Source organism: Anas acuta, chromosome 18 (genome assembly GCF_963932015.1).
Source record: "Anas acuta chromosome 18, bAnaAcu1.1, whole genome shotgun sequence".
In the NCBI taxonomy this organism is placed as follows: Eukaryota; Metazoa; Chordata; class Aves; order Anseriformes; family Anatidae; genus Anas; species Anas acuta.
Genome location: NC_088996.1, coordinates 5,304,343 through 5,870,263, shown reverse-complemented (window position 1 = coordinate 5,870,263; position 565,921 = coordinate 5,304,343). Strand labels below are relative to the sequence as shown.

General features: G+C 50.4%; 4 protein-coding genes, 5 long non-coding RNA genes and 1 other non-coding gene across 34 annotated transcripts; 4 read left to right on the top strand and 6 right to left on the bottom strand.

Annotated features, from left to right (window-relative positions):
* Positions 1-21,798: 21,798 nt before the first annotated feature.
* SEPTIN9 (septin 9) lies at positions 21,799-140,646 on the top strand. 12 transcript variants are annotated; one of them, XM_068654973.1, is made up of 12 exons: positions 21,799-22,176; positions 46,524-46,580; positions 97,026-97,685; positions 125,925-126,116; positions 126,993-127,121; positions 127,508-127,589; positions 128,455-128,592; positions 133,695-133,812; positions 135,637-135,732; positions 136,429-136,525; positions 137,746-137,797; positions 138,299-140,646. In XM_068654973.1, the coding sequence occupies exons 1-12, from the start codon at positions 22,155-22,157 to the stop codon at positions 138,432-138,434; spliced, it is 1,779 nt and encodes a 592-aa protein (XP_068511074.1). In that variant the 5' UTR covers positions 21,799-22,154; the 3' UTR covers positions 138,435-140,646. The 12 variants fall into 12 exon arrangements, with proteins under 12 accessions (XP_068511074.1, XP_068511078.1, XP_068511077.1 ...); XM_068654977.1 differs by lacking the exon at positions 46,524-46,580 and having other exon boundaries at positions 21,802-22,176; XM_068654976.1 differs by lacking the exons at positions 21,799-22,176; positions 46,524-46,580 and adding an exon at positions 57,608-58,607.
* Positions 58,706-60,326, bottom strand: LOC137841731 (uncharacterized). Its single transcript, XR_011088713.1, has 2 exons — positions 59,822-60,326; positions 58,706-59,670 (listed from the first exon to the last, which is right to left on the bottom strand). It is a non-coding gene; the product is annotated as an uncharacterized lncRNA (long non-coding RNA).
* Positions 140,647-145,149: 4,503 nt separating the features above from the next.
* Positions 145,150-434,648, top strand: TNRC6C (trinucleotide repeat containing adaptor 6C). 12 transcript variants are annotated; one of them, XM_068654960.1, is made up of 27 exons: positions 145,150-145,246; positions 160,974-161,056; positions 182,926-182,988; positions 249,483-249,544; positions 351,405-351,504; positions 352,426-352,447; positions 378,753-379,079; positions 395,592-398,183; positions 405,381-405,431; positions 406,310-406,519; positions 407,401-407,567; positions 408,548-408,628; positions 409,255-409,312; positions 409,525-409,670; positions 416,403-416,576; positions 417,863-418,009; positions 418,490-418,609; positions 419,884-419,967; positions 420,294-420,525; positions 422,235-422,402; positions 423,476-423,667; positions 423,820-423,963; positions 426,898-427,014; positions 429,516-429,710; positions 431,060-431,130; positions 431,841-431,980; positions 433,179-434,648. In XM_068654960.1, the coding sequence occupies exons 3-27, from the start codon at positions 182,929-182,931 to the stop codon at positions 433,537-433,539; spliced, it is 6,021 nt and encodes a 2,006-aa protein (XP_068511061.1). In that variant the 5' UTR covers positions 145,150-145,246; positions 160,974-161,056; positions 182,926-182,928; the 3' UTR covers positions 433,540-434,648. The 12 variants fall into 12 exon arrangements, with proteins under 12 accessions (XP_068511061.1, XP_068511058.1, XP_068511057.1 ...); XM_068654957.1 differs by lacking the exons at positions 145,150-145,246; positions 160,974-161,056 and adding an exon at positions 180,692-180,783 and having other exon boundaries at positions 406,313-406,519; XM_068654956.1 differs by lacking the exons at positions 145,150-145,246; positions 160,974-161,056 and adding an exon at positions 180,692-180,783.
* Positions 324,232-328,953, top strand: LOC137841732 (uncharacterized). The gene is made up of 2 exons (XR_011088714.1): positions 324,232-324,418; positions 324,730-328,953. It is a non-coding gene; the product is annotated as an uncharacterized lncRNA (long non-coding RNA).
* An 11,010-nt stretch (positions 434,649-445,658) lies between the features above and the next one.
* LOC137841847 (GTP-binding protein Rhes-like) lies at positions 445,659-447,283 on the bottom strand. The gene has a single exon (XM_068655239.1). The coding sequence runs from the start codon at positions 446,968-446,970 to the stop codon at positions 446,344-446,346; it is 627 nt and encodes a 208-aa protein (XP_068511340.1). The 5' UTR covers positions 446,971-447,283; the 3' UTR covers positions 445,659-446,343.
* Positions 447,284-463,599: 16,316 nt separating this feature from the next.
* Positions 463,600-508,133, bottom strand: SEC14L1 (SEC14 like lipid binding 1). Its single transcript, XM_068654539.1, has 16 exons — positions 508,013-508,133; positions 506,331-506,421; positions 483,022-483,171; positions 482,800-482,931; positions 480,682-480,810; positions 480,193-480,427; positions 479,366-479,475; positions 478,393-478,582; positions 475,407-475,495; positions 474,255-474,325; positions 472,435-472,606; positions 471,968-472,102; positions 468,953-469,087; positions 468,222-468,473; positions 467,020-467,198; positions 463,600-466,446 (listed from the first exon to the last, which is right to left on the bottom strand). Exons 2-16 carry the CDS (start codon positions 506,391-506,393, stop codon positions 466,341-466,343), a joined length of 2,148 nt encoding a protein of 715 aa, XP_068510640.1. The 5' UTR covers positions 506,394-506,421; positions 508,013-508,133; the 3' UTR covers positions 463,600-466,340.
* Positions 508,134-508,182: 49 nt separating this feature from the next.
* On the top strand, positions 508,183-509,395 carry LOC137841553 (uncharacterized). Its single transcript, XR_011088664.1, has 2 exons — positions 508,183-508,779; positions 508,891-509,395. It is a non-coding gene; the product is annotated as an uncharacterized lncRNA (long non-coding RNA).
* A 748-nt stretch (positions 509,396-510,143) lies between these two features.
* On the bottom strand, positions 510,144-523,700 carry LOC137841552 (uncharacterized). Of its 3 annotated transcripts, XR_011088663.1 has the most exons (6): positions 523,433-523,700; positions 521,382-521,434; positions 520,589-520,681; positions 519,991-520,138; positions 519,535-519,902; positions 510,144-513,806 (listed from the first exon to the last, which is right to left on the bottom strand). It is a non-coding gene; the product is annotated as an uncharacterized lncRNA (long non-coding RNA). The 3 variants fall into 3 exon arrangements; XR_011088662.1 differs by lacking the exon at positions 519,535-519,902 and having other exon boundaries at positions 519,928-520,138; positions 523,433-523,690; XR_011088661.1 differs by lacking the exons at positions 510,144-513,806; positions 519,535-519,902; positions 519,991-520,138 and having other exon boundaries at positions 520,539-520,681; positions 523,433-523,663.
* LOC137841976 (small Cajal body-specific RNA 16) lies at positions 523,202-523,371 on the bottom strand. Its single transcript, XR_011088851.1, has one exon. It is a non-coding gene; the product is annotated as a small Cajal body-specific RNA 16 (non-coding RNA).
* Positions 523,701-535,100: 11,400 nt separating the features above from the next.
* On the bottom strand, positions 535,101-540,422 carry LOC137841852 (uncharacterized). The gene is made up of 3 exons (XR_011088794.1): positions 540,305-540,422; positions 537,739-538,043; positions 535,101-537,054 (listed from the first exon to the last, which is right to left on the bottom strand). It is a non-coding gene; the product is annotated as an uncharacterized lncRNA (long non-coding RNA).
* Between the last annotated feature and the right edge of the window lie 25,499 nt (positions 540,423-565,921).

Here is a 565,921-nt window from a genome sequence, read left to right as displayed (position 1 = left end):
TCACTGCCGATAAGATCTGAGGTTTTCTCTTTTGCTGTGGTTTTTTATCATGCATAGGACCTCTGACATTAGAGCGGAGATTTTGTATATATGTCTGACCACTTACTACATACCCTGTTTAGAGGAAAAGCCTTTTGGCTCACAGTCTGCAGCACTTTATTTGGGCATTTCTACATTACACTTGTACGACTTTGCCTCTGCATATGGCTGTATGGCTGCAGCAGCTCTTTCTGGGCTCACATGCTCTGCCCGCGGTCAGGCCACTTCTGATGCATCATTATGCTTGGGTTTCACCCACACACTGCAAGCAAGGTACTGCAGGGTATCTCAGCGTGGAGCTCATGTAAGCATGTGAACGAGCACCGCTCAAATACTGATGCAACAGTATTGCCTTTCACAAGGCTTGGTATCTGTGTAGGTCCTGAATAAACCCACCAGCATCTGTCAGGCGCTCAGCACCAAGCGTGCCCCAGCTATGTTGTTATCAGTGCTCAGGCTTGCTAGGTTGAAGCCACACATCTCACCTGCAGCCTAGATGCACCCCACATAACATAAAGTCCTGAGCTCGCAGTCTGACAGTGAATAAGTGAAGAGAAGGAACCACCGCGGCCTAGAGTATTTAAAGTGATGCTATTTAAGAGACAGAAACTAAACATGAAAGTTGCTTCTGTTTTGTTTTGTTCTAAGCAGAGCTATTTTAGTAATACAAAACCAGTGTCTGGGTGATAAAAATTGATTGCTGGATGGGAAAATCATGCTCCCACATGTGTTACTATGCCTGCTAGGTTCATAGTCAGTAATTTTATTTGAAATATTGTGCATGTATAGGAGTATAGGAAAAGGAGGGGTATTTGTGCAGGAGTGGGTACTTCCAGGTATGAGCCAATGGCTCAATAATCTGAAATGGAAAATATTATCAAATGCTCAGTTCCTTTAAAAGCTGTGCAATTACTTTTTTTTGATGCACTCTCATGCATTGGTGTGCCGTGCTTTCTGCCCAACAGTCCCAGCCTGCTCTTGATCAGAGAGGATACCTCTGGCCACCCTGAGCTGTGATGTGGTGGCCATGGGCTGCTGCTCTGAGGTGGCCCAGCTGGCTGATCGTCCCAAGGGCCATGCTAAAATGCATTAAATTCATATGAAAGAGGTTCTTAAAATGCTTTTTAGCCTGAATCATATATGGACCAACTTGCTGATTATGTGTATCTGCTTAGGCAATATATTCTCAGCTCTGACAGATCCTTTGTTGGCTGAACTCACTTTTTCAATATAAATTTTTAAGTGTGCTCAGCTGTTATCCTTTAAGATCCCTTTTTAACAGACTCAAATTTAGTTGCATTATACAGCTGGATATAGAGGCCATTCAGGCAGGAAACTAATTCCCCACTTCTGGTTCCTCGCAGCTTAAGTGGACAGGTAATGAAGCACAGCTGAGGCTTCTTAGGCACACAGGGATTCACAATACAAAAGAGAGGCACAGAAGGAGAGGGGGCTGCTTTGTTTGAACCAGAAGTCAGTATTTTCATTTATTTTTTAGGTAAGTATTTTTTGTTGTTGGTTTTAAAGCAGTATCAGAGAAGCTTTAGAAGCCTGTTCTCTGGTCCTGTCCTATGCTTCTTTCTTTCTCTTAGTGAGACTTTCCAGTAATCAAACACCCTGTAGCACCATGATAGAAGTACTGATAGAGAAAAGGTGGCTTCCTGCCTCCTTAGGGCTGGCTGTGGTGCTTAAGTGGCAGAATCTGATCAGATAGGTGTGTAAAGCTCCACTGCTGTATTTCAGCAGAGACTTGGCCTCAGGGAAACAACCCAGCTTTGTATGTCAACCTGCCATGCTGAATGATGTATAGAGCCTGAGCTCGTGTGGGCAGGTAGGCAATGGGTTTCTGAAGCTGAGTTAGTTATGAGTGATTAGACAAGAGGCCTTAAGTTGTGCCTGGAGAGGTTTAGGTTGGATATGAGAAAAAACTTCTTCACTGAAAGGGTTGTGAAATACTGGAACACGCTGCCTAGGGAAGTAGTTGAGTCCCCATCCCTGGAGGTCTTCAAAAAATACATATAACTGAGTGGCATGGCTTAATGGTAGACTTGGCAGTGCTAGGTTAAGGGCTGGGCTGTGTGATCTTAGACGTCTCTTCCAACCTGAATGATTCTATAATACTTTGTCAATGCAATGTGACTCTACGAAGAGAGGGAGAGCTAATAACTGCAGTCCCTGAGATGTTTGGGAAAGGCAGCAAGCACAGGTGCTTTTCTGCCCTGATGGAGGTTTATTGCAGTGGCACTGGGTGAAGGAAGGTGTTGCACTCTCTGCACATCTCTGGCAAATCCAGCAGCCAGAAGGGCTCTGAGCCTACATCGTGCTTATGCTGGGAGCAGCTTTAACCCACCTAGCAAGAGAAGGAAGAAGGTGACAGTATCTTCTGCAGCTCTGTTCTTTGTTTTTGCTAAAGCCAAGCACCCTGCATCTTGCATGGTGGTATGCATCTGCTTCCTGACAGAGCACTCTTCTGTTGTGGGTGTCTAAATTAGCCTGAGGTCATTTTACCATTTTCAACTATGCTGCAAGCCTGGGATCAAAAAAGCAGGTAAATGTAGTGCCAGTACAGCAAGACATTTTTGTTGTGAAGTTTTCCCTGAAGTTTATCTTGGAAATGTATTTCCTTGGCAGCAAGATCAGTTTGTAAGAGTCAGAAGATATAACTCTGTTCTTTGTTAGCTTTTCTCTCCCCGCTTTCTTGTTTCCTTTGCAGCAAAACAGGACATCTCATCAAGACCACAAGAGCAAGTGTTGTCTGTGAGGTGTTTTAGTTTTCTGCATCTAACCTCAGCCAAAGAGCTACCTTTAACACCATCAAAGAGCCTGGCCAGCTGGGTAGAAAGGAAAGGGGTGTGGGTGCTGTGAGGTTCTTCACAGCTGGGGAAAATGAAAATACCAGAAGCTATTAGAAGGAAATCTTAATACCCTGTGGGCTCAAGTGGTTTAACTTGCTTTTTTTATATCTGTGAAAATTTAAAAGACTTTTAAATGGTGGATTTCATAGTGGTTTGCATCAGTATTTAACAGGAAAACCCTTTTTTACATATTGATATTTGATTGTGTAACACTATAAATGTTTTTGTTAATATCTGTTCCCATTCTTGGCTTGAGACACCACTTTCCACCCCTCTTGGCTTATAAACTAATGAGAGAGGAAACCCTCTGGTGTGTTTAAAAAACAAGTGAAAACAAACAACCCTTCCATTAAGAGAATGGAGAAAGATCCTGGGACATTACCAAAGTGTGGGAAGAGGCATTTTTGAGGATGTTAAAGCAATAGTAATAGGCTAGGACCAGCAAAGAAGATCATAAAACTAATGTAGGGCATGTATGGCTAGAAAGGAATTGAAGAGGTGATTTGATCCATGTGTTTACTATGGAAAACAATCTGGTACACCTGAATCTAGACCATCCCAAGAGTTAAGAGCTTGTCTAACCTGTTCCTGAAGGCTCCAGCTGATGGCATAATCCATACAGTCTGTTCTAAAGCTGAACTTCCCTTGTAACTGGCCTCACCTGACACTATGCCAAAAATGCATTATGTGACTAGGTGTGACAGGCAAGGCAGCTTCTCTGGGGAATATCAGTGGTATGGTTTGGCCCAGAATGGGGAACGTTGAGGATGCTGCTGCCTGAGAGGAGGCAAACTCATAACAAACCCTTTGTAGAGTTGGTAGCAATGCAAGAGCTGTTATGAAAAGGAAAGTAATGATGTTCAATTTGCATTTAATCAGAAAATATAATTCCTAAAACTGTCTGGAATGGAGCAGATAAATGAGTCATGGAGGCACTTGATGTGATCAGAGTCAAAGGGACAGACTGATTCTATACTGGGCACCATAGTGAGAAAGAAGGTGTGCTCCCATGGCTGGACAGTGAAAACCAAACTGACAGCTGTGCTCTTACATCTCATTGGCAATGCTTGAATCTCTGGAGCTTTCTGTATGCATATATAGACACATGTGGGTGCAGATGCACACTCTACCTTCTACCCTGAGCCTATTCCTATCAAATATTCATCAGAGGAAGATTTTCATCTGCACATTTTACATTATTCAAGCTTAGGAGTATTTCATCTTGCCTACAGGATTTAGATACCAGGGATAAAACAGAAGCCTCTTTAATTTTCTACATTTAGGATTTCTGCTTCATTAAAAATTCTTTTGAAGATTAGTCTTAATGATAGATCTTTAACTTGCAGTCTTTCTCCCAGGAAAAATATGCTCACAGCAGAAAACAGATGAACCCACTCCAGAGAAATCTCTGCAGTTTGTCCATCAGCCATAGGTGGATAACATAGGTAGCTCTCTTTCTTTTCAATATTTGCCTTACTCCAAAGGGCCTGCATTTAACCCCAGTGTGTAATAGATTGCTGCTGCTTCTATGTGTTCCCCCAGGATTAAAATAGGAGCATTCTCCTTGGAGTAATTCCTTCTGATGCACTGAAACAGAACAGAGCCAATTTGAACTAAGTTTTAAACTGTTAATATTCAGTACTTGTTTTTACATGCCAAAACTTGATTTTTGTTATAGAGCCTGACTTTTCAGAGGCTGCGAAGCACCTAATGCTCTGCTTAGATGCTAAGGATGCTTCCCTTCCTCTGAAAGGCAGGTGTGCTATTCACTGCCATAAAACTTGAATTTAGATCTAGGGTCAGACAATAGATGGTCCCAAATTTATTGAGAAACATGATGCTACTTCTGGCCTTTTATAAAGGAGCATGCAAAGATTCTGGAGAGGTTGAACTCAGCTATCGTGTTTGATTACTTGTTAGCAAACAAACCAGGATGTTTGGCATAAGGGACAACAGTTACAGTTGCCATGTGCACAAAGGGCTCAGATTTTGTCACTTCTCATGCTCTTCTTTGCCGGAAGAGTATTATTAGGTAAGTGCTATATAACCTTGTGCACAGCTTCCTCCCTGCTGAAGTTGGTAGAGTAAGGCTGCATTATATTGGTTACTGGTACTTGTTACCAAAAATCCTAAATGAGACAGGCTTGGTTCTGAACACAGTTTGGGCTGTCTGATTGCCAAGGCTTTGGCTGGGACTGGGGATGGTGCTTGGATCTTCTTTTTCATTTGCTTTCTTTAAAAAAACAAACAAACAAAAAAAAACACTATTTCTGGCTTCTAGGGAAACAAATCTGAAGCACATCACTCTGATAGGAAACAGAAGAATAATTATATTGATGCTTTTTCAAAGATCACTTGCCATGAGGACCATCCCTCCCCCCCCACCCCCCCCAAAAAAAAAAAAAAAAGAAAAAAGCAGGCTTGCTTTACAGGCTGCTCTGAGGAGCTCTTGGGTTATTCTCTTAGTGCTTAGCAAAATTTCTTTATCTGCTTATGTTGGAGTCTGCTGTGACTATATCCTACTGGTTTTGCATTATCAAATCTTACTCCAGTTTAGCAGAAGCATTAGAAAGATATAAGCTAGTCAAGTGTTTTTAACATCCAGTGGTTAAAGCAGACTGTTTTTTTATCTAAAGAAAATGAAAGCTATTAGAGCAATGTTTATTTTAAGCTACAAGCAAAATGTGTGAGCTTAGATGCTCCTAAGTTATCTGTCTGCAAATCTTGTGGACAATCTCCAGGAAGTCAAAGAGCTCTGAGCCTCGGTGGCTGTCGTTACATCTCCCCTCGTAATGTGTCTACCCTACCTGTGTATTTGCCTGAGGTTTGGGAGCTGGTGTTATGAATATATGTGGATACGTAGTAAGAATTGTCCAGATTATTTTCTATTTTCTGTAAATATCTATGCAGTTGATTTCTTTTTTGGTATCAGGATCTTGGCACAAAAGAGTTAAAATTCTCATAGTGGCAGGAAAAAAAAACCTTGAGCACACAGCAGAGGTCCTCATTTGTGAGCAAAGTTCCAAGTTGTGCTGCTGGGAGCTGATGACAAGCTAGCCTTAAGACACCTGGTGTGGTAAAGCCCAAAGGCTGCCAAAGCTGCTTCACATAGGCAGGCTCCTCCATGGAAGAGCTCCAAAAGATCCTTGCCTTTGTCTCTCTTAATCACAGCTAACTGGAGGTGAACAACACCACACAGCTGCCTTGTATGCCATGGGCCAATTAGTGAATGGAGATAGCAAAACTCCCCAGGTGAAGCTAACCTTTCAATGAGGATGAAATCTAGAGTTAAATAGATTAAACAGGTGGTGTAAAAATAGTTTAGGCAGGACTCATCTTGTTGACCATCAGATGTCTGCAGTGGAGAATCAGAGGTACATCAGAGGTGGTCAGCCAGGCTGCTTTTGGAGTCTGCAGATTTGTAGGATGCTTGCAGTACAAGATCCCTAGGAGCTGGATGTCCCCTGTAGAAAAAAACAGCATCCCCTGCCCATGCAGCACAGGCTCTCTAAAGCCTGGGCAGTAGAGCTGGAAGCACCCCAGCACCACCGGGATGTGTGGGAGGGAGTGAAAACAATGAAGCAGCTTCTGATGGTTTAATTTCCATTATGTCTTTCATGAAAGGACTTCAGTATGCTTTACACTGAGATTGGAAGAAACTGTTGTTAATTAAATAATTAGCTGTTTAAAATGTATTTATTAAGGCTTAACAGCCAGGCCACAGATATGCATCAGTTACAGAGCCGCAATATCTGCAATAAATGTTTTTCACCCCATAATCAAATATGGTTTAATTAGGCAATGCTGGGAGAACAGTTGCAATAAATAGTGGGTAAGACTTGCCTTTATAATTGAGATTTAATCAGCCAACTCTCGTATGTTCATTGAATAATTGATTATTCTGCGCATTTATCAAGGATTAAAAACTCAGTGGTAGACATGCAAATCTGCTTGTATTAAATACATCTGAAATTCTCAAATACCATTTAATGCATATTAACGTTCTGATTCAATCTAAATGGCAGACACATTGGAGATCTCACATCTGACATAGGCTGCTTTATTGGCATTTATCATTTTTTTCTAAATTAAACTGTTTGCATTTGTTGCTTTGGAAGTAGTTGTAGGAGATGAACAGAAACATAGTAAGGGGAAGTGAAAGGGAGATAGCTTGCTCATTCCAGGAACGTGCAAGATGCCATCCTGGGTGGGACAGCAGGGAATATTTTTACATTGGCTGCCAGTGAGCAGACTAAACCAAGTGAAGTAGCCAAACAGATCGGAAGTGGGAACTCTTCCCACAATGTTTTAGTGTTTGTTTCATACAACAAGCATGTAAAAATGTCCATGGATAGTTTTTGTAGCTCCTAAAAAAAAAAAAAAAAAATTAAATAAAAAAATGCATGTGGGTGAACAGTGCTGGGGTTATCAAGAACCAGCACAAGGTGTGTCTCACTGGCTAGCTGCAGCTTTTGCTGCAAAGCCTGGGGGAAGCAAACAACCCTGGGGCTGCCAGGGTTGTTAGAAGACTTTTTTTTTTTTTTTTTGCTGAAGGTTAAGGATGGAGTAAGAACGAGAAGGAACATGACATTGTGGTTAATGGTGGTGGCTCATTTCTGAAGTGAGAGGAGTGCCAGATTAACATCCCAATTAAAAGTGAAAGCAAAACTTAAACCAAGAGTAGGGCACAAGCCTGCACCTTGGTGAATCCCTTTTTGCTTTTATATCCCATGAAGCTCATACAGTGTTGCAGTCAGTGCTGGAAGCACAGGAGGTGCTCAGCTTCTGGGAAGCAAACAGATTTGTCACAGGTGTGGGACACCTCAAGCTTATACATTCTTTAAAAGCTTAGCTGTTAGTGGCAGAGCACTGGTAACAACAGATTAGTATTTAATTTGTGTGGTCGAAGGCTCGGACATCAATGATACATGCTGGACAGTGAGGGCAGGAGCAAGTGTGTAGCCTGAAGATTTCAGGGCGAGGCCAGTATGCAAGGCTGATTTGTGTTACCGGTTGTTTGTGGCATCAGTGCTCTTTAGGGGGGAAAAAAAAAAAAAAAACAACTTGTAGATTTGAACATTTTCCAGTGGGGTGAGCCTCTTCATTAGTGAAGTGAAACTGATAAAGGTAGCGTATGTTCCTTCCATCTTCTGCAGTCATTCTGGAGAGCATGTCCTCTACATCTGCCCTCTGAGCCCCACGTCCACAACCTGATCACCACTTTTCCAAATCCAAGACTAATGAGCCAAATGGCTGCTGTGTGCAGACTGCTTGCTTGATTTTCCGCTTTGTGAACCATTCCTTGCTAGCTACAACTTGAACACAAGAGGGTGATGTTTCTTCAGGAATTTGCTGCAAGGACAACCAGTTTATAGAGAAATGTGCTCAAGGGGAGAAAATAACCATATCTTGTTTTCTTCCATATTGGTAGGGCCAGCCTTGCTCTTGTTTGGCACTTGTTACCCGCAGCAGGGCTGTGGTCCAGTGCTGGGTGGACAATGGGACATGCTGTCCTCCTACTGCTCATCCCTGAGCAAACCTGCTGCCTGGGATGCTGCAAAACCACTTAATCTGACCAGCAGCATTTTTTTTTCCAGGGTTTCCCTTCTGAGGACCCCTTCCCTTGTCTATTTCCAGAGGTGCAAGCTGTTGCTGAGTCTTTGGGGGCTGTGGCCATTCCTTCTGTGCATGCGTCTCGTTTGTATTGCACAAATACCTGGGTGCCCATTGCTGACTGCGCTGCCTTTAAGTGCTTGGGAAGTACAGAGGAGAAGCTGTTTCAGCCCCAGGCAGGGATTACAGTTCCTGATTGCATATGGAGCAGTGTTGAGAGAAGAGCTGTCTCCAGGATCAGCATATCCTGTTCCTGCAGATCAGCTCTCGCTTTCCCCAGGCCAGGCTCACTGCAGCGTGCTGGTTTGGGGATGTAGGTCTTGGGCTGGGGGCACTGGTGGCTCTGCTGAATTCTGACCAATTTCCCAAACTGGAGAGAGGATTTGGGCAAGTCCCCATGTCAGCAAGGATAATGTTAACTCTCTCCCTGCTCTGTACACCATCAGGCAGATGTGGATTTGGGATCGTCTCCCTGACTTGCCATTTGCATCCTCTGTCTCATAGCTGTGCCCTGGACCAGGCAATGTCTCGGCCTCTGGCAGCAGCATGGCGATGAGCTGAATCTCTGAAATGACAGGCCCTCAGTGAGGCTGCTGGATGCCTTGCTGGATATGTAATCCCTGCGCTTGGAACCCGCACGAGACAATGCAAAGCAAATTGCTGCAGACTAAATATATGGTCAGGATGTGTTGGGAGTTGGCAGTGCAGCTGGTTGGGGCAGCCAGGGAAGGAGGAGGGGAATGGTCAGCTTTCTCTTTCTATTGCTCTGTACGGTGCTCGGGGTCCTTTAAAAGACTTTAACATGGTTTTGGAAAGGAAGAGCTGGAGGAGACTCAGCCACAAAAAGCTGGATGGTGGCTGAAGGGCGCAGTGTGCCTGGGAACTGTGAGAAGGGATCAGCGGCCAGCTCTGATCAGAGGATGAATTTGGGAGCAGATTGTTTCACAGCAGCTCAGAACAGGGCTCTGGCACCTCCTATGAACTGGGGGGAGATGGAGTTCTGCTGTGACCACTCCATGATCACAGCTCACACGTGATCCTTTGTATGAGCTGTGCTGCACGCGGGCAGCTGGCTGAGGCAGGGAATGTCCTTCTGAGAAGAACACAACCAAAATAAAGATCAGTTGTCTTGCCTGGTTTACTGTAACTAATTGCTAATGTTGTCACAGTGGAACAGATACTTAAAAACTCAATCAGAGCTTTGTATTTTAAATTGACTTATTTTTATATTTCACCTGGCTCGCTCAGAAATTAGAATGGACTTTGCTTTTTTCTGTTCAGAATCATTTTCTGGCCCTTCGCCCAGACCAGAAGAGCCCTAAGCTCTCCCATACTGAATGCTGGCAGGAGTTGAACAGTACAGTTTGGCCTCAACTGTTTAAAGTGTTCTGCCTTGAATAAGGACACAGCTGTAATGATGACTGACCTCTTCTTTTACTGTTCCTCAAACTGGAAAATCCAACGTGATAGCACTCAAAAATCTTGGGTTTTGTCTTTGGGTAGCACTTCTTACGGTACATAATGATAAAAAGGGAAATTACAAATTTTTATCAGTACTTTGAAGGCAAATACCCACCTGAACATTCTAGTTTTGCAGCGTTTGAGAAGATGTGTGACACATTGGATGAGGTCTAAAGGTTGAAGTGGCTTTTTCAGCTGAGCATCCTGCCGGTGGGCAGCGGTAGCAGAGGAGATCTCCTATGAGTCGTGCTGGTTGTACTCATCCTTTCCTGTTAAGTGAAGAAAGTGCTTTGGCTCAGAGCTTATTCACAAAACAAACCTGTGTTTGATCACCTTTGTTCTCACCCTGCAGGTAGAGAGGGTATGTCAATAGATCATATTGTGGAGCTTCAGATGTAATGTGCAGCTTCTGGAGCACTGCTCAGCTGCCTAGTAAGTTCTCAGTAAAGATCACTTGCTTGCTAGGCATTTATCCATCCTGGAAAAAGGCTTGTGGGACACTCCCCATTCAAATCCCCACCATCTGTAGGCACAGCAACTCCACTGCTGAACCCTCTATAGAAGGAGAGAGCAGGCAGGTAAATTGTGCTCCACCTGGTGCAACAAGGGCATGGAAACAGCTGTATATGATCAGCAGGCAAACCTCAGTGACAGTCCTAAAACACCATGGGTCAGCTGAACTAAATCACCTCTTCTAATGTCCCTAGAGCTATGCAGGCTTCCATCACCTGAGACCTGAGTTCTGTGTTCATCTGAAACATTCCCAAGGTGGCCCTGCTCTGGCTCTGCTGCCTGCTGACCTGGACTTTTTTCAAAGCAGATCTCACTATCTCGAAATCAGTAGGCACTCCACGCCTCCTGCTGTTGAATTTGAGGGCACCACCTTCTATGCTGACAGCTCTTCCCTGCCCCTTTGCGGGGCTGCAGGCAGGACCTGGGGCACGAAAGACCTTGTGTGCTGGCTAGCTGCCCATGAGATGGGGTCTGTGCTGTGCTGGGAGCCGCGTGGCTCAGCAAACTGGTAATGTGTGCTGTAGGTGAGGTGGTAATAGCAGCGATTGCGATGTTCTTTATGTTACAGCTTTCATTAAGCTATCAGCCTGTTTATCTATAGCTCAATGTATTTGCCTGTTGGAGCATATTGAGTAACCAGTTATAAATGGTAGGCTTTGCTGATGTTGGCGTTTCTGGTGTTGAAATCTAATGCTAGTGCTATTCTGCTCGTGTTGATGCATGTTCACATGTGTGGTTTGGTTTCCCTCACACACACAAGTTTAACTTCTGAAGGAGGGACACCTCCTGTGTAAATATGCACTGTGCTTAAAATGAATGTGTTTTTACAGGGCTGTTTCCCTTTCATAAGTGAACAGGACCGTGCTTGCAGCCATAAAATAATTTTACACCTTTCTTTCTTGTTTGCAGTCTCCCTGTGTAGGATAGAAATAATAAACAGATAAGTTATCTCCCTAAATGGTTAAGGGACAATAAGAAGACTTCAAAACCATTAAAATATATATATATATAATGCCTAGATCCTATTTTTTAGCAAAGCTGCTAAATAATTAGCCCTCCTTGTTGTTCATGGTACAGTACCTAGACACACCATAAAGCAATTCCAGCTTCATCCAGTGGTTTGGGGTATAATAGTTTACTATTCTTTTGCTGTTTTATCTGACAGTGATGGATCAACCCAGGAAAATGAGGGAGCAGGGGGAAAGGGGATTAAGATCTTAGCCTCACCAGCTTCTCCCGTGTTTTGTCCCTATGGGCAAGTGCTGATGAGAGTTCCCCGTTTTGTTTCTTCCCTGATTAAACTAAGAAACCAAACCAAAGGATGCAGGAGAAAAGGGTTAAAGGATTAGGAGATGGTCTTTGAACTGCCATGTGGCAAGGTAATGAGGCATGAATTATTAAAATTATTTCAATTATAACTGGCAGCCACACGCACCGGTTTTGCATTGCCTTTCTTCCTTTCTGTAAGAAGACAGATTTGCTACTGCTCGTGGTTTCTTGGAAAAGAGACGCTTGTCCAGAAATGTTAGGTGTACACACAATGTAATTTGGGCTAAACTGCATTTGTGGTTAGATAAATTGAAGTGTCAATGAAATGGGCATGGTTCAGCAGCAAGACAATTACTGCTTGAAAACCTATGGGGATGGATTGCTGTCATGTTGATGGAAGGCCGTAGGTATTAGTGGCCTCCATTACCTGTATCAGAACAGTGAGCTGTGAGGCACTGGTCATACATCACTAATGATAATTAAACAGTTTTTGGCTTTGGGAAGCGATGGAAGAAGCAGTATTTTCATACTGTGTATTCTTCTGTGCATAGCGTGCTCAACAAATGAGCTTTGGGTGCATTGAATGTGGATTTGTAGACAGTGCTTGGACTACTGCTGGGAAGACAGGCATCACACTGCTAGCTGCCTTTTCTGTATTTCTTTGTGATGTGCCTGTAGAAATGTAAATATTACCAGGCACAGCTCCATCTAGTGACTGCTAAGAACTTTGCGCTAAAGCCTGTGTTTTGGGTCAATGGACAATGATCTGAGGTCTTGGCTCCTTTGGCCACAAAACCCAATCATCACGAGTAAGACTTGCCAGGTTTGCTACGGAATAAAAATGTAGAGATGATCTGGTGAAATCAGAACTTGATGAATGTTTCAGAATGATTTATTTAAAGGGATTTAATTTATTTTTGGTAATTGTGAATTGCGGGTGGGGTGAGTGGGCAGGGAAGAAGTAAATCTATCAGGGGCTCAGAGCACAGTGAAATCAGAGGTATTGTGAAGCTGTATCTCTAGCAGTTTAGCCAAACTGTTCCTTTCCACTCCTCTTCTCCATACCAAGGCCGTGCTTGTCCATACTCCATCCTGAAAGATAACAGTTAAAGGCTATTGCCATGTGAATGTATCTCTGCAGTTTTTACTTTCTCTACTTTTTAATCTTAATAGGGAGAGAAAGCAAAAAAGTAGCATTACTGGTTGACTTTGGCACACACAGATGAACTCATCAGGAAAGGAGCAGTGGGCAGCACTGGACGCAATTAATAGATTGAAGTTCTGAGCCCATGAACTTTGCGGGGGAGCATCTGATCTATGGGGCAGCTGAGAGTGGACAAGACAGTAACACAAAAACCTGAGTGAAAATTAATCCTTCGGGCAGGGAAACAATTGCATGAAGGCAGCCGCAGTGCCAGACTGCCAAGCCTGGAAGGGGAACGGGGCCGTGGGCCAGGCTGGGAGCTCACTGGGCGAGCAATGAATGGGAAACCTCTGCGGGGTCCGGCTGGGGCCATTGTTTGCAGTCACGGCAGGCAGCCTTCAGCCCTGCTCCTCTCGGAAATATGAGTTATTAAAATGTAACAACAGCAGGAAGGCGCTTGCACTAGAACTTACAAAATATCCCTCTTATAGTTCCTGGTTTCCCCCCCTCCTTGGAGCGGAGCCACTTTCCTTAGGCCACGGGTGAGAGGAGGGTTTGTTCGTGCCGTGACCCTGCCAGCAGGTGACCATTTCTGCAGCTACTCCACTGAGTTTCCTTCTGCAGCCTGGGTGGAAATGGAGGCCAGGCTCCCCCCGGGGTTTCTGGATGACAACTTTTCCCAATCTGTTCAGTGCAACCTCATCTCAGGAGCCGAGGAGAGGCGCGGGGGGATGAGGAAGGAGCAGGCATTCCTTGCTGCTACATTCACGTAGTTCCTGGCACCGGCCAGCTCAGCAAGCTCCTCCTGAAACCGCTCCAGACTCTGAAATCATTTCTATTAGGAAACCATTCATGCTCTAGCTAGAGCCCTAGGTGACTCTTTAAAGCCCCAAAATTGCTAAAATGCTGTCAGTGGTCAGGAGTCTGACGCTGCCTGGCTTACTTTGGCAGAGCTGTGGCTGGGCTGTAGTGAGACCCGAATCCTCTGCTCTTAGGCAGTGCTGTCCCTGCACAATTTTGTGCTTCCTGCTGGTTAGTGCAGAGCTGGAATCCAGCTCTGTTTCCTTAGTTACCCTTAATGCTATCCCTGTCCCCCTCTCTGTGACAAAGGCTGTTTTTTTTTTTTTTTTTGCAGCATGACCGTGCTTGCTCACTTCATTACCAGTGCTGCCATCACAGCTCTGGAGGACAGGGACTGTCTGCAGAGCACAAGTGTCAGTGCTGAAATAATAGAAATTGGCACTTTTTCAAGTCGAGGAAATCTTCAAGGTGAAAGTAGATATTTAGACTCCAAGGGACTGCCACTTGTGGGGACATGGAGGACCTGGTGCCTGACAAGCCTCCTGCTGCCTGCGGCTCTGGTACGTGCTACCTCCGCCCTCCCTTTCAGCTCTGTTTTCAAGTCCCCCATGAGACGGATGTGTTAGCCCAGTCATGCTGTTACCTGCTGAACTGCAGCGGGCTTGTTTCAGTGCGTAAATTACCTCTCTGCTTGTCTCGCTCAAGTGATGATTCATTTTGATTGATCAGCTCTGAGCTGGGTGTGAAGGCAGCTCGGGCTGCTTCACTGCTGGCACTGCCGTGCTCTGGGTGAAGCTGGGTTTTACGCTTTAAAGCCAGTGCGTGTTGCAGCTCCTCTGCCTGGTGGCTTCCTCCTGTTGCTGTAAATGGGGAAATTCCCCTGGAGCTTTCTGTCAGTATTTGTACCCAGCTAGTTTGGAAGTTTGGATGAAGTGTGAGCTTAGGGTTTGCTCATTGTATGAGGTGGCTGGAAATGAGCGCACTGGTTCTGAGAGGTTGGTTGGTCTGCTGCTGTTAGTCTTGTGTGGGAACTTTAGTCTGCTAGCAGATGGCAAAAAATCCTTTTAAATTCAGGAGTAAAAGGTGTAGGTGGAAGATAGAGACCAAAGGAAAGTAAAACTATGCAAGTGTAAGAACAGAATAACAAATAATCGTTAGCAAGCATGGAGGAGACAAGATGTAAGTGACGGATAATGCTGGGTGACAGTATATCACAGAGAAACCTACACCAGTTTCCAGAAACACTGAGTAATATGTGTAATAATGCTCCAGGACTACAATTCCAGCCCTAGGTTAAAAATGCTGCTTTCTGTAGCTCTTTTGTGTGTCCATTTCCCCACCTGTGAAGCTGTATAATAGTAATTTCCTCCCAGAAGAGCTGCAAACTCTGGCTAGAAGTTACAGTATGTTATAGCATTAAGGAAACGGTGGCTATTATTAATCATTCCTTATATTTTTTCAACATTCTGCATAAATAAATTTTGTTTGTTTTGGTTTTTAAAACTTGGAATCCATGGCTGGACCAAATTAGAGCTGGAAGCTGAGAGGTGCAAGGAAAGACATCCAAAATGCTGCTCAGTTTGCTCTGTATGGGACAGAACTGCTGAGGCTGCATCACTTGCAGCTCTCGAGCCTGGTGCCAGCATACAGAATTCCCTCCTTACAGCTTTTCCATTTTGCGTGCCAAGTATCCAGCTCCTCAGTCTGTTATAAATCTTCCCTAATTCTGTAATTGCTTTGGTAGTGATTATAGGCAGACTCTTGTTGATCCTTCTGTGGTTTTCCTTTATCCACATTTTCTGTGGGCTTTTTTTTATTGTTGTTGATTCTTTTTTCCAGTTCCTTTTCTCCTTTTTTCCAGTTCTAGCAGGCCCCATGGCTCCAGTCCAGTGTCTTCCCTCCAAGCAACAGGCAGAGCCCCTCTACATCTGGGTCTGCCTTTCCAGTACAAGCCTTCGGGGGAAGGGGCACCTTGTGCCTCTTCTGCACTCACAAATACGGGAAGCAAACATGTAAGTTCATGCTTTAAGAACATGCTCTGAATCAAACTGGGAGCCGCATGCAGCGATGGATTTAGAAGTTGTGGCAGGAAGACAATTAAGCATAGCTTTAAGCATGATTGTTCCATTCTCTAAATACCCGTGGATATCTCTAAACATAAGCAGTTACAACAACAGTGAAGTGGTTGGGCCTGGCTTAAGCTTGGCACACGCTTGGGTTGCACCAGGTTGGCTGCTGCTCCGAGAACAGGTTGGAGTAGGCAATGTGTGGTCTCTGCCCTGCAGCAGATTTGTCCCATGCTTACTTCTGCACAGCAGGCCCAGCAAACCTCACTATTCAAAACCCTATTACTCCTGTTCTCCCTCCCCAGGGATGTAGGCTCACTTGAGTAAAATGAACTTGTGAAAACATACCTGATAATCCACCCTGACCAAGTGCAGGCAGTGGGGTGAGCCCTGCCCTGGTTCATGTGTGATGCTTTGATAAAAATCAGTGATACTCTCACTTGGTGGCAAGATCCAGATCTCTCATGAACATGGCTGATGCAAAGCTATGGTTCCTGCTTTGTTCCTGTAGTTTCAGCGAGAACTCGGGCCATAAAAGCCATAAAACTGGGTTGTACATTTCTGGAAAATGGATTAAGCTTTGAGGGGTTTGAGAGTTTGACTTTGACCTGTTTTTGTTTTTCAAACTTGCAGCTTGTTTCAGAAGTGCTCAGCTGGCATTTCTGAAAGCAGCTGAGGGATTTCAGTGGTTATTAAGAGGGATATTCCTGTAGGTCAGCTCAGGAAGCACTTCCAGGAGTTTTATTTTCAGAGGTGGATGCTATTAAGGATGGGAAAACTCTTATGACCTCTCATTAGGCTACCAGTGGCTTTGTTCTACTATATAGGCATTGACTTCTGCCTTTTTTTGTCTGTTAATATATCCTTCAGCTTTCATTTCAGCCTGAAGTATCCCCTTCCCTATCCATGGGAGAGGCTGTTCTATGAAAATGTCCATCTGATGTACCTCGTGGTTGAGCAGATGTTATCTTACTTGGTAATGAAATTCTGCCTTGAGTAATTGGACATTCTTCCTGGTTCCTCATAATTAAGGCGGGAGAAAAGAACAAAACCTGCTGATATGATATGAGTAATTGCTTCATTAAGTTATTTGCTTCCTCACCATAACCATCAGCCCGAAGATGAGAACAGCGTGGCCATCAGACCATATATGCCTACACCGTAACGCTGCGGGTCTCGGTGCTGCCTTGTCAGATGGAATCACAGGCAGAGGAGTTGGGAAACACGCTGCTGAATTATTTACCTCTTAACCATATGCACTTAAAACCACAGAGAGTCTGGCTGTTGTTAGCTGTGCTGTGTCCCAACCAAGTGAATCAGCCCCTGGAAATAGCAGAGAGCTCATGTGTGAGGCTTTAGATCAACACAGCTGCCTTGCCTCCTGTATCTGAGCACTGTGAGATGATGTTTAGAGGCTGAACATCTGTGTCCTGCTGTGGAGCAGGCAAAAAGCTATGTGAGATCCTGGTTGGTGCTGAGAAGAAAGCGGCTCAGAACTGGAATGTGGCAGCATCTTAGCTCTGGCCCTTGGTGATGGCTTATGTTTATGGCACTGCTGTCATTTAGTTTTCTGGCTTGTATTTGTGTTTGGATGCACATGGAGCCACTGGTGATCACGCTGTACCAGGTGTCACTGGGGATGGGTAATTGTGCCTTGCTCATTTCTTCAGTTACATGGGCTTAGCTGAAACCTCAGCCATAACTTTAAGTAGGAAATTCTGGGTACTTGTGGACCTGAGCTCCTCTCAGACATGACTGCCCCCTCTCTGTGATGCTGTTGCTCCTGAATAGCAAGTCACCCCAAATGCACTTCATAAATCTCTTTATTTCCTTGTTGCAACCTTGAGAATTGGCTTCTGAATGGGGCAGGCACAGGATTTATGTGTGCCCTGCTTGGGGCTCAGAAGCTCCTTGGCTGGGAAGTCTCTGAGTTACCCCGGGTGTGGGACAAGCAGGTGAGGCAGTTCCAGGTCACTGCTAGTCAGTCCCTGAGACCTCTACATGCTGTGCCCTGCCAAGCCCGTATTTTCCAGGAATGCTATCAGAAACTGATTATGCAGCTGATTCCTATCTCCTTGAGGATCTGGGAAGGTATGTTTTTGTAAGAGACCAGCTCAGAGCTGACAGTCCCAATATTCCTACAGCTGCAAAGCTAGGTAGTAACAAGCTAGCCCAGAGCTGTAATTCCTGCTTTGACATTTTTATTTTTTTTTTCCCCAGAGCCATTAGAAATAAAAATCTGTGTTTTCAGTTTTTTTGAAGTAAATGAGGATAATGATGAACTTAAATAACCAGGGCATTGTAAGGATTAAGTAACTGCTGCACAACCAGCACTTTGTATGAGTGAATGCTCCTTTAGGGCTGCGGGGAAAAGGAAGAGCAATCAGAGATGCCACAATATTTCAATTTCCTCAAGGCAGTGGTGGAAAGAAGGGCAGATCCTGCCAGTGCTGCAAGTGACTGGCACTGGTTGCTTGGCTCTTGTCCCTTCTCACAAGCATCGTGCTGTCCTGGGCACCAACAGGGGAGGTTGCAGGTTGTGCAAAGCAGGGACTGTGCAAAGTCTCCAGCACAGCTCCAGTGGCCAGGCCCCTGGCACAGGGCTCTTCTGGCTGCCCAGAAGGGTAGCAGTCAGCTGCCTGGCCTTTTTTTTTTTTTTTTTTCCTGATTTGGTGCATCTGGGCTGCTGGACTTTGCAAAGTACATGGTGTGAGTCAGGCCCTGCTGCTCATGCAGCACCCAAAGCAGCCTCTCTTGCCTGCCTCTTTCTGCTGGAAGCTCCAAGGTCTCATCTGTGTGGTCTCCTTCCCCTCTTGTTTTCTTTCTCTCCACTCTGAAGGCTGTCTGAGCTGAGTTTCGTAGGGCTTTTAGGTGAGCAGCACCGACAAGGCTTGGTTTGGCAGCTGCCTGCCTGTGCTGGGGAGGCTGGGTTGTTGGCAGAGAGCAGGGCTGGAAAATTTTTGCATCCTCTCTTGCAGCCACGAAAGAGCAGTTGGTCAGGGGAATGTTGCTCTGAGGATCATATGTAAAACAAACAGAGCTGGAGAAGATGTGGGTGGCTTACAGCCCGGACACCTGAGTTTCCACTTCTAAATCACTCGGAGATACTGTTCCCCAAAGAGGAGGCTGAGGCCTGCCCTGTGCTCACCAGCGGGTCTTTGCAGCATAAATTCTGGCTTCTCCTCCTTGCTAGTCACCCAGGGAGCTCTGCTCCTTGCTGTAACAGTGACTTCTGCCTACCAGGCAATGCCTGCAAGCCGCAGGGCAGCACTGAGTAATGCTCAGCCTCCCCCTGCCCTGGGAAAACTCAACTTCCCTTTTGCAAGCTGAGAAACTTGGTCAGAGAGGTTGAATGAGTCAGTTGGAGAGATGCATTCATGCAGCTCAGCATACCAAACTGTCTAGCTTTATTCCAGTCCATGAGATTGTATTTTTCTTTCCCCAGATCCTCTCCCCTTCCTCCTTTCTGCTCTCCCCTCCTCACTGCTCCATGCATTACTTGGTGCTGTTGCCTCCCCCAGTTTCTCCCTCACCTTGACCCTTCCCTGAGCCTCTGGCTCCCTGCCCCAGCCCACCACACGTAGCAGGCAGTGCTTGTCTCTCGCTCCTCTGATTGCTGCACGATGTTTAGCTTGGGAGATTGCATATCTCAGTGCAGGACCCCCACGTGTTGGGGAACGTGCTTGCCTGGAGGATGCTACTGGGGGAGACAGCACATACTGCTCACAGAAAATGCCTCTCGTGCCTATCACAGAGCTACAGTGTGGGTGTTGCACACTAAGCCATGGGTTCGCAGCAGTGGAGGGCATCACAGCTGGGCTGAGCTCAGCAGCAGGAGGTGCAGGCAGTGCTCAGGTGAGCCCTCCCATGCTCATGGAAATCAATGCCGTGCGCACGGAGTTAGGCATGGCCAGGCAGGGATGAATGAGATTGGTGCAGCCTCCAGCAGCTGCTGCCAGCTGTGCACTTCCAGCAACGCCGTGCTGGAGCAGGATGGTTTCTGCAGGGGGGGTTCCTGCAGGAGCAGGGTCAGGGTTAGGTGCAGGGGGCTCGGTGGTGTCTGCCTCTGCTGCAGCTGGGCTGAGCCTGCAGCCTGAACCCCTTGCTTTCAGGAGCAATAAATTCCCTTGCTGATCTTACGAAACTGAAGGAAAAAAAAAAAGCTATAAATGACTTACCTATTCGAAGCCTGTGGGCTCTGTATTGTATTAAACATTAACCTGCCCTTCTGAGCCGAAGTGCTGACTCTCTTGGTAATTCCGAGGCCTGGGCAGCCAAATAAAAGGATCCTTTGTCAGCCGATATTTCAGAGAAATCCCTTCGGCCATTTTCTGTCTCATCGTGTTTGTTTGGCCCCGCGGTGGAAAGCCTGCTGCACAATTTGCTGTTTGTATTTGTGCAGCCAAGCCGATCGGACGGCTGTACCCCAGCCGTGGCTTGATGTGCTGGTCACCAGCAGCCCCGCAGAGGCACAGGCACACACTGCACAAAATCACACACACGTGTAACCGTATGCTTCAGTGCACCCCTGCACGTGCAATCACACTTAACCAGGCACATGTGCACATACACCCATGTGCAAGAAGAGCTGAAAATTCTTTTGACGTTCTGCAAAATGTATCCCCATGAGCACAGGGTATGAAAAGTTGCCGTGCCCATGGGAGAGATGCAGGCAGGAGCAGAGCTGTGCTCAGGAGTGGGTTCTGCCCCTGACTTTGCCCTTGCTTGGTGTGCAAGGTGGGGCAAGCCATTGTGCTATTGTTTCTCCTCCATGGATTGTGACTAATGGTTACAAAAGAACTTGTGGAAAGGGTAATATCTTGTTACTATGGGCTTAGAGATATGTTTACTTAAGTAACATGGGCTTTGGTGGTTCAAAAGTTTTTTTGTGATGACAGAGCTCTGTGAAAACCTCCCTGCTGGGACCGCAGTGTTGCGTTAATTCAACGTGGCCATGCAGCAGTGATAGTGTTGCTGCTGGCACCCCAGGAACAAGTTAGGGGCTCCCAAGTTGTTTCAGTGCAAAGCCTGAGTGCTCAGCACTGGCTGCCCCAGAAATTTCAGATGGTCTTCAAATTGTGTTTTAAATGACCAAGATAGGTTCAGACAGTTGTTTGTTTTTTTTTTTTTGTTTTGTTTTCATATCTATTATAGAGGTGATAATCTGCAGCTGAGAAATGGTATCAAATACAGATGGCACTGTAACCTTGCAAACCACCCGCTGTTTCTCTGTCCCTGGCAGATGCCAGCATTAGGGCTGGGGTGAAGAAGAGTTCTACTATGGAGAAGTCCAAAACTACAAAGAGAAAACAAGAGGGAGCAAACCAAAAACCCCTTCATAGCAACCCCTGCCTTTAAGCTGGTGGAAGTGTCTCATGGCTGGGACTCAGGCTCCGCACCTCTGTGGGTGACTCATCTCCTGATCTCCCAGGCAGGGGAAATCTCTGCCATGATCAGCTCCGTCCCTCTTCCTGCACCTCAGTGTGCCTTTAGTCATTGCTAGCCTTAATTTGCTGCTCCTTCCTGTCTGTGTTAATAAGGCCCCCAGCTTTACTGCGTTTGTGTCACTAATTGTCCAACAGGTGTTTCACCAGGGACTGATCCGGAGCACGCCTGCTCTCCCCACAGCCCCGTGTGCTGCGGCACAGGAGGAATTCTACCTGGAGCCTCCCTTCCCCAAATAAAAGCTGGGTAACAGGGAGGGGGCTGCCAGATCCCCGTGCATTTGGGAAGCCAGTTATTTGATCCGGGACTCGTGGGGAGCTCTCCCCATGGTGTGAGCCTGCAGGAGCGTCTCCCTCGACCTGCAGCCCTGAACGAGCCCTTTACGCCTGGGCTCGGCAAGGGGAGAGGTGTTGGTGCTGCTGGGCGCTGACGGCCGCTCGTGCACTTTGAGCTGGGAGCTGCCAGGCTCGAGAACAGCGCTGACCTGAGCTCTTTTGGCAGCCGGGGGCCGAGTCAAAGCTGTGGGGTGTGCCGGGCTGGAGGCACGAAATTCCCTTTCTTCTCCCCCTGCCGCGCTGACCGACCGCACCGCGTCTTCCAGGGCTGGCTGCCGGCAGCAGTAACCCACAGATCCCCTTTGTTCCCTAGGGCGATAACGTGCAGCCGCCGGGGAGGCTGAGCCCTGCTCTACCCCTGCCGGTGCCAGGAGAGTTGGAACAGCCCATAACCGAGTGCGTGATTAGGAAAGGTGTGCGCTAATTAATGGGAGCGCGGGGCTGCCCCTCGGCTGCAGCCGCGCGCGTGGATGCGGTGGCGGCGTGCGCGTCTCCTCCCCGGCCCTGCCTGCGCCAACAAAAGGACTGAGCCCGTGGCACAGCACCCCGGGGACAGCTGGCGGAGCCGTCCCGGCGCTGGCTGCCCTTCCTATGAGCAGCTCGAAGGAACAGCATGAGGAAATCAGCGTATTCAGGTGAGCAAGCGGCCGCCCCGTCTGTGCCTCTCTCCTCTCGGCTCTCTCCCTTTGGGTCTGTCCTGGGAAAAGAAGAAAGTTTAAAAACTCAAGTCTGGCTTGCACGAGCCCCTCTCCCTGCAAGCGGCTCTGTACTGGAGAAAGGGGCTGTTTTGCTCTGTGTAAACAAACCTTGTTGACAAGTAGAAAAGGCTTAAAAAGCAAAACAAATCAAGGGAAGTAGCTTTGAGAGCCAAAACTCAGCTGTTGTGGCACGGAGTTTGTTGTTCAGAAAGCACCTGGGCCATACGAGGCTGACTCCAGTGCCGAGTGGCAGCCTGAAATTAAAACAGGACAGTGCCATTGCTTGTGACAGCAGCCTCAGGGCTGGTGGGGCTCCCGGCTGCCCTGTGCAGAAGAGCTGGGACCCCCAGACACCACGGGATTCTTCCTCCCTCCTCCTCCTCCTCCCCCAGCTTTGTGGTCTTGCCCTGCCAGGTGAGGGCTCCATGCCCTTGGCTCCCTGGGGCTCCCTCGGGCTCCTTCCTCCCCAGCTGACCTGGGAGCAAGCAGCCACGGCTGCCAGCTTTTCTCGGAGCTTTCTCTGAAGTCTTGCCAGCAGCCCTGAGAGGTGGCTGGTGCATGACAGCACGGACGTGTGCCCTGTGACAGGTCCGTGGCTCGCCCCGTGCAGCTTGGTGCCCTCTGGCAGCTCTTCTTGGTGCAGACTTTGGCTCTGCAGCATATTTCTGTTTGGCTCCGGCTTCCAGCCCATGACTCTGCTCTGCAAGCCCCGTTCTGCCCTGGCTTCACCCTGCCTGCTTTGGGAACACGGTGTCATGGTGCTGGTCTCCGTCCTGAGTCACGCGTCTGGGCAGCCGCTGTGCGGCGGTCACCGGAGCCACGTAATGGCCCGCGGGACTCGGTGGAGCTGAGGGAGCTGGTGGTTGTGCTCAGCAGCCCCCGTGTGATGCTGCTGCCTGTTTGTTAGAGTCAGGAGCATTTCCCTGTAGTATATTTCTCTTACACAAGTGGCTGAATGGACTGCCAGGGAGTTTTTCTTAGGGGGTATGTGCCAGGAACCTGGGAAGGGCTAAGAATGGTTATTAACGTGTTGTAATAGATTAAAGTTGGTGTTAATGGTGACGAATTGCACCTAGGGAAAGCTGCTGTTTGTACAGGCCTCCTGAGGTGCTGCTCACAGTAGCTGAAGGGGCCCTGGAGCAGACAGGAACAGGTGTGGGGGTAGCTGGGGGGCTGAAGGAAAAGCTGTTAGTTTTGTGACCTGAAATTAAGGCTTCTCAGGGTTGAAGCTGTGTATTCCTTAATTGTTTTGTTTGCTTTGGGCTAATTGTGCTGGAGTGAAGCTGTGGCACCACAAAGCCCATGATGTGATTGTATCTCTGGTCAGTGTCTAAATTAGCCTTAGCCTGGTGTTGCAATGAAGATCAACTGACATCTGGCCAGTACCTTTAATTCAGAAAGGGACTGCAATCAGATTTTGGAAACAGTGTTTGCCCGGAGTTTTGATTTGGTACATGGCAGTTATTTACAGAAACAAACAAACAAAAAAAAAGGAGTTAAAGGAAGGGAAGAATTGCATTAGCCAGTTAAAACAACAGCACAATTGCACACTGACCACCACCAAAGCACAGACAGCTCTCGCAAGCAGCCCTGATGTATGTGTTGCAGAGGCTCTGCTTCTGGTCGTGAAAATCCCCATTCTGCTGAGCTGGAGCCTTACCTCCCCTGGCTCATGGGGAACAAAAAGCACTCGGTGAATCACCCACTGCGCCGTGGAGGCCTTTGGAGAGCTGCCACCTGCATGCCGGGCAGAGCCAGCCCTCCTTATCCTGTAAATCTGATGGCTTTACAAATCGGGGAGCAGCAGCGGTGACTTGCTTTGGGGAAATTCATTTGGAATCCAAGAGACAAGTAAGAGGTACAGAGCGCTGCAGAGCCTCCAGGCTTTCTACAGATAGAGAAAGCAGGGAGATGACAGATGAGCAAATTCTCAGTGCAAAGCCTCACTTCTCAAGCACCATGTTGGCAGCCTTGACAGCCTGGAAACTCATTGCTTTGCTGAGAAACTGCCCTAAAATTAGGACAAAAGAAACAGCTTCCTCAACCCCTCTTTAAGGTTAGGGAGCATCCCTTTCTTGCCTCTTCCATATATTCTGAATTTATATATTCCATATATTCTGAATTACCAGCTTCCAATGAACCTAACCAAAAGATTTCACAACTTCGTGGGGCTGAAGCTCCAGCCCTGTCCTCCTCTGTTAACACAGCAACGCTTTGTGGTGTGCTCTGTTAGCAGGCTGCTCCCCACCTCAGGCAAGGTTTACCTTTGCTGAAGACCTTCAGGGGAAATTATTACCCATCTGCTACAGCTCTTGAGCACATGCCATATAGGTGCAGTTGGGATAGCGCTCGCCTTCAGATGCTTTACCTCTTACTGATAACGAGAGGTTCAGACCTTTGTGCTGTAGCTGCAGGCGCTGGAGCTCAGCCCACAGCTCTCTTCTGGAACTTCCTGGCAAGAGGAGAGAAGAGGGCAAAAAAAGGGATTTTACACAGCAAGTTAAAAATGAGCAATAACCGCTGCTGAAGCCAACTCCTAAATGTTTGCTTTAGGGATGTCTATTATTTCAGATGCTTGAGGAAAGGAGAGTTTGTTCTGAGTTATTTTAGTTGTCCTGAAATATTATTTTTTAAAGAGTTTTTGGGTTCTCATTTTCCATTACTCAAGCACAGTTACATTGCCAAAGAAGCAACAGATGGGATTCATGACAAATGCCACAATATTTTATAGGCATTTTCAAGGATGATGCAAACTGTTTTAGCCAAAGACTGCTTACAGTTTCAGGTTTGTAAGTTGGCATATGCTGAAATAAGGGTTGCACTAATTGCAGTAGCTGCAGAACTGTCATATGTGACCCACCCTTACCTTAATTATCAAGTCCTAATTTATTGGTAAGGCACGTATTTAGAAATAACCGCTTGTATATGAGCTAAGGTTATAGGGAAAAATGCAGAAGTAACAGGGAACTGACCTGATGGTTGCATTAGGATTCAGGATTTTTTTCCCCCTCATCATGACTCACAAACAGATTCCCTATAAAACATGCACAATAGGATAGGGAAGGCAAGGGACTGAAGATGAGGCCCTGATAAATCTGCCGTATGGCTGAAGACAGCAAACAGCTGAGGTGCATTTCCAGGGACATGTGGGTGACCTTGAGCTCCAACTCGAAGTGCCCAATGCCAGCTGCTCGGTGCCTGCTGCCAGATCCGCGTCCCCAAAGCACCGGGCAGCTGCCTACAGGGAAGTGCTGCTCTTGGTGGTGACGGGAGCGCTGCAGAGCACGGCAGCTGGGCTAGCCCAGGGATGTGCAGTGCAGCAAGAGATCATCTGGCAGGAAATGCAGGAGCTTGCCGAAGCACAGTGAAGGGCAGTGGGCAGGCTTGGCCCCCCCCTAAAAGCAAGCATCAGGGGTTGTGGCTGGGCAGGCGCCTGCTGAGAGGGGCCTCGGTACAGCTGAGATGGGAAAATTCAAGAGGGAATCTTTTCCAGGCTGACACTGCACGTGAGACGCCCAGTGTAATTCCCCCCGTGGCTTTTAACCTCGCTCTGATAAAAGCTGCTAGGTGTGGCGGAGATGACACGGGGCTTGCAGAGCCCCATTGTTCTCTCCTGAGCCGGACCCGGTGTCCTCAGAGCCAAGTGGCATTTTGTTTGTCTAAGCCATGGAAAAATGAGCAAGGTTGTTCAGGCTGATTTTTTTTTTTATTATTATTTCGTAGTTCCTTGATCAAGCTGTAGTATCAAGGGAAAAAGAAAAATAGAGCTTGGATCCAACAAAAACATTGATTTAATTTAAATTGTCATTTTTTTAACAGAAACTTCCAATATTTTGTTTTGAAATATGTAGAAAGCCATTTCCTTGAGCTCAAACTCCCAGATAGCTCTTAGTCTCCCAACGCTGCGTTGCTGGGCCAACAAGCTCTCACAAATAAATGACTGCACTGGGGATTTGCGAGCAGCCAGAGGAAGCTGCATCCTCAGTCTGTGGCTGTTCAAATCTATTGCTCCAAACCTGAATTCGGTGCAAGCAACGCCTCTGCCAGGTCAGCTGAACGAACTGCCCCCTCGCACCATTTTCACTTGTTATCCCTGGATGAAACAAAGCTGCCTGATGCACTGAAGCATATTCCTGGTGCATCTGTTGCAAGGAAGTGGTCAGCCTCTGTGTATCGAGACCGAAGCACTTTGCAGTTATTCAGCAGGGAACTGGTGAAGGAGCAGGTACGGCTGTCACTGGCACAGCTGCGTAGTGCTTGTGCAAACAGCCTGCAGTGAGGGAAATGCATCAGCCTTTGGGAAGGCCTCTTCAGAACAGCAGGAACAACAAAAATCCCCTGCACCCAGAAAATGGGCAGAGCAGTGAAGCCCAAGCTGGCTTCTTGCCTTTTCCTCCAGCAGCAGAGCTGAAGCACTTGTCAAGTCAATGCAAATGCTGGAGACCTGAAGGGGCAGGAGGAAAGCGGGGAGAGGATGGGATGGCACTGGCAGTGCCACCGTGGGGTGAATTTCCCCAGGAGTGCCAGTCCTGACATCACGGTCAAAGCTTCAGGCTTTACAAGTTGTGCGTTGCTGGGTTTGGTGTGGGCATTGTGATACCTTGTGTTACTGACGTAACAGGAAGGAAAATAAGGACTGCAAAATGAACTTTATTGATAATCCAAGAATAGCAGGAGGCTGGTGCACAAAGGGCTTTGTATCTTGTTTTCAGGATGCTGAAAGGTCTACAGGTTGGCTTGGTCAGCTGCATGGACTTAAAAGAAGCCATAAGTCAGATCTGTGTGAAAGCTGGCTGATACCAAATGTCCACGGCCCCCTATTCTTGCTTTAAATCCCCAAACAAAAGAGAAAACAGGCACGATCCAGTTTCTGTATGGCAAACACTCACTTATTGTTTTAGGAACTGCATCTCTGATTAGTCCATGCCTCACTCACATTTTCCAACCAGTAAACAACGGCCTTGGTGCCTCGTCGTGTTTACACGTTCTGCCTGGTGGGCTTTCTTCCCCAGCCCCCTTCATTTATTTATTTTTTTACCACTTGATCCATCACAACAAGCCAGTTGCTGCTCCGTCCCTGCCTGAGCCACTTCCCTTTGCTGTGTGAGGGTTGGATGTGGCCTTCGACATCTTCGCTGGTTGCTGCCCCGGTGTTGTATGAGCTACAGCAGCATTCAGGGGCACCCGGAGAGAAGGGCTACCACCAGGCTGAGTGCTGCAGGGCTGTAGGGTGAAAATGCACATCTTTCCCTCCCCGTGCCTCCAGATTTCTCAATAGCAGGTTTGCACTATGAAGTTAACGTCCAAAAACCTTTGAGTACTTTGATTATTTCTAAAATGGAGCAGGTGTGCGTTACAGAACTAGATCTCTAATGTGCCTGTCCTCCTCTTTTGTTAGTAATTTTCCCAGAGTACTAAAAATTCTTGGTGTCTCCAAGGGGCAAAGCACCTTGGTGCTTGGACAGACTGTCAGCAGCCTTTGAGGCCTCACCGTGCCTTTCTGTGGCTCAGCAGATGTGAGAGCTGTTGATGGCACCTGGCGTCACTCCTGGAAAACTCACCTCTCTGCTTGTTGCAGAAATTGAAAGGCAAGCGCGGGAGGTTCAACACAAAGCACAGTTGTTATATTGTACCCACATGCTGACAGAATATATTGCTCTAGGTGTCAACACACCCTGTGTTGCAGTCATGTTTCTGATGGCTTGAGATGATTGATGCGATGTTAGCAGAACGGTTCTCCAACGGCAGTGTCACACGGAGCCGGGGTGGCAGGATCGGTGTGACGGGTTGGGCTGGGTGCTCTGCCACTGCCAGGTTTGGCTGCGTGTACGGGCAGTGCTGGAGCTTTGTTTGGGTAGGAAACATCCCAACGACTGCTAGGAAGGTTCAGAGAAGCAGAGGAATCCAGCCTGCTGAGAAAGCCACATAAGAAATTGTGATAAGTAGAAAGAAGAATGCTGTCCAGGGCCTGATGGGGTGAGAAGCTGTTCTCACAGAATACCGTCATCATCTTCAGTGCTGCTCAGGATGAGCAAGGACAAGAAGTGCCATGTGCAGTGAGGAAATGCTGCAGAGCAATTCCATGGCAAGCAGGTACACAAGTGACAAGGAAAGGGGAGCTAAGGACATTCCCTTCTTTCCTCCTGCACTTCCATCACTGTTGGCATGCTCCTGGGCTTGCCCTCGGCCTGTGTGCAGCTCCTGCTCCCTTCCCTGCTGCTGACCAGTGCAGAAGTTGTGCCTGGCCACAGCTCAGACTGGTGGAGGCTCAGCGTTGGCTCCCCTCTGCCCAGCCGCTGCTTGCTGTGAGGCAGGGAAAGCCCTTAGGGAGCGGCGCTGCTCGTACCAGATAGCGAGCAGAGCTTTCTGCATGACGTTAACGTGCCTCCTACATGCCTCCTTTTAGCACGTGCCAGAGTGGTAATGGCTTTTGCAGCTTAAGGCCAGAAACGCGTCCGGGGCAAAGTCTGTGGAATAGCACAGGACTTTGTATTGCTGTGGATGGAAGTGCAGCTTGTGAAGCTTTAACACATGTGCAGATCTCTAGAGCAGAGAACAGCATTGGTGTGTGATGGTAACAGGAGGAAGGGAAAGGTTTTTTTTTGCCCAGTGGTACAACATTTGGGAAAACAGCTGAGCAGAAGGGGCTCACTGACATTATCACTCTAGCATTAGCACTGCTCGTTGTGTTACTGCAGTCTGTGGCACAGTACACGTTACCTCTGACCTGAGTTTCCCATTCTGGGGAGGGCAGCTTCAGAGCTGCTGTCCAGAGCATGCGACTGTCCCTTCCTTCCCCTCCAACATGGCACTGCCTTCAAGGCTCCTAGATGGGAGCTGAACTGGAAAGGCTGTTGCAAGCTGCAACTAGCAGCAAAAGGATTTTGTTCCCCCCTCCTTGTCCATGCCAGATGAGTATTATTTACAGGAAACACTTTGTGCAGCTTGGAGGTTTGTTTAGAGAAGGAGTGTAGAGGGAGGAGTCAGTTAAAAGCATAATGGAAATAAAATAAAATAAAAAGGTCATGGTAATGCTCGAGAAGGTCCATAATTTCCTGGTGTGGGAGTTTTGCTATTCTGGGGACTGAGGGAACAGCAGAGCTTGGGCTCTGGTTCCCAGGGGGAGACAATGTTTGTTGGGGCTGGTGAGCAGAGGAACCAAACCAGCCTTCCCTGGGAAGAGATCAGACCCTGCTGTGGCCACAGGGCTGAACCCAAATCAGCTGCTGCAGACACAGTGAGCCCCTGGCACGGTGTTGTCCTCTTGCAGGGCCTGAAGCCACGTCCCTTACATCCCTTATGTCCCTTTGCAGGCTGCAGCAGCAGTGCTGGAGAAACCCCAAGCATGCCTGCCTGGGGAGCAAGCTGGAGTCCTAATCCTCAAGAGCAGCCCCTGGGTGCGAGTTTATTTTTGCCGTTATCAAGGGAAATGGGGATTGCCTATAGCCTTATATAATGCACAGAATAAACAAAGGAAATGAGTACAAGATGCCCTCGGCAATTACAGCCAAGAGTTGTCGTTGAGTGACTCAGCAGCCGAGTTAAAAGTGCCTGGACACGTACAGAGAAAAGTTGCTGAGAAGAATAACAGATCTCGGCGAGTTACAAGTCAGGACAAAGGAGCTGCACGTGATAGACCAGGGGAGGTTGCAGGGATTTAGTCAAGTGAGTTTAAGGCCGATGAAAAGCTGTGAGTTAACACGGCTGGAGGCTTTGGCTTGCCTGCAGGAAGGATACAGATGTGGGCATGAAGAGCATGCGCTCACGTGAGGAGCAAGTGTCCTGCACTGGCTCGGATGGGGGGCACACCCAGCTTCTCTGGGGCTGGCATGCTCCAGGGCTGTCCGAGGGCTTTGCTTCCTAATATCTGATTGCCCTTTTTCCCCTCCAAGAAGACTTTCAATCTTTAAAATCAAAAGCAACTGTTTTTTCAAATCAGTGAGACTGAAACTCTATTCATTAACTTGGAGTGTGGAAATCTGACGTTGCGGCTTTTCCTGAAACACTGTGGTTCTCCCAGTCCTCTGCTTTGCTTTGGGGAAGCTTTCTGACCTCCCTGATCTTTGGTGTCCTGACAATAAAGGGAGTCACGTGTGCTGTATTGCTTTTATCTGAGGTCAGTTGCTAGAAGCACCAGGAAATCCTTAAAATCAGACCTTTGCTATGTGCTCTCACAGCCCTGTTTGCCGCATGAAGGGTTTTTTCCCCTCTGGTGTCCTGCCTTCACGTGTTTAAGAACGTGTTTTTATCAAAGCAGGCATAACACAGAGATGTGAGTTTGAGTTGTGCCCAAGCTGTACCAAACCCACTGCATCCTACCCTTTGATTTCAAGTGCCTGTTTTTATGTTTTCAGTGGGTAGGTTACAGCTCTCGAAAGTGCTGAGTATTTACTGAATAGATCAGACTTGCGCAGCCCGAAGGGCTAACATTGCTGTAGCTAATTGTCCTTTGACATTAATTGTCATTCAGCTACATCTGCATCTGTAAACATTTTCTCAGATTGCTGTACTGACAAGTGAGATGCTTTAGTTGGCAAGTCCCACGTCTGAGCAGGGGAAGGTTGTTGGTGCTGCGCGGTTCTAAGGGGATGTCATGGCTTGGGTGGTCTCTCCCTTCCCCTTGGCAGCTGCAACACGAGGCTGGGATTTATCTCCTGGAGCGGATTTTTGTTGTCAGATAAACCTCTGAACAGTGATGTGAAATAATCCGACGGCTGATTTCTGCAGCTCAGGGTATGAAGGATGAGCTCAGCTGTCCTGCCTTCGATCTATCCACAAAGGCTTTGAGTGCTCCTGCATGGCAGAGCCGCTCTGCTGCCCGTGTCAGCCCCTGTCCTGGGAATCAGCATCACACAGCAAGGTTTTGTAATAAATGCCATGATTTGGCGGGCAATGGGGAAGGTGGGTGGCAGAGGGGAGGATAGCTGAATAATTTTTTTGTTGTTGTTGTTTTTTCTGACTTCTTTAAGATCATCATGGAATAACAAGAGCCCTGTGCTTAAGTCATGGTGGAGAAGGAATGGTTAAGAAGCTGTTTCATAATCTGTCAGGATTAATGTTCAGATTTTACTGAGCCTCTTATGCCCTTTGGGGCATGAATATAAGCACAGGAGCACCCAGGAATGGATATAGGCCAGAAAAACCTCTTGTGGTAACATGCTGGGTGCTTATTATGGGAGGCATCTGCATTAGATCCTTTCACAAACTGCTCCTGTTCACTTGCGGGATTTTTGTGGGATGCTGTCGGCAGGGTTTGTAGCACAGGAGGAGGGCTGACAGCTCTGTACATGGGAAGCAAAGAGCTGGAGGATTGGTGTGGGACACAGCCACAGCCTCTAGGAGGAAAACCCAACCTTAGTCCTGAGTAAAACCCAAGTGCCCTTATTCCCTGCCCCGGGGACACTTCTGTGTGTGAAGCCCCTCCGTGAGCAGCCCTCCTGCAGGGCAGGGATGGCAGAAGCATGTGTCAGGGAATGGAAAAGCAGAAGCAGAGCTGGCTGGCCCTGTGTACCACACAAATCTGGGAGAAAAGAGCCTCCAGGAGAAGGGCAGGAGAGAGGGCAGAGCAGGAGGGGAGGATGAGACCCTGGAGGATGCAGCTCTGGGATGAGGAGCAGCGAAGGAAGAAACAGAAACTTTCTGGACAAACCGAGCATGTTCGCTCCTCAGACACCCCGGGCATGTGGGTGAGATCTAGGACATGCTGTTCTTTGCTCTAAGCCTTGATTGTGGAGGGTTTACAGATATTTTTATCGTTTCTGCAGTGTGTTCTTAACTTGTCCTGAAGGCAGGGAACTTGAGGACAGGAAGCGAACCGGGTGCTGGGCCAAAGCTGCTCAGCTCCAGGGCGGGTAGAGGAGAGGTGTGAACTCTTGTAAAGATACAAGAGAAAACATCAAGACAAAGGCAAGCAAATTCTTTAGCGAGGTGTGCAAAAATGAATCAGAATACCCAGAAGTTTTACTGGGTCATACTGGGTGGGATGCAGGAATAGAGCTGTGATGCCCTCCGAGGAGGTAACAGCTCTACAAGTAGCACCTGGGTTATTTCAGTTGTATTTGTTACAAATTTGTTATAGGTAGCCTGATGAGGAGGTAGTTTGAGTTCTTGTGAGCAGAGAGAGAAGCTTTTATTGATGATTTCTGCTTTTCGAACACTTCACGGTGAGGTTAAACACCTGCATGGGAGTTCACCCTTGCCATCACTAACACAGGAGCCATAAACAGTTTGTAGGGTCATCTTCGGAGCTTCCCTTGTATAAGCACAGCACAGGTAGAGGATGCAGGGCTCTCTTTGTACTTGCCAGACAGAGCCCAGGCCCCTAAACACAGGAATTGTGCTGCTTTTGATATACCTTAGAACGTGTGGGGTTGGTTTTAATTCTCAGCTGGACAGCCAAAATGACAACTACAGGAAAAAAAAACAAACCCACAGGTTTCTTAGGTCAAGCCCTTCAGGACCAGGAGTTGGGTGGTGTTTGAACGTGCACGTTTTATGGCAAAAGGTACCACTGGATAGAGCACACTGGGTCAGGAGAGGGGGAGAGCTGGTGTTCAGACACCTTGAGCTCAGCGTGGCAATAAGCTCGTGGAGAGGAGGCTGCTGAGATGCGTGCCGGTGAGCTGTGCCTTTCCTCCTCCTGCTCGCCTCTGCCTCTGGGCTGCTGGCACCAGGGTGGCTGCTTTACCCCGGCTGTTCTGTGCCCTCCTGCCTGCCATCTGGAGATGACCTTGTTTGAATTTCTCGGAGGCGTGCAGGGGTGGGTTTGTTTGCGTTTCCCTCTAAGCTGATACCTGGCAGTCACGTGGAGCCGAGCAGGTGGCACACGGCGTGTTGTCCGATTCCAAGGAGCTTTCAGTTTTGTGGCAAAATCGGGGCTTATTAACACAGCCTGGAGGGCCTTCTGCTGGCCCTGTTCGATAGGGAATGTCTGGGTGTTTCCAGGAGGCTCTGTGCTCGTGGGGCTGCAGGGATGTGAGGGCTCTGGAGGTATCAGCTGTGTGGATCTGCTGGGAGTGGGCAGGCTGCTGCAAAGCATGCAGCACGGGGTCAGGCTTTCTGGCTCTTGTAGCTGCTCTGTCCTGGTTTCTTACACAGGAGGAAAGCCTGAGCATGTGGTAGGACCCTAGGCAAACTGTCTGATTAAGTGCAACAAGCTCTGGAAGCAGAGCTGCTCTGCCTGGTACCCGGTGGCTTTTCATGTTGAGGATCCAGCGCACGGTGTTAGAGGTTTGCAGAGGGAGCAGCTCTAATCTACAGCTTCTGCAAGGTGAATTTCTGCTCCTGGGGCAGGGGAAGCCAGCCTGGATGCTGGCAGCCCTCTCTCACAGGGCTCTGACAGCCTCCCACACCTCGATTCGCAGTCGGCTCCATCCCACCTCCCTGCGAGCACCTGCTTGGAGAACTTGTCACCCTCAGCTATTTCTGTAGCTGCTGATAAAATCTGGTGATTCAGCCCACACAAGATCTGAATCTTTCGTAGGAACCTCCTGCAGCCACTGGCTTGAGGGCATCTAGGATGTGGGTTAGACCTCTGTGCTGGTCCTTGCTGAATCGTACCGCATCCTGTTTGGCTGGTTTTTGTCCATTTCCACTGTATTGGGATTTATTTGAATTCTAGTATTTTCTAACATGCTACCATTTCATCCCAGTATGGGATCATTTTTGTCTTTTATAATACTGTATTTCACATTTCAGGTGGTTAATGAATGCTGTATCCTTAGGTCAAAGCACAGCTGAGAAATCAGGCCTTGGGTTAAAACCCCTCAGCAAAGTCCCTCAGAGCATCCTGGAGGCATCCAAGCCCTGCTGCCTGTAGATTGTGGGCAAAATAAGGCTGTGAACCAAGCCAAGATCTGTGTTTTGGGTACTCCACAGCCTCAGCTGCTTTTCAAATTGTGTCATAATCTTTGCGAGATTAAACACTGGTTCAGCTGGTTTTTGTTTCTAAATCCCTCACTTATGGAATAAGCTGGTGGTGGCAGATGCCCAGCACCTGGAGGTTACACACAGGGCACTTGGGGTGTGACAGGTCCCCCTGGGGAGGGACATGGCCATTCCTCATGGTCCCCTGGAGCATGAGGTTCCCCTGGTAGGGGCCGTGCTCCCTGCTTGTCCCCGGTGCGGAGCCCTGCAGAGGGGCTGGGGCACTGTGAATACACATCACTTTTCCCTGGTGCCTTCTCGAGTGTCTGGGGGAGGCACCTCACAGACTCTGTGTAGGAGATGTGATTACGGCCACCTTACTGCTGAGGAAAATGAGCTACGGAGAAAGAAGTTGTTTCATTCCGTTTGTGAGGCCAGATTATGCCCTAATCAGATATCCTGCCTCTGCTCCTTGTCTAATGACTGTCAGATAACCCAAGGGGTGATTATTACTGCAAATTTAAGTCCCGAGTCTTTCATACATTGCTCGTAAAGATCCAAAAGAGCCAATCTGCTGTATTACAGAGGACTGAGGCTGGGAAAAGTCCAAGGTTGAATTAAATTTTGCCATCTACGTTCATCCATCTAAAAGCAGCTCTGGATCAGAGCCGGTCCCTGCAGACTCTCCAGCCGGGGGCTGTGGGGCTGATCCCCCTATCTTCCATCTCCGTCTCAGGGTGGAGGTGAATCAGCAGCTGCGGTGCCTGTTTCTGCTCTGTGAAGGGTGTCTGGGGCTCTTGCTCAAATGTTGTGTCTATAAACGCTCAGGCAGGTGCCTGGGGCTCCAAGCATCTGCGGCAGAGAGAGGAGTCAAACCCAGGCCTGCTGAGATTCGGGTTGTCATCCTGCGGAGCAGGCATCCTTCCTTCACAGGGCTAAAGCGCGTGGCTACTGGTTGGCAGCCGTGCAGGAGGGGGCTGCTTTGTGTCACGCGTGGCAGCACCCCTTGGGGCTGGTCCCGTTCACCTGGCTGAGGCACAGCTGTGCCACATTAAGGAGAGGCACCGCTGCAGGTCCTGAGTCTCAGAACTGCTAAATCTGTTTAGTCTGTACCAACGAACAGCACTTTCTGGCTCCAGAAGTGTTCACAAAAAGGTGCTTTTGTGGAGAGGAAGAGAGATGCCAGCAGGAAGCTGGCTGAGACAACACAGAAACATTTTCTCCCCGTGAACTCAGCCCCTGGAGATAAGGCAGGAATTCCAGCCCCCCCAGAGCATCCTCCCCTGGTCGATCCTGCGGTTAGGGCTGCCTGGGGATGCTGCAGCCTGGGCGATGCTCCCCCAGGAGAAGCCAAGGGCTGGGGCAGGTTGAGCTGGAGGTCTTGGAGTCATCTCCAGAGGCATCAGAAGGTGTGGCTCGTGAGAAGCCAGCTTGTCTAATTAGCTCTGGCAGTGGTCAGTGGTGGTGACCTGAGCCTCCGGGCAGGGAAAACCCTTCCAGGTGTGGCCAGCAGCAGTTTGTGTGTGTGCCATGCCCATGGCACGAGGCAGTCGGGCATCGTGGTGTGCTCGAGACCTTGCTGCCACACCACATGGAGCCCAGGGAGCTCTGAATTATTAACCCCCTGCCTTTCAGTTCTTCTCACCCACTTCATCCCGCTGCTGATTAGGCAAAGGAAAGGAAAACAAAGTAAATCTTCCTATTCCTGGAGATGAAGAGGGTTCAGACTGGATTGCTATTCACTCCGCTCCCTTCAGACTGATAACCTGTACCTCCTCTCTGACCCAAAATGCCTGGAAATAGTTCAAACTGATCAGTAGCAGGTCACGCACAGCCTGTTTCACTGCATGTGCTGCAGGTCCACGCATTTTGCAGTGCTGGGGCCTCTGCATGTTGAGGGGGCTTGGCATACATCCATGCCACCTAAATAGCAGCAGCAGCATTTTTTTGCTGAGTATTTTCATAGTGGAGGCTGAAAATTTGTATCTTCGTGGTGAGTGACTCGTGGAAGGAATTTTGGATTCTGCCTCGACCTCTGCTGCCTGGCTCCGTTACACCGGGCAGGCTGTGTACAATGCTGCCTTTCAGGCATACAGAATAGGCTTTGTGTCTCTGTGCGAGCCCTCTTCTATCAGAGAAAAGCTTCCCCAAAGGTTGCAGGCAGTGCTCGGTGCTTTGAAATGGTTTCCACCTGTGCCAGGAGTGATTTCACCCTGCCTTTCGCCAGGGCTGAGCTGTGCCCAGGTGCCAGGTGCTTTACGCTGCCCTCCCAGAGCCCACTCCTTGCTGCCAGAAAAATGCCTTAGAGGAAGGGGCTGCACGGGGTCTGCTCGTGGCCCAGGAGGAGAGCATGCCATCAGGGTGATATTGTGGGGGGCTCCTAAAACTGGGTCATGTAGCTGAGCCCCTTTTTGTTTTTCCTTCGGCCTCTCTGCAGAGCTGACGGCTGGGAGAGCCTAGTTCTGTGTTGGGCTGAGACTTATTTGCTCCCTGACAAAGCTTTAACAGGATAAGCTAATAAGATATTAACACATAGGTTGTTTCCGTGTCTTGTTTTCGATCAATAAAGTCTGAAGTTAGTGCTCTCGTGCTGGGGGTGTGCTTTACTCAGCAGGACACGACAGATGTGGGGCTCGGTACAGGCCATGGGCGCTCCCCAGAAGCCAGCCCCTCTGTGAGCGCCTTTAAACGTGTTTTGTATGAGGGATGGGGGAGGTGGGAGCTCGCAGGAAATTCAATCTCACCGCTGAGGCCTCCCAGACACAGCCCCTAGTGCTCATATAGCTGCCCTGGGGGCTGCGGTCTGTCTTTCTGCGGGTCTGTCGGACTTGGAAGAGGGAACTGGAAATGCAGCATCGATGTTTTGGGGATGTTCGGGCCCTCTCAGGATAGAGATGGAGTCACACTACTGTTCATAAAGGCGCTTTTGCAAACTCTGGTGTAAGCTGATCTGCAGCATTAGGCACTCAAATACTTCCTAAGAATTGGCTGAAGTCCTCTTCTATTCCAGTTTCCCTGCTACAGCCACTATTAAATATAATTGTAAGATACAAGGGAAAACATTCAAAGAATGTTACTAGCTTATGAAATTGGATTGCCTTGGCTACTTCTGGGCAGATTTTATAGGGGGGAAAAAACTCAATTATATGAATCTAGGGCCTCATGGTAGTCTCAAATTGTAACTTCCCTTCTTCCCTGATATTTAAGGGCAGTGGACGTTGCTTCTGGAAGCTATAGATAGTGCCTGAGTCATCCCTTACAGTACAGCTGAAATGTAAAAATGTTAAATAATATAGGAGCAGGAAGGATATAAGCAGAGGAAAGTGTTTGACACCTCATTTTAAAAGCAGAGAAAAGGATACGTGGAGGAGGAGAGTTACGTGCGCCGAGCTGTGGCAGCAGCAGAGGGTTCCTGGCTCGTGGCCGTGCCGATGGCTTCTCCCTGCAGCTGAGCTCGTCCTCCCCAGCCATCCTCCGTGTCTTCTTCCTGGGGCAGCTGCTTTTCAAATGAGCAGAGCATCAAGATGCTGCTGGGGTTGTTGTTAAAGACAGATGAAAGAACGGGGGTGTTTGTCCCAAGGGGGTAGCTGCAATCTGAGCTTAAATTTCTTATGCGGGGCTACCAAGGGAGCTGGTTTCTGGGCTGCAGTTTGGGTGTAGGGTTTTCTGGCTTCCAGGCAGCTCTGTGTAATAGCAGCAGATCACAGGGCTCCCACTGAAGCGATCCAGATGGCCGAGTGTGTGTGCTCAGGCTGCTGTTAGGGATGCTTTGCTGAATCAGCTCCAGGTGGAACCCACGGCGCGTTGGTGTGGGTGTTTGATGCAGAGAGAAAAGTTTGCTCGTGCTTTTACAGCTTTTCCCACCTTACTTGTTGTTAAGCACGTGGCCAGACTGTTGAAAATTGTGACCCTGTGTATCTGTCAGAGACTCTGGCTAGGGAGGAGTAGGGTTTAGTGACTGCGGTCTCTTGGCTGCTCCTTTACCTGCCCCCAGTGCCTTTGTCTGGACGCTGCACAGTGGCAGCAGAGCAGCTCTTGGACCAGGTGGAGGAAAAGGACATTTGGACTTGAACTTGTGTGTTTGCATCTAAGCAAAATTCCTGGCTGAGTTTCTCCCTCAGCAGTGTCTCCAGAGACAGACTCTGGTCTGAAAACCTAATTGGTGAAGGCTGCCCCTTACCTCCTCCAGCTGTGAACAAGCAGTTGCTCATTTAGGCTGGGCAATCTTCAGGGCTGTTCCTGGAGTCCTGCTGGCCAAGCACACCGGCTGGTCACCCTGCCTGGTCACCCTGGCTCAGGAGAACTCCTCACCTCCGCCCTTTGTTGGCGGCAGCACTTTGGTCAGTGAGCCGCTGCCTCTTTGTTCTGCCTTTTCTCCCTTATGCACTCCCATTACTCTGGGAAAAATCAACATTTGCCTTTCAGAGCGTGGCAAACAGAAGGGGTCTGTATTACATCCCGATGGCAGCCTCAGGCTTGCAGGGCTCCGACGATAAATCCAGGGATGCTTGTTGCAGGGGGACCCTCTGGAGTAGTAGTCTGGGACCTGTGCTTGTCCAAAATAAGAGCAGGAAAGCAGTGTGTGCAGCTGGAAAATAAAATTTGCATTGGTGTTACATGAAGGTGGCAAGAAATGGATTTAAAATCTTAACTAAGGATGATTTCTTCCCTCCCCCCCAAAAAAAAATAACACACTGCTGCTTAGTGTGATAAAGCTGTGCAGCGTTGGAGCACAGCAGAGAGCCAGATGCAGGGGTGGGAAGCTTGCACCAGTTCTGCTGCGTGGCCAGAGCGGTGCGGGCCTGCGGGGAGAGGGGAGGAGAGCAGCGGGGTGCCTTGGTGGGAGTATTCGATCCATATGGAAATACCACACTGCAGTTTTAAAATTCCTTTCCCGTCTTTTAACTCTGACAGCGTTTTTCTCCAACTAATCGATGGCTATTGCCAGATGAACCTGGGAAAGTCCGGGGCACGCATGAGTCTGGCTGCTGTAAATGTTTGGGGGTTTTTGGAACTCGAGGGGAAAGGGGTGAGCAGCGATCATTTGTTTCATTCTCTGTTTGCTTAGTGCTTTGCTTGCTAAGCCCTCTCCCTCATCCATTCAGGCACTCGGGTACTCTCGTGCTATTAAAGGTAATCATTAACTAACACATTTTTAGCTTGCAGAAGCTCTTGTGGCAGCTGGTTAATGTAAGAGGTTGATTATTTCCTTCTTTGAGCAAGGCCACAGCGTGGGTGAGTTCGGTGCCTTCCCCCTCTCTGCTGGGAGGCTGCAGGTTCTGCAGAAATGCAGGGACCCAGCCCAAGCAGCTGTGTGGAGGCTGAGCCCTGCACATCCCACTCAGTTAGCAAAGAGGCCACGAGGACACTGTGGAACTTCACAGGTCCTGCTGCTTCCCTCTCTTGGGTTTCAGAAGGTGAAGGCTGCTTGCAGATGAGAGTGGTGAGGACAGGTTGGATTTAGAGGGACAACATCTCTTCAGAAATCTGGTTAACTTCAGCAGTGAACTGGAAATGATTTCAGACTTGACAGTACACACAAGTTCCTTTCCCAGTCAGCATGGCTTTGCAAGAAGTTTTCTGATCCTTTATAATCTTTTTCTCTTCCATCCTGCTGCTATAGAAAAGAATTGCGTAAATCAGCAAAACTGACAGCACATACGCAAGACCCACTTTTGGCAGTCCCTTCCAATCTGTGTGGATGCTTGCATTATAAACATGCATTTGTGCAAATCCTTGGATATGTCGGTGTGGTGACGTGGCACCCTTCCTGCTGCCCTGTCAGATTACTAAAATGCTCCAACCAGACGGATCACAGATGATGACTAACAGGCTTTTTCATAAGAAAAACCGCTTGTGCTAATTTTTTTGCGCTTTCATGGTTGGCCAGCATATCTCTCAATGGCTATCAGCTGTCTAGGGCTTTGTGGACAGTAGAGAGCAGACGGTGACATACAGTGGTGAAATGCTGTATTTCTGTCAACTCAGTACCTGAGGGTTGAGTTTGCTCACCCAAGAACAAATATGCAGGGAAGGGGATGGTCTCTGCACTGTTTGAAGGATGATTTAGGTATTGAGCAACCTACCAAAGCAGCTGGGGTTGTTGTGGTGTTTCAGTCTTGACACAGAGGTTGAATGTCTCTGACAAACCTTAGGTTTGAGCACGATCAGCCGGGCATGGCTCAGGATGTCTGGGCACAAACGCGTGGTGTGGGTTTGGGGGTCAGGCCGGGCAGCTTTAACTGATCTTCCCTGGCCTCAAGTTCTGTGGCTGTGTTAATTGATTTCCTGAGAGCTGCTGCAGTTGGGCTTAAAAGCTTGAATCAAAGCCCAAATGCGATGGGAGGTGGAATGCCAGGCCAAGCCCGTTCCCTGCTTAGCCCTTTGCTGTGTCCAGCAGCCCAGTTGTTGGCTGGGGGAAACCATTCAAACTTCAGGAAAAAAAAGAAAAAAGAAAAAAAAAGGCTTAACTCCTGCTGCCTCTTATCATTAGCATAAGCTTTTGGAGTGATATTTTTTTTTTAGTGTGAGCATGCACTTGGCACCTGCCAGAAGCATAACGTAGGAGGAATGTTTGCATTTTGCTCATGCCATTTTTCCTGAGGTTTCCTCGAGGGCTCTCTGATCCAGCTCTGGGCCCTTTTTTTCCTACATGTGAACTCATGGCTCTGGTTGTGTTAACGGTGCTGTGCTGCTGAGCAGGGCTGTCTGGTGCCTGTAAACATGAGCAAGCTGGTGATGGCACAGGGTTCACGGGATGAGGTGCGGAACTGCTTGTGGTGCCCGCAGGGCAGTAGCTGCATCGATCCCTCCCGAGTTGGTCACTTGTGCCCCTTGGGAACAGCCAAAGCATCCTCCATCCCTACGAAAAGCTCAGTTTGCTGCCAGAGACATTTGATCCAGAATGGAGCCGTGCACATGGGTTGAAGTTTCTGTCTAGCTGTGCTCAGCTTCTTTGGAAAGAGTCTCCATTACACAGAAACGAGAAAAGTGTCTTTATCCTTCAGCGCATGTTTCTGATTAGTGCTGGAAATAGGCATGATTTTTTTTCCCTTTTTTTTTTTTCTCTCATACATACTCCTTTTGAGGTTAATGTTGCAAGTGGATTTCAAGTTAATAAAAGTGAAGCTGTAATTGTGTGGTTCGCTGGAGCTGGGTTTGAAGCAATAGAGACTTATTTTCCTGCTCTGCAAGCAGGCGCCTTTCCCTCGCAGTCCCCAGCTGCCTCCAGTGACCCCATGGTTCTGCGAGCTCTGACTGCAGGGCTCTGCTTCTGAAGGTGAAGCCCAATGTTAGCATTACAAAATGTGCAGCTCAGTCTCCAGCACGTCCTCTGGTACGCTGGAGAAGCCACCGTTGGTTGTGCACTGCGGATCGAGCCCTGGGTGGGCTCTCCTCCCTCTGCTCACAGCTCTGTTACTGGTGAAGACCTCTCCAGTCATTTAGCTAAGGAGCTTTTGGAGCTTGTCCGTGTGGAGCAGGAAGGGATGCAGCTGCTGGTGATGACAGGTCTCTTGCTATCTGGGCAGTACCTGCGATGTAGATAAAACAAGGGAGAATTCATGCTGTAGGGTCCTGAACAGATGGTCCTGAGTAATGTGATGGATATGCAGATCCCAAAAGGGGATGGAAAACTGTCCCAGCAGTCCATCCGGACACCTGTGCCAGCTGTGCATTCCCTGCAGGGCAAGCGAGGTGACATCCTTGGTGCCGTGTCCTCCCCAGCAGGCAGCGTTGGTGACAATGGAGGGCAGGGTGGATTAGAGGAGATGGGGTTGGGGGCCACTACTGGAGAGAGCAGAGCCTAAAATGTCATCTTTTGCTCCAAAACTGCTTGTGATGTGGACGCCACTGAGGTGTTGTTGTGCTGGGGGTCTCCCAACCCCAGGTCCTCTGTTGGTGGGGCCTGGGGAGGGCTCTGTGGCCTGGCCCAGACCCACACACCCCAGGAGGGAGCTTGGGTGTCTGTGGGAGGGCGCTGGTCTTGGATGGAGACATCTCCAGTGCAGTCTGGACACCCTGCCGTGCTCATGCTGAAGAAGGAAGCTGAGTTCTCTGACCTCAGACCCACCAGAAACTACATTTAACGGAAGCAAAGGTCGTGCTGGCTGCTCGGGTGAGCTGGTGCCGCTTTGCTGACTCCAGCAGCATGGGACGACTCCTGCTGGTTTTGGCCCATCCTGTTCCACCGCGACCCTTGCTTGGTTTGGGTTCCTTTGTTTGTTTGTTTTTTGTTTTTACTGGAATGTGTAGAGAGAGAGTTCCTGGGCTACATCTTCTATTGTTTGTCCTCACCCCGTGGTTTCTCTTCATAATGGAAATTGCTCATTTGTTCTTTGATTTCTGCATGGTATGAGTGTAGTGGCATGAAGCACTCACTGCGAGGCGAAAATAGATTTCAAGTGGCCTTGTTACCAGTGCATGTAGAAAGTTTGGGATTTACCATGCAAAAACTCTGATTTGCTTTGGAGAATGTACATGCTGCCCGTATTGCAGTTGAACATCTCTGGCACGTCTAACATCTTGTTAGTGCTAGCCAAGCCAACTGGAAAGGACAGGCTGCAGTAGGGATAGCTTTCCCAGACACACCGAATTCAGTCTCCGTGCTGCCCTGCACCATGTCTGCACCCCCACATTGGGGCAAGTACCTATGAAATGCTCCCATCACGGTGCTGGAATGCTGTACGTGTGTTATGTTACGGAGTTGTAGGGGTTGGAAGGGACCTCAAGAGATCATTGGGTCCAACCCCTTGCCAAAGCAGGTTCCCTAGAGCCTTCAGTGCTGCTGCTCCTCTTGGGTGCCATGTGGGCCTAGCCTGAGGATCTGGAGGGAATTAGTCCTCGATTATGGAATGTGAGAAAGTATTGCCCAGCCAGCCAGCCAAGGTGAGGCGAAGCTCTGTGAAAGTTATAATTCTGTGCTGCTCTGACACATCCGCCGGGCTGAATGAGCTGTTCTTGGACCGACCTATTTTAGCTGCTGGACTCTTCCAGTTTGAAGTCATCCTGCTGGGGTGTGGGGAAGCATTCCAAATTTCAACCAAATAAAGCACATTTCATTATGTTTCTTAGGCCAGTGTGCTACAATAAATTTATAGGATGGCCCGAGGGCACTTGAACAGTGTGGAGAGGGAGGGCTCATAGACGCTATGTCTGGGGTGGAAACCTTTGATTTTTGGTTCACAGCCCCACAGCCGAAAACTGGGGCTCAGCCTGCTGTGTCCACACTATAAATAGAGGTAACCCCGGAATGCTGTCAGCACGCCACATTGCTGGCTTCCTGGCAGCGTGTTCAGAGCAGCATATTTTTAGCTATTGCTTTCTCATTTATTTATTTTTTGACAGATCTTCTCCTCTGTCTTGCCTGCCCGCCAGCTTTCCCTGCTGTTTATCTGCTTTCCAGGACGGAGTCAGGATCCTCGCTCAGTGGCGGGGCAGCGTGGCACCACGGGTAGCTTGCTGTGCTTGGACCCCAGGCCACTACCTCCCCTTTCCAGATTTGCTCTTAAGGTGTTGGCCAGCCTGGATGAATTGGTGTTTTGCTCCTTGTTTTCCTTTCTATTGAAAGGGGATTAACAGCATTATTGTGTGACCCAGGGGCTGGAGCAGCAGCCCTCAGGAAAACTTCCTTCTACTCCTGCCTCCAATACAAGTCTGTTTTTTGCCCACCTTTTCAGTTACCTGATTAAAAAGCTTGCAAATGGTATTTGCACATCCCCAGAGAAAACCTGCGAGACAGGGCAGATAAGCAAACCTCTCAGAAATGTTTGCATAAAAGTACACGCTCAGCCAGTCGTGCATGGATGCTCTGACGGCCGGGCTGCCTTGGACACTGCAAGTCGTATGTGTGTTTTTCCACTGGAGTTGTTGCTAAAGGGAATAAAGCCTATTTCCTATGTGCGATCCTGTCCAAGCTTGTAAGCTCCTCGCTCTGCTTCCATCCTGCTTTCCCGCAGACTGAATGAAGTCTTTGAACATGAAAGGATGTATTTAACTAGCTCAGCATGGCTGCATATCTGCGTTGTTCAGCATGCCACCCATAAGGGACCTTTTCCTCCTCTTTTTTTCAGCAATTATGAAAGCCAGGTTTCAATGCCTCACCTTGCCTGCACGCAGAGCAGAGGTGTTGGTTCCCTGCAGGGAGCTGAGCCAGGGCTTGAGCTCTCTTGCAGCTCATCTGAAGAAGTGGCATTTAAAACCCTGCTGGGCACAGGAAACGTGCCCTGTCATCCCTGCCAGAGCAACAGGCATTTAGGAGGAGGAAATAATTGAGAAAAAATGAGGCACTGTGTTTAAAAGAAACAAAAATATGATGCTGGTTAAAATGTTTAATGCTGATTATAGTGCACGAGCGCCTGGAAATTCCAGCCCTTCTCTCAGAGTAATGGAAGCTGCGGGCTGAGGGATGTGCGCAGCAGCAGAGCGCTCTGTGACAGTGCAGGTGAAGCTCTCGGGAGGATGACCTGGGTGCTTGCAGCATGGCTGGATGGTCCCAGATGGGTTTCTGGCTGGTGGGGGCCAGGACCTGCTGGCAGGGTGCAGAACTGGAGGGGGGAACGGCTCCGGGCGGTGCTGGCCGGGGCTCCCTGCGGCCAGGCAGCTCTGCCGCTCCCTGGGACCAGCCCTGCGGTTCAGCTGCCTGGCTTCGTAGGCACAGAGGCTTTTTATATTAAAAAAGGAAAGGGAGAGAGAAAATGCACACACGTATGCATATATACAAGCAGAGGCTTCTGAGCGTGAGGCATTTTTTCCATGTTGAGTTGCCAGGCAGCACTTTTCCCTTCCCTCCCTCCCTCCGTCGCGGGCTCACTGGTATGAAAGTTTTCCTGCCTTTTATATTTTTTTTCCTCTTTTGTGTATGATGCAAATTCCTACAGCTGACGAGGTTTGTAAGGTTGTGGCTGTGTCAGATATCACAGTTTCAGGATGTTTTGCAGCTTATAATGGTGCTGCTGCTTTATTCTTTTTGCATATTGTCCAACAGATCTGGTAGATGTTGAGAAGAGGGGATATTTGTTTAAAGTCTATCACTTGTAATTATATAACACTGCCTAACGAATCTGGAAGTCTCTTACCTGTTGGCAGAGTAGATATCCCAACTGACAGTCTTGGTGTGTGCTCTGGCAGGCTTTGTGCTGATTCTTTTCCTGTCCACTTCTATTGTGCTAAAAAATTAAAAAAAAAAAAACATAAAAGAAGGGAAGCTGAGGCACTGATCGGGTTACAGTTTCTGCAGATGGCTAAGCTATAATCAAAGGCTTGTTGCCATGAAATTTTGTTCTTGTTGATTTTTTTTTTTTTGGCCCACCAGGGGGCTGAGCATTGTGACCTTCACCAAAAAGCTGCTGGGAGTGCAGAGAAAGTGAGTGAGTTGCTGATGGATTAGAAATGATGCTGTAGCTGTGTGCCCTTCTGTCTTGTGTGAAGCGAGAAAGCAGTCACAGGTTGATCTGGGGAGGTTTAGATTGGGAGTTCGGAAGAATTTCTCCACGGAGAGGGTGGCCAAGTGTTGGAATGGGCTGCCCAGGGAGGTGGTGGAGTTCCCATCCCCGAAGGCATTTAAGAGATGTGCAGATGTGGCTCTGAGGGACATGATTTAGTGATGGGACTCAGTAGGTCCAGGTGATGGTTGGACTCAGTGATCCTGAAGATGATTTCCATCCTGAGTGATCCTGCTGTGATTCTGTGAGCCTGAGAGACCGGCAGGCATGCAGGCGTTACCTATTTCAGACAGCAATTGCTATGGGAATGAAGGAGACAGGTCTGTCTGCTTTTTGTCTTTCAAAATAATGTGTGATGAAGGGTGAGTTAAGCTTTCCGCACGATCTTTCTCCAGCACAATGCACGTGAATTAACCATCTGCTACCCCAGTGAACACAAAGGAAACATTTTAGTTGAAAAAAAGACTTAGCAAAATTAGCCCAACATCTGGATCGCTGTATTCTGGTTTAGCATCTGCCTGCAACAAGTGATGCATCAGGTGTTTTGGCCAGTCCTGTCCCACAGCAGGGTTCTCAGAGACAGTGCGTTCCCAGGATGCTACATCCAAAGGGACTGAAAAAGGGGCTTATAAAAAAGATGGAGAGCATCTTTTTGCTCAGGCAGATAATGATAGGACAAGGGGGAATGGTTTTAAACTAAAAGAGGGGAGTGTTAGATTAGATATAAGGAGGAAATTCTTCACTCATAGGGTGGCGAGGCACTGGAACAGGTTGCCCAGAGCAGCTGTGGATGCCCCATCCCCGAGGTGCTCATTTTTATTACATTTATTACATGCAACATTCCTTCCCTCGCAGATTGCACAGGAGATTCCCAACACAATACGTGCCTTACCAGCTGTAGTCGTAGCGTGGAGATTGCTCCACATATGCTCTCCACATGAACTCCCTTAGCCCATGCAAACCTTCTTCTTGCTTTAGGAATCACCCGGACTTCCAGTGGGAGACTGCGGAGGCTCAGTGACCAGACGAGTCCAAGTAAGTTACGTGAATCTTTCCTTGTGAATCTGCCTCATCCAATAAAAACAAACAACGATAACAAAACGCGCTGGGAGAATGCAAGAGGTGACTGCAGAAAGCACATCTCCTGCCTCCTGTGTGTTGAATACTGGCTGCCAATAAATGCAGAGCTCTCTGCTGCAGGGAGAGAGCAGCGTGTATGGAAAAGAGAGCAGTATATATAAAATAACTGAAAAGAGAGAGCAATATAAAATAAAAGATTAATTACTTACTGAATAATGATCCAGAGAGAATAATTAGAAAGCCATCTCAGCTCAAGGGGTCTGACACCAGGTAGCAGAAAGCAGGAATGGCCTGAGGTTGAAATATAGCTTTAGCAATTAGTGGCTCTCTCTTGCTCTCCTTAGCTATTATTTTTTATTGGATGTGGAGATTTATGGATTGTGTGTGCTTGTGACTAATTTACACTCCTAATTGCAGTTTAATGTTTCTGAGGCTGTTTCTGATTCAGAAGGAAATGAGTGGGAGGGTTCCTTTCTCAGAGAAGGTGTTTCCCAGCCTCTGGAAAGCAGTGGCAGCAGTCTCAGTGCCTGGGGTACCTGGGACGATTTGCTGAGTTGTTCGTGTGTGTGACACTGCTGGGAGCGCTCAGGCACACAGACAGGTCCCTGATGCTGGCAGAAAATTTCCCTTTTATCTAAAGCACACAACAGGAAGCTGGGACAGCTCCGTTCTAGGCTTTTCCTTTTTGCTGGCTCTGCTAGTCCCTCTGATGGACTTGTGCTGCTCCACATGGGGCAGCATCTGGCTCTGGAACCGCAGTCCCCTGTATACCACGGATTTTCACCTCTGTTTTGGTGCAGCTGATATCTTCCTTCACCTCTTCCTTCCTTTAGTCTGTTCAACCTCCCCTTTGGCATTGCCTCTTCACTTTCTCTGGGCAGACAGTCACCTCTGCTGCTTGCTGCGCCCCAAGAGCCCCGCTTAACTCCTCAGCACCCCGTGCTGGCCACATTTGGTTCAGGGCTTCCACCCGCTGCTGTTCCCTTGGTCTCTGTCACTCACAGTCACTCCCTCTGGGCTCTGTTTGCTATTTCAATTCATCTTCTCAGCCCTCATATCCTGTCTCAGCTCCCAGATGTACTTATCAAAACAGTCTTTGTCAGCTTTTCCCTCCGTGCTGGGGGAAAGCCACCCTCGGGAAGCCTTCCTGGAGCGGTGACTTCAGCATTTTGCTGTATCGAGGCTTGAGCACACGCGGCATGGGGATTAGTCACAGACATCTGGACAAGGGTGCACTTAGCCACTTGGGAAGCTGTGACACTGCCTGCCTGGCCTTCATCAAAAGCTAGAGATAAACACAGAGGCAGGTCTTCCAGATACAGCCCAGGCAAGGTGACAGGGGACATCGTGCGCCGTGACACGATCCTGCTGCTGGGGCACTCACTGCTCCGGATTGGGAGCCTCCTACAGACCTCAGAGGTCTCCGACGTGGGCGTTGTGATGTATTGGTGGGAGGATGTAAATATGGTCAGAGCAGGCCTTTGTGCCACAAGCTAATAGCAAATGGCTGGAGAAATGTGTTGCGTGGAGTCGCAGCGCTGGCCTGGGCCCGGGAGCAGGGAGCTGAGCTGTGCTTCAAAGCTGCCGCTCCAAAACTTGGCCACCGGTGCAGAAGCTGCTGGTTCTGAACTGAATCGCGTGTTTATCTCCTGCATGTGCGAAAACAAAGCTGCCGTCGCAGCCCTCGCATCATGTGTTTTCGTATACATATGTCCAAGGACAGAAAGGGGATTTGGTACAGCTCCAAAGGTAACTGGAGTGTGGAGAATCTAAATTGAAAGACACAGCACGTTTGTTCAAGCCTGTTTTCTTTAGGCTCTAATTATATACTTTTCCACTTTTCTGGTGAGAGACCTTTTAAATTTTAATGTATTTTTTTCAAGTTAAAATCAAATGAGCAACTCAGTGCTCCGGTTTACGCTGCAGTAAATATTTATGGCTCTGTATAACTGAAGCTCAATTTCCCCTTGTTTCAGATCCAAATGTTCTCCTCTGCACATCTGGCCCTGCACCCAGAAGTTTTTATTCTTGTGAAAGATAAATTGGGACTGGGATGACTGAGCAGTGGCTGTAAATGAAGCGTCACAGAAGGAGGGGGGGTTGTTTTGGGCTCCTTGCCACCCTAAACAAAGAAAGGGATGACATGCATTTCCACAGCCACTGACTCTCGGGCTCTAGATAGCTCCACAGTCATCCGCAGACCACGTTTAGCCCTGGGACATGCAGCGACATTAGGACACTGGATCTGGCCTTGACTTCTTCTGGGAATCCTATTATGCGACTCCTCTTGGTTTTTCCTGTCCCTTTGACAGCAGTCGTGTGGCAGTGGCATCCAGCGTAGCTCAGAGAGCTGCAATTCTGGGACTCGAGAGCTTCAGCTTTTGTTTGGTGTGGGTCTGCTGGGTAGTCCTGGGAAAGCCGCTGTGCTGGGACCCATCTGGGCTTCTTGTGGGGCCGTGGAGAGAGCTGGGGGCTGTCAGAAACTCAGAAAGCATCCAGAGCACCTATTGGAGGTTGGGAGGTGTAAGCTTCTTGGAGAAACCCATGTCCTCATAGGATTATAGGGGAGTGTAACTTCTTTAGGTAGTTATATTCAGGAGTATGGGAATCCTGTGCTTTGTCTCAATTTTTTTCTTTCACTGCAAAAGTGGAGTCAGCCTCCTGAGAGCTGTGCTGGGGAGGAGATGCCAGGATAAGGCAGTGTTCAAGTGCTTCAAGCTTGTAGAGGGGGCTTGGGCTGCTATGTGAAGAGATGCCGTGGTTGCTGGTCCTTCTGCCCTACAGATCTGCCGTGGGCTGGGGTGATGCTGGCCATGGGTTCCCGGCTCCCTCCAGCAGCAGTGGGGCTGGAGGGGCCTCAGCATGAGATCCTGGGCAGGGGAATTTGGGGTTTGGCACCGCCACCCCTCTGTTAAGGCGCACAAACCCTGCCCTTGGGAACATTTTGTGAGTGGTTTGGAGGCTCCGTTCAATGCACAACTGGAAACAGGCAGCGAGAGGAGTGGGAAGCCCTTCCTAAAAGGCTCTGCTGTGGTTTGGGATTTTGGCCCCTAAAATGCCACCGTCACCTGATTTTTGGTAGCTTAGGGTAATATTTTTGCAAGGTTAAGAGCGGTGTGTTAGGGAAGTTACTCCCACCTCATTTTCCTACAACCGTACCTGATGAATTTGAAGGAGAGAAATATTTGCTGACATTTGCCATCCGGAGCAGGGCTGCATTCCCGAGCAGGCCAGAAAACAGCCCCAGAGCAGTTGGAGTGGAAGAAATCGGCATCGTGTTCCTCGTGGGCAGCCAGCTGCGCTCTGGACTTTGATTTGCTTCCAGGCTTACAGGTTGGGCTTTGCGAAGAGGAAGGAACTCCTCTTGCAGGGGCAACGCAGGAGGGTTCAAAAAAAAAAAAAAAAAAAAAGCTAGAATTTACTGATTTAGCTAAAACAGCGTGTCTCTGCGAAGGTAAAGGCAGCTTGGGGTGGGAGGAGGATGCCTTCCCCTTGTGCTACGGCAGAGCTGCTGCCACACTGCTGCTGTGTTAGGGTCAGGTGCTTTGTTGGTGAGAAACCCCGCAGGGCCAGCAGGGGAACAGGTGCCTCTGCTTTTCCCTGCACCAGCTTTTCTCTCGCTGCTCGGCCGCCCGGAGCCGAGTGGGGCAGGGGCAGGCTGCCAGGGCCAGCTGCAGCGGGGCAGGCACAGCGCTCCCAGCCAGGGGCGCGGGGTGCGAGCGGCCCCACTTCTGCATCCTCAGCAGTTGGCCGGGGATCAACCACAGCTTGTCTCGGCGCTTTTTGGAAGCACAGGGCATAATTTTAGGGAGGCGTAAAGCTCCAGGCCAGCTATCTGGGTTGCATTATAAAGGGGCACTCGCTGATGTCATGAAAGCCTTCATCAGAGCGGTTTGTCTCGTGGTGTTTAAATATTTCTGCTGGGTATAAAGCCTGGAGGCAGTCCTGTGCCAGGCCGTGTGTTTTTTGGGTCAGTTCGGGCTCCTTGTCTATAGTTTAGGTTGTCAGTGGTAGACAGTAGCCCCAGTGGGTGGGCAAGCAGGGGCTGGGGCTGCGGGACACGAGAGAAAAGTTTCTGGTCATGGTGTGAGCCTGTGCCTTGTCCTGGGGGTGGTGGCACCGCGCTGCAGAGGGCCCCGGGATGTCCCTGCAGGGGCTGGTAGCTGCTGCTCGTGGCTGGTGGTGTGAAGCCCAATTACAGCTCTACATTCAGGGCTGTGGAATTAAAACAGGCTGAAGAACTCCCTTGCTAATGACACCAATCCTTGTGAAAAGGCTCTGGCAGTGCCAGAGGAAAGCAATGCTTCCTCAGTTGTCTGTCAGCCAGGGACAGTGTGTGTGAGTCCTTACCAAAGCTGTTGCTTTGCTGTTTACTGACAGCCCTAAGGCTTAATAGAAGTGGGGAGAACGTAGTTTTATAGGAAACAACATGCCCAGATGCTTCTTATTTTGCTTTTCCTGGGTTAAGCCTTGCTGTTTCCCTTTTAATAGTTATTGATGTTCCTATTTCACAGACAGAGCAGCAGAGAAGCTGTAAGCAGTGCTGTTTGCCCATAGATCCGGGGATCCTTCCCCATGGCACTGGAATGGGAAGCTGTGTGTCCTGGGGGTGGGTGCACAGCTGTGGGCACAGCTTAAATTGGAGCATCCCAAACTGGTGAACCCTGCTGAAGCCAGCTGTTGCAGTGATGTACCCAATCATGCAGTGAGTTGAAGGTAATCACGGCAATAGCTCTTGCTGTTTCCATCTCTCGGTTCAGTCCCTTGGCCTGAGGCTTTCTCCTCTCTTTATGCTTGGAGTCTGCAAGAGAGCAGCTTTAGAAGGGGGTTATGTTGGGCTGCAGGTGAAACAGAATAGTGGAAATAAAAGAAATCTCCAAAGCTAGGGGCTCAATAGACAAATGTATGTAGTTACATAAGCTAATTCAGAGTGCTATAAAAGCCATTAGGTCTTTTGATTTTTTTCCCCAGGGGAACACTGCCAGGACTGTCAGGTACCTCCTGGAGCTCACACGTGGGCACCCCAACTACACAGCGCAGCCGTCTGCGTATAATCGTGGCATCTGAGCGAGCTGAGTGTGGGAGCCCCTCCTGTAAACCTTTGTCCAGACCTTCAGACAGTCCTAACCTTTACTGAATCCCACTTTAGTTTCCCCTTGGCCCACCAGGGTCCAGGCTGGGAGCGCAGCACTGGTGCTGCAGCTGGAAGCTGTGGGCACGCACGGTGTCCTGGCGCAGCTGCCTTCTCCCAGCCTGCTCCTTTCTCCCTGGCAGAGCTGCAGAAGGGTTAACTCGAGGCTCGTGGTTGCGGCCTGGTTGCTTTGGATGTGTCCCTAGATGAGGTCATGCGGATTTCTTTGGGCAGTCTCTATTCCCCTTTGTTTCAAGCACCACACTGGTCACACCAGCTGCGCGGGTCTCCGTGCCAAAGAGCGTCCCCGTGCACATGCACCACTTGCTCTCCTCGGGCTCCCGAGTGACAAGCCCTCATTTGACACGTGTCCTCTCGGTCATCCTCATCCAGAGGCAAAGCAGCAAAAGGTGAAGCCTGGTCATTTTAGAGTCCCTTCTGCAGTAGGGCAGCTCCAGGAGCGTGGCTCTGCAGGAAAGCCAGAGCCCAGGCAGCAAGAAGTTAAAAAGAAAAGGCTGCTCCTGGTTCAGGTGCTGGGTTTCCTGCACGGACACAAGCACTGTGCTTGCATAACGCAGACACGTGGACTCAGAGCTGCTTGGGATGGTCCTGTGGGGATGCCACGTGCTTTGAGTGGAGATGTGCATTAGTTACAGTGAATGATGGACCAAGGCTTGTGTGCAAGCTAAGAAATTAAGGAGTAGTGATAGGTGCCCTGGGCCTATTTGCTGTAGAGGAGATGTGCTGAGCACTGGCTTGTCGTCCTGTTCCTTTACAATATCTGTGAATCATCTCCAGCCTTGTGTGCTGTGATGGGCTGAGTGAGTCCCAAAAGGCCGCTGGACAGGTGAGCAGGCAGATTGCTTGGCTTTCATCCTGCAGCACCTGGCACCGGGGCTCTGGTGGGAGGACAAGAGAGGTGGTAACGATATAAATCAGCAGGTGAGGAATGACTGCAGAGTTGTTGCTCTGTAGTGTTTGGGGGACAAAAAACAGCTTCAGCTGCTGGCTGTGTTTTAGGATATTTGTCTTCCTCACTGTAGCTGTTGCTGAGTGCTGACAAGCCCCATAGCGCTGCCCCGAGGACAGGAGAGGCAGAAGTGCAGCGAGCACCTGCTCCTAGGCTGGCCCTGGGGAGGTTTCTGATGGCCCCTGGACCTCCCTGGAGGGAGCTCCCAGGGCCCTTTCAGGAGATGCTCACATCAGCTGCGGCAGGGAGGAGCTGGGGGAGCAGAGAAACAACACAGAAATATGGTTTTATCTGATTCACTTCATTTGCCTCATCCTGTTGTGAAGGATGGAGGAATAACAGCCTCTAGAGCAGGACGCAGAGCACTAAGTTTGCTGTCACCTCTGCCAGCTCCAGCAGGGATCCTGCGAGGGGCACGGCTGCCCTGGGACGTTGCTGACCCGAGGTGCCACGCTGAGCCCGTGCGGGGAGCTGATGGAGGCAGCGAGGATCCTCCTGGGGGCTGGAGGGAGCCAAAGGTGCTGCTTGCAGCCCAGGGGTGGGGTGTGGAGCAGGGCACCCCTGCTCATAGGAGGAAGGAGCACCCTGGTGTGCCTGGACCTGGTTTGGGTGTGCTAACTCCCGTGGTGCTGTTACCTAAGCAGCTGCCTGCGGTCACATTTCTCTCCGTCGCTACGTGCGTCTCCCCATGGCGTTTGTTTTCCCCGTCCCTTTTGTTGCTGAAACGTCAGTTTGCAAATTGCTCTTGGGCACGTTGGCAGAGCTGCTCAGCTTTCCCTCCTCCCCTCAAAGCCTGGCGGCCTTTGGGCATGGCGGCGAGGTCCCGAGCCCCGGCTGCACACCACAGGCATGCTCTGAGCCGGCGCGTCCGGCGGTGTCTGGCCTTTACCAAAACCCCTAATTGCACCTTGGGCAGGGAGCACCGATTTACTCCCAGCTATATTTATCTTGTGCCCGGGACTGCAAAAAGGACGGGAGCGCAGCCTTTCCTGCCCGTCTCCGCAATGAGAGGGCTGTGTCTGCCGGGCAGCTCCGCAGCTGGGTGTTTGAGGCCAAGCTGCAAAGCGTGAGGTCTCCCTGCCAACATTTGGTAGACGTGAAAGCAACACATGAGGTCCATGGCTCTTTGGCTTCGGTTTTTTGTAACTGACTCTCTGATCCAAAGCAGGTTATGGTGTGCAAGTCCCTGGGCTGCTACAGGGGAGCTGGACGTGCCATAGCGGGCTACTTGGAGGATGCTGGAGGGGAGTGGGGTGCAGCACAGCCTGGGCACTGCCTGCTGAAGTAAGCCCAGAAAATAAGAAAGGCAGCTCCTGAAGGTGCGTGCAGCTCTTGGTGCAGTCTGTCTTAATTTATTTTACTCTGCCTGCTTCAGAGACCCTCTTACACTCTCTCAAAGGCTTCGTTCGCTCCTCAATGGGTCCTTTGCCAGGGGGAATCACCGCAGCCCTGCAGGAGCCCCCTGCTTTTGTGCGGTCCCTGAGCACTGAGCTGGGGCAGGGTGGCTGGGGAGAGGGCTCCAGGGCCAGGCTGGAGAGGGTCTGGGCTGGAGAGTGGCCGTGGAGGGCCCTGGAAGAGTTAAGGTTTATCTGGGAGGGTGCGAGCCCGGTTCCTCCTGCCTTGCCTTTCGTTCAGCGCTGCCAGCTGCTATTAATACTTCAGCACATGAGTGTTAAAGCGCGAGCAGAAAGCCCGGGGAGGATATGCTAGGGATTTCCGGCAGTTTGAGGCTTGCAGGCAGAGGAGAGAGGTTGGGAGCCAGCAGAGAGGAGAGCCCGAAGAGGGGCTCTTCTTAAAGACACACTGCTCCCGGCACGGATGGGATGGGATGGGATGGGGTGGGATGGGATGGGATCGGGGAGATGTGTGTGCAGGGGCTCGGGGCAGGAGGGGATGTGCTGTGCTGCTGCCACCACTTCAGCAATCCCCTGCTCTGACCATCAGGCACGCTTTGGATTGTGTCCTGGACATGCTCTTTGGCTTGGGAAAAGTAATAACCCGAGAGGCTCTGTGTTTCCCTGGGTTGAACAAATGTGATTTTTCATAAAAATAATCAGGGAGGGGCAGAACTGCGCTTGGCAGCAAATGTGGAGTGAGAGCCCCGCGCTCCGGGGCTGGGCAGCTCCGCGTCTGCCGGATGGGAGAGGGGGAAGGAGAGGGGAGGGAGAGGAAAAATCCCCGGCAAAGAGCAGGGCAGCAGCACCCGGAGGCTAAGTACCTCCCTTGGAAAGAGGGGCATCTCCTTGGTTCTCTCTCTTCAAATGAAGAAGAGAATTTTAGCCAGCGTTTCCTTTCTTCTCCATCCCTGGGGCTCATAACTGTAAATGAAAGGTTCCTGGAGCAAGCGGTGGAGGCTCAGCCACTGTCATCTTCTGGCGAGATTCAGCCTGCAGATAAATGGCATGGAGGGAGTGTAATGGAGCAACACTTGTTTGCACTGTTTGAGTTCGGCCCTGTGTTGTCTCCTGTGAAAATGCTTCGCCGAACATAATTTGATTTAGGTGTGCTCCACGCAGCCCCACTGTCCTCCCCCTCTGCTCTCCCTCCCATCTCAGTAGCCTTGCAGACAGCTGAGCTGGAGAAAGAACCCCTTGAATCCCCATTTTCCCCGGCCTCCCCAGGCCCTCCAGATCTTTGGCGGCTCTGGCTGCTTTCTGGCACCTGTGTCAGCGCACTCGGAGGCTGCGATCCCTGCGCTGACTTGCAGCGTGCGTCCTTTTCAGCTCCCCCAGCGCCAGGGCTGGGGTTACCGGGTGATGCCTGGCTGCATGAAGCTGCAGGCTGCAGCTCTGGGGCTGTGAGGGAGCCGGGTGGAAAAGAAAATAGCGCTTCTGCTTGGTGAAATGCTACGGGAATATAATCCTGGCATGAATCTGGGGAGGCAGGGGCACTGCACATAGCATCTGCTGGAGTATTTGCAGGGGTCTGCACCGCGGTAGCTGCTGCTGCAGTGCCGAGAGCCCCAACTTCCCTGCCAGCATCCCCAGATTTGGGCCTGGGACTCCATGGCTGTGCTCGGGGCTGAGCTTTTGCTTTGTCCCAGCAGCTTCTCTGCACGCTCAAACAGTTCACCACAAACAGTTCACTGCTTAGCAAAGGGCTGGGGCATTGCTGGGCCAGCATCGGAAAGGTGTGAGAGCGATAAAATGTGAGCTGATCTGCTATCAGGGTTTGCTTTACCTTCCTGCAGTTTCCTTCCTAGCTTTCTCTGCAAATGAAGTTGTGTTTTTTTTGTCTTTGCAGCAGACAGTGGTTTGTCTTAAAAGCTGTTCCTCTGCTGCTGGTTCTGCTTCTTCCCTGAGAAGCAGCCCCAGGCTGGGAAGAGCCTCCTCTGCCCCTTCCCAAACCTTGGATGTGTTCCTGGCTTCCCCCTGCCCTTCTAAAGGTGGTTCTAGGAAATGCAGTGTATTTTATTGTTCTCTATATAGGCTCATACAATGCAACAAAACCCATTCACTCCTCAACAGCCACGGGCACCTCGGTGCCACCTGCAGCGGTGGCAGGGCAGCCTGGTGGGCGCTGCTACAAGGGGAGACGCCTGGCTGTGCCTTTAAAGAGAATCCTTCAAAATTCACTCGAGGACTTGAGTCTGAATGAGAGCATCAACCTTGAGGTTTTGTGAAATTAAAGCTCGCTAGCATTAATCATCATTTGGATCCGCTTCACTGGGTGCCTCACGCTGATTTACCCTGCGAGAAATAATGCCTTTGCTTCGTCACGGCTAATCACCTGGGTCCCGACGGGTTAAAATCAGCAGGCTGAAACATGCGTGCTGCCCTGTCCCTCCTTCCTTTCCATTCACCTTCTTCCTTTCTTGATACTTCCCCTGAGTTTTTTCCCTTCCTCTCCGGCGCAGGCCTGCTCATGTTGTAAGGAGCCCCGTGATAAAGGCTGCTCGGTGGTGCCGTGGGCTGCGGCTTGTGCTCACGGGGCCGTGCGGCTCCCCTGGGTTCTCGCTTTGTGTTCAGCACCTTCGCGGTCTCGGGCAGGAAGCAGGGTTTGGGCTGTGCATGGGAAAGCATCGCTTATTGTCCCCTCTCTGCTGCCTTAGGCGCTGGCAGCAGGAGCATGCAAAGCTTTCACAGCAAATGGAGAACAAACAGGAATTTGGGCAGGAATCTGATGCTCCCTGTGCACAGAATGTGCCCAGCCCTGGGGATTAGGAACTTTGCTGGGGACTGGTGTGCTCGAGAGCTGCCTCCCCCTGTCTGTTGTGACCCCAACGTGTGTCTGCTCCCGTGTGGCATTTGCTTTGTTCCTCCCTCTGTTTGATGACAGCAATGCTCCATCAGCAGCTGTCTGGGGAAACACGCGAGTTTACTGGGATTTTTCGTGTTGCCCCTGAAAAGCAACGTGAGAGGGGTTCAGGCTGTGAAAGCCAAGGTCCCGGCAGCGCTGTGGGCTTTGGGCCCGCAGCTGGCTTGTTCTCCAGCCCGGGGACGGAGGCTGTGCCCTCGCAGCTGGCCGGGTGACTCAGGCTGCAGAGCATCAATAGGAATTGGCGGTGGGTGGCACAGGGGGTGGCCGCTGGCAGCCAGCATCGCTGCTCAGCCTTACCCATATCCTACAGCAGGTCTGTGCCAGGGGTTCCTGCAGTGTCCCTGCCCTCGAGCCAGCAGCTTTGGGGTCGCAGAGCCGTGGTGGTGACCCCCATGTTAATAGGGCAACATCCCCCCACTCTGTGCGTGACGGCAGTGCTCACAGGGGGACCGTGTGTGGGATCTGGGCAGAGGGCAGGCGCCGTGTCCTGGAGGTGTTACAGCCGCGTCCCCGCCGCCTGCCTGCCCTGCCCTGGCCTCCGGCCAAGTGGAAGTTTCCGTGAAGGCCAGCCCATCGCCGCGGCCGCGCATCCATCCCTCCAGCCTGCTGGGGAGGCGAGGAGCCGGCCGCTGCTCGCTGCGTGCCCCGTGCCCCTCGGGAAGGGACGGGCGCCTCCAGAGCCCCCCTGCGCTCCACCTTGGGAGCGAGGAGGAAGGCCAAGGGCTTTGGTTATCGCTCCGAGGCTGGCTGCAGGAATCCTCCCCTTATCGCAGCGTCGCCGAGGGGACTGCCAAGGCGGAGCGGGGACTCCTCGCCAGGACCAGGCGTTGAAGCTCTCCGGAGGGGCGCAGGGGGAGCGTGAACGTGCGCAGGGCTCGGGTCCTGCCCGGGAGCGGCAGCCCCGTGATGCTGCGCCGGGAGTGAAGTCAGCCTTCATCAGCCGAATAGTTTATGCATGAATCGAAACTTCAGACCTGGCAGGGTGGGGGAACGCGCAGGATCTTTGCTCTTTTCAAATGCTCTCGCCAAGGAAGGAGGAGGGGATAGAGGAAATAGCAGCAAAATAGGACTGGGGAAGCGGGGAGAGATTTGAGAAGCTGGATGAGTTGTTCGCTCTGTTCTTGCGAGGAGCCAAGTTCCTTAAGCATCTCCTGGTGGATGTTAACAGAGAGCTGTGGAGACCGGAGCATTCCCCTGGACTCTCGCAAGCTGTAGCTTTAAGACTGTTTTACAGAGGACTTGGGATTTCCAGTTTTCCTGCGCCTGCTGGAGTATTTCAGGGAGTTACAGGATTTTCGGGTCATGCACCCCCTTTTTCCTTTTTCTTCCTCCTTTCTCTTCCTCTCTTACTCTTTCTTTTCATTTCAAAGAGACAAAGCTACTTCAGTTTGGAGCACAAACATATGATCAGCACATGGAAATGTGGTAATTTGGATGCATTCATGATTGCAACAGATTGAAGAAATTAGACCAGACAAAGAGCTTTTTTTGGAGGAGGAGGAGGCAAGGCAAGGAGGGAGGGAGAGTGGGTGAAAGAAGGGGACGCCACCGAAAAAAGGGACGGCCGTGACACGCGGATGCTAAATATATCCCGTAGTAATGGAGAAGGACCGGATTTCAGGTAGGCTATCGATCTTTTAATATGTTCTGTTCTGCCTCTGCCTCCCTACCTTTCCAGTAGCTTCTGCACTTTAAGAAGAGAAACAGCCACGCTCCGGCTCGGTTTCAGCAGTTTCTTTAATTTATTTATTTTCTGCAACGTTTCCTTTTTGCATTTTTTTTTTCCATCCTCCTGAGCCCTCTAGACAGAAGGTGGTTCCAGCAGAAACCGGGGGGAGCGGGGGAAAAAAGAAACTGCTCTCTAGGTCTGGATTTCATTTGAGCCTCCCTCTCCCCCCCTCCGTTCCCATGTGCCGCCCGGCGCGGGGGGATGAATGCTGAGCCTGTTAGCTCGGGGCTGCGAGTCGGGAAGAGGGAGGAAAAGAGCCGAGCTCTTGGCATGGAGACGCATTTCTGCTCTGAAGGTTGGCTCCTGGCTTTGTGTGGCTGTGCGTCGGGGTTGAGCTTTCTCTGTCCGTCTCTTGCCCTCCGGTGCCCGCTGCCTAGCTGGGGGGGAGCTGCAGGATGGGGAGCTGCAGGATGCGGCCCCATGGGTGCCTGCGTGTCCTGCACCGCTGCTGCTCGCCCTGCAGCGCTGCCGGCTCGTGCTTCGCTTCCCTCGCTGGCCGAGCACGGGGTGCTTGGGGTGGCTGGGGGGCGGGCGGAGGGCGCTGCGAGGAGGAAGGAATAACTGTCTTGGTCCCCAGCTTCCCTGCAAATCCTGGCTAATGGTGCATGCCTGAGTGCTTCCAAAACCCGCTCCCAGGTGTGCTGAGCTGGCAGGGAGCGGTGTCTCTGCAAGCTGCTCCTGCAGCGGTTGCAGGGTGGCTACTCCTGGGACCCTTTATCCTGAGCAGCAGCGAGATGGGATGGGCAGCACGAGTGGCACTGTGAGGTTCTGGCTTGGTGGGTGCGAGCAGGACAGCCGGGATCAAAGAGGGACAGTGAGGGGCAGGGGCCAGCAGTAAAATCCCCGGTGTGCTGCAGCCGACGGGATGCCACTGTGGGTCTCCCTCCTCTGTGCTGAGCCGGCGCGGGCACGAGGCCTCTCCTGGGCGTTCCCAGGCGGCTGCTGGGCATCGGCGCTGGAAGGGAAACCACAGGGATGAGAGGAAACACTCAAGCCAGGGTGGAGCGAAACTGTGGCCGGAGAAAGCTGCTGCCACGGCTGGCCCCACACAAACCTGTGGGGCCCCATCTGGGCACATGCTGAGAGCCCCTGGGAAGGGAACTTACCTGCAGGAGCATCCTCCGCTCCTCACTGCCTTCGAAGAGTGCAGCTGATGCCTCCTCGTCCCTCTCTCCATCTCTCTTGCTTGTGCTTTCTGCTCTGGTTTGAGCCACTTCAAAGCATTCCTGAGAGCTGCTCCTAACGCAGCGGCTGGCGTGCGTTTTGGCAAGGCAGTGCCTTGGGCTGGGAAGCCCTCTGCCACTGCGTGCAGGCCTCTGCAAGGCAGGGTTTGGGGGAACCAGGAGGAGGTGGCAGGGTGGCTTTGTTCCCCTTGTGGTTTGGCCTTCCACAGCTCCTGTTGCACTCTCTGTGCACCCCTGGGTCCCTTCCTGCTGTGCAGAGGAGGGGGTTGCAAAAGGTTGCTGGTGTGAAAGGGAACTCTGATTTAGGGATGTGGTTTAGTGGATAGTAGGGAGAATGTTGGACTGGATGATCTTGGAGGTCTTGTCCAAACTTCTAAGATTTCTGGCTGTGGTGATGTGATCTGGGGCTCTTTGTTCCCGAAAAGCATCGCAGGTGGGTCTCTCCCAGCCCATAAGATGCTGCAAGGAGCACGAGCCCCCTGCCTGGGCTGGCTGTGCTTTTGGGGCTGCAGGCAGGAGGACTCTGAGGAGCACGGTTGTGCAGAGGTGCACGAACTCATGCTAAGGCATGAGCATGAGCAGTACCTGCGAATTACCAATGTCCAAGTGTGTGCGTGTTTCACTGGCCCTTGCTGGAATTGACTCAGCTGTGGGTGGTTCAGATGTGGTGGAGCTGGGGCTGCGTCATTTTGGGGTCAGAACGCACAAACCGGGCATGGGGAGCGCCCCCCATGCCTTACCCCAAGGAGCCGTGCCCGGGGGCTGGATGTGGGGCACGCGTGTGGCTGCTCCGCTCGGCTCAGGCAGGAGCAGGCTGTGCCTGGCAGGATGGGGAATGTAATGATGTAGGAAAATCATCCCTAATGGGGCTTCAGGCACAAAACTGGCAATATCACGGGGGAGAAGAGGAGCTCGGCTGGCTCTATGTCTTGTTCAGAAGGCGCTGCCCAGGACACGGGCAGCCGGGCTCTCCCCCCGTGGCCGGGCAGGCAGCGCTCCCAGCACAGGCAGGGAGAGCCAGAGCTCCGGCCTCGGTGACTAAACCGAAACATGACTCAGATGAAAGCAGATCTGTGCAGCGCTGGGGGCCACGTTCGTCACTGTTCTGGCCCTAAGCATGCTTTTAATTAATATTCTGCTGTGGGTGGGAAGAGCTGACTCCGGAGCTGACTGTGTCGCTGCTGGACGGGGTGAGGGCACCTCGGAGCGGGTGGGAATTGGGCCTCTCCTCCTCCTCGAGGGCTGTTTTCCCACAGCTGCTGGAGTTCAGCACGTCCCATGGGGTCTGCGCCGCCCAAGCAGAGCCCAAGCTTCCTCGCAGCGGAGCAGTGTCCCCAGTCTGAGATCCCGTGACGATGATGGGCGCTGCGGATGAAGGCCCCGAATGCACGGGGTGATGCTGGGGCTGTGCCTCGCTCCAAGCAGCGAGGTCTTCCTCGGGCTCTGTGAGGAGGCACCGGGCTCCGGTGGTGCCTTTGGGTGCAGGTATAAGAAATACCCTCTCATAGAACTTGCTGATTGCTTTTAATCCAGTTAAACCATCTCTCGCACGTTTCCACATGCCAATCCTGCATGAAAAGCCTAAATCAAATTGGTTTCCAGGCATCCTGCTCTGGTGGTTTGGGGCCGGGCAGCTGTGCCGGGGGCTGTGGCCCTGCTCACATCTGTGCCCCGCTCTGCCTTTCCGAGTGCTTTGGTGGCAGCAGGGGTGCTCCTCGGCTGGAGGTGGCTTTCCTCAGCAGATGGCTGGTTTGATTAGTCCAGATCTTTCTACAAAGCCCTGATTGTTAATGCCACGGGGCCCTTTACCTCTTCTTGAAAGGAAAGGGTCAGCAGCATGCCAGGCGGCCGGGGTCTGGTTACTGCGATGAGGGAGTGATGGGATCGGTGCAGCCACCGTGGGAAAGGAAGTCTGATCTCCCAGGTAAATGATTAATGCTGCCTTTAAAATTACACTTGGAGAACCCAGTGTAGAAGTTACTAAATGATTAGCAGGTAATTATAACACCTGGATGCAATGAGTGGCATGTATGAGGTGCAGGGCCCAGGAGCAGGCAGCTGGGAGTGCTGGAGGTGCTTGTGAGCAATGTGCTGGACTCCAGAACAAACGGGGAACTGTTTATTAACCCACTGGTGATCCTTTTGTAATCTTCCAGTTATACAAAGCACCACCTGTGAGTATATGCTTGTGTGTGCGCATGCATACAGAATTTAACATGTTTTATGTGTCATTTGTGCACCTCAATGATCAGAGCAGTGAGAAGACGGCCCCTGCTTGCAGCACGGGGCTTTTGGAGGCTGCCCAGGCAGCAGCTCTCACACTGAGTACATCACAACCGAGCATCTTCGGTGGTCCTCAGAGCCCTGTGGGAAGCACCACGTGCCTGCCCTGAGCACTAGGGAAGGGGAGAAGTGATGCTGTGTGTGAGTGTTGGAGGTGTGAAGGGTTGGTAGGAGGGAATGTGCCTTTTTGTCACTTTTTTTATCCAAGTTAATCTTTAAAAAGCATGCAGCAGGGTTGGGGTTGCTTCTTATCACTCTGTCTTTTCTGCTTCAAGATTTTTGGTGCCGCTGTTGTTCCTAGGAGATGGCAGTTAGGACAGTGACATATTGCTTTTTCATGGTCCTCACACAGCTGTAGGCTCTCCTTTACCAAACGTGTTTCTCTTTGCTCTGGCTTGTGGCATGGGACACCAGGTCAGGCATTTGCAGTGTGGGTGCTTCTACCTTCTGTTAGATCCCACCCCCTCCATCCAGCCCTGGCACACTGGATGCTTTTTCCTGCCTGTCCCACCTTTGCTGTCAGCCACTGGGCTGTCCTTAGTTCTCCCCTCACTGTCCCCTGCTCCTACCTGGTGCCCACAGCCGTGGTTTATTGCGGTGTGCAATGCCCTGTCCCCCGAGTGCCATGCACTGCAAAAAAGCCTGCATTTTTTTTTTTGCCAGTGTTCTTGTTCAAGCATCTGCCTTCACCCACTTCGGAGGTGCTGCACTGTGACCTGCGGTGACTGCGGGTTTTGGCTCAGTTAATAACCAGATAGGTCCCGTTGGGCCTCCTCTCGGGAAGGGTTTGGGTTTCTTGGGGCTGCAGAGCTGCCTCTGCAGACAGCTATGTTTGCAGCGTGCTCGGCTGCTCCCAGTCTGCTCTCGCCTGGCCGGTGGATGCGTTCCCGCAGTTGTCTGAGGCATGTCAAGGTATGAAGCATTATCCATTTCCTGATGTCTGCTTTTAAATCTGCTGGAATTTCTGCTCATCTCCATTAAATACGATCCCGCTGTGGCGCACAGCTCATCTCTGGCCTGACAGCGGAGGTAACACTTCTCAGCACCGCTCTGCTGAGCTTGGTGAAGCCCGGGACAGGAGCTCCCTTCCCGCCTGCCCTCCTGCTCCGTGCTTCGCTGGATGACTCGGAGCCTCCCAGCAGAGCGATTCCCATGCTGCTGGGGTGAGGGAGGACGTTTCTCATGCAAGTCAGGGCGCTTCCAAGGTCCAGCATACCATAATGCTGAGTAGGAGCAAGTACGTAGTTAGGGAAGTATGTCTGGGTCAACACATGTCTTCTGTTGCCTTAATGATCTCAGAATCACAATATCTTTGTCCTGTTGGCTTCTCCATGCTGTAGTGCAGCTGTAACTAATGGACAGAATAATTTGTTAGAGAGCAGCGATGCCTTGGGCTGCGAGCACTGCAGTGGGGCGCGGGGCCCCAGCATCGTATGCACAGCAGTGAAGGTTTAATGGGTAGCGAGTCCCGTTGCACGGTATGATGCCTGAGAAAATTCAGGCTAGATTTCTTGCTCTGCTTCAGATTTCCTGTAACTCCTTGGAAAATGGCATTTGTGGTCCTGTTACCTCTTGATTTTTGAGGCAGGATCTGGCTTTTGGGAGTCTGTGCTGAAGCTCTCTGCAGGCAAAGGAGCTTCCAGCCGTGCTGTTAGTGCTTGGTGGGTACCCCACCGAGAACCGCTGAGGGAGGTGGTACCCCGTCCTTTACTACGTGCTCAACCCACATCCCTCGAGACCATCCCCTTTGCACCGAGCTTCTTGGGAGCCAGGCTCTGCCCCTGCTTCTTACCAGAATGCATTAGTTTTACAAGCAATAATCACGCAATAAACCTGAAAGTGGATTAATTTTTTTTATTTTTTTTTGCTAGGCCTGGTCTGTATCCACGAGAAGTTGGTGCTACATAAACAGGCCTGTGTTGGTTTAGTGATCACATCCCTACCAGAGAGCGTCTAAACTAAAGCAGTAGTTCTGGGAGCAAGCTCCGGGTTCCAGAGAAGCTGATTTGGGGAGTGATAAGCGTGATTCCTCACATGGGATCTGTGGGCTCGGCTGCGTGTGACATGCTCTCCTTCGCTTTCGATGAGTGCAGTTCAGAGAGCGCAGGACATGCTTTTTTATCAGTTTCAGATGCTTTTTCTTTCCAGGTCTGCGTGTTTTGAGTTCTTAGCCCCGGTGCTGGCGCGGTGGCTTTGGTGACGTTGGGTGGTGTGGGGCAGGTGTTGGGGCTGGACTTTCTGAGCTCCTGAGCGAGCACAGGGCTGGGCCGGCAGATGTGGGATGGGGAGCTCGCAGCGGCTGGGCTGCTCGGGTGAATGTAGTGCCTTGGCTTGCAGGTGAAGTACGTTGGAGTCTGTCTGGGTCGTTTATAAAACAAAGGGAAAGAGTTAAAAAAGAGCTGTTCCTGATGTTACTGGGGCAGTAACTGGGACAGTAACATCAGGAACAGACAATTTGCACAGAACTGGTCAGCCTTTGGGTGCTGACTGCTGGGTGCCCCCCGAAACAAGGTCCTGACACCACGTACAGCGATGGGGCGAGCTGCCCCAAGTGTCTGCATCAGGCTCCCAGCCCAGAGACCCATGTCCTTGACTATGCTGCCTGTAAAGGAGAGGGGAGGCCATTTTAACAGCTTCAGCCGGTCTTTGCAAAGCTACGCTCCGTAAATAGTGCTCTCTGGGAACTCACTGCTGCTTTTTAGCATGCATGCAGGGGGGGTGCCCGCAGAAACGTCCCGGTGGGCTTCCTTGAACCACCTGAGGGGCTCAGGTGGCTGCCAACCCTGGGCTGACTGCGAGACCCCAGCATGGGTCATTCAGTGCTTCCAGCGAGCCCGTCAGCAGCTGCATCCCAGCAGCACCAGTCACTGCTTGCCAGCAGGCTAAGGGTGGGTGTCCCCCTCCCCAGACACTTGCACCTCGGATCTCCTCTGGCACAGCTCCTTTGTTCCCAGCGACCCATTCCCTGCTCGGAGGGTCCAGGAGAGCCGGGGTTGTGCAGCTTGGGTGGGTGACGATGGGTGCAAGGCAATGGTGGCCTGGGGCATGCAGCTGGGCCTGTGGCCACCCAGGCCGGGAGGGGGCGGCGTGAGCCTGCTGCTGCTGCTGCGCCTCTGCTGCTGCTGCGCCTGCTGCTGCAACGTCCCACACCGTCCGCGTTGGATTTTGCTTCCAGAAGTAGGCACGGGACTACATTCCGCCTCTGGAGAAAGATAAATGATTGTTGAGGATTGAAGCAGAGGGAAGTCCTTTGTGTGTGTATACGGAGGCACTTTGATAAAAATAGATGGGTGTTTTTTCACCGCGTTGCTAAAAGCATCTGGGTTCCCCTCTCCTAAGCTGATCAGATTTTGGCACAGCTTTTATTTAGCAGTGAGTCAGGATTTAAACTGTACCAGGAGGGAGTGATCGTGCGGCAATTAGAAGCAGGAATTTTGGAGTCCTTTTCCTGCTCCTCCACTAAATTACTCCGCATCCTTATGTAAATCATTTAACACATGTGCTCTAACTTCCTATATGGAAAATGAGGTAGATGCTTTCCGCTTTTCATAGACAGGCAATTCAGGATGCTCTGCCAGGCAGCTGGGAGGGATTTGTCGTGATAAAGCTGGGAATTTGACCCGTTTGAGATGCCGGCACCCCCATGCAGGGCAGGGCTGAGGCTCCCTATGGGGTAGAGGCAACTCCTGCTGCTGATCTGAGCTGTGGGGCTTGCGAGTAGCTGCACGTCAGGCTGGAGACGTGAATGGATCTCACCGGACCCATCTTTCATCTGTGCTGGGGAGCATGGGCCAAAGAGCAGGAGTATGGGATTTATTCCCGGGCTGTGATGTCCATCCGTCGGTCATCACAGGCAGGGGAGGTGCAGGCAGAGCTTCCTCCAGGGGGACTTTGGTGCTGAGTGGTACAAAATCACCGGCCAGTGCCTTGTTCCCAGCTGGAGCAGCACCAAACCCAGGATCATGGCTCTGCTCTGCTCATCAGCAAGAGCTGTGTGGATCTCCTGCCTTCACCAGGCAGACAGGAGGGGACATAAACCTGCTCAGCCTCCCCTGCTGCCTGCAGCTGGCCTGTCAGTGCTGCCCGCTCTCTGCTAGGGGAAGATGATGTTGTCCTGGTGCGACGTGCCATCGCCCCCCATTTGTCACCCTGAGTCCTCTTCCCCCGACCATAAAGGGTTTAGCGGTTTTGCTCTCTTGCTTTTGTTTTGCCTGTGGCTTCTCTCACCTTTGTGAGGTCTGTAGGACTTGGAGCAAGTGAGGCATGTAGAAATGCTCACAAGGAGGGCTTGTGTTTGAGTTTAGTGGCTTATTTCGGTAGAGACAAAGCAGAGAACTGCTAGGCTGGGAAGCAGGGGTTCTTCAGCACCTGAAATATTTACCATTTCATTCCCCTCTCACATTTGTAACACTTTGAGTGGAGAACTGGTCAGACCTGGCTCTGGCTACCTGAGAGGCGCTTGCTGACCCCCTGCTCTCTGGGGAAGAGGCCCTCCTGGAAAGTGCCGTGGTTGGTGAGCAGTTCCTTGTGTGTAGGGTAGGGTGTTGTGTTTTGTTTTTTTTTTCCAGAAAACTTTAAAAATTCCCAGTGGGTGGAGAGGGAAAGTGAGCTATGGAAATTAATTGTGTGTCTCGTGCTCTCAAATGAAACACACCCTGGGGAAGGCAATATCCTCCACCAGAGGAGCAGCAGTGTTGGCCACAGACCAGGAAACCCTTCCCTCTCCGCTCCCCTGCGCAGCAAGGGGTGAGTGCTGTAGGGAAAAGCAGCTCCTGGGGTCCTCTCTCCTGGCTCTTCGCCCCTCGGAACACCCCTGGAGTGCCCTGCTGAGTGCAGGTTGTGCTCTGCCATCGCTTTGCCCTTCACCCATCAGTTTTTTTCCATCGGACTGGTGTTACTGGTAGCACAGGGCTCTGTACTGGGGCTGCTCACTGGTTGTGCTCTGAGAGTGTAGGCGGTGTGGCTGGATCTCCAGCAATGCCCATGTTGGCTTGGATGTCTGCTCCCAGCCTTTCTCCAAAATGAGACAGCAAGAGGTAGGTCACAGCATCAGTGAGATACACCCATGCACCTGGGGCTGTCCTGAAGCTGGGTTGCCAAAACCGGCCTTTTATCTCCCAGTCTGCCCCAAAATGGGGTAAGATCCACCTCTGGTGTCTTGTGCTCATTTATATTGCTGCTCCCTTAGCTGGGAGCCACGTGCAGGTCCAGGGCAGCTGCTGAGGCTGTGCCAGTGCCGCACAAAGCGGGCCACGTCCCCACTGAGGGGCTGCGGCCGTGTTTTGGAGAAGGCGAAACTTCCCCGCTAGCCCCGACAGTGCTGGAGGCAGCTCTGAAACGGGGCCCTTCGCCTGCAGCTGGAGAGGAAACCTAATCTTGCTCTGTACAAAGGCAAGGAGCTGACAGCCAGATGTGCAGGGGACACGGGGGGGGCGGGGGAAGGGGATGCGCAAGAGTGGGCGGTGGGGAGTTTTTGGTGGTGGGGGCTGGAAGGGGGCGAGGGAACTGCACGGGTGGGAGCGCTGCAGCCCGCTCTGACCTGCAGGAAGAGAAGATGGAGCGTTTGGGAAAAAAAAAACATCTGTGAGAGGCAGAAAGAGGAGCACCAGGAGTGCTCTGCAGGAGCGGGGACTTTGAGCTCTCCCTGATTTTGGCTTGGTGCCTTCCTCCCCCTCCTCACTGCGTGCGGCGTTTCCTCCCTGGGGGCCAGCGCAGCCCCAGACCCTGCTCCATGGCTGGCAAAGCTCAGGCTGCACAGCTCCCTGAGCTCTGCCAGAAGCAGTGCTCCTGGCTCAGCGGGCAGGGCGAGGGTTTTGGGAGGTTTGTTCTGCTGCTGGTTACCAGCTTAGACTCCTCTGGGAGCCTGAGCAGCGCCCAGACAGCCTGGCCCTGCTTTTCTGCAGTGAGAGGGCTCCTTGTGCAGCACTGCTACATCCCAACCAAGCAAGTTATTTATTCCTTTTCCTCGTCAAACTCTTTTTGTGCAAGGCTGAGCCTTCCCTAGCTGGCTGCTGGTGCCCCGCTGCTGGCCCGAGCCCCTCTGTGCCCTGACAACAGCAAGCGGTGAACGTTGCACAACACAAATAATGGGAAATCCGGTCCTGTGTCAGAAGTCCCGTTCAAAGGCACCTTGGCTGTGCTCAGGACGTTCTGGCTGACAGATTTTCCCATGAAATAAAAAGCGCTAGCTGTTGACATACAAATGCAGCTGAAGTGTAAGCTTTTACTGTCACATTTTGCTGCTTCTGGCTTAAAATCCTTAGGGCACGGCAGTGTAAACGAAGGATAGCTTTAGGGGGCAGAATTTGCCTGAACTTGTGCAGGAGTTCACTTAGTTTCGAGTTGGAGTTCAGGTCGTTTCTCTGCCTCTGTCGCTTTGGGAGCCACGTGCAGGAGGAGCTGGGGGCTCAGCAGGACCAGCAGCAGGGCTGTGCCCTCGCTTGCCTCCAGCCACCTGGGAGAAGCTCTTGGAGTAATGGAACTCTCTCACGCTTCCTTCCCCGTTTGTAATAGCGTAATATTGTAATAATGTAAGAGTAATTACATTAAACTGTGCAAGTCAGCAGTGTCTGCAGGACACACAGAGTGCGGCAACACTTGTGAGAAGGGCGAGGATCACGCGAGAGGCTTGGAGGCACCACATCCCCCCGGAGCCCACAGTCCTCTGCTGCAGTTGGCAGTGGGGTGCTTTAATCAGTGGGACAGGAATTAATCCAAACCTGCCTCTGTGCAGAGCACGATCCAAAATTCCATCCCCCCACAGGAAGCCTCGCTGCACTGGTGAAGCTGTGTGTTCTCACAAATAAAGGTTTCGCATCTCTGTCTAGTTGGAAAAAAAAAAAAGAAAAAAAAGAGAGAGAGAGAAATGAGATGTTGCTACTGGAAAGATTTATTACTATATTTTCAGACTATAGGAATATCACAGGTAAAGCAGTACAGGCACTCGGTGTACTTGTGAGACCCTGTGCTCGTGCGGACATCCCCTGGGTCCTCAGCTCCCCGTGACCATCACACCTTTCCCTCTGGCTGCTTTGGGTCTTAGCTCACAGCTCCCTGACGTACTTCTTCACGTCCTCTTGGACGGGCAAGTATTTTTCTCATCTTTGGAAAAGCAAATTACTGTCTAGGATTGCCAATATTTGTTACATTGTTGTGAAGCTCATGTGTGGATAGAAGAGTTTTTGAGTTAGCATGTCTGGTCCATCACTTAACCCATCAAATATGTCCCCTTCATGACCCTCTCCGTTTGTACTGCATGGATTTAAACAATAAAGCCGGTCTGGTTTTCAATCATTTTCCTGGCTTGGAAAAGAAAGCATTGAAAAAAAAAAAAAAAAAAAGAAGAAAAAAAAAAAGACACAAAACAGAAGAGAAAGGCCCTCCTGTTTTCCACCAGAGACGCAGAATTTGTTCGGCGGGGAGCTGGTCTCTCAGGAAGCGCTGGAAGTGGCCCGCTGGATTTAACACCCTGCTCATCAGCTGCATCTGGTGTGAACAGGAGGATCTTGCGTTGCAAGGACTTTGCTTTTTTCTGCTGAATAGGAAGTTGTCCTTTTAATGTTAAGAGTTAAAGACAGGCTCTCGGCTGATGTGGGCTCACAGCTCTGCCGACTCCAGCAGCTGAAAGCGTCTTCCCTGGCAATTCTGCTGTGCTCGGCGTTTCCCTGGGGTTATGTAAACAGCCCTGCTTTATGGATGGGGCTGGGACGTGCGATCTGCAGCTTGCCAACTGTCCCGTGCAGGACGCGGAGCTGCTGGAGAGCCTTGGGCAGCGCCGAGGGAGGGAGGAGGTGGGTGCTCAGCTCCGGCGGTGGCTGCAGCTCGGCCCAGTGCCTGCTGCTGCTGGAGAAGTGCTGGGAGCTGAAAACGGAGCGTGTGTAGGCAGGGTGCCCAAAACGTGCTTTGGTGCTTGGCTGGAGGTGTCCCTCTGGAAACGTGGGCTCGTGATGCCAGAAGTCACCGAGTGTGTGACACGGAGGAGGTAGGAGGGGATTATCCCCTCTACTCAGCTCTCATGGGACCCCCCCCGGAGCCCTGAATGCAGCTCTGGGACACCCAGCACAAGGACAGGGACCTGTGGGAGTGGGGCTAGAGGAGGTTGCAAGGATGCACAGAGGGCTGGAGCATCTCTCCTACAAAGAAAGGCTGAGAAGGTTGATGTTGTTCAGCCTGGAGAAGGGAAGGCTCCAGGGAGACCTTAGAGTGGCCTTCCAGTGCCTAAATGGGGCTACAGGACATCTGGGAAGGGACTCTGTCAGGGAGTATGGTGACAGGACAAGGGGTAACAGCTTTAAACTAGGGGGTGTAGGAGCAGATTACACATTGGGAAGAAATTCTTTACTTGAGAGGGTGGTGAGGCACCAGGCTGCCCCAAGAAGCTGTGGGTGCCCCATCTGTGGTGGTGCCTGAGGGCAGGCTGGATGGGGCTGGGGGCAGCCTGGGCTGGTGGGAATTGCCCGTGCCCAAGGCAGGGGGGTTGTAACGAAGTGGTCTTTAAGGTCTCTTCCAACCCAAACCGTGCTATGGTTCTATGACAATTTGGACCTATAGAAATTCAGCAGGAAAGCTGCCAAGAAAGCCAGGCTGTGCAGCATCCGTGCTCCTCAGGAGTACCTGGGGATGCACAATTGTCTTGTAGGTTCAGGCACAGCAGGAGGATCAAGCCATCAGGCACAGGAAAGTTCATCCCCAGGAGTTTTGGCTTCCTTGTGTGGCTCCACCTGAAGTCCCATGCCTCTTACTTCTGTTGACAGCTCCCACGCCTCCCTAAACCCCTGTTGCAGATGCAACTTTCCACCGGTTCAGGATGCTGCAGGAGCTTGACCCGCACATCTGTGGCACCACAGGCACCACCATCAGGTTTTCCTCTCCCTGAAAGCGTAGGAGTCGTGTTTATCTCTGCGCTGGCAGGCCAGGGAGGATGCCACACCTCTGGGAGCTTCTGGGGGCTGGGTGGAGCGGGGCAGCGGAGGAGCAGCACGCGGGCTTGGAGCTGCTTTCGTGGCTCTGCCTTGGAGCCAGACGCTGGGATCTGGCACGTGTTTCCAGGGGCCCTGGGGAAGGAGGGTGACAATAAATCTGGGCCGTGAATAACAGCCCCTTGCCCTTCTAGCGATTTCTGACACGCTGCTTTTTGATGACAAATGGAGCCCCGGGGGGTGATCCATGGGGGCTCCTCTTGGCTCTCACGCTGAGAAAGCGCTCGCTGTGCGCAGGCTTGGCTGCGAGGAGCTCCCAGCTCTGGGTGTGAAGGTTGGAAGGGAAAGGAAGCAAAAGTACAGATAACGCATTGTGGGGCTTTCTCTTTGCCAGGCTTGGAGATTTTGTTGTCCTCAAAATGTGACTGCGGCCCTCTGCTCCGGGGTGACACTATGGCTGTTCCTAGGGGACCTGCCAGTGTGTGTGGTTCCCCCAGGAGAGGCCCCAAAGGGAAATGCCGACCAAGCACAGCCTGCGAATGCCTAACAGGTCTGACTGCTGGGGCAGGAAATTCATCCTGGGGTGACTGGTGTGCAATGGGGGAGCCCTTGTGACAGGAGAAAGACACCCAGTCCTCAGATGTGGCCAAAAGATAGAGTTACTGTCTTGTAAAAGATCAGGAGCGGTAACGAGGGAGCTGCAAAAAGGTCCCCATTTGGGGAGCAGAAGCTCTGCAGGAAGCCCCAGCTGGTGTGGGACACCTTTGACCATGGTTGGCTTGAGCCGTTTCCCCTAGAAGAAGCCCGATTCACCCCTGGCTAAACCATCCTGCTGCTTAACCACAGCGTGAGCGCCGTGCCCCTTCCACCTCCCCGGAGACCTTCCCAGCAACCCCCTGGCTGTGCCTCTGCGCAGGGCTTGTGCCTGCTCCCATTGCTGTCTCCTTACAAGACGGGGTTTTATTTCACTTCGTTCCTTGCCAGCCTTCCTTGAGTTTTGCCAGCTCTTTTCCCTGTGAGCCAGAAGACTGTTAGACATAGAAGGAAAGCGCTGCGTTCAATCTGCCTTTTAAATGCCTAATTCAGGAAAATTAAGTTTGTTAGCGCTGCCCTGCCTCTGAGCAGATGCACTGCGAGGGGTGTGCTGAAGGAGCTGTCTGGTTCTCAGGATGGGGATGGGTTGTCGTCGCATTCTTAAGACCATAGATACTCGGCATATCTGGCATGAGAGAGCTGGGCTGGACTATTTGCCTTCTTTAGCTACTGGAAGCAATCCAGCCTGCCAGTTCCTGCAAGCTCATCCTGTGGTTTAGTGGATAATACTGATCCTTGTTCAACTCCCACGCCTTTGTGCCTTCCAAGCGGATGGGGAAGACTTTGCAGGGCTTGAACTGCGCACAGATCCCGGCTCTTTGCTGTGGAAGGCACAAGTTTTCATTATGCTGTGGAGTGCTCGCTCCAGAGTTTTAATAAAACGTTAATTATTGCACGGGAATGACCATGAGAATCATGGCAGGTTGTAACCGGTCAGCGCGTCTGAGTGGTGTAGGGTGGTAGCAATAACCGAGGAGGGATGGCTGCTGCTTTGAACTTAATGAAATGTCTTCAGGTGCTTCAACAGGAGTTGGTCTCCTCTGCTAGGACGAGCCTTTGGTGTCTGTGGCAGCTTCTCGTGCGTTTGTGCAGCCGACTGCAGGCGGCACAGGGCTGCTCGGCGCAGGGCTGGCAGCTGATCAGCCGCTGGCTGCAGCGAGGAGGTGATCAAGCCCGAGTTTTCTCAAGCAGGCAGCAAGGCTGCTGAGTGCTGTGACTCAATGGGGTTGCTGTGCCAAGGTTGATCCGCCGGGGATGAGTGTGCAGGCTTTATTCTGTGACTGCACCCATGGGGCTCAAAGCCACATGTCCCAAACCATGCGTTGCTCCCAGCAGGTCGGGCTGGTGTGTTCGTATCTCAGCTCCTGAGCAGCACGGGGCTGTTGGTGAGGCCGTTCCTTGTCTGCAGGGCAGCTTCGGGCTGGCCTTTCCCCGCGAGGTGCCCAGCGTGCAGCAGGGCTTTGGCGAGCAGGAGGTGACATTGGCTTCAGGTGCTGCCACCCTGGCCTCTGTGCCCAGGGTGGCAGCAGGGTGCAGATGTGTCCCCTACAACGGCACCAAAAGCAGTGAGAAAACTGCAATTCTGCTCCCCCTTTACCTCAATCTGGGGATGTATAGAAGATATATGAGGTGAGCAGATTTTGGTATGAATGTGGCTGGCAGCAGACGCAGATCTTGGATTCAACATGTGCCTTGCAAGAAAGAGGCTTTCTTGAAGTGGACAGAGAGTTGCTGTTGCCGTGCAGCCGTGCTCATCACCAGCACTGATGCTAACATCATTATCAACATGTTTATGTGAAGCTTGGCTGCAAAATAGCTCATCATCCTCAAGATTTCTCAAGCGAGTTTGCTAAATACTTCTTTTACTGTGCTGCCAGGGGCTCTCCTGGCGGCCAGTGAAGGAGGAGGGGTTTGGCCAAAGCAGTGCCTGGCCCGGAGGTCCAATTCCCGTGTGCCTTAAATCCATCTGCAGGCTGGCAGGGGAACAACTGGGTGCTCTTTTCTCCCGGTAATTGTCTGCTTTATGTGCAGCCCAGCGGCGAGCTGCTTCCATGGCACCTGTTTTGCTGGAGTTGCATGTGAACGTGCCCCTGGCAGCACCTCTGCGTCCCTTGCCGAGCTGCCCCAGCCCCTGAGGGCTGGTGCAGGCATCGTGAAGATGGGCACAGCCTGGCCCTGCTCCTGCAGCGGGTCAGCACCCTTTGTCTGAGCTGCCCCGGGCTGCTCTGCGCCCTGAGCGCTGCTCTGTGCTGTGCGAGGGCCCTGTCAGCCCTCCAGCTGGCAGGCACCATGCTCCCGAGTTGTAAGCAGGCATTGTGGAGAAGTCTGGTTTGGAAACTGCTGGCAGCGGCGGGGCCGTAGCTGCAGACTTTGGACGCGAGGTGCCCCTGGCAGGAGATGTGCAGCTCTGAATGGAGAGCCGGCGGCAGCCGTGCCGAGCCCTGGGCGCAGCTGCGGGTGATGGAGGACCCGTGTGGGAGGTGTTGCTGATGCTTGGAGGCTCGTGTTCCTGCCGGGGAGGGCTCAGCGCTGACCCGGGCGCAGGATCCAGGCAGCAGGGCAGTTTTATTCGACTCCGAGGAATGTTGTCTGGTTGTTAAACCAGCCAAATTGGAGTACTGCGGGGTGCGGGGATTTTTCTGGAGGAGGGGGAGGAGGAAGGTATGTAAGAGACAGAGCTCAGGTCTGGCAGATTACTCCTGTGCGTTAACATAAATGCCGGCTGTATCGGTCGGCCCCGTGATTCCTCGTCTGGGAGGAACAGCACCCTTGAGCTGACAGACACTGACAGTCCCTGCCGAACGGGACGGGCTGATGCTTAATGCAGGCAGCTCCTTCCTCCCTTCCTTCCTTTGCACATAAAAACACTTCACGTTTGGTTTCTCCCTCGTCTGAACTTCTCCTGAAGAAGAGCACTTCGATTCTGCTGGTGGAACGTCTGGGGTGTGACAGGTGCCAGTGGTGCAAATTAAAACGAGCGAACAACAAATGAGCGCGGTGAGGCCGAGTTCGTGGGAGGCTGGAGCTTGTGGAAGCGATGCAGTGTGCAGGCACTGTGCGGACTTCGTGTTGTGGGCTGCTCTGATTCATTTTGGGTGTGATGGCAGTGGCCACAGCCCATCGGAGGTGGTGTTTGGCCTCTTCCCTGCTGGGCTTGGCTGCAGGGGTCATGGGTGTGAGCGGAGCGCGGGCTGTGTGCAGGTGGAGATAAAGCAGCCCTGGTTGTCACCGCAAGGGAGCGGGCCAAGCTCGGCTCGTTCAGGAAATTTTGAGGCTGTGATCTTCATTTACAAACAAAAGCAGCAGAGGTAGGCGTCCTGGGGCCTGCAGCACGATGCCTGAGCTTTTTGTACGCCTGCCCAGGGAGGGGTTTTGGCTCGCAGCTGATGGCCGGAGCCTTTTCCTCTGCGTGGGGGCAGAGATCAGCTTGTGACAGCGCCTCGTGGTGCCAAATGCAAGCTGAAAACCTGCGGCCAGCCCCACGCCAGGCTGGATCCTCCATCCTGCCCAGGTGTGTGTGTCCAGCTGGTGACACACTGCTCCAAACCTCTCCCAGCTCCAGGACCTCCCCAGATTTTTACTCTCCCTCTTTGCTGGCGAGCATTGCCCATGGGGATTTTCTCCACCCCCTCCATAGTGCTCTGGGCAGAGCTGGAGCCCCCTGCTCCTCTCCTGCTGCTCTGGGCTGGCTCGGTGCCGCCTCGCTCCAGAGCTGGTGCTCAGCCCCCAGCACGCTCCCGGGCCCCTTTCCATCTAGGGCAAACTCTGCAAGGCAAAACGCTGCTTTTGGCCTGCTTGCAGCAGATCTCTGAACTGATTTTGGATCCTCGTTTGTTTGTGGAGGCTGAAATCCCCAGCGTCTCCCACCCACGTGTGCCAGCTGCGGCTCCTGCCAAGGGGGGCTCGTGGAAAGGAGCACCAGGGGTGGGAGGAAGCCCGAGGTGCCCTGCCCTGCCTGAGCCTCGGTGCTGACCCCATCCCCTGGCAAAAGAGGCTGTGCCAACGTCATCGAGCCCATCATGTGATAATGGCTTAATCTTAGGAAAAAGAAAAAAAAAAAAAGTGCTCTGTGCCAGGGAGCCCGTGGGCACGGCTGTGGGCATGAGAGGTGGGGGCAAGCACAAGTGGCTGAACATGTGAGAGGGAGACAGGGCTAAAAGGAAATTCTCCTCAAACCTTGTATTTGGATCAATAATTTGCTTTTTATTTGACTGTGCAATTTCAGCACCTGGTGTCACAGAGGTCGGGGGGGCAGAAGCGGTGTGCTGGGGGCTGGGGGGAGCCTGGCGAGAGGGGCCCTTTGTGGTCCCCTTTGCCCTGCGCTGCTTTCCCAGCAGGAGAGTTGCTGCAGTCCAGCCCCGGCTGCTTCTGGGGGATTTCCCTCACACGTGCAGCCCGTGGCTCTGCTGGGGCCCTGGAGCCAGTGCAATTATCCCGGGGTCTGGCTGGGGGGGATTATCTTGGTAGGTCAAGCAGCGTTTGCAGTGAATTGAGTGAGGGAGCTGAAGGCAAAAGCCCTGCTGTGTGCGTGGGCTTGCTGCAGTGGGTTTGGGCAGTGCTGCCTGTGTCCTTGTGCCCCCTTCCCGTCCTTGTGTCCTTGTGCCTCTTCCCATCCCTTCCTGCTGGAGCCAGGGGGACAGAAGAGCCACTGGTGGTGCTCAGCGCTGCGTGGATCCGCACCTCAGCATCCTCACTGCGGGGTCTGACAGGGCCTCGTGCTCTCAGAGGGACCGGTGGCAGCTCCACCACTGTTTTCAAAGAAAAGGAAAAAAGAGGGAAAAGTTTTTTCCCTCGTTCCTCTCCTCCTGCCCTCGCTTCCTTCCCCATCTCAGCGCCGTGCGCCGAGCTCCCGGCGCTTTGTCCCTGCTGCGCGGAGGAAGCCGAGTGGGCGTGGGGCTGCGGCCGGTGTGGGAATTGTTCTTATCAAGCTGCTTTTCGTCAAGAAAGAATAATAATAATAATAAAATCTTTGATGGTACCAAGGGAACTCGGGAGGCGCAGCTGCCCCCGAGGCCTGATCCGCAGCTCACGGTGCTTCCTGAGCCTTGGCCGTGAGTTTTTAGGGTCTTTGTGCTGCGGCAGATTTTGCTGCGTGCCTGAAATATCTCGGAGGAGCCGGGAGAGCCGGCCGGGGGCTGGCACAGGGAGAGTGAGCTGCCGGACACGGCTCGCTGAGAAGCAGGGGAGAAGAATCAGAAAAGCAAGTTTCCTGCCACTCGCTGGGGTATTTATGACTGGAAAGTTTGGGGTCGGAAAGGTCGCGAGCAGGCAGCAGAAAGTGGCGGTGGCTACAAAAGCACGGGACATGGGTCTGCAGCCGAGTGCGTGCACGCGGCTCTGCCCGCTCACCCTTTCCTGCAAATTCTCCCGAATTAGGGACTGCCGGGAAGCTTTCAGAAATGGAGAAGCCTGTTTCTGAGGGGTTCAATATGAGGCTGATGCTCGCCTACCCCTTTTTACCTTGCACCCACCGTAGTGCACGCATGGTGGAAATGGCTGGGGGCGCATCTCTGCCTCTGGGAGCAGGAACCCTAATCCTTCTGGAGCCGGGGGCACCCCACAAACAAGCAGGAGGGTTTTGCAAAGGGGAACTCGCCATGCCATGCCGTGCGTGTGTTGAACTCGCCAGGGGGTGAGCAAGGTTTCTGAAGCCTCTCGTTTCCATGAAAACGTCTGTGCTGTCACGCAACCGGGCCTTCATGCCTCTTTGGTCTTAATATTAAAATGGAGTGGTTAATAATTAATACTTTATTTAATAATTGAAGTAATTAAGTAGGTTTGCTTCTTGGATCCTAAACCACTGTACCTCCCCTTTTCTTAAGAAAGACTAACCTGAAAATAAACGAGGAGAGCAAGGCCACGAGGCTGGGGTTGTTTTCCCCACGTGAGGCTCAGGCAGATGCGATTCCTGACCCTCTTCCCATTTCCTTCCCATGCAGGCGTCCCCCGCCGCTTAATCAACACCAGAGAACTGCGCTTCCCTTCCCTTCCCAGGCACTGCAGGCTCCCAGCCCTCTCCACCAGCGTGCTGGGGACCCTGTGCTCCAGCCGGTGGCAGGGGGACATCTCTGTCCCCATACGCCTGCTGCCGTGGGCACCGTGCCTCATTCCTTCCTAGGGCCGGCTGTGCCCCACCTCGAAAACTGTTTCACTTTTTGCCCCCTTGATTTTGTGCAAGTCCTGCTATTGCTCCCGTTACTGGCTGTTAAAAATCTTCCTCTAATTTCCAGCCTGCAGCTCTTACAGACCTGTTTATGCCCCGGCCCTGTTTGGGTTTGGATTGGGTTTTTATTTGTTCCCTTGGTGACGGTGATCTTTGCCCGCAACACCTCTTCCCTGCGGCGCATCCGCGTGCGATGTTTCCAGCGGTCACATCCCCTCCCCTCCCAGCCCTCCTTTCTGTCCGCTTTCACCGGTGCTGGGTGGGCAGGATGAGTCAGGACAGAGCATTAGTGATTTCCGCTTTGCTGCTGAAAGTACCTAATTTACTGCATTTTAGGAGCGCCCTCACTTTCTCTGCACCGCATCAGTGGCTCGTGGCCGTGCTGGGACCCCCAGTGCAGCGAGGTCCTTCCCACTGCTTCCCTCTGCTCGGGAAGCAAAGACTTTGCCAAAAGCCCTTTAGGTACTGACCTTCAGTCCCTCTTCCAGATTTCATCTGTTTCTGTTTTCCAGGCTCCAACGTCATCCAGATTTTTTTTATTATTTTTTTTATTTTTTCTGCAGCACCCAGGCTCTGTTTTTGCAGCCGTGGTTTCACAGCTTTGTGGCACTGGGGGATGCGATTTGGCTGCGTTTCCTTTATCTAGTAAACCAGTCAATTGTCCAGCAGTCTCAAATCAGCAAACTCGTTCTGCTTTTTTTTTTTTTTTAAGCTTTTCCCATGATCTTAGTTTCCTTCCAGAGGAAGGGAAGCGTGACTAGCACTGAAATATGGCTGTCCTCACTGCACTTCCCACTGCTTAGGAAGCAGGAAGGGTCTGAAGTCTTGTGAAGGACTATTTTTTTGTGACAATTCCTGTGTAATCAGCGGGGCTGGATTCGTGGCGTCATTGACATGAAAGCCTGGGCGGAGGCGATGGGAACCAGTGTTGGGGTTTCCTTCCAGTGTCCCCCACGTCCCCTGCCAGGCACGCTGCCCTTCCCAGCGAGCGCCCCAGCCAGGCCAGCTCCTTCTGTGAGTTTATAACTTGCCAGCTCCCCATTTCTCAGTGCTGGATGCTGTGTGCCTCAGTTTCCCCACCTGTAAAATGGTGATCATTGCACCTCAATCCCAGGGGACTGGCAACAAAAATGGTGTTGAGCAGAAGCACAGGAACTCAGAAGCTGCAGGGAGCACATGAGTGGAAGGGAAAGTAGTTGCAATAGCTTTTAAAAATTTATTTATTTGGTTAGAAAGGTGTGACTTGCCATTCCCTTTCCTCCAAAATTTGCCTTGTGTGGGTTGCCGTGCCTTTGTTTCTGCATGTTGTTCTGCATTGGTGCTGCCCGTCTGAGAGGAGCTGCTACCAGCGCTGTGTTGAGCTTAGGGACAAAATGATGCTGTGGGGATGTGGGTGGTGGGGGCTGGTGCCACGAGAGCCTCCACCTACACATCACACCAACCTGAAAAGGCTGGGAAGGGCATTTCATCCTCCATCAGCAGCAAGAAAAGATATTGGATTCTCAAAAGAAGCATTAGGTAGTTAATGACAGTATTTAGCTGCTCCTGCCTGGTACTTTTGGTCAGTAAGTCTCCAAGCATTTTATTAGAAGCAGCCACAGTTATAAAGAGCTCTGTTTTCTAATTAAAACAGGAGGAGGAAAAGGAAGATGCTGTGGATGAATTACTGGCTTTTGTGAACTAGGTAATTTGATTCATGCAGCCACAGTGACTCATGCCACCTCGTCTGACCAAGTCTGATGCTCATAACTGCAGCAGATTGTGAGAATGATAAGAGAGCTGCTCAGAAAAACCTCTGCTTGTGGGAGGAAGAAAATCTGCCCCAAAACCTGCAGCTTGCGAGCAGACGGTACAGTGCTGCTCAAAGCTTGTGCATGGATAGGAAAGTCCCCTTTCTGCCCTCACCTGTCCTGATGAGGGGTGTTGTAATGCTGGTGCCTTCCATCTCCAAAAAAAAAAGACATTTTTTTTCCTCCCATTTGGCACAGCCTTTACCAAAACCTGTGCTGGGAAGTGCAGCTGCCTTGCTGGGGTTTCACCAGCCTGGGAGAAAGAGGCTGTGGAAGAAAAGTTTGGAGAAAAACATTTAAAAAGTCAGGACAATACCCCTCCATCCACTAGTGGCAGCACAGGGATGGTGCCACGGGGACAAGGGTTGAGGTTTCTTGCCAGCTATCGCGGCATCGTGCCACTTTGAGCTGGGTGACTGATCAGCAGATTTCACAGGCTGTGTTTTCGGGACAGGAAATCACTTCTAGGCCAGCAAAACAGCTTTGCAGGAAGCTTGCTGCTCATCTGAAGAGCAGTGACGGTGGAAGAAGGAGGGCTGGGCAGTTGGTGGCCTGGGTGGGTTAGGAAATCAGGAGCTGTAACATGGTGAGCAGGGCCACTTCAAACCCTCCTGCAGCCGGTGGTTTTTAAACAGGAATCGTGTCTGGGGCAGCAGTTACTGTGTGAGATATTCTGGGGGTCCCAGCTAGCAGGGAACTCCAGGTGAGTCCCGTGGTTTATAAACCCGAGTGAGGCCCTTGGCAAGGGAGCAGCCAGGACGAGAGATTTGCACTGAGCACAGCGCAAGTATACGGTGTTTGCCCCCTGTTTTAAAAGCAAATCCAACAACAAACAGTTGTGGAAAGCTGGGACAAAGGAGCAGCAAAGCTGAATAAATGACTAAGAGGCCAAAGAAAACACCTGCCCCGGAGGACAGAAGGAACAGAACCCGATTCACTTACCAGGAGGAAGGTGGGTGACGTGCTCCGTGTGGGAGTGTCAGCAGCAGGCTCAGGGTCCTTAATCTCTGCCATCTGCCAGGAAAGGGCAAAGCAGGGCCTTGTCGAAGCTAAATTGGGATGAGCAGTACCACACGTGCTTCCGAGGGGCTGCTGGGGAGCCCCAGGAAGGAGCTGCAGGGAGGTGGATGCTCCGTCCCATTGGGACCGTGCTCTCTTGCCAGGGTTGCCTGCCTGCCCAGCACCTCAGCTCAGCACAAGCTTTGGGGTGCAGGAGGTGGCTAGCAAAGCAGATGATGTGCTATTTGGCTGCTACATGTGGGCTGGATGAGGAAGTGTTTTTTTTGATCTTGCAAAGCCTCTGGCAGTGGCTAAATCAGATAAAGGTGCATGAAAGTCTCCAGGAGAGAGAAGGACAGGCTTGTGTCCCCCAGAAAGCCCGCTCCTTCCCCACGTAGCAGGCGCTGGGGTTACGCTCTGTGGGGCGAGTTGGTTTCACACCTCTCTGCTTTAAATATTTACTGTGAGAACTCTGGACATCCCCGCGATTAGTCGTGCTGCTTTTCCATCTTCCACTCCCCAGCTCAGTGCCTTAGGTGCGCATGGGTGCAATATTTACCCTCCTGGCAGCCGGTTGTAATGAAAATGAACTCTAATAGTCGGGTTATTACTTGACACTTCTTGGGGCTCTTCTCCAGGCCTGTTGGCTTGCTAAAACCTTTATTAGCAGCAGATATTAGATCCAGGGTGATTGTGGAGTGGCACAGCAAGCAAACCAAACTGCCTGAACTCTTCTGCTGGAAAGCTTTGAGCTTCCTCACTGGTGTCCTGGGAATTTTACCTCTTATTGCCTCCAGTGGGCCTCAGAAACAGTCCCCATCACCGTGCCACACGTTCCCCATGGGATATGGTGCAGAGGGTGCCACCAAGCTCCGAGCAGCAGGCCTGATGCTGAATCTTGTGAGGGTTACAGGGGAGAGACTGAACATTAAAGTGTGCTCAGTCCTTCCTAACATTGGCCCTATCTTTTTTTTTTTTTTTTTTTTTTTTTTTTTTACAGTATTGCTTTTGAGTTTGTCTTGATGAGTTCATTTTTCCCTTTTAAACTCTTTCTGGAGCCTTGTGATGAGGGTGCAGCAGGGACTGATGATCCTTAACAGCCTCCACAACAGCCCAATGTCGGTAACAGCTCCGGCCAGGGAGTCATCGACAGCTCCTAACAAAGCAGCTTTTACTCCTCTGCTAGCTCCGGCTGAATATCGACAGCGATGTTTTACTCGCTTGGAATGGACTGCGGATGTGACCTGCATGCTAGCACTTGGCAAGAGAGAAACAAACCCATTTTCGTCTGAAATTCAGTGCTGGTGATGCAGGTCAGCCAGCACAGGATCGGGTGTAAGGGGGCAACAGGCACCATCCTACGAGTAGATGTGAGCCTGGCACAGACCTGGCACAGAGAGCTGCAGACCCTACTGTGAATCCAGGCTGGTTCTTTGTCTCCTCTAGGAAATCCGGAGCAGGTGAGGGGTCCAGGCAGTGGGACTGTCAGGGAGATTTGCACCGGTGTCTTTATGGACAGCGTATCGAGCAGGGCTGTGTTTACGTTTCCGTATCTGCAACTGCACGGAGGTGCAAAGTGTGCTCCTCGCTGCACTGTTGTGGTATGGTGGTTCCTGCCATCACCAAGTATGCAAGAAATGAAAGAGCTGAGCACTTTTCTTTGCGAAAGCAGAAGAAAACCACTGCCTCTGCCTTAGAATACCATACCTCTACTTTAAAGGTGCATTCTCAAGGCTGGTTGAAGAGTTCTCATGTTTTAAAATAATGCCTTTCCGTGTATTAAAACCTCAAGCTATTACCACTATGTAAAACCTGGCCTTCTATCCTCCTATTATTATTATTATTTTTGACATGGAATTTCTTGAGTCTGGGAAATTGGCACTGTTGGTTTCATTTTCTGGTTCACATACACTATTGGAGAGCCTGTGGTGTCTGCAGACTTCTTTGGAGGTGGGAGGGCTGTAAAATTAAGAGTATGACACATGTGATGAAGCAGGCACTTTCGGCAGTGGTGTACGGTAGCAGTACCACTGCTTTGCATAGCGTTTCTTTATGGTTTGCCCCAGGTGGAGTAAAATCCAAGCCCATTAATTGTGCTTTTCCTGTTGATGTGTCTGGACGCATTTTCAGGGGTATCATCGCTTTTAAATGAGGTTACAAAAGCGTGGGGTGGGGAGGATAAAAAGAGAGGGTCAAGAGGGCAAAATGTGAATCGACGTGGGAGGGGAGAAACATCCGATGAGGAGCAGAGATGCAGAAACCCAGAGAGGGTGAGACGTGGCAAGCGGGCTGATGTGCATGGAAGGGGCTCGTGTTGGTGCCTGGAACTGCGATGTGCCTTGGTGTTTTGGGGCAGAGGGAGACGCTTTTGGTGCTGTTGGGCTCGGGGCAGGCTCCCAGCCTCCACGGTTGTGTTGGTGGTGATTTTCCAGAGCTGCGGATGCAGCCTGGGGTCTGTAGTGCCGGGTACCTGCTTCGGGTTTGAGAACAAAGAGCAGGACTGGGGGAGCTGCAGGGCTGTGGGATTGAGAAGGACTTAGGGGGTGCTTGAGAGCGTCCCTGGTGTGACCCAGCAGCTGGCATCGCTTGTGGGGGTGGCTTGGTGAGGGTGACACCGCTGGTGGCAGCCACTGCGGGCTGGGAGGGACCGCGAGAGGAGCCCTGCTTAGGGTCAGAAAAGGGGCATCTGGAGTCCTGCTTAGGGCCAGTGAAGAGACCTCTGGACTCCCCTTTACGGCCAGTGAAGGGACCTCGGGAGGAGCCCTGTTTAGGGCCAGCAAAGGGGGGTATCTGGAGTCCTGTTTAGGGCCAGTGAAGGGATCCTGGGAGGAGCCCTGCTGAGGGCCAGTGAAGGGTCCTCTAGCAGTGTCCTGTTCAGGGCCAGCAAAGGGACCTCCAGAGGCCTGTTTAGGGCCAGCAAAGGGACCTCTGGACTCCTGTTTATGGCCAGTGAAAGGACCTCAGGAGGAGCCCTGCTTCGGGCCAGCAAAGGGACCTCTGAAGCCCAGTTTAGGGCCAGCAAAGGGCCCTCCAGAGCCCTTCTCAGGACCCCCGAAGTCACCTCCAGCAGCCAAACCCCCCCCTTCACCCACCCCACCAGCACCCCCACGCCCCCCTCCCCACGGGGGCTGCGTGCGTGTGGGGCAACCCCAAGACCCCCGCCCCACTTCCCCAGCCCCCTAAGCCCCCCAAACCCGTCTCCCCCAGCCCCATTCTCTATGGGACCCCCCCCTTCGTAGACCCCCCCCTGTTTTGGGGCGGGCCGTGCTGACGGGCTGTGCGAGCAGCCAGTGGGCGGTGTGGGGCGGGCCGGGCCGGGCCGGGCCGGGCCGTGGCAGCGGGCCCGGGGCTGGGGGTGGGCAGGGGGGGGTCGGGGAAGGGGGAGGCGGCGGCTGCCGCTCGGTCTCCGCCATTCATTCGGCCGCGGGAGGCAGCGGGCAGGGATGGGAGACCCGGCCGTCAACGCCCAGCTCGAGGGCATCATCTCCGACTTTGAAGGTAAAGGAATGGGGGGGGGGGGGGTTATAGGGGAAGAAGGGGGGTTAGAGGGGGTGGAACGGGGAAAAGTTGGGGGTCAGCGGGGTTTTTGTAGGGGTTTGGACTGGTCGTGGTCGGGGGGGGACCTCCGAGACTTGCCAGTTTTGGCCGGGACTCCGCAGCCCTACAGGGAGCCTTTAGTTTTTCCCCGGACCCCACAGCCCTCCCGGGGTTCCACAGCCCTTCTGGGACCCTGCAGTTCTATTGGGGTCTTACAGCCCTACCCGGGACCCCACAGCCCTACTGGAGCCCCACAGCTGTCCCCGGGATCCTACAGCCCTATGGGGGTCCCACAACCCTACCAGGATCCCACAGCCCTCCCCAGGACCCTACAGTCCTATTGGGGTCCCACAGCCCTACCCAGGGACCCCCCAGCCATCTCCGGGACCCTACAGCTCTATCGGGGTCCCACAGCTCTATCGGGGTCCCACAGCCCTATTGGGGTCCCACAGCCCTTCCTGTCCCCATCCCACCCCCTGCAGCCCCCCGGAGCTGCCAGCTGTATGATTCCAGCTGTGCATTTCCAGCTGTGCGTGTCCAGCTGTGTGGGTCCAGCCGTGGGGCTCGGCAGGGCAGGGAAGGGGGAACGGGGACGGGCTCGTGCTCGGCTCTGCCTCGGCTCCGTGGCTTTGTCTGGAGCAGCACTGCGCCCCGCTGCCGGCTGCTAACGCAGGTCCTGCGGGACACTTCGCTTTCCTGCCTTTCCCCCTTTGCTTTTGGTGGGTTTTCAGCCGAGGACGCGTGCGTGACGCAGTGAAAAGTTTGTGGATCCCCCGGCGCTGGCCCTTCTGTCGGTTCCCTGAATTTTGGATGCAAGCTGTGCTGTGGGTACCGAGTCTGAGCTACAACAACGGCCGTAGCGGGAGCTGCCTGCGGCAGAAAGCTTTGGGTTTGTCCTGTGGCACGGCTCCAGCTGCCTGCTAGCGCTGCACCGCTCCCCGCTGGGGTATCTCCTTGCAGTCCCCGGCGAGCTGCAGGGGATGATGCCGGCAACCCGGGCGGCTGCGGCTCTTGGCCTGGGTTTTCGGGGAAGGGACGAGAAAATGGGTTTGTGGAGAGGGTGCTGCTGCCAGCCGGGGAGAGGCAGGCGAGAGGAGAGAGGGGGATTTGCCTGGAGCAGGCATCGAGGGGGTGGTTTGGGGGGAGCTCATCTTCCAGAGCGGAGTTGTGGAAAAGCAGCAGCGTCCCTGCACGCATGCACTCCCGCGTCCTGGCAGCGACCCAAGGCGAGCTCCGTGCAGCGGCTTTTAGAAAAGAAAAAAAAAAACAAAAAAGAAGTCGTAGGGATCGGGGGGCCGCGATGAAAGCTTGTCCAGGGGCTGTGTGTGTTGCCATAGGCTGAGGCAGCTTCACCGCCTCCTGCCTCGCTCCTTCTTGCCTTCCGCGGAGGAGCGAAGTGTTGTTTTTCCTGCTGGGCAGACGAGGAAGCCGAAAACCCCGCGGTTCCTCTTCCAGGTTGGGCAGGAAATGGGTGGCAGGGCTGGGGTGTCAGCGGGCTGCTCCGGGGCTCTGGGGTGCCCTCGTCCTAAAACGCAGCCCCGTCTGCCACCCCTTTGTGCCGCCCCCGGCTCTGCTGCAGCGCCGGGGTGGGGGCGGAGGGTTAGCGGGAGGCCGAGGGAAGCCACATCCTGTAGGAAGGCCGGGGCCAAGGGGAACGGGGACAGGGAGCAGCCCAAATGTCCGTGGGGTTGTTGCCCCGGGGCTCATGGGGATGGTCGTGACCCCTCTTTGGGGGCTGAGGAGCGTCCCCACGCAGGGCTCCGTGCTGCTGATGTGGTTGTAGCTGTGGTTATAGCTGTGTATATCAGGTCTCCTGCCTGCCCCTGTTGTGTTTAAATCCCCGAGGAAGGAGTAATTCCCAGCTCGGGTACGGTAAAGGCTCTGCGGGGAGCCCTGGGGCTGCTTGCTCTGAGCCAGGCGTGTTCCTTGGTGAGGCTGAGCCGTGCGCGGTGCCACTCTGTGCTGCACGGTGCCTCGTGGCAGGGAGAGGCTGAGGAAAGCTCTGTGCAGCTGCAGCCAAAAAAAGGCCTGCCCTTGCCCTTGAGCAGGGATCCGGGGACTGATTCACAGTTCAGTTCGCTCTCTGGGCTGCTCAGCAGCATCCCAAGTACAGAGCAATTAATTTCTGGCCTGTAGGGCAGTAGGGGCAGCATCCATGACTGCCATCACCCCCAGCTCTGTGGGGGATGCAGGGGCCTTTTTGGAGAAGGAAAGAGTACCAAAAACTCATAGTTTAGCAGGCTTTGTGCCTGGCGCTGCGGTGGGGATGGCCACATCCAGGCACCAGCAGCGCGCCCACCTTGTGCCGAGCCAGCAGCACCTCAGGGGAGCCCTAACCCCGCTCATTCCTCTGGCAAGGGCTTCCCCCCTTCAGCTGGGGGAGAGCAGCGTCAGGTCTGCGGTTTGCCAAGCTTTGCAGGATGTGAGTTAGAGCTTTATAGATTCTGGCAGGTCTTCGGCAGCGCCGCTGGCTCAGCCGTGGTTGTGCCAGGACTTCCCAAGCTCGCCTCTGCTGGGGCTGCAGGAACCTGCCGCAGGGGGGTCAAGCTGGGTGGTGGGACGAGGGGCAGCGTGAGCATCGTGTGAAGCCCAAACCATCCTGATCCTGCTCAGGGTGAGCCCTGCTGCAGTGTCGGTGTCCTCGGCGTTCAGCTGCAGGCCCTCGGCGTGGGACTGGAGAGAGGAGGGTGCTCCCCTCGCGGCTGGTGGTTGCTGGTGGTGATGCAGGGAGATAACTCCATGGTGCAGGCCTCCTGCTCGCTGCCACCGAGTTAAAAGCAGCGCGTGGCCTGCTGAAAGGGGGAGCAGAGACGAGCTGCTCCCTTGGGAGCGCGGCTGCAGCCGAGGCTCTGGCGTGCTGGAAGGTGCTGGTGGCACTGGCAGCGGTGACGCCGAGCGCTCTGCCAGTGCTGTGGGTTAGCGCCAGGCCCCTCGCTGATGCTGAGGCACAAAGATCCCAGGAGATGTGAGCGGTGCCGAGCGGGGCTGTCACTGCAGAAATCACAGGGCATTGTGGCGGGGTCAGAAGCCAGAGCCTGGGCTTGCAGCTCTGCTCCGGCAGAAACCTCCAGCCAGCCTTCATCCACAGCGGCTGAGCCCCTGGGGAGCTTTCCCTGCCTTACTCATTCCCCTGGCCCAACTCTTGGGAAATCTGGGACAACGTTAAGAAGCCGAACCCCCGGCTGCCGGCAAGTGATGGGCTCGCTGGTGCCCAAACCTTGGCGCTGTGGGGCTGAGGGAACGGGGCTCCCAGCCCGCCAGCACCCCTCGGTGCTGCTGGAAGGGTTTCTCATCATCACTTCTGTTTTTCTTTCTCCCCTGTCGGCACCTTCCCCTCGGGTAGGTCCCTCTCGCGCTGCTCGGTGAGCGCTAGTTGTAGGATTTCAGCCACAGGCTCTGTCTCAATGAGTTGGGCTAAGTGATGTTGTGTTTTTTGGGGTCATTCAAGACGAAAAGAGGCGGCCAGGTGGCTTGCAGAAATCACCTTTTCTATGCCTGTGAATCTCACGGGCTCGTCCTCAGGACTGTCCTGAGCAGAGATGGGGGTGCCCGGGGCTACACGTGCTGGCTCGGGGCTGGTGTCCCTGCTGCGCCCAGCGGCAGCTGCTGCCCGTGGAGGGCTCAGCCCCGTGCTAATCTTAGCAGCAGCCCGCGGAGGGATGGTGGCGGTGTTATGTGGGTGGTGTGCCTCGAATTCAATACGGGGAAAGGCCCTGTATTGACAGCGGGGCTGTCTCGCCTTTCCCTAAGTGCCTCCCTAGATCCAGGCTCCTCTGTCCCTCCGGCAGGGGTTTTGTAGGCTCAGCTCAGGGGGCCGGGCTGCGTGACTCACGGCCCTGGGTGTGCGGAGGCTCAATGCCTGGAAAAGGAAATGCAAAAAGATCTTGGAGATTACATCGAGGATCATCGCAGCCCGGAGAGTGAGGCAAAGCTCCTGGACTCCAGTTGTTGGGTTTCCTGGGCCATCCCCCCCAAAAAATTCATCCTGCAGCCGGGGCATCCGATGTTCCTTCCCACCAGGATGGTGCGGGAAGGGCTGGCAGCGCTCTCCCAGCTGGCTGATCAGTTGTGTCCTGCTCCAAGACAGCCACCGCCTCCAGCAGGTCCAGAGATGAGCTTCACAGACACTTCTGAGCCCGAGACAAAAGGACGGGCTGGTGGGGAGCTTTCTGCCAAATCTGCCCTTGTGGGGAGAGGCAGGACCTGGGGAAGGTGCCGCTGGGAAGGCGGGAGCCACGTCTCCTCCGGAGGAACTGGCCTTTCACGTGCCAAGTGGAAAAACTGCATCTGCCTGGATACAGCAGCGGAGACCTGCAGTTGTGGCTTGTTTTCTTTTTTTTTTTTTTTCCCCGTGTATATTTGGTTTCTTGGGAATAGAGAGGCTGTGAGGGAGTGGGAACGGGAAGAACAGGACGTGGATCTCTCCATCCACGTGAGCGGGGCTCTGGGGATAGCCTCTGGCCCCGGCTAGGATGTAGGATCGGCCAGAGGTTGTTGTTTATGGCCATCTTATGCAACGAGGGCTGGGCCGCGTGCCCTCGGGGACGGGCAAAGCACCGCAGCGTGGAGCAGAGCGTCCTTGGCAGGAGCTGTGTCAGCGGGGAGGGCGAGCTCTGGTGCCCGTCTGAGATCCCTCTTGGGCCCAGCGAGCACGGTGCCGCAGTAATTAGAAAGGAACCTGGCAAAGGGGCTGCAGGGAAGGGACAGAGAGTGGACGGGTCTGTGCGCCAGGGCCAGGCTGAGTGCTTTGGCTGCACGGCACAGCTGGTGCCTGGAGGGAAGTCAAGCTTTGGAGCACGTCTGCTGAGTGCTCACCGCTCTCTGGGGTCTTGGTAGCATCTTTCCCTGAGCTATCACCCAAACTGTAGTCATGCCGCCCTGCTCCTTGGTGCCTCTTGTTTATGGCAGCAGTGAGGGGAAGCGCTCCTGGAGCTCTCAGGGTCGCGCCGTTGTGCCTGAGGGGACGTGCTAGCCAGTCTCTTGGCTAACAAATGCCAGCAAACCTGCTGCTGAGCAAGTGTCCTGACACCTCCGGGTGCCCTGCGGCCCCGCTGCCTGCAGCTGGTTCCATTTCTGCTTTGCAGCCCTTCCTCGCTCAGCCCCTTTTCCCAGGAGCCAGACCCCAGACAGCAGCCACGAGAGCCTGCGCTGGGACTTGTCAGAAATCCAAAGGCAATAATGGAGGCTTCAGAGCCCATAATCACCCCAGATATTCACGTTTCTAGCTCTGATATTTGATATTTAAGGCGCTGTCGTTCTGCAGTGCCATTACACAGGCTCTTCCCCTTCCCCTTCCTCCCTCCTTGTGCTGCAGCCCCTGCAGGGCACCTCCTGGCCATCAGAGCCGGGCCGGGGAGGCAGCAGTGATGCTGAGCCCTGGTTCAGCTCCTTTGAAGCCTGCAAAGGGAGCAGATGGGTCTTAGGTTGCTTGCTGATGGGGACGTGTCTTTTTGGTGGGGGCAGCATCCATCAGGGGCCCCTTTATGGGGCAAGGCCGGGTTGCATCATCATGCCCGTTGGCACGGGGCTGGGGTTGTGTCCTGGCCACCTCTTGTTCCACATTTATAGGGTGCCCTTTGGTAATGGCACCCCTATTTTTGCTCATGGGGGCACGGCACCCACCCGCTGTGCCGCTGAGCCCTCCCTGCCCCAAAGGGCAGCGGTGGGGAGCAGCCCTGGGGCGGTGGCGTTGTGCCGCCTTGTCCTTGGCTTGTCCCAAAAAGCTGCCCCCTGATGAAGGAGGGCTCTCAGCTCCCGACGCCGTGACTCAGGCTTTTACTGTGATTGCTTCTGCGAGGCTGCTGGACGGCGCTCAGCCCTCAGGGCTCCTGGGGACACTCGGCTGGTGGCAGGGCTGGTGGCAGTGCCGCCCGTCCCTTGCGTCCCCCAGCCCAGAGGCCCCAGCGTTGGCACCCGAGTTAAGGTCACGCTGGCCTGGGGACATCTCCACGAGGTGCTGCTGCTCCTCGGGTGGCCCTGCAGCTGACAGGCACCCAGGGGTGCTCTCGGTGTCAGCAGCACCAGCACCGGGGAGTTCTCAGCTCTCATTGGGGTGAAGCTCCCTCGGATCGGTATTTCGAGGGTACCTGCTCTTGGGGTTTGGTTCCTTGGGGTCAGCGGGCAGGGAGCTGTGTCTGGAGTTACTGCCGGTGGAAGTGCCCCCCTCCTATAACCCCTTGTGCTGATTTATCCATTTCTGTAGCATTTTAACCAGCTGTGTTGCAACTCCGCCCGCCGGAGCACATTATGGAGCTGAGATGTAATCACCCGAATGATTGAATCAGCTTAATCACCCTGCGCCCCGTCCCCGGGGCTCGTCGCCCACCCGAGTCACTCCTGATGTCCCCTCTGTGTGCCTGGGGATGTGACTCAGCCCCGGCCGCATCTGGCAGCGCCTCTGACGCCACTCAGTGCTTTGGGCTCTCTCAGGCCGGCTGTAACCCTTTGCAGCACCGGTGCCCTGCAAGCCAGCGCCGAAACTGGCGGTGGTGTGGGGCTGCAGGACCATCTGCATCACAGTTCAGCCCTCTGGGCAATAATTGCAAAGCATTTGAGAAACCCCGGTGGGTCAAACCAAAGCTGCAGTCCCCTGGGAGGCAGGGAGGATTTATTTCCCTCTTCCCTCTCCCCTCCTGAAAGTGGAGTGCAGAGCGGAGGCAAAAGCTGTGCGGAGAGCCAGTAACACGATCTGTGGGGCTGGGTGCCCTGCACGGCGCGGGGTTGTGTGTGCGAAGCCCAAATATTCGTTTCATAAGGGAAGTCAAATAGCTGCTGTGATCTGGAAGCGTTTTGCTGAGGGTTAGTGGTGATATGAAACAACGTGCAATGGAGAATCGCAGCTAAAACCTCTCTAGAGCTCCCTTATAGGGACTGGAAATCTGGGATTTTGACTTAATCTGAGTGTGGATTATTTTTTTTTTTTCTATTCTTAGTTCCAACTTTGCTCTTGCGTGCTGACAAATGGCTGGGTCTGCTGCACTGCTCCCAGAGGCTGTCTGTGTAATTTGCTGCGCCAGAGTGAAATGCTGCTCGGATGGCCTCGCTGAACGGCAGAGCTCCGAGCTTGCATTTATCCCCAGATTTCCACCGTAATTCAGTTCATGTTACACTTTGCACAGCTCACGAAGCGCTGCACGGTGACAGCGTGGCGCCACTGATGTCGCCCCGTGTCAGGCCACGAAACGTGTGGGAGCTTCTCGTTGACCCTGGTTTTGGAGTCCAAGGAAGGGTTTTTGTGTTTGCACAAACCATTCACAGCAGCAGCTCTCATACAGGTGGATTTGGGGGCTCTTGGGTCCTGGCACCGCCGGGACCCCCCTGCTGCGGGGATGGGTGGGCGCGTGCCCTGCTGCAGGAGCTTTAGAGCTGGAGCACAGCATACACGTGGCCTGCAGGTAGGTGAAGAGCATCGTGTTGTTCCCATAGCCAAGGCGTCTCGCTCCTAAAGGCGTCCTGGATGCTGTGGATGCTGGCAGCTATCCATCAGCAGCTCCCTGTCAGCACCCCGGGCAGTGATTTTGGGTAAGCACCGCTAAAAACCAAACCCGGGTGTCCCCACGGTGACACAGGGAGGGTGCCGGCGGGGCCAGTCGAGTCAGGGAGCTTCCTGCTGCCGGGGGACGGGGCTCCGGGCAGCTCGGATGGCCACAAACAGCCAGGAACAGTTACTGGCATGGGGTCCGGGGGGGGCTGCTGAAAGAGGACACCTGCGGCCGCTGCCTCCCCCTTTTTCCTCCCCGGGAACAGGAGGTCGCCATCTGGTAGCAGTTTAGAGAAAGTCAGCGCTCTGAAACGAGCCCATTGTATCGTGTGAAACACCGGGGCGACTGGCTGCCCCGTTCCCATAAGGCTCTTATGTGTCTGAAAGCGCAAGGAAAGCTTTCAGTGCTTAAGCAAGCAAGCAAACGTAACCCCTGGGTTACAGAAACCACGCGAGGGGCAGAGGATGTTTAATGGGAAGCAGCTCAGCACCGCGGCACAGCCCGGGGCTCGAGTTGCAAAGCAGCTAGCGCAGGTCCGGGAGGAGCCAGCGTCCCTCGCTGTTTATTTTGGTCTCCTCCGGAGCTCTGGGCATAGAGGTTTCCTTGTGTAAAGCATCCCCTCGGCTGTTACTTGGGGTGTTGTGTTGAAAAGGAAAAGGAAAGAAAGAAGGAGCAGATGTTGCTGCGCTGACAGCCCCTTCCCACGTGCTGCCCGGGGCAGGGCGAGCCGCGGCGCCCCCGGTTCCCAGCACCCACAGGGATGCTTGGGGCCTTGGGGCAGGAGCCTCCGAGCCCTCCGTGTCCCCAGGGTGCCTTTGCCTCCATCCCAGGGCTTGGGACGTGGTGGGGGACTGGACTGCAGGGAGGGGAGCAATGAGATGCGACCCCCAGTTCAGAGGGGAGCGACGAGATGCGACCCCCAGCCCCCAGCACTGCTTGGCTGTGGCTTCTCTGGAAACTTGGCTGTTGTCGTACGTGCTTCTGGGATCTGAACCAGACCTCTGCCCCCTCTTCCCAGTTTGCAGGATCCCCCAAAGAGCAGCTTTAACCACCACTAGGACCCACTGGGGCCTGACCTTTACACAACCATGAGGGCGCAGCAGCCGCACCGTGCGAGCATCCCCAGCACGCAGCAGCCGGGGGCACGAGCATTTTGCTGCTTCTCTGGCAGTGCTCGAGCCCGGGATGAAGGCGTGTGTGTCTTGTCCCCAGCACTCGGCTGGCGGGGAGCAGCCCACGGGCATTGCAGCCACTTGGCTCAAGCCCCCTGGGTGGCAGAAGCAGGGCGGAGGGGATGGAGGCACTGGGACGGGACGTGGCCGTGCCAGGAGGGGCGCAGGGGGGAAGCGGCGTTTCCAGACCGGGGCTTGAAGCAGGGGGGAAAGCGTCGGCAGCAGAAGGAAATCGTGAAACTTGAAGTGCAGATTTGCTTTCTTCCATGTGTCAAAACATTTTTGGAGGATAAAATTACTTCCCAGAGCAGCGACGGCCCCCGCGCGCGCTGGCATTTGCTCCAGCCGGGCTGCCAAGCCGGGGGGTCGAGGCCAGGGGCTGGCAGGAGCCGCAGTTGTGTGCAGGCAGCAGGCAGCAGGTGCTGCCACGCACAGCCCCACGTGCCAGGATTAATGCGGGGGCTGCCCGGCTGTCCCTGCCTGCAGGGCTTTGGGAAGGGGCCGAGCAAGAGATCCGCAGCACAGGCACGAGGGGCCAAGGGTGGTGCTGCCCGGGTTGGGTTGGCACCAAAAGGGAGCGCTTGGGAATCTGGCTTTAGGGGATTTCCAGCTTGTTGTGCTATGGGATGGGGGCCGCTGCCTTCCCGCAGCACGGATTGAGGCAGTGGCTGCCCAAATTGGGTCGGAATCGGTTAAAAGGAAAGGCGTGTAGATGACAACCCCGCTTGGCGCTCACGCCCCGCGGCACAGGCACCTCGAGAGGAAGAGGAGGAAGGGCAGAGGAGGAAGGGCGACGCTCCGCCACCACCCCCAGCGGGAGGGATGCTGCTGCCGGGGCAGGGAAGCCCTGCTAACACCAAACAGCCCCAGGAAAACGTCACAGCGGGGATATAACCCCGCAGTGGGGCCATCCCGCTCCCTGCTCGGCCTGGGCCATCAGGGAGGTGGCCCTGGAGCCTGCAGGGACCCCGGGCACTGCCCATGGCTGCCAGCAGGGCCTCGGGCTCCTGTTGTTTTAATTAATACGCCAGCTTCCCCGCAGGAAGCCGGGGGAGGGTCCTGCGGAGCAGAGGCTGTTTGCTTTCCTTTCTTGGCTCTGGACAGGACAGGCTATTTTTAAGCTTTTCTCCTTTTTTTTTTTTTTTTTTTAATTTTTTTGGCCGTTGTTTTGCTTCCCAAGCTCTTTCTCTTTTCTGCTCGAGGATCAGGAGTGCGGTGATGCTGTACAGGGCAGCTCCGGCCGTGCTGGGGACCAGTGTCACCGGAGGTGACATCCCTGAGGACCCCACTGGAGACCCCCTCGCTGCTGCTCGTGGGCGCAGCATGGGCATGGGCAGCGATCTTTGGCTGGGTCCAGTCCTTTGTGCCCCTAATCACGGCTTTGCAGCTCTTCCTCAGACTTTGGGAACCCCCTTTGTGTCTGGGCTTTGACCTTTTCCTCATTTATTTTGCCCAGAAAGACCTGGAGAAAAGCCATTTGTGGGTGTTGTACCCAGGCCAGCCCTGAGATAAGGACAGGGGGTGGCAGCGCTCCAGGGGCCGTGCTGCGGGTGCGGGTTTGCCCCGGGCTTAGGGCGCTTGGAGAGGCTTGGGGTCAGCAGGAAGGGCTGCAGGCAGTGGTCCCTGCAGTGCCACTGTGTTCCTCACCACCAGGTCGCTGCTGCCCTCGTTTCTTTCGGCGCTGGCAAATCCCACGGGGGCTGAAGGGAGCTGGGATGATGGGAGGCTCACACCACAAACCCCGGAGGTCAGCGGGGCTCTTCGTACCCAAAACTCGCTGCCAGCTCAGGAGGAAATCCCCGAGCCGCTGGGTGCAGAGACATTTCCAGAGGGACGTTCACAAAGGGGAGAAACTCGCCAGCATTTCCTTTGCTATCAGGTTCCTTGAGAGTATTTGCTTCAGGCGTCAGCTCCTCCAGACACGTCTGTCACCAGGCTGTCAGGATGCTTTGTTGAGGGGAATAAAACGTGACCGAGTTGGCTGGCAGGAGGAGTGGCGAGCAGGTTCCAAAAGCCTGATGTGGACAAAACCCTGATCCCATCCATCAGGGAGCTGGCAGCTCGTGGCCGTGTCCTCTGCCCGTGTCCCCTTCCCCGCGTGGCTCTGCCTGGGGACAGGAGGGGCTGCTCTCGGGACGTCCCCGCTGCTCCCTTGGCTCCATGCAAAGTGCAGCCTGGGCTTCTCTGCGGTGTTTGAAACCTGGGGTTTGGGGCAGGGGGCTGAAATGTGAGTAGGGGACGTGATGGGGAGTGGGAGTGGTGATGTGTGCACTCCCGCTCGGTTTTGGAGAGCTTTGGACCCATCAGAGCAGCTCCCAGGCTGGGGCTGCTGTGAATTGGTCGCTTGTTCTTGGGTGCTGGTAACAGGGTCAGATGCAGCTCTGCCGGGCCTGCCATGCAGCCTTTTCGGGGATTCAGGAAACAGAGCAGATAAAATGGAGGAAAATGCAAGTTTCCTTGCCAGCTTCCCCGTTTCCTCCCTGCAGGTGCGGTGGCTCCGCAGGTGGCAGCCCCCGCGTGGCTCTGGCTGTGCCGTGGGGAATGGCCCCTCTCCGTGGGGCAGGACAATTCCCCATCCTCTGCTTTGCCTCCTGCCCTCTGCCCCTGGATATTTTGAGGTGCAGGGTTTGTCACTGCTATTTCCCCCCCCCCCAGGGCCCCTCCTGTCATTACTGTTTATTACTGGGGGGCACAAACGAGCAGCTCGGATGCCGTACCCAAACGGCACCGCAGGGTTTCCAGGCTTGGGCAGCCTCTCTGCACGTGGGGCAGGAGCCCGTCCCATGCACGCTGTTGCTTTCCAGCATTTCCCATGTGGGATTTTGGGCTGCAGAGGGGGGACGGAGATGTTTGCCCATGTCCGTATGTCCCTTTGTGCTTGCTGCTGGGCATGGAGGGCTCCCAGGAGCCGCGTTTGCGGGGTCACTCACACCGAGCATCCCGAGCAGGCTCCTGCCCCCAGCCAGCATGGATTTTAAAGCCTGGCGTTCGTATTTCCCAGTTCTTTGGGTATTCCCCCTAAAAGGAGAACAGCCCAAAGCCGTGCGTGTCAGCAGCTGCGATTGCGATCTGCTGGCGGAGCGGAGCCGAGCGGCTGCCACGTGGACGCTTCCCTGCCCCTGCTCGCAGCCGGCAGCCGCCTCCCATGGCCCAGCCCGGGGCTGCTCCGCGGCGCACAGACACCTCCAGGGTGCTGCAGGACAAGGGGGGACCAGGGGTGGCCAGGTGGCAAGGGGTGAGGGAAAGCCACATGCGAGGCTCTCCCCCCATCCCTGGCATCCCGGGGGATCTCAGGGTGGATTTTAAAGGCGATTTCTTTTTCTTTTAACGGCGGGTGTCTGTGCCGCCTGCTGCCAACCTGGGCATCCACATCAGGGCAGCGCGTGGCTCGGGTGGTGGTGGGAGCGGTGTCAGAGCCTGCCTGGTACTGAAAGTGGGGCTGTGCTGCCTCTGGACGTGTGAGGTGGGAAATCGGCTCTTAAATCTCACCGCTCACTGGTGTTGCATCTCTGTCTCTCTCTCTCTCTCTCTCTCTGCCTCTTAATTTCCCCGTTGGTCAAAACAGGGGTGATGCTGTTTAGATTTTGGATGTCCCTCACACCTCCCGGTTTGCCCCTTCCTGCACTGGGGGTCTCGTGCTATTGTTTGTGAAGCACTGCAGCCTTTGGCTCCGACGGTCTCTGGGGTTGTTTTTAAGGATGTGTGCTCCTGGGGCTACCACCTTTGTTTTTGTAGCTGCGTTATTTGGGTTCAGGGCTCTTCGGAGATTGTTTGCACGTTCCGGACGAGGATTTTGCTGGCAGGGGTCACCGGGAAGCCGGTGTTTATCTGCGCATCCTCTGGGCGCAAGAGGCAAAGGAAAGGGCTCAGAGCGGGGCCGCTGGGCCCGGGGCTGTGCCGTGGTGGGGAGCGGGGCTGGGTGGGCTGGGGGGCGGTGTAGGGGAGGCTGGCACTCCGGGTTATGCTTCTGGGGTTGAATTTCCTGGTCCAAGTGCCAGCTTTGTCTCTGGGTCTGGAGCTTCTCTGAAGAGGCCAAGCCTGGCCCTCACTCCCTGGAGGCAGTCAGTGGGGCGGTGAATCCTCGCATGGCAGCAATAGGGCCACGACTCTCAGACAGTTCCTGTAAGTGTCCCTTGAGGTGCACTGATGGCTGGTAACTAAATTCTGCCTTCCCCTTAATGTCTTTCAGCTCTGAAAAGATCTTTTGAGGTCGAGGAGGTAGATCAGTCTTCAAATTCCTCCACCCCACAGAGACGGACCCCGAACCCCCTCCTCAGGTCCACGGTGTCCAGCTCCACGCAGAAGTTTCAGGAACTCGGTGCCAGGAACTCGGAGCCTCCTGCCCGGCATGCAGACCCCACGGGCCAGCGATCCCCCAAGTCCTCTCTGAGGAGAGTGGAGCTCTCCGGACCCAAACTGCCCGAGCCGGTGTCCAGAAGAACAGAAATCTCCATTGACATCTCGTCCAAGCAGGTGGAGAACTCCACCTCGGCCTTGTCGAGGTTCGGCCTCAAACGAGCAGATGTGCTGGGGCACAAACCCCCGGAGCCCACCCCGCGGAGGACTGAGATCACGCTCGGCAAGCCCCAGGAGCCCGGGCTCCGCAGGGCAGAGGCGCCGGCCTCAAAGATCCCCGAGATGCCCCAGCGCCGAGCCGAGCTGGCCAACACTGCCCTGCCCGACGTGGCCACCAAGCGAGTGGAAATCCAGGTAGCCAAGGCCACAGAGCTCCCGGCCCCGCCAGCGCGGCAGGTGGAGGGGTTGGAGCCGGCCCCAGCCCCGCAGCCGCCCCAGGCAGAGCCAAAACCGCAGCCGGTGCTGGTCGAGAGCCCACCAAAGAGAGAAGAGGGTGAGTACAGCTGCGGACGGGGGTGGGAGGCAGGTTCACAGCTGCCCTCGCTCCTCGCTGTGGGTTCAACGCCTGCACAGGGTGCTGAGCCCGGGGTGCTGCTCCTCCAGCCCAGGTGGCGATGGTTTTCGGGGCTGGGCTCGGCTCTGGGCTCACACGTGTCTGAATACATGGCTGTTAGCTTGGTTTTATTTGGGCTGAAAGAGCTGTCAGTTTGAATAAGAGATGCTATCGAGCCCCGGAGAAATAAAAGGAGAGAGTGCCAAAAGCGCGCTGCTCGCAGAAAAGGGTGCTCGGGCCAGCTCTGCCCACAGAGCCAGCACCTGCGCAGCGCCCAGAGCAGCTTACTTGTCCAGGAGGAGATCTCATTTGCTGTTCTTTGTGTCTTGCAAACTGGTGATGGTTGGGATGGGGACTGAGGTGTCCTTTCGGAGGTGGCTTTGGAGGTGTCTCTGGGATGGTTTTTGTTCATCTTGTTGCTCAGGGTTGCAGGCAGAAACCTGGCCGCCGGAGCCAAAGCCTGATAACGTCAGGGACCGGAGCACCCTCGGGCTCCAGCTGAGGTCTGAGCATGACTTCAGTGGTGGCTCAGCCTGGGCCACCCTGCCAGGCGCCCTGTCCCCAGCAGCAGTGTGGATGATGCCCAGGACCTGTTTTTTTTCCCTGTGCTTGGCCTCATCCTGCTGGGTTTGGGCTGCGGGGAGCTCCCCAGGCTCAGGGCTGCAGGCAGTTGGGCGCTTTAAGAGCAGGAAACCATCTCAGCTGCTGAATGCCCCAGCTGCCCAGGGGGGAAAGGGAGGGCTCTTTGCATCAAAAAGGACTCCAGAAACCCAGGGCAGCTGCTGGGGATGAGTTTAACCAAAGATCCCAGCTGTCTGGGGTCTGCCTTACAGAGCAGGACGGCCTGGCACTGCCACAAAAGGGGCTTTCAGTCTAAATCCAGCCAAGAAGAGCCAGAAGCCAAGCTGCAGGAGCAGGAAGGGCCCTGGCTGCTTCTCCCCCCCGGTCAGCACAGGAGCCCACCCGGGGGGTGATGCTGGGCAGGGGGTGGCATCTCTCCATCTCCCCCTGCTGCTGCCAGAGGCTCAATCAGAGCTGAGCCTCGTTAAGTGGGGGGCTGAGACCGCAGTGGTGGAGATGCTTTTGCTGTCTGGATGAAGCTCCCCTTCCACTGGTGCCTCCCGTCACCGAGCTGAGGATGTGAGAGCTCTAAAAATACCCTGTAACTCTGTGTCCGGGTACGTGTGCTCTGTCCAGCCTACCCAGGCGGGCACACAGAGCCGTGCCTGTGCTCGGGGTGGAGCTGCAGAGCTGTCCAGAGCCGTGTCCCTCCTTGGGGGGGGCACCAGGCGAGGGGCCCCCTGTTTGGCTGCCGCGTGCCCCAGCGGGGCGCTGAGTGGCACAGCCCGTCCCTCGGGAAGGGGGCCTGGAAATCCTGGCCAGGGTGCCAGAGGTTGGGTAAATGCCAGGCTTAGAAACGTGTTTTCAGAGGCATGTTGGAAGATTCGCAAGTTTGGGGTTGTTACTCGAGGGCTTGTGAAGCATCGCTTCGGTGGTTTACTCGTCCAGGAGATCTCGTTTGCTGTTCTTTGTGTCTTACAAACTGGTGGTGGTTGGGAGGGGAAGGCATCGCTGGGCCCAGCAAGGTTCGTGTTTTTCATGTCAGCTTTATCCTCTATCTGTGCTGCCTGCAGATCTGCACCTGTTTGTAGTTGGGGTTGAGGCTGGTGACAGATGAGAAGTGAGCCCAGATGAGAAATGGAAGCTGCTTTGACCTGATTTGATGTGATCCTTTTTGTCCCTGCCTGTGGCTTTGCTGCCAGAGCCTCCCCTTGCCCCTCTCCCTGCTCCTGCACGCCAGGAAGGCCGAGGTGGTTCCCCCTGGGATCCTTCCTCACAGGCAGGCTCTGCAGCTTGGGTTGGTGAATCGAGGTAAATGCGGTAACGGGAACCTTCACCCAAAACAGGAGCCTGGCCGTCCTCTGCAGTGAGTTTGTCCAGCCATCAATCTGAACAAAGCACAGCTCTGCTGATCCGTGGTGGTCCGTGGGTAAAACTGGCTGCAAAGAGCCCGAGGTTCCAGCTTTTTGGAGCCTTGTCCCACCACTTCCCCCCGGTCCCTTTGGGACAGCCACGTGTGTGCCAGGGTCCCTGAAATAGCAGTGAGGTCCCCGCGCCTCTTCTTCAGCAGAGAGAGCGTGACAACTTCAGAAGAACGAAGCAGCTCAACTTTTCCACTCTTTTTTCCAGCCCTGGACCCCTACGGCGAGCCTTGTCTTCAGAACTTGCTGTTTTTCACTTGGAGGCTCCGTGAGAGTGAGCAGAGAGGGAGAGGACTTAGCTATGCGCAGCTCTCCTTGGGAAGGACGTAGCCAAAAACTGGGGACCCTGCAGCGAGCCTCGAGCCCCCAGCTCGTAGCAGGGCCTTGGGCATCTTTCCTTTGGTGCCCTTCTGTAGGGATGAGAGCAGGGCTGGAGCAAGGGGTTTGGAGAGATCCAGAGACGACGAGCACGGCTCTGCCCACAATAAAGAGGCCAGGCCTGTGTGCATAAACAGTGAGTAATCATTTCCAGCTCCCTGAGCTGCACAGCAATTCAACTGTACGGAGAGATTAAAGCTGTAGGGAAACGTTTCCTTAAAACCAGCTGACACATTTGGGCTACGTTACGGGTAGCCTTTTTTTTTTTTTTTTTCTTTCTGTTGTTATTATTTTTAACAGGAAAGTGCCTCCAGCCCAAGATCCCAAATGGGGAGGCTCTGAATGAGAAATGCAGAGAGTCCCAAATCCGCGTGCTCGGGGCAGGCGCCAGAAATGAGATAATCTGGAAAAACGGAGCCCTGCCGCGCCAGCCACTTGGAAGGAGGGCGTGCGAGGAGCCCGATGCGTGGGAGATGCTCGTGTCCCCTCGCAGGGACGCCGGCAGCCACGCGAGGCCACGTGCACGGCCGTGTGCCTGTGCGGGGAGGGCAGCGGGGGGCTGGCAGCTTTCTGGTTGCTCCTTCCCACCCTGCTCTCTTGCCCTTGGCTGTGCAGGGAACAGCTCAGCTTGTTTTGGGGTGTATTTGGGGCAGGAAAGAGGCCAGGGGATGTGGATTTGCTGGCACTCTGCTGCGCGTCCTTACCCACCGTGAGCACTGCTCCCAAACTAACAATGCGTGAGCTGCCGTCGTGTCCAGCTGTGGTCATCGGGGTGAGTGTGAGCATTTGTGTGCCCATCCCTGTGTTTCCTCTGGACGCCTTCAGGGTGACCTAGGGGGGAGCCAGGGCAGTCTCCGAGCTGCTGTTGCTGCCTCCTGCACCGTGCAAGACCTGCAGGAGATGCGGGCTGTGCCTCGGAGACAAATACAAGCAGGGAGTTCATCTGCCCCCCTGCAGGTCCCCGAGGGCCTGTAGTCAAAGCAGCGATCTCAGCAGCCGGATTCATTATGGGAAGCAGGAGGTTCCCATCGGAGATGTGACAGCTCCCCCTGCCCTGCCCTGCCCTGCCTGAGAGGGGAACGGGACGAAGCCCTGGGTGCTGAGCCGCGGGGTGCTCGTGGCCCCATGCAGTGACCTGGCAGGGCTCCTCCAAGTCTGGTTTGGGCCTGGGGATGGGATTGTGCATCGAGGACGAGGTTGTGCACTGACATCACTGCTCCCAGAAACCTGCATGGAGCGTGTAAGGCTGAGCGTGTTCATGCAGAGGTCAAAACCTCCCGGTGCAGGCAGAAGGTGACCGGCGGTACCCCAGGGGCACCAGGCCGGAGCGTTGGCCCTGCAGGCCCATGGGGTCCCGTGGGGCTCCTCACGGTGGCCTTGGAGCCTCGTGGGGCTGCAGGGCCCTTCCTGAGCTGCACCCAAGCCTGTGGGTGAGCACCACGGCCTGTGGCCACAGGGCCCGCAGCCATGGCCGGGCGTCGCGTGCAGGCCGGGGCGAGGGCCTGCTCTGTGCCTCGTCTGAAGCCTGCAGCAGTTGTGCTCCGGGACATGCTCCCCACCCTTGAGCTCCTCTGGCATCTTGAAGCTTTCTCACATTTAGGTTAATCATCCTGCAGGCTGATAAGGCAAATAAAACCCGTTATCTTGACCGAGATAAAAACAAAGGGTTTGCTTTGATCTCTTGCAGTAAGGCCCGGCCGCTCGTTTTGTGTCTTGGCCGGGGGAGGGAAGTGATGGCAATGGTGATGAACCTTCTGCCGCGAAGAAATAGTTTTCTTCTGAACTATTTCTAGAGCTCTGTCCCTGCCTGAGATGTTTCTGTTGGCCAGCAGCTGGGAGGACACCACAGGCTGGGTACGGTGCCAGCACCGTAAACCGTGACGGAGGAACCGCGTGGAGATGGGTCGGAGATAAACTTGTTTGGGGAAGATCAAACATTGTTGTGACCAAAGCAGATAACTTGACAGCTGGCCAGTCATGTTCCTTGCTCCCCCAGCAAACAAACAGCCTCACAGACGCTCTTGTCTTGTCCAAGACGTCGCGGTGGAGGCGAGGGGAGCGTGGCTATAAATGGAAGCAGCGGCTCCGCGCGGGTGGCTGCCTCTGCTCGCCTCCCAGCTGCTCGTGCAGGGGGCTTGGGCAGAGGGCTGCTGTCCTCCGGCTTAGTTCATTTTGGGGCTTTTGTTTTGTCCGTCTTCTGGACGGGTCTCAGAGCAGAAACAACCTGGATTGCTGTAGGATCACACAAACGTTCCCATCCTTGATTGTTTCTTCTTGTCTTGGCATGAAGGCAGCAGAGGACATTCGGAGAGACAAAGCCCGACGGAAGGGACTGCTCCAAAGTGTTCTACAAACAGCAGAAGTTGGCGTGTTTATGAATTTATGAAAAGCACATAATTTTAACAAACTGTGCAAGGTTGCTGTGCCAGCTCAGCTGTGCTGCCATGGGGTTCTCACTCGCTTGGCTCCTCCTTGGTTTTATTGCCTGCAGTTTGTTCGGTAGAAGCAGCAGGTCGGTCCTTGCATAGCACAGGCAATTTGTTTAATGGGGATTATAAATGGCTAAAAGCATCTTTCAACATCTTGAGCTCCAAAGATTGTTGATGCTTTAGCAAAAATGAGCATAACCTTGGATTTATGTTCTAGCTTGTCAGCCCCTGAGAGCGCATCCAGGCTGTGTGCGAGCTGTGGGGTCCTGGCAGCCCTGGCCCTTGTGAGGTCTGGAGCTGCAGGGGCTCCGTGGGGCACCTCCAGCACGGCCTCTGGCTGGTGTTCACAGGGGGCACGGAAATATTTAGTGGGAGCCGAGCACCTGCCTCCTTTTGCCTCTTTGTGAGCGAGAGAGACCTGTGCAGGAAAGGCTCCCAGTGGCTCCGTGTGTGTGTGCTGTGTGGCGTTCTCCCCATCTCAGCGGAGAGGTCTGTGCTTGAGCTGACCGCCTGTGTGTCCACCTGGGTCTCCAAAAGGCTTTTTCTCTGCTGAGTGTAAAGAGAGAGACCCCGGGCACTCAGTTCAGCTGGAGACGCATCCATTTCGGCGAGGCACATTTTCCCCTTGGCCGCTATTCCCAGAGACAGAGGTGGGTGAGGATGCTGCAGCAGGACAGACCCGTGCGAGCTGCTGGTCCTGGTTATCCGCAGTGCTTCACAGCCCCCCTGCAAAGCTGCTGCCCTTGGATCGGGTTGGTCTGCCAGCGGGTTGCTGTGGGCTGTCATTCACTTAGGTTCGGGGATCAGACTGGCTTTGATGCTTATCGACGGTACTTTAAGGTTTTATGGTGGCTCTGCCTTCTGCCCTTCCCTCCTCCCTTGCTGTGCGTGGAGCAGGACGCACGTTCCTCCCCTCCCACGTTAAAGCTCCCTTTGGGGAGCTCTCAGCCAACGGAGGTTAGATGGGAATCCCAAATGGTGCCTAGCAGAGGGCAGTGATAAAAGTTAACGATACGTAAGGTCTTTAAGGAGCTTTCTCAGTTATTAGCTCACTTCTCTTAAATTGTGGGGCTTTTTTTACTCCTTTTAACTCCAGCACGAGTGCAGCTGGGTGTATTTCATGTGTGACGGGGAGCTCTGGAGGGGCCTGCGGGTACTGCCCACCCAGCTTGGGCTGGGACCCTGCCTGCTCGCTTCCCTTGCACGTTTTGGCTCTGGATGGAGTTTGTGTTTACCCTGTGTGCCGTTCTCTCTCCAGGAGGCCGTGCTGCTTTTAACCAATGCACCAAGGTGCTGGTGTCCTCTGCAGCCTTCTGCTGGTACGTGGGAGTGCAGGATGAGTCCCCAGTTACAGCCTGCTGTGCAGCTCCTGCCGCTACGGCACGGAGGGTGCTGTGCTCCATCACACACACAACGTGTTTTGGAGGTTCACGGCCATCTGTAGCGGAAATAAATTCAGGGACTGGGAGCCTGGAAAACACTGAGAAGATGACTGAAGGTTGGGAGGCAGGAGAGCCTGGCCAGGAGCTGCTCTTGGTGTTCAGTTGCTCATCACCTCGGGTGAATCCCTCTGCCCTTCACCCCTTCCAGTTTCTGTCCTGATAATGAGCTGGTGGATGTGGCAAGAGGTCTGGGGTTTGGTCCTTGCATGGACTGCTTGCTCCATCCAGGAGGGGTCCTGCAGCTGGCCTGGGGGAGAGGGAGGATGTCCGCCTGTTTCTGCATCAAGCTCTCTCCAGGCTGCTCCGCCCTTCTGTCTGCTTTTTCCTAAATTTGAAAATCAGCGGATGGTCTCCAGAAACCCATGTGTTTAGTGATCTGTTTGCCTTTCTCTCTTGGATTTTCTTGGGCGGTTAGATGACAAGGGGCAGTTCGGGGCTGCAGTGAAGTCATTTACGGGTCGTGCAGCCCAGCCATGGTGGCCGGCCACACACAAAGGGAGGAGGGCGGTGGGTGCGATGTGTGGTGCTGGGGGGCGAGGGCACCCTGCATGTCCCCAGAGCCCCTGGCTGGTGTCCTCCTGTGCTCTGGAGGCCCGTGGTTCACTGGGGATAGCAGCAGAGGGATGGAGAGCATGGTGAGCTCTCAAACTTGCAGCGAGAAGCTTGGAAAGGGAACCCGAGGGCACCCAAAAGGCTGCAAACCCAGAGCAGGAGAAGGACGTAGGTTGGAGAGGAAAAAGGGATTGGGAAGGTAACCTCTGGATGCGTGTGAATGGGAGGGAGCAAGGGATGGATGGATGGATGCATGGATGGACGGATGGATGGATGGATGCTGCCTCCTGGTTTATGGGCGATGGAGGCTGCTGACGCTGGGAGGGGTGGAGCAGGCACGGGCGGGGAGTTTGGGATGCTCTCTGCCTCGTGTCCTCCCTGTTTCCATCTTGTGCAGATAGGAAGGAGAATGGAGATTACCTTGGAGTTGTCCAGATTTGTCCTGGGAAAAGAAGGAGTAGATGTGAGCAGCGTTTCTGATAAAACTGAATTGTTTAGACAAACTCTGGCTGAACTCACTTCCTCCTGCAGCCCAACGCGCTGATAAATGGGGGGGGGGGAAGCGGGAGGCTGAGTTCACTGGCTGCTGAGCCCTTCCCTGGGGTCGTGCCACCCCTGAGCTCCCCCATCTGCCCCTTGTTGTGGCCTCGGAGGAGATGAGAGGACGCCCATGATGGGCTGGGGGCACCTGGCTGGGATGAGGCCGTGGTGGTGCCAGTGCCCTGCCTGGCCCCTGCTGTCTCCAGGGATTGTTTTATGGGGGAGCGGGGACGAAATCTGAGTTCCTGCCGTCCCTCGGGGACACCGTCCTCCCTGCCCTACTTCGAGTAGCACACAGAAGTTTCCTTACAGCTCGGGAGCGCGCGCCCCGAGGTTGGGAGGTGAAGGGTTCCTGCCCGGCCCCGAAGGAGCTCTGGGATTTCCTCTCTGCTCCCTGGCTTCGTTTCCTGGGCAGAAAAAGCCTCACAAAGGATGAGCTCGGTGAATCAGATGCCTCTCTGTGGACCCTGGGAGCCTTTGTCCCCCGGCAGCAAGGTGGTGCCCCTGTGTGTCACCCGGGGAAGGAGCACGGGGAGGTGATGGGAGCAGTGCAGGCGTCCGCCTGTGCCCCAAAACTGCTCTGCAGAGCCCTGGGGGAGCAGGAATCATTGCTCTGGCCTCATCTCAGCCTCTTGAGTGGTTTGTGGGGTGGTCGCTAGAACAGGGAGCAAGCTGAGGCCGTCTCATTTTTAGACACGCAAAGTTGGGTTTTTCTCTCTTATTGCCTGCTCTGGGGAAGCAGGGACTGGACGGGTTGCACGGATTTTCCCTAGGAGAGCCCCTCCTCTGCTCTCACAGCCCCAGCTGCCAGGCTTGCTTCCCCAAACGATTTGCAGAGGCGCAAATATTGGAAGGGCAAAGCGGTGCCTGCAGGAAATGGCTGAAGCTTCCTGCTGCCGTGGTGTCAGCGCGGCTCCGGAGCGATCCTGGGCGTCCCGCACCCGGCAAGGAGCTTGGGGTGAGCCAGGGCAGCCTGAAAAATGGGCAAACGGTCCCCTGCTGCTCTGGGCTCGGGGTTTGGGCTTTGTGGGGAGATGGGGGCAGCGTGGCAGCGGGAGGGCTTTTTGCATCCGGAAAATGAGGGAGGTTGGGTCAGGGTGGAGGCGGTGCATGGAGAGGCGCTGAGTTTTGGTGCGGCGTTCGCTGCGGTTTTATCTGCCACCGAGAGGGCCCCTGCCATCCCCAAGTGACGGGGGAAAGTCTGGAAGAGAGGAATGACGAGGATCTGAGTCAGCCTCGCGCGGTTGGGGCCAGGAGCGGGACCTCCTGCATCTGTCAGCAGGAACAATGCTGAATGACGGCCTGAGGCAGGGCCAGAAAACTGTCTCCCAAAGCAGTTTTGCACTTCGTGCTGGCTGAGCACCATCTACCTGGCCAGGCAGGGAATAGCAGCTCCCTGCCTGTCCGTGCCGGACGGGGATGCACAGAAATGGAAGAGAAACGGGAGGTTTGGGGAGCTTTGGGGAAGGTTGTGTGCCTCCAGATATGACTCAGCTCACAGGGGATTGCCGCACCGCTAAGGAAGGCTGCTCCAAACCCCAGCTTGTTGGTTGGAGCATGGAAATGTAGGTAATTTTAATCAAATTTAATCAAATTGCAATTGGGAGGCTGAAAAGGACCTAAGTAATGTGGGTGGGAACCCACAGTTAAAGAAGAGCACTGAGATGGGAGCTGGAACCCCAACGCCTCTGAGGCTGTGCCCTACAGCAACTCTGATCTCACTCGTGCTGCCTTTCCCCTGGTACTCACTGATAATCCCCAAAATTGCCCATAATGGAAGACAAACGAAAGCTGTTGTGTCTGCGCTGGGACGTCTCGTTCCGGTGGCAGGAGCCGAAGCAGCGCCTGCGGTGCCCTGCTGGGTGGGTGCACGGAGCCATGCACAGAGCGGCCTCCTTTGGGGGTTTTGTCCTCAGTCCCTTCTTTCCCCGTGCGGGATGGTTTCAGGGGGTGTGGGGGAAGAGCTGTCCCCGTTCCCTGTACGTGGTGCAAGGAGCAGGAGGGCAGCCACATGCCAGGGGCTGGGAGGGCTTTGCTGTCCCCGGGTGGAAGGCAGCAGCTGCCCTGCTCGCCCGTCTCAGAGCAAAACCTCGAGGAAGAAGTCGGTGAAGCAATTCCCCACGTGGGTTCCTGGGGCCGTGGGCATCCTCAGGGAATTCAGCAAGAGAGGAAATGTCCTTCTTGGGGCCGCTGAGGCATTTCGAGCCTTGCTGCTTTCTGCTGAGCAGCTGTGGCGAAGCCGTGGCTCTGCGGGAAGGGGGAATTTTGTGCGAATCGCCGGGCGGCTGATTTATTTCTCTTCTTTCTGGCTGACCTCCGGGGTCCCCTCCGAGCCCTTCCGCGGGCCAATTCGACCTGGTGTGGGACGTACCCCCCTTCCCACGGCTCTGCGGGGACGGGAGAGCCGGGCTGTGGTGCTGGGGGAACCAGCTGGGAAGGGTTTGGGAAGGGCTCGGCCAAACGCTGCACAGAGGTCTGCGCATCGCGCCCAGCTGCAGCTATCGGGGAGCCAAAGCTGCTCCCTACGGGGGCCTTGATCCAAAATGGGGGGGAACTCAGGGTGCAGGGGGTGAGTTTCAGCAGGTTTTCATGCAGCCCTGAGATCCTGCTTTGTTCAGAGTTTGCTTAAAAAAATACCCTAAATGATAGGTTTGCACCTCAGCCTGTGCTTGGATGTCCCCAAGCTCCGGATCCGGGGTCTGTTCTTGGATGCCTCTGCGATGCTTTGCCTTCAGCACCAAAATGGTCCAATTCTGCCTTGTGTCTGAGCAGGGGCTGGTGCCTCGAGTCTTATCGGTGCTGCGGGGACATGGAGCACAGCGGGGTTTGGGGCCCAGGAAGCGCTGAAGTCAGCAGCACTGGGGCAAGAAGCGAGCACGGCGCCCTGCAGAGCCACAGAGCAAGGCGCTGCTCTTATCTGCCTTCATCTGCAGCTTGCGGCGCCGCTTCCTGGGGACAGAGGCAGCTCTGAGAGGGTTTGGGGCTGTCATGGGGCCCGTCTGGTTGTGCTGGCTGGGGGGGCAATGGGGCTCGCTGCAGCTTGGGGCTGGGTTTGTGGGATGGGGCTGTGCGAGCTGGTGGGGAGCACGGTGCCGAGCCTCTGGGGACTGCTGCGTGGAGCATCCCCAGCCCCGGTCCTGCAGCCTGCTGCAAGCTCTGGTCCTTGTAGGAAAGGGGGAGGAGGCCAGGGAGGGACCCTTGGTGTCTGAGAGGTTTGTGTCCAGGAGAGCTGCTCCGAATTTATCCTGTGGGAGGGCTTCTTCAGCGGCAGCTGCTCACTGGGGTGCCTCAGCTTGCCCAGAGACAGCATCCTCAGGCTTTTCTGCCTTCTGCCACGTGTGTGTGGTGCTGTGCTCCTGGTGCTGAGCACTGCTCCTGTCCTGTGTGTGCGTAGTGCCGGCGTGATGGTGAGCCCCAGGCACTCAGTTCCCACTTGGCTCTGAGATGGCTTGGGGGCTGTTAGAGCCAGCAAAATTGGGATTAGGTGACCAAGCACCTCTTTGGCTGTCAGTCCTAACCCCTCCGCATCCCCCAGCACAGCCCTGCCCCAGCTGGAGGAACAAATGCCCCAAACCCCACGGCGTGCTCCATGGTGGGGAGCTGGGTGAAGGGCGAGGAGGGGGCTGGATGCCACGCTGGGGGGGCTGTGAGCCCCACAGGGGTTAAACACCACCATCAGCCCTTCCCTCGGGGCTGGTCGTGGTGGTGGGGTGCCTGATGTGAAGGATGGAGCCCCCGTGGCAGGCAGCCCTCCCGGTAGGGCTCAGCACCGCCGCCGTGGCAGCTCCCGCAGGCAGCAGGAGAGGGGCAGGGCAGGGCTCGGCTCCATCCTGAACCTCTTCCAAACTCCTTCTCGGGTGCGGGACGTCCCGTGGGATTTACGGGGCCCGTGAATGGGGGGCTTTCTTAGAAGAGGCTGAGCAGCCCCCAGAGGGCTCGCACGCAGAAGGAAGAGCACGTTGCCAAATCGTAGGAGGAATTCCCACGTTCCCGTTCCTTCCCCTGGCTGCCAAGCCCTCCTCCTTTCCTCCAGAGCTGATGTATTTAGCTGGATTTAACCTTTGCTCAAAGAAGTGAATAACGGGGGTCTTTTACTTTTGGTTTCTGGGTGTAAATTTACGATTCAGAGACGGTTTTGTACGCACGGCACGATTCTGTTGGCAGAAAAGCCGGGGGAGAGCCCAGCCGGGAGCGAGCGCATCACTCGGGGCTCCTTTGTAACCGGGACTTTCCGGGGGCCTGCCGAGAGCTTTCTCTTCCTTCCTGCTCAAACAAACTCCGCCAGGGCAGGCTTTAGGTGTCAGGCAGACCTCGCCGTTTCAGCAGGGACGGAAGGGCAGCGCCGTGGGACTTGGACTCCTCGTGCCTGCGGTCAGCGCGGCGCTGCCCGGCCCTGCTGCAGCTCGCCCGACTCGGCACGGCGGCGGTGAGTGACGGTGCTTCGGGGAGGAGGAATTGTTTCCTTGCTGTTTTTTGCAGCTGAGTGCTACAAAGCCGGGTACGGGCTGCTCGGGGTGCCCAGGTTTGAGGTTTCCAGGAGGGGGAGAAGCAGGCGGGGCTGCTGTGTGTCAGGGAGGCACGGCTCCTGCTGGTGCCGTCTGCCCTGGGTGCTGTTTGTTTGTCTCCTGTGGTCCTATCCCTGGTGGCAAGTGTCACCAGTCGTATAATCAGTAGTGCCCAGCTCTGCCGATGTGTGGGCCAGGGCCTGGGTACCTCTGTGGGTTTGGTGTGATGTATGGGGAGCCCTAAAGGTGGAAGTGGCACTGTCCTCTGCTCCGGTGCGTGGGCAGATGCCCCATCTCTCCGGCCAGGAGAAGCCCTGACAGAGCTCAGCTCTATCCCAGGACACTGTGTGACCTGTAAAGAGCTGCGATGGCCATTTCCAACGCAGCAGGATTTGGCTCCTGCTTTTTTCCAAAGACCAGCCCCTCTGGAACTCATTAGCAGGACGCCCACGTCGGTGACCCCGAGGTGCTCCTGGCAGCAGCCAGCCGTGGGGGAGCTGCCGCTGGAGCGGGGTGCTTCGGGGGGCTGTGGGGGTGCCGTACACTCGCTGCAGGATCCCTGAGGCAGCACAGGGTGTTTGGGGTCCCCCGTACCCCTTCCCAGTGCCCCTTAGGTGCTGGGAGCAGGCTGGCCCCAGGCAAGTGATGCCCTCCTCCAGCCAGACCTCTGGGGAGCTGCTGGATGCCTCCGAGCTGTGGAGCTCACATGTGGTCACAGCCCAAGCTGTGGGATTTGGGAACTTCAGAGTGGGATTTGGAGTAATTGCCAACAAAATACCAACTCATTGATGATAAAAAAGCACAGCCAGTGGCATCACAGCCAGCCTGGGATGCTGACCCGGGCAGTGACCCCACAGGGTCTTTTTCTCAGAGCCCTGTGCGCATCTGTGCAAATCTCTGCTCTCCCTTTAGCTCCTGCCCGCAGCACTCCCTGCAAGTTGCCCAAAAATTCCACCCTGGTGTAATTTAGGATACGCTCCAGCCTGCCCCGAGAACATCTGGTATCTGTGCGCTGGATGATATTAATCATAGCACAAACACAGCCAAGTGTTAAATGGCACAGCCCTCCCACCTCCCCCTTTAAGCGAAGGCTCTTTCAGTGCTCCAGCCATAAAATTAACCTAGCAGCCCGGGCGAGCGGCGATCTGGCAGGAACAACTGCTGTGTGGGATGGAGGGATGAGCAGCGCTCCGACGTGGGCCAAGAAACCATGTGCTGCTCCGGCTCTTGTAAATCCCTGCGGAGCTGGAAGCTATTTCCTGGTGTTCCGCACCTCCCGAAGCCACGAAGGTTGGTGCTGAGTGGAAGCTGCGTGCACGGCTTCGCTCCCAGAGCATCGCCTGGGGAGCTGGATCCTGCTGCCCGTTTGCAGGAGGGCAGACAGCCCCCTCCTCGCCCTGCCCCGCTGCACTTGGTCAAATTGCTGCGCAAAGGGGTGAGACGCGGCTGGCTGTGCTCTGCAGATGGAGGCGCAGAGCTGCAGAGCCTCTTTCTGGGCAGGGTCACACAGCCAAAATGTGTTGACTCGCTCCTGGGTGCTTGAGTTTCTGCTCCCTGGACTCCAGGTTTCCCATAAAGTCAGGGCAGTGAGCACCCAGGACCGACCCAGGAGGTTTTTTTAATCCCGTTTTCCTCGGTAGCAGCCACTGCCCGGGTGGCAGACAGCGGGTAGACCCACAGCAGCCACTCCCCGGCTGCCGTGGGGCTCTGATTTGCTGTGGGGCTCTGATTTGCCCCAAGTTACCCAGGAAATGTGTGGCTGAGTTTAAAACAGAGACAGAAAAAAAAAAATCACAGCCACGTCTCGAGTGCTGGTGCAGCCGGCACCTTAACCACGGAGCCGTGCCTGGCGAGGAGGCAGCCCCGGCCTCGCTGCACGGGGGGGGGAGAGCTCCTCTGTGCTGCCTTTGATGTTGGCAGGATTTACCCGCGCTGCCCTGGGAGAAACCCGAGTGCTTTTCATGTCTGGCTGCGAGGCAGGCAGCGAGCCAGGAGGGATTTGGTTCGCCAGCCCCGTGTGAGGGGAACTGGGCGCAAACTCCTCCGAAGTTTGGGAGACGCGGGGCGGGGAGCCGGGACGCAGCGGGCCCACGTGCTTGGTAGGCGGGGGGCAGCAGGGACGGGCGCTGCAGCATCCTCAGCTCCAGCAAGCGTTGGCCTTCCCCTGCTCCCCGGCTGCGTAAGTCTCTGCCCGAGCAATCCCCGAACCCTGGGGAGCAAATCCCCGTGGCGAGAGCCGGGCTGGGGTCTCCGCGGCTCAGTGCAGGCGAGTTGGAGCCCGAGGGGCGCACGCAGGAAGGGAAAGGGCAGGAGGGGGGAGCAGAGCGGTGGCTGAGCACGGGGGAGGAAACGAGGGAGAAATACCAGGGGCATGATGCAGGCGTCGGCACAGGGAAACGCTTTGTCAGGGCCTGCGGGACGGGGAGGATTTTCTGAGCACGTGGCTCTGCGCACCGGGGTGGGCACCGGGCTTGTGCCCATGGCTCAGGGGGAGGCAGCACCGGCCTCCTGAGGGGCTAGAGCACCCGGGGAGCAGGAAGACGGGGTTGCAGAGGCTGGTTCTGAGCAATGGGGGCTCCTTTCCCAGCCTCGCCTGCCTGGCACGTGCATGCCCGTGTCGGCCCCGCCGTCTGCGTTGGCGCGGCTCCTGCGCTGCCGCTGCTGGAAAACCCGGCCCTGCAGCACCCTGGGGAGCCTGCACGGCTGCGTAAGGGGGGCTGGCGGCCTCTGCGCTGGAGGTTGGTGGTGGAGAGGGGGTGATAGGGCTTGGGTGATAGGGAAGGGGGGTTAAAGGAAGCTGGAGGGGCCATGGGACCCCGATTCGCTGCCTGTGGAGGGGACGCAGTCGCTGACGGGACAGATTTCCCCATAGCAGAACTGCCGGTCCTCGGGCTGTGCCCAGGGCTGTGCTCTGGTTGGGCAGGCTGCAGGCACCTCAGAGCCCCTCTGAGCCTGGGGAAACCCCCCAAAAATAAAATAAAAAATAAAGAAAAGGCAGGGGGAGGGGCAGGGCTAATTCCTTCCAGCTGGGGAAATGCTTGGGCTCTTGCCCCAGGGCGCCGGCCCCACAGGGGGGCCCTTCCTGTGTCGCCCTCCCCATCCCCCTTTGCTTTTCTCTGGAACTGGCTCTTTTGGAACGGCCCCATCCAGCCTCTCCTGGGCTGTTTTTGGGGCTGGGGTGGGCAGCACAGGCCCTGATCCTGCTGCCAGCTCCCAGCGCCGTGCCGCAGGCCGGTGAGCGCTGCCTGCTCCACGGGGCGCGCGGCCGCCTTGCTTGTGCATCAGGAGCATGCATCAGTGGGAACTGTCACAGCTGGGGAGGGGAGGGGGTGCTTTTCTTCCTTCTTTTTTTTAGGATAATATTTTAACAACAGCTCCTTATTCTTCTCCTGCCACTCGGGACGGCTGCTTGCACAACGATCGTGGGAGAGCGGGAACTCGTGTGTTTAAGCAGCACGACGGGAACCCTCGGGATGTGCTGAGCGCGGTTTGTCCTGGGTTTGCTTGCGGGCAGCTCGGGGTGCAGGCAGCTCGGGGTGCAGGCAGAGCGGGGTGCCAGCCCAGCCAGCCGTGCAGCTGAAGCTTCATGGCCCGTGCCTGCAGGCAATGTTCTTTCTTTCCCTGCTGTCCCCAGGGCGCGTGTCCTCACCCGGCACCTTTACGCGCAGCGGGGGGCTCCTGCCTGGGAAGGGCTTGTTCTGGACAGCTTCAGTCCTCGCTGGCTAAATCCGCCCCTTGTGCAACCAGACCAGAAGCATTCGGGGTGGGTCTGGCTGGACACGCTCAGGGCCGAGAGCTCTCCGGCTCCGTGAAGGCGCTGCCTGCCCCGCTCGGGGCCGGGGAGCAGCTGGGCACCAACGGGGCCATTGTTGGTGCCGTGCTGCGGCACACTGAGCTGTCTGTCTGTGGCTTTCAGCGTTTAGGGCCAGGGGGCACTGACGGAGCGTCGTGGTGGCTGCCCTCGTGCACATCCCAGGTCCCTGCTCCTCTTTGGAGCCTGCTCTGTGCCGTGCACCGGGAGCTGGGCTCACGCTCGCCGCTTTTGGGGGTGGACTTGTGTGACCGCACGGATCAGAGGAGCTCAGGAGCATCTCACTGCAGCACCAGGTGCCTTTGGGGGCCACTATCCCGTGTGGTAAGCGAGCTGCTTTATTTTCTGGCGTTCCCACTGCTGGGCTGTGCAGATGCTGCGTGGGGCGGAGAGCGAGCGGCGCTGCAGCCCCAGCTCGTGTGCCGCTGCCAGAGGGTCCGTGCTCCCCGGCACTAGGGCCGGGCATTTGTTTGCCTGAATTCCCCCGCAGGGTGCGTGGGCCTGGCTGGGGCGATGAGAGATTTGCATGCGCAGGCAACGCTTGATGGAGTTTGTGGTTTTGAGCCCAGCGATGACTTGGGCACCGCCTTGTGAAAGCACGAGCTGCCTCCGCTGCGGGTACGTGTGAACCCCTGCGGACTGCTTCCCTGTGCAGACGTGGCTGCAGGTGGTAGGGAACAGCACCATCACGCACCCAGGATGTGTGCCCCGCTCACAGCCCCATTTCAGGGCCCTTCAGGACGTCAGGGACAAAAAAAAAGAAACAAAACAAACGTGTGGAGCACGTGGAAGGCTGCGTAGCCAAGAGCTCGGGGAGCTGGGGCCCCTGTGCTGCTTTTGTGGTTACGCTGTATGACTTTCTGTGCTGAGAGCAGAATACCTGTGGGGTCACGGGGCTCGTGGGCAGCTCCAGGGGGGATGTACCCAGCCTCAGAGCCGTTAGAAGAGAGGTTCTGCTGGGGGAGCAGACACATCCTGCTGGGAGCAGACATACGGCAGGCGGTGTCTCGGGGTAACAGAAGCACGAGGGGCACAAATCCCGTGTGTCCCGTGGGTGTGGGGATGCTCCAGCTGCCCCCGTAGCACGTGTGGGTGCTGTGGGTGCTGTCCCTGGCTCACAGGCCGGGTGGTGGCCCCAGGGTCGCAGCCTCTCTCCCCAAATCTGCTGAAAACCCCCCTGTGGAGGAGCTGCTGTGGCTGGGGGGGGCTCTGGGCTGGCAGGGGGCTCTGTGTGCGCGGGGCACCCAGGTGGAGTTTGGGGGCAGCTCTGCCTTCAGCCTGGGGGAAATGGCAGAAAAATGATGCTGGGGTCTGGGGACATGTCCCCCTTGTCCCCTAGCACTGCTCGGGGGCTGTCGCCTTCATCCAGCTCTCCCTCCTGGTGCAGAATGATTTACGTTCAGCTTTCTGGCCTCCCCCCCGGCGGGTTCCACTGGCCGTGGGTTCCCAGCCCGCTGCGCGGGGCTGTAAAAGCCACATTTTCTTTGGGAATCGGATTAGGGCCCCTTCGTCTGCGCTGGCGGATGGCAGGACATGAAGCCTCCCTTTGTCCTGCAGCATTGCTGGCCCAGCTGCAGCGCGTTAACCCCTTGTGACCGGGGGGGACACAGAGCTGCTGGTAAACGGCCCTGTGCTGGGCGCCGGGACCTTCCCCGAGCAGTGCTGCAGGAGGTGAGCAGGGGGCAGGGTGGGCTCGGGGTCCTTTCCCAGCACCAGAAATCCTAAAACAGCCCTTATAGGGCCGGCAGCAGGAGTGAGGTGGGGCTGGTGCCCAGCCAGGCGCTGGCACAGGCTGGGGCAGAGGCATCCTTGGGGCAGGGGAGCTGAGGGCTCGATCACCGCCTGTAGCAGGGCTGTTAAAAACCCAAAGAGCCTGTATGGCTCCCGGGAAGCTCCCAGCTCCCCTGCCCAGGGTGCCAGGAGGTGGTTTGGTTTGGTTGGGTTTTTTGTTTGGGTTTGGTGCCCGCTGCTTGGCTCTGACCTGCCGTGGCCGAGCACGAGTGAAGGTGGCCGTGCCCGATGCTGGTTATCGGGGCAGCTCCCGGTAAGGGCAGAGAAGGGATTTCCCTGCTGGGATCCCAGATGAGTCAAACCGACACCAGGAGCAGTTGGTAGGGCCCCCGACAGCCGCCCTTTAGGACTTTGAGGGATGCCCACTGCATTCTCCTGCACCCCTCAGCTCCTTACACACAGAGACATGATCGCCCCGAGGCAAACGGCCGCGGCCGTGCTCTGCAGCACCCCGCAGCTGCACCCAATTATCCCGCTGACCCCGGCCCCACGCAGGGCTTGGGAGAGGCCTCGGGGCCAGCACAACCCCAAGGGCCACTGGCCCCGGCACAGCTGGGACCGAGCGGGGCTGGCTGACATCCCCGGGGGCTGCAGGCAGGGAGCAGCGCGCCTCTCACACTCCTGTCTCCATCCCACCCGTCGCTCCGGCCACAAGAGCGAGGTGCCTTTCCTTCCCTCTGGGCTGTGCCATCTGTCCCAGGTCCCTCTCAGACACAGCCATCAGTGCACAAAGTCAGATCAGCCCCCAACGAGCACAATCTGTGCCCAAATCTGCGACATTGGGGGAGCAGATCCCAGGTGCCCTCTGCCTCTGTCCGAACTGTCACACCGGTGGCAACGTTACCCCTGCAAGCGGGAGGATGTTGAGATGAACTTTTTTTTCCCTGCCTTTTTTTTTTTTTCCAAACATGTGTGACCCTGGAGCAGCTTCCAGCAGAGTCCCTTCCCTGCTGGAAAACGCTGGGTTGCTCGAGCACGGCGAGGAGCTGTGGGAGGGCAGGGTGCTGAGGTGCGGCCTCCCCGCGCGGCGCTGACTCGTGCCAAGGACACGGTGCCAGCTGCACGCGTGCGAAATAATTCCTGCCTGCCTCCCTCCTGCCTTCCTGGGGCCAGAGGAGCCGCTTGCTCCCGGTGTCCCTAGGGGGGGGGGGGACATGGAAGGACGAGGGGGTGTTGGTGGGAGGGAGGAGACGCTGGGGCCGTGCTGGGCTCTGCACCACGGGGCCCTCGGGACGTGCAGAGGGCACCGAGGGCTTATCAGCCCCAGCGCTTCCTGCCTGGGGGCTGGGGCAGGCCTGCAGCAGGGCTGCTGGGGAGAGCTGCTGTGCTTGAGGTGCTGCTGGCAGTGAGGAATGCTCTGCTCTTGCTGGCAGGGACGATTTCTTTTGGTGTTCAATTTTGGGATCTCTGATCCACGAGGCCGTGTCCTTTTCCACGGTCACGCTGCTTCGACAGCATCTGCTGGTGCTCCCCCCGGGTCTCTGGCTGTGCTTTTCCTTCTGCTATCGATTCGGGGTTATGATAAATACAGCTGGGAAGGTAAATGCATCAATACACTGCTAGGGTGGCTGAGCGCCTGGCACATCCACCGGAGTCAGCGGGGCCGTGCGGGTGGTCAGCAGGGCTGCACCATTAGGAAATACAAAATGTTTGCGAAGCCCAAACGCTGCACTTCGTGGCGGGGCTCGGCGGAGCGCAGCGTGGTGAATATCGCCAATATTGCATCGTGCACCCAGGAAAAGCCGTCCCTGCTCCCTGTGCTGCAGGGATTTGGTGCAGGTCCCCCTCGCAGGCCGGTGAGTCCTGGTAAAGCTGCCTTCGCCTGCAGGTTTGGGGTCTTCCCCAGCGCTAGGCAGCGGTGGAGCCGGGCGGCTGTGCCCAGGGCTGGCCCCGCTGCCGGGCAGTTCTCTGGTGCAAGATAAAGGACAATGGCTGGGATCTCCCCCAGAACTCGTTGCAGCCAGTTCAAATCCCCTGGTGCTTACAACACCAGCAGGGCCTCGCCAGAATTGCTCCTAACCCTGTGCTTCTATTTGATTTTATTTCAGAGGAGAACAATGACTTTGTGGTTAGGAGCTCTGAGCCGGGGGTTTGGATGCGGCTGTAAGTTGTGTGTGACCTTGGGCAAGTCGCTTAATGCTTCTCCTCCTCGTTTTAAGGCAGGGATGAGGCTGCCTCCCTCCCCCCTGCTCGCTCCCAGCTCAGAGCCAGGAATGGGCACAGGCAGAAGCAGTGCAGCAGGGCTCCTGCTTTGGGAACAGAGAGGTGCCCCGGGGAAAACAAATCCCGGAGGCTGCTGCTGTCCCTGCGTGGGTGCCTCCCCCATGCCGACAGCCCCCAAACCGCCAGGAGGAAAGGCAGGCTTACGAAAGCCCCGTGGTTTTATTTCTCTGAGCCCAAGGATGCCGCAGCGCTGACCTTCGCTGCTGCTCGCTCCCCCCCACCTTTGGCGCTCCTTGGGAGGAGGAGGAGGCGCGCGGAGGCAAAGCGCTGAGTCGAAACAAAACATTTTGCACGAGTTGACTTGGAGAGCAGCCTGTGCGCCACGGCAGCTCGCCTCCTGCCCCAAATGTCTTTGCAGAGCTGCGGCGACCGCGGGGAGGACCCTGGCGGTAGGTTGGGGCTGGGTGCTTCCACCTGCGTGGAGCTGCAGACGTGCCGCTGCGTGGGCAGGAGCAGAGGGGCCCGGCTGCAAAGCGGGGTGCAGCCGGGCTCTCGCTCCCCTGCTTCCCCTGGGAAGCTCCCGATGGAGCCGGGCAGCGCCGCTCCCCAGCTCCATGTCCCGCTCCTGCCTCGTGCTGAGCTCTCGCAAGGCTGGAGCGTCCCGCAAGCAGCCCCCGCTGCTGCTTGGGCAAGCCCGCTCTGGCATCGAGCGCTGGATTTTCCTGGAGATTAGGGAGATTAAAGCACTAATGCCCATTGATAGGGGTTAAGGCTTTTTTTTTTTTTAAGTCATAAAACGCGGCGTAATCTAGCAGAAAGCTGCGCACAGCTGCAGCGTAAGCAGACCAAGGCTGGATTTCCTGCCTCGGCGCTGGGGTGGAGGTTTCTCAGAAACTGCAATTTGTGGCACTTGCTGAAGTGGGGGAGCGCCAGGCTCGCCCACGGGCTGCAGCCAGTGTTTTCGGGGCAGGCTTGGCCGCGGCGGCGGCTGGAAGTGGTCGGGAAGGGGAGACGGGGGGTGGCACAGCTGCTGGCGGCGGGGTGCTCACCGTGGGGACCCTGCTCCACCGGCTGCTGAGCGTGGGGAGCTCCTGGGTGCCCTGCTCCTGGGTGCCCTGCTCCTGGGTGCCCTGCTCCTGGTTGTGCTGCTCCTGCTTCTCCTGATCCTGCTTCTTCTCCTGCTCCTGGTCCCGTGCAGTTTTGCAGGGAGCAGCAGGGCCAAGGACGTGCCCGGTGCCTGCAGGCAGTACATGTCCCCCAGAGGCTGTGCCCTTTGGGGTCTGGAGGGCCACAGATGTGATCCTTCTTCACCCTTCCATCATCCTCAGGCCCTCTGAGAATGGGACCTCCGAGAACTGTAGGGTCTGGGGTAGGGGATTAGGGAAGGGGTCCGGCTCCGTACACCTTGCAGCCTCCCCCCTCCAGCCGCCCCCTTCCCTCTCCCCACCAGGAGAGGAGGAGGAGAAGCCCCAGTGGTGCGGGTGTAGGGCAGGGGGGGTTTGTAGGGCCCCATAACGTCTGTATTCAGCTCCAGGGGCTGGATTTTAGGAAGCAGCCAGCTTGTGGGGTGGGCAGTGCCCAGGGCAGGGCGCCTCGCGTCCTTGTCCCCGCAGTGTCCCTGCATCGTCCCCTTTGTCCCGGGCTGCAGCGGCCGGGATGGAGGGGGGGGAATTGGGGAGGGAGGGGGGGGAAGGGAGCGGAACAGAGCTGGGGGAGGGGAAGGGGGGTGGGGGAGGGAGGGGGATGGAGGGAGAGGAAGGGTGATGGGGGAGGAAGGGTGATGGGGAAGGGGGAGGAAGGGTGGTGGGGGAAGAGGAGGGTGGTGGGGTGAGAGGAGGGGGAGGAGGAAGGGTGATGGAGGGGGAGGAGGAGGAGGAGGAGGGGTGATGGGGGAGGAGGAGGCAGCAGGAGGGCAGGGGGAGGAGGAGGAGGAGGAGGAGGAGGAGGAGGAGGCAGGGCAGCAGCAGGAGGCGGGGAGCTGCCGGAGCCGCCGCCGCCGCGGGTGAGTCGCCGGTGCCCGGGGCAGGAGGAGCGGGAGGGGGGGGGGGAGAATTTTTTTTGGGGGGGGCGCATTTGGGGTGCCGTGCTCTGGGGCACCCCAAAGGGGCTCGCTGCTGCCGGCGGGGGTGCAAACTCCCCGAGTTCGCCTGGAAGGAAAGGGGGGCACCCCGGCTTGGGCTGGGTGCTCTCCGCCCCTACCCCCCCTGCTGACCCCCCCCCCGGACCTTCCTTGCGGGCTGTGGGACCCCCAAGGGGGGGCTGCTGTTCCCCCGGCCCCCCGTGGCGATGCTGGGACTGTTTGGGGCTGGGGGGGCGGGGATGGGGGCTTGGAGCAGGGGGTGAGATGCTGGGGAGCCTGCATCTGGGGAGCCCCCCCCGGCCTGAGCCTGGCCCTGCAGCGTGGTGTTCCGGGGCACCCGGACACAATTGGCCTTTGTGAACAGGAGAAGGAAAAGGCAAGGAAAAAAAAAAAAAAAAAAGCAGCCCTGGGCATAAATTGCTCCTGCACAACTCGGTCCCGGGGTGCCCCCTCCTCGCCTGGGGCTGCAGCTGGGGGGGGGGGGGCGCAGGCAGGGAGCCCCAGCCCTGGGTACGTGCAGTGGGAGCATCCCGCAGCGCCTCAGCAGCTTTGTGTTCCCCTTGCACAACAGCACAAAGCTCTGCAGATGAGCAGCAGCGGGGTCAGAGGTGCTTTCTGCCCCCTCCCCCGGGGCCTCGCTGTCCCTCCCATGCTGAGCATCCTCACCCAGTGGGGGGCTGGCACCACGTCCCCTCCTGCAGCGGGGCAGAAAGCGGGGCAGAAATTATACCGGGCTTCATGGGCCCCGGTGTTTCACTGCATGGGGTTGCACGGTGTGGGTACAGGAGTACAGGAGAGCCCCCAGCAAGAGGGGGGGGCTCTCTGATGAAGCAGGGCATTTGTTCAGGCTGGGTGCCCAGAGACCCCCGAGTGCCCGGAGACCCCCACGTGCGTGCCCAGCGCTCGGTGCTCAGCCGACGAGGCGAGCCTGGCGTTCGGCTCTGACCTCCTCTTCTCTTTCAAGTTTCTCCCGGCGAACGGAAAAGGCCGACAGCAACAACAACTCCTCCTTGCAGGTCTCGGTGAGCGGTTTCCTGTCTGTCAGCCCAGCGTTGGCCTCACGTGGTCGCAGAAACGAGGCCGTGCGGCCGCTGTCTGCGGCGGGAGGGAGGGCGAGCACGTGGCTGGCGCTGGCACCGCGCGGTGGGTCCCGGCACCAGCGCTCTGCTTCCCAGCCCTGCAGCCCCTGCAGCAGCCGGAGGGTTAATCCTGGAAGGGAAGCGGCGCTGCGGGGTCCCAGTCTGGTGTAAAATGGGGAAAAAGTGGGGCTGGGCTGTGGGGGGCTGCTTTCGGAGCCCAAAAGGGGGAAGCACAGCGGTGGGGACGGCTGCGCCTCTGCGCACGCACATGGCGCGTGCCCAGGGCTCGGCACCACGTCCCCCTGGGGGTGCTTGTCCCAGAGCAGGAACCACTGCTTGCTTTGCTTTGTTTTGCTTTGTTTTGCTTTTTTTTTTTTTTCCCCAGAGTTCGCTATGAAAATGTATTTCCCCCTCACGTGAGTCAGAAGGCTTTGCACCCAGAGCTGCTCAGGAGCATCCCGTGCACCCGTGTTTTGTAGGGCAGTGTTAGTGCTGCGGGGGGGGCTCTGCCTCCTGAATTCGTCTGCTTCAGATGAATTCACGCTGCAGGCTGACCGCCCCCCCTGCCCCAACGGGGAGAGCAGGACCTGGCTGTGCCTCTGTTTCCACCCAGGCTGCCCCACGAGGGTGCAAAGGGAAGGGGTTTGCTCTTATCTTGTAGGCCACCTGGCCGCCGCTCCGCCGGCTCTTGGGAGGATTTGGTCTGGTGAGGTGTAGCTGAGCGTCCCCTGCTATTTCTGGGTCACGGCTGTTGTCAGCCCGGTGGAAGTGCAAGCCGAGGAGGAAGCGTAACCAGCGGGTAGATGGCCCCGGGCTGGCGGCCAGCCCAAAACCGTAGCCTGGTGCCCAGGGACAGGAGCAGACGGCTCCAGCTCGGGGCCTGGCTGTGCCAGCTGGGCTCGGCTGCACGCACACAACAGCAACGTCCCTTAGGTACCCTTGGCTGCTGCTGCCTGGCTTCGGGACACCAGGCTGGGCCCTCTGCCAGGACACTGACATTTTGGGGGGCTGCCTCGTGCTCCTGCACCCCCGTGTCGGGGCCAGCACGGGTGGACTGCAGTCGGGGCTGGGGGACCCCGTGCTGGCTCCAAGGGTGAGCTGTGGGCGGCTCCTGGGCCACGCAGGGTTTGCATCCAGCCCTGGCTCTGCTGCCTGCCTCCTGCCCTCCCCTCGGAGGGGAAAGCTGTGGCTTTGCAACCTGCTGCGTGGGCTGGATCCGTTTCTGCAGCTCGTTTCGGGAAGCAGAGGGGGGACCCGCAGAGGGGCTGCCCACAAGGGCTCAGCCTTCCCCTCCATCCTCATCATCATCACTGGGGGCACGGCCGAGCAGCTGTGCTCAGCTCCAGAGAGCTTGGTGCTGATTCGGAAGATCAGGGGAAAGTTGTGCCCTTCTCCGGGGCTCCTGGAGAACAGCCCTTCTCCGATGCTCAAACGGTGCCAAAGTCTCTTCAGAGCCGACAGCTTGCGAGTTTGGCGTGCAAGGTAGAAAAGCCCTGGAAGCGGCGTGCTCTGCAGCCCTGCCAGTCTGCTCTGAGCTAGCTGGGAGCTATAAATTCACTCTTTGCTTCTAAAAATGTCTCTGTTACACCCAACAGTCATAATTTTGGAGGGTTGTTTCTCCCAATCACTGGAAGGTTAGTTGGTCTGTGCTGCTCTCTTGAAAACATCTGTGGATGCTCAGCTGCCTGGGAAGCTGTTATGTTTTCCTGCCCTCAGCTGACTGATACTCGCTGTTGTTCCCTGCTAGGAATCTGCTCTCCGTGATAGCACAAACCCGTCCAGCAGACCTGGAAGCCTGATGTGTTCCCAGTCTAGCACAGAGTCGAGTTATCCCCACCCCAGAAAGCTCTGTGCAGCATCCTCGTCTTCTGCGGGCTGGTCGTGGGGCTGCCCGAGACGTTCCTGCTTCAGCCTCTGCGAAGCTTGTCCAGCTTTGTGCGCCCGCAGTGCAAGTTCTGGTCTCCCACTGGCCCCTCTCCCAAATTTTCCGTGAGGATTCCACGAGGTGGGCTGTTTTGGGGGAACAGGGAGCCCACCCTGGTGTTTGCAACCCTGCCTGCAGCCTGTTGTCGGTGCAGCAGTTCCCAAAAATCTTTTTACGAAACTCACCCCACGGGGACCCTCTTGCTGTGTCCCCTTGGTGCTCCCCGCTCTGGGGGTGCCTTTTGGCGGCCGTTGGCCTTGGTTCCCATCTCACGTGCATTAATTACAGTGCAACAGCCCCGAGCCTTTGGCAAAACAAATTGGGGAGCAGCTGGCCGAAGTCACCCCGCAGCCCATGCTGCAGCCACGCGTTCCCTTGTGCTCGGCGCTGCCCTGCGGTCTCCAGTGCCTGCGTGCAGGGCTTTCCCTGGCCGAGGACACCTGGGAACGGCTGTGCACAACTTGCTGCACAGCTCGTGTTGGTCCAGGGACACGTGCAGGGGAGCTGGAGGGAGCGCAGGGCTCCCAGTCCCATGGACGACCCAAGCAGCCCCCGCGCTTCCCGGCTGCCCCCACGGGGGAGGCCCGGAGCAGCTGGGTGGCACAGAAAGGCAGCGCTGTTTGAGGCCTGATCCTGCTGCTGCCAGGGCTCAGCACCAACCCGGCCGTTTCTCACAGCTCTGTGTGTGTTAATCCATCCCTTCCCACCGCGCTGTGGCCAGGCGGGCGGTGCTGGCACACCGAGTGCCGCCGTTTTGGCGCCGTCCCCGTGGAGAACACGAGGGTTGGATCCAGCTCTCTGGGGCAGCCACTGCTCCTGTTCCAACTTCATTCCGGGGTCTTTCTACTTCAGACGAGTGGGCAGCCACCGCTTCTGCTCCAATTTCATTCCGGGATCTTCCTACTTCAGACAAACGCCTTCCGAGAGCGCTCCCTGGCACCCATCAGCGCAGCCCCCTGTGCCTGCGCCGTGTGCCGCAGAGGTCCCATGGCTCGGCCGCATCCTGCCTCTAAAGCTGGCACAAATTTCTTGCAGCTGAGCGGGATGCTCGGGTCCGTGCTTGCTGGCAGAGGCTCGGCTCCTCCCCGGCTGCTGCCTCGATGGGAAGCTCAAAGGGAAGAGCGAATGTGTGGGTTGCAACATTTCCTTGGGGAGCCTGCTGGGCAGTTGGTGTCTGTGCATCCCTGTTGGCCCGCAGATCCCTCCTCGTTGCGACATATTTATTTATTATTTCCCCAAGCCGCGGCCAGATGCTGGGACGCTTTGTCCTTTAACTCCCTTCTTCCTGCGGGCCAGCTGCAGCAGCGGGGGCCGTGCCGCTGGCCGTGCCGCACGGGTGCACCTTGGGGGCCGCGCGCCTGCGCGCTCCGCGGCCACAAACCGTGGTGCGTGGGAACCCCTCGCCTCCCGTGGCTTTTGGCCCCACCACCAGAAGCTGATTTCCCACTCCGTTTGTTTAATTTTCCTCACCTGTAGCAGTTTCCCTGTCCTACAGGGCCAGCGTGCTTCGGGCTCTCACACGTGGGTGCCCTACCTGCAGCCCTCCCGCTGCTGGCAGCAGCTGAAGCGTTTCATAACCTCGTGCTTCTGGTGGCAGCACACTTCCCACCTGATTTATCATTTTTCTAGCAGTATGTTGTGTTTTTTTTTTTTCCCACTTCTGGCCTTGCCACTTTGAAGCAGCGCTAACCCAGGGCCCGTGCAAGGGCCTCTGACGTGCCAGACCTGTGATCTGTTCAGGGAGCAGCCGGCAGCGTGCTGCCAGCTGTGCTACAGCCCGAATCTGTGTGTGTGCGCCTGGTGCAGAGCCGGGAGGAGCAGATTGCTGCTGCGTGGGCCAGACCTGTGTGTTTGCTCCCCAGCGGCCCCGTGAGTAACGCTGCTCTGCACAGCCCGGGGCTGGGGGGTGGAAAAAAGCGCTCAGAGCCACCCGTATCGGTCTGGGTGATCAGTTCTGGTTTGGTTTGTTTTTTTCCTGCTTGACTCAAAGCGCGCTGTGCTCGCAGGATGTGAGGGCTTCTGCCTCGCAGCTGGCTCTGGGTTGGTGCTGGGCCCTGGGCTGTGCCGGTCACTGGGGGGGGGAAGGGACGGGGGGAGTTGTGCCAGGAGGGAGCCCCTCGGCACCGCCTGCACCCTGCGCTCAGATCCCTTGGGAGGCAGGGAGAGGAGGGCACGCAGCGCCTCATCGGAGGCCAACAAGCTGGGAGAAGAGCTGAAGTCCATAGTGGTGCTTTAGGATACAAGAACAGAGAGCTTGGCAAAAAGCTACAAGGAAATGAAACGCTTTGGCTGGCCATGCAGGGAGCTGGGCATCGAGCAGCAGCAGCCCGGGCTAGGGGAGGCTCTTGCTGTGTCTCCTGACCCCTCGGCTGCTTCCCTCTCCACGCCTGCGTTCCAGGAGCATCCTCACCGTGGCTCACGGCTCCTCCAGGAGCCTGCAAAGAGCCGGGGCCGAGCTCGTGCACGCTCCATGCTTGGGCTGCGAGCAGAGTGCATCGCCCCGTGACCCCCACGGCTGCCTGCTTGCCTGTCAGTGGTGGTCCTGCCCAGTGGGAGAGGACGGTGCCACCACCTTTTCTGGTGGGGAGATTAAAGAAGGCAGCAGATCGGTGCACGTTTTTCTCTCTCATCCTCCAGAGACCTCTGCCTCCTTTATAGCTGGAGCCCCAAAGCACGTTGGTGAGCTGCACGCCCCGTAGCCCCCCTGCGGGTGGGACAAGCGCCCCATTTCTCCAGGAAGCTGAAGGCTTTTTGCTTTCCCTCTGATGGGTGGCGGCAGAACTGGGGCAGCATCGTGACAGCTCCGTTACTGCGTGGGCGCTTTCTGCTGCGGCCCATTTTGGGGCAGATGTGTTGGTTTTTGGTTCTCGGCAGTGCGCGCTGGGGTAGGGCGGTGAGGGGTGAGCTGGGGCCTGCGGGCACCGTGTCAGAGGCAGCTCGGAGTGGGCATGGGACTTGGAGATCTTCGTTGTGTGACAGGGAGCCATCCAGCTCCCCAAAACGTGGCTGTGAGGCATTTACGCCGGCAGCCAGTGTACCGCTGTAATTACAGCTGTAGGATGATGTAGGAATGCGAGTTTTTAGTGGCAGTGTCCTGGCACAGGGCTGTTCTGCTGAAAGCCCTCAGCACCCTCGTGGCAGGAACTCCAGGCTCGTGCTGAGGGCTTCCCTGGTGCCGGGAGCGGGGCACCTCAGGGTGCTCCCCCTGCACAGCCGGCTGCAGGGCCGCGTCCTTTTGCTGTGCTCCAGTAGTCTCGGTAATGGGGGCAGGGATCAAGGTGCACGTGTTAAGAAGTGAAATCCCAAATTCGAGGTAATTACAGGCGAAGGACGATGCTGGGTGCCTGCTCCCAGCCTCCAGATGCCCCAAATCCCCACTTGGTGCAGAGATGCTGTGTGCGCCTCGTTCCTTCTTGGCACAGGGCAGGCAGCTCCTCCCGGAGGAGCACCACGATGTGCTCGGCCCTTTTCCACCCCTGACCATTCTCTCTCTGCCTCCCCAGGTCCCGAGGCCGTTCCCAGCCACGCACCCGGCATGACGGACGCCCCGCGGGATGCCGGCCCCAAGCAGGCGGCGCCGGCGCGGCCGGAGAAGCCGGCGGCAGACTTCGGCTACGTGGGGATAGACGCCATCCTGGAGCAGATGAGACGGAAAGCCATGAAGCAGGGCTTCGAGTTCAACATCATGGTCGTGGGTGAGCGCTCCCCCCAGGCCAGCTTCCGGCCGCGTGCTCGGCGAGCTGTTTGTTTGCTGCTGGGACAGGGTTTGTCCTCTCCATGCCCTCCCCGGGCGCAGCAGTTCAGCTCCGTGGCGGTGGCTCTGCTGCAGGAGCCAGCAAATCCTGCTTCCAGGAGGTCTGGGACGCAGCCTGGAGCTGGCTGTGGTCCCGTGCACCTTCCTGCAGTGCAGCCCCTGTAGGCACAACCCCAAGGAGAGAGGGCTGGGGGGGCAGCAGGGCAGGGGAAGGACGGGCTCGGTAAGCCAGGGAGGAAACGCTGCGGGTGTTTGGCGGTGCAGATCCAGAAGAGGTTTGGGTGGCTGGGCTTGTTCGGCTCACAGCTGGGTGCTGGTGGCTCTTCTGGGGGTGTGAAACTTGATAAAAGAGTTTGGGGGTTCCCGGGAGAGGGGGAAGGCTGTGGCCGTGGTGTGGTGGGGGCCTTCCCATCATTTCGTCCTGCGAGGAGCTGTGTGGGGCTGCAGCCTCGGGTAGGGATGTGCTGGGAAACTCCTCCAGGAGCCCTGGGGAGCATCCTGGGGATGCAGGAGGGCCTGACCCGAGGAGTTTATTAATTCCGTGAAGCACAGGAGTGCCGTGGTGGTGCTGGAAGCTGCCGGGGTGCTGGTGCTGGCTGCTGGTAACGCCGTCGTGGCCCCAGAGCGGTGCCTGGCCCTGCTCACCCCTTTCTGACATCTTTTAACAAGCCTCGGGGTGCAGCTTGGCACCTCTTGGCTCCCTCCTGCAGCTCTGCTGCGGGCTGGGTCTCGTCAGCCTCTCCATCTGCCATCCCCTTAAAAAAACCTGACCCGGAAAGGGCCGGTGCTGACTGTGCCTTGTCCTGCTGCTTTCCAGGTCAGAGCGGCCTGGGGAAATCCACGTTAATCAACACCCTCTTCAAGTCCAAAATCAGCCGGAAATCTGTGCAGCCAACTGCTGAGGAGCGGATCCCCAAGACCATTGAAATCAAATCCATCACTCACGGTGAGACCCCGCAGAGCCCGGCTGGCACTTTGGCTTTCGGTCCTGCTCTGCCTCGTGGCCCAGCAGGCCTGGGGGGGCTGGGGGCCCCCCAAACCTCCGCTCCCATCTGCACGAGGGGGCTTTGGCCATCCAGAGGTGCTCACGGGGCTGGGAAGACGCCTCTCTTCTTTTTACCCTCCAGCACTGACCTAATGATGATGGGGAACAAGGGGGGTTGGTGGTGGGGGGCTGAGTTTCAGGGCAGAGGTGGTGCTGAGCTCCTTGGAGGGCTGATTTGTGCCTGGGAAAAGCTGTAAAGGCGCTTTTCTTACCTGGGGGAGGGGCCAGTCCGGACCTCCAGGTGTTTTCAGGAGCTGCCTCACACAGCTGCTTCCTTCTCATTGCAGAGATCGAAGAGAAGGGGGTTCGCATGAAGCTGACCGTCATCGACACCCCGGGCTTTGGGGACCACATCAACAACGAGAACTGGTGAGCTGCCTGGGCAGCCATGCTTGTAGGGGGGGGGGAAAGCATCTGATCCCTGGGACACCCTGCCCCAGAGCTGGTCCTGGGGGCCGAGCTGTGCTCCTGTGCTGTCCCTGTGCTGTCCCTGTGCTGTCCCTGCAGAGCAGCAGGGCTGGTGCGGGTGGCAGCGCGGTGCCACGTTCCCTGGCCCTGCTGCTGGACCCACAAACACCGTGCTGTCCGTGCCGTGAGATGCCCTTTGTTTGGGGCCGGGAGCAGCTGTGTGCCAGCAGGGCTCGTCCCTGGGCCTCGCTCATGTGGCCCCGAGGCTGGGCCCTGCCACATGGCCCCGGGACAGTGGCTCTCTGTGCTGGGCAGGGCTGTGCCGGGTGGCTGCAGGATGTGCCGAACGCGAGCCCTCGTGTGTGTGCACACATCTCCGGGGCAGGGAGGAACAGGGGGTTTTTGGATCCCGGCTGCATTCAGCTCCCCTCTCCTGTCCCATATTCGCTCCCCATGTAGCTGGCATTTCCAGGACGCCCTGGAAGCCGCCTTGTCCTGCTCTGGGCACTGGGGGCTGTCCAAAAACGCCCCCAAGGACCTGCTGTGCTGTGGCACTGCCCCAGAGCACAAACCAGGAGGCACTGCAGTGGGGTGCAGGGATGGGATTGGGAGGACAGGGACATGGCCATGCCTGGTAGGGCTTCCTGGGCCCTTTTGGTGTTGGAAAGGACCGGACAACTTCAGGAGCTCCTACCCATACTCAGCTGGGGTGGATGCTCCTGCTCCCGGGCTACGAGGCATCCCCTGCTCAGAGACCAGGGGTTGAGGCTGAGGGTGGTCCCGGTCCCTCCCCCGAACCCAACCTCGTGTCTGTGGCTCTCTGCAGCTGGCAGCCCATCATGAAGTTCATCAACGACCAGTACGAGAAGTACCTGCAGGAGGAGATCAACATCAACCGCAAGAAGCGGATCCCCGACACGCGGGTGCACTGCTGTATATACTTCATCCCCGCCACCGGCCACTCGTACGTACCCACTGCCCGCCCTCAGCCCCTCGGCCTTCCCCTTTCTGCCTCCAGTCTCGCAGTTCAGCTGCTCGGGGACGTCCTTTGGGTCCCTCGGGATCTCTGAGGGGACTCGGAGGAGCTCGGGGGCCCTTCAGGAGCGTCTGGCTGCAGGCAGTCAGGGCAGGTCAGGTAGGGCTCCTGTGCGAGGCTGCTGCAGCCCCTCGGGCAGCCACATGAAGCTGTTTTTCCTAAGGCTGTAGCATCTGCACTCCTTACGACCCCACAGAGCTGCTTTAGCCAAGAAAAATGTGGTGTTTCCTCTTCTCCCCAAGGGCCCTTACTGCCTCTCAGGGCTTCGGTTGATCGCTTTGCCCTGGCCACCTTGCCCAGCCGATGGGCATCAGTCAGCGAGCTCTCAGGTTTGTTGGGGCTGCCCCTGCAAACAGGAGAATTTTATTTATTTTTTTTTCCACAGCTCCCCTGCCTGTGTAAGGGGCGAAGTGCTGCCGCACGGAGGGAGCAAACACCCTAACCCTTTTAGGGCATTTTGTAGGTTGTTTGATTAGTCTGCGAGTGGGATGCCGTTTATTCTGCACAGCGCCTTCCTGGCTCTGGCATTTCTCAAGTGACAGCATCAAAGGGCTGAACCTGGTGCTTTTCGTTACCCCACCCCCTCTTTTTTTTTTTTTTTAAAGACACAGCCTCTAGTGGAAATCTTGGGAACTTTAGTGTTTTGAAAGCTGCAACGTAAAGCACCACGACACGAACTGAGACTGAAGTTTCCTTTTGATTTGTGTCAATTCCTTCCACTTCTGGCTTTGTCTGCCCGGGGATTTTTTTTTTGTGTCTGTTTTCAAAGGTTAGATTCGGACTGCCAGAGCTGTATTAATGCCAGCCCTTTCCTCTTCCCCATGTAGAGATTTATTCCAATAGAAAAGATTTTGTTTTGCTTCTGTCAGTGGGTAGACCAAAAATGCATTCTTCGCTGGAATAGAATGACTGCATGGGCCAGTTATGTTCTGCTTGTGTAACAGGCACGGCTCGCGTGTGCGGATGAGGCTGGAAAGCCTCCGAGGAGGGAGCAGGAGCCTCACCACCGGGCCGGTCGGGACTTTTCCTTTACGCCCCCCTCTGCTTGGGGCAGCTGAGCAGGAGCGGGGGCCGTGCCGACACGTGAGAGAACCCGGTAAAGCAAAAACCCTTTAAGAGGGGCCGATGTTTTGGGCCAGTCTGGCTCGCCGGTCCTGCTCATCTCGGACCGATCTGCAAACCATCTGCACACCAGTCCCTGCAGGTTGGGGTGTTGCAGCAGGAGCCACGCTCTGGCTTTTTCTCCTGGCTTCAGGCGTTTAACCCTTGGCAGCGCGTGCGCTGCGGGCACGGAGCGCTGAGAGGTGGCAGATTTGGGTGTGCTGCGCTGGAGGAGCACAGGCACTGCTTCCCTCAGCTCCCCCGGGATGTGCAGCCCCCCAGGGGCGCAGTTTTCGGGTCGGGGAGCAGTGGTGCAGAGCCCGTCCCCTGCCGGAGCCTCTCCAGCGGCGCGTTCTGGTTTCTCTCACCCGCCGGCTAGCAGTAATTGCGGGGAAGTTCAGCTGCTTTTTTTCTTTCTCTGCACTCAACATGTGTTTCCAATATCCGAGCTAGCCTGGCGGTTGGAGGACGTTGTTGCTGAGCCATGCACAGACCCTGCTCCCCCTGCTGCAGCCTCGGCCGGGCGGGTCCTGGTGGCCCGCCTGGGGCCAGCGCTCGCTGTGGCCACTGCTCGGGGACCTTCCCTGCCCAGGGGTCCCCACCCGCAGCTGGCTCACACATCCCCTCCTGGAAGGGGATGGGAATAGATTGAGAGCGAAGCTGCTGGTTGCAGAAAGGGGGGCAAACCCCACAGGGTGCAAGAAATCCATGGGAAGTGGTGCTGCTCTGAAAGCTCGAGGCAGTGGCTCCCCTTCTGCCCCTTGTGAACCCCCCTTACAGTGCTCATCGCCCCGACGGGCTCCCCCCACACTGGCCATGAGCCGTGGGTCCCGTCCTGCAGCAGGGACAGGGCTCTGAGCTCGTTTTGGAGCACAGGGGCTCGGGACGCTGCTCCACACGGGTGCTGCAGCGTTCAGTGCAGGCTGGTGCCTCCCCGCCGTGCTGCTCAAGGGTTAATCCAGGGAGAGATTTCCTCTCTGCTGCCGCTGTCTCTCCCCTCGCAGGGAGGTCAGGGTAGGATTTGCAACCCATCTAGCTTGCACACACCCTGTCCTTCTTGTAACACTCCCGTAAAACCATGTTTGCAAAGGCTAAGTAACCTGCTGGCAGGGGCTTTTGGCTGTAGCTGCGCAAGCTGAGCTCTTTGCCACCCAATAAATTTCTCAGCTCTGACCCCTGTGAAGCACCGCCAGGCTGCGAAACGTGACTCTGAAATACTGCCCTGGGCTCAGCAGCCCCCTTTGCTGCGTGTGCCGGAGGTGCTGGCTGACGTATGGACACCTCACGGCTGCTTTCCACCTCTCGCAGCCTCGGTTGGGTCCCCCGAGGGTGCTGGCGGGGCTGGGTGGCCGCTGGGTGCTCGCTGGTGTGGGCTGGAAGCACGGCTCAGCTTCTTGCTGAGCTCCTTGGCACAACCCGAAGGAAATACCTGCAGTTTGTGGGGAATTTGTATTCCTCTAATGGCAGTTCAAGGGGACCTGTGCTGTGCACGTGGCTGCGGGCTGTGCAGGCACGGTGTGTGCCCAGCCACCGGGACGCGTGCCTGGGTGCGCTGCCCTCCCCAGCCCCATAGCGAGGGGGGACCCGGGAGCACCCAGCACCCGCTGGGGTGGGCTGGAGCCCCTCCTGCAGCCCCTGCTCCAGCTCGCTCGCTCCCTTTTTGTTCCTCCAGCCCCTCCCAGCGCAGTCCAAAGCGTGCGTGTGTCTAGTTGCAAGCTTGCACAGTTAAGGAGCACCTGGAGAAGGGGAAGAAAACACGTGCTGCTTCTTCCTGAGCATCTGTTTCGTGATGTGCTTGTTGAAAGAGCAGATCTCACGGACCTGGAAAGAAATAACTCACTTTCTCTTGCTGTTTTGCTCGTTGGTATATTTAGTGGTTTCATTGCTGATGCTCTTTGAGCTCTGGTGTCGATGCTTTGAACCTGGTTTGGACTCCCAGGGGATGACGGCGGTGCTGGGGGCATCCTGGTGGCAGGACGGTGGTGGCGGAGCACCAGAGCTGTCCCTGCTCTCCCGGGTGGTGCCGAGCAGCAGGAATTTCAGAGGAATTACATGTAGGGAGCTGCCCCCTGGTGCTGCTGGCTCACGGGGCTCCTGTGCTCATCCCCTCCTGTCCCACCCCGTCCTCGTGTGTCCTGGGAGCAGCTTTGTGGTGCTGCTTCGCCACCCTCACGTCCTCAGCAGGTGTCGGGGGGCTTGGTTGCCGGGCGGGTGGGCTCGGTGCCCCCCGGCCTGAAACTCAGCTACGTGGGCATCCCGAAAGGAGAGCTGCTGGAGGAGGCAGCAGCACGGTCTCAGTGGGGAAGAGGCTTTTAAAGGGGAAAAAACTGTTTGAAAAATGGTAAAGAGAAAGGAGGGGAAAGAAATCTGCTGGGAAAGGAACATGAGTGCAGGGCTTCCTTGGAGGTCTGGGAAATACATTCTGCAGAGCTCCAAACAATGCTTGCCAGCAGCACTCTGCTTGGATGTGTCCGTGGGGGTTTCCTTGTGCTTTTTTTCATTCTTTTTTATTTTTTAATTTTTTTAAATAGCCAAACTCCTTTTCTTTCCCGGGGCCCAGGGTGAGCTGTGGCTCCTGAGCTCGTGGTAGGAACTTGGTTGTCCTCACGCTGCCTGCCCAGCACCCGGGGCCGTGCATGTAAACAGCACGGGGGGCTCGGGGCAGGTCCTGGGGGGCTTGGGGCAGGTCCTCGTGGTGCGGGGTGTGCCCAGCCCCAAGGAGGAGATGGGGTTTGGCTGGGGACGGGCTCTGATGTCTGCACTGGAATAGCCTTGAGCTGTGGTTTTAGGATCAGCAGGAGCGCCGTGCCGGGTCTCTCTGGGCCGGGTGTCCCTGCGGGGCCAGGCAGGGGTGGCCTTGTGGGGTGGAGATGCCACCTGGGGACTGCCAAGGAGCAGCATCAGCCCCTTCCCTTTGGGCTCACAAGGCTCTCACTGGGTTCGTGGGAGCTGTGTGGGGTCTGTGGGAGCCTCTGAGCCCTTTGTAGGGCCTGAGGGGACCACCCCGGTGGGGTTTGGCTTGAGCGTGCTGGCAGCAGGTGCTCTCTTGGCCCTCTCCTCCCTGCTTTTAAGCACGTTTTTGGCTTCCCTGGGCACTGGGCTCTGCTCTGTGCTCCCCCACACCGGGAGCACCTGAGCACCCTAAGTCACAGCCCCGTTTATTTGGGTTTCTCCCCAGGTGCTGAGCAGCATTTGCTCAGCTCTCACGTGGGCACCATGTCCCCGTCACCTCCAGAGCCACTGATGGGGACCCGCAGCAGGCAGAGGCATCCCCAGGCAGGCTTTTATCTGGCCAGCTTGGGATCCCCCGGCGATAAAAATACCTCCAGGGAGCAGAGAGGACAGAGGGACAGAGGGAAGGGTCGGGGCCAGGCGCTGCATGGCACCGGGGGTCGCGGCCGCGCTGTCAGCAGAAGCCCAGAGCAGCGAGGGATTTCCCCAGGGGCTGACGGCTCGGCTGTGCAATCGCTGCAGCTTTGCTCTGCCGAGACTTTGGTTGTAGAAGTTTCCCAACGTTTTTGGCCTCTGGAACAAGCAGCATCTCTTCTGTGCCGCGTGAGAATGGGCAGAGCCTTTTTTTCGTCCGAGCCAGTGGGTGAGGGATGAAATCTTGGCTCGCGTGTGACAGAGCAAGAGTGAATCAGAGCAGGGACCCGTGGCCACGTCCCCATCGTGCTGGCCTGGCCCTGGCCCTTGCCAGCGTGTCCTCGTGGGCACAGCTGGAGGTTTTGCACCGTGGTCTCTCCCCAGCTTGATGTGTGCCACGGGCAGGCTGCGGCGCCGTGCTCGCATCCCAGCTTTGCCGAGGACACACTTGGCTTTGGGCACCTTGCTGCCACATGCTGCCGAGCTTCTGAGAAAATGCCTCTCCTTTTCCTCTCGGAAAGCAAAGAGGCTGAGCCCTTTTTTTCTCCTGCCGTGTTTTGCAGCCTCCGACCGCTGGACATCGAGTTCATGAAGCGCCTGAGCAAGGTGGTCAACATCGTCCCGGTGATCGCCAAAGCCGACACGTTAACGCTGGAGGAGAGGGATTACTTCAAGCAGAGGGTAAGGAAGGGGCCGGGGGTGCTTGTGGGGGCTCCGCAGCTCCCCCTGCCCCTCTCCCCAGGCAGCTTTGGGAAGCCGAGCGCCTGGCTGGGAGCCCGGCGCATTCCTCGGGCTGCAGCCCTGAGCGATCCCATGTGGCAGGAGGGAAGGCCCTCGCTCCAAACGCTTCCTTGTGTTTCTCTTGGATCGCTGTCAGCGCGGAGTACGTTTGGAGCTCGTGGTCTCGGGGCCTGTTCCTCCTGCCTCCTTTGTTGTTGTTGTTGTTGTTTTGGGGCTGGGTTGGGTTATTTCGGGAGGCGGACGGCGCTGCACGCACAGCCTGGAGAACCCTCCCTGTGCCACACGGCAACCAGGCAAAAACTGGGGGGGTTGCTGAGCTCAGCCGGGCAAGATTTATGGGGAAGCGAGCCACGAAATTCCCTTGATCGCGTTGGTGGGGAGCCGAGGAGCGGCGGCTGAGCCCACCGAAGGTGTGTGCTTGGTGTGTGCTCGCTTCCCTCCCTGCGGGCCCCGTGCTGCTGGGAGCTGGGGGCTGCTCACACAGTGCTGAAAGCCGCGGCGTGGCTGCGGCCGTGCCGGCCCCGGCACTGCACAAAGCAGCGAGCCCCCAGCCACCGCGTGGCTCGTTGCTCTGAGCCAGAATCGCATTTTTGAGCAGGAACCGGCCAGGTTTTGCCAAAACTGGTCATTCAGCCAGCATTCCCCAAACTGCAATGCAGATGGTTCAGGCACTGGGTGCTGCAGGGCAGGGAGGAGATGGGCAGGAATTCGGTCCTGCAGCCCCAGAACGGGACAGGGTCAGCCTGAGCAGCCTCCGCTTCTCAGTGCTTGCCGGGGTGCAGCACATCTCCCCTCCGGGCACGGAGTGGAGCGAAGGGAAAGGGGCAGCGTGGCCTTGCCAAAAGGACAGCTTTAGGGATGGAGATTTAGGATGGGGAGTGCAGGAGGTGAGGAGCTGCCTGGGGCTGTGGGCACTGCATCAGGTTGGTGCCTGCACGGCACTGAGTTGGTCAAACGGGGTCCAACGCCCCATGGAGCTGGCTTTGCTGGGTTGTTCCCATAAAACAGGGGGTCATCCCCAGCAGGTATGTGTGTGGGGACTGGTTTGGGGTTTTTCTGGCCTCATTTCTTTGCCAGCCTGCAGTGCAGGCTGATGTGGGGGAGTAGGTGGCCATAGCAAGCAACAGGAGCAGGCGCACGGGTGTGGGTTTGGGTTTGCAGCTTTGCTCAAGGCTGAACCTCTGTGCTCCTGGTGCTGACCTGAGCTAAGCCTCACCCTAACCCTAACCCCAACCCTAACCCTAACCCTAACCTCCCAGGACTCGGATTTTGGCACCCCTTTGCCCTGCACAGAGGCAGTGTCCTGGAGACCGCTCCAGGCAGTTGTGTCCCTGGCTGCTCAGAGCAGGCAGTGCTGTGAAACCTTTCCAGGCAGGGCAGCAAGTGCCAAAAAACAACGTGAGGGCCAGCACCGTGTGCCTGGCAGCTGTGTTCCCATCGCTGGGTGCACCCTGTGTCTTTGTACTCTTAAATGCCAACACAAAGCCCAGCTCATCCAACTGCAGCTCCCTCTCAGCCTGGCTTGGCACCACATTCCTGAACACCTTACAGGGCAGGCTCTTGGAGGTGTGTGGCACTTCAACGTGGGTCCCTGTCCCCCAGGTGGGCAATATTTGGGGGAGAGAGGGAAGATGACGGTGCCTGGGCACTGCTGTGCCCTGCGGGCTTGCTCCTGAATCCTCCTGCAGGGGCTGGGGCAGTGCCATGGTGGGAGCGAGCTCCTCTGCCCGAATCTTCACGTGTCCCCTGCTCCTCCCCTCCCAGATCACGGCCGATCTTCTCGCCAATGGGATCGACGTGTACCCGCAGAAGGAGTTTGATGAAGACTCTGAAGATCGGCTAGTGAACGAGAAATTCAGGGTTAGTGCCTGGCGTCGCCGTTAAATGTGCTCGGCTGGGGGATCTGCGGCTCCGAGCACCTGGGGTGCCGCGGGGTCCTCTTCCCGGGGTCTGTGGTTTCTTTCTGAAGGTGCTGAGCCCCGCAGCAGCCTTCCTGGGGTCATGGCAGAACTCAGAGCAGGGACAGAAAGAGTACAAAAAAGGCAGCCGGGGAAGGCTGCCTCTCTGTTGCTGCTCCTTCCCCCAGCTCTGTATCTTAACATGCCCTCAGGAAGCAGCAGGCAGGGAGGTCTGGGGTCTTTGTGCCCCCCCCCAGGTGCAGGGGATGCCCCCTGCAGCACGGGGAGCCCCCTTCCTGGCGGCTGGAGGGGATCTGCCCGCAGCCTGCTCTGCTTCTGTGGAGGCGAATTCCCTGCTGCAGGAAATAGCGAACGAGTTTCTAATTGGAAAATTGGATCGGGCAAAATCAAGGAAGAAAAACAAGAATTAGGGACTCCAAAGTACCAAGACAGCACCTGGGGTCAGGGGGTGAGCGAGCCCCAGGTTGCTGCCTTCCTCTGGCTGGGTGCTGCCCAGGTCCCCGGCATCAGGGGCAGGCTGGCCCGTCCTGTGAAGGTCTCTTCTGAAAACAGCCTGGCCCAGGGCTTTGCTCACCAGCTCAGTTTCCTGACTCGTTTCTCGGGAGGAAAACGTGACCTTGTTTTTGTCTGTCCTCAGGAAATGATCCCGTTTGCAGTGGTGGGCAGCGACCAGGAGTACCAGGTTAATGGAAGAAGAATCCTTGGAAGGAAGACCAAGTGGGGCACCATTGAAGGTAGCTTGCCCTTGTTTCCCCACCTCCCGAGCCCGACTCCCTGCCCTGGCAGAAGGTGATGAGCTCCAAAAGCAGCAGTGGAAATCGAGGTGGACCCAGAGCTTCCCTGCTCCTCCGGGAGAGCCACCTCCCCCGTCTCTGGGACTGGAAATAACTCGGCCACTTCTGTGCTGAGGTCCTTCAGCGCAGGGGGCAGCTGAGGGTGTGAGGGGACACTTCTCGGTGTCTTGTCTCCCCCTCTGGCCAGGCTCCTGCTTCTCACACTGGGTTTGAGGGCAGACAAGCTCAGTGCTGAGGTCTCTTTCTCGAGCCCAGCTTGGAGCCTTCCCCACCATCCAAAGGTCTCCATGCATTTAGTGGTGCCCTGGTGGGATCTCGTCCTCTTGTCTTCATCCCATCAATATCTTCCTTCTTTTTTAATATTTTTTTCTCCTCCTTCCACCATTTTAAGTCAGAGTTTAAAGGTTAGGCAAAGGCTTATGGCTGCAGCCCATCAGCACGTTACCTGGTCCCTGGCTGTGGGCAGCCGGCTGACTGGTGCCACCCCCCCGCCTTCCTCTCCTTCATTTGACAGCTTTCTCTCATTTATGATTCTCTTTTATAGGAATCCCGCGTTGAAGGATTGCTTAACAAAGCTGCCAGGAAAATCAGTGTATTTTAAATCTCTGCTGCCCTCTTGTGCTGTGTCCTTGGAAGCTCTGAGTTTGTGGGGCTCAGGGAGGGCTAAGGGACACGAATTGCCTTCCGCGTCAGTCTCCCCGTGCCAAAGGCAGATGCCACACAAGGAGCCAGCGTGCCCGTGGGCAGCCTTTGCAGAACAATGTTACTTATTCTCTTATGAACAGAATGCAGAAATCATTTTGGGTGGAAAAAAATCAAAAAGAGGAGTTGAGATTCTAAATTGAAACGCCTGGCAAAGCGCCAGCTGTCATTGCGGCAGAGCAGCGCCCCTTGCTTTCCCCGCAGCCTCTTGCTCCTTGCTCTAAGCCCCGTTAGCACGGGGTCGTGCTGAGCTGGGCGGGCGGGTGGGGAAATTTCTGGCCTCACGGCAGCAAGGAGGACTCCTCAGCATCCTGTGTGGGTGGCCCTGGGGCTGGGTCCCTCTCTCAGCTCCCTGCGCCCCAGTGAAGCCCGGTCGCGCTCTCCCTCCCTGGCTGGTTGCCGTGTGTGCCCTGGCTGCTTGCTGATGGGTTTTTCTCTCTCTTTTGTCCCCCTCGCAGTGGAGAACACGACACACTGTGAGTTCGCCTACCTGCGGGACCTCCTCATCAGGTCAGTAGGGCCGTGCTGCTCCCCGGAGCCTGCGCTCAGCGGGTGGCATCCAGGGAAAGGGGAGAGCCCCCCCCAGGGACACAGCCGCTGCTTCGCTTCCCTCCATCCCACCTGCCTGGAGCACCCGAGGGGTATTTCTGCCCTGCTGACCCCTCACCAGCCCCAGGTCCTCCCCGGTGCACTGTTCCCAGTCCCAAAGCGTCACCCTCTTGCATCGTGCTGTTGTGAGGTCTGGGTGTCCCTGCTGGGGGAGCGGGGCGCTGAGCCCCTTGGCTGGCTGGAGGGGACGTTGGTCTCAATTTGGCTGCCCTGCACGTGGAGCTGCTGCTGGCAGAGCTGTGCAGGGCTTCAAAGCCTCACCCCAGGGATTTGTAGGACCGGGGTCTTCCCAGGAGGAGGGGGGCTGGAAAGCAGAGGGTGAGGGGTGCGAGGTGGCAGCTGGGGCTGGTGCTGGGTGAGCCCCCGGCCCCCTGCAACCACCCCCTGTCTGTGTTGGTGCAGGACACACATGCAGAACATAAAGGACATCACCAGCAACATCCACTTCGAAGCCTACAGGGTGAAGAGGCTGAACGAGGGCCAGAGCTCGCTCTCCAACGGCGTGACCGACAAGGAGCTGGTGGCTAACGAAATGTAACCGTCTCGCTCTGTAGCCAGGACCTCGCTCGCTCACGCTCGCTATTTCTCCCCTCTCCCCCCCCTTTATTTTTATATAAATCCTCTGCCACTGTCCCTCCTTGCCCCCAGCCCCCCGCCCATGTTAACTGACCAAATAACCAGCTGTCGTGCAGTGGGGTGACCGCTCGTACCCCCGCCTCGTGGCATGGCTTTCCGTCTCAGCCCCGTTCAGGCAGGAGGGGGTGGCCAGGCTGGGGACCGTCCCCCCGTTGGGGTCAGGCTCTCGCCGTCCTCCAGCCTAATGGGGCAGCCTCCTCCCGCTGCCCCAGAGCCGCGGGGTTTAGGGGTAGGGCAGCGGGCAGGGGTCTCCTGCCCCCTCCGTGGCTGTCCCCAGGGGGCATTTGCCAAAGGCTGAGGACCTCTGCCCCGTGGCTTTGCCGTTTTTTCTTCTCCGTCCATTGAAGGCAAGGATTTCTCCGTGTGAATGTAGCCTCCAGAAGCAAGGTACGGTGGTATGAAGAGAGCAAGACAGTGACATCCTTGTCTCCTGCCTCCTCCTCCTCCTCCTCCTCCTCCTCCTCCTCCTCCTCCTCACGAGCCCTCTGCGGTCCTCCAGGAGTAGCCAGCCCCGACCCCGACCCCCCCCTGCCTACACGCAATAACCTGGGAGCCTTTAGGGGTTTCCCGCAGCCCAGCAGAGCTGCCCGCTCTGGGAGAAGTGCCTTTTGGGACTGGTACCTTGCAACGGTGGAACCGGGGGGCGGGGGGCTCGCGCTGGCCGTCTTCGCAGCCTGGAAAATGCTTCCCCAAGCTGCGGCGCTTTGCAGAGACTCCTTTTCCCCTCTTGCTTGGACCACAGGTGTGGCTGAGCTCCTGGGAAGCCTTGTATATTTATTTGTAATTCGGTGGGGTGCTGTATGCCATCGAAGGCTCCAAGTTTCTTTGTCCGAAGGGGGCTGAGAGCGGAACGTCTCTGCAAAGCGGCGGTGGGGAGTTTGTCCTGTCTGACCCTTGTCATTATCAGGCTTTTCCATAAGACAGAGGAGGCCGGTATTTTTTTATTTTTTATTTTTTTGCATCCCCTGTGTGATGTGTATGTGCGTAACACGTTCCTCCATCTGCCTAGCCCTCGTGCAAGGAGACCATGCCCGTATCAGACTGAGCCCTGCATGCCCGCGTGCACGGCCCTGGCCCTGGGGAGGGCTCCTGGGACCCCCCAGCCCTGGGGCACTCTCCCTTCAGCTGTGCCCCCCCCGTGTGCCTCGTGTTTCCGTGGGTCTGCAGTAAAAAAGATCCTGCAAGGGTGTTCAACAACACCGCGTGGCATGCGAGTGGGTGCTCTTGGCACAGAGCTCTGCAGCCCTTCTGCCCCGCCTGCTGCTCTGCTGTCAGCCCCATCAGTCTCCGCTCCCCTCTCCAAGGGACGAAACTTTACCCAAATCACCCTTTTTTTGGCATGTACTAAGAGGGCAGCGTGTCCCCAGCACCGGGGGACAGCCGCGGAGCCCACCCAGCGGCTTCATCGCAGGTGGCCAGAAGGAGAGGAGAGGAGAGGAGAGGAGAGGGGCTGCGCTCGCCCTGCTGAGGCTGCCCAAACCTTGTGCTGGGGGGGCGATTTGCAGATTTTCCCCACACCTCACCCCCGTAGGCAGCCAGAGGGGTGCTCGGGGCCGTCCCCGAGCTGTGCCCAGCCCCGTGCTGCCCTGGGGAAGCTGTGGCGGTGGCACAGGGTGCGCATGGCACGGAGGCTGCGCTCTCCCCCTCCTCGTGTTTTCCCCTCCGCAGCAGCACTGGGAGGGCTGCTGGGCTGCTGGGGAGGAGCAGTTATGTACTTGCTGACTTGCTATATTTTAGCAAAAACAAAACAAAATGTATTAACTGAAAAAAAAAAAGTATATATATTTCAAGTGTTAAAAAGACTTTTAAGGGGGAGAAAAATCTCTTGTGTGAGGCACTTCTGCAAATGTCATCTTCAACTTTTTTTTTTCCTCTAGTCGATATCTCAAGCTGGGCCAAGCAAGACACGCCGCTTTCTCCTTTGTAACCTGATTTTTTTTTTTTTTTTGAAGAAAAAAAAAGAAAATAATACAATAAAAAAAAAAACTTCATCCAGATCTATTAAAATGGCCTTTTGGGGGTTATAAGCATTATGACAAATTTAGTCCATTTTTGTATAAATAATAGTGTTTAATATGTATTTCCCAAAATAAATGTTTCGAATGCAAATAGAAGGAGGCTTGTTTGGAAATGTCTGGTTTTTGGGGAAGTCCCCAGATGGCATGGGGTCGCTCCTGCATGGATCCTGCGGGGCTGGGGGTGAGGGCAGAGGCCGAAAGGGATGTGCCCAATCTGGGGGGAAGGTTTCATTTATTGCTCATCTCCGTCAGCTTTGGGCTGGGTTGGGCTCCCTGGGGGGCTGTAGGGTGCAGGACGGGCTTTATGGACCTGTTCTTTCTGCTGGCAGCTGGGATTCAGAGCAGAGGAGATCGGACCAGGATGGGCACTTTTGGGGACCAAGAAATGGTTTCTCACCATGGCGAGGGGCGGGCGGGCAAAGGTCCCTGCTCAGCACTAGGGGCAGCTTTGTGTAGCCCAAGGGAAGAGCTCTTGGGGTCGGAGGTGGGTTTGTGGGGGTGGCTCCCAGGTGCTCGGAGGCTCTGGAGCAGGGGAGAGCCAGGACGCCCCGATGGGCTGCAGGAGCAGGGGGCTGTAGGGTGCCACAGCAAAACCCCAGCTTGGGGAAGGGTTTGCTGCTGTGAAATCGCCCCCTCTCCCCCAGGGCGTCCCAGGAGGGGTGGCTGGGGAGGTTTGGGGCCGAGCCGTCAGTCAGGGGCTGCGTGCACGGCCTCGGCTGTCCCGGGGGGACGTTCGCCTGACGATGCCATGGCTGGCAGAGGGCCTTGCACTAATGCCTCGTGGAGTGGCCTCACTTCAGCAAACGAGGGAAGTGAAGATGAGTGAGGCTTTAATTACTGACAGAGCAGGGCTTTCCACAGCGATGGGCGCTTGCTCCCATTTGCTTTGCAGAGCTGGGGGAACCTGAGCATGGCCGGGTGGCACCGGGGGGACAGGGACATGGCCAGGGGGCTCCTGGTCCAGCCGACCCCATGAGCATCTCGTGCAGAGGCTGCCTGCAGATCGTAAGAGTGAAAGGGAGCATAAATAATTAAAGCAGCTCATAGCCAGTACTCCCTAAAACGCTTGCCTGATTTAAAAACTAATTACTCAGAGGGTAATCACCTCCAGAAGCACATGGATTTACCCACAGTGCTGCCCTGCCTCTCTCTCACCTGCTCCTGACTGATTCCAGGCATCGGCACCCAGATTTATCGCCCCCCCGCAGCACTCAATACCCAGCGTTGTACTCACCCATCTCCCTCGTTAGTAACCTCATTGGAGACCTGCCCAGGGATGGACAAACCCTCTCTGGGAAGGAGTCCAGCAGTGCTCAAGGTCCTTTCGGATGAGCCTTTGGTACCCGAGAGGCCGGGCACCTTTGCCCACGGCTGCACATCGCCCGCACAGCCTGAGCTGCTGCCAAGGGGCTCTCCTGGCCGGTAACTTCCACGCTGATCGTGGTGCTCATCAAAACCCCACCGCAGCGACGTGGGACCTGTCCTCATGGGAAGCTCTGCTGTTTGATGTGCAAGCCGGCCTGCAGCAGGCACAGGCAGAGCTGCCTCGCTCCAGCTTTAATTACCGTGAGGCTGCTGCACTGCAGTTGGGAGCAGTTTTTGATCATCTCTGCTCTGGCTGCAGTGGGAAGGATTTGTCTGTCCGTCCATCCCCGCTGCCCCCTCGCACCACCCCACCACTGCTGCTGCTCCTTCTCAAAGCCAGAGCAGAAGGGTTTCCTCCTTGCAGCCAGCAAATCCCAGTCTGTAGCTCTTTGCTCTGTGTTTACCTGGCCGAGCTCTGGCTGGTCCTGCACAAATTGCTAATTCTCACCAGCAGCCCGGTGGAGGAGCAGCGCTGCGCTGCTTCATTTAGGAAAACAGAATACTTTATTTCTAACTTATGGGATTCGGGAGACTTCCACCTGCAGCCTGCAGTATTTTCTCATTAACACTCCCCGGCTAAGCTAAAAACTGCGATTTCAGAAGTGGTGCTTCCATCAGAGGCACACTACGAGCTTCCCAGGGACACCAAAAGTTTACTGAAGCTTAAAGCCATACCCCACAGCACATGGTAATGTACCGAATTCCCCCTTCGGATAACCACTGGAGCCATTTTTTTCCTGTGGGTTTTTCTCCCCTACACTGCCCCCATAGCCCCCAGCAGCTCCCCCCTGCACAGGAGCAGGTACGTGCCTGCAGCACCGACAGCAAGCAGGAATCTTGTGGCTTCATTTTGTCCACCACAGCTGGAAACCCTCACTAACAAAGTTGGCGGACCTTACTTTAGATGTAAAACCTGTAGCCTGGGTGAACTACATCCTGAAATAGCCTTGCTGAGGGCAAGGATGGAGGGGCTCAAGGAGCCTTCATCCCCTCGTGCTCTGGCCCCGCCAGGCACCAGCTCAGCCCTTGGCCCCTCCCTGCCCTTCTCTCCGCTGCAGCAGAAAGCCCAGATTAAAACCATGTTCCTAAAGCCAAATTACACACCGGAGGCTCCACGGCCCTCTTGGGAGGATCAGGGCACTCCTCTATAAATAACTGTCTCAATATGTTTAATTTGCAGATGAAATTAAGGCTGGGAAGAAAGGGAAGCCTGCCTTTTCATGTGTGGGCTGCCCGGCTTCGCCTTGAATATCAAAGTGAGAGGAGTTACAAAGCACCGGCTCTCCGGGATTATCCGAGGAACCTTGTAGGTCCCAAGTGGCAGCGGTTACAGGATCAAAAGGTGTGGGACTTATGCGGGAAGCCAGACAAAGCCCAGGTGGCTCCCAGGTCAGCCCCGGAGAGCCCAACCTCAGGGCAGCTCGCAGCGCTGAGAGCTCCAGCGAGATGAGGAGCTAGATGAGGAGCCAGGTTGGGGTTTCACATGGGCTTTGGATTAAATATTAGCTCACTACGGCAGGTCACAGGGATAAACATTTTCATTAATCATGTATGTGCTCATAATGATGCCGAGAACAGGCTGCAAGTGCCCCGGCTGCGCACCCACCTCCCCGTCTCTGTGCAGCGCTCTCCGAAGTCACCAGCCTTCAGGCTGCCTTCAGCTGGAACATTTTTCCCACAAGCAATTTGCCAAGATTTTACAGGTTACATTTGGAAAACAGCAGCAGAAAAGCTTTCGGATAAGGCTGAAGGGACAGGCGATGTCCCCCTGAGAAGCCCCACTGCAGGGGCTTTACGTGCGCCGTGCTCAGCGGTGCCAATGTGTCTGCACAGAGCAGAAACCGAGTGGGGCACTGCACCGGGCCTGCACTGCAGTTACAGTCCGGTGACATTTTTCACGGTAAAAATAGCTGAAAAAAGGCCCTTTTCATCATCCATTTTGTTAGAAAACAGGATTTTTCCGTCTTTCCTCTGATTTTATTGAACCTTTCAATCACGTTAACTTTCTTCGGCTTCCCTGCCCTTCTGTTTTTAGCTGCTCCTTTCAATTATTTTGTGCTTTTCTTTTTATTCCAGTAATTTATTTTTTTTAAAGACTCGAACAGAAGGAAGAGGGAAGATTGATGAAAATTTACACTAGAACAGAAAGTGGATGTACGGCAGAGAGTCTAAAAACCTTCCATTAGCAATATTTAATAAGGAAAAGAATCACTGAGAAAGCTGAGATGTCTGCAAATGACTCCTGAAGCTCCCCAAAAGGGAAGGGAGCTCAGCTAGCAGAGGAGAAAGCCATCTGATGGATGAAGGTGCGGAGCACTGGGAAGGAGGTGGAACTGGCATCGCTGGTGGTGTTCCTCCCTGCTCTGACGCCTTAAGGACGCTGAGCAGGGCTGCCCAGGGGCACCCACCCATGGGTGAGGGGTGCTGGGGAGCATTCCCAGCAAGGGGGCTGCAGTTGGAGAGCAGGAGGAGCTGCATGAGCATTTTATTTAAGCACATCTCCTCTGCTCCTTTCCCCATCACATGTGGGACGGGTGATGGATGCTCTGTGCAGTTTCTGAGCACTTCTGCAGCGCAGGAGCAGAGGGCAGGTGCTGCCCCACGTCCCACTGCTCTGGGGGCTCTAGTCCTGCCACCAACCTGCCCCAGTGCAGCTTCTCTTCTATTTTTAGCAGGGTGCAGCACACGCTTTGTGCTCCTCGCTGCAGGAGAGAGCTGATTAAAACAGTTTGTTAGTTTGTTTTTCCCTATCATCAGCTAAGCTAGGGTGCCAGAGCACGAATGTCAGCTGTGGAGTATCTGCGCCGTGACCTTTGGTGGGATGAGCGCCGCTGAGATGTCATAAAGTGCTTTGGGTCATGCAAGCGTTGCTGGAGAGACAGCACACAGACAAGGTTTGTGCAACAGTGAGGGGTGTGGGGACAAATCCTCTGAGCCTCCTGCACCTGCAGGGCCACCACGATGCTCTCCTGCTCCTGCTGCTTGCTGGGCACTGAGGTGCTGGGTGCTGCAGCGAGTGTCACCTGCCCATGTCCTGCTGTCACCATGCAAGACCAGGGGAGCTGGAGGTGCCCCGGTGAGTGGCTGCACAGTTGTGCCCCCTCCTGCTGCAAAATGAGCTTCAGTGAGGAGCAGTAAGTGCTATCAGCTGCTGGTGCAGGTGCTCCACTCCTAAACTCCCCAGAGGGCTTAAAAGCAGCAGCTGTTTGCTCTTAGAAGTGCTGGGTGGGAGGTGAAGCAGAGTGGTGCTGAGCCAGGCTGCACGTCTGGGTCCTGCTGGCAACACCTGAGGGATCCGGAGCTGTGTTTAGGAACTGCTGTACGTGGTGAGGTGAGCTCAGTCTGTTTGGTTTAAATGCAAGGGTAACTTTCCCCCTCGTGGGCCAGCTTTGTGCCAAGGCTGGGGCTGTGCTGGCGTCTTGCAGCATGTGCTTTACCCTGAGGAGGAGTTAAATGATCTGGGGTGTTTGCTACCAGCTATGAGGAAGAAAATTAACTCTGCCCTAACTGAAACCAGGACAGTTCTGATCATATAAAGTGGGATATTTGGGGAGAAGAAGAAATAAGTGTTTAAACTAAGCCTGCTGAGCAGATCCAAGCTGGGCCAGGTGAGCAGTAGGGCTGGTGGAGGGGAGCAGCACCGCATCCTCTGCAGGAACGTGGCTGTCTCCACCAGCTGGTGGCACCGAGCGCCCCTGTGCCTCCACAATGTGCTTTGGGTGGGATGGAGAGGGCAGGGAGCTGTCATCAAACATGTGCCTGTCTCCTGTGATCCTGTGCTTGTGATGAGTGATCAAACTGCAGACACTCAGCTTCATAACCTCAGCAAGCACTCAAAGAAGCATTGCTCCCTAAATGTCGTAGGAAAGGTGTTCTGAGCCTTGGCTGCTTTGCCTGGGAAACGGTCTCTTCTGATTCAGCGTGTTCAAATCATCTTAACAGTTCTTAGTGAGAAAAACCCGCTGTATCCTCAAGGCAAGTATATTTGGGCAAAGCAATAAGACTTTAAGAGGTTTGGAGGTTACAGTGGGAAATAGCAGTTATTCCCAATAAGCAGTGTTAAATGAAGTGCTGCTGACAGTAGCCTGAGGCAGGTTCAAGAGTTTCAAGATTTGCAACTAAGAGATTAACCAAAATAGATGTCTTATTACAGGCAAGTTTGTATCTAAATCATTTAAAGTGCCTTTAGATGCTGTAATGTTTTTCCTCCTAAGTGCTCACAGTATATCTACGGCTTCCTCCTGGCTCTTGTGAGCAAGTCAGGAAAGGGACCTTGATGTTGGTGAGTTCAAGTCCCTCTGATGAGGGGGCAAGGAGCGTCGTGTTGGCAGATCCCGGTTTGATGGGAGGCTGTGTTAGTGGTGCTTGGATGCACAGAGAGCCTGGCTGTGTTCTCCTTCCCATTCCCTGCTGGATGCTTGGCTGTGTGGCTGGATAAGGGGTACAGCCAGGGAAGATGCACTGAGCAGGGGAGTTTGCCAAAAGTCAGTAGTAAAATGCCTGTGGAAGATTAGCAGCCATGTGCTGTGAGTTTTCTGTGCTGAGCTGGCACTGGAAGGAAGTTTGGTGTAGGGCTGGTGTTACAGGGTTACTTAGCACAAATGATCTGCTGTCGATACAGGCAGTCACTGGCATTTAGTCATGGCTCCAACTACCACCAGCAGTTTTCCCTTTCAGTAACATGGACCAACATCGGATGTTGTGTTTGTTTCTGGGCTCTTCCATGCTACATGAATGACAGCTGCCTCCCTACTTCTTTAAATGTAAAAGGCTGTAATATATAATATTATATAATATATAATAAGTACTGCCTACATGCTTGCCTTACTGTGGGAGCTGGGGTTCAGGCACACCAATAGCTGAAATATTCCTGCCCTGGGGCCTTTGAGGAGAGTCAGGGAGGCCACCTCCCTCCTTGGGAGGGTGGAGCCTAGGCCCCCCAAAGCTATTTGTTTCTGCAAGTAACCAGTATCCCAAGCTTATAATAGCAAAATACCATCAAATTAGCTGTAAAATGAAGTATTTGGAAACACTATTTGTTTTCAGAGTGCTTGGAGCAGCAAGGCAGAGCCTGGCACTGCCCCGCTGGGCCCCTCAGGGCTGCTGGCAGTGCCTCAGGCCTGTGTGCAGGGGAAATACCAGAGCTGTGGCCTGGGGGCAGGCAGGACATGAGAGCTCAGCCTTGGTGAGTCCATCACCACCCCTGAGGTGTTGGGGTGGTTGGGAGGGTGGGCCCTGAGGTGTCAGGGTGCAGTGCGAGCAGAACTGGGTTTTGGGGACCACCAGAGACTGTCCTTGGCTTTCTCCCAAGGGAGCCTCAGGCATTTGGGTCATGATCCCCCTGAGAGAGATCTAGGGAGAGGCAGCTCTTGTCTCAGAAATGTTTCACAAAGTCTGTCTCTTGCTGGATTTCTGGCAAGAGAGACCCTGATTTAGCATGAGGTTTTAAAACTGGGGAATGTGAAACAGCTGCTCTGGTTGTAAGCCAGCCAGGAGCTGAGAGGAGGGCAAGGCCTGCGGGTGTTTCACTTGCAGATGTTGGCTAACAGGAGGCTTTTTTTAATTGGCATCAGGAAGATCTCTGGGGCCTTGGGATCCCAAATGCCAGCCCGGAGGGCTGGGTGGGTCTGAAGGGTGCTTGCATTCTGAGGCCTTGAGGGTGGTGTTAAAGGAAGGGGCTTAGGAAGCTGCAGGGGTTTGGGAGGTGTGTAAGAGCAGATGAGACTTCTGTGCATCTTTACATGGACTTGTGAAGGCTTTAAAATACCCCAAACTCTACAGCCCATTGATTTCATTGAGCTGTGTGGCTCTGTGTCCCAGCCTGGAGTACCCTGAGGTGTGTCCCATCCATGCATGCCACCAGGAGCAGTTTGTGGGGTCAGTACACACTGGGACTGGCACCTTACAAGGACAATTCACCTGGGGTGAGATGAATTGTTGCCTGGAAGGGCTGGTCCTCAGCTCATAACAAAGGCAGTGAGGATGATTAGTCTCCCACTTCATGCCCTTGCTGAAGCAGTAAAGTTACTCCTATAGGCTCTACTAGAGATCTGACCTGGACAGAGTCTTAGAGAGGGGCTCATCCAGCCCATGTTCTCCTTTCTGACCATCAGATGCTGTGGTGGAAGATGTAAGAAGTCTATAATCCTCCTGGAGAGGAGCCTTGTCCTGGTTAGGATGCAGCAGGTTTTATCCTTTTCATTAGATGAATATTCAAATAATTTAACAGTGGATGTTCTCATTCTTCATATAACTATGGAGTTGTTTTTGTGGCTCTAATGCTCTCATGACCTCAATAATATCTTCTGTGAGTGTGTGTGTCAGGTTAATTATGCATTAAGTTTGCATAAGGCTTTTCCTTTTTTAATCAGTTTTAAACCTACTGCCTTCAGATGTGCTGGTGCTGTCAGGACTGCTCCCACCTTCGTATCCTGCTGTTTCTTTTGAGCACCCTTAGTCCCCTTTGTGACCTTGCTAAATAAGCAGTCCTGGGACTTCTGGCTGTTTCTCTTTCTTCTGGAGATCTGTCTTTCTCTTTGCTTTCCTCCTCGTTTTATCTTTCATTTGCTAACAATCTCCTTTTGAGGAGGACAAGCTGTAGCTTTCCTTCTCTGCAGACTAAGACACCTTGCAAGTAAGGGTTATTTTAAGGTCACAGAAGCGAGTTGAGTAATGCTGGGTTCTTTCTTCAAGGCAAGCATTTGTTTGCAAAGTAACTTGGCAGTCTTGTGTATTTTGGAATTAGGCATCCTGGTGTATAAGCCAAAGCTAACAGGCATTAATTAGCTGGAGGACTGGAACTGTAATGAGGGCAGTCACTCATAAGTTGGCATTTTTACTTTAAATGCAAGTGGTTAAAGAAAAAGTGTGCTGAAAATGTCAGTGTTAAAAGATGTTACATAAATAACATGCTCTGGGTGAGAGTCAGGAGGAGGAGTAGCAACCAGGTTGCTGGTGCAGCAGTGCCCTGGTGGGGTTATTTCTATAACAGGAAAAAGTGGCTTTAAAACCATGGCATAGGGAAGGATGGTGGGAGTTGGAAGGTTTTCGCTGGCATATTAGGAAATGCACAGGGAAGTTATGTCTCTGGAGAATCCCAAAAAGCTGGCCTGTGAAAGTGATGTAGGACTGGATTCTGCAATGTAGACTCTGGGTTGGAGAAACAGCTTGAGGTCCTGTGTGTGCAGCCCAGTATTTAATGGGGGTCCTATAAACCCATAAGTCACCCCTGAGACCCTGCTGGGCTCAGGACTAAGCTCCCTCAGGTGGAGTCTGTATGGAGGAGAAGCTCTGAGCAAAGCCCAGTGGGAGGTGAAGCTGAACACCAGCATGGCATAGCTGGGGCCAGGGACACTTGGAGGCCGTGTGCCAAAACCAGTGATGAATCCATGGAGTGGCTTTAGGCACGGCCATACCTTTAGGTCACAGCCCCAGGTGTGTAAAATGGGAGGAGGAAGAAAGCAGTCAGCTCCCAGATACCTGGCGGGGTGCCCTGGTGATGCCTGGAGCATCTCTGGCGCAGGGGATTTGGGACTGGCCTGCAGTGGGGACAGCCGTGGCACTGAGTGCTCCCCATCACACGTGGGCTCTGCTGCGACCCGAGCAAGGCCTGGCAAATCGGGATCCTCACCAAGATCGTGTCCCAGGTCAGGGTCTGGCCAACTGGGACTGCTGAGCATGGACCCAGAGCTCATCTCTGAGCTGTGTCGGGGTGCTGTAGCCTGTGTGTGATCTGATAGCCTCGTGTGGAGGCTGCGTGTGACAAATAGCACTGACCACCACTGTCATTTGTGGGTTTTAACCATTTTTTCCCCTTTTCCAAGACCCAGCTGTCTGTAACAATGACCAGGTCCTTTTCCTCCGGGTGCTGTGTAGTGAACGGGGATGCAGAATGCAAACCAAACCTCAGCAGTGCCCTTTGCTGCCTTTCCTTCAGAAGCTTCACATTTTTAACTAATTATCTGCCAACAACCTCCACACACAAAGCAGAATGTTCCGGTCCCCTGGCATCACCCACTCCGAGCTCCACCACTAACCCCTCCCGAGCGGCCATTTTGGGCTGTGCAGAGTCCATGTGGTGTTCGGCCTGTGTGGCGAGAGAAGATGGCGGCGTGGAGCCGCGGGCGCTGCTCCCGCTCCCTGCGTCCCGGCGGACGGCTGGGCGCCGCGGTGCCTTCTGGCGAGGAACAAACGTGTGGCGGCCCCTCCTCGGGTGACGCCTGCGGCACCAGGACCCCCGCCTCCTGCCCCCCCCTTCGTGCGTGTCTTCTCTTAATTAATTAACGCCGCATTCATCACCGCTTAATTCCTGTTTCCGTAGCACCCGGGGAGGGGGGCTGTTGTTGCAGGCGGGCGCTGAGGTGGTCCAGAGCTGCTGGCCTCGTCAAGGAGCTTAATTAGCCTCTGGGATGGTGTGGGGTTGTTTTCTACAGCCCCGTAATACCCAGTTTCAAACTGGTTTCGTGCACACGGGTGGAGAGCTTGTGCTGAGATGTGCCCCTGTCCCTGTGGGGCTGGTCTGTGAGTGTTTGGGGAAAGGTGATCTCTGGCTGCCCAAGATAAAAACATCCCAAATTGGTCATTTTTGTGTGGTGATGGAAGGGAAGCAGAGCACAAGGTGCTGCCACTGTGGGGTTGCCCTTGGGGTGTTGGTGCAGGGGATGGGCAGGCTGCGTGCCGGGGTGTGAAGGATCCAGTCCAACCTTCTCTGCTCATAGCTGCCGCTGCCGAGCTGCCCTTCCCTTTATTTCTTTCCCTTAACCATGAGCTGTAGGCACTCCTGGTGCCTCTTTCCGACCTTGCCCCATGGCCTTGATGGCCGCAAAGCCATTGGGGGCAGCTGCACAGCACGGCTGGGGCGAACCAGGCAGCAATCCGGCAATATGAGCTGCTGTGGTGCTTTCAGGAGGCACACACGGGGCTGAGTGCGCTCTGTGGAGCACAGAACAAATACCACTTCTGGAGCAGTCTGGAACGGCAGCCGACATGCTTGTCAGCATCGCTTTGTAGTGTTAGATGTTAGAGGGACACCTTATTTTTCAGTGCTTCCACCATCTTTGAACAGATACCCGTACAAATCCCATCCACCGGGCACCATAAGCCCGAACTCCCCAACCCGTGCCCAGGGAGTGAAGGCGGAGGGGGAACAAAAGCTGCAAACCCACCGCGACGCCGGGCCGGGCTCGGTGCCAGAGCTTTGGGGTGCCGTGTGTCCCCCTCCCCGGGGGCACAGGGTGCCGGGTGTCCCCCCCCGAGGGCGCACACTGCCGCGGGGTGCCACGGCGCCCTGCCCACCGCCAGACGGGACCGCGGCATCGCCGCTCCGGCAGCCCAACGCGCGCCCGTGCCGCGTGACTCGCATACGCAATGCAGCCATGCTTAACGAGCGTGAGTAATTATGCCAGGCGGAGGGTTGGGGCGTGGGGGGGTGGTCAGGGTTGGGTGTGTTGTTTTGTTATTTTGCGTTTTCTCATTTTTTTTTCTCCCCCTTCCCGTTCCTCTTCTCTCCCCCCTCCACCCTTTTTTCCCACCCCCAGCCCGCGGCGTTGAACCTTGGCCACCTCCTTGGCGGTGGCTTCGGGCGGGCCGGGGCCGCGGGGGTCAGTTGGCACAGCAACTGCTGCTCGGGGACAAAAGGAGGCTTTTTTGCAGCGACAGTAGCAGCTGCCAGCCAGAATAGCAAATCCGCGCGACTTGGCACCACTCCAGCTTCCTTGAGGGTTGCAGAGGGATGGTATGTTGGAGGGTAAGACTAGCTAATTAATCTTCCGGCAGGGAACAATGTAATATCAGACAATTACAAAGACAGAATGAAATTACTATAGTGGGAAGGCTGGCATACGAATTTCTCAAAGGGTCCATCCCTCACCCGCTGCTGTGGTACTTTATATGCGGGAAAGGCGCCGACTGTACATGCGCTTTTCTGTGGTGTGGGGTTTTTTTGTGTATGGATTGAATTAGATGCTTGAGGAGGGGCAAGGGGATCCGGGCTCGATTGCCGGAGCTTTTGAGGAGCAAAAGGCAGAAAGAGTCATTCCAAGCAGAAAGGTTCCCCGTCAACCTGTCGGTGCGTCACTGGTGCTGGGGGCTTACGGGGTTGGTTTTTTTTTCCTGTTCTTTTTTTAATGATCGCGCCGTGATGCCTGATGATGAGAGGCTTTGGGAGGGGGGTCTGGCTGCCAAGCAGAGGGGAGAGCAGTTTCCTTCCTCCTTCCAGCATGGAGAAGCCCTCAAAGAGGTTTGGGAACTGCTGAAAGTTATTGGGGAAACACACCTACCAGCTCAGCGGTGGTAATTGCCAATAATTAGCTGTAATCACCACTACCTACAGTCGGGATGCTGTGATGAATAGGGCAGTACAAGCCGCATGGTGCAGGCTCCCCGTCTGTTTATTTGCAGTGGGGAAAGAATTAGGAAAGTCTCATTTATTCTGGAGCACAGGAAAGCATCGGTGGGAGCTCAGCCTGTGCAGCATTAGCATAGGAAACCCCTCCTCCTCCTCCTCCTCTTCCTTGCAGGGCGTCAGGGATAAGCTAATGACTCTCCTCCCTCCGCATCCCTCTCCCAGGATGAGGCTTAATGCGGCGGGATCTGTGACTGTCATTAAAACCCAACGTGAGAACAGGCTTGTTCCAATCCTCTGCAACGCTGGGGCCAGGAGGGGGCCGGGCTGGGACATGGGGCCGTGGCCGGGAGCCTCTCCGAGCCAGGAGAGGGCTTGGAGCAGCTCCAGCTCGGTCGCTCTGCCTCCGAAGGAATCTGAGTGGGTTTTTGTTTGGTGCCTCCACCGATCAGACAGTGCAGAGCTGATGCTTAAACCCTGCTGCAAGCCCCCTCCTGTCCTTCTTGGCGGCTGCGCTGTTGCAGGAGCTCATGCAAAGCTTAGGCTGAATGGGATTTTCTATTTCAGGCACTGCCAAGTGCTGGGCTGGCGGGCTGGGACCTCTTTCCCGAGTTATAAACTAGTGGGAGCTGGGTGCTGCCCAGGTCTGCACCCTGACCGGCATCCTGGTGGGTGCCCGTCGTGGGGGTGTGAAGATAATACACAAACAATTCAGCTGGGTTTAGGGTTGGGTTCTGGCACTACTGGAAGCAGTGATGCTTTGTCCCCATTGGGATGGCACTAGGAGCCCTGGGCAGGCTGGGCTTGCCTTGTTCAGGCCCAGCTCTGTGCCTGGAGCTCTGTGCACATCCGTCCTACTCCAGCAGCACTCTCCCAAGCAGAAGACGTCCTGAACCACTTCCTCATCACCACCTGACACCAGAGATGCTTCTGCAAATTAATGACTGCATCTTCTTGGCTATGCTTCAAAGTTTTCACTTTATGAATTTTTTATGGAGCTCTCCTTACGCAGGAAGCCTGTAGTGCTGCAATTTTACCTTTTAAAGCCCTACAACAGTAAGAACCAGGCTTTCACCTTCAGTTGCCTGGAGAAAGGCCACCCAGTGTGGTCCTGCTCGTGTTGGTGCTGTGGGGCCAGGTTGGACAGCACAGATGGGCACATGGAAACATTTGTGATAAGGGGCACTGAGACCTGGAGCTGCTGAGGCTCCCCCTGACATCAGGGTGTCTCACCTCGAGTCCTGCTGAGCCTCTCCAAGTCAACCTCTGGAGTTGGGAAATTTAATTTGTAATAAATCTGCATTACAGTACGAGTAAATCCGCTCCAGTGGCTATAAAAATTAATTCCTGATCCTAAACATTATTATATAGCTTTCAAAATGAATTGGCTGTGGTCGGTACCATGGTATGTGCCATTATTGGTAATTAGTGCAACAAAACATTGCTGTAATATTTCCTGCCTGCCCCTCCCCCAGTTGGGAGCCATTTCCTATTAGAGGCTCCGAATTGCAAATGCAAGGCTTGTATGCAAACCGCTGGCTTTGATTTCCTTCCGTGTGTGCTGGGAGGCGATCTGCTCCTCTCTGCGACTTTGCCTGGTTTTCCTGGGAGCTTTTTCAGAAGAAAAAGCTGTGGGTTGGGGCAGGGCAGTGCTGAAATGTGGAGCTGGAGGGTGCTGCTCCCTGCCCTGCTGCCTCTGGGGCTCCTCAGGGCTTCAGCTTGTGCTCAGCTGGTTCTGAGGCTGCTCGCTGCCTCCCAGGGTCTGGCCTTCGTGTTGGCTTGCTGACGATGTGGATCCTGATGCTGTGCATGGAGATCCACCATGCCCCTGTTGGCCTCATCTCAAAGCTCAGCTTGTCCTAGGAGATCAGTTGGGTTGGGCTGTGGAGGCACTGGAGCAGCTCCATGCCCGCTGGGAGATGGGATCTTGGCGATTTGGGTCCCTCAGCCTGGACAGAGACCTCACCCCGCAGTCTTCAGAGCTGCCATTGTCCCCCTCAGACACGGGGACGGAGCAGGGGCAGCACCACCAAGTTTCAGGTCGCTGTTCAGGCCCCGGTCCCACTTGGGCTCCTGGTTGTGCGTGTGGTATCCTGGCCTTTTGGGGACACCTGCGCTGAGCAGGGGGTGCTGACCAAAACCACTGCAGGTGTTGTATTTGTTCCCGATGGATCTTTTTTGACCATCCTACATTTTTCCTCCTGAATTTGAAGCTTCCAGTGTTACCTCTCTCTGTAGCCTTGAAGGTCAGGAGCTCGATTCTTAGTGGGTGTAAGCTGAGATTCTCCTGTGGTCTTCTGAGTCTGGATCTAGGACTTTCATGTGAAATCTTCGATTTAGACATTACCATCTCTGCAGTAAAAGCCCAGGAGCAGAGAAATGGGAAGGCCTGGTTTTCATGCTATCCCCAGCATGTGTGTGGTGTTATTTCTGGAGTTTTGATGACATGACAGCTTCAGAAATCTGGTTATATGCCCTAGGCTCCGTCACCCCATCTATTAGAGCTGAAAAATGCAGAAACTAAGCAGTAAAACTGAGTGGTGGATAGCTTTGCCAGCCTGGAAAACATTCAAGGCTTAGCTACAGTAATAATAATAATATCAGTACTGTTCTTGGCCCAGATGAGGGTGGTAAATCATAACTCCAAGTTCCAGTGAGTCACAAAGGGAACAGGCTGTGCCAGCTGAAACCTTTGATTTGGTCCAGGCTGGGTTTGGTAGCTGAGCCTGGGGTTTTGTGTTTCGGTTGGTGTTGTACAATTGCAGTTCGCTGGGGCCTGGGGATACAAATTCCCTCCAAGCTGGGGGGGATTGTGTGTCAGAAGATGATATCCTGATGACTTCAGAGCTTTCTCCGGCAGTTTTTTTCCTTCTGTCAAAAGATACCAAACTGATTCAAAACAGGATTTTGCTAGGGACGAGTGGCTGTGTGCTTTTTTATGTAGCAACCCCAGGGCAGTGTCAGGTAGGGCCACTGCAGTGCTTTGAAGCCTCGGTCCCCATCGCTCCTGCAGGACCAGAGCAGCGCTTTGTAGCTTCCCTGTGGCTTCCCAGTGACGGCTGCTGGGCAGGGAGCAGCCTGTCAGTACTGGCCAGGAAAAACAGGATATTTTCCTCTCTTTAGCTTCCTTATTGAAGGGTCTGTATCTCAAGCGTTTGTCTGGAATGAAGCATTTTGAAGCACGTTGACCAGTTTTTCCCATCCTCTTGCTTTTGAGAAAAATGTGACTTTCCTGTGATGCCAAATGTCTTTCTGGCTGGAAGTTTATTTTTCCTTTGCTGCCCCTTCTCATGTCACTGTCGCGTTAAAGGGGTGTAGCTGATTAACCGTTACGGGCCCGGTTGGATTCAGAGTACTGAACCAGTCGGACATTCACCAAAACTGGGGGTCCGTTCGGACATTCACCAAAAACGTAATAACCACCTGGGGGTCCGCTCAGACATTCACCAAAAACGTATTAACCACCTGGGGGTCCGTTCAGACATTCACCAACAATGCATTAACCGTCTGGGGGTCTGGTTAGATTCAGAACACTGAACTATCACGGATAACCACCCTCACCCTAGTTGCATTAATGAGAGCTATCACAATGCAATCAAGTATGGTTTATTACAGCAACAGATAATCAGGTTCTTTTGGATTGCCGGTGATAGTGACTATCTGCAAAAGCAAGTTAGTATGCATGAAATACACAGGTGTTACAGGTGTTCTAGGTGTGGGTTCTAGGTGTGGGTTCTAGGTGTGGGTTCTAGGTGTGGGTTCTAGGTGTGGGTTCTAGGTGTGGGTTCTAGGTGTGGGTTCTAGGTGTGGGTTCTAGGTGTGGGTTCTAGGTGTGGGTTCTAGGTGTGGGTTCTAGGTGTGGGTTCTAGGTGTGGGTTCTAGGTGTGGGTTCTAGGTGTGGGTTCTAGGTGTGGGTTCTAGGTGTGGGTTCTAGGTGTGGGTTCTAGGTGTGGGTTCTAGGTGTGGGTTCTAGGTGTGGGTTCTAGGTGTGGGTTCTAGGTGTGGGTTCTAGGTGTGGGTTCTAGGTGTGGGTTCTAGGTGTGGGTTCTAGGTGTGGGTTCTAGGTGTGGGTTCTAGGTGTGGGTTCTAGGTGTGGGTTCTAGGTGTGGGTTCTAGGTGTGGGTTCTAGGTGTGGGTTCTAGGTGTGGGTTCTAGGTGTGGGTTCTAGGTGTGGGTTCTAGGTGTGGGTTCTAGGTGTGGGTTCTAGGTGTGGGTTCTAGGTGTGGGTTCTAGGTGTGGGTTCTAGGTGTGGGTTCTAGGTGTGGGTTCTAGGTGTGGGTTCTAGGTGTGGGTTCTAGGTGTGGGTTCTAGGTGTGGGTTCTAGGTGTTACAGGTGCGCAGCCTAGAAATAAACGCGTTAAAAGGATCAAAGACTCTATAGAGATTTATAAGCAAATATTCAGATCTCACCCAAAGGCGTCCCAATGGGGGGGGAAGAGAGGCTCAGCCCGTCGACTGATCCCAGGAGTCAGGAGGTCCTAAGGATGTTGTATGTCCTTGGGATGGTATCTCCCCTGACGATGGTATCTTCCCTAACATCCCCTCTCTCTTGGGCCAATTTATATTATTTTCTATCTTTTAGGTGGAGCTTGAGTGGCTCTAGTCAAGCATATCTTAGTTATGATTGGTGTAAAGTTTTCCCGTCTCCGTTTAAAGTAATAGGCTCCGAGAAATTCAGGGCGCATGCTCAGTGAAGGGTGGTCGCACCTTGGAGGCGGGTAGCTTTTGGGATGGAGGTGTGTTTTGGTATTATAATGATATTATAATGAGCAAAAAGTACACTAGGGTACAGCATTTGTCAAAACATGACAGGTCTTTGGCTTAGGGTGGCAAAAAGTGCAGCTTTGTGCACAAGAACAATCGAGACCCCACCTGATTACAGAGCCTAGCCGTGGTGTCTCCACTCCACTCCGCGCTCCGTGGTGTTCCTTAGAGCTAGCACACCAAGTTTCCCCAGCGTGATAGCATCTAAGGTTGGGAGCCTAGGGAATGCTCAGATAATGCAGTTATGCCCTACCCTGAAAGCCTCTTCAATGCTGTACCTTTTCCTTAAAAGTGTGAATGTTAGTTTTATTTTCCTAGTTACTTCAGGCATTTACACCACAGTCACTGGCAGCGCATTTTGCTGAAGTCTTTGTGCATAGACTTCAGAATGCTCAGATTTTTCATCAAAGTGGGAAGCCTGTTTTTCTTCCTATGCATATTTCTGTGTTTTTTCTCAGTGCTTTTCCTCCAAAACCTCTGCCTTGCCACTGCTGTGCTGATTGCTCAGCTGTTTCAAAGGACCGATCAAAGTTATTCCAGCTTCCTTCTTGGTGTGAGCCTGATTCTTCTGTGGCCTTTAATGACTGGTATAACTTTGCAGGAGAAAATTTAAGAAAACAAAAGCAGTAGTAAGGCAGTACAGCGAATGCATCCTTGCTAATGCTGGGAAGAAATCAGATCTGTTTGCCTGGAGAACTCTGCAATCTTTGATTTCTCAAATGAATCTAGTCTCAAAGATCAAAAAAAAAATCTGAAAGTGTTTTGGGTCAAATTAAATATTTTATTTCAATAAAATCAAAGTATTTCCAAGACATTTCTTTGTTCATTTAATATTTTATGAGATAAGCCTAAAATTATCCACAAAGTTGTTTCTCAGTGGGGAAAAAGAGGTTGTGTTGTGTTTTTAATATAATCTGAAAGTACTTTTTTCTTTTTCCATTTAAAAAAAATACAGGATTTCTGTGTGAAGCTGTGTCACAGCAGCCTTTTCAAAAAGGTGGTGCCTCTCTGGGTGTCGGTCCCCTGGTGCTCCAGGGTCAAGGATGAGCTCTTGCTGCTGCAGCATGGTCTAGAGAACTAGGTCGTCTGTGTTTTTCTTTTAACTCTGCTCCTGCTGCAGTAGAGCTGCAGAAATAGGTAAGGCCAAGGCACAAGAAGTCACTGGAGCATCTCCTGGCACTGTGTGCAGGCCCAGCAGTTGCCCTTGACTCTGAGACTTTTACTTCTCGGGACTTGGCTGCAATTTGCTTAAGGAACGTTGGCACGTGTGGTAAGGAGCCTACAAATTGGTCTCGTCTTCAGTTGTGTAAATGTGGTTTTTATTCTTTGTGTGTACATGAAAAGGCGTCTTATGAAATCCAGAAGGCGGCGAGGCTTAGGGATAATGTGAGAACTTGTGGATGCTTCCAAGGGAAAAACCTCTAATCTTGGCCTGGCTTTATGTATGGGAAGATTTGTTTGCTTGAGTTTTTAAAATGAGGAGATGGCACTTGGTTAGTATTGTTATTATGCAGAGTGCTTCCTAAAACCATGCTTGTTTGAGGCCCAGTTCCTGAGCTCTTGTCCAGGCTTTTGATGTGGTAGCTGAAAGGCTTGGCTTCGTACAGCAGTACCGGCAAGGCAGCGCAGGACAAATACAGCGCAGATCCCTTCTCTTTAATGTGGGTCCCTTATGCATGTGCCGATCTGGTTGTATTTCTCCCCTGATGTTTGGCAAACATGCTATTTATCTGTTTTCTCTGACTCTAAATCACTCTTTCTCTGCACTTGTCATGCACTTCTGCTGGCAGGTTTGCGGAGGGAAGCCAGCTTGCTTAACGTCTTCTCCACATCACGTTTCTGACAATGCAGATAGATTGTTGCACTGGCAAAAATCATTCTGATTATATTGATCATGTGCCCTCAAGCTTTTCTTTTTTTTTGCTCGTTTTGCCCTCTGTTGATAGCTGCTAAAACAGATGCAGACCTCCCAGGGAGCCAGCCAGAGTCCATGCAATGGCACCCACTGCAAATCCGAGCCTGATTGCCATGGGCACACGTGACAGAGCAGGAATATAACGGGACTGCAGACCCCTGCCCCCCGGCACTCCAGCTGCTGCAGTTCTGCTGGTGCCAGCAGCCCTCGAAATCTTAGGGGGAAGAAGTTGTCAGGTTGAGCTTCTGTCCCCATTCAAGCCAAGAGGTGACTTTGGCCCGGGGGCTTTGTGGGAGGCTGCCCGTGCTCTCAAGGCATGGCTGTGCTCAGCTTGCTGCTCGTGTGCTGTTCCTGGGGCACGAGCTGGCAGCTCAGCCTCACCTCTGCAGTGGAAAGGCAAAGCTACCAGAGGGAAGCGATTTCCCCGTGCTGCAGCTGATGCAGAGCGAGGTGCTGTCTGCAGGAGGGCAGGAGCAATGCAAACAATTTACTCTCCTGCTGCAAGGATGCTACAAGGAGGCCGGTAAATGGCCACATAAAGGGAATCCGGGTGGGAGCTGGGAATACACTGACAAACACAATTCTCCCTTAATTTAATAGAACGGCCCATTCAGCAGAGAATATATTGTAAAGCGCTCTCAGGTTGGATGGCCTCCTATTGTGTCTGGCCTTTGAAGTGCTGATTAGCCGGGCTGGGAACACGCTGATAAAAAGTTAATTTCTATTTGCTGTTGCTTTGTAATTGGATGAACACGAAAGCAATTAAATATTAAAACATACAAACAAATAACGAAGTCACTGTAATTAGCCAAAGTTTGATCACTGTCATATTTATTTAGAAGGAGATGATACGTCTCAGCAGGTGACATTTTAAATACCCTTGGCTGCTTTGGTGTTGTCTTCAGAGAATACTGAATAATGTACGGAGGATTTAATTAAACCCCATTGTAAATCAGCTGTGATGACAGGGAAGTGACAGCCACATGTTGAAAAGAGAATTAGGCCGCAGCACGAGAGATTAATTAACTATTTTCTGTAGAGTTCAACCTAGGTGGCGTGCCCCAAGCTTGTCCGAGGAAGGGAACTTCATTTTTGAGTCGCCGCACTCGAGGCTGGAGCCGGTGTCGCACCTGAGATGCCTCAGCCCCTCGGAGAGGTGGCTGCAGCTCCTTCTGTGTATTGAGAGGGAAACTGAGGCACGCAGTGCTGCTGGCTGGGTCCCAGCACCTTTACATCCCCTCGGCAGGACGAGGCCAGCAGCACCGAGCCAAAACCAGCTGGGGACCTGTGGAATCCAGTTTGGCAGAGGTTTGTGGGACTGGTTTTTGATGGGCTGTGCTGGTTCAGCAGCTGCTCCCAGTGCTGCTGCTGCTGCTCTTGCAGGCTGTGTGGTGCTGAAGGCTTCTTGGGGCTGAGGGGATGTGAGAAAAAGGGGCCATGAGCACCTGAGCCTTGTATCCTCTGCATGTAGGGTGGCACGGAGCTTGTGGTGGCAGCAGCCTGCTTCAGGGCAGGGCCTGGGGAAACCCTTAGTAAAAATCACCCTGAGGGGCCTGCTAGGGGAGCACCAGCTCTGGTGCCACCTCCAGGAAAGTTCTGGAGCATGCCAGGCTCTTCCTGCTCTCCTCTCGGGCAGTATTTCGATAGCATGTGAGAAAGAAAATGCGTTCCCGGCTGTGCCTCTGTGTGTTTGGTAAATGAAAGCACTTCCACGCAGGTAGCTGCTGGGGGACGGGGTTTGTCCGGCACCGAGCAGCCAAAGCAGATTAAACAGACTGAAATGTTGTAGCAACGCAGGAGGAAGTTGGGCTGAGGAACCTCAGGTCAGCAAAATGTGCTCTGTAGGCCTGGCAGCAGCCCTGCGCTGGGTTTTACCCCACTGTGCTCTGTGCTGGGGTTGTGGTTAAGCTCTGCAGGCTCCAGCTCTGAGCTGGAAGTTTAAAAACTAGAAATGGGGAGGGCAGCGGGGCTGCCGTGAGGGGGTGTTGCAGAGGGTGATTCAATCTTTAACTGAGCCATCCCTACCCCTCCTGGCAGGGCCATCGCTGACTGCCGGGGACCTGGTGCGAGGATGAGCCGGGCGGGTTGCTGCAGAAGAGGCCGAGGCCCATCCTGCCCAGGTAAGACGCTGCCCGCCTGTGTTAGCAGCACGCGGGCAGAGCTTTCGCTGCTGGAGATGATGATTTGCACATATGACTTTGCATTTCAAAGCCCCTCTCTCCTCCTCTCTTACCAATGAAAACTGGGAATAATTGTACACATCGCAGGAAAAAATTCGTTGTATTCCCAGAGGTGTGAATTAATTGATTCAGCCCAGGAAAAAGACCTGGGCACTGTTACAGCCAGCTCCCTGAAGGCATCTCCTCAGCGTATGGGTCTGATCAAAAATGCAAATAAGATCTTAAGAGGAGTGAGGGATGGGAAAGGATGGAAAGTAATGAGGAAATGTAATATTGTCACGATGCAAACGAGCGGTGCTGCCTTCTCTGAATACAACAAAAAATGAGTTCTGTACCCTGAAAGGGTCTTGCAATTCTGCTGGGTGTGAAGAGCAGAATGAGAACAGTGACTGGGGGATGGAAAATTCCCCTGTCAGGGCAGAATGAATGTCTGATTTGGCAGAGCCCTGGGCTGGCGTGATGCACTAGCCTGGGAGAGGGATTAAAGTGCTACCCCTACCAAAAAGGCTGTGGTGATGTGAGGCGGCTGCTGGCTGTAAGCCTCTCCTGGGTGGATGCCAGGACTACAGCCCGGCATCAGGACTGTGTGGGCAGCAGTAGGTGTCAAGAAAGGATTTATCCTTTCCCTGTCCTTGTCCCTGACTTGCCGGCTGTGCTCTGGCTTGCTTTACCTTCTTCTGAAGCTTCAGAGAGTTGCTGGGCTCCTTTGAATCAGCAGGGACTATTTATTATTTAGCAATGGCCAGACCTGTACATTCTTGTGATGCTCTTGGTCTCTCTGCCTTTGGCACGCTTCTACCACAGCTTCTGGTCGTCTGCTGCCAGCCTGCAGCCTGCCAGAGGTGTGCTCAGAAGTGTTTTGTGGCAGGTTGTTGTGACAAAGATGTTCCATAGGAAGTATGTAACTAACTGCCCTGGTTTGTCCCATGGAGGCAATTATTTCAGCTGTCTGTGCAGTCTGTGGGGAGAGAAAACCATCCCAGAAGGAGGCATCGCTCCTGGGGGCTGTCTCTGCAGGCATTAGGGCAGCCTGGATGCTTGCAGCAGACTTGCTAGATGTGATCTCAGATGCAGAGAAGCTTCTTTTCAGATGAACCCCAGCACTGCTGTGTTCCCAGCCACTGTGGGAGGTGGCACTGGGCACAAGTGGGGAAGCTGCAGGCTTGTAGCTGGCTGTGGAGGCTGTCAGAACAGTGCTCTGAATGCGCTGAAAGCTTTGGTTCCCAAAGCTCTGAGAAATGAGTCCTTCCCGCATCCCAAACGCAGCACCCCAGCACGCTGTGCCCGTCTGATTTTATTGTGGCCGTGCCCAAGTCCCCCATCTGTACGGGGATAATTCCACCATTCCTCGCAGGGCTGTTGTAAGGCAAATTAATGTTTGCAAAGCACTCAGATACTATGATAATAAATGCTGTGAAAGCCCAGGAGAAAATTAATAGCTCATTATTTAGAGCAGGACTTCAATAGCATGCCATACACAGGACATGGAGCTACATATTGAATGATGAGGATAAAGAAAAATATTGAATAGCTGCTCATTAAGAGAGCACGATCCATCTGGTGTATGAAAGGGGGCTTTTTCGTGCAGAAAGTGCTCCCTGACCACGTCATTACAGAGCGTGTTCTGATGCATTTATGCAAGGGGACCGGGCTTGTGCTGTGTGTGCAGTCCGGGCTCTGGCATTTTTCTGCTTCCAAGTGCTTGACTGCAACCTGACTGCTCTTTTAACACTGGGGTTGGGTTTAATATATAGCAGAGATAAAAATGCCAGTAGATGGCACTCAAGAATATGGAGCATCATTCTCGGGTGTGCGAGACCAATAAAAACGATGTGCCACAAATGGCTTCCTCTGCACAGCTCTCTATATCAGCTCCTCTTTACTCTTTCAGGTCTGTAAGTTTGATGATGCCCAGAGCAGAGGAAGAACATGAATGTGAAGCAGGAGTGGTTAGGTGGTCCGTGCTCTTCCCTGATCTCAATTTTCTTTTTCCCCTTTGGTTTTAAATTACTTAACAGTCGAGGAATCCTGGGCCGCGCTCTCCTCAGCTGACCCTTTTTCTGCTTTGCTTACAGCTTGTCTGTAAAACGAGATGAGAACTTAATTTGAAAGCCGAAGTTAATTGACCTAAATAAACTAAGAGCCTTCTGTTGGCTTTATGGGGGGGAAATGCATAACCCTCACTCTCCTCAAACAGCAGAGAGGCTTTCATGGTGCAGCCTCAAGCTGCTGCTGTTACTGACAGCTACTTGGGGTGTAGTTCTGAGAGCCCTGAGCTGAGGAAGGTGTGCTCAGCGAGGAGGCAGCACCAACCTGGAGCAGTGGGGTTTCAGTAGGGAAGATGGGTTGGGGTAGTGAATTAAAATGAAAGGCTCTGGCTGCAGACCCCTGTGGCTACACAAAGTGAGCCCTGCAGCTGCAGGGAGGTCTCCCCACGTCTGCTCTGATGCTTGAGCATCTCATCTGGTGCCCCGTCTGGAGCAGACCCACAGCTGGGGCAGGTGTTGGGAAAGCAGCTGGTCCTGCTCCTGCTGCCTGAGCCTGACCTCGGAGATCTGGGCTGACTGTTCTGTGCCTGCACCCTGCTCTGGGAGAGCAGCCTCAGGCCAGGAGTGCTGCCCAGCTCTCGCCCGTGTGCTGAGCTGTGCTGTGAGAAGCTCAGTTCTGTTCTGCTGGCATAACGCTGATTGCCCTGGGCAAGCCAAAGAGCAGGTGCTCTCGTACCAGTGCTAGCGAAAAGCAGGGTGAGTAGGGCTGTGTCCATATCTATGTCAGCACAGTGATTTAAGATGCTTTTTGGCTGCACTCATGATATTGTCTAATCTAGACAAGTCCTGTGTCTAGGCTGGGGGATGCTCTTCTGAGTGCAGAGGAGAGGATGAGCAGCAGGGCACAGCCATCCTGCGGCTCCTGGGAGAGGCTGCAGGGCTGGGCAGGAGCAGCAGAACTTCTTGGTGTTACCTCGAGCCTGCTGGTAACCTGTCATGGGAGCTTGGTTGGCCAGGGGTTAGCCACTTCCCTCCTCTGCTGCAGGAGCTGTGGCAGCCTGCTCCTTCGTGCAAGCCCTGGGGGCTCTGCGTGTGATTTCCCCGCTTTACACCTTGTGAGATGACTCGTTCTCAGCAGGTAAAAACTCAGAACAGAAGAATAACGAGCTCACAGATCTAGATCCAGGACAGCTGTTTGGGTATGGCACTTCACAAACACTTCGGGTTTCCGCCAAACCTCTCCTCTTGGCAACTCGCAGGAGCCGGCTGGGAGGCGGCAGCAGCAGGAGCCCTCTTGCGGCAAGTGCTGAGCGTGCCCGAGGTCGCGTACCGGTGGCTTGGGTGTGTGGGTAGAGAAGGGAGATTGAGTTAAATACATGCCCGTGCGTCCAGGAATCACCAAGATCTTCTGTTTCTAAAGCCCCGCTGCTCTAGAGTAGCACAGTAGCAGCAAACAAGCTTTGCTTGTGGAAAAGCAAACGCTGCTGAGGAATTGGCAGTGCGCCTCAGGACTAGCTGGGAGAGGAGGTTTGAGGTGACCTTGCACAAGCAGAGTGGGCAGGGAGCAGCTAGGCTGCAGGATGCTTACCCAGGGCCCTGCGGATGGCTTTCTTAGCATAGTCAGTGCTGGTCTGGTTGTACTAATCAAAGATGCTGGGAAAGAGGGTGGTGAGAGCAGAGCTGCCCTGGGATGTGCAGGTTGACTCGTGACTTTGCCCATATAGAGAGCTCTGGGTTGTTTTTCAGGTGTGGTCTGGTGACAGGAGCTTGGTTCGAGCTAGAATTTGCTTAATAACCTGTCAGCTGAGCACAGGGGGGAGTGCTCAGGGCTAAGGCAAATGCCCTGCAGGGCTTCAGAGAAGATCAGTTGTGCAGCGTGACCCTGAGGCCTCATGGCAGCCTCCCCCCTTCAGGTGTAAGTACTTGGAAGTCCCTTGGCTGGGGGACACGAGCTCCCAGAAGGAAATGCTGGCCAAGCAGCGTGGTTTGCTGTGCATCACCTGAGCCGTAACAAAGGCAGCCAGCCACAATCCCAGGCTGATTTGGGGGTCAGCAGCCTGATCCGTGCACAGGTATCACCCCGTGCCTGGGGCAGGGAGCTGCCTGTGGGTCTGGAGACCTCAGGGCTGCTGCCTTTTCACAGGGAGCCCTCATTTCTCCCTTTCCATCATCTGCTGGGACAAGTTCTTGCTCATGGCCCCTTTTCCCCAGCTGGATTTCCTCTCCTGCTGGCTGATGACGGCTTCTTCACAAAATGGAGGCAACATCTGCATCCAGACTGGCATCTCTCCCCTCTGTTAGAAGAGTGGAATGAAAAGGACTGGTGTTAGGTAATGTCTGCTTGAAAAGCTGGGCCAGGACTTGTACCTGTTGCTGCGGGGACCTCTCCCTCTGATGGCAATTGGAACAATTAAAGCCCACCGTAATGAGGGCGAAATCGCTGGCCGGGGAATGTCGCATCAGGCAGCAGCAGCAAACAGATGTTCCCCACTACATTTACTCTCTAAGTGGAAGTACAGCAGATGCAAACCAGCATTAAAATGGTATCATGGCTGTAAATACCGCTTCTAATTACTGCAGCAGGTAATGGCGATCACAGCCATGCAGATTCCTCCCAAGGATGCTCTGCAGACAGGCAGGATGTACGGAGTCTTTTTAAAAAATGGACTTGTTTTTTCTTCCCCTGGAATGCAGCATATGTGGGCTTGCTCGCTTAGGGCAGCAGAGGAGAGTGTCACAGCCCTTCTGCCTGGCGTGTCTTCGGCACATGGTGCTGAGAATAAACAAGGAGACGGGAACGGAGCATTAAATGCGGAGATCTGGGGATGGGGAGAGGTGGGTGGAGGAGGAATGAGAGTAATGTGAGCAGGGAGGGAAAGAGGGGAGCAGAAGTGAGGAGATTACAAGAGACAGCACGAGTGATGGGGAGAGAAAATAGCACTGCAGTATCCTCAGCTGGCCCCGTAGCTGTGGGGCTCGTGTTGTCAGTGGTGGGATTTCGTAGCGTTGGGTTTGATTTCCCTGAGGCTGGGCATTGGCTGTTGGGTGCTCACTGTTGGTGTCATCCTGCTGGGACTGGGGCCGTGGAGCTGAGCTAAGGCCCAGCTTGGTCTGGGGTAAGGGGAAGGAGACGATGAGCCCTGGAGAGGAGACGGCAGCACAGACACAGCGAGGTCTGCACCAGCAGCCTGCCAGGTCTGAGCGATTGCTTACCTACCAGGGCACTGGTTGGAGGCTCCTGTGTCCCTCTGGCAGGCTGGGCATGTTTTGTGGGGAAAATGCAGCTTATAAAGAGCTATTTGGAGCCTGAGTATACTGTGCAAGAGAAATTGTTTCCTTTTCCCTCACCCCACAAGTGCTTCTCTGACTTCCTTGCTCTGTGTGTCAATGGCTGCTGGCACTAACACGTAGGTGCTGAATGGAGGACTTTCAGGACAGCCAAACATTCCACGAGGTGTGAAGGTTAGTGGAGGGTTTTACCTGTCCAGGGTTTGGTTTTTGGATGATGTTACAGATAATTTTGGAGGTGGTCAGCTCCTGGTCATGCTCTGGAGCCTGCAGCCCTACACGCAAAGCTGAAGCAGCAGAAGGTGCTGTTGACCCCTAGGGGTGTGTGGGGAAGGGGGTGGCCTTTTGGCTGGTGGGGACAGCAGGAGATAGGAGCCTGGGCTTGGCTGGGGCACACAACGGGGTGTGCAATGCTGCTGCAGCCTGGTGGGGCCACCTGCAGGTACTGGGAGAGCTGCTACACAGACAAAAACCCTCCTCTCCCCTCCCCTCCTGATCAAATTAGGAGGAGAGACCAACAGAAAGTGCATTAACTAATCAAACCCTGATTTCAAATTGATTATTGCAAATTGCTAACCATTATTCCACTAATGGCACTCATTTAAAAATAAAATAATAGGGGAAAAAGAAAAACAAAACAGAGCCTCCTTCAGGCAGCGTGCCACCCTGTCCTTGCTGAGAGCTCTCTGAACCTCGTGGCCTTGGTTCAGGAGCCTCAGCTCCTGACCCGGGTGCTGCAGGAGCAGCTCCGTGGCTTGGTGCTGCCACCAGGGCACGGGGCTGGTGGCCCAGGGGGGCAGTGGCAGCGGGCAGCCTTGCTGCGGGCACTGCTCCCTGCTGCCAGCAGGCGTTTCCCCGCCTGGCTGCGGGCAGCAGCCCCGTGCACCTTCACAGCAGTTTCCCTGGCAACCGAGTCCTCCTGCCAGCAGGCTGCGATGGCAAAAAATAAAACAAGATGACACCGGAGCCTCAAAAAAAAAAAAAAAGGGAACCCAACAACCTGCCTCCCTCCACCCCAAGGGGTTGGTTCCCTTTTTCCCCGCTCCTGTGGTGTTTTTGCAGGGTGTCTGGGCGTGCTCTTGTGCAAGGAGGAGTGGGAAGTGATGTGCTTTGAAGGCTGCTGCCACAGACTGCTTGGCTGGGAGCTGGGGAATGGCTCCTGTGCCAGCTGGGAGCGTGGCACTGCCTGGGTGTTTGGACCTACGGCCATCTGATTGGGGCAGAGCAGCGTTCCCCTGCTGTCACAAACATGTGTCCATCACTTCTTGGGCTTCCCACGCTCCTGTTGTCGCTGCCATCCCCGTGGGGCTTCTGTGCTGCCTGCGGCAGGGTCCTTGGACCTGAGCCCTTCTCACCAAAGGCTTCAGATGAGGTCTGGTCCTCTGACAGAGCGTGGTAGCAGTGTGTTTCATGGAGTTGGATGCTCTTACTTTGCAGGGGTGTTATTAGGAGCACTTCCAGGTGTATAATCTGCGTACTTGCGGGTTTTAGTGTGAAATTAACCCTACTACTGCCCATAACAGTAGGTCTCTAGGCCTCTTTTTTTGGAGGCCAACAGTTGGTCTCGTTGGCTGGATCACACACTCATCGTCCTCCTTTGTCTCTCTGCTGCTGCCTTGGTGCAGTGTTTTCCTCCGAGCGTTCTGGTACAAAATCCAGAGCAGGCATTTCCCACCATGTATTTTTCTCCTGCTTTCTGACAGTTCTCCCAAGGACACGAGCTCCTGTAGGTTGTGGAAAGTAACTCTGGAAGTAGCTGATAGCAACGAACTAAATCAGTTAAAGGCTCCCCTTCTGAACAACGTGCAGCTGCTTTCTTTGACTGATGCTCAGAGCCTTCCTACTTCAAGCAATTGCAGAGACAAAGCAGAGGCATTTTTTGGATTCATTTCATGGGTGATTAGTACTTCTCATTGACTTTTTTATTTAAAAAAAAAAATAACAAACACACAGGGACTAGAAAGCTTAGGTAGCACAGTAAAAAGCTCTGAAGTGAAATCTGTTGCTCTTTCAGAGCTGGACTCGTGGACATGTGCAGTGATGCTTTTTAGAGGTCAATCCAAATAGTGTTGGGCAGTCTCGTGTTTCTCAGGCCATGATACCTTTTTTTAAGTGTATTAAGTATATTGATATGAAGGTCTGTCTCTTAGTCTGATGACATGGACCAGCTCTAACTCCTTATCTTGAACTGCTTTGGGCAATTCCTGCAGATTTTACAAGGTATCTTGCTAATGTACCTTGTTCCCTAGTGAAGCAAGCCCAGACTGCCCATGTGTTATGAATCTAACTACACCTTCACTGTGTGCAAAACCTCATTGCTCACTGCTGGGAGGGCTTCCTCGGAAACAGTTGGCCTCCCACACTGAGCATTGCACTGGCAAGAGTAAAAGCCGTGGCTCTCCCTTCTCCATGCCTGGGGTGAAAGTCGAGACCTTCAGCTGCACGTGTGGAGTAAGCCTTGTGTCTGTCAGCTGTTTGCCAAGCATGTTTCTCTGTTTAAAGTAGTGCTGCTAGATGTTGAAACCCACTTCTTCCAGCTTTTAGATGAAATTCACTCAACTGGTAGAGTTGTTTGGGAACAGAGCTCCTGGTTTCACTTGCCACTGATGCCTCTGTTTATATCTGATCTGTTTCATTAAGCCAGGAGCTCATAACCACGAGTACTTGTGCCCATGTTGCTTGATATTCATGCTAACCCATTGGGGTTGACTGTAATCACCTGCTCTTGATTACCATAAACATTTGATAACCTGGCTGTTTCCGGCTGCTGGAGAGGTCTTATCGCTGCTCTTGGGGGAATTTGTTCCTCTGGCTCAGGAATACCTGCCTCCCGGGGAGGAGATAATTTCTATGGAGAGGCTTATCCTGTTTGTACAGGACAAGTCTTGGGACTATAGAGTTACCAGGTAGGTACTGTTTGTCTCTGTGCAAGCAAAGTATTTCTTAAACAGCAAATCCGCTGCTGCTGCCTTCAGCTGCGTATTTGGAGGCTCTGCCCCCTCCTCGCTTGGGGCCTGTTAGCGCTCACAGAGGCTTGAAGACCCCTCTCTCATTGCCCTCCTCAGGCAGGAAAGGAAAAAAGCATCCCTCCAGGGAAGATGAACGAGCTGGGTTGCTGATCCACCTCTAGTTAGACACATCCAGAGTCTAATCCTCGCTTTGCAAAGACCAGGCCCTTCTTCCAGTCGTGTCCCCTCAGTGCTGTCACCGCGTGTCGCACGGCTCGTGAGCCCTGTCCTGCTCGGGTGTGCTGCCTGCTCAAGATCGTTGGCCTTGTCAGAGAAAGAGCAAGAGGGCAGACTTGTGGCAAGCAGCCTCTCCTGGGGGAACGGCTAACGGGGTCATTGTCACTTGGTTTTCCTTTCTAGTATTTTTTTTCCTTTTCCTTTCTTATGGCTGTAGACAGAAAGGGAAAAAAGGAAAAGAGAAAAGATGTGGGTAGGCAATCTGAACTTACAAACTTCTCTGAGTGAGAGGGGAAGCATAAATAATAGAGGAAACATTCAAAGTCGTGGTTTATTCTGCACACAGAAAACCAAACCCAGCTTCTCCCTGTTATGCGTTACTTTTTCTGTTTTCCCTACCAGCTCCATTAGAGCCTCAATAATATACAGGAGTCTATTAAAGGTTTTCAAGATGAAGCCAAGTTTGGTCATTATCACTAAACGGCTCTTTGGTGGGCTGTATAAAAAGAGGGAATGGTCTCACAGTGGTTCTTAGTGGAAACATGCCCAAATCGCAAACCTGAGATTTCTGCTGGTCTCACATCAGGACTAGCAGATGCTGCTCGGGGTGGGGTTTTGACTCCATTGCTCTAACACCCCATTTCCAGGACTAGCTGTGCCCCAGGCACTGAGGAGGCAGCAGCTCTGGCTCCAGAACCCTTTCTAGAGGCAACTCTTCCAGTTTGAGCTCTGCAGCCCCTTGGGGAGCTGGCGCTGTGGCTGCACTTGCTGCTCCTGTGGGGCTTTCCTGGGAGCCGGAGCCCAAAGCTTTCATCTGCACTGAAGTCAGTCTCTTACTTTTTTTTTTTAAACCTGCACATCTCCCATGAACGCAGCATTTCTGGCAGTCTTTTGTCTCTAATGCCTTTCTTAGGACTCTGTGAAATACCTGAAGTGCCAAACCTTCCTTCACGCTGGGTGCTGCCAGCAGGACTCCTGGGTGGTGAGGGGGGGGGCTTACAGCAAAACCCCACTGATCCTTGGCTGCGTTCACATCCACAGCAGCATGACGCAGAGCCCATTTGTTTTCCTACTGCTAGAGGAGACCCCAAAGGAATGTAGGGGGCTGACTGACTCTCACAGGTTTTATAGAGTTGTACGAGTCCAACTGCTGTATCACTCTGCTCTTTGAGAAGACAAGGGAGGCAGATTTGGAGCTGAGAACGAGGTTTGTCCTGTGGGACAGCAGCAAAGCCAGCTCTGTCTCTTGGCAATGAACAGCAGAGGCAGTCAAGGAAGAGATTTGCTGGGATCTGGCAGTTTATACTGTCATTTTCCTTGGTCTATTGCCAAACAGATACAGTCTGTGCTTGGGGAAAACAAGGCGATGAGTCAGTCTTCTCTGCTCAGGTTGTTACAGGCACCTCTTGCAGGCTCTCATTTGGGCTCTGCTTAGTGAATTCGAGCTCTCGGTTCCCAGCTGTCCTGCTGCTCTGGGTACGACAGGTTGTTAGCCTTAGGGTCTGGCCATCTTTATGCAGCCAAAGCAAGTCCAGTCCATTAGAGGTTTAGTGGAAGTGAGAAATTAAAATGTCCCTCAGCCAGCCTCTGGGACAGCTGCCCAGCTTTGAGGCCAAGGCAGACAAATTCCTCGCGGTGGAGGCTTTTGGTCTCAAAATGGATTTGACATTGGATCAGTGGCAGAGGAACATCGTGCCTGCAAGGCTCGTGCCATGCTCAGCTCCTTGTACAAGGAGCATGGGGGCTGAGCTGGGCAGGATCTCCACTGCAGGGCTGTTTGCAGGCCCAGCTGCAGCACCACGGCTCAGCCACCCAACACGCAGACGGCTTTGGCCTCTTGAGCAGCTGGGGTCTCTGCAGAGCACTGAGCTGCAATCAGGTAATGTGGCAGCTGGCCCTGCTCGGGGCCTCCCTACATTGTTGTGGCACATTTTCCCTTTTTCAGGAAAAAGGCTGAGAGGGGTAAAATCCAGGAGGGATTTCCTTAGAATTTTTGTGTGAGGTTATCCACATCCGAAGCTGCCCAAGACCCAGCATCCCAGCAGAGGCACCTCACCATGCTCAGCCCATGCTGGATGCAGACGTTGCTCTTTGGATCATCACCGTGATGGGCTCTAAGGGGCCAGGCTCATGTTGTGGAAGGGGACGATGCCCTGGCATGCACCAAAAGCTGCCACGGTGTCTTTGATACAGCTAAGAAGGAAGTGCAGTATTTTTTTTAATGCTGTGTTATATTTTAATGGCAAGCAGCTGGTCGGATGTATAACCTGGACCTGCAAGGACACTGCCTGCCTGCACAACCTGAACCTGTCTGCCCGTCCTTACGAGAAGCTCACTGAGTAAATACCCAAATATCCTGTAAAGGTGAGGAGCGGGTAGGTCTGTGCTTGCTGCCCATGGGCTGCTGCAGCAGCGTGTGCCTGCACCGCTTGGCTTCGTGTCTGCAGAAGTGCTGCTCCATCATAAACAAGGGAGGCAAACGCGAGGCTTGGTCTGTGTGGAAATTTCCCTGTCTTTTTAATCTATCATTCATCAAGTTTTGATGAATGCCTTGTGAGCCAGAGAATTGCTCTTCTCTATCACAGCTCTGAGTTGCCGGCCTGCCGAAAAAAATGTACCCGTGTCTTTTCAGAGGGTAGCATGCTTTCTTTGAGACTTCTTGTATATACTGTTGTGGTTGCTTGTGGATGGAGATGGGAAATTATCTCATAGTGAATAATTAATAATAAAAAACTGCATTTCTCTGTTCCCAGCAGAGAACTGGAAAGTTTGTCTTGCATATTGAGTTGCAAATAGCAAATCCAGTGGAGTTAAAAAATTATTCCGAGCTTAGTTTCTCCTAAAATGCAGGTCTGAATGCAAATTGTTCTAATTACCTAGGTGGCTTGTAATCAGTTCTGCCCTGGCAGGGCTGAAAGTGGCTAGCTCAATGTCATACTCATGAAAATACTGCCTTGAACGTGGCTTTATAACCAGACAAAAGAATTCTCCTCAAATGCGTGCTCATTTCCAAAGCTAATTTCAATGCTAAACCTGCAAGATATTAAGATATTTTTAGGTGTTTTGCTCCTGTTTGGAAGCTAGTGCTGTTTAACTCTGTAACTACCTGTTTATTTGGCTGAATTAAACACTGCTGCATTCGTTAGCATTTACAAGAGCTTAGTAATACAATCAGGCACTAATGCATTCATTTTCTACTTGACTGCTCATTCATTGAGATGTTAGTACATAGGAAGAATATGATCAGGGTGACTGTGGGATGAACTAATCAATTCATAATGAATAATCTGAAAATACAGATGTCGGAGGGAGACGTCTTCAGCACGCAGCGAGCCCGGCAGGCCTGGAGGAGGCCCCAGCAAGGTGGGGTGCTGAGCTCGGTGCTGAGATGCCTCCACCTCCCTTCCACTTGGGCAGAGCTTACCAGGAGCTGGTTCAAAAGCTGTGAATTGAGTACCTCTGGAGCTGTCTTCGCCCACATACAAGCCCTGGTGACCTTTGCTAAAGCTGTGGAGATCTTTATCTGTAAGAGGTGGTGGGAGGAGAGCTGCTGGGGGTTCCTCGTGACAGTCCCTCCTTGCTGCTTGCCTTTCCTCATCCCAGCCTCTGCCAGGGTTTTGTGGTCGTCTTTTCTGGTTCTCAGCAGCCTCTCAGTGGTTTTATTTTAACTTCTCTCGTGGGAGTTAATTGTTGCAGATGGTCCTGCATAATCCTTCTGATGGCAAATAGGAAAGCTGAGCCGAGGTGCGGACCGAGGGCTGGAATCCCTTTTAGGTCAGAGCAGGCTTCAGAGGTGCATAAGACACTGGTACAGTGACCCGAGCAGGTGTGCCACGGCTGTCTCAAATGAGAGCAGTGATTTTGGAAACTACTTTGTTTACTGCAGGCACAGCTCCAGCTATCTGATAGGGCTGTGGCAACGGGGGCAATGCTCGGTTCCTTCATTGCCGTGTTTCAGTAGAAAGTGTGCCACCCCATCAGGGCTGGGCTGTTTTCTGAGGGTTGTTGCATGTGTGCTATGTCTGGCAAAGCAGTCCCTGCTGCTGTTCCCCGTGTACAGTAGCACAAACTATATCCATGTAGACCGGCAAAGCTCAGACATCCCCTCTCACCCAGCCTTGCTGATACTGCTGGGGTGTGCTTGCTTACACTTGGGCAAGGAAATGCTTTTTCTCTTTTTCCTTTTGGCACCTCTTTGGTTCCTACAGATGAGAATGTCATCTTGATTGCTTTGATTAGCAGGTGTGAGTGGAACCATTTCATTTCTCGAGCCCTGGCACATCCTGAATTTCTTGGGTAAAAGTGAGATCAGGGCTGCTGCCCGACACCTCCTGTTCCCTGAACCCAGGAGCAGTGCACCCCAATCTGTTGGCCCGGTCCCAGAGAAGGGATGTGGCAGTGTGACACCTTCTGCCTTTGTTTCAAAACAAAACAAGATTGTCTGGGAAGGGTTCTTATGGTGTCCAGGAGCACTTCAGTGATCCCATCGTGTGCAATGATTCCTGCTGGTGCAGATTGCTGTGAGTGATAGGGTGATGAATGTCATTGAGATTAACCTCAAAGCAGTGTGTGTGTGTACACATAACCATCTGAGACCTACCCTGCCCCTCTCTGTGTTGTGCACACAGTGTGTGTACGTTTCAACCCCTTCAGCCCCACTTTGCTTTTCCAGAGGGCTGTGGCAGGGACTGCGAGGAAAAAGGGGCTGTGCCTGCCTGCCCATCTCGTGCTTCCTTCTTGTAAAAACTAAAGTCTTGCAAATAAATTCCTAGCGGTCTTCAGTCAGAGCGGGTGACTGGCAGGAGGGCACCCGTCCTGCAGAGGACACTTGTCCTGCCCAAGGGGGAGACTTCAGAGAGATTTAGGAGGACACGGGAGGCTCAGCCTGAGCAGCGCGTGCCTGCACACCTCTCCCTGTGGGGGATTTTTTTCTTCCCCCTTCTTTCACCGCCCGGCGTTCTTTATTGTCTCTCGCAGGTAGATCACTCATTGCTATAAATTTTCTTATCTCCAGTGCTTTTCCAATTACGGATAACAACAGGAAAGCAGTCATTGGTTTCTAAAAGGTCATCAAGATATAGGGCCCGGTTGGGAAGGGGATGACTTATGGAGTTAGCTTGTGTAAATCTGGGGAAGTTTTATGCACAAGTCAGGCACGAAATGTAAGTGAGATTCATAGAAGACAAATTTACACTGGCTTCAGTTAGTAGAAATCAAAATGGTTATGAAAATTTCCCCTTCTCTCTACGCCTGTGTGTGCAAAGAAAAAGACTGAACTGTGTTCTCCACGTGCCTGTGGGGCTGGGGAAAGGCTGCCCGGGGCTGTGGGCTGCCCTCTTGGTCCAGAGGACATTTAGGGGGTGAGGCAGGGATGAACACAAGCTGCTCCCACCTCCTGCTTTGCTGGGCCTCCAGAGGTGACCTCCTCCATGAGGGCAGCTCGGTCTCGGCTGCGTGCTGTTTGTCACCACGTTTCTGTGCCCCCATCACTGAAGTGATGTTTGTCATCAGGTCAGCAACAGGAGTGTCAGAGGGGAGAGAGGAAGAGGAATATCTGCCCCAAAATGAGCTGCTCCACCTGGAGACCTGGAGGTGCTCTTACTGTCAGCCAGGGAGGGGGACCTGGGTGGCTGCTGTCCCACCAGTGCCAAGCCACAGGGGGGAATTTGGGCAGCAGGGATGAGGTGGCAGGACACAGGCCTTGGCCTTGCTGAGCACCAGCAGCTGGAGGGAAGCCCTGGGAGCCAAGCCCTGGCTCTGTGGAGCAGGGCACAGCCCCACACAGCACCCCCCATGGCTGAGAGCTGCAGGCCGGGTGGCATCCAGCCACGGCAGCTGGGATGGAGACAGGGCAGAAGCTTTGGCTCGCAAGGCAGGGCTGTTCTCCAGATGGTCTGTTGTCCTCTTTTGGAAAAAAGGAATAACAATAATGCTGTGTAGAGCCACTTTCCAGTATCCTTGACATGGCAAATGGCTGGGAGCACACCAAGTAGCCAGGGACGTGGGCGTTTCTGACCAAGCTGCCTCTCTGCACCCAAACACAATGTACGGCACGGGGCATCGCCCCCCCTGACCCTGCTCCAAAGCCCGATTCAGTTGGTACAGAGGCGCCTGGCAGCAGGAAGTGTTGGGAGCTGCCATGAGCTACTTAACCTTCGGACTAATGCACGAAGTCACTTCTGTCACAGCTGCCTGAACAATACATTTGCCAATTAAGTTAATTCGATCAAATCCCTTGTATCCAGCAGAAAGGGCAGAGCAAATCCAGGTGAGGGAGAGAGAGCAGAGCCAAACTTCTCCTCTATGTCACATGCAGGCAGAACAAAGGGCGTGCGTGTGTGTATAAATATTTATGGATAATTGCACTGCGCAGCCACAGCATAATTGACGAGTTGAAGTCCAGTTCCTGGGACGTGCCCTCCCTACCTGCAGCACGACAGGGCGAGTTGGGGAGCCTGCAGCTTCTGCACTCAGGGCTTCAGTGTTTTCACTGAGGACTAGTTAAAATACTTAATTTCTCATCTTGGTAAACTGATTTTCTTTCTCTGCCCTTCTGTGCACAGTGCTGGGTTTGTTCAAGCCCTGCAGAAAGCGTGCCTTGGTGTGGAGATACTGTTGGGTTTCTTGACATAAATGCAGCTCCAGGCTTTCCCCACTTACCTAAAGCGGTTGTGAGAGCAGGTTGCTGCCACAAAAGCGTCTGGTGTAATGAAATGACACACGTAACTTTCCTGATGAATGCCAGGATCTCCTCCAACCTCACCTAGGAAGCCACGTGCTTTGGACACAGCCTGTGACACTGCATTATCACCCAGATAACTGCAGCACACCCCAAATCCTGGAAAATGGCCAAGTTTAGCAGTTCTTGGTTGAAATGCAGAATGCAATGAACCAGGCTCCTCTCCCTTGACCGGTTCTGCCCCACAGATGAGGGCATGATCCAGCCTGACAGCAGGAAGGGTCACTCAGGGGCTGCCCAGTGGCTGACGCAGCAGTGATGAAGTTGTGCTTTGCTAGGTTTTGTTGCGTTGTGTTGCAATTTGGCTTGCTGCCCATCTGTCTTGCCATTTTAAATACACCCGTAGTCTTGTGGAGGTCATGGTCAAATCCAAGAGAACCCAGATCATGTAAATTATCCTCCTCACCCCCCAGTCTCTCAAGAGATTGTAAGAGTGCTTGTAGCTGGAGCATCCCCTCCCTGACATGGGCGGTTATATAGAGTCTGGACCTGGTAATAGCTTTCCCATCTGGGAAGGAGGTAAGAGAAAAATTCCCTTTGTCAGTTCTTTTTTTTTTCCTTAAGCTTTTTTTTCCTCCCTCCTTAATTCGCCCTGTTGGCAGGACAAAGAATGGCAACGGCGTCGCCGTGCTGCTTTCCAGATTGACACCGAGTGAATGCGGCCGCTCGTAATCACTGCCTGCAAGCATTTATCACTTCCCCAGATTACAACGTGGGGAGCAGGTGTCTGACCTGCGATGACAAAAACATGGAGTGGTGCTAGGGAGGAAGGAAATAGATAAGATGTCATTTTTCAGCACAATTTTTCTCTCTTTAATGTTCCCCTAGATTATGGGAAACAATCATGGGATGTGGAGCACTGATGCTTTATGGTGTCAGTAGGGTTTAAGGTTTTAGGTGCAAAAAAAAAAGTGATGTTGGATCTTGTATATTATGGAGTATTTATAGGACACACTAACTTTTTAAAATTTATTTACTTGAGGCAAGGAAGATAAATGGGATTCTGTATCCAAGTACTTGTATCCAGAGGAAATTAAAAGGAGCGCCTCTTGAACTTGGCCTCCACTTAGGACAGAAAAATGACACAGAAATGACCCTTTGTAGATTAAAGAGCTGCTCACGCCTCAAAGGAGGTAGTAGAAATCAGTTGTAAAAAAAATAAAAATCTTCCTTTCGCATATTACACGTTTTCTGCTTCTCTTCAACTCTACGTTTTTCCTACTAAAAGTACCACAAAAAAAAAAAATCCCCCAACTTTTCTGTGTTACCTTCTGCCCTACCCTTAAACACTCCTCTGTGACCTGTGACTGCTGCTTCAAAGCTGACTTCAGTTTTTGATCACTGAACGTATCTCAAGACGGATGCTGAAAGTGGTTTTGACTTTCCTGAGCTGCAGCTTGGGGTTTAAAACCTCATCTCTCATCTTAATAATAGTAATTTTGCCCTGAGCTGCTTTCATGCTTTCCATCTGAGCAGCTGGCAAACGTCCTGCACATTTAAGCATCACAATGTCCTAGGATCAGAGTGCGAACCCCCAAAACTCAGCTCCAGTTCTTAAACATTGCCCAAATCAGAGCTACTTGTGTCTGAAAGCTCCTTGGAGATCTGTTGTTGCTGTGTACAGGTGGGGAAGGAGGAGCTGAGGGGTCAGGGCATCTTCCTGAGGATCCCACGCTGGATATGACCAGGCACTATGAGAGCAACTCAACCCTACACCTCTGGGTTCTCTGCTCTGCCCTCCAGTCAGTGCTTCACTGGTTAAAGCAGCAGCCAACCACCTCGATTCCTATCTTAAATGTTTTGAGTGATGAAAAAACATGATAGCAGCTGGGAAGGGTTCTCTCCACAGCCTAGCACCTGCGCAGGTCATTGCTGTGAAAGCTTTAAGAGCTGGCAGCATCTCCTGCACTGAGAGGCACGAAACGTGTGGGCATCGCAGGCTCCTGGGCAGGAGGAGCTGGTTCTCGAGCAGCCTGGCTGTTGTGGGCTGCTGGAGATGCTGAGAAGAAGGCAGTCCTTGTGGTGTGTCCAGATGCACGAGAGTTGGTTCCAGACTCCTTGGGAGAGTTGTGGGTTTGGTGCTGCTTTTGAGTTAATGCCCAAAAGGCTTCTGCGAGGAGTGATTTCCTCCCGCTGGGTGCTTTGGTTGGTGGGTGCTCACTAATGCCAGGCAAGATTTGGAACCGGAGGCTACACGCTGATCCCTCTCTTTTTGTGAAATGGAAACAAACTGGATTTTCCTTCCCTTCCTTCCCTGCAAGTTTCCAAGCAGTGCACCCGTTGCACGTCCTGACCCTTGCTCTGACAGCTGCAGGGTGCTAGGCCAGTGCCAGGATCCCTGGTGCAGAACGAGCCCTGTCCTTGCCAGCCCTGCTCCAGGCATCCCTTCTGTGCCAGGGAATAACCCACAGGGAAGGCAGCTTGTAACTAGGGGATGGAGGAGCAGCGTCTCAGAGATGCCAGCGCTGTGAGCTTTCCCTGAGCAGCGTGCAAGGGTGCAGAGGAGAATCCAGTGCACCTCTGTGAGCAAGGAGAGGACGGGGACAGAAACCCTGCTGTGCAGGGGCTGTCTCTGCACGCACCCAGAGACTTTCTGACGAGCAGAAGCACGGTGAGAGCATCAGCACAGCTGCTCCTCGCTGTGCTGTGTTGCACTTTGGTGCCACAAGGTGATCTCTGCATGTTCCGAGCAGCCTCCAGAGCAGATCTCCGTGTCCTTGAAGGTCAGCCCATCAGAAGTGACAAGGGGAAAAGAAGAATTTCAAAGCACGCCTCCTTTCGTCCTTGTCGGGGTGTTCTCTGATGCTAGGGGAGGCTTTTCATGTTGTTCTACCAAAACTAAATAAAAACAAAGATAAAATTTTGGGGATGGCGGTAATGACGTTGAGGACTTTGCTTGTCTCTGTCTATAACAGCCTTCTGGCTAGTAATCTGAACAGAAATAATAATTTGAAAGGGAAGATAATTAAATTAAACAGGCAACCAAACTGGAGGAATGAGACTTCTGATGAAGGAGGGTGGCTGGGGAAAAAGTAGAGGAGGTGGCGGAGGAAAGCAGCACATCTCTTTAAATTGTCAATCTCTCAGGGCAAGGTTGCTGCAGACATAATGAGTGTCCTGGTGAATTATCTCCCACTTTTATTGTCTGTTGCTACCACGGAAAGATGGGGAGGTGGGGAAACTAACTTTTTTTTTTTTTTTGAATTTGGACAGACTTAAAGAAGTGGCATCAAATTTGAAGGGCACCCAATCAATCTGTTGTCCTAGCTGCATGAAATTGTATTTCCCTGCCACTTCATATCTTATTTGCAGCAGCTGGGCTGTAAGTCATTGGTGATAACATTCTTTATTATGCAGCCGTGTTTATGAACTGTGCCTGGAAAGAGATGATAGAAATATGCAGCAATATGCAAAGGGGGGGATGCTGGGGGGAGGGGGAATAAATGCTAGTTGCTAGGGCAACCGTGGGGCTATTTTGGGCATCAAATTTTACAGATGATGAAAAGCATTTTCATGTGATGGTTGGTCTCTCCGGGAAGAGAAGGGGAGAGAGGGCACACAATAAACCAAGAAGATAATATTCAAGAAGGCAGGCATTTAATTTTTTGTATCTGAATACGTGTATAGTTTTAGCTGTATGGAAAAGGAGAGGTGTTTAACTAAATGGGAAATGGCCCGGTAGTAATTTGGGGGCCTTTCCTACACCACTTGGCACAGTCTAAATCTGACCGGTGCTCTCCAGAAGCGTTGCGTGAGCCGTGCTGGTGTCTGCAGCTACCCCTGCTTGCCCACGGGCTGTCTCACCACAGGCATCTGACTGCTTTTTCCCCAAAAGGCTTCTCCACTCACATCGCAGCAGCAACTGAGCCGATTAACTCACAGCCCCTTCTGCCACAGGTTAAAAAACCAACAAATTATTGAAGACCGCTCTTGACTCCTTCAAGAATCAGGTGATACCCATACTTGACACCCATTAAAATACTAAGATTGATTTAAAAAAAAAAAAAGGGAATTGGTCTCAGGTCACTGCCCTCAGGCAGAGATCACCAGCATGGAGCATTTGGGGTGCTCCTGCCGTGCCACCACGCAGAGACGGAGGGGCTGGGATCCCCATGTGAGCAGGAGCTCCTGGTGAGGAAGATGATGATGGGGAGCCTGGACCTCGCTGCCTGGGGCTTTGCAATGCTTTGAGCTGAAGGGAGTAGCAAAGAGTCATCAGGGCTGAGGGTGCTTGTACAAACGGAGCACAGGTTTCCCCTTTTTTGGCCTGGAGGAGTGGGTCAGGAGGTGCAATCACCTCGATTAGCACAAGCTGGGACCTGGTATATCTGCCCCTGCTGATAGGTCCTTGGTGGAAATGCAGAGGGCAGCCCCAGTTTGGGTGCCCACCTGCACCTGTGGGCATTTGGCACCAGCAGAAGGGGCAGGAGCTGGGGGATGCTCCAGCGCCTGGGGAGCACCAGCAGGGTAAGAGCTTGTCCAGGCCTCTCAGCGTCTGACTTCCCCGGGGGTAAAGCTTGCTTATTTTCTGGACTAGTTCTGTTGTGGTGATGCTTTTCTTAATTTGATTTTGCTGGAGCTGCCTAGGCTCTGAAGGAGAACAAGCTTATGGGCATCGTTTGCAGCCCCTGGACGATGGCTGCTGCTCCAGCCATTCTTAAAATCCTCAGGACTCTGAATATATCGGCACATTAAGCTGGTTAAAGTAAACAGCGCCTGGTTTTGGCATGAAATCTATTTCAAATACAATATAATGTGACTCCCTTATTGCTCTAAAGTTGTGTTTTTAATTAAGTAGTTAGCGGTGGCGGTGAGATTCTTCTCGAATAATTAAATCAAGGTAGTTTAGTGAGTAATTGTAAAGCGAATTGCAAAGACCATAAGGCTGCTGTTGAGACAGCCTGTTTTCTCTCCGAAAATTAATCTAAGTGCTGTGCGTTGCTAAGAAAGTAGTAGCACACTTTGCTGGATAATGGCCATTTGTCTTGGTGCGCTTTGATTTTCCAGCTGCGTCTTCCCACCTCCACCTTCCCGTCCTTCAGTTGTCTTTCCCAGACACGAGCCCTTCTGCTCAGCACGTTCTCCAGCCCTTACCCTCTTGTCCTTGGTAGCTCAGCATGGAAGGCTGAGAAGGGAGCCTGCAGGAGTTTAGTTAGTTAATAATAATAACTAGGGGCCGATGTGATGGGTTCCTGTTTGTGTGGGGCTGGGATTTTGAGTCTGGATTTCCCAGCTTCTGGCCAAGCCGGGGCTGAGCCAGCCCTGCCTGTGTCTTACACCCCAGCATCTAATCCAGGGTTGCTGTTTGTGTGCCAAGCTGCTATTTAAGTAGCTCAATTGGCACGTAGTAATTCTCTCGCTGCTGCGGATTCCAAATAAAGGCAGGCAGCAGATTATCTGCTGTCCTGTTACTTTTCCTTTGCCAGGAGAGCAAAGGGAAATCCTCCCCACAGCCCCTGCATGCGCGTGGGTGCCTCCCCCTGTGGTTTGTGCAGCCTGTCTGCAGCGTCCTGGCCGTCCACGTGCACGATAAAAGGAAACAGCAGATTTCTGTGTCGTTAGTGCCAGGCTTGTTATTTTTGAGAGCCTGAATCGTGTTCTCTTAGGAGCTCTCCTTGCTGTGCCTGAGGAATGCATCCAACAAACACGACAAGTTTTAGGGAAGTTAGGCTGGCTCCAGACCACGCCTGGGGATATTTTCAAAGGCAAAATGAAAAATTAAGTGAGGAAAGCCTGACCACCCTCCTGGAAACATCCTCAGCAGCCACGCGATAGCTCACAGCTGATGTTTTGTTGGGGTGTTTGTTTCCTAACCGCAAAGTCCACCAGGGCTGATGGGGACGCTGATACCTTGTGGATTTACTTCAATGAAGTGGGATTTTTCTAAAGTGCCTCAATAATTTAGGAGTGCAGCCTTAGTGAAACACGTTTGGGTACTTTTGGAAATCCCGTTCATGACTCTCCATTATGCTTTATGAGCCTGCAGCCCTCAGTGGGGACATTATTTCATGCTCTAGGTAACAGTGGAAAACTCCGTGGTTTTTAGCACCGGCCTGGCTCTCTACCAGGAGAACAATTGACAGGGATGATGTTGTTAGGGCGGCCTCAATTCCCTACACCTTCCCTTTTCTGAAGGAGTTGAGGCTGCAGAACTGCGGAGTGTTCTCAGCCATCATCAGCCAGCCAAGTTTGGATGAAATGTTAGAACTTGAGAGTTTTTCTTTTACTTTAAAAAAAAAAAAAAAAAAAAAGTCCCCATTTCCCTCTTCTTACCACAGAAGGTAGCAGATATCTCAGTGTTTTCAGATGTTTGTTTTTTTTTTTTTTAAAGGCAATATTTTTTTCACATATTAGGCTTTATGTTTGGGTTTCCAATAGCTTTGTCCACGAAGAGTTTGTCTCTCATCACTGATTCAGGTGTTGTACAATGAGAAACTGGAGATTTTCATTTCATTTCTGGTCCCTCCTGCACTTGAACCAGCAGAAACACCCAGCACAAAGCTGAAGCCATCTTTCTGTGTGCTGTGCGGTGCAGCCCCTGTTGGTACAAACATGGGTGTAAAACATGAGAATAACACCAATTCAGTTTTATTATTTTTTATTTTTCAGGACATGGAAGCTTCTGGCGGTGAATTTAAATCCAAAGACGGTCGAGATCTCAGTGACAGACAGGTCAGTGCCTCTGTATTTTTTTTTCTTAATCAAAAAGTTTGTTGTGATTCTTCATACTGACTGCGTCGATGTCTTGAGAGTTGCGGAAGAAAGAGAAGTGCTCTGCTTTGCAAAAATTGGTCTTCTCCATTGCTGGATGGGGGTGATGTTGCTGACAGCAGTCCTAAACACAGAACCCAGGCTCAGATTTACTTGGAGCTCGGGTTCAGGATTGCCACAAGCTCTCTGTGTACCTGTTTGGTGAGAGATACAAAGACAGATACATGCTCGTTGGTTTGTGTGCGGCTCAGGGTGTGAATCTTGCCTATGGACCTGAAGATCTGTGCTCATCCAGATCTTGCCCGGTCGCGTAGATGTCCCTGTTCCCTTTTTATAAGGGAACAAAGAAGAGGTGTTTCATGAAACTCTGTGTGGTCTGTGGATTCCTTCTGGAGGAGGCCAAGTATTTAAAAACAAACAAAACCCTCTTGCAAATATTTGTTTAAATGTTCCGCTTTTACTGTTTATATTCCATTTGCATGTGGGATGTGGAAAGATGCATTTTAATCCAAACAGTGTAAATGAGAATAGGAAAGAAATTGCATTTTCACGTGCCGGTTTCTATCAGACCACTTCCACGTTGGGTTCAGTTTACATACGTGTGTATTGTTGATAAATTTATATATGTGTGTGTATGTATATACAAAATCTATGCATGTGCCATTTAGAAATGTGTTTTGCAGTAACCTAAATGGTGGTCCCAAATCTGCCAGCTCTCCAGCCTGGCTCTCGGTTCCTGCCCTTGGCAGGAGCTGTGTGCTTACCCCTTAGCAGATGCTCTTAGTGGTTGGTGCCAGAACCTTCAGGAGTCCCTTGAAGTTTAGGAATACTTCACAGACTTGATGTTAGATGAAGTAGAAAAATCAAACAAAGCTTCTAAAGGCCATCCCTAAGCAATTGTAACATAGCCAGAGCAGCTGGTATTCCCTACAGCAATAAGGTGATTAAAAAGAAAAGGCAGCAAACACCAGAAATCATTACTGGAATAAGGACTGCCCCAGAGGTGGCTTTTTTAATTTTTTTATTTTTTTGAAGTGCTCAGATAATGTTCACTGCACTCTGGTTATCTGACCCCTATAGCTGGTGGCTCAAGCCAGGTATAGAATTGTAGAATTGTGAAAGCTGGGAAAGCCCTCCGGGATCACCTGGTCCAACCATCACCCTATCACCCACTGAACCACGTCCCCAAGTACCATGTCCAGCCTTTCCTTGAACACCCCCAGGGATGGTGACTCCACCACCTCCCTGGGCAACCTGTCCCAACGCCTGACTGCTCTTTCTGAGCAGAAATGGCTCCTTATTTCCAATCTGAACCTCCCCTGGCACAACTTGAGGCCATTCCCTCTTGTCCTACAAGGGTAGGTGACCCCTCCACCATTCCTTGCTCTTCCTATCTGGGATCAAGTCAAAACCTATTGACCATGAGCTGAAGACTGCTGGTGTAGCTCTTGTCTATGGGAAGAGTTGAGGTGTGTTGGTGCTGCTAAAGAACTGTTTTATTACTGGGCTTGGACAGAGAAATGGTTCGGCTGCGTCCTGTGCTGATAAGGTCATATAGGAAATGCTGGGATTTGATGGAAAAGCACCACAATCCTACCATTTGCAGCGTGACCCACATCTGCAGCTTTCTGGGGGGGATGTGACCCTCTGCTGTCTGTGAATCCCAGTTCCCTGGAGCTGCAGCCCCCCAGTGACCCCAGGAGATGGGAGGGATGCCACGATGCTCCCAGCGCAGCCTCGCTCCCTGCCTGAGCAGCCTTTCCCCTCCAGGCAATTCAGAATTCCCTCTCCGAGGCTGACTCCCCTCTTCAGATGTGCTTTACAATGTCTCTCCACTGGATACCCACTGAATGCCTAATTTTTAACCACTCTGTCTGTCAGATCCACAAAAGCTGTTACTGGAGGTGTTTGCATAAAAGAGCTCCACTATAGGTATCTGAGAGCAGCTGGCGATGCTCTAGACAGTATCCAGCAGCGCTGATCCAGGCAGGATGCTTTAGTCTCCCTGGCTTAATGGTTATGTGCATTTTCTTAATGTACCCTCCCCCTCAATTGCCTCCTAAATTAGCATTCAGGATGTGTCCAGCCCTGGAAAGAAAAGAAGTTTGGAGCCTCTTCCTTTCAGATGAGGGAGGTTCGGTGTTACTGGAAATAAAGCAGGGATCTGAGATGGGTTGGGGCAGAGGGTGCTGGGCTGGGCTCGGCACCACGGGGCCAGCCTGGGCTCAGCCTCGCCTCTGGGCAGAAGTGATGCCATGGTGGGTTTTTTTCTTCTGGTCTGAGCCCCTGATGGGGGTCCCCAGGGTGGTGTAAGCAGCCGGGTGCTGCTTACGAGGCAGCAAGGGGCCTGGGTACAAAGCCCCGAGTAACCCACGTCCCTCTGCGAGGGGCAGGGTGCTTGCTGCTCGGGCTCTCCTGGGCATCTCTGGCAGTTTCCTGGCTGTGTGAGTGTTTAAAATGCTGAATGATTTCTTCATCAAGCCTCTCTGCATAATTAATGACTGTGCTATGAAAGTGCAGCACTTGTAGGATTTGATTGGTTTTGTAGTTGTGTTTTTTTTTTTTTTTTTCTTAATGTCCTTTTTCTTCCTTTTGTCCTCCACCTCTCCTGCCCTTTGTCAATGCTACGCTTTTAAATATGAAATTGGTTTGGGTTTAGGTTAAGGAAAACGCGTAACAACCGAGTAAAAGTCACTTAGGAGACGGTCACTGGGCAGTGGAGCCCTGATGTGCAGCTGAGATCTTTGGCTCCCCTCACCCCGTGCTCTGCTCTGCTTCCTTGGGCTGCTGGCCAGGAGCACTTGTGGCTCGTGTTAAACACAGAAGTGGTCCTGAAGGACTCGTGCTTGAAGTCTCAGGTATTTAGGGCTGTTCGTGCCCTCAGGAGCAGCGTTTCCCTGGGAATGGGAGCGCGTGCTCGGTGCCCCACGTTGCCTTGCTGCGGTGGCAACCTCTGGGGTAACCGGAGGATTCAAGACAAGACGTGGTAATGGAGGTGGTGAAAAATGCTGAAGGGTGATGTGCCTTAACGAGGACAGATGCACGAGGAGGCAGGTGCTGTTCTGCTGCTGCGGCTCACAGGAAACCAACCACAGAAGTAGATTTAGTGCGTGCAGGGCTCGTGGTGCGCTCGGAGGTGCAAATATCTGATTCCAAAGTTGATATAATCAAAGAGTGAGAGGAGATTGGATGTGAGAGGTTACGTTGCTGTAAATTAAAGCAGCTCTGCTGAACTCATTGCAGTTGTCCAGGGTGTTTGCAAATGTGACTGAGAGGACTTGGCTCTGTCTCTCCAGCTGATGGTTGGCTGGAAAATGTCTTTTTTCCAGTAAGTAAAAGTGAGCGGGGCAACTTTGTCTTTGAATCACAGGATACTTCGTGCTCAAGTCTTTCTGCGTGTACTGTGAGCCAGACAGACCTGTTGTCCTCTTACAAGCTGCAAATTACGCAGGCAAATGTAATTACCCATTCCCTTTGTTATTAGTGTGCAGCGAGGAAGCTTCAAGCTATCGGCCCTTTCTTGGTATTTCAAAGCTTCCTTGCAAGATGCATCCTTGATATTGAACACAATGAGATGTCCTTTTTTTTTAAAATTCAATTAAACATTTGCCTACTGTGACTCTTTATTCACTGCAAATTGTCTCTGTAAATAATCTTCATCAAAAGTCAGAACCAATCCCCATTAGTTGTTTAGATTAATTAATGAGTCCCCCTGGAGCCACCCAAATGAATTCAATTTAAACGTCAACAACTTGGCTATGGAGTTTCCCAGGTTGGCATTAAGACAATATTAAACCTGCAATAAGTCACATTTAAAATGTTAATTCAAAGAAGCTCTCCATTTAGAGCATTTAATTAAATCCTTAAATAAACTGCATGGGCTCAATACCAGATGGTTCTGCATTTTCATTGCAGCAGAGAGCCTTGAAGTCATTGAGGGAAGTAATATTGGAGGCATGGTGAAGATAACCAGGATATATAGTGTAATAAAATCTAATCTTGTTTCCAGCAGGGAGATTCAGTGTATGTACACAACCTAGGCTAAAATTGTAAGTTAATTACATTAACCCCAGTGTACTCTGGTATCTGAGCAGCCAGAGATGAAATTAGTCTTTTTCCTATCATAAGATTCTTTTCAACTTCACTATATTAATTTTTAGCCAAATACTTACTCATAAGGAAAATTGAAGTTAATGTAACCAAAGACAAAGTAATGCAGTCTTAATATTCTGAAGGGATTACGGAGGGCCGTGAAAATACACTTTGCAAATGTCACTCACTTTGAATGGATTTGTGGTGGGAAGGTGGGGGAAAAGAATTACGGCTGTGAGCCACGCCGTGCTGGGGCTTAATGAAAGTCGTGATTTAAGAAACTGGGGCCTGAGGAAAATAAGTAAATAAAAGATCCAGACCTCTGTCTGGGGCCCCGGGGCCTGGAGGAGGCTTGGTGGGTTGCCTGCTCTATCAGGTGGCAGAGGTGTAGGAGCTGTGAAATGGGGCTGTGCTGGAGGGAAGGGTCCGAACCTTGGTGTTGTTGCAGGAAATGTCCCTTTGGCATCAAGAGCTTCACGCTGCCTGCTGACAGTTCCTGCAGTAAGCTGAGGCTACGATCCTTCACCTCTCTAGCTAAAAACTTGAAATGCCGTTGGGAAGACGGGGCTTTTTCCCTCAGTTGTGTTTGTTTAAAAGTTAAAATTGTGCTCAGAGTCCTTGGGTACAAGATGCTGGTGGTTCAGAAGATGTTTGTCAGTTCCTGTCCTGCCTCTGTCTGTCCCCTAAATGCTGCTTTCCACGTGCCGTGGGTGCCTCCTCCCTGGTGCTTGCTGTAAGCTCCTCCAGCAGCCTCCCACCGTGAGACCAACACCTTGAGTCTTAACTGAAAATCACAAGAAAATACAGGTCGTGTTTTACAGCTCGTGGGGAGGGAGCAGACATTATTCATGTGGCTCAGTGAGAGGAACAACTTTTATATCTTAATATTCCAGAAAGCGTAATTCAGTTTCCAAAAAAAATATGTGTTTCTTTCTGTTGGGTGATGAAGTGCAGCAGGGATGGGAGGCACAGGTGGAGGTGCAGGTTTGCTCTGCTCGGATTTTGCCTGCAGGAGGACTTGAGCCCTATCCGTGGGCGCAAACTTTGCACGTCCGATTGCACGAGAGCATCAAGCTGGTGACGGCTGCTCCGCGTCTGCTCGGGCTGCTTGCCCAGTGCTGGGGTCAAAAGGACCCCAAAGGGCTGTGTTTCCTCAGAGGGGCTTCGGGATTCTTCTTGTGGCTGCCCTTGTTCTCCTCACCCCATCCCACAGTGTTTGGGGGGGGACTTTCCCTGTGCCCCCAGTCCCTTCCTGTTGTTGCAGCACAGCCAGGATGCGGTCGCTTCTGCACGGTGGCTGCTTCCCAGGGGCCTCGTGCTGAGCGATTTGTGGTGTGCTGGGGGAGGGAAGACCCAAGTCTTGTCACTTCGGTAACTGCAAGCTCCTGAGCTGCCCCGAAACTGGAGGAGAGGCTGAAATAACCCTTCTGGTGTGGATCCTGCTTGCCGCCTGCAGAGCACCGCTGTGCACGCGGTGTGCCTCTGGGAGGGACGGGAGGAGCTTGCACAGCTTCCCCTCTCCTGCTTAGAGAAGCCCCAGTTGAAACACTCTGGAAATCCCCTGAATCTGGACCCATGAGAAAACTAACTCTGGTTTAAACAGCCTGGTGAATTCACAGTCATCAAAACTGAGAGATTCTCCACCAAGGGAGGCATCAGAATGTGTCGGTGAATTTTACTTGTTCTTTTGCCTTCTCAGGTGGCTTTTGTCTCAGGGTCACCTGCATGCCCGAGAAGGCTGGAAGCACTCAGGGTTTGGCTGCTTTCTGTCCTCAGGGTATCTTGGTGGTCAGCACTGAGCATCCGTGAGGAGCTCCGTACAGCCTGCTGGCTGGGGAGCTGTACAGGGATCAGGCTGGGAGGTGGAGGAGAAATGCAGAAGTCCTATTTCAGCAGGCACTGCCAGCAGAGTCGGCCACGGCCCCGCTTGCTGAGCTGCAGATGTTGCTCACCTTCCGTGCTCGTGCAGCACTGCAGTTCCCAGCACAGGTAACTCCCTGCCCATGGAGGACTCGCACTGGGTTGTCCCCCAAGGCTTAGGTGTTGTGCCATCTGCCATGAACTGAAAATACCCGCTGTGAGTTTCTCTCCTACATCGCCCCAGGGTGCACCCACAGGAGCTCCCGCTGCATCGCTGAGGTGTGAGCAGGTTGAGGGGTGAGCAGGCTCCTCTCTGTGCTGCACCCCAGGCATCTGATTAAGTCCCATTGGAGACGGAGGGTGCCAGGCTCACCCTGCTGCTTCTGCTCCCGCTTCTGATGTGGTCCTTGTGCCTCTAACAGCTCGTAGCATCGTGATTAAACATGAGGAGGGCGTTCAGAGCAGTGTGAACGTGCTGGTGCCTTGTTAGCATGGGGATGGGGAGGTGCTGGGAAGGCTCCTGGAGCCCTCTCCCTTCCTTCAGGGGTGATGGACTGGCAGGAGGACAGGGCATGGGGTGTGCCTGGTCGCAGGGAGCTGGTGATTTGGTCACTGGGCTGACTGCCTGGTTTCATCTTATTGATTAATGAGGATTCATTTGATAATGTTAGGCAGCTCTCCAGGTATTAGAGATGACAGCTTGGTGTCTCTGGGTGCCTCTAGCACCGGTGTGCACCCTGCCCTTCTCGCTCGCCGTGCTGCGTGTTGCCGTGTATCCTGTGGCTGCTGCTCTGCTGTCTGCGGCTTGATTGAGTTAGCTGGTGCTGTGGGGATGCAAAACCAATGAGGAGAAAAACAACAACCCCAGAATGATGCTTCCAGTACCGAGTGAGCTGTTTCCCTGGCAACACCAAGTTCTCGTGATGTGACTGCTCTGGCACTGCCCTTCTCACCCCAAGGTACCCGCTCCGAGCTGCAGGGACACCTCGTGCTGCCTGGGGGCGATGGGGGCACCAGCACAGCCCTGGGCTGGGAAGCAAAAGGACGAGGAACACCGGTGTAGCTGTTCATGGCTTCTTATTTTATCTCCTTCTTCTGAGTCCATCTCTGCCCAGTTTCCTCTTTCCTCCTCACCAGATCTGGCATTTTGAGCCTCCTCTCCTCCACGTTTCTGCCTCTTCATCTCTGCCACAGGATGACTGCGTGAACGCGTGGCAAAATGTTGTGCCAGCATGCTGGCAGAGGCGCTGCAAATGCCACTCTGTGCTGGCTTAGGTCCTAAAGAGCTGGCAAGCTCTTCATTTCCTAACACCATTTTAAAGTGTCAAAGCTGTGTAGAAGCTCATCCAGCCATGGAGTCTCTATGGCAGGGCTCCGACTAACAAGTTGCTGTGCCTTTTACAGCTCTGCGTGACCTCTGCATCGGCAGCCCCTTCCCTTGGTGCCTGCATGGCCGCAGCCAGCGCGGGCATGCGGGGAGGTTTCTGGAGCTGCCCCTAGCTGGTATTTACCTGCAGTTTTCTCTGTTTGACTCCAGCAATTATGTTTGTCCTTTCCTCTGCCTGTCTCCTCTCAGTTCTGCTGCTCCCCTCTCTTTATGAAGAGGTAGGGCAGCTTATATTTAAAGCCTCTTTTATTTCTCTAGGGCTTGCTGGGCAGGGATTTACGAGTGTCTTAATTCCGCAGAGCGTGGGGCCGGGGCGAGCTCGCTCACCTCTTGGTGGTCAAAATAGCTCCCATTATTTGGATGTGTTCTTAAAATCTTCCCAGCTATTGGTATTTAGGACGTTGTCTGTAGGTTTTAAGCTTTAACCGTGCGATAGGAACAATGGCTTGCCTGCAGCGTGGTACCCGAGCTCCCAAGTACGGAGGGCTCAGATAAACGAATGCCTAAATCTGTGGATTTGCTCTGTCCCACTCCCTGACCTGCAAACAGTCTTAGTATGAAAATATGCTTTTAAATGTTTTAAATGATAAAAGCTGTTTCAAATGCTTTAAAATATATAGCAGGTCTTGCCTGCTAGAACCTCCTTTGCCCCCTGGTGTCTGCACTGTAGCAGAAGGGGTGGCTCCTGCAAGGGCTGCCTCAGCTCTTCTCTTGGTGAAGTCAACGACAGTCCTCTGCTTGCCTTCGAGGGTGCCGATGAGCTGCTGCTGTGTCCAGCCAACAATCCCACCCGCTGTGGGGAAAGTTGGGAGGTCTCACTGCTGTGCTGTGAGACCCCTAAACAAAGCCCATCCTGAGCTATTGGTGGGAAATGAATATTTTAGTGCAGAACGAGTACTTTAGCAACTTTTGGTGGCTTTGCTTTTTTTTTTTGCCCAGCTGCATTGTGCAGTGCTGTAGCAGTGAGGTGGTGGAGCTCCGTGTTCCTCTCACTCCTCCTGAGCATCCCGGGGTCCCCTCAAGCTGCTGCTCAGCAAACCCGACAAGGGGTCCTGCAACAAGTGGGGGGAGCACCGCTGGGCAGTCCAAAGCCTTGCAGGAACGTGGAAAGAATAATAAGAATGCCTTGGGGAGGCTGATTTTTTTTCTTTGCTTGCTTTCTATTCTGCATGCCTACCTTCAGATGGGAAGTAAAAACAAGATTTTCCTCACCTGTGGTCATTACACGTCTTGCGGCATTTTTTGTAAGACACGGGGATCTTGGTGAAATCCCCCCCTGGTTAATTGTGTGCTGCCTCCCCACAGAAGTTCCCGCAGTTGTGAGTAGCTGCTGCCTTCCCCCTCCTCTCCCTGCCATCAATTAGTGCGCTGCCTCGTTAGCTCTTTTATTGCGTTTCCCTTTAAAGAGGCTCAGAGGTGGTTCTGTCAGGGCTGAAGGAAACACGCGGTAAATAGTTTGTGTACTGCAATATTGGGCTTAAGGAAGCTTTTAGGAGATCTGGGGGTGAAGATTTGAGTGCTTCCCCCCCCCTTAATGAGGGCGAGCATAGCAAACGTCTCAAAGGTATCAACCGCCAAGCACCTGAGTCCACCTGTGGCTGGAAAAGCAGCCGGGGAGCTCATCTGCGAGCCGTGTCGGGCTGGGGAACCTCTCCGCTTGCTTTTTGTCCTCCGGTGCTTGCATCTTCCTTATCTGCGCGTGGCAACAGGCAGCCCCTGGCACCAAATCCCAAAGGGGCTGAGTGGGGCGGCGATGGCAGGGACTCTGCTGGAGCCTAAAGCTTCCCATACGGCTTCTGGGGCTCTCCAAAAAGTTGAGTGAGTAGGTCCATTAAAAAGTGAATACTTTTTTTTTTTTTTTTTTCATTCTTGAATGTGAAGATTAAAACTTGCGTTTTACTGCTGTGGTGGTCGGGAGGGGGATGTGGACCAACCCTGGCCGAGGCACTGCACAAATAGGGCTCTGGAAGCTCCGAGCCCTTCATCCTGGGGTCAGGATCATAAAACGGAGTCAGGGCCACCTGTGGGGTCTGGCTGATAAAAATGCTCCTGGCCGCAGCTAACAGCAAGCACAGTGCAGCAAATACCCCATGCAGTGGCTGTCCCTCCAAACCACCACTTAAATGTAAGTTCCTGAAACACCACAGGTCTGTGACTTTCTCCTGTTCCCCTCAGATGCTCGTGGTTGCCTGGAAAAGGCGGTTTGGGGAGAGGGGGGAGCTTTCTGCTGCATCTGTCAGCACCTCTCCGATGCTGGGCTCGCTGCTCCTGCAGTAAACGTGGGGCTGTTGGCTTCTGGAGAGGGAGAAAACATCTCGGAGGGCTTTGTTCTGTGAACAATCAGTGCTCCTGCCCACAGGCATTAGTGCAAGTGGTGAACAAGCCGGTTAATTACACTGAAATCAATGCTATTTGCCTGGATTTAAAGCATTCTTCTCGTATCGACTCTGTCCTTCCCGGTTCAGCTGCCGGGCAGGAGGCAGGCGCTGCTGGGCTGCCCGCGCTCCTGCACAGCCACAATGCCACGGTGATGGGCACGTGGACCTCTTCCGAGCCCTGGCAGCCAGGGAAGGGGCTCAGCTCCAGACACACAGCCTAAATTTGAGCCTTTAGCCTTCCTCCCGATGGCTGGGGTGCGGGGATGCGGGGCAAGCCCTGCTCCCTGCGGGTGGGTGCTGGCAGCGCTGCTCCGTGCCCGAGGGGCTCCTGGCCCCGACCTGCTCAGCCCAGGGACAACGGGCAGGGGAGGCTCCTTGACACGGTTGTGGCATGTCAAGCACGGCTCCGTTCTGGTAGCTTCTCCCACCTTTGACTAATTGCTGACCTGACATCTTTCTGATAGTGACCTTGTTTCAGCTAGTAATTCAAATATCTTTCAGTGTCAGAAATAATAAGTGCCACAGTGAGATGAACAAGCAGAGCTTAAGTTGAGCACAGATTAATGGGGTTTTAATATTCCTAATTTAATCACTCCTTTCTGTCTGAATGTGTGCAACATGATGTAGCAGCTAATTATTTTTTTAACCATGATGAGGATCTTTCCTAATCATTTTTATATTTAACATGAATGAAGGGAGGGCAGTGATTAATGAGGGAATAAATCTTATGAAACAGAAGCAAGCACATGATCAGTTAAAAATACAGCTGTCTGATTTTTTTTTTTTCCCCCCTGCTTTCCCTGTACTGCAAAAATACTTCAGCAGCTGCACCTTTTCAGCTCAGTAACGAGCTGTCCTCAGCCCTAAGAAAGACCTGAAACTTTGCTTATCCCTCTGGTGGTTCTGCTGGCATTTCTGTGCAAGAACATCTCTGTGATGAATGCAGCATTTATTTTTCTTCTTCTTTTTTTTAAAAAAAAAAAAAAGCCCCACTAGATACATTAATGGTTGGATAGATGTCTTTTCAAATATTTGTTCCTGACAGGGTGTTTGGAATTGCAGATGAGAAGCAAACCAGCTCTCAGCATCTGTCTGTTGCTACTGTACGTTTCCATTGTGTGAGGCAGAGACAAAGCCAGGCAATTCAAAGCTTAAGTGGATACTCTTGAGAGGTTTTTATTTTCCCCTCTCCCTCCGTTTTCTCACATTCGGCTGCTTCCCTTCTCTCTCTAACCTCCAGCTTTTCCCCCCCAGCCCTCAGGCTTTGGTTCTGGGAGCCTGTCTTCTGCCTGCGATGCCCTGCTCCCTCCAGGGTCCCTTTGTGCATCCCAATGGGTGATTGGATTTTTTTAGGGTTTCTTCCATGCTCTCAGGCTGTAGGGCAACACAGGCATGATCAGAGGTGTGGTACTGAGCTCTTTTCCCACTGTTTAAGTGCAGTGGTTTGTCAGTAGCATCGGCCAACAATTTACTTTGTTTTTTTTTTTTATTATTTATTTTTTTGGTGGGGAGATTCTGTGCAGAAGCTCCTTTCCATCACGGAGACCATTCCGTGGGTTCTCAGCAGCGTGAGGTTGTTTTGGACGTGTCTCTTCTCACCAGCTAACGAGGAGAGTTTTAATAGCTGATCGGGATGAGCGGGGCCCCAGCAGCGCTGGCAGCTCCCCTCTAACCTCGGTGTCTCCCGCAGGTTGCCAAATGGATCTAATTGGCTAAAAAAGAAAGATGGGCTTAAACACAGCTCCTGTTGCTGAACGCCTTGTCACTCCTCGCTCCTTGAGCAAAGAGCACCAAGCTCAGGGATCCGCACCTCGGGTGCCGGTGACACACGACCGTGGCTTGATAGACATAACAGAGCGCACTGGACCAGTTCCTAAAATTAGGGCTCCTCTTCTGTGAGGCACTGAACTAAAGTTTTGCTCAGATCTGGGTTCTGCAGCAGAAGCATTGTGCAATCAAAAGCGATCCCAGGGACGCTGGGTGCTTGCTGATCCGTGATCGGCAACGTGTGCTGGGAGCAGGTGGAGGACACAAGATCCTGTTCACGTGAGCCCATAACTGGCAGCAAAGATCCCTTGCGAGGGGAAGGGAGAGACTCAAAGCAGGAGCATGAGAGCTTCCAAATAGTTTTTTCTGTTTGTTGTTGTTTTTTTTTTTTTGTTGTTGTTGTTTGTTTGTTTTTTGTTTTAACATGAAGTTTCCTCATCCACTTTCTGCATTGCAAATAAGTGGTAAATTGCATTTGTCTTCCAAACTGCCTTTCCTTGAGGACAAGCTCCACTTTGGCCTTGAGTCGGTTGTGAGCTTTTAAAATTATTGTATTTTGTATTTTAAAATTGTATTTTATATGGTCAGCGCCTCCTGTTACCATTACAGGTTCCAGCCGACTGTTGTCTTTCTTCTCTAATTCCGGTTTTCTTGCAGCACAAGTCTTGAGTCTTATGCTCCTGAAGCTTTTCCACATTCGTGTAATAAATAAATAATCGCACTTATTCTGCTGCCAAAGCCGAAAGCATGCACAGCTGTTTGCCACAAGGTACACTGGGACCGCAAGGTACAACGTTTCTTAATTAGACTGACCTGAGGTTGTAGGAGGCTTTTTCTTTTTTCTTTTTCTTGCAGCTTCATTAGCACAGGAACTTAATTGCAAATGACTAGACAAGCTCTGCTCTTGGTTACTGGCAGAGGTTAGAGCGTTTCTCACTGGGGTTTTGGTCCGGGGAGACGTTTTGCAGCTTGATTTTTGTGACGAAGGCTCTGGGTGTGCTCAGAGCTTCTGAGTGCCGGGCTCAGAATTAACAGAGTAATTAGAGGCTCAAAGCAGAGGTAGGGGCTGAGCACAGCCAACTTTTTGTATCTTAGAAGCCGCATTGCAGAATCTACATGATGTTGGGAGGGCCGGGACGTGGACGGGGAGCTCTGGAAGCAGCTCAGGGGATGTGACAGCTTTCTGTGCTGCCGTGGGGCAGGGCGGGCTGAGCTGCCTGCTGGCCAGAAGTCACGGTGGCCTTCTGCATCCTGGTCTGTGCCACGGAACTGCTCCGTGAGCAATGCCCCAGCAGGGTGGCACTGTTATTAGCAGCATTAATAACATCGGTAACGCTTCCAGCAGGCACCGAGCTTTCCTGACCTGAGTCAGAAAGACTGAGCCAGCGTGGCTGGCTGTTCTGCCGTTAGTTTCTGAGTCATAAAATCCTCGTGTGCCTGTCGCTTGCAGTTCTGAAGATGCCTGCAGGGGTTGTGAGCCTGCTCGGGATGGGCAGTGGCTGCCCCCAGGGGTCCTGCTTTGCCCAGAGGTGGGGATGGGACTTCTCTGTCCCTGCTGCGACCCTCCCCAGGCACCTCGGGAAGGTGTGATCCTGAAACGGGGCTGTCTGTGGAGCTCTGTGCAGTTGGTGTGGCCGGAGACTTTGGAGCTCGTCACTTGGAGAAGCGCACAGCCAGCCTGCCCTGGGGCCTCCTGTGGCACAGGCAGTGCCGGGGCTGTTCCTGCTGCTCCCTGCCCCTTGTAGGAGCTGCCAGCGAGGTGCCCGCTGAGGAGCAGGGTGTGGGGGCTGCGTGCAGGGGGTTGCAGTGCAACCCGGCCCTTCCTTGCCCAGCACAAAGCTGTGAGCGAGCTCTAACCTCAACTGGTGAGGTATCCGCCTGATTTGCCTAGAGGAGAGAGAACCTGTGACCCTGTTCCTCAAGTCCCTCAGTCTTTCAGCCCTGTGGACTGCCAGAAGCCCGAGTAATTCCCGTCCCTGATTAGTCTGCCTCAAGGAATGGGGTTTGAGATGCCTGGGTGCCACCCGGCTTCTGCTGCACGGCAAACACACTCGAAAGCCTTTGTCGTATATAACCCACTCGAAGCGAGAGCATTCAGGTAAGGAAATGAAGGGCTGCAGGGCTCAGCTGTGCAAGATGAAAATAATTAGGGCATGTTTATCTCCTGCTCAGACCTACAGAAGTGAAAAGCAAGGGATGGGGAGGCTGGTTCAGAGGGAGCAGGGGGCGGGGAGGGAAGGACCTGACACGGGAGTGAATTAAACCTCTCCAAAAGGTTCTGAGACTTGGATGAATCCCCCTCCCTGCCTGGTCCTGCTCTAATGGAGGATGATCTGTGCCTCGCCGCCTTTCCCTTTCAAGGTCTCAGGACCTGTTGTTTTCAAAGGTTAAAGCCCAGGAGCTATGAGGGATGGGGACACTGTTTAAAAGGTACAGGGTGAGGAACACTTTCAGATTTTGATGGGGTTCAGGTGTGCTAACATAAAGGAGAAGGGGGAAAAAAATCTTCAAAAAGTGAAATAAGCCTCTGCTCCCGTAGTTCTTTCAGCACAGCCGAGCCCTGGCTCAGAGGCTCCTGTTTCTCCTCGGGTTTGATGTTTTTCACAGGCCTTCCCTGCACACCACAGAGCTCAGGGCACAGCCGTAGCCAGGGCAAAGCCACTCTGCGGAGCTGTGGCTGCTTCTGCCTCTGTCCTGCCCTGGGCTAGGTGATGCAGCGCCATGGGGCACAGCTGTGCCAGCTCTCCCTTCCCTTCTCCCAGAAGAGGGCTGTGGAGCCCACAGCAGTTTTTGCAGATCTTCTCGGATCAAAGTGCTTGGCTCATCCTCTGCTTGCTCTGTGCTCTTTGTTCTCGAGCCTCCTGTTCTTCCTGGCTCTCAGACCTGGCTTTCGTGGTGTGCACAGGCACGGTCAGAGCAGATGCAGCCCTTGGGGTCTGCAGGTCTGGCCCAGTGGCAGAACCCCAAGGAGAAGCCTTTTATCCCGGGCTTAGCTGCAAATCTCCCGAAGCCCCGAGGAGTTTGTGGTTTCTTTTTCTCAAAGGACTGCACATTCTCCCGCTGTCCCAACGTGCGTTGGTGCAGCCTGTTCCTCTGGCACCTCTCCGTGCTCCTCCTCTGGTCCCCAGAAAGGCTTTTTGTAGGCTCACAGGAGGGGCAGGGAGGGAGCTGCTTGCCCAGGCAGGTGCTGGGTGGCGTGGTGCTGTGCAGGGGCAGCCCGGGCAAAAAGCCCGACACCGTGCTGTGAGTCTGGAAGCGTGGTTCCTGCTGTCCCTGGGTAACAGTGATGAGGTGAAGGGGAAGACGGGAAGGGATTTTCATTTAGGAAGGCTGTGCCCTGGCCCCAGGGACTTCTCCTTTATCTCCTCGCAGCGAGGTGCGGATTGCCGTGCGCATCTCTGCGGCTCTGCCGCCTCCCCTGCAATAAAAACAAAACTGGGCGCCTCTTCGTTTGCACAGCTCACCTTTATTTTGGGCCAAAAAGATAATCTGCTTAATCCTACCGCATCCTCCATGAGACGCTGCTTCCTACATCAGTTCTGTGCCCCTGAGGGTAAAGAATTATTCAAGGCATCGAGCCTGACCTGGATTTTGTGTGATGTGATCGCATCCAGAGCATGGAAATCCGTGCGATCAAATGGCAAATCTCTGAGCCTTGGCAGATATGCCTCCTGCTCTGCAGCAGCACGTTGCCATGGCTACGTCTCGGTGCGAGCATCTCTCTCCTTATCCCAGCCATTTCTCCTGCCAGGGTCGCTGCCTGCACTCGCAGCGCTCTGGCACAGGGCAGCCTCGGGCTGCAGCTCCGCACGGGCAGCGAGAGAGCCCCTGGTTTGAAACGGGGGGGAGCTGCTGCCAGAGATGCCTCACGTAGAAAAATAGAAGGGGAAAAAAATAAAGAAAACCCAGCAGGAGCTTGAAATACCTGTCAAAAATGCTGCCCCTGTTCATGGCCTGGGAATGGCGAGCGGAGCGCCTTGTGCTGCGAGCTGAGCTCTGTCCCGGCCCTTCCCGACGGTGACAGCAACCTGCCTCCTGGGGACAGATCGTGATTTGTGGATGGAAGTCCCTGAAACTGCACTTCAGGCTGAGCTGTGCTTGTTCTGAGAGCAGGTCTTGTGCCACACAGCGATAGCTGTGGGTTTGTGCCCCCAAAAACGCCTGTTTATGGGATACGATCGAGGATGGGTCTACTGGGAGCAGAGCTCCCAAAGCACTGGGCTGTGTTTGGGAGGACGATGCTAACAGGGTGCCTGGGCTCTCTGTCAGCCCTGCACAGGAATCCTGTACAAGGCCCTGAGACCCATAGGGTGGTGTGAAAAGTCCAGGGTGGTTCCAGCTGGGAATGGCAAATGTCCCAGCTCAGGGCTGGGAGGAGGGAACGGGGCAGCCACTGCTCTGCTGGAAGCAAAACTCAGCTCTGAGACATCCTCGTGGGATGTTCATAGCGTTGGACTGCTGCTTAGTTAGCTGCAGGGCTGGGGCTTTTCACAGCCACCTCCACTGAACGTGGGTTACTCTGCCTGGGGACGCTGACTGGGAAGGAGCTGCCGGGTTTGTTGGCTGAGGGAGCTGTGCAGAGAGGGAAAACCAGGTTGTTCCTGGCTGCATGTCGGGCTGTCTCCTGGATATAAGGCATGTGCCATCACCTGTGTGTGTCCAAATCAACACCGAGAGCCCCTAGGGCTGGGGATCAAAGCTTCCAGACAGCAAGGGTATGGGAAACAGGGGAGAACTTCAGGTGGTCGGGAGGAATCTGCTTCATTTCCCCCCAGGTTTCTGGAGTTTCTTCTCAAGGGAGATTGAGAGCATGTATTTTTTTTTTCTCTTTGCTTTTAATTGTGTATTCTAATGTGAAACTGCACTATAGGTGCTTATTAAAGTGGCCTTCTGCTGCCAGAGTCGCTGTGTTTGATAGAAACCCCAGAAAATCCCCTGAGCCACAACGTGGGAATCCAATTCTTTTCAGTTGATGAGACTGTAAACACATTTCCTTGGATTTGCAAGAACCATAGCAAGACTTTCAATCATTTGAATAAAGCAAAAGAATATCTGATGGGGGAATATTCCTGCTTTGCATATTCAAAACTTGCAGCCTTATTCTTAGGCAGCATCTATTCAGAGGAACGGGCCGTAAAGAGGCAAAGAAATATTGCCCTGGGGATTTAGGGGAAGATCCTCCAAAATCAGCGCCGTGGGGGGGTTTGAAATCAGTTAGGTTTGATGCCAAAATTTGGAGCGCAGATGCCTGCTGTGTGCCTCTACAGACAACTTGTGCTCTCTGCTCATTGCTCAGTGGCGCTGGAAAACTTTATTTTAAAATAAAATGGCCCAAAGGAGCTGAGAGGTAGGGTGAGCATCCTGCCGTGGGGCTGAACCCGTGTCCTGGTGCTCCCCGTTCCCCTGGGGCTGGCCGTGCCTGTGCCACTGCTGTGGTTCCTCAGCAGGGAGAGGGACCTATAAATGCCTGACCCATGGTGTTTGCTCTACTGGAGAAGTCCCAAAACACCAGATACCTGCCACTTTTTTTTTTTTCCTTTTTGTACCTTAAAAACAAATAGCAGCAGTTGGTTCTAAAAATGAATCCCAATTTGGTGAAAAGCTCTCACTTTTCCAATCTAATTTTCCAGTCTTTTGTGTGTAAGTTTCTTTACTGCTGGTCTACAAATTCTCTGTGAGTCTGGCTAAAAAATGATTGTAATACTTCTCCGTGACAGTTAGGGATGCCTTTAAAACAGAAAAATCCAAATTTTTAATGAATTCTTTGCTTAAAAGCGAAGCATCTCCCAGTTCATGTTTCAATTTTTTGAACTCTTACGGAGGAAAAAAAAAAAATCAGGTTTTAATTTCTCTGCATATTGAAATCCCCGTTTGCTGACGAGGCAGGGTGTTTCCCTGCTCAGGGCTGTGCTTGGTTTGGATGAGGGCTGCTTGGCTGTGAAGGCAACGTGCTGGAGGAGCACAGCAGCTTGGGGAAGCCTTGCTGTGGCTGTGATAACTCCCCGCCAGCTGCAGCCCGGCTTGTAGCTTGGTCTGGCACTGAAACGATGACTTCAAGGGCTGTTGGTGTCTCGTCCCCCATCCTTTGGTGTCCAAACTCGGTGATGTGCAGGAAATTGCCCAAATGCAAGCAGGGGGCGATAAGCGGCCGGGCCGGCCCCGCGTTGGTCCCCTGGCATTTTGGCTGCTTCCCGCTTCCACCAGCTCTGCCCGGCCACTTTTCTGGAATCCGCTTGATCAGAGCATCTTACAAAGCCTTAAATGGAAGATAGTAGCATTTCTGATCTCATTTTCCAGTATTTCAGCTGTGCCATAATCTATTTACCACACAATTTGTGTCACTTTGATAAGCGGCTGCTTCAAGACTGCATTTATTAAAATCAAGAGCAGGGAGAGCTTTCAAGTCTCTCAAGTGTTGTAATAAATGTTTGAAATTAGTCATTACAGTGTTTGCCATGGTTCATATCATGGAGTCTATCTAAATGACAGATGATCACAGCCTGGACATGCACTTTTTTTTCTTTTAGTGGTGCGTTCGCAGCGGGGTGGAGGTGGCATCGCTCTGGCCCGTGGCGGGGCAGGGGTGGGAAGGGAGGAGTGGGGAAAAGAGGGAAAGCTTCGGTGGGAACCCTTGTCGGAGTCTCAGGGCGACGGCTCTGAGCAGAGAAATGCTGGCTCAGCTCTTATGTCGCTGGTGAAAAGTGAAATAAATCTAGAAAGCAGCCCAAAGCTGCGGCCGCGTGCGGCTTGTGATGGGGAGCAGGGGGTGCTGAGCACCTCTGGGCTCTGCAGGGTTTGGCTCTCCCGCATCGAAAGCTCCAGTTTGGGAAATTCACCTCGTTGCTGTGTTGCAGGTGGCTTCTCAGTGCCTGGCCACAAGTTCATGCTGATGTGGTCATTTGAGAAGGGAAGGAAAAAACCTCTCTTTGCTAAATGTAGGCATGTGTACGTCTGTGTATTCACACGTATAGGCACGGAGATGTATTAAACACATACAGCATAGAGAAGAGACAATTATTAAGACAAATATTCTGTCTCGATTCATTTTGTTCTTCGTTTTCCCATCAGGAAAGTAATAGCTAAATTTATAGTGTTGAGTCTGGGCTATAAATTCCATTATTTTCAGTGACTGTATCAATTACATCCCTTGAAAGGGACCCCAAGGCAAGGGGAGAAAATTGGAGACAAAATCTTCGGAAGGGAGGATGCGGGAGGTGGAGGAGCAGAGCATTGCCGCCTCGATTTTTCCTTCCTCGTTACCACGAAGCAGCACTTCATCCCTACGTAGGGCTCGGGGGGGCTTCCTGGTGATGCAGCCGGCGCGGCACCCACACGTGGTGCATGGAAGATCCCGCGGAAATAATCACGGTGCTGACAGCAAAGGGGAGCAGGGAAAGGGCTCGTCTGAATGTGAATTCCATGTATATCTGTGCTTTGCTTTAAATTGAATCGTTGGGGAGGAAAAGAGTGAATCTGTTTGAAAAGAAAGCGGAATGAGTGAAGTACTCGTCTCTTGGCCTTGAGCTGAGAATGATTTTTGGTTTTTGCATTTGAAGGCCTTTAGCACTGGGACAAGCTTGAGAAGGGAAGCACGAGAACCAAGAGCAGTGAGCTGACGTGAGAAGTTTCTCTGGCAAACCCCGTGATGTTTTATGGGGATTTGCTATTTCTCCTCTCAGTGCAAGTGCCTGAATAGCTCTGAGCACTCGGTACGGACGTGGCTGTTGAGGACACGCTGTTTGCTCCAGGGCTGGGTTTCTTCCCCACTTCTCTCTCCGTGTTGCAGAGCTGGGCTGTGAAAGGCAGGTCGGAGAGCGAAAGCTGTTTTAATCTCCCCTTGTAACACGGCCTTTTTGCTCCCTTCGTCGCCTTGAAGGTTGCTGTGACTTGCTTGGATGCGGGCGGGGAGACTCGCTGGGATATTCCCCACGTGCAGTGGTGGCACAACCGATGCCTCCAGGCATCGCAGTGGTCTTCTGCGTCTTCTCTGTCGCTTCCACGTGATTAAATTAGCAGCAGAAATTGTTGTTGATTGTCCAGGGCATCATACCCGTGTCTGGCCTCAGCCCTGGGACAGGGGAGAAGGGCAGCAGAGCTCCAACCTTGGTGCTGAGCTCTCCCGCTTTGCTCTCTGCCATTCCCAGCTCTCTGCTGCCCTGGCGAGCCCTCTGGTTTTCTTAGCTGTGGTCAGTTCCCCAGGACATCAGATCAGATGAATTCTTGGGGATCTCAATCAAACGTTTCCTTCTTCCCAGTGCTGTGCCCTTCAAGCACCTCTTGAGCCTTTCACCTGTGTCACAGCTTCCTAAATCCTGGCTTCTCGAGCTGAGCTAATGACAAACGCTCTGTGGAAATCTGGCCGAAACCTGCTGCATCTCATTTGCTTAGAAAATCTCTCCCGGAAAGCCAGCAGCTTGTGCTGCTTAGAAAGAGATGGGGCGTGGATGGGGAGGTTGTCCTTGTGATAAAGATTAAACTTAATGAAGAGTGCTGGTGGGCACCGCTGTGTCCTGGAGTCCTTTGTTTCCCGGTGTCGGGTGCGTGGTGGTTTCCAGGACCTCCTCCAGGCTCCACGAGCCTCCTGCTGGATCATCTGCCCTGACACCCAGTCCTGCAGAAGCTGCCAATTTGTGCCAATCGCCGCTTTATCCCTCCCCTGTTCCTACTTGGAGTGACCTGGTCTTGTAATTTTTTTTTTCTTTTAATGTATTAGCTTATAATTAAAGGATTTTGTATCGAGAGCGTTAAGGTATGACCTGCCTTACCTCCATAAATACTTTTTTTTTTTCCTTACTTGCTGGGAAGGCTTTAAAAACATCCTCTTGGAAATTCATGCAGATGATATTTAGACATGCAGATATGCACTCCTGTTTTGCATGAATGTTTGACCTTGGGCAGAGCCGTTCAATGCAGGATGGATGTGTTGTGGCTGCATTTAATCATCTGAAGCAGAGATGAAGCCTTGAAAAACCACATAGACCCAATTCCCAATTCCCAGCCTCTGGATGGTAATGAACTTCTGAGAAATAGCTAATCAATAAATTGAACAAAAGACTCAGGCAGCTAAACCACTTTGTCAGGGCCTTAATTACAATTGCAGAAATAAATCGGGCAGGGGGGGTGGTTGGGAGCCTTTGCCAGACAGAGCTAACCCTTTGTAAACTGAGCACAGCGCGGCTGCGGGAGCACCGGGGCTTCGTGTGTGCCCTCGGGGTGCTCTGTGCGGGCAAATGGCCCAAGCCAGGTGGCTACCACGTGCCCAGCAAGCCCTCATGGGGTGGCATCAGGGCTGGCCCTGAGCTCTGCGGCCGATAAAGGAGCTGGAGCGAGGGCGTATTTAATACATTGGGGTCTTCCCTTGGGATAGGTGGGAGGATGATCCCAAACAGCAGGCCACGCCAGGGTGAGGTGGGCTGTTTAGGACCAGATGCAGCCAGCAGGATGAGGAAGGACATCTGGGGACAAGCCCATAGCTGGTCTTCCCCTCGCATCCCTCGGCAAGTTTCCCAGTCGTCCCAGTAGCAGGGGTGGTGGAGCTGGGGAAGCTGCAGAGGCTGCCGGCTAAACCCTCGGAGGCTTGTTCTCGGTGCAGTGACAGCAGCAGGCATTTCACGGGCACGTCTCCTGGCAGCGCGTGCTGGAAAACAAAGGGATTTTTCCTCGGGGATTGTCTGGGAGCCGGGTTTTTGCCTTCAGGAGTGTTACAGAACAGCAGCGCGGCCGGGCTGATGCAAGCGTGCGGAGTCGAGATTGTGGGCAGGAGGGCGAGAGGGGGCACCAGGGGCTGGGAGGGCACACGGGGGCTGGGAAAAACCATGGTGCTGAGGGGTTTGGGGCTGTCCCAGGTGTCCCTGTGGCCTGGGCACTGCACTGCCCAAGCACTTGCCCTTCGGTGGCGCAGAGAGGTGGTGATGCCTTGCAGGAGCATGTCCCTGAGTGCATAAAGTATTTAAAATCGGACAGGACAGCGCCACTTGCCAGCCCCATCCACCTGGCCTGGAGACCCAGAGCCCAAGGGACGTGGCATGGGGACGCTGGCTGTGCTGCATGGTGGCTCCGTGAGCCCATCAGCAGCTGATTTGGGGGAAAAATTGCCCCAGGGATGGGTGCAGAGGTTGCGCGTGCAGGGTATGGTTAGCCCCTAAAGCAGGGCGTGGGGTCAGGCTGGTGGCGTTGGGTCGGCTTCTGCTCATCTGCAGAAATGGGAATTAGCCATCACCTCACAGCCCTCAAAACCCGAGCATTAGGGTCTTCAAAAAAATAAAATAAAACTCCCGGTGCCATAAAGCAGCCGGGGGCCACCTGGTGCCACCACACCCTGGCTGTTTCAGTGCCGTGCTGGGTCAGGAGCAGTGAGCAGCAGCCTGGCTCCGTGCTCCCACAGATCCGGGGACGGGCTGCGTGAGGAGCTGGGGGCACGAAGCTGCTGGCCACGAGCTCTTGTGAGCCGCTCTGCCTCGGTGGCCAGGTCCCTGCCGAAGCAGCAGGTAAATAAATCTCCAGCCCAGCCCAGTGGCCGTGCTGGCGGAGCAGTCCCCGGGCCGTGAGTGAGTTGCTGCTGTCGGCGCCGTGTTTACTGCACAGATAAAATATTTACAGCTCCAGCTTTGGTGGGAGCTGCGACTCTTCCCAGCCTCGTGAAGGTCACGGGAAAGTCAGTAAAATTTATGGATGGTTTATAGCACTTCTGTGCCGGGAGGCAAGGTTACGGGGCTGTACGGGGCTGTACGCCGACACGTGGAGGCACGGAGGGAGAGAGGGAAGGAGAGGCTCAGTCGCACCCTCGGCTTATCAGTTGCTCCATGCCTGCCTCTCAGTTGTTATCAGTTGTGGTTCCTGTTGGTGGATTGGTGTTAAGGTTGTGTTGTACCAGGCGTGGTGGGATACTCAGCACAAAGGTGGCTCCTGCCTGGGAGAAGCAGGAGCCCTCTGGACTCAGCGGACCTTTACCAGCAGGGCTGAGAGGAGCTGGAAGCATCCACAGGTGCCTGGGGTCCGCACCCAGCTGCGGGCAGGGTGTGCTGTGCTCAGCCCCCTCCGACATGCCCTCTCTTCGGGCACCAGCCTTCCCTCCAGGTGCTCCGGCACCACCAGATGGGTGCAGTGCGTTTCCACTTGGTGTCTTGTCTGCCCACGGCTGGGCAGGGTGCGATGCTCCACGTGCTTTCCTTCCCAAAAATACGGCGACGCTCGCGGTTGCCAAAGGCTGCCTGTGGCAGAGGGCAGGTAGTGCCACAGCTCTCCCCAACAGGAACCGTTCCCTGCTTTGCTTGCTGCGAAACCATTTGCATTTCAATGAGCCCCGGTAAAAACTCGATCAGTGGGGCTCTCTTCTCATCAGATTGTTGGGGATGTCAGCAGCGAGCAGAGAATTCCTTCAGCTGCGGGAGCAAACTCACGGGCTGCTCTGAATAACCGAGCAGGCGCTGGCCGGGCAAGCTCATGGGTCAGGGAGAGCTGCGGCAACTTGCCTCTTCCTGAGCCAAATGCACGGTGCTCTCATGCAAAGCCCTCAAGTGCCCGAGTAATTCAGTTGCACGGTGGTGGCTCCAGCCCGTGCCACCGTCCTTCTCCTCTGAGGGCTACGAAGTGTTTATTTCTGAAGCGGGGTGTTTCATTTAACGAGGCAGGCTGGAAGTCGGATAAATGAGAAATACAGGAAGGAGCTGGGAATTAAGTGCTGCCTGTTTCTATCAGCTCCTGGTCCCGTTTAAAGCCTGATAATCGAAAGGCTTCTCTGTGATCTTACTGCTAAGAAGGTTGGAGTCTGAGCATGTCACAAAACCAAGCCCTGCCGGCGGTTCCTAACACCCATCTGTGCCCTAACGCGCTGCAGGGAAGTTGAGGCTGGCCCCGAGTTCCCACTGGGACGCCAGCGTCGTGATGCAAATTCCCTCCGCCTCGTTCTGACCTCACCCTAAAAAATGATCTGCTGGAAGCTGAAGGCGTCTGTCTGATCTGCTACCGGGGAAAGGAAATCTTAAGAACATTTGACAAAGAACGCTGAGTTGAAATTAAATATCGTAATGATATAAAACAGTAAGCAGATCTGCTTGACAGCCTTGACAGCTATTTGTTATAGAAAACAGCGTTTATGATGTCAGTCCTATAAGGGAATGTGTTTGAATTAAAATAATTACAGCAGATAGTACAACAAAGACTCCCTGTAGTCAATCATCCTGCACAAATACACGCCACAAAATCTTCCCAAGGAGCGAGGGAAGCGCCGGGGCTGGAGCCTGGCAAATAAACACGGAGAGGAAGCTCCATGGCAAAGGCAGGGGGCTGCTGTCAGAGTCACGAGATTTCCTACTTTTTTCAAATTTTAGGTGATGCAAATGGGGATTTTTTATCTATTTTTCATATTTCCCCTTTCAAATTTCCAGACAAGGAATGGAGAACCCATCTGGAAAGGGTGCCAAGGGACAGGTCCGGGTTTTGTTTCTTGTGTTGCGCCTTTCCTCATGTCCATTGCCTCCTTCTGTATTCCCAAAGAGATGACATGGGTTAACTTCCTGCTAAAACTCAGCTGCGAAATACCTTGTCCTTGGTGTCCGTGCCCTGCAGGCACCGGTGTGTGCAGGGGGCAGATGTGGTAAGAAGTGTCCCTAAGGGTGCCCAGCGGCTCCGTGTCACGTAAACCTCGGGCTGCAGGCTCTGCTTGGCCTCTTCTCCGAGGGATGGGTTTGCTTTAGTCATGGGAAAACGGCTCAGCTACCTCTTGGGAGACTTGGGGGGAAAATGTATATGGGGTAAAACAAACAACCCCACCCCAAATATTGCAGTGACCGATTCCTGTGCAGGAGCCCCGTCCGCACGGCGCCTTGCCAAGGGGGGGGACGCTCTGCTGGGATGTGCCCCGGCCGCCCCTCAGGAGCCCGCTGCTGATTGCCACTGAGAGCCTGCAGCCAGCAAACCCAGTGAGAGGTGCCGGCACCGACCTGCTGCAAGCGGGGCAGATTTGGCCCCTGCCAAGCACACTTATGCTGCGTGTCGCATTTTAGCGTTGTGTTGGTGTGCGCTGAGTGCTCGCGAGGATGTGCCCGCTCCTGAGAGCGGTGCGTTGGTGGCTCTTCTGCTAAGTCGAGTCTAGCTTTATTTGAAAGACAATACTTCCACCCTTCCAGCTTCAGATTGCATGTAAATTGCTTAGCGAGTTGTATAAAAAAAGGCAGGAGAGGATTTTTTTTTTTTTCCAGGGAATTTCAAACGTTTTACAGGTTTGCAAGGCTGGAACGTTTGTCAGCACTTCAGAGCTCTTGCATAAAAGCAATTACCAGCGTTTCTCTCTCTCCTCCTTTCTTTTGTTCGCTCCTGGTCAGCCCTTTCCAGCAGCATATTCATTGCCGAGACGTGCTCTTGGCTGCCCAGCTGGTGTTTTCACAGGTGTGTGATGCGGGAGCGCAGAGCCGCAGACAAAAAAAAAACCAAGAGAGCCCAAATGAAAGGAGCAGAGAGAACATTTCATTGTTTGCCTTCTGCTTCCCGTGCCCTTCCTGCTCTCCCCAAGAAATGCTGCCCCTGTCTTTTGCCAAAGACTGCCTTTATAGCTTAATCCTGGTACCGAGCTTTGACAAATGGAGACCCCCCAAAAAAAAATATATATATATGTATACATCTCCTTGTTTTTTCTGATAGCTTTAAAGTGAAAGTGGTTCAAGCAGTGGCCTGCTGATCCTCTGTGGCTCCTAAATCCCATCAGAGGCCTGGTGATAACGTTCCCTGCCCTGCGTTTTGCACCCCAGCAGCACTATCAGGACCAGAAGCACCCCGGTACTGGTGACCTAACGCTGTCCCCCTGCCAGCAAAACCTCCTTGCAGGGGCTCGCTGTCCCCTCGTGTCCCCAGCCCATCGTGCCGGAGCCTTACTGGGGGCTCTTTGCTTTGCTGAGAGGTGAGTGAGCCCCGGGAGTATCCCGGGCTCCTGCAGCTTGGCATCGCTGTGTCTTGGTGTTGCCCTGTGCTGCGAGGTGAAGTCCTTCTGTGCGTTGTGTTGGCAGCTGGGGGAAGGTCTGTCTGTGCCTGCCGCCGGGGTGCCCCGGTGTTAGAGTGGGTTGAGATCCTGAGCTAAGCGCCTCTGGAGGGAGGCACTGGGGGTTGTTCTTGGCCTCGGCTCCGTGAAAGCTTGGAGAAGTGATTCTGGAGGTCACCGCCTGTGCCTGGAGGTGCTGCTCCCAGCAGGGCGGTGCCCTCCCTGTGCCCCAACAGCAGGGCTTGGGTCAGCATCTCCAAAGCCACCAACAAATTCCTGCAAAATGAGTGCCCGCTCCTGTACTCCTGCTGGCCTCTGTGGCCTCTGGTGGCAGCACTGCCCAGAAATGATGTGAAAAGGGCAAAAGTGATCCTGTAACCAAAACGAGGGAGCCTGTCCCTCTTCCAGCCTAAGTTTGCATGTGTGACACCTGCAGGGAGTGAGTTTTATTTAATGCCCTGGAAGCTGTGAAAATAGGGAATCTGCAGAGCATCTCGGCTCCGCACCACCCAGCTCCATAACAGGGGAAGCTGTTCTGCTGCCGTTCCTTTTCTTGGCTCCAAATAGTTGCAGTGAAACCCTTGATGCTATTTGAGCACTGGGTGGGTTGAGATTTTTTTTTTCTTGGTGTGTAGTTTAATTACAGTGAGGCTGTGCGCTGACTCTCCATTAATAATACAGTGAATTTCAGCAGCAGATTAAATTTCTCTAAAGTAGTAAATTGCAGGGGAAAGTGGAGGAAAGTCATGGTCGAGGAAAATAAGTACATTATAGGTCCTTTATTAGATAGAAGCCCATGGCATCAGGCAGACGGGTTCTTACAAACACACACATATGAGAAAAACAGGGAGTGCATCAATCAGCTTATCAAAATCACTTAAAAGAAATGGGCTTCTGCTGAATGTGTGCAGTGCAATAAAACATCGGTGTAACGCCGGGCGTATATTAACTGGCACAGAAAGATTATGGCACGTCCATTACTGAGCTTCCTCTTCCTGCTGGCTGCAGAGAGGTCCGGGTTCCTGCATAATGTGGTCCTCACCCCCAAACTTTATTTTATTACCCTTGTTATAAGCAGGCACGCCATAAAATGACATTAGAGGCAGAACAGCCACATGAGAGCTGCTGAGTCTGCCCTGAACATCAAATGCACTTCGTAAGGGGTATGTAAATAGTCTGCTAATCCGGGGCACCCTGAGAATGCAAAAGAAATGAGAAGTGGGTGAAAGCCCCGCGCACGCGCTTCTGGTTGTGGTCCCGCAGCGCTGCCCCCTCCGGCGTCACCATGCCACCAAGCGCCCGTCCTGCTGGGCCTGGGAGGGGATTACCTTGCTTTGGCCGACAGTCAGTGCCCAAGCAAGTGTTAGAGGCTGTGATGGGCGGGGGAAGGCTTTCCTTGGAAGCCGGGGGCTCTCAGTACATCCGCAGTGGAGCTGAGACCACAGCTCGGCGCGACGAGGGCGCACAGAGCCTGGAGGCAATGGAGGCGCTGGGGTGCCCGAGGGGCTGGAGAGCAGCTCGGGCTTTCAGCCCTGTCCCTGCACCCGGGTCTTGCCGAGAGGTGCCAGTGCTTCGGGTATGAATTATGCAGGCTTTAAAGAGTCACCCAGCAGCTGTAGGCACTCGGGACGGTACAGAAATGGGGAGCTGCCCTACTGAATGGGCCATGCAGGGAGACGGGTGCGAGCAGCTGCAGCAGGGCTTTGGGCAGGCCCCACGTGAACACACACACACGTGAGGACACACGAGGTACCGGGGGTGCACACAGGACGTACCAGAAGCCCATTTTTACAGCCACTTTTTGGCCTTAGCAAGTGTGCATAAAATCAAATGAGATGAAGGAATTTTTCAACCCAAACCGTAAGAGACCCCGGGGGGGACAGGGGGGACACACAGGATTATGGACACTTATAACTAATGCAAAATAAACAAGGCAAAATTATATGTAATTACTCCTAAAGTCATTTGCTTGTTTCAGTAATTGACCTGTGCATTCTTTAATCTTTAATGCTCCTTTAAAATTCAGCCTCAGGGACTCATAACATTTATTGACGTTTGTCATGGTTAAGGCTCTAGAGGAACTGGGCTTTATTAGAAGTCTTCAAAGAAATATCAATTTCAGGATAAGCGGCATTAATATTTTGTACACAACATCATCTGCTTAGAAAGCTTTACTAGACTTTTTTTTTTATGTCTTACAAAAAGCAAGTGAAAGTAAAAAAAAGAGGCAGTTCTGGGAGTGGCTATGCATGAACTGCCGCTGCTTGGGGGAAATTTATTAATCAAAATGTGAGGCTGTGGTGAAAAGGAGAAAAAAAAAAGCTGATGGAGGAGACTTGCTGTGTGTGTTTGGGGCAGGCTGGGGGGTGGAGAGGGCACTGGGGGTGCACCTGCAGGAGCTGATCTCTGCACGCCCTTGCTGCTCGTGCTCCTCGTGCTCTCCCCCCTGCAGCAACGCCGCCCTCTGCTCCTGAACCGGGGCCATGAAGCTCACAGCCCAGCCCCGAGCGTTTGGGATCCTGCAGGCCAGAGGCACTGCACGTGTCCGAGCACCAAGCAGAATTAACGGGAATTTTTCAGTGCTTCCATTGCTTTGTCATTGGGGAACTTTGTGAAAACGAGCAAAGGAGCCAAATGCAGCCACCAGGGAGCACAGGCTACGTGCAACGTGGCAGTTCGGAGGGCTGCTGCCCTCTGAACCTGTTTCTTACCTGCACAGTAAGAAACCTGCCTGCTTTGCCCTCTGTAAAATAACAGCGAGGTGTGTATGGCAGGAGGCTGCGGTTCTGTGGCTGTGGGAGGCTGAGAGGATGTTGCAAATGAAGCTCTGAAACCCTGTGCCACTGCTCCTCGGCACAGCTGCTGCCTCCCCTGGGCATCAGGGACCTGCAGGACGGGGGGTCCCTGCCTGTGTCCCAGTGGCACTGCCTCTGCTGGGAGAGGGATTGGCACCGCTCGGCTTCTGGCAGCTTTTCTTCCTTTCTTTTCCTGCAGCACACGGGGTGTAGTTTGGAGGAGCCAAAGACCTCCTGATTACACCACGAACTCTTACACCGAAAACTGGGCGCGACAAAGGGCGTTTCTGAGGGATTGGTCCAGCTTTTCCTCCAACGTAACAGAAACCAGGGGTTTTTGTTAAAGAAATGACGGATTTGAGTTCGTGATGACTGGCATATCCCTGGAGCTGCTAGAGTAATGGACTTGTGTTCAAACACTAGGGCCAGGCTGCAAACCCTCGTGGCTGTGCAGTCATCACCAGAAACATTTGGGGAGCTGCCAGCGATGCTCCTGGTGGATGCCAGGTTTGGAGATGTGAGCAGCCTTCTTAGGGAGCTTCCGTGTGCTCTGGCTATTGCTGTCCCTGCCTCTCCACCTGAGGTGACAGCAGATAAGCTGCTAACACGGATTATTTTGAACGGAGGTGTCCTTTTTGTCCGTGATGGCTTTCCCTGCCTGCGCCTCCGCCGTGCCATGGCTGTGCCCGAGCAGGGCTTCCAGCAGAGTGGCGGAGTGGAGCTGCCTCTCGTATTAAGCACCAGAGATTTCATTAAATGGCAGAGGAGGGAGCTTGTGTGGAGGGGAGGTTCACCCCAGAGACATTACAGATTGTCTCATGCTATTTAAGTGGGCTAAAATTAGAGGGAAAGAATCTGCAGCTAATTGGACTCGTGCATTAATCATAGTCTGCTGCTGGAGTACTTCACCCATTAGAATGTGTTAATTTGGTAATTACAAGGTGGGGGGGAGGTCTCTCTTTGTAATCCAGAGCCCTTCTTCATGCTTCCTGCACATATCAGAAGCAGGTACAGCGAGGGGTTGGAGGCAGGACTGGAGGGGGAGCGAGCTGCCTGAACCACCTCCTGCCGCACACGTGAGCGCGCAGCCTCCCCGGCTGCAGACACCTATAATTAAACTGGGTTAGATATTGGGAGCAGAAGGTCCTTGGTTTTCAGTTAACAGGTAATTAATTGCATCTCCGTCTCCGTTGTAACCTTCCCCCCCCTCTCTCGTTAGGAGAAATAATGCAAATGTTTGGTGGCCTCCTGCGCTGGGGAGAGGAGGAATTTCTCCTTGTTCCTTTTTTTCTAAGGCACCTCCGAAGCTCGTGGCAGATCTGCTCCTGCTGCTCGCCCAGGGCTGATGTGCTCAGCCTGCTGGCAGCGACCTTTTGGCTGGGGTGCGGTGCTCCAGCTCCTCCCTGTGCCATGCCCTGGGCTGCAGCTGTGCTGGCTGCGGTCGTGCTCCTGCCAGCCCTGCTCCTGGTGGGGTTTGCTGCCTTCGGGGGTGCTTCCGAAAACCAGGGCAGGTGGAAAAATAGGGAAGAGAGTTAACAAGATAGGCAACAGGCAGAAAGCTCAGCCTGGAAAATGTAAGAGACAAAACACTGAGCCAGCCAGCACAAAATATGGGTTTTCAGAGGGGTGTGAAACACTAATGAGTAAAAACACTGTGAAGGATGTGCTCTAATGAGAAGCAGAGCGGAGCTTGCGAGGCAGCACAGCCCCCGGTGCCTGTGTTGTAGCAGGCGGCTCCGTTCCCAGCTCTCCCCTTGGAGGCAGTCATTGAGAAGGGGCCTTTCATGTGAAATCTTTTTTTTTTTTTTTTTTTCCTCTCCCCATGCATTTGCTGGTTCACCCACGGGGTGGTAGCTGCTTGGGGTGGGTGATGTGTGCTGCACCACGCATCTGGGCAGGTTGATGCTTGCTGGCCCGATTCCAGCACCCCCCCAGAGCACTGTGCAACCCTCGCCGCCACTCCCCAGCAGATTTCCTTGCACTCCCAGCTGCTCTGCGATCTCTGCCAAGGTCGCAGCCCCGTGCGAGGAGGTGATGGATCTGCGGGAAGTCTGGACCGTCGCAGGCAGTGCTCAGGAACCGCCCTGAAGTGCTGACCTCCACAAACCACATCATTTTCCACTTGGGCACCTCCAGATTGGCTCTCCGGATCTGCAGAACCAGGAGGCTAGTTTTGACTCGATTGCAATCATTTGCTGGCTCATTAGCACTAACTCTTTAAAGGGGCACCTTTAATGTTAGTAAGCCTAAAATGCGGCTGCTATTGCCCCCCTCTGTCACATCTCCTGGCAAATTCCAGGTTGTCAGCCTGGGCGTGCTCTCATCCCATCCACAGCCACTGAAGATCAGCAGTTGCGTGAGCAAAATAAGGAAGGTGCCCTGAAAGGGGCCCAAAGCTGCATTGCAGCCAAAGAAAAACCTTGCCGAAAGCTTGATTTACTGATGATGGAAGTGGTGCTAGAGGAAGGTGAAGGTGAGCTCAGCCTTCGTCTCAGGTCTGCCTGCTCTGTAGTGCTGTGGTTTGGGGCTGTTGAAGGGCCTCTTCGTCTTGTGAAGTGACAATAAATGGACAGCGGGTACAAGGGGAAGTGTGTTTGTACAGCAGAGATTTGTTTTAAATTTGAACAGGATTGCAATGTGCAGTAAGAAAACAAAGGTGGTTAAAACAGCCCGGTCTTTCTAAAAAGTTATTTGCTGCTCCTGGAGCTCGTTAAACTGAACTGGAATTCAGAGCTGAGCTTCTTGTGAGAACGATCCTTGTAGTGCCATAAGTGTGTCCGTGGGCTGCACCCGTCGGGGTAACGCGATTACCGCCCCGTTAAGGACAAAGACCATCCCCTGACTTCTGTTGTGGGGATGGCTGATGTGAAGCCTCGCTCAGCAAAACGGACGATTAAGGGATAATTTGGCTGGAACAAATTCACCATGAGCAGTGACCGGGTGTGACGGGCCCGGGCTGGGCTTCTGGGCCTCGCCAGCAAACCCGCGCTGATAGGAGCCGCTCCTCAACGGGCTTCCCAGTCGCTTGCTGGCAGGTGATAACCAAGCGCTTTGAACGATACAACCAACCTTGGTCTTTGCCAGGAGCAGCGACAGTCGGCTGTTTCCAAACAGCTGTGAAAAAAGTTCCTCTTCCATGGTGGCAAAGCAATAAAACCCTTAGGTAAGCTCCAAGCCTTGGCGCTGCTCCTGCTGAGGGTGCGGCTTTCCGTTGTGCTGGAGTTGGAGCTGTTCCCAAACGTGCCCCCGTTTGTGCATTTATTTACCTGCTCACTGAAAAGATATTTTTCCCAGGAAAACTCAGCTCTGAGAGATTTCTGGTTTAAACTTGAAAATGAAATTTTGGCATCGTGACTGTTCGCTTGGAGACGTGCGTAGTGCATCACCCGTCACGCTCCTCTCCTCCGCCGTGTCAGCCTGGCAGGTGCCTGTTACCGGAGGCACCGCGCTTCCCCGCAGATACCATGTTTTGATCAGTGTTCAGTGGATTCCATTACTTTAAAAAAAGAAGGGAAAAAAAAAGGCAAATAAAAGGTAACATTTCACCTCCTATTTCTGTAGGTTACCGCTAGTCACAATAGGCAAAGTAATGCACAATTATCATAAATATGAGAACGCGATGCGTGTTGCACTGACATTTCAGGCTGTTCTTAAACAGAAGGCTTTACAAAATGCCATCATTTCGTGGGAAATTTGTCGGGAACACTTTTCAGTGACTGTTTTCCTTACGAAAAGTCCCAGGTCTCGCTTCTCCTGGAGGCAGCATGTGATGCAAGTGCGTTTGTGGGGCAGTGCAGAGCTGTCACCCCCGTGTCCCAGGGGCTGTTTGTCAGCCTTGGGTTCTGCCCTGCTGTCAGTGCCCGGTTCTTGTTAGCAGCAGGGATGCTGAAGGCGCAGGCGAGGTTATGAGCTGGGTCACCCCAGCGTGTCACAAACCCGGCTGGAGTCTGTGACCAGCCAGCAGGGCGTGAGCCACAGGTTAGGGAACTCTTCTGTAACCTCTTGTGCTCGGGTGCGTTGTAGCAGCTCTGTGTGGAAGGTTTTGTCCTCGGAACAAACGGGGAGCTCCTTTGGGAGGGTGGCTTTCAGATGCTCTGCGGCCCAGGATTTGAACAACTGCAAACAAAATTCCTTTTTCCAAGTTGGCATCAACAAGTTCTCAACGTGGAGGCTGAGTGCAAGTGTCTTGGGATAACCTTATGGCAACACCAAGACTTTGGTTGCATTAAAAAAAAAAAAAAGGCAGCCTTACACTAGGAAATAAGAGCCGCCAGATCAATGTTGTTGGTTTTTTTAATTTATTTATTTTTTATTTATTTAACTACTTAACTTTGTTTAAACTCTGTATTAAAAAAAATGCATTTCAGTGCATTTTTGAAATACAGACAGAGCTAATGCCAGCATGCATTGCATGTGTGCGTTCAGGTTTGTGTGTGTGTGCTTTGCAGTGAGCTAGCGCTGCTTTTAGAGCAGTGGCCCTGGGAACCTGTTGTGTTTTCAGCATTTTATGCAAACGCATCGTGTCGCGCTGCGTAGCACGTCACGTAGCATAAATCTGCAGGAAGCCAGCGTTTGTGTGGCTCCTCGCTTCTAATGCATCCTGATGCCAGGCAATTAGTCTGCGCTGCTTGCAGCTCTTAAAGCCTTCCCGGGCCGATTGTGGTGTTGGGGCGGTGCAGTCCTCGTCCTGTGCTTCTCGGCCCTGGCAAATTTGCCCCGAGAGCCAGGAGCTGTGAAATTGGGCTGTGTGTGAAGGCGGTGGTGGAGGCTGAGGTCTCTGCACTTGCATGGCAATTCTCCTGGGGGCAGACCGGGTGACAGCAGGGGCCGTGGGAGGCAGGTGGATGCTGCAGCACCCAGGAGGAGCACCTGGAAGGAGCACAGCTCCGGGCCAGTTCATCCCTCTTGGTCTGTTTGGTCTGTTACCTTTTTATTTTTTTAAATAAATAAATAAAACGAAATGAGGCAGAAAAGTTATCTGCTGTGAGTGTCGCAGAGGGGAGTGCTGGTGCTGGAAGCGCGCCGCCGAGCCCTGGTGCCTCCTTCCCTTTAATTGTGGCCGTCGAAAGCGGAGTCCTCGAGCGCTAAAGGAAGATGATGGCAAACTGCCTTGTTAACCTATTTTAAGTAAATCTGTATTGAGTTTCCTGCTGTGCCTAAGAGCTGGAAGTCCCAGTAGAGTTTTATATTTTATCCCTGCGCCAGCTTGCTCTGGACTTTAATTCCCCGCTTCCTTTCTCTCCTACCCCAAAAGAAATGCAAATTTAATTTCACAGGAAATAAGAATATACTTGAATAAGACTTTTTTTTTTTTTTTTTTGCCAATATCTCAGTGTCTCCCACTGGTTAGTAACTAATTTTGAGGGATCTAACATCTTGCCTTTCTTAAAACAAATTCTTTGCATAAAGCAGCCTCCCACAGGCTCCGTTAGCACAGAAAGGCAAAATATTTTAGCAGGGAAAAGAATTTTGCATAGAAGAAAAGACGGCAGCGCAGGCCACCTGGAAGACACCGGTAGGCAATGAGGGAAGAGAGATTGCGGATTTTTATTAATAAATTTAATTTAATCTTCTGTAGCCTTCTTGTAAAAGTCCCTCACCAAATTGGCAGAGGGTGTGATATATGCGCTGGCTACGCTGAATTGTCGCCGTTCCTGGAGTACTTCATCTGTTCCACTGGAGACCTGGTGATGGTGTTTAATAGTTGAGGTCAGTAAGTCATTATGAAAGCCTCCGCTGAAATAACACTCTTGAAATAATAGTATCGCTGTGGACTATATTTTAAAAAATTCGGCTTTTCTTCCCCTCTTTGTTAGGATTTTTTTTTTTTTCTGTTGTGATGTGCCACAAAGGTTGTAGCGAGAGCCATCGCAGCTCCAGGGAAGGGCTGAACGCATGGGCAGCCTGCTCGGGGGGGAAATTAGCCTGAGAAGATGAAGAATGAGGTGGAGCTTTGGTCTGCCACGAAGCGTCCAGGTTGTGTCCTTACCAAATAAAACACCCAGAGACACCCCTGGGGGGATCTCAGTTCCTCCTCGCAGAATTTGGCGCCGAGGTGTGGGCACTGGCTGCGTTCTCCAAACAGCCGTGGGGCGAGTTGTGATTTATGGCCCTGGATCGTGCGCTTGCTCTGAAATAAAGCTGCTGCTGGGGGTGCTGCTGCTGGGCTTGGAAGGCGGGTGTCAGCCCTCGGCTGTGGAGCTGGGGCGAGTCCAGCCCCGCTCGGCCAACCCCATCCTCACCTTGTGCCGAATCGCTCTGCCAGCTCCGGGCTTGTTTTACCCCCGCAGCTCCCCGGTTATTTTGCTGAGCCTTTTCTCCCCGGACCTCCAAAACAGCTCCTCCCCGGGCATCGGGCGATGCTCTCCAGCCGTGCTGGGGCTGGCAGCGGAGCCCCAGGCGCGGGGTGCCGGCAGCGTGGCTAGGCAACGGCGCGGGGAGCGCAGGAATGATCTCTCTTTGTCAGGCAGCCGAGCTGTTAGAGGTTATGAGATTCTTTTATTGCACTAATTTGCAGCGCGATGTGCTGACATTCTCTCCCTGTTGCACAGAGAATATATAAATTATGCCTGCAGGACGATTAACTGTTTGTCCAGGCTAATTGTCAGTATTAAATCTTGCTCAGTCACAGTTTTAAAGCTTAATTTAAACTCTCTATCTTTAAGGAATCTGCACTCCCACTCCCCCTCCCACCACAGGGAAAAAAAAAAATAATAAAGATTTAATGGTTTAAGTCAGTTCCCTTTGTAAGAGCTAAAGTTATAATTGGGCGTGTGGATAGTGGAAGCATCTGCACATGATGAGCCTGTGGAGCTCTCCTTTTGCTTTGGCCGATAATGTTCATTTCAAATCCCATTGTCTTTGCTACCCTGTATTAATTTCTGAATTATGTATTATTGTTCTGAGCCCCTGGAGCCACAGCTATTCCCCACATCTATTACCGCATAAATCTTTGCTGTGTGCTTAAAACAGCGATGATTCATCCTGAAAGATGGAGAGGAACACAAGCGCTAATGAAACATCCCAGCCCCCCGAAAACGGGCAAAAAAAAAGCAAAAAAGCTCCGCAGAGCTCCTGGTGCTGCTGGGGAGCTGGGGCAGGAGGGGGCCGGCTGGGGATGGGCCTGGCTGGGAGCCCCCGGCTGAGCCCCTGCCGCGGGACACCCCTCGGAGCAGGGACTGTGAGGGCACAGGAGGATCTCTGGCCGTGCTGGCACAGATTTTCTGCTTCTGATCGCTTGTGTTTAATTCTTCCTCTGGCTGTAGTTGATTTATCCCACCGTGAGGAGAGACGGATGCGTGCGGGTGGCCGTATCCTGAATCAGGGAGGAGCGGTGCTGTGAGGTGGCTGTTTCCCAGCCCTGCTTGTCCCCAGGTTTGGTTTCCTGAAGCTCTCCTGCAGGGCTCAGCTCTCCACCGCCTCGTCCTTGCTGGGACAGTCAGAGGCCACGCTGGCTGTCGGTACGCTGCCCTCGGCACCCTAATTAGCTAATTGGGGAACCAAAGCGTGGCGTCACACCTGGGCTTTAAAACTTACTGCATTTCTCCTTGCCTGGCTCGGCTGGCAGTGACTGCCATCTGTTGGGACCCCCGGCTTTGGGGACACCGTGTCCCCCCCAGGGACAGGTGGGGGTGGCTCAGGGGGACTGCTGAGGACACAGCACCTTGGGGTACTCCTGGCTTGCTGGGCAGAAAATACTTGGGAGAAAATACTTGTAAACCCTACTCCTTCTGACACCTCGTGGAGAAACAGAAGGGCTCGCAGCGTGCCCTCGCGTCGTTCGAGTCCCTTGGAGGAGCTTCCCTCGCTTCTGTCCTGAGGTCCCCAAAATTAGGGTGAGCGAAAGGTGGGGGGAGGAGGAGGGAGCAAGTGAGGCTCAGAGAGAAATGCCCGAGAAGCACAGATACCTGAAGGTAGGGGAGGAAAAAGAGCAGATGAGAAGGTACCAGGGTGGTAATTAGCAGCCTGGCTGCGTGGTGGCAAAGCACTGACAAAGTGACAAGAACCGGAGACCTCGGCCCAGCTGGCAGAGGAACAAGGAGGCCAAGGAAAGGAGGCTCTGCAGGGGCCGGGTGCGATGCAGCCGCTCGCTCCTTGCTGCTGTGCCGCGGCCCAGAGCTGTGGGACTGCGGGTGTCCCCTGAGGGGTTTTATTTCTTGCTTTTATCCCCCCGGCTCCCAGAGCAAATGTTTCCCGCTCACCATCAGAAATCTCCTTCCCTTTCCTGTGGCTCAGACCTTGCTCTGACTGCTCGGCTGCAAACAGCAGAGCTGGGGCAGCAGCTGAGACTGGCTTTCTGCTCCCCTGCTGCCACCTCGATGCCTCCCCAGGAGGCTGAGCACGGGGAAGCCGCCGCTGCTGGCCCAGCATTTTGGGTGCCTCCCCGCAGCCGCCCTCCTTTCCCTCCCCTCTGATGGGGCCGAGCAGTCAGGGGAAGCCCCAGCCACCACCGGTGGGTGTAAGGTCAAGCCCTTCGAAGCACAAAAGTGGCTTGGGAGGAGGGAACCATCAGATACCTTTCCCTGGAGAAGAACAAAGGCCAGGGGCTGAGCTACCTGGGGTGGGCAGCCCGAGAGCGTGCAGGGGGAGGGCTGCTCGGGAAGAGCTTTCCTTAGCATATGCTCTGCATATTTTACTGCCAGCGAAGATGTGGCGATGATTTAATATGCAAAGGTAGATATGGCATTGATATGCATCCACACTGCATAACATGTGCATACATATTTCAGAGGAGGTACGAGGCAGCACCGAGCTGAAGGCGAGCATTTATCAGGCTCGCGGTCAGACGTGCGAGACCTTCACAGCCGGAGGAGATCCTGCGAAGGAGAAACAACGGCGCCTTGGTTCTTATTAGTTGCATTTTTAAATAGAAAATTGTCAAGGTGCTGGGGAGCCAGGGGAGCGGAGGGGGCTGGAGAAATGCTGGGATGTGGCAGAGGAGCCCGGCGCGGGTAAACGAGCCTTGGTGGCACAGGGAGATGGAGCGAGGCGAATCCTTCACCTGCTGCCTGTGCCCTCCTCCCCGTAGCGAGCCTGTGCTCAAGCCACAGCAAATGAGACGAGCGCGTCTGAGAGCTCTGCTGCCGGGGCTGGCTTGCGTTGTTGTGGTTTTCTTGTTTGTTTTGTTTTCTGTGGGTTTCGTCGTGTTTTATTCCGGGAGCCCAGCTCAGCTGCACAGGAAGAGGCAGGTTGGGCACGTGGCTGCGCGGGGCGAGCCCACACACCTCACAGGGCTGCCCGCCTGTACCACGTCCCTGCTTGGATCCTCTCTCTTCTTGTAGAAAAGCCAGCAAAAGCTTCTGACACCTCCGTATGGGCCTGCAGAAGGCTGCAGCAAGCTAAAAACCGGGCTGTCCCTTTAGACAGCCCTGAGGAGCACCTGGATGCTCGGTGGCCCCCAGGGGAGTGCAGTGTGGTGTGGGGTGCTGCGGGGTGGGAGTGCTGACAGCCTGTGCTTGCTGTGCTCCGTGACAGCTCTGGAGCTCAGTGGTTGCTCACAGCAGGGACTTGGAGTCCTGCAGGGACTCCAAGCAATGCTCCGTGCCCGCACATCGAGGCACAGTTTGCTTATGCTGAGCGGATGCCTCTCACCTCCCTCGCTGGGAAAAAAAAAAAAAAAATGGTTTTGGCTAATGCAAACATGGTTTGGTGCAAGCGTGAGATCCTCACTGCTGCTGCTGGGAATCTGCCAGGTTCTGCGGTGTCTCTGTGCAGCAGGGCTCCCTGCAGGCTGCCCAAGCACTGCACCACGGTCCTGCCCTGCCCCTGGCCCCTCTGGGGGACCTCGCATCCCTCTTTGGCACAGTCCTGGTTCCTCCTGTCCTGCCAACGTGCTGTGGGCAGCTCGGGGTTGCGCTCCTGGTTCCCGATGCTCCAAGGTCCTCCTGGAGCAGCAGAGGTTTGAGAGGAGGCCGTGGAGCTGGGTGCTGGGCACAGCTGAGGTTTGTGGTGGCCGAGATGGGTACATGCAGTAGCTCGCACCATCACCCAAAAAGCGCTGCATTTTGGTACCACAGCTGGGTGCTGGGTGGTGTCTGGGGAGCTGGGAGGATGGAGAGGGCTCCTCCAGCGCCTCTGACAGCACAGGGGAAGCTCCCGTAACTCGATGGCTCTTTAATTATCTGGAATTATAGCGCTGCTCTCACCCTTTTTATGTTACGATGGAAGAAATCAGGACATACATTAATTATCTAATCCGTATGTAAAGTGTCACATATAATTTTCCCAGAGCAAAAGGTTCTAGCTTTTAAGACCCGCATCATCTCTTAATAACCATCTGTGAAGGAAGGAAATAATACCCAGACATGGGATTATTACCATGGCCAGTGCCCACGGTTGCTCCTTTTCCCACTTTTTGGGTGTCTCTGTTGCGTGGGGCCGTTTGCAGGGTGACCTTTGAATATCCCCAGAGCACAGCCTGCAGCCTGCCGGGTCCCTTCAGAGAGCCAAGCCCAAACTTCTTGTTGTTGTGCAGGAGGTGAACCAGGAGCACCTCTGAGGCTCTTCAGTGATGTATTTTTATTTTATTTTATTTTATTTTGTTTTGTTTTGTTTTGTTTTATTTTATTTTATTTTATTTTTTATTTTAATTTTCCTCGGTGAGTACAGCAAAGAGGGGAAGACCCCACAGCTTCCCTTTGACTAAGACGCATGGCAGCTGAAGAAGCCGATTAAGAAAATCAGCATTGCGTTTATTAGCCTCCATCCATGATGCATGGTGTTATGCTAATACGCATGAATTAATTACTGTTATTAATTCAATTGAATTAATTTGATAGCGCTGATGTGCGCGGTGGAGGTTTGTTGGGAGGGAGCGGGAGCTGCTTCTAAGAGGTGGCGCAAAGAAGGGGCGGTGGGGAGGGGGCACAGCCCCAGCACATCTGCTGGCACCACCTGATGCAGCGGGAGCCCAGCCGTGCCTCGCTCCCAGCTCCTTCCCTGCCCTCCGTGCTCCAACCACGGCTTCGTCATCTTCTGCACATAGCGGCTGAGAACAGGGAACGATTCCCTTCTTCTGTGCCCCCTCCAGCAGCTCTGCGTGGGGAGGTGCCCAAAACTTCCCCACTGCTCCAAGAGGTCTGCGGGGAGCGAGGGAGGGAGCCCGACCCTCGTCCCAGGCACACGGAGACAATCTTGGTGCTCGGAGAAGCACGGGGCATGGATAGAGGACCGGTGCCAGGCTGTGCAGTGTTTGCGTTAGGGGGAAATCTGGCCGAGCCTGAGCAAGCTGCAGCGTGCGGGCTGCTCGGCAGCAGAGGTGAAACTCATTGAGTGAATGTTGCTAGAGGTTTGCGCTCAGATCGTGGCACGGGAGCTGTGTTGTTAAACAGAAGGGCCCCCGACGCGTGCCATAAAACAACCCCGGTCGCTATTCCCATCATAAAACCTGGTGGTGCCAGCAGCACTGAGAAGCGCTGGGGAGCGTCCCCATAAATTGGGGCCCGAGGGGCTGGGGCAGGGCTGTGCAAACCCTCCCGCAGTGCCTGCACCCCCAGGGGATGCTGGAAGCCCCGAGGCTTAGGGAAGGAAGGTGCTTGGAGCTGCCTTGCGCCAGTCCTGCAGGCGCTGCTTGTGTTGCTGTGTTGTTTTTTTTTTCTCTTATTATTATTATTTTAAAAATCTGAAATAAATAAGAGGCAGCAGCAGGCCGGGATTATCCATCCCCATTTGCAGCCCAAACCCCGACTCGTTACCCACCTTTCCTTGCAGGTGGTTGTGCCTCTGCCGCAACAAACCTCTCGCCTGTTCGTGCTGCTCTTCCCTTCCCAGCCTGCTCTTCCTGCAGTTTGTGCCCAGGCAGAGTGTGCCAGGGCTCCTGGAGCTGTGGGGTGGTGGAAAGGTTGGAAAAGCTGAAAAAATAAATAATAATAATAATAATAACAATAATAATAAACCCTAGCATCCTATTCTGAGCACCCTGATGTAGAGAAGGGGATGTCCCCTGCCCGAGCCCTCCCTGCACGCTTTTTTTATCTATTTTTATTTGAAGGATGCTCGGTGTCAGGCGGTGAGGGAGCACTTGTGGCTAACACCTCAACCCCAGAATAGCCTGTACCAGAGGCAGGGTGCAGAAGAAGAACAAACATGTGTATTTTTAGAGTAACTGACATAGCTGGAAGAAGCAAGTGAGAGTTGAGGCATGCAAACTGCTTTCCCAGTCTGAAATATTTCACTCGAGGGGGCCAGTTTTGCCCAAATTACTCCTTTTTTTGGGGGTTCTGGAGCAGGCTTTGGCCCCGAAGGTCAAACAGCTCCGTATTCACAGCCCTTCAGCTTGAGAGCTACAACCGTGCCCTGTCCCAAATGCTCACATCAGCCCCCACAACCGGGCCATCGCGTGCCCCATCCTGGCCGTGCTCCTGCTGCCGCCCTCCTGGCAGAGCTGCAGAGCCAGGCAGGAGCCCCCTGATCCCCGGCAGTAATTAGCACTGGATCTCGCTGCTTTTCTCTCTATTTTTTTTTCCTTTCCTTTGTTCTTCTGCTGTATGACACACAGAAAACTTGTAAGACTCCGCTCCCTTTCACCTGGATTTGCTCTGCCCTTTCTGGGAGATGTGAGGGATTTGACTGTATTAACTTAATTGGCAAATGCATTGCTCAGACAGCTGTGACAGAGCTGACGGCGTGTGTTAGGCGTCAGGTTAAGTAGCTCCTGGAAGCTTTCGACACCTCTTGCGATGGCTATGAGCCTCCCCACCGGCTCGGGATCATCCAGCTTTGAAGTGGGCTTGAGAAAATGTGGCTGCTTTGGGCAAGGGTGGGAATAAACAGCAAAAGGAGGAGGCAAAGGAGCCTCCGAGAGCGTGTGAGATGCATTGGTAATGTGGTGTGCAGCATGGGCAATGGGGATGGAGCCCGCCACCAGGTTCCTGATTGTGCTAATGAGTATCAGCCACCAAATCCGATAAATAGATTCTTAAATCTCAGCTAATTGCCATTTTGTCCTTAGAAAAACGGACCTGGAGTGACCTTTGATAGCCCAGGTCCCCTCAGTTCACTGGGTGCTCTGTGCACGCTGTGCAGAGCTCTCATTTGGGGGCTGGTTGGTCTCAACGATGGCAACAGAGATGATGGATCCAGCTTTTGGGCATGGACCTGGCATCTCAGAACGCTTCCCTCCCTCTCCTGCCAGCTTGGTTTCCGCAGGTGATGGTCCTGGTGCAGCCAGCCAAGTGCTGGGCTGCTCCGCCGCAAGCTGCTGCACCCCGGGGCCGCTGCAGAAGCAGAGGTCGATGCGAATTTCACAGCTGGGAAGGAGGCAGAAGTGCCTCCTTTCTGATCCCTTGGCGATGCGGGAGGCTGCAGCACGTGCAGAGGCTTTGGCGTTTGCTCAGGAGGAGGCAGCTCCCCAGCAGACAGCGAGCTGTGACAAGAAAAATAGCGACACCTCTCCGGCTGTATTGATGGCCTCGCGGAGAAGCGCTGTCAATCCAAAAAGGAACCGTCCCCTTCAGTCAGACGTGTCGCTAATGAAAAATATATACCCCCAGACTTCCTTTCAGCCTCTATTATTAATGTGACCTTTACTCAACTGCTTCCCTCTCCTTTTGATTTCTGTGAATAAACGTAATGAGGAAGGTGTGCGCTTCACACGCTGCCGCCGCCATCCAGCAAGGGGCTCCGCTGGCGGGGCGGCAGAGGAGACGGATCCCAATTAGCGCCGGCGGTAATGAGGGGGCAGTGGCAAGCAGGGGCGTTGCCTGTGCTTTAAAAGGCCCTCGAGGAGGTGGAGAGGGTCTCGAGGTGGGGTGTGAGGAGGCAGCCCCTGGTGGAGCACGTAGCGCCAACGCCGGGCTCCTTCGGGGCGGAGGAAAGCACGGCTGAAGCTTTTGGCCAGAAGTAGTTTGGTTGTGGGGCTGCGAGGAGAAGGGAGCAGGATCCTGTGGGGGAGAGGGATGGGATTTTGTGTTAGAAACGTGCGCTTCTGGGGAGTCGCTCTGTTCAGGTGCTCTCAGACAAACTCGCTGCTTGAAACTAAACTGTGTTGTCTGAAAAGCTTCGGCAGCCTGAAGATGAGTGACCCAAAATCAGGATGGATGGAGAGCTTAAAATAGCCTGAGTCCTACTAGTGGTGAGTCTGGCTGACAACAAAAACAGTATTAAAAGGGGAAGGAAAAAAACAAAACATCAGCTTTGCCCTGTTTTACTCAACAGCCCATCGGGGTGTGCGGGCAGCCAGGGCAGAGCTCTCCCTCGAATGCACTGAGAGGTGCCAGGACCACAGCCAGCGGGGTGCAGCGGCTGCTGAGCCTCCAGCTAGGGCCTCATTTGTCCTTAATCCTTCCCTGGCCTTTGCACCATTTTCTTCCAGAAAAAAATCTTTCAGCCAAGTGGGAGAAATCGGCTTGGGCACCTCCAGCAGCCTCCGGGGTCCTTGTGCGTACTCGTAGCCAAAACATTTTGGAAAAGGCTCCTGGAATCTGGCAGGAGCTGGCTTTTGGAGAACAACATTGGCTTTTGCTGGGCTGTTTGAAACCTTTTAAAAAATCACAATTCCAGTGATTTGCTTGAAGTCCCTTGGACAAACCTTTCCCTGACAGTGCCCCCCGCGTGCTGCCCTTTCCAGAGCTGGGCTTTGGTCAGTGGGTGAGGTGGGCAGGAGATGGCCCCGCAGCGTGTTCGCTGGTGTCCAGAGCTAATTCATGCCTGGAAAAAGAAGCCCTAGGCATCCCAACCCCATAATGCTCTTCCCTCCTAAGTCTTTGGTTCCTTCCAAAAGGCAATACATTTATTAATATTGTCTATTGTGGCGTATAATAAATCCATTCATGTTTCGGAGGCACTGGATGCTGCGGTTGCAGCGCTGTGGGCAGGCCGGTGAAAAATGAGTAATTCTGGCTTCCAGGCAGGGCTGGTGCGTCTGAAGGCCCGAGAGCGCCCGACAGCAGTGAGGGGAAAGCAAACCACGGGTAGCTCCTCGCCCCACGAGCATCCCCTGCATGCAGCAGCGAGGCCGGGATCCTGCGTGCTCCTCGGTGCCGCCTTACCCATAGCGCAGGGCTGCCAGCCCTCAGCACCCTGAAACCTCATTCCCAGGTGCTTGCTTTGCAACCCCGTGTTCATTTTACTGCTAGCAACGAGGGGACAAGTCACAAATAAGCGGCAGCAGCAGCAGTGGCCGCCCGGTGCTGGCCTTGCCATTGCCGCCTGCGTCACCGCTCCCCGGGGAGGCGAAAGGGGACGGCAGAGTTGGGAAGAGGCGGTTCCAGCACCGCCTGCTAGCACCGGGAGCCTGCTGGCTGTTTGCAGACGTTCTCCAAAAAGGGAAAAAAAAAAAAAATCTCTATAGATACGGGGGTGGAGGGAATTGTTGCATAAATTATTCACTCTAAATTCTTTGCTGGGCTTTAGGAGGTGCGTGTCCGTGGGCATGTGTGTGCGTGGGGGGGTTGTGCCGGAACCACCCTGCGGGCCACAACTGAGCTGTGTTTTCGAGTCCTTTACCCCTGCTTGGTGTAATCCATTAGGGTATTTTTCTTGCCTTCCAGATCTAATCACAGCCAGCAATGCAGGTTGAAGCATTTCAAGTGTTTTTCCTCGTCTTATCTGGCTGCCCTTTTAACGTTGTTATTGAACGCCGGGGCTTGTGTTGATTTGCATGCCATTTTGCTTTTGATCTCCATGGCAACCGCTACCAAATGGCCTGAGAATAATAGAGGTGCTTTTTGGAGCTGTAAGCAGGCTCTGTGCAGAGCGCTGACGCCGGAGGTTTTCACAAAAATAAATAAATAAAGCGGAGATGAAGACAGCTATTGTGGCAAGCAGCCTCGCGAGCTGGGCAGCCCCGTTCCCTCTCCCCATCCCCGCGCCCCGGCTGGTTGTTACACATGACAGATGTTTTTGACAGCCACTTAAAAGAAATAAATACGCGGGGAGAGGGATGCAGGGAGGGCCGGGCTGGCCTGGCAGCAGCTCCCGGCAGCGGGCAGATGAGGCTGTGCTGGTTGGTGCTTGCTGCACGGCGCGGGATGCTCGCCCCGCTGCCCCAGCACAAAGTTTGGGGTCACTTCGGTGCTGTCCTGCCCTCGGGTGCCTTTTCCCTTCTCTAGCTCACCTCAGCGAGCTGCGGTTTGGCAGAGTGCCCTCTTTAGGGCTCGTCTTGCAGGTGGGACACGTGGGGCTGGCACGTGGGACGGAGCAGCCTCGTGTGCCCGTGCTGAGGTGCCCCAGCCCACGCCGTTCGCAACCCCAAACACCAGCACCACTGCTGAGGCCGTTTGTCCTCCCTGGGCTGGAGCTGGCACGGGGCAGCGGGCCCAGCAGCTGGGTTTTGGGGTGCGATTCCCCTTCCTGCTCAAGGTTTCCCCCACGTTTTAAGGATGCTCATCACAGCCCTCCCCTGTCGCGCCTCCTTCCCAGCCCCGTTAGAGGTCCCCGCGCGGTGGCACGGGGGCTTTGCTCCGCTCCTTCCCCTGCCTGGCCGCCAGCCAGGACAAACAAACCTCAGGGCAGCAGCTCCGCGGAGCAGGAAACCAGGGAGCAGTCTGGCTTGGTGGCTACTTCAGATCTCTCCGGAGCACGGCTGCAGTTCAGGTTTGCCATTTCCCCTTCCCACCTCCGCCGCTGGCCGTGGCCGGCTGCCCGCAGCCATGGGCACGGGGAGCAAGCGTGGATGGCTGCAGGAATCGACGTGGCAAAAGTTGGAGATTTTTGCTCAAAACCTGCTCCTGCTCCTTCCCTCGCTGCTTTCAGAGAGCTCAAAGAGCAGAATGCTGCATGCAGGCGGCGGGGAAGCTGCTCTTTGAGGGCAGGGGCTGCAGGAGGTGCCGGAGGCCCCTTCCCGTGCCAGCCGAGGTGCCCAGCGTCCCCGTGGCAGGGTGGCCGTGCCAGCAGAGCGGCACAAAAAGCCCCCCCTGTGCCCTCCCTCCTCAATTAACACTGCAACCACAACTTTGTTAGGACAGGCGTGGAATAAGGGTAATGAATCACGTCACTCAGGGAAGCCAGGCCGGACCTGGACCCGCCACGAGCTGGTACATGGATGTCACTCCGCCCCCTCGTTTTTTTCCTCCTTGTCGCCCCCTCGGCTCCCCCCAAGCCGAGGCAGGCCGTCGCACTGTTTACCTGTCAGTCAGCGGAGGAATTTGCATGTTAGTTAAGCTGTTAGCATGAGTAATTACCGAGGGGGTCAGCGACTCCTCCCTGCAAGCCAGCCTGAAACGCTTCAGACCCGGCGCGCAACGTCTCTATCGCTGGAGGCCTGGCAGCTTGCAGCCGGGGAAATGAATGCAAACGATGACTCAGGGCTAATTGCACGCTTTCACTATCGCTGGGGTGTACCCTGCGGGCTTAATTAGGAGACAGATTGGTCCCTCAAAGCGTGGATGAGAAGCGGCACGGTCGGGATGGTCAGGACAGGGTGGGCGAGGGCCAAGGGGAGCCGTCCCGTGGCGCTGGGGCCGGGGAGCCGCTGGGCTGCCCCTGGGCTGGGGTTTCCAGCAGGGAGCAGGAGCAGTGTGACAGCTCCTTGCCTCCTTCCCAGGTAGGAAGCACCGTCCCTCCTGTTCCAGCTAACCCCAGTAGGTTTCAGGGTGTCTGTGCGGGGCTTTGGTCTTGTCTGCAATGGCGTAGTTCCCAAATTCCATCAGTCTAACGTAGGATTTACTCATCTCACGGCCTTTGGTGCTTTTCCTCTCCTCTGCGAGGAAGGGAGATGCGTGGCAGTGGCTCCCAGCACCCCGGGAGGTGTTCAGGAGCCACCCTTCCAGCCGCGGGGAGATGTTCTCCCTCGCTCAGCCCCAGCCACGAGCTGTCACCGCGCGGGTGGATCTCCGACCTGCGTGGGAGCCTCCCTGACCTGCACTCGCGCCTCTCAGCCTGTGTCACGGTGCAGCTGCCTGCCAGCTGCTTGAAATTGCAGATTTGCCAGGACCTCTCCCGGAGATCAGCAGCCCCCATCTCCCCAGAGTTCATATTAGCGGAGCAGGCAGGGAAACTTCGGTTCCCGACAGTCTCCGACCGCGAGCCTGCGCGGGAGGCATCGCAGCCGCTGAATAAATTCTCGGGTCATCCCGGGATCAAAAGGAATGATCAAAACTAATTGGGAAGGAAGCCGCCCCGGGGACTGGTGGTGCAGGAACGGCAGGCAGGACTCCAGAAGGGGAAATGTTGTGGGGACGTGTCCTGTTGGGGGGGATTTTCCATAAGGTCACGCTGTGGGGCTGGGGCAAAAGAGGCTGCGGTGGGGGCTCCAGGTGAGGGCTCGGCTCCCCTTGTCCTGGGGGTGTCACCAACAGAGCCCAGCACCAGGGCTGGGGGGATCCACGCCGTGTCCTGGGGCTGCGTGTGCACAGCCCCAGCAGCCTGGAGGGGCTTTGCACAAGGAGACACCATGGGGACATTTTTGTCTCCTTTGCTCACAAGTTTGCTCTCGTTTGGCCTGCTCAGAAACTGGAGTTGAAACGTTTTTTGTTAGGAAAGGGAGCTTGCAGCTTTTGGTAAACTTAAGGTGCAAAAATAGTACAAAACAAAACGTTACTTTAGGAAACTGTGATGTTTTGGGATTGTTACCTTCAAACGGAGCTGTTGAATTTATACATAGATTTCTATTTATACATATGAATTTTTTATATTTGTATCATAACAGCGCGCTGAACAGCCTCGGAGTTATCAAGGTGCGGCACTGAGCTGGGTGTTTTATTAATGTCATTGCTCAGTCGTTTATGGGATGCGGGTATTTAGCACTGCTTGGAGGAACTGCTTCGCCAGATGAGTTTGTCAGCTGTGAGCGTGGTGCCTCCTTTCCTTCTCCTGAATTTTCCTCTCTCACTCACAAGTTTCCATTGCACTATAAATGGGAATCCCTGTGAAGTAGGTATTTTTTTCAATGAGGGCTGGGTTGATCTGACTGACTGAGCAATAAAAATACCCCGGAGTTTCAAGTCCTACGTCAGAAGACGTCACTAGAACATGCTGCTCGCTGCTCCTACTGCTACCCAGTAATGTAAAATTATAACGAAGAGAAAAATAAACCTTAGGTAACATCACCTCAAAGTTTAAATGTCTTGAAACTTGCGTTAGACTAAGGGTTTTTCAAGGGGATGTTTTGTAGGGATTTCTCAAACACTGGGAACGTGTCGCCAGCCCCCAGTTCTGATTCCAGGGTTTTTTAAACATCCGCACCTGGTGTCGATCAGCAGCCCGGTGTTTTGGCTGCCTTTGCTCCTTGACCGCGCTTACCAGCAGCCCGTGCAGCACAGCCCGCGCCTTTTACAATTCACGGAGGCTCCAGAATCAATCTCTTTAAGGTGGTGTTTGTTCTGAGAATAAATCACGGTTGTTTGGAATGCTTAAACTTTCAAAAGGACCTGCTCTAAAAGCCCAATTTTTAAACAATTGGATCGTGAGTGTAATATGAATGCAGTTAAGATGATAAATGCGGCTAATTTTCTCCCTCTATTAGCCCCTTTCACATGCTACTTACAAATGCCAGTCAAACTCGGCAATCCTTTCATTTTATTATGCGGTGACGAGGCAGTCGGATTAAAAATACATGATGGCATTTTCTAACTTGGATTTATACATCCCGCTACCGTAGCTAATTTGGGGCTGACATTTGCCGCTTGTTGGGGACAGCGGGGCAGCGCTGCCTTCCCTGCCGCGGCCTCTCCCAGCCCTTGGCCCCTCCGATCGCAGCCCACGGAGCACCAAAAGCCTCTTCTGTGTGCTGTGCTGGGCAGCGTTGGCCTCAGCTGGTGGGAGCGCTGCTCAGAAGCTCGGGTATCACCCTAAGCAAGCAAGAAGCTGCGTTTCTTGGGCTCCTTCTCAGTAATTATTTGCGTCCTTAGGACGGTAGCTTCCATCCACTGCTGTAACCTCCATCTCTTTTGGCCAGTCCTGGTGCTTTTTCCTTTTTGTTCTGAAGCCGGTGGTCCTGGCAGCTCCTGCCCTACCCCAAACACCAGCCGTATCCCAGCCCGGCTGTAGCCCATCCCGACTCCTCCACCCTGAAGCTGTGCCTTTCCACCCCTGTCTCGGTGCAGCGTCGTTGCACGAGTGCTACCACAGATCCCAAAAGGAGGATCTCCGGTGCATTGGTCTGCTTTTGCTTGTTATTATTATTATTATTTCCACACGAGTGAGGCACTTGCTATTCCGGGTTCATCCAATTATAGTCAGGTCTGTGACTGGGGTCCCAGAGGTGAAAAGCCCGGTGTCCAGGCGATCAGCTCTCCAGATCAGCTATTGTTTCTTTAAATGAAAGGGACACTAAAGTCCAATTATTGCAATAGAATGGGCTGCTTCTTTAAACTGAAGAATTTGACTCAGCTCAAGGGATATTTGTGATTGCCTCTGGCTTCCCTGAAGCTAAAAAATTATATGCTTTCCCTCTTCACTAAATTAAAACATAGTTGGATTGGTAGTGGGACTGAAGGAAGTCCCTGCCTGAAACCCCAAGTGTCAGCCTGCTTTGCAAACTGTAAGCTAGTAATTGGTTTGGAAATAGAGTGAGTAGGTAAAAGGGCTTCCGAGCGGTCTGTGCTGGGTAACACAGCCTGCCTGCAACGGCGGGTTTGGCTCTCTTTTTTTAGGGTTTTATAGCATGAGTTGTTAATGTTGGGTTCTGATATGTAAACACAATTAAGGTTTGTGCTCTGTAAGCACCAGATATGACTCTGTTTCAACTACACCGCATCCTCGTTTAAGTTCTCATGAAGCAATCCCTTTGTTTCCCAAATACCAGCCCCGTGCTGCTGTTCTCCCAGCTCCCTGCCGCCAGCTGGGCTGGAACGGGGCAATTCCTGGAGAGAGGGAATCGCCAGCAGGAGCAGAAAGGCCCTCAGATCACCAATCCCTGCCCGCCACCAGGACACCAAGCTGTGCCCAAGGAGCCCAGCCTGTCCCCACAGTCAGCCTGCAGCGGGGGGTCCCTGCTGGGATGGACTGGAGTTGGGGGGGCTGTTTTGGGAATAGGGGAGGGACTGAAGGCAGTGCCTTATCGGAAATGATGCTAAGCCAAGAGTCACTTTTGGGAACGATGGAGCTGCTCCTGGTGATTTAGCGAGCTTGTGAAAGCATCTGTCACTCCCGAAGCACCAGTACATGCACGCAGGAATTCATGAGATGGGCTGAGAGACCTGCCCTGGGTGCACTTGCTGGTTTGTGTCTGTCTGGGGGGGAACCCTCTGCTGAATTTTTGGAAGAGCATTGCCCATAGGCACAGGCGGGTGGATGCAGTTGGGCTGGGGGTGGCCGGGAGGTGGCCGAGCCATCACAGTGGATCTGAGCAAAAACCTCCCCGTCCTCCAGACAGCTCCGCGTGCCTTTCCTCTGCTCGGGTCAAGCTCTGGCCAAACCCACAGGTACACCTGGCCTGTGTCAGACCAAGGATCAGGGTTGGCTCCCAGAGCCGTGTGCTGATGTTAACATCTCAGCAGCAGTTTCAGATGCCTTCAGAAACACGAAGGGAAGCTTGGAGGCCTGCTCTGACAGGACCCAGCACACGAATGTTTCCCCACATCCACACAGAGTCTGAAACTTAGAATCAGAGACCTGAACTGCAGCAGTCAGCTGAAAAAGCTGCTTTTCTGGGGAGCTCCTTCCCTGCTTCTGCCCGGCTTTGCCCACCAGGCAGGGCCAGCTCCTAGCAGGCTGCTCAGCGAACCTGGCTGCGGGGCCGTGTCCTGCGCCCAGCCCATCCACGGGGTGCTGACATAACGGCTATGCAAAGCAGTGTCTCTTTGCCTTTTTTTTTTCCTTTTTTTTCCCTCTAGTAAGTGAAAGTAAGTCTTCTAAGCCAAGGTTAACAATATATATTTATGAGTTGTAGCCAGCTGCTTCTGTGTTTGCACATGTGTTTGTTAATGAAGAGTAACCTAAGGGTCAGGTTATTATGTAAATAACCATTGTCAAGGGTAAAGGTGAAGAACCCAGTAATGAGTTGTGTGTCTCTGTCTCTCTCACAAGCCACTAATGAATATTGGATATTGCCATTTGCAGGGCTTTTTACCCTCATTTTATCAGGGGGTGAGGGGCAGGGGTGGAAAGACAGGAAAGAGAAAGAAGTAAATTTGTAATTAAGTCGAGGTCTCTTTTCGCCTCTCTCCAAACCAGCTAACGCAAGTTATTTCCTCTGTAGGAATCATATATGTGTGCGTATGTGTATATATACACACATATGTATGTGAGGTTGTTATATTTTTATATTTGATATAAAATAAAAACTGTCATGAGCTGCGCCTGGGCAAAAGCTGCCTCCCATCACTGGCTCCAGGCTGCATCGAGCCGTTTCTTTTGAGCCTCTGCAGCTCTCACTTTAGAGGATGCCCACAAATCAACAGTCTGCATCTTTGCAGATAATACTTAACTGAGGCAAAGCCAGCAAGCCATCGAACAGACTTTCCATTAGGAAGGTTAACAGCAAACCTGCCTGCGCGGGATTACTGACAGAGTGCGAACAGAAGGTGCAGTCTCATTGCATATGCTTTTAATATCGTGGCGCAGACAGGGAAGCCTTTAGCTCGCAGACACCTGACACCCCGCGCTGTTGTTAGGGTAATAGTGCAAATAGGAGCCGGGAGTCGTTCTCGCTGCTGTGTGAAAGCACAGATGCCAAGGTAGCACAGCGCTGATTTTATTATCTCCCGCGCAGGATACGGCCAGACAGGCTTGTGCCGGGAAGGGAAGAGCAGCCTTGCCCCAAAGCAACGTATCTCTGCAAGCCTCCGTGTCATTTTCTTCCTTTTTTTAAATTATAGATGTTCACTGCTTGCCTGTAACACGTGGAGGATTTGCCCCACGTAGTTTGGGGGCAGGGACCAGCGTTGCTCTGCACGTGGGGCACCCAAAGCCAGAATCTCCCAGCGGTTGTGCACGTTGGGTGCCCAGCTCCCCTGCCTGCCTTGGGATGTGGGAACCAGAGCGCTTTGCTGGCAAATCCTGGTGGCTTCCTCCCTCTCCTCCGTGCTCCCTTAGACTCCTGCCTCCCTGTGTAAGCCTGGCCCTTGGGACCCCCTGGGCACGGGGAGGACGAGTGGCGTGTCTGCGATTCAGTGCGGGCGCATCCCGCTGTGCCTTGGGGTGCTGCTGGCCACGAACCTCAGCAAGGCGGGACCCGGGGGGGCATCTGTCAGAAAATAAACAGTAAAAATAGTAAGAAGAAAATGCAACAGTCAATAATTACCCGCCAGACGATGACAGCATTGCTGTTTAAACGGGGTTTTGTTCACCTTCCCTGAATGTCAAAGCCGGGGGCTGGCGGTGGTGGGGGGCACGGTGGGACCCGTAACGCCGTGCTGCCTGCGTGAGCCTGGCTGGGTGCTTTGAGTAATGTCGTGTTGCCACTAGGGTGTCTCTGCAAACAAGATATTGCGTCTCCGAAGAGTTCCTAGCACACATAAAAAGCTAAAGAGAAATGATGGGCTGACTGGCTGAGCCTGGGCTTTTTGCTTTAATGATTGAGAAATAGTTGTTGAAATTGTCAATAAAAATAAATAAAATTAAGTTTCTCTAGTTAGGTGAGGAAAGGCGAGCCTACCTTTCTTTGCTGACAGGCCTTTTTGTTCTGTGTTGGCTTTTATATACGTGAAAAAAACACCATTGAGAGCTTCCAGGGAGCTGCACTGGGGCGGTTATAGCCATTTTTACATCCTTTATATGGGCTTAAATCCATTTACAGATGTGCTGGAGACAGAGAGACATTTTTTACAAGTAATTGTCATGTATACAAGGGTCCTTATGTGTCACAAAAAGATCTCACTTAAGAGAAATAAATGTGCTTTTCATCTTTTGTTGGCAGGAGCCTGGTGGTTGGGAAGAGGGTAATTGGTGATCTTTTCCAGGCCGATAACCAGGACAAACAGGGGGGAGCTCGGGGCTGTGGTGTCAGGATGCCGAGCTCTGCCTCCGTGGTGCCTGTACCTGGAGGTCAGAATTTCCCTGTTGTAATAAGTCCCGAATGGGCACTTTTGACAACCATGGCTCTTCTCAGGGGCTGAGATTTCGAAGACTCCCCGGAGGCAGGGGAAGCTTTGCATCGCCTGGCCCCAGCGTCCTGCATGGCCTGGGGGGCTGCAGATGCCGATGGGAGCACTCGCGTGGTGAGGGTGCTGGTCCCCCAGAGCAGCGGTGGGATGATCCCTGGCTTTGCACGAGGTGTTCCACAGTATCTGGGTGGTTTTCCCTGGAGCTCTGTGCTGTGATGGGGTTCTGGAGGACTGTGGTCGATAACGCAATCGAGCTGTGTGCAGGAAGCCCTGGTGAGCACCCAGAAACCGGTTAGGCTAAGGGAATAGCAGATGCAGGCTGCCTTTGCTGATGGAGGGTGAAAGCAGGCCCCCATTGAGGCCAAACAGCAAAATGCAGAGCCTTCATTTCATAGAGTTACGTATAAATAGCTGCTCGATCAATAGAAGGCAAAGCAGGAGCGGGACCGGGGGGCTGGTGTTGAGAAATGCAGGACGGTTCAAATGCTACGAAATCTCCACGTGTAGCACAGCAAGTTTCATGTTTCCAATCCATAATTCCTGTTTAATGAACGCCTTATGCAGAAGGTGCTTCACACCGTGAGGTGGGCTTGGAGCAGGAGGGAGCACGGCCTTGAAATCAGGGACAGGTGAGCACTGAGCCCGCCCTGATAAATAATGGATGCGTTGCGCTTGGTTTTGCTGATGATGGAGTGACCTTTTGGGAGGCAAGAAACAAAGAAACAGCAAATGACCAGCAATACTGATGAACAGGCTAAGTGAACCGGACACATCATTAACACCGGCATACCAAAATAATTACATGCAACGGGGAGTCACGCGGTCAGCAAAAACAGGGAAGAGGAAAAGAGTTGAGCGTGGGTTTGTGCTTTCCATCGTGCAGTGGCAAAGAGGTTTGGGGGATACGGTTTTGTGGTGGCTGGGGAGGTCAGACCTTGGCGTTTGCCCCAGAGCAGAAATGGGCAGGGCACAGGGGGTTGCAGAAGTCCCAAAAGCAATCCACCGGGATGAGAGAAGCACCCACGAGAGCAGGAGTGAGCCTGTACTGCAGGGAGGGATTGTCAATGCCCAGGAGAGACCAAAAAAACCCAAAGCAATATGTGGCCGGTCAGCGTGTATTGTAGAAAACAAGGGTGTTCATTTTATTTTATTTATTTTCTTATTGTCTCATCTTTGTAAAGACAACAGCTCGGCCCCAAAGTGGCCAGCTCCGTATTTCAGGCAGGCTCGTTGGTGGTTTTGGTAAGGCAGCAAAACTGGAGCTGGTGAACGGGCAGAGGTTTGGCTGGATCGGGCATCTGCTTGCATTTTCCTGTTGGAGAACATGACTGTGAAAGGGGATCTGCTGGCAAGAAAGTGGAGAGAGCTGCTGCTTTTCACATGCTCATCTGTTTTCACACAAAAACAAGAGTATTCATTATTGGTTATTCATTATTCTCCCATCTAATAAACTTGCTGCCAGGCAGGCAGTGAGCGGGAGCTGCAGCATGCTGCCTGGTGCAGCCCGGCCCACATCCGGAGTAACAGATAATGAATGGGCAAATCAAACGTCTTTCCCAAAAACGCCATCTGAAAATTATTCAGCCCAGCAAATATTCTCGAATAGCAGAAATATCTGCAGAAATTCGGCTTGGTTACGGTGGGCTTACAAACAGAAGACCCGAATTTGCAGTGACTGCTTGAGGTAGCTTTGCTTGGCGGTTTCACTTATGGAAAGTAATGATAATTTTCCCTTTGTTTAGCACCTTCCATCCGAAGGTCTCCTCATATGGACTCAGTTGGTTGTGGTAAGACCCCTCCCCTGCTAATTTTGACAGTACGTGCACCCGTTTAATGCTGAAATGTAGAGTCGTTTCTTATGCTTGCATACAGCAAAGCAGTGGCAGAGCCGCGGGCACAGCCCAGCTCTCCTCCTAGACCCTATTTCTTCTTTTATTGTTTGAACTGATCTGAAACTTCCCGGGAAGGTCAGCGTGACAGCAAACGTGCACCTGCTAGCGCCACATGAAATCTACCAAAAAAGCATGCAAAATGATCTTCGTTATTTGTGCTAACTGGGCAAAACCAGAGGGGGAGATGTAACAACTTTAAAAAAGCAATCTCCTTTGCGTCAAGGCAGCAACAATTTCAGTTTTTTTTTTTCTCTTTGAGGTTTCCGAATTAAAAAGCAGTCAAGCAATTTCTACTGTCGGTTGAAAAAGAGCAGCAATATTTTGTGGAAAACCCACTTTGTTCTGGGTTTTCTGCTTATTTAACAGCTGTGTTGAAAACAAAACGCCAGAATTAGCACGTATTGCTCAGCTCTGCTCTCCGGCCGGAACCAAATCTCTGGGTTTGCCGGGGCTGCGTTGAGGCTGTGCCTGTTCTGGAGCCGGGATGAGAGCAGTTGAGCAACCAGCACTGGCTGCATTGCAAGAAGAGTTAATCCACTGCCATCTGTCTTTATTACGCTGCCTTTGTTGGACACCACAGCCTGGAAATCCAGCAATGAAACCCAGTTGTTCATTGCCATTCATCATAGTTATTGCTGGAGTTGTGTAATGAAGAGGGGAAGTGCTGTTTATTGCTCTCCCCTCTTTAGAAACTATCCTTGGGGGTAGTTATGGATGGTTATTGAATTCAAGCGCGGGGCTCTGGGAGGGCCTCCCTTCGTTCTGTTTATGCGTTGAACCACGAGGTCTAATGTGGTTTTATGTCTCCTTTTGCTTTGAGGCTGCTCTGCTGCCTGCTTTTGTTCTCAGCGGTGTGGAGTTTGGCTACCTGGCTCCTGGCATGAAGGGAAAACGGAGCTGGTCGGAGCTTTTAATGTGGCAAAAAGGCAGGAGGTGCGTGGCCACCGTTCTGCCCTGCAGAAAGGCACCGAGCAGACGGCAGTCAGAGTTTAAGGCATCGGCATGGTCAGGAGTGGAGCTTACCCCTGATGGGTTGGGAGCAGGACATCAACATCTCGGGCCAGGCACTGGCTGTGTGGGAGGGATGGAGGAGGGAGGTGGAAGACCCAAACGTAGCTCTTCAGGGAGAATTGCAGCGTGTCCCACTGGGGCTGTACGGATAAAACTTTGGAGTCATTGGAAAATAACTGTAATGAAGTCGTTCAATAAGTTGGTTGCACATCATGCTTGCTACGTAGCAGAATGAGATTTCGGAGGATTTGGGGTGAAATACGCTCCCTCTAGGCTTTGTGTCCTCACAGAAGCTGATTCCCCAAAGCAGCAGACTTCAGGGGAGTTTCCAGAGCCTCAAAGCTGTCGGGCTAAAAGTGAATGAAAACGGGATTCTGTGCAACAAGAAAGACATTTGGGATATGTCTGCTGAGCAGATAGGCACTGTGACTGAATTACCAACAGCGTGTTTGTGCAAACAAGAAGGGAAGGGAGGAGGGCTCGTGGATGCTGAGTTGTGGAGGGAAGGAGCTGCCTGTGAGTGTCTGAGCCCATATTCCAGCAGTGGTTCTAAGGATGGTGTGTAATGGGTATGAGGCCAGCTTCAAGGAAGGGTCTGAAGGCGTGGAAATAGTCTCAGTTGTGCTCCCAGATAGCAGATAGCCGGCGCCTGCCAAAGTTGCTGCTGATAAGGGGATTCTGCAGCAAGTAATTAAAACTCAACCCCCTGGTACTTACCGAAAGGGGAAACTGCTGGGACTTGATAGGATTTTGTTGAAAATGACCAGGAAGCTGATTCTTAACGTGCTATGGGAAAGCTCAGAGAATTCAATCTAAGAGAGAGGCCAGGCAGGTTTCAGACTGCCTTGGCACAGCAGCAGCGCTGCAGGAGCCGTTGGGGTCTGCCAAAAAGCCAGGGTAAGGCCAGCAAACAAAACAAAAGTGCTGGTGACACAGGAAGAATTCCTTCCCGGAGAAAAGTGTACGTTGACTTGGAAAGAAACCTGTGCAGTGATTCTGGACTACAGTTAGTTCTCTTTTCCCTGAGGTAGCTTTACTGGAAGACAGATAGATCTAAACAGACAGCTTTGCATATTAAGTACATTTTTGCTAGACACCGGTTGTCTGAGAAACTAATTTGTGACAATAGAGTATAGTTTAGTAGACATTATCTTAAACAGTTTGCAGTGAAGTGTGGGTTCAGCAATATAACCCTGCTGCCTGCAAAGTCTCATCTGAGGGGTGGTGGAAAATTATGCCCCAGTAATAGAGTACTTATTGATGGGGTTTGCAGACTCCAAGCCTGATATATTGCTGGCTCTTTCAATTATGGAACGGCACCAATGAAGCATGGATTGTTATCTGCTGACATCTTGTACAGCAGAAAAATGAAAAGCAGGAATTCCTATGTCAGAGCCACTTGGGACACAGAGAAGTATAAAGAAACAGATGAGGCAAAACAAAAAACTCAGCGTGGCTCGAGTCCCAGGAGCTGCCATCACTTGATCGTTTTCCAGAAAGTGGAGGCTCAGCACTGGGGAATGGCAGGGGTAAGGAGGAGGGGTGTCACGAGAAGTTTCCCACAGCTGTGTGGTCCTGTCCCCTCCGGCAGGCTTAGCAAAGAGCACGAGGTGCTGCTGCTGCCCGGAGCATCAGGGTGGGAAGAGGGAAGGCGATGGCACGAGCAGCCAGGACAGGCGGCTCCCTGGCAGTCGTAACGCTCGTGTCAGGAGGCAGAGCCCAGAGCCCAGCAGCCCTGCACACACCGAAGGCTCATCGACAGGCGTTACGGGAGTGACTTCTCCTCAAGTGCCTCTGCTGTTGAGTTTTGGGACAGATGTTGGATCCTGAGCCTCCAAGGGCTGAGCTTCCTTAGTAATGGGTGGCCGCGATGCTGTGGATATCGCAGCGTAATCTCATCTTGGTACAGGCACTAAAGGAAGGAGCCCTTGGCCAAGAGCTCTTTAAGCACCAAGAAGCTGCTTGGAAAGGCTCCTTTGAAGGAGAGTGCCTGTGTGAAGGTGAGGCATTACAGATCCAGCTCAACTCCAAGCCAGGGAATTTTCCATTTTGTTCCTGTTTCACCCTAATAGTTATGATTTCATTATAAATATTGGTTTCCAGAAAAACATCCCAAGTGAACAGTCTTCCTAATGGAATGCTTTAGGTGCACATTCATCTTCAAGTCCATGATAATCCTTTTAAGTTCTAAGACAAGTCATGCTTCAGGTCTTAGCAAGGCTCAGCCCCTGGACTGCTTTTCCTCTGAATCATTCTTCCACTTTACGTCGGAATTAAAAAATCCCATGAGAGATGCTTGTTTTTAGGAAATACCCGGACAATCTGAGAACAATTAGACTATATGCAGTCACTGGAATTTCAGAAAGTTTATTTGAAAGAAGCCCCTGGACTGCAGCTTCCCCTCACCGTAGTTAATGGTCGAGCAGATCGCTGCACGTACCTGCACAGCTGATCCCAGTACTTACAAGAAACGCCTGGGTGGCACTGCTGGAGATGGCAGCCCGACGCCTTGACGTCTGCTTGCCAAAAGAAGTTGTTTTCTGGTTAGGATGAGGATCCAAATCAGCCTTTGCAGAAGAAAGTCAGGTGTAGTAAACTATGAGGAGTGGGGGAAAGGCAGGGGCTTTGTAACACGGCAGAGATGGGGGCTCTGGGCACCGCGACCTCCTGTGCCGCTGGTTAGCTTTGTCTCCATCATCCTGCTGTTTGATCTCACCTCTCCTCCGCTTATTCATCTGGAAGATTCGCTTAATTATATTAGTCAACTTCACGGAGGTGTCGTGAAGCTTAATTAAGGCCTGGCAAGCCTGTCAAGAGCCGCTGGCAGAAGGCTGCGAAGCGCCTTTCAGACACGGACACGGGGAAGGGGAAGGCGTCGCGGTGGGGTTGGCCATATGGAGCTGTCGATCCCCTGCCACTGCGCTGGACCACGGATTCAGGGAAATACCGAGTGTGCTGAGGAGTTACCCGTGTAAAGACTGATCTTCTTGTTCTGTGGTAGGTGAGCCTGTGTTACCCTTGTGTCTCCATGCAGCTGATTTGGAGAGGGGAGCGCGTGCATCAGCGCTGCACATGGAAACGCAGCAAACACAGCTCCGCTCCTCCTGACTCCTTGTGAAAGCGGCCGGAGCTTGAAAGTTCAGCCGGGCACCTGTGGCTGGCTGCTGTCAGCTCTCGTTTCACCCTCGGGAGGGTTTTCGCATGACGCACCCCAAGGGGTGAATTGACATTCATCGCTCCTCCAGGGGAAGAAGCATATGGAGGCTCCGCCGGGACGGGCTCCATGATCTGCATTGCCAATCAGCGCCTGTCTGAGCCTCAGCTGGGAGCACCGTGCCGCTAACGAGCCTCCCTGCTCCCCCGCTTCCCGCTGCAATCTGTCAGCTGCTAAATACGGCTTCGGCAGCGCTCGAGCCGATGAGCAACCTCCAGCAGCAGCTTATTACGGAGAGGTGGTAGCCTCTGCGTATTTGAGGTGCAGCCGGTTTCTATTATACAAACCTGCTCAGTCTTCTCCGTAACTTGGTAAAACTGGATCAGCCTTAAAAATGAATATTTAGTCGGAAAGTAAAAGAGAATGGTTCTGCTTAGCTTGAGGAATATTTCTCAGAGTGGTTGTATTTAGGGCATTTAAAAATACCACTCCCTTAGAAGCTCAGAGTTTGTCTACTTGTTTATGTTTCTTTCACTCCGGATGCTATTGTTTCCTTACAGTTTCCACTGAGCTTGAAATTGCTGGCTATGCAGGAGGAAATTAGTTTGTAATTAAAGCCAAGTTAATAACGATTCCCGCAGAGTCTGCTGGTCCTATTGCTCGGAGCGAGGCGCTGTGCCTTTGTCCTGCCTGCGAGCGCGGTCAGGCCCCGCTGCCCAGCTCCAGGCGCGGGCAGGGATCGCTTCCACGCGGCGCTAACTGCACCAGCACACACACGGGCAGGACTTGAGGTCTTTCAAGTCCTTGCACCCCACAACTTAGAGCTGATGGCGTTACATCAAAACGAGATGAGGAGAAATAGCGCAGTTTTTGACCCTGCAGCCAGAGGATTGTTTATGGAAGGTTCAGGACTGGAATCTTTGGGCTCAGCCTTGCCATGTGTGAGTCTGTGCCTCCACCGGGGATCTTTTATTTTTAAGGGGATGTAAAAACTGAAAGCTGCTTGGATACTCGCTCATTGCAATGTGCTGCCCTGTTGGTGTGGACAGAGGTGGCAAGCTGCTGATGTGCCACTGTGCGAGGACCGAGGGGCTGCGCTCGCCTGCCGTGGGTGTCCCTCACCCCTATACATGCCCAGTGCGTTGCCTCTCCCATTGCTCCACCCTCACGTGCCATACGTCCATGAGCACGGTGGTGCCACAGCACCTCTGGCACCTCGAGGAGCCCGTACGCGGGGCACACCATGCCCCCATCCCTGCAGCAGCTCCATCACCAGTCCCAGCAGCTCAGAAAGATCTGTGTAGTTGGAGGTTTCCTGTAGCTGGACACCCCCTGAGCACTTGCTTAATGGAATCCCTTGAATTCCCAGTGTGACTTGATTGCATTTTTAGGCTGATTTTGATTCCCCCTTTCCAGTTAAAGATTTTCCTGCTTTCAGATGTTGTGGATGAAGTCCTGAGGGCGGCTGGAAAATGTTCTGACTTGTTTTGATGTTGAGGTTCACCATGTTTGCAGGGAAACGAGCCTTATCCCGGCATGTCTCACGAGCGTGCCTGCCTGCTTCTCTTACTTCCAAATTGGCTGGCTTTTTTCTAGACAATTTGGTAATGAGGTGGTGGACATCAGCTAAATGATTTCCTTGTGTAAAGATGACCAGCAAACTGTCTTCCCAGTGCGCAGGTAACACAGACGCGGTTTTGGTACCTGAGTTTAGCAGAAGGAGGGAAGGGGTGCGTGTGTCTGTGTTCTGGACTGCAAGGAAAAAGTAAAAAATCTCAGCAGAAATCCTTAGTTTCTGAGTGACCGCAGCACTTGGCCAGGATCACGTGGGGCTTGGTTCCAGGTCTGATGCAAGCGCTTAATCTGGTCCTGGAACTGGGGACTATTGGGCACATGGAGTAACAAAACGTACTCATGTACTTGTGCGTAGCTGCACCCGAGAGCCTGTGTCTGAGCCGTGTTTGGGTTCTTGAGCATCGAGGTCAGGCTCTGAGGATGGGATGTAGGCTGGATTCAAGTGGGCTGAGAAATCCGAATGCAAATGATTAAACTGAAGGCTTACTCCCAGCTCCTGTCATACCCTACAAGCACCCAGAATTGTCACTCTTGACATTTTTCCTTTTCCACAGAGTCACAGGCTGGGTGAGGCTGGAAGGGACCCCTGGAGGTCACCTCGTTGTTTCTGGAGGTTGTCTGATCTTGTCCTTTTGACCTGCCGTATCTCGTGATCTTTATTTGGGGGAAAGGAGCATTTGAATACCCCTAAGATGAATTTGCAGCCGGCCTATGGGGATGGGTTTGACCCTCCCTTGAGCTGGATCTCTGCCTGGATGAGCCTTTGGAGCATCAGCAGAGGCTCTGGGCTGGGCTGCAAGAGAAAACCACGAGCCCTGCTGGGAAAGATTGTCTGCCAAAATGGGGAGAGAGACCAAAAGATACTGGACAGAAATGAAAACTTAGGAATTTCCCCAGGGGGTTAAAATAAACTCCACGGCCCAATTAAAAGAAAAAAAAAAAAGTGACTCCTCTTGAAAGGTTGCAATTAGGTGGATAGGATCTGTCCCACCTGACCCGAGAGACAGCCCGCAGGTCTCAGCATCCGCACTGATCACTCAGACCTCATTTACTGTCGATGGAGAGAAATGGGCACCTCCAGCAGGCAATTGCACTCGTCTGGCAGCGGCTGCCTAAAATAGGTCAGACAAATCACTCCTATTTCTCTCCACTTAGGCACTTAAGAGACTAACTCAAGTACAGCCACTTGCCTTGGGGACCTCTGGCAGCGGGGGAGTCCTCCTGAAGTGCCAGCAGCAGAACGCCCCCTCCCAGCCCCTCCGAAACCCCCAAAGCAAGGAGGGGACGAGTGGGGACTTCCCAAACCCCATGCTAATTGCATACCGGGTCAGTCCATACAGAGCAGTGAATATTTCCCCAGAACAGCCCAGCCTGAGCTCTGGCTGCTTGGAGGATCTGGGAACTTTGGAAAGGGCGATCGGGATCGATCCATTTCCCTGGGTAAATCACTTGGAGAGCCTTAGATGTGAAACCACGTTGGTTATCAGCGTCCTCATGCAGTGATATGGGGTTTGGTGAGTTCTGGAAAGATTTTCCTGTGAAACAGCCTTTTTACACTTTCCCTGAGTGAAGTATTTTGCTACTCAGATTTGTGATTTAATAATCATAAATAATGGAGCCCTTAGTGCTATATTTTTAAATGACTGAATGGTGAGAATCTACTTTAAGAAATTGTATGAATGCCTATCACTTGTGTGCATATAAATGTATTCAATTAGCACTCAAATCTTGAGTTATCTCCTGATGGAAGGCAAAACCTTTTGAATTCAGTCCCATGCAAGAAATACTGTGTCATTTAACTCACAAAAGGATGCCATGCACTTAACAGATAATGACTGAAGAGGATTTTGCTGTATTGCCTGCTCAGCTGCTTGTGAGGACAAAGAAATAATTCCCCTTTTAGGATCCGATGGGGTAATGAGGAAGCCCTCTCTGCACTGATCTCACCTAACACCAAGAAGGGAAAGGCAATAGCCCAAACGGCTGTGATTTCATTGTCGGGCCCTTCCACGTACTTTCCGTGTTCTGTCTGTGGTGCTCAGCCCGTGGCTAACCTGCCTCTGAACCTGCCACCAGCACACGGAGATTACTCACCCTGGATACTGCACTTCAGCAAACGCAGAATTAGCCCTGGCTAAGTAATCTTGTTAGCGTGATTCAGTGTTAAATGGATCTCGATTAAATGGGCCTTTATATTGTCCCAGCTGGAGATGATAAGCCTCCACAAGGAAATGGCAGGAGACCGAAGGAAATTGCTTTACTCCAGGCTGGGACGTTTAACCCCATAAAATGCTTCCTGCTCCCCTCTGCCTCTGCTGCTGCTCCCTTGCCCGGGACCGTTTGCTTTAGTCCTTGGTGGCCGTGGGGGACAGCGGGGACACAGGACGAGAGCTGAGGGATCTCCTCCTGCCACCTTTTTGTTGGGACAAGAGTAGCGTGGCCCTGAGGGACTAGGTAGAGATGATCTCCTCGGTGCTTATTTTATGATCCTAATAACTCCTTCATCAGCACAGGTGGGTTTTTTTCCCAAGCTCTCGCTCCAGATGCTGGTGCCGGGGTGCCCAAGCATCCCGCAGGCAGTGCAACTGGTGCCACCCATAGTTTGATCAGCACCAAACTCCAGGAGAGGGGAATCTTGAGTCTCATCTGAAGAGAAATAGATTGCTTAAATGTGCCGCTGGGACTTCTTGGGAATGGCTTGGGGTTTATCTGTGTGAGATAGAAATCAGCACGGTGCGTTGTGCATCAGAACCTGACACCTCATTTCTCCTCGCTATTAGATTTGGCAGCACGTGCGTGGTCTGGGTAAGAGGGAAATGGCATTGAAATCCCCAAAGGGATTCAAACGTGGGGGAGAATTGTGGGGCACTGCTGTGACAGGGACAGGAGAGCTGGGATGGCAGTACCGGGGTTCGTTCCTCCTGGTGGGAAGGGGCTTTGCCTTCCGAGGAGCCCTGGTTGTCTGAAACAAGGGTGGGCGAGATGCTGTGTTGCAGGTGGAAGCAGGCAAGATTAGGGAGGAAAAAAATCAAATAAAGAGCCTCATCTATGGCCCGTGCTAGTGGGCATTGTTAGTAAAGGTTTCCTGGGCCAGATGACAAGGTAGTCACCGAACTGCCCTGCATCTCTGCTCTCAGCCTGCCCGGCGTTACCGACGGGTGCTCTCAGTCCCTGCCTGCTGTGACTCCACAAGGCAGATTCCCTGTGGGGGGAGGCACATGGGAAGTCTCTGCTCTGTTGCAAGTCAGATGGTCTGACATCTTTTTTTCCAGACCTTTGACAAAAATACGGTAAACATTCAATTATTTGAATTTTTCCATAAACTTTGCATTTGAGGTGGCTCTGCATGCCTGTGATATTTTCCAGACGTGGATCCCAGCACTGCGAAGGCAGCCGCTTGGAGAGTGGCTGCAGAAGGGCAAGAAATTACATAATCTATTAAAGATTTCCTTCATTATCCCTCTAATCAAGGCTTCTATCAGTCTCCTTTGATGCGCTGCTGGAAAAAAAAGAAAAAAAAAGGATCTTCAAGTAAACTGATGCTGGAGATAATTAATTAACTTGCCATCCTCCTGCCTTACAGACAGAGACAGTGAAGGAAAGAAGAAGTGTCCTTTGCAATTACTGAGCTGCGCTTTTCCATCCTAGTGCTGACAGCTCGTAGGACATGGAGTGGAAAAGCATTTTACCAAACTTTCAGGCTTTGACCATCAATTCCGGCACTTGAGAATATTTTCTCCTGCTTGTATTTCTCACGCTGTTAGATAACGCTCCTGATGGTGAAAAATGGGTTTAATACTCGGACAGTTAAAGTTGCGCGTGGTCTCGCCTGGTAATGTTATTTTCCTTATGCTTTCCTTACAGCAAATACCCTCACCTCTGCTATCTCCTGATTATTGTACATGAAGTCCCTCTTTAGTAGGATAGAATAGAAAATCAAGAATGAGAATTGGGTCAGTGACACCGATGCTGCACACGGCTGTCGGCATTCGCCAAAATTCTTCGTGGGGTTTGGCAGGAGGTAGGGGGGTGGCTTCCATCCCTCCCATCCTGGGAACCCAGCTTTTTCATGCAAACAGGCAGATGGCTTTCCAGACGTCTTTGCTGGACTTGAGATCGCACAGTTATGGTTTCTCTCTGCAATGATGTGCAAGCAGGGTTTAAACTTGGCTGTCACCTCGGACCAAGGCTGGGACAGCAGGAGGAGCTTTGCTGGCCACTTTACCCAGCTGAGACTTCTCCTTTTACAAAGGATGTCCTTTTTGCTTAGGATCTCCTGTGTTTCCAGCTCTGTGAGCCCTTGAAATAACATTTTGAATTCTAAACTAGCCTGTCTGTCTTTAAACTTCCCATTTTTGGTACTGCTTGAGCAGCTAGAGCCGAGCACGGACGGCTGGGCAGGCTGTCAGGGCTTGGCACATGGTGCTGCTCAACCCCACAGCACCCTCAGCAAAACCCCTCGGTGGTAAACCAAGGAAAAAGCACTTAATATAGGCAGTGCTTTTAGGAAGTTATCTGGGAAAATGAGAGGTTTCACTTGTTGGTAGCCAGCAGCATGTAAATGCGGGGTGGATTTATGGCAAAGGAAAACTTCATTCATTTGGTTCGGATCTAGCAATTTGTATGTAAATCAGTTGGTGCTTGTATGTAAATCAGTATGGAGTTGTATGTAAATCAGACGGTTCTCGCAGGACGTATTAAAGACCAAGGAAGCCAGGGATGGGATTGCTGCAGCAGCAGAAACTTTTACACTTCTCTTTCTGGAGGAAGCGCCGCTATTGCTGCCATCAGGCAGCCCGGCAGCTCTCGCCTCCCCATGCACACCCAGTCAGAAAAGGGGGGTCAGGAGGCACCGACACACACCACACATTTGCTCATTTGTCTTTTTCTCTTCCACGTGCTGGTGCCTGTCCTCTCCTTGTGTGCTGCTGGGGTCGTGCCAACATTGGCGTGCTCTGCAAACAGCCCTGCAAGGTCATGAAATGAATCAGTGTGGGAGCAGAGCCTTGAAGAAGATTTTTGAGTTGTTTGCTTAGCTGGACGGATGCCTTGCCTTCTAGTCATGTTTTTGGAGCAGCCGTGGTGGGTGCTGGTGCAGAAGGAGCTTGTTGGTTGTGGCCAGCACCCAGCTCTCAGCAGCTGAAGGCTGCGGTGGCTGCTCGCGGGGACGTCCTCGTCACCTCCCGCTGCTGCTGGGCTGCGGCTCTCTGGAAACGGAGACCCAAAGGGACAGAGGCTTTCTGGTAGAAGTGGTCACTTTTAGGAAACTGGGGACCTGTCCCTTCTTCCTGGCTTGCTGGGAATGGTCTCAGCTTTGAAGCATCTGCTGGCAACCTCTCACAGTTTCAGCTGGCCCCTTCTAACAGCAGCTCTCTCACAAACCCTAATTCCTTGCCCGGCCTGTAAGTACCGAAAAGCTCCTAATGCACGTCCTTTCTCACACGCTCCTTGTACACAGACCTCTCAAGAATAAATAAATAAATAAATCTGCTAATTAATTTTAAGCCTCTTTGTGGCAAAGCCTAAGAACCGGATTTACCAAGATACCAGGGGGTCCATCTGGTGCAGAAAGCTCGCCCTCTTGCCAAGGTATTTGTTTTACTGAGGCCTTTGGGCCCAGAAATTTCCCGCTGGCAGCAGCAGTGCCAGCTGTACTGACCTGGGAAGTTGCTTAATGTGCTAATGGATGGTGACAAGTGGCTTCTTGACCAGAAGCCAGAGTGGTTTCTCTTGGGCTGCTCCCACACGTGAAACCTGTGCACGATGGCTCCATGGCACCCATCGCATCGCGCCAAGTGATGGGATCAAACCTGGTGGCAGTGCTGGGTTTTAGAAGCGGGGGATGAGAAGCAGAGTGGGAGCCTAATGAGGCTTTGGGAGTTTTATTGTCCAGACTCCTTAGGATATTCTTCAAAAAAAAAAAAAAAACAGCTGCATAAAGGCAGGCTCCTGATGACTTTGCCCTTCCCTTGCCAAAGCGGGTTTGGCCGGGAAATGCAGAGGCTTGGTAACGAAACTCACGGTCTTACACTGCAGCAGGTTCAGACAGAGACCTGCGTGGTGGCAGAGGGCACGAGTGCCGGTCACTCTGCTCCTGCAGCAAGGGCACTTTTCAAACTGAGACCGATTCTGCCAGGCAGAACAGCGCCTACAGCACAGGGCTTCTGTGGCGGAGCAGTGGCACACGTGTGCCCCTTGCAGCTCCCCTGTGCTGTTCTGTGCCTTTCATCGTCCTGGCCGCCCTTCCTTGCCATTTCTAATCCTGACACATCTTTTTCAAGGAGCATATTACAGCTTCGTTAGTGCTAACTTGGTTCGGTTCCCCAAAAGATTTGGGTTGACTCTGGGATTGGAGAGAGAGAGGGAGCAACAGCTCCAATGAGGAGAGTTATTTATTTTGACTTAATCTATCCTTCTGTGCTAATTAGCAGGACATTTGCTCATGGTGAGAGAAGAGTTTGCCAAATAGAAAAATAAAATAAGCTGGGCAGGGAACGTTGTGCCAGTTTTGAAGTGTTGAATGCAACAGAGAGTAACAAAAGTAAACACAAAATGCATCTTTCCTCCCCATGTAGGAACACCCCATCCTTCCCAAGTGAGCTGCTGCCTGACAGTCCTTTTCTTGTCTTTTTTTTTTTTGTCTTTCAGCAAAGAATAAACCAGCAGACAGGCCCTTACCAGAAAACAGCTTTTGAAGGAGTCAAGAGCAGGTAGGGATTCTGCTTCGGACGATATCCATGAGAAATGTTTGCTTGTAAATTTGGTGCTGTGCAACCGTGTGGGACCTGATGGGAGGAGCGGGGCTGGGCTGGAGCCAGTCCCAAGCTGTTGGCAGACCCCAGCCCACCCCACTGCTGGCAGGAGGGCTCGTGCTGCAGGCACGTGTCTGTGGGGTCGTGCGAGGAGCCTGGTGGGTCGTGCCCAGCCCCGCACCGTGCTGCCCTCCTGGCCCAGCAGGGGATGGTGAGGGGCTGTGCGTGGCCTCAGGTGCTGCTCACAGCACCACTGGAGATATATGGAGATACCCATCGGCTTGTTCAGCTGCTGGTTTTGTCTTCTCTTCCCCCTTTTCTATGCTTGTAATGAAAATCTGGGGCAGGGTTATATATTCTATCCCACATCTGTGTGCGTAGAAAACACTGCTGCTGTGAGCAATGTAGGAATGTCTCTTTCTGTAGAGTAACCTTGAAGGGTTAAGCTCAAGCACCTGGATTAGGAGGACTCGGATGTTGTGCCATGTGTCGTGCAAATGGTTACTCCAAATGTTTGCAATCTTGGCAAGGCTTTCTTGCAGACAAGCTGAAGTAATTTTCCTTACATGCACAAAACAGTCTGCAGAAGCACTGAAATTGTTAAAAAAGACCTGAGCACGCTGCTAAAATTCAAGTGATTGTGCTGTATTTTGTTTGAATTTTTAATTCATCTCCTGCTAGCTTCCCTTGGTTAGTGGTCAAGTCTGACTTCACCTCCAAGTTGAGTCTTGCGAGACACAGCTTGTGGCTGATTGCGTCTGTCGGGGGGGAAAGGGACTTGCTCTGGAATCTTGCTTTAATCTTCAGGGATAATTTAGGATAAATTAGGGCTGTGTGGGCCAGGCAGCTGGTGATGGCTTGCCCACAATGTGATCCCCACGCCAGATAGTGCTGAGAGGGGGGAAAGGGCCCGATGGCTCTGCTGGCAAACCCCAGCTGGGTGAGAGCAGCTCACGGGAGAAGGCAGGGCATGGGTATGGGCATGGAAATGGGCTCAAAAGACCGAAGCCATCGGTGAACTGGATTTCAGAGCTGGCTCAATGTTCCCTGTCTGAGCTTTTTTTTCTTAGATACAGCTCTGAGAACTAAAATCAGTCAGATACTGGGCTTGCTTTAGGCTGATGCTAACTTGCTCTTCTATCCTCCAAGTCATCCAGAGGTGATGCAAACGTGCTTCGGGCGATGCTGAGCTCATCAGCCAGCATTTCAGCTTCAGCTTGGTGCCAGGCGATAGCGTCCTGGCTGACATGGGGACAGCAGGCGTGTGTCTGCCCGTGATGCTCAGTGCAGGCAGCACCAGACACAGGGTCGGGGGCTTCATGGAGCAAACAGGGGCTGCGGATCCCCCGCGGGGAGCACGGCGCAGAGCAGCAGCGTGCCCCTGTGCCCCAGCATCACGTGCCGGGCTCCTCGGGGGCTTGAGTCAGGAATCTTCCTGGCCTGAGTTTTCCCATCCGCATGTCACCAAGGGCACATTCGAGTATTTAGCTCGCTGGAGCTTTCAGCACGGGCTGAAGTCTTGCTGCTGTCAGCGAGATGTGCATAAGGGTCTTCTCCCCGGAGAGCAGTTCCCGATGTGGTTGCGTTTGCGCTCACGTCACAGCCGTGCAGGTGTAGCAGTGGGAGCAGTGCTCATTGTAACCGAAAGGCAACGCGGGTTCCTTCTCCTTATTTTAACTCTGTGGGCTCTGCCCTCCTGCTGCCCGCTGGGTTACAGGGGCTGGCACCAGCACTGCCAAAAACGGGCCAGAGCTGACACTCGGCAGAGCCGTGCAGAGATTTCCTAGGGGCTGGTGGCACAGGGGCAACCTGGAGCAAGTTTCAGAGCATGCAGCAAGGGGTTGTTACCGGGGCAGACCTGGCACCGGGTCACCTGAGGGCAGCCAGATTGCCTCGGCTGCCTTTAAAGGGTTTATCCCAGGAGGCAGCTGTCCTGCTCTTGAAATCCAGCCGGCAGCGGGTGGGATCCATCCCTCCCCTGCTGCACCCCGGTGCTCCCAGCCCTGCAGCCTGCTGCAATGTTTGCACCGGCTCTTTGGGATGTGGCTGGGATGGGATGGGCCCCGCACGGTGCCCGTGGCTGGGATTCTCCAGCTGTACCCCCAAAGGGCAGCGCTGAGCTCTCGAGAGCTCTCCTGCAAAGGATTAGAATATGCTGAACTATGAAGACTTGTCTTAATTAATGCTTTAAATAAGGTTACAGCTAGAGCTGGGGAAATAATCAATAGTGAATCATCTAGTCGGCAAATTCAGCTCTTTTCGGTCGGTGAGTTATCTGTAAGCAGCCTGCAGTTTTCTGCGTTCATCCATTATTTAGAATTATTTCCCGAATAATTCCCTCGAATCGCTTTTGGCTTGCAAGCAGCCAGCTGGGGGTGGCTGATGCTCGCTGCTCAGGCTCTGTTTGTCACTTGGGAGGGATGAGCAGGTCCCGTGGCCTCACGCCGAGTCCCCGAGAGGAGCAGCCTGGCTCTTGCTGCCCTCCTTAATGAAAGCAAACAGCTTTGGCAAACGCTCCCTGCTCCCTGCCAGCAGCCTCGTTAGCCGGGTCCTTCACTCGGAGACTCATCAGGACAGCAGCTGCAGCGAGGTTTTGCTGCCTGGCTCTTCTGGGGGGGTTCCCGACCCGCTCCCCTCGTGCTCTCTTGGTGGCAGCAACACGAGCCCCAAAGCAAGCGCATTGCAGTGGCCATCTGGTGCCCCTTTTTCCCCTGCTTGGCTCTCGCAGCCCCAGACAAAGCTTGCCAGGGCTCTGTGGCCAAATGCCACCCGTCCGGAGCGGCTGTGACCCTGGAAGGGAGCCACCAGCAACCCCAGGGCTCGCGCCGTGTCCCAGGCTTGCAGCGCGCCTCTCCCCGTTCCCATCCCCGCACCGTCGCAGCTCCAAGGAGGTGCTGGCAGTCGGGCTGATTAAAAGGATTTCTGCCTGCTAAGAACTGGAGCGAAACTCATTTCAGGTGGCGGCCCAGCAGCTGCCGGATGGTACACAGTTTCATTTACTGCTGACACGAACGGGATTGTTTTAAGCAGAGGACATAAATAGGCTGTGACATAAATCAAAGAGAACACCAGCTGCAGGTCAGCCGCGCTCCGGGGACGGGCTGCTAAGGACAAGGCTGCTGCTGCTCCGGGCTGGGCACGTCGGCAGCACCAAGGGCTGTAAGGGCCCGGGCATCGCCCCTGCTGCAGGTGGCGATGTGGGGAGTGTGGGGAGGTAACGGGGTTTGGTGCCTGTGGTGGTGTAGTCTGGAGGCAGGCGGGGATTGCTCCGACTGTCTGTTTTTTGGAAGAAAGGCGGAGGATGGAGGAAAGGAACGCTGCCCCAAAATGAGCAAGTCCTGCCCTTGGTGGCGGGATGAGCCCAGCACAAAAAGCCGCCGGGCACCAAGCGGTGCTGTCTGCTCTCCAGCAGAGCACCCCTGCAGCCCGCAGTGGGGTCCCAGGGCTGCAAACCCACCCTGCTGGGGGCAGCGAGCACTCCTGGCACGCTGCTTGCATCCCTCCCAGCCCAGGCACAATCAAAGCCTTCCCAGTGGCCTGCGCCTCCCTGCCCAACGTGCCCTTGGCAGCTGAGCCTCCCTGCCCAGCGCTGCACGAGCAGGGAGAGAGGGCTCTCAGAGGGCTCTCTCAGAGGGCTCTCTCTGTCTCTTTTTTTTTTTTTCCTTAAGTCAAAATCAATGATGATGACAGAGTTATAAGGTGAGCGATGGGAAAGGAGAAGAAAGCACCCGGTGTCAAATTTGATGCAGGAGGCAGTTAGAGGAACCTATTACTAGTTCTGTTGCCTTAGGGTATGTTGGTGGGTACATAGGAGAGTGTAATGTCAGCGAAACGGGAGAGCAGCCTCTTTCCCCTTGAACCCTTATCATTAATGTGGAAGGCATACATTGTCAGCTATTAGTCTGGAGGGGAGGGAGAAGCTGTCCTGGTTTCAGTTAGCACAGAATTAATTTTCTTCCTAGTAGCTGGCGGAATGCTGTGTTTTGGCTTAGGATGAGAAGAGTGCTGATAACACCCCGATGCTTTAATTGTTGCAGAGCAGTGCTTATACTAAGCCAAGGACATCTCAGCCTTTTGCTCTGTCCTGCCAACGGGCAGGCTGGGGGTGCAGTAAGAGCTGGGAGGGGACAGACCCAGGACAGGTGACCCAAACTAGCCAAAGGGGTATTCCATACCATCTGACGTCATGCTAAACAATATATAGGGGTGGCTAGCTGGGGGGAAGGGGCCGGACTGCTCGGGGTTAGGCTGGGCATCGGTCAGCGAGTGGTGAGCAATTGCATTGTGCATCACTTGTTTGTACATACTATTATTACTTTCCTATTATCACCATTGTATTATTATTGTTATTATTTTTATTATTATTTTGTTATTATTATTTTCCTGTCTTATTAAACTGTCTTTATCTCAACTCACGGGCTTCACTTTCCATTTCTCTCCCCCGTCCCAGAGAGGGAGGGGGGAGGGTGAGCAAACGGCTGCGTGGTGTTTAGCTGCCAGCCGGGTTAAACCACGACAGCCTTTTTGGCGCCCAACGTGGGGCTCGAAAGGTTGAGATAACGGCAGATCTGACCAGAGTGTGTTAAACTAAAATTGGTGTAAGGATTAGACCTGCTTAATAGTCACTTGTCATGATGCTGATTGCTTTAATCTCAACTCTGCTGCGCCTGTTTTCCAAATTGAGTATTATAGTACATTATTTTCCGTATTTGCTCTCTGTCGTGTTGTTTATCCTCTCCGGGCCCTGGTTTCAGATCATTATGGTGCTGTGTGTTGTAGCAATGGCTTATGAGACGATAAGATACCTGGTCATGACTCTAACTTGTTATTTGTATTCAGTAACATCGTCGACTCTGTACTTTGGAAACAGTATCTTGGAAACTGTTAGCAATTATACCTATTGTTTTTTTCCATTAGGGAGTCAATCTGTGGAGGGGAAAGGGGAGGATATTTTTCCTTACTTGCTTACTCTCCCTTTCTCCTTCACCACCCCTGTATCCTCCTGGGTCACTCTGCCTTCCTCCTTCACCACCCTCTTATCCCCTGAGCTTGTCACAATAGCTCTCCAAGATATTGAATATTTCTGGAATACTCAGAGTACCATAGTCTTGTTGTTCTGCCTCATGAATGCACTTCAGATTCTGCTTATGGTTAAACAACTACTTATGAAGCTCATCCGGATATCTGCCCGGAGGCAGGATAGTTGTGGGTGGCAGGGAGTATGGGCGGATATGGGCAGGCATCTAGAGCAGTTGGCACCCCCAGTGTGTTGGAAATTCACCCCTGAACAATGGCAAAATCCTCAAAAACTGGCAGAATGCTTGAAAAAAAGGTGTCATGATTCTGGCAGTTCTAAAGTAACACAAATCATTGTAACGTGCTGGGGCCTGGCTCATGCCTATCGAGCTGCCATTGATACTGCTATCAACTTAGTGACAGACCCTGCGGCCACTCCAAGCCCTGTGACAGATCCAACGGCCACTGTGACCCCTACGGTGGACTCGGCAGCCGCTCCAGCTCCGGTTCCTGCAGCCGCTCCAGCTCCGGTTCCTGCAGCCGCTCCAGCTCCGGTTCCTGCAGCCGCTCCAGTCCCAGCTCCTGCAGCCGCTCCAGTCCCAGCTCCTGCAGCCGCTCCAGTCCCAGCTCCTGCAGCCGCTCCAGTCCCAGCTCCTGCAGCCGCTCCAGTTCCAGCTCCTGCAGCCGCTCCAGTTCCAGCTCCCGCAGCCGCCCCAGCTCCAGCTCCTGCAGCCGCCCCAGTTCCAGCTCCTGCAGCCGCCCCAGCTCCAGCTCCTGCAGCCGCTCCAGTCCCAGTTCCTGCAACTTCTCCAGTCCCAGCTCCTGAAGCTGCTCCAGTCCCAGCTCCTGCAGCCACTCCAGCTCCAGCTCCTGCAGCCGCTCCAGCTCCAGCTCCTGCAGCCGCTCCAGCTCCAGCTCCTACTGCTGCTCCAGTCCCAGCTCCTGCAACTGCTCCAGCTCCGGCAGCCGCTCCAGCTCCTGTGGCCGTGTCAGAGAAACGAGCTGTAGCAGTGCAAGTTGACCCTGCAGAGGGTATTCCAATCCCTGTAACGGGGTCAGAGAAACGAGCTGTAGCAGTGCAAGCTGCCCCTGCAGAGGGCATTCCAATCCCTGTGGCAGACCCTGTAACAAAGTCAGAGAAACGAGCAGTAGCAGTGCAAGCTGCCCCTGTAGAGAAGGTGAAAATATGGTACAGAAATTCAAGTCGTTTAGAACGCAGAGAGTCTTCTGCCAATCCAGGTAAGGCTTCTGCCAAAACTAAGTATAGAGATGACGAAGATGATGACGACGCTGGGCCATCAAGGATTCAGGAGGAGGAAGATGAGGATGCCGAAAGAGCAACAGTAACTACCCGAAGCCTAAACGAGCGCGAGCTACGAGATGTGCGAAAAGATTTTGGTCGCTGTATAGGTGAGCAGCTTGTCACCTGGCTGCTCCGGTGCTGGGACTCTGGAGCCAATTGTGTGGAATTAGACGGCAGGGAAGCCAGACGGTTGGGATCCCTTGCTCGAGACGCCGGCATTGACAAAGCAATTGCAGATGGAGCACGACCCACCAGCCTCTGGAGGCGTCTCCTCTCAGCTGTGAGGGAAAGGTATCCCTTCAAGGAAGATATTTTATGTGTACCAGGCAAGTGGACCACTATGGAGAAGGGAATCCAGTACCTGAGGGAATTAGCCGTACGGGAAGTGATTTATGAGGATCCAGACCAAACACAAACATCCAAAGATCCAGATGCAGTCAAGTGTACACGACCCATGTGGCGGAAGTTTGTACGGAGTGCACCATCATCATATGCCAGCTCATTGGCAGTAATGGCCTGGAAAGAGGATGAGGAACCCACAGTGGATGAAGCGGCTAAACAACTCCGGCAGTACGAAGAAAGTCTCTCCTCTTCCTTACAGGCCTGCGTCTCAGCTGTGGAGAAACTGTCTGAAGAGGTCCACCAACTTAAAGAGAATCTATCTTCCCCCCAACCTGAACCAACCAGTGTCCAACGACCGAAAGAGAACACCTGGGAGAAACTTTCTGAAAAGTTTCACCAACTTGAAGAGAGATTATTCTCCTCCGCACCTGTACAAAGCAGTGTCTCAGCTATCAGGGGTAGGCGTTCACCCACACAAGGAAGACGATATAGTGGGTACTCACCCCGTGCCACCCTGTGGTTTTACTTACGAGACCATGGAGAGGACATGAGGAAATGGGATGGAAAATCTACCGCGACCCTAGAGGCACGGGTACGTGAGTTGCAAAAGAAAACAATCAGGAAAAAAGGATTCTCCGAAAAGTTTGCTGCTCCAACTTCCAGCAGACAATCCTTCAAACACAGAAACGAAGAAGATTCTGACCAGGATTAGGGGGGCCCTGCCTCCAGCCAGGGGGAGGAAAGGGACAATCGAGTTTATTGGACTGTGTGGATTCGATGGCCTGGCACATCACGCGCACAGAAGTATAAGGCTTTAGTAGACACCGGTGCACAATGTACTATAATGCCATCGAGCTATAAAGGACCAGAGCCCATCTATATTTGTGGAGTGACAGGAGGATCTCAGCAGTTGACTGTATTGGAGGCTGAAGTAAGTCTGACTGGGAATGAGTGGGAAAAGCACCGCATTGTGACTGGCCCGGATGCTCCATGTATCCTTGGCATAGACTATCTTAGAAGAGGATATTGCAAGGACCCAAAAGGGTTCCGGTGGGCTTTTGGTATAGCTGCCTTAGAGACAGAGGGCATTAAACAATTATCTACCTTGCCTGGTCTCTCAGAGGACCCCTCTGTTGTGGGGTTGCTGAGGGTCGAAGAACAGCAAGTGCCAATTGCTACCACAACTGTGCACCGGCGGCAATATCGCACTAACCGAGACTCCCTGATTCCCATCCATAAGCTAATTCGTCAATTGGAGAGCCAAGGAGTGATCAGCAAGACCCATTCACCTTTCAATAGCCCCATATGGCCAGTGCGAAAGTCTAATGGCGAGTGGAGACTAACAGTGGACTATCGTGGCCTGAACGAAGTCACGCCACCACTGAGTGCTGCAGTGCCGGACATGCTGGAACTTCAGTATGAACTTGAATCGAGGGCAGCCAAGTGGTACGCCACAATTGATATCGCTAATGCATTTTTCTCCATCCCTCTAGCAGCAGAGTGCAGGCCACAATTTGCCTTCACTTGGAGGGGAGTCCAATATACTTGGAATAGGCTGCCCCAGGGGTGGAAACACAGCCCTACCATTTGCCATGGGCTGATCCAGTCTGCGCTAGAGCAGGGGGAAGCTCCTGAACACCTGCAGTACATCGATGACATTATTGTGTGGGGTGACACAGCAGAGGAAGTTTTCGAGAAAGGGAAGAAAATAGTCCAAATCCTTCTGAAAGCCGGTTTTGCCATAAAACAAAATAAAGTCAAAGGACCTGCACGAGAGATCCAGTTTTTAGGAATAAAATGGCAAGATGGACGTCGTCAAATCCCAATGGATGTGATCAACAAAATAACAGCTATGTCTCCACCAACTAACAAAAAAGAAACACAGACTTTCCTAGGTGTTGTGGGGTTTTGGAGAATGCACATCCCAAATTACAGTCTGATTGTAAACCCGCTCTACCAAGTAACCCGTAAGAAGAATGAGTTTGAATGGGGCCCTGAACAACGACAAGCCTTTGAACAAATCAAGCAGGAAATAGTCCATGCAGTAGCCCTTGGGCCAGTTCGAACAGGACCAGATGTAAAGAATGTGCTCTACACTGCAGCCGGGGAGAACGGCCCCACCTGGAGCCTCTGGCAGAAAGAACCTGGGGAAACTCGAGGTCGGCCCCTGGGGTTTTGGAGTCGGGGATACAGAGGATCTGAGGCCCGCTATACTCCAACTGAAAAGGAGATATTGGCAGCATATGAAGGAGTTCGATCTGCTTCGGAGGTGGTCGGTACTGAAGCGCAGCTCCTCCTAGCACCCCGATTGCCGGTACTAGGCTGGATGTTCAAGGGAAGGGTCCCCTCTACGCATCATGCAACTGATGCTACATGGAGCAAGTGGGTTGCACTGATTACTCAGCGGGCTCGAATAGGAAACCCCAGTCGCCCAGGAATATTGGAAGTGATCATGGACTGGCCAGAAGGCAAATACTTTGGGATATCATCAGAGGAGGAGGTGGGTCGTGCTGAAGAAGCCCCACTGTACAACCAGTTGCCAGAGAATGAAAAGAAATATGCCCTGTTCACTGATGGGTCCTGTCGTATTGTGGGGAAGCATCGGAGATGGAAGGCTGCTGTATGGAGTCCTACGCGACGAGTTGCAGAAGCTGCTGAGGGAGAAGGTGAATCGAGTCAGTTTGCAGAAGTGAAAGCCATTCAGCTGGCTTTAGACATTGCTGAACGAGAAAAATGGCCAGTTCTCTATCTCTACACCGATTCATGGATGGTAGCAAATGCCCTGTGGGGATGGTTACAGCAATGGAAGCAAAACAACTGGCAGCGTAGGGGCAAACCCATCTGGGCTGCTGCATTGTGGCAAGATATTGCTGCTCGGGTAGAGAACCTGGCTGTGAAAGTACGCCACGTAGATGCTCATGTGCCCAAGAATCGGGCTACTGAAGAACATCAAAACAACCAGCAGGTGGATCAGGCTGCTAAGATTGAAGTAGCTCAGGTGGACTTGGATTGGCAGCATAAAGGTGAATTATTTATAGCCCGATGGGCCCATGACACCTCAGGCCATCAAGGTAGAGACGCAACATACAGATGGGCTCGTGATCGAGGGGTGGACTTGACCATGGACGCTATAGCACAGGTTATTCATGACTGTGAAACATGTGCTGCAATCAAGCAAGCCAAACGGTCAAAGCCTCTTTGGTATGGAGGACGATGGCTGAAATATAAATATGGAGAGGCCTGGCAGATTGATTACATCACACTCCCTCAAACTCGCAATGGCAAGCGCCACGTACTTACAATGGTGGAAGCAACCACCGGATGGCTGGAAACATATCCTGTGCCTCATGCCACCGCCCGGAACACCATCCTGGGCCTTGAAAAGCAAGTCCTATGGCGACATGGCACCCCAGAAAGAATAGAATCAGACAATGGGACTCACTTCCGAAACAACCTTATAGACACTTGGGCCAAAGAACATGGTATTGAATGGGTGTATCACATCCCCTATCATGCACCAGCCTCCGGGAAAGTTGAACGATACAATGGCCTGTTAAAGACTACCTTGAAAGCAATGGGCGCTGGGACGTTCAAAAACTGGGATACGCATTTAGCAAAGGCCACCTGGTTAGTCAATACTAGGGGATCTACCAACCGAGCTGGACCTGCCCAATCAAACCTGTTACGTACTGTAGATGGGGATAAAGTTCCTGTAGTGCATGTAAAAAATATGCTGGGTAAAACAGTCTGGGCTACTCCTGCCTCAGGAAAAGGCAAACCTATTCGTGGAATTGTTTTCGCTCAGGGACCTGGATACACTTGGTGGGTGATGCAAAAGAACGGAGAGGTCCGGTGTGTACCTCAAGGAGATTTAATACTGGGTGAGAATAGCCCATGAACTGAATTGTACCATGTTAAATAGTATATTATACTGTATGTTATCACTACCATGATTACTATAGGTGACTAATTAGAATGTATGGAAAAGAGTGTAACCTGAGCATGACATAAATGGTATGGAATAAGGGGTGGATAGATGTCCTGGTTTCAGTTAGCACAGAATTAATTTTCTTCCTAGTAGCTGGCGGAATGCTGTGTTTTGGCTTAGGATGAGAAGAGTGCTGATAACACCCCGATGCTTTAATTGTTGCAGAGCAGTGCTTATACTAAGCCAAGGACATCTCAGCCTTTTGCTCTGTCCTGCCAACGGGCAGGCTGGGGGTGCAGTAAGAGCTGGGAGGGGACAGACCCAGGACAGGTGACCCAAACTAGCCAAAGGGGTATTCCATACCATCTGACGTCATGCTAAACAATATATAGGGGTGGCTAGCTGGGGGGAAGGGGCCGGACTGCTCGGGGTTAGGCTGGGCATCGGTCAGCGAGTGGTGAGCAATTGCATTGTGCATCACTTGTTTGTACATACTATTATTACTTTCCTATTATCACCATTGTATTATTATTGTTATTATTTTTATTATTATTTTGTTATTATTATTTTCCTGTCTTATTAAACTGTCTTTATCTCAACTCACGGGCTTCACTTTCCATTTCTCTCCCCCGTCCCAGAGAGGGAGGGGGGAGGGTGAGCAAACGGCTGCGTGGTGTTTAGCTGCCAGCCGGGTTAAACCACGACAGAAGCGCACGCGAGATGTCTTAGTTTGGAAATGGAGCCTGACTCGCCGCCGTCTGGTGCCTGAAAAATTAGGGTGGCTGTAACGGGTGGTGGCGGCGTGGGGAGGGGAGTGCAGCCTCTGGGGGGGACGGGGCAGCGAGGGTCCTGCTGCCAGCCCCACACAGCTCCTGGTGGGTGAAGGCTGCGGAGAGCAGGGTGGCTGTGGTCCTGGTCCTTGCCTTGATCCTGCCACCGCTGCACCCCTGCCCTGCGGGGGAAGGCACCTTGGGGAGCTCCATGGGGTCGGCCAGGGGGGTCCCCTGATCCTGAGGCACTGCCTCATGGTGTAGAGTTTGGCAGCAAGCCCCAGTCCATCCACGCTGCACCTCAGCAGCAGTTTGTGTCCGAAGGCACCAAACACCTCGTGCAACCTCAAACCAAAAACCTCAAACGAGCGCTTTTCGAGGGAAATCGCGGCGGCTCCTGACGATGCCGGCAGCGCATTGCCCTCCCGCACCTCGGCTGCCTGTCTCTGACTTACCCGCTTGATACAGTTTCCCTCATTTAGGAAATGTAAATAATTCCTCGGGCTCTGCTAATCCCCAGATTACACGAGTAATTCCTGTTTGCAGTAATGGGAGGATCTCTCAAATTCTCTGCATGTGAATGAGCAGCACTTGAGCACCGAGCCCGAGCGAGCCCCCTCCTCCAGCAGCGATGGTGCTCGGATGACCTGAAATAAACACAAAATTAGCTTTTTTTGCCTTAGGACTTCCTTTTTTTTTTTTTTTTTTGGAGTCCCATGGGTCCTGCTCCTTGAGACAGAGAAAACTGGGGGCTGTGCAAGTGAGGTGAAGCCATCCCTGTTGGCACATGCGTGCTCACCAAAATCCCACATTTTGGGTTCTTGTGGTGCCCGTTTTGGGGTACTGCATTACCCCAGGTCTCACTGCCAGCCTGTTTGGATGGGATAAGCCAGGTGTAAGGGTGGCTGGGGCTCCCCTGAACCCATCTGCAGCTCTCCTGGTGCTCAGACCCCAAAAGCAGAGGAACCCCTCACTGCCACGGCACCGGGGTCTTGCAGCAGCCTCAGCTCGCTGCCTCGCGCCTCCTCGCTGCTGCTCTTGACCACAGCTCCCGCCGCTGTTCACAGGGGGAAATAACGCATTAATCCAATTAATGAAGATAAATTGGAGCAGCGGCTCTGGAAAAATACCATCAGTCAACAGCGAGCTGCTCCCTGGGGCCAGGGGACAGCGCTGTCCTCCCGTGCTACTCCCCCGTCCTCGCTGCGGCCCCGCAGGGATGCTGGCAGGGGAAAGTCACCCAGAGATCGGCACTGACCCATCCCACGGCTGGGATGCTGGCGTGCTGGGAGGTGTGCGTGCTTAAGATTAAAAAAAAATAAGGAAAAATCCCCAAATATCCCCCCAGATTGCCACGCATCAGTCAGTACTCCTCCCTGGTCCCTTCAGCTCAGCGCCGAGGCAGGTCGGTACAAATGTGTTGAGGATGCTGCCAGCCCTCCAGCCTCGGGGGCTGTCACTCAGCTCCTTCATTAGGAGGAAAAAAGAGCTCGGGAGCCGCCGCTTCCCACAGTGATTTCATTTCAAAGCGCTCGCAAATCAGGGTGGAGAGGGGACGAGGTTCGCCTTTGCGTTGGGGCTGCCAAATGGAAATGTTCCTCATTCTGGGAATGATTTGGTAGTTTCACGGAGTGGAAACCCAGGTGGGCCTGCGGAGATCTAGGGATGGTTTGGGAGAGAGTGAGATGGAAAAGCCAGAAAACCCAGTGTGCTGCAACGCTGTGAAATCTGCGTGCCACCGTCATCCACTGCAAAGGAAAAAAGGGAAAAAAAGAAAAAAAGAAAAAAAACAGGCTGTTAGCTGGGCAGCAAGAAAGATTGGTTTTCTTGTCTTATTCCAAAAACACTGGGCTGATATTTATTTCATTAGCGTAGAGCTTTCTGTAGCTGGTAAATGAATTCCGAGAAGTGAGAGGAACCCCGGGATCAGGGAATTTGCTTCATTTGGGTTTGTGTGCAGCTAATATTCTGGTTAAATAAATACATTTTACTAATTGGATTACTCAGACAGAGCAATATACCGCTGGATTTCCAACATGATGCTAATAAATTGTGTGAAGAACTTAATCATGTTAGCTTCCAAAAAGCTTGTAAGAGATGAAATTAAAAAATAAGTAGAAGTTGACATCTATTGCATTTCACAGTGTCTCCATTCCCCTCATCCTTCTTAGGGTTCTCCTTGCCGTAGCGTGGCTGATGTGGATTTCTGGTAATCTGCTGGTGATTAGGGAGGACACGGCGGCAGAGCAGCCCCGTGGGGCGGCGGCACCCAGCTCCTCTTCACCTCCTCTGACGCTGATTTGTATCGGGGCAGAGGGCAGAGACCTTGACTTGGTTTTTCAGAGGCAAAGATGCTCCCGAAATTGAGGAAGGGGGACGCTGGGGCTGCGCATCCATGGCCCCGGGCTGGGTGCTCCATGCAGGGCACGGTGCGGGTGGCCCCGCTCGGCACCGGGGTGTCCCAGGGCAGCACGGGGCAGGGCAGGTACCCAAACGCTGGAGCAGGAGGCGCTGCCACCAGCACTCAGCGTCACCCAACCACCACTGCCACTAAATCCACCCGTGTGTCTCCACCAGGAAGAGGGAACGGAACAAATCCTTCTCTTCCCCTTTTTTTTCTTCTTTATTCTTTGATAGAAATAGGCAGTGAGAGAGGGAACGGCTCTCCCTCTCCAGGAATCGGTGACAAATGGCCTGTTAAAAACAGATAAGTTGGAGCCCCATCAATAGAGCAGCACCACGGGTTATAGAGAGAGCTGGAGATGTATTATTTAAGCCCCAGCCAGCTGTCAATAGGGTCTGCTCTTTAGTGAGAAATAAATGCCAGGCAAAGCGAGTTTTGTGGCTCGAGCCAAGCAGCCGGGGAAGCTGCTGATGGATGAAGTGTGGTGAGGGCGGCACCCCCAGGGCAGCACCCACCGCGTTCCCCCGGGGGCAGGGATGCTTGGTGCCAGCTCCAGTCATTCCCCAGCACTCCCCAAAGTGTTTCCTCTGTTGCGCTCAGGCCTGGCACCGTGCTGGGAGGTGTGCGCTGCCCCCTCCGTGCGTTTCCAACCCCTCCATACGATGGGAATAGTTTTCTGTGCGCCTGCCTTCCCAAAGACCCAATTGGTTCTGCGGCACTGGGAGCTAAGGGGTTAAAGTGCCCTTCCCTTGCTGCCAGTTTGGGCCCCCCTAAATTTCGTGGCTGTATTTGCTGCATCAAACGGTGATAATTGGTGTATCAAAGGGGCGCGGGGGGGATTAATTTGCCTCTCTGAAGTGCTGTGAGATCTTCAGATGAAACGTTTGGCTGCCGTGATTGGTGCTGAAGAGAAGGGATTGATTGCCACTGCTGGAATTGGGGTGGTTCCCCAATATAGGGCCGAGACGTGTCCTGGTGGGCACATCGTCCCCACAGGTCCTGCCCCGTGCGAGCACAGGCAGCCTGAGCACAGCTCCTGAGGCTCAGAGCACAGCAGCACCTCCTGCTCCTGCCTGTGTCTGGGCGCTCCAACCCCAAACCCCCCGAGCATACGACGTGCCTGGGAGCCCCTTGGAAATCCTAAAAGCAGCGTCCAGCACCCGCAGCGGGTCTGCAGAGCAGCGCCGAGCCCGCAGCACCTCTGCGCTGCTGCGCTCCCCCTTCCTCTCGCCGTTAGATCTGTTCCTGATCAAAGTTCCCCTCGGTTTTTCATTCCCCCTTTAAAAGGAGCATTGTCTGCGTGAGGCCTCGCCCTGCATTTATTTATATTTTCGCTCACAGCAGGACTTAAAAACAACAAACCAGCCCCTGAAATGGCAGCAGCTTCCCCATAACCCGAGCCTCATTGAAATACTAATAACTAGGTTTTGATGCAGCTTTGTGGGTATTAATGCAAATGTTTTTCTGACTCTCCAGGTTTAATAGCAACAGCTTATACAACTCTAATTAGCATAACAAAATTCAGTGATGAGGAGTAAAACGCTTGTCTTGTTTGATGTTTCCTGGTAATTAGCAAGAATAATGATGTGTGCAGCGCTCCCGGGTCCCGGCTCAGAGGAGATGGCAGAGAGCAGCCTCAGCAGCCAGCCCGGGGCCTGGGGGCCGTGGCTGGTGGGAACACGCGTGTCCCCGTGCCCCCACACCCAGGTGAGCTCACGGGGTCGTGTGTGTGAGCAGACACCCACACGGGGCTGCAGCCCAACATCTCCAGGAGGCTCCCGTGTTGGTCGGTGTGGCTGGGTGTGCGCACGGCGCGTGGGAGCTCTCTGCGAGCCCTAAATGCCTGTGCTGCCCTTTGGGGACGGCTGGGCAGCGGGTGTGCAGAGCCAGGGCAGGGCTCCGGGTGTGGAGATGGGATCCGTGGGGCTGAGTTGTCCTTTGTGCGTGCAGCCAGGGAGGTTTCCTTCTCCCACAGCAAATCCTGGAGGCGTGGAGCAGGGGAGGGGGTTCCTGCCCCATGGCACCCGTCTGTGCCAGCGCTCGCACGGCGAGGAGGCGAAGCTGCTGCTGCCCGGCAGCAGCATGTGGCACGCAGCCCAAAATAAACCTTTTCTCTCTGCATTTGGGGAGAAGTTTGACCCCAGGCTTTGTAAAACACAGCAACGTGACCTGTGTGCTCGGCTTGCGGTCAGAAGTAAAAGGTCAGGAGAGAAGAGGCTGTGGCAGTGCCGCCTCCCAGGCTGCACAGCCCTGCCTGCTCACCCCCAGTTGGAGGCACGAGGCTTTGTATTGCCTTCAAGGCTTCTTCGTGGCTACAAACCCTTTTTCTGGGGTCCGTGGGGAGCAGCAGCTTTGCCCCGCCAAGTCTTCGTCCCCCGTCTCAATTTGCACAAGAGGGGCAGGGTTGCAAGGCTCCGAGGTGCAGCCCCTGCAGGACCCACAGTGCTCCAACACCCACCACGGGGCGCTGGAGGTGCCGGCCGTGCCGTGCTCCTCTCCGGGGGATGCTGTGGTGCTCCTGCTGCTCACCCCTGCCATGAAACGTGTCCTGAGTTACGGCCTTCCCGTCAGCCCCACATCACAGCCCGGGATCTTTGTCTCCTGCCGGCTCCTGCGCTGCCGATCCCCCAGCGCCATCCTCGCCTTACAAAAGCTGCATTGTGTCAGCGGCCACACAGCAAAGCGTGCGGGGCAGTAAATCCCGAGCTGGTAAATAGAAACCCTCCTTTCATGTGGCGGGCAGCCGGCGTCACGAAGGGCAGCGCTGAAGGCGCTTATTGAGATAAATGCTCCGGCTGAGTTTTTAAAAGGACTGAATAACGCTGGCCGTTTGTGGGTACGTAAGGTGACAGAATTAGGAGAGAAGTTAAACTACCTGCTGCTGAGCAGCAGATGAATTTCTGGGGCAATCTGGAAGCAATCTCGGGCCGTGCACGCGGCTTCCCAGGCAGGGACTTGGCCGGCACAGCGGAGGAGAGCCGCGGGTGTCTGAAGGGCTGGAGCTTGGCTGCAGCAGCAGACATGTCGGTAGCCGGATCCAATCCAGCAAATCCTTTGTTTCCTTGCTAAGAAAGCTAATTTTGCAAAGCAAAAGACTGAATGATGTATAATCTGTGTGAGCGTCTCTAGTCTGTGGCACTCCTGGGAGAGAGAAATTGTCATCTGCGGAACAGGACAGATGCAGCCAGGGCTGCTCAGCTGCGCTGCCTCCTTCCCTCCGCCCTCGCAGCACTGCTGAAATGGCTCCTGCCACGAGACACCCCGAGACAAGATGCATTCATTCATATTAATAGCAGTGGAGTATTTGCATGGGTAAGGTGGCTCAGAGAGAGGCGGCCACGATGAGGAGAATGATTTGGCCCAGCCAGGCTTTGCAAACGGCCATGGGGAGAGGCTTTGCGCCCTGCCTGCAGTGGGCAGCTCCCATCGGAGAGCACGAGCCGACCTGACAAGCTGCGAGTGCCAGCCTGCACATCTCCCCTCCGCAGCCCTGTGGCTTCCCGGGGCTCTTCACACCAAAAGCACCAAAAGCTGGGCCAGGTGGGGGCTGGCGGGGAGACCTGAGGTCACAGTGCTTTCTCCAGTGTAACTGAATTGTTGCTGGGCCTTAACCCAGAGAGCTGAGCACCGACAGGAGGAGGACCCGAGAGGCGGGTGGGCAGAACACGGCCTGGCCGAGCACTGGATGTTTGTGCAAACACGGATAGGTGGGGGACTGCATTTTAAACAATTGCCCTTGTCACTGTGTGTCAGCCAGCTTACTGAGTGCCACTTTCTTTGGGCTTTCCAGGGGGCTTTGTAACCCGCTGAGAAATGTAGTGTGGAGCTTGGTGCTCCTCCGGATTTCAGCCAAGCTGTGAGCAGGGCTGCAGTCTGGCTCCCAGTGTCAGTGGTGATGGGTTTCAGCAAGCCTGGAGGATCCTTGCGGGTCCCTTCCAGCTCAGCACGTTCTGTGATTCTGTGACCGTGCAAGCTGTGGGTGGGTTTTTACCTGAACCGACTCACTTGGTCCCCACAGCATCCTTTTCCATGGCCAGGGCAGGCCCTTTGGAAGGGATTTGTGTGTTTTAAATTCAGCCGTCAGAAAAGCAAATGTCTTAGAGGCTCATCCAAGCTTTTCTCTGCAGACCATCTCCAAGATGGTCATCCTGGACCTGGGTGGTGCCTGCAGCTCAGCCAGCTGCCGGCTTCCCACCGCTAAGGACCAGGTAGCAGAGACGAGCCCCTCGTGTGTCCGACCCCACTGCTGGGACCTACCCGTGGCCGGGTGGGGGCAAAATGAGCCTTTAGGGGATTTGCAGGGACCTGGGTGTGCAGCAAGGAGCTGGCCGTGAGGTGCCAGCCCGTGACGAGGCGGAGGGAGGAGAGCTGCTGGGGGACGTTTGCTCTCTGGTCGGGAAGGTTTTGGGGTCCCCCAGAGCTGGTGTGTGCGGGGACGTGAGCGATATAAATGTCAAACCGGCCTTCGCGCCTCCCGAGGAGCGCCGCTTGCAGCTGGAGATGGATCACCAATCTTCCAGGGAATGGTGCTCTACAAGGTTAAGCATGTTTGCAGAAGAAATATGGATAATGCTCTTATCATGTATGACCTTTACTATGCGTGTAACATTGTCAGTGACAAAAATGCCGTTTTTTAAATGGTTTTCACACCATGGTATCCAGCCATTAATCATGATGTATGTGAGTGACTCTGTATTGTTTCTCTGAAATTGCAGCATTAGATTACTTTCCATCCCGGCTGCTCACATGAATTGTACCCCGTGTTACCACGAGCAAGGCTCCTATTTTCCATGCCTAATGTGGTCCTGGCCCCACGTTTACCCAGAGGACGGGAGGGAAACTTCCACGGCGCGGGGACTGCCGCTCTCCTCTCCTTCCCCAGCAGACAATTTGTGCGTACGTGCGTGTAAATGGTGCACTTACTTTGAGATGTCTCTCTAATCCAGGGGTTGATAAATGACTCTTTCAGACGCCTCTGCTGATGTTGCATTTTTAATGTAGACAAACTGTAGCTCTGGCTCCAGTCCCCGCAGCCCCACTCCTGCCATCCCCACTCCTCGTGGCTTCATTTCATCTCGCCTGCTGTAACTTGGGAGGTTTTACCTCCAAAGTGTATTTTGATTTACAAAACCTACAAAGCTCTTGGCAGGGGGCTGTTTTTTTTTCTTTCAGCACAAGGCGCTTTCAGGTGTGAGCGCCGTCTCCCACTGTACTTTACTTCTCTTTATCCTCCGTGCCCGAGTGAAGATGCCACCAAGGGGACACCAGGCAGACGCCTCTCGTCCTGCCTGCGCCATGGCTGTGCCCCAGCAGCGGGTCAGAGCCCAGACCTGCTGCCAGCATGGGGCTGGGGCAGAGACCAAAGAGAAAACCAAGCTTTTAAGTGGCATCTAAGCATGTCGTCATGATTTGTAGCCCTACAAGCCAGCGGTGTGGTGCGCTGGGAGGTGCTGTGCACATTGTGCATGCCCTGCGTGCCCACAGCGAGCTGCACGGTGCCAGCAGTGACAGCACGAGGGCAGTGCTCCTGCTGGCAGCTGGAAGATGGCACCGCGGGCCACATAAACCTTGCTTTGGAGGGGTCTGTTGGGAAGGACACAACGCCCACGGTGTCACTGTGGGCTCCCTGGGAGCTGAGTGCCCTTTGCTGCTGGAGCAGGAGTGGATGCAGTGAGTCGAAGGGAAGAGAAGGCTTCCTGATGGGAGTAACGTGGACGTGCTCCGTCCATGTGGAGCCGTGGGTATCCATGGGGGAAGAGTTCTCAGCATTTCCCATCCAGATGTTGAACTCGTTAAGGTCGGATCTTGCTCATTCTGTCAAACAGGAGTGAGGCCAGCGACATCACTGGGCTTCTCCGTGTGGGTCGAGAATTTGGTTGTCGGGATGAAAACGGTTTTCTGGTACCCAAAAAGGTCTGTGGTGTCGTACCCCACTGATTTGTAAGAAGACCTTGTTAAGCCTTTGGCTTCCTGCATGACCTCGGGTGAACCAGGAGCACCTGTCTCAGGGGTGGCACAGGAGGGGCTGATTTCCCTACTGATTTTTTATTTTTCACCTTCCACAAGGCTCAGTAATGTCTTTATGTTGGTTTGTACGCAACCCTTTGGTTCTGTGGGACAATATAAGCCCAAGAATCAGGTCCCCTGGTGCAGGGTGCTGGCCCTTCCCCTTCCCCTGCGGGCAGCCTGTCCCCACCAGGCAGATCAGATCCCCTCCCGGCCTCCCCAGGGGAATCTGGGCAAGGTGACCCCAGGATTTGGTTGGCAGTGCCCTGGGATCGCTGCCGCAGCCCCGCAGCGCTGCGCTCCCCAGCCTGAGCCTTCCCCAGCCGGCTCCCCTGCGACGGCACCACGGGAGCATCTTGAGATGAATAAATTATGTGTGTGTGGGAGCAAATGCAAAACAAATTGCAGATGCACACGAGATCAGGCGTGTCTCTTGTCTCTTTGTCTCCGTATCGCCGTGTGCTTTTGTTTCAAACTCTTGCTTTTCTAATGAGCTTCTGCAGGCCACGTGCGCTGAACTTTTAGGCTGGTGGCGCTGCGGGAGCTCCCCGCGGTGCCACCTAAAGACAAAACGCGCCTCTCTGCCTGCCTCAAACACGTCTCAGGCCCATCCCAAACCTTATTTCCTTGACTTGCCGGTTCTCTTCCCTCGTTGCTTTACCTGAACACCGAGCCCTGGAGGAAGGTTTGGGAGCTTGACCGAGGATGGGTGCAAAGGGCGTCTGGGGGCACGGAGCTCCTCCCTGCCTCCCCTCGGCAGGCTTGGCGTTGGAGGCGTTCCTGTGGCTTGTTCCACGCCACGCCGCAAGTCAAACTCTGCTAAGTAACTAAATAAAGATGTAATTTTAATGATGATTAAATTGAAGCACCTCATTAATTTCATGTGAGAGGTGGGGAAGTACACGGCGGCGCTTTCCCTAAATTCATTGTTTGTCTGGCCGCGAGACGTCCCCTCTCAACGTCTGGTTGAGTCTAATTTAAGTATGTAAATTTAATGGTTCAGTAAGTAAAATTGCCTTTATTGTTTGGAATGGTTTGCACAGTAATTTACGAGCTAGCAAGGCTCATTTGATAGGAGTGTATGATGGAGTAGGTGACTACAGTGAAGGACGTGTTTATCTTAAGGAGACGGGGGGACAGCGCGGACACGGAGCGTCCCTCGCCGGGGACCTGGGGTCACAGCACCAACGGGAGCCTCGGGCGTGCGCCAGCTCCCAGGGATGCAGGAGCCCTGAGATGAGGCTGCCGAGGCAGGGCACGGTGGCATCCCTCTCCCTGGTGCGGCTGCACCAGCAGCAGGAGGTCCCAGCACCCCTAGGGCAGCCCCTCTGCAGGGGAATGTCACCCCGGTGCCCTGCGGACAGATTTTTGCTGTCAAAGCAAGGAAGAGGAGGAGGAGGCTTTGCGGGCTGCAGGAGGGGCGCAGAGATGTTTACAGCTGCATTCAAGTCTTTTTTCCCCCCACCGTGTTGCTTCTTGCTGGGATGCGCGGTGGCCTCAGGCGGTCTGTGTGAGGAATGGAAGCTTGCTCCGAGTTTGGGGCCGGATTGCCCTGGAAGCACCAGGGGCTCAGCCCTCACCCGAGGGCAATCCTTGTGCCTTCTCTTTGCCACCCCGCCGCTCCTCGCTGTGCATCACTCGCTCTTCAAGGCTCCTCCGTGGTGCAGCCAGCTTGTTATTACAGCAGGTCTTATTTAAAACAGCTTGTGCTGAGGAGCTGCGGGTGCTTTTCCACTTGAATTTAGCCTCGTTGCGCGCTCGTGTTCGGGGAAGCTGTGATCCCCCTCACCCTGTGGGCTGCCCCGGGAGGTGCCATGGCAGGGCTGGGCAGAGCCCCAGGGCAAGGGGCTGCCCCCCAGCCCCCCGGCAGCATCCTTGCCACTGAGAGCTGCTTCCTGAAGCTGTCATTCAGACAAACGAAGGCAGCAGACGCTGGCTTGCCTGGCTGCAGTCTGACTTGCAGAAGATCTATGTAGGGCACGCTGCAGTCACGGGGAAATAAAGAGAGGAGGAAGGGTTGCCGCCAGCAGCTGCTCGTTGTAAGGAGCTGCGGTGACATGGGGTGGGCAGGAAAGCCTCATCCTGGGGAAGGACTCAGTGTCTGGTGGAGGAGGAGGCTGTGAGACCCCTTCTCGTTACAGTCAAACCCCAGAAAAGCTCGGATCTGGAGAGCTGTGTGCGCACCGGGCTCTGCTGGGGGCTTCCCCCTCCTGCCAGCGGGGTGGGAGGGGGCACTCGGAGCAGAGCTTGCCCAGCACCAAATCTCTCAGGTGGGGGGCTCTGCTCTGCACCCCCTCGTGCACCACCGTGCCCCCTGACAGCGCTGCATTTGGAGGAACACTCTGCCTTTTTCTCTGGCTTTTTGCAAACTTTTATTGAACTGGGTGATGGCAGCATCATCTCCCCGTCGTGGGTGGCTGGGGAGATGCAGCCCAAGGGCAGCGTTTGCTGCAGCTGGTGGGAGCAGGGCCGGGCTCCCCGTGGCTGTTCGGCTCAGCGTTTGGATCAATGGTGAAAAAATTCAGGCTGTGTAAGGAATAATTCGGGTCCTGCTTTCACTCCAAGGGTGAGAAGCAAGAGGGCAAACACCTCGCCACGCGTTTGCCCTTTGAGTGCCCTGTGGATGGGCTCAGGGTGGAAGCAGATCGCTGCCCCCAAAGCTGTCCGGGTTGCAGACATCCCTGCTGTGCTGCCGTGCCCCGGGCACAGCCCTGCAGCCCTGGGATGTGTTTAACCCCCTGCTTAACCCCCGGGCTGCTGCCGTGCGGCGGGGAGCATTAGCCAGCCCCAGGCATTAACGTCCCCCTGTGCTGGGAGCGCAGCCATTTATTTTGCTAAGTAGACAGTGTGTAGTGGAGAGTGTGATGAGAAAGGAGGGAGGGCTGGGCGCCGGGGAGAAAGGGATAATTAAAGGAATGAAAGGGAAATCTACCTAATTGCATGGGCTGTTTGAAGGGGGTTGTGTTCCTGGGCTAGGCAGGAGATCTCAGGGTCCTCCCTGTGTTATGTCCTGCTGCTGGGTGGGACAGGGAGGGATGGGGCAGCTTCAGCCCAAGAAGTGGTGGCCAGGGAAGGTGGGGAGCTCCTGTCCTCCCCTGCTCTTTTCCAGTGAGCAGGACCCGCTAACCATGGTGGTGGTGGGAAAGGAAACAATCGTGCTGTCCCCGTGGTCTTCCATTGAAACCAGCCGATGCTTTGCTCTCAGGGGCTTTAAAACCTGAGTTTGGGATTTGGTGCTTCCCTGCCTCCCTCACCTGCTGACCACGCACCCAAAAAGCTGTGGAAGGGCAGGTCAGGCTCAGCTCTAGTGCTTGTTTGTCGTGGTTTCCCCTCGTCTCGTCTGCTTCTGAGGTCCTCGTAGGAAGAGCACACCCCGGGCTGCTGAATGGATCTTCTTTCTGTGCAGTTATTGACTGCGCTGCTTTTTCAGGCCTCGCAGACTCTGACCCTTACCCAGTCTGGGAAAGGTTACTCAGATGAGGATGGCAACCCAAAAGGAAAAAAAAGAAGGAAAAGGAAAAAGGGGAACAGGAAACTGTGGCATGCAAATTGGTTCTTGTGTCTGTGAAATGTGTTGCTCTACCTGGGCTTATAGGACTTATCGATTTTGGGATCTGTAAAAGTTGTACCGGCAGCGAGGAGAGGCTGTGGGTGCTCCACAAAGCTTTCCCTGAGACCTGTCCTGGCCGTGGTGTGGCAGGGGATGAGCTGCCAGCCCTGCACAAAGCTCGGTGCTGGAAATGGCAACGGCAATTTTGGCTTCGCCTCAATTTGTATTTTGCACAGTGAAAGGAGGGAGATTTCTGCCCAAGTTTTGAGACAGTGGCAAATATTTTCAGGTTCTTTGTTTTAAATTTGTGGAAAGGGGAGTTGTGGATGTGGGGGGAGTAGATTTTTTGTGGGGGGAGGCTGCTATTTATGTTCTGGTAATCGGGTGCGGAGCAGAGGCTGGTAGTTTGGTTCGTTTTGTATGGAGAGGATATAAAAGTTTAATGATGGGAAACAGATATGGAAAACAACAAATTATCTGCTGGAGTTGTGCTGCTTTTCCCAAGCAAAGCATGAATAAAGAAGAACATAAATGATAATGAACTACAATGTCAATAATTGAAGGTCTGCATCACGTGGGTAGGGAAATTTTGCATTATCCAGGCCTCAGTCTTGCAGCGTCTCCCCCCAGACAGGGAGGATTTTGCTCATCCCTTGGTCATGCAAACGCCCATTGAAAGAAATTCATTTTTCTCCCGTGCTTTCCAGCTCTTTTCCATAGCCCTGGGATGTGGCTGTCTTTATATTAATAGGAGCTGCTGCCTGACAACCATTAAATGTGCATTTAAGCCTTTTGCATACCCTGAACATGCTATAGCTGCTCCATGTCATGCCTGCTGACGAGCGGGGTCAGGCCCTTTCCTCGGTAGCTATCGCGGAGCCTATTAGGCTCTAACGGGGTTAGAACAATTGATATTTACAGCCCTGCTGCTGCAGGGACGGGGCTCGGCTCCGGTCCCCCCCGGCGGTGGCACAGGTAGCGTGCGCGGGGTGACACGGACAGGGCGATGCGTGGCGGTGATCACCACGTGCCGAAACATCCCCGTGCTGCCTGCTCCGAGGTTTTGGTGCTGGCGCGGTCACAACGCAAGCGGTGAGCTGTGGTCCATGGATATTTTTGGGTAAGGGACAGACAAAACAGCAGCTCCTCAGTGTGTGCAGGGTGAGTGCTCCCCCGGCCCTTTAGGCGGTGGGCTGGGAGGTGGCCAGAGGAGCACAGAGGCCGTGCTGGCTGCTGGTGCCCGCGGTGCTCGCACCGTGTGGGTGTCCCCAGCCGTGCCAGCGGCTGGAGATTTGCGCGTCCCGGTGCCACGGGGACAGGCAGGGGGGCAGCTCGCTGGCAGGTTGTTACTTGAATTCATGGCGGGTTTTGTTTCTTCACATCCAGGCAGAAGTGGAAAGCAGGGCACAGCCTGACCTGGTTATGTAAGAGAAGGCATAAAAATAACCCGGGAGTGGGAGCAGGGGGAGCGCAGAGAAGTGGGCTCCTGTGACTGCTCCAGCTCCAGCGGGGACCCCAGGCGCGTCCCCAGCCTCTGCTGGAGCACTCACAGAGGATGAATATTGCAGCCTGTGGAAGTTTGTTGTTGCAATTAAATACAAGGAGTGAAAACCAGAAGGGAATAGAGCAAATAGAGCAGTTAGAGCCTCGCTGTGCTGAGCGGTGGGTAAGAAATACTCTGCTGCGAAATGCTTTGGGCCCAGAAGAGGAGGCACAGGAGGGAGGCGATGGGCTCAGCCAGGAGCTGGGGCTTGGGGGGACACAAAGAGCCCTGCAAAGTGGAGCCCAGGCAGGATTTTGGGGTTGGGATGAGGCCCACGGCAGCAGTAGGCGCTCAGGTCTGTCACTGCTCCCATTCACAGAGGTGACTTAGGGGACGGGATGGGGCAGGTGAAACGTTCCTGTCTGGTAAAGGGAGAGCAGAGCTCAGGGGTGGAGTGAGCTGGGCCACCAGCGAGGCAGGTGAGCCTTGGCAAACAGCAATCAGAGCTCCAGAGCCTCGTGCTTCCCATTCGTGCAGCTAAACCACACAAAATATAGAAGAAACCTGAGTAAAACCCGTTCTGCCAGCTAAGGGCACACGACCACTTTCCCAAGGCGTTTATTCCCCTTTTTCCCCTCACTTTCACGTTCTCGGTGCTCAAGCCATGGGCTTGCTTCCTCTCAGGATGCCCGTGGCTTCCAGGACAACGAAAATCTGAATCCCTTGGGTCCCAGCACAACAGGGTGGCCTGGGCAGCATTCACGGAGAGAGGGCAAAGGCTCCTTTTTCCCTTCTATTTTTAAAACCATATTTTGGCAGAGCTGCGGGCAAGGTGGAGATGCGAAGTTGCGTTACAAAAAAGCACCCGGCCTGCACAGGCAGGTCCCTGAGGCTAGGGACACGTGCCATGCCTGGTGGCCCGGCCACCACTGGCGATGCCACGGGGCTGGGGCTCCCTGGCAGAGGGGGGCTCCCGGCTCAGCCCCCCGTTTCCAGCCCGGCCACCCCTCTCTGCCCACCCCAGCCTCCGGCGCCGCCTGCTTTTGTCTCTGTGCGGCGCGGGCGAGGCGCTTTGCTGAATATTAACGCTGCAGCTCCTGCCCCACCGCTCTGCCCACGGCTCCTCCAGCACCGATCCACCCCGCGTCCACCACGGGGGCGCAGATCAGCGGGCAAAACACGGGCACGGCTCACCCACCGCCCGTCATTTACCCCTCCCCTTGATTTATTCCTTTTATTTCTGGTTGTCCTGCTGCTTCCATCCACCCTGGGGCAGCCTGCTCTGACTGGGGGGGTGTTGGTCAGCCGCTTGGCCACGAGGACGGGCTCATTTTGGCCAAATATCCCACAAAACGGTGCAGTCCCCGGCCTGGCAATCCGTGTCCGCTGCCAACGTTGTCACCGCGCTGCTGGGTGCCCCCCACCGCCACGCTCCCCCCGCCACCCGTGCCTCCTCTGCTGGCAGCATCGCTCCCTCCGCATCCGCCGTAATTGACATTTTCCATCTGACAGCTTCTGCTTTCCCTTCCCGCAGTTGCTAAGGAAACGGGAGAGAGGGCCCGGGAGCCATTAGCTGCCGTCATCGCCTGCCCGTCCGCAGAAATGTCACTTCTGCTAACGAACGCCAGGGAGAGAAGAGAAAAAAAGGAAAAAAAAAAAAAAAAAAAAGTTAAAACCTGAACAAAACGCAGCGCCCAGCCACTGTCGTGGTAAAGGGGAAGGGTGCGATGGGAGCCGCGTCCCGGACACCGTGTGCCCAAGCACCGCGCTGGCAGGGCTCAGCATCCTTCGCCTGCACGGTGCCGGGGGCTGCTCCCTCTTACAGAGTCTCTGGAAGCGATTTGTTTGTTGAAAAAGTCAGTGGGTGCCCTTCGTCATGGGGGGGGACAGGCTGTGACAGCCCTCCCAGCTCCCGCTCGGATACGGTTTGCAAAAAGCAAACATCCTTCGCCCGAACCGCCGCGGTTCCGCACCGTGCTGTGCAGGTTTGTGCCTCGTGTGGCCTTGCTGCCCTCCTCGTGGTGCTCCCTCCCCTTCCTTCTGGAAAGTTTTATTCCCTGCGATCGTTTCTTGATCTGCTTCCCCTCTTATTTAGCGAAATGCCAATATTCTAGTAATTAGAAAACCAGATGCAGCGGGATCGAGCGGCTCGTTGGGCAGCACGTGGGCAGCCTACGCTGGAGCTGGGGAGAAAGCTCAAATTTCCTGCAGCCCGTAGGAGCATTTCCCACAGCCCCCTCCTTCTTTGTCCCTCACCCAAACACCGAGCCGAAGCAGAGCCGGGCTCCTCGGGGTCTGCAGCTCCACCACAGCCCGGGTTGTCCTCCCCAGCCCCGCTCCAAATGAAGACAGAAATCCCTCTCTTGTATCAGGTCTGCGTGACCAATGCGATTACTGCAGATTCAATGAAAATTTATTTCTTTTGCTCCTGGAAGTGCTCACATGCACCAAAACCTTCAGGGACGTTGGCTTTATTGGCTGACATAACTCAGTGCACGTTTGCAGAATACATTTCCAAGCGTTTGTCCCACCTCTGGTGTTGGTGAGGCCGTGCTACGCGACGTGCGAGACCAAGATCTGTGTCTTTGCCAAATCTCGAGTTTTGAGAAAAAATTGAGCTTCCTGGAGGCTCCATTGACCTCTGAGAAGTTTGGGTTCCAGGAGCCGGGTGAGGAGTAGTGGCCAGGATGCAATTTCTTGTCTCATTTTCCTCAGCTGGGCTTCAGCTCCCTTGGGCGTTTGGGTGCTGCTGGTTGCAGAAGAACGAGGAGCGAAAGCATCGCGCAGCTCCCCGGGATGGGCACGGGGGAAACTCCTTCGGGATGGGCGCAGGAGGCCAGAGAAGCCACGTGGTGTTGGAGGGGACAGGAAGGTGCATCGGGGGATTTCTCCCCAATTTGGCACCAGGAGCCTGCTCCTTCCCAAGCCCCAGCCGTGTCAGCAGGGACTCAGCCCCATGCTGCTGCCTCCAGCACCGTGGGGCCATCGCCTCCTGCACGGTGCCACCAGGGTCACCCCCGTGCTGCATTTCCCTGCCTTTGGGGCCAGAAATGGCCCTGGGAGGTAAACCAAAACTCCATGCTGAGGAGGTGAGGCTGGTGCCATCCGGCTGCGGGGCGAGGAGCAGGAGGAAGAGGAGGAAGAGGAGGGACGAGCCTGGGCTGCCTGCCCCCGGGGGCTCGTTGGCCACGGTTTGGGTGCTCGGTTTCTGATTTTATTTGTTTTGCTTTGCGGAGAGCGAGCGAGCCCCAAGGAGACACCTGATGTGTAGAGCTTTATTTCCATCCCCTGCCTGCGTTATGGTGTTCTTCCTTACCTCTGTGGGTAAATGTTGGCTCTTTAGTGGCAATGACTGCATCCATTATGCAAGGCTGAGGAAGTGGTGAAATAACAGCATGAGAAATGTGCTCGAATGAGTATTCAAATGCGCACATAACGAGTGCAGTCAGTGTAGCGTGGAGTCCTGGGGGACGTGGGAGCTTTGGTTCGACTTTTATTTCTTTAAAAAGAAAGCCTTAACCCTCCCACCCCCTGGGTATTATTTTCAAATTAATTACTCTCATTACATTAATTGTGTGAGTGCCTGTTCCATTTTCCCCCCTTTCAGTGGGTTTGAGTAGAACAGGGCTGCTAAAAATATAAAACCTAGGAATCGCACGGCAACAATTAATCCAGAAAAAGGAATGCTATTGCTGCACACGCTGTCCTTGTTTAACAGATAATAAATAACAATTAATAAATGATCCCGTGTTGGAGCGCTCCCTCCCCCCAGATGTAATGCTGATAAATTTCTCCCTCGCTTGGGGGTTAGGGAGCTCTGGCTGTTTAAAGGCAAACTACAAATCTAAAATGAAAATTGAGTTCTGCCTTGTCATATGGCTCAACTGCCCTCCCGTCTAGGCTGGGGTGGGCATTCATCGCAGCCGTGATGTATGTTTTAATTTACCTAGTATATGTTATTAGATTATAAGCCCCTTAGGGCAGGGATCTCATGTTTTATACCTCTAAAGCACTGCACACACCTATTGAACTATATAAATACCTTTTACAGAATGAATTTGTCCTCCTGCTGTGAAATCCTGCCATGCCTCCTGGTTTGCATAAATATCCGAGGTCCTATCAGTCTGCAGCTGCTTTGACACGGGGGCTCGCACGGAAATTGTGGCGGTGCCGACGTCCCAAATGCCGTGACAAATCTGTGCCAGAGAGAGGAGAAGGGCCCGGCTGATTATTTTATTTTATTTTACTTCTCCAAAAGCTGAAGGCTTTGCTAGTGAATTTAATGGGGACGGTCCTGGAAGCCTGGTGAATTGGGGTGTTGAGGGAGCGTCTCGTGTCTCGGCTTGGTGCTGTTTCTCAGGGCTGCCCGGTTCCCCCCATAGGTGATTCCTCCCCACTTTGCCCAGTGATGGACAAATTTCACTTCTGCATTTTATTTATTTATTTATTTTCATCTTATCCCACTTCTTCCATTTTCTGCTCTGGTCCTGAAGCATCCCTCTCCCCCCGGGGTGCTGTAGGGCAGCAGATCCTTGGTGCGGGTTCCCAGGGCACCTGGAGGGGCAATGTGCCCGGGCTCAGCAGCTCATGCTGGGAGAGGAGCTCAGCCCCCGGTATTTCTGTCCAAACCCCAGCATCGGTCTCTGAGCTGCTGCCCAGCCACAATCCCAGCAGCCTGGCCCGATCCTGAACCCGAGCACTCCGTCACCGATCTCCTGCTGCAGTTACAAAACATCTGAATGGCAAACGCGCAGGCTGCAAACGCTTCAGAAGCTGCTGTGTCTTGTAAGTCGATTTTAATTAAGCTTTTGGTTTTTCACGTTGGTATGCATCACTCTTCTGGTCTAAGCAATTGGGCCGTCTTTTTTTTCTTCTTTTATTTATATTGAATTATTCAGAGGAGCAGGCAGATTCCCTTCTCCAGACTTTCTTCTCTGGCCATTGCCATATGCAGGCTTTCTGTCCTTGATGTGGAAATGCCAGCTCAGAGAAGATCATTAGTTTGTTCTCACCAAGACAAAATATTTATTTTGAGAGCAGAGAAAACCGGAGTTAATGCCTGACTTGAGTGGAGGTGCTTGCTCTTTACACCATTTTAAATGTCATAATCCTTACCAAGTGCTCACGTCCCCATGCTCCCAGCACAGCAGCGCTGTGAGCAATGACCGATCCCCCGAGCTGGTCAAAGCAGAATTCCTTCCTGTGTGAGGAAGCCAGAACAAAAGTTGAGCCAACAGTCAAGTGGGATTAGATGCTAAAATATTTTTTGCTTGCCCTGCTTCTGCAAATGTAGCTCACGTGGCGGCCGGGTTCTGGGGGGGCTGAGCCGCTCAGTGCAAAATCCGAGCCTGATTTCAGCAGGTGGATCTCCGAGGAGATGATTCATGGTTCCAGGTGACTCTACTCTGGGTTGAGCACAGCCCTGCTCGTCCCCAGCGGTCAGCAGGACGCCTCCCTGCTGCTCCAGGTGCATCCTCAAATCTCGGGGAGCCGCCGCGTGAGAACCTCCGGTCAGCAAGCTCCCGCCGTGCAATTGCATAATTAAATAATCCTTGGGATATTTTAAGAGGATTTTCGCAGTAGCATTTAGTACCTAAGCTCTAGGTTTCTCTTAATGGCTGCTGTCTGAAGGGAGCAAGGGGAAGCAAGATCTTTGAATCAGCCCAGACTTTAATTTTCGATGAGTTGTTGGGGGCTTGCAACGGAGCGGGGAGATGAAAATCAGGCAGGGGACACTGCTGTCCTGCAGGAAGGTGGTCACAGGGCTCAATCTCTTCTTCCCTACCACCTCTGCACATGGAGGGCACGGGCTGTGTGAGGCCAGGGTGCATGGCACGGGGCTGAACCATGACCCTTCCTTCCCATTCCCTCCCTCCCAAAATCCCAGCGTCGCGTTAGGAGCCAGAGGAGAGCTCAAGGCGCGGGGCAGCTGTGCCAAACGCTGCGCCCTCAGCTGCCCCAAATCTCTGCCCTAGCTGCCTGCGATGGCAGGAGAGCCATCGGGAGAGCTGAGGAGGAGGCTGAGTTCATTCCCTGAGGTGCACCGGCAGCACAGGCGTGCGGGTTTGCCTGTGAGCAAGCAGGGTGAGGTCGGCTGCGCTCCTCCGCGGGACAGGCAGCTTGTCCAGCACGCTGCTTCGCCCAGCACCTCTGCGGACCCTTCCTCTTCCCCAGGAACATAACTGGGAGGTGAGCTTTGGCCAGAATTAATCAGTAGGTTTTAATTTGGCAGCCTCGTACGCACTGCTAAGGGTGGCTGAGTTGCAGGTCGCTTGCAGTAGCATCGGGCAGAAGCTTCTTCCAACAGGAGTGGACCCAGGGCTCTGCCTGGTGCTGTGTCTTTTCCACGAACCCTGTGGAAGGGAAATCAGCCCCCAGGAGCCCCAGGAGCCCCAGGCTAATGCAGCTGCTCTGCACAGGGTCCCAGCTCCATGAAGGTGCCCAGGAAAGGATTTTTCCACGGGCAAGAGACTCCTGGTTTTCTGTTCCAGGTGTTTCTAAGCCTTAAATCTCTGCTAAGATTTTGTGGTCTCAGCAGAGGAGGATGAGCTGGGGGCTCTGCAGCTTTTGGCAATGTCAGAGCAAGAACCAGGGAAGGACTGGGGAGAGGAGAGCAGTAGGTGCTTAAAAAATCACCATTTCTTTTGTATTGCCTGCAGACTTGGGGTGACTCTCACCCTTTTATAATTACCGAGTTTCTTATCGGGCAATTCCCATTCCCCAACAACAGAGGCTGCAAGTTGTGTCTGCGGCAGGGACGCTGGTAGAGCCGTGTGGCACCAACGGGCTGGTTTGGTTGTTTCTTAAAGGGAGGATGTTTTCTATTAATTATCTTTTATATACTCAACCACTGTCTCCCATTACTCTTCCAAGTCAGGGACAGTGAGAGATGTGTCAGGGCTGGGGAACAACACGCAAGCAGTAAGATTAATTGACACTTAGAAATCAGATGGTGATGAATAGATCCCGGCCTCCCGAGGAGATCCATCTTCTTTAGGGTGCATTTAGGGCTCAGGCTGCCTTTAATATATGCAATGAAGCATCTTTACCTTGCATATGACACTGCTGCTAACCCCGTGGCATGACATCCCCGCCGCGTACGGCTGGCTGCTGATGGGATATTTTACAGCCCGCCGGGTAGCGGTTTCTTGCTTTTTTAGGCAATTCCATCTGAAAGGGATAAAGCACGGTGTACACCAACCCAGTGGCCAACAGCCTAAGGGCTAGAGAACCTCTGGAGGGGCCAAAGTTGTTTTTTTTTTTTTCTCTTTCCCTTCCTGCTCTTCAAGGCAGCCACATTTCATTTCGAGTGTTAGAGACGTTGTCGCCCTCGGGCGAGCTGCCCCCTCCTCAAACTGTTTTAATCAGGCTGCTTTCTGATGGGCTCCTCTCAGCTCCCTGCTCCGAGCACCGCAGATGCTCCGGTGGCAGCGATTACGATTTCATTAGCTGCATGAGCCAGGCAGGAGGAGGAGAGCTGCAGGAGGGCCTGATCCAGCCCCAGGAGGAGGACACAGCACAGAGCTATCGGGGGAAGGCAGAAAAATCTTGCCTTGAGTGTGCAAAGCCATGGCTAGAAGATGCCGGTGCCAATAGGCGGCCCTGGGGGAATAAATCCCCCGTGGGAGCCAGCAGCCGGCACACAGCCGAGGGATGCGCTGCTGGCAGGGGCTGTGGGTTTGTCTTTGGGGCTGTCCCTTCCTGAAGGTAAAGCTGGGGAGCAGGGGGCCACGTCTTGCTGGTGGCACCTGCACAAGGCCCCCGCAGCCGCACGCCTTCGCCCACCCTCTGCCTGCCTTGTGCTGCGCTCCTCGCCCTGCGCTGCTTGTTCAGCTGCGCGTCCTGCAGATCCCCCTCGGAAAAACAAATAAGGGGTTGAAAACAAACACGCTTAGCTAGCCATTTACACGGCACTTGACAAACAGATTACAGCCTCTTCCTGCCCCCAAAGGCTTTTCTGTCCAGGGCTGTGCTCCGCAGGCAGCGCTCGCTGCAGGACGGGGCTGCGCTGTCCCCGCGTGCGCTTCCCTTTTCATATCGCCGCGCTTTAAAACCCAGCGGCGACAAGAAGGGAGGAGAAGAGGATAGAGCATTTGGGCATTAACGCTGCTCTCCCGTTGGTAATAACACGCTGGTACTTTTAGGAGTATCTTGGAGCTTAAGGGGTGAGAGGTGAAGTTATCTTCCAAGAGCAGCGCTAACACCACAGAGCTACTTAATGCGAGCCGGGAATAATGCAGGGCTGCCGGCTGAACCCGGCAACGTCCTCCTGGGTTGGTTTCATCCCTTCTGCGATGGTTTCCCATTGAGCCGGGGGTTTAGTCCTTTCCCCCCTCCCTCCCCTCAGTCGTGCAGCAGACCCGGTTGGAGCATCGCTTGCAGTACGGCCGCGGGTCCTGCTGCTGCTCCTGCAGCCGTGGCTCGGCTCGCCCTGCCCTGCTGCCAGCCCCGCAGTGCCAGCGGGAGCTCCCCGAGCACAGGGTGTGATTTGTGTGTGTGTGTGTGCACCAAATGGCTTCTGCTCCCAGCAAGGTGTGTTGGGGACAGGAACGCAGAGGCCATGGCACCTGCAGGGGACTCTGCACAAGAAGGAAACTCTGCAAATCCTCTGCACTTAGCGATTTTCCCTCATTTAATACGGCAGGGTGCAAATGCTGCTGTTACCCCTCGTGCTGTGCAGGTCTCCTCGAGGCTGGGGGCTGCGAGCAGGCTGAGCCCAAGGGGCCCTGGAGTGCTGCGCTGGGCAAGGAGCTGGGGCCTTGCTCCTTTCCCTTGCTCTGGAGAATTCACCTGCATCATCCAGTGCTGCCCAGCAGGCTGAGCAGATGCTTGTGGACCCAGGCTGACATTTCTGAGGGCTGGGGTTAGCCAAAACCTTGGGAATGTTTCCGTCTGCCTGCCTAGGATGTGGGCACAAGCGAAGGAGCCCGGTGATGCTGCCTCCCTCCTGTAATTCTCCTTAGTTCAGCTCTGGGCTGGGCGAGTAGGGAGCGGATGTTTCTGTAGCTGATTTTGTTTGTTTTTAATCTGGCTCCTAAAAATTGTGGCTTAAGAGATTGCTCTCCCGGCCCTCAGCAGCCCGGCCTGCTGACTGCTCAGCGCTTGGCTGCGGTGCCGTGAGGTCGGAGGAGTGAAATCGCAGAGCTGTTAACGACGTGCTTCATGGAAGTCGGTGGGCAGGCAGGGGGAAGAGACTTGAAGTAAAAGACCCCACCGAGAAGGGCTGCAGCCTGGGTTCTGGCTGCGAGACATCAGAGCCTGCCTGGGAAAAGAGAACTTAAAGGCAGACTCAAAATCCCATTACTTGGTGGGGTATCGGAGTATCAGGCACCAGAGAATCTGTTCCAGAGCAGGGTTTCTCTAAGTGCAGTGCCTGATATCTGTATCAGGACGGTCTCTGGAGCCCTTCCTGTGCTCAGGACATTCGTGTTGTCTGCCTTCTGCGTCTATGAAGGGCTTGAACCCACAATCTCACTTGGTTTAAATCAGATAAAATGTCATAGGAGTCATGAACTAGGAAATGCATAGGAATAACGCACTTGAAATGGGGCATTTTTAGTCCTGTTCAGAGCTACTTTCCTGTGCCAGTGGGATCAGACACGTTCAGTAAGTGCCCATCTCCCTGGTCCCCAGCACAACAAATGTTCTTCAAGCCCCCGGCCCTGCAACCCAAAACTCCCCACACATCAGGAGGAATCAGCCTGCAGCACCTCCAGAGCAACTGGGCAGCGTCGGAGGGTTGAGTTTTACTGCAAAGTCGGCTTTTTTTACTTCTTTAAACTTTCTTTTACTTCTTCAAACTCTTTGTGCTAGAAGCAGGCTGGCCAGACAGGTATTTGCTCACTGACTCCCTCCCTGCTGTGACTCCCTCCCATCCTGTTGCTTGCGGCCTGGGTCCAGTCCTGGGGCAGGGGCTTTGTAGGGTGGCTGCTGTAACCCTGCTCACACAGAGGCGTGCCGTGGGGCTGCTCGTCCTCATCATCTTCTCTTGCCCAGGTTATACGTGTTCTCTTTTTGCCCTGTGCCAGGAGCCACTTTTTGCTGTGATGGATCAGGAATTGAGCGCGTGGCGTTTGCTGGGATGAGGGTGCCCTGAAGGGAGCACAAAACCCACCTGGCATTGACACCCCCTGGGCAGGGAGGCACAGCCTGGCCCCCTGCAAGGCCTCCTTGTGCCCTGGGGCCAGCAGGGAAGCAGTAGTACCCATTCCTCACCAAAATCATCTTGGCCAGCATCAGGATGCTCAGCCAGAGGCTTTTGCTCAAACTGCTCCATGGTGAGAGGCAGAGAAGTCCGGGAGAAGGGGAATTTCGGATTCTCCAGGGCTAAACCTTTCTTTGGACTATGGGGTCTCGTTGGGGCAGTGCCATCCAAAGGGCGGAGAGGTGTGCCTGGCAGGAGGCTGTGGCTGCTCTGGGGGCGATGCTGCAGGCACAGCGGGCTGCTCGTCCTCACGGCGCTGTGCAGGACGGGCGGCTTTCGCGACGAGGAGGAAGAGAGCTCGGCTCTGCTGCCTGATGGTGCTGCGAGATAGCAGCTCTGCGCACAGCTGCGGTTTGTATAATCCCTCTGATGCTTCCTCCTACCTGCAGCTTCTTCCCACTGGCTTTTAATGAGTGGAGGAGACGGCGAAGTTACGTAACGAAGGGCAAAGTCTAATTGCAGCTTGATCTTTCCTTTGCAAGGCACTTTTGTGGCTCTGCACCCCATGCCAGCGACGCCTCGCGCTGCCTCAGCTGCTTGTCCCTGCCGATGAGATGCTGCCTCAGGAGGGCCCAGCCCGGCACTTAGCAGCTTAAGGCAGATTAAGATCTTAATTCTTCAGAGAACGATCTTCTGATCTCCTTCCCTCCCTGCCAGTCAGCAGCGGCTTTGCAGCCCCGCATCTCGGCTTTCTGAGAGGTGATGACAGCAGAAGCGCTGGCAGGGGAGCCGGGGTATCCACGGTGTGAGATGTACGTGAGGAGAAAAAGGTCATCCTCCCCAAATCTGGAGGTCCCCCAGTGCTACAAGGTGCCGGTGACCCAGAGCCAGGAGTTGGAGGTGGAGGACGGGGCGACCTCACCACCCTGCAGGATGCCAGCCTGGCCGAGTTACTTGCAGTAACCACACACCCGATTAATGGGGCCTTTTCCTGGAGGTGCCCTGCGCCTTAAGGACAAGCCGAAGGACGAGGCCATCGGTCAGCAAGTGAGGGGCTGGGAGGGGGCCCCCTCCTGCCTGCTCCTGTTGCCCGGTGGCGTCTGAACCCGCAGAGCTCCACGGGGTGAAACTGCTGCGGGTGGAACGGGAAAAGCCCTGGCATTAGGGAGACAGGAATGACACAGGGACGGATGGAAAAAGGTATCACAATGAGCAAATGCAGCACGAAATGCTGTGCAGGGAGACTGTCATGGGTGGCCGGGGCACTGCCCCGCTCCTTTCCCTGGCAGCGCGAGGCTGCGTTTGGGCAGTGCCTCTCCTGGGCCTTTCCAGCTCCTGTTTTGCTGTGAGGTGCTGGCTGCAAAGGGCCTCACTGCAGCAATGAGGAGAAGCAATGCAGGCAGTCACACTAAGCAGGTAACACATCTCAAACGGTGCTTTCATGTGGAATTCATCACAAGAGCAGGTGAAGCTCGCATGCAGCCCCTGCTCTCCCTGTCCCCCAAGCAGCGATTTGGGTATGGAGAGCAGGAGCTTGTCCCCGGGCGGTTTTTCCCTCTTGTTGCTGAGCTGCAGCCGGGCAGCCCACTGTGTGCACAACCCCGCTGTGGGCTTCGGGGGCTTTGGGGTGAGGGGGCAGAGGGCTGCGGTGCCATTTCGAGGTGTCCCCAGCTGCTCGGAGGGCTCGGCCATCATTCTCCTGTCCTGGCAGCTTGCGCGGTCCTCGCCGTGAACCCAAAGCGGAATAAATAGGCTGCTCACCCCATCCTTTTCCTCCTTGGATCACAACTTTTGATTTTGTCATAAAGCTGCTTGACTTGATTGAGAGTGCCATAATAATGATACTTACCGAGGGGTTTCATCCAGCCGGCTGAAATTGAGGTCCAACGATCCCCCGTAATGAGCCTTTTATTGCAGCCACCCAGCCCCCTGCTCTGCCCGTCTGCAGCCCCATGGACATTCAGGGGGTTTTGGCAGGGTTTCTTCTGTGTTTGAAGGCACCGGGCTTGTTGTGCCTCCCTTTGCAGAGCTCCCTGCAGGAGGCAGAGTCACCAGGTGGAAATTAGTCCCAGGAGTCACCAGCAAGGACGCTGTGGGTGTTGCCGTGTTTGCACTCGCTGGATCCGTAAGTGCATTTGGAAAAGAAAAGGGGGAAAAAATGTCTGGTGGCTCCCGGCAGCTTGCAGAAGTCCTTGATACGAGCTGGCAGAGCCTTCGGCAGCAGCAGCAAGGTTTAATTTGGCTGCTGCTTCGCTGGATTTGGAGCCCCTTAAATCTCCTGCTCTGTAAACCATCCAGGGCTGCCGTGTCTTCCTGCTGCTACTCCCCCGAGCTCCCCAAGGACTGTGCACAAGGAAAGGACGTCCCGGACAGCAAACGTGTTTATTCCTTTAACCCTCCCCTGCTGCAGGGGTTTGGCATCGCCCTGTGTGCCACCTCGATGGGGACAGGGGTGCCCTGGTGGCCGTGCACCCACCTGGGGCCTCGCAGAGGCAGGGACTGAACACAGGTGCGGGACACAAGTGCTGGGAGGGCTGCTGAGCTAAAAGGGTCTGCAAAGAAAGGGGGAAAAGCAAAGGGAGGCAGGAATTGCTTTGCTCAGCTGGCCACAGGGTTTGGCTGCAGGCTGAGTAGGTCGTGGTGCTGGCTTGTGCTCCCCGGGAGCAGCAGGATGGGGCCGTGCAGTTCTCTGTTGGGCCACAGCAAATCTGGCAAGTGCTGGGCTGAATTTTGTGCTCCCCCAGCAGCTTCTGGCCCCAGCTGAGGTCTGTCTGTGCCATGTTCAGGGGTCATCCTCCGTCTTCTGTGGGGGAAAGTTCTCATGGTGTCTGGGCAAGAGAACAGCTTTAACACTTCCACTATTTTGGGGATTTTGTTGGTTATAAGTCATTTGGGGGGAAAAAAAAGGCACAAAGAGAAACCAAACCGTGCTTGTGCTCTGAGGGGTTTGCTGAGAGCTGCCGGGCACTGCTGCTGCTGCCCTCCCAGCTCCCTCCCCTGCTTCTCCTGCAGCCGCTGTGCCCAAACCAAAGCTCAGTGAGGTGCCTGTGGGGGCTCCTTGCCGCTGGGCTTCCATCAGCCCCATTGCAAAGGAGGCTCGGGGCCATACCGGGGTGTCACGGTGCGTCCCCAAGGGCAGCTGCTGGTTTCTTGCACAGGATCAGCCATTCACAGCAAGCGCCCTGACAAATCCCTGTTTTCTCTCATCTGCTCGTGTCCACGTTCCTTCCCCTGGCCTTTCCTTGGGGGTTTTGCAGGGCAAACCCAGGCTCCCACCCCCAGGAGCGGGGAGGATGCCCCGAGCAGAGGCTCGGTGCCTCGGGGCTGGGACACGCAGCACCCCTCTGCTCACCGTGCTCCTGGCTGGCAGCTCTGCTCAACGTGCAGCGTACCTGCCGCCACGACAGCCTGACGGCCATGTGGCATTGTAATAGGATTTGCTCCGTGTCTATAAACTGTTATCCTAAATATCATCCCAAATCCTTTGATGCCCAGTGACAACCTGTCTCTTTAAATCTTTTCCCCCACCCTGAGCAGGGTGGCGTGCTCTCAAATCATCGGGAATTCCACGTATCCGGCATATAATTGGATTATATTTTAGATGTCTCCTAAAATAATGATATACTTACATCTTATTCTAACAATGAAGCGACTCGGAGCAGAGCCGAGGCTCCCCGTGCCTGTATTATAAATAATGCTGCCAAGCTGGTCGGGATTATCAGCAAAAGAACTTGTTAGCCTCTTGGAGAGCAGATGCTTAATTAGAGCTGGGTGACACAGATGGGTGCCTAATAAGGGGAAAACACCTGTTTGGGTCTTCGGAAAGAGCTGGGCCCACTTGGGGAGGCTTTTCCCACCTCATAGCTGCCTGTTTGCCAAACGGCTTCTCCCCTACCCTCCAGGTGGGAGCCCCAAGTCCAATACCATCGTTGGCTCTGGTGGCAGAAATCACGAGCAGGTAGATGTTGTTGGAGATACAGAGCCTCCAAGTGGGTAATAAGGCAGGTACAGGGACTCCAGGTGGGTAATAAGGCAGGTGCAATTAAGGACAGGTTGGACGAGAGCTTTATTAGCTACGAGCACAGCGAGAGAACCTCTGGCAGCATCTCCCTCTGCTCCCCTCGCTTCTACTGCTTTGGAGGACAAAGAGGTGAGAAAATAAAAACAATTCTGCTGTTAACAGGGCCAGGTACCATCCCTGGGAGGGATGGACGCCAGGCAGTCATTTATATGTTAACAAGGCCGAAAACCCATCCCTGGAGGGGATGGAGGCCTTAAGGGTTGTTGTCTTATCTGGGAGAGGGGGCTTGGAAACGTCACAGGTTGGCAGCTTTTAGGTGAAAAAAACATAAATGTTAATCATTGTACCGCTATGATTTCAGGGGAGATGGATGTCAAGCTGGGGCCAGGTTCAGGTGCTGATTTTGGGTTTCCAGGGGCCCAGCGATGTTTCAGGAGCCCCAGTGGCCAGGCTGGAAGCTCGGGGGTTTGGTGTGGCTGCAGCAGGCAGGGGGGCACTGGAGGAGGGTCCTGGTCCAGCTGCTGTGGGACCAGGTCTGGATTCAGAGGAGCCACCCTGGGACCCCTTTACACTGCCCTGCTCTGCCTGGAGGCAGAGTAAAGCTGGCTGCTCTCGGCCTCTGCAGGTGCACGGTAGATAACAAAATTGCTGCCAGCAGTGAGGGGAGGAAAGGTTCAGAAGTGCTGAAATCTCCCAAAAAGGTCGGTGTGAGCTGGAGCTTACAGAGTCGGCATTTGGGGGAATTTTTGCCAAGGTCTTGCCTCCTGTGCCATAACTCGCCAGGGCTGCTTACCCATGCAGGTGTCCGACTTGTCTGCTGGCTCTCTGGTGAGCAATCTGGAAACGAAAACTAAAATCGTCCAGGCCCTGTTATCTGCGTCTGCTTCAGAACCAGGGCTTCAGGAACCACACACACACACACAAATCAAAACATGTTTTCAGGAGTTTGTAGTACAAATTACCCCATTAAAAAGTACCCTGCTTATAAAAGGGAAAAAAAAATGGTTTTCTGAGGGAGGAAGTGTGGAAAGTATTCAGCGGTGAGTGATCTTCACAGAATACATTTTCTCTGGGCCATTGTAACTGCTGGAACTTATCAAAAGAGAGGGTTATTTTGATCATGAATGCAGTGGGTGGTATGATTTCCTTGGCATTTATTTGGCTTTAAGTTGAACAAATCTTTCCTGTAAGGAGAAAAAGAAAAAACAAGAATCAGAAAGGTAGGTAATTAGCGTGCAGTAGTTAATGGGTAATTTCAAAGTAAATGAGCAGAGCCTGTAACTGCGTTCTGGATGGTGTTTGTGCTCTCGGGATATGCTTCGTGCTTTGCAGATGAGTTTCCCTGCCTTCCCGTGGCGATGCAGTGCTCCCAAAGGATCCCTGGGGACACCTTGCAGGTCCCTGGGGCTTTGTGGGGCTGTGTTGGGTCGCTGTGTAGGGCGAATCCTGTAACGAGGGGCAGGCTGAGGTGGGAGCTCGCTTTCCTCCATGCTGATTCTGACCTACTGAATAAGGCGCTTTTCCTTACCGAAATGCTAATACAATTTGTTGCTCAGTAAGGCAGGGGCATTTTGCAAAGCTGTGTGTGCAGGTGAGTTGTGCTCTGTGGCTGAGGCACGGTAACGAGCAGTTCCAGATCTTATCTCCCTGACGAGCCCCATCACCTTATCAGCTGCAGGCCTGGCAAGACTGAGGTTTCTTTGATGGCCTTGGGATGAGGCTTGCCTCACCTCTGTGTTCAGCCCCTGTTTCTCTTTCTTTGGCAAGCCCCCGAGGATGGGTGCTTGATACTCACCCCAAGGCCTGTGCTCTGGGGCTCCTCTCGGTTTCACCCCCAGAGGCCTGGCTCCAGGCTTTGTCAGGGCCCCGCCTGCCATTGGAAACACAAAGGCCAAAACGTGCCCCTGAGCTGCTGCCTGTGCTTTGGAAAAGCCTTTTCCCCTTCCAAAGGCCTCATTTCCGACCCCATCCCCGCTCCCCCTCAGCATCCCTGAGGCCCAGCAGGCGGAAAATGGGGCCGGGAGCCGGGCAGGGCCCGAGGGCTGGCAGCCCGCCTGCTCTTGGCTTTCCAGGGTATAAATAGCTGAACAATCGAGCCCCAGCTATTTGTAGCTATCGCCCTTAACATCACCAGGGAGTCCCTGAGAACAATAGGGCTTGGCTCCCGGGAGGAGTGGGGGATTTGGGGATTCCAGCAGCTCGCCCTGGCTGTGCTCCGCGGCTCCTGGTGTCTTGGGGGGGACTTGGGGATGTCTGGACCAGGGGGTGCTGCAGGATGAAAGCCGTGCTTGGCACTGAAATGTCTCCTGAGGTGGCACTGCTGGGCACTAAGGAGAACAATGTCTTCTGAATGGGGATGATTAAATCTTTGCTATTTATGTTCCCCTTCCTGTGTACCTTGCGTGGAGGAAGAGAGGAATCTGTGCAGGCAACGCTGAATGCGCTGCCAAGTAAGACCTCCCTGGCAGTCACGAGTGCTTAAAATGATATATTTTCTTATTGTGTAAAACAAAATCCTGCAAATATTATCACCAAGATGCAGGAGACCGACCTGAGCCGTGTGCACCAGAACCGAATCTGGGCTGCCTGGGCTGCTCGTGCAGCAGGACCCCTGGGTGGGGAAATTTTGGGTTTCTGAGTCACCCAAGTGACTCTGCCGCAGGACAACGCCTGCACCGGCCCCAGACCCTCCAGCCAAAACCCTCTCCTGGGAAGGAGCCCAGATAAACCGCCTCCAAAAGGAGGCAGCCGGGGCCATCCTCCCTCTGTAATCGTTCTGTGGGCAGCTTCCTTGCTTGGGATGAGAGCCTGAGGTTTGGCTTCCACCCTGCTGGAGAGGCTGACGCCCACCTCGTGGCAGTGCCCTACAATTCGGTGAGTGGCCGTCCTGGTGGGGAGCACATGGACCAGCCTGGGGACAGAGAGCAGCGACCCAGGGTTGTGGCTCCTCGAGTGTGCCTGGCAGCTCTGTGGGTGCCGTCCTCTCCTCCATCCATCAGCTCGGTGAGGCTATGTGGGATGGACACACAGGCTGCAGGAGGGGGTTTGTACCTCACCTGTAGGGTGAGGAGGGAATGAAACCTCAGTCTGTGCTTTGGGGCTGGATGTTCTCTGTTAGATGCTCCCCGGGCACCGCTGGGTTGCTCTGCCCGCGATGCGGCCAGGAGGTCGCTCAGTGCCTTTGGAGGAGGGCGGTGAGGAAGCGAGATCCTGGACAGGAAAGTTATGCTGGAGGGCAGGAAGCCAAGAAAACAAACCAAAATAAAAACCAAGGAAAAAGGTTTCTGCAGCCCTAGCAGGGCTGTGCCAGCAGACGTGCCATCGGTCTGTGCCATGTGCCCCGAGCAGGGCGGCTCCCGTCCCGCTCTGGGCAGGCTCCAAAGCCAGGGCTCCGTGGGGAGCTGAGCAGGGAGCAGCTTCCAGCAGGAAAGGGCTTCAGTTCGCCTAAAATTTATGTAGAATTGCACTGAGTTCAGAGAAATCTCCTCTAAAAACTGTCGGCAAAGCTTTTCTCTGCGAGGAGGAGGAGCACCCCTTCTGGCATCCTTCGCCTACTCCAAGTTTGTTGTTGTTTAAAATTTAAACTTTACATATATTAAGTCTTATTTTAAAAGCTGACAACTAAAAAGGCTTTCATTGGGCATGTGAATTGTTCTTTGCTCTTAGTTTTAAATTCTGTTTTGCACAAAGAACTGTAATGTTGGCTTTGTATCCATGTGAGCCTGTTGGGTGGCAAGGAAAAGCAGTTCCCTGAGTGACTCCGGGTCTGTTTGGGCTGACAGCAGCCGAGCCTCCTCTCTTGCACGCAGCAGCCCTCGGGGCATTCAGTCAGCACTGCTGGGTTACCCGGGCTTTGCTCGGAATAAAATCTGTGCCAGCCAGATTTCCGCGTATGCTTCCAAGGGCATTTTAATTTTTTATCCATCCCTGAGATCCACCGGCGGACCTGCTGCTGATGTTCTGGATTGCCAGATGCGCATCACCCTGTGCTTTCATTGCTCCCCAAGAATAACTCCCCAAACCACACCGTGCTGAAGCTGCTCTTCCTCGGCTCCCCGCATGCCACCGAGCCGGTCTTGTCTGAAGCCACTCAGTGCTGACGTGCAGCCTGGGCGCCGTCGTGCCCACGGGGCCGTCCTGCCGGGCTGGGTCCCAGCTGCTGACGGGGCTGAGATCTGCCCCGATAGAGGAATCCTCCTGACGAAGCATTTGGCCCCACGGGGTGCTCGGTTCCCTAACTCCAGGGCAAGAGGCTTGGGTGTAGGCAGCGTCCTGCCAGACCCTGTACCCAACGTGTGGCCACGGGTGGTGTCCTGCAGGTTGAACTTGGCTCTTGGTGTTCCCCAAGTTGTCATTCTTACCCGGCTGCTGGTTTCAGACATCCCAAATGGAGAGACTGAGGGGATATGGCTTCCCATGCTGACGTTATCGGGTCAGGTTTTGCAGCCACGATGGCTGAGTGCCCACGGACCCGAGGAGATGCTGGGGGGGGCTGGTGCGGGCAGGGTGCTCAGAGAGGGTCCCGGGTGCTGCAGTCAGCAGCTTCCCTTCCGACAGGCTCCCTCATGCAGAAATGCGATGACATGATTGCAAGTGTCTGCCTGGTCCTTAGGTTAAGTCACGAGGAGTGTCCTGGCAGGGCAGAGGTCTGCAGAGATGCAAATTTAACGTGTAATCAACCCGACGAGATCAAGCGAGCGGCGGACGCTTCCCCTTGCATCCTTCTGTGCAGTGGTTCTGAGATTTAATTACTGGCTCGAAAGCACTTCAGGACTTTCAGGTGGAAACTACTACATAGAGGAAGGGGAGAGTACAAAAGCAGCCCACGTAATTAAGTGCTGCTTGTTTAATTTAATTTTCTCCTTCATTTGATCCTCTCCTAGAATCTCGAAAGTCACAGTCTCTAACGCCAGCTGGGTCCTTCGGCACGCGTGGCACCTCCACACGCTGAGGGGAGCACCAGCAGAAAAAGGGTGGTTTGTTAGGGAGAGCTGCCCCATGTGCCCTTGGGAGGCTGGGTCTGCAACGTGCCATGACCGTGCTGTGGAGGAGATGCCCCCTCTGGTCGTGCAGGGACACCCACCTCTCAAATTGAGGCTTGCGAGGGGTGCAGCTTTTTGGTTCCAAACCGGGTTTGGGGAAGGTGTGGGGAGCTTGGCTTTCACGTAGCAGTGCGCTAGAAGGGCTCGCCGATAGCACCCGATAAATAATTTGCATTTGGTAATCCTGATGAGAGCTGTAAAGGGAAAAAAACAAATGGGTTAAGCTGTAAATTACTGCTGTTCCTCGCTTCCCCTTCTCCTCGCTCCCTTGGAAATTAGCCAGGCACTCTCTGGAATTACTAATTCCTGCAAGCTGCCGGTGCCAGCCTAGCACCAGAAAAACAAGGAGGAGGTTTATTTGATATTTGTTTCTTTGCTTAACACTCCCTTCTTTCCAAACATTTTAAAATGAAAGACGCTTACAAAAATTTTAAGAGACCTGGGTGTATTGCAACCTCTGCAACACCCCCGAGCCCACCGGTACGGGAAAACAGGAGCGGCACAGCCCCGGCTGTCTCACTGCGGGGCAGCAGCCGTCACGGTGCGAGAGGAGGGCACCGGGGCGAGGTGCAGGTCCTCGCACACCGCCTCCGAGCAGGGCTCCCGTGGCCATGTGTTAGGGCACCGGGTAACGGGCCTGGGAGCCCTCCTTGGGCACGGAGCGCTCTGGCAGCGCAGGGGGTGCCGTGCTGGTTTGGGTTGGGGGTTGCATGAATTGGGTTTTGCATTTTTTTAAAAATTGTATTCAGCTTTGAAATAAGTGTGTGCTGCATTGAGGCGTGGCTGACAGCTGGGCTTGGCAATACCGCCTTGAGTCTGTGGGATGGCCAGGTGCCTGAGAAACACCAGGAGCTCCGAAATGTCCCAAATACATCGTTAGAGTCCCGTTTTTGCACCTCTCTAGGCATGGTGGGGTCTGATGGCAAAGGAACCAAGCAGAACCAGGTGCTGGGAGCTCATCCCTTCTCTCCCTGCTGGAAGGAAAGAGATCAGGAGGCAGAGCAGGGAGGCGGATCCAGGGGGATCTCCCTGGGCGCGAATCCTTTGGGGCTTCCTATCTCATCCCTCTGAGGGGTGGAGAGATTTGAATACATTAAAGCTATCAGGCGCTGCTGCTCAGGGGCATGAGACCCTTGAAGCTGAATGCAGAGAATGAGTATTAATTAAGAGTAAAAAGAGAGAAGAATGGGGCTGAAGGAAGGCAGGGAATGGCCTGGCCTTTGTGCCACCCCAATGTAACTCCCCAATTTCCGTGGTGTCCCCTCAGCACCACGGCTCCCCCTCGCCAGGCCTCTGTAGGAGCGGTTGTGTCTGTGTTCAGTAAGGTAACGCAAGGTTTTCTTCCACACACCGTGGTTATTTCAGGCCTTGAAGTGGGTGCAGACTCGAGGACGTTGGAAGCCACTGGGACGCTTTGGGTTCGGGTTTTGGGTGCCCAGAGAGAAGCCCATGCACAAGGATGGGCCTCAAAACACCCTTCATCCCCTCCCAGCCCCTTCCAACCTGCCCCAAAAGGGGGGTTTGGGGCTGGGGCTCCCCACCTGAGGGCTGTAGGTGGGGGAGATGGGCTCAGGGCTTCCCCGAAATGGCTCTTTGGTGGCCACCAGCCTTTTCTTTGGGCCCTCCACCCGAGGTGTAACACCACAGCCCCCCTCCCTCCTCCATGGGCATTCCCCCTCGGGTGGCTCTGTGACCTGCGGGGCCAACCTCAGTGCAGCGTGTCGTGTCCCCGTGGTGGCTGCAGGGACATGAAGTGGTTCGGAGGGAGCCACCTTCCTCCTTTCTCCTCTCTTCCCTCTCTTTCCCCCCACCCCAGCCCCTTTTGCAGCGATGCCGCATGGGGCTGCCCTGCTGGCCCCGCACCGATTTCCCCTCGCCGTCCCCTCCCGTTCCCTTCTATTTCCTCGTGCTCTCTGCAAGCCAAGCCCCAGGGCTGAGCCAAGGGCTCTGCTCTCCCCTTTCCCCGTGTTGAGCCCTGTGTGGCAGTGCCAGGCCGGGAGCTGCCTTGTGATCCGCGCGTCAAGGTGAACCCGCGGCAGGATAATCACGGCGCTATCCCCAGAAGGCAGGCGGTAAAAGATACTAATTGCATTTCACTGAAGGCTTCAGAAACACTCAGCAGCTGGGAAGCTGAGGAGAATTTTGATGCTATTCTTATAAGGGAAGATTTTTTTTATTTTTTTCCCCTTGCACTGTTTGTAAATCTATTACAGAACATGGGGAGTGGGAGCGGGGGAAGGGAAGGGATAAAACCAGTTAAAGGCTTAATGTTTCCCATTATATTTTGCGAGCTGTAGGTGGTCTGGAGCTTATAAAAATGTAGCGCATTCCCTTGTAATCAACCATAATAATTTATTATTATTATTTATTATGATTTGCTGTTATTTTGCACATAGAAAGGCCCCTGCCAAGGCACTGAGAGCCTGCACAAATAGTTAACATTTATTATGGTGGTAGTAATGTTTAAAAATATTAACTAAATAAAATAAAAATACCAGCTCTAAAGAGCCGGGGACAGCTTTGTTATGGGAAAATGTATGCAGGAAGGCAAATATCTCGCAGAATGGCTGATAGTGATTTGAATAGAAACGTGCCCGGCGAGGGGGGGACGCGGCTTCTGTTGTTTGAGAAATGCCGAGGGTTTGGCTCTGAGACGTCTCTGTGTCTGCACCCATGGCTTCACCCAGCAGAATTGGGGACCCCCTTGCTGGCCAGAAGAGCAGCCAGCTGTGAGGGGAGAGTGCTGTGGCCAAAAGGAGGGCTCTCCTTGAACACAGCGGGTTCATTTGGCCCCAGATGGCTGCAATCCTATTTCCCATCCATTTGCACCATTGTGCCTTTCTGCTGTGCTCTTTGCATCCAGGGAAACCGAAGCTCCAGCGTGGGGTCCCTGCTTGGTGGTTCCCAACATCTTCGCCATCCCCTGCATTTGTTTCGGCTCAAATCCTTTGTCCCAGGGCGGGTGGGAAAGGCTTCAGCCTCCGCTCCATGGGTTGTGCGTTGGGTGGTCGGCACTGGGGAAATGTTCCTTCCCTTTGTGCAGCCTGGGCTGAGGGGAGGACGCTGCCATGGGCGAGGAACCATCCGAGAGGCCACAGGAGGAAAGATTTTGCTGGAGATTTGCCAGCAGGATGCTACAGGGACGTGTATGGGACCTGGTTCCATGCGCTGTGTTTGTTAGTGATTTGGGTAAAAACAGGGTGAATGGATGAATAGCCAAACTTGTAAGTGCAGGAGATTTCTTTGGTTTGGACAAGAAAAGAGATGGAAAGCCTTGCCAGGGCCAGAGGAAGCTGGAGGCTGGGCAGGGGGTGGGAGGGCAGAGAGGTAAAAGCAGTGTGCTGGGAGGAGCACCAGGCGCCTGCTGTCGAGGTCTGAATGAGCCGCAACCACCTGGGAAGGGACGAGCAGCATCGACAGAGACGTCTGAGTGTGAATCTCTCCTCTCCATGTACAGCTGCTGCCAGATAGGCAAAGAAGATTTGGGGAAGAATGGGATTAAAAATATTGCTGAGAGTATTATAATGCCAGCACATAAATCAGGGCTGCAGTCCTGCCTGGAACAGTCTGTTCGCTCCTAGTCGATCCGTCTGAAAAAGATATAGCAGGGATAGAGGGGTCAAGAGATAGGCAACAAAAATTATCGGAGACACAGAGAGACTTCCATGTGAGGAGAGGCTGAAGGATGAGGGGGAACATTTATTTTAAAGATGAGATAAATGTGAAGGGATATGATCCATGCACATAAAAAGCCGGCAGTAAATGGCACAGGGGAGGTAAATCAGGCTCTGGCGGTCGCCCGCCCCGTGAGACAGGAACCAGGGAGCACCCGATGGGACCCAACGTTGAATATTGACCAAAGGGCTGATTTGTCCAAGGTATTTGCTGCCGGGACTGGCCCTGGTGCTGGGGCTAATGGGATTCAGAGAGGCCTGAAAGGCGACAAGAGGGTATCCAGAGGGTACCCAGAGCATCCCAGTGAGGACAGCGTGGGGGTACCACCGCCTCCGCCCTGGGGCTGCTCCTGCTGCCTGCAAGAAGAGGAGGAGGAGGGATGCAGGGCTGCACCCGGTGATGGGTGGGAAGCAGGAGGCAGGTTGCAGGGTGCAGCACCTTGCTGCAGCTCTATCTGATCTCCCTGGCTCTCTGATCTCCGTGTCACCGTGCAGCCCTGGCCCTGGGTCGCTCGCGGGGTGCCCCGGGGCCGTGCCGGTGACGCAGCCGCACGCCCACGCTCCCCACCCCGCCTGCTGCTCCCAAGCTTCAAAGGCCGGGCGTAAACTGGCGTGAATCAAACTGCTCGGCTGTGCCCTTCTTTCTGTGTTTAGGATTACGGCGTTCGGCCCAATTCTGCACTGTCAGGCAAGGGTCGGCTCCTGCCCAGGCGTGCAGGCGGAGCCCCGGCCCATCGGCAGGGTGCTGAGCGAGCATCGTGCTCCCAGCGCCCTGAACCTCCAGCCCGTGGAGCTGGAGCAACTGGTCTGTGATAACGTGATGGGCTGAGAACAGGCTGTGCTATGGCAGTGCACGTGTGTGTGTGTGTGTGTGTGTGTGTGTGCACACGTACGTACACACACGTCCCCAAATCCCACTGCGCCCACCCAGTGTGCGAGCATCCAAGCCCTGCCTGCACCGCTCTGAGCACCGGGGCTCGCAGCTCCCACTCTGGGTTTCCTCCTCTCCCCAGGGGCAGAAGCATGTGCAGTGAAGCATCTTGTTTTGGTAGGGGTAAGGTTTGTTTTGTTTTGTTTTTGGAAAAAAAAAAATGTTTTAAATACACCGGTTGCTCCGTGTGTGTGTCGGAGCGAGCCGTCTCAGGGGTGCCGAGCGCTTGAAGCAGAAGTGGTGGGTTTTGCAGGCACTCTCGGTTTCTGGTTTGCTCTAGGTTTGGCCTCCCCCAGGTTGTTTCTCACGCAGATGAGCTCTATTTTAAAGGTAAAGGGGAAAAAAAAAAAAAGAGCCAAACCCTGGGGAGTCACTGTCAGTAAGGGCTCACCCCATAGCTGTGCCTGGTGGCAGTGTGGGAAGAGGAGGCACAGGGAGGGCAGGGACTTCATCCCCACATACTTCTGTACTTCGTGATTACGCTGGAGGAATCCTTGCAGTCTAAACTCTAAAAGGAGCCTTTCAAATCTGGGTTGAAATTAAGCGCTGGACTTTTGAAGCTGATGAGATGAAGCTCACCCCACAGATAACACCTTACCTGCCCAGCATGCAGATCCCTGCAAAGCCCCTACAGGAACAAACTCGCTAGAGAACCAGGCACTGCGTTCATTTCAGTAGGGTGAAATTAAGTCTGTGAGCTTCCAGCAAGGCTGCAAAGCTTGTTTCTTGCTGAAATGCCCGGGGGCTCCTTGGCCTTCTCTCATCTGACCAAGAGTGGCCGGGGAGCTGGTGCTCTGCACCCATGCGCCCTCGAGTGAGCGGCCCCAGGCCAGGCTGTGTGTCCCACCAGTGTCTGGCCCCAAAATGTGCCCAGGAAAAGCCCTTCCTTGGGGTTCTGTTCCTATGCCATGTGTAGGCAGGTTGTCAAAGGTGTTTCTTTGCCTAAAGTTGCAAAAAGGCATTTATTGAATAAGCCTTGGTGGGATTTACTGAAGTTCCCCACCTGCCTGGTTTTGGAGGTGCTGTAATCTTGTGCAGGAACCCACTCACAGCTTCAGGTTCCTTTGGGAATTCTCTCCTGAGCATCGAGTTGTTGTCCTAGTGAGAGCGTTAAACTTTGGTTTAACAGTGGCTGGCCCTGTGTGGTTTGAGCTACAGCAAATTTACTGACAGGCTTCGTTCCTGGGAAGTTCAGGAGAAGGCATTATCCCACCAGGGAGTGCTGTTTAATTTCTGAGGAACCATTTCCTCGTTCTGATATAAATTTGATTGTAATGACAGGTGATTGTGGCAGTGGTTCAACAGGGATAAACCATTGTGCCAATAGCAGTATTTGCAGTGCAACTTTGTGAAAATCCTTCGTAATGTCAGGTAAATGAAACACGGACCCAGCACACGGGGACTCAGTGTTTTATGCCGTGTTCGGTTCACTTTTCTCTTATTAAAGAGGCACGGATCCCGGATGGGGGCTGATCTCAGTATTTGGCCTCATCCTTCTGTTTCACCGAGGTCGTTATAATTCATGTTGAGGTTGCGTTGAGATCTAAAAGCGTCAGCAATTTCCACTTCCCACGCACAGGAGTCCTGGAATAGGGCAGGAGAAGGTCGGTGAGGGCTGGGTGCAGCGAGGCTTGGTTAGTGTGAGCCGTGCCCGTACCTCTGCAGAAGTGCCAGTATTGCCCCGACAGACCCCAGAAACACAGGAGTATTGAAATCTGTAGGGCAGAGGCTCGGACCTAGCGTGCAGAATTGCGCAGGTACTCGTGGTTTAGAGCAGACAGCTCCCTCCTTCTCCAGGGAGATGTTGCGGAGCTGCTCAGCACAGCTCCACCGGGACCTCTGCAGCACGCCTGGCTGTGGTTGTGCCGCCTGCCCGTCCTGTCCCATCCTGTCCTGTCCCATCCCGTCCCCGTTGCTGGGTTTGCTGCAGGTGGGAAAATGTGGTGCTTGCAAAACGCATTGCACAGCGCAGCCGCTGTCCCCAGCAAGCCTCCTCCCGTGCTGATGCAGGCACGCACAACGCCCAGCGGCTGCCTGGCTGCCCGGGCAGGGATTTCCCCCAGCACTGCTTACCGTGCCTTTTTGGGGTGGCAGCTCGCCAAGCAGGGAGAGCAGCTCAGCAGAAGCGGGCAGATCAACGGCACGGACGTTGTCAGCCTGTGCAAGCCCTTGGCCAAGCCCCTGCTGCACACTCCGGGCTGCGTCACGGCAGCATCAGCGCTCCTTGGTTCAGCCTCGGCCTCCCCAGTGTGCCCGGTCCCCTACTGCACGTCCTGTGCCAGCCCCGTGAAACGAGAGGGGCAGGAGGGGAAATGCAGGGCACACGAGTGGGAATTGTCAGCTTTGGGCTTAGAAAGGGAAGCTGGGAACATGTGCGTGCCGGGAGAAGGAACAGGGTAGCCAAGGCGGGAGAAATTGGTAGGGAATTATCCGATGAACCCACTTGACGGGATTAAATAAAAAAGTGAAATATAAATGCTTTTTTTCCATGTTTCTTTGTCACTATTGCTAAAATATTGAAGTTTAAACAAGAAGGCTTTTAATGGAGGGTTGTCTCACAGGGTGTATTGTATTCACTGGAGTTTGCTCTCTCCTTGGCTAATTATATATATTTATCCATCTTATTGAAAGCTTCTCCAGGGCAAAGAGATGCCGGTTTATTTCTTTATTTAATAAAGAGAAAGAATAGCGGGGAGAGATCTGTTAAACACGAAGGCAGCTCAGTTGCTGACACTCCAGCTCTGGGGGGGCTGCGGGAGCAGAGGCTGGGACCTTCCCGAGGAGGTGGAAGCCCCCCAGCGAGGTCTGTCCTGCAGGCTCCTTGGCCTCCTGGACCAGTTTTTGTCCAGCAGGGACTGGAAAGTGGGTCCCTGGCAGCTCCCATCGCCCCGCAAACATCCGTACCTGGCAGTAGGATCCTGCCACATTCCTGGAAATGGCACAAACGTGGGGGCTTATTTCCTTTATTTATTTATTTATTTTTTTTTTGAGCTTGGGGAAAAATCTGTGCTCTTCACTCGAAGGTGCTGCTAGACAGCTATGTGCTGGCTCCTTCGACTTATTTATATCCTAATGGTGCTGCTTTATTTATTTCTTTTTTTGCTTAGCTACCCGTTCGAGCACCGTATGTTTTCTTCTGCAGGAAGATGAGCTCTCAGGAGTATCCTCTGCTTTACGGCTTTGTGCCGGTTCTGCAGCTTGGCTTTGTCACTGACTGTCACTTACTCATTTGCTTTTTGATTCAAAGCGGAGCGAGTCTTTGTACCTGGAGCATGTGTGGGGACAGCAGAAGGGTTGTGTTGCTCTTTGGGTTGCTCTTTGGATGCGCCAGACCGTCTGATGTCACAGCTGGCATTGGGGCACATAGGGATGGTATCAAGATTGCCATCATTTGTTACCCATCCGGGCTCTCCACCTTTTCCTTTTGGCCAGCCACCCTTAAGGCTAAAGCCTTTCAGCTTTACTTTCCTCAAGCAAGGTGTTAAAGGGTGGGTGTGTGGGCGAGAGAATGGGATTTTAGTGGATGGGCATGCGGGAAGGATGTCAAACTCTGGTTGTTGCTTCTGTGCAGAAGCAGATGCCGGCTCCAGGGCTGGCGGGCAGTGCCGGCACAGCACCCGTCCCGTCCCGAGGTGCGTGTCAGAAAATGGGCCAGCGGCGCCGTGCTGCTCTGCATGCTGGGTGGAGAAAATCAGCAGCAGGGCATGGTCAGCATGCTGAGCTGGTGGTGTTTAGTACCAGCCACGATAACCTGTGGCCCCAGCACTCCTCGATGGCAAACTGTAGTTCAGAGAGCTGCTCAGGGCTGGATCCCAGGCCAGGGAGGGGAGCAGGGGAACAGCCCAGTTGTGGTGCCCCAGCACCGAGCCTCAGCCCAGGTTATGGCTCCTGCTGCCCCTCCTGTCCCCCTCTAGCCTGGGCAAGCGAATTATTGTCTCAGTGTCTTTCAGAGTAACATACCATGGAGCTGGGAACCTCTCCCTGCGCCCTGCTCTTCCCCTTATGAAACTCTCGCTTCTGGCAGCAGCAGGGTTGCCTTCTGCAAGGGCAGGAGGAGGCAGCGCAGCCCCCAGCCCCCTGCCTCCCCTCCCTGGGCTGTGCCATGCAGGCAAGTCAAGGAGAAGGGCCGAGGGGCATCGAGCATTAAAATGCAGCCGGGCTCGGTCCTGGTCCATCTGCCAGATATGAGCTGGAAGGGGAGCGTGGGCAGTGCACGGGGATTGACGTGGTTTTGGGGATATTTAGAGAAGGGACTGCCGTTGCGTTAGGGCAGGACCTGGCCCTGTGGGGCAGCAGTTATTCCATCCCAGTGAGTGATGCTGGGAGGGGATGGTGATGCTGGGCACGGGGTGCAGGACGTACCGGGGGGTACCCAGGAGTCCAGGGGCAGCGTGCTGGCGGTGCCTGCACACACAGGTGGACACCCAGCAGCTGCTGCCACAGCCCCGAGCTGCCAGTGCTCTGCAAGGTGAGTTCATGGGGGAACAGTAAAAAGGTACCAATAATAATTTCCCTCTCTGCTGTCCAAGGAGCCGTGCGCTTTTGAGCCGATGCTGAGGGATGTATGCGTGGTGACGCCGCCCCTAACACACACCGCTCACAACCAGAGCGTTGGATTTGGGGCAAGGGGTGCGAGGGGCTGGGGAGGTGGGAATGGGGGAGGAAGGAGGAGCAGGAGGGCACCGCAGCCACGTGGGGACCTGGCAGAGCCCTGACCCTGGCACCGTGGCCTGGCCGCTCCGGCCGGTGCCCTTCGGGGACGGGCAGCGCGAGCAGAGCGATGCTCCCAGCAGTGCCGGGTTACGCACGGGGCAGGCAGCTGGAGACGACAGGCTATTGTCTGCGAGAGGAAATTTATTACAGGGCACTGTGCAAAGCCCAAATTAGGCTATCCAGGAGAAGGGAAAAAACCTCGGTGTGCGTTATATGTATGCAGAGCTTGTCATGCCGAGTAATGCAGGGCAATAAGGCTGAACCGGGCGGTAATGGGGTGCGTGGCTGCCTTTCTCTGCTTCTCTCCCTCTTGTTTTGTTGTGGTGGTGGTGGGACCTTAATGAGCTTCCTTAAACAGATGCTCGAAGAGTCGCACTCCAGTGCCCAGCGATTAAAAAAAAAATAAAGAAAGAAAAAGAGAGAGGAGGAAAAAAAAAATGAGAGAGAGAGGAGAAAAAATGTTAAAAGCACAAGATTGGCAGAAATCATTTTTCAAAAGAAAAGAGCTTGGGGGTGGGGACGAGCTGGGAGAAGACTGTCAGGCTGTGGAAAAGTTTAATAAATTCCATGTCACTCTAAAGACCGTCGTGTGCAGAGTTGCCCAAGGCCAATAAAAGCCGATAAACCTCTGATAGGCTGGCTCCGCTGCACTGGCACACGTTATTGCTTTGATACTTTACACAAAAATAGGGTGCTTTTTTTTTGTTGTTTTTGATATGGTAAGAGGCCTTGCAGTGCGCTGTTCTTTATAATATATATATATAAAATCCGTGATAAAAACACCAAAGGATTTAAGCGTGTAGCTGTCATCAGTTACTATTTAACTGAGCGAAACATGTTAAAAGCAGCAACAATACAATCTAGCAGGGAACGCATGAGAGCTCAGGCAATCTTCCTCCCACATTTAAGCGAGAGTGCTTTTTAAAACCGTAATCGTGGTGGGATCTGCGGGGAGGGGAGCGGGAAGCTGGGGCTGCTCTGCAAAGCAGGGAGAAGCAGCTCGGAGTTGTGTTGAACTTGAGCCACGTTTGGCTGCTGTGGCACCCCCGGGGGTGTTTGCTGGGTTTCTCTCCCAGGAGCCGCCCGGCTCTGCTGGTGGGAGACCGCAGCCGCCACCTGCCCGGCTCACGCTGCACAATTTGGGGCTCAGTTTGTAAAAAATATTCATTTTCTGTGCACGTGGTGGCTTTGGGAGCATGAGCAGGCTCCTGTGCTCGTACTCTCGGCATTTCAGTGGGGCTCCCCAAGCTGTTAGGTCCCTCCATCCTCCTGTTCAAGGCGCTGGGTCTGGGGGCATCTTGCACAATGCACGCTTCCCAGCGCAAGCATTTCAGAGGGTTTGCGTTGTTGCAGTGGTGGCAAATCTGTTGGTTCCTCCTTGCTAGGGCTCCTGGCGGGCTTTCCTCCAGCTTTGGCGTGGGTTTAGGTCCCTGCCCGTGAGCCCTGAGCTTGAAGTGAGCAGGGAATTGCTGCTAAAACCTGATGCAGAGCTGCTGCTTCTGGTGCAGGAACGCAGCCCGTGGGGTCAGGATGGATGCTGCCCCCGGATGGCTCAGAGCAGAGCTGTGAGGATGGCCCAGGAGGGCAGCTGAGAGCTCCGTGCCCGTGCCGGGCTGTTGGAAGGCAGCAGCTGGCCGAGGTCTGGGTCTCCGTACGGCACCGAGTGGTTGGAGCATTTGGGTGAGATCACAGTCTGGCCTTACTGGAGGCAGGAAAATATGTCTTGTATTTATTTATTCATTCATTAATTTATTATTGCACAGGAATTATTTGCAATGTTACTTTCAAAAGAAATTTGGCCTGGGAAGAGCCCTCATTGAGAAGCGCTTCTCAGTGCTCTGAAAGAAATTGGTTCGGATTTGGCTGAGTTTGCTAACGACGTGCTCAGTGTGCCCAGGACATTTCTTCACCTGAACTGCCAGCTGCTTCCTTCCCCTCTCCTCACCCAGACACCCGCTTCACAGGGGAAGGGAGAACTCCAGGAAAATCCTCCTCTTCCACCTCCGAAAAATATTGATTTGCTTTGATTTGGAGCAAAAGCTGCACAGTGTAAAATGTAATTCCAGCAAGCTGGGAGATGCAGGTTGAATTCCCTTTTATCTGGCTAAGCGTACAAGTCACCCCACCCCTTGGTTTCTCCCCAAGGCTTTTTTCCCAGCCCTCGGTGCTTTTCCTTATTAAACCCCAAACCCCATGGGCCTGGAGGTCGCAGACCTGGCCGCTTCCTCTCTCTTAGGTGTGTTTGCAGCTCCTGTCTCGAGGCAAGCCATGAGCATCCCAGCAGCATTTCACAGAGGGGAAAAAAAAACGTGGCTTTATCCAACGTGTTGCTCCTGCTCAGATAAATAGCGATTTCCTGGCAAAATTCCCATTTTTGTGCAGTGCCAAAACACTTTGCATCACCTCCCCTCTGCCTCCCTTCTGGCTGCAGCTCAGCGGGCTGGGTGCGGGGAGGAGGCAGTGGGGTGGTACGGGTACCTGGGGAAGGGAAAGGTAAAGAAAAGAGGCTGCGAATGTTTAATGCTGTCCACATATCAGCAGCGCTCGCTCTGTTCATCATAATCCCATTTTCTGCCTCAGACGTGTCATTACTGCCCACCGGATTTGGGGAGATAGCAGCAGGAAATGAGCTGGAAAAACATCAGACAGTTTGGGTCTTTTTTAAAAAGTCATTAGCACCTTTAAGATACTTAATGAACTGCGGGCAGCTCTCGGAGAGAAGGATAAATTTGCTGCGGGTATGGCCGTGACGCCAGCCTCTGCAGCGAGGCAAGAGGAAAGGTGCCGGAGGGCAAGGCGAGCCGAGGGCAAACCCTGTCCAAATGCCACACAGGAGGGGAATTAAAAGGGGGAAACCTGGGGGGGCCTCTCCCTAGGACCCCCGTGGGTGAGTGGAGATGTGCGGGGGTGCCCGTATGTGTTCTCCCAACCCTCAGCAGCTCTTGCAGAGCTGTAGGTCAGTGGAGGTGCTGGGCAGAGCCCTCCTCTGAGCAGCCTGGAACGAGGAGGTGAAGCCAGGCTGCGATCCCAGGGGACACCGAGCCAAATTCCTGGCTGCCTGCACCGCTCCACAGCGACATCCATAAAACCTGACGTGCCTTAAGCAGCGAGAGGCAGGGGCAGCAAACCCCTGGAGCTGCACGGGGGCTTCTGCCATCACTGCCCCCTCCCCTGCTGGCTGCAGCCGGATCTGATTTTGACAAAGCGTTGGGGCTGTTGTTCTGCCGCTGCTGTGCACTTGCCGTGCCGCCCGCACACCTACGAGAGTGTCTCATTTGCAGCCGGGGTGGGAAGAGGCATTTATCCTCCTGACAGGCGCAGAGGGGCCGAGCCACTTGTCCAAAGCAGCGCAGCTCTGCCGATTAGCAGGGGCCTGAACCCGGAGCTGAGCTGGTGCCCAGGGTGCTGGCGCACGCATCCTGCCTGCTGGGGGCACGAGGTGGGGAGCAGGCGATTTGTTTGGCAGGTTGCTGTGATGTATAAGGAAAGGCGCTCTTTTTTTGGCAATGCTTTTATGATTTACAGTTGCCAGGGATATCGTGGCTCTGTGTGAAAAGCAGGGAGGAACCCAGGGGGTGCACAAGATGCTGAGGGCTTTGGTGGGGCAGGACAGAGCCACGCGCTCACCACCAAAACTTCCAATCCCGATTAAATCCCCAAAGGAATTTCCCAAAGCGCCTAAGCAGGTTACGTGCCCAGTTCTCAGAGCCTGCTGGGACTCGGCCATCTAATCTGCTTAGCTGCTTTTGCAGATCTTGCTAGGCGCCTGCTCGAAAACTTCTCCAAGTCCGGGCTGTGACGGGTGGCCGGTTTGGGTCGGGGCAGGGCTGCAGCACATCCCCTTTGGGGGCGGTTGTGGGCTTCAGGCAGAGCTGTGGAGGCAGCGCTTCCACCCAGCCCTGCCACGGGACACCCTGCGCTGCCCAGCCCTAGATCATCTCACGTTATTTGGCTTTGTGCAGAATTACCGTGGGGAGGCAGGAGGGCAGCGTGTTCCCGTCGTCTCCCTGCCTCAAGAGCAGTGCTTCTGCAGTGGTTGGACTTTGAGAAGCGCCCCTTGTGCCGTGGTTTTTTGGAAATCTGGCCCGTCATGACCATCGCGGTGTGGGACCAGAGCTCCACGTCAGAAAGGGCAAAGGAAAAACCTCTCAGCAAAGCTCGGCGTTGCTGAAACATGACAAGAGCAGCTCTCCTCCAGGAGCAGTGCTTCTGTCCTCGCAGTGGTGTTCGAAATCAGAAAGCTCCTTTGTAGCTGTGCAAAGCGCTGAGCACCTGGCCAGAGCTGCTGATGGAGCGAGCAGGAACCTTCTGCTGCTTTGGGCAATCAGGCCACGGGGTTGGATTGTGAGAGCTGTGTGAAAGCCCTGGCTGCAGGACACCAAGCACTGCCCCAGGCAGATGCAGCCCTCACCAGCCCCGAGGGCATCCCCCGCTGGATCCCAGGGCCTCTGCTTGTCCAAACCTGCCCCCAGAAGCTGACCCCATTTTCCGAGACCTTATTACCAGCACGGTAATTGCGGGCTGGAAATGAGACCCCAGCCTTCAAAGCGCGGCTCAGCGCCGGCAGGATGAGCTGCCCGGCCAGCCCTGCTCAGCTCCTGCCTGAAATGATGTTTGACTACAGGCCATGAAATGTTATTCATCCTTCCCCATCTCCCTCCCATCTGCTTCTATTCAGATTCAGCTCCGAGCAGCAGCAGCAGCAGGTATATGAAACGGATTTTCAGGTGTTCGTGTGCCTTTCTCTTCTCTTTCTTTTCCCCCCAGCTCCCCTTTTATCCGGCAGGAAGCAGCATGAAAGGCAACGCAAACGAGAATCGGAGAGAAAGTGCTGGATTTCAGGCAATCTGTTCACACAGCGGTGTGTGAGCCGCTAACACGGGGCCGTGGGGTCCCAAAATCTGCCTCTGCCAGGGGGTGACGGCCACGGGCGGCGTGGGAAGGGTGCGTGGAGGCAGCCGCTGGGCACCGGCTCCCCTCTCCCCCCGCTCCCTGGCAGGAGCAATTTCACGGCTCCCGTCATCTGTGGACAGTCAGAGAAAGGGGAGATCAGAAATGACAAATATCTGCATTACCTTCGGAGATTAAAATGCCACCAAATGTTCTTTTAATAGGAAACCCCCAGTGGTTCTGTGTAAGAGACAGCTTCCTTTTTTATTTATTTGAAAGGACAAAATGTGCAGGAAAAAAAAAAAAAAACAGGCAAAAATGTGGAGGGAGGGGGAACAGGGAGGCTACCGTGAAAAGCAGGCTGGATATCGGAGCCGGACATCTCCCATTTGCATGGATAATTGATAATCATCTATTTTCCCCCACCAGTCAAAAAACAGAGCGCATTTTAAATAGACAGCACCAGCTCTTGCCATTTCCTCGTCAGCGTTATCTCATTAGGATCAATACTTCTCTTTGCCTTTCTCTAAGCCTGGGAAAATCAGGGGGATGGATTTCCTCTAACAGGATAAAACCCTCGCAGAGTACTTTGGAGAGGTGAGATAAGAAATTAACATTAGGAAACGCGATGGCTATCTCGAGCAGAGGGTTTGCATCTGAATGGTGTCGGAAGCTGCTCCCAGCACATCTACATCCTCAACCAGCAGCCGCCCGCCCCCATCTGCAGCCCCAGGGTGCAGAAGCTCACCGGGGCATTGCTTTGCCCAGATGTGCCCCCCAGAGTGAGCACCCTGCTCCAAAATCCGCTGTCTGCAGGGTTTGCAGGGCAAATGTGGGCAGGGGAAAAGGGACGGGGCGGTGCAGAGGGCGTGCAGCTGGGGGGGCTTGAGCTGAGCCTGGGGTACGACCACAGGAGAGGGCGAGGGGAGTGCCCGTGGAGCTGCCCTGGCTGGGGGAATTTTAAAGTGTTGAAGGAGGAGAGGAGGAGAGGGGATCGCTCCCCAGAGCGTGCGGGAGCCCTGCTCCTGGGCCTGCTTTGGCTGTGGATGGCGAACGGAGCAGGAGGATGCTGGAGCCGGCTGAGGAGGGGTGGGAGCTGACAGCTCGGGAGCAAATGAGACATGACAGAAAGGGGGGAGATAATTTAACAGGCTTGGCCTGATGTTGTCCTTCAAAGCCGTGTCTTGATTTTCTCTTGCTTTAGATTTGTCAGATCTGATTTTCCCCAGAAGGCGGAGGGGGAGCGCTCTGCTCTGCGCACTGCACGGAGGTGCCCGCGCAGCCTCCTCTTGCTCTGCCAAGCCATGAGCGCTCACGAGGGTTTGATTTTAAAGGACTGGACGCACTTCAGTGTTGTTCTAATGACTCCTCCCTCATCAATTGCCTCCTCGAGAGCCGCTGTGCTATTTTTGCTCAGAGTTTCAAAACAATTCCCCCTGCCCAAAGCAGAAACCGAGTGCAGGAAATGTCAGGAGCTGCCAGCTTCACCACAGGCACCAAAAAACGAGATTTGGAGCAAAAGCATTTGGCAACCTTGGCTTTCTGGGACACCAAAGGCTGGCTGGGGACAGAGTTCCTCTTCCCCTGGGATCACACAGTCTCTTTTGTGACTGGATTCCCCCATGGCAGGATTGCTGTGTGCAGGCAGTGGGAAACCTGGCAGCGTTTGGGGATGGGCTGTGCCCCCTGCTCCGAGGGGCTGAACCCCTCGAGGGCTTTTGCCGTTCACCCCAAAGGCGAGGTTTGTATCTGCAGGTTTGTGGGTGCCCGTATCTCCATGCCGTGCCCCACACGGTGTGCTCGTGGCAGGGGGTTGAGGTCGATGTGTAAAACCGAGCCCTGCTGGGCATGGGTTCATGCCATCCTGGTGCTACCCTGCCCTTATTTTGTACCTGAAGTGCTGGTATTGAAGCATTTCTTAAACTTGCCTGTGGCAAATGGCTTGGGAAGACATAAAAAACTCTCATAAAAAGCTTTTTTGTGTGGCTGGTCCTGGCGGAGCTCCTGTGCCACGGGGTCCTACGGAGCTGAGGCTGCAGCCTGCCCCGTGGGAGGGCAGAGGCTGCGTGCAGCTTCCCCAAACCCAAACCTGCCCACGGCCAGGAGCTCTGTGGTGCAGGGGGAGGCGAGGTTCGCGTTGCCGTTTCCCTGTGGGTGTCTGTTTTGTCTCTTCGGGCCGGGCTGTCCGGAGCCCCAGGTGAGAAATGCGGCCGGTGCCCAGGGCACCGCGCGGGCGCTGAGGCACAGCCCCACGGGAGCTCTGATGTGGGGCTCGTGTGTCTGCGCGGTGGTTTAAGTTCCTTCCCCACATCCCAACCTCCTGGCCAGAGCCAGGCAGGGATTAGAAGAGGTTTGCCACAAAAAGCAAACCGAATGAATGAAAGCAACCAAAGCACGTCCTGGTGGTGAACTCAGCGAGGGCAGAAGCTGCTGCTTGTGGGAGGTGGTGGCGCCCGGCCCTCGCTGCTGCCCTGGGGACACCCGCGTGTTCTGCGGGGGCTGCCCCGTCCCAAATCCGTCGCTTTGGGGGCAGACGATGCAGCAGGAAGGCTGGGGAGCCCAGCCTGCAGAGCACCAGCTCCTGGGTGGTGCAAACACGGCTTTACTCGCTCGGTTGCAAAGTGCAGGACCACTGAGCTGACCGAGAGCCACATCCACGGCATCGTCTGATGCCCTCCTCAGTAGGTGAGGGAGGCTGCCCCAGGACCTGGCACACGAGGGAGGTGAGGCCTTTGCTTGCCAGGACGCTGCGTGGTGATTTTTCACACCCCTTTGAGCCATTTTGCTGATTCTTTTATTTTTAATTGGCTCCCCTTGGAAAACCCGTGCTGCAGCCTGTGTCCTCGCAGCATTTTGTGCCAATGCTGCTGGCAGCAGTGAGCTGGGCGCTGCACAGGGTGTGTGAGGGGCTGGGGTCACCTCACACAGCCCGTCCCTAACCTCGGAAGGCATTTTGCACAGAGATTTTAGCCTGCGGTGGGTCTGGTGCTAGCAGGGATGCCCACATGTTGCATGCTGCTGTAGGGGCGGTGACGAGCAGGTTTGCTTTGTCCCCTGGAAGAGCAGGGGAAGCCTCTCCTCAGCCTTGCACTGGAGCAGCACGGTGCTGCAATGCAAAGGAAGGCGAGTGGTGGGACGCTCTTCAGAAATTGGGTGGAAATTGGGGTACTGGGAGGAAATCAGGGTCTGCTGCCTGTCCCTCGCCATGCAGAAGGGACACATGTGATAGCAGTGGGGTTCATTTTAGGAAGGACGCTGTGCACAACGCCCTGTTTGTTTCACTTGGCTGAGGTTTGGCTATGTGCAGCGTGGCTCTGTGGGGATCAGCCGTGATTTCTCCGCTGTGTGTGTAGGTGCAGCGAGGCAGCACCCACCCGCCCTCACTGCCACCATCGTCCTTCTACAAAACACCCCCTGGGAGCCGTGGCTCCCATCTCAGCATTGCCCCCGGGTGCTGCATCCCCCTCGCGAGCAGCCCCTTGCAGTGGGGTTTGCAGCAGGGCTCAGCCCGCGGCTGCCAGGAGCCGGCACAAAGAGCAGCCGAGCAAAGGCAGCAAACAAAAAGAAATCCTTTGCACGCTTCGCTGCCTCCCCTTCCTCCCTCGCTCTCCTCATCTCTCCCCAGCCCCCATTTCAGTTCAATGCTGCTGGGACCTGTTGCTGCTGCGGCTGGCTCAGGACAGAGCCCGCAGCCACAAATGTCTCCGTCCCCTCCGTCCCCCAGGCAGGCTGCCTGCCTGCTGCTGTAGACGTGCTTTTAACCAGCCTTTAAAGATAATAAAAGGACCTACAAAGCCTAATGTGAGTCAAAGTGTTTTCAAGAAATGTCAGCTGCCACACGTCTCTATTTAAATAGGATTTTTTTTCTTCTTTTTTTCTCCAGCCTGCGTTTGTAAAGCAAAAAGAAAAAAAAAAAAGGACAAAACTACCACACTGCTGTGCTAATTCATGAAAATGCCATGGAAAGTGGTGGTGAGAAGTAAAAAGGGAAAAGGAGAAATGACCAGGTCAGCTGCACTGCCAAGGATGAGTGAGGCGCTGAGAGGCTGAACAGAAAACGTGGTGTTTGAAGGGATTTGGGGCCTGATGGAACGCCTTGCTTTGCTCTGTGCTTCCCCTGCTATTGTATTGCGCACGATGCACATGTGAGCAGACATGGCCCCTGCCTCTGTGCTCCAGCAGTGCACTTTTGTACCTTGCAAGGAAAAAGATAGATGCAAAAAAAAATGTGGGTTTTATATTTTTGTAAGTGACATCTTGCTTTCAAAGCCTTTGTCTCCTGTCCCGGTCCAAGGCCTGGGCTGTAATCTGGGTTTGATCTAGTTCCTGGGCAACAAATCTCCTCGTGGCCTGCTCTGCCCTATTCTCACTCAGCGTGCTTCCTGCTGGAGACCTCCCTCCAGTATGAGCCCTGGGTTGAGATTTCCGTTTGCAGGTTAAAAAAAATAATAATACTACTACTAAAAATGTCCTTGCCTTGGCCAGAGCTCTGCTCCGCGCTTCCTTTCGCTGGCTGGGTGTAACCGCTGGGGTGAGCATCCTGGGGAGGAGGAGAGCCAGCACTTGGTGCAGTGCATGCAGGCGTTGCACCCAGCTGGCAGGGAGGTGGGCTTGGGCTGGGCAATCCCTTGTGGCCGTAGGCACAGAGCAGAATTGTCCCCAGGGGGATGTCCCCAGGGAGCTGTCACCCCAGGGGATGTCCCCCCAGGGGCTGGCTGCGGCATCCCTGCTTAGGAGGGATTTTCATCCCCAGGGCAGCAGGGGATGTCCCAGCTCTGCATGGTGTCCCCTTTCCCTCTGATCCCGGAGCTCGGATGCTCCTCGGAGTAACAAAACCTCATGTCCGTGTGGGGAAGGACCCGTGGTCCCAACCGGCCGAGCGCTCCTGCGTGACCGCGCGCCAGCAGCCCTGGCGGCTGTCGGCATGGAGCGAGCCCATTAGCTGAGTTACCGCCGTCATTTCATAATGGGATGGGGAGCGCTCGGGAGATGATAGAAGTGTGTAATTAAACCAAGTCTATCTGAGGATCTTCCATTACGGCATGGTAATTTCTGGATCTCGACATCCTTCTTTCCTTTTTTTAGAAGTCGGAGAAAAGGGAGATGTGAGCACGGTTGCGCTTGAAGCCTTAGGTAGTGCACCTTCATGGTCATAAATCCCTGCATATTTATCATCCAGGGCAGTTAACCTTGCAAATCAGATTACACAGATGATGATATGCCTCGCCTCTACCTGGCTGGCAGGAAGGAGAGCTGCCGGGGAGGAGAGGCGCGCGTTGCAGCGGCGGAATGTGTCGTGTATAGGAATTTAGCAGCATCCTTCTGAATAAATGGAGAGCTCTCCTCTGGGACTCACTGTTTTTTATTGCAGAAGCTATTAAAACTCCATCAGAGCAGTAGGGTTCAGGGCAGCAGGTTTTGTGTGTTTGCAGATGGTAGTTAACCTGGTTATTTAGAGTCCAGCTGTAGATGTTTCTCCGTATCCATGAGCTGCAAAGAGTCAAGGCACAGCAGTTTGCAAATTCCCCTTCCATGCTCCACTTCCAAAATTTGCTGTTTTTTGGCCGTTGCTCGGGGATCTTTTTGTGATTCTTGCTGCAGATTTGTGAATACCCGGTGTGACAAAATGCTGCAGGAATCAGCAAAACCTAGGAGCAGATCTGCAACATTCCCCCTGTCTGCCTTAAGCGGGCAGGAGCCAGCGGTTTAAAGACAAAGCCAAAAGCCCGGGTTTTTCCCGAGAAAAGGCTGTGCTGGAAGATGCTAGGAGGCTGATGACAGCTGACCTGCACAAAACAGGGATGCCTGGCCCATGGCAGTGCTGGCTGAAATGCAGCATTTGGCTCTGTGCCTGCACTGCCAGTGGCTGTCCATGCAGCTCCGCGTACAGCAGCGGTCACGAAGCGCATCTGCACCCACAACAGCGAGCGCCTGGCGTGTGGAGCTCCAAACTCCCTCGTGCAATCCCAGCCCTGTACTCGCAGGGAATGGCAGCGCCTGCTTGGCCCCGTTCTGACCCACGCTGTTGTTGTTGGGAGGAGATAAGCCTTACTTCATGCAGACGGGTGTGTTGGGGCAGGGAGGGATCTGAGCTTGCAAAGTTTGGATTCTCATGAAAGAATGTCTCCGGGCTTGCACTGAGTTTGGCTCACGGCTCTCAGGATTACAGGGAGACAAGAAGAATGGTAGATTTGCATGACCCTTCTTTTCTTTCAGCTGAAGCTCTCGGCATTTTGATGCAAACAAGTGACCCGTGAGGCTGCGGCCGCTGGAGTGCCACTTGCTGAGATGTGTGCGAGCGCTCGGCACGTCCTGCTCTCTGCCGCCAGGGCCTTTTGTTATCCCATAACTCTTCCACCAACTTCCCAGGTCCTTTTCTTCTGTTGCTTTGAAAACTTCAGCTCCCCTTGCTAATTAAATATCCCTTTTCCAGCACCACCATCGCCTGCTGCTCCCAGGCTCGCAGCGTGAGCAGGACAGCGGCAGTACCCGGGTAGCGGAGGGGTGGGCGCCAGGGGGGCGGTCAGACAGCACGGGGTGATGAGAACTGGGCAGTGAGGGACTGCAGCAAGAGAAAGGCAGCACAAAAGGCCAAGTCTGGTGAAAAAAATCGAGTCTGGTGTCAGAAAGCATGACTCTGGCTTGTTAAGCAATCCATACAGGGTTTCCTTTTCTTCTCCTGTGGCTTTTCAGGTTTTTTATAGCGATGCCTGGGTCATATTTCCCCCCTTGTTGTGGCAGCAAAGACAGGGCTGTGCCCCTCCTTCCTGCCTGCTTTTATGAAGCTTTCCTTACCCGGTGACCACAACCCCTCCGGCAGGGCTGTGTCGCTGCAGGAATTGGGGCTTTTTGAGCAGATCTTGGGCACGCTGGCAATTTGGGGTGAATTTCCCCTCGCTGCCCTGCGTTAAGACAAAGGCGGAGCAGGCTGAAGCACGGTGGAGATGCAGCAGCTGTGAGACAGAGCACAACCTCCCAGGTTTAACGGTGGGAGTCCGACCCCCAGGAGTTGGTTTTCAATGTCCAATGAGTTCCTATTGCGACTGGCAAGCCGCTGGGACGTGGATCTGAGTAAAATCCTCTCCTCCCCATATATCTTACAATTTTGCTAATGGGAAAGGAGTAATGAGTGCAATCATCGCTGCAGCCTGCCCTCTCCATCAGGAGTATCTATTGCGTGGACTTTATTACACTGCCCCACAGAAACGAGGTTAGGGAGAGTGGTCAAGAGGTGATGCGATCCTTTATTTCTAAATGCCCGTAGAAGTGCGTCCTGGGAAGTGGGGATCTGATTTGCAATTGCTCAAAGGACGCAGGAGAGAGAGAAATGAACAAATCAGCTATGGAAATTATACCCTTGCCTTCCCACTTAGGAAAACATTATCTGTTCACCCTGGTAGAGGTCTGGATAATGATAAATGGGTACTAATGGAAAAGAGTAAGTAGACCTGCCACTCATCGTTACGTACTTCCCATTCCTTAACCCAGCCCGTGTCAGGAGCATTGGGCTGGGGGCTGAACCTTTGTGCTCTTGCTCACTTGTGGAAAGAATTAGAGGGGCTGCTTAGAGTTGCCTTCGTTTTGCAGCAGCCCCTTGTTTTGAGTTTTGCTTCCTTTCCTTAGCATGGCTACAGCGATTAGATTTGCCCCAGTGTGACAATGAGAAGACCTTTTTTTTTTTTTTTTTAAAAATCATTTTTGCAAATGATTCTACTTTAATACTTTATATACTTCACTGAAGAGTGAATTCTCTCAGTGCTGATCGTCACTGCGAGCAGAAGTAGGGCTGGGGCTGAGAGTTTCTGAATTTGGGTATGTTTGAACCAAACCCGAGCCTCACGATGGATGGGATCAGCCGAACCCATCCCTCAAACCTTCAGGGCAGGTTGTAACTCATTGAAAATCCAGAGCAGTTTCCTTTCTCCTTGCTCCTTTCTCCTTCACTAAACATGCAAACCCCATTCTTTTGACAATTAGTCTCAAACATGTTCGCGCTCTTCCTATCTATTATTGCTTACCTTAGTAATCTCCTTCCATTGTATGGCACTTCTTCTATCAGGCATTAATATATTTCTCTAAGGTAATCTTTAAATATCCAGGCTGGTTTTGGAAAGGGGAAGATATTGTTGGTCTTTTCTAATTCATTTGTTTTAAGGGAGTCTTAGAGAAAGGGTTACATGTATTTATTATGAAAACGCAGCAGCATTTTAATAAGAAAATGCTGCGTTAAATATATATCTCATGTATTTATTTCTGCGAAAATTCATATTGTTCAATCTCTGGGTGAAAGCCAAGCACTTGTAATAGTTACCTGACATGATGTGGCCCTGTGACAGAAAGTCTAATGAAGACTTTCTTGATAGGAATGTAATTGTAAAGAAAAAAAATGATTAAAAAATTGGTTCCAGTGCTCTGCGATCCAAGAGTTCATTTGTTTCCTCATTCATGCACTAAACAAGTCCCTAATTAATCTTGAACCTTGGAGAAAGGAGACTAGATTGGCATCTTCTGAATATGAACGCACTTCTCATTTTGGAAAGTTTGAAGAGGCTCTTAAGCATTCTCTTTTAATGGTATTTTTGCAAGGGTTTAAAGTGGCTTCATTAGCCTGCCAAAGCCGCTAATTGCATTACCATATTTTTAAACTTCGGAGGTTCGTTTTTTTTCCAAAAAGAAAAAAAAAAAAAAAAAGGAAAGAAAGAAAAAAAAAAAAAAAAGCTTAATCTGCTGGCTTCAAGGACCCGAAGCACTTGGTGAATTGCGCAGTCCCCAGGCGGTGGCGGTGCCTGGTCCGTGCGGTGCCGGCTGTGCCCAGGGCACGGCCACGGTGACCTGAGGGTGCCTGGAGCTCACCCCCGAAGGCCTCAGCTTGAGACCACGCTGCTTTGGCTTTACGTTAGGCACCGAGGCACTGATCGTGTGTCATCGATGCCCTTCGGCATCCAGGGGAGCTTGCACGGGGCCAGAGCCCGCAGGAGCATGCCGTGAGGGTCTGCGGGCAGCAGCCCTCTGAAGCGTCGGGCTGTAAGGAGGACAAGTGGCGGTGCTGTTGACTCGGGTCCCTCTGTGCTTTGAGGTGGGAAGGATCAGGTAAAAGCCTCAGCCGGAAAGTGGCGGCCAAGTTCAGAGTACGGTGGCGTTGGCCCAGCTGCTCTCGCTGCAGCAAATTGCCATCTGAACTCCAGCGGGGTCACTTCCCCCAGCCGTGCTTGTGTGCGGCCCCGGGGCGGCTTATCTAAGGTAATATGAAGAATACGAACAAGATAAGATAAGGTTGTTAGCCCCAAACAATGCTATCAGCCTGTGATTTTAGCTGCCAACCCACGCCATACTGACAGCGAGGGATAAAAGAAAAACTAAAACTCCAGCCTTGGAGACTTCTAACAGCCGTGCTAAAACCCGCACGAGAGCTGCGAGAAGAAATATTATCCTGGCGGGGGGAAGGGGGTGGAGGAGAACCAAGGGCACCAAGAAGAAAATACAGCTCACGGTTGAGGGAGTCTTTTTTTTTTTTTTTTTTTTTTTTTCCTTTGCAAATGTGTTCTTGCTCATTTCATTGTGAGCACCGCGATATATTATCAGCTCTCACGGAAGGGAAGAGTCGTCGGGGTTTCATTAGTTATGTTTATGCCAATAGAAATAAATCTTGGCCGTCATCGGAACAGGTTTGTTCGCACTCCCAGCCCCGTCTGGGGAATTTGCCTGGCCACGTCCCTGTTGTGCTGGTGGAGCAGATACAGTTTGAGATATACTTTGGCCTTATTGATTTGAAGGCTTCTTCATTACTTCTACAGCGCTGCAGATCAATAGCTGAGCCTAGAGCAGCATAATAGATTTTTTTAGAAAATCAATTAAACAGAATATTTTTAACAGAGCCGAGTGCGGAATGGTGTTGCATTTTGATATGTGTGCCTTCAGCTCTGCTGCAGTCACCTGCCAGCCCCAACGCCACGCTAAGGGACGGCAGCCTTTGTTCGGTGTCCGCGTGCTGTGGTATTCGTGCCTAACCTCCACAGGAGGAGGAAAGATTGGAGATTAGAAACGAGAACCACCCAGCTTTTCTCCTGCAAAACCCATATTCATCACCGCAGCCTTGCTGGAAAGTGAAATAATGTTTGTGGTCTTAGCTCAGTCCCTGGTGGACAATAACTCAGTAAAAATATACCCAAATCTGTCATGCTTTTTCCTTGCTCCGTGTCTCTGAACACAAGAGACACGAGCTCCTTTTAAATTAGCTTTCATGCTTGAAGGGTTTCCTGGGGCGTGCAGAGCCCCATCGTGTCCCCCTGGGGATGAGGACAAATTCCCCACTGATTTTGCTGGGGACTGGGGGCAGGCAGCAACGTGGTCAGACTATAAAAGCCACCCGGGAGGTGGGATGGGGTCACTGCAGGCGTGCTGGCCTGCAGGGTGAGGAAGTGCTTGCCCAGCTGCTGGCTGCCCTTAGCTTTTGTGAGAAAATGAGCAGTGTTTGAAGGAAATGAGGTCCTTGGCCCAGAGGATGGGTCCTGAGCACCGTGTCGGTGGTGGCCCTGACCCAGGGGAGGTGGCTCTGGTGGCTGCGAGGCTCCCATGTCCCTGCCACGAGGCACGTGGTGACAGCCCTGGGGACTTTCACAGCAGCACAAGGGGTTAACGTGCTGTAGCAGAGGAAGGTAAATCCTCAAGGCAAGGAAATCACCTGTTTTCCAAAAGCTTTTCCCCAGTGGAAGGACAGACCGAAGGATCGTGGTGATCTTCTGAATGGTGACAGTGAGACCTTTCTTCAGTCACCAGGGCCCCCAGACGGGGCCGCTCGGGATCATCTTACAGGAAGCTAAACCCAACCTTTCCCTCCCTTATTCTTCTTTCTCCCTCCTTCCAACCTTCTCCGGCTCGACGCCAGCTGCTCTGGGCTGCCTCCCAGCCACTCTCCCACCATTTCGTCACGAGAGAGAGGTTGATTTATTTCTCTGACATATTTGCATGCCAAATGGCACAGGTGGGTATTTCCAGCACCTGCACCTTGAGGTCCCAGCACAGCAGCTGTAGCCGCATCGGGTTTGTTTGGTCGAGGCTTTCTTTGCTTTGCAAAGCGCAAATATTTGTAGACGCAATTACAAACGTACTTAGACCTGCTGCTGGAGGCTGCCGGGCTGCGAGGATTCCTCATCGATCTGAGCCAGCATCGATCCACACGCTGGGTAGGTGCTGAGGGGCTCCGGCTGCGGCACTGCTCCCGCTGTCCCACAGGCAGCAGCAGGAGAGCCCAGCCGTGGCCTTCATGAGCTGCAGGGAGGGAAGGAAACAGTCCAGGGACCGGGGATGAGGCTTACAGATTGGTGTGGTGGCCCCACTGAAGCTGTGGGTCACACCGGCTCACAGTGGAATCACGCAGGGTCACAGTGGGTTGGCCCCCCGGTAGTCAGCCCCATGGCCTTTGTGCCATGTGTTTGCGATGGCTCAGGGCTTGGTGGGTTCAGCCTTTTTGTGGTGTAGGGCTGAGGTGAGTCTCTGGCCTTTCCAAGGGCCATCACACACCATGATCCCACAGCAACCTTCCCCGCTGTGTACCCCAAAGGTGCAAACGCTCATTGCCAGAAGGTCCCATCCAGAGCACCCCAAATCACCTTCAAGCAAGGAGCCAAGGGGTTGTTTCCTGTCCAAGCCCCCATCTAGCCCAGAGAAGGGTGATGAGAGGTGGCCGATCCCATTCCCAGGAATAGCTTTGCCTCCAGCACAGGTCCTGGTGCTGGTCCTGCCCCACACATCTTCACCCAGGCAGCGCCGAGCTCCCAAGGGTGCCAGCACCATGGGTGATCCACCAGCCCACTGAGAAGAAGCTTCATCATTAGGAAGCCTTTTTTTTTTCCCCCAGTTATTTTTCAGCTCTTTATTTTCTTCCTGTTCTTAATTTGAGCTGTGTTCCTCAGAGCAGCTTCAGATCTGTCAGCCGCGCTGGAGGAACGCTTGTTTGTGTTTGAGTAACACGTGCTGGGGGAGGCGGCCGCGCCGTGCCTTGGAAGAGCGGGTCTGTTTGCTTTGGTGATAGCAGTGATATTTGGGAGAGACAGATGGAAGGCACTTTTTATTTTCTGCAGACACTTCATGATCCAAGCTGCTCATATTGTATAAGAGAGGCCAGATGCCTTGTTAATTCATAGACATGTTTACAGCATGGAGCTTCTAATAGGTGAATATGAATACTAAATAGTGATTAGTGCTTGTCTGACAGACGTCTCCCTCCTGACTGAAATTGGATCTAAATTTGACCTTTGGTGAGGGAGGAAGGTATTCCGGTATATAACAAGCTTTTTATTTATTTATTTATTATCTTCTCTGCATGTAGAAAGCCAAATCCTTCTCCCTTCAGCTGAAGGATAGATCTGCCCTTCAGACGTGCGTTCCTGTCCCCGTGCCACCACGGCTGCCTTGGGGTCCTGAAACCAAACCAGGATTAAAGGATTAGGGATGGGAGAGGCCACAGGCAGGGAAAAAAAAACTTAGCAGAGAGACTTAATTTAAGTGTAATCTGCAGTGCTGCTGGTGGAAGGGGCAGCATCCCTAAGGGCGTGGGCCACAGAGCAGCACGGAGATGCTGAGGGCCATTTGTCCCATCCATGAGGCTCTGCATCTCCTCCCTGCAGGACCCCAGCCATCCTTGCAGGAAAAAGTCATCGAGGGGAAGCATCCAGGGGATCATTAGCTGTCCTCGATGTGATATAGGCCCTGAAAACAAGAAGTGACCCAGGACCCCAGGAGGAGAGCACTGTTCAAAGCAGGGGCAGCAGGGTGGTTTGTGGAAAAGAAAGTGAGGAAAGCAGAAACAAGTCTCAAAAGTATTTTTGGGGGGGTAAACTGCTCTTTGGAGATAAGCAAGCACACACCTCTCATCATTTCTGAAGGAGGCCCTCGCACTTAGGGAATTGCAGCTTGCCTTTGGGAGGCTTGGGGGGTTCCGGGTGAGCTGCAAAGCGAGGGCTGGCCCATGTAAGGACCTCCCTGGGGAACATGACAGGTACTCTGCCCCCCTCAGTGCCAAGGGGACAGCCAAGGATGTTCATTGTGTTTGATGAGCATCGGAGCTCATCGCGGAGCTTTCCCCACGGCGGCAGGCACCCAGGACCCAGCAGCTGCATGTGAAGTGGCCGGATCCTGCCTCCTCCATGCTGGCTTTGAGCCTGCAAACCAGCACTGCCGGCTCCTCAGGAGACACAGACACAGCCCCTGCTCGTGATCACAGCAGGGTACAGCGCTTGGCTTGACTTGCTTTTATCCTTTCCTTTGCACTTTGTCCTGAAAGTGAGTTAAGCTTATTCCCCAATTAAGCCAGGACAGGATAAAATGTTTGCTCGGGGGAGGACTCTGTTTTGCTTTGTTTTTAAAAGGCTTGCTCTTGCTGTGAATGTGTTGGGTACAGCTGTCTGCAGAGGAAATCGTGTGGTTTTCTTCCCCTGTTTGTTGTTCAGATGTGAAGGTGCCGGGGATGTCTGCGCCCGGGGCAAGCCCAGCTCGGCTGTGAGGCAGCCACGGCCCCTGGCCTGCTCCCAGCCTCCCCCCACAGGGACACGGCTTTGGCAAACACACTCAAGGAGTAAACCTCTTGCTCCACGGACCAAAAGCCACATTTGCCCTCACACTGTGGCCTCTCGGCATGGAAAAAGGCCGATGAGTGAACAAGAAGGGAGGTCCTGGGCTAGGCCGCAGCGGGGCCACGCTCCCTCAGGTGGGAGCTGGCGGGGCAGGGACCTGGCCTTGGCCCTGGGGAGGAGGAGGAGGAGGAAGAGGAATTGCTGCATGAAACACCACAAAGCCTTGCTGGGAGCAGTGCTTTGGCAGCCAGAATCAGAACGATGTGCATCTATTGTCCACGTGTATAAATTACAGAAGCCTGTTGCAGGTTCTTCAGGGGTGCCAAAATGGCTCCTCGGTTCTGCGTCCCTAATGTTTGCACAGAGGCCCCGGCTCGGCTCCGGCTCTGAAGTTTGCCAAAGAAAATGACGGTGTTTGGAGCGGGGACCTTGGCTCAGACCTATCCTGAGTAATATTGTTTCTCTTGCTGCTGAAACCATCATGTGGTGCACTTGGTGGTGATGTCAGGTACTTGGGGACTGTAATTACTGTGTAACCCAGCAGCCTGCAGAGAGATGTCTCAGGAGGGGCAGCCATAGGGGAAAGAAAGAAAGAAAGAAAGAAAGTTCTTTATGAAATGCAGATGTTTTTAAATAGCTGTAATTAACTGAAAGGGATGCAGAGCGTTGCAGATATAAAAGCTAAATAGGCTTTTGTTTTTAGCCTTTTGCTGTGTGCTTTGAGGGGTCACTCAGTTGTGGTGCACAATTCCAGTCCTGTTTCATTGCCCCCTGCATCACCCTCGTGGTTTGGGTTCGGATTTTGTCAGGTTGCTTTTCCTTCCCCATCTGAAAGCTGAAAACCACCCAAATGTTGTGTGCAGGGCTCCATCCCCCCGCGGCGCTGCCTGGACAGTGGGTTCGGGGGAAGTGGGGAACGAGGCAGGACGGAGACCGTGGAAAAGAAAAACAAAACCCCCAGCGCCCGTAGCTGAATAGGAGCGGGCTCTCCAACCCCAAGTTATGAATTTTGTCAATGAAATTAGCCAACAATGTTTGGGAAAGAATAAAAATAAAGCAGCATGGGCTCAAAGGAAAGCCAGCAGAGCCGGGCAGTGAATGGGGGCTTTGTTCGGCCCCGACCCCTTCAATAGGCAGCCGGGAGCCCTGTGAGTCACTGCGAGGCGCTGGGGCTCCGCTAATGGGCCAGCGGAAAAATCCGCCTTGCTCTCGTTTGTCAGGCTGGCCAGCAAAAGGATAAAGTTAATTTACTGGTAAAGTCAGTTTGTTGGGTACGAAGAGGAAACCAGAGGCATGCTACTATAAATGTGTGGGCAGGAGGGGCTGTGCAAGGCAGGGGCTGTTCCTCTCCCCTCTTGGAGCTCGGTGTCCCCACTACCACCCGCAGCAGTGGATGCGGGCGTGGGGATGTGTGGCACCCCAGGCACTGCCTGTGTGTTGGGGTGCCACCGGCATGAGGGGCTACAGCTTTGTGCAAAACCACCTTTGTGTGTAACGTGAGTTTTTGCACGAGCAAACAGCACCGGCATGTTTTTGTGGGAGTACCTGCTGTTCCCAAACAAAGGACTCCTTTCTCCCAAGCAAGCAGGGGCTGGTGTGTGCTGAATGCAACCTTCAGCCTTTGTTCTGCAATACCTCAAGTGCCCCGGCTCCTTGGTGCTGGCATCCTGCAGATATAGGATGGGAGGAGACGGTGCATTCCCGGGGGCTTGGCTTGCTCTGGTCAGCATCCACCCACCACGCGTGAACCTGCGCTAGGTCCGGCTTTGCTGCTGCCCAGCAGACGTTTGGTCCCATCACCACCACAAGCCTTGTCCCATAACCAGGTCTCAGATAAATCAGAGAGGCTTCAGAACAGTTTGGGGATCACAAGTCATTCAGGAGGAAATTTTAATACTTTGTTACAGTAGTTTAAAATCTGGGTTAAGCCCAGAAACAACAGCACAGAGGAAGCCACGGAGGGTATGGAACAAAACTGTGACATCTCCCCTCTCTCACGTTGAGAGGCCATGTTGTGACCGAAGTAATCCTCCTTTCTGCTCACATCACCTTTCTGGATTTATCATTTTAATGTTCTCTGGGCCACCAAGCCCCACAGCTGTAAATTAATTTTTAAAGTAATACAGGTTTTAAAACTTCCATCTGCTTTAATGAGCTTGGGGGAATCCTGTTGTATTAAAAAACATGCATGCAATTATTTTTCCATCTTGGGCTTCACCAGTTCCCAGTACCACTCTGCGATGACATCTTCTTCCCCTCTCCAAAGTGTTTTCTTGTGATAATGTGGCATTGTATCCTGATGGTGTGTGTTTTGCCGCACATGGGCAAGGCTAGAGAGGACTCCTCTAAGGACGAGGCAGGATCATTAGCAGGTACCTCGGTGGCTTCCCCGTCACCTTTCCATTAATCCAGTTCTGCATCACAGAATTACGAAGCGGCTAATGAACAGCTCCAGCGCCAGGAGCCTGGAGGTACCGTATTAACCGGACGTCTCTTTGAACTGCATGATTTCTGGTGGGAAAACCTCATGGAAAAACGAGGCGGTGTTTGTTTTCACAGCCTTCTGTGTCTGTTTTTAAATATTTTCTCACAGTAGTTCTGTTTCCTTTTTTTTTTTTTTATTAGCAATTAGCCTAATAAGCCACCTTTTCATTGCTCCGCATGTAGATTAACCACTTCAGAGAGTACAAAATAAACATTTTGCAATGCATGTATGTATCTTCTGGAAAAGATGAGTAACCTGCTTCCACAGAGACTACATCCTCCTAGCATCAGGGTTTTGCTCTAATCATTAGTGCCCGGGTTGATTTTTTTTTCTTTCATTTCCCCTAAGACGGCTTCTTACAGCATTCGTTAACCTGAATTTTGAAAACAATTAGTTCTTATTTAGCCAGTGCATTCAAATTGACTTTCTTCATAAGTAACAAATAAATAGCCTGGGAATGTGCAACCGCCTCGCGGTACATCAACATTTAGAAGATTCGTCTCTGCTGAAATCAGCCAGCGCTGAGCAACCCGAGCAGATTCCAGCAGCTGCATTAAAGGTGAGCCCTCAGCAGGCAGCGCTTCCATTGGACCTGGATGGGCATTTGGGAGGAGGGGGAGATCCCAAAAGAGCACATGTGCGAGGAATCAGTATGCTGATGGAAATCAAGCCCCGTTTAACAGCTAAGTGACAGCGGCTGAAACACCGAAGGGCATCCCCGATGGGTGACAATGGCTTGTTAAAAGAACAATGTGGCTTGTTTTTTTTGAACTTTCAGGTAGTTTCAGAGTAAATTGTTCCGTAACCAGTAGGGTAAATTAAGTCTTTTCTCTAAATCTGAGATAAGCCCCTATCTCTTTCCTACTCCAGCACCCACAGCTCCTCTGCCATCCCCTGGGGAAATGCCAGTGGTGACAAGGACAGGGCCAGCAGGATGCAGAGCAGCCTGGTGCTGCCTGTCAGTCAAACAAGAAGTGGGGACATTCATCTGGTCTTTTTTCATCCTACATGCAACGTCTGTAGGAACTTTGCATTTTCTGCAAAGTGTTGTACATGCAGTTTTCCAAAATGAGTGGGGATCAGCAGGAAGAACCGGGCAGTATGACCGCATGAGCCTGACTTCTTTGGCACATCAGGTTAAAAGCAAGCAGGTTGGTTTTGCTGCTTCCGTGCCACCACAGCACTGCCACTCCTGTAGTAAAGCTGAGGTCCTGGCTGCAGCAGTCCAGATTTTTCAGGTCGATTTTTGCTGAGCAGCCTGAGCTACCTGGCAGTCACTCGAGATGTCCCGAGCACCAGCGATGCGCTGAGGCTGCAGGGGAGCTGTGCTTCTGCAAAGCAGACCCTGGGCAGCTGATGGTGAGCATCCCAAATGCCTGGAGCGGTGAGAAGTGCCCTGCACCGAGCCCCTGGGGATGCACACAGCAGCCCCCCCGCTGCCCGGGCATGGCCTGAGCTCTAATAAGATCAGTCCTGCAGTGTTGTTTCCTGAGCAGCCCGAACAATGGACCTCTGTCCTATGGCTGCCACAGGGAGAACAAGGACCAGACTGAAAGAAAAAGGGAAAAAAAAAAAGGAATAAAGGGGAAAGGAGAACGAACTTCATCTTGCAGCAGTGTTGCGCTCACCTTCACCTCTTGCAACGCTCGGTGCAGATGGGCAGCGAGTTATCGGTGCTGCTGAGGGACGAGGGTTTTCTCCAGCACCAGCCCCGACAGCCCTCGGGAGCCATGGCTCTGGTGCCCACGCAGCCATTCCCCGAGCTGGTGACAAAACCACGTCACCATGGAGGAATTTCCCTTCACCAGGACGAGGAGGGAGGGCACAGGCATCGCTCCCCTCCCTGCGGGGTGGCACAAAGCCCCGCTGCCACCGCGGTCATCCCGTGCCCACCGCCCAGCACTGCCTCCCCTGCTCAGCAAGGGGGGCCCAGCGGGCCAAATTTGGCAGATAGCAGATCAGAGAAACAGAGATCAGGGCTTGGCTGGACACCAGACTGCCTCAAACCCCCGATCCGCTGCCGTGTAAGCCCCTGAATGCCAGCTGCAGATTCCTGGGGAATTTGAGCTCCATTTTCTTTGGAGAGGTTTTCAGGAGAGAAGCGCTCGGAGGAAAGTCCTCAAAGCGTGGCACAAGTCCTGCCTTCCTCTGCGGCTTTTTTTTTGCCCAAAGCTTCCCCGTGGGCCACGTTACCGGGCGGTGTGGCTCAGGAGCTTTGGTGGAACGGCACGGATTTACACCCGGTGATGAGCCGCTCTGATTTCCTCACAGAAAATCACCGCCAGGCTGTTACACTTAACCTGCACTAAACTGCGCATGAATGATTTATTGTGTACTTCTCATGCAAATGACATTAATAGACTGTCATACATAGGAAAAGATGCTAGAAGATTACTAAAAGCTGCTGCACTTAGGCTGTTTCAGAAGAAAATAGCGTCTTATCTGGTATTATCTGAGGACTGTGTCTGCCTCTCTCCTTGAAGGCAGGTACATGAAAGAACAGTGTGAAGGTTGCGTTGCGTCGCATTGTGCGCGGAGCTCCTCGAGGCTCTAACAGAAAGCTACAAGAAATGTTTAAAAGGAATACGTGTGGATAACCAGGGCTGCATTACAGGGAGGGAGAGAGCTGCACCCTCGCCGCTCTCCGGCAGCGCACACCGCCACCCGGCAGCGCTCCGCGTCGGGATCAGGCTGCAGAGAAGAATCAGACCCAAACTCGCCCCGTCTAATTACCCGAACGTATTTACATGTGTAAAACTCTCCTGTAGTCCTTGTAATGACAAATGCATAATTATGCGCAGACAAATCCCCACAGTAAACACAAATATTTTGGTTGGTGATTGTTTATCTGGGGAGAGCTCAGCAATTTGTCAGGGCTGCGCCGAGCTCCCCAGCTGCGCCGAGCGAGGTGGCCTCGTGGTGCCGGAGGAGGGCAGCCCCCGGGGTTTTGCACTGAGAAATGTGCATTTGGGTCAAAACAAAGGATTTTGGAAGTTTGTTCCGATTTCACAGAAATATTGTGGCTTCCCTCAAGTTTGAAAAACATTCCCAACCTTGGGAGTATTACTGCCCTCTTTTGTATGCGCTGCCTCCCGCGAGCTGCTGGGATGGGGCCGGGCTCCCATCGTCTCTGGGTGCCCTGAACTACCAGGGGACCTTTCTCCACCAAGAAAAGCCATTTTCCAGGGGTTCCTTCCTCCTGCCTGCCCTCACTTTGTTTCTGTGGCGCAAGGAGCCTTCCCAAACCCACCGGGAGCCACCCAGCGCCTGGGCTGCTCTCTGAGCCCTCCCTGTCATCTTAGTCCGTGGAGCCACGCCACCCCGGTGATAAATTCATCGCTTAGTCGATGGCTTTCCTCCTAAAATCCTCTTCAGGGAACAATTCTCCGATGTCGGATGCAGTGACTAATTGATAACTTTCTTTAAGGGGACTGCACGATAACTTTCCTTAAAGCAGTATATTATCATCAGTGGGTTTTCAAAGGAGCGTGCTGCTCTCTTAATTCTCACCTTCATTATTTTAATACCTCTGTAAAATGGATTTCTAATGGATCTATATTGCCATAAAACTTTAGGGATGGCGGGTGGGTGTCAATAAATTCTTTGCGATCCGAATGACTCGGGTAAGGAGCGGTGACAGGCTCCGAGGAGCTGACTTGGGGCTGCACCTTCCAGCACCGCGACCTTCCCAGGTTTGACCCCATCCCGCTGCCTAAGAACACCCTGCGGAGCTTCACTGAACAGCACGACTTGTGTCTGTCCCAAGCAATTCTTCCTCTCCCAGGTTCTCAGCTCAGGGATAAATCATGTCAGCTCTGTCAGGAAGGCAGCAGCTGCCCCGGGTACAGTCCTACCCAAAACCCTGGTGTCTGTGCAGTGCAGTCATCAAAACAGAGCATTTTCACCCAAAGATCCCCAGGTGTGCAGTAAATGTCTATTGCGTTGCTATCACTGCCTTCAGAAGATCTCTGCCACCAGCAGGACGGAGCACAGCAAATGCTGTCCCCGGATTAATGAAAGAAAGGCAGAAGCGGGTGTTAAGGTCTGCTGAAAACGCTGGGGGTTTTTGGAGAAGTCGGATTAGGACGATGAGCCAGAACACGGGGATGAACACTTACCATCGGATCCATCACCTGGACTCATAAAAACCACCCAGGGATCTTGGTTTGGTTCACCCGGGATCTCAGGCTAGAACAACTCGGTTTTGCTCTGGACATTGATGTGGGGGGGGCAGCAATTGCTGAGAAATGAGCTAGAGGAGGAAGCGTTTGCCATTTTGCAATGCATTGAGAGCTGCCGGGGTGCTGGGAGATATTCCCTTCCCCACCGCTCGTTTCAGGAGTATTTTTGTCCTTTGGGTTCTTTGTGCTGGTGCAGCTGTTGGAGCTATCCGTGTCAGAAAAGGTCAGGCTGCTCTGCGCAGCGACTTAACCTCGTCGTGGGCTGCCTCCAGCCCCGCTCCGCTTCGCTCAGGCTGAGACTCGCAGCGCCGAAGCCAGCTGGGTACCGAGCACATCGTGAAAATAGCTCCAGTGCTTCCCGTGCCTGCTTGGGGCTCCCTGTGGGGTGAAGACAAAACCTGGCAGCCTTCAGGAGGCTCTGGGAAACCTTCTGGGCTTCTAGGAAAAAGTACCGCATTCCTCTGGCTTATTTTTTTCATCCCTTTGCCTACAAACGATGGCCACGAATGCAGAAACCAGAGCGAGAGAATCGCATTCTTGGAAACACTCCTACCATCGGGAGCAGGATGGGAAACACACATCCCTGCACGGTTTTCGAGCCTACAGACCCAACACAGGGAGCTGTGTTCACGTGTTACAACCACTAAAATGTTGTTTCCTCTCCTCCGGAGCGAGCTATAGGGTCAAGTCCTGGGCTCTGCCTCCTCTGGTTGGGGCACATTATGTATTTAATGTTAAACAGCTATTGATAATAAGCAGAACGTGTTATCACAGCTGCTGTGTGCCGTGGCAAGAAGGGTAGAGAGTCATGCGCTTCTTGTTTGCTTTTTGGCCTCGGGACATTCGTGTTCTTGTTTATACAATAGCTCTGCTTGGAAAGCAAGAATAAAAAATACCTTGTTTTTCCCCCTTACCAGACTGCTGTTTAGCATCGTGCTACATCTCTCCCACGGGAAATACAGGTTGGAGCCTCGCAGGTTGGGGAGGGAATTGAATCCAGATGTGCCATTTGCTGCTTGTTGTGCGGGAAGGGGGAAGCAGCGCAGCCGGCCCCGGGGCGAGAGGTGGGCTTCCAGCTCCTGCCCCACTGCTTGCTGCGCTCGTGCTGAGTGCCTGGGCCAGACATGGGGCACGGGGCTTTTTTTGTGGGGTGCAGAGCTTTTTATGGGGTGCAGAGCTTTCCGAGCCCCCTTGGCAGAGCCCCACAGGCACCGTGCCACGGAGAGGACCCTTCCAGCTGGGCCCAGCTGCCCCGGGGCTGGTTGTCTGACACCAGGGCATGGTCCCACCATGGTCTCACTATTCTTCCTGGGTAAAAATGAGGGGAGAGAAGTCTAAGTTATTACAATCAGTGTTTCCGTAAGCAGAAGGATCTATAAGCTCATTTAATCGCTCACCCTCACGATGCAGTGTGCTAGGAGGGCGGCCAGGAGGGATGTGCTGCATCCTTCAGGGGAAATGGACTCACCGTGCCTTGCACATCCCAAACTCCCTTGGAAACCTGTGACAAACCTGCTTAGTTCCTTGCCCTCACGTCCATCGGCTCAACGTGCCCAGCGCCCTACGAGCATTTTAATCCCAGCCCTTTTCCCCAAGACCCAAGGAAATCAGAGGTCTGCAAGCGGCAGGAATTCCTCCTCCCCTAGCAGCAAGCCACGTGCATCACACGTCGCCTTGCTTCCCTTCACACCACACCACATCTGTTCCCACTCACGCGTGCCAGCAGCAGGTTACCTGCGGGGCGGGGGAAGGCGGCAGCGGGCGCCCGGAGCACTGGGTCTGCAACGGGCACCACAGCCCCGGGGCTGCAGGCGCGCCTGGAGGGCAAAAACTGGGGCAAAACGCTGCAGGGAGAGCAAAGCAGGAAAGGAATTGAGGGTTTATAGCACGGAGCCCTGTATTTAGTGGTAAAGAGCTCAGGTAGAAAGAAATGGTTGCTTTACTAGAGGGAATTTTTACCCGTTGCAGATCGCGTTGTAGAACCCGGTGTATCAGGAACAATGGGCGCTCTGTGTCTGCGGCTCAGGTTACGTCATGCTCTTATGGTAATTTTGCCAGAGCCAAGAACACATATTAGTACACAAATCACTTTCAGGTTTATTCTGTTTTGACATTTCAGGGTCTCCAGCAACTTGGCATCACCCCGCGGAGCTGGCCATTCTTGGAAATCACTGCGCGTTGGAAGGGTGTTTCGAATTAGAAATATTTTCACATTCACAATTTCGGGCCAAATTTGACCAGGAACGTTCCCTTGGGCAATAACCATCGGGGTTTTGGGGTCGGGGCAGCCTCCTTGGGGCACGCTGTGACCGTGGCCAGGCGCTTCCACCGCGCTTGGCGTGCGCGCAGGAGGGAGGGCGCGGGGCTTGGCGTGCTCGGGGCCTCTGCCTCTCGGCGAGCAGCAGCGCTGTCGAAAGCAGCGGTGTGGCAACCTCCGTGCTGCCCGGGGTGGCCGCTGCGGGAAGGAGCCCGCGGGTGCCGAGCTGCATTGCACAACGCCCGGGAGCTGCGCCGAGCCCTCCTGCTGCCGGGGCTGCGCGAGCCAAGGGGCACGAGGGCGCCCGTGCCTCACTGCGGGCTGCCACCAGCGCTCCTGTGAATGGTGCTGGATTCAAAACAGGGAAAAAAATCTCAGTTCTTCCTTGTTTTTCCCCTTCCTTTGCACTGATGAAGCAGAATGGGGTTTTAGGTCTGATTCCTACAAAGCCGTGCGTGGCAGCAGGTCGCGGCGCGGCCTCCCCCAGACGTTTTATTGCGATGCCAAGGCCGCGTCACGGGCTGTGGGTTTTGTGCTCCAGGTTGCATTGGGGTGGCGCTGGCACAAGATGGGCTCCCTCCAGTGGTCAAGGGACAGCTGCGAGGGGGCTGCGGTGCCCGGCGTGGGCGCGAGCCGAGATGCCCCGGGCTGCGCTGCTCCCCTCGGCCCCGTCCTGCTGCAGCGAGCGCCCTGCCCTCACCCCCAGCCTGCTCATAGCGCCATGAACGGGCTGCACAAATTAAGGGTCAGGCTCTAGATTGCTTTGCGCTTCCCAAAATCATTCCCTGCAGAACGGGGAAAAGGAAGCAGCAGAGGAGAGGGAACCAGGGAGGACCTGGTGCCGGACCCAGACACAACAACTCGCAGCGAAAATGACTCATTTTCACATTCCTTTCCTCCCCGCGGCACTTTGGCAATAGACCCTGACTCTCTCCTCGATCCCGTGGGGAAAAACAATCCCTGGGAAAGGCCCCGCGCCCTTCCCCAGGCACAACGCCCCGGCTGATGCATGGGGCCGGGCTGACCGGGGCAGCCCTGTGCACCCGGGGAGCGCTGTAGGGTGTCCGGGCCCTATAGACCCGTGCATAGGGACTGAGCCAGCGCTGCACACGCGTCGGGGCACACATGGCACGGATGCATGGGTGCATTTGGCTGCTGCACGCCTCTACCCATCTGCACAGGTGCAGCTGCTCAGAGCCTGCCGTGGGGGGGTGCATGCGTCGGGGCTGCCCCTGTTGGCACAGCGAGGGCACCCACAGCACCCCGGGGTGCAGCAGGGCCGTGCTTCGCCCCCTCCGTTGGCCTCCCCTGGCTGCTCTGTGCCCCCCCCCCAGCAAGGAGCTGTTCCAGCTGATGCTTTTTTGCAGCATTAGCTTGCAAGGGGGGTGTGTGGGGAAATGCATTGGTGCCTGCTTGCATGGCTGGTGTGCGCGAGTGCACCAACGCCTGTTTGCAAGGGGGGGGGGGTTAGGAATGCATCGATGCCGTTTGCACAGCGGGGGTGGGGGGTGCATGCACGGGTGCCAGTTTGCACGGGGAGGAGGGGGGTGCATAAACAAACGCGCCTTTGCACGGGGAGGGGGTGCATGCACGGACACCCCTTTGCACGGGGGGGGGTGCTAGGAGCGTAGGAATGCCTTTAGCACGGGGGGGGGGTGATGGTGTAAATGCACAGAGCGCGTTTGCGCGGGGGTGCGTGCACGAACACCGCTTTGCACGGGGGGGGGGGGAGGTGCACAGTGCATACACAGAGTGCTGTTTACACGGGGGGGGGGCAGGGATTACGAATGCACGGCCACCCTTTGCACGGGGGGGGTGGAATTAAGAATGCACGGGCACCATTTGCACGGGGGGGGGGGGGGTGTGCACAGACCCCTTTGCACAGGGGGTGCCCGTGCACAGCCCCCCCCCCCCGCGCAGTTCCCGCCCCGCCGCCCTTTTCCCGCGGGGGGGGGGTTGGCGCGCGCCCCATTGTGGGCGTGTCCAGGCGCGCGCCCTGCGCTCCGATTGGCTGCGGCCGCCGCGCTCATTTGCATGTGGCGGGGGCTCCCCGGTCACGTGGGCGTGGGGGGGGGGCAGGATAAGGAGGAGGAGGGGGGAGGGGGCGGGGCCTGGGGGCGGGGCGGTGCCGGGGCCTCCCCTGGCTGTGGCGCTGCCTGGCGGGGCTCGGGGCAGTGCGCGACAAAATGGCCGCGGCGGCAGCACCGGCGGCTGCGCTGCGCCCGGGGGCGGTGGTGGTGGCGGCGGTGGCCGCCGTGTCCGTGTCGCTGTCGCTGTCCCTGGCTCTGTCCCTGCCCGTGGTGTCCCTGGAGGCGGCTGCGGAGGCATCAGCGCGGAGGAGCGGGGCAGCGGCGGCCCGGAGGCGCTGAGCGCGGCCCCCTCCTGCCTGCGGAGAGACAGAGCGAGAGAGGGGAAGGACGCGCGGACACCGCCGGACCCCAGCCGGACCCCGCCGGGCACACAGAGCCCCCCCGCTGCCGCCCCGGCCTCCCCCTGCAGCCGAGGCTCTGCTGGAGGAGGCAGCGTTGAGGCTTCGCCCCGCGGCCCCCCCCCCCCTCCTCCTCCTCCTCCTCCTCCTCCTCCCTTCGTTGCTCCCCCTGCCGGGCCCTTCCTCCTCCTCCTCCTCCTCCTCCTCCTCCGCCTCCTGCTGCTGCTGCCGGGGCTCCTCTGGATCCTCCTCCCCCGGAGCCCCCTCCCCGCGCCCGCTGCTTCCTGCGGGATCGGCTGCGGGATCCTCCCTCCTCCTGCGAGACACAGACGGACACCCGGACAGACGGACAGAGCGCTGCCGCCGGGCTCGGTGGGACCCCGCAGCCCCATGTGAGGCTCCCGGCCTCCCTCTGCCTCTTTTCTTTTATTTTTTTTTAATTTTTTTAATATTTTTTTCCGGAGCGGGGATCCATTTTTTATTTTTTTTTTATCCTCTCTCCCCCAAAACACAACGAAACTGTTTCCCCGAATTCTCCTCATTTTTATTTTTTTTTTAATTTTATTATTATTTTTTTTTTAATTTGCACTTTCTGCCCGTGCCCCCCCCATGCGGACTGAGCCCCCCCCTCGGCTGCCGCCCCGCTCCGCAGCCCGGAGCCCCGGGGCCGAGCCGGGCGCGACCCCGAGGCGCGCTCCCGCGGCCGCTTAGCCGGGGGCTCCGGGTCTCGGTTTCTCCGTCTCGAGGTTTATTTTTTGTATTTTTTTGGGCTCCACTGGAAATCAAAAGCTCCTTCTGGGATTGGACCTGCCTTGGCTGCGCTCCTCCGGGCTGGATACCACCGAGGCTCCTGGCGACTCCGCGTGGACAGCGTGTTCCTGTTGAGCTCTTGGGTTTTCTTCTGTGTGGCAGACTTCTGGTTTTTATTTTTATTATTTTTTTTTTTTGGAGGGGGAGGGTGTATAAACGAACGAACGACAACAACAAAAAAAACTTAATTTTTTGGCCGTGTGAGATTTTTTTCGTATTCAGATTCGTGAAATTACGGGTACACTTACGAAAACAAAAATAAGAGAAAGCATTAAAATAAGAGAGGAACACGTCAGAAAGACCCCTACACGGTAGACAAAATACTCACTCGTTTCCTTACAGCAAGACTGAACCGAAAGCTGCCAAAGAGCCCCATAAAGAAAAGACTAAAAGGTAAGCAGGGGTAGCAGGAGCAGCCTGCTAAGTTGGAGGTGGAAGGGGGCTGCCTCCCTTTCACCCCCCCAAGTCAGCGAAGCAGCCACACCACAAAACGTTTCACCCCCTCCTTTATCTCACCCCCTTTTTTTTTTTTTTTTCCCTCGAAACTTCTGAAAATACTTCCAGGCGTGCCAGAATGCATTCACTGTTTTTCCATCTGCCATTTTTCCGTGCACAACCCCCCCCCCGGGGGCATGCTGCATCCCTTCGAGGCGAGCCCCAAAACTCCTGGGGCTGTGCTCCCCAGCTTTGTCCCCGGTGGTGGCTCACCCTTGTGAGTCCCCAGCTCCAGATCCGCTTCTTTTTATTTTTTCCCTCCTTTCCCCCCGCCTCCTGGCACGGTGGGAGCTGCTGTCATTTCTCCTCCAGGCGTGCTGGCGTGTGCCACCCTGAGCCAAGGGGCTGGAGGGGAGGAAGAGGAGGGAGGGGAGGAAAGGGGGGGGGGGGGATGGTGTTTGGTTTCCTGGGGTCCCCTTTGTGCAAAGGTGGTGGTCCTGCTGGGGGTTACTGGGCTGTACTGGACGTGCACGTTTGTTTTTGTTTTTTTTTTTACCCCGCTTTCCATCAGCCGTAGGCGCCGCGGCCACCTCCTGTGCTGCTAACACCGGAGCGAGGAGGTCGCCCCTGTTCACAGCGGAGCCACCTGGAAGCGAGAAATAACCGTTATTACGTCAGCCCGCTTCTGGGGCACTTTCCCCCATTTTGGGGCCAGGGCTTGGTGTTTCCCCAGAGGCTCCTTGGGGCTCCCCGGAGCCCCTCCACTTCCCCAGGTGCACCCCGAGGATGCAGCGGGCGCAGCCCCAAACAGCTGCAGGTCCCTGTGCTCAGGGGGTGCTGGTGCTGCACCCCAACTTATGGCACCATTTCTGCTCTTGTTTTGGCCAGAATTACTTGCAAAATGGTAAAATGGGCATGCCAGGCTTGCACCCACCAGCTGGCAGAGCTGCTGTAGACTCTTGGGGTCTCTGCTGATGGACCACTGGTGTTTTGGGGGATGAGCCCTGTGCCTGTCTGGGATAACCTGGGTTCTTCTGCCCCTCACCCCGAGCCCACGAAGGCAGCCGCAGTGAATGAGGTCGATGGGAGCTTGCCCAGCAGAGCTGAACCATGCAGGGACCAGCAGGGACCCCGCAGCACTGCGGCACGTCCCCTGTCCCCTCGTCCCCAAGCGGTCCCCATGGCGGTGCCCAGCTGCACGGTGCTGGGGGTCGTGGGGGCGAGGTGGTCCCTGGAGCCAGCCCCTCTTCTGACCCCACATTTTGTTCCTAGCAATGAGAAGATGCGGGCAGGCCAGCTTCGTAGAGCCCTCCCAGATGGCAGGACCAAATAATGAGGCTTTATTGATGTTTCTGTCCTCTGTACACGCGGATTCGTGCATTGACAGCCATGAGGGTGCATCTGGGACTAGAAGCTGGTCTAAGCAGGCAGTGTCCTACAGGGCTGGTTTGCGGGTGCTGGTGGGGCTGTTGCAGCCTGGGGGTGATTTGGAGGCTGCTGGGTGTGATGCTGAGCGTTGGTTCCCCAGCCCTGTGGGGGAAGCCCTGGTCTGTGCCACTTCTGTGCTGGCACAGGGCTGTGGGATTTTCTTTGGGATGCTGCCCTCGAGCCTTGTTGCAGTGGTCAGAAGCATTGGGTGACTTTGGGGTTTGCCTTCGCGGCTGAGCCGGGATGTGTTTGCAGAGATGGATGTCTTTGGGTCTTTCACAACCTGCCTCTGATCCCATGTGAGTGGGATGAGGTTTTTACCCTGTCTGCTGCTTCAGAGCCTGCTGGAGCTTGCTGGGATGAATGCAAAATCCACCTGTCTTTTTTTTTTTTTTTTCCCTAATAGTTTTTCCTGTTTAAGTAACAAGCTATGCATTTGATGATTTTCATGATCTTTTGCTTATGTCTAAAGGAAGAAAGGTAATTCCATCCTTTTTTTTTACTTGAAGGTGCATTTTAAGACAGTGAAAAACAATAGGGTGAAATTTCCTTAAGATGAGGAATGGAATAACTGGGCAAGAGAGTACTTTCAGCCTGAAACTCCTTTGTTGAAGTTCTCAAAGCTTTCAAGTTCAGTACCGTAGCAAACTGGAGTAGCAATGGCACAGGGTAAGGCTAAAGGTTTTGTCAAGCAGAGGCCGTCATCTTTTTGTATCGTAAAAAACTGTTGCTGAATGTTAACCGTATGGAAAGTACGCCTGTGACTTAGCCTGGAAGTAAAACCTCCTATTGCTGTTTTTTACTCGCTTCATTCAGAAAGGCCGGGAAATTATATGCATCATGGCAGGGATTTACTGCCTGCTGTTAACTCAGAATGACCTCAATTCTGCAATCAATTCAGATGCAACGCAGAGACCTTTTTTCGTTAGTGGCAAGCTCGTTATTAAAAGCCCAACAGAGGAGTTTACTTTCAGTTTTAGCTGCTACGACTTAACCAAGAGCGGTGTATGTGGGACCGGATAATATGTTAACTTACATTTATTTCCTCTCAGCAGCTGGCCTTGCCGAGATAAACATGCGCTTTTCCAAATGCTGTCATCTGGCCCCTTTCCAAAACAAGCCGAAGGAGGAGGTCAGGGGTGGAGCCATCCTTTGCTTTAGTAAAAAGAGGCTTTCATTTGGAAAGAATTGCTAGATAGTGCTGGCTACGAGAGCTGCGGGTTTAAAAATAAAATGGCCAATCCTTCCCGAAGTAAACAAAATGCGCCGTGCCTATTGCTCGGGTCTTTGCTGTGCTGCTTCTGAAGGTGTAACAACTGAAATGCAGGATGCACATTGCTTATGTAAAAAAAAATAAAATAAATCAGTGCTTTATGTAAGACTTCGAACACGAGAAGCGATTAAAAATTTATCATCTTTGGTTACAGAGGAGATGTGCAGCACAAAAGTGCTATTGTTTTAATTGTTTAAAATTCAGATGACAAGATAACGGCAATGCCATTAGAAGGGTTCCCTTTGGCCTGGAAGCTGCAGGTAGGAGCCTGTCGATCCCTTACTATTAAAGATGAATGATAAGGAAACCTCTTAAATGCCTGTGACGCTGCAGTCTAGCCAATTTAGGATCAGCTGATGCCTTCTAGTGATAATGGCTTGAGGTTTTCAGCTGTATTATGAAGATATCAGCCAGGGCAAATAGTATTTAGAGGAGAAGTATACTTTATTGAATGGGGAGATGATCCAGAAGTGACAGTAAATTGCATTACTTAATGATCTATGTGCTTTGCACAGTCTCTTCGCTGGTAAATGCTGGTGGTGGAATGAAAGATGGTTCTTCTGAACGTGTGAAAGCAGGGGAATCAAAGTACTATTTGATCTTGCCTTAGCAATCTGAGCTGTTTATGAAAATTGTCTACCGAAGGCATAGCTTAGTTTTACATCTTAATTACCGGATGCAGATCTGCTCATTTTATTGCTGCTTAATGACGGCCAGCTTGCTTGGATCCCAGCACCCAGTGCTAACTGCATCTTCTGAAACTTCCCTCGTGCAGTTTCCTGCTCTGGCACTAATGTATTTTAAAATCTGCACAAGGTGAAAGTGTCTAAATTTGATCATAATAACAAACTGCCAGCTCTTGCCCAGAATGGTGGCAGAGCTTTTTAAGATGATAGCAAAGAGCACACTGTTTGTGGAAAATGCAGCAGCAGCGCTTTAAAGTGCGCTGCTGATTCTTTTGTCTTTTTCTGCAGCGTGACATCCCTCCATCCAAATCCCAGCCGCCTCTCAGAGGGGCGCTGGGTCTCCCCGAAGCTCTGCAATAACTCGCAGCTCTGAGCTCTCAGCGCACCGAGCATCACCGCCGGAGTCAGTGCTGGATATGAGTCCGCGCTGTAATTTTTCAGCCGAGCCCTGACTGGAGCTGCAGTTGGAGCTCATAAAACACGAGAAGCCTTGGCGGCGGTGAGGTCTGCGCTCTGGAGCTCTTCCCTGTGGGTTTGCAGCCAAGGATGGCTCGAGAGCGAGAGCAGTTATCTGTGCTGCGGCAGGGATGTTTTATGGCTGGCTGCCCAGATTGCCGAGCTCTGCGCACAGCTTTATAGTTTGCCTTTGAGGGCTATGGAGGTGGAAGTCATTTGTAATAAACAGCGATCTGCAGCTTGCTTTCCTGTGCTCTGAAATATACATCCACTTGAAAAAACGAAAATTAGATTCGCATTTACTTAGATTTCAATCAGGAAATCTTACGTTTCGGAAACTAGAGTATGAGATATGTTAACAATTGCTTATTGCTTTGTCTTCAGAATAGCTGATATTTATCCCGTGGCTGTTTGTGTGATTCTGTTTCCCATTTAGCAATAAGCACTGAATTGCTAGAGAACATCTTTTTTTTTTTTTTTTTTTTTTTCCATTTGGGAGAAAAATTGACTTGTCAAGTCGATTGGCATCCCTTTGTGGTAATTAAGCCCCAGAGAAAAATATGTTTATAGATCTCAAAGTAGTTATCGTGCAGCTACCAGCCATAGGCTCGTTTAAGGAAGGAGAGCCCCCACCCCCAGGAAAAAACCACCCTGGGCTGTGAAGTGCTCAGTGCCTGCCGTGGGCATCTTCCTGCTGGGCAGATCCATACTTCTTTTTCCCTAGCTTCTTGTTAGTGGGGTCTGTGTGTGCCTTGCCATAATGGCTTTCTGGGGGCATGGCAGCAGTGCCTTTTGTTGTGCTCTTGGTCCAGAAAACTCCCCTGGCATGGCACGTCTGCTCCCAGCCACTGCGCTCCCTGCGATGCCTTCCCCCTCCTGCGTGCTGCTGCTGGACCTCACTTGCTGCTTTCTGTTTGTGCAAGAGGGAAGGCAAAGCAGGAGAGCTTTTTGTTTTGTCTGGGGGCTATATATAGTGCTCGAAGAGGCCTGGATGCTGTTCTGGGTGGTCAGCGTGTGCGCCCATCAGTAATGAGTTGAGACTGGCTGCTGCCTGCTCTATTTCAGGCTCAGCCTGGCAGCGCCGTGCCCCATCCCAGGTCTCTTCCTTCTTCGGCGTTCCCAAACGTTCCCGTTGGTGGCTGGTGCTAATTCCAGGGCCACTGACAACAGGGATGTTTTTAAACAGGAGCTGGCTATTGGGAAACAAAGGAGTAGGGTGGTGGGGTGCAGTGCCAGCCACAGGAAGCACTTCAGCGTTCAAGAAAGTGAGGTGCGGGAGGTGCTGTGCTGCCTGCCATTTTGCTGCCATTCCTTCCCTGCTGTTAGCAGAAAACCCAAGGAGGTCTCGGGCATTGCTTGCAGTGGTTTTGGTTGAGCTCAGCGTGCTCAGAAGGGGAGCCCTGTAGGTTGTGCTTGTGTGAAAGGTGAAGTTGGTTTCCTAACGCTGCAAGCATAGCCTGCAGGAGTGCATGTAAGTTAGGGAGGACTTTTCAGGTAGCTTGCTACCAAAACCAGTCTCTGCTTGCAGGTCTCAATTTCCCTCTTAATATTTTGCTCAGTTGCACAAGCATACTTAATCTAGGAGAATTGCTTCCAACACATGTAGTCTGAATTTTGCCCCATGTTCAGCTTTGAGATGGATGGGTCACTTGACAGCTGCTCTGGCTGCAAATGAAAGCCCTTACCTCGCTGCAAAAAGGCATTACCCCGCTGCAAAAAAAGCCCTTACCTCGCTGCAAAAAAGCCCTTACCTTGCTGCAAAAAGCCACTACCTCGCTGCAGGTCTGCTTCTGCCTCGTCTCTGATGTCATGCAGACGGTGTTGTACCTCCTCCTGGTTTTGTGACACTGCAAAAACTCGCTGGCAGCTGAAAATAACCTGTTGGCATCAGAGTGCTGATCACATCTCTTTTTAATGTCCCTCTGCGTTTTCCTGCTTGTGGAAGTGTTTGGTTTCTCTTTGTCATATTAGCTGATAATGCACTATAAAGAGGTTTATCTTTTAAAGTCGTTTAAAAATGAATGAATGTGGAAAATAACGCATGTTCTTCTGGTACAATAGCCTAGTAGTGGCAACCTAAATGGTATTTGAGATTTTCTAATATGATCCTAAAATGTGGGTGTCTGGTGCAGGTGTGGAACTAAATTTGGGCTGTCACAGTAGCAGGATTGCTGCACTCGAGGAGACTGCATAAATAGCACTGTTGTGAAAGATGGTCTGCGGGGCTCACTAGAGCTTTATGAACGTGTGATATTTGTTGCTTCTGTGATAGTTCTGCTGCTAATCAAGGTTTTGAAACTGTCACTTTTAGAACAATCCAATTAAATCTCATTGGGTACCAAGAACTCATTAGTCTTGATGCTGTGCTACTACACTTAAGCATAATAACTGAATAAAGCAGTGGCTGTATTATTGAGTGGATGCTTACGTAACTATTTGCTTAAAAAAAAAAAGGACCCTCGGTTGTTTTTATTGCATTGGTGAAGATGAAATGTTCTTCCCAATCTTGTAGATGAAATAGAGTGGCAGAAAACCCTGTCCTTTTGCAGAAAATAGAATAGATGGTGTCTGCCAGCCCGGGCTGGCTGGGCGGTGCTGCGATGCTCTGAGAGTCCAACTGCATCGCAGCTGTGATGCCCCGGCCCCTCTGTCAGCATCCAGGCGAGCAAGAACTGATTTTTCTGGAATTCTGTCAGCTTCTGCTGATCAGATAACACGCGTAGAGACATTTTGACTATCTTTCTGAGGATATTTGCTCCCCTGGGCATTTCGGGGACTAACTGAAGACATGAAATAGTCATTACTGGGATTGTGATTCACTCTAAATTGATTTCCAAAGTGGTGTTTACTGCAGCTGGTTTTCTTGTCCTGGAAGATCGTTTATGGTTGTTTCCATTCCCCAACTCTCTCATCACCCCCTTTCGCCTTCCCTCATGGGGAGAGGCTGTTTGCTTGCTAAGCTGAAAGATGGGATCCCACAGGCTGTTCTGATCATGGGTCTGATAGTTAAATATAAAATGAAAATGCTCTGTTTGGCTGTCACTTGCTAGATTTATTATCAGCAGGAATTGCTGCCCAGACACTTTAATTTTGGAAAGCAAGGTGGAGAAACAGAACTTTCAAACTCTATGAATGTAATGGAAATAAGGGTTACCTTTTCAGCAACACAGAATTAATCTTTTAAATTCTTTGGTAGAACTGTGGAGGAGGTGCTAGCCTAGACCTTTCTGCCTCCTCAATTTTTGGCCAATAGAGCAAGCCTTGTTCTGAAATCTGTGGGTTCAGCTTCCAGCCTAAGGCTAGCTAGACAGTAATGCAAGGTATTTGTTTTTTTTTTTGTCTAACTTGTGTTGTATTGCTGTAGTAGTTTTGAAAACAGCATTGCAGCTGAAGATGCACTGGAACAAAAACTAAACAGATGCAAAACGTATTATCCTTAAGTTGAAAGAAATGTTCATGGAGGGCAATGTTTTGATTTTTGCAGTTAAACAGGAGGGATGTATTAAAAAGAGCACAAACCCAGTATTTTTTTCATTTGTTTAAACTTCCGTATATTTGCAGTGCACAATTTTTGAGTACAGTTTATTAGTCTGTAGTATGTTTTGTCTTCCTTTACTCACATCACATTTGGTGTTAACCTCCTGTGGAGAATTCCAGGACCCCTGACATTTTATTGTGACTCTTGATTAGCTCACCAGGGTTCCTGCTAAGAATTCTTCTTTCATTCATTTGATAAATTGAATTCCCTATTCACAGTGCCTTTAAATAGAATGGTATTTGGAAAACTCGAAGACAACAACTTGAATGTTCAATGAGCTCACCCAACATATTTAAAAATGCAGAAGGAGGATGTTGAGGGTTTGTGTATTCTGAAATCTTTTAAAGGAATAAACTTTAACAACAGCTTGCAGCTCTGTCTCCGCGTTCCCATTAAACTTACTGTCCTCCTGGCTCCGGCAAGGAATCTGCTTTCCCTTTTCCATCCTACCTCCTGCTGGTGCTGCTTGCACCGTGGAGAACCATTCGGAGCTCTTACATCGCGAGGGATAGCGTTGTTATTTATTTTTTCCCAATTCTAGACCAGGAGGCACATCCTGCCTCTTGGGCTGTGGCCGTGCCCATGGTCTCCCTGGTGCTTTTGTGCTCAGAGGTACTTGGGGGTGGTGGAGCAGGATGCCACCTGCCTACAGACCCTTCCACGGGCTCCCACCGCTTGGCTCTGGAACAGTTCTGGCACCATAGCACAATGTGGACTGGAGGAGTCCTGCAGAGGTCACAGATAGGTCTGTGCTGAAGTCGGGCACGTGCACGGCTGGTAAATAGCTGCGTGCTGGCACACGACTGATGCAAAGGGGGAAATAAGGACTGGGGCACTGGAAGCCCTACAGGCAAAACTGTACATCATTCTAGCAATGTAAACGTGCCTTTCCTGTCTGGTAAGAGAGAAACACAAACACTCAGCTGTGTTGCTTGAAGGAATCCTCCACAGAAGCTGTTCTGTGCCTGGCCGTGTCCCTCCGACCCCGTCTCTGGGAGCAGTCAGCTCACGCGGAGAGCCTGGGGGCAAAACATCCTGCGGAGCTGCTGCTCCTGTTCCTATTTCCTGGCCTCCTCCTCTGCAGCCTCCCCGCAGGAAGCAGCGCTGCCCTGCGTGTTCTGCAGGTCCAGGCAAAGAGCTCGAGCCCGGAGCCTTGTCCACAGGCTGTGTCTGCGCCGGGGTCAGGCGATGGGTGGTAGTTAGCTGAGCACTTGGCCGGCGTGGGGGCTTTGCCTCGCTTGGCACAGAGCTCTCATCTCCTCGTGTAGTGATAGAAGCCAAAATAGCAAACCTAGTGTTTGGGAAAGACGCATAGGCTGTGCTCTTGCTGAGCTGCTGGATTGCAAAGCTGCTTCCCTTTGGGTATTATGTCCCAGGAAGGCTGGGGAAGAGCTCCGCACCACATGCTCCATCAGCTGCTGGTAAATACGGGCCGGCCTGGGAGGGAGGCAGCACTGAAGCTGAGTCTCGTTGTGCTCACTGTTCATAGTCTGGAGCTTAATTTTCCAAGAGAGGAGTCGGTTCTGTTTGCTGGGGGAGGGAAATGTTGCTCGTAGCATGTTTCTAGCTGTTCACAGCCTGTGTTGGGTGGTGAATGTAATGGAAACCCTTCTGGTTTTTGGTTGGTTGGGTGTTTGTTTGTTTGTTTTTATTTCTTTGCTCGATCCTTGCATAGGCTGAGCAGTGCACAGGGTGGGGTGCTTGAGGTCTGGTCTGCTGGGGTGTTCTCAGTGGGCTGGAGGGGTGAGTTCTGGTATGGCTCGTGCCTGAACGGTGCGTAAGGGAGAGGCTCAGCGTGCCCTGCTCCAGCCTGCGCCTGCGTTTCCCTACCAGGGACTTGGCTGCCCCGGAGCACAGCTTGTAGGTGCATTGAGGGGATGGATGCCCTGTGGAGAGCAACACCTCCACAGAAGGGGCAGCATGTCTGTGTGACAGCAGCATTGGGCCCCATAGGATCATCTGTGCTGGAGTGTTAATTTGGATCAGTGTCATGTTTAAGCAAACTTTGTGATTGCCCTCAGTTATACTGTGCTTCAGTTCACATTACAGAGCATTTCTGAGCATGACAATTGCTCTTAAATAAAAGCAGATTTCTTTAAATGGAACTGAGCTGGATGACGAGCTCCAAGCGTGCATTTAGTGCTTTCCTGCCACAAGTGAGCTTTTGGTACCTGGGGGCAGACTGGCTGTAATTTCAAGTGATCAACTCACCAGGAGTGGGGCACGGTGGCTGTCAAGGCCTCTGCACCCAGTTTTGGTGTACAAATCCACTTGGTATCAGTCTGCACTCACTACTTAATAATAAAGGCGTAGCACAGCTATTGAAGCATTCTCATTAGTACTCTCATTAGTACTCTATCTGGTAACAATCCAGGAGAGCGAACAAAAGGAAGTCTGTAGCTGAAAAACAAAACCCCTAAACCCCACAAACATGCTCTGGGACTGGGGCAGTGCTCGAACAGGGAGCCTCGGACATCTGACCTACCCGTCACAGTTAACCTGCGTTCCCTGTTTGCAAAGGGTTTTTCTTTGAGATTTTCTTCTCTGCCTCTGGTAACTGGTAGGCAGCTAGCAGAGGCTAGAACAAGGCCAGGCGGCTGTGTGGGTTTCTTTGGTTGTTTTGTTTTTAATCTCCAATTGAATGATAGTCGCTATTGAGCCTGCTTTATTTTTATTCTAATCTAATTTGCTTCAGTGGTTGCTTATCTTATGTGTGTATGGAGGAGGGTCACACGTTAACGCTGGGTGAACTGGAAGCCTCCAGCGAGAGCCTTGGTCCTGCAGGGAGCAGCAGTCGGTGCTCTCCTCACCGTGCTGTCAGGCTGTAATTGCTCTTCAACCAGGAGTCCAAAATGGCCCAGTTTAGGACACTGGTGCTGCTGGAGATGCAGCCTTTGGCCGAGGCGTGTAAGGCAAGCACTCTTTTTCTCTCCTGATCATGGAATTTCTATTTTACAGGTTGTAAGAGCAAGATTATTAACTCAGTCTCTTGGGCAACCTATAATCTCCCCATAGTTTCAGTATGATATTTTAATTGAATATGGCGCTTTTCACATCCTGTTCTCAACTAAAGCTGTAATGTTTCTGGTGTGTCTCTAAATGGCAGCTTCGTTGTGCTCCTGCACAGGTTTCAGCAGTGAGTTAAGTTGTCTGTGCATGTCTTGCACCTTAGGAAAAGGGGCTGAGATTTCAAAAGAGCCTGGAAGGGGGTTTGTGGGGATCATGTCTGAGCCCTCACAGTTATAGGTGGCTGCGGACAAGGGTCTAGAGAGTGTCATAGGCCTGAAGGTACCTACAGGAATCTGTAAACAAATCAAATGAAAACAAATAAAAATGCACACAAAGAGGACTTGGAGCCAAAACGGCATTGTAGAGTAAAAGGAAAGATCGAGGACAGTCTTACAGAGGTCAGCTTCTGTGCAGGAATTTTGGTGGAATTTCTGGGTGGCCTCAGAAGTCAGACAATCGACTGCTCCTGCTAGGCGAGCAGCTTTGCCTTCCACGCTTCGAGAGAGGTTGACCAGATACTGGAAAAATAAGGTACCAGACCCACAGTTAGCCGTGGATGATAATTTGATGTTTCAGATGAAGGGAGAAATCCCATCAAGTCAAATTATGTATTAAGGAGTGACAAGTGCAGGACAGGAATGTAATTTGGCAGCTGGAAACCCCAGAGCCTGGGATTAATAAGTCATAAATTGAGGTCAAACAGAAATGCTCCTCAAGCTTCACTTATGACTCTTCACAGGCACAAGTTTTTTCCACCCAGACTTTCAAGTTACAGGGTTTAGTTTCAAGCTGCATGATCCCACCTACACATGTAACACATCCACAGTGCTGTAGCTGAGGGCTTTTCCCCTATTAATTTCTGTGAAAGGATATTGTAGGATTTTACTTCACAAATGGGTAGAGGCCTCTTATTTCCAGACTAGTTGTCTTTGTGTCACTTTGGCCTTGTATTGGTGTTATTTTTTAAAATAAAAATGTATTCCTTTATTCAGATACTCTCTTTACTCTCCACAAATGTGTTTAGAAAGATTTCATATGTCTCCTAATGTTTGTTTTGTTTGTTTGTTTGTTTGTTTTTATAATGCTACAGTGTGGAAAGTTCCATGCAGTTTAAATTGTTGAAGCACATTGTTCAAAATTGGACTTATTACACCAGCAGTGGCTTCCTGACTGCTTCTGTCATTGTTGCCTTGCCTTTGTTTTAAGATCTGGTGTAAAAACTTTTTTTTTTTCTCTCCCCAAAGCTGGTGTTCAGGCAGTTGTTCCCCCTGCTGTACTGAGGCACATGATTATCCCTACTGAACCTGGTGCCCTGCATCTCCTACTGCATCACACTTCGCTTTTTTTCACACTACACCTCAAGTTTATCCAGTTCTGGATTCTGCCCTTAAATGTTTTGCAGCCCCATGCCTTAACATCTTCTGGAAATTTAACACACACGTTATTCCAGCAGCAAAGTGATTAATAAAACTACTGAAAGCTGCTGGACACGTGTACTGCAACAAAACCCAGTGGCGCTCTGCCTTGTTGGAGGGGGAAGTGCTGAGTCTGCTTGCTTACAGGCATCTTACTGGATTTTCTTTTAGCTTACGGTCCCTACCTTGTTCTTTGAAAATGAATAAAGCATCTGTGTTTTTATTAACAAAGCTTTACATTTTGCTTGAACAGTCAATAAATTACCTGTGTTGCATCCCCTTTCTTCCTTGTTAAAAATGCCTGTAGCTATGCCATAGGGGGGAAAGAAATCAGGCTGATTTGATGTAGCTTTTCTTCACAAATCCTTGTTAGCTGGTACTGATGTTTTTACGCCTTCCCTTTTTACGTTATAGGCACAATCTTTGCCATTTGTTAGTCTTGTAGGGTGCCATCCATCTTCTGCAGATTCTTTAAGGTAATTGGTGAGGACTTAGACACAGTTGTTCTTACAGTAAATTGCATCAGGCCCAGCCAGTGGAAAAACATCCAATTTCTCTGAGGACTTTTTAAGCTGTTCTTATATTGCTGGCCCGATCTCCTATTTGGAGTGGTAGTAAAGTGTTTAGTTCCATTTTCTGTTTTGTTTGTTCTTCTTCTGCCAGTCCCCACGTGGAGCTGTCGCCCCTTGCACGCACAGCACCACTTCGGGGGGGGTGGCAGCCTTCAGTGGAGACTGAGGCAGGAAGAGCAAGGCCATCACTGCGGCCTTCAATTAGCATCTGTCACTAGAGGCCCCTTTTTCCACAAAGTATCACAAATTGTTGCCCTGCTTATTCCAGAAGCACTTAGAGATTGCTTTACTATTACTTTTTACATGCGCAACGCCAGCTGATTGTTGACCTTCCTCATTTTTGTACCCATGTTTGTACAGTTTGTTTTATATTCATTCTTATTTATTTGACCTAGTTTTGCGTGTCACTTTCTGGTTCTGAGGTGATTGGAGAGCTCGTAGTTAGGGACTGGTTTGACTCTTCTTGATTAACAAAAGCCCAGACTCCAAGGGGGAAAGCCTGGCACTTTCTGAAGCCATGCCAGCTCTTTGCCTTGCCCCGGCGTGTCCTCTAGCAGGGTCATGGAGGGCTGGGTGGAATTAGGACACCAGAGGAAACCCAAGGAGCAGCAGGCGGACATGGAGCCTTGCTTCAGCCCCTCTGGTAGCCCTGGTGGTGCGGTGATCCCCACAGGGTAGGGTGTCCACGTTCGCCTTTGGATTCGTGTGATTTCCAAGACTTATCACCTCTTTTCCTGTGTGACAGTGCTCTTCAGTTGTCCTGAAGCAATCAAAACCTGCCTGTCCAGTGTTCACTGCTCTTTATTTTGTGTGTTTTTTCCCTTTTCTGTTTCTACTCTTTAAGCCGTGTTCTGCCTTCACGATCTCAGCCACTTCTTTCTGACCTTTTGGAGTCAGATCTTAAAGAACCTTTTGAACAGTAATTTTCTTTGTTTTTAATTGAAACCGTACCATGCTAGGTGGCTGTTTTGTGTTTCATGTCTGTGCTGTCCAGACCCCCCCGTTACCAGCACGTGCTCCTGTAGAGGCCTCCAGAAGGCGTTTGGGCCGCGATTGCCTCTCGCATCCATGCAAGTTTAGCTTAAAGACCCCCCCCATCGCTGTGAGGACAAATGCTCGTGTATAGAAGCACCTGGTGCCCTGTTGTGAGGTGGGGGAAGTCAAAACCACAGTAATACTTAAGGAAGTGTAGGTAATGTGTAGGATTTCTGTCAGTAACAGCAACTTTTGTTGCTGACACGGGAAGCAGAAGAGCTGTGCTGGAATTTCAGGTACTAGAGCAATTCCCTCATTGGGCTGAACCAGGCAAAGGCACCATGATCACAGATGCTGTGCTGGAGCAGTATTCCAGACAGTTTTTGTGTGTAGAGAAACCCTCAGCAGCTTAAATACATGCCAAAAAAAATCCCTCAGGCCGCTGGGTTTGGAGCTGTGGGGCGCGGAGGGGCAGGCGAGGGCCTTGCCTCTGCCTGGTCCTCGGCTGTTGCCAAATGTCTGAAGTAAGGCACTGGATGGGCAATAACCTGCCTGTAGCAACGTGGATAGGCTCTGCTTTAAGTTTGTGGAAGAACACGATATCCCCAAAAGGCTTGTTGCAGAATCCTGTTGGAGTGTCACTGCGGTGCTGGCACAAAATGCCAGCTGCACTTGCAGATGTGAAAGCGATCCCATGCCTGATGCAAGTAGAAAACTCGAGTTTTCATTTAGCTTAAAAAATAAAATCCACCTAGATTTGTTACTTATTTTAGTGGAAAAAAAATAAGCCCTTGTATAATAGACACTGACTCAAAGCAACCGTAGTTCTCTCGCGTTGTACTGTGACCTCTCATCTTGCTTTACTATTCTGAGCAAGCTTCCTAAGCTTGAGTACTTTAAAGATAGCCTTGGTTTTAGGTTCAGATTTAGTAAGCTAATTTCAATTTTTAAACCAACACTTGACGTTAAAGTAAAGCCGATTTGTGCTTATAAAAATCCCCCATGATTTTGATACTTCAGATCTATATATATGAAAAAGGCAAACTCATACAAATATATGACACTTCTAGTTTAAATCACGAGCTTTGTATTCATTTTTTTAGCATGTTTCCTGTAATAAAGATTAAATTGTCACTCAGGAAGTACAACTACAACACATGCCTTTGACAATGTAATCAAACTTTATATAGCAATGTTTTTATTGTTTTCCTTTTGTTTTGCTCTTAGATGACTAATTTCTGCCTAGAAGTGACAGCAAGAGTTGCCATCTGAGAGGCCACTTGGAGCTTTATTTCTATTTTAAGCATATTTAAAGCATATGTATTCAGAAGTGTCATTATGTAAATCAGTTTTGAAAATTGAACTCCATTAAAAATTATAGTATCATTTTCTGAGTTAATTTGAGGCTATTTTAAACTCAGAAATGAAATAAAAAACAGGTTTCCACTAGGAGTGGCACTTCTACCTCTTATGTTGTAATTGATATGATAATATGGTAATAAAATACATTGTATTTTTAATGGAGCAAAATGTTTGCTGTTCTTTCATTTAGAAAATGCTCTGATACAGTGTATTACCTGCAGAAGGGAGGGAATGACACCTAGCAGTGCTTGGGAAATGTCAAAACAGAACCAGCTTTAGAGGACAGAAAGGCAGATTTTGACAGACAGGACAAATAGAGATGTGTGCACTGGAGTCCGACTTAAGCAACGAGACTTTGGCAGTGATTAAGGGAAGTTGGTATAAAAAAAAAAAGGCCTAACAAGAAAGTTGGGAAGTACGTACTTCATAGTTTAAAGAAAACTGCAAATTAAGCAGTTGTGGTTTCTAGATATTTTGTTTCTATGTTTTAGTTTTTTATTTTGTTTTGTTTTTAATACCCCACTGATTATTAAAAGGGATCTGAATGTAATTGTGGTGTTCTGGAATTGCTATAACATCATCGGTTTACTTAAGTCATAGCAAGAGGAAACCAAAAAGTTTCCTACTTTGCGCTGACTTGCTTCAGTCACCTGCTGTTTTAATAAAACAAAAAAAGGCTAGAACTTCCCTTGGTAGTAGTCTGGCAGCTTGGGACAGATCGCTTGAAGACACGGGCTTTGTAGAGTCTGGTAGGACTTAGGCAGGGGGCACTGAAAACGTAGGGAGTGGATGTTGTTCTTTGTAGTTACTGAAATCCAGGGGACTTCTGTTCTACTGAGCTAACGGGAAAAAAGTCAAATTATTACGGTTTCAACTCGGTTCCTTTTGGCAGTGTAAGTCATTGCTTTCTGCAAAGCCCTAGAACAATCCATTTAAAGCTGCAGTTTTAAACCCATCCCAAATTCAGTGTTTGTGCGGTCTCGATACCTGTCTGCAGCTCTCCAAAGCAAGTGCTCCTCGAGCACAGATTTACAGCGCTGTGTCTGCAACGTGGCCCTTGGAAACTGGCGTGTGTTTGGGCAGTCGTGCAGGTGATGAATTTTGGGTTGTGACGGGAAGGGATTGAGGTATTTAAACTACAGCTGCCTGATGCCACCTCAGGTGTCCTGAGCTGCAGTGGTGCAGCAGGCACCCCAGCTGTGCCTGGCCTCCAGCTGCTCTGCCAGCCTGGGTCTCCTGCGGGTCTCACCATAGCTGTCATTTCTGTAAATACTTTGGATACCCTAATGTGTCTGAAAAGGGCACCAACACCTGTCTTTAGACCTCTGAATTGCTTACTGTAATGTTTACTGTTTGGGAAACACAGGGAAAGGGAAGCTGCTTCTGGTTTAGTCTGGAGCCCTGTGCAGGATCTCTGTAAGCATTAAAGTGTCTACAGTGGCCAAAATCCCTATTTGCAGGCAACTGAAAAAGCCAAAAACCGGATCACCCCTCAACAGCTGCAGCCCTAAACCACACAATATTCCTTGTTTAAAAAGCTGTGTAAGAATGCTCAAACTCAAAAATGAGCAAAAGGAAAATAAAAGAAACAACTAAAAGGTAAAAATGGGCACTGCTTGAAAACACCACATGCAGAATCTGTAGAGAATCTGTTTCTATACCTAAAGTGCTGGCCTTCCAAATAGATCTTTTGTGGCAAAAGCAAGCAAGCAAAAGGTATGATAAGTAAAGAAAAAAAGAAAGAAAGAAAAAAAAAAAGCCAATCTAAACAATAATGAAGGATGTAAGCTTTGGCAAGTTCAACGCAAAGCAATAATAAGTTAGGCTAAGAGCTAAGAGTAATCTTGATGAATAATTTGAAGGCATCTAATCCAATAATAATAGTAATGGTTTCAGCCCCTCAGAAACAGAGTATTCTCAGAAGATCTGTAAGGCTGATAAATGATCGGGCCCTAAAGAGCTGTCAAAGAAGATAAAATAGTTATTGAAAAGTAAATGAATTATTTGCATTGGTATTTGCTTGGAAGGATGCTGGGGGAGGTTTGGTGTTACAACCGCTTACTGCAGTGAGGGACAACAAAGCACAAGTGGGGAGGTTTCAAATACAGTTTTGTCTTGATCTGGGACAACTTCCTAGTTATAAGTTTTAACCATGATGACACTGGAACAGTCTTTTTATAGTCATGCAAATTCTTCAGCTAGAGTTTATAACAGAAAATAAACAAAATACGGTAATTTGAATTCATCTGGGCCTTGTTTTGCAGTTGTTTTTTCCCTTGAGAGCAAAATTGATGTGTATGAGAAATGAAGTATTTAATGAAAAAAGAAAAATAATTCAAAAATAATGTACTCATGCATAATCTTTAAGGTACGTTGTGAATCATAGCTACAGAAAGCCAACATTAGCTATTTTTGTTCCTTTTTTTCAAGTTTTCTTTCCATAGATTATACTAATATTAAGTAGTACTTTGGAGTGTTTGAGGAAAGGAGTTTCAAATAAGACCTATTATTTTTGAATTTGCATTCCCTACTGTTTTGTTCATTATGCATTTCAGTTTCGGAACAGCTTTTTCATAATGGTTTTATTACAGCATTAAAAGCAGCCCATTGTAGACATGAGAGTTCGGAAACTAGCAACATTAGTATGGTTAGTAGGTTGTTTAGCTTCCTAGATAAACTTGATCTTACTGAAAAGCTCTTCCCAACCTTTATTCCATCAGGGAGAAAGAACAAGAAACACAAGAAGAGGAACATTTGATGGAAGAAAAGAAAAAGAAAAAGCAGGAAGAAAAGAAAAAGAAGGAAGGTGCTCAGAAAAAGGTTTGTTTATATTACTGCTTTTAATTATATATACACACTTCTTGTAACTTACATATACTGACTTTGCAACCTTTATTTCTGTGAATAATTCTGACACAATTCAGCAGTCCCATGGAGTTTGAGTGAGGTTGTGGTCAAAAGATCTCAGCAGAAGTACTTGTGACGGTTCATTAGCAAGCCCCAAGCTGCTTACCATCCACTGATGGTAGATTACTGCTTCCACAGCTGTATCATGTGAGCACTCCCTGGCAACCTCAATGCAAAGTTAACTGGATTAGGCTAAACTGATACTGAAGTGGCTGGGGATTCCAAGGCCATTGCACATTTTCTGTGGTTTGCGTTCTCTTGCCTTTTTTTTTTTTTTTCAAGTATATGAAGTTAGTTTTCATCCTATGTGGCCTTTGGGATGTGGATGGAAATTGCTCTCTTTTTCAGTATAAAAATTCCACATCGAGTAAAAAGAAAAGCAGGTAGATTTAAAAAGATGGGTTGTCACAAAATGTGTAGTTATTCTTTGTAAGCTAGTAATATATATGGATTCAAAGGGATATTGGACAAATTCATTGAACTGAATTCTCTTGAGTTCTAGAAGGGTCACAGACATTCTGTTTACTTCAGGACAACTCAGAATCTCTAGTGATGGAAGGCTGGGTGGGTATGTGGGGGTCCCATCATTCTGCTTGCCGTGTTTTTTACTGTCTTGTAGGCATGTACTTTTGGCTCTTGTCAGACAGTGATAGCCATTCTGACCTTCCTGGTTTACAGAGTTAAATTAACGTTCTCTGATCGTTAATTAGAACTAATACCTGATTTATATAAGCATTTTCTGCAAAAAAGTCAGGAGTACAGCCATGCAATTACTAGGTATCCCTTTGAATATTGACAAGCAGTTGATTTTTTTTTTTTCTTTTCTTCTTTCAGGCTGCTGAACAAAAAACCAAAGGTAAATTAATTTTTGTTCTTTTGTGAACCATCTGATATTGTTAAGGCATGCTTAAAAATGTGCTTGTACTTTTAATTACGTTCTCTTTTAAAAAGGAGAGAATATCTTGTTAGGATAGTTCTATTCCTAAAGCTTGGTTGGAGGAACTGACTTTTCACGTTGGGATTCCCAGTGTAAGCTTTCACTTTGCTGATCTTGCTGGATAACATACTTTTTGACAGGAATATATGGATTAAATATCTCTGCAACTTAGCACAATGTATATTATATTTTTCCTCTAATGTTCAGGACAGATGTAGTTTTTCATTTAGATATTTCAAATACAGCTAATTGCCACCAAGGGTAAACCTCTCCCTCTCTTTGCATGATTCAACTCAATTCAGTGAGTAAATTCAATACATTGAACTCATGAGAAAGCTATTACCCCATAGCCACCACCACCACCTTTTTTTTTTTTTTTTCTCTGTGTTGTTTTTCTTTTCGTTCTGGATAAGTGAATTGAATTGGTTTGCAGAATGGTCCAGGAAGCAGCAGAAATAAGCAAAACACTCTCCTCTTTGGGGCAGTGAGCTACTAGAGCTGTGCCCTAGGAGAAAGGTTGGTGAAGCTACAGCCTTAAAAAAAAGGTGAGGAAGAAAGCCGAGGTAATGCCTCTCTTCTGCAGCTGTTGGCTTCTTTTGTTTTTTTTTTTTCCTCCTAGCCTGTCCTTTGCCACCCAAAGAACTCAGGGTTGTAGAACAGTTCTGGACTTGTTAATATACACTCCTATTTATTGCTACATAATTAGGTGACAGACAAGGAAGTACAGCTTCCCAGATTCCCGAGACTGGGAATTAGAGAAGAGCCAAGCCTAACATATGGGATTGGCAAAACAACTTATGTTTCAAAAGCTTTTTATGTATTTATGTAGCAGAAATTAATTTTCACTCCAGTGATACTGAATTCAGAAAAATAGTCTTTGAACTACCCGATGAAGAAACTGACAAGCAATTTATTGAAACTCCATCTTTTTCTTTTCAAACTTTTTGTCATGAAGAAAGCGTGTGAAATCAGAAAATTTGAATCTGAATTCTGTAGCATCTGCCTTGTAAGATGTTTTGTAGTTTGTAACAGTAGATTTTGCTTTCAGTAGAGAAGATGGCAGAAGTAGTTAAGCCTCTTGAAATCTTAAGCACGTGAAAAATTTGAAATTCAGATATATGATGGGTTTCTATCTAAATGGAGTATTTCTGTTTCCGAGTAATACATATTTTGTTCTATGAATCAACTCATTTCTGTGCAAAGATGTTTCAGTTTTATAATGTATTGTAATGACTTTTGATATCATAATTCTATGGCAGATGTTTTTGTTGTCAAAGTAACTAATTAAGCTCATTTTCACATGATAATACAATGGGTCTTGATTTCTGTTATACTGAAACACAGTGCCATCTCCTTTCCTGGGTGAGATACTATTTCTGTCTTTGTTGTGATAGCTTTGCTTTTAATTGTTTGAAAATATAAAGTTTAATGTAAGTTTTTAAAAATAGCATGATAGGAATTCAGTTTTTTTCAGGTACAGCTGTGAGTTCATTTGTTTTAAATTGAGGGACTGCATTTCTCCGTGAGACCTTTGTCTGTTATCTTTAAGTGTCTTATGCTACTGCTATAAATGCAGTAGTGCACTGGGTATTTTGTTTTGTATTCATGGCTGAATGACAAATGCTGCTAGAACTAAAGGCAACACAGGGATTATCACTGAATTTAGTTAATTTATTATATGAAGGACAAAGCAATTAAATGCATTGTAAAGATGAGATGACACTGGAAAACTGGGTGAAGTGACTGCAGCAGCTACTGCATATACATGGTGTTTGAAACAAGGATTTAAACCAAGCTGGGACTGAGCATTTTGCAAAACATCACCATATGCAGAGTTTGGTAGGTAAGATGTAACTTCATGCAGTTGCTTACAGTATGGATGTGACTTTTTTACTCTGACCTTTCCAATAACTGAGACCAGCCTGGATGTGCAGGGGAAGCTGTATCCTGCCTCAAAATGTGGTAACTTAGGGTTTAAAAAAAAAAAAAAAAAGTTTCATTTTATCATTCAGTTCTGCAGCTGGGTAGTTGTGACAATGAGAGGCACTCGCACCATTTGGGTCTGTTGGAGAAGAATTAAGAAAATTGTACAACCAGAGGTGAGATGGGGGAACAATTTTTCAGTTCCTGTTTTTTCAGCTGATTAGGACAACGTGCTTATGCTGTTTCTTACTTGCTCTCAGCTGCATTTTTGAAGAAGGCACTTTTTTTTGAGGTAACTAGAAGGAGGGAAGCTGCAGGACTTGCCAAGAAGGAGAAAAGATTGTTAGCCTTTTTGGTTGGCTTACGGTGTGCTAGAAAGCTATGGTGTGATCGAGGTGCTTTTAAAATCTTGTATTACATTTTCTTTTTTTTTTTTTTCCTTGTACAACAGAAAATATAAAGTTCCTGCCCCATCTCGTGTGCTTTGTGTGTGTGGTTACGTTTTGTTGTAAACCGATGCTAGCTGTTGCATGTTCAGTCTCTGGGGAGGCCTCAGGAAAGAGAAACTGGTGAGGAGGAAGGAGGTTTCCTGTGGGTGTGTGTACGTGGTGTGTTGTCAGTTAACTATTGCTCTGAGGCCTCAAACCCAGCCGAATGTTTTCATTTGTGATGCAGAGCACAAAACCCTTCCAAAATAAACACGGGTTTCCACCAACAGAGGGAAGGTATGTGGCTGCTTCTGAAGGTGCAGGGATAGGAAGCGCTCCCTTACATTGCTCTCGTGTCTATTTAAACAACTTAAATTATTTTTTCTGGTTAAACAAAGAACCATCTCTTTAAGTCTTCTCCACATAACAGCTTAAGTTTCCATTTATTTTTTCCTGCAGCTTCGTTTGCTGGAGTATTTTATTTTTTTTTTTAGTCTGAATCTTTTATGGATATACTGTTGGCAACAATTGTAGGCAATGTGTGAAAGGAAAAAAGATTAGAAGAACTGATAAGGAGCTGAGATGTTTCTCAATTACTTGAAAACAAATTAAAGTCGTCTTCCTGTTCAGCTGCCGAATTAGATGAGGTGGGAAATGAGCGTGTTTGTATTGCACGCTGTGCACTGTACTTCCACGTTACTGTTCTTTTATGGTGAATTTTTCTTTTTTTTTTTTGAGAACGGGACCATTGAACAAAGCCTATTAGTGTTTATTTTGAATGCATAAACTCTTGGCATTTTATATGCACTTGATGAAGAAACTTTGTACATAAAGGCTTCTGTAATGGAAACATTCAGCTCTAACTACCAGTAAGAGTTCTGCACAGTGCACTAAGCAATCCCCGGTATGGTAAATGGCTGTTACTTAATAACTACAGGAGACTTTTTATAGAGAGCTATTGTGATAAATACTGGGAGGTCAAGGCATTCTGCTGCCTGCTTTTCTTCCAGCCAGCTGCTGCAGATTTAGCCAGCATACAGGTGACCACGTCCCTGACTGCTTTGCCCCATCCCAACTGAATTCTGTGCTCTTAATCTAAATTGAAGCTGAAGTGCTGGTATAGGATAGCTTAAGTGGCAATAAAACTCTGTTACCCAAACATCTACTGTGGTTAGTGACAGGCAAAGTGTCTACCCAATTCTCTAGCATTACCTACATTGAAGGTACGTGTAAAATCTACACATGTAGAAGGAAAAAGAGTTAACTATTTACCATTTTCAGCTGAATCTGGAAAATATTTTGGTAAATCTTTGGTTAGGAATGAATGTTAGTCTGGAAAATATTTTTCCTGCAGTCTAAAGGATCTTTATGATGCCTGTAGGTCTGTCTTTAGTGCGTTCATGGCATCTGACCAGGGAGAAGGGTGTGGGCTTTCCAAGCAGAAAATGGGAAAGCAGGGAAGACTTGAAAGAAGAGAAAGCAGTTAACAGTATGTGTTCGCTTGATTAAAAAAAGACTTGTGGTGTTGCAAATATTGACATAACTTCTTCAGATACTTCTTAAAATTTGCATAACATTTTCTATACTACAAGCAATCCAGTGTATTTTAACTGGAGGGACATGATCTGCTGTATTATAAATGGAAGTTAAAAGGGAAAAAGAGTAGGTGGAAAGATATAAGAATCTGTCCCCTACTCTGGCATTTCTATTTTGATGGCAGAAGGAGTGGCATACCTTTTTTCAAAGCCTGGTATTTTCATTTGAAAATCGGACATGTAGATTGTTGCATTGTTTAGAATTGATTCTTCACTTCCCTGCCCAAAGGTGCAGTTTTAATGTTCTCTGCTCGCATTGGTTTGGATGTGAATTACCTTCCTTCAACCTACACTCAGACCTGTTTCTGCAGAAATGCAGTTTTATGTATGTTAACAGCCGCTTTCTGGCTGTTATCCACATTTAAGGGTAGTTCCATAGGAAATAAGAAAGTGTAGGCTTTTTGGAGAACCTCACCAGTACTTTTAAGTAGAATTATGACTATGTAACACAATTAGTCTTTTGTTTTTAAGGTTTGAACTTTTCTAGTTTGTGCCCTATTATTATAGGGGCCAACAGAAGTTTTTAGACAAGATTAGGAAATGTGTTTCAACCTACAAATCAGGTATGATTTACAACAGACTGAAAACCTCTGATTCATTTGAGTATTTATAGCTTATACTTGAATATCTGCCTCTGCCATCTTGTTAGTTAAGTGCTGTGTTTGTACTGAACGCTTTAACATTGTAGTGACAAAACGTGCCATAAATCATCATTGCAGAAGGAAGGGGGGCACTGTAATAAGTTCTTCAATTAGATCGTAATACGCAGTCATTTGATAACCTAATGATAACCCGGTGCCGCATGCTAAGGCTTTATAACATAAATATGTTTTCTTTTTGATAAATGTTATCATTGTGTTGTTTTGCTATTATAAGAATCTTTAAACAAACATGAATTTGTTCTCACAGCTGACTGAGATAGCAGTTCTCTGATAGAGAAGTAATTACAATTTTACAATCTACAAAGAGCAGAATGTGAAGATAATTTGTAGAGTCCCTGCCGTAACACTGGTTCAGAAGAGTAGAAAATGCTATAAAGGTGGGAGTGCATTAGGAGGAGAAATTTGCATACAGAAGAAGACAAAGCATGCAGAATGACTATGGAGGCTTGAAGTTAACTCGTAGAGAAAAAAACAACAACACTTGGTTTCTTGCTTTTTGTTTCATGTGGGATTGCTGTAATGAGCCATCTTGAGTTTCTGGAGATGATAGTTCAGTGAGGCAATGTCACAAGTATCTCAGTTCAACCCCTGCTATTATGAAGTGAAGGAGAAAAATTTAGGGTAGCAAGTAAGTGTATGGATAATCCTTATTACAAGCTCTGTTTTGCTTTGTGAGCATTATTTGTATTGGTCTGTGTTGATTTCGTAGTCTAGAGACTAATTGTGGCATGAGCATCGGTGTCTTTTTGCAGGAGAGTATGTCAAGGCTTGATACCCTGAACCCTGCAGCCAAGGACAGTTGTGAAGCTTTAGGTCTTCTATAGCTTTTGTGAAGTTTTAGACTCTTCAGCATTTAAATAAACACCATTTTCAGACAATGAGGCACTGAAACTAGTGGTACAGGATTTTGGCAAAAAGTAATTCTCTTTTTAAAGAAAACAAACACAAAACTTGAGGGTTATTTGAAAATAAAGCGCAAACAATATTCTTCCTGATGTGCTCCTGTCCTGAGCAGGATTTACAGGACAGCTGACCTCTGAAGAAGCGAAGTGCTTCAGCTTCTTTGCGGAGTTTCTTTTCCTTATAGCTCAAGTAAGCATCTCCAGTCTCATTTGGTGGTTGCCTTGGAAGGCTTCTCAGGTTCCTCAGCTGGGCATAGGAAAGTGGGTAAGAGCTCAAATCAGAGGTCCCTGATAGTGTTGGTACTCCTCAGAGACAGTGCTTAGGCCTCCTGCTTTATACAGTCTGTTGTAGTTTCCTATCATGAAAATTTAGGCATGTGCTTGTCTTATAAATACAGGCAGAGTATTTATCTGCTTTTCTATGTGGTTTCCCTTTTCTCAGTTTCCTCAATTAGAAAATGACGTGGGCTTATCAGATTTGAGATGGTAACAGCCCTACCTGTGCATATTTATTTTTAAAACAGGGTGAAAATGGGAGCTTTCAGACCCTAGGCACAAATGAAAGTATTTTTCAAATGCTGTAACCGTTGTACTGTTTAAAGGCAGTAGGACTACATGCTTTCTTCAGATTTGTCTTTACGATGTCCATTGCCTGATAAATTTCAAGTCTGGACATTATAAGAGTACCCTGTGAAGAGACTAAGAACAAATGAGGTAACACCAGTTTGGCTTTTCGCATCTGGAGCAAATTCTCTTGGTGCCCCTTGGTGCTAATGCCTCTCAGATAAATCCCTGACTTGCTTTCTGAAAGGCACAACAACTGCCAATACAGTTGTTGATAACTGTACATTCTAGAATATCAATTTTAGCACAGCTACACAATGATAATAGTGGCTGTTATGATCAAACTGCATGCTGTTTTATGATTATTTATCTGCCCACAGTGTGTACTTCCATACTCAGCAATAGACCTCTCTTTCTGTAATGGGCATTGCCTAATGTAGTACATTTAAACACGTAGACTGTGAGACAGTCAAACTGTTGCACTTTCTGGCGTCACAACAGTTGAGACAATAGCATGCATTCTGTTCTTTATCAGCCTGCTTATTTAAAATTGGTAAATACGTATTCGATAGGCAGTTGTCTGAGATTTCTTGTCCACCAGAGCATATATGCCCTAGTTCTAGAGAGCAGATGCATTTTTCATTTTTGACATGCCATCACTCTGTGCTGTATTTGCTGAGAAGCATGGACCAGGAGCATCTCTTAGTTTTCTTACCCACCCAGCAGCCCGAGATGTGTTTTCTTGCAAGTGATGTTATGGCTCTGCTTACTTATTGGTTCGGTTCTTTTACCTTCTGAACTAAAGTCTGTCATTAGCTTTTAGCCTTATTTAAAGATGTGTGTATATAAAGGCAGTTTCTTGTCTGCCTCGAGGACTATCTCATTTAGGTCACTCATGGGAAACACTCAGCTGCTGTGATGTTTTCTCCATGAAAACCTATCAGTTTTCCTTCAACTGCAATGTGATGGCTACTTTCTATTGATAGATTATCACACCACTGCCTGGAGGAGGCATGTATCCCATATAATATCTGTGGGATCTGCAAGTTCCAAGCTTGAAGAGAGGTTCATCAGGCGAGAGCAAATGTCTTGGCTCAGTTTGGTACACGGGATGCCGGACTGTTTTGAGGCATATGCCAGCTTTTAAAGGTTTCTTGGTCCACTCCTTGGGAAGGATGAAACCAGCTTTATGCTGTGACACCGGTGCACATTCTCATGGTAGTTACTGTGCAGATGCTGGAGAGGGTTATTTTGGGAAAACGAAGGAAATGAAGAAGTGTTTTGATTCTTTTGCAAAGCGTGGAGCCTCTGGCTGGAGGGACCTTGTGTTCTCCTGCTGGCTATCTGGTGTTGACATTCCTCTGCTCTGAGAATCCGGTCTGCCTCCTGACTTCCTTGTGTTTTGCTAGATTATTTTAATGCTTTTCCTGAGCTGTTAGAGATGGTAGCCCATACTTTACGAATTCTGCACGACTACTTAAAGTGTCTGTTTAACCAGCTCACGCTTCGGTAAGTGCTGTGAAGCATTCTGGCTGTTTGTGCCGTGCATCCCATCATTCCGGTTCTTCCTGAACAGGTTTAGGCAGCGCAGTGCGCATTACCTTCCTGGAGGTGCTTACTCACACGGCTGATTGCAGGTCCGACATCACCAGGAGAGGAGGTAATGTCCTTGCTAAGCATCCTGCCCTTGCTTTTGAAGCACGGCAGCAGGGGCTGACACTCAGCACTTGTGGGACCTGTGTTTAACAGCAACACCAAATGCTTTTGGCACTCCTCAGCTGCCCCGAGCATGTCGGCAACTATTGCTGCTCGCCCAAGGGGCCCGGCTGAACCTGAGGAATGGTTCCAGCTCTTGATGGCCTCTTCCTTGTTGGCAGTAGTAATTCTCCTGTCACATCACAGAGCTTCCTGAAGATCCATCCTCCCGTTTTCAGGATGCCCTTAACACTTCTGACATAGCAAAAGCAGCCAAATCCAAAGTGTTATTTTTTTTTTTCTTTCCAGTAGTTTTTACGGAGCCAGACCTTTGTCCTCTCCAAGGCCGTGCAGGCTCTCCCAGGACAGTTTTGAAGCATAGAGGTTACAAAGCTCCAGAATCGACAAGCCCTCAACTCCGTTAAAAACTCCAAATTTCACACTGAAGCCTTAGGCTAGCAGGACTGGCTACAGCCCTTCAGACAAACAAGAAGGGATTGTCTTACCCGTGTCCGCACTGTCAGACAGGCCCGACAGATGTTCTTGAAAGACATTTTGTTTATTGTTGGAAAGTAGTCTCGGGCTCAGCCTGAACAGTCTTTCCTGTAATTTAAGCCCATTCTTGTCTGATTTGCCGGTAAGTGCAGAGCAGAGCAGGCCTTCCCCTCCCCGCAGCAGCCTTTTGTGTGTCCTCTTTTTGACTCAAGCCTTCGTGCAGCCTTTCTTCGTGCTGGTGTTTTCAAGCCATTTTTCAAACCATAGTCATTTGTGTTTCTTTCCTCTAGAAATCCTTCCACTTGGTCTAGAATTATTTTTAAACGCAATATCTGTAATTGGAGGATTATTAAATAATGTCTGAGTTAAGCTATGTAACAGTAATTTTACTACTGCTGTTTACAAGGAAAATCCGAGTCCTTTTTATGCCTTTCAAGCTGAGTCCGGCGTTCAGCTCTGTAATCTGACCTGCCTCATAGCAGTGCTGCTGCTGGTTCTTGTAGCTCAGTTATTTCTCTCTGAACTCAGCTTGCATTAAGGAGCTCCTAAATTTCAGGTGGCCTCTTCTCTAATTCCGTAAGCATCTTGAATTGATAACGCGGAGTTTCTTCTTCCAACTCTCCTTTCCCCCTCTTTCCTCTTTGTTCTCTAACCGTTTGCTCTCTGCAGGTAGACCTCTGAAGTAGACATTCAGATCTATCACTTGCTGTAATTCCCAGCAGCTCACACTGCAGTTGTTTAGGCCCAGTTGGCAGAAGATGAGAAGGCTTCCTGAGGGTGCTGCAGGTGCTGGGCCCACCCAGCCCTCCTTCAGCTCTTCTCAAGCACGTCTGAGGGAGGCTGTTCTCTTCCCCTCTGTCCGTCTGGCATCTCTCCTCAACAAGAGAAAGTCTTCTGAACAAAACAGAAAGAAAATAATATATCCAATGCTATGTTTCTGACATGGGCTCCATCTTAATTCATACTTTAATATCTGCCATCTTCCAAGAGTCATGATTTTTTTTGTTTGTTTGTTCTATAGTTACTTCTAATTTGTGCAATAGTCACTGTGGGAAATCAAATCTTGGAGATCATCTTCAGTTACCTCAGTTGTTCAGTTCTGATGTTCTTTTTTCCTTCCCAGAGAAGGTGAACCAGACGAGGGTGCCCATTCTTCACCTTTTTTCTCCTTTGCCAAACAGCAAGCCCCGTGTCTCTGTCTCACCTTTCTTTCAGTATACATTTCAGAAATGTGTTGCCTTGGCAGTAACATTTTTGTACAGAGAACGTCCTTAGTTACTTTCTTAGACGTAAGATAAAGCATTTTATTTCCCTCCGGAGGGTACTAATGAAAAGCCATTTACATCAGGAAAAATGCTTAAACACTTGATCCGTAGTGTTCTGTCCATTCACATTATTTTATGAAGGGTTAGGATAACTGAGTTGATGCCACGAGTGTGTATAGTATTTCTCCAGTTTGGACCTTGAATGGTAAAATACATTTTGAATGGGAAGACCTTGTGATGTGGTGCCTTATTATGGCTACAAAGAGTTTAAAAAGTCTAATTCTAACTTAAAGTTTCTGGACAATAAATCAGACACATAATAACAGTGGAAACTTAAATCCATAATCTCATTTTACTGATACTTGGGATCTAGGCAGTATTTTATTCCAGGTTACAACTTTCCAATCCATTAAATGGTCACTGCATTACTGCACCCGTGCTTTGCACATTTGTTTTTATGGCTGTTTTTTAATTGCAATCCAGAACATGCTTTAAAACACTTGCCATATTTTACACAGTGTTCTTTTTATGGCAGCGCTGACTTCCCTCGGGGTGCTGAGCAGAACCTGAACCGAGCCTGCTCTGGGGGCCACGTCATTGTCCCCCGTCATTGTCCCCTGGGGGTGGCAGATCTGGAGCCGTGTGCTCCCCCTGCTGTCGCAGCTGCCTGCTCACACAGCGGAGGAGGAATGCTTAAATGGCACTGGGTAATTCTGACCTGGAGTGTTTGGGTGAGTCTTTAATAACGTCAGGGTCAGGCAGCATGAACACCATCAGCTGGCACTTACAGCCTGCCCTCACCGACACGGGGCGATGGAGGCATCGTGGATTTGTCTCCCTGCTGACTGCCCTACGCTAACGTGCAGGAAGCAGCATATTAAAAAACAAAGTTAATACAATAATAGGTAGCTCTGTAAAGCCATTAAAGACCTGTTGTTTTTGTGGCCTGCCTAGACAGCTTTGGTATTTTCCTCTTTTTCTGCACTTGGACTTGGTGCAAAATGTTTTCAGCAGAAATAAAACTTTATAGAAACTGGATACAATCCTTGAAGGCTTGGAAGATTTATCAGCAGTTATCAACAGTGATCAAGATGCGTGTGTGGGGAAAGAAAAGCTTAGGACTTCACATGTTAAACCAAGCAGTATTTCGCAGGTGAACAATCCTTACAATGCTGATCTGATTTCCTTTGGATAAGTCTAAGTATGTGTATACAAAATAAATATGTGCATATAATATAAATTAAATCTGTGCATATATGCACGTAAATGCATGTGCTATAATTAGGTATTCCTTCCTAGTAAGGGGAAGACATGTGTCTAAAATAAACTCAGCAGAATTTTTGAATTAAAATGAAGTAATAATATTAAGTTATTATTAGTAATCTTTATTAAAACATCTTTAATTTCTTTTAACATTCATGTAATAGAATCTGATTTACTGGGAGTGGCATTTAATTAATTTAATTCAATTTAGAGAGTTAACTCCATTACATATTAGTACAGAAAATTACCTCTGAACAGTCATTTCTCACTGGTGACATGCAATAAGTTAATTTAGCTCGGAGTTCGTTTGGGTGCATTGTGAGTTCTTACCGAAAGTTGCTATGGTGACAGGCTGCTGCAGCAGGAGCTGTCATCCCAAACAACAAACACAGCAGCCCTGCTTTGCAGAGCGGCACCGCTGCTGCCGCCCTACGAGCGCTGGCAGATGGATCGGCGCCGCTCGGCGCTTTTTTTTCCCCCTTCCCCGTCTTTTTAGTGAACTTGGTTGCTTCGATCTTTTAGAGATGCCAAAGTCGCATCTCAAGGAGCAGGGAAAAGCTTCCCCGGGAATGCCCGGCCATTAATGGACCTGCTGGGGCTGCAGCCCTCTCACAAAAGAGGTTTTCTGCCAGGCTGTGTTCAACAAATTGAGCTGAGCATTTTTTTTTTTTTTTTGCTTCATCTTAGCTGCTGCAAAGTGATTGCAGAAATGCACTCAGAATTTAGTTTGCTTTTATTTAAGGCATTTTCTTGAAGATTTGCAGCCTGAAGAAGGCAGCCTGAAAACTGCTGGAACTACTTTCTTTGTGTTTCTGAATAATTTAAATCTTTTTTTTCATATATGGCATTAATGCACGATGGCCTTGGAGACATAAAAAATCCGTTCAGTTTAAGCTGCGTTAATGAAGAGTTTGCTTCAGGTTCTGTGTCAGCCTGGGCTTCGCTATCAGGTAGACGAACTCTTTGTTCTAAACAAAAAACTTCCAGTCTTTGGGAAACTCGCTCGGAAAAACCTGGCTGCATATTTGAAATCTTATTTAGATTTAAAAGGGAGGTATCAAAAGAACTGAAATACACGCTTTATGTTTGGTGTATTTTTCGTCTAGGTCAGTATGGCTGCAAGTTAAGACTTACTTTTTTTTTTTCCTCTTTAGAGCATGACTTTAATTGGGTTTACTTGAGCAATAAAACATTTTGGGGGTCCAGATTTTACTCATCTGATCATTTTAAAGCCACAGGAATGACACACACACAGCTTGTGTTTCCAGTAGTAGGAACTGCATCCAGAACAAGATGTGGAACCTCAAACCTTTTTCTAGGAACAAAAATCTGTGAAATTTTGTGAAGCACAGTTCTCTAAAGTGGTGTCCATATTCCCATCTTTGTTTTTAAAAACTTGGTTGCTCAAAGCACTCATTCCTGAAATAATTGTGCACATGACAAGCGAACACTTTTTCATCTCACCCTTGCAGTTAGCTCCATGAGGATTCATTCAGACCGGGAAATCTAAGGCCAAAATACTTCAGTTTGAGCTTTCCTTAAGTTGCAATGCCCAGTTCCCCTGGGTTGAGGGACCTGAGGCTCGCAGTAGAGCCTCCTGCTGAGGAGGGGAGGCTGGTCCCTGCAAAGCCGTGTGCTGACTGATGCAGGCGATAGCTCAGCCATCCCTCTGCTATCTGCAGGGCTGCACTATAAACATACTCTTAAGCCTTGTCTTGCAGTAGAATGTGAACTTGAAGGCTTGTGCCAAACTTGCAGGGTCTTTTTACTGCTTTATTTAAAACATTGCTCTTGCCCACAAAATTGTTACTATTTTAGTATTGCACTTAAAATATTTATTTGGTACCATAAATGTACATGACAGTGGAGCCAAGGCTTTGTGTTTATACAGGGCTCTAGTTGATTTGACATGTATGCGTAGTGCCGTGATTTCAGCAACACAGCCAATGTCAATAAAAATTAAACTTCATCTCATGATCATGTCGAGCACGTTACCTTCACCAGCAGGCCTGCAATCAGCAAGCAGTCGATCTCCGTGCTTACACGGGAACGTCTGGAGGGAGCTAAATGCCAGTGCAATTGTTCCTCCTGCCTCCGCCCCCTGAAACATGAAGCCATTTGAGTTGCTATATTTGTATTTTCCAGAACAAAAATGTGTGCACGTGTAGTGAATCTGACGGGTCTAGGTTATGTTAGACCCAGAATGGATTTGCTACAAATTTTTGCGTGTGCATGCATTATAGGCCTAGGGCCTCTCTCATGTATTGATCTGCAGCTTGCATGCACACTCTCTTTGTAGCCAGTAGGTCTGATGTGTCCTGGTGCACGAGTTAAGGAATTGACCCATAAATACATGCCGGCAATTTCCAGACACTCAGAAAATTAGCCAGAGTCCTTACCTGCTTTCCAGCTCAGATTTCAAATTGGAAAAGCAGGTCGACATAGCATGAATATTTAGTGTTTCCAGTTCTCCTGCAGCCTGGCTGGGATACTAGCACTGACTGTGCCCTGGGACACCCTAAAATTCGTACACCAGGTACATGCCTTGCATGCACAGACGTTGCTGCAGCGTGTTCCAGGTGTGATGTGGTCTCTGGACATCCCTACAGCATTTATGCCAGATACTGACACTGAGTGTGTTTCTGTAGAGGCACTCCAAGATGGAAATGGTGGGTATGTGAGGTATCTCTCTGCAGTATACAACCACTTACTGGTTTGGAACTGGCAGAATTTGTGCTCTGATTCACTGCCTTCCCTTCAACCCCAACGTGAAGAGCTGCCTCCAGCATCTTTGCAGAACACAGCAGCCATTCAGGGTGAGCTCTGACCTCCAGACCTTGAATGTATTCTGCAACAAAAGGGCTGGTGCTAACAGTCTTTTTAATATAACACAGGCATTAACCACATCCAAAGACATGGATCTGTTTGTAAGATTTTTGCTTCTGTTATAAAAACTCCATGTTAATGTGTAATCTGGTGATCCACCAGCTTGCCCAGCTTACTGTGTGGTTTTAAACTAGTCTCAAGACTTGTTTGTGTGAGCTGTAACCTGGAGATGTGTCACTGTTCAAGGTGCAAATGAAGTGGTAGGCTTTTGCTGTATACAGTAAACTGGTCAATACTGTGATAATTCTAGTTGTTAATTATGTATGAAGTGAGTTACTGTGGGTTTTCATATTCATCTGCTCGTACAAGTGATTTAACAATGAGCAGATCTCTGCTGTACAGAATACTTGCTATTCAGTCTGGAGATGGCTTTTATTGAATGAAGGAAAAATACTGTTGCCAGTTTGCCTTAGCACCACTTGTAAATTTGCTTTTAAAAAATCCTTTAAATATGAAAACTGTGTGTAAAATGTTGTCTAATAAGATTAAATGCACACAGTCAGCTTAAATTAAAGGATTCAGTTGCTGGTTCTGCCCAGAATTCTTATGTGGCTCTGTATGAAGTTATTTAATCTGTTATTATTGTGCCTGGATTTTCCCACCAGCACTTGCAGTGATGATAGTGTTAGCATTGTATAATTTAGCTGTAAGCTGTTTCCTGTCTCTAACTCTCATTGTGCGGTTACTGACGGGTTGCATTGCCTGGAGCAACGCTTGGGAAGGGTTTGGAGGGCAAGAGCAGAGGAGAGAGGGGCCCTGTAACAAGTTGTCCTGTTGGTGAACTACAACTTCACATGTGTGTCCCTGGTGGGTCTTTGTGAACTCAGCGGATGGGATTTAGATGTTTTAAAATAATTTGAGGAAGTATCCAAGACGTGACTTCTCTAGCTGTTAGGGGCTGAACTTGTTTTATATGAAAACCTCCTTCAGAAACCTGAGAAAACTCTGCAAATGCTGCCGAGCTCTAGCAGAGCAATCCTCCTCACTGAGAGCTGCCCTCTCACTTGGTTGTTGAGTACCTTGTTGTACCTTGCACAAGCGAATTCATCTCAGCAATCTCTTATCTCTTCTCCATCCTTTTCAGACAATTCTTAATGCTAATGTTTCTTATTGTTATTAACACGAGTGATTAAAAACTTTCAATAGCTTTATTATTTTCCTTTTTTTAATAGTTAAGTTGGCTTTCTAATGTCGGTGTACTGTTTAGAGGGACGAGTCTGCCTGATAGTGTCCTGCTTTGGAGGTGGGAATTGAGTTCAGACAAGAGTCTGAATTCAAAGTTAATGTACAATGACATGTTGGACGAAATATGTCTGTGCTGAAATGTCTGAGGCTTACTCTTAAGGACAAATGGTAGCCTGGGGACCAGCTTCTAGCAAGATGTATTTATTTATTTATTTGTCTTTTGCTTTACAGTGGGTGCATATTTGAACAAATCTGCGAGTAGAGAGATGTATATGATTAACACTGGGGCCGGTCCTCTTTAACATCTTCATCAATGATCTGGATGACGGCATTGAGTGCACCCTCAGTAAGTTTGCAGATGACACCAAGCTAGGTGCGTGTGTCGATCTGCTCGAGGGTAGAAAGGCTCTGCAGGAGGATCTGGATAGGCTGCACCGATGGGCTGAGGTCAACTGTATGAAGTTCAACAAGGCCAAGTGTCACGTCCTGCACCTGGGGCGCAATAACCCCAAGCAGAACTACAAGCTGGGAGAGGAATGGTTGGAGAGCTGCCAGGCAGAGAAGGACCTGGGAGTGATGGTGGACAGTCGGCTGAATATGAGCCAGCAGTGTGCTCTGGTGGCCAAGAAGGCCAACGGCATCCTGGCTTGTATCAGAAACACTGTGACCAGCAGGGCTAGGGAGGTGATCGTCCCCCTGTACTCGGCTCTGGTGAGGCCGCACCTCGAGTACTGTGTTCAGTTTTGGGCCCCTCGCTACAAGAAGGACATCGAGGTGCTTGAGCGGGTCCAAAGAAGGGCGACGAAGCTGGTGAGGGGCCTGGAGAGCAAGTCCTACGAGGAGCGGCTGAAGGAGCTGGGCTTGTTCAGCCTAGAGAAGAGGAGGCTCAGGGGTGACCTTATTGCTCTGTATAAGTACATTAAAGGAGGCTGTAGCGAGGTGGGGGTTGGCCTGTTCTCCCATGTGCCTGGTGACAGGACGAGGGGGAATGGGCTAAAGTTACGCCAGGGGAGTTTTAGGTTAGATGTTAGGAAGAATTTCTTTACTGAAAGGGTTGTGAGGCATTGGAACGGGCTGCCCAGGGAGGTGGTGGAGTCACCATCCCTGGAAGTCTTCAAAAGACGTTTAGATGTAGAGCTTAGGGATATGGTTTAGTGGGGACTGTTAGTTTTAGGTCAGAGGTTGGACTCGATGATCTTGAGGTCTCTTCCAACCTAGAAAATTCTGTGAAATTCTGTGAATTTGAGTTACATGAATTCATAAATACTGCTTAACATCATCTGTAAATTGAAGAACTATCGCTTGAAAGAAACCAGACGAATTGTTAAGCCTTGAAAGTTACCATCTGTTATCAGTTCACATCCTGAAGGAACGTAGCTGTGATAATTTAACTGTTCCATTACCCAGAATTTTGATTCATGACCTGGACTTCTAAATTCGAGGTCTGATGTATGCAATCCAATTTCCATTCATCAACCAGGCCATGGTAAACCATGTGTGTGCACTCACAACCTACAATAAACATTACAGGGTGAAAGAATACAATGCTAAACAACATCGTATTTGCTTTGAATTATCCATCTATTGTTGATGACAACCTATCAACCTAATTAGCTGTACCATTTTTAATGGCACAGCTAATTAATTGTGAATTTAAAATTAAAATTATAATCAGTGCTAACATGGAAGAAAGCAGCGAGGAAATTGTTGGAAGCTGTTTAAAGTATAAGTATTCTTCAGGAGCCTGCTGCGTGTGAAACCAAACCAGAATAACAGCACGGGGTTGAAGAAAACTTTTAAAAATGCAGATTGCATCACAAAGTAAACAGGTTTTGTATCTTTCTGTCAAGAGAAGTATTTGGCACTTTCTCTGCTGAGTGATAAGAAAGAAAAATGTGTAGAAGTTGTTTAAGGAAGTGAAACAGAATCTAGTATCTGAGCGCAGAAGTATGCAAGGATGTATGGTTTTTATTAGGAGCTTCTCCAGCTCATACGAGAAGTTAAATCTGTGAATATAGGGTCATATATGGCCGGGTTAGGACTCGTTGTTGCTGGGTGGTTCTGTGGCTGGGTGGGCTGCGAAGGGCTTACAAAGAGAAGGCAAACTTAATTGCATTGGAGTGGAGGGATAAAAGGTAGTGTGGGAACGAGACAGTTTGAAGTTAATCAAGGGCAAAGCAGGTTGGGTTTGGACGAGTGGTGCTGAAGAATAAGGAGCACATCTTCAACTGGAAAACCAGCAGGTGAGGACAATATTGTGATTACCAACCTGAGAGAAAATGATTTCTTTGTCATGACCGAGGAAAGTGGGAGGACTGGATTTGGAGCTCCGTGTTACGGTGGGATTGTAGGAGATCTGGCTAGGGAGGTTCTGGAGAGGTCGCCTGTCCCAGCCTCTTGCCCTGAGGTAATATCACCGGACCTGTAGCATGTCTTCAGATACACCTTCATCATCGTTACTGTTAGAAACGTAAATCTTAATATTTGCAGCTGCTGTTTAAACCCAGCATGTCTTCTCCTATTCACCCTGGGATGGAACAATTATTTCTTCCTCTTTGTATTTTATTCTCTGCTGTGTGTACCGAGGTTCTTCTAGACTGAGCTCCCACCTTGCCTTCTGCGTGCTGCGGTCCCTCATGGTTCCACATCCCTCTTCGCTTTGTATTCCTCCCAGCTGGTCAGGCTCTTTCTCGAAGAGAGATGCCCAACTATGGGTACTGGCAGTGCTTTAGTGAAGGTTTTAAGGTGCCATATGGATGTAGGAGGGTTACTTTAAGCCTCATAGCTAGTTGTTCCATCACAATGCTTGTTTCCTTACAAGCCTGACCTTTTCACGCTGGTTTGGTTTGCGATGTGCTAAAACACGGCACCTTTTTCTGCAAAACTGCTGTGGGATCAGGTGTTGGATGTTCTGCATTTAATTCTTCCTGCCTAATAAGGTGGCTTTCCTTACTGAATTGCAGCCAACTTTCTTTCACAGCACTTCATTGTTAGTTTCCCATCGGTTTATCAGAATTTGGATCCTGTGCCGCGGCAGTCTCATCACCCCGATATTGTTTCTTTCTAGCCTGGGGGTAGTTGGGGGATTTAATAAGGATATTATCTAGTCCATCGTGCAGTTGTTAATGAAAATATTGAACAGCATAGGTGTAGATCAAGTCCCTGTGGAATATATTCTGAAATACGCTTTTGTTATGACAACAAACCATTGATTCTCCCAGAGAATATTTCAACCGATTTTACATTCAGCTTGCGTTCCCCAGTTTGCTTATGACAATGTCATGTAAAAATTCCATGTCAGAAACCATCATTGGTACAAAATTAGCAGTATTAACTTCTACAAGAACAGTGCAGACTCATAGTTTTAGAGGCATTTTATGTAGGACTCTGGGAAAATGCCCTAATATACCGATTGCTATGGGTATATTTTTGGTTTCCTCTGGAAGTGAGGCTTATGAGACTGGGTTGTGAGAGAGATTCCTGTCTGTCTCCCCCCTCAGCTTTAGACATTTCTGGTGAATTTTGACCAAATTTTGTAGGATGTCCACAGAGGCCCCTAGGTACAAAGTCACTGGGATGTGCAGCTGGGTGCAGGGCAGAGGCTTAATAAGTGCTGTTATTTCCCTTTCCTACCTATCTGCTGAGGTCTGGAGGAATGTCCTTAATGTGAATATACTGGCTGTGTCTGCTGGTGAGTCTGCCAGCTGGCCAGCCAGCCAGCAGGGAGCTTTTGAACAAGCCACAGTGCTGTTAATACCAATGTATGTTTAAGAAAAGAATGTTTAGTTCTTCAAAAATTGTGAAATACAACCAAACGGAATACGCTTTCCAGCTTTCTTTAATATTTATATGGCTCTAGCAGATCCAGCTATGAAGATTAAAATAAAACCTTTAATTTATAAGAAGTAATGTGGAAGTCTTACTCCTGGGAAGATGATTTGCGACTGACTTGTCACTGTGGGCCCTATAAGTTATTATGATTTCCTCATAAAATATTGATTTCCCACAGATGGTTGTAAAATCTTTCTGGATGACATATTTTCAAAGGAGGTTTTCCAGCATCAAAATTAGGAATTAATTTTTGACCGAATTGAAACCCAGTGAATAGATAACAAATACATTTCAACATTTAATATATATCAATTTATGGTGGGTAGTTATCTGCTAACTTCACGCAATGATCATATGTCTGAATATAGTCTTAGAATAAATTATGCCCATATCTTGATGAAGCCTGTGAAATGTCTTCAGATGAATGGATCAGACTGCAAAAAATAGGAGCTGCAGAGTGGCTTTTGGATTGATCCTAGCATAGATCCTTCTCAGGGAAAACCCAGGAGCATTTATTTAAGGTTGGAGAGCTCCATCAGCCAACAAACATAACGGTTGGTAAGCGTGATGTAAAAACTGCTCCAGAACAAGCAAGAAAGCACTCACCTGTAGCTGCTGCCTGCATAAAATATCAGTCTTTTGTAGAATCAATTAACAAAACTGTCATTTCTCCTGTTATTGCAAAAATACTTATCCAAAGTGATTTGGGGGTGGATGGATGGATGTGTATTCAGAGGCTGATTCCTTTCTCTATTGTAGAATTCTAAACTCTGGCTGTTCAAATAGTGTGCAGTGTGCAACAATCAGTAACTTCACAGTATTTTTATTCAGTTGCATTTAGCTAATAGACGAATCCTGGCAGACATCACCGAACTAAAGCTGCTTTCTAAAGGCGCAAGGCTAAGATGGGCTGAATGACCACATCGTACACAGCCCTCTTCCTAAAGCAGGAAGATGATCCGGGATGAGGGATTAGATGGTACTTCTCTCCATGGAGCCTCCTTGGCTTTAGCCCACTGCTAAATTACAAATGTTAGTGGGACGACAGAGAAATCCTAACAGTTAATGCAGAGGTTTTCTATGAATGCTGCAACTTCCTGTTCAATCCCATTCTGACTCCAAATTTCCTGGCAAAAAAAGTGGAATTCTGCAGAGTAGGTCTGCCCAAGAAGTTGGTAGACATGAGAAAAGGCTGTAGAGCTTTTTAGGAAAAATAGGTTGTGGTGAGAGGCTTTAGCAGTGGGATGTTGAAAGGGTAAGAAAGGAGGCAGGAATCATTGCAAAACTCAAGAGAAGGAAGGGGAGAGGAAAGCAAAAGGCGGGGGGGGGGGGGGGGGGGGAGCGGATAAAAAATAAATGAGGAAAGACTTTATTTGTTCTTGCTGTTTCTTAAATGATACGTGCAGGAATTAATACAAAATTGAAGTGTTTCTTTAAATAATGGTAAAGTTGTAAGGCTTTATTTTTAATAAGGCCTTACTTTTACCCTGGTTGTAGGCTTTGTTGTCAAATAGCAGCTTCTGGTTACAGTTTTAAAGTTGTTTTCATGAATTTTGCGATTTCTGTTCGCATTAGACTGTAACATTTCTGCAGTTTTTTTTCCCAATATTTGCTGGGAAAAGAAAAGAGCAAGACAAAACTGCCCGCTTTTGTATAGAAACATTGAGAAGTATTAGGTTTTTACGCAATAGTTTTCTGAAATACCTTTGCTTTTGCCAGTAGATGTCACTGTGGATAAAAAATACCAGTGCTTAGTAGACAAAGGAGGTAATTTGCTAAATGAAAATTCATCCTTTGAAAGTAGATTGGGGGGCAACATTTTTTTCTTTAAAAAAATAAAACATTTTTCAGCATACAAAAAGGGATTTCTCAGCAATCAGGCGTCAGCTTTTTGCCCTCCACAACCCTGCATTTTCTCTTTGCCTTCACCCGAGTTGGGTAAGTTCGTGCCTTTCTGTCTGACTCGGGGGGGTGCCGGTGGTCACCTTTATGTCACAGCAGCTCCGGGTCCGAGGTTGCCTCGCTAAGCACTGGCTCTCGGTGCGGTGTATGTGTGCGGGGAATCGGACATGGAGGAAGTGGCTTCATTAAGGTTGATTTGGAGGGGGGAGCGAGATGAGGGAAAAAAAAAAAAATTGCCCATATGATTGGCTGGGAGAATAGCTCTGAATTATGGGATCCATCTGTTTCCTGTAATGAATTCATAAACCCATCAAACAATGACCTGAACGAATTGCTGAAGGAAAAAAATAATACACTGGCATGATATGTTTAACGCAGTGAGGCATTGGCATTGTATAATCAAAAATTCTTCTCACATACAGCACTTTGTAATGGAGCTGCTGTGTTTAATAGAAGCTGTAAATAAATCCTGTCACAGTAGCAGCCAAGAATGCGTTTCTGGCTTTAACTGTTTCTCTTCTGGAATGTCTGCTCCTTAAAGGCTTTAGAAATGCAAGTTTTACAGAGCCGGAGTGTGGGATTCTGAAATACAGAGAAATGTTAATGAGGTGAATGAAAGGAAAAAGCTGCCATAAATCAGTATTATGTGGCTTAACCAGTTTCTTTCATTTATGCATGTTCTTCCCTTATGTCATAGAAATGTACTTAAAAGCTATTGTTGTAATTGAAATCTGTTAGACTGATCCTATTCATTATATTAATAAAATCCACCTACAATTGCACATAACACTTTTTTATGCAGTTGGGATTCCCGAGATTGTAATCATCAAAAAGCATATGGAGTAATTATTGGATTTGTTTGGGTGAAATTGGATTACGAAGTTTAGATACCATTAAGTACTGATAATTATTACAAGCAAGCTCATTGTTTCGCATGTGCACAGCTCTCAGAACGCAGAAGCAGCAGATACCCATCACAAACATCGTAAGAGCAAGCAATATCAAGGCTCTTATTTGATGCCTTTAATTGTATTTTTGCAAGATTCTCTCCACTTAAATGTCTTTGCTTTAGCTCTTTAATCATGTGTTTCTAATGGCGATGGAAACCACTTTGTATTAAATTATCTTCCCCATATATTTTAAACCTTATTTTTAGCCTTCAAACAAATTTAGCCGTAAAGGCAGCCTTTTAATCCCCGGGTTTCCAGCAGCTGCCCACATAACATTAGCCGTGACAGCGTATTACTTTCAGGTGAAAGGGTAGACAGGCTGCTCCTTCGGGGACCGGCGAGGTCTCTCCCTAGATTGGCAGCCCGGCCCCTGGGGCTGATTACAGACGTACAACGCACAGAGCATCGCACAGAGCATCGCACAGAGCATCGCTGTTCTCGGCAGCCCCTGCTGACCACCGGCACTGCTCCGAGCCTGCAGCGTGCTCCGTGTTACGGCTCCGCACCTCCTGTGCTCTGCAAAGGGGAGCCATCAGCTCAAAATGCACCCGGTGGAGGAGGGAGGGGGTCTGGCTGGCATAGAAGGGAGCCCTTCGAGCGAGCGCCATATGACAATTAATAATTAGTGAATCCGATGGAGACGCTTTGAACAGGAGGTGCTTCTTGGTGCACATCAAACGAAAATTGCTGCTTAAACATTGCTGGGGATGGCCTTAATAAATTGTTGTTTTTTCAGAACACAACCATATTGTATTGTCTTTGTACTGTATATTCTCCAAACATTATTGCTGTATTTGAAGGCTGAATTCCAGCCTGATACGAAGCCAGGTTTTAGGAACCAAGCCTGTCCTAGGTTGTTGACACTTCCTGCTTTATTTCCTGCCAATGGTGTAATGAAATGGTTATTTTCCAGCTACCGTGCCTGTATACACGGTGCTCTACCAAGAGCTTACTATTCGTTGCTAGTCTTGAAGAGCTTTTGGTGTGCAAAATAAAAAACACTTCGGCATGCTGATTAGAGAAAAATCAGTATTATTAATATGCAGGAATATTTTTTAAATTACAGTGTGTTTGATATTTTGATTTTCTTTGTTCTTTTCTCTCATCTATGATTCAGATATTTAGAGGGAAACGTTCCTGATGCTGAAACTGGCTCTCTGGCCACACCTCCATGATGAAACTGCTTTGTTAATTGGCATTAAAGCAAAATCTTGCATCCGCTCTGACTGAGATGAGCAGTGTATTTCATCTGCATGCCTACTTGGAGGTATCTGATGTGATTTCTATGCATCGCAGAGAGAAAGTGATGCTTGATAAAAAGCAGCCTGCCTTGCTCTTTCAAATATGTTTCCAATTAATTAATATTCCTTAAGAAAATCTTAGGGCCAGACAAATACTGCCTCTGTTGACATTGTGCCAGTTAATGGTTTTTAATTCTCCTGCAATTTTTCTTTTATTCCATTGAAGAAATGTTGTTAAATTCCATTGAAGAGTTGTCGTAGGTTCTTTTTTGGCCTTGAAAGGGCAAATCAGGGCAGGCACCAGGGCATGGGTCTCTCACCCGCCTTGCCATGGGGTTGTCCCTTCCAGCCTCGTCTCCGGACCTGCAGCATCCCCAGCCCTGCAGCACGATGAGGGGCCGGGTGCGAGGCGCGGTGGCACTGGATGGGGCCGTGGCTCCTGTCCCTCCCCTTCCCGCTGGGCCCTCGGTGGCGCTGGCACAGGTGCTCGTGCGGCTGGTCCGTCATCTGAGTTGGAGAAATTTCCTGGCTGAAGCAGCTTGTTATTTTTGGTAGATCAGCCTGTGTCCTGAGTGCTCGTTTTGGCCATGGGCAAATCACGTACAGCTTCGTCTTTTCCAGAAGTACTGAGCGCTTGTCAGTAAATGCTTACATGATGCATGCTTACATCTCTGCCTTTAAATAAATAAATAAGCCCAGCTCTCTAATTTTTTCGCTTTCCGCTCTCCATCTCCCAAATGAAATGGGAATATTTACTGTGTTCAAACGCACAAAAAGTTGCCTCTATTTTATTTATCCCTTTGATTTGTCAAAGCAAGCAGAACGAGGCAGGATTTGGCTTTTGATGCGGTTTGGTTTGGAAACCAGGCATTTAGGTCTGAGTACAGACGTGTGCCAAGGGTGATGCAGCCCTCTTGGAACAGAGCACGGGGGGTGGCAGGAGCCTGAGCCTGGACAGCCTGCACAGGAGGCATGGACACGGGGCATTTCCCATTCCAGGCTGCCCAGGGGGCCCACTAACCCCAGAGATTCCTTGCATGAAGATTGCTGTCCAGCAACAGGATGGGTTTGATCCATAGCACACTACAATTCTTGAAGGCCAGGAGGAATGGTAAAGTCAGCAGTGCTTACTAAAAAACAAGAACCATTAAAACCAAGCAATACTACCCCACGTGGGTGACAGATTTAGGTATATCATGAAAACAATAGTTTTCGCGTATGTGTTGAAGTTGCAGACTTTGTATTTCAAATGAATAGTTCTGCATTTTGTGATGGCTTTCATCCACTTTTCCAATCCTCAGTGTATGGACAAGCTGTTTGTTTCCAAAGCTGCTGGTATATTTTGAAAAGGCAAAGCAGGTTTTATTCTGTGCTCTTGAGATATTACAGGCATTTTTGGTATTTTTTAGATAAAGTTCCTGTTTTGTTACAGAATGATGGGATTTGATATTAATATTAGCAACCTCACAGCCCAAAATGAAAAATTGCTGAGCACAAAAGGCAGTGGATGCTGTAGACACACGTGTACAGCAGCTCACCATTCAGTTGAAATGCCTCGTCTGTTCCATAATAACTTGTTGCTTCTCCTCTCCTCTTCCTAGTTTAAACCACACAGATTTGTTACAAGAAGGAATAAAAAGTTCAGGTACTCTAACAGGCAGTGTGTTTTGTGGAGAATAACCAGAATTTAGCCTTATTTTTCAATAAGGCTGTTCAGTCTGTTTTAATTGCAGTGGTTTTTATAGGACATTTTATTTTGTGCTGCTCATAAAGAAGAGGCTAAAGCTATGGAAAAGGAACAGTTAAGACAGTATGTAATGTGTTTAAAGGTTTAAGGCTTAAAAGATTCAAGAAAAGCTGTGTTAATCTTGTGCTGAAATACTGACCTACAAATAACTGTATGAATTTATTTCTCTGCAATGTAAACTCCAGCCACAGATTGCTCTGGGCAGCCTGTCCTGGTGCAGGTCCTGAACCAGAAAGGTGCTGCTCGGGCACCTGCAAGTGCTTGCCCTGCACACCGTGAGGGATTAGTGCCGCTCATTGATGATAAAAGAAGATTTTGTCTTTCAAAAGTAGTGCTGACTGATTACAGTAATGTTCATGGTTTACACATTTGAATCCATTTTGCAGCTTCAGTTGAGTGATGCTTACAACAGACGAGGCAATTTTCCTTTGGTCGTTGTGATACGGGGAGGACCAGTGCTGTCAGCTTGATCTTCCTCGTGCCCATTCACCTGTGTGCCTGCAAAGGTGGAGCTTGCATAAGGCACTGAAATGCTGTTGGCTTTTTTCAGTTACTGCATTTCAGTGTCAGTTTAGAAACGAGCAATGCTTTACAGAGAAGCAGCTGTTGACCAAGGTTGTGAAGCGCAGGGATGATGCTCGTGCTCTTTAGTGGTGTATGAAAACCTGACTCATTTCTCAGGCACCAGATTAAAACAGTCTCCCCCAAATAGCCTTGTTATAGCACAAGAGTTGTGCAGGTCAGTCATTCTTTCCAATTAAAGGTGGTAATTGTGATCAGGATTTTAATTGTAACTTTTAAAAACATAAGCTCCATGTTTTTAAAGTGTTTAAATATTATGTACTGGATACATTGCCTTCAATTATAATTATTTTTTTAATCCCAATACATAGAATGTATTTGTGCATCAGTATAGGTACAAAGTATTTGCACATGTGTCTAAATCTACAGATTGAGTAAAGCAGGAGTAAAGAAAATTAATCTTGACTTGAAAGCTTTTCATTATCTGGAATTCCCCCCACCTCACCCCGGTATCCGCTCCTTTTAAATTTTGATTCATTTTCTAAAATTCAAATTTCACAGCATGCTACTTCCTCAGTGTCATAATAAGTCCTACCATTAAAAAAACAAACTCTGTGAAACTATTTCTTGTTTAATAATTAATTTTTCTGTGTGTTATGTGAGAATAACAACAGTCGTTTCTAGCCATCAACTTGTTGGGCTTTTATTTTACATATTGTTTGAAGGTAAGTATTGGACATCTTGTTTCTATAATAATCCGAGAAGCCTTAGAAATGCTTAGAAAACCTGCAAGAAGTTTTTTTTACCTCTTCAGTTGCCGGGTTCTTGGAAGTCAGTGTTTTTTCTTAGTGTTGTACTTTCCTGGGTCATATTTAGTATCAGCACCCAGGCCTGTATGTAGCCCTGTGTTTGTACAGTGGGAATAGAAGCGAGTGTGGTGTGTGCTACCTGCAGCCAGCAGCTCTCCCTGCCTGTGCCAGGCTGTTGCTGCACTGCTGACTTCCAAAAAGTGCACGAGATGAGACTAAGAAAAGAAAACTTTGCTCCTTTGAGTATGCTGTACGTAATTTACATCCTCTGTTTGTTTAGGAGAGTAAAAAGCATCATCCCTTTGCTCAGTTACACAAAATTTTGATATTAAAACAATTTTATTTTTTTTTTAATGCAGTGCCAGAACCTATTAAGACCAGTTTAAGCCAGCCCCAACCTGCCGGTACCGGTACCAGTACTTCCACCAGCACTATTACCAACAGCAGCAATGGCAAGCGTGCATCTGCTAATGGGCAGCAGCCAGCTGCGTCCCGTTACCTGCCTCGCGAGGTGCCTCCACGCTTCCGCCAGCAAGAACAGAAGCAGCTCCTAAAGAGAGGGCAGCCACTGCCTCCTGGCACTCTGACTGGCACCAGCCCAGCGCAAGGTACCGGACAAGCAGGGGCGAGTCCTCCTCCGCAGCAAGGAGCAGGAGGACAGCATCATCCCAGTAAGACCCAAGCAGGTAAGAGCTGAAAGCCAGCGGGATGCTGGTGTGCTCTCATTGTAATTCTAGCCCTCGCTGCCAGCACAGGTGTTGCAGAAATGTCAGGAATGTTAAGAATTGTCTTAAAATGACAGGTTTTAAAGTGAAGTGTGTGCTGTTGCTTTTTTGTCTTTCGTGGTTAAAAAATCAATGTCTTGTGTGATTTCCAGGCTCCAGTTCTCAAGGTTTTATTTTACATGCTCAGACCTGTTGTTTTTTCCCCATCTTTTTTCCTTTTTGTTTGTTTTTATTTGGGGGTAGTTGTAATGGATATGATCGTCAGGAAATTTAAGTATTTCGTTAGTGATCATTCTTCCCAAAGCAATGTTAATTTGTGTTTTTCCAAGATTTTAAGTATCGCTTTGGCAATTTTAACTTTCTTTAAAGAGTTTTGCATATACTTGTGTAAATTAAAATTGGGAACTGTGCTTATGTTGTTCTCCGACACTTCAATGCTTTTACTTGCTTGTGTTCCCAGTTGTTACTCTTGCACTAGGACAACAGTATTTTGGGAAAAGCAGTTGTGTATCTTAGGCCTTTCTACCACTTCGTTCTGTCCTCTGCAGCCAGGTGCACCGACCTTTGAAAGCAGCGTACTGAGGAGTAAGTCTCTTAGCTGCCTGTCTTTCTCTGAAGCTGCTAATGAGAATGTAAGAATCACAGAAGCATTCAGGTTGGAAAAGACCTCTAGGCAGCTTGTGTCTCATTTGCCCTTCTGTGCCAGAGAGCTGGTAACTCCAGAGTGGAGCTGAGCTCGGTCAGGAGGTGCAGCGGATCCCCACAGTCACCACACTGCTGTGTACATGCGTATCATGCCTTCGCAATCCAAGGCACAATTTTCTGTGGCTCAGAAAAAATTACCTGGACAAAGTCAAATGGGTGTTTATATTGTTTATAGTTTGAATGTTAGTAATTCATGATCTCGAGAGTTGCTCACTGTCACTCATTAATGGTGTCAGACATCACAAAGTTGTGATCTGAACTGTCTGCAGTTTTTCCTTCTGGACATTAGTAAATCTTTCACAATTTTTGTTGTACTTGCTGCCTGTGATGCAGAACTCCAGCAGGGAAAATTACTTGGCATTGTCCGTAGAAGTTCTGGTTAGATCAGAAAACAATCTCTTTCAAAAACTGTAGATTTTATGGTTATCTAAATCCATTTGAAAATATTATTCAACTACTCCCCAAAGCCACAGACCAAAATAAAACAATTTTGTATTTACATAAAGTGTTAAGATGTTTTTCTAGGGAGAGGAAGAGGTTCTTCTGTATGCCGGAGTATTTGGCCTTAGTGACATGGGAAGTAATCCACCAGTTGGAGCTCTATTCTCATCCTCTTTGCAAATCACAGTTCATTGGGGAAGGTAGTTGGTGTCTGTGGCTTCTTTTTGGTATGGAGATGTTTCTTAACTGTCACGCTAATCTTTGTTAGGTACTGATATTTAGGTGTTCATTACCAGATTTCTGAAAACACAGTGATTATTTATGTGGTAGGGACAGGATGACCAACTCAAGTGGCTGAGGCTGGCTGAGGGTCAGTGTTATTGTTCCAAGCATCAGTACAGATGTATCCTGAGAATCTTTCTTTGATCTTGAAGAAACATACTGTAAATCATAGAACAAAGTCCACTGTAAATTATAGCATAACATAACATAATCCATAAAAGAACTTGGCTTGTAAGAGCACAGTACTAGCTGTCTGGCTTTGATCTTGCCAGCTGCATTTGTACCTTGAGGTTTTAGACCTCTTTACCTAACTCCTATTTGAACTTGCTGTATAAAGTAAGCTCTTATTTCTGGAGTTCCTCAGCCTAGCAACTATCAGCCAGTGTTTTACACTGTTGAATTAGTTTGCTTTCTTGTTCTTTTGCTACTTCTATGTCACCTTTGGAAAAATTCAGAACAATAAAATTTAAAATTCCGTAACAAGTAGAAGTACAAACTGGAGGAAGGCTGCAGTGGCTTTTCCGCTTGTCATTATACTCCATATTGCACAAAACAAGTTAATGGACATCAAAATCTTTGTAAAAGTATTACTGTAAAACAGCAGTTTATTTTTAACAGCTCACAATTAGTGCACAGGAACAAAGGTTGTTTATTATATAAAGTCAAAGCAACAGCTTTAAAGGGCACCTGAAAATGTGTGCAACAGTTCTTGGAGCGGGGAAGACATTCTCAAACAAGCTAAATGCTTGACTCCTTTTTCTTTGTCTGCTGCCAGCAAGAGATCGTGTTTTGAGACTTAAATGGTTGCATCTTCCTCATCAAAAGCACTTACTGAATACAGACCTCGCTTATTTCTCTTACCAGCAGGTGGAGCATCAGTTCATTTACTAAGAACAGATACAGGAGAAAGAAATCTAGTTCAGATTATAACGTCAACAACTGCACCTGTGTGCTTAGTGAGGCTGGGAGAGGAGTACAGCACATCTCACTCCTCAGGGACCCTTGTAGCCATCAAATACGCATGCTGACAGTCTTTCTCTTCAAAACTGGTCTTTCATACTGGCTTTGTCTTCATCTTGACAAGCACAAAGACGAAAGAAGTGAGGAGTAGTCAGGGAAGGTCAAAGCCTTTTCATCTCAGCTATCAGGATTTAAGTAACTGAAAACATTTTAGGATTTGATATCCTGAAAAACTTACAGTTAACTGTGAATTTTCTGTGAAATTTAATCCAAGCTGTGGTTCATAGTTTTGTGAATATGAAAATAAAGATTTCTTAAAATGAGCATTCTGAACGAGCAGTGCTCTATCAGAAGGAGACTGCTCTGCTTTATTTTATCCTCGGGAAGGACCGTGTTCTAGCACTGGCTCCCAGGGTATTTCATTTACTCAAGTCTTTGGGAGTAAAAGTTCTCTGGGGAAGTGAAAAGAAGGAGCAACCTAACCAAAGTTGTCCAGACAAATAAGCATTAGGTGCCTGATCCACTAGAAATGGGAATTTTGTCTGTCAGACAGCACCTGCATTGCAGCAGAGCAGTCGCTTTGTGAACATTACGAGACCTTTTCAAAGCTTGGAGGCTGTCAATAGAACATCAGTCGCTTCGGGCTTTCTCCCTCTGGTCGCCTGATTGCCTGAGCAGAGCTTGTTAGACACACACTGGATTCTGTCCAAGCAGGGCTCCGTGTGTGGCTCCTTTATACTTAGGCTGAGCAAGAGTAGCCGTCTTCTGATGGATGGCCTGGTATTAATCAAAGAGCCAGGATCGTTGTAAGCTAGCATCCTGTATCCTGAAGATGCTTAATGTAAATTCATGTCTGTAGCTTTTCTTTTTATAGGGTCATATTCCTTCAGAGTTAACTTGAAATTATGCAACCACGTTCTTTCCAGGACCTATTTATAGCTATCTGGATATAGGGAAAGCTGTTAGAGAGGCACTGCCAGGCTCTTCACTGTGAAAATTGCCCTATTTTATCTCTTTATTCTCTTATCATCAGTCTCCGTTATCTACTGCCTTGGCCTATCCAAAACACTTATCAGAACTCTTAACTGCAACGTTGTGAATTAAAAAGGATGTTCTGCCAATGTAAGGGAAGTGGGAATTAATGACCACTAATATATTCTTTGTCAGGTTTATCATTTAGAAATATCAGTGAAGTGGATGAGAGTAGTGATTTTTTTGTTTCCCTTTTAAGGTAATCTGTAAAATATTAACTAAGCAAACTGTTAAGAGAAGATACTGAAATATTTCAAATCGCACAAAGTATTTTAGATATCTTACCCTTGGAAACACTCCTTTATTCATTGTTAACTACTCTGAAACTATATTCTGTAGGAGCATTTTCTGTAGATTAGTAATTCTTCCAGAACCTTATCTTGAGCAACAAAGCTGGCTCTTCACATGCCACTTCTGTAATCCTTTTCCAGATTACAGAGAAGTTAAACTGTTTCTGTAATTTAAGGGCAGTACTATGATACCTAGTCTAGTTTGCTATTTTTACTTAAAGGTGGTGCTGTTTCTCTCTTCCCTCCCCACTTGGTCAACTAACTCCAACATATGTGGTGAACAGTTAACTTCCTTCATCGAGGTGTAGGGCACTACTGGAATGGTCCTTTTGCCATGTTATCTACAAGAATCGAGGCAACTGCTGGAAACTACCGCGGGAGAGTAAAAATAATGAGTAATGCATCCTCCTTTGTTTCTGTACAAATTGCGAAGTTTGTAGAGGAGTCTCCAGGCAACCACTGTGTTTGATGATTGTAAGAACAAAGATCAAAAAGAAGTAATCAGGTTTTCTTGAAGATACCTTTCACTTTTCTGCAATTCAGCAATGTAAAACCAATATCCCTCAACTCAAAGGAAATGTAGCATGTCCTGCAGGAGTTAGGAGTTATGATGAAACTTCTGCACTTCTTTTGCATTGGCAAAGAGAGTATTTTGTGGAACTGATCTGTAACACATTTCCAAATTCTAAAAAGAAATAAAAGCAAGTAATTCATGCAGTAGACAAAATGATACACACCACATCAGCATTGTGGAAACTGAAGAGTTACACTTTTAATTTGTTGTATCTGTTGTTCTGGAGGAAACGAGAATTTGACAGCAGTTACAGATTTATTTTCCTATTGTGGGCTGGTGCCGAATTCTGTGCTGATTTTTTTTTTTTCCTTCTGAAACTGGAAGTTTTATTTCATATTTAAAATATATTTTTAGTTGCAGTTCTCATATTGACGCCTCTGGCATGGTGTGTACATGCTGAAATAAGTGTTCTGGGCAGTTGGAAGCTGCTGGATGCCATCGTGTGGCAGGTTAAATCTTCTTATAAATGTGCGTGTATTCACGTTATTTCAGATAAATTCTGAGGAAGCAGGATAAAAGAACCCTTACTGTTAAAATGATGTCTGACAATCCTTGTTTCCATCCTTCCCTGCTGTAACATCCTATCCTCTAGCTGTGGGTTACTTTAGAGTTCCTTCTAATAGAGTGGTCTTGTAAGGTGGTGAAGTCAAATCTGGGAAAACATTTTAGGGAGAGGCAATATCTCTTCGAAAAGCAGTCAGTATAGCTGGACAACACAGATAAGCTTTGACATGCAGTTCTTTCATCAGATCTAGCAAAGCAATACTGACCTTCAAACTAAACAGTTAAACATGCTTAAAGAGTTGCTCAGTTTAGCTTAAAGAACTTTTCTGATCACTGCAGGTAAGGCATGTTATATGCGTAATTAGTTCTGAAGCATATAAATAAAGTCTCATTTCAAGAGTCTGAAATAAGATTTAGCTTGATTTCCTGGAGGCATGGCAAACAGGTTGATTTTTTTTTTTAATGGACAAAGCACATGTGAAAACTGCCTCGATGGAAATGATGAGCTGAATGTTATCTCTATGGGACAATATTGTGTAATTTTGTTAGCAGAATGTCTCTGTTGGCAAAACATTACTGTGACTTTGCTTTTACTTGGCAAGTTATGGAATTAAAACCAGGAACTTTCAAAATTGATTATTTTTTTCTGGATCCTTTGTAAAGGATACATATAAAGGGACTACAGGAAAGCTGGGGAGGGACACTTTGCCAGGGAGTGTAGTGATAGGACGAGGAGTAATGGCTTTAAATTAAAAGAGGGTAGATTTAGATTAGATATAAGGAAGAAATTCTTTACTTCGAGGGTGGTGAGGCACTGGTCCAGGCTGCCCAGAGGAGCTGTGGCTGCCCCATCCCTGGCCCAAGGCCAGGCTGGATGGGGCTGGGGGCAGCCTGGGCTGTGGGAGGGGGCCCTGCCCATGGCAGGGGGTTAGAACAAGGTGGTCTTGAAGGTCCCTTCCAAACCAAACCACTTTCTATAGCAAATAACAGTTGTAGAATGAATATGTTAATATAGCAGTCATCCTTTCCTCCATTTTTATTTTAATAATACCCTGAAGATGTTCCTTTTTGTATATTGGCTGTTGATCTTAAATGAAAGAATGGTGGTGTTTCTTTGTAAACACAAGGATGGGCTATTTCTTCTTCACTTCTGCGAAAGGTAACTGCATAGCAAATACACGATGCGTATCTACAATAAAACTGAAAGCTTTCAATGTTTACATCACTTGACAGGGTGTTGGCAGTAACTTGCAGAGCAGTTCCCTGTGCAACTCATCATTATTCACAAGTTTTCTGCAGCGCGGTTATGTAAAAGTTTTCCTATTAGGGGGATCCAGTTTGATGTTATGCATTGCAAAATGCAGAATTTACAAGTTTTTTTTTTTTTTATTCAACTTCTTGCTAATAGTCTCATCAAATTAGCATTCTAAAAGGATGTCCTGATACCACAGGAGGTTGCACAAGTGGTGACCACCTTTGTTAATTTTGCTTTTTTTCCTCCGGGCTTGGTTTAGCATTCAGTATTGCCTACAGTCTGGTGCGTATCCCTGGAAATCACACAATGTTGCCAAAGGTCACTCGTGTCAGGTATATGTTTAGACAAAAGGAAGCTTAAAAACATCATGCAAGGAAGAAAATACACAGTTAACATGGAAATGGGATCCAGCCAGTAGGTACTGTCTGGAATTTGCTCCCGAATGATTAATATTTTCTGAAATACAGTAATGGGAAAGTCTGTGGAAAGTGAGTCACAGCTAGTAAGGGTTTTTGTCTCACATATAAACTTTCAAAAAAAACCATATAATGCTTTGAATGTAGATAGAGAAGTAGAAACCTCAGTGTAGCATAAATATGGGCATTATGAATGAAAAATGATGGTAAAAACTCATCAGCAAACTAATCTTTGGAATGAATTTTTCTGTATTGTGTATGTTATCTGACATCAGGCAGCAGAGCATGAAAAATAAATCTGCTGCTTCAAATCTATTTGACAGTGATTAGAATTTTTCACTGGGAGAAGGAAAAATAGAAATCTGTAAAAGGATAAATAACTGAGGTGCCTTTATATTTTGCTGCCCTCATTTTCAAAGAGTATGGCTGTACAAAAACATCATGAATCAAAGGCCACTGCATTTGCTTTGGAATCAGTAGATCTGTATCCTATCTCTAGTTTTCCCATAGAAGGCTGTGATTTAGTGGTAGCCAGATAAATAAACTGCCCAGGTGTCTGTTGGGAAAAAAAAAAAAAAAAAGATCAGGAAACAAAGAATCTGGCAAGTTTCTAGAATGTGCAGATGGCAGTTTTCTAACAAAGCTTGTGCAGATACCCAGTAGCAGGAGAAAAGGTAGAAAGCAACTAACTAAGGTCAAAATGAGAAGGAAATAGGAGTCTGGTCCTTGTGGGAAGAGCAGAAAGAGAGTAATGCAACATGAAAAGTGATGGAAAGGTGAATTCATACAGCTTACGAAACAGATATGATACTACAAGCGGCTATAAAGGAAGTTCGTAGGTACTAGAGAGGGAAAAAAAAACAAAAAAACAAACAAAAAAAAAACACAAAACACAACAAAGCAACAAAACATTTTCTTAAGTCCATTAGTAATAACAGGCAGGCCAAGGGAGCTGGTGTGATGTTCAACAGGGAGAACCATTGATGGATAGCCTCAAGAATACTTTAAGTGCCTTCTCCCTCATCTGTAAAGTGATGACTGACTTAAAACTTAAGGCTACAGTAAGTTAGAGTACTTAAGGAAATGGTTCAAATTGTCTGGAACCGATGAAATTCATAGTGGAATACACTGAGGATGGTTGGAGCAATTGGCCCCATGGCACTCTTTAAGCGTTCGAAGGCTACAAAACAGAAAATAAAACAACTGATTTTAAAAAGCAGGAAAGGAGAAACTGGGGAATTATAGATCCATCAGTGTAACCCTCTAGAACAATACTAGGAAAAAATAATCAAAACAGCTATATGTATGTGTTTAGAATTTAGTAAAGAAATAAGAGCAGAGCCAACATGGATTTACCGAGAGCAGATTGTGTCAAAGGAGAGCAGTTCCTGTCCGAGCAGTGTGACAGGCATTGCGAAATGGAGGGGAGAATATGTCATAGAAGTCAACTGTGCAAATTTGTATTCTTCAGTATTTGCATCAGTCATTTGGCTATAAACAACAGCCCTCGTTAAGTTGTTGAATGATGCCAAACTAGAGAAGACTGCAAGGCAACTGGAAGACATTTACCATATGGAATAGTGGTGACAAAATCGTGCAATTGCTTGAATAAGAAACAAAGAAAACGGAAAGGTTCTTTATTTTGACCAGAACAAGTAGGTACAGAAATAGAATTACATGAGGAATATGCTGCAGAAGTAGATCTGGAGGTGGTGACACGGTTGTGCTGTTGGAAGGAAGACGGGCACGCTGAGGCATGCAGACGGTGCTGCTTTCTGCGAGGCACAGGTGCTGCATATCTCTGATGAGTGCAGGTTGGGGTGCTGTGCTGTGCTGTGCTGTCAAAAGGAGGTGAACAATCTGGAGAGAGACCAAAGGAACACAGCAGGAATGAGGAGAGGTCTTGAGAACAAGATCTGCAAAGAGTTGAGAGAACTGGAGCTGCTAAGTCTAGAGAAAACTATAGAGTTACACACACAGCAATGCCTAAATGCTGCAACAAAGAAAATGACGTGCTGTATGCCTATGATGGATCAGATGAGAAATATTATTTCTTAATTTTCAGCAAGGAAGATGAAGGGTAGGTATTAGGAAAAGCTTAAGAGTACAAAAACTATAGAACACTTCGGGAATCTGCAGTCTGTTGTTACAGGGCATCATTGGTAGGTTGGGGAATATCACCTGGTGCGTATCAGGTCAGGGGAGAGGTCATAACCTCTCAAATCCCCTTTTTTAGTCTTCAGGAATCTATAGGGATTTCAGGTTTATCGGACACGTGCCCTGCAGAGGTGGTTGGAGATGGGGCGGGCAGGGAAGGGCAGCCGCAATACTTTGCCCCCAGACTTGGTTGTGGGCTCTGGAGTGCTGTCTGGGGTCCTGTGTTGCCTCCCTGGGTGTCCCAGCCCAGCAAACACGGCCACATTGATTAGATGTTGTCTATAAGCACCTCCTCCATAAGTTGAAGGAGATTTCAGAAAATTTTTACTGTATTTTTAAGAAAATTACAAGGGCCGTGGGAACGTGCCTTCTCTTCCACTTTTGGCATATTTTAACTAATGAAAATTTCCATCACTTATAGTTGGTATAAAAGGAATATAACGATCCACAACAATGTGTTGGCCTTTGAAGTTATTGACTCTTGAGCTTAGTTCCCAATTACCTGTGGAAGTGTTCTCTGAATGGAAGCAAAAACAAGCAGAAGATTTCATTTTTGTGCGTCTCTAGTTTTTAAAAAGAGATTTGAACCCATCCAGCATTCAGACACTATTGCAAAGAAGCGGGGAGCAAATGTCTTCAGAGGGAAGCCAACTATTTTCAGGAGTACTTCAGTGGAACAGTTCTGGAGCCAAGAATAGCAGCAGTGATTGTGCCGTGGTGGTGAAGTGGCAGCGATTCGGAGAGCGCAGCCAAACCTTTAAAGAGACATCGGCTGCGTACGGTCCCGCGCGAAGGGAGAAAGCTGCTGGGATGAACACCTGACAAGAATTGAGACAGCACATTTAAAACGTGCTGCGTTTGCTGTGTGATTAGTATGTATTTGGGACAGACCAGAGGAAGAGAAGGGAAATGAGGAGGGGAAGTAGTTGTGAAGAGCGTACTAGACGTACTGGAAGGTTGTGTATAAATTATCCTTGGAGATCTTTGTGTGCACCCTGATAAAAGTTCCCCGCGTGTGCTCATGCATAATTTGTGGTGCTGTGTGGGGCCCGGCAGCGCGAGGCTGTTCCCCCTTGTGCTCAGGGTGTGTTTGAGGGGTGAAGGTCTCCGGGTGGCTTTGGAGATCTCCCCCTTGCGCAGGAGGCAGAGCGAGGTGTTGTCTGGGGCAGTTGCTGCCTACGTTTATAAACAGCCAGGCCCTGATTAATATGCTCTCCTGTTGGCTGCCTAGATCTCTTGGAGATAGAGGCAGGGAAGTAATTAAGCGTCTGGCAGCGGGCCAATACACATATGGGACTTGTTCTGAGCGCTGCAGCTCTGCCCGCTCCCCAGCGCCTGAGAGGAGGAGGAGGAGGAGGAAGATGGCGAGGAGGAGGAGGAGGGTGGTGAGGAGGAGGAGGAGGAGGATGGCGAGGAGGAGGATGGCGGCGGGAGGCAGCGGCGCAGCGCCTCAGCACCACGCGCCCGCGCTTTTGGCTGACTTTCAAAACCTGAAGAAAAGCGGCCGGGGCGCTAATTGTAGCTGGGTCCCGAAGTGAAAATGTTTTGTGACAGTTGCGAGAATTTAAAGAGGAAGGAAGATCGGTTTAGTGTCAGCTGCAATTAGATAATCAAAGCTTAGAACTGCGGCTCGACTGGTAGCTGGCCCCGCAGCCGAGCGAGGGGCCGGGAGGCTGAGCCTGCCGAGGGCACGGCCCGAGCCAGCGGCGCTGAGGCCCGGCCCGGCGCGCAGGTTGTCTGGGCGCTCGCTGCATGGAGAGATTTTCTTGGCAGCTCTACAGGATGAGGCTCACACTGTGCACAGCCGACATATTGAAGCACAGAGCCCCGGAGAACGTAGATGCAGGAGCGGGAACAGCTCTGCACACAATGTAGCGTCTCCTAGGATGGTTGGGCGGCTCCTTTCTTCAGGTATTTTATTACCCATCAGCCCTTTTTAGAGCCAAAGGGGGAGGAAAAAAAAAAAAAAAAGTAACCCTAACCCTGAGAAAATAGCATCTGCTTCTGTTAAATCAATTTATTACATAACATTTCAGAGAGAGAGCAGCAGCGCGGCGTCCTAAGCTTTTGGCTGCATTTCAGGTTTGATAAAATGGCGTCTTCACAGCGAGCTGCTTGCTAAAGATCCATTGCAGCGAGCAGAAAAATGAAACGACTCAGTGTTTGCTGCTGCTGCTTTGTCTCGAAGAGCTAGCGTTTAGTGCAGTCTCTGCTAATAATGTGAATGTTGTTTATTTTGTGCTTGTTTTCTTAATGCATTTAAAAGGTTTCAGCATCAGAGGAAATGAGCTGCATTTTGATGTCGTAGTGCAGAAAATTAAAACGGGCTAACAGGCTTTCCCACTCGTGTACTTAACCGTGGCTTCATTTTAAAATAAAGCTGTTTTATTCCATGCTTCCATCTTTTGTCTGTTTTTCCAGATTATGCATGCTTTTCAAGATTTCAGCTTCATAACACATAGGAGACTTGTTGTAAGTTAGCTTTGTAAGTTACTTCAAATAGATGACAGTTCCTAGATTTGTCCTCAGCCTCAGACAGTGAATGCATAGAGCTGAATGTGGCAGGTAACCTTAAATGTTAGCACCACAATTGACAGATTTTCTACTTCATTATATTTCATTCTTCAGAATAGATGCCTGTGTCATTTTTTTTCTTTCTTTTATAAATTTAGCCTACATTTGATCTAATGCTTCAATATTTCTGGCAATTCCTATTAAACTGAGAATTAGAAAAATTCATTTACAGTCTGTTTTAAAGATCATCTCCCGTTAACTTGAATTGAAAATTAAACTATTTATTTCAGATGAAGAAAGCAATGTGTCCTTTATTCTTGACTTCCTGCTCAGAATCACTAAACTTTGTGTGATGATTACAATCCCCAGTCGGACTGTCACAAGCCTCGGGGATTTTTTTTTCTCTCTCGCATGTCAAAGCAAAGAACAACACCGTCTGTAAGCTGTCATTTGTGCAGAGCAGAACGAGCCAATGAATCTGGTGGTTGTTATGCTGACTAAAATGAATAGAAAAATAAAACTAGTAATAAGAAGGGGGTAGTCTGTTTTGTTCATCTGATTTTAAATCAAATCTAATACATATCATATGGCTGTCATTAAAAATTTATCCCAGGCTTTGCCATTTTGCACCATCTCTATACTTTGGCTTGTAAATCAGCTGAATGTTATATCATAGCTGAGGATGCATAATTTTACTGCATACTGTTCAAACTAATTACAGTAATGGAAGTTATGAAGATAGAGTTACTTTTAACTTAGTTGAAAAAAATTAAAAGGAATATTATAATAAACAACGTTTTTAGAGGAGGATCAAAGTGTTTGCCTTTGTGCAGGCCAAGTGTTTTGCTTTTCAAAGAAATGCATGCATGCAACAGTTCCTCACATTTCAGTCTACTCATACTTTACATTTGTAATCTGTGTAAATATTAACCTGATTTTGCAACTAATTATTTATATTATCAAACACGGCTAAAAACGTTTTCTATTTTTAAGAACAACTGAATTGAAATTTGTAAAGCATGCTGGCTGCAGTGCCTACCACCAGCAATCTCCCCCCATCTTGTTATATTATTGGGGGGGGGGGGGGGGCATACTTATTGGTAACATTGATCTACCTGAAAAGCTTTGCATTTCTCAGGTAGCCTGTATTCTTGCAGTTTGACAGAAGTTGTGTGTTTAAAACAAATTTGAGTTGTTAATCTCAGTATTAGATTAATTTTTCATTCCTGATTGCTGGAGATTTTTTTTTTAATCAAGGGAACTCTATTTTGTAAAAGATGCATTATTAAGATTTTTCAAACACAAAGTACTAATTTAAAGATCAATTTGACTTTGTGGTGTACCAGAACTACAATTTGCTGACATAAAATACCTGTGGTTCCTGTTCGTAATGCTTTGTTTAAAATCTTTCATAAGAAAGACAGAAATGCTTCTGGTAGACTGCAGTGCTTTATTTCAGATCTTTGCATGAATAAAGAGGAACTGATTCTTAAGAACCAACACTTTAATGGTTTTCCCGTTTCAGTCTTAACAGCTTATAAAATAAAATATTGGCAATTTTTATGAAGACTCGGTTTCCTAGAGAGTTGGAAGGAATTTGTGTTCAAAAGAAATCCCAAACAAACAAAAAAAAAATTCCCCTAGATTTAATCATATAAAAATATTTTCCTTTCATCATTTTTTCTATTTGTGTAAAATCCTTATGGATTAAGTAGGACCTTGCTACTCTATGCTTATTTATTTTATAGAAATGAACTACTTTTAGTCTGGAGAAAATGGAAAAATATCTTTTGGGTATTTGTTTCTAGAGACAAAAGTATAAAAAAAATTACTTTCTTCAGGATCAGTCTGTGGTTGAAGTCTGTTATCTGCCTAGCAGTAGAGTCACAGTCTTGCAGCTGCATGTTTGTTCTGTGATTTTTATTTTTAATCTGCCCTGTTTCTTACTAGTTTTATAGCAGCAGCCTTTTGGTGTTAGAAGCAATTGTTCCAGTACCTATTCAGAGACTGCGAAGCAATTGTTTCTGAAAAGCTCTTCCTCTCTGAGGCCTGAAGTTATTTCCAAGGAGCTCTTGCAGGTCATTTGTGTAGACGGGTTGTTAGCTAGGTGGTAGCCACCGTCACGTTTTAACACACAAGAAAATCAAGGTGGAGTTTCAGACCCCAGGAGCTAAAGTGAAATACCTAATGCTGGTTACTGAAGGAGCTTTTGGGGGCAACTTCTATCCTGAATCTGCAAGAAACTACCTTTGAGTATATTTTTCAGTTTTGTTGTTGTGGTTTTTAACTTGATAGTCCTGTTGCTGTAGAGGTTATACTGGAAGGGATTGGATTTAGGTTTTGTTTGGCTTTTGAGCACATTACTTGTGAAAGCTGCCAGCACAATACTGCTGATTGCAGATCAGGGACCGAGGAACACAGGTACACTGCTGTTAACGGGAGTACTTATTTTATGTGATCTAACAGAATTATTTTAATCCTTATCAGAGTAACCACTTTCAGATTAGTCAGTTGTTATTGTTGAGGGCATAATCTGAACCTCAGTAAAAGGAACAATGCTGTTAGAAGGAAGCAACTATTGCAAACCCTTGAAAAGCGAAGGGCATTTGATCTGCGTGGATGCTGCTTCCTGAGCCAAACCTGGTGTTTGTGTGATGCTGTCTGGAGTGATGGGCTTAGCCAAGCTCAGGTACCTGGCCATTTGCTATATTTTAATAGGGCCATCTGTTGGTCTGTGTAGTTCTTTCACATCATAATTTTGTTTGTTTGTTTGTTCGCTGGCAGCTCTTCAAAATCCCACTATCTCATATAATGAATGGTTTTGCTCCTTTGAATCTTTCACAGCTTTGTCATCTTCCTCTTCTGTTCCCACCCCTTCCCTTTACCTTCTATCACTTAAATGCTTTCATACTTGCGCATTGCTTTAACTACCATCTTTGTTTAAAAAATAAAAGAAAAGGTTAATCAAGCAGCTGCCTTTGATTTCATCTTGTTGGTCTTTGTGTCACCTCGGTGAGTATCGAGCCATCCTGCACTGTGCTGTTGACCTTTCTCCATAAACCTGCCCTGCACACAGACTCTCGCTTGCCTTGGGCAGCACCGTTGTTCTCCCAGGCACTCACACGTGTACCTGAGGTTTCAGCTTTGACAAGACCCTTTTATTGAAAGTATGTATTTCAAGGCACTTTCAAATCTTTTTTGACATGTCTGAAACATACTGCTGAATCTCACCACCCACTGTGTTGAAAAAATCTCACATAACTCCTCTTATCTGATTCCTTGGTTACCTCAACTTCTTATCTTCTGGCCTTGGCTGCTGCAGCTTTTTTCCTTTGTTCATTTGTGCTCTGCTAAGAATGCTGCTTGGCTCATATTTCTGACCCTGTTGACCCATTTTAAGTCATTTCACAGGCTTCCTTTCACCTTCCATGTCTTATCTGGGATTCTGGTCTCTATTTAACACCTGTGTAGCAAACCTAGATTATCAGGTGAATTTTCAACCTTCTTCCTCAGCTCTGTAACCAGTCAGTTTTGTCCAGGAGCAATGTGATGCTTTCTTCCTTTCTAGCCATCGCATGTAGGGGCAGGAATCCAGGTCAGTCCAAATGGCTGGTTCATATTCTCTGTAGGATTTGTCGTACAAATGCCAATTATTTAGCTCTTTCTGTGAAACACTAGGCTTTTCCTGGCATCGTAAGAAGACAGGTGATGAGCTAAGACTGTTTTTCCTTCCTTTCTTTATCACGCATACCTTTGTTACAATTGATTAAAAAAAAAAAAGATGCAATCTGGCCGGGTTTAGTGTGTTCTTTCTTCATCTTGATAATCTGCATGAGGCAACTGAGTAATCACTGCTCTTGCTTGCACAGCCACAGGTGAAACATGTGAATAATGAGACTTTGTCAAAGAGAGAGCGCTTTTTCTATTCTTGGAACCATTTTTTCACAGTGTTGGAATACCTTTAATTGGAAGCAGTTAGAGGAGCTAATCACACCAAAATATTTGTGATTCAAATCAATGTATATTAGTCATCCACTGTTAGCAGCTTATTTGGGAGGTTTGTTATATACATCTTACCCTCAAAACAGTCATGCACTTCTTATTCAAATCTAATCTAGACTAATTGATCATAAAAATAAGTCATGTTTCTGCAGATTTACAGCAAGTAAAAATAATTGACATCTGAAATTTGTAACGTGTATGTGTATGCAGTTTTCTCCCTTCTTTAGATAGCCAGTTAGAAGAACTGTTCTGCAGATGGCCTCCAGTATGTATGCCTAGGATCAGACTGAATCCCTTGCAATAAAATTCCCATCAAAAGAAACTAAAAGGAGTAATCTGTACTAAAAATCCTTTGTAGAGAGCAACTGGGATAGAAAGTAAAAGTAAAAACTTGACTAAGCTTGAGTTCTTACCATGAGAATGGTTGTGTCTTTCTGTTTAACTTTGTGCCCTGGCAAGCAATTAGAGGTTTGAGAGTTTTTAAAAATTGTTTGGATTAGCACCTACATTTGATGATGTGGGAGGTGCTCTGAATAGACTGTCTTCTGAATATGTGTAATATAATGTTAGTTTTCACTGGTTTGGGGGTTGGAATTAGGGCTGTATGTGCAAGTTAAAAAGCATGTTTAAACCCCTTGTAAATCCTTTAAGAGCGAAGTTTCTTAACAAAGCTGTTATTAAGAAATGCCTATGTTCTCTGCTATAATGTAAGTTGTAGTAATGGTGTTTAAATTTATAATTGATGCTGTATGGTGAAGATGGCTGTCAGTTTTTGTTCCTTTATTTACAGGAAGGGTTGAAAACCTAAATTAATTGTGTTGGGGGGGGGGAAGGACGGGTGTGTGCATATAATGTCTAATGGTAGACAGACATTTATTTTTATTGGATGTTCTTTGTTTCTCTGAAGAATGAAAACAGTAAAATAATGAGTCTTACAGATCTTCTATGTTTTTTCCAAATTCACTTTTTAGATTTTTCATGTAGGTTTAGTGTATTTGCTATCCGTATTTATTGTCTATTATTTTAACTAGTATACCAAGAAATTAAAAATATTTTTACTGCTCTGTTCTAAAATTGAATTATTCAATTATTTTAATTGAGAATCTTGTCAGATTAAAAAAAACAACAACAACAACAAAAAAAACACTAAATATGAGCATGGTAGTTTGTAGTGGAAAAAGTTACTGTATTATATTAGAAACTGTGCTCCAAATTTTAGCATGATTTAGACTTCAGTGCAGAGCTCATCATTACAGCTAGCGATGTAAAACAGTATTTAAGAGTGTGTTTTTGTAGTACTTGAACAGTGGACTCATTTTCAACCTTATCGGATCCTTTCAGATCTCAGTCACAGTGGATTGGGAGACCATTATGAAAATTCCCACTGGGGACAGCAGCCCACTTTCAGGAGTGAAGGCAACTGCAGCTGGGATAAAGTGATAATAGACAGGACTGACAAGGAAGCGTGGCCTTCCATCACAGGAGCTGAGACTGAATCTGCCTCAGAATGTACTACAGACACTGACTCTGCCTCCAACTGTGGCTCAGAGAACAGTAGCATGGCTACAGGGAGTGCCCAAGGCAACTTCACTGGACATACAAAGAAAACTAATGGCAATAATGGCGCCAACGGAGCACTCGTCCAAAGCACTTCTAACCAGAGTGCCCTTGGAGCTGGTGGAGCAAACGGTAACGGAAACTCGGCCAGGGTGTGGGGGGTGGCTGCAGGCTCCGGCTCTGGCCTAGCTCACTGCTCTGCCAGCGGTGGGGATGGAAAGATGGACAACATGATTGGAGACGGTAGAAGTCAAAACTGCTGGGGTGCTTCCAACTCAAATGCTGGCATTAATCTTAACCTTAACCCTAATGCCAATCCAGCTGCCTGGCCTGTACTCGGACATGAAGGAACTGTGGGAGCAGGCAACCCTTCCAGTATTTGCAGTCCAGTCAGTGCCATAGGTCAGAACATGGGCAACCAGAATGGGAACCCAACAGGCACCTTAGGTGCTTGGGGAAACTTGCTGCCGCAAGAGAGCACAGAACCACAAACGTCCACTTCTCAGAATGTGTCTTTCAGCGTACAACCTCAGAACCTTAACACTGATGGACCAAATAACACTAACCCCATGAACTCTTCACCAAACCCTATCAATGCAATGCAGACAAATGGACTGCCGAACTGGGGGATGGCTGTTGGTATGGGGGCCATCATCCCGCCCCACCTGCAAGGCCTTCCTGGTGCTAATGGAACATCAGTTTCTCAAGTCAGTGGGGGCAGTGGTGAAGGAATGGGCAGTTCAGTATGGGGGATGTCCCCCAGTAATCCTGCCACAGGAAACAGCAATTCTGGGTTCAGTCAGGGGAATGGAGACACTGTGAACTCAGCATTAAGTGCTAAACAAAATGGATCCAGCAGTGCTGTGCAAAAGGAAGGAAACGGAGCGAGTGCGTGGGATTCGGGGCCTCCTTCTGGCCCTGGGGTACTAGCGTGGGGCAGGGGCGGTGGCAACAGCGGTGTTGGTAGCATGCATTCTGGAGCTTGGGGCCACCCCAACCGTAACGCCAGTAATGGTGTAAACGGTGAATGGGGCAAGCCCCCAAACCAGCATTCCAATAGTGACATCAACGGGAAAGGATCAACGGGGTGGGATGGCTCAAGTGTTACCAGTCCGAATCCTGCCATGCAGCAGGGCAATGAACAAATGAACTCTTGGGCCAAAGCTGCAGCATCTGGCACCACAGCTAGCGAAGGAAGTAACGATAGCGGTGGAAGTCAAAATGAAGGCAGTACTGGGAGGGAGGGGGCTGGAGAAGGCAGGAGGAGAGATAAAGGGATGATAGACCAAGGGCAAGTTCAGTTGCCAAGAAATGACCTTGACCCCAGGGTCCTGTCCAATACAGGGTGGGGACAGACCCCTGTAAAGCAAAACACTGCCTGGGAATTTGAAGAGTCCCCAAGGTCTGAACGAAAGAATGACAATGGAACGGAGGCCTGGGGTTGTGCAGCTACTCAATCTTCAAACTCAGGGGGGAAGAACGATGGGTCCATCATGAACAGTACAAATACCTCTTCAGTATCTGGGTGGGTCAACTCTCCACCTGCAGCTGTTCCAACAAACACAGGTTGGGGAGACAGTAACAACAAAGCACCAAATGGCCCAGGGGGATGGGGAGAGTCAGCAAGCTCTACTACTGTTAATAATGCTGCTGCTGCCAAAAGCGGCCACGCTTGGAGTGGGACCGCAAATCAGGAGGACAAATCACCTACCTGGGGTGAACCTCAGAAACCCAAAACTCAAAACTGGGGAGATGGACAGAAATCAAATCCAAGCTGGACTTCAGGAGGTGGAGATTGGACAGATTCGTCATCTGTTCCTGGACACTTGGGTGATGGGAAGAAGAATGGATCTGGATGGGACTCTGACAATAGGTCAGGGTCTGGTTGGAATGATTCCACGAGGTCTGGGACCAGTGGGTGGGGAAATGGCACAAACAGCAAGGCAAATACAGGTACAAGTTGGGGGGAATCGTTAAAGCCAGGCCCCCAACAAAATTGGGCTAACAAACCCCAGGACAACAATGTGAGTAACTGGGGAGGAGCTGCTTCTGTAAAACAGACGGGGTCGGGGTGGGTTGGTGGGCCGGTGCCAGCCAAACAAAAAGAGAACTGTGAGGCAACTGGCTGGGAAGAGCCATCTCCACCGTCCATTCGCCGCAAGATGGAAATCGATGATGGTACCTCAGCTTGGGGCGACCCAAATTACAACAACAACAAGACTGTAAACATGTGGGATAGAAATAATCCTATAATTCAGAGCAGTACCACAACCAATACCACCACCACTAGCACCATTATCAACACAAACATGGTTGAACCTCAGCCATCGCACCAGTCAAGTGCCCAGCCGAACCGGTCCCCGCTGCTTGGTCCAGGTATGAAAATAGTTTTATAAGCTACGTTATACCAGTTCCATTATTGCTGAATGCTGTCTAGCCTGATCACTGTGTAATTGTGCAGTAGAGAGAGAAACCCTGTATTTGTGTCATAGCATAAATGCATTCATTTACTCTGAGGCAGTGTTAACAGTTAACAACGCTGTTACCTTAAGTTCAAATACCCTATTTTTAATTCTTTATATAGACATGATACAGGCAAGGGATTTTCTGTTTCTCTAAATTTCTGTTGCCTTTAATGATCTTTTTGCCAGTGCTGCACTGGTGTATGTGAGAATAACTGAAATGTGCTTGCAGCAGGTCCCAATGAGCAAAGCTGGAAAACTGCGTATCTAAGTGAAACCAGTTGACTGTACCTTTTTGCAATAGAAAATGTTTTAAAAGTAGGACCAGGAAGGAATTTGGCTGGCTGCACAATGAGTGTAAGAAAAGCTTTAAACAATATCTGGTCAATAAAGCTCTGCAACCCGAGCTTGTTGATCCATATTTATTTTGTCAGGTGTTCCATGGTTAGTTAGCACCTTCTTTTAATTCAGCCATTTGAGAGCTCCGTGTCTTTTTGCTAACCTCTCTTCTCTTGTCTTCTGTTACTATTAGTCAGTCTTTGTTCTTGTTTAGACACTAAGCATCTGTTTCTTTTCTACCAACCATATCTCTTGGCAGCAGATGTTTTTTAACAGTTGTATGAATCCAGGCTGATGCTGTTTCTCTGTCTTCTGTTTGTTGTCTTTTATGAAGAAACAGTTCTCTTCCGTACTTCAGGTCTCAAGCACGGAGAGTATCCTGGATTTTTATGATGTTCTCATAAAGCTGGATTGGTTAAAGATGTTAACATTCAGGGTGGCTGGGAAGAATTAGTCTACCTTTAGCTCTGTTCCAAAGACAAGGTTTTTGAGCATCCGAAGAGTATAAGAATTTTTCTAATCAAAACCAAGGTACTTGTAGACAAGCAGCAAGGAATGAAAACTGGTGGGGGGAAGAGAAAAAAAATGTTTAGGAGGGAGGTATTTAAATAAATGTCACTAGAAGCCCTGCTCTATGTCACGACCACAGACTTCTCAAAAGAAACCTAATCTTGCAGTGCTCTTAAAAATTCTTCATTTGATTTTGTGTCCAAGTTTTTGTTTCGTCTTGGTCGTGGCTAAATATTGACTTTTTAACTGTGCTTTTCTCCAAGTGGGATTTGTTCCACTTCTCTTATTTCCATCGTTTTTGTCTTTGATGTTTTGAAATAATTCAAACTTACTGTAATGTCTGTATAAAAATAGTCTTGCATTCCTTTCTCTGGTCGAATATTTTAATAGTTGAGGGTATCTATTTTTATAAAATAAAGTGTGCTCCAGATAGAGAAATCTTTAAAGAGATTTGTACACAGACAGTCTAACGTAGTTATTTTATAATTTGCTTGTTTTCAATTTACATCATCCGTATTTAAACCTTCACCCATGAAACCGACAATGCAAATTTCTGAATTTTAGTAGAGGTGTCTTTTTTTTAGTGTTTTTGTTTGTTTTCTTTTTTCCCCCAGTAAGCTGACTTTTGGATAATTACATATGTTTTTAAAACTGTTCGTGTACAGTGATGTGTCATTAATGCTATTCAAATAATTAACACCTTGCAGAGGAAAATTCTCTGTTCTGAGTCCTTCAGATTGTGAAAATGGAATTTCAAAACTGGTGTTAATCTTCAGGGGTTACCTCTGGAGACTAGATGGTAGCAAAGGAAGGGTTTCTTTGAAGTAATATGTTTATGCAGTCAGAGAACAGCTTATTTATTTGAAGTGATCCACTCGAGATAGCACACGGCTAGGTTAAAATGACAGTACTGTGCATCTTGCAAACATTTCCATTACAAATATCCTAAGGTATTAAACCAAAACAACTTGCAGAATGTACTGAAGATCGTATGCAAGAAAGAGGATAAATTTAAGTGAGGACAATTCAAAATACAGTTCAGATATTCTTAAAAGTTATCAAAGGCATAAGTTGTCCTTTGCATATTTTTGCTTACATATGGTGGTGTGTGTGTGCATGGATATAAGAGCCCCACGTGGAAATGTTTTGAAGGTCCATCATCGAATCTGCAAATGAGCAGAAGCTAGGTACTGCCCTCTGTGCCTTTTTGTGCCATGACCAGCTTTACTTCTGGCTGTGCCTGAGAGGAGCTACTCTTGTGCTTATTTCCCACACAGAAAGCAAAAAAGAGTGCAATTTAAAATGACCCTATTTGCTTCCTAAAGTGAGAAGACGTATTTTTAACGCTGCATATAGCACGTAGCAGCTTTTGAGCATTATCCTATTGATGTGTGTTGAAATTACACAGACCTACAACACCTGCAAATCATAGAATTATCTATGACATTAAAAAAAAAAAAAACAAACCACCACACACACACAAAAGCAAGTAATGAATGGCTTTCCTACATCATGAGCAGACATGGTCTTACAGTCTGTTGTCGCACCATTTAACCTAATTTTTTCATACCTCAATTTCCTGTCCCATGGGACAGGGAATATGCATTTCCAGCCTCTGCCGTAGGGGAAACTAGAGTCTTGAAGCCAGGAGACTTCTGTAAAACAAAGCCAAATTTTATCCAATAGCAATTCTTTTCCGTGCACAGTATTTCTGTGTAAAACCTGATTGTATAATTAAAGGCCATGCCATAGGGCACAGATAAGTGCTCATATAAAATCTTCCAGCACTTGAACTTAGTAGTTAACATTGGCATTTCATCATCTACGAGGCTCTTGACATGCTTTGCCAATCATTTTTATCATTTACTGTTATTCAGGGAATTAGGAACGCTGAATTCTCTTCCTGTATTGCTGCAGAAGCCTGTTGGATAGCTGTAAGATGGCACAGTCACACGTACCAAAAGCAAAGTGGGTTTTAATTTCACTGCACAGCTCTAGTTAATGGTTCTCCAAGCAGCAGCAGTGCCTTTAGAATTGTGCATTTATACTATGTTAGTTTAGAAATGGGGGCCAAGTCACAGTCTTGTTATTCACGTTGTCGCCCATCCTCAGAAGTTCTCAGAATTCTTTGAGTGCAGAACTTAAAAGCTACTGATGGGAAGCAGATGTTGGTACACACTTGATGAAATGCGTAATGCTCTGAGGAGTTTCTATTGTAAATAAAAACACACAAAAAAGGGGTGGATAATGTGAAGAACATACTCCTTTCTGGTTTGGGGAGCTTCCTCCCAAGCCACTGATGAGTTATTTAGAAAGACAAGCAGAAGTGACAAAAAGTTCTGCAAATGGGGATGAGTGAACAAAAGGAGATTTTTGGATCCCAAACACCAACAGCTCTTTCCTCCAAATGCTAAGAAGTGGGCTTGATGCGTTCCTGTTAGATCGAGGAGAGGTACCAGATAGGTGGAGACTGGCAGGGTTCCAACAGATGGTCTTCCATCCGCGAAACGAAGCCAGCAGAAGGAAATACGGTCTTCCCTCTGAAGATTGTATGTCAAAAATTAAGGTCTTTGTGGTTCCTAGAGAGCAAGCAGCTCCACCTTTAAAATCCGAACAAAGTATAAATTATTTTCTCCATTTCTTTTATAATCTTGTGCCATTGTGTCAGTAGCAACTTCAGTGCCACTCTTAACATGTGATTTACACAAAACAGAAAATAGAAAGGATGCATTTTTTTTTTACTTTGCACTTTCATCACAGTGGACATGAAACCAGATCAGCTTTGAGCTCCTTTAGGCTGCTCATGTGAAAACCTAAAATCCTGTGGTGTGCACTCAGCCGTCCAACAATTAAGTACTGGGGGACAGCTAGGTGATCCTGAGAAACCTGTCCTCTGCTCTCACGCAGAGATGATCTCGTTGCTGACAGCCAAATAAGAGCTTCCCTAATGCTGAGTAATGCAAGAAAGCATTGAGCTCCACTGCCTGAACTGCAATACCTGTTAGGAAAGTAGGACGTGAAAGGTTGAGGGTTACAGGTGACTGTTAAAAACATCTGTAACCTTTCCTTACACACGTACATGTATGAATGAATACACTGCTAGAGAAAATTTATTTTCTTTTATAAGCAGACTAATGAGTGACTATTTAGTAAACAGTTTCATTTTTCTGTCTGTTATCTTCCTTTTTCATCTGCATAAGGTTCTGATATTTTGGTTTGCCTTTATTGTAGTCGTACACTGGTATTTATCACGGACCAAACAACCTCAAGAAAAACAAATTCTGTCATCCAAATGGCTATAGGGTTATTTTGAGGGAAAACAACTGCATCCTGCCATAACTTAGTTAACATTTCACTTTCCCTTGAGGATTTCCTGTTGGCAGAGGCCCAATGTTAATTATGTTTTTATTTCTATAAAACAAAACTCTGCCAATGTGGCCATATTTATTACTCACTGCGATCTCTTTGTTTCTTGCAGTTCTAACAGTTTTAAAAGTTCCGTATTAAAGCCTCGCTTTCTTGCCAAGGTAGCTGTTAGCAGAGCTTATCCTGCTGCAAAACAACATTCATGCAGATCTGTTTGTTGCTTTTTTTCTTGTGGTTTTTGTTGGTGGTGGATTTTTTTTTTTTTTTTTAAAGCATGAGGCTTTTTCTTAAGAAAGCCTTACATGCATCTTATTTTCATAAAGAAAATTGTGAGAATTTTTGAAAATTTGAAGACTGGCTCAGATTTGAGACCATCACGAAGGTGTTTTCCTTCCAAACAGCTGTGTAAAGGAGCTTGAAAGTAGCTTTCTGTGTTCGTTCAGCCCACTCCGATGCCATTTGCAATCTGCTCGTGTTGGGTAATGTGGAGCGTTGGAAAGCATCGTGCTCCTGGAGGCAAGCTGCTTGGACTGCAGATTCTTTGAACTAATATTCCACCCATGTCTGTTTCGAATATGAGGCACACTAGGTTGTTGTAAAAATCAAGGAAAAACCTCATTTAAAAGAAGGTAGGCTTCTGGATGATAATAAATATGAATTATTATATTATATAAATATATTATTTCCTCTTAGCTGTAGAATTTTGCATCATCCATTTCAAAACATATCAACCTTTTAAAGCTTTTAAAATAAAGCCATATAGAGACATAAAAAGGTAGCATAAAGATAATAACAAAGTGAGTACCTACCTTGGAGGGAAAAACAGCTCCATAAATGGTAGCTACTCAGGCATTTATGTAGAGGCTAATTTTTGTTGTGCACAACCTAGTTCTCTAGCACCATTCAGGTTTTATTTACTGATTTCCTTCACTTAATATGATGTATTAAGACAAATTTGAAAACTTTTGTTTAATACATTTAGCTTGTTTATGTGTACCTGCAAGTATTATCTTTTAGTAAAGGCTAGTTCCCTCATTATTTGTAATCCCATCTTATTTACTGCTCAGCGCACTTAAAGCACTTAACTCAAAATAACTTGGACGTTGCACGTCTGTGATCTCTTTAATCAATGTTGTTGAATTTCTGGTAAAGAGCATCAGAAGGACCAGTTCTTTTGCATTTTTTAGTTTAAAACCTAGTATGCTTTGCCTTTTCCATTTATAAATTTTGTTTTAAGGTTGACTTCTTGAATTGAATTGCTTAAAATATTACCAGTATGTTTTGTAGGGACTCAGGGGAATATTAGAGTTCTGCAGCCTCTGCATGTTGTGCTCCAGTTGGTGCTCCAGAAATATTTTGGGTTTTGGTTCATGTGCCTGCGGTTACTCATTTTCAGATGTCAACATGATTGAATCCATGCAGTTACAAGGTTGCCTCCTGAGTGCTAAGGCAAAAAATCAGATAAAAAATTCCTTAAATTAATTTGACGTAAAGATGCAAGCAGTAAGCTTGAACAAGTGTGTTAGGTGAAACACCAAGGGAAGTATTCAGGTTAAGTAGTGGTTCACACATGCACACACGTTTGTGTGCTTATCTTTTGTACACATTTTAAAATGAACCAGAAGTTTCAGCTGGGCTAATACAGCTTAGAACAGAACACAGCATTTCTGCTTTAAATGAAAACCTGCTTAATAAAAGAGTGAATTTGGGGTTTGGTCAGGAATATGTTTTAAAACACGATGAATCTCGCTGGTAGCAAAGGAGCTTTATTAAGCTACGTGTTCCTGAGCATGTAGGCTTTGTTTGGGTATGGTTTATGTCATGTACGCTTTTATCATTAGATGAGAGAACTTTAGTTGCTTTAAGAAGTGGAGCCTAAAATAAATAATGCAATACAGTAACACTGCAGTGGTCAACAGGTATGAGTCCACGATTTGAAAGGATTTTTTTTTTTCCACTGCTAGTCACTATTCAAATTGTTTTTGGAGGTATATTTTGCCTGCAGTTTCTAGTAACAGAAATTCTGTTGAAATTGGTAAATTGTGCAAAGACTTGTAGCAAGCCTGCTCAACCTGTTGCTTAATGAAACATTATTGCTTAGACAGTTTAATCTATTTCAGGGTACTCTTAAGCTCTTCTGTGGTGACTTCCTTGCCATTGTATACCTTCTTTAGTTATTAGCTGGTATAGAAAACCTTAAGTTTCTTCTCTTTGAAGCTTTCTGGAGTATTTTTACAGATAGCACTGGGGAGCAAAAAAAAAGAATAATGCTGCAGCAAAGTAGGCATCTAGCCCTTAAGTTATGAAATCTGTTTAAAAAAAAAAAAAGAAAAAAAAAAGTAATGATACTCTTTTTTTGAGTAGCAGTAAAACCAGTTTTCCTTCTTAAGCAGATCTGTTTCCATTTTGTGAGCCAGAAGTTACAGATTTGGCAGGGCCATCGTTTACTGGAATAAAATACTTAATAATACTTAATAATACTCATCTCCAATGAAGAGAAGGCAGCTTTCTTGAATTGGCAGCCTAGTGATAGTGGACATTTTAAGCAGACAGCATAATACTGAATTCTGCAATACTTTGAGATCTGTGTTGTCATGTAATATGATGTGTTTTTTGTAGTAATTGTAGAAAAATAGGTTTATATTGGATAGATGTAAAAGCTTTGTTTTCTTGCCTGCTATGTATCTGGCACTCTCGCATGTTTTCAAAAAGTACCTTGAAATCCATCTGTGATCCAAATCTGACCTTCTGGAAAATTCGATGAAGCAAATAGTCCTCTGTGAGAGTCAGAAGCTGCTCTTCTGTACGTTAGATATTGTTTTGGGGAGAAAGAACTGAAAACGCTTTTCTCAAGTGCTGATATTCAACAAAACTTCTGAATTCTTATGTACAACAGGAAAAAAGAAAAAGAAAAAAACTTCAGGAAAAAAAAGACTTTTTGTAAGAGGTAATGGGCATTTAAAATTCAAGTTACGCTTTTGTTGTGTTGGTCTGTGTTGCTCTTTGGGACTCTGAAGCTATGTGGCAGCTCCTGGCACATTTAACTGTAGTGCTAAAATGGGTGTGATGCGGATTTAAGTGCATTACGTTCAAGCCAGACTAAGGCTGTTCCTGTAGAGTAGCTTACATCTTTCGATGAGCTGAAGTAATACTCTGCAGGAAAACAGTGACTTCTACGTGCCATTCCTCATGATTTGACTGTGGGTTCTAATTGCATTTTTGTAAGTTCTCCCATTAAAACCGTATTGGTTATAACCTAAAGCTTCAGTGACGAAGGGGCAGGGAGTGAACACAATCAAACACAAGCTGTAATAAAAGCTTTAAGGAATGTTAACACACGTAATCTGCACTGAAAGTGGTGTATCATCTTGTGCACAGGGCATGAGAAAAGAGATTGGATAATTTGACAGTAGTTAAAACAACTTAAAATGCTACATTGAGCAAGGCCCAACTCAAATCTGGGTCTTGGTCTTGTGAGTGCTTCCCCTGCTGTGTTCCCCGAGCCCTGCTTGGTCTGCTCCGAGAAGAGCCGCGGGAAGCAGCTGCTTGGTGTGGGCTGCATCTGGGCCTCACCTGGCTGCCCCGGCTGTGCTCAGAAATATTCTTTCCATCTTGACAACTTGACATTACTATTAAATTAAGAAAAAGACTTTTGAGTCTAAATCAAAGGCTTTTTAAAATATGCTTAATTAGAGTCACTGTGCCTGCTTACTGGTTCATGCTCTTTCCAGATAAAGACTTTTAATAAAATGTCTGTCTTTGAAATTATTGACAAAAGAAGCCTTTCCTCTCATCGCTCTTCTTCCCTCCTTCCCCTCGCTTCAGCAGGCTGGGGAGAAATGCCTAACGTCCACACAAAGACCGAAGCTTCTTGGGGAGAGCCGTCATCCCCTTCTGCTGCAGTTGATAATGGCACTTCAGCGTGGGGGAAGCCCCCCAGCAGTGGTACAGGGTGGGGAGATAATCCTGCCGAGTCGGCAGGGACATACGGAAGAACAAATGCTCCAGCTGCTGCCCCAGCACTGTGCAAACCAGGTACGTGCACGGACGTCACTGAAGGAGCTGGGGAAAAAGGGCAAATCGTGTTTGCTTCTGCTTGTGTCTTTAAACAGGACTGCTCCTGATTTTTCTGTGCAGCTAAATCAGGAACTTTCTAAATTTTCAAAACTCCCATTAGCTCTCAAAATTTCTGACGTTCCAAATTCATTTAAAATAATGAATTTGATGCATTGGTCCCGTAAATATAAAGGTGTTATGAAAGCCAAAACTTCTGCTTTGGCTGTGATAATCTTCTAATTTTATTCCTACTAAATAGCAGATACAGTCAGAGGTCCCAGAAAACCTAAAAAGAGGACTGATAGGTCTCAGAATGAATAATCTTTGCTTTAAACAGAGTAAACAGAAAAAAACAGATTGAGCTGACGCAACCTCATCATTTAATGTAAAGTGTTCCTTGCAGCCTGCTTGCTCCTTTCAGATCCCATTCTTCTGAGATGTGAATGAATTTCTGACCGTTAGTAACCTTGTAATTTGGTTTTGTTCACTGGAAGAATGTGGTAGCCAAAATGGTGAGATTCATTGAAAGCAAAATTGCACATTACAAGTGTGTGGTCATACTTTTGGTTCCCCGTTCCTAGGAGACTGGAATGATCACAGATCTTACTTGTTCAGGAAAAAGTAAGACTTGCCATTGCTAGACTTTTTCTATTACAGCAGTATTTAGAGCACTTTTCTTTTTTTGCTAGCTTCAAAGGAAGAGTTCTTATCATTTAATGCCAATTATGCTATTTGATGAACCTCTCTATATATCTCTTGAAAATACTTAAATGCTGGCATACAGGATATGGTATAAAAGGATATTTCTGTAAGATTTGCATAAAATTAAATCTGATTTTCTTCTCCCTCTTTCCCTCCAGCTTCAAAATCTATGCAAGAAGGCTGGGGCAGTGGTGGGGATGAAGTGAATCTCAGTACTAGTCAGTGGGAAGATGAAGAAGGAGATATGTGGAATAATACTGCTTCACAAGAGAGCAGCTCCTCCTGTAACTCCTGGGGGAATGCCCCAAAGAAAGGACTTCAAAAGGTAAGACAAAAATAAAAATAATCTCTAGGAACGAGTGGAATTACAGTGCAACATTTCTAGAATCAGTTGTCACACGTTTTCTCGTGCATTACACCTGGCATTAGACCTCTGACACCAGAACACAGAAAGAGCGTGGTACTTCAGTGGTTTGAGTATAGCTTACCTTGTCTACAGGGGCAAGGGAAAGATACTTGACTTCCAGTGTGTCTGATGCTTCAGGAGGTCTTGTTCTTGTTGTCTTAGTTTTTTGTAAGTTTTATAAGCATTCATGGATTCTGAAGAAGTGATAGCACATTAACAGAAAGAAGTGTTGAGTGGGTCTTCAGACACTTTCTGTGGTGGTAGAAAAGCAAATGGTAGTTTGTGATGAAGTGATCCAGCAAAGATATCTATTTCCTATTTGGAGAAACAAACTGATAATTTTTAAGGTATGTACTGGTGTGAGAAAGAAGCAATTTTGTAGTGACTTCATGCTTAACCAAGAACATACACAATTATGTTAGGAAGTTTTGCATTGCACAGTCATTATTTCAGGACAAGGCCAGCCTACAGTTTAAAAGGAATTTGGAACATATACAGTCAATCAGTGTGTTATTCCATTAGCCAACACAGGCCAGTGATTCAATCAAATATATAGTGTTGTGGTATTTCAGATTTTTGTATTTCATTGTGGTTTTCTGCGAAAGATTAAAATCAAATACTTAAAATGAAAGGTGGCTTTATTTCAGTGGTCAGCAAATCACATCATAAACAGTACACTGAACATCTATTCAGCTGAGATAAAGTTTGAATGATATGTAGAGTAAGAGACTCATAGTTACGTTGTTTGTAGTTCCCTGAATACTTTATAAATAAATGTATTAATATATCATTTAATAACATTTATATTAATGTGGAATACTGATCACATTTGATGTACATCTGACCAGTATGGATATAGGAAGCAGACCATTAATGGAATCTCTCGCTTGTTTACGAAGGGCATGAAGACATCTAGCAAGCAAGATGAGGCCTGGATCATGAACCGCCTGATAAAACAGCTCACAGACATGGGCTTCCCTGTGAGTAGTGGTTATAGTTCAGTGTACCTGTGGCTTAGCCTTTGTAGCTTTTACTTGTCCTGTCTTTCACTGTCTGAGACTGTAACTACAAAAAGATACTCAGTGTTCTTCAGAAGTTCTGTTACCTAGAATTAGAAATTTACTCCAATTTCAGAAATCTATCATAAGCTGTATCATAAGAGTGCTCTCCGAGATTGCTTGGTGACATTTATAGAACTTGAGAAGTTCAGAGTTTTATAACAGGTGTTATTTGAACTTCAGCAGTAATTCCACTTCTGTTCTTCACTCCTTATTAAATTGATGACATTAAAGTATTGCTGTTTTTTATTTTTTCAAGAGAGACACGTAATAATAATATTTAAGTTACCACTAGAAAACAGGAAGAAATTTAAATAGCTGAAGAATGTGGCTTGACCTTGTAGAAATGGTACTTATTTGACAAACTGAAGCTAAATTGCCGTTGGAATTGGTAAAAGCCAAAGAAAAAAAATAGTGTGCAGGCGTTGTGTGTGCCACTGAGTAAATACTGAATCCAGTACTTTGAGATGTATCTGTTTTCTCAGTTTTCATTGAAATTATAGAAGCATGATTACTTTTTCTCTTAACATAATCCCTGTTTTTGACAGAGAGAGCCAGCGGAAGAGGCCTTGAAGAGCAACAATATGAATCTCGATCAGGCCATGAGTAAGTGTCTGTGTAAATAATTTTTTTCCTCGAAAGCAACAAAACAAAAGCTCATGATTCTGAGAGTTTGCTCTTATCCAGTTCAAATGGATAACATTACTTTTCTAAAGATGTTTTTGCTTTTGTAAGCAAGACACACTTTTGTGAACTTCTGTTGGCAAATTCACTCTCTTTGTGTCACCTTATTCAATCCATTTCCCCTTTCTATGAAGGTGCTCTGCTGGAAAAGAAGGTGGAAATGGACAAGCGTGGAATGGGAGTGACCGACTATAATGGAATGGTCACCAAACCCCTTGGCTGCCGCCCACCACCAATCTCCAAAGAGTCTTCCATGGACCGCCCCACCTTCCTTGACAAGGTAAGTTCAGAAATGTGAATGTGGTTTGCAGGTTAAAACCATACACTGTAGTAATACTGATGATTACCACAGTCTGTTTATAAAGCTCTAGAGAGAGATGTGATATGTAATTACATATTTCTATATTCTTTTTCTTCTCTCTTTCAATTTTGCGTGAATTGAGTCCTTGTGGAAAGAACCAATGATTTGATTTCCACAGAGAAACAAATAATTGTTATCCCAAGAGTTACACTTAAAAATAAAACCTACTAAGATATTACTAGTGCAACAGAATTAGAAATGCAAAAAGCAAAGAAATGGAGCAGGGAAAGCCTTTCACTCCATAAGTCCTGGGAGCCAGTTAGTGACCCTTGCTCAGATTAATGATCAAGTACAATTAAGCCCAAAATCTTCGAGAACTAAGCTTCTAATTTTTGTTTTGATTTTGAGCTCCGTAAAGATTTCAGTGAAAGTTCAGTATGTACACAGGAATGAGGAGCTGAGGTATTTTTAAGTCAAAGAGCAGACGCGCGCAGTCATAAATAGCTTCTCAGATGAGCTTCCTCTTCTGTGGTCACGTATTACAAATTTTCCATCACCGTGCAGTGACCGAGGAGAAGGCTGCAGGAGTTAGTGGTGTCCAAGATTCAACAAAGTGCCTGAAGAACAGGATGTAGGGAAAAGTGCAGCCAGATCTTCAGTAGGAAATGGGATTTACAACCTGACACAAAGTCCTACAAATAAACCACAAAACACCTCAGAATCCTCCCCATCTAAAATTGTTACTAAGGAAAGAGCTTTCAGCAGTGCCATTCTTTATTTCTTGAGTTATCTGAAATGTTCCTAAAGGTGGTGGTGTTCTTTTTCTTTTCTGGATGCAGAAATCAGTACCTTTCACAAACTGTGCTGAAACCAATTCATTTTACATAAGCTGTTTACAGGATGTGAGACAGTAGTGATATCTAGTCTTGATAACACATATTGTATTAAAATCTTTATTTTCCAGTTGCCCACCCTGTGTTTTTCTGTAGTCTTATGTTTAGTACTATGAAAGTTACAGTTTGAGCTGTGACAGGTTCCTAAGTGTTGTGGTGAGAAAATTAGCATGGCACTGTGCTGGGACATCTGATAAATGCTGACCTCTTAATGACAACTAGTGCTGTTTCTGCTGTCATCATAGCCTAAACAGTTTGAGTTCCTGTTCTGGTACAGTGCAAACTGTAAATTAATTTGACTAAACACAAATGTATCTTACATAATAAGGAAAAACAAGCATCTGTATAAAATTTTCTTTACAAGGTCTTTACATACCACTATTCTTCGTGGTAGTTCAAATACTGTCACAGTGTCATGGCAGTTTCTTCTAAAGATGGTATGTTAGAAAAATGCTCTTTTGCTTTTGAGGGAAAAACATTTGTTGTTTGTGGGCTCCCTTCTCCTTGGAATGATACAGTGTCCATTATGGCATTGATCCCTAACCCAGACATGTCAGGCTTAACCTGACTCTTCTTTCTTCTTTTCCTCTTTCTACCACGTAAAATTCATTCTGAACTGTAGCCAAACTGTTTGCTTATGGCAAACCTTAATGAGTATGTTAATTGAAAGATCCCTCTCCTGATGAAGGTCACAAAATTAGTGTATTCATGCCAGTTAGCCTTTTCTTTTCTAGGATAACAATATCTTGAGCAGATTGTGAAAGAGAGAGGTGCATTATGTGAGGCATAACACATAATTATGGAAACATATGTTAAACACAACTTGAGAAGGGAGTACTAAAATCATTAGTATTCATACAGCAAGTAAAATCTGTCAGTCTAGGCATAATCTGTCACAGTGAGTTTAGTATAACAAAGGAAATAATCCCAAACTATATTTGTTAGCTATCAAGAGTGTTGAGCAACTTGCTAAGTGAATTAAACAAATAGAGTTTCTACACTAAGAATAGATTTTTATTTTTTTTCTCCCAAAGTTACTCTTTTCATATTTGCATCTTATGCTACTGGAGCAACTCCTTTTCTCCAGAACCCTATGGGGTGATATTTCAGAGCATGAATGTGGAGCTGCATCAGTTTCTGATCAGGTCATCCATCCTTTTCCATGGTTGGTGAATGAACTCTCTGCCATGGCCTAACAAAGCAATTCAGCCAATGTTCCTGACTTTACCTATTCTCTTACTAGGCCATTATCCTTTTGCTTGGTGTTGCTGAGTCTTCAATAAGTTATGCAAGGTTCTTCTAAACAAAATTGTAAGCTGGGTTAGTGTGCTCATTACTACCTCTTCATAGGCTGATTCTCTTAACACTTGCCACACACATTCTTTATTTTGTGTTGCACTGAGTCAATCTTTGGCATTCAGTGCTTTGTTAATTGTATTATTTTTCAGGATGTTATCTTGCCCTGTAGCACCATAAATGGAGAAAGGGGAAAATCCAATGGCTTTGAGAAAATAAATATCCAGCCTAACAGCACCATGATATATGATCTCAACCATGTTATCTCATACTTGGTGGTGAGTGTGCTGTACTTACAGGTTTGCTAGAAGATGTTACCTGATGTCTTCTGGAGCCATCAAATTTGTAAGAAAAACAAGTAAGATTTTCCTGGAAGCATCCAGAAAGATAAATAACCCCAGTGTGTTTCAAAGAATCTTTTCTAAAAGTGTAGGGGTTGGCCTTGGGTACCACTCCTGAGTACTAGGACTCACATTTGGTGTGTATTCTCGTACACCTATTGAGCGTTCTGTGCTCAGAAGAAAAACGTGTTGTTTTGCTGATCTGTGCTGACCACCCCTTAGTTGAAAACCTTGAACCACACAGATGCCTTCTAATATTTTATCACAATTCAGATGCAAGCACTGTACTCGGGACCATTGAGAAAAGGCAAGGTATTTATCAAAGATACAAAAACAGAGCAGAGAAAGAACATCAGTTTTTTGAAACCAATGCCAAAGTGTGTATGCTGCGTACAGCACCAGGGTACTTCTCTCCAGTAAATGTGCAGTTTTATGGTCTTTATGCTGCTACATTGCACCAGTGTTGTTGGTTTGCTTGCCTTCATACGGCTTCATGACCAAGGCTGCTGAAGCATCAGTAGAATCTTCAGTGCCAGCTTGGAAGATGTATTGAGCAATTGATATGGGTGCCAAAACTGTAACAGAGTACAGCTGTGCTCCTTATTTCTGATCTGCCATATCCTGCCATAATGCTACTTGTTCTAGCCGGTAAAGGAAAAGATAAAAAAAAAAAAGAGCTTTCTTCAGGGCTCACAGTCTATTCCCTGTTGTCATTTCCCACATTTGTTTTGGTGCTGTAGATGTTTTTTGCAAAAGAAAAGATTTAGCAAATTGATGTCAGTGCATCCCATAATCTGAATTACAACACTGTTTTATTTTGTCATATACTTTGTTCCTTGCAATATGAAGATTATCAGATGAATATCAACAAAAGTCAGGTGAACTCACTGAAGAGAAGTATCATCAGCCAGCCTTAGCATTAGTTCAAGCTTGCCTTCTACAGGACTTCTGTTCCTTCTCTGTGGCAGGCTCACTTTCCCCCCTTCTTTACCTTCACTTTTTTATGCTTTCTCCCTTATCACCAGCATAGAGTACTGTCTTCTTTGCTCTGATGCTGCTTGCAAACTTTCTCCCAAATTCTTGAGAATGTAGGAAATTCTCCGCTAACAAATTAAGCCCTTTTTGACTACCGTCTTGGTTGCCAATCAGCTCTTTTTCTCTACTGTTGACAAATCCAGGTCTACAAGGCCTGATGCTTGTTGGCTGCACTCATGTTTTTCCACAAATATTCTATTTGGCTATGCTATTTCCTTGTTTCTAATTCAAAGACAGTATTTGTTGGAATTTTTTCCAACCTCTTCTTTTGCATTCTGGTTCCACTTGTCTCTCATGAATGTCATAGTTTTTTCTCTTGGGGATAATGAATGAGATATTTTATCATCATGCAGAAACACCTCTTGAGGCTTGCAATTAGATGTTGATTGTGGATTTTCAAGTTCGATTTTTTTCTTAATTTCTCCATTCCTGTTTCCTATGATCCAATAATTGTTTCTATTCTGTGCTTTCAAGCTTTGAAACCTCTTTCAAATTCTCGTTTTCAAAATAAAAAACCCCAATGATAAGCACTTCAAGTATTACTTTTACTGCAAATTTATTCTGCCTGTATCTGTCTCACAGTAGGTTTGAAAAGAGCTTATTGTAAGGTGAGATTTTCTTTCTTTTGCTTCCTTCTTTGGAAAAGGTGGTTTGTTTTTGTTTCATTTTTTTCTGTTTTAAGAAGATATTCACATGTCTTTTTTACTAAGCACTTTTGCAACTGACTTTGTATAAAGACCTTTGGCAAATTCCACAGTCTGGCATCTGTCTGTTGGGCTGTCTTGATTCATGAAGTGGCAGTTGTTGTGGGCAGGTGACTGCCCAAGTGCCCAGGAATCCTCTGCTAAGTCGTCTGTACCTCACAGGGCTGGAAGATCTTTATGTCTTATTTAGCACATGAGACTCTTGTGAGAGACATTCTGAAGTCCTAGAAGATTTTGTTGAGCATCAGTACGGTGCTTTGTGTTCAGGAAATATAGAAGGAAATAGTGCTGCTGCTAGGATTTTCCACTTGTGTCAAGTCCCTTCAAAGAGCTGCCATACAGGGCTGGGTTGAGCAGGATTCTGGCGAGTCAGATGCGGGGAGGGGGGTTAGTTGATGAGCCTCGGTGAGAAATGTAACATAAATTTGTGAGGAAATCACTGAAGAGGAATGGACAGGAAAAGTCAGGTTAGAAAAGATTATTTTTCGAGTAACAATAACTGCAGAAAGAGCCTGAAAAACATCAGATTACAAACTGCTGTCAGCAGTAAAGGTGTCACCTAGTCTGGATTGAGAATGACTGATGACTGCTTTATGTTGACCGGCTGAACAGTTTATGTGAAATGAATTGCTTTCAGTTCCCTTTGCAGGGTACATTTGTGGAGCACAGTTGGCCTCTTCTGATAAGTTCAAATTCAGAAAATCAGAACCAAGTCAATGCGAACAATGTGTGATAAACTTGCTACAAAAGACACGTGCTGTAGTTCAGCCAAAGAACACGCTTGTGATGAAGGTGGCCTTGCAGAGCACGTCTGGTCTGGAAATCAGATGCCCAGATCTCTAGCGTGGCTTCTCCTCCACCATCCTCAGCCCTGCTATAATCCTACAATGAGAAAAATAATACCAGTGGGACAATATTTGAGTAAAGTTTGGGGACAGGAAGGGATTGCACTGGTCTCTCTCGGTCAATAGTTGTTCACAAAGGAAACAATGGCACCTGAAAGAGAGCACGCACGGAGCTTGAAATTATTTTTGCTTTAAAGGGGGAAGGGTAGAATTGTAAACATATGTCTGTGATCTAAGGAGAAATCCTTGAACCTGTTACTGTCATGCAAGCTGCAGTTGTTTGTAGAGTGTGACTGATGTCCAGTAGAATGTAAAATATCTTGAGCTGAAAGGCCTTGGGGATATCATTAGAAAATGTCAGTGTCCCCCTCAGGATAGTCAGATAGCATGTCAAGTGTCACTTCGCCTGATGGTAAAGAAACTTTTTCTTTGCATCAAAGGAGAGCTGTTGAAAATGCATTTTTCAGGATTAACTTAGAACGTAAAATTTACGGAGCGTGCCTGCCACATTAGGTCATTTGTTTGGAGATCTGGGTAGAGGACTGGGCTGCTTTTTTAACAAAGGAGGTTTATTGGCATCCCACAATCTTCAGGGGGATTGCATTTAATGGTTGAAATAACCTAGCTCCTCACCTATACAAAAGCCTTTCTTTGCAGTGAAAATATTGCCTGAAAAATACCAATCCAGTACGTTGCAAATTAAAGGCTTTTTTTTTCCCCCCTCTGCCTGTTTTTGGAGTTGTACTTTGTACACAGTGTTATTTGATCATGCCTGCCGCAGGCTTCCCAGACATCAAAGCACAGTTTGAGATAGAATTGAGTACCCCACTGTAACACTAGCTAGATACCTACCTGTTTGATTGGGGATTATATGATTTATTTTCTTTTCTGACTCGCTGTTTGCCCCCCACAGGGGCTGCCTTCTGTTCATCATATCCATGTTCAACCACGGTTTCTTACAGCCCCGTGGTGAGAGGGGGGCTCCTTACGTCTTGCTAAAATCTGCCTCCTCCTGAGGGATGTTCAGGCAGTGTCTTAATCACTTCCCTAGGAAGGCTACAGAGGCAACATTATCATTATTGTTTTTAAGTATTTTTGTGTTCTGCGGGCGTGTTGGAGAGTAATGTTTCAGAGTGGATATTAATAAGTCACTGCTATGTGAATATTAAAAGAGGCTCATGTGTCTCAGTTAGGAAAGGGGATTAATGCAAACGTGTTTGTTTTAAAGCAGAGCTGTGATGTAGAACCAAATACAGACTGGTGTCAAATTAGCTTTTCTAGCCTTTTTGGGTTAGCAGAAGTGGTGGTTAGGTTGGACAGGTGGCTAGAGCCCCCCCTGTCCTGCTGGGAGGTAGATGAGGGTGGTTGTGCATTTGTGGATGAAGTGCAACACAGTAAAGGAAAACAGTACCTTAATCCTGTTTCTCTTTCTCTTCTTCCTTCACTCCATACTTTTCATTCCCCATCATTCATACCTCTTTTTTTTATTATTATTATTTTTTAACATTTTGATTTTTTTTTTCCACTCATCCATGCCCTTTTATATTTCCTTGGGAAACTGTTTTGTGCGCTGCCCACTCCTGGGCACTGCACACAGCTCACCCTTTCTTTCTCCAATCAGGATGGCGGCCTAGTGGAAGAGCCCACTACTTCACCATTTTTGCCTTCACCAAGCCTGAAGCTCCCCCTTTCAAACAGTGCACTCCCTAATCAGACCCTGGGCGGGATTGCCTCAGGGCTGGGCATGCAAAACTTGAATTCTTCTCGACAGGTAAGGCTGTTCGGGGAGGTCACAGGTTGAATTTGAGTGCGCACAGAGTCACAGCTAGCTCGTCTCTTCCCCCTGGGAAACGGGGGTTTAAACTGGAAATGTGCACAAAATCTTTGTTCACGTGAAATACCAGTGAAGAAACTACCTGCTGTGTAAACGTCTTGCATTATAGGACATAAAGCAACTGCTCAGTTGTAATCAGCCTGCTAATTACACGCGTCCATTGAGAAGAGACTGTAGCATTATGGATTTATACCTCCAAGTCCTGGAATAGCTCTGCCTTGATTGATGTGAGGTTTCTTTTTTGAGGCATTTTTAATTGTCTCAGACCTTAAGACAGAGGCATTGCTCTAATTCATCTTTCCTGGCTGGTGTAATTATTCAGTGATGAGATGGGTGAGAAGTGATGGCTTTTTTTTATTCTTGTCATAAGTGTCAAGACAGCTCATAGCTTTGACAGGTGGTAAGAAAGGAACTGTGCTTCCAGCACCTCTGGTCAAATAAAGCACTGTGGCAGGAGGGTTGTTTTGGCCCCTGGATAGAACATGCTGAAAGGGAAAGAAAGGGAGGGGGAAGGCTCATAAACAGGTCGAGACTGAGAGGTCATAAACTACTGCTGATTATGAAAAGGTTATTTTTGCTATATAAATTGAAGTGCTAGTAAAGATCAGGAAAAAAACAAACACAACCACACAACACTGTAAAATTCTGTATATCATTCGGTGGTGTCTTTTATTACATATATTCTTTGAAGTTAGTTCTCTAAAGGCAATACTTGTCCGGCACTTACAGCCCGTTACACAATCAGGAGCACAGGCTGCTCTAATAGCACGTCCATTATCAGTGGCTTCATAAAATGAATACGTATAAAAACTGCCTAGATAATTCAATAAATAGGATGCAGTGAGTTTAAGGACTTCATTTTCCTATTCTTTCCTGCACATACACAAACACTTTTTGGTGACTACTTCTCATTGTTCATCTTGTGACCCTTTAGGGTTACACATCCTAATAAAAGAGATCTTCAGCTTCGGCTACCGTTTGTTCAGATGTCTGTACAAAGTTTGGGCAGGTGCAGGATGTTACTGGGTATGTGGTGATCTCTGCTGTGCCTGATGCTGAGCCTGTTTGTCAACAAAGCAACCCGCAGAACAGTCTGCACGTTCTGGTTTCTTTATCCACGCCTGTCGTAATCATTGAGGATAAAGACTGCACAGATAAGGAACTTTCAGGTTATACATTGAGCGATGTGTTTCAAGGCCAATGTCCTTCTTGTCCTGTTGTAGATACCGAGTGGCAATCTGGGTATGTTTGGCAATAGCGGAGCAGCACAAGCCAGGACCATGCAACAGCCGCAGCAACCGCCAGTGCAACCTCTTAATTCATCCCAGCCTAGTCTTCGTGCTCAAGTGCCTCAGTTTCTATCCCCTCAGGTGAGATGAAACTTCCAGTCTTGTATTTGTCCTTCCCCTGGAACTCTCCCGTGTGTTTTTTCCTCTGCATTCTCATTTTGTGATTGTCCTGAGGCTTTGCAGCTGCTGTTGCTTTACTGTGTCTTTTGATTTACTAGTCAGTAAGCACATTACATGGGTGAGATGTTCTCACATGTGTAGTTTGTTATCTGTGTGTGCAGATTCTCTCGCTCCTTTTTGCAAAAAAACAATGTTTCTAGAGATCTAAGGAGTGTGTGCTTAGGATTTGTGTTTTTTTCTTTTTTTTTTCTTCTGTAATTGGATGTGTAAGTATTGCTATTAAAATTGTATTTTACTATTGTTAATTTTTTTATCATTTATACTGCAGTTCAGGTAATAGTAGTATTATTCAGCTACTGTCTTATGGCTCTTATTTATGGCTTATGCAGTTGCCAGTGCTAAAAGTGAATGTACGAGGTTTAATACACTGCTATTCCTTAGGTTCAAGCACAGCTTTTGCAGTTTGCAGCAAAAAACATTGGTCTCAACCCTGCACTATTAACCTCGCCAATTAATCCTCAGCATATGACGATGTTGAACCAGCTCTATCAGCTGCAGCTGGTAAGTTGAAGAACATGGCAAGTAAGCTGTAGATCAGAATTGACAATAAGAGAGCAATGAATTAAATCTTTAAATGGACACGACGGATCTTTAAAGCAATCAAATGGTGATTTCTTTAGTAGAGTTTCTTTTCAAAGAAACAAAATCATGTTTTTGCCTCAGGCTTTATAAATAGTAATTTGTGGGAATAATTATTCTTTACAGTGTATCAGTGGAACTAAAAAGTCAGTTGTCTTCATGCTATTGTATATTATCAAACAGCACTATTCTGCGTATTATATGCAACTCATTGAGCAACTAGGAAATTTGAGTCAAACAATAGCAAGAGAGAAATCTGGCAGTGCTGGTCACCTGAGTTACCTGAAGAACTTTATTTGATTGCCTCCTAAATAACAAAGTATATGGTGAACATCCTGTAATTCATGGAATGAATATTAATCACACCATGGGATAAGAACTACTTGCTTTTGAAAAGTTGTGTATTTTTTGATATGTTTGCATGCACACATATCTATATTATTTAGTCACGTTTTATGAATATTGTTAAAAGCAGTATTCTGTGCTAACATTATTTTAGTATTTCTTAGTGATAAATACTACATTGTGCATGATAAACTATCTTAATTGACTATGTCAATATGCCAGCCTAACTCTTCTCTTAGTGACAATATTTGATACCATTGTTTGTTTCTAATCATTGGAGAAGCACAGTATTCATCTCATGTCATAATAATTCGACAGTACGAAGCTAATTGAAAAATACCCATACAAATCTCCTTTGGATTTTAAGTTCAGGAGATTAGAAGAAATAATACCTTGCCCATTTAGTGATGTTAAAATTGTGGAATTTTTCCAGAGTGGAGCATCACAATTGATTAAATGCAGTGTGTTGTCAGAATTTAAAATGAGCAAAACAAAGTAACTATTGGTTCTTTACTTATTTGTACAATAGTATAAACTTATATTTCAATTTTTGCTTCCTCTTACAAACTTCTCAGAAGTAAAGCAGGTTCCTATCTTTAATGAATATTCATTGCTGACAAACTTACTCATCGATGTTTTTATTGACCTCTTTGGTTCAAAAAATACAAAAGCACACACAATTCTGGACTTAAATGTATTTTATAATACATTCTTAACAAGAATGTTGTATCTGCTTCATTGTCTGTTTTCAGAAAACTCCAGTGTTTTGTATTGTGCCAGATCAGTTCAGGCAAGCTTTTTAGACTTCTTGTATATGTTAGGACCTCTGACCTCTCATTTCCATCTTGTAGGCGTACCAACGTTTACAAATCCAGCAGCAGATGTTACAGGCTCAGCGTAATGTTTCCGGACCCATGAGACAACAGGAGCAGCAAGTAGGTTTGACTGCCAATTCAATTTCTCCATTAGAATTTGGTTTCAATAGCTTAAAGAGATTGTACTACATTATACCAAACCAGCTAAAGCGTTCTTAGAACAATAATAGTGCGTGGTTTGAATATTGAAATGGAAAGAGTACTAGAGGAATAAAGCTACTTCACAGCATTCAGCTATTGGAGGAAAGCTCTTCAACCCCTAATTCAGTCAATTTTTATTTGTGAGGAGATCTTATGCTTTTTTCTACCCTGAAATAACACAAAAAAAAATCTTACATCCTTGTGTTGAATTGATCATTTATTGATTCATTCTCTTTTGTTGCCAGGTTGCACGTACAATCAATAACATGCAGCAGCAGATCCAGCAGCACCAGCGCCAGCTGGCCCAGGCCCTGCTTATGAAGCAGCAGCCTCCCCCTCCACATCTATCTTTGCACCCCTCTGCAGGCAAATCAGCCATGGATAGCTTTTCACCCCATCCCCAGGCTCCCGGCCTTCCTGACCTGCAGACCAAAGAGCAACAGTCTTCACCGAACACCTTTGCTCCTTACCCTCTTGGTATGTGTCCTTCATTAAAGCAGTTCCGTACACAAAAGGCAGAGGGAGTGTATTTCATTATTTAAGTGTCAAAGTACTTTGCTCTACAGTATAGTAAAGACAGAAACACAAAAGATATGTTTATTAAGTAACGTTGAAATGCCTAAACAAAATCATGGTACTACATGCCTATCTGGTAGTAATAAAAGTGAGCTCTCTGCTCACCTGTGCTTTGCAGAGCAGAAGATCTGCTCAGTTAACTATCTAGGCACGTTGCTGTTCATGAACTACATTCAAAATAACTGTATCATATTGTAAAATACACAAATGTCACCTTATAAGGAGGAATATTGTCTTGAAATCGCTTAATTTTCTTTCCACTCTAATCAGTAAGGCATGAACTTTGGTATTTTGAGACAGATACAGATGATTTTGAAGGAATGCAAAAACGAGTGTTGTATAGATGACTAGATGTTTTGAAAATTTGACTGGTGAGGAAAAAATGAAATTCTTTGGTCACTTGAGACAGAAGACTTAGAGGCGTGCAGCAATCTTCAAAAATATAAAAGATAGCTTCAAAGAAGTTGTCTTGCATGTGGCTAATGGAAGAGGTAATTATGTTGCATAAGAGAGGTCCTTAAACATTAAGAATCATTTATTTGCTGTAAGAAAAGTAGCGAACTGGAATAAATGGTCTGGTAAGTTTGTGAAAACTTCTTCACCAGGCATTTCATGATCTGCCAAGTATGATCGATGTGAAAATAAATCAATTCAGCCTTGAGACAAGGTGAACGGAACAACTTTCAGAACTGTTTTCTGTGATTGTTCAATGTGTGCCATAGACTTTATGACATAGGGGAATTAATTTAATCTCTCTGCCTCTCTTTAATGCTGTGTACAATAGAATTGCAAAGCTTCCTCTACCATTCAGCAATTAAGAAGGTGATTCGGACTGCTGTGGGAAGCTGTTACAGCAGGGAGTATCAGAAGGCAAAAGTATTTGTGAATTAAGGGCCTAAGTCTAAGAGGTTCTTATCATATCTTAGCTTCCTGTGATCTGCTAACATTCAGAATTATATATGAGAAAGGATCCAGCTCCTTGTCACGGAAGCATGTTAAAATTATTCCCTAAATATTATATGTACTATATGAAAACAGGGTGGTTTTGTTTGATCTATTCCAAAATATATATGTCCATGCCTGCCCTGACGATTAGCAGTTCTTTGTGTGACCTTTTAATTGCTTCATTTGGGATTTTTAAAATGTTGTTAACAAAATAAAATGGCAGACATCACAGGGGTATGCTGGTGAGACATTAGGAATACTTTGGCTTAACAGTGGAATGTTGTAAATTCTTTACTGGTTTAAACTTAGCATTCCAGTGCATTTTTCTAGAAGGCCTTTTCTGGGGCAAGTAAAGAGACTGCAAGTAGAAATACTGACAGCTTTAAAATATATCCCTACATGTGTTTTTTTCGTTGTTGTTTTTGTTTTGTTTTCCTTTTTAGCAATGTTCGAATATTTTCTGAATCCATAGGGGTATTAGGAGTGTTCTCATAACAGCTAGTTTTTGACAGCAGATGGAAAACGTGCATAGTGAATTACTGCATGTATGTATAAATGTCTAAACAATCAATGTTTAATAATTCCTTTAGTTGGATTTTTGAACAGAGACTTATTTTTTAATCCTCCAGTTTATTAGGGATATGTAATGACCTGTTTCCCCTTAGCTGGACTGAACCCGAACATGAATGTAAATAACATGGACATTACTGGTGGTTTGTCAGTGAAGGACACTTCTCAGTCCCAGTCTCGCCTTCCTCAGTGGACACACCCCAACTCAATGGATAATCTGTCTAGTGCTGCTTCTTCTCTTGACCAGAACTCCAGCAAGCACGGTATGTCACATTTAATCTCCATCTCAGTTTGGCTTTTTGAAACTTGAGTCACGTTGCAATTACATTTTTTTCTCATGTTACTCTTTTCTCTAAGTGCTGATAAATGGTTGATACAGAGCAGCACCTGTTGAGACTGACTTCTTTTTTTAAGATTTCTGTAGTCTCATTCAGCAATGCATTGAAGTTCTTGCAGCTAGAACATCATACATACAGACCTTTCTGCTGGTTTCATTTAGAGACTTTTACTGCTCAGAACATGGAGTAAAATAAGCCATTAGTGCTGGCAACATGTGCAAACAAGTCCCACAGGCTTTCCCATACTCCAGATCTGCATACTTTAATTCTAAAAAACTTTACATTGACTTTACCCCACAGTTTTTCCAATATCACCAACTTTTCACAGCCAGTCACGTACAAAGGTATGATGGGTTATATAATTGCCCACACTGGGAGTTAGGAACACAAAATTCAGTCTTCCAGAAGTGATTGCTAATCTGTTGGAACACCTTTATCCCTGTTTCCTCCAGTATCCTGAGTTATTTATTCCTTTACCTCCTTTATGCAAACTTACTCTGTTAGAACATGACATTGTTAACAGTCTCGTATGCTGCTTTTTATTATTAGCAACAGGAATTATTTCTCTATTATGATAGTTTCTTATTCTGCAAATAGCTTTACTGCTTATGCCAAATTGTTGTCTGATAATTTGTAGGAACATGGGATTGGCTATTAGAAATCATCCATACTGTCAGTAATAAAAACCTAGAGAACGATAAGAAGGGGGAATGCCTACAAAGATATTCCGTAGTATGCTGTCAGCAAATTCCTATTTACCATCCCTATGATGATTTGAATGACTTACTTTCTTTTTGGCAGTAATGTAGCCTAAATTTCCATAGCCAACTTGAGTCTGGATTTTACCAGCAGTATCTCACAGCTGTATTTCCTAGTAAGGCTTCAGAGGCTGTTAAGCATTGTTCATAGTGTTTGTATGTTATTTTTTAATTTTAATACAGAAATAACCCAAATTAGACCCACTCCTAAACAAAGCCTTTCTGTTCTGTTCTTTAAAGGTGCTATACCTGGAGGTTTAAGTATTGGTCCTCCGGGAAAGTCCTCCATTGATGACTCTTACGGCCGGTATGATCTGATTCAAAACAGTGAATCGCCTGCCAGTCCACCCGTAGCTGTTCCTCACAGCTGGTCACGTGCCAAAACTGATAGTGATAAAATTTCCAATGGCTCCAGCATAAACTGGCCACCAGGTAACAAAATGCAAAGCATTCATGTTAAACTGATGTCATTAAATCACACTGTTAGGTTTTATTTATTGCATCCTTCTGATATGAAGAATGAAACTTTGGGGAACTATGACTTTATATGCCCTTGTTTGTTTATTTTCTTATATTTGGAACAGAATTTCATCCAGGAGTGCCATGGAAAGGACTGCAGAATATTGATCCTGAAAATGACCCTGATGTTACTCCTGGAAGTGTTCCAACTGGGCCTACCATAAACACCACAATACAGGATGTTAATCGCTATCTTCTCAAGAGTGGAGGTAAACACACAAATTACTTTCATATTTATATTTACTTTCTTCTTTCCAACAAAGTTGACTTCATATAATATGGGTATGGTATTTATATTTATGTTTTTATATATTATAGTATTTTTATATATTTTAGTATTTACATATATATATTTTTGCACATAGTCCTGATCTAATAAAGCTTCAGCTCCGAACTTAAACTGAAAATCCAGAAATACATTAGCTAAATATGGGACTATGAAGGTTCTGGTTTTCCTTGGGAATGTGAATATTTTTATGTTGGAAAGGGTTGGAATATGTAATAAAACTTCCAGTGACCACAAAATCTTTTTGTAACATGTATAATTCCTACCACTTTGCTTTGAACAAGATTTTATGCTCCATACTGACCAACTTCTTGCACTTCAGGAAATATTTAAGAAGTCACAATACAAAAGTTCCATGGTTGTAGCTGAGGCAGCAGTCTTCTGTCATGCATAACTGTGGCTTTGTTTTATATCCAAAACCATCAAAGAAAATAAAAAAATAAAAAAGGGAATTAACTTGTAGACTAGAATTTCTCAGTGCCATTTCCATTCCTTTTGTCCTGACATTGTTTACCCCAGAATTAAAAGGGTATTCTCTAAAACAGTAAACCTGTGGGACTATGCTATTTACTAGTTAGATACAGTGAAAGTGGATCAATGGAGCGATGGCTTGGTTTAATTGTGATCTGTGTGCCCTAATTGGCCAGTTATCTGTACTCTATGAAAGCACTCCAACATGCATCGGGGTATTACAATCAGGTTATCAATAAGGACCTGTCAGGGTTAAAAATGTGGATTTTGTTATAGTAGCTACATCAGTGATATCTGCATAGATTATAAGCCAAAATTAAATCAGAAACTAGTTTCCAGCTCTGAACATGTCAGCTCATGTGAAAGGATGTGAGATATGAGGGAAGGGAGGAGTGTTTTTCATTGCCTTGAATGATTTTGAGTTGTCTCTTACCAGAAAACTGTCTTTATTTAAACCGAACTACGAAGTATTTGTGCCCATGAGTAATGTTGAATTAACTTTTTAATGACCCAGATATACTTCAAGGGGCAGACAGCCTCAGTCATTTGAAGTTACCTCTACAGTGCTAAATAAAAGAAGTATAAAGACATAATTCAGCCACAGTTCAGGTATGGTGCACCCAAGAAATACTCCCTTTGGGCCAAAAACATAGCTCTACAGAACTGTACCTCTAAGTGAAATGCTACCTGCTCCAGGTCTTACCTCTTCATGGAATGGAAGCATACATTAGCTCTGCTGGTATACAATCTGTGTGGAGTGAGGAAATAATTGCACCACTTGTAGAGGGTCAGTATAGATGATCTTTGCAGAGGTAAACAGGCTGCCAGGAGACAAAACCTTTTGAAAAGCAATGACTGCTGGGGTTCATAATAGGTTTACTTTTTTTTTTTTTTAATCTTTATATAAGTAATATAATTTTAATAAAAAAAAATTAGTTGCTTTGTTTTTTTTTCTTTATGCTTGTATATCCTGGTGTTTGCTTCTGGGTAGAATTATTTGTTATTGTCAGTACTCCTTTGAATGAAATTGGATTTTCATGACACACTGACACAAAAAGACTGTCTTTGTATACTACAGCTTGAAGTTCACAGGTTGTATTAATGGAGCTGAGATCCATTCACAGGGCTAGACTGTGGCTTATATATACACTGTACACTTAGAAACAGATAAAACCTGAGCTTTTGGTTTGATTGTTGTTTTGCCCTATTTGCTAAAGATGCTTTGCAGGATCATCTTGTACAAACTGAAAGCCTTTAGCCATGTGGAACCAGGGCTGCTTTCAGCTCTGTGAGCATATGGGCCTTTGAGTCTGATATAATGCCCTTCCCCAGCCTTCCTCAGAGGTGTCTGCATGGGGAATAGATTATTTCCAGAGAAGGCCTTGATGCAGTTATTTTGCTGGAGACTGATGTCTGTATTGGTGTGTCCTGAGAGCAGCACAGTGAGTCTGGGTGAGGTAAAGTTTGCTTGGTCTCTGTTCCAGGTGAACGTACATAGCCTGTGATTTTTATTGAGCTGTGAGAGATGATAATGTCCTTTTGCTTCCTCCCTTCTGCCTCAATACATCACTCTGTCTTCTTCCAAAAAACTCACCTGTAGTTTTATTTGTCAGGTAAAGATGTTTTGGTATCACAGTATATCTGTGTATGTCCGGAATGATAACTCACCTGGGATACACAATTTTGTTGGTGGCTAGAAAGAATACTCCAACTTCTTCTAGCCCTTATAATGAAGATATTTTTTTATGTTCTGTCTCTTTCATTTGCTGCCAGTAAGGAAATTGTATGTATGCTTAGATAGCTCCTCAGATTGTAAATGATTTACCAAGATGGTTTCAGGCTATTTCGTTTAATGTTATTAGTTTGAGAAGAGATTGCTAAAATATATCCTTGCTTTACTGAAAGCCTGCAAAAATCTAAAGATGCTTGTGGGCATTAAAATGTGGGAGAAGTGCTCACCTCAAGTAATTTAGGACAAATCACCCATGGTAAGAGGTTAGTTTATCATATACATTTATGCTCATCTACAGTTGCCATTGCTTAAGTCAGCCAGCAAAGCACCTTTATAAATGAGGCCTGTTCCTTGAGACTAAACAGTTTAATGCTGATTTTTTTAGAGTCGCATATCTTAAACGAAAAGCAGAATTTATCTTCTGCACAGGCGCTAGTACATTTACTACTGTGCCAGCTTTCTTTTCTCTTCTACTAAAGACTTCTGCTTCACTTTATCATGCTTTCTGTAACATTTCATTCCTAGACTTCTGAGACCAGGCTGATTAAGGAAAATGCCTTGCATGGTTTGTATTTGCACATAATAGATTTGCTTATGTCACACCAAACATCATTATGCCCATCTTTCTTAGTTGCTTCTCTGCTGGTTCTGCAGGGTCATCCCCAACATCATCTCAGAATGCCACGCTGCCTTCATCGAGTGCCTGGCCGCTTAGTGCCTCCGGCTACAGTAGCTCTTTCAGCAGCATTGCATCCGCACCTAGCATTGCAGGTACGAAAAATGGCCTTTCTACTTTCACATTCCCCTGCATTCTGAGAAAAGGCCCTAGGAGAAGTGCTTTCCCAGTTATTGCAGTAGTGCTACTATAGACAGAAGCACATTTTTCAGTCCTGTGCCAGGTAGGCAGCTCTCCTGGCAGCTCTTCAGTGGTGAGCTCTGTATGCTATGCCTGGAATTGTGCTAAGGAAAAATGTATTTACTCCACTTGATGGCACATGCCGTCACTCTGTATTGGCATCGAGGTGTCTTAACGACTATTTCCATTGCAACTTTGCAGAGGAATGTTCTATTTTCTAAGACCTCGGTAGTAACACCCCTACTAGACCCTTCCAGTGCGAGCTCATAGGAATTTTTTGTTAACAAACTCACTGTTAGCAGTAAAATGTCTTCAGCTCAGGATAAAGTTAAGTTGTACCTCAAGGAGGTATTCTGCCTCGGAATGGGGGTTGGTTTTGGGGGCTCTTTATTTAAATATTGAAGAAAGCTTCATAAAGCACAAGCTTGTTTTCTTCGTGTGTCCCCTTACTTAAGCAGATCAAAACACCTGTTTAAATGTCTTTTAATTGTCATTCCAAAGTGTGGTGCTTACCTATTTACCTGAGCTTGCATATGGTGTAAACAATATGCAAATTGCCCCATTTTTTCCAATGAGCTATAAATTCTGAGGTATCTCTCTTTGCAAATCATAGAAAATTAGCTTGCAAACCAACTACATAAATATCCAGTTTGTCCCATTATAAAAATGTGTAGGGGCTGTTGCATGGTTTATATTATCACTTTCATATCTAATCAATGAACACTCTCCACTTCTTTGAATCAAAGAAGCCACAGCCTGTAGGTCATACTGCAGGTAGCAAAGCAAAAAGGGTTTGTTTGAAATGTTTTACTCCATTAAAATGAAAAGAAAGGAATATCTTGCTTTTCTTTTATCTGTCATGCATTTCTGCTTTACTTGCTTTTATTTTTTGCAGTCTCATCTAATCTTTGTGTTAACCCCATGGGAATTAGTGAGATAGCAACATCTAATCTGTGGTAACGTGCATGCATCATGTGCTACATTGCAGGTTGAGCCTGCTCTGAGTTCTAAAACTCAGACTTTCCTCCTCACTCCCACCCTTTTTCCCTTTGTTAATGTCTTGATCATCATTGTTAAATTATTTTTGTCGCCACAGTTTTGCAAGAAGAGGAGAGAGCGATTGCCCTTTCACTTGAATTACTATGATTCAGTATGAAATCATTGAGTTAGATGATACGGATAAATAGGAACAATTTTGAGTGTGTGTGTGTGTGTATATATATAACTTGAGGCTGTGATTTGTGACTGGTAAATTTGGCTTCAGGGTCCCTCATACAAAGACTGCTATGACTACCTGCTGCAAAGCACTGATTCAATATAAAATTAATCTGGCAGTTCAAATCTGGTTTTAAAAAAGTCCACGGGATTTATGTATCTTCAGCATTGTCAGATCAAGTATTTTCTTATTGTCTGCTGCCAAAATAAAAACATTAAGCCAGCATAAGCACAGTATCACTTGGTCATGCAGAATATGCAGCAATGTGACCATTTCAGCCCATTCCAGTGAAAATGTGTGCTGCTAATGGCAGTAATGGGGGGACTGTGTCATGGCAAGGAAATTATTGCACTCTTGACTTTCATAACTTATGTTGTCACAAGGAAGAAAGGCAGAGATGTGCAAGTCTAAAGGTGAATAAAGGATTTTGGTTTACTGTCTGTAATTTCTATAATTTCAATTGATTTTGTGTGCCTCTCACAGCTAAACAGTACTCGTTATTCTTGGGTTTTGTACTATTTTATAAAGCTCTGATTTGATGGGAACAATAGTAAAATAGTTGAACTACTGATTGAGGAAATAAACCAAACAGTAAAAAGTTTCAAAGAGTTGACAGATTGCAAAATGGTCTACTCTTCTGCAGACTTCAGTTTCTCAGAGACACTTGAAAAAAGAATATCTGTTATTTTGAATATTCTGAAATCGAATTTTTGCTGGTCTTTCATTTTTGGAATTTTAATAATATATCAGAAGAACATATGGTTGTGCTGCTTACTTTATATTAGATAAAATGAGTTATGTGGAAAACAAGTGTTTAGGTTCTAAAGTCTTTAAGAGAGATAATCTTAAAGTTATAATTTTGATGAAATTAGATTTCAAATTTCTGGTCTTTTTTCATGTATTGACTTTTGCAAGAAAGCAAAATAGTAGGAGATTAAAAAAAAAAAAAAAGGATCTGTATATGTAGCAGGTGGTTTTAGAATCATTATTTAAAAATGTCTTTGAAAATGTGAATAGCAGTGTAAGCAGGTTACACGTATATAGGATTTGTATCGCTGACTTGTTGCAGAATTCTCTTGTTTTCTCTCCTGAAAAGCTGGAAGAATGTAGTCAGTTCAGAAGCTTGATGACTACCCATCCTATTTGATTTAACCATTGTTGCTAACAGAAAATACACTAATTTATTTTGTTCTGTTGCAGGTAAATTGTCAGACATCAAGTCTACGTGGTCCTCTGGCCCAATCTCTCACACACAAGCCTCTTTATCCCATGAACTATGGAAGGTACCCAGAAACACTACTGCTCCTACAAGACCTCCTCCAGGCTTAACAAACACCAAGCCATCGTCTACATGGGGTGCCAGTCCCCTGGGTTGGACCAGCTCTTACTCCTCTGGTACTCCTGACTTCTATATCCTATAGCACCACAGCGCCTTCCTGTTGTAATTGTTTGTTGTTTTTCTGTCTTACAATAGTGAGACGCCCTGCAGCTTTGTATCAGACTCCAGATGGTTGAGGTTTAATACAAGCAGAGCGTATCCATTTTGAGGATGAAGCTCGTGTTTGTTTATTTTAGTTAGAATAGGTTGTAAATGAAGCCGTCATCTTTCAGGTCATCCTATTAGTAATTTTACCTGTGAATTGCCAAATACTTTCATTCCTACTCACAATTAGGATTTTTTCCCTGTTTTCTTATTTTTAAGAATAGATTTTAAGTGTGTTTCTTGTTTTGTGCTATGATCTGTGACTTCCTACAAGACTTTGATAAGTGAATCATCCTATGAAATTCAACATGGAACACGTTTGTGGATGTGAAGCATTTAGGACATGATGGCGTTTCAGGGCCCGCAGGGAATGTCTTGATTTTTTCATACAGACTCCTTTTTAGATGTCATTATTTTGCTTAAATACAAATACGAGAAACCACAATTATGGCTATATAAATGTATGCATCATGTTTGTCTGCGAAGTATTGTCAGCTTCAAAAGAAAGCAGTACACATATTTTATCTAGCTGAATATTTTATTATTATGCTTTCACTAAGATGGAAATTAAACCTTCTTACCATTTATTTTGAATGTTTTCTGCACCAAAGCCCCACCTGCTGGCCAGATACTGTTAGTGCCAGTATTCTGTCTGAAGCCAGTGTGGTCACACATGTGACTACAGAAGTACTGCAGTTTTTCAAATGCCACTAATAAATACCAAGCTTGTACAGTTTCTCATTGTAAAACATCAGGCTGAGGTTGGAAAAGCAGGTTTTGCTGGTGATACCCATGTATCTTTAATCAGAACGTTGTCAGTGCAGAAATATCTGTTTTGAATAACTCATATACATTAATCTATCATTGGCAACATAGCAGAGTGCTGCAGAGCTATAAAAATCTTTAATAGCAACCAGCAATCTGAGCTTGGACATCTGAATTGCTTTTAAAATGTTTCTTCCAAAGTAATTTTAATGTAACCTGAAGATGCAGTTTATTGCAGTGACGTACCTGCATCCCAAAGTTATTGTGGGAATGTGAAAAATGCCACAGATCTTCTAAATGTAACAAAAGCGGGTTTTCTTTTGGCAACCTTTCATTCCAAAGCAGACAATAAATCAAGTTGCAAGTAAACTGCTGTAAGATTTGTTTATGGTAGCAATTTCTCTTGCTAGTATGTTGCGATTCCAGATAAGTTTTCTTCTTGTAATATGTTCTCCACACAGTGATTAAATGTTTTGTTGCGGAATTTGTATTGTAGGTTCAGCATGGAGTACTGACAGCTCAGGGAGAACAAGCAGCTGGCTGGTTCTTCGAAACCTCACACCCCAGGTAACTAGAATTGTACATAACTAGTTATGGAAAGAGACTTGTCATATTTGAGAGATGAGAAGAACATTCATCAGCCTTGGTAATTTGGTTCATTTGAAGGGAAAATAATTATTCTGCATTTATTCCAATTGTCTGTCTTCTGCAGGCAATCTGTTAAGTTTTTAAAGCGCTGTCAAATCAAATATGAGCTTTAAGACCATGTAATTAGTCATTCAGTGTGCACCACTTCTGTATGTGTAAGCTTAGAGGTGAATAATGTCTTATATCAGGTTCAGAGGTATAAAAGCTGCATATTCTGTGGGGTTTTATTTTTCTTCTAAGTCCGTCAAATTCTCTAGTCCTCCCTGTAGTATCATTCACAAGGAAGATCATAAGCTACAAAGCATCTAAAGTAATACTGGGGAAAAAATAGTTAAATTTATGAGTGCTGCTTTTTCTTTAACTTTGTAGACTTCTGATTGTAAATATAGCTTGTGTCACATAATTGGGGAAGTTTTGTGCGCTGGACTGCAGGGAAGCCTTAAGACAGGATGTCACTCTCAATGAAGACAGTGATAAGTCTATAATTAAATTCCTCCTTATGTAAATCAAGCATATTTTTTTCTTTCACACCTGCTTAGTCTTTAGCTTTAAACTTGTTCAGCTGGCAATAATTATGAAGTGAAACCACAAAAGCACAGCTAAATCTTTTTCCCCTTCTCTCTTACCAGATTGATGGTTCCACACTGCGGACACTGTGTTTGCAGCATGGCCCTCTAATAACATTCCACCTGAACCTGACACAAGGGAATGCTGTGGTCCGATACAGTTCCAAGGAAGAAGCAGCCAAGGCCCAAAAGTCTCTGCATATGTACGTTTCTACTTAGTCCTTTGTTACGAAGCTACTTTTATGTCAGAACTACTTCTCTTAAGGAATAAAATGAGCAATTGTAGCTGTTTTAAAATCCACGGGACTAACTGGTATAGTACACAAGAGCTGGAGAATTTGAGTGATAAAATCAGTGATGTTAGGAAGGATTGAAAATACAACAAATATAACAAATGATGTTTGAAACTTAACTGCTTAAAAAGGAAATTTCTTTATCAACATCTGTAGCATGAGTGTGATTAAAACACTGATTGTAGAAGAAATAGTTTGCTCTATGCCCAAACAATAAGGGTGGACCTTTCCTTAATAAAATGTTACAACGCAGCATTCAGAGCTGATTGGAGATGAAAAATTGACCCATCTTAGTTACATCAATTTAAATGTGGCATCAGGTAAAAGAAATGCTGCCAAATGCGAAATTGGTATCTGACTTTAAAGATGAGTACTTATATTAAATATGTACGTATTAAAGTCCTTATGTTATCAGTGATTTGGAAGGCCTCCATTTAATTGTTTTTTAATAGGTTGTGGCATACCTCTAGTTGCACTGCTGGCAAAGAACAGGACAGACCTTTCTGAATGACAGAAAGGCACAGCAATATGTGCCTTCGGGTTGCTGGCAGAGCGACAGCAGCAAAATACAGTGGGATTTGTGGAAGCCAGCAGGATAGTATTAAAGATATCAGCCACTGTCTGTTTCACAGATGAATGTTTACATGGACTTGATTGCTGGAAAATACATCTCAGAGTAAACAGGCTCAGATCCCATCCCTCCCATCTGATTTGATAAGGGAATGGCTCACTCACTCTATCTCAAGTTGCGTGGGGGGTTTTGTTATGTAAATTAGAAAGAGCAGTGATTAAATACTTCTTGAAAATTAATTTAAAATTCTATGAAAATTCAAGCCTAGAGTGCAGACTGTCTCCTGTGATGTATGTTGGCTAAACGTAGTCTCCACACACATGGCTTTGTGTTTGCCTGCGGATATAGACAGGTAAATGTGAAATAGTAGAAAGGGGTCTTTTTTAAGAGAGTGGGATTCCTAAAAGTGAGCAAACTTGGCCTAATCCTTCATCTCAAATTTAACATGGGGCAGGTAACGTGTACAGAAATCCTGGATATCTCCAAAAGCGCCTCCTGCGCCCCTCGTTTCACGTCGCCTTTTGCTCTTGTCCCTAGGTGTGTCCTGGGAAACACTACCATCCTGGCCGAGTTTGCTGGTGAAGAGGAAGTAAACCGTTTCTTAGCACAAGGCCAGCCCCTGCCGCCCACCTCCAGCTGGCAGTCCAACACTGGAAGCAACCAGACGCGCCTGGGCTCGGCGGGCGGCTCGCACGGCTTGGTGCGTGGTGACGCCGGCCACTGGAACAGCCCCTGCCTGGGGGGCAAGGGCAGCAGCGACCTGCTGTGGGGTGGGGTGCCCCAGTACTCCAGCAGCCTCTGGGGACCCCCCAGCACCGACGACGGCCGAGTTATCGGGAGCCCCACACCTCTGAATACTCTTCTTCCAGGTGATCTTCTCAGTGGGGAGTCCATCTAGGAAACGAGAGAAACAAAATGGAAATAACAATCATCAGCACTAAAGGAAAAAATAAAAGTTGTAACCCTTTCCAGTCCCGGGCTTGATGAAGAATCCAGCTTTAACAGATCAGACTGGCAGCCCTTTTTTAGTACCTCTGTCCAATATCAAATATGAAACTGCAGAAGTCCTTGTGAACTGTTAATGAAACAGTATGGGCTACTTTTGGTCAGTGTCACATGCTAATGACAGGTTTTATTTTTTTCATGGCTTTTTGTTTTATGTTGTCTTTTTATGTTTGTATGGTGATTTTAAAAACAAACTATAAAAGCTGCTTAGAATAGGTCTATCATGAAGGGCACTTTTCAGAATTTGGGCTGGAAAGGGTTATTTTATCAACTTGGGGGGGGAAGGGGAAATGAAAGCCTATTTAAAATGAGCCTGTGACTATTATGCACATTACCAGAGGCGGACCCAATAATCAGAAAGGGTGAAGTGTGATATTTACCATTGGTACAGAAAAGTAATGAATCTGAATGGTAACTCTTGACTGTACAGGTTGAATGGGGGGAGGGCGGGCGGGGGCTGGGGTATCTCTGTGTCCACTACTCCCATGGATCTGCCTATGCACATTACCCTTGTTTCATTACTTTTTCATGTCATTTTTTTAATCCCAAAAATATAAAAAGTCAAAAAAAAAAACAAAAAAAAAAACATATCAAACATGCAAATACTTGAATCCAGCAGGCCAATAACAAAATGTGAACACTTTCTAAGTCTAATTATTACACTTCCAGGTTGGCATCAGTACACAAAAAACAGGCTCTAAGATTTTTTTTTAAAGTTCAGACTATATGTTTTTGTTTGAACAGATGTATGTATGTGAGTGTGCTTGTGTGTATGTGTGTGTACGTGTGCGCCCACGTGTGATTTAACTAAAAGTGTGAATTTTTTCCTTTTATTCAGTATATGCTTTTTATTTGCTCATTGGTCAAATGTTTAATTGTTATTAGCTTCTAACTTTGCACTGAGTGTCCGCAGCCCTTCTTGTAGCTAATCCTATAACGGTAAAAAAGGAGAAAAAAAAAAAAAAAAGGAAAGAAAAAAAAAAGAAAAAAAAAAGAAAGAAACTGATAGAAGGGGCCGGCGACAATTCACGTGTAAATGTTTACTCAAGGACTCTTATCGCATTTTAAAAATTACAGTGTGTATCTCTGGAGAATAATATGTATATCTACCTTTAGCGGCTTTTTATTGTGGACTAATGCAAGAAAATTATTACCGGAGTATTGCACCATTTTTCCATTCGGAATATAAAGTTTAAAAAAATACTCTTGTTGAACTGTGGCCATAGATAATTGTAAAGAGTGGATAGTTCCCTTGCAAGCAGGAACAGAAACAAGCACTTGGACATAGGTTTTGACTGCTTTTGGAGGAGCCAGGAGTTTTGGCTCTCACCTGTTTACAGACCTTTTTTCTCCTTCAAACTTTAAAATAAAAAAGGAATTAAAAAAAAAAAAGAAAAAAAAAAGAAAAAAAAAAAGACTTCCATCGTAAAGAAAACTATTTTCAGAATGAAGATATGCTACTTCAGAGCTCTGGGATTGAACAGTGTTGTTGTATTATTCTTTTCTTTGGCCATTGCTGTGTACTATTTTTGTTGTTGTTTTCCTCCTCTTCGTCAAAGTGGCGAAAACTTTGTGATCACTATCTTGCACATGGTGGAAGATGTCTCAGGAAAGCCGGGTTTCCCGAGGAGCAACTCCACACCATTTCATGTATTTTTAAAACCCAACTCCTAGCACTGAAGATATTATTAAAAAACAAAATAAAATAAAAAAAGACAGTAAGAAAGAAGAAAATACCTAATCTAATGTGTAGCAGTTACATATTTACCAAATAATGGACTCAAAAGAAATAGATGTTTGAAGAGTGCTTTATATATTAAAAAATTGCTTTATGTTTAAAAAAAGATCAATGTTTTTGATTGTTTTGAAAGGAAGAAAGACAATGGAATAACATACACTTCAAGTATGTTTTAAAAATTATATGAACATTGTGCTCCCTGCCTGCTTGGATCAGGAAACTTGTGCATTACATTTTTTTTTTTTTTTGGAAGATTAGCTTTTTAATGGTTTTATCAGATTTAAAGGGTCCTGCAAGATTGCAAATTAACAAAAGCTGGTTTTATAGAGGATCATGAACTATGCACAAACTGGGTTCAAGACTTGTTTTTTTCTCAAGTTTTAGTAGTGTATTTAGCTGAATAACCTTTCCTCAGAGTAATTGCATCTCATTGCCATTACACGCCTCCTACATATATATATTTTATATATATATACACACACACTCTCTTATATAAAATATGTATGTGTGTATGTGCGTGTTTACATACAATTTTTCATGCTGAAGTTTAGCATTGAGTTGTAGAAAAACTCCTGATATTTTGAAATTGGGAATGGAAATTTCTGTTTAGGGTTTGTTGGGGTGGGTTTTTGTTTGGGGGCGCTTTTTTTTTTTTTTTTTGCCTTTCCTTTTGGATTAAAGATGTCTGTAACTCTGAGATTAAAAACAAACAAACAAACAATTGTGGCTTTTAATGTTCTTTCTCCTCATAGAATGTGATTGTTAAAGAACATGCACCGAAAGTTGCTTTCAAGAGTACGAAGATTCTTTGAAACTTAATAAATTGCAGTTTTTTCTTGGCTGTTCAAATAATGTGTATTTTTCTTTTATGCAGGGGATACTAAAAAGAAAAAAAAAAAAAAAAAGTAAAATCTCATGAGGTATTTCATGGAGGAAGTTTAACACTTTCACTATTAATGAGATTTAAGCGTAAAGCCAGGCAAATCACTCCTGTAAGTGTAGTCACACACTTGGAGTATGTGCTTGTTGATGATGGTTTGTACCACGAATGCTTTGCATATCACATCCAAAAGAGTGATGCATAAAAAGCAGTAATCATTTTTTGTTGTTTTTCTCATTTATTCATGTCTTTGATTAATGGCTAACACTGAGTATGGAGACGGGAGGCCAAAGGCTCCTCTCCAGCTCCACTGTTCAGTCATGCTGTAGCTTCCCATTTTCTGGACTTAATGTCTCTAGATCAAAATGGCCAGTTCTGCTAAATTTTATGAGGTGGGCAGATAGCCCATAAATAAGATAGGAAAAAAAAAAATATATATATATATATATATATTCATGTTTTGGCCTTTCAAGTTTGAACTCAAGGGAGATAAGTTGAGTAGCTAACCAGGTGTAGCAGGCAAATCGCAGAAGGTTCCTGGAGGAACCCAAACTTGCTCCATCTCCCTAGCTTAAAGATGAGCTTACGTTCTCCTCCCACCTCCCTAAAACCAGTTCTTTACTTCTTGCTGGCGTTACAGTGATTTATACTGAAAGCATGATTTATCCCAAGTTTCCAGTGGTTGATTCTGGACAGTATAACTCATTGCACTTCTTTTAAGAAGGAAAGTAACTCGTGAAGAACTGGACTACTGAGGAAGCAGCTCACAGCACCCAGCAGCTCTGCCAGCACTGGGCCTTCAGCCCAGCTTTCTGCTGGGGGGTCTTTTCTCTCGCTAGGCTACTCTGCCATGGGCTGTGTGTGCAAGGAGAAAGACCCCTGGGCAGGGGGAAACCCAAGCAACTCTTGAGTTTGCAGTTTGCTGGCAGGTATGATAAAGTTACAAATTACCAAACCTAGATTTTGGGGTCAGTTCTGTTACCTAAATGGCTAAAATTTCCAATCTGCAGCCTGTTCAGTGAATCTCATCCAGTATCAATACTGCCCCAATATTGCACAGTTATTGTCACAGTTGTTTTTTCACTGTGAACTGCTTCCCCTTCCTATCCCGTTTTTTTTTTATTATTTTTTTTTTTCTCTTCCAGGTGTTGGTATTGAAATTCTTGGAAGAGTTTCTATTTTTATTTTTCTTTGAGCAAGGAGGGCTTTCAGTTTCAGTTTTCCTGAGTTTTGTTTGCCTAGACATCAAAGTCCATCACAGAGTCAGATGTTTCAGCAAATGAGAGCTTTTGTCAGATGACTTTTTGTAAATCTGATACACTCTTAAAATTTAGTATCCACCCTGGTATATTAAAAGAAATGTAGCTTTTGGCCAAAATCGATCTTATAGCGTTTGGGTAGAATTTTTATTTTCAGTGTCATACTCTCTCCTGCTTTAATGTTATCAAATATTTCTGAAATTGTAAAGATAGCTCCTGATGCTAAGGATGATCCTTGTGTCTCAAGAATCTTTACAAGAGAACATTTTAAACAATTTGTGTTTTTAATGTATATTGCATTTACTGTATCTTCCATAGCACTTTCACTGCATGGCTTCCCTATCTTCTAGGCCAAGAGAATTTCTCTTTCCTAAGTGGTCTGAAACTGTCAAACTTCTTAGTTATTTGTCTAGTTTGTGGGTGGCACTGGCAGAGCAGATTGTTTTTGCTACTTCTGCTCCAAAAATATATTATTGTCCTTGATAATTCAATATATGATTGTGTATGTGAAGGAGCATTTTAATTGAAAATGTATATGGCTATCTGTATATGTTAAGACTTATTGGAGATGGAAGAGTCTGGAAATGGAATGGAAATGCCCTTTCAGACGGGGGTTTTGGGCAGCTATAGCGTGGAGCATACCTGTGGTACCAGATCAAAGATCGCCACGGCGCCCCGCAAGGATCGTCTCACGCCGCCGTATACGAACTGCTGCTAGATGTCTGTTAGCGTCCTCGCGTTGTCAAAATGACAGGTGTACGAATTGTATCACTGTATTGATGCTGAATGTACAATCTCTGCAAAAGTCCTGCGTAGCCAGCTTCAGGGAAGGGGAGTTCTGGGAGCTCAAATGGAGATCGGACGGACTCTGTTCGCGAACTGTCCGGGTGCCTGACTTACCCGCGTTCCCCACGAAAACCCAAGGTAAACGACAGCTCCGTAAATGTGTGGAAATGTCTGTGATGCGTGATGTTACCTTTAGCGGGAAGTCGGAGGAGACCATGGGCCCGTCCACGGACCACACAGGATGATTTTAGCTCCCTGCAGGTCTCTTGGACTGTTTTACCCAGGTCCTTGGGTGGCTTCGAAGGCGGTAACATACCCGGGAAACCTTAAAGTCTACGGGAGCAGCCAAACTTCTGTCCTCTCACATCCCCCCCTTGTTCCCAGGGGGTCTCTTCCAGTAATATTGTGCTCTTGGAATTTGGGAGAGGCGCCTCCAGCACTCATCCACATTGTAGCTTTCCTGAGGGAGGACGGACTGCTAACGTGCCCATGTTCTAGTGGGCTCTAGGTGTCTTCCTCCAGCGGATACACCCATTCTCAGGTTAACTATTGCTTGCTGCAAGTTGCCAGACTACATGCTCTAACGGCCCCTCCAGCCTGTGCAAAGACAGTAAAGTTGACCATTTTCAATTACTCACGCTCCCACCGTTTTCTCCTCTCTAATGACGACGTTTCATTAGGAGCGAATATGACACTTTGTCCTGTGTGTGCCCCCGGTGTTTGTTTTTTACTGTCAGATGCATTGGAAACAAGTTGCTTGTAAATTTTCTCTGATGAAAACGTGGTCCCAGTGCAGTCATGATTTCAGGGTTATTAAAATGTTATAAAACACAATAAGCTGGAAGATTGCTTTGCTTTCAATAAATAGTAGTAGTAGTAAAGGTGGCTTGCCTTGAACTAGCGGTGAGGCTGGGACTGCTGATCAGAAATCCCCCAGCTGCTGCCTGCCTTTAGGCACTTCACATCAAATAGTGACCTGTCCTAAATCGTTTCTGTCGGGGGACTGACTCAGTAGTGACAGTCCAAACTGTGTCGGATTCCTCTCTCGCTGCTCTATAGTTCTTTCTCCTTTTCTCACTCCTTCATTTACGTTGGAAAAATATTTTCAAGCAGACTAAAGACCTGTGTGCTGACAGTGCTGGAAAGGAGCAGATGCTGTTTCTGGTTTTGCAGTGGTCTCCTTGTGACTACAGTACTTCTTTTTTTTTTTTCTGTCTGTACCCTACATGAGTAGGAACAATCCGATTTGGCATTATTTTATCCGATTTGAAGTGGTACCCACTTTTCTTGCTTTTTCTGTCTCCTTCCCAACTCTTCTCTCCCTACAGATTACAGGAGACTTCTGACAGAGGCAGAGGAAATCAGTATTTTGCAGGTAAAGAACTGCAGGTTCTACCCATGTGAAGTACACAGAAATGTATTTCTACTCCAGAAATGCAGTCACGGTACTGGGTGGGAGATTCAGCACGAGCATAAAATACCTGAGCGAAGAGGGACAGACACCAGTCCCTGTAGCTGAGCGGGCCTTGCCTCTCTCTTCAGGACAAACCCATATTCAGAAGCATGATTGTAGGACGAGCGGTGGTAGGCAAATAGTTCTGATTACCCTGTAATGCTTTTATTGCTAAATGGTTAGAAAACAAATAAATAAATCTTCCAGGATGGGGAGAGTTGCACTTTCCCAGCCTGTGTAAGTGAGCAGCAGCAAAGGTAAGATGCAATAGGGAAATGAGGCAAGCTGGTGAGGCCGGGAGCACGGGGATGAAAAAAACATAAGGAACTGCTGATTGGGGTCATTTCTGAGTATCACCCCCCAGAGAAGTGTTCCCTACTAGCTCTTATCTCAGTGAAGGTTTTCTTTGTACATCAGCCTGTAAACACGAGCACGCAGTAAAGCTGTTCTAAAGCTAAGTTCAACATGTTGCATTATTCTGATATCCTTTATTTCTTGCTCTTCCACTTCCCTACTATATGTTTTGGTGCTGTCTTCCCCACCTGCATTTTAAACTTTTGCTGTACATGGAAGAAATTATTCAAAATTATTTTCCCATTGTGCTTTACCAACCTTGAAAAAAATACAGTTTCCTGGGGCTTTCCTGAAAGACAAGTGCAAGAACTGAAGTCAAGCTCTCGGGGGTACAGGGACCACCTGGCCCGTGACAGCCCCTGGTGCTGCTTTCAAGCCCAACCATTATAGACTAAAATTGGGGTTGACACAGAATAAAGCTTAGTATTTAGTCTGCAGTGCAGTGGTTGCTCATGGTTTAGTGCAGATTCAGGAGCAAAGCACCAAACCCTGGAAATATGAGGAAGAGTAACTATCCCAAAATAATGGGATCCCAGTGCATAGGTGAGGGATTTTGTCTTCTAGTGAAGACACTCCCAATAAAAAGTAATGCTCTTTATCACCTTACAGTTCCAACACCCAGTTCTGTTTCGTATTTTGGAATCCAGGTTCCAAGACATTGGGTTTACCCCTGTAGGTTCCAGCTCTAGCTGAGAAGAAATGGAAGCTTTTCTGAAATAAGCCTAGTGAGAAGTGGTTGGAGAATTCTCCTTTTCCACTTGGACCTTCAACAAGGCTGGGAGGCCAAATAGCATATTTTCCAGACGGGATTGTTCTTGGGGTTCTTGTCAACAGTGTATTTAAAGTGTACTGTTGCACCTGGCAGAAGTGACTGAAATATTCTTAAAAATGCTTTGCCATTTTCATTGGCAGTGGTGGAGCCGTAGAGGCAACAGGTGTGTGTCCCACTTCTGTGCTACATGGGAACTACACCTAAAGGAGAGAAAATGCCAAGCTGGAGGACTGATTCAGTCCTTTAGAGGCCACAGTGATGCTGCTGGTTTTGGTCACTGCAGGAGATCAAATGACAAATGTTACCTCCCTTCTTTCTCTTTGTAGCATGGTCAGGCAATGTAGAAGTTCCCCAAGCAGATCCTTCACTTATTCTCGGTAAGTATCTCCCAAGCTTGGGAAACCTGTGGGTTTTTGGTGATCAATCTATAAAACTGTGACTCTGGGAAGAGGGGATAACGTGCTGTGCTGGTGCCCTCCGTTCTGTCTGCCAGCTCAGGCAGCTTCTGCGCTCACTCTGCATGGGCAGTGCCTAAACCAGGCAGGGTTCAACAAATTTGTGCCTGCTTGTCCCCTGTCAGCTGAGAGGTTATTAAAAGGCAAAGTGCTGTAAAAGTGCCTTGCAGATGCTTCAAGTCCTGCAGCATGCAGTTCCATGGGGTCGTGCAGGTATTGGGGCGCCGGGCCCCCAGGAGGTAGCAGGATGGGCACTGCTGGTGCTGAGCAGCCCGCAGCCTCACCCCTATGGCTTCACACACTGAAATGTCCCCTCAGAAAAAAGCTGGGCAGGTGTGTGAGGCATGGCTGCCCCCCCCCAAAGTCCTCCCCAAAATCCTCCCCCAAAAAGTCCTTTCACAACTCCTCCCCAAAGTCCTCCCCCAAAGCCCCCCCCACAGACTCACACTGAGCCACGTATTTGACCACGCTCCTTGCTTGGAAGCCATCTCAGGCCGAGCTTGTGCCATTGCTGGGAGGGTGCAACGTGACAGAGCACGGCCCGGAGCACAACTCCTGTGAGGAGCGGCTGGGGGACCTGGGGGGGTTTGGGCTGGAGAAGAGGAGGCTCAGGGCAGAGCTCATTGCTCTCTGCAACTGCCTGAAGGGAAGGGGTGGGGAGCTGGGGGGCGGCCTCTTCTCACAGGTAACTGTGACAGGACCTGAGGGAATGGCCTCAAGTTGTGCCAGGGGAGGTTCAGGTTGGCAATGAGGAGCCATTTCTCCTCAGAAAGAGCAGCCAGGCACTGGGACGGGCTGCCAGGGGGGTGGTGGAGGCACTGTCCCTGGGGGTGTTCAGGGAAAGGTTGGACATGGTGCTTGCGGACATGGCTTGGTGGGTGATGGTGGTGGAAGGGGGACAGTAGGACCAGATGATCCTGGAGGTGTGTTCCAACCTGAAGGATTCTGGGGTTCTAGGATCCTGTGACCCACCGGAGCTCCCAAGGGAGCAGGGCAGGGCGCTGGGGCCTGCTGCTGCTGCCCTCAGGCCACCCCTCAGGTGGCTGCCCGGCCACGCAGAGCAGGGCCCCGAGGACCCCTCGGGAGCGCCCTGGTGCCGCTCCTGGGGTGCGAGGACGGCGGGGCCAGGCTCTGCAGAGCACTCAGCCTGCCAGCTTGTTTTCCCCAGCGCTGCACCTCGCTCAGCGCAAGGCCCTGAAGACAAACACGGCTAATTATACCCCCAACAAGTGCGTGCCGCTCTCCCTTTTAAAATGTTTTGCTTTCCCGTTCAGTGTCCTTGGCTGAAGTGTTTGTGCCACCGCTCCCCATCAATCACACCCCGAGCAAGCCGCAGCAGCCAGCACCAATTAGGCCCAGCACCCCCACGCAGCTGAGGCCTCCCCCCGTGGGCAGCGCCGCTGTCACCGGCGTGCAGCTCTCGCGGGCGGCATCTTGATTCCCCCTGATTGTTTGTGCACACAAATTAAGCGGGAGCATCTCGCCGCGGTTTGATGGGCTGTGCCACATGATGTGGAACAGAACCGGGGCGAGCGCACGGCGCTCTGCTCCCGGGGGACGTGGGCGAGAGCAGGGACAGGGCTGGAGGCTGCTCGGGCTGCGAGTCCAAGCAGGGAAAGGAGGGGGAGAAAGGGAGAGCTGCCATGGGAAGATGCTCGAGATCTTTCCAGCATCTCAGGGATGGGAAAAGCAGCCCTTGGTTCTGCATCGGATGGGGTCAAGCTGCTGCAAAGGGTTTTTTTGTAGAAAAGCAGCACCGGGGATCTCAGCAGCAGCCAGGGCTGGGTTGTGACTGCTCCATGCCCAGCACGCAGGGGCTGTGGTGCTTGGAGCTGCTCGTGGAGGGACAGCAACTGGGGCACTGCCACCCCCACAGAGCAGGGATGTGCCCTCGTCCTGCTGTCCTTGGGCACAGCCACCCCACAGGGGCAGGGACATGTCCCCATCCCTCTGTCCTCTGCCACCCACATGGTGTCACACACAGCAGAATGCCTCCTCTGGGCCTCCTGGATGTAATGGACCACCTGTGGGGGAAAAAAAAAAAAAAGAAAAAAAAAAGGACCTTAAAAAAAGGACCTTAAACTACAGCTAAATTATGAGGAACAATGTGAGGAGACCTCTGCAGTCTCAGAGGTGGGATGGGGAGCACAAGCACCGCCGCTACCTGGGATGGGGGGACTCACTGGGCACAGAGGCTTTTCCCAGATCCCCCATCCCTTGTTAGAGCAGCCTCCAGCACACAGCTAAGAGCCCTGAGGACCCTTTAGCCCCAGCAAGTCCCAATTCCCCCTGGCCACGCTGATGGGCATCATCCCTTCCTCGTGCTGCATCTTCACACACAGGAGATGCTCTGGAGGCGAGAGCCCCTTCCCTGCTCCCCATGGCCCCCAGAGAAGCCCCCAGGCTGCAGGTGCCCAGGATGAATCCTGTCCCCACAGGTGTGCTGGGTTCAGCAGCGTGCTTCAGTGCCGAGCTGGGCTTCCACAAAGCCCCAGCACGAAGCGTCCGACCTGGCTGCTCACTCCTGCAGGCTGGGGAAGCAGCTGGGTGGGCAAATCTTGCTCCTCTTTCCACTCAGGTGCCCGTGGGGTGGTGGCAGCCCTCACCATCCCCAGTGTGCACCGCCTGGGCTCTGCTCCATCGGTGATCACCTGCCCTCAGCTTCCTGCTGCCAGCTGTTGGATTTTGTAGCCGTGATCCAGGAAGCAAAAGCCAGCTCGCTTCCTGCCTCGATACCACCAGGTATGATCCAGCTGCCTGCAAGGGCCCTCAGCTGCATCCTTCTGCTAAAGCAAAGGATGAACCCCATTGCATGCCCACGTCTCAGGCCACCAGGCACAGGACCTTCGGATTTTTAATCTCCCTTGGTGCATTTGCAGTCAGGCCACCTCTTGGCACATGGCTGTGTGCAGGCAGAAAGCAGGGGAAGGGCTCATGGGACAGGGACCAGGTGCTTTTAGGGTGCTTCCTGACTCGTGTGGCTCTCCCTGGTCCCACAAACACCCCAAGGAGCAAAGCCAGGGCCCCGTGCAGAGCCCCAGGAGGCTGGCATCCCCCCCCGCACACCCCTGCAGACCTGGGGTGTTTGGGGGGCTGTATAAGACAGCCAGGCATTGGGTGTGCTGCTCCAATGGCCCTGCTCATTGCTGAGCATCCCGCCCCCAAATCCACGGCTTTGGGCTGGTGGGGGAGAGGGTTGGGGGGGCAGGGGGGCTCTGCCTGCTGCCTGTGGACTGCCAAAGGCAGCGGAGCTTCGTGCATCGCCCTCGTGCCCCGGCAGCCAGCTCTCCTTGCGCTTCGTCTCCTACAGGTCGGAACCCCCTTTTCCCCAGGATCGCCTCTGCCCGAGCCATGCCGTGTGCCCTGGCACTGCTGGGCCAGGAACAACTGCTGCCTGCCTGCCTCCCCGCCCGGCACAGCACCACAGCACCACGAGGTAGGTGCACAGGGGGTCCCCGACCCCCACGGCCACAGCTGGCACCAAGGGGGTCCCACCCGAGGCTGCCCACCCTCCCAGTGCCTCTCCCAGCATCCTCCCAGTTCCTCAGCCCGTGCCAGGCTCTGGGAGGGGGATTTGTGCCTTCCCAGAGCTGCCACTGAGGCAGTGCCCATGGGGACAGTGCCCATGGGACACACGAGGTTTGGCCTTGGGGAGGGTCAGCTCCTGCATCAGGGTCAGCCCTGCTCGGGAAGGATCCATGAGATCCCGGGGTGCGATCCCCAATGATCCAGGCTGGTGCGGGCAGGGGCTCAACGCCTTTTGGGCTGGGTTTCTGACCCCAGCTCCTGTGGGCACGGGACAGGTTGGGTGGCTCTTTAATCTGCCAGGCTGTGACATTTTTATGGTGTTTGTGTGGCTGCCAGGCAGGGTGAACGCGCCTTACAGCGAGGGTGGGCTGTACGAGGGGAGAGGAAATCGGTGCGCGCTGCAGCATTGTAAATACTGCCCGTCTGTGCGCTTCTCCCGCTCCTTTTGTTATCGCTTTTTAATGTGTTTATGGCTTTTATTACAGTGGATCAGGTGTCTTTTAAGGGCTGTTGTTCTTTTCTGTACTTGGACGCGAGACGAGCTGTTTTATTTTTAGTTACTCACTGCTTGGTAAAAAAATGCAGCGGTTGAGTTATCAGCAAAATCACTCCACCGAGTGCACCGACAGTGCCAGGGCAGCTGGGGCTGTGCCAGGACGCACCAGATAAGGGTAGGGCACGGGGGAGGGAAAGCAAATGCAGAGATAAGGGGTCTGGGCACACAGCGCTTGTATCAGGTACTACGGCATTGGAGGCACCGCAGAAAGAAACCCACACGTTTTCCAGCTCCACTTTGCAACAACATGTTTATTGGGTGCACTTAAAAAAAACAGACATAGAAAAGAGAAAACTGAAGAGGTGCATAGACCATGATATTGCCTGCTCTACGCGTCTACTCAAGTACAAAACCAAAACTACTTTGGACACTGGATGTGCCGGTGTTACCGTAGCTGCCCCAGAGCATGGCACGTGCCTGTGCTGGGGCCAGGTGGACTCAGGACCTGGAGGAGACCCAGGAGGGTGGCACTGGCAGGGTGCAGCGCGGCACACGGATGCCCACGTCTGCTTTTTGATGTGAGCAGCCAGAGCCCCGTTGCTTGTCCCCCTTCCTAGTGGACGAGGAGCCTCCTGCCCACCCACAAGCTCACCACCACTGCAGCCCCAGCGCTTCGAGCCCCCCTTGCCTCGGCTCACCTCCACCTGCTGGCTCGCATGGCGGTTTCTCAGGTGGGTGTCCTGCTTTTTTGGGAACTCACCCTCTCCCCACACCTTCCTGGCACTGGCCAAACCAAAGCGACCAGCATCCCATCCGAGGGTCTCCTCCTTTCACCCCGCAAACCCTCTCCGGTCCCAGTGGGCTGGGTGGGGACGAGGAGGGTAGGGGTGGGAGGGAGCAGGGTCGCTTTTGGCTGATGCAGCGCCTCTCCCCAACCCAGCCCACCTGAGTTCCCAGCCGGCCCCGGGCGGCCGGCTCAGCACACCGAGCAGCTGTTGGTCTTGTTCATGGGCGGCCGCAGCATGTGCTCCTTGGGGAACGTCTCCCTCCTCTTGCAGAGCGCGGGGCTGAGCCGGCTGGGCAGGTTGGCTTGCTGCAGCAGCTCCCTGAAGACCTCCAGCACGTTCTCGTTGTCCTTGGCTGAGGTCTCCACGAAGCGGCTGTTCCAGTCCAGCTCCACCAGTGACAGCGCGTCCTCTGCCGGCACCTGCCGCTCGCCGCCGCTCTCCGCCTTGTTGCCGACCACCACGATGGGGGGGAACTTGTCCTCCTTCACCTCCAGGATCTCCTCCCGCAAGCTCTTGACGCTCTCGAAGGACTCGGCATCGTTGACAGCGTAGACCAGGGCGAAGGCGTCGCTGTTCTGGATGGAGAGCTTCCTCATGGCCGGGAAGGAGTAGCTGCCGCTGGTGTCCAGGATTTCCACCATCACCGTGGCGCCGCTCACCTCGTACTCCTTGCTGTGCAGCTCCTCCACCGTGCGCCGGTGCTTGGGCTCGAAGGTGTCCAGCAGGAAGCGGCGGATCAGCGCGGTCTTGCCCACGCCGGCGGCGCCCAAGAAGACCAGGCGCACGTGGTTCTTCTCCTTCACCACCAGGGACATGGCTGGGCGCGGAGGCTCTCCAGGGGACGGGATGCTCGGCAGCTGGTGCTCAAGCCGTGGGTGTCTCTGGGTGGCTGCAGCCCCGGTGTCTGTCCGTCTGTCTGTCCCTGCAGCCTTGTGCCCCAGCTCCGTGCAGCCGGCAAAGTTTGGTGCCACCTCCCTGCAAACTTCTCCCGGCCGTTCTGCTGCAGACGCTCCCGTTCCCCGGACCTGCTCATCTTTTATCCTGGTTCCTCTCTGCCATGTGGCACCCCGCTGTCCAATCTCCGTGGGTTGAGGGTGCTGAAGGAGGAGGGCAGGGAGGGAGGAGAGCGGGGTGCTCCGGGCCAATCCGCGGCGCTCAGCCCTGGAAAGCTACTCCAGCCCTGGAGAGCACCGCGCTGCGTTGCACATCGCGCTTGCATCTCTCGCCGCTGCCGGGGAGCTGGCAGCCTTGCAGCCGGCCAGCCCTGCCCAGAGAGCAGCCTGTGCTTCTTGGCATGGGATTGTTCTCAGCAGGGGAGCTGTGTCGTGCTCGCCCTCCCGTTGGGTGGCTCATGGGCGGACATGGCAGGGGGACATCTGCAGCCTTCCCCACACCTGTCTGGGTCCGGAGCTCGTTTTTGGAGCGGCCCGCTGCAAACGTGCCCAACCGCTCCGTGATGCTATGAAATGTTTGACCTGAGGGGGAAAGTAAGATCTCCCTGAAAGCCGTGCGTCATAGTCTCCATGTTCAGCTGTCAGTTATGCTGTGATTTTATGAAATATTTAGCCTGGGGGGGAAAATAAAATCTCCCTGCAAACAGTGCGCTGTCATCTCCAGGAGCAAATCCCAGACAGTCACGGGTGGGATCGCTGACACTGCCCAGGCTTTGACCCAGAGCTGCCAAGGTCTCCACAGGACCCAGGACAGTTCAGGCTCTTGCACAGAAGCTGCAAACCAGTGAACAGAGGGCAGCAGTGGGCAGAGGTGCTGCGTGTCCCTGACACCAGCAGCTGAGAGGTTTTGGAAGTGGGATGTGTTCCCAGGGCAGCAGCGTGGTGAAAACAGGGTCAGGGCTAGGGTGTGAGCTCAGCAGTGCGTGTAACCAAGGGCAGGGAGAGACGCTGACCCCATGGTGCTGGGGGACCTCTCAGCACCAGGAAATGATTTTTGAACCACACAACCCTCCTGTCCCAATACCAGTGTTCAGCTTGTGGGTTCAGGCTGAGCACACGGTGTCGGGAGGGAAGGGGTGGTTGATTTACCAGGCAGAGCAGCAGGGTGCATGGTGCTCCCCTTCTCTGGGCAGCCAGACATCACATCGGGAAGCGGGTTTGCTGGTGGGCGTGCAGGTTACCCTGTCTGGACACTTTTCCTCAGCAGCCTCCTCTTCTTCTTGCTGCTGAAGTCATCGCTTTTCATCACTCGTGCAGCTGATTTATGAAAAGTGCAAATACAGAGGGAGCTTGTTGACAAGACAGAATAAGTCTTTATCAAAATTGTGTGTGTGTGTGTGTGTGTGTGTGTGTGTGTGCTTTTCCTAGCTGCGGACTAGTTTCTGTAATTTTCATGCAGTTGGTTTTCTTTTGCTAGCAAACTACCAGTTTCATCATTTAGTTTTGGTTGTGTTTGTTCTGCTGATTTCAAAAGCCCTTTTCACAAGAGTTACTCCTGCCTCTTAATTCCCCAACTACAACTGTGTTTTAGCAGTATGAGCACTTTCCTTCTCTGATCCTATTACAAGGAAAGCCAGGTGGTTTCCCTGGGATTAGCAGGGTCCCTGCTCAGGAAGAAGAGGAAGGTTGGGTGCCCGCTGGGATGGGTGGTGGTGTCCAAAACCACCCGTGGCATCCGTGGGGTTTGGCAGCACCCAGCAGTGCACCACCCACCGTGGTATTAAAAGGAGCTGAGGATGCAGAAGGCATCCTGGTGTGATCACAGGGCTGCTGTTAGCCAAAAACTGGGAGGAGGGATGGATTCACACTGAGTGCCTGGGGACTGCCAGCTTTGGGCATGGGACCGAAGGGAGGGCTTGTAGCTGAAGCAGTGGCTGATTTTGGTGCCTGGCGTGCCACCAACTCCAGTGGCGATGAAGACCCCAAGGCAGCATGGAGCAGGGCACGACAAACCACCTCACCCCAGCTCTGGAACCTGGTTAAAGCCAAAAATGAGGTGAAGCAGGAAGGAATTCTGCTCATGTTTCTTTGTGCTCAGGGCTTTTCACGCACCCTACAGTGGCTCCCAGCTGGCTCTGGGGCCAAAGCCATCCCCGAGGCAGGGGGTCCCATGGGGACACCAGTCTCCAAATGCCCCGTCCTGGCTCCAAACCATCACCACTACTGCCGGCAGCCTCCAAGATGAAGCTGCAGCTGATGGACACGATGGGAAACACTGAGCTGCTCCTCTGGCCCAAATGTCATAGGGAAGGTGACCCTGGTGCCACCACGCAGGTCACGGTGCTCAGACCCCGTGGGTCTTTGTGGCTGGGGACAGCCATCGGGGAGCTGCACCGGCAGAGCAAGCAGTCCTCGTGTGCATGCAGAAACACGACAATATCACCAGGGATGTCAGCAGCCGGAGGCATTTCTGCCAAGAAATGTGTTCTGGATGCTCGTGATAGGAGTGAATAGGCTGCCCCTGGTTGTGGTGAGTTTCTGTAAAGGTTACGCAGAGTTAAACAGAGAAATTTGCTGCAGATAAGGCAGTCCCCAGCCTTTGTGCTGCGCCGCACGCAGTGTGTGCACGGCCCACATGATTTTTCACATCAGTTGTCCCCCGTTAGTTTTCACATCCGTGCTGCTATGGTTACCGAGAGCCTGAAAGGTTTTAAATCTCCCTCAGAGCAATGGAGGATTTCAGAGGTAATCTTGTTAAGAGATGAGCAATGAATATTTCCAAAGGCCTTTCGCATGAATATCTTGTTCCACATTAGCTGATGTCCACTGGCAGAAGGAAAGCAAAGCGCAAGGGGGACCCTGTGAAGACAAGGGAGAAACCAGGAGGGACGAGGGCAGCAACTCGTTTTCCATCGCAGCCTTTTGTGTGCACAACGATGTGCTTAGACACAATATTTTTTCAGGGGGGTTGGCAGGCCGCCTTGGGGCAGGTAGTACAAAACCAGCCCTAGGTTCAGCCTATGATTGCCCCAGGGGAAGACCCAGGGGACATTTATGGGACCTTCAGCAAAGCCCCTGCTGAGCGGGGCCGAGCTGGCTCCTGCCTTCAGCAGGGCTGTGGGGAACGGGCAGGATCCAGCACCTCGTGGCACTGGGCTTGATAACGGAGATGGAGAGGGACTGTTCCACCTCGCTCTGCAGGCACAGGCAGGGCACACACCGTGACCACGGCTCCTGCTGCCATCCCAGCAGGGACAAGAGGACCTTGGCGCCCCGAGGGGACCGTGACGCCCTGAGGGGACCGTGACGCCCTGATGGACATCACGGTGACCTGCAGGAACCAGAGCGTGGAGGGAAAACAGCGCTGAGCTGCCAGCAGGGAGGAGCGAGGGAGGCAGGAGGGGAGGACAAAGCAGCGAGGCCAGCGCGTGTTGGGCTGGGGCAGGAGGAGCCCCGCTCCTTTGGGGAGCTGGAGCAGGGGAGCCTGGTTGGGCATCCTCAGCCGCAGTCCTCATCAGACCTGGAGCAATTTGGGGAAGGATGCTGGAAAATGATAGGTGTGATGCTTCTTGCCATAAGCCCATCAGGGTTTCTACAGCAGCTGGGCACTGCTCGAAGTGGGCTGGGAGGAGGACGGGTGCAGGGGGGAGAAGAGACCGTGGGCCACAGGGGCAGGGACAGTGCCAGGCAGGTGCTGAGCAGGACCTAGAGGGGGAGCAGGGATGAGGGCAGAGCAGGGAGCTGGCCCCGTGTCCATGAAAAAAGCCAAGAACACCTGGTACGGGGGGGCACAGGGCTCTGCACACACAAGCACGCTGCGCTCCCAGTGCTCGTAGTGGGATGCAGGTGATGCAGCGGTGCCTCGGCCATACAGCTCCCGAAGCAGCCTGTACAGGAGGGAGGGAGCGCCTTTTTGTTTGGCATTTGAGCTGAGTTCTTCCAAAAGAGGTCTTAAGGTCCTGCCAGGTCCCCTGCAGCCCTGTGTTCCCCAGCCCTGCTGCCAGGACATGACTCCTGCAGAAGGGCAATCTGCAGATTCCAGCAGGGACCAGCCCCTGCTGCATCAAGGTGGGTTTTTGGGGAGCTCCTGCCTCGGGGCTCAACTGTGGAGCTCTTTCCATGCACCAGCACCGTGCTGGGCACTGCCAGCGCCCCACTCACTGCTGTGTGTGGTGCCCCAGCAGCCTGCACGTGCCCAGCCCAGCACCCTGTGGCTCTGCACCCCACGGCAGGGCAGGGATGCAGCCCATGCCCGCAGGATGCTCCCACCCCATGCGACCCGCCGGCCTCCTGGTTGTGCAGATGGTTAAATGCATGGTGTACGTGAGAGGGGCTGCGTGTGCAGGAGGCCTTGCTGGTGTTCCCGCTGAGACGCTGAGAAGGAAGCAGCAGTAATGAGAAACCAGGAGAGATCATCCCCACGAGCAGCACGGCCCCAGCTGCTTCCCTTCACCACAGGCACAAGCCCAGAGGGGTCTGGGATGGGGGGCAAAGCATCATTTCTTCCTCCGGGACTGATCCCTGGGTTGGAAACCTGAAAACACCGGGGTAGGAGCGTGCTGGCACCCCCAGCCAGAGCGACAGGAGGGGGTTAAACCCACCTGTCCCCCGGCAGGAGATTAAATCCCACTGGCCTTTGATTTCTCGACAGGTGAGAGGAGAAATCTGAACCTTCGTATAGCTTCGCCCCCCCGCGCAGGGGATGCATAGATGTACCAGCCATACGTGGGGCGCCGTGGCACCGCCGGCTGGAACAGCGTGTCGCCCGACAGATCCTGTTCCCGGGGCCACCGCGGGGACGTGCAGGCTCAGCCGCCTGCTGACCCCAGTGCCGGATGGGGCTGGTGGCTTAATTAAAGGCTCTAATTGCACGGGGGGCACCAGGGCTGAGGTTTGCTCCCGGCCAGGCGTCTGTGGGGCGATGAGGGATGGAGAACAGGGCAGGGGTCCCCTGGTGCTGCTGGAATAGGACCGCGGAGATTGGTGCTGGTGTCACCAACCAATTCGAGGGGGCTGAGGGCATCCTTGTGGCACGTCCTGCCCTGCCGAGGGGACTCTGCTGTCCCTGGGGACAGGGTTGATCCAGGCCACTGCTGAGCTGGTGGCACGCACGTAGCCATCAGAGCGGGCACCTGCCAGCTCGCCTCCTGCCCAAACCCTCCAGTTGCTCATCCCTGCACAAATCCTTCCCAGCAGGGAGAACCCCTTGGTTTTAAAGTCCTCCATGACCAGGCTTTTGGGGTCGTGCCACTGCCCTCCCCGCTGCCCCCATGGGACCCTCACCGAGGGGCCGGGGAGGCTGCGAACGGCGTGTACCGACGGGCGGTGAAAGCCAGGCTGCCTGTAAACAGACGTCCTGCCCAGGACTAAAGGGATTTAGAGCAGCTGTTCTCAGGTTCGGAGGAGCTCCTGCTGCGTCTCTTATCTTGCTCTGGTCAGGATTATTAATGGGAGTGAGAAGCTGGCCTCACTCCGGGCCACCGAGACGGCTTTTCCCAAGGTGATGCGGGGTGAGGCAATGCGGCAGCGCGCTCGGGTCACCAGCGGGTGAGGGCTGTGACAGCGGGCGTGCAGCCTCTGTGTCCCCAGGGCTGGGGAGCAGGGGCCCAGCCTGGCACCTTCCATGCCCTGTGTGAGCAGGAGATGGGCTGCAGCCTGTGGGCTTTATGGTGCCTGTGCTCCCAGTGCTCCCAGTGCTCCCAGCAGCCGGCTCTGCTCAGCTTTGTGGTGGCCTCAAGGAGGGATGTGAAGCCTTGGCATAACCCTTGGCATCAGCTCTGCCTCCCCACGGGTGCTGGGCACCCCACAGGGCAGCCGCAGAGGGCGAGCCCAGGCTCAGGACACCGGAGCACAGGGCCGGGCAGCACGGGCACCTCCAGCTTGCTGTGGGGCCGGAGCAACGCCTCCTGCCTGGCTTCAGACCCTCGGGGTGCCCCCGTGGCCCAGCTCTGGGCATGGGCTGTGTCTTGGGACCGGAGCATCCCCCTGGCTGGCACCACGGCGTCACATCTCGCCTCCCGTCCCCGAGCAGTGTTGGTGGCGGTGCCTCCCCTGACCCGTGCCTTAATGCACCGTGCCCCTCGCCGAGGCGGGGAGCCGTGACACCCTTACCCTGAAAACCAAGTGCTTGCTTTTTTTTCGGAGTGCATGGAAATGTCACGCTGTAAACATCCTCCCCGGGTGACGCTGCCTGCCCGCAGACACTGTCATTTGCCATGAAGACAGCATCCTCTGACCGCACAGCCTTGGTTCCTCGGGCTTTCATCACACATCATCCTCTGCCCTTTCCCCACTGGCTCCTTGTCCTTCAATAGCAAAAGAAACTTTTGCATCCTGCAGTAAAAGCAAGCTCCGTGCTGTCCCGAATCCAGTGCAGGGTGAGCTGATTGCTGCTTCTGTAGCTCTATTTGTGGTCAAGCTTCTCCTTCGCCCCCCCAGGGCATGTGCAAAGGAAGGTTTTGTCAGAGCAAGGTGAAAAGCTGAGGTTTTCATTCACTGCATGGGGCAGTTTGGTGTCTGAACGTGCCAGGTCCCTGGCCCTGATGGGGAGCTTGGTGTCCCCAGTCACACGCAGGCTCGGCCACCTGCTGACCCCGGTGCCAGATGGGGCTGGTGATGTGGCCTGGGTTTGGCTGGAGTTTTGCTGTTGTGAGGCTCTGCAGTGTCCCCAGGGACGAACCTTGCTTTTTGCTGCTTCTCCTGGTTCTGGAGCACTCTGGCCATCAGCAGAGCTGCCACAAACCAGAGGAGGGGGCCGATGGGGCTGCTGCATCGCATGAGGATCCCCGTGTCACTGCCCAGCAGGACAGAGACCCCCCAGCTGGCACGGCTGTGGGGATGCTCTCAGAATAGAAGCACCCAAAAGCACGTGTGCAAGAGGAGCAGGAGGACACAGAGACCATGCACTTTTGTCCCTTGTCCCCACGTGCACGTCAGCACCCCACGGGGCAAACCAGCAGGAGGGGCGCGAGGCCAGGAGCAGCCACATCCCCCGGATCAGCATCACTTCAAGCACCCGAGCCGAGCTCCCCGGCTCCGAGGAGGGGGCCGACGTGCACTTCGCTTCCATCAGCCTCCTTCAGCATCAGCGGGAAGCGGAGAGGAGCTGGCAGAGCAAGATACCCCATGCAGCTGCTTTCTGCTCAAAATCAGGTCTCGTTTCCATCACAGGCAGCGTGGCTCCAGCGGTGCCGGGAGGGATGGAGATGCTGAGCCAACACCGGGAGGTGAAGAGCCCTTCCCAGACCCAGTGATAGCCGAGCAAGGGTCACACTCGCCCTGTGCCAGGTGGAATTGCCTTTATTTTCCTTGTGCAATGACCTGTGTGCATGTGTGCCAATGTGCTTCAGCTCCTTTCCAGTAATGTTTAAAACAATTGTCTGCGGATCAGCCCCGGCTGATGGATGTGGCTCGGTGCTCTGACCCCGGCCAAGATCCTGCTTGTTTCACAACAGAGACGTGGGAAGGAGCAAAGTGCCAGCCTGCAGAGCGTGGCCCCGTTACCCAGATCCTGCTTGGCCCTCCCGCTGCCTCTGTGCTGCCAAAGCCTCCAGAGGAGCAGCAGCAAGGGGAAAAGAAGTGGATTTCAGCAGGTGAACTGAGTCAGGAGGGCAACGTGCCAGAAAACAAAGCACCGCTGTGCTCCCTGCTCACAGAGCAGCTTCTGTGAAGGCAGAAGGAGCGCAGCCCCCATCGCACCCTGCTCTGCCTTCTGCACTGTCTGCAGGTGGTTTCCACGAGGCCCCGGCAGCCACACGCAGTTTCACGGGGGCAGCAGCTTTTTTCTCATCTTCAGCTGCCGAGTGATGGCAAAGGAGACGTGGTGCGAGACCCAGAGCCGAGGCGGAAAGCTGAAGTTTCTGCAAAACACACCCCCGGGCAACTGTGTAGCTGCTAATGTCTGCCAGGGCTCCAAAGGGCTGGGGGGAGCAGGTGAAAAGCAGCATCTCCAGCCTCCCTGGCCTGCAGCTGCAATCCCAGTGGGTGCTGAGCCTGGCACAGCCCTGGGGAATGTTTCTGCACAGGTACCTGCCCTTACATGTGCCAAATGTACGTGCTGGTACCTGGCAAATGTGCCACTGTGTGGCTTGCCATGGCTGAACAGCACACAGCCCCTCCTGCTCACTGGGCACCCCCAGTCCCTGCACAGTTTGGCACGGTCAGCAGGGGAAAAAACACAACTAAGACCCTTATAGGGCCACATATAGGAATACAAGAATCTCTGGAAGAGAGCAGTACAAGTCAGAAACGCTCTGACAAACAACTTCATTTCCAAAAGCCCTGCAGACTCTGTCACTCACAGCTCCCCATGACCACAGCAGAGCCCCAGTGCCTGCTCCAGGCGCTGATTTCCCCGGGCGACGTGCCACAGATCTCTGCAAACCAGGACGTGGGCAGGATGCGTCCCCCCGAAGGCACCTCCTGTGACGCAGAGCTGCAGCGCCCGGAGCTTCGCCTTCGGTGAAGGGCATCACGCTCCAGAGCCTCTGCGAGGTCCTGGGGTGCTGGGGCTGCTCCCCTGCGGGGATTCATTGCTGTGCTGGGGCCAAGGAGCTGCCACCCCCATCTGCTCTGAGCTGTGCTCTGCTGCAGGACCCCATAGCTCTGTCCGTGGTCGAGCATCTCCTCTTCTCCCCCCTCCTGGATCTGTTTGACCATCACCTGCTTGGCGGGCTGGTGGTGGTCCTGCCAGTGTCCCTCCTCTGTGGTCACCTCCGGTCACCTGCCCCATTCGGAGTCACCCGGCTCAGCCCAGCCCAGCTCGAGCTTGTTTATTAGCGAAACCATCCAGACTGAAAGCGTTCCTCCAAGGGTGCCGTGCCTCGTCTCTTTGTCATGGCCACAAAACGCCAAGGCAGTCCCGTGAAGCAGAACTGACACGTTCTGGCAGCTGACATCTCCACGAAGACTCCAGCATGAAGACAAAATAACCCTACGGTGAGTTAATGTTCCCAAGCTGCCGTCCTACAAACCCAGACCTCTCGTGATGCCCGGAGAGGAGAAAACAAAGGAGGCTGCTTGTCCTAGATCTGTGTAACGAGGGCCAGCGGCGCGGGGTGACCTGGCACGGCCGGCTGCGCCATGCTGGCCTCACAAAGCTCATGTTTGAAGGCATCGCTTCTGTCCTCACCCACCAAGGAGGCTCAGCACGAAGAGGGCTTTACCTCTGCCCGGGCAGGGATGTAGCTTCGGGGCTGACGGCTGCTTTGCTGCATGAGCCCATGGGATTTTGTAGTTTATAGGGCATTAAGAAGCCTCCTCCTCCAGGACCACGCTGGCTCTTTGCACTGAGGGTCTACAGGAGGTCAGAGAAAGCAGGAGGTTAGAGAACTCCTCGCATGGGGGCTGAAACTCGCCAGCAGGCACCTCTGCCCCATGCTGGCTGCAGATTTGTGTCCTCCCTGCCCTCAGCCAGGGCTTTCAACACATTTCTGGCAGCGATTTCTGTGCAACTGCAAAGCACAAACAGGCAAAATTTATGAGTTTGCCCTCCCTGAACCAGGAGGCTGAAGCTCGTGCCATTAATGCAGCAGCTCAGCTCCTCGCCCCGTGTTCACCTGTTGGGTTGTGAGTTTTCGGGGTCACAGTTTCCAAGCTCTGTCCTGCTTTGCTGCACCCCCTCCAGCTCCCTCTGGCCTCAGCAGCCCCCAGTGGCCACCATGGGGCTCTTGGGGCCAGCCTGGACACGGGGCTGTCCCCAAATAGAGCCCTGCGAGAGCTGGGGATCCCAGCAGCTGGCTGGGGGAGGGATCCAGAGCAGTACTGGAGCAGTACACACACAGTGCCCAGCAGCAGCAGTGTGCCCCATGGGGTTTTGGCCCTAATTCCAGCGGGTTTCTCACTATCTGCTTGCACAGGCTGGGGGCTCTTCTCCAAGCCCACCAGGTCCCCGAGGGGAAGCTCCTGGAGTTGTGCCTGCTCCGTGCCCGGTGTCCTGCTGGTCGGAGGTCCTGCAGGCACCAGGAGAGGTAACTGGGCCAGCTGCCTTCACACCAGTGCCTCACTGGTCCCTGTGCCTTGCAATTCCTCGGGAGCCTGAGCAGCATGTAGGTCTCGGGAGAGAGGCAGAGAGGCAGGCGGAAAACGGGTTTATTTCTCTTTGTGGCACAGCAGAGCATTAAACATCTTCAAAGAGACTTGCTTAGTGCAGCCGCTGCCAGCCTGCCGGCACGGGGAGCCCTGCACAGCCCAAGCCCCATGCTTGGGAAGGAGGAGGAGGAGGATGGTGCGGCATGGACCCACTTTTCCCAACCCTGCTGCCTTCCTCCCTGCAGCCAGGGGACGGATCCGGCTCCTGGAGAGCACAGAACCATCTTCTGCTGCTGCTTTTAATTCTCGTGAAGGACAAACAAACACAGGCAGCCGTGGCTGCCCGGAGCTGGCTCAAGGCATCAGTGCTATCATGCAAGTGTGTCCTATTTGATCTTCAGAAACAAAGGCGAGGCACGCAGCCAGCTCCTTAGCGAGATTACTGCGGAGGGGCTGATGAAAACAGGCTGGCAGATAGATTGGCCTTTCCCTTGCTGAGGAAAATGTTGCTTTTTTTTTGAGGGAAAACCATGCAGAGGAGGAGGCTGCAGCTGGCCCCTCTCTAGGGCTGGGGCTGCCCCAGGAGCTCTCACAGGTCCCCGTCCATCCATCGAGATACCTGCTTTGGTTGGGTCTGGCATGGCAATGGGGGCTGTTGTCCTGCAGGGCCACCCCACCCCACCCCACCCCTGCTCCATTTTGGGTGAGCAATGCTTGGGCTGGGCAAATATCAGTGGCCAAACAGCAGCAGCAGGCAGCAGGCACTGTCTAGAAATCTGTCCTCATGGGTCCCCAACAGCAGCCCCTGTCCCTGCAGGGATGGCACCGGTGTGCCCCGCACAGCTGAGGAATAGGAGGGCGAGGAAATGAGCCCCGAGAAGCTCCCCATGTACAAGCTGTAACAGGGAAAGGTTTCTGGGAGCTGTTATGAAACAGATCAATCACGCAGCGGTGAGGGATTTCAGGGAAATCCGCTGGAGCAAGAGCAATCAATTAAACAGCCGCATTTACAGCTGCGTTCGCCGGGCAGCGCGTGGCCTCTGCGCAGGAGGCAGATGGGCTTTGCAGTTCGACCGGGGCCACGGTCAGATAAACCGGCGGTGTTTGGCCTCTCCAGCCGGCCGGAGATAACAGGGGCTTCACCAGGGATGCGGTCACGCTCTGCCCATCGCCTCGGGGCCGTGAGGCACCTGCCCAGGACCTGCAGTCCTGCCCTGCTTGCTCTGCCCAGCACGGTTCAGCTCCAGGAACCCTTCAGCCCCCTTGCTGCTCTTTAGCACCTCCAGGAAGAGGCAGTGCATTAGAGTAAGAAAAAGAAGCATGCAAAAGGAAAAACACACAGAGAAGCATCTTCTCTTTTGTCCCTTCCAGGCTCCTTATTTTTTTTTTGGGGGGGGGACAGACGTGCAGAGGCTGCAGCAGCGCTGCTGCACGGGGTGCTCGCAGCCAGCGGCTGGACTTGGGCCTCACCATGGGAACCGCTCGCCGGGCGCTGTTTGCCTTTCTGCACGGGGTGTTCCTCTATGCAAAAATGAAAAATTAACGGCGCTAATGAGGTGAACCTGGAAGTGCTGACTGGTGTCTGCTTGCTCCTGCCCATGAGCTGACGGGGGGCCCGCCAAAGTGCACATGTGGGAGTAAGCAGGTGTCCGCCCGATCCCAGATGGGTTGCAGGGGGTGCAAACATTTCCTAGCAGCTCCCTGCAAGCTGGGTGCCCTGTGCCAGGTGCAGAAGGGCTGGGGAGGGGCTGTGATGCTGGCGGGATGGTGCTGCACAGGGGGGTGATGCTGAGATAAGCTCAGGACCACAGGTCTGGGCCCCCGGTGTGCAGGGAGCAGGAGGTCGGCACACACTGCCCTGGGGACCCCCCATAGCCACCAGGACAAAGTGTGTGGGGCCAAGAAGGTGGCAACCAAGCACCAGCCCCTGATGTCCTGCCATGCTCACATGGTTGGAGAAGGGAAACTGGATGGAGACAGCTGCTTTGGTTTGCCCCGGCTTCAGGTGCGGGGCTTTGCTCTGTTGGCCATCCAAGCACCCAGCGTTGAGCAGCCCTGCAGCACCGCAGGGACAGCAACTGCTCCCTCGCTGTCTGTCTGCTCCTGACAACGGGGCTGAGAAGAAGCAGACACCCAGCCCCGATCGGGGCTGGTTTATTGCTGATAATGATGTGTCGCTGTGCATGAATTACAGCGTCAGTCAAAGGGCACGCGGTTAGGTGTGTACGCTCACCAATATTAATTGGCAGAGGCTGGTCTTCCCGTGCTAAACAGCTGTGCTTGATATAAAGCATAGAAATTCATTTATTGGAAAGAGCGCTAATTAACCTCTTCAGAGCTGAACTCGGCTAGCCCTGTGACCGGGATGTGTGTACAGTTATTTATTTTAATGCTAAGTGCAGGTGCCGGAGGACAGCCTCTCCTGGCTCTGGAGAAGTGAGCGCTGGGGTTGTGGCTCAGCTCAGTGTGCCAGGCAGCACACGGCAGGGTGGATTCAAACTGCCCAAAACGCTGCTTTTTTGACCATCCCTGGCACCAGGGAGCCTGCAGGCAGCCCAGGGAAGCCTGGTGCAGAGGAACAAGGCCTACATGGCCATGTTATTGTAGGGTCTAGCAAAATGCAGGTGTCAGAGAGCTGGGTCCCGGCTGCCCCATGGCCGGTGCCTCCCAGCCGCTGTCTGGCTTTGCCAAATGTGGGTACACCCTCGGCTCCCTGACATTTATTGATGCATTGCTCTGCCTCTGCGCCTTGTTTGCCATGAGTGCCAGACAAATTGCTGCATTTTCCTATTTATACCTCATTCTGATTGCCAGAACTCAGCACAAATATGATACAAACTCGCACGGCACACGGAGACCATTCCCCTCCCGATTCCCCCAGGAGCGGGGTCTGCCCTGGTGAAGGCCTCCAAGCTGGAGGAATTCACAGCGAGACGAAGCCCTTTTTCTTTGAGAGAAGGATTTCATTTTAGACAGTTTATGCACTAAGTTGGGGAACCAGAGGGTGACTGCATCGCAGCTGTGTCGTGCTGCACCACCGCCAGCCTCCGGCCCTGCTGGAATCGCTTGGCCTTGCCCCCACAAGGGTCACTGCGGGTCCCAGAGGGGTTTACACGCAGGCTGAGCAGGGAGCTGAGGGCTCAGGAGGGCAGTGAGCCCGGAACCACCCAAAAACACCCCAAATCCCCGTGTGGGGGCCCGCAGCGGGGCCTCCAGGGCCGGGCGCGGGCCGCGGGCACCCCCTGGCGGGGCCTCGCCGCCTCCCGGAGCCACCGGGACGAGAGCGGGGCCGGGGCCTGAGGGGGAGCGGGGCCGGGCAGGGCCCAGGCGGAGCCGGGGAAGGGGAAGAAGGGGAAGGAGAAGGGGAAGGGGTAGGGGAAGGGCCCGGGGCCGAGGCTGCGGCTGCCGGTGCTCCGGGAGCTGCTGGGCAGCGGCGGGGTGAGCGGTGCAGAAAGCGTCAGCTCCACTTTCTGCCTGCTCCCTTCTTTTTCCTTTCCTTTTTTCTTTTTCTTTTCTTTTTCTTTTTCTTTTTCTTTTTCTTTTTCTTTTTCTTTTTCTTTTTCTTTTTCTTTTTCCTTTCCTTTTTTCTTTTCTCTCTTTCTTTTTCTTTTCTTCCCTCCCTCCCTCTCTTTCTTTCTCTCTTTCTTTTTCTCCTTTATTTTATTATTTTTTTTTCTTTTGCTTTCCCTTATTTTATTTTCATTTTTTCTTCCTTTAGTTTCTTTTTCTTTCTTTCCTTTTCCCCTCTCCCTTTCCCCTTCTCCTTCCCCTCCCCTCCCCGCCATGCCCCTCAGACACGGGGCAGTGCCAGGGGCTGTGGCCCCCCAAGCCCCACACTGGGCACTTTGGGATCCCGAAGCCCCCAGGGCTCCACCTTTCAGGGGTCACCACATCGCAGTGACGTGCATACCCCATGCAGGCCACCCCATGACCTTGGTCCAGCCTGGGAACACCCCCAGCTGAGCGGGATTTCTCCCTTTGCTCGTTTCTGAAGCCAGGAGGGGCTGGGGGAGGCTCAGCTCTGTGCCCCCATTGGCACCAGCACAGGTCCTTGGGGACTTCTCTGCTCTGCCGAAGTGGGTCAGCGGCAGCCCCGTCTCTGAATGCCCAGCGAGCACAGATGAACGGGATAAATCGGATTCAGCAAGCCAGGGGCCCTGCCTTGCTCCCCTCGGGCCCAGGGGTGCCGGCTGCCACCAGAGGGACCGGAGCTTAAAGCACAGCATGGGGTGGATTCAGCATCGCTTGTAGGGGAGATGAAAGAAAAACAAAAGAACCTAGAAAATACCGACCTTTGATTTCTCCCTGTCTGACCTTCCCAGAACAGAATTAGTTAGCAAGGAAAAAAAAATTATCTTCTTACATCCTCACATAGCAATTTTCTTTTTTTTCTTTTTTTTTTCTTTTTTTTTAAAGAAAAGCCTGAATTGTGCTGGATCTTAATGACTTTTGGAAGACAGCCAAACCCCTAACACCGCAGGCGTATGATTTTTCTCTCCTGGAAGCACCAAACCACCCCCAGGAAGCAGCTTTCCTGGCTGCTGCACGCTGCACCAGCCTCACACCTTCCCCCCAGACACTTCCATTACAGGGCGGAAAATTGGCGTTTGCTGCCTTAAATAACTTGTGCAGGAGGTGACGGCACATTGCTGAACACGGTGGGGAGGAGGCAGCCCTGGTGCTGTCCCTTGGGCATGAGGTGAGGCTGTGTTGTAGGGATGGAAGCGTTGAGCATCCCCTTGACCCCAAAACACACCGTGGTGCCTGCTCCCGCAGCAAGCACCACCACAGCGAGGGCTCCACTTCCCCCTGTGTCTGTGTGCCAATAGGGATTTTCCCTTTTGCCCTTCATTTTAACCTACCTTCACCAAGCACCAGAATTGGGCTGCCCTGCAAAGCCATGGGAACAGCGAGTGGTCCAGCAAGCCCACTCCGTTACCACCTACTCAGCTCAAACAAGGTCTGAGGCTCTCTCTCTTAATTGCTGTTTCAAGTGAGGAAATTCGGCAGCTTTTTCATCGCCTCCCTGGGCATAGCACCGCTGAGCAGGTGAAGCCGCCCTCTCGTGTGATGTCTTTTCAAGGGCTTTTGTTATTTAGGAATGTCCAGAGCAGCAGTAAGCCAGTCCGTTATAATTATGCGCTGGCATGAAAACATTGGCCACGTTAAAACTTTAAGTAGGTCAGGCAGCCATCTGGTCTTGCTGACAGACCTCCACAACCAGTTAAAGATTCTCATTTTAGAAACTTTATAGCTTGGACAAAAGCTGAAAGACCAACCATAAATGGATGTTTCAGCCACTGCTCCAACTGCAGCAGTTATAAAAACCACAGCCTGACATTTATTGGCTCCTGTTTTAAAAATAGCGAAAGCTTTGTCTACCAGTGAAAAAAAAACAACTCCCCACATGTGATTGTCTCAGCCTCCCACCCAAAAGGCATCAGTGGAGGAGGCAGCTGATGAGGATGTGTGAGCCACCACGGAGCCCAGCTCCCTTGTGCTATACACCTCGATCCTGGAACGGGGCGGCATCAAACCCCGTACGGGGGGGGTGGGGGGGGGGGCTGTGGATCAGCTTTGAATGAGAAAAAATTCTTGTACCTTTATATTGTTAATTTCAGTTGAAAAACTCCCAACCTTCACAGCCTTCTAGCAGCTGCATCAGCCAACCTAAACCACGGAGTGGTGCAGCTGAATGCTCACCTTTAAAGGTTCCTCTCCCCAAGCACCACACCAAGGCAAATCCTGGAGAGCTCGGTGCGATTGGAAAGAGCAGGATTTATGGGCAGTTTGACTGCTCAGGCAGCTGTGCCTGCACTAAGACTGCTCAACTTTTCCTAGGACTGTACACGCTCCACCTAGGGCAACATTCAGCCGTCTATTCTGCCAAGAAGTCTACGGCACACGGTGGTTAAAAAGAAATCAGCATGTGGAAGAAGAAAGAATTATTGCACTTGCTGGTTCAGGTGACCAGCCCCATTTCAGGCTGCACAAAGGGCAAATGAAACACACGTATTTGTACCCCTGCTGTGCTAAGCTTGCCAGTGAAAGCCTTTTACATAATACACATAATGCACTCCCCAACAAACGCTGCTGTGAGCAGCTCAGCTGTGGCTGCAGCTCCCTTTCAAACAGGGATGAAGGACTATAAAGTCATCACATAATCCATAAAAGCATGAAAACCCTTTCTCTTTTAGGGCTACCTGAAGACTTTTCCAGCACAGTGTTTTGTTCCTTTTGGCTATTCACAGACTAGTAAAAAACAAAGCATGTGCACCTGTGTACATGTGCACTGTGGGGATGATAAGATTTTGTTGTAACGTGACAAGGAAGTGCCCAACAGGAGCAGTTTTCCCCCTAAAACCGCATTTCCTTTTACTTCTCAGGTTTCTATTCCCAACAAAGAGAGGCTGCTTTGCTGAAGCTGCACCACAGAAGCAGAGAGCCTCGCCTTCCCGTAACAGCACACTCAACTACCAGGAAGCTTTACATCCAGCTGAATGGAATAAAGAGCCTGACCCCTTTTTCCAAACAGTTCACATTTATTATCGATAACAATAAAAAAATCTTTTAAAGACTATCTGTATTTTATTACCAAGAATGAGGTATTATGTATACAAAACATTTACAGAATTTGATATGCAGTTCATGAGTACAGACAGGTAAGTGCAGAGGGACACTGATAACAGGAAAAAAGCCAACAGAATTTGTTGGCTGAGAGAAGTAAGAAGAACAATAATATCACACAAGAAAAGACCAGGATATGGGAAATTAATTAGTCAGACTGTAATGATCAAGTCATATTGCCAGAGCACTTTGCTTAGAGGAGGATAAACTACTGGTTTTCTGGAATTTTATCCCCCCCAGCTATTTGTGCTGTCATGTGCTTTGAGCTCTAAAAGGAGTGTTAAGATTTACAGCCGGAAAAACCCAAAGTGCCACTTTTGAGCCAGCTCAAGTGAAAAACAAAACAGATCTTCAGACTTGGAAAGTGACTGCAACTCAAAAAGGTCTACAAAGCCAGACACCTCTGGAGAGATATGGAGTGTTGAGTGAAGCAGTTTCCTTACAGTTGTCAGCAAAATCGCCATCTGAGAGAGAGAGAGAGAGAGAGAAGAAAGAAAGAAAGAAAGGGGACCATCTTCAACCCTCACAGCCTGGTAAATGGAAAGTGCCACTTGCAGAGAGCTGTGAGTGCCTTTGTTAGCCTCACAGTGCCACCTGCTGCACTCGCTTCCCTCAGCCTGGGAATTCTGGCTCCTGCACATCAAGCACGAAACCACCTCTTCAGCAAGCTGTGTTCCTCCTAGACAGACAGCTCCTACGAACAGAACCACAGCCTGCTGGTCTGTCTGCTGTGCAGACACCGGGTGGGAGCTGTTTGACACCGAAGCGGTGGCCTGTCTTACACAACAGCACACTTTGGCAGACTCGGTGATAGTCTAACCTCCATCTTCAACTTCTAAGCCCAAAAGAGACAAAATTGACCATCTCGGTTCAGTATAAGGAGACTGGCCCCTCAACCTCTGAATCTGTTGCTAAAATACTTCTTTGTCAGCTCTATCTGCCAGGTTCCGCAGCCAGAACTGATCTGCAGGTGAGGTGCTTCTAGTTAGAAGTTAGTAACCTGCATCTCAGAAGCTTTGCAGTTATAAAAAAAAATAAAATAAAATTTATTCTGAACCAGCTTTCCTCAGGCAGGATATCCAGTATCTTAAGCGAGTTCTGTTTTGAAAGAGCAAGACCGTAGCAAGCTCCTCTACCACTTACCCACGACAGTGCTAATTCCTCAGGAGTTAATAGAGCCTGTCCAGCTTTCTAGCAAGGACTTAGCAGAGAAGCTCTTTTTTTTTTTTTTGTCTAGATGGATAGTTTAGCTCTAAAATGGACAGACCAGGCAGGGTCTAAACAAAACAAACCCTGCTGCATTCCACACTGAAATCTTGGCTCCACTGCCAGGTATGGTTTGTAGCTGTCTGCTGACAGCCCCTTGCTCAGCACTTCAGTCTTCTGTGCCCTTTGCTGTGCTTGGGAGAGAGGGCCCCAAGTGGAAGAACACCTGAACCAACTTCAACAAAAAGAGTTCAGGTAGGATTGCTTGGGCCCGGGTAGAATAGGGACAAAACCTAATATAGCAATTCATCACTAGCAGTAGCAATGGTGAAAATTGCTGAGCAGGCACCACTTTGAGTGTCTTCTACTGTATCACTTAGAGTGAAGATCCCCATGCACCCTGCCTACTTTAAAGCTTCTGCTGCTTAGAACTAAAGTGCTCTATTTCTGACACACACAGAGAGGGATAGGCAAGAGGGATTGAAAAGTGCACCGGAAGGATGTAAGCCATACCTCCTCTCGACTGATTTAAGAAGCAAGCTTAAACTCTGCAGAAATTCCTGATAAGAGCAAAGTCGCAGTAAGATCAATTCATGGGGAGCATACTAAGGAAGTGGAGTGAAGCTTCAGCACAGAACTGGGAACAAATCCCCAGGCCAGTTCGGGATCAGTGAGGGAGAGCCTGCTCTCTGCCTCTCTCTCCACAGTGCTTTAAGCGCAAATCCAAGGAAAGAATGAATTGCTTTAACCCATCAATACCCAGAGCTCAAATTCCCCAAAAATGTGCTCATACAAAAGGTATTAGTGTTTACAGCCTGTCCACAACTCTGTGGGCATGCCTTGAAAAAAATGGACTCACAAAGTCAAGTATCTGGCAACTGCTTTTCTTTGTCTCGGACATCGCTTAGTGGCAATGGGAGAACAGTTTGCAGCACTGGAAGATCACAGGGGATTTCATAAGATGGCAAGGAATGTCCTGACAGGAGACTTGCAGTTGATCTCTAATGCACTACGGAGAATTTTTTTTGGTAGGGTTTTTCTCTTTTTTGCTTTTTTTTTTTTTTTTTTTTTTAAACATTTACACAATTAAAAAATTATCTTAACTGATGTACAGATCATTTTTCCTTCCAAGAGAGCCCTTGTGTTCAGAGTTAGGATTTGTGCAAGCACACTTGCAAAAATATTTATGGCTGAGTTAGGAAAAAGGGTTAGAGTTAAGAGACAAGCTGTTGGATCTAACAAGGACCAAAAACACTAAGTTTAAAATTTGAACAGCTACTTTACTATCTATAAAAGGCTTTTTCTGGGGTAGGGTTTTTTTTGTTTGTTTCTTTTTTGCTTTTTTTGCACAATTGCCACTTGTATTGCAGTCAGCTGCCACAGACGAGGGTCCAGCCATCTCATCCATTTGCTTTTCATCTGTTGTGGCACTACCTGGAAATCATGGAGCTGGAATGGGACTGGCTGGAAGAGGTGGTGGCAGCACTGAGCTGGGAGAATCCACTGTGGCTTGATTCAAGGCTGGTCATAGATCCTCTGCAATAAAAAACAAAGTAGCTTTACACTTCAGAATACACAATGACTTTGATTTCTGCAGCGTATATACATACTATTTCTTTGCATACTCAAAAAGCTTTCCTGCCTCACCACATAAGATAACAGGGACACCAGAAAACCTTCTTGCAAAAACCATGTGCTGTTCAAAGAGTTTGAATTTCAGTAGGTATTTCAATTGGCAGGCAACTGAACTGACTCAACTCCTTTTTGAGTTGCATCCGTTTCTGCATGATGACCTGCCAAGCCCTACAACTCACACAAATACTTTCAAAGAGCAAAGTGACCAATGATTAGAATGAGATAACTAACCCTTTTTTGATATTAGTCACCCCCATTGCCAATACTGGTTGGACTTTTTTTTTTTTGAGGCCTATAAATAGTTATCTAGCTTGCTGATAATGACACTCCATTAAAAAGTACAAGTCCTCACAATTTACTTGTATTTAAGTGAACTTGATGCTAGCTTGATACTGATAGTATAGCAAGGGAGAGCCTGTATCAGAAAGGTTCTTCTACACTGGCTGACCTTTATGATCCCTTGGCTAGACATACCTGAAATCTTCAGATCCTATTACTTCTGTATAGTACATCACTTTGCATTTGTGAGAGGAGACCTGTAGAGATGCTAGTACATCATCCACACGAGGCAGGTTGGTTGTAGCACAGGCAGGCATGCTATGAAATTTCCACTGGAGAATGTAGAAGCCAGGCCACCTGGTCACATGTGATCCCTAGATGTAGACACAGCCAAAATTGAAAATAAACTTTGTTAACACAAAGATCTGTAGAGTCAAAATTTCTTTTCCATGCTTAGAAACACTGCATATACGCTCCCATTTTTTTTCCTCAATACCAGTATTTCAGCTCATCAGCCAACTGGCAGTGCTGTGCAGCTGGGCTTTCCCCACACAATATACTTATAAAAGTTGTAACAGAACACCAGAGGTTCCTCCTCCTTTTTTTCCAGTGTCAAGGGGGTTAGGATTTATATACACTGAAAGTACAAAGTTCTCTTTTAAAACAATAACCTTTTCTCCCATTTATTTTTATCAATGGCTGTCCTTTGAGACTGAACAGAGCTGTCAAGAGTCCTGCTTCAGAGAAAGAGCAGTTCAAAAAGTCACCGCCCATATTTCTGAAGTTTAACACTTCCAACTAGATCACTTAGAGGAACACCTTTATCAAAGGCTGTTCAACTCTTATTTTAAGTCAAAGAGAATAGCAGTGGCAGAGTGTGATTGTAAACATGCTGCATGTAATAGCGTATTTCGTAATTAACCATAAAGTTGCAAATGCCATAAAAACAAACAAACAAACAAACAAAAAAAACCAAACAAACAACTTTTTAGGACCCTTGGCCATAGGGACCTTCCTAAGGTGCCTATTACAGACACACACGGAGCTCAATCTTAAATTCTAGACTTCTCTCCTTACTGAGGTAAGACACTATGATATTCTTCAAACACAGACTGTTTCAGAAAATAGCACGTCTTGCTACTTTCTGCACATGCACTGTGTTCCAGGTAGCTTCCCTATCACTACCAGACTGATGCAACCTCCCCTCGCACCAGATCCCATGTATCCCCCCTTCCATGAAGCGTGCAGCCAGGAACAGAAGCTAAAATGTCGGCCAAAAGCAAGCAGACAATCCGGAGCTGAATCACCACTCAGTCATCAATAACATTTGTGAATTAGAACGTCTAGTTTTGGAGCTGGCTTCCATCTGCTCTTGCACAAGGATTTGGCGGGCTTACCTGCACGCTTTCCCCTTCTTTGCAGATAAGAGGCGACTCCACCATGCTGTAATCACGCCCCAATTGCCAGACTTTGTCTATCAACTGGACATTGTTCCCACCAGGAGATGTAATGCTGTGAGCTCCCAGAGAGTCCTTTTTAGGAGGCTGTGGGGCTCTCTTGGAATGAAAGATGTTAAAAACAATGTCGCCTTTGCACACATCAAAATCCCATGTGATCACCGATGAAGCATCCACAATCTGAATGAGAACCTGAGACAGGAGAGAAGTTGTATTAGACAACAGCAGTTTGCTCACTAGAGACAGAAACTCTCACCAGAAAAGAACATAACTTTGTATTGCTGGTCTTAATTTAGACTATTAAAAGGCATTCTAAATACCTTTTCTAAATCATTCTAAATCACTTTTCTCCTGATGGAGTGTCCTTATTTTAACGCATGACCTTCATAAGGTCTCAAGTTGCTTCTGAGAATATCATTCGTCTTTGTTATTCATTCCATTCAAGTCTATGTCCTTCTAAGCAATGATATTCTCTAAAGGGCGATGAGATGATACCAGAAATGGTCAGAAACTTCAGCTGTTAAAGCATCGTTACATATCAGAACTATAAAAGAACAAGCTGAAAGCAGAGCAACTGAACAATCAAGTTCTAAACCATTTTCAGACTAAGAGACAGACTCCAAAGCAGAGGGCTGAGATGAAAGAAAAGAAGGGTAGGGCTGCAATCATACCTCATGGGGAGCTCCTTTGAAGACACTTGCAGACTGGTAGATTGTTTCAGTCCAGAGCTTTATGTCTTCGTTTTCCAACTCTTCTGCTGTCCGGTAGAGGGACTTGGGAACCAGCCCACCCTCTGGTACTTCGCACTGAAAGCATAAATAGTCGTTAAAAAGTATCCCCTCTGTACATCCACCCACTGCCATACTGCCTGCTAGTTGCAGAAACAAAAACTCACAGCAAGTATTTTGAAGAATGAGATATGAACAGAATTTGAAAGCAATTTTACAGCTTGCACATCACATATATGTACACGTATTTTACACAAGATACTAAAATAAGTGATCTAGTTTGCATGAGTTTGCAGTCCCAGACACCAGAGGAACAGATCTTCTTTATACACAAGTGCCACTATTGCAGAAAACGACTGTGCAAATGCTATGCCCTATACTGAAGACAGACATGAGCCACTTGAGAATCATGAGAAGAGTCGCAATAATGAGTCAGAGTGCAAAAAATATCGCCTACAGAGAACTAAAGGAAATGGGGTAGAGGGGACTTATCGTAAGTTCCCAAACAGGTGAAAGGATATTGCAGTGAGGAAGTTAACAGTTTTCAAGCTACAGCTGTCTTCAGCTGAGTACTGGAACTGGTTACACAACTTCCCTAAGCAAACTTCTTATTTATTATTTTTTTTTTTAAAGTCTCCAGCAATGAAGTTCGACAACTGCCTACAGGAATGGGTTCCATAGGAGTGTTTGGGGCAGCAGAACTGAACTACATAAGAGAACTGAAAGGACTTTTGATAAGTCATTTTTGTTCAAACATCCAGAAGTAAAGAAGAGAAGGAAAAGACCCTGTTATTGTCTGTGACCAGCAGGAAGTATTGTAGCAATTTGCTTTCTGGTAACGTTCACTTTTGCTTACTTCAGCAGTGGATTTTGCCAGCTTCTCAAGCTCTGAATTAGATGGTACAAACTCTCTCCGTTGAAAGTTGCTGCTGTATAAGGCAGCCCACTGAAGATAAACGCATGGTCTGCTTTAAAACATCTAGCAGTACTCCATTATAATGAGGCTGGATTAACAGAGCTAGATACATTTTCAATAATAGTACAGAAATTAAAGTAGAAAATGTAACAGGGGCTTAAAAAGCAAGCCTGAAATGACCGTGTTTTAACACAGCTAAGTTAAAAAAAAAATAAAATCTAAGCGGCACTGTAATGGAAGCTCCAGAAAATGACTAAGTTGTATTCCTACACCTCAGTCACACCAGCAAGCCTGCATTGTCAGGAACATTATGAAGGAAATTATCTTACAGTACCATTGAGATGTTAAATTGATGGATTTGATAGGCACCTATAGTCTAGGCAGGATGCAGCTATTAAGGCACATGACAAGGGATTGGGAAATTACAGTACACCACAGTAAAACTCATGTTTCAGTTTGTTGTGGGCAACACAGATCCCAATGTATCACACATGTGAGTCCCAGCTGTCTGTTAAACCCTACTAGCAGATGTGGCACTCATTTCCTCAGGTTCCTCATGGTATCAGTAAGTTCTTTTAGGTCACACAGACTCTTCTGATTAGTTGGTGGTGACGGTGGCCAATGAAGCCTGGTAGTCAGAATGAGATGCTTTCAAGTGGGATCATGTACATGGGAACCTTTTTTGACCATCAACTTTTCTTGGACAGTTAAGGCCACTATAGATGCATAGTTAAGTGAGAATAAGATTAAACAGCTCTTACAGGGACAAGCACTGTCATTCTGACATGCTGAATCACTGGTATCACATGGTCACTGATGGTGACAACAGATCTTGCTGGTCTATCAGACTGGTGAAGATAATTTAACACTGATGCTTCTGAATGTCCAGAGCATTTCAAATCGGGGTGGGGGCAGACCATAAAATGGTACAGTCTGGCATAATGGATACAACTAACCTTTCATCTTGCTGCCATGAAAAAGAGGCAATGAAAGATGGATCTAATACTGCATCTTATGCCTTCAGAAAGATGCAAACAACAGAACCATGCACAGCTCCAGGCACCTATGTATCATGCAACAAATGCTAAGCTTGGGAACTGTGATAACAGAATCACAGAATCACAGAATTTCTAGGTTGGAAGAGACCTCAAGATCATCAAGTCCAACCTCTAACCTAACACTAACAGTCCCCACTAAACCATATCCCTAAGCTCTACATCTAAACGTCTTTTGAAGACTTCCAGGGATGGTGACTCCACCACCTCCCTGGGCAGCCTGTTCCAATGCCTCACAACCCTTTCAGTAAAGAAGGTTTAGTCACCCACTGTGGCTGTAAGCTCATAATTCAGTTCTCCCCTTCAAAGACTTCCCTTTGAATTCTGACCAGAACCAATAGCAACAGAACAAGAATACAAGCATCAAAACTGAAGAGTTTAAAAGTTACATTGGTATATGGATTATTGGAGATACTTTAAAAATGAAGGCAAAGATTTAAAATACTTGGGAAACTTGTAGCATATTTAATAGTCATCCTTGGTTAGTACAGGGGTTTTTAGACAGCAATTTATATTCTTTAATCTGCCTAAAACCTCCTGCCACCCTGAGATAGCTGAAAACAGTGCAACACTGTACACCAAGCTTTTCAACCTGGGTCATGCATAAGGTCTGCTCTACAATCATCTTAATGCATCAAGGAACACAAGCCTCTTCTTGCTCACTGCTGTGCTACCATAGGTACTTTAACCTGACAGGTAACAGACACTGTGCATTTTAACTGTGCCTAACTATTTTGCTAGTTATTTGAGAATTGCTGTAAAAGTAGTACTGTATTTCTCCTTTGAAAGTGCATCCAGAAGAAAATGCTAACCCTGGAATCCTACGTCATAGCTCCCCCCAAAATTAAACATAGCAGAGAAAAGACTGCATCCCAGTCTTTGCCAGGTATCACTCTGTGCTTCTAGGCTTCTTTGTTCAGATGAGTGAGGGGAAAAAAAAATAAAATTCACAAATAAGTTGCTATATGCAGTAATTTAAATTCATACCATGCACTCTCCACCAAGGAAATCAGGGATAATTTCTTTATCAATGTAATCCAGCAGTCCCCCAGGACCCTGGTAGTCATTTCCAGCATAAATAAGGAATTTCTTTCTAGTGTTGTCATCAATGAATGGACTAACCTATAAATAAAGAAAAAAACAACAACAAAAAACAAACAGAATAGATCAGGTTCCCAAATTTTTCTTGAGTAAATTTTGAAGAATCAGTTTGTATGAAGCACTACCATCCTTGTTATGCAAAATTCACATTATGAAGAAGCTAAATTAATTTACTATATAAGCAAGTTCTTAGGTAGGGTTTTTAAATCCATTCCAGGAATCCCACAAAAGATACATATCCAAACGTTAACATTTCCTGCTTTTAAAGTCTGATTTCTGAAGTGCTTTTACAAACTACAAATGTGTAGCAGTGTACTGAGAGAACTGTGAGAGACCTTGAATTACAAACATACCAGTGTCCAAAGAACTGGAAATACTCGAGGCGCTCTCAGGATAAGAAGGCGACCCAAAGTCTCAGGGTAATTAGCTTCAACCACCTCAATGATTCTCAGCAATGCTTTGACGCCAGGTCGCCATAAATGCCGCATGTTCAAGCCTTCTAGATCTACTAGACAGGTCCAAGAGCTAAGTTTCAGAGAGATGAAAAGGGAAAAAAAATAAATCTTAGTGGCATCAAAATTCTCCTGTCTTATGCACATGTCCAGTGTTTTTGAAATGTGTGGACTCCACCGTATGATTTATTTCCTATATTTTAGTTCCGTGTTTTGTACTAACTGTTCACACTGGAGTTATAAATTCTTAGGATGGAAATGTTGTACAGCATGCCAAGCATGCTTACAGAGTATGTGCAATGATCACTCTGCACATCGTGCACATCTCCCCAGACATTTCAAACTCCAGGCAAAGGCTAACACAAAGCCAAAACACAGTGTTGTCAACAGTCAGCCCAGATGTTAAACCATTGCTTTTACTGGGAAATCAACTAAGTGGCTGTGCTGCTACAACATAATCTAACATTCCGGGTGTTGATTTCCTACTAAGACAGTACAGTAAGAGTGCTATTACAACTCAAAGCTAATTCTGTTATCAGATCTCAGGATGGGCAGCTTTTTCCATAGGAACAGATGTGTTCTTAAAACTAACTATCGAGATTCAGCATATGCTCTAGTTATTTTCTAAGCTCCATCTCACCCTGGGCATGGACTCAAGATTTACAGCTGTGCTGCACCAGACAGTATCCACAAAATGATGCACAAGATTCCTATGAAACAGCAAGCACTTCTTCGTTTCACTTTAAATGTTTAATATGTAGTCCTTCAGGACTGCTTCTAGAAATGAAGATTCAGTAGACAGCACAAGTCCACAGTCATACACATGAAACCTACCTCTTGGATTCTATTTCTCACTGGGAGCTAGCACAGCAAGTTCTTTAGCAAGAAAAGATAAGCAGACATACCATGCATCCCTGAACCTTTACAGATTAAGGGAGGGAGTCAGAAATTGAAAAGAGTTCAAGAAACACAGTTTCATTTCAGAGCCAAGTCCTGCATTCATTCCACACCCTTAAATCCACTTTGCAGTTACTGCTCTCCTAAGTGACCCCTAAAATGACTTAAAGATGGGATAGCAAGCCATTTTTGGCTCAACTTTACATGAAGTCATGCAAGCATGTGGAAAACTAAATTGCAGGTTTCACTGGAGCCTCACAACCTTACCTTGATCAATAGTTGAATAACTGCATATAATGAATCGTGGCTGACAGAAGAATGCAAACAAGAATTGAGAGTAATGATCCTTGGTATGGACCATGGCTCAAAAAGTGACATGAAAACAATACCTGAAACTACTGGAAAGGTTACACTGTGATATTATCACAGCCTGACCTTACTGGCAGCCTGTACCAACATCTGGCTATAAAATTCCCCAGAATTAGAGATGGGGAGTGGGCTGCATTGCTTTGCAGACTTCCAACAGCGTGCAGAAGCAGAATATTCCATGTAGCACCATTATGGGCATGACTGCTGGAGCAAGTATTGTGTTTCCCTCAGGCCTGACCATGCCAATTCACTCAAGTGGTAATTGGCGTAGGTCTCAGTTAACTCTAACTGTGCTTATATATGTATGTGAGACACAGAGCCTACCCTTTGCTTGGTCTATTTAATAAACTGGCCTCAACAGGGTGATATTGCACGATGTTTTGTCCTGTCCACCCCCTACCCTCCCACCACTGTGACCTGGTAATCCCTGAAGAGATCTAATTGATGTATTTTACCTTATTGGTCTGCCAAATACTTTTGTGTTCTCTTCACATCGCCTCAGTCCTTCTTCATTTATAGAAAGAACCTGTCCAAGAAAATATGCTGTTTAGAGAAGAGCCTAAAACTCAGTAGGTAGGATAAGGAAAAAAACGTTCTTAACCAAAGTCTAATTAAAACTACAAGCTCAAAGTGAAAAAAGTATTACGAGAGACTTACAACAACTGATTTTCAGAAAGATTACACAGAATAAAAACCAAAAAAATCAAAAAAATTGCTGATCCTACTTGAATACTTCAGCAAAGAGCTCTATCTGATAACGTGGCATCAGCTTTTTCCAAAGAATAAACTAGAAATCACTGTATTTAGCCCATCGGTTGATCTTGCTGAGAAATAAATATGTCTTTCCTTAAAACCTGGAACATGTAAACAAGATCCTCTTGAAAAGTGAGACCCAGGAATGATACAGACAAGAAACCTCCCTAAGCTTCTGTCCCTTTAAGCTTTGGTTTCCTATTTACTCAGAAATTAAAGCCCCTTTCAGCCATAGAAAGTAACCTTGAAACAAAACTAGGGCAAACAAATAAAACTTAATATGTGCCTCGAAAAGCTACTGGAAGAGAAAAAGTAGAATTCAACCCCTGCTTCTAGTAGTTACTACGGCCATGACTGTCATTACTTGGAGGAAAAAAATATTATTGAAAACCTGGAATTCTGCCAGCTTTCTGCCTGGAAACTGAGCAGATCCACAATAACAGTCTGAGCGCTGCCTTCAGAGAAGGCAACACTGCAAGGAAGTACTTTTTCTTTAAAAATAAGTTATCTTTATCCTTGGTACATAGGCTTGAAAAATCTGAACATGGCACTTTCTCTTCTGCACAAATGCAGAGACTTAAGTTCAAAGCAGTGCACAAACTGCAGAAGAATCTGTGAAAATGCTAACCAACAACTACAGGAGCTGCCAAGAACTACGCCTTTCCGCCATCGGTTTGCAGTTGGAAAGAATGCAGAAGACCAGCTACCAGGAGCTTTCAGATGTATTCAAACCGAAAACAGACGGCCAGAGAGTACATCAAAATATCCAGTGTGATGAATGTTCTGGCAGAGAAGGAAGTTTCTAAATGAAAATATCACATTGTTAGCAACTTGCTGGCTCCAAAAACACTTACGTATCGAAGCAAGGCCTCTTCCCCAAGAGCTCGCACTAAGCCTTTGGTATCCATCTGTCCCAATCTCAGCACATACAGCGGGCGACCATCTGAATAACAAGAAAAAAAAATCAACATAACCTTTATTTTTACAATAATAAATAAAATTGAGTGAATTACCTTTATGCTAAAAATCCAAATGGAAACAAATTATAGTCAGTTCAAATTCTGCTGCACAGGTGAAAGAGGGAGTAACTGGAACAGATGGCAATACATTCTTTACCCTGTCCACCTACAGCACAAGATTACCTGTATGTGAACTGCAAAGGTTTAATGGAGACATCTTGATGCAAAAATAGCTACCCTATCTACAAGGAAAGTCCAAAGGACTTCAACAAGTACAGTTATAGATCTCAGTACATACAATTAAAGACACAGGTCTATGTTTACCTTCCAGCACAGCTAAGATAAAAGAACAACTTTAGCCTATTAGCGTAACTAAAGAGTTGCAACAAATGATGAAAGCCTTCTATCACACATGACAGCACAACAGGATAGCTTACAGGACCCTTTTTGGGCAAGTAGCTACACTAAGTGCTGCGAATTAATGAAACAGTGTTAACCCCAGACTTGCTTTCTGCAGTATTTGCTGAAGTCACACCTTTCAGCTATGTCATTGCATATTATGCGGAACTGGCACTCAGCCTACAGCCTCACTCATGCAGTTTAAGTCTGGTGAGAACAGACTCTGCTCCAGATACTGGCTTCAGATGACCCTCTGCATTCAAAGACTTGCCTTTCCACAGTACTCTTGCCACACACCAGGGTATCGTGATACTGACCCAGGATACAAAGGCATTAAGCTTAACAACTGCGCTAGGTGAATTTGGGAACAAAAGCTTGCATTTCTGGTTCTTCATAATAGAAGCTAGTTGTCTGAAATAGTTTCCATCCTCCTCCCAAAGCTGTGATGTATTTGTTAAGCATTTGCTCCACCTGTTACAGCACACAAGCTAAATAATCATAATCTTATAAAACTTAATATGCTAAAACATACAAAAAAAATAAATGTTTTCTGCAGTTCTGATGTCTGTTTAGCTTCACTTCCCTCCAAGAACTGCAAAGAGAAATAGCAAATTATCCTCAAGTCCTTTGGGAGACAAGGAGAGAAACTATCGGGATGCACTATTTAAAAATTAAAAAAGATTTGCAGAGTCAAACAAGGTTATTTATTTTGCAAGGACACTACCCTCATGCAAGTTCACGGAGTCTTTTGTATTTTATCAGATGGTCTAAAAGACAATATTATTTTAACATCAGCTCACTCTTATCTTGGAATGTATTGTTTAGTGTCTGAAACACTGAACAAAAAGTGCTATTAAACTTCATTGCGGGTCTCCCTCCCTCACAGATGCACACGCATGCAAAGCCAAATAGTTCATTAACCCTCCTCCACTCAAATGACACATGAAGGAAAGTCTCAATTGACAGTGCTACATTTTCACTGTATATTTTATATTTCATTTGAGCTTTGTGATTTAAAATAAGCATTTGACTGAAGCACTCTTGACAAACTAAAAGCCGCTCAGATATAAAGAAAACCATGCTAGCTGCAAACCAAAATAACAACTTTTATTCTTCTGCATTAACAGCTCATTTGAGACAGCATGCTTTATACCACTGCTGCCTTTGCTTTAGTGCTAAAATCTATACAGAACTCAGCCAGCTTCAGTTTGGCAGATTTTGCTTATGTGGGAGGAAAGAAGCTTATGAAAGGAGCAATACTGGAATAGAGGGTTTAAAAAAAGAACCTACCCACTGCAAAAATTTAAATTATAGAGAATTGTTCGGTTTTGAAATTCTCTGTTTCCACTAGTGACAACTGCTATACTTGAGGGCATGGCACAGAAGAGACCTAAGGAACTGTGGGGGAAGAGAGGGGCACATGAAGCTCACGATAAGACTGAAGAACTTCCCAGAAAAACATTAAATTATTTTCTGTTGCATTCTACACCCTTCTACTCACTGGCAGGAACCTGCTATGTGCTACTGACAGAAATCGTCTTTGGAAAGTAAGGAAAAGGAACAGACAGAAAGGGAGAAAGTATTCACAATCCTTTTCCCTACAGTCTTTACAATCATATTGTTATTTTCCACTTTCTCAGTCAAACCCAGCAACAGGAAGAGCCATTCAAGCATTACAGCAATTAAACTTCTGCTGTGCCCCCCCGTCTCCTGGCCACTAGCGCAGCCAGCTTCCTGTCCTCTCCTTGTAACAGGAAGAGCTCGCAGAAACAATGGTGCCTGGTGGGGAAAGGACTAAATCAGAACACAGATAGCTCACAGTAAGAGACCATTTCCGTATCTAAAGAGCCCAGCTAGCCTCAAGCAATGAATTCCAAAATGGTTCATTTCTGTGCATGTATTAGCAACAAGACCAGTGCACGATAAAGCAAGCTGAGGGAGGGGGACGTATCAGGCACATATCCACGGTTTAAAGATCTGGCCATGCCTCACCATATGAAGTGAATTTAACTAAAACTTCTTCCCTTCTTAAATAAACCTGCTCTATTTGGTCTTTCAGCACTTCTTTTCATTAAGCTGATTGTAATGACAAATAAGTATTCACTTATGACATCTGCAGACTTATCCAACTTATTTACACTTATTTACAAACATCTTTTAATCACTGGAAGAGAAGAGTCAGTATTTGCATAACACCCTTCTAAGCATCTCAGAGCAGTATAGAAGTGTGATTTTTTAAAGCTACTGGCATAGCAGAGCTCGTCACAGAGTTAAATATGGTGCTATTTGTCAGACAGATTAGGACCTAAAAGTATGCTGCCACCAACTAACGAGCTGGCAACATCAATTTTAATGTGTTTAGTACATAATAACTGAGAAGTTCTACCCAGCTTTCTAGCCAGCTCCAGCTAACAGAGGAACAACCATCACCTTTAATTCAGAACACGAAAAGGCTGTTCAATATCCACAGGATAGAGCATACCTTTGTCATGGTGATGCCAGCCTCCTGCATAGTAATCCTGGAGTACTTGAGGAGGATTCCAAGTGTCTAAAATATAGTCTACCTGGTGCTGCTTGCGCCATGTCAAGGACTGGCAAAGGATCTCTCTTGCTTTATCAATGTTGAAGTCCCGGGCACGCAGGAATCTTAAAATGTGCTCATCCTTTGGGATCTATTAAAAACAAAAATGAAACAAAAACAAACAAACAATGCAACTTTGTATTCAAGGTTTGAAACAAGGTGAAAAGAATGAATAATAAAAGCTGACAAAGGTGCAGCCTAGTGCCAATAAAGAGGATGGTATACAACACTGGAAGTTACTCAGGAAAGTCAGTCCTTTTTGCAAAAAAAACAAAAACCCTGTCACATATTGCAACTACCTTCATTTGAGGGATATAAAGACTACAAGAACTCTAACAATGATTTACACTTGTATGACCATAGTAATTCAGTCCAATTTAAATGAATTTAGCGATGAAACACAGACTGTGTTTCATTGCTATGTAACAGGAAGGCCTGGAAACTGAAACACATGCTCAAATCACAAGCCACTGGAAAACCCTTAGACTTGCTCTTCGTGTTTTAACAGACCACATTGCTTCCTTTGCACATATAGATATAAGAATATGTTTGAACAAAACAAACAGAAGTAAAAATAAGGTTGTTCTAGAATGAGGAAGACCTGTAAAACTGATGGTATTCCCCTTTGCTGGATTACTGGCAGTCTAGGAGGCAGTCACGCTAATCATTTAAGCACCTCAGCATGCAAAGTCAGATGGACAGTAGCAATAAAATTCAATTACCACTGTAAAAACTTAATTTAGGTACTTTGTTTTGAGTTTGGAGGGCTACTTACCACAACTAGTTAGCCACGTCAGGTTTGGCATGATGTTTTATGAGGTCCACCTTGCATCTCATGTACTGAGAGAGACACAAGAGACCAACAGTAGCTTACCTTGCCCTTGTGTGTCTCCTGAAGCCACTGTCTCAGCCGAATGAGGCAGCTTTCCTGCATTGGGGTCAAGTCACCCAGATACCGCTTGATGTAGTCTGCATCTAGCTTGTCTAAAAGGAGATGTACATGTGATTAGAGTGGTCCTGAAGTGACCGTGTCAAAGCAGCAAATGATTTTATATGCTGATATCTGAGGCAGAGAAGTTCTGTGCAGAGCTGAATAAGGTTTCTTTGAATCATTGAAAAGATGAGCAAAGGAACCTCCACAGTTATCTTAACCTGAAACTAGGAAGATTAATTTTCCTTCTGCAACTAAGAAAGGAGTAAAACCAGACATTTACAAAAGTGTTTTCATGTTATATTCAGATTTGTCTGTTCACAGCAAGTATAGGGCATGCTTCTTCTGGAAATACTTAAAGAAGCTTTGACCTAAACCTTCCAGTACAAGAATTCTTCCAAATTCCCTTACAGGGAAAAGAAGGTAACATCAGAAGACTGTGGCCAGGGAAGCTTCAGCCTTTCCCTCCCCGTTATTGGCATAGTTACACCCATCCCTGAGTTTCTGGGCAAGAAATAAGCTACTGATTTGCAGCCTAATGAACAGCAAAGAGAAAAGTTTCTCCACTCCTCTGAAGTTCACTCACTAAAAAGACCAGCTGATAGCAGCTATTCGAGCTCTCGCACAGGTCAGTGCTTTGCAAGCAATAACTTTATATGTTACCAAACAAGTAGCTGACGTGTAAGTTTTCAGCTACCCAAGAGCAGCAGCACTGCGCTGAGAGCCTCTACCGTACAAAGAATCCCACTAAGCAAGGCAAACAACCATACCATCAGGTGTTCCTGCTGTAGGCTCGGAGGGGCTGCTTGAGGTGTTGAGGATCTCCTTATTGTTCAAGCCCTCCTTTGTGGCAGAGTCTGGTATATTAATAGCAGGTGAAACTGGCCGTCTTGTGTGGGTTGTGCTGCTCTCCGATTTACATGCAACGGGGGGAGTCCAACGAGGAACAAAAGTTATTCCTTCTTCCTCCAGCTGCTTCAGGTAGTACTCGATTATTTCTTTTCCCTTTAAAAAGAAGGCTTTATTTCAGCTACTAAAAATACTCATTTAGACACTGAAATGATTAGACTGGAAACACATTTAGCAGCCAGGCATCTCTAAAGATTCCACTTCCAAATACAGACTTACACACACGTACTGCCCTAGGCTAAAGAGTAAACAGCCCAGCTTTTTGACCACAGCAGCCTGTTACTTAGCAGCAGCTACATTATCTTTTGGTAACTTAGAGCCAGGCACTTCCTTCCCAACTGCAAGCTCACCTTTTTAATATTGCTGGTGTACTGCTTCATGGCAATCTTTTCCACTGTGCTTTCAAAACCAAAAAAAGATTTTATATCCAGACTTGCTGACTGTTCAAAACAGGTCCAGTCTTCATTGTCTGGATGAACCTATTAGTTAAAAGGAGATCATACAACCTTGTTATCTATTTGGCATTCTTTTTCCTCAAAATATTTGAAATGACTGTCTCCTCTTTTTCAGATTCATATAATCAAACACACACAAGAAGAATTTGCAGTCTTTTGCTTCATTTGCAAAACACAGATCGGAAAAGCCAACACTAAAGAACACAAAGTTGAGAAGCCCTCCTGTAGTCCCATGGCTAGCACAGCACATTGTCTTAACAAGCAAGGGGAGCGTTGGAAAATACTAGTGCACAAGGGACTCACACATTTACACAATTAACAGTATCTCACTGTAGATACGGGCTGCAACTGTAGTGTATCAGTGAAACAGTAAATATTCTGCAGTGAACTTTCTGCTTCTGCAGGTTGGACTGATAGAGCAAGGCCAGCTAGCTTCAAGACTGCAGAGAGTACAGTGTACACATTCCCCAGCACTGCAGTCTAGACATGTTTGCAACAGACATACCACAACAGGTCGTTCCCTCTTTAACTTAAGTACCTCAGTATTTTGTAGACAGGAGAATGTTTTACTTTGCTCTGCTGTGACAATGCTACAGAAGGACTGTAAACTTCTCATTTGTTTCACAGCTGAATAAACTATCAGGGAGGCCTTTGCTACTTTCTTGCCTTTTTAAGTTTAGAGGACTCCCAACTTTCTTCATAACTTACATAGCAATCCAGTCTGGGCTCAGAACTCACTGTTATAAAGAAACATCATGGCATGCTGCAATTCTGAGTATGCAGCTGTCCTGGCGCCTTAAGGTTCCCCTCCACCTCACAACATGCCAGAACTGCCTAGAACGGTATTAATACTTCATAACAAGACAACTACAGGAAAAACAAAGCAAACAAACACCTCCTCTCTTTTGTTTCTTCTGCACTGGGGAACCAGAGGTACAAGAATAGCTTGTACCAACTAAATAAACACAAACCATAATAATAATGTTTAAGAATCTTTCTCTCCTTCCATTATTTTGATCAAAGTAATTTATTTTAATTAAAAAAAAAAGGATTTTTAAAAAATAATTTATCCTTTAAAAAGTTTCTGGTTTTATATTTACCTACCACTACTAGTTTCTTGATCAAGTAGAGCTAGGCCATGGAGAAGCATCATGTTTTGTACATATTTGCCACGTGCACTTTTTTGTGCCACATTTCCCCTATTTAAATGCATCTTTCGCCAAAAAATTTCAGGTGGAAGAGTATTTTTAAACATGCCTTGGAAATAATTGCAGAAATAATAATGAAAAAATAGGCTATTAGCATCAAGTCGGATTAGATTCTAGTGACCTTTCAGCCATGGTTCTGTAGACAATAGGAAACAATTTATTAGCTGCGCTAAAAAAGAATGCTACAGTGGCTACTAAGTGGGTTCCATTTGCTAGCTTGCACCTGACCTTTAAAATCCATCCAGTTTTACTTCCACGAACATGTGCTGCATCAGCCTATGGGTAAGGGCTAAGACGCTATGAAAAGCCATGACCAGAAGGTAGCAGTAAGCACACCACCAAACTCCTTTGTATCAGAAAACATCTGCACTAAAGGCCAAAAACAGCCACGATGGAAAGAGCTAGGTTAAAACACTGCTGACAACGAACATTTGAGTTGAGCAGAAGGCAAATAAGCTATGCTGAACTTTGCTTTAACAGTTCTGTCAGGGTATCATCAGCCTCGACAAGCCCCACACTGCTATTACAGACCACAGATTTGCTTAAACAGAGCTGTCAAGCACCGCAAATTATGTTGTGTTCTGCTATCTGAGAAGATGCTCAAGCAAGAGGGTGCCAAACTTGTTTCAGTTCTTCAAGCAAGCGTGTTACATTTAACACTAACAACAATTATCACTCATGGCACTGTGTTGGTTATTTTTTCTTGCAAGGCAAAAGCCAAGAACAACCCAACTTCTGTTTGAGTTTTGAAATCTAAACACTGACTTAATTCCATCTGTGGCACCATCAAGAGCCTGTTACTCACTGTGTAACAGCAGTGCTCGTTAATAATGACTCTATTAGAGAAGGTTTCATTGTAGGCTTCTATATGCAAAGTCCTTTCTCGTCTGTTCAGTGAGTTCTTCTGGACAAAGTAGACGTAATCCACTCCTGCAATCTGAGGAGGATAACATAGATTTTGTTAAGATATAACATTCACGTGAAATAACATCCAAGAATGCAAAACAGGCACTTCAAATCTAATCACCTTTTTCAACAGTCGTGGTGCGTCTATATCCAGCTTGCAGCGCCGTTCAATGACATGGATGGCTTCATCCTCGCTCTTGTATTCGTTCACTGTGTCACTGGCTACAAACATAGGAATCAGAGGACACGTAGGAAACCTTCTTTCATAAGCCTACAAAGATGGGAAGAGAAGAAAACAAGCTATTACCACAATTAAGTCTTGAGGGTCTGTGTAGTGCTCCTTCACTGACATCACCAGCATTAGAAGGCAGCTTCAAATTTTTACACCTTTAGTAGAAGGGATCCTTCCTGGAGTCTACATTAAAATCACAGTTCACAATCACATGGTTCCAAACCAACCATTTCTTAAGAAGTTCTTAACGCAGCTCAACTCCAGTAAAGTAATTTCTAAAACAACGCATGAAACACCTCATTCCACCTCCCACCCCTTTCCCCCAAAAGGAAATTGTTCATTATGCACAATGACAATCCTCCTGTCAGGAGTAACAGGAAAATAAGACCCTCTAGTTCTAAAATACCACAAGACAAAACAATTATATGTTGGATTAAAAAAAACCCACAAGCTAATTATCGGTGTTTCACCAAGCTGTCTAGAGGGTTTTCCATACAGCTCCCAGAGGCCTAATAAAAACATTTCAAAGCCTATTTCTTAAGCTAATGGAGCTCTCAAGCTCCCTACGCAGAGTGTTCATAACGCTTTCACTGCACAGTTTATCAGCTTACAATTTTGTTCAACAACATACAGTAAGTCTTTCCAATAAAACGAGGCCATTTTATACTTTGGAAAGTTTGAAGTTTCTGTCACAATGCAAGACAGCAATAGCTGTGGCTCTAGTTAAAGAACGGAGTCATGTAAATGAGTTGATCTCCGAAGTACCTGATGCACACTGGGAAGATGGGGTTAAATCAGACACATTCAGACAGGGATAGCTAAAAATTGGGAAGTGGTAACATAGATATAAGGAAAATGGGAGTTACCCCCACTAGCAATGTTGATGAAGTTTAGTTTTAGAACTGACCATGGCTGGAGAATAAAATGTTTTTGTTTTTTTTTTCTCCTTTTCTTTCATAGTTGGTGGTATACCTCCACTTCCCTTGGGATTTTTTTGTTTTACCCCTCATGGGGACTAGTGATGTAACTAATTCTTTTAGCCTTCCTTCCAAACTGTGAATTCTTTCCTTTTTGCTATTAGTAGCAAAATCCTGTAAGACAGGTAGGATTTGCAAGGTGTCCCAACGCAGAAGAAAACTCCAGTGACAAAGTAAATCTGAGAGGAGAACATGAAACAAAATCCTTCAGAAAGAGCTAAAATATCCACTCTGTCCTTTTAAATAGTTTTAACTGCTCTTAATATAGTTGGGTTACAGCACAGGAACAGCATCAAGAGGGAGAGGGTGTGGAAGAAAATAAGCAGCAGCTGCAAGAAGTATGCAATGATAGCACTGGAAGAGAAAAGGTCTCTTAATTTTCCCTTTATAAGAATAAAAATACTTCGTTTGCTACCAGGGTTCAAATGTAGCAGTGTCGCTATGGTGACAGTGGTGCGAGGCACTAAAACAATGCCAGCTTTTTTCCCCTTCATGAATATTTTTCGAACATTTTTGCAGCATGATTGCCCTGAGTTCATGAAGCTCCTCTGTACTATGCTACAAGTACAAGCAGCGAGCACACATGAGCCTTTTTGCAAACTTCTCATTTGTGCACAGCTGGTATTGTTTAAATTAAGAATAGAAATAATTTCTGGGTTCAGAGACGAGCACAATAGAAGTGACAGAGCGTTAGTGTTCTAACACAATAGCAAGCAGTAGGGAAAAAACTTTTACAGCTCCAGGAGAAAGGGAGGATGGATCCTATTAATACTGTATGAATTTTCTTATTTGTTTTATGAGGGTCTTCTTGTTCTGGACAAAGGCTATGCATTTTACAGTTGTTCAGGAATACCTCAGCCCTCTCGATGAATTATTTGGAATACAGGCTTGTTAATCACTATTGCAACTACATTAACTGCCCTTAAATGCTGCCCTAAAGCCAAGGGGGGGGGGGCAAGGAGGGGAAATTTCCAGCAGAAGCAGAATTGAGAAGCGCTTCTGGTTTTCAGCCTTCTTTAAAATAAAATTCTGCTTTTATTCGGGGAACTTATGTTACAACAATTATCTACTTCCTTTTCAGCTTGCAAAATATCCGTAATATTACTCCTTACTTTTGAAGGTGTTTTTGTTGTTCATTTGTTTTGTTTTTTACACTTTTGTATCAGAATATCTCCCCTTCTGAGGAATCTCTACAAAAAGCCTTTGCAAGCACCATCCATAGCACATGTTGATGCATTTCTCATCTTAGTCCTCAAAAAGCTTCACAATTGCCCTGTGAACACTTTCAATAGTACCTGCTAGAAGTGTTTACTGAACTGCAAGCAAAAAAAAAAAAAAAAGCCTAATAAGAATTTGTTCTGAATGGGATGACTGAATTGAACGTGTTCAAGCTGGAAGAGAACAAAATAATTATCTGCCAAAAGTTGGCACACTCACTGCTTACAGCAAAGTACTCAAAGGTTTCAAAGAGATTAACAGCAACACAGGATTCTTTCTTTCCTAAAGAATGTGCACACATACTATTGAAAACTGTTCACAGTAAATTTTATTGGGCTCTTAAATTAGGCTGGTTTTATTCAAGTTATGTACCACTGCCATATGTTCTTGTAATGCATCATTTCTCAGCACAGCATTGTTTGAAGAAAAAGCGATTATAGTAAACTGTAGCCACATCAAAATTGTCAATCTGGTTTAAGCATAGCTGTCTCCTCCACATGTGGCAAACAGTTCTCCTTCACACTGCAGAGCAGGCAAGAAAAAGCTGCTAAAGACTACAAGATACTGAGAGAGAGGTCTTGCTTCGCCACGGACCAACAGAGCACAGGAGGAAAACCTGCTATTTAAGAATGGTACAGCAATCAATAGACCACACGGGTCAAAGCAGAGTACGTATGGCCAAAACCGTAGCTATTAAAAGAGCCTGAGAATATTCAAAAAAATCAAATCCTGCTTTTTTTCTAGAAATTGATCGTTGAATTGATTGTTCAGCATCGAGGTGTTTTGAACAAACTTTCAAGTCCAGCTTTGCTAACACAAAACAACTAAACTGCATTATCCAATATTCCTTCAGCAGTCTGATAAAGCAGAGTGTAAGATGACACCTATTCTTCTGTATAATAGGTCTCTTCACAAATAAAAATGTTAGATACTACACATCTCCTTTCAGGTTTGTATCTATTACAGTACAATTGCAATCACAAAAGCCAATTAGTTCCTCAAAAGCAGAGCAGCTGCAGTAGTACTGCTGGATGAGGTTTGAATGCAAGAGGACAATGCTGTTGACCTGGGACTAAATGTGTCTAGGAAGGATGTTGCAAGGACGGTACTTAAAATGTTATTTTATTCTGCCACATTTAAAAAAAAAAGTAGTTTAAGTGGAGATTCTGACACGTAACAAAATAAAAGCTGGTGTGCACATTCTCAAGATGGTGCTGGATATGACCTGGGAAGTCGGTGCCTCTTTCACTAGGATAGATGTGGATGCACAGACCTTTAAAAGATTTTAGCCTACAATTCTGTTGTTCCCTAATAACATACATTTAAGATTTCCCACCAGCCTTGACCATTTATGTACTCTGATTTACTAAAAGCTGGCATTGTGTATCAAGAAAAACACAGTATGGTGAAGCAGCTTGAACTTCAAATTTAATGCGCTCATTATATAAACCCCTAACTTCCTTAATGCATGTGAACAGCGAGGACATTGACAAGCATAATTTCAACCAAAATAGCACTGCATTAAAGCCTCTTCTCCAACTGCTTCCCTTAGCAACTCATGTTCGGGGTAGAGTCAAAATAACAGGATTTATTTTACTTTTATCTTTGCTAGTATTTCAGCTGTGTTTAAAGACATGAAAGCAATTCAGAAGTAAGACTATTTTAATCCCACTGCAGTCATTTCTCGTGTCCAAGGGAATTATGCTTGCTGCTGCCATCCTTAGATTGCAATCGGAGCAATACCAGGATCCTTTCAAAATACCAGCTTTAGGACTGCGTTTAGGTAGGACCCCAACCCAAGTTTCAGCAAGACCAAAGATGTTCTGCCTTTTGCCTCTCATGCCTACAACTAACAAAATTATGTTGACAATTTGAGAATGGCATGTGCCCAGATCTCTGAAAGGTCAGTCATTTATCTAAATAAGTCACCCATATAGTAAGTTCTGGCCAGATTAATATATTCAGTAGGGAATATATATTTCCTATACAAGGGCCCCAGTCTCTTGCCTTAAAGGAAAGGGACCACTCAGTTTTTCCATTAGAAGTAACTTCTACATACAGAAGAAAACAGCCTGACAAAGCTTGCAAGGGATCTTGTACTGTCCTGTTATTCTTCTAGTAGCTGAATCCTCCCAAATAAAGATGAAAATCTGCTAAAATGCAAGTAGGAATCTTAGTCATCATTCAGAAGATTAAGCACATTGAGTATTTTAATAGCTAAATTACATGAAACAAGCTGCTAGGATGCTGCATTTTTTAGTTTTCTGTTCAAAACTGCTATAAAAAGTAACCTTTTAAGAGCAGCACAACATTCTCCAAGGGAGACTCATTGTGACAACTGAATGCAGTCCTTTGCTTTTTAGTTGTGCCACACACAAACTAATTTACGCCTGCAGTACCGGACCACGCTTGGGTGCTACTTTGCAGATGCATGCCAGTGTTCACCATGCTTTTCTACCCACTGCAAGTGTTGAATTCCTGAATTATTCATAAACACACAAGAAGCAAAAAGGGTCACTCAACCACTAGCTTGACAGACTGCATTCCAGCAGCCTGAGCGTTGCTGTATATCGCTATATCCCCTTCCTTCCCCCCTGCATTAGAGCACAACAGATCAATAGGAAAAACATTGACTCCTGGGAGGCCAACCAAAAGGCTTCAAATTCTTGGCAGCTGCATTTGGAAAGAAACAACTCTGGATTAACTCTCACAAATCAGCAACTACCTTCTCAGCTCTCATATATTGCTGTTCACCTCTTCAAAATAAAGATCAAAGTTTAAAAATCATTACACCTCTACGAAGGAGCTCGCATCTCAGTGCTAGTGCATCTCATGCACGCTAGTTGCTGTGTTATCAACTGGAGGTGGGTGGGAGAAAGCAGATGGCTAGAGAGGATATACCTCAGAAAGCACCAGAAATAGTCTCTGGAGAAAGTAGTATTCCCAGTCACGGGAAAAGAAAGCAAACTGGACTGCAATTTGGGAAACAAATTCTTTAATGTAGGAGTAGTCAGCTCTTTAGAAAGGAACACTTTGGTGAAGCAAATTCTGGAAGGACAAACAGACCTCAAAATTCCCTGCTACGAGCCAAGACCCTGCTATCAGGCAAGGAGCACAGCTAAACTTCACTTTTCTGCAGTCAGCTCTCCGCATCAGCATGGCTTTCCACACCAGCTGCCTGTTCAGAAATAGGCTTAAGTGTTTCTTTCCCCTCTGCACTCTATTTTCAGTTCATTAATTGCTCTAATTTCCAAAGAGAAGTTATTTTCTTATTTCTGCAGAACAAAGGCTGCTTGGCAGTGACTCAGTTCTAAGAACTCTCTTTATCTGGAAAAGACCAAGGCAGCTTTAGTTACACGAGATTACAAACGAGGCTTATATGGGACTACAGACAATGAGCATGAAAGAAGCAGATTCAGACCGATGAATGAATTACTGGGCATCATCTGACACAGAAGTGATCTATACGCAGGTTTCTAGTCCTTGACACAGATGAGGTGGTTTGACCAACCTTATTTTTCACTTGTTTGCAAATCTTGGCCCAGCCTTTGCCATCAATAGATGAAATCCGGATTTCCAACTCAGGTTGGAAATGAGGAGACATTTCTTCTCAGAAAGAGAAGTCAGGCGTTGGTACAGGTTGCCCAGGGAGGTGGTGGAGGCACTGTCCCTGGGAGTGTTCAAGGAAAGGTTGGACATGGTGCCTGGGGACATGGTTAGGTGGGTGACACTGGTGGTAGGGGAATGGTTGGACCAGATGGTCTTGGAGGGCTTTTCTGACCTTAATGAGTCTATGACTGATCAGATTTTTAATACTGGGAACATGACCCACAGCACAACTGGTATTTGTAAGAGCAGGTACTAGATGCAACAGACCTTTCCCTGCTACTTTTCTTAACAGTGTAGAGAAGAAACACTGACTTACTTTACAAGTAGGGGAAAAAAAGTTTAGGCCTTCTATTGCAAATTCTGCTAAGGAAAGTTTTTAGAAGGTTCAAATTAGGATCGTAATGCAATATGCTCTTCAAGAGCTTCTACAGGAAGATTCACCAGTGGTTAAGCTGCCAGCTATCACAACAGTACTAGGAAAAAAATGCTTGCATAACCACTTATCACTGAACTAGATTTAAGCAATGAAGACGTACATCAGGAAATACTTCGTATGTGAACCCTTTGTTTGAATTCAGATAATCCTTCACCTGAATGAGAGATAAAGATTTCTAAAATCTAGAACACTGAAGTAGTTAGCAAGCATCCATTACAAAAGGTCTTGTGTTCCATTTTGTTTTGTTAAAAAGAAACCCAAGACTCAACATTTGTGTATACCTTCATTTTAATGTATGAATTTTGGAAGGAAAAAAATCTTCCACTCTGGAGAAAAGAATTTCACTGAAGAGACAAAACTCCAGCCTTTACAAACTGAGCTATACTTGAGGAGGGTGTGAATAGCAGAGAAGAACTGGCAGAACATTCAATCCGACAGCCTCGCAGATGGCTGAGGGGACAGCTGTATCACACGGCGGGATGTATGCTGGTGAAGCTCTTCAAGTGAGAACTGGCTGATATTCACCTGGCTACTCACCAAAAGCAAGTAGCTGAGTAGCCCCTTACCCTGAACTCCAGGAAAAGTAACTGCACTACAACTCCTCCTACCCAGCACGCTTCAAGCTTGCAACCGCATCTGGTCCTCACTTTGGTCATCTTCTATTCTCCCTCCGTTGCAGTCCAAAAGCATTTCGCCCTGGTGTTGCACAATGACCTCGGGAGCAGGAATGCTGTATTCACCTTCTGGTCCCTGGCACGAGATGAAACTTGGCCTTTAAGTATTAATGAGAGCTATTAAGTATATCCAAGATAAAATAAATAACCCATCCATAAGTTACACAGAAAAATCAATAATACAAGTCAACAGCAGTAAGACAAGAATTCTGCTTCATTTTAGAGGCTAAAGAGTTCTTGTTCATTACACAAGTGTACGAAGTGTTATTGACCTAGGACTTCCTGATTAAATGCTCATTAGTGCATTTAGATTAGAAGCTTACAGCACTCGAGCAAGCAGTACCTGTACTGTTCGCATACCCTGTACCAAAGCAAAGCATTCCCTACGTAATTCAAATACTTATGAACTATACAATGGCTTTTCAGGATTTGAAGTTTTATTTTTTTTTTTAAAGTTTAGACTATACAAGTACACAATTGTACCGTTTATGAGACAAGTACTAACAAGAGCCTACTCTACACAGACTGTTCACTAATTAGCCTTTAGCATAGAATTAATTTCTCAAATGGTGAGAGAAGATTGAAATATGATCCCAGATGCTCTCAGTGCCATGAGCAGAGCTTTCCGGCAGATAACTGGGAAAAAAGTTATCACTGGTTTGAGAACTCACTGCAGCACGATATTCAGATTCCTATGAAACTGAATAGGAAACTCACTGTGCTATACTGTTCGACAGATGCCCGTAAAGCCTTCAAACATTTCTATACCTCACACTATTTATAATATTGCACTAAAGTGGAGTTCAGAATTACAGCCCAGATCCATTTCTCATCTTAAAAATACCAGTGGTCTCACAGACTCACATCCTGGATCGGTCACTGCTGCAGACTTCCCTGGATCCTGCGCAGATCCTGAAGTATTTGCAGATCTTGAAGTATTCGCAGTGCTTCAGACACCCACAGGCGTTAAACAACCTGTGCTCTACACAGCCCAACTGACCCCACAAACACGAAGGTCGCTACAGAAAGCATTTCATTAGCACCACCAGGGCTCCACTTGATCTTGTAGGAAGTGCTAAGATGACTTGCTGTTTGCTGTATCCTTGTCTCTAGAGCAGCATTTGGAAACAGTCAAGACAACAAACTGAGCTGCCTCAGCTCTCCTCTCCTTCAGTGGAATGGAAATTCCTGAGAAATTCTCCAGGAAACCAAGAGCTGAGGGAACTGAAACCAACTATAAGCAGAGGTGAACAAGAAAACATCTCTTTCCCTGGCATTCACCAAAGCCATTAAGTTTTCACCACTGACAGCTACTCTTGTCACTCAAGAGTTGGGTATAGAATCAAAGTTTTTATTAGGTGTACAAAAGAGTATAATCCCTAATCCACCTTGTCTTCTTTTGATGCTCTTATACTTGTTTAAAGGGGTCCTTTTGATTTATTCAAGTTTCAGTGGAAAGGATTTAAGACCCTACATTGCTATGAATGACCCACTCATAGTGTGCAAACATCTGTGTAGAAACAGGAAGGGAGGAGAAGGGAGAGTTATTCCAGTACATTTAAATTTGCACCTCAGCTTAACTATATAAAGCCTTAGGTTTCAATACTTTGTATGAAGAGAGCAGGACTCTGTCCATTTTCACATTTTGCTGTTTTAGAAGCCTGTAGTACCTTAAAGTTAAATTAAGTACCAGTCATGCTTCCTGCAGGTTTCAAATATATCCTACCCCTAGACAACATGAACAGATCCAATGAAAATCTTCTAAAATAATCCTGCAGATGTCAGAGAATAAACAATACCTACTTATTCTACTAAGAAGGTTTAAGAGGCCTGCCACATGCAAAGCAGGCAAAGACATTTGCTGCTTAAAAATCAAAAACAGCAAGAAAGCTTCTGACCTTCACATCCATTCCACAAATTCCTGAAACCAAGTTGAAAGTGTCTGAAAGCAATGAAGGCATTGTTCACGAACTTGACAAAACAAACCAGCACAGAGTAAACTCAATTTCAGTAGCTCCTCTGTAATATTAAATGAAGGGATTTGATTTAACTGGAAGCAACAATAAATTTAAAATCTCTCTGGAGTCAGACAGAAACAGCACGGAAGCTATTCCTGCGCTTTTGCTCAAATAAGATACTCTGCTTGAGACTACAAAAATCTAGAGGTAATTCTTTGTTTGCTTTCGGATCACCATCGTTCCCAACAGCACTTACCACCCGTCATACAAACACATACAGGGGATGTACACAGTGGAATCACAACCACCTTTCAGAAGAGCCCTTGTAGCCTTTCCACAAGGAACAAAGCAGTTACATGTAACAGGAGGTATCAGCGCTTATCTCAGCACAGCTCTGTAGACACAGCCCAGGGCACTTCACACCTATTTTATGTCTCTGAAGGTTTCTGCAGGGTGAAAGGAACAGCTCCACGTTAAATTTCAGGCGTAACAATAGCTTATACGCACCAGAAGCCATAAAAATTATTAGGAAACAACACTGAAATATTATAAATAAAATGGCGTTCCGCAGAGCTCGGCGTGCTGCTTACACAGCACATATCGCACACTACCCCAGATTTCTGCCAAGAGGACCTTTCATGTGGTAACACTGCTACAAAGCACTCAAGCGAGTGGAATAAACTAACACAAACAGGCATTTCTGTTCACCTCCTCAGCTCAAGCAGCATTGCCATGGTTACCACGTTGATCACCATTGCCTTTAAGTACATTCTAAATACAGACAAACACAGAGCTTGGCAGTTTAAACAGCCCTAATAACCACCCAGCAGGCTAGATCTTGGGAACTGGCTTTCAGTCTAAGGTGCAATGCACTCAAATATGTTACAGTGATGTCTGGAAACTTAGCAAGCATCCTCTTTATTGTATCTTCCAGATCATTTGTAAAAGCAGTCACAAAAACTGGACAGATCAATAAGGAATCTCATCACATCACCTGCATCAGGCTCCAAGAAGTATGTACCCATCTTAAAAAGGTTTGTCTTATGTGTGGTTGAAGTTGTTTCCTTTGAGGCCACCATGCTGGGATAGCAAGAGTCCAACTGAAATCAAAATATGCCTACTGCAAAAGCCATTAGTCACTCACAGTACACTGCTTGCAGTAAATATGCCCCTAGGAACGCGTTGCAGAGATTGATTTCTGAGAAGTTCATCCTGAACATGCGCTGACTAGATAGGATTATGTTTATTGGTATCACTTTCATTAACAGGATTTAGAACTACCTACCTTCTACTACTATTAAAAGTTACAGAAAACATCAAACCAAACCTCAGGAAGATAGAAACACATTTCAGAAAAACTCCCATTTCCTTGTAGGAATTTAAAAAGTTTACAGTTTTAGTTTGTATTCTACATGAAGAACCAGTACAGAATTCATTTTTCTAACAGCACACAAGAGCATACAAGCCAGAAAAGAAAAAGCCTTCATGGGCATCTTGTTAAAAGGATGCTCCATTTAGATAGCCCCTGCAACTGCAAATATCAATAAAACTCTGAGCTTACAACTCCGTAATACATATTCATAAAGCCTTCTTGACAAATTTGAATTATACTAAAAAAAAATATCATATATTTGCTTAAGCCTGCCTCAAACCAGAAGCAGGATAGGGCATAAAATGCAGAAAGCAGAAACAAAGTTAAGGGGCTCAGGAAGGCCTGGAGTAAGCTTCCTCTGTAGTGGATGTGTAGGCTACAGAGCAAGTGAATCAGCTTTGGCATCCAGTGTTTCCAAGCATGAATAAAGTTAGTTTAATATTTTAATATTTCATTAAAATAATTTAGACCTCATAAATAAAGCAGGAGATTCAAAACAGGCTATGAAGCAATCTTCTGGGTCAGTGGAATTTTACTGGTAATTCACCGTTGAGTTATGCAACTGCAGGAACCCACGTACGGCAGCGAGCAGAGCCTCTGCCTTCCTGCACCACAAGCAACAGCCAGACACAGAAAACCTCTGTTCTCGAGGGTGATGTGACCAGTCAAGCCACCCACACGGGCTCTTTCTGTACGGTTTAGCATTTAACCCTCTCAATACGTGCATGGATACTGTTTGATTCCCCTTCCTGCACGGCTACTATTCATTAGCTGGTCATTTTCATTGCAGAGAAGTGGTCCCACAGAGAAGCTTTACCAGCAGCATTAGAGCAGCGTGATTCTTCTGTACAGCTGTGTGGAATAAGACTGGGAGGCAACTGGCTCTTAACAACCTCAGAACCATTCTGCTACATGCAGAGACACAGTCTTCTTCCTTCTTCTACAAAATAAACATGTCAATGATTTAATGCAGCTTTATTCAAGCTTTTGGCAGTAAAGGTACACTGATTCAGCAAGCAAAAAAAAACAGTTTGGGGATAATGAATCTGACCCTGACACAAGAGCTAGCATTCTGTCTCTTATCTACTAAAAAATGACCTTTAACAACCACAGGCATGCCTCAACAGTACTTTAATTGAAGAGTGGTTTCTTTAAAACAGATACGAGTCATTTGTGGTTTGCTCGAATACATTTGCACCCCTGACACTGTGCAATACTTGCTTCTCTGTACGGGAGTCTGAACGCCCATCTTCAGAGAACAGATGGATGATTGGGGTAGGACCTAAGGAGAAACTGGATAGCCACTATGAGAAGTTAGGAGTTACACCTGCTTGCTCCAGAGATGCTCACAAGAGGATTATTCATTCTTTTCCTCCCTTCAGTAAGTCCAGAGAGCCCAGAGCACAGCGCCACTCCGCTGAACAGTGAGGCTAACAGCTTACAACTCCAATGATAGCCTCTGCACAATATTGAGACATGAATCTCTAAAACAAGAACCTAGAAAAAGAGAAGCTGGGCAAGTACAACTTCTTCCTCTAGGGAAAAAAACAAAAACAAACAAACAAAAAAAAAACCAACAAAAAAAACAGAAAACTCCAACAGGCTGCATGTAAATCAAGTAATTTTCATCCTCCTTTCCTCCGGAGGAAGCTAGGAAAGCCTGACCTCTCAGGTTAGGCTGGCTTGTGACAGGGAGACCAGTATTAAAATGTTGGTTGGAATGAAAAACAAAGAAAAACGGACACTGCTGTGGTCTAGGCTGAAGGTGGAACACCAGGGACAGACCTTACAGCCATTCTGGTGTATGTTGCTCTTTAGTATACCCCCACTATGACCACTAAGGTCGGAGTAAGAACGACATCAGATTGACTTGCAATTTCCCTTTATTTGTATTAAATGTACACGCAGAACTATTTTACACAGAAAATGAGTCTTTGCACTGCTCATGTTCCAAGCAAGACAGATGGAAATCAGTTCTGGCTCAGAAGCCACGTAGCTGTGAGCACACCACTTGGTTTGACAGAATGTGCCTTGCAATTAGAATCAGCTCCACTGGTTTCTAGGAGAGGAAACTTGGCTTCTGACCCCAGTCACACAGGACACGACTGTTTTGGTTCAAGGTTAAAGTACTCCAGAGGAGAGGCTGACCTCCAAAAAAGCATCACAGAAGAGCTGGCAAGAGGCCAGCGAAAGCTTAAATGCTTGGCGACCAACATGTGATTACTGGGGAATGTGAGCTATTCTCAAGCACTTCCCCTTTCTCTGCAACAATGGCAATATATAAACCCTTAAACAACACAGAAACATCTCTTTGAGATTAAGAGACGCATACTGAAGGACTGTAAACCATTAAAAGCTTGTCTTACTCTTGCTTGCAAATAATCATTACACATCTTACAGCAGCTGAACAACGACAACTATGTTCAGCCTTGCCAACAGGCATCTCAGAAGCGCGCGGGGTTCTGCCACGCTGATACACTGAGAGCAGATCTTGGTATTTAGTTTCTCCATTCCTTCCCAGTTAACATCATCCTGCAGGCCTGGATCCTCTGCAGTCAGTTCTGCTTTAAAATTCTACTGCAATTCTACTGTGTCCATTGAGGATCTATTTTTGGATCTGTCAAATATTCCTTGCTGATTGTTCCATGCTTAAGTCTTGCCTTTTTAAAAGCTAAAATTGGTATTCAACGCTTTTTTGGTCTTAAAAATCACAAACACTTTCAACAAGCAGTCCTATTAAAACACGTTGAACATCTGGAATGTGTTTTTCTTAAATAAAATTATTGCTGCATAGACAAAATATAATTTAATAGTGGGGGAGGAAAGGATGACTACATTGTTACAGGATAAGCTCAGAATTCCTCATTAAAGCATTAGCTGAAAGGTTAAAGACTTGTACTGCACAAAGAACAAAGTCTCCTGATCTCCATGCAGATCAACACCCCCCTTCCCTGCCGCCCCAGGAAGGCTCAGCCGAACAGGTTTGACTTCATTGTCTCAGACTGCACCCACCAGCTTTTAATTTGGCCCAGAGGCAAGCGGTCTCTAACTACTGCACCAGTGATTTCACTCTACCAGGAGCACAACCAGCACAGGAAGGAAATCTTTGCCAAGAAGGTAGAATTCAAGATAAGTTGTGTGGCTCAAATGTCTGGGTCTGGCCTGTGGGCCAGCAAAATATCCGCTGCCAGGTAAATCGCAGCTGTAGTCTATTAAGTGCATCAGTTGCATCTTGAGTATTCATTGATGTCAAAGTAATGTCAGCCAAGTGCACAGGACAGGGTCTGGGGCCTGGAAAAAAATAGCTCAAGCTAGGAAGTTAAATAAAATTGAATAAAATATAGATCTTAGCCTTACATACGTGTCTGATATAGCAGACGGCTCAAAAAGGTTTGAAGGTGATGGCGGAAGATCAACAGCACAGAACAAGAGCAGTTCCACCTAGGGGATCAAACTATTAAAGAGCCGAGGACTCACCAGCATGGAAAAGAAGAATTGCAGGGCTGATGGAGGCAACACACGGATCTATAACTGAGCAAGCAGCATGAAGAATGTGAGAGGGTTGCACTGTCTCTTCCAATACAGGGAGCAGGTGGTGTGAAACCGAGCCAGGCTCTGGATAAAGGATATCTCTCTTGACAGGATGTGTCATGAAGCACAGGCTCCTGCTGCAGGGTGTCATGTCAGGGAGCTCGCTTAGTTCCAGAAAGGAATTGGGCAGGCCCGGGAAGCCAACCACATACGGTGCTATCACACACCACGGGTGCACTCTGGACCAGAAGGGCTGTTCGGACACACCACCATGGGTTGAAAGAGCATCAGAGAGGAGCATTATTACCACGATCAGCTCACTTGTATTTCCTCCCCTGAAGGGGGACAGCCACTGGCCACTGCCAGCTCCACAGCGCACTAGCTAGCTGGGCCTCCCGGTACAATTCAGAACTGTGGTGCTCATTAAGAGACAGCATGCAATTCTTTTCCCCACATCCAAACAGATCACCAAGATATGGAGAACCAGGTAATAGCAATGCACTGGCAGGTAAAGGTGGTGCAGCTTGTATGCCTCAGGTCTGCTTACCGCTAAAATAAAGAGAAGAATATCACTAGCTTCAAAAGACAAGTCAATTAAAATAAAAAACAGTCGGGATTCCTTTGTTTCTTTTCTAAAAGGTTCTTAAAACCCTAGATACAAACAATCGCTTCTTTGTTCTTTACCCTCCTTTACAGCAAGGAAAGGCAGACAAACAAAAGCAGGAATCAGTTCAGTCAACACAACAACCAAGCTCGAGTGAAATTGCATTAAATCCTGTTCATTACGGCATCAGTAGCTGCACCACGCAGACCATGAAACACTTCAATAGAAATAAGTAATTTCATAGAGCCATGAGTTCAGTAATGAAGAATTTATCCACAGGCCAATGAATTGTGCAGCAAAGAGAGAGTTTTGCAAATTAAGAAGTACAATTTACACGCTGAATGAAATAGCCAGCAAAATGTCCTCTGGAACGGATTCCGCTGACTGCTGTTCCCAAACTGGACTAATGGTTATGGCACCCGCATTTTGCACTAACTGAAAACACACAATATACCCAAGGAAGGAAGTACTCTCATCAGGAAACTAATTGTTCCCTTTCTGCTGTGGCATAAACAAATATAAATGACACGTTACCATCCTCACCATCACCACAGAAATACTCATTTTCACAAAATGATATCTATTAGGCTCAAAGCAATCTAATATTCCAGCAGCAGCAGGCAAGACAAAGTTACTGGTTAGAGAGGCCAAGATGTTAAGAGAATTTTGCAATATATATTTCAAACTGTTACACAGAACGATCTGCATGTACTCCAAGAAAACTCCTGTACTCGAATGCTGAGACTCCAAACAATGTCAGACTGAGAACACTGTTGTAATTATCCAACAAGAAATTTAAAAAATAGATCTGGGGGGCTAACTTTATAAGTCTGATCATGACAAAGTCTTGAAATGCTAATTTTAGAGAAGCCAAACGTATATAATTAAGAAATAATTAAGATAGCTGAAACATTCATTTTAATGCAGAAAGGTAGCTTCCCTTTGCCCTCTCCCACAATTCCTGTGCTATCCTCAGAAGTAGAGCTGTTAGGAGCCAACAGACTGATATTTTTATTTTCATGTTTACTGATTCACACACTCCACACCTAGTTACCATAAAGCCAAACCCAAGAGGAATCCAAGACACAATGTTCAAGTCATGAATACAAAACACGGAAGACAACCCAGTGAGACTGCAAGCTTGCGCATTAGATCATACAAAATAACACCTTCATTTTATTTTTCTAAGATAAGGGCAGATTCCCATTTACACCAACTCACAAAAATCGATATTTGCAAGCTGTTAAGCACAATGTGCAAATACCCTGCGCTGCTCAATAGCAGCAGGCCCCAGGAGTGCTGAATCCAGTTTCTAATGCCCTCCCATTTACTGGTACAGCAGTCAGTTTCTGCGTTTCTCCAACCACAGAGCCCTAATTATTCCCCGTGGAACCAGGGGCTCCTGCAGTGCAACATGCGCTGACAAACGCCGTGCTGACTCGCTCCTGCTCTTTCTTTCTTGTGGCCAGCTGCCATCATCTCACCAGCAGTGCAGGAGAGGATGAGCACCTGCTCCCACAGGGGTGCTCATCAGCCTGAAGTGAGGCAGCTGAGGGAAGCAGGCAGTCAACATTTATTTGGTTTTCCCCCCAGGATGGCTTTTGACCAACCTACCTCCCTGAACTGGCTTGCCAACGAACTGCAGTGTCTTTGTAAGACAGCTACAAGAACACAGGGTACACTGAGCTGTACTGGGAAGCCACACGTTTTGTTAGCTTCCTCTGGCCCTTAAAAAAGAGAACCCATGAAGCACAGATTGAAAACCTCTACAAACTGGGCTGAAATCAGTATAACTTGACCAAAAGTGACACAGAGAGAAGCCATGAGCTCAGGACCTGATCTCAGCTTTCGATGGCTTGTGCTTGCTTGTCTTTTGGCAACATTGCTCCACACTGCAGCAGAGCCCAGGTGATGCCAGCCAGCCCTTCCAAGACAGGCTTTGCACCGACGCTGCCACCATCTCTTCTACCAGTGAGTTATTGATGTGACTCATCTCAAACATCACTGACATTACAACAGAAACAAGTGGCATGCAAATAGACTATGAGAAAGCAGAATGATTAAATTACCTGTAATAGGCCCTGCTTAACATTTTACCTGAGCTGCTAACCTTACCTGTCTCAACTACATACAAAAATGAGATAAAAAGAGCTAGTAATTCAGCTCGACAGTCTAATTCCTCATTTAAAATATATACACAGTAATTTTAAGCTACATGAAAAACTTGAAGATGAGTTCACTGGGGAGAATACAGACCATTTAAGACTAACCTGTAATTAATTTTAACTTGAGCTAATTAACAGATTTCGTTGCAAATTCTCAGAAGGTTCATTCTATATTCAGAACAGAAGAGTTTAAAGATCACATCTCCTTCCTGAAACTTAATGAATTCAAAGCAAGTGCAAAGCAAAAACATCTTGTTTACAAAGAATCACAACGAATATCCCTAAATTCTGTGTTCCAAAATCTGGACTCAGATCAAATATGAGCTGGGGAAAGTCATCTGGGATTGTCTCCAAAACTTCAGGCTCTCCTATGCCCTCTTTCATCCTGAACTTGTTTCTTAGAAGCATCTGAGCTCCCATCTTCTTCTGTCTGCAGCTCCTTCAGTTCACAGCAGTAAGAGCTCCCCAGGAAGAGGAAGCACAGATTATTCAAGCTGGAGGCGCACGTAACTGGCCACACCATACGGAAACATCTCATGCTACGTCTGAAGCTGAAGCCTTTGATCTCTAAATAACCCCAGGTTCCTCATTGGACATGTTTTTAGAATCAACAAGAAAAAGCAATATACAATATCTCTGTCCCACAGGGTTTCAAAAGCTTTTACGTGTGTTTCTTAATGGCTAACCACACATTAAATTACGAGCATGAAGCTCGACGTTTTCCAGATCATAACTGTAATACCATGGGTGTCTAGGACTCTGCAGAGTGTGTTAACCACTTCCTTTCTGCCAGGTTCCCAACGGATATTTTTGACTCAAGACGTCAGTTAGTTGCTTAACAGATCCTAGAGCAGCATTTCACTCCTGTCTCGGTGATAAAAAACCTGCAAAGGGTGAAATACTTGGAGTGCTTTCAGAACAAAGCAACAGGACCCGTTTTCATACATATTTTTTCTTCCATTGACACCTTTCAGAGCTTAACAGAAGTGGTGTTTTAGCTTTTAAAGTGTAAAAGACTTGTCAAAAAAATGACTAAAAGCATTTGGTGAAGAAAAGAACTGCAGCCATCAACTACAGGCAGGTCATGTGTTTGCCCACAAAAACAGGAAACAGCTAGCCATGGAAATATCTAAGCATGCCATGAAATAATATGCAAAGTGCACAGTAAGCAGGCTGCTCAAGTCAATATTTCTCCCCAGTGCTTTGCTTAACTCCTATGTTTGTTAACTACAGCTCATTCCAAACAAGTGGCCAAAAATTCATTTGTTTTTGCAGCGCGTGCTAACACAAGAGACCATCAACAATGACATAAAACAGCAGTTAAGCTGCAGACACTTATTCCAAAACAAGAAAATCCATACAAGGTGCTGTTCCACAGCTCTTTTTGTAATGTGTTTCCAACAGTAAATATGCCTGAATTTTCAACAAAGACAGGAAGCAAAGTAGATGAGAGCCTGGGAATCAAACAATGGGAGGGAAAACAGCTGAGCCTTTTCAGTAGTGGGCACCGAGCTTGTTCCCTTCCCCAGGCTTCAAAGCATCGAAGACGAATCATCAAGAACGCAACGGGGAAATAAAATACTTCTCTGTATTTTTAAAGCTTACTTTTTGTTTTTAGGAGTACTTGAGAATGGCTTTCTTCCTAGCTTCCTTTTTCTCATGGGCCTGTCAGCCCCTCCCCTCTTCACGTAAGCAGAACGCATTTTTCCAAGAAAAAGACTAAAATGAAGAAAAAACTTAGGGATTTATGAGCAGGTGCGGCACTTCACTTGATATATAGTTATTTTTAATGCCATTTTAAAATAATAAGCTTTAAAATGATGTGGTGCTTGATCAGGAATCTCATTACAATCCAGATCGAGGGATTATACTTTGCTTTGTCAATCTGGAAACAGGCAATTTTTTTCTGATGCACTCTATCATTGAAGTGTATTTATGCCATCTAGAATCTTATTACTTTCCTGTAATTTAGAGATACTTTAACTCATGGAGATTTATCCTAAATGTAGTGCTTTTTTTGGTCCTGTATAACCAAAGAAATCCAGTCAGCCTGTTGTCTCAAAGCAGCAAATTTAAACCATTAATATTACCCGATAAGCAAAAGGGCACCACATGTTACACTAAAGACAGATTCATGCTTTAGCTACTTCAGCTATTCTAGTAGAACAAAGGAAAAAAGTGATCAATTTTTTACAGGATTTTAATGAAAACATGCAGCTTGGAGGGGGAAAAGGTTTCAGCCACAAAAATATCAATAAATCTTGCATTGCTTATTTTAAAATAAAAATTTAAAGGTATTTCCACAACAAGCTCCTGCCATCGATGGCCAGTTTACCTACAGGCTTCTCCTCACTGGCTCCAGTGGAGGCTGACAGATACCAGGCACTTTAACGGGGTGGAAATGTTATTTCAGATATTCAAAAAGACAGCAAACTACCTTTGAAAGTCCGTCTCCTGTCACAGAGAGATCTGAAAAATCTCAGTTTTCACAGAGCTATAAGCTCTTAAAACGCACTTTAAATTGACTAACATAACAGGACAGGTTTAAAGCACGTTGGCTGTGTTTAGTCATGGTACTATTCACACTTACTTCCAAAACCAATTAATCCACGGCTGCAAATAAGACAGTTTCTAGATTAGCCATAACAGATTTTCCAGAGCTTCCAGCGGCTCCCAAAAAAACCCTCTGGTCTCAGGACATTTGATGTATTGTTTTCAAAATCTTACTTTTTTTTTTGCCACTTGCATATGCTCCACCTTTGGAATGCCATAATAGCTGATTATTCGTTATCTAATATTATTTTGGAAATTAAACTCAAAGGGAACTATCTAATGCACGTCAGACTGAAAACAAGCTGTGAATCTTTACAGTTAATTTTAGCTTTACACACAGTTAAAAAGGCTTCAAGATTCCAATTCTTAACTGCCTTCTAACATGAAGAACTATTTATTCGGCTAAGTCACCATATTACTTTAAATGAAAACTTCTTAAAGGTAGCATTAACAATTGCATCTTGTCTTTAAGAGTTTTATAAAAGCAGCTTCTTAGTTTTTTCCCCCCCAATATTTTTAACCATGGTAACTTGACAAGAGTCTAAGTAAACAGTCATTTCTCCACATTTCAGCCACTTTCAGCATTAGTAAATTTCAATATGAGCAGGAGGAAAGATAAGCCGAGATTCTATTCAGTCTGATAAACATCTGGACAAGTTTCTCTTTCTATAAATGTATGTATACACGCAATTTTCAATAAGTTATGACAGATATACCACAGAACTGCCCAAAATCCATCACGTCACAAAGTGCAGCTACTCAGTGAAGGTGTATCACCTGCGTTAGGCATGCCAGACTACGGCATGATAACTCCTAGACTATAATTCCAGCCTCTTTCCAAGTTCAGGAGATAACTTAATTAAAATATTTGCATCCAGCCCTTACTGTTTTCAAAGCAAGTTAGATACTATCCGAAACCACACAACTCATCGGTAAAAATTAATTGCCTTCAAGCTTACATTAGATTTTATGTAGCTTGCTTCAATATTAAAGGAAGGCACAAAGCATGCAGCAACAAATCTCCCAACTCACTTCCTACAACAGCACTTCACAAGTTCTGTTTCAGACTTGATAGACAAGGTTTGTGCCTTGAAGTACATCGTCAGGGATGTGTTACGGTTCAATAAGCTCATTTTTGGATTTCAGTGGAAGAGCATAAAGAGAAACCATTTTCAGCATCAACTTAAAAAGAAAAAAATCCTACTGCATCTATTTTAAAGTCTTTATATCATAGTTTTCTGCAAAACACTTGTCAGTCTCGGTTCAGGTCAAAATGGAATCAAAACCAGTTTTTGTCTTAATATAGCGGCACTCACCCTCCACAGAGCTTCACAAAGCTCTCCCAAAACACACTAGAGCTGTGTGAAAGGAATGCTGATTGCACTTTACTCTCCTTCAAGCACTTCTTTGAAGCCCAGGATGGGAAAAGTGGGCAAATAGGAAGCTTGTAGTGTAAATGACCCATTCCGAAAGTGGCATTCCCTTGGTTGCCTGGGGAAAGCAACAATTTCATGCTTGCTTCTCTAGCTGAAAACCGAGTGTTAGTTTGACTTCATTGGTTCCAATCCATAGAACTGGAAGACGCATCATCCAGGAAGTCTTCAAGGTCCACAGGGGCTTTGCTAGCACTGGTGATATTCATTTCCAGCTACTGCATCAACTGAACTACCTCTCCAGCTGCAGGAACTCTCAGGTAAGGAGGAAGGATTTTGCAGGTAAGTTGCTGAGTACTTTTAAAAATTTTAAGACCAAGATAACATCCCACACAACACAAGTCAAGCCAGAAACAGTGACCTTTGTTAGACAACTCGGCATAACGAACACTGATGCCACGCTGAGCAAAGGTTTCCTCTGTAGGAGGAAGAAAAGAAAAAGCCTAACAGCTGAGCATCTTGGGGTGAGTTTAAACCTCTATTTGAAGAGACATTCTCTGAAAGGCTTGGGGGCAAATAAACGATAGCAACAGAAAAATCAAACATACTGTTAAAGTCATTTGCTGGGTGCCTTAAATTCAGGCTTGGTACACGCCAGCATTTGTTACTCATTTAAGTCGAGCTGCTGGAACAGTTAAAATAACATCACAGCACTTTGCTGCTGAGACTATGCAATATAATACTTCCACTTTAGCAATCACAGAAGTTGACACGAACACTCCTTCCAGAAATATTTGATCAAATTATGCAATCACGATTCAACCAAAGGAAAATAGTAACAAAAAATGTCAAGCTATCAGATACTGTTTATATTCTTGAAAAAAATTGGCTCACAGTGACACTCCTCTACATACTTCGGAAGAAACATTAACAGTTTGGACAGATTACCAACAGGAATAGATTACTGCATGTTTTTAAAAACAGTAACGTAACAGAAGCAACAGAAGAGGTATGTTCATTTAGCGATCACACTCTGAACAAGTTCAAGTGATAACTCACTGCCCTGGCATAAGAAATAAATCATATGTACTACCACTAATATGAATTGTCTCGGAAAGCATCCTGTTCAGCTGACTTTCTTTTTATAAACATTCTTCTCCTCTTAGTTCACTGTTGTTATTTTTCAACTACCATTTTCTCCTAGTTGCATATGTAGTACAGCCTCTTTCTTTTTACAGAAGGGAAAAAAAGCATTAATGTAAGAACAAGCTAAATATTCATTAAAAATTACTCTGGAAATTTTATTATGCCCAAGATACAGAAGAGTTTGAGAGCTCAAACTTAATACCAATAGTCTGAAGTGATTCCCATTACACCCAATAAAGCATTGTGAAAAATCCTGATGTCAGCACTTGAATTCAAAGCATCCTTGAAGAAATAGCTTAAAAGAAATTTTGCCTTCAACAGCAAGCTAAGGACTCCTCAGCTCAGCAAACAACTAGAGATTTTTTTTTCAAAGAAATTATTTCTTCTCTTGTGTAAGAACAAGAGCCAGTATATTTCACTGAAGGCTAAAGAGTTGCATACACAATCAAATTTAAATTTAAAAAAATCAAGTTTAATCGTCAAAATGTAGTAGTGCATCAAAAGACCTTCCACATATATCACAGTCAGATTCTCCACCACTTATGAAAATAACCGCCCTCTGCCTTGACGTGTTTGCAAGAGCAAGACCTGCATGCATAATCCTGGACACAGCTTCAGGAATATGATAGAGAAATGGAAGGATTTCACGCAGAACAATTTAATCCTTTTTTTGCCCTGCAACTGCAGAAGATCACTTCCGTAAGGAACTCTGCACTCCAAACCACGTGATCTCTCTCAATATTTACACTAAGAACACTATTAAAACTCTCCTCTGAAGCCATTAAGCACAGCATTTTCAGTGAAACAAAATAGCTATTTAGATTATTTAGGTTTTAACTGCTCTTATCAAGTAGAAGTTGGCCTGATGGCTCCCCCTCAGCTGCTCTTCCTAACTCATGACAGCCACACAGCTGTGGTTTTGGCTGAATATACTTTAAAAGACCTACTTCCTCTGTTTTCTAAAAGAGGAAAAAACACGGGGAGAAAGAGAAAAAGAAGAGAGAAGCAGGGACCCTAAGTAGGATTTAAGTCTTTTTCAGTTACAGTTTTAACACTAGTATACAAATGAGCAGCCACGCACCCAAGAGGCTTTTTGTTCATCCTTCTGGCCTCCCTTGGTTTTTTGTTCTCCCCACAAAGCATTGACACTGCTCCTGACGCTTTTTCCTCTTCTGTTCGCTTATCTTGCTTTCATGATATTCTCTGTGTTCTCTACTCTTTTCCACTCCATACTGTGGAAGATGCAACCCCAACCATCCTTTAATCAACGTACTTCATGCTTTCTCCCAGGCCAGATTCAATTGCTCCCAATTACCAACAGGGAAGTACGCTTCAAACCCACTTTGGCTGTAAGTTTAAAACAAATCTGTCTATGAATTGTATGTAAAGTGTCAGGGAAAAGAGAACACATTAGGTAAAAAATACACCAGGGAAAGAAGAAACCATCAAAACACATCTCCTGTACTTGGAACACCATCTCACACTTGTGTGTTTCACAGCACCTAGCAAACAGTGCCCAGTTAGTACTTAGCAACACAAAGAACTGTTGAGTAAGAAAATGATAGCAAAACTTAATACTCACAGCCATAATCAACTCAAAAGGGTGTTTATACACCCGCACGGGAGACTGGTACTTCTGCACCATTGTTGCGGTTACTATGGTCAACTCAAACCTGAAAAAAAAAAATGTTTAAAAATCATTCATCAAACATAAGAAGCTAGTTTTAATCCTCAGACAACTATTTTGAGTATGATATCATGCTTGCAGTTCTATCCGCAACTCCATGAAGACCTTTTTTTTTTTTAATGAAACAACGGGTCTCTGAAAAGCTATGTGTATTTTTGTCGGAAATGACTCGTTATAATTTCTTCCAAAAAAAGACTTGAAATTAGCACATTTTCAGTCCAGTTTTAGTAACAAGCCTTCAACAGACTTTATGACTATTCATTTGGGTGGTGAGACTTCCTGCACTGCTGCTGAGAACCAAACATTAGCACATACAAGCCAAAGGCAGAGAAGCTTTGCCTGGCTCCCCAGCACAGTAATTGGGCTGCTTATGGCTCATTCTGAATTGGGATTAGTTAAAAAAAAAAAGTTTTAAAATATTCCAAACTTTAAAAGCCCTCACTTTCAGAAATAATAAAAAAAATATTACAGCAAACTAAGACAATGCATTCCTACATCACTTGCAAATCAAAATAACCAGGATTTTTTAAGACAGAAACTTAAGAAATAGCTGGGGAGGAAGCAAACCTTAGAGCAACTACAGATATTCCAACATCATCAGAAAGAAATTCACCAGCGAACCGAACAGGAGCTACTCCAGCAGCGTTATATCTGCTTACCCCAGCAAAGTGTTTGACCCAAACTTTCTTGAAGGCAATTACATTTATTGAAGAATACTGGCAGCCGCGCTTGTAGATGAGAACTCTGGCTGCTAGCCAGCCTAATTTTAGCGAGAAATGGCTTTATTACAATAAGTTAATTTTGCTTTCTTCTTTTTTTTATCCTTTTTTTATTTTTCGAGCGCGTTCTCACATTACCTACAGCACTTCTGGAAGGAGTTACCAACTCGGAGCGCTGAGCACCGGCACCGCAGCTCCTCGGAAACCCACCAAACCCCGGACTCCCAGGAAATTTAAGGAATTTCCCCGCGCCTGACCCCATCTTCCAACCCCCCCGAAGCAGCAGCAAAGCCCAGCACCCTGCCAAAGCCTCGAGCAAACAAAGAGCCCAGCACCTGCACCGGGCTGAGGTGCCCGGGGGGGGGGGCTCGGGGCTGCCCCCGGTAACGGCCCGGAGGGTGCTGGGGGAGGACAAGGGGGGGCTGAGGGGACCGAAGGGGGGCTAGAGGGGGTGAAGGAGAGAGGGAAGGGAACGGGGAGAGGGGCTGAGGGGGGACAGAGGGGGCTGAGGGGGAGCTGGGGGGGGCTGAGGGAAGGGAGCTGGGCGTGGGGCTGAGGTGGGCGGGAGGTGGTTGAGGGGGACGGGGGCTGAGGGGGCACAGAGGGGGTCGGGAGGTGGCTGAGGGGGAACGGGGGGGTGAGAGGGGCTGAGGGGGACCGGGGCTGAAGGGACAGAAGGGGACTGAGGGGACCGGGGGAAGGAAGCGGACGGAAGGTGGCTGTGAGGGACGGGCAGAGGCTGAGGGGACCGGGGGGAGGCTGAGGGAGGACTGGAGGTGGCTGGGGGGGTATTAGAGGTGTCTGAGGAGGCTGAGGGGACCGGGGGTGGCCGCGGGACCGCGCCGAGGGCCGCCTTACCGCCTCGCCGCCCGCCGCGCTCTGCCCTCCTCATGCCGGCGCGGGGCAGCGCCGCCGCCGGTTCCGGCGGGGGAGGGGCGGGGGCGCCGCCGCCTGTTGTTACTGGTGACGGGACGGGGGGGGGGAGGGAGCACTGCGCATGCGCGCCCGGCCTCACGATGGGAGGGGGGAGGAGGAGGAGGGAGGCGGGCGCTGTCTCCCCGCGCGGCCGTTTGCGCATGCGCAGTGTGTGAGGGGAGCGTGGTCGCTGAGGGGCTGTGGTCGCCCCCCCCCCCTTTCCTCACTAAGTCTCCCTCAGCCCAAGCTCGGTGTTAAACCCCTCAGTTCTGCCCTCATTGCGAGGCTTCAGCTGATAACGTTTAATAACGTCCCTCACAAAGGCACGGCTGTGGCGCTGCCGAGCTCCTTATCGTTATCTGCGGCTCCTCAGGGCTTCGAAGTGGGGCAGAGTGCCTCAGGAGGGAGGGGAGAGGTTCGGGGTGAGGCAGGGTGGTGCGACACCGGGAGCTGTGCTGGGTGTGAGGGGACAGGGTAATGGGACAGGGCATGGGGCAGCACCGCTGGGGTCACCAGGCACTGTGCTGTGACCTGACAGGGGGAACAAGAGGGGAAAAAACTGACCTGAAAGCCTGCCTGAGGCTTGAAGTGGTGAAGGGCTCAAAGAGGGGTGAGAAACTGTCCCAAAAACCTGGAAAGGGTGAAAGAGGGGTGAGAAATGGTCCCAACAGACTGCCCAGGGCTTGAAATGGCAAAGGACTGAAAGAGGGGTGAGAAATGGTCTGGAAAGCCCGTCCAGGGGCTTGAAATGATGAAGGACTAGCAGCAGGGTGAGAAACTCCCCAAACCCTGCCTGGGACTTGAAATGGACTGAAGCCTAGCATCTTCTAAGTACTTTCTCAGGGCAAGCACTGTACTATTTTAGTAAAGATAACAGCGGCCCTGTTTGGGTTCATTGCCTGAGGAGGAGTAGAAGCCGTCCTGGGACCTGGAGGCACACAGAGCACAGCCCTGCCAGCGCTGTGGGAGCACAGAAGCAGGCCTCCAACACGCCTGAGCTGCCACCTGCCTCGCTCTGCTGTCCCCAGGCAGCCGTCACCCAGCCCAGGATGCCTCGCAGCTCCACGTGTCCAAATGACAAGCTCCGCTGTCTTAATCCGTGTCTGACACGGCCATAACACGATGTACTGAAAGCAGGAAATACAGCCGTGTTTTGTCCTGTACCAGTGTGTTACAAGCTGTTAAAATAAGGACTTGAAAATTAGGGGCAAACAGTTCTGTTCCCTTCAATGACTCCACCAAGGCGATGCTTTCGCCCTGAATATGTTTTATTATTACCTGCTTGCCTCAAAAAATAAATCTGGCCACTAAAATTTAGAGTCATTATCCTGTCCTTTTGGTGCAATTATTTCTCTAGGAAGGCTGAATTTGTGGTAGCTATTAAGTAGTGAATCAGCTACAGTACTTTCTTACACAAAGCATGTATCTTAGTTAGTCAGGAAAGGCCTGTTGTCTGATCCGAAACTAGTCCTTACAAGTAGTTCTTTAACGTGTTGAGAAATCGTGTCTAAATCTGGTTTCTCTCGTGGCACTCGGCCAGTCACATTCATATAACCAGTTAGCTAGTTAATCTAGTAACTTCATAATTAGATTCAGGTACCTGATTGATATTCACTGCCATTACGCCTGCAACATCCTTTTCCTGCTCCGAAGGCCTGAGATATAATCCTACCAGTATAGCAGGGCGAGGAATGTACGCCCACTCAGATTCCTCTTTGTTCATAATGCTTCTCCCTTTACAGTCTGGGAAATCTTATTAACCACCTCTATTTCATTTAACCAAATAGCTGTATAACCTGAAAAGCTTTGTTAAGGCTCCTAAAGGCATTTGGAGTTTATTGATAAGGTGAAGGCATTATCAATGCATCATTTAATGTTTAAGTCAGTCGTAGTAGGTGTCTTGCCTCTCTTCTGTAGCAATAATCTTAACGAGATAGACACAGCAGAGGAGAGCAGTATGTTTTAAAATGTTTCTATTATTGTTCATATTCCTGATACGCCTTCTCTTATGGAAGCTCCAGCATTGCATCGTGTAAATAAATGAATAAGTGGGTGAAATGTTTAAGGAATGCTGTGAGGGGTGATAAAAATTTAATCCCAAAGGACACAGGCTGAAAGTGCAAACCGGTATTTTCAGAAAATAAGGAATGCAGCATGCTAGAAATGGAGGGAATATGGGTCTTGTGGAGGTTATGCAAGGTCAGTCACTCCCCACCACGTGAAATTTCCTGGGTTTCATTCCTTCACGTTACAAAGTCTGGTTGCACAACTCAAAGCCCAGTCATTTATCCTGTTTCAGGCAATATTCCCATGGAAATTAGTTTGAACCATCGGCAGCCAATCCCTTATTACTAATAACAGCGAAGTTAACATGCAATTGCCTGGGAGCAGCACGGGGCTGATGTGTACACAAAAAGACTCAGAATGCCTCTGGGCCTTTTTGTAGCTGGGTGCAAGCCCGTGGAATTCAGCCGGCAGGGACTTGCTCTGTTCCCTTTCGTTTGTATCCCAGAGAGTCCTAATAAAAGTGGAGCGGACATTGCTTCTTACTGTCCAGCAGGTCTCATCTTCACAGCTTTTGTACGAAGGGGTTGTTAGGAGTTCTCAGCAAGACAGGGCATGCATTCATTGAGGTTGTGGCTGCTAAGCAGTAAGCATATTAAGGAATGTGAAAGAAGGGATGAGATTTTGAGTTCAGATATAAGGAAGATCTTCCAGAGTCGTTCCCTAATAAATCAGCTCCGTCTGACTCAGTGGAATTTTTTCTGTTCCACTGGCTAAATTGAAATAAATGTGCTCTTCCTAAACATCTAAAGTCATGAAAAAGCTCCCAGATGATAATGTTTCCAGATAAAATAAGCAGGATAGCTGACAGGCAGTTAGTAGGACAGAGTTGCGCCCTGCAGGCATGCGATTCTGGTTTACACACACTTCTTATTAGGCACAGTTATATGCACTTAACTAGGTGTCACAATTCGCTCTTTCCTTTGTCAGTCTAGGGAGCAATACCTGGTGGTGGGGCTGGCTCTCAGCTGGTCTGAATTCCTTCTCTCTAAGAACCAAAGCAGCTGTGACATCCCAGTTGGGTCCTCCAGACATACGGGAACGTGCTCCTCTGGGTGTATTTTTGAAAGCTCAACCTGGGGAAATGATGCACATGCATCTCTGGAGATCCTCAAGCCCTTTGTAAAGTCAGGGTACATACTAATTATCCCAACATGCAGACAGAAATATTCAGGCTCAAAGTGCTACACAAAAACTCACGCAGAGGGTCAGTGTCAGAAGGCAGCGCAGAGCTCTGTGCTTCCAGGGGGATGCCCTTATTCCCCCATGCTGCTGCCTTTGCCCTTTGTGGTACTTTTCCACCATTGACAAAATTGGGAACGGGGCAAAACGTGCCTGGACTGATCTGTGTTCAGAGAGACAATGTTAATGTAAGAAACCTAAAAGACATTAAACTCTTGCGCAGAGATGTTCATCCAGGATGAAGCTGGCCTTAGCTTACAGTAGTTTAGCACAGTATAGATGAGGGTGTCACTTCTATACCATTATTCGATTTTTCTGAGCTTTCCCATGTGTCACAGCGTAGAAGAGCCTTAAATGAACTTGTAGCCTGAAGCCCTTTGTGATTTGGTGTCACAAACAGACAGAAATGTGTTTTTTTCCTGTCTTCCAAAGTGACTGATGGGGAAATTGAATTGCAGGCTGGGAGCTGGCCAGGGACACCAGCTGCCAGCGCCTGGGCTCCAGCAGCTGACATCAGAGCCCGGATACCAATGACATTAACAGCTACGTAGGCAAGCGTTACCACACAGGACTAAGTTCTGATTCATAAAATACGTGAATCAGGATGAGCACATGGAAAGCACCCACAGCCTCTCCTGCGAAGCCCGTAACTGTGCAGCGCTTCCTGCGTGCTTCCCCCACCTGTGAGCAGGGCAGTGCTAAAGCCAAGGTGGTCAGCTGGGAGGCTGCTGGCACTGCGATAATAAAATCATGAGGAGAGCTAACACCATCAAATCCAACACTTGTTTCAGCGCAGGAAATGGGTTACCAACACGCAGGATGCTTGTAACACCCAGGTTGACAGCACAGCCTTCTTGAGGGAGCGTGGGGAGAGAGGGGACGCTCTTTGGGGCCCTCCCAAAATTATTTTATCCCTGAGACCTCAGGAGGTGGCACAGGAAAACCAAACTGCCTCAAGGAACACGGCCCCCTCCCCTTCTCTTTTTTTCAGCATAAAGGGAAAAAACACTTGGATGATAACATATTTGTTGTGGTATTTTACTATCGGTGAGGCTGCTGCCATGCACGTGGTACAGGAAGCTGGGACTGCAATCAAAGGAGGCTTTACTGGGCTTTGGGGAATGCTTTACTTTCCTAAAGTGCCTCTGGAAGTGCTACTCGTGCCCATCTGCCACTGCCTAGCAGCCTTCTGGTACTAGCCTCGCAGGGAGGCTCCTGGTACCAGTCGACTCTCGAAGTGCCTTAAAGGACTGCCTGGAACTCATCTAGTCATTAACGACACTTTTCAGTCCTTAGAAAAAACACCAGTGTTGACTAAGAGGCATTGCTAACGCAGAGCTGAGTACATTTCCCATAAAAATAAAAACAAAGCCGTTTACTATCCCTCCTTCAAATCAGTCTGACAGCACAAACACCCTCAGCTGCTTTAACAAGCCCTGAATGAGCTACTGAGCTGTTCGCTAGCTAGACGCTTTGTCTTTATTTGTCTGTAAAATACTGGGATTTTTTTTTTTCCCTTTTATAATACCAGGGGATTAATAAGAAACAATTGCTGGTTGTTAAAGCATTCCACAAACTTAGCTCCTTTCACTGACTGCACCAGCACTCAGCCCCTCCAATGGGGGCTCCCTCAGGACGAGCCTTCTCTGTGGGTGCTGCTCTGCTGGTACAGAAGAGCTCACTTCTGTATCGCCTATTCCCAAGCCTCAAGGAAAATGCGACGTATTACGAGGCACTTCCCCACCAAAATAACCACCAGCACAGCTATTCCAGGGTTTATTTTTTAAACCACGCTCCTAAGCGTAATAGCTAAAGCAGCTCAATCTGTCCCTGGATCGGGCCTCTGCTGGCAGCCTCCATCCAAGCATCTCTGAGAAAACACTTGAGAAACACGAGCCTCGTGACGCTGCTCGCAGGCCACGGAACTGCTGCTTATCTCCTCTGATCAGCACAATTCTTTGCATGAATTCCGCCGCCGTATCCAAGGCGATCTCATTATTTGCTGTACACGCTCGATCTGCTCGCTGATTTCTTTTTCCTTGTCACAGGGGAGGAACCTTCCTGTGCTCCACAGGCGTGCCTGTGGCTGGGGATGAAAGAAAGCCAGCAAGACGCATCAAAATGTCCCCCACTTGCAGCAGCAGCAGCCTGAATGGGAGCACGGTGCACATGTCCCTTATAGCTGAACCGCCCGTGTCACCGGCCCCAGCATCTTCCCTGTCCTACAGAGCGTGGGTCCGGCTGAGCAGAAGCATCTGGGGATCTGCTCTGCCCCTCCTCACGTGGCTGCAGCACGGATCTGTCTCGGCCTTGAGAACCCACTGGCTGCCTCGCCGCCCTGGAATTAATTTTGGCTAATGCGCCGCGTGATGGGAAGCCACGTTTGCAGCCTCTCTGCTAGACGGGAGCGAGCAGAGATCGATGGCATCCTCCGCCCCTGGCTAAGCAGACTGGGAGCAGAGCTGTGCTGAAGGGACACCCGGCCTCGGCTCTGTAGGGATGAGAGATGAAATATTTAACGCCTCGCGGCTCCTGCAGCTGTCAGCGTGGGGAAGAGGGAGCAGGAGCAGAGAAGGAAGGGGTGGAATTGCCTTCTGGGCACAGCACCGGCTCCGCAACCCCTGTGCAAGTGGGATGAGGAGTTTTTGGGAGGGCAGCTTCCAAACGGCATCCTCAAAATAACTTGGTTTCATGAAGGGAACGGTCTCCAGCACAGGAAGCCTGTTTGCAGCTGTGGTTTCAAGCTGGTAGCTACAGACTGACGCGTGGCCACTGAGTAGGTCAGATTAGCTAATGAACAGCTGCTCGTTTTATTTGCTTTTGAGCAATAAAATTTAGTTGAGACTCAGAAATGAGTCTCAATGAAAGGAGCCCCAGGGCAGAGCCTGGAAACACAGCCCAACATCCTACTGTGTGTACACTACAAGCCAGGAGCCCTGCAGGAGCCTGCCCTGAAACCAGGGCTGGCAAATCCCCATTTTGTATCCCAATCCACAGAAGAGGACACTTTTAGGGCAGCCGTGTGCCTTCCCTCCTCGCTGTGACCCCATCCAGCATGGGCAGCGACACGTGGAGAACTACAGGAGACTGCAAAACCCCATCAGCACGGGGATGGAAGCTGCACCACCACAGCACAGCTCAGACCGGCCCAGGAGGAGGTTTTAAACACAGGCAAGCAAACTGCTGAAATAAAACCACCCAGCCCACCACGGCTGCTGCACCGTGCCATGGGAACGATGCTGTGCATACGATCAGATTTAGGACGCAAGCAGCCTGAGGGTCTTTTTACATTTGGCTTGAAAAGGCTAAAAATAGCACCCAAATCACACTTTTTTTTTTTCTTCTTTGCTTTGCCACCTCCTCCCCCTGTCCCTGTTCCATGCAAAGCAGGATTTGGGATCCGAGGCCCGGTAATTAGACTCCAGCCCAGCAACTGCGAGAGGAACAGCTGGAAGTGTTATTTTTGCAGGTTATTAATTGACTCCATAGGAGAAAAAAAAGAAAAAGAGCCCAGCAAACCCAGAGCCAGCAAGCCACAGCCCATAGCCACATGACAAGGTCTTAACGACATAAAAAAGATAAAATAAAAGAGCGAGCCCAGTATCCTAAAGCCGATTAGTTATAGCAATTTCTCCGAAGCTAAATATAGAAAAAAAATCCTCCCCCATCTTCAGCTCTGTTGGCAGAGATCAGAAAGCATGAGGAAGGAGATAGAGATAAATTTCATTTTTCACTTAACCTCCTTATCGGCTGCAGAGGAAAACTGCTGCTTTGGTGATGCTCCCAGCCCCAAAAAGCAGATTTCTGGGCCAGTCACAGCCCTTCCCCAGAGCACGGGCAGCTGTGGAGCTGTTTTGAGCCCTGCCATCACGGGTAGGGGTGCAAAGCAGGGACCCTCCTGTGGCAGCATTAACGTAGCCCCCGTCTGGACACTGAGAGCCAGCAAGGTCCTGTCCCCAGTGCTGCTGTAGCCTCTTTCACCAAGACTCAGGTTGAACTAAAAATCAGCCACCACCGTAGAGCCGAGGCGAGGCGGCACCTCTTGCAGGTCACACACGAGCTGTCCCTGAGCTATATGGAGAGGATGGTGAGGAACATCGTGCCCAAGCATCCCCTGTGATGACAGAGAGGTGGCAGCAGGTCCTGCTGCCCCAACACCACCCAGAACCCAGACAAGCGGGCAGCGAGCACACTGCCACGAGCTGTGTGTCCCCATGTCCCCACTCAGGGGCTCACACGTTGCTCATATACCCGGTGCCCTGGCAGGACCACGTCTCCCCAGGCGTGTTTCCCTAGTGAGGCTCGGTACGTGCCACCTGGGCTGCCATCACGCCTCTCCACAAGCTCCGAAGTGGTGCTTGCACAAGGACAGACGGCGCTTTGGGGGCAGCAGAAGGAAAGGAGACTTCTCCAAAGGTGTTGGAGCCGCAGGTGAGCTCCCTGCGAGCAGCCTGGGCTGGGCCCTGCCCCTCTGCAGAAGCTCCTGCCTGCCCCAGGACGGGGAGCGTAGAGCAAAGCTCCCGGAGCTGGCTGAAGGACAGGGACGTTCCCTTCCCAGCTGCTCCAGCCTTGCCCACACAGCCGGTGGGATGGATCCGTGCAGCTAACGAGGCAACGTGATTAGTAAACAAATGATGTGCTCGCACCGGGAGGAAAAAGAGAGGAAGGGAGGAGGAAGGCAAGGGAACAAGGCACATAGAGGATAGGAGCATGCAGCAGGGAGCTCTTTAAAAATCTGCTGAGGAAGGCACTCGCACAGCACATGGTTTGGTCAGATCAATGAAGCTGCAGAGCGGCTTGCTGCTGGCAGGCACACAAATCCACTTTCTAATGAAATTTACAGCAAGTGGAATTTAGGTCACTACTCGGAAGCATTCAGTTTATTCCAGGCAGCTTTTTAAATATTTAAGGAATAGCTGTCAAATTAAGCCTGAGCACCTCTGGCTGGAAGGTCCAACTTGGAGCCACTGCCGCTTTCATAGCTAGAGCTTAAAAACAACATTTTGTAAAGCTTCCTTCAGTTGCCCTCTGCCATTATCACGGCACGGCGACTGACACCAGGCTGGCTCCTGCCACGCAGCGATGCTCGTGCTGCACCCAGCTCTGCTCCCCAGAGCTCAGCCTGGCCTCGACCCCCAAGATGAGACCTGGGTGGGCAACGAGCCCTCCCTGCAGCTCATTCTCTCCCTCCTTAAGTGCTGCTGAGGGAAGAGCAGTGCTGCAGCCAGACCCAGAGACTGAGAACAGCTCTCCGGGGAGCAGCTGGAAGCAAGCTCTTAGCAGAGGGGGTCCTTAGCTAAGGGCTGACTGATGCTCAGTGGGAAGGAGCCGGCCTGGAGCTGTGCTTGCTAACACTCCCCCGATGTGTCCTAAGAGAGCAGCTGAGGCTCCCTGATGGGCGATGGAGGGAGGAGAGGTGGGAACCAGGCGGTGCTGTGGCTGCTTGAGCAGCGGAAGCAACCCCAGCCCCTGCTCTCCATGCACTCGATTCCTTTGAGTTTCTTTTTCTGAGATGCAAAGTTCAGCAGTTTGCATAACATACCGATAGCATTAACCAATTCCTGTCCCAGCTCAAGGTCCAGCTCCCCAGGCACAGACCTCTTGCATTTTCCTACGTGCACACAGGCAGGAGGCAAGGTGGGAGCTGCTCCCCTTTCCTGGGGCCCAGCTTTCCTCCTCCAGCACAGGCTGTCTGGAGCAGAGGTAGAGCACAAGTGCCTGTACAGACACCTCTTCCTCTTTTTGACTGATTTGGTGCTTGTGCACATAAATACCCATTTCACGCTCAGCCGCCGGAGGCTTTGCTTGGCTGGCTGACGGCGCTGGCTGCTGCCCTGCCGCTGGCTTTGCACCAGGACCTGGCCCTGAAGATGCAGCCGGTCCCTGTCTCACCTCACAGCACCCCTGCTGGGCTCCAGGCTAGGTCAAGTATGCAGGAATGTGGCTGCTGGCACTGCTGTTGTATGGCTCCACGTTTTGGGGAAGCAGCAGTCACATCCCTCTGCCCCGTGATGGCCAAGGCTGCGCACGGGGAGGGCTGTGGCTACATTTGCCCTACGGTCAATCCCCAGGGGTGTCGTTCACCCAGGCTGTGGTGTTGGCTCCATGGGGGAGAAAAACATCATCCTGAGACAAGGAAACCTCCCACTGGCACAGCACACAGCAAAACAAAGGCAGGCAGCAGGTGCCTCGCTGCCCTTCACACCCATTGCCCTCACACATTTTTATGACAGCTTGGCCAAGCACAGATTTTCTATCCCACAGGAGATCCCAGCACTGAAAAATTCAAGTCAGGCCAAATTCAGGTTTCTTTTTTTTTTCCTCTGGAAACTTTAAAGAAGGAAGAAGCTGTAGTTCTAGAGGACTGGGATCAGGATCGGGCTCACAGCCAGCTTTGCTGAGGGCAGCCTGGCAGCACATGCCCCTTCTCCAAGACTGATTTTCCTCCTTTTTCCGTTTCACAGATCCCAACCAGCTCCCACTAGTCTGAAAAGACAATGAACGTGGCAGCTCTGGCCCAGGAGGTCATACAGACAAGCACAAATCTCATCAGGCCACGCTGGAGGGTGGCAGAGCTGTTGTGGCACTATCAGCTATCGCCGGTATCTGCGAGAAGGTACTGACTGCCTTTCCTGCACCTGCAGCCAGATCTTTCCAGTAGAGACAGACCACGAGCTGACTCCAGGACTGCCGCGGTTCAGCAAACCCAGCAGTGACACACTCTGACCCCGCTGCAGGAGCTCAGCCTGCCCAGATCACCGCACCTTGCCTGCACAGTGTCAGCTCCCTCTGCTTCTCCCAGTGCTTTCCAAGCACAAGGAGATCCCGGAGACATGAAATCACCAAGGATGCTGTCCCTGCAGAGCTACACCTGGAAGGCATCATTCCTATTTCTTGTCCGCACACAAAACACCATCCATGGTGTTGCTGGCACCCCAGCGGAGCCAGCTGCAGCAGGGACATGGTTATACCCCATGTTCTTTCACTCACACTGATATTTCAGCTGTGTTGCTGTTGGGAGGAGCAGCTGGCTTTTGTAGGATTTGGCCCAGGACCTCCCCACAGCCATTTGGCATTCCCTGCTGATACAGGGGTGAGCCAGAGCAGCCAGAGAAGGAACAGCACCTTGCTGAGCACGGGCTTAGAAACGATTTCCCTTCTGGACGAGCCCGGTGCTAATCCCGTTAGGGGTTTACACATTTACCCCACCAGTGGGCAAAACTTCTGGGAAAACAGGACAGGGTTAAAACATATCCATGTGATACCAACACTTCACAACCAGGGTGTTCGCATGCTCTGCCTTGGCATTACATTCTCAGTTGCTATTTAAAAGGCTCACAGCAGCTGCAGGCTGTAGGACAACCCCATGGGTGTCTGACAAGCAAAACTGGGTGCATCCTTCCCAGGGCACGAGAGGCTCCGGAGAGGGGACACAGGGAGGCAACACTCACTGCTCCCGACAGACGTAAGCCACCTTCACAATGCAGTTGGAGTCACTTCAGCCGATGAACAAGGAAGATGCTTCAGCATGATGAGCAGTTTCCAGAGCCCCAAAGGCAGAACTGACTCATTCCCCCCCCAAGTCAGTTGAGCTTCCCTCAAATGAAGGCTGCTTGCAATCTCTAATCCACTTTCCATGTCAGCAGCAGAGGCCTCAGCAAACCGAGCATGGAAGCTGTGCCCTGCCTGTTAGTCAGCCCCAGGAGGATTTCACCAGAGCAGCACTGCCAGGGTCACTAACCGGCTCAGCTCTGCCCTCAGAAAAACCTGGGTAAGCTGGGAACCACACGTGGCAGTCGTGCACATGACTGTGACACAGCGTCTCCCAGCAGAAGCTGGGAAAAAGCATTAAAAAAAAAAAAAGGGAACAGAGTGACCAACTCCTTGCTGACCTACTCTGAATTCAAATCTCCAGAGAACACGTTATCATTATTTTTTGCGGAAGGCACGAGGTCAAATAGATGTAAAGTTTCCTTTAAAACAAAGCAAAAGCAGAAAAGGCACTGCAGGACTGCCCTGCCTCCAGGCGCTGCCGATTCCTCACCATCCACAGGGGCATTCCTGTTAGCCCAGTGAGCACCAACGCGTTTCCACCACATCCCCATTGCTCCCCAGCAAGCCTCCACCCCAAAGCAGAGCTGGCAGCAGTAGGCAAAGGAACTGCTTCCCTCTCAGATGCAAAAAGCAAGCTTTAAGTGTCCCCAGACCCCATCCAGTACCAGCAGAGAGGAGCACACACTCAAGCTGCAGCAATCCAGTATTCTGAGATGGCCATCACTCCTCCTGACACCTCTTTTCAAGCTCTCACTGCTCTAGCAAAGGCAGCACTGCTCAAGAACAGGGCCAGGCTTGGCTCTGCTCAGGAATTTGTCCTGACCATGACACTTAGAGGCAAAATTTAGCAATGAAGTTCTTTACTTGGCCAAGGAGCAGTGTGGCTGCTGCGGCACCAGGAAGAGGCTCCACCTGTGTCAGCTCAGCAGCCAGCGTGGTTTCACAACACACCAGCCTCAGGCTTGGCTTGGCCTGGGAATCTTGCAGATTCAGTGGAAATTCCCCCTACGAAAAGAATCCTAGAAGCTGGGCTCTTTGAAATACAAATACAAACTTACTGTTTGCTTAGCAAGGGCAGATTTTACGACTCAGATGAAAGGGAAGGGGACGTGGTGCTGTACCAACGCAGAGCAGAGCTGCCTCCCCCGGGGCGCACGCGTGCATTGCCTGAGAGCACAAGAGGATGCACAACGGCCAGGGCCGAGCATCACATGGGCTTCACGGCGAGTGCAGCTGATGGGTTACATAAAGCAGATGTAACCTGGGCTGCTGCCAACACAAAGAGCAGAGTTCTTCAGCTGGAACATAATCCTGCCACAGCCTTGCTGCTCGCGCATCCGATTAAAGGAAGTCTCCCAGTTTCAGGGAAATGCCACCGTTCTGCAGCCCTTCACACCCTCTAGTGGAAATCAGAGCTTGGCACATCAAGATGCTCAGATTCTTTCAGGAATACGTTAGTGACTGTCAAGATTGAATTACCCCCACAGATCCCTGAAGCACCACACCTAGAGAACACCGTGCACCCCCAGCGTGACTGCCCTGGGCACAGGTGTCAGCACAGGAGAAGGTTTTATGTGCCTACCTGTCTACGTGCACACTTCCAGGGAGTTAAAAACCTTTTTGCTTTGTTCACACATACTAGCAGGCATTAAATACGAGGACAGCCAACTTGGAGAACTGGATTTTATTAACGTTTACCATCTACTTAGACAAAATTACCTTCTATAACCTGAAGAGACCACGCAGATATAACCAAAGGGAACTGCAAAGGCAACACTCTCACCATCACGCAGAGACCTCCAGTTCACCTACCTGTAAAGAAACAACCAGGACATTGAAGCAGAACAAGCACACAGCAGGGTAAGCTGCACACAGCAGTCAGAGCTGTTCAGTGCACATGCCAGGGCACCAGACCCAACAAGTGCCACCAACAGCTAGGGATCCCTCCCACAAATGGTTACGCTGCACGTTAATTGAAATGAGAAAATGCTTTATCCTTTAAAAGTTAGTTGACAGGAAAGTCCTCAGTCAGAGGACTTTTAAAAAGGAATATTCTTCAAGCTTAGAAGATTTATTTCTTACTCATATCCAACTTACCCTCCTTTATTAGAAACCTGTCAAGTTTTAAATATAGCTATGTATTTATATATTTTTTTGATTTAATGGATAAGTACAGCTCAATTTCCCAGTGCAGTAAAGATCAGGATATTTGCAACCACCCTATACAGGGCTCCATGCACTTTGACAGCCCATGTCAAAAATACCAGTCTGTAACCCAGGAAGACTGTGACATTAGTGAAAGGAAAGGGAAAAGCTTGTGTCAGTAATAACGAACACAGTTAGTCTGCAGGAGTACAAAAGTGAAATGCTTTTTAACTGCAGTCTGACACCGTCAGACAGCTCTGTCCAGGTGAGTTCAGTGTTAGAAGACAAAGCAGACAGGGAGGATTGTGGCTGCAGATTCAAAGCACACAGCTTTGCCTTAAGGGAGAGCACAGCTGAGCTCCCTTACCTCGGCCTGGGACAGGGCGCAGCCCCAGCAGCCTCTGTGGTGAGCAGGAACACCTACACAAGGAGCAGCGAGCGTTAAGCACAGCATTTCGGGGCACACCGCAAAGCTATCATTTCTAAGCTTCAGATGAGAGCCTGGCACAAAAGCCCGGGAGCCAACCAACCCCCTCCCTCCCCCAGGTGCCACTGGAAAGCCCAACATCTTTCAGCCACTGCGCAGCTGAACCCAAGCACGATTGTCACAGTTGACTGAAGTCATTCAAAGGGCAGGAAATTCACCTTACACAGTCCAAAGGATCAAAAGGGGGGTGTTAAACTGCATCACCTCTGCAGCTTTACCTAAAGTACAGCAGTCGCTGTTAGGTGAGGCCTGCAGGAAGAAGCAATACCTTCTGCTTCCTGATAAGAGTCGATACAGGTGAGGAAAAAACATTAAGCTCTCATGCCCATCTGCTGAACACTGCACTAGGGAGCGCTCTGTTACACCTGCACATGCCTTGCAAGCTTCAAGAGAGCTGCAGGTAGCCTGGCGGACTGTTAAAAGAGATGCAGTGAACCCAGGTTACTCCAAACACGTGCTCCTACTTACCCTGATGAAACAACCACTTTGCCACTGACGCCTGCCTTTTAAAACGGCAGTGCTTTTATCAGCTCAGAAGCTTACACAGGCTTTGGTTTCAACCCTGCTGCAGAAGAGGGCCTGACAAGCAGGACCTTCCCCAGGCAGGGCCAGCCATGGCAGCTGCTCACACATGGGGCTGCTGGCAACTGGGCAGGATTTAACTGGAAAGCCTCCCAGTCTAGATCCCTGTTCAGCTCACTGGAGAGTGGAGAACCAGACTTTTATTATCTCAGAACTGTGCTGTACTTGGCCTTCCCTGCTGCCGGCCAGTTTTAGATACGAAAGCTATACTCTAAGTCTCCTTGTGCTACCAGGCAAGCTTCAAACGAAAGCCCAGAGGCTTCCCCGTTGGTCTTACACAAACAACTCCCAGCTCTAACTAGTACACAGCAAGCTCAAAGGAACCCCTTGAGACTGCTCCTTGCCTCAGTAAAACAAAACAACCCCAAACTGACTGGCACAAAACATCCCGCAATGTTTTTTGAACAAAGAACATTACCCAGGCAGGGCGTTAGCTAAAGCTAGGGACCGCTGCCGTGCACAGATCCATCTTCTTTGTATCAGCCCCACTGAAACACCTGAGAAAAGCAGCACACCACCCTCCAGCTGCCTTTAAAATCCTTCCCTGTAGCATTTTAACCTTGAAAAATGCCGAAAGCGTTTTAGTGCTGAGCACCTGATGGACACCAAAAAACAAACAAGAGAAGTGCCTTGCTTTCTCTTGGAAAAGTATTTTTTTTTTCCAGAAGCCCAGACCACTTTGGGGCCAGGGTCACAACCCAGGCCTGTGAGGACGCATGGCTGCCTTAGCTGGGACCTCAGCTGCACTCCTCGGCTGGAGGAGAAAAGTCAAACTGAAGAGAAGCTCAGATATAACAGGAGAGCAAAGTACACAGCTTCCAGCAGAACCTCACAGGCTGTTCGAGTACAGAACCCTGCCTGCCAGCGTTCCCTGCTACCTGGGAACTAAAGCTCAGGAATTCAGATAAATCAATAACTTATTCCTGCAATAAATCAAGGGAAAAATAAAATATCAGCAGTGTATCTAAGTTCTACCTTCCACGTCTGTAAAACTTGCCTGTGAAGGAAGGGCAACGCCACTTAGCTCTACGATTTGATTCTTAACCCAGGATGGTACAGGTTAAAGAAAGGAATCCAGCGGCCATAGGGGGACATCCCCCCGGCCGAGGGCAGGCTCGCGCTGTGTGCAGTATCATACATGACCACCAAAATGCTGCATGGATGCTCACACCTGTTACTGCACGGGAGGAACCCCGGCGGGGAGCCCGCGGGGGGTTGATCTGGGGCACGGGGCAGGCCGGCAGGCATGGGCTGAGAGGCAGCCGCCAGCGGTCGGCCCCAAGCCCCCCCCACACCCACCCGCAGCCCCCAGCCCACCTGCGGACAGCATGGGCCTGATTCCCCCTCACCTGAGGGACACGGGCATCCCACGCAGACTTGGAGACCTTCGGTCACGACTCGGGGCTGTGTCCTCGGGAGCTGCCCCCCAGCGCAGATCCTGCAACACACAGGGCTCAGGGAGAAGCTGCCTGAGCCCCCACCCCTTCCAGCCCCCCATTCTCTGACCCCCCAGCCTCAATGTAATCCCTCATCTTTCCCCCAGCCCCCATTGCCATCCCCAAACCCCAATGACCCCCCCAGCCCTGCATACCCTGAACCCCAACCCCCAATATAGCCCCCAAGCCCTCCCCCATCTTCCCCCCACCCCCAGTTCTCCATAACCAACCCCCAGCCCCAGTACGACCCCCCCAGCCCACCAACTGCTGATCCCACACCTCCTATATAAGCCCCCCAGCCCCCCCCAAAGCACCCCCCGCCTCCACCTCCCTCTCAGTCTCCCGTAACCAGCCCCCAGCCCCAGCCCGACCCCCTCAGGCCCCATAAACCACCCCCAGACCCCCATAAGCCACCCCCAGACCCCCACAACCTCACTCCCAGACCCAGGACAACCCCCCTCCACCGCCTACCTCCCCCTCAGCCCCCCCATAACCAGCCCCCAGCCCCAGTACGACCCCCTCAGGCCCCATAGACCACCCCCAGGGCCCCATAACCACCCTCAGCGCCCCATGACCACCCCCAGGCCCTATAAACCCCCTCCCAAACCCCCCCGGCCCCCGCCACCACGCGGCCCCCCGCCCCACCGGAAGCAGGAAGAGCAGCGAGACGAGGAGGAGCCCAGAGCGCCTCGGGGGAGCACTTCCGGCCTCCAAGGCCTGCCTATAAGGGGCGGCTTCCTGCAAACGGCCCGGCGTTGCCATGGCAACGCGCGGCGCCGCCAGGCCCGAGCTAGGCCCCAGCCAGGAAAATCGCACGGAGAACAGGAAATGCGACGTGGTCCAGAAAATAAAACAAAAATAAAAGCTGTATTCTAGGAAAGCGCCCGTTTTCTGTCTTGTTTTTTCCAAAAAACAGGCACATAAGCATTAAATCTCTCTGTATGGAGTGTTCGGAGGCTGGATTTGCTCGGAGCTGGGGTTGGAGTTAATGTGGAGTAAATCAATATTTAGCTCTAATTTGCTCTTTATGGTTTCCGAGGCCCCCTATTCACGGTGAATTGTGCTCCGCTTTCAGTGGCTTTGACAGCTCTGCTCATGGCTAAGTGAGAGGCTTTTCAGCATGAATGAAGGTATCTCAGTCATGTAATTTAATCACAGATTTCCCTCCAAGGCGTCTCGGTACAAACAGCCCAACAGAAGGAAAAACACCACAACAAGCATGCGAGGGCTTTCTCCCCGATGGCTGATTAAAAATGAATAAGCGCTTAGTTTTATTTCTGCAATAACACATTTTAGTAGATCTTTTATAAAATATAGACGCAGATCTAAATGATGCATGTTGGACCTGGGTGGAAGGAGCAGCTTGCAAAGCCGAGCTCCGCACTGCTCACAAACCCTCGCCTTCAGGTTCTGCAGAGCCCTGGCAGCCCGACCCAACCCGCTGACAGAGCAGGGAAATCAACCTTTAGGCTCTCGTTAGTGGCCCTATACCCCATGCCATGCTGTCTGTATGCTTACAGAGCTGCTCTGTGCAATAAACTGTTCATCCACTCACGTCTTTCTTCTGGTGTTTGTAAATACATGGTCAGACTGCTTCGCTAGTACCAATAAAAGTCTTTTCTGTCCTCGTGAAATCAGAGCCCCTGTTTTGCATACACACAATTGTCATGCAAAAGGACAAATGGAAACATGAATATCCACAGATTTGGGGAGCTCAGTTTGCATAGCCTGCATCCCCTTTTTCAGGGTGCCAAGCCCTTACCTTCTGCCCTTTGAACAGTGGTCACAAGCCCAGGGATGTTCACCTCTCTCCCCACATGGCCCAGCTTTTCATCTGTTGCTTGTTTAGTATGGGGTGAGGCAATGCTCAGTGTTGTTTTTTTTTTTTTTTTTTTATTCTTCCTTCCACTCGGAGTACAACTCTGTAACAATACCAGAAGGTGTCCAGAGTGTGGTGGAAGAGGTGGACAGCAGGCAGGCTATCAGAGGCCGGACCCCAAACCTCTCTGTCCCTCTGTGCGGTGGCTGTGCTGGGCAGGCTGGCAGCCCGGCACCCTCACAGCAGAAAGGGGCTTCTCCAACCACGTCAAAGGGTCTCTGAGCTCCCCACAACATGCTTAGCACTGTGGGACTGAGTACACCCTGATACACATGCAGTGGTGTGGAGGGAGGTGAAGACAGAAAAAATGGGGGTCAGTTTGGCAGATTTAATTTTAATTATTTAAAAATGCAACTTGGCCTTTCAGAAGGGACAAGCACCTTGGCACTGGGAGGATGCAGCTGGACACCCTGTTCCAGACAGGCACCTCCTTCCCTCTCCATCCTGCATCAGGACAGCACAGGGGCACATGTGTGCAGAACTTGAGAGCAGAGGCACACCACCTCCTTTTCTTTCCTCTTACTCTTAACGCTGCTGAATGAGGAACGGTGCCGCCCAGCTCTGACCGACAGCTCCCACGCCCCCATGCTTTCATTTTTCCTCGATATAATACTGCCAGGGTTGCAGCCAGCTTTAAATGTACATCTCATTTGTACAGCTGAACCCATGCTGTCTGGGTCTGAAAACAAACTATTTTTTTTTTTCCTTTTGGTAAAAGAAAGCATTACCTTTCTGAGATTTACACACTAGATCAAGCATAAACCTGAATTATCTCCTTCTCCTTTTTTTTTTTTTTCCAGGGAGTAGATAATAAGTAGATCTATCTATCCATCTGCTCTGTTACACGTCGCCCAGCTTGGCAGCATTTCTGTTGCTATTAAACCGTGTTCATCCCCCTTGACATTTAAAGGGCCGTTATATGATTACTGTCACAGTCTCATACGTGGATCCTTAAACCAATTCTCTCCTCCTCTTCCCTCTGATGATGGATTTGCTCGTTTATGCCATAGTAATTTGTTTTTCTCATGCTGTGCTCCAGCAAAATGTTTTCACTGTCAAACATGGTTTTCAGTATAGACCTTCCCTGCAGTGCCATGTTGTAACTGAGCAGCTCCGGGCAAATTGGAGCTGTCCTGTCTTTCAACAGCATTAGCAAAACAAAATAGCAGGAGCCTGGGTCGGATCCTCCTCGTTTGGAGTCACTGATGCAGCACAGTGAACGGGGACAGAGAACAGCAGTGCAACTCCTGGGAACAGGGACCGTTGTCCACCGTGACTGCTCCCCTGCCCTGACGCAGGATGTACCATGGGACACGCAGTCATCAGCTCCGCAGCAAGGAGCACGGGGGCACCTGCAAGCAGAGACTCAATGCTTTCTGGCCTCCTTGGGAGCAGGTTTCCAGCATTTGGAAGCCACCATCCAGCATGTACAAATGTCAGCTGTTTCTAGAATTCCTCCCAGCAGCAGAGCCTCTGCTCCCAATCCCCAGCCTCAGAGAAGGACACAAAGGTTTCTGAACCTAATGGCTTGCTATTGAACACCCTTGCTCACAGAGAAACACACTTGTCCAAATCCAGCTGTGCTGGAGAGAGATGTTTTCTCTCTCAGCCACTTGTCACTGTCCCCAGCTGGAGGCTTTCCCTGCCATCAACCTGCCAGCAGCACTGTTTGTGTGCTCACTCCCACAAGCCCAGCTGGGCTGCTGCCCACGTGCCCTGCAATGATAACCACCAGGGCAGGCGGTGTGGTGGCCAGGCAAAGTGATGCTTTGTGTGAATTAACATGCAGAACTGCAGCTCTTCAAGGATCTGAAACAAACCCTGAAGTGGGACGGAAAGTCCTCCCCACTGCTCAACCAGCACATCTGTGAGGTACAGACCCAGGCCATGAGGGGCTGTGGAGTGCTAATGCCTTCAAGAAGCACATCTGGATTGCAAAGATGACATTTCTTGGCTGCAGGGGCATCTGTAGGGCAGGAGGCCAACACCAGCAGTTACTCACCCAGCGTCCCCACCAAGCCAGGGGGACACAATCAGCTCTGTGGGCTGACAGACGACAGGGATAACAACCGGCCTTAACCACGCCTGGCCCCTGGCTTGGCAGGATAGCAGCAGGAAGGCCAGGCACCTCATAAATGTGTGGCAGCTGGGGCCAGCCCAGGAAGGACCGTGCTAATCCCCCTTAATTTGTTACTGGGGTAGCCCCACTCTGAAACACCTTAGAAATACTCTGGAACACTTGTCCCAGCTCACAGCACACAAGGACACCCCAGCCGGGTTCCCCAACCCTGTGCCTGGACAGACAGCTGCCCTTTGAGATCTCTTTCTGTTGTGTTCAGTCAGAATTTGTCCAGCTTACTGCAGATTGCTGGAGCCTGTCAGGCTGGGAACGTTGCCTGCCCAGCTCCTCGAGGCTGTGCACGAGCCCAGCATCCATCTCGTGGCCGCCTAGGAGCTCCTGCTTCTCCCATGGGATCATTATCAGCTCTGCAATTGCATTCTACTGCATGGTACGAGTGGATCTGGGGAGGAGAGAAAAAAAAAACACATCTGGAGCCAGGAGATGGAGTATAGGAACAAGCGCTGGAAGGGCATGAGCTGGCCAAAGTGACTCGAAAAAGCACATGGCATTCCTCTCTGGTGAGATGCAGGCAAACCCTACCAAACCTCCCAGCTGCTCTCCATGCCAGCATCATCCACTGCCTCCAGCGGGGCAGGTTTGGTGCTAAGAGCCTTTTAGAATCCCTGAAGCACCACTTCCCATTTAATTCTGCAAATGCAAATGGTGATTTGCAGGAAACTGTTTGATTCACAGGTTCATCCTTTATTTTGGCAGATAACATCAGTTAAACGCCTGCTTATTTCTGCTTTGTGAGAACAATATAAACCACTTAAGTACACATACAAGATAGACTGATCCGTAAGTGCTTATGAGCTCTTTGATTTACTGGGGCATCTTTATCTTTGCTGAGTATCTTACAATGTCATTTATTATTTAGCAGTAAATTAAAGCAGAGGGTCTGTGATTTTCAACAACAGAAATTAATATCCCAGCACTCCTTTGTACCATATATATCTATAATTTACAGCCCTGAAATCAGCCAGATAGAGCTGGAAGATAATCCGCTTCCCCTTCTCCCTTGTTACCTTCTGATTACTGCTGCACAGGGGGAAATAAAATATAGGCTTGCAGGAGAGATGCACAAGTCAGTGAAGGATAGTTTTAAATTAAAAGTCCGGTTTTTGTGGCTCTCGTGAGATCCCCTTCTCTCCCCACCCCACCCTTGTGCGCACACCACTTACTGATAATATATCGAACAGGCTGCGATCTCGCCCAGAGACCTCTGAATTTTAATCTCACCAATTCTATGCTCAGAGATAATCATTAATAAATAATAAGAAGAACAACAACAATTCTTCCAGCTGCAAGCGTCAAGCATGCGCTGCAGGGTGCTTTGGCACGGGAGGGGTGGGCATGGCCCCTGCAGAGCTGGAACAGGTTGGAGGCTGTTTGGGAAGGGGTCGGCAGCTGGGACAGGTCTCTCCCCTTGGAGGATGCACTGTGCTGGAAAGATGTGCTCACAGAGCCTGTGGGCGATCCTGGGGACAAGGATGGGGACATGCTGGAGAATAACGCATCCTTTGAGCTGGCAACCTCTCCCCTGGGCAGCTTGCTGCCAGCAGCCCGGTGCCACGCTCCAGCGCAATAACATGGCCAGAAAGTTTTATGGGCTGCGTCGGGCTCCGGCTGACACAAAGAAGCTAATAATTTACAGCGATCTCCTGTAGCATAAAGGCGAAACATGCCCTGCTTGGATGTAGCTGTGCAGGCTGCAGGGATAAATCAGCTCCAGCAGGGAGCAAAGATGAGAAGCAGAAAAACGATCCCAAACTCACTGCTTTTCCCTACAGGCGCCGTGGCTGCGCTGGGCATCGGGTTGGGGCAGGCGCTGCAGCTTCACCTGGCTGGGCCAGCACCTGTGGGGACACCCTGGTGACATCCCTGGCATCACACCAACGTGATGCTGTCACCGTGCTTCCACTTACACATGCACCCTCCCATTCCCCCACTAAATTAAGCGAGCCATTCCCTTTGCCTCGGAACAGATAACAAGAAAGGAAGACATCAAGGAAAGGAATTCAGCAATTAACAAATCATACTTTCACGCTCTCTTCTTCTTGGAAACGTGCGGAAGTTTCCAAGGAGAAACCGTTGTGGTATTGTTTGTTTTTCAGAAGAAACGCAAGCTGATTAAAAGCAAACACAAAGCAATAGCTGTGGGGTCTCAGAGGCTTCCTCACAGGAGTTCAAAGGAAAAGGGAATGACAATGGAAGCATCGCACCAAGATGTATTTAAGCTTTGAAGATTATATTGGTTATGGATGAATTAAAACACGCAATAATTAGCACTGAAAGCTACAACACCTGCAGACATGGGGAGAACTGTTCTCTTCATGCTAAGCCCTTCCAGCGATGCCAGTGCCAGGCTGGGTTATGGTCACACAATCTCCAGCAGCGTCTGTGCCGTGCTGTGCTGGATAAGGTTTATCCAAAAAACCACATCGCTTGGGATGGCAGCATGCCCTCAGACGCTGTGCATGGGACAGCAGTGCTCTGTCAGTTTTTTTGGGGGGTACAGCCACTGCAGGCCCTTCATCCCCCCAAATGGGGACACAGGAACATGGGGCAGGAGCTTCTGGGCTGCTTGGGGAGGATCCCAGCTCCTCGGGGAGTTTCACCTCCAGGTAATTCCAGCACAGAGTCACAACAGGCTGCCCATGCCGTGCTCCTCCTGCTGTTGAGCCAGGATTGGGACATTCACACCACACGTTCCTGTCTGAGGCCTGCAAACCAACCACATCTCTAGTGTGAGGGAGCAAAGGAGCTCCTTCCCTGTGTGCACACCACTCTGGGCAGCAATAAGGACATTTGAAAGGAAGAAAAAAAAAATATCTGTGAGATTTATATCCACTCCTGTTACAGCAACAGCAATTCTCAGCAGCGTGGAGGCTGAGCTGGGCGTTGTGTCACCTCAGGAGGGAAGTTCAGATCCCTGTTGCTAAAAATAAATAAATAACCCCTGTAAAACCATTTCCACTGCAACAAAGTCAACCAGATTTGGCTTTTTTTTTTTTTTTTTTTTTTCTTTTTTTTGGTGGAGGAGGTAAAACCTTCCCAGGCACCAACGCTCAGCCCCAGCCTGAGAATCCCTTCCCGTGGGGGCAGTGCTAAGGGATGGAGGGGGCTGGGTGGCTGCACCAGCTCGGGTTTTGCTGGTGGCATTTGCAAATACAGGTCAGCATCACCTCTTGTCCTTGCCATGCATCGAGGCCAGGCGGTGTATCACCCACTCCAGGAGGAGAAAACCCAACTGCATGCATCCTGCAGCATCAACACCCCTTCACCTGCTGCTGCCTCCTTTTCCCTTTCCCTTTTGGTCTCCTCACTCAAGGAGCTGAGCAGATCAAAGCTGACCCCAGCTAGCCTGTCCTGCCAAAACTTCCTCTCTTTAGGTGCAAAATAGCAAAAAAAAAAAAAAAGACTTTGTGATTGAAGTCACAAGTGGGGTGCTCCGAAACCCACCTGCGTCCACCTGTGCAGATGCCCTCCTGTCTGTGGGAGGAGGGATGCGGAGCCATAACCCACAAAGCTGTGCAGATGAATTTAAAACCCTTAGAGGATAATAAAAAAAAGCCTCGTCACCCTGAGCCAGTGCTGGGGGTGTCCCCGCTGCCACTAGGTGTCACTGAAGGCTGGCTCTGGGCTCACCACCTTCCCCCGCATCCCTCGGGGCCAACAGCCCTTGGCCAAGGCCTCGGGCATCGCTGGGGGCCCGGGGGGGCTGCAGGAGGTGGGGGGGTCCCAGGCCCTGAGCTTCATTGCTGGGGGCTCAGCAGACTCTGGGCAGGGAGGCAGTGGCTGCCCGGGCTGCTGGAAGCCTTGTGGGGGAACAGCAGAGAGAAATGGGTCAGTGCCTTGGGAAGAATTGCCGCTGGCAGCTCGGTGGCATGCCAAAAGGACGATTTTGGGGCGGCGAGGGGTCTGCAGGTTGCCACAGGGCACGGTGATCTGAGCAGCAGGGCCACGAGCTTGGCTGAGCTCCCCCCAAAGCCACAAACCCACCTGTTTGTTTAATGTCTCCCTAATAAATAGCATCCTTCCCTTCCCAATTCTGGCCACATCCTGGGCTGCACCATTGCAGGAGGCTTCGCCCTGAGCACAGGGAGTGACTGCGGTGCTCTCCCAAAGGACGGGGGGTGCTCCTGGGGGCAGTGGGTGACCTCCAGGCAGCTCCTCCACCCCAGCCTCCCCGCCCTGCCTCCGCAGCCCTCCTGGCACAGCCACTGCCCTAGGGAGCTGCTCACCGAGCCCAGGGAGTGATTTGGTTTTTCACTTCAAGGCAGCACGTCAGCTTCAGCTCCAAATGAAAAGCAATTTTGCACCAGCAACGAACGATGTAGGCAAAGTTGGAAATACTCCCCAGCTTCCCTCACTAAAAAACCAGGCCTTCTCCCTGCAAATATCTCCTGTAACTATCATTTTCTAGTTAAAAAAAGAAAAAAGTAACAAATTCCAAATTAGATACCTGTAGTTGTAGGTTAAAGTTCACATGACAGATATTAAATAATACAGGAGTAAAAGCCCCATTCTCCTGCTAACTTTCCTCAATGAATTTGGGGGCTCTCTGTTTCCACCATCCCGACACCCAGCCACGTGCGCTCTGACATTCCTCTAACACAAAAAATAGAAAAAAAAAAAAAAAAAGCAATTTCCAAGCCCATTTCTATTCTTACAAATGTCATTCAACATGTAGCAGAGCAGTCCCTGCTCTGCAATAGAAACCCATAAATCAATCCAAAAGTCCATGCTGATTAAAGATGTGATTTTCACTTTTTTTTTTTTTAATCTATTTGTTCAAGGTGCTCTTGTATGCAAAGACTTCCTTGGGTCCACCAGGGCAGGATGGGGAATGGGTGGGCTGCAGTAACCCAGAATGATAGCAGGATGCTTTGCCAGGCTTCCTGAGGAGTTCCCGAGGATAATTTTTCCCCCCCCCCTATGTGTCTCGGGGCAGGGCTTGGTGGCTTCAGAGAAGAGCCATCGCTGAGCACCTTTGCCATCCCTGTGACAAACCTCGTGGTCAGTGATAACAAACACCCAGAGGCGGCTTTTAGAGATGTGGGCATTGGGGAAGGCCCCAAAGGGACGCGCTGGGCTGAGCCCTGGCTGCCCAATCCAGGGTGGCCCCATGGCAGGGTGACAGCTCCTCGCCATCACACGCAGGGACAGAGCAAGGCCACCCCCAGGCTGTCCCCACAGCCAGGGACGAAGGGGACAGCTCACCAGCAGCTTCATTATTCCCACTCCTGGACTCAAATTGTGACACTTATTGGGAAGGGGTAATAAAAAAAACAACCCAACCACCAAGGCCACAGAGCCCAGGAGAGCTGGGGGCCGAATCTGAGCTAATTTCATGCAAGAAAACAGCTATTAAGCTTTCTGAGGCCTTCTGAAGAGAATTAAAAGGGAATTAAGTTGCTCACTTCAGCTTAGTCAGTACAAATAAACCCTCAGCTGTTGGATTAGCGATGCTGGAGCAGGAGTGGTGGCTGCTGGAATTTTTTTTTTCTTTTGATTCTTGTCATTCGGGGGAACATAGTGTCAAACCAGCCTGGCTCTTCTCCAAGAAACCGCTGCCTTTGTGGCTGCGATGCTGCTGCTTTCATTCCTGGCAGAAATAAAGGACGCAGCAGAAAACCAAACAAAACCCTCCCCGGTCCCAGTTCACACCGGTACCTTCTGTCCCCACAAGAGCCCATGCGGATCTCATTTGGAGGAGAAATCCTTTTCCAAACAATATTGGACAAGGAAATGTACCTGGCACATAAAGAAACCCTCACTCCCTGCGTGCGAGCAGCTCGCTCTGCACAATTGAACTCACGCTGCACCTGACAAAAGAGATGAGCCGAAGCAGGGAACGAACTGCCAAAGAGCAGCTGCTTGCAAATGGTCTCAGAAATAAAGATTAGATGGGCTTAATGAACACATCCTCTGTCAACGGCACCAAGGCACAATCAGAGAGGAGCGGCCCCCTGGGCACCGAGCTGCTGCCCCGAGCCCGGTGTGGTTTTGTGCACCAAGATCCAAGCATCTACAGAGCCTGGCCGGAACAGCCAAGCAGGCAGGGGTGGCACCAAGGTGGCCACAGGGGCTCGTCCCTTTGCTGGGGCGAGTCGAATAAAAACTCAGAAGCTTTGTTTCTGCACCCAGGGACTCCAGGTGCAAGCCAGCCTCCCCGTGCCTCAGTTTCCCTACATGAAAAAATACACTTCTCTTTTCCCCTACCTGAAAAAATACAGTTCTTTCCAGTACATTGATGGATATCAACTCGCAAATCTATCTATGCACACACAAATATATATACACACACACAATTATAGTGGGATAAGTAAGAATCCCTGGCTAAGTTGCAGGATATATACCCCCACCCTACAGACATGATTAGCAGGGTCACAGACTCGCAGCGTTTAGGTACATTTGCAGAGTTAATCCAAGGCAGAAAGCAGGAAAACTGCCGTGCTGGGGCAGAGGGAGGGCTGCTGGGGTGTGCTGGGTCCTGCCAGCCCCTGGGTGCCCGCAGTGCTGGAGCTGCAAATTCACAACTACAGGCAGGATGTGTGCTTCTCGCCACCCCTCGATGCTTTTGTGGGGTACCTGTGGATACAGGCACAGCTGAACAAACATGACCACTACCTGCCATCATTAACGGGACAGATTTCTTATTTTGGTGCTTGTGGGGCTCTTTCAGGGAGGTGTGAATGGCTGAGAGGTCACTCCTCTGTGCCTCCACCATGCCGTGTGGCTTGGTAGTTGTGGGTGCTGCGAGCTACCCGGGCTCCTTGCCATGCCCAGGCATTTTGGGAATAAAAGTCCTGGTGTGCAAGTGTCCGTGTGTGAGAATACAACGACATGGGGCAGAGGGGAGGTGTGATGGGGACAGAATTGGGACTTACCCACCTGCAGCATCCATCGCACCCCAGCTCCCCGAATCCCCTCCCCAAGGGGCTGTTGGACCCTTTGAAGGGGGCAACCACAAGTTCAAAGACTGCAAAAGCATTAAAAAACAGCACAAGTTAACACTCACAGCCCCTGGCATTTGTTCTGGATCAAGCAGCCCTCACACTGCCGCCCTTCACCTGCCTCGGAGCCCTTTTCTCTTCCTCCTCCTCACCTCCCATGCCTCCCATTCCCAGGAGCTCTGGAAAGCAACGAGCTCAAAGGGGAGCAGAAAGGGAGGGAGCTGCGGAGCCCTGCTGGCCAGGGAGGTGACACATGTGGCATCTTTATGCACCGATAATGATCTGCACAGGCAGCGCTCCCTGCCTGACCCTGATGGCAAATAAAACCTCTCGCTCCATTAGCACGGTGCCACTTGAGCCAGCAGCCGATTTTCCTCTTACGGAGCCAGCAGGCAGGGGAGGGATGAGCAATTTTGACCCCAGAAGGGAGAAGCTTTGCGGAGTGAAAGGGCAAGGCAGATCCCTCTGGCACTGAAGGGCAGGGTGAGGGCTGTGGGCAACAGCCAGGAGTGGTGGCACCGTCACCCTGGGGACAGGGAGCTGTGGGTCCCATCCCATGGCTGCACCAAAGCTTTCTGCATCTCATTTTAGAAGCTTTCCTGCGTGCAAATAACTCTTCCCCCACCACAGCACCACCTGGGGACAAGTCCCAGAGGTGTCACCTTCAGTGGCACGAGAAGGAAGCTGACCAAGCTGACCCAGCCCGGCTCCAGGGCTCGCCTCACTCCAAGCACCCCTGGCTGACACACTTAGGCACCGACCCCAAAAATCAGTAGGAACCAACCTGCCAAAACTTGAGCCAAGACAACACCAGCAGGAAAACCTTCACATGCCCGTGCCCAGGCTGCAAGCAGCAAGCAGAGCCGGCTGTGCCCAGGGCCTGCCATCACCACGAGCCCTCAAAACAGGAGCATTTCGGGTCCTGAGTGCCGAGCCGAGTCTGGCACCTTCTCCACGGCTGCTGCTGCCACCACGACACCGAGCCTTGGTGCCTCTCCTGCTGATGCGATTTGGGCTGACAGTGTCTTTTTGATTAAATGCTGCAGCTTGCAGGGTGCCGTGCTGCCTGGCATGTAATGCTTACACCGTTACGGGGGGTGTTCATCGCCGCCTGCTCCTCCTTTGTGCTGCTCGCCTCTGGGCAGCGCTAAGGACTGCGTGTGCTCCCTTCCCGGCTTTGATTGCACACTCCATCGGGGCTTTTCCCTTCCTCAGCTGTGAGACAGGGGTAGCAGGGCCTCAGAGGATGCTCAGGCTTATTTGAGGGTGGCAATAAAGCAAGTTTGCTTTGTCCTAGCCTCCCGGGCTGCTTGCTGCAGGAGAAATGGATGAACCAGGGCTGGGGAGGTCCTGGATATGGACCGCCATTTGTATCATATTTAAGATTTGTATCATATTTAAGATAGAAAAAAATAGCAATCCTTTCATTTTAAGCAGCTGCCAGGTGGCCCAGCCCGTCCACGGGGCAGAGGCAGCTCCGGACCTGGGAGCGGGCACAGCACCGAGCTGCAGTCCCAGCAACGAGCCACCTCTAATAAAATAATTGAACGTGATCGCCTGCCCTACTGGGATCGTGGCCAATATCCATCGCAGGAACCTCATCTGCAAGGAGATTGTTCATGAAAGGGGGAGAGGGGAAATAAAAGCCAGTGCCAGGCCCAGTTCTGCCAGGAGCCAGGCTGGGTGCAGCCGCAGGACCTGCCCCTGGAGCTGGGGGGGCTCGCAGCACATCGGTGGGGATCAGAGGGGCACGAGAGCCTGCCCAGGCATCCCAGGCTGCTGCTGAGCTGGGAGCACTGGTTGTTCTGGGATGGCAGAGGCCTGAAGGAGACAGCTTCAGCAATGCCTCAGCGCTGTCTGCACCCTGCAGGGAGCAGCCTGGCCATGCCACGTGCCTGGGCATGGAGGATGGAGGGGACTGAATGTGCCCACCACCCCTTTTTAGGGCCCCTTGCCATACCCACACATCCCCAAAAGCTGTAACTCTTGGCCCAGCCCCACTGCACCACACAGCGAAGGGAAAGGTGGCGGCTGTTGCAGGAAAACAATGAGAAAGCAGAAAGAAAAATGCCAGTGATATAACTTTGCTAATAAAAGACATGACAGGGATAATAAATGCAATCCTTCCTCGGCTGCCCTCGCTGTTCCAGAAGCCATCCGTTACTCTAAAGCGCCGGATGAATTTTTTCTCCTTTTCAATAGCGAGCAGGCTCGGCTGCCCAGCACGTCGTTTGTTTCCAGCATGGTGCAAGTGTCTGGCTCTGCTGGCAGCAGCTCCCCGCTGCTGGGATCCTTACAAAGTTTTTTTTTTTTTTTTCCCCTTTTTTTCTCCCTCTTGGAAACCTGTGTGTAAGCACACAGGGCAGACAGACGGCTGCTCGGCGCTGAGCTAAATGACAAAGTGCTCTGACGGCTGCTGGGAGGGGATTTCGGAAGGTTCTACATGTTCTCAAGTGGTGTCCTCTGCACTTGGCTCCAGCTGCTTTAGGTTTTGGTATTATGTATTAACTGCTCCTGGATACGATCGAGTTAACCAACGAGCCAGGACCCAGAGGCACAATCCAGCATCCCTAAACTGCACCGAAAAGAACCGTAAGGATTTTGCCTTGGGAGAAAAAAAAAAATAGATCCTCTTGCTCCCGGCAGCAAGCTCTGCCCTGAGTAGCTCTGACAATCCAGCAGGGCCTTGTTCCCCTCCCCAGGAGGGGACAGCGGGATGGCTGCTCCTTCCAACCCAGACCCAAGGCTGGAGGCACAAAGGGAGGCGCCCCCTTTGTGGGATCACTTCTCTCTTATTTTCTACCTTTTATATTCCCCGCACAGCCCGTGCGCCTGGCAGTATGCTAACACCGCCACCAAATTGAAGTTGGAAGATGAGAGCAATCAAATCCATTTCCACAGGATACATTTAACTGGACAGGTTTTGCTTTAAACCTAAGTACCCTACCGGGGATTCATTACCCAAATCCATCCACTTCCCATTTGTTTTTAACAGGAGGGAAGATGAGCTCTGAATAATTAAAGGCAGCTCCTCTCTGCGCGCTGCCCGTGCCTGCTCGCCCCGCTGCAGGGCCCAAGCCCAGCACCATCTAGAGACCCCACAAAGCCCAAAATTTTGGGGAATTCCACATAAAAACCCACCTGGATCCTCTTTGCATGACTCATGCAAGATCCCAGCTGGGACATGAGTTGCCTCATTCACACATTAAACCAGGTACCCAGCAAAATCAGTGCTAAAAACTAAAAATAAAACAATCACCCTAAAAAGGGGAGCTGGGGAGCAGGCACTGATGTTTTCCAGCTTCGAGCTCATCCAGATTCTGGTTTGCAGTCACATCGTCTGCCCAAGGCTGGGCTGCCCAGGCACGTCTGATGGCAATCGCTTCCCCTCGCAGGGGCAGCGGGGGAAGTGGTGACAAATCCCTCCAGTTAATTAAAAAGCCCCACTCCCAACAACACAGCCGAGCTTTTGAAGTAATTTATGATCGCTTATTCATTTTGTCCCAGCACAATCTCGGTGGAAATGTAAAATTCAGCTACTGTATGATTTTCTCTTCGCATTGACTGGAAGAAGAGAGAACGAATAGATTGTGTTAAATTAATTATCAGCATTGATTTCTTGTCTTTTTTATATTTTTATCCCAAGACAGAGCCTTCAGTAACTTTGAAGAATCTCAAGCACTCAGGCTTGGAAAATTGATCTAGTGGTTTCTGTGAAGCAGCGTTTCCAAGCTCCCCTTCCTCAAAATACACTCTAAATGTTAATTTGCATGCTCGAGAGGACCTGGGTGATTCGTCATCATACCTCCCTCCTCTCCCCTCTCCCAGATGTAGCTACTAGTTCCCTTCTTAATTGATTTTCATATTTAGATTCAGTTCCAGGGAAAGTAATTTGGAGACTGAATCGGGGACTGAATTAATAGCTGACAACAAACGGGAACTTTGATGGGACTTCATTAGGCCATCGGAGCACCCGAACTCGCGCTCTCTTCCTCCAGCAGTTTAATTTTCTTGATCCATTATAAATCATTATATTGAAAAATAGCTGCTAAATAGACTCCTCACTTCTTTTGCAGCGGGGCCTAAAGCTGCTAGATAAGGGGAAGGAATTGCTTGCAAATATTGATTTGAGCACCAGCCCCGGAGGGCCTCTTGGCATCAGCAAAGGGGCTGGCGGCCAGGTGGCAGCTCAGGTGTGTGGGATCAGGGCAGCACCGAGCCCCAAAGCAGGGGCTGTGAAGGCTCGTGCCGTGCCTTTCCTGCTCGGATTCCCCATCCTGATGCGCTGACAGCACCGGGACGTGCCTGGGGACCCCAGGGCACGAGGGATGCTCGTGGTGGCCAAATCGCTGCAAGCTGCAGCTGGAGAAACCCTCCCATGGCCCTGGGCTGCTCAGCACCTGCTGGCACAGCATGGGAAGGAGTTGGCTGGCCTCTATCATCCCAGGGCCCTCATTAACACTGCTTAATTAACGCTCACAGGCACTCCAGGCAGTGTGGCAGTGCTCCAGCTGATGGCATTTTCCTATCACCAGCATTTTCCTGCACTGGCCTGCCCAGGGAGCTTCAATCCCACTGCAGCTCTGGGTCCACTTACTGCACTTTTAGCACCTGAACGTGCACAAAACCCTCTTGCAGGGAAGAAATGTTTCTCTGCCAGTCCATTTCAAAGGAAGAAATGTTTCTCTGCCAGTCCATTTCATTTTAGGGCTGCTCCAACGCTGGCTGGAGGAGGCAGCTTCTTCCTCTAACTGCTCTAAACACAGTTAATTCTTTTATAAATTAACTCGCACAGTGTCACACTACATTACCTCACCTTGGAATATTTTTATTCTGAACTTTGCATGGCTGATAAACGGAACGATGCTTGGATTTTCTCTGGGGATATTTTACCCGCACCGCAACTTATTAAAATACAGCTGACTGCGGAGGAAACGGCGCTTCTCCAGCAGGGCCCAGGTTACCCAGCGAAACACAGATAATGAATAATGGTTTATGGCAAAACTGATAATTCAGCAGCGAGTACGTAGCCCGGCGGCTTCCTTTAATCACATGAAAGTGCTGGGCAAGGTGCCATGCCCCAGGGGCCCTTTGGGAAGCAGAGGTCCCAAGGAGGGGTGGCACCAGGTCACCTCGAGGGGTGGCACTGGGCACCTGAGGGGGCTTTGTTGGCCACAGAGTCCCTGCCCAGCTGCTGTGACTGACTGCAGCACTTTATCCCTGGCTGTGAAATGCCTTTATTTTATTTTATATTTTATTTTATTTATGGCAGGGGCCAGGAGCTAGAGCCAGGCGGCTCCGTTTCGGGCTGTGTTTGCTGCCTCCCATGCACAGGGCAGGAGGGGGCATCTGGGGCTTTGAAGAGGGCAGCAGCAGAGCTGCTGTATCTGTTTTGGGGCTGCAGCCCCCACCAAAAGCACACCAAGCACCCAGCCGCAGAGCTCAGCCCCACACCTTGTGGCTGAACAACAGCAGGTCCCACCCCACCTCCCCATAACCCCAAATCCAAGCCTCCCACCCCCAAACCTATCCCCAAATCCCAGCAGCTCTGCGCAACAGGGCCACCAGATAGCAGAGAAGAGCATCTCCTTGGGTGGGGACAGCACCATTGACACCTGCCAGCCCCACCGCAGCCTGGCCACCAAACCAACAAACAAACTGGTTTTGGCCACCACATCCTCCCTGGGTCCCAAAATCCCCTAAAAGACAATTTCAGCAGCTGAAAAAAAAGAAGCAGCTTTCAGCCAGAGCCAAGAAGCAGGCACAACCCCTGGTGCTCCTGGCTACGTACCCAGGGACAGCAGGGAACACGTGCCACCACGTACCTCTGGGTGCCAGGGGACACCGGTGGCTGCAGACCACGGTCCCCAGCAGCTCAGCATCATGGAGCAGGGCCAGGAGGAAGCCCCTGAGCAGCTCCTGGCTCTGCCTCCCCAACACCATCACAGGCGATGCAAACCCTACTGCGCCGCATCCCTCCCCTTTATAACACCTGAGCAACGGCCCCATTAACCCCCAGCTGCCCACCCATATGGGGAAAGCTGTCACCCTGGTGCTGTCCCCATCCCTTTCTTCCCTTTCCAGCCTTCCCCACTACCCAGGGCATTGCTGGGCTGCTTCCAGCAGCAGTGGGATCAAGCAGATGGTAAATAGCTCGTTTTCCTAAACGCTGCTAACCCAGAGGGTAAGCAGCAGGGGGACAAATGGGGCTGTTTGGGTGTTTGGCTGTTTGAAAAACAGATCAGGGGGGTGCAATGGGCAGGGGGTGCTCTGCTGGAGGGGGTTTGGCAGAGACCCAAATTGGGTGACACCCTGGGATGGTGCGGGGACAGCCGCGGGCTCTGCTCGGTGCTGCCAAGCAGCCCCATCAGTGCCGTGCCTCAGTTTCCCTGAGGCACCCAGAGCCCAACCTCAGTTCCCAGCAGGGTTGGCAGCACCATCCCTGCTGCAGGGAGAGTCTTACAGAGGGCTGTGCATCTGAGTCAGGCAAGGGATTTATATCTGAGCCAAGCAAGGGGTGTACATCCGAGTCAAACCCTTTTTCCTCACCTCTCCTGGGCAGAGCGGACACTAACGAGACCTGACAGTGCCCGTACCCAGCGGGAGGGCAGGAGCAGAGCCCTGGGGTGGAGCTGGCTCCCCCAGCCTTGGCCCCGCTCCTGGAGGATGTTTCCCCCCTCCAAAAATTCCTCCTTCGCCCCCAGCTCCAAAGCCACTGCTGGGGCAGAGGAAGGCGGCGCGGCAGCCCCGGGCCCCGCTGCTGTCGAAAACTCGGGCTTAATTATGAACGATGAACACTTGAGAATCTGACCCGAGGTAGCTGTTGTTGAGTCAGCCTCTGTTTAATTGCTTGCAAATATTACACTGGCTCACAGTGTGGGCTGTAAATTACCAGCAAATAAAGTGCGGAAGCTGCTTTACAGCTGATATATTGCTTCTTGGGCGAGTTTGGGATGGGAGGCATCGTTTTGCTGAGATACCCGTGCCTTCCCCGGGATCTGGCTGTGGTGAGGGGTGCAGGGGGATGCCAGCATCCCTCCGGTCTGTGCCTGCTCCTCACGGGCAGGGAGATCCACGGGAAGTGAAACGTGGAGGCATCCAGGCTGAGTGTTGCAGCAGTGTTTGTGCCACTTGCTGAGAGCCTCAGAAGTGCCAAGTGCTATTTATCAATATTTTCCAATACCCCCTAAGGTGAGTCTTTCTGAAGATTTCAGCATGAGGGTTCGTTAAGTGACTTCAAGTGAAAAAGAAGAAAAAAAAAAAAAAAAAAAGAAGAAGAATCCGTTATTCAGCAGCGCAAATTTCCCCCGAGGCTCCTGTTATTACTGCCTTCCAGTTATGAGTGATTTATCCGTGATGCTCCTGGCTTGGCACACACTTCGCAAATGACTGTTCCCAGCGTGTGCATGGCATGAGCGCCAGGCTGGGCACCCCGCGGGGTGCTCAGCTGGGGGTGACAGCTGGGGGGGCTCTGCTGGGGGATGCTGAAGCCTCGGGGGGGCTCCTTGGCAGCCCCAAATGTCATCTCGTGGAGGGGTTCCCAGCTCTGCGACCCGGTGGGGATGTCCTGGGGACTGGTTCTGGTCCCGGTGGTGGTGGCTTAGGACTGTGGCCGTATCTCGAGTCCCATTAAGTGACAAATATTTGTGACTGGTGGCCAGCACGGAGCGATGGCTGGTGCAGTCTGTAGGTGACTAAGAGGAAATAATCGCGCATCGTTTCTAGATCATTCTTAGTAATGCTCAAAGGAAACCCTGCTCTTTGAAGCAGCCCCCCCCCCCCCCCCAAAAAAAGCAAGGTTATTTCAGGGCTTCATAACTTCCCCTTGGCCAGCAGAAAACAGGAGGCAAAACCAACAGCAGCCTCAGCCACGCTCACCAAGGCCACCGCGTGCCCCTGTTTCCCTAGAAAAGGCACATTAAGCATTAAAACCGCTGCCGCTTTCTCCCCATCTTCCTCCGAAACTCCGAGACGAAGGATTATTAATTGATGAAGGAGCCTCTCTCCATGAAAGCCCTCGCTCTCCTGCGCACAGAAATGCAAACTATAATTAGCGAGGCTTTTTTCCTTTCGGTGCGCACGGCCCGGGTGCGCTGCGAAGCCCTCGGGAGGCTGCTGCGCTGGGGGCTACGTGAGTGGGGGGAGCAGGGGCTGGTGGCACGAGCAGGGATCGTTCCCAACCATCCTGGTGAGCTCAGCTCTGCTCAAGCCCCGAGCATCACCCCGAGGCAAAAGGGGACGTGTCCGCTGTCTGTCTGTCCCCATGGGTGTTTTTGGGATGTTTTGCAGGTGCCCCCTCCTCCCCGCCTGCTTCTGATGTTTCTGCATGACTCAGGACTGCAGGGGAAAAGCACAGATCCTACAAAACGCAGGGATGAGACGGGGTTTAGGTTTATGTCAAGGATGACAGACGGGGGTCATGTCCCCGTGGCTGGGGGTGCTCAGCCTGGCATCGCTGCAAACCCAACCCAGGCGGGCACCCAGCTCCCCATGGGCTGGACAGCGCTGCCCATCTCCTAGACACAGCCCGGGGCAGCCAGAAAGGCATTTCCTCTGCCAGAAATACCTGGAAGAGAGCAGAAGAAGTGGGGTGGAAGGAAGCTATAAAGCAGAGGAAGCGCTAAGGCGTTCAAAGCCTCGGTACGGCGACGGGCAGGGGCTGGAAAGGGATAAAAGCCTATCTGGTCTTTGTTCGCTCCCAGAGCTGCACTGCTGGCAGAGGGGAACAAAAACAATAAAAATTCCCCCAGTCCTAGCGTTTCCTTGAATAATGCTAGGGATTTTCTCAGGAAGAGCTCTGAATGGTGTGAAAATTGTACTGGAGTGCGTTTCTGTTGCCCGCGGGCAGGAAGATGCTCGCCAAGAGGCTTCCCCAGCCGCTGGCAGCTCCCTGGGTGCACCCACCAGCACCTCCCAGCCCTTGGAGCCCCCAGCTGCACCCCTTATCCTGCTCCTCGCTGTCCCCAGCTGTGTTCTCGGGCTCAGGGAGCGCTCTGCCATCACCCTTGGCACAGGTTCCAGGAGATGCCCTTGGAGAAGCGCCGTAAGGAAACGCATCCTTCCCTGCTTCCCGCTCTCCTCCGGCTCAGCTAATTCCGTATTTCTCTTTCTGGCTGTGCTGCAGAGAGTAATGAACGTGGCTGATTTGCCATCAGATAAATGGCATGCCATTAGCTGCCTGTTTAGAGACCATATTTCCTCTTTGTGATGAGAGCTCAATATCTTTCCGATGAGTTATTACTTGGAGATCTTCTAGACCTGGACTTTAAGTACCAAGCAATTACTGCGCCATAATTCCAGGGCTGCTTGCCTCCCTGTTAGACACAGTCTCCTGAGCCTCACCAGGCTGGCTGGAGGAGGCATTTTTAGGTTTAAAAGGGTGGCTGAACAGCAGCGGGCTGCTGCACCCCTATTTTCCCAGGTTGTCCTGGGTGCATCATCCCCCCGCTCCTCCCCACTTCTCTGGGGTCATGGACAAACCCCTCCCTGCTCCAGGGCATTGCCCCTGTTGGCACAGCAGGAAAAAAAGGTCTTATTTTCTTTGGGAAAAGCCCTTTGCCTTGGGACAGAGGTCCAGAGCCATGCCTGCAGCATTAATACAAATAATTTTTGCCTTCTGAGCACCCAATGGGGGCTGGAGGTCAGCGTGACAACATGAACAGGGTTGTGGCATTTTATTTTGTATTTTTTTATTTTTATTTTTCTACTTTAAACCTCATTGTTGGAGTATTTAGTGCATCCTGACCTTTTCTAGATCTCGGCGGAGTGGTGGGTGATTTTGGGGACCACGTCTGGAGTTGCTAGAACAAAAGGTTCCCAAGTTATGGTCATCTCCCCCTCCTACAACAGGTTTTACAAAAGCAATAGGCACTTGCTTGACACAGGCACAGCCCCTGCTGCCTTTTCAGAAATCCATCCTGCCACCGAGCCCTGGGGGAGCTGCACACTCTTGAACCCTGCCCAAACCCCAACAAAAACTGCCCAAAGCAAGTGCCCACACCACAGGGCTCAACGGCTTCCAAGCCCTGTCCTCGAGAAAGGTTTTGGGGGAATCGCTGCGGCTGTGGGACATTAATGCTGTAAAATCTAGGGCAAAGCACCCAAAGCACTGAGGCAGCTCCTCTGCTTGCAGAGCCGTGCGATCTCTGCTGGAGATTTTCTCTCCAAAAGCACATCTCTTCTCTGCTAAAGAAAACAGCAACAACAAGTGGGAAACTCAGGGCTAAAACTGTTGATGCAGAGTTCAGGTTGCCTGGGGCATCTCCTGCATTTTTCAACAGCTCTGCCTGCAGAAATGGAAAACAAGACAGCCCGGCACCCTGGGGAGGTGCTGCTGCCTGCCCTGCTCCAGCCCCGGGCACCTCTGCTCCCTCTGAGCTCCGGAACACCCAGGCAGCATGGACAGGGGGATGGGATGGGATGGGATGGGATGGGATGGGATGGGATGGGATGGGATGGGATGGGATGGGATGGGATGGGATGGGATGGGATGGGATGGGGATGGGATGGGATGGGGGACAGGACGCAGCAGGATGTGATTAACAGGATAGGAACAGTGGGATAGGATGCAGGGGGGTGTATTAAAGCAGGAAGGGCTGCAGTGGGATGGGATCAGCAGGATGGGATCAGCAGATGCCACACAGCAGGAGGAGGGATGGGACAAGGCAGGACAGGACACAGCAGGACAGGATGAGGCAGAGGCCGGGTACCTGCGGGTGCTTCCCAGCCCGGCTCTTGCAGCAGCCCCAGCTGCTGTCAGCAAACACATTTATTCACTAATGATGGACTTAAGAAGAGCTGATGAGCAATAAACCACCTAACTATGCCTCGGGCGCACATTTTTGTCCTAATAAGTGATAGAAGCAGAGTACTACTGTCCCTCTTAGTGGTTGTGCTGCTCAGCTCTGCCAGGAGGGACCTGATTCTGCTCGGCAGCATCGGAGCACCCCAGGGCGGTGCCGAGAGCCCCCAGCCCCGTGGCTGCTCCCCTTGGCCCCGTGTTGTGTATTCAGAGCAGCCCCAGCTGCACGCAGCCAGCCGCCGGTGAGCCTGCATCGCCGGGGACCTGCTCTGGGTCAGTCGGGGCTTAAGGAAGGTAAGGAAATGAAAAGCAAATGGGAGGAATGGCTCGGGGATCACTCACAGCTGGGCTTCCCCTGTGAGCTGCTCAGCTGCAGCCCATGGGCATCCCCTGGCCAGCCCCTACCCAGCCACCAAACGCAAAGGAGAGGAGACGTTTCCACGCCCAGGTGGAAACTCTCCTACAAACTCTCTCCTACACTAGGAATAGGGAAATCGAACTATCCAGGAAACCTCTTTTTCTTTTTTTCCTTTTCCTTTTTCTTAAACACCTCCTCTTACTTGTCACACCAAATTCAGTGTCTGCAAAGTGCCTGAGAGGCTCGGTGGTGCGCCTTGCCTGCTCGTCTGGGGAAGCGCCATGAACCCAAACCTCTTTCTATTCTTCCTATTGCTTTATTCCCAAAACTGGTCACAAGAAGGTGTCAGAAAGAGGCCACGTGCCATTCACAGTAGTGGTATTCACCATGCCGAGGCTCCAGTTCCTAGGAATTAGAGAATGGCAGAAGATTTTTCTTTTTCTTTTTTCTTTTGAATGACCTAGAGGAGCTATTTCAGCCTCCCAAACTGCTGACGTTGAAATGTATCCAGGAGACCAGGCTAATAGTGGAAGTATTTTAAATAGATCAAATAATCGGTGCTTTGCAAAGCCAGATTTTTCTGTCTGAGGCCTCAGGCAGGTAAGTTCAAGTGCGTTTCCACAGCGTATTAAAAGCGTGTTAATGAAGCTCGCAGACTCTGCTCGCGATCTTCAAAGGCTCTCTTGTTTTTGAACTGTAATTGTCCACTGAGAAATGACAAAACAAACAGCAATTACACTGGAAAAGGGTTTTAAAAAAAATGATGCCAGTGGGACCGGAGCTCATAAAGCTGCGTTAGTGATATATACACGTTAAACTGTTGCCAATTGCTGGAGACGTGAAAGCGCCGGAGTGAAGGATTTGGGTGCATTTTTTTTTTTTCATGGTTTATTTCTTTTTTTTTTCTCCCTTTTTATTTTTATTTTTATTTTTATTTTTATTTTTTTCTGAGTGATGCTCAGGGATGAAGGCAGGTGGTGCATCTCTGCCCAGCCCCATAGGATGCTCCCCAGACGGCCTCGGGATGAGACGGGGACCGGTGCGGGTCCTTGGTCGCTGTGCTCAGAGGAGCTGCAGACCCTGGAAATGCCAAATAATTCCTCAGCTCTGCTGCCTTTTGGGTGGGAATCCACAGACCTGCCCGAGCTCTCCAAAAGGCTGAGAGCTTCCCCACCGACAGCAGGTTTTCATTAGCTCGGTGCTAATAATTCCCTGGTTTTGGTAGGGCAGCGCTGTCCAGCTTTTTGTGCCATCTGCAGAATTCCTTTCCATGAGATAAAATAACCCACGCCGGGTGCAGAAAGCTGCTGATAGCAACACGGGGCCATTTATTCGGTGCGGTATTGTTAAAGCGAAAACAGCAGCCAGGCAGCGGCGGCCAATTACTGTCAGACAGGACCTGCAAATAGGAAAAAATTACCCTTGCTAGGAAGGAGAGAGACAAGTTATGGACCGGACTCGATGCCGTGGCAAGGCAAATAATAATAATTTCAGTGTCGGGAGAGATTATGGGCTGGAGAGCTGCCTGCCTGCCCACCAGCTGTAGCTCTTGCTCTGTAATATTGGGTTTGTGCACAAGGGGAAAGGCCAGCGGGGCTGCAGTGGAGCATCAGCTGCAGCTCCGGGCAAAACAAAGGGCACTTTTGCTCAAAACGCAGCTTTCCAGGGGTTCCTCCACCAGGACCGTCCCTGGAAATGGGGTATTTTGCTGCAAAACAGCTCAGCTGGGTGCCACAGCTTCTTTTACTTCTGCCAGGGCTGCCCAGGGAAGGGATTGTGTGTTTGCCCCCTGGTTTTGCAGGGCGGTGCACTGGGAAGGGATTTGGTGCCTGGGGAGGCAGGCAGCCCTGCACATGTCCATGGTCACATCCAGGCAGCTCGGTGACACCTGCTGCTGCCCAAATGGGGACATGCCCATCAGAGTGGGTCCCTGTCCCCACACAGCACATCCTTCCCAGTCCCAGCCCACTGGGACTTTCTGGTTACCCACTTCCCTGAAAAACACCGAGAAATGTCATGCTGCCACTTAAACCACTGGCATTTAAGGGACTTGCATAAAGACACCGAGCAGCATGTGCTGGCTGTTGGCACGGCGAAGAAGCCAAAACCTGGGAGGTGCTGGGGGGCTCTGGCTCAGCACCAGGAGCTTTGTGGTGCTGTCAGCCAGCCCCAGCCAGCACCACTGCCCCCAAAACCACCAACAAAACAACTCTGCATCCACACTCCCCACTGATTTAGTCCCACCAACCAAGCCACTGGAATTAGGGATGAGAATAAAATGGAAAACCTCATTTTCCCTTCTCCACCTGCAAGTAAAACCAAAGTAATACATTAATTTTGAAACCATCCAGAATATGAAAATTCAGAACAAAGAGCTCGACTCCCTCGTTGCAGATAGCACTTATCTTGTTTAGGGAATCAGCTTTAAATGCGTGCTCAGATAAGCTTATATTTTTGTCGATAGCTAGCACATTTTAAATGGTTTTATTTAACTAATAAAAAACATTTTTGATGCTGGTTTTTAGGTGTTTTAAATTGAAAACCAATTTCCATCCAAATAGGCCATGACGCAAGTTGTGAGTCCAAAATTAATAATCAGCTCATAAAAACGCGATGCATCATTCCCTATATTATAACACCATAAAAAGTGAAAATGAAGAATCCCCGTAAATATACATTAAGCTGGATAATTGCTTAAGTAAACTTGCAAACACAGTTTTCTCTGTTTAGCTTTAAAAAAAAATAGTGTTGCCAAACGTCGTGTAAAAGAAGGAAAACTGCAGATTAATGGTTGCCAACCGAGAGGAATTGCATTCAGGAAATAATTAAATTGTACAAATGAGAAACAAGATTGAAAGTGATCATTTAAATCAGGCTTTCTGGTTTACTGACTTAAACCGTGATTAAAACCCTTCCCCCCCGGGGTGGGTTTGGGCTGGGGGACACGTGGCCGTGGCGGGTGGCAGCCCCTGCCCTGGGAAGCCACCAAATGTGTCCCCTCTCCACGGCTTCCATCACATCCAAAGGGCAGGATCATACCTCGTCTGTAGGGAAGCACCCACGGGATGCTCCCAGGTAGGCATCCTACAAGGTGGACATGGGAAAAGGGGCAGCTGCTTCCCATCCATCAGCCCGTCGTGGGAATAGGGGCAGGGGATGGGAGCCCCCTTGCTGCTGCCTTCGCTTCCAGGGTGCTGGACAGAGCCTGGGGTGCTCAGGGCTTGCTCAGCCCCGCAGCAGCACCAGTCCCCAACACCCAGGGGACAGGGAGGGTTTCCCCATCTACACCCAGTGCTCGTAGTCCCTCACATTGCCCTCCAGGACACTCAGACTTTTGGGATTTGGTAGGAAACACCTGTGGAGCCCATTTGGGATTTTGGCAGGACCTGGGGCAGCTCAGAGGAAGGGCAGGGGCACAGCCCTACAGCTTTCCCCTGGCTAAGGGCAGCATCCTGGGAAGATGCCGGGGTAGGAAAATCGTGATTCCTTCCTGGCATCTCCTGCCCTGACTCTTCCAAAACACGCGGCCCCGCTCCTGAGCAAAATCGACCCTCTTTCTTTTATGTGGAGGAGAGAGGCTCGGCAAGATGCAGCAATAATCTGTCGTTTTCTATTCTGCTGCTCAGCTAGAAGCCTCTGGGGATGACGGCGAAGGAGAGGGACCTCAAAATAGCGGCAGGCTTTCTGTGCAGCTGGAGAGGCTTTCAAGAACAAAGCAAAACCTGGAGCAGAGCAAACAGATCCCTTCCCCTTCCCCATCCCCATCCCCATCCCCATCCCAAGGAAACGGCTCGGGTGCCAGCGGCAGGAAACTTCCCCTGGCTGGGAGCAGCCTGGTCTGTCTGTCTGTGGGGTCAGAGGAGCTGTCAGCAGCTCTGGGTCTCTGTCTGAGCCCTTGTTAGAGAGAAATCCTAAAACAATCTTCATTTAAAAACACCTTGGGCAACCTGCTCTGGTGGGTGGCATCTCTGCCCATGGCAGGGGTTGGAACCAGGTGTTTTATAAGGTCTCTTCCAACCCAAACTGTTCAGTGATGGCCTCTGGGAGCAACATCTGCCTTCCTCTGGCCAGGCTGGCTGCAGGAGGGGAGCACCAGCCTGTGTGCAGCAGGTCTGGCTGCCCCTGCTTTCGTCTGACACCTGAGGAAGGGGCGCATCCTGTCCTGGTTCCCCACACCCAGCAGAGCTGCCTCACCTGGAATTCTCCACCCTTGGATTCCAACGCATCCCCAGGATGGGCAGCAAACATCAGAGCGTCTCCTTCCAGTTCAGACCTTCATAGCGGGAAAAAAAATAAAATAAAAAAAAAAGGATCAGCTCAGGCTGTGGATGAGTCTGTGCTGCACCGTGCGTGCCAGGAGCCAGCCCTCAGCACCAGCAGCCTCCGGCTCTTCCTCCAGCTCTTGAGCTGCCTCCAGCAAATGTCATTTTGGATGGAGCAAGATGATGCTCGAGGGTCTGCAGCTCCCACAGAGGGAAGCCCCAGGGGAGGAATTAGCTCAAGATTTATCACCCTGACAAGTCTCAGCTCTTTGTAACTTCTCTAGGGCTGCGGTGAGGCTGGGGAGGGAAGCAGCCCACCCGGGGGCTTGCCTCGTTTGCCCTCCCCAGTTTGTTGGTAGAGCAAAATACCCAAAGCTGAGCCGGCTGGGAGGAAGCAGGGAGGCAATGGAAAAGGAGCAGGCTCAAACCCCCAGACCTCAGCAGGCTGCAGAGTGGGGTCTTGGGAAGGAAATGTGCAAAACCAATGATGCTGGGATGAAATCCTGCTTTTCTGTGAACCCAGAGCTTTAGAAACTGGCACAGCCCAAAGGACATTGCACAAACTAGCAGGGAAACAACCCCAGCCTCCTGCAAGCCAGCCCCTTCTTACTCCTCATCAAATGCTGCTGGCCTTCATCCCCTCTCCATCCCCAGGGAGAGGAGAAGCTCCGAGCCCACACAGGATAGCTGCCATGCCGTGCGTGGTGCCTCATTTCAGTGCCCATCTCCAGCTCTGGCCACGTCCCAGCTCAGTAATTTCCGAGTTCCTACCACCGCCTCATTAAACCAAACAAGGAGCAATCGGGGAAAAAAAAAAAAAAGTCCGTGGCAAGAAGAGGGGTTGCAAAGCACCAGCAACAGATGCCCCGGGTCCCGGGTGAGCTGTGTCTACCCTAGAAAGCAGCCAGCTCCAGGCTTTCTTTGTCTCGCCAACAAACAAGTGGTAGGGTTGAGCACAGCCCCGCGCTGCCAAGGGGTATAAATTGGCACCTATTAGCCAGCCTCAAAATAACTCTAACTTGTTTGACATAATGAGGTGATTAAATCAGCATGAGAAATTCTGCTTCTCGAAGCCAACAGGACACGGTGATTTAAGTCGCGTTTCAAACCCCAGCGCAATTAGGGGAAGGACAGAGCAGGGGCTCAGGAGGGAGACGTCCGCGCAGGCTTCGTTAAGCTCCCTGCGCCGTGCCAGCAGCTCGCCCGCACGCATCCACAGCCTGGCTGCCTTCGTTAGCGCTCCCAGGGCTGGGAAAACACAGAGATTGCCCAATCTGTCTGGTTTCGCCCCCTTTTCACCCCCCTCAAAGGCAGTAGGGCACATGAGGACACTGCAGCGAGGGATGCCAGCTCGGGACCCGCCACCATCTCCCACGTGTTTACGCGTGGCACCGGTGGGCAGACACCGTGGGGACAGGCTCTGGGCGGCTGACAGAGAGGATTTTGGCCAAGAGTTTGTTTTTCCTTCACCAGGCATAGGAAAAGGAGCAGGAAAGATGTTGCACGGTGCATAGGTTGTGCAGTAAATGAAATAAATTCACCCACGTTCAGGAGGGGATCCTGAGCAGGCTCGGTGTCCTCAGCTGCTGGAGCAGCAGATCTTCACACCACGCAGCAGGAGAACACGAGCACAGGGACAAGTGATTCTGAAATCGGCCTTCTGCTGACACCAGCCCACCCAGAAGCTCCCCAAAATCCAGGGGAAGCGCCCAGCCCCCCAGCCCTGTGTTGCTGTAGGAGATCTTCAGGGTCTCCATGCCGGAGTGGATCCGCAGATCTCCCCGTGGCTGCTCCAGCCCAGCAGCTCCTCCGTGTCCACACGTTTCCAGCAGATTTTCAGTGACCTCCAAATGGCCAGCTCTGCTCGGCCAGCTCTCCTCTCCGAGGATTTGGTGCCTCTCCTGCTCCTGTCACGCAGACGGAGGGATGGTAAATCCTTGGCCAGCAGCAATTCGCATCCAGGCAGTGGGGACCAGAGATAATGAAGGTTTTTGAAATCCAATAGTCCCTAAACACTTTAAGGTGCTGCCTTTGCCTTTCCGTCCTCATGCTCCGAGGACAGATCATCCCTTACAATCTGTGTTCCCGTACCCTCTTGCCTGAACTCTGGAGAAGGATTTCATTTAGGTCTGGCGCAGAGTATGGCCATTTGTCATGGAATTATTTTTGTTCATTTATCTCCATTCTGCCTTTTCAAGTCCTTTTCTTGCGTGCTACTTCGGCCAAATTCCCAATTCCCTGAATTTATTATCACTATAAAATGGTTGCCTGCTCCACAGCATGACCTAGACGTGCACCCCACCGCGATGCTTTAGAGGCCTTCGTCTGTTCCTATGGCAACTGGAAAAAAGAGGCGAGCACCGCAGCCAGCTCGGGGACGGATCCTGCATGGATGCTGACACCCCTCGCCGGCTGGGAGGAGCCCAGAAGGAGCCGGGGGCCATGCAGTGATGGGATGGACGGGGCACAGACACTCCTGCCTGCTGTTTGCCGATGCCCAGACACACAGCACCTGGCTTTCCTGGTGCTGCTCTCCACTTTGGGCTTGGACTGAGCCAACAGAGCCCCACAGGCGGTGGGACATGGCCAAAACCAGGGGTACGCAAACACCCGCTCCCTCCAACCCAGCCAGCTTTGTACCAAAGAGCTGCTTTTGCAAAGCCAACCGTCTCTACACCTGTTGATAGACATTAGCGCCGTTACTTTCATTTACTGATGTTACTCGCTTTTAATTCTTTATTAATCAATTCCCACGTCAGCCACTCGATCAGCCTGCGCGGGATCGAAGCAGAGCTGACAGGCCCGTAATTATCCAGGTCACCTCGTTTATCCCTCTTAAATGTTGGCAGAGGTCTCACCTGGGAAATCAGCGGAGCGGATTCAGCTTTTGCTTGTGACACCAGCAGAGTTTTGGTTTCCCACCCGTGATGGGTCCATCCCAGGCCCCTTCTGGCCTCTTCCTCTATGCTGAGCAATGAGAAACAAACCTCAGGGGATCGGCGGTGCTGAAACCAGGCTCTGCCTCTGTGCCAAGCCCTGATGGGGGCTGCAAGGAGGAAGCATTGGTGCAGCTCCTGGAAGTGCAAAGCCAAAACAGAGCAGACCCTAGGATGTGGATTTAACCCCCTTTGGGTTGTCCCTGCCATCACCATGTGTACAGCCACAGATATCTCCTGTAGCATCCCTGGCTTTCCTTAAAGCTGGGACATCAGCATGGACATGTCCTTTAACCCCTCTGTGGCACCAAACCAGCTCCTCTGCTGCTTGCAGAGCTAGAGCTGGGCTCCAGCTGTTGGAAAAAAAAAAGCCAGAAGAAAAACCAATGCTCAAAACTGCCAGGCTGCTCTCAACACTGGCCAAGGAACATGAAAAAGTGAAGGGGAAGGTAAAGAGAGCCCTGCTGCAGAGCAGCACCCCGGCTTCACGGCACGAGGGCAGCACATTTACACACCCCTGTTGCCTTTGATTCGGCACTTTTTTTTCTTCTTTTAATTTTCAGATGACAAAGGACACAGCCTGCACAGGCAGCACCTCGAGCTGCGGGCTCCTGCTGCAGACGGTACAAAGCACTCGAGATGGATGGAAGCAGCATCTCCTCCGTACGCAGCCAAGTGGTCGTGACATGCTGGCAGGAGAGCCGGGCACAGAAGCCTTCACTCGCAGCCATCTGGCAGCCGCAGAGCAGGGAGCCAGGGCTGGAGGTGAAGGAGAAAATAGCTTTTCTGTTTACCCACCCATAGGAAGGAGGAGGAGGAGGTTAAACGGCGACCAAGAGCCAGTTTGAAGGCTGGCAGGGAGCGTGGAGCAGCTTTCGCCACCTCTGCCCACTGCTGCAAGAACCTCTCCCGGACAGCAGATGAAAATGTGGGATTTTGGGTGTTGGGATACACCAGGATCCAGAGCAGACATCACCAGCCTGGGTGTGACATTGATCAAAATCCCTCTGGGAAGCAGCTTTGTTCTGAAGGATCTGTGCAGGATTTTGTTTTGTACGAGCAGAGGCGCAGCGGGGCGGCTACCAGGGGATGAAGGCAGCCAGGAAGAAGCTCGTCTGCTGGTCCAGCCTGGCTCTGGGGCAGGATGCCAAGGGCTGAGCACCGTGCCCAGGGCAGCACAGCACCCATGGGGATGTGTCCACACTCTGCAGCCCTGCAGAGCTTGAAAATGAGTGAAGGCACCGTCCTTGGAGGAACCATACGGGTACCAGCTGCGGAGTGAGCGCTGCTCCAAGGACCTTCTGGAAAAAGCTCAGTGCTGCTTCGAAGTGGCTGAAATTTAGGTCGAGGAAGGGATAGAGACAACTGCCTCCCCTTCACCCACGTGTGGGGGTCCCTGGGGACAGGAGAGGATGACCCTTGCTGCAGGACAGCCTGCTGGGGACATCGTGGCACCCCGTGCCAACCAGCACCGCTCCAACACCTACATCAGCACAGCATTAGTGTTTCCCACCCTGACCTCCAAACACAAAGACCACAGCCAGCTGTGCCCAGGCTCCCTGGTTTCTCATCTTGCTCCTCTCGAGCTGCTCTGCTCCTTTCTGTGCCGAAAGTGGGCTCCTCTTCCCACCCATCCCCTGCTGCCAGCTGAGCCCATTGCCAGGTAGGTAGGACACATCCCTCCGGCCACAATGCAAGGGGTGCCTGAGGGCAGCACAGACACCGTGATTTAGGGAACCCTGCACAGCTGGGCAGCGGGGATGGGTGTGCAGGACCTTCCCCAGGCTGTGAGTGGCACCAGCAGCAGCTTTGTCTCTTCGAGGAGCTGAACCCTCGCGCTGCAATTCGGAGAAACGCCACGAGGATGAATGCTGAGCGCTCTCTGCGCCCAGCCCTCAGCAATTCCACACATCCTTGTCTTGTGATAAACCCCAGCACATTACAAGAGGGAGCCCACTGCTTTCTGAAAGTCTTTTAAAGGGCTTTGTTCAATACACATGCATAGCTGTTAAAAAAAAAAAGCCCTGCATCGATTCTCCTGGCACATCTCCACCATCCCTCCCCTCACCTCCCAAACCCGCCGTTCTGCATCGCCCTTTGTACGGCAGCATTTCACATAACACGCTCACTGTGACGAAGATATGCAGCTGAACTCAAAGAAATGCCTTCTGAGCACACCTAAGCTGCTTTTTAACCAGGAAGGAGACACAAAGAGCACACACTACTCACAGGGACATTATGGCTTGCGAGCGCTGCTTGCGCGCAGCCCCACAAACTTCTCCAGGATTCAATAGCGCTGAGGATTTAATAACTGTGGGGATGGAGCTGTGAAAAATAAGTGGGCTTTGTTTGGTAGCTTCCTGCCACTTGCGGAAAACAAAGCGGTTTCGAACGCTGTGGCTTTAAAGCTGGTTATTTTTAATACACAGATTGAAGGAGGCTTCCAGCTGACACGCGGGCCCACGGGATGATCTTGTTTGCGAAGTGCTGGTGAGCAGCTGGAGACTCCAGAAATGTTCGTCCCTGCTTCTCTGCTCTGAAAGCACCTGTGCAGGACAAACCAAAGGAGAATTTGGCCTGAGGGGTCCATGCAGCTCACCAGCAGGGCAGCAGCGAGAAGAAGCTAGGAGGTGACATCCCCTGCTGGGATCAGCAGATCCCCGGCATCACCCAGTGGAGAAATGGAGCAGGGGCACAACCTCTGGCCCATGCCAAGCAGGCTGCAAAGCAAAGACTGCTCACCTTTGGTACAAAAGCCCCACAGCTCACTTGCTGCATGGGGAGGAAGCCTTGCTCTTATTTACAGCAGCAGCCCAGGACCCGAGGTCTGAACTGAAAGCATTTGCTCTCTTTTCGAGAAGCTATTTAGTCCTCTGCAGGGGAACGCGCAGCATCTTCATAAATTTCTGCAATGTCCAGAGGGCAGCAAGATCAGAGAGAATGGCCTGACCAAGAATCCATCAATCTTTTCAAGAAAGAATCAATTTTTATGTGCTTGTAGCTGTGGGGATTATTGTTGACCTTGTGAAATCATAAATAGAAGGCAGCGCTGGCAAAGTCCCCGCTTTCATCCGGCTTGTTTCTCTCCTCCTTCACCTCCCTGTTTGAAGGAGGTAACGGCTCCCTTCATGGGCAGCCTGGAGCAACCTCCCCTGGTCGCATCCCCGTGGGATTTTTTTGGCAGAGGGGCACAAGCCCTCACTGCTTGCAGGCTGTCTCCTGCCTGGGGAGCACAACCAGCATTCCGCTCCCCAGTGGGGCAAGGCAGTGAAGCAACCTGAGAGATGCACCCAACATCTTTCCTGTGCTCATTTAACCCATTCCCACAGCTGTGCCTTTTTCTCCACCGTACACCCACAGGCTTAATGCTCCCAGGTCAAGCTGTGTTGTTCAGTTAGAGGGCTGAGCACTGCGCGCATCTCTAACGATGGAGCTTGTTTAAGTCACCGCAGTCTCAAAGACACCTGCAACGCCCAGTTCTGCTCCAGGCATGCCCAATGCCCCTCACAGGGGCTCTCAGTGTGTGCAAATATTTCTGCAGAAGAAGCACAAGCCCCAGAGAAACCATTTAGAAACAGGATCAGCAACCCATGCCATTCATCCTTGGCACCCATCGGGCTTCCAGGGTCCTTCCCTGCACTCCCACCTCCCAGGGCATCCTGTAGGAAGAGCTCCGGGTCTATCTACAGCAGCCCAGGCTGGCATTACAGCACGTTACACCAGAGTGCTGGAGTAAAACAGCACCAAGAAAATGCTCCTTCTCCTGGGTTTTAAAGGCCGCTTGCCACCCACGCCAAGGCAGCCGCGTGGGATGTGCTGAGAGCTGGCCCAGCCTTGGACAGGTGCCTGGCACCTCCTGGGCGACACTAGGCAGACAGGCAGGTTGCAAAGCTTTGAGGAGGCTGCGGAAGGAGAACACAAAGGGAAAAGGTTTCCTTCTGCTGCCTTTGTGGAGCATCCCTACCTGCTTGCTTCACACGGGCTGTCCCTCGGAGCTGAGCCCTGCTTGTCAGGCAGCGCAGGGCCCCGTTTTGCCTTGCCATAAATCACCCACCTAAGGAAGCGGCAAGCATTTTCCCACGTCATGCTTCAGTGGCAAAAAATAAACAAGTCAGCATCCACGTGAAATTGTTGAGATGGGGACCGTGAGCAGCAGCAGCGTGGCCAGGAGCACGCAGGCTGCTGCAGAGAGCTGCAGCATGGAGCAGGTTTCCTGAGCCAGGATTCATACAAGGCAGGTCCCAGGCTGCCAGACACCTGCACTTTTACTCTGCACATCGCAAAATAAACCTCACATGCACTGCAGGGTCACCTGAGCCTCCTTTTCCCAGCATCTTCAAGGAAAAGGAGAATATTCCCTACCTGCCTGCATAGGGCTGGAGATGCTGCTCTGGGACTGCTCTGCCTGCTGCACAGGCTCTGGGCAAGCTGTGGGTTTGGGGAGGCAGCCCCCATGCCAAGGGCATCGCCTGTCACCCCCTCACTCTCTCCTGGGTTCTGTGGGGCCAGAAGCTGAGTGCTACCAGGCTCCCCTTCAGCAGGCTCACAAGTGCGCTGACATTGCTGCACCATGCTGGGTCCTACCCTGAGAGCCACAGAGGAGGAGGCTCAAGAAAGTCCCAGAAAAAAAGATTTCATGGCATTCACCCTCAGCACAGAGCTGTTGGCATCCCCCTGAGGCTCCCCGCATGGCTCTGTGTGCCCAGCAGGTTGCAGAAGCAGGGTGAGATCAAATGCCCCCAGGGGAGCGGCTGCTGGGCAGCTTTGGCTGCGCTCAGCCCCCTCCGGCCCCACTCTCCCCTCGCTCCCCGCCTGCCATATAACACTTGGATCACTGGGAACCAAAGCAGGGCTCAGGGCAGGATCTAAAGAAAGTGAGAGCAGGGCCTGAGCCCCGTGCAGGAAGGGGCTGGGTGCTGCCCCCCAGCAACATCCTTGCTGTCCCTCCACGGAGAGCGAAGCCAGCGCCGTGCCCCAGCAGAACACAGGGAAATGAATAAACCATGTGCCAGGCAGGCAGCACGAGCAGCGCTTTAATCAGGTCAAATGAAATTTAAGATAAGCTAAATATGAATCAAGCTTTTTTTTTTTTTTTTTTTTAATATCCTATTAACAGATTGTGAATGGCTCAGCTCCAGAATATGAGCAAGAAAAGAAGCGGAGGGCTCTGCAGGCACAAGGAGACACATCTCACCCTGCTCCCCTCTGCTCAGCTCTTAACGCAGGTCCTGTGGGGATGTGCACGTCCGAGCCCTCACATCCCTGCTCACCTGCCCCATTACCAAGTTCTGGGGCTTTTGGACTTGCTCACAGAGCTCCCCCCACCTTGAGCAGCCGCAAGGACTCAGCAGCATTAATTCACCGTCATTAACAACTGGGAGTTCTCAAAGTGGGGACAAACACAGCAAGCTGAGCTGGGCTGACACAGGAGCACAGCACCGGGCAGACAGGACCACAGCACTGCTCTCGCTGGATGCGCAGCCCCCAGCACCCCACCCACTAATCAAATACAGAAGGGAACAGCAGCAACCCCCACCAAACTCTTCCCATTTCCTCCAGCTCAGGGATTCATGCCACAGCAGCACAGATGCTTTGCTGGGAGGCTTCGACAGACCCTGCAGGAATGGGGCAAGGCACGGGATTTGTAAACCTAAAAGATTTTGCAGACCCGTCTTCTACTCAAACTACCTGCCCTTTGAAAGCTGGAGTGCTTCGTAAAATCTGGGTCACTGCTGAGAGATTATTTTGGAACAGTGGAAAATTGTTTTGACAACTCCGAACCACCCCACTGTGGCAGGTTTTTGTTTTTTTTTGGGGGGAATAAAGTGCTCTGGAATGACTTCTTGTCTTTATGACCTAAAGAAGATAAATCCAAGGTAAGACCCAAACAAGATGCCCCCAGTGGTTCGTGGCAGAGCTCCGTGCGCTCGCCCCCGTGCAGCCAGTAGGGTCTCACCCAGGCCAGCACTGTCAGAACTGATTAACTGTGTCCCTCAACTCATCCCTTGTCTCACAATGTTCCTAATTCAAGCCAAAAAGAGGGATATTTCCAGCCCAGCAGACAGAACCCCAAGGAGAATCTTTCCCATCCAGGGAACTGCTGATGCCCTGCATAAAAAATGGGAATGAGAAAATATTCGTGTTACAGTGGGGCACAAAGGGGGGGGACCAGAACTGCTGCCCCACAAGTGGGGACCCACCTGGGAACGTGCTCGCCCAGCAAGCCCCCGGAGCAGACATCCCCATCCTGCAGGGAGCCCTGGCCAGCAGTATTTTCTTTCCACCTCATTGCAGGCAATCGAGCTGACAGGTCGGCTTATTAATGAAGTTATTAAGATTAACTATTAATAACAGCAACAACTTGCTTTTCCAGCAAACATGCTTCCCCGAGACCCCACAGGCGCCAGTCGCTGCAGGCTGGCTCCATAGGGACACCCAGCTGCACTGCTCAGGGGGGGATGCTTTATGGGGCTGCCGTCCACATGAGAAAGGGGCTTTGTGGGGCCAGGCAGAGGGATGAGGTGCGAGATGTCCCTGCCCTTACCTGGATGACCTAACGGAGTGGTTCCCCCCATCTCCCCAGCCCTTCTGCCCCCATCAATGCTTTCCCACCCCATAGCCATCACGGTGCAGGGACCGGACCTTCCCAGCTCAGATCCCCATCAGAAGACAGGGAGACGATGCCAGGTCGAGCAGCAGCCAGCCCAAATCCCCGCTTTTTGGCAGAACAGCGACTGTTTTGCTGCTTTTGAATAGCCCTGAAAGCGCCCCTGACCTTAACAGCCCCATTCCCCAGCACAGCTGCTTTCGAACCACACCATGCCAGACCAAATTAAAAGCAATTAAAGGCATAAGACCAATTAAAAACTAGACCAAAGCCTCCCCAGGGATTTTGGTTATGGTTCCCCAAAGCCCCATAAAGCAAAGCCATGGGGTTAGCAGGTTCCCCTGCAGACCGGGGCACGGCCACCCCCCAGGTGCCGTGCCTCAGTTTCCCCAAGTACACCCTAAGGAGCACCAACACATCACTGTCCCAGCCTGGATCCCCCGTGTCCCTGCCTGGTCCCCACAAAGAGAGCGATGCTGGCCCCGCCAGGGAAAAGCAGGATCCAGCCCCGCTTTCATTAATTTCTGTTGAATAATTAAACCCTGGGAAGTTAATACTTCCTACTTAAAAACTCAAACTGCAGTGTTTGTAATTACCGTTTTATTGAAGCATTAAAAATTAAAGGGCATCCCGAGGTTGCTGTTAGCGCGAGAGCCGCGCTCAGCCCTGGGGAGGAGGGAAGGGAACGCTTTTGCTCGTGCCGGAGCCCGGCTGTGGATGGCATCACTGCTCCATGGGGCAGGTTTTGGGGACTAGACGCAGGAGGACCAGCCCCCCAAAAGCTGGGGTCCCACCTACAAGCCCAGCTCAGCTTGGGGCTGGTGCTGAGCTGTGTCTGGGATCCAGAAGGGTCCAGACCCCAGGATGAGGGACCCCAAACCACCGCTTGTATCCCTGTAGGACCAACTCACCGAGCCAGCCATTGTGACCCCACACCATCCCTCCTCTTGAAGCCAGGCTTTGGGGCTCCCCCATGACTTCCCCTATCAGCCCTTTATAGGCTCCAGCTGCTCCCACCCACCTGCCCCATGCTGGGAGCCCTGGGAACAGGCAACGAGGGCAGAAAGGAGCTTTTAGGGTCACAGCTATGAGGAATCCTCCTCACCTCCCTCCTAGGAGCTGTGCGCTCCTATCCTTGCCCCATTAATTTATCCCATAACAGAGACGTTCAGGCTCAGGATTTGGAGCCAGAACATCCCCAGCCCTGCAGAGGTGGCAGTGGGAGGACAGCCCAATGGGCATGTCCCATCCCCACTGTCCCCTGTCCCCAGGGAAGCTCCTGCAGGCAACCAGCAGCTGGAGATGTTGGCACGACAGCGGGCAGAGCCCTGTGTGCCCACCTGGCAGCGCACGGAGGCATCCCGGGGTGTCCCCAGGGTGTCCCGCCGAGGACACCTCCCCTTGCAAAAATTTGACCTCCCTTGTTTTCCCCGAGCCCTTTGGTGACTATTTTGGGAAGCCAAACAACCACGGAACCCAAACAGGAGGTGCTTTATTGGCTCAGGGTGGGGAGGAAGAGCTGTTCAGTGCGATCCACATCGTGGCACCGCTGCCAAGCCAAGGGCACCCCCGGCCCCTCCTGCCGGCCCCGCTGGCCCCTGCCTGGCCCTGCTCTTCCCTCCCTGTCTCCGTGTAATTTCTCCCCAGAGGCAGCTGCATTTCCACCCTCGGCCACTTCAAGGCTCACATTTCTACACAATTTGCAGTCCTGAGCATCAGCAAGCTGCGTGGCCCAGGAGCATCCATCAGACCTTTCCCCCACCAGCCCACGCTGCTCCGGTTTGGAGTGCTCAGCCACCAGTTTGGGGTCTGCCTTACTCCAGTTTGCGCCCCCCAGCACCCATATCCCATCCCATGCCCCACGGACCAGCACCATCCCCTCCGTACAGGTCCAGCCCCAGCAGGATGGTCCCTAAGTCCCCAACTTGTTTCCATGGCAGCTCAACTGGCTCTTCAGTTTCCATGGCAATGAGGTTTTTCCCTCCCTATCATGATGCTGGGGAGTTCCCATGGCAGCTCCCCCTAGTTTGGGACCCCCCCCAGTTCCCTCAGCAGCTCTGCCCAGTGAGCAAACCAGTACAACCAGTGCCTTCCCTGCGCGGGGAGGATGCGGGACCCAAGCCTGCTGCCAGCACGGGGGATGCTCTCCTAACTCACAGGGAGACAACATCAATTTTTCACCCTTCTGCCACCCCCTCACACCCATCCCTGGTGGTTTCCTGCTGCTGGCGGCTGGAGCTGTGGCTGCGGATGCCTGGCAGGTACTTGGCTCTCCCTCAGACTGGAAGGAGCTGCCTCTTAGAGCATCCCTCCGGCTGCAGGAGGAGGCAAGCTTCGTAAAAGTGATGCATGGCAGATGCAGATTAATTTTATTTCACAGTCCTGTGGAGGATTTTGAGCTAGTCACCGAGAGGGGACTAAAAATACCACCGGGGTCCTTGAGTTTTTATTTGCCTGTTCAGCGGCGCTTATAATGGCATTTTCCTAAACACCAGCCGAAATCACATCTAGGATTGCAGAGAGAGACCCAGCGGGATGGCAGGAGCCAGGGTGGCGCAGCACCAAGCACTGGCTGCGTTTGGGATGGCTGGAGGATGAAAAACGGTGTCACACCAATCACACTTTCATTTCACATCACCCACCAGATCCACGGCACAAAACTCTGCAGCTTTGGGTAAAGCTGAGCCGCGGAGTAAGGAGCATCAGCCTGGATTTTTCAGGCTGCTAAACGATGGTGGTAACAATTCATGGGGCTGCTGCAGCAAGTTTGGGGTTTTTGGGGTATTTATACATCCTGGGCACAGGCACCCAACACAGGGGTGTTCTCTTCCCTGTTTCACTCATGTCGCTTTTGGAGCCAGGTCTGGGCTTGGTCCTGAGCTGTCTCTGGGGTCTGGAGGGGCCAAGACCCCAACAACAGGGAACGGCAGAGAAGGAGGGGAGGTGTGCTCCTTGGTCCCACTGAGACAAAGCCATCGCTGGAGGACGCTGCTTAATTAACAGGCTCAGAAAGAGCGTGCCAGAAAAATGTCACAAAAAGAGCCGACGGTGCAGCCCTGGGGTGCCATCCACTGCCCACCACCACCCTGGGAGCAGCACCTCGAGGGGACCAGACCTCAAGGACCCCTTTTGGGATCCCCGCTCCCCTGGGGCTGTGCTCGGCGGCTGCGTAACGCCACGTCCCCGGCTTTCCTGGTGACGCTAACGGAGATAGCGCGGCTCTTGCTCGGGGTGGAAAGATGATTAACCACTGTAATCCCAATTACAGCTTTTAATTGGGATTAATCTGTGGAGTCAATTAAGTGTGGAAATGTGCTGCCTCCCACATTTCTTTTATGAACGGTTTGCTCTACAACCCGGTCCAGAGCCACAGCTGGGGGGGAAGAGGGCTCACCTCTCCTTGCCTAAGGACAAAAAACTGCCAAGAGCAGGGCCACCAGCGGGGACATCCAGCAGGGCTCCTCATTTAGCCTTCAGAAGCTGCTTTTTTTTTTTTTTTTTTTTTTTTTTTTTTTTTTTTTTTTTTTTTTTTTCCCCCTCCTATAACTGGAGGGGGCCTATTTGCCGAAATAAAACCAAGGTGGCAGATCAGGCAGCTGCTCCCACCGCCCCGCACCCAGTACGTCAGCCAACAACACTGCTGGCAGTCCCTATTATTTTTCTCCTCACTCTCATGAAAATTAATTAATTCCATTAATTGATTAAATAAACAAACCCCCCACACTCGATGACACCGAGCCAGCTGCGCGCCGTGGCAAGATGCAGAAACATCACCCGTTCCCGAGCTGACTTGCCAAGAGATGCCTTGGAGAGGGCTTGAGGACATGAAATTGGGGGAATTGGGGGAGTGAGGGGCTGCAGTGCAAAGCTCAGCAGAAAAAAAAAACAACAAATAGTTGTATTTTCATGCAAGTTGCGAAGCCTTCACTCATTTCTCAGAGATGCCGTCGGATGCTTTGAATCCTCGGATGAAAGGAACCAAATCAGGGCAGATTGTTATTTCCTGTCTTCGGGCTTGTATTTATGGAAAGGCTGATAGGTCTGGTGGCTCTCCTTAAACAAGCAGAAGCTAAAAATAAGCCACTGTTTCATTCTGGCCTCCACCAGGAGCTGGACGTGAGACGTGAGAGGCGCTGGCGCGGTGGCTGCGGGGTCCCCGGGGGATGGAGAGGAAGAGGCTGGCGGCGGCTCTGCGGGGAGACGGGGTTCAGATCCTGGCTGCTTTCCTCCACCGTCATCAGGACAGGGGCAGAACGCTCCAAGCCCCTTTTCTCCTGGCTTTCCAAAGCCAGCACTCGGCAGTGGGGGCATCGTCAACGCATTTTGTCCCCCCTTGTAGGCAGCATTGGCACCTGCACTGCGTGGCCATGACTTGGGATCACACCCCACAAAAACACCTAACCCTCCCCAAATCCTCCTCCAGCTCTCCCCATCCTCCCTAACTTTATTTTTACCTCCTTTCCGGAAAATCTGGGTGCTGGACTGCAGCAGTGCCCAGGCCGGGGATGCTCCAGCCCCCCCGCAGGTGCTGGTGGCAGAAGCTGCAGCCTCAGCACTTCTGCTCCGCGCTGTCAGCGGGTCCTCGGTATTTCTTTGCCTGCCTGGGGAACGGTATTGAACAGTCCCTATCTCTCCTGAGAAAGTATTGAGCTGGAGTTTTAATGGCTTTCCATTAACTAGCCACAATAGGTGTCACTGGGAATTATTGCTTGATCTGATAAGAAAGGGAGCACTCAGTCCCGCGGCTTCAAAAGGGGTTTTCACCCCCTCCCCAAATTCTTTCTTCCAGAGGAAGAAAAAAAAAAAAAAAAAAAAAGAGAGAGAGAGAAAAAAAAAAAAGGGAAAAAAAGGCAAAAGATTTCACTGCTCTTTTCACTCGGAGGCTGCGGACAGATTTCCAATTTGTTAACTTTCTTTATGGCTCTGCGTTTGCCAAAAGGAGCAAGAGATGAGGGAAAGAGACAGGAGATTAAATGCACGAGTTTATTTTGGGAAGGCCTTCTAAAGGAGGGAGGGGAAAAAAACGTAAAGAGCAAAAGCAAAAAAAAAGAATTAAAAAAAAAAAGAAAAAAGGCATGACAACGGGGAGACAGCACTCAATTAAAGCCAGACCTTGAGGCACACGAGCCGGCGGTCCGGCCCGCGGGTCCGTGTCAGGCAGCGTGCTGTGCTTAACGGAGCCGTGTGGCAGCTAGATCCATCACCTGGGGAAATAAACAGCGCTGCTTACATCTTCAGCAGCTCCTTGATCTAGCGATAAACCCGTAAGGGGAAATAAATGGGCTTCTCTTCCCCGGCCTGTCCACCCCGGGATGCAATTTGCCATTTTACCCGGGCTGCTGATAAGCAGGGGATTGGGAGGGAAAAGCCGCTTAACGATTTCCTAATAAAGCCCCAGATAAGAGCGGAGCAGCCCTATTACCTCCGTCCCCGGGTGATTTACAGCCCAGACAGCTGCTCCGTGTGGCCAACACCGGCAGGACGTGGGGCTGGTGGGGAGAAGCACCCGGCCTGCAGCCCTGTGGGACGCTGCTTGGGGACACCAGGACAGGCACCGCCAGCCTCGTCCCCCAAAATTATCCCTGTGGCCACGGAGGTGAAACCCAAAGCTCTCGTTGAACCCCAGCAGCTCATCGTATAGGGCCAGGCACCTGCAGCTGGGTAGGGAATTGGGTCTCTGTGTCAGGCTCAGACCCCACACGTGCCTGCCCCAGGTTTTAGCCGAACAGCCCCGTCCACCAGCAGCCGGGTGAGCAGCTCTCAGCTCCTCACGTGATTTTTAATTGTTTGATTTTATTCATGGTTTTGACAGTTTCCCTTCCCCTCTCTCCCCCCCCACCTGCCCCTCCTGCTGGGGATTTATTCTTTGTAATTAGCTGCGGTAATTAGAATCTCTTTCATTCGCCAGCGCTTCAGCTCCCCTTTAGGTCTCTTCCATGTTCCTGCTTGATAAAACATGAAGTCAACACCTGGGTCAGGCTCAGGTCTCCCACCCAGACAGAAATGTGTCCTGGATGGAAGGGTGGGGTGAGCGCTGTAGGGCCGTGGGGTGCTGCGGTGACATCTCGGGCACAGCCGGGGCCAGAAACCCCAGTGTGCACAGAAACAGCAGCACTTTGGGGTGATGCAGCCCCTTTTTCCAGCCAGTTCCCCTGCAAAAAGAGGCTTTTCCCCAGGCAGCATCCACCCCCAGGGTGGCACCAGGGACGGGTGACAGCCTGTGGGGCTGATGGATGGCAGCAGAGCATTGCCAGGACCATCACCCCGGTGTCGATGCTGGCCCCGGATCCCCGCAGGCCCCTGACAGGTCGTTATTTACCGTGACAGCGGCTGAGGTGAGCGAGCTGCCTTTTATTTCAGCACGGAGAAAACGGTCCTGACAGCGGGTAATTGGGGCTGTGCAGCACCAGGCAGGCGCCCGGCTGCCAAGAGGTGAGGGCTGCTCTAAAAGCAGCTGAGCAGAAAGCACAGCGAGGGC

Coding starts and splice junctions, on each gene's coding strand:
- LOC137841847 (XM_068655239.1), bottom strand. CDS start 446,970: ATGTCCCTGGTGGTGAAGGAGAAGAACCACGTGCGCCTGGTCTTCTTG.
- SEC14L1 (XM_068654539.1), bottom strand. CDS start 506,393: ATGGTGCAGAAGTACCAGTCTCCCGTGCGGGTGTATAAACACCCTTTT. Junction 472,103..472,434: donor TTCCAGTTCTTTGGACACTG/GTATGTTTGTAA, acceptor CTTTATTTATAG/GTTAGTCCATTCATTGATGA. Junction 469,088..471,967: donor TCCTTGGTGGAGAGTGCATG/GTATGAATTTAA, acceptor TTATGCTTTCAG/TGCGAAGTACCAGAGGGTGG.
- TNRC6C (XM_068654956.1), top strand. CDS start 180,754: ATGCTCCAGCGCCTGGGGAGCACCAGCAGG. Junction 182,989..249,482: donor GAGATCTCAGTGACAGACAG/GTCAGTGCCTCT, acceptor TTTGTCTTTCAG/CAAAGAATAAACCAGCAGAC. Junction 418,610..419,883: donor AGCTCTATCAGCTGCAGCTG/GTAAGTTGAAGA, acceptor TCCATCTTGTAG/GCGTACCAACGTTTACAAAT.
- SEPTIN9 (XM_068654971.1), top strand. CDS start 88,205: ATGGTGCGGGAAGGGCTGGCAGCGCTCTCCCAGCTGGCTGATCAGTTG. Junction 97,686..125,924: donor CCCACCAAAGAGAGAAGAGG/GTGAGTACAGCT, acceptor CTGCCTCCCCAG/GTCCCGAGGCCGTTCCCAGC. Junction 127,590..128,454: donor CACATCAACAACGAGAACTG/GTGAGCTGCCTG, acceptor GGCTCTCTGCAG/CTGGCAGCCCATCATGAAGT.